The sequence below is a fragment of the Rhipicephalus sanguineus genome, chromosome 1 (genome assembly GCF_013339695.2).
Source record: "Rhipicephalus sanguineus isolate Rsan-2018 chromosome 1, BIME_Rsan_1.4, whole genome shotgun sequence".
In the NCBI taxonomy this organism is placed as follows: Eukaryota; Metazoa; Arthropoda; class Arachnida; order Ixodida; family Ixodidae; genus Rhipicephalus; species Rhipicephalus sanguineus.
In genome coordinates, this window is record NC_051176.1 from 148,287,412 (window position 1) to 148,821,129 (window position 533,718).

The following is a 533,718-nucleotide window of genomic DNA, read 5'->3' on the forward strand; positions in this document are numbered from 1 at the left end:
ACAGCATGAGCATTCGCACCAAAAGCAGGTGAACATCAGTGTTGAATATTGCAAACAATTTACACAAACACAGCACTTGCGTCTGTTGTTATTCATGTAAACATGTACAAACGTGCACTTCTGTAGCTGAATACAGCCGCAGTCCTTACCTTCTCATGATGATGACCAATCTCATGATAGTAGATTCATGATGCTTTCGTTTCGACGACACAGGAGTCTTAAGCAAAAGCACTTTCGTCCAGTAATCAATATAGTGTTGATAATAATAATATCTGGGGTTTTACGTCCCAAAACCACGATATGATTATGAGAGACGCCGTAGTGGAGGGCTCTGGAAATTTCGACCATCTGGTGTTCTTTAACGTGCACCTAAATCTAAGTACACGGGCCTCTACCATTTCGCCTCCATCGAAATGCGACCATAGCGGCCGGGATAATATAGTGTTGATAGTCCGGTAAAAGCTGGGGCTGCATGCGTCTTTGTAATTCAGTCATTAAAACAAGAAAACTGGCCCCTCACTGTTTTGTTCTTTGGGGTTTTCCCGTCCTGATTATTAGAAAAATATTAAATAAATGTGCAGTATTTTGAATATGCACCATTTGATTCGAGCACCAAATTGAATATACCACTATTCGATTTGTTATTCTAAATTTTCTAATGTTCACACACCCTACTTATTATGCATCATGCACATATATAGTATTGTGTATGAAGGTTGTAACTGTTTTTTAACTAATCTTTTCTTTAATTTCTGTTAATCTTTTTCTTTTTTTTTTCCTTTCCTTTTTCTTTGTTGTGCTGGGCACTTGATCATGTGAGTCATTGCTTGCAAGCTAGTAAAAAATGATAGATGTAATGGAAAATGAATCTACTCATAATCTTGAAAAATGAAATTGCCAAATAGCACCATGACACTTGCTGATAAAGGGCAAAGTGTCGTTGTTCAATGGGGAGACGAGTTTCATATGGTGGATGTCGCATAGGCATATATTGACCTAAAATGGTCACTGTGAGAGGGCATAACATATATAAATATTAAAATAATGTCGGTGAGTAATGTGTGCTATGGTCATAAGAGCTAGTAATGAAGAATTATTTACAGAAGATGGTTTGATGATAGGTGCTCTGTGAGAGATAATATCGCAGCTGCAGCCTCCGAAAAGAGGCTGTACTACAAATAGCCCCGCTAAGTTGTTTCGATTAAGTCATTGCTTAAAGGGTCATTAAAGGGTCGCTGCTTGAAAAGAATGCTGGATGCAGAGGTATATTATGGTGGTATAGGGAAGGGAAGTGCTTTTTTCTCTTTGGTTCCACTTCTGGAGACTGAACAAGAACATGAATGATTAAGTCTATTGCTACACCAACCACATGTCAGAGTTCCAGTTCCAGTTAGGAGATAAGAGAGCTTACACTGTAGGTGTGCCCTATTCTTAATCTACAAAGTAGTACTGAGTTTGTTTTCTCAGGCATGCAGTTCCCTAATTTTGGTTTGATACCCGTGTATCCCACTACTTTTGCCAATGTTTTTTTTTTAACTCACGACAGTGCATCCTACCATCCTTCCTGTGAAATCAGTATTCACTAAATATGAGCCAAAGTCAAGAAGTAACTGTATTCACTTCTGTCTTTGTAATAACAGAAAAGGTTTAAAGCATTTGACCTAGTGCCTCATGCATTCAGCACATGCACTGACACCTAAATAGATGCCTTTGGCAAAAATAAAATTTTTCTATGATATCAGTATCAAAAATGCAGCACTACTTTCTGCACCCTTATCTGTGCCTGATGCTGGGTTCTATAGTATGTGACTGTCTGAATGCTGTCAAAATGCAAACGTTGCTTTTGTATTTTGCATCCTACCCCCCCCCCCCTTTTTTTTTTTTTCTTCTTTGGTGCAGAAAGGTTTCATGCGAGTAGACCACGGCATTTTGACCACGTAGTAAATGTTATCTTGTTCATGGCGCGGTCACTGTTAAAACTTATTGTTTTGTCATGTAATACTAGACTGTTGCCTCTGAATGGTCCCAAAACGCCACACCATGTCGGCACTTCTCAGAACATCATCTTTGTGGTGAAACGTGCCTTCACTCTTTGTTGCTCGCTTTCTGTATGGCTGTATGGTTGCAGTATTTTCAGCTGGTGAATTATGCATTGAACAACTCGTCCCCAATGAAAATTCATTGGAGGAATCCTTTTTTTTTTTGCAGTCTCATTACGGTGTCCTGCACAGATTCATCCACTGCTGCTTTATGTCTGGCATTGTTTTGGCACTCACCTGTAGACTTTTTGTAATATGGAACATATTGAAAAACATACTGCATCAATCAGTGTGGCATGTTCCATTCTGCTCTGAGCTATAGCACAGAAAGGACCCCGCACAATTGGAGGAGACTTTTGATCATTACATAGTTCAATACAGCCATGTATACCAACTCTCCCAGTTTTCTGTTTTGCTTAACTCTATTCCACAACTGCTCAGTATGATAACTTGAGGAATTTCATGCATGAACCATAAAGGTTTTTGTGCCAAGTAGAGCTGAAAGCTGGAAATAGGGGCTTCAGTCAGTCTTCACGGAAAGCTGTACAACTTCTTGTGCCATGTATATGTCGGCCCAACTGGCAACTCCATATTGCTGTGACACCCTGCGGTAAATTTTCAAGAGATTTTCTCTCTTCACACCTACAAACTGCCAAGCAAAGCCCATCTCTGGTGTACGTATAAAAGTAAATGGCCTCACTGAAAGTGCCGTGGTTGTGTGATATCTACTGTTAGGAATTTAGGAAGCACACAGATGTGGCTAGTGAAGGGAGAAACAATATGTGGGCTGTCTGCCAGGGTACTTTAATTTTGTGTAGCTAAATTGTGAATTCTTTTTGCCTCGCACAACAGTATGTGGCCTAGCATATTGTGCAGGCAAAGTAGGGAAGGTGCTAGGATGCCACATATCTCATTGAACCAGTTGCGTAGCTGGGGAGGAGAGGGGGGGGTCAACCCTTCCTTCCCCTCCCCCCCCCCCCCCCAAAAATTCTGGTTACGCTCCTGCATTGAACCAATACATAACGTGACAAGAACGTGACAGGAATAGTTATTATTGATATTGGATAAGTCAAATTATCCCTGTAAGACAATTTCTGAGCATTGGGAAGCTACAGTGAAAATGCATAGCAAGACATATAGTTGTATAAAACAAAGATCTTACGAAGACCTGATGGCTTAAGCTCTGTGCTGCCATGGCATGGGCAGATGCTTAGCATTTTGGCCATATTCCAAGACGTGCATGTAGCCTCTCAATAGGAATGGGAAGGCAAGTAGCATGTATGTTGATCATGTGACCTCATGTTTTTCAGGCTGGTCAAAGAGCAGGTGATCCTGGTAAACCTTAGTAAAAAAAAGAATGAAGTAACTTAAATTTGTTCTTAGCAGTCATATTTATGACACTTCTATATTGCATTGGCATGCCATAGCAAAATCATGGGTGCTTTTTTTTCAAGTTCAGTATTTGCGGGCTTGATTATAGTAGATTGTGCTCAAGGGGTGCTCCGACTCAAAGCCAACTGGAAACAGTTCTTTGGGGGTTGACCATATTTTTTTTTGTTTTATCTATTATATTAGTGGACTGCCTTACTAGTGCAATAACACCAGAAGTTCTGTCGATTTCCCACTACTTCTACAGATCACTTCATGTTGATGTGCATTTGGCCAGTAGCTGTGAGTGCAGCAGAAACCACAACTCTTTCAGCCATTTGTCAAAGTCACAGGTGTGGAATTGAGCACCTAAAACTCTTCTATAAAAAATTTTGAGGCTGGCCGAAAATTATATTTTCATAAAACTTGCTCTGTAAAGAGGCTTGAAGATTGAAACAAGGCAGCCAACTTTTGCGGACAATGCATTGCTGCATTTTTTGTTTACAAATCTTCAGCAAATTTTGCTGGCACACTGTAAGGTGAAAATGTAACATGCTTACAACATTAAGTAGCTAGTTGTTGAGGTTGGAAACATAACCTGCCTTTGCAGCTCGATGGCTGTGGTGTCCTGCTGCTAAGCACAATGTCATGGGTTTGATTCCCAGCTACAGCAGCTACATTCTGATGGTTGACAGATTGCTGATTGGTGTCTGTGTGTTGTGGTTTCAGTGACTGTCAAAGACCATCATAAGGTTGAATTTAGCCACTTCTATGTTTCTCGTAGCTCAGATGTAGTTCTCCAGAGAAAAAGTCAAATTTAAAAGATTTTCTAAACTTAGTATGCTTTCAAGTTCAGTCATTGAGATTGTTGGCATGCAAGATAATTTTTGTTCTTCTTTTGCTATGACATCCAAGCTTCCTTCTGTATTCTTCCTTTCAGATTTAATCAGCAGTGTGCAAATAACAATTTTCTGAGACTAAACTGAGTGTGAATTGAATAGTGCCAAAAAAAAATTTACAGCAAAAACTAAGTGCACCTTGAATAGATTAGGTTTATGAACAGCTGTAAGTTATGGCATCACCGGCCGTGGTAGCCTAGTACGTAGGGTGTCGCACTACTAAGCTCGAGAGCGCGGGTTCAATTCCCGGCCACGGCAGCCGCATTTCAATGGGGACGAAATGCAAAATACACCCATTTACTTAGATTTAGGTGCACGTTAAAGAAAGGCAGGTGGTAAAAAACTTCCGGAGCCCCCCCCCCCCCATCCCACTACAGTGTCTCTCATAATCATATCGTGGTTTGGGGTGTCGTGGGGGGGTGGGGGGTGAGCCCCCCCTGCCTATGCTAATGGTACATAGCTATTTCTGAACATTTCTAGAGAACATCTGTAGTGTTGCGTAGTAGGAACTGGGCTTGTATTTTGTAATGTTCCATCATATTTTCCATGTTATTGTGCATTTCAGCAGCACCAGAGCCAGTAATGGAGGCTGATACGATTGAAAAAGAAAGGGATCATAATCAAATGTGGCCTCTACAAGCCAAGTGAAAAGCAAGAACTGAAATGGCGCCAACTGAAAAATTAAGTTGTGTAGAAATGCATACAGATGCCTTACTAACTGCTCTAATTCCCTAATTTTCTTACTAATCTACTGCATCTAATTTGACATGATTATAATAAAGCTGAATAAGTGCAAAAAGGGAACCTTAAGGGCCAGTTGGGGCAGTGCAGTAATACAAGCACTGTACATAGGGGAATTTTTTTCGAGGGACTCGTTTCTTTGTAGACACAACCAAATGAATCCAACAGAAAATTAGGGCAAGGAAAGCACTGTACATAGATTACACTGTGAGAACCTTGTTTGTAGAAAATTATACTGATGTTCATTGCAAAAACGGCTGAAAAGTTAACAAAAGCTCGCACAAAGGAAAAAAGTGTGAGTCATTGTGTAATCATCAACGAGCCCCCAGGATCTGCTGTGTGAAAGGTCGGCTGCGGGTGCTGGTCGAGGCAGTGGTAGAAAGCCTCTGCTGTGGGATGGGTGGGTTACTTACCTCCTCATGCCATGGCCTACAACATTCAATTGTTCCTATCTCGTCTACTGCTGAACTTGTTTAAAAAAAGAACTTTCATATTGAACACTCCCTCAATGGTGTGCTTCACAACTTCTAGTGTGTAACTAAAATTTTTTTATAAGGCCTGATGAGGTGCCCTTTGAAGAGGCCCTGGAACGTGTTTTTGAACTTATAATAGTCAGAAAATACTGCTGAACAGTAGTCAAGGCTCCTGTTGCATGCTAGCAAAATATGACAGTTCAACACAGAAATTTGGGCTAGTTGGTGGGTGTAGAACCTGTGTATCTTAGCAAGCGCAAATATAACAACACTCCAAATACAACAGCACTGCATGCAACAAGGCAATTTACAATTTTGTTCCCAGAGACTGTGGGAAATAGATCGCTCTGCTATTGGCAAACTACGTAGTCGAAGGAACCGACTTCATAGTAGAGGGGATGGACCTGTCATTGGTCTATTTAATTATTCCAAAAACATCCTCAGTAATACTTCCATTTTTCATTTTTAGTTCACTAAATAAAAAATGTCTCTACCTTCAAAATCACCGAAAAAGTATTTTATATTTGTACTTCCCGTCTCAATCAATCGGTGTCTGCTTAATGTATTTTCTAAATTCATGTGAGGTGGCACTTAGTGTAGTACACTGGTTCCATTTCAAACACTCACTATATGCGCCCGAGTTGGTCACTTGTCTCATACTGAGCCAATTACGATAGTACTTACTGATGGACTTTGTCATATCGAAAACCATTGGTAGTTTTGCCAATGCATGCTTGCTCTCTCCTACGCGCCTCGCGAGTTACACACCTTGTCAGTCATCACTTGAAGTTTTTTACTAAATTGAAACCACTTCAAAATGTGCAGTCTGGATTTGGCTACTATCTTTCAGTTGAGCTGACGCAGGACAAAGCCTCTGTGCATCTTGTTCTCGCAAAGGTCGGCCAGACTTTAATATGACAGTCGTGTGTCTTGTGCTGCATAGGCACTGCGACCGCCACAGGGTGCCGTTACATGCCGGCGCTGTGCTCGTCTGAAACACTCAATGCTGTGGTGCGTGCTGACGTAGCTTCCTGCCTTCTTGTCATCCCTCCCTATGTAGCTTCCTGCATCATGCTGAAAGAAGAGAGAAAGCGAGTGGAGCCTGTGAGTTCCCCGAGGCAATAGACTCCATATTGTAAGGTCATTCGATAATTACTCATAAACGTGTTGCAGGGGCCCTTTTAAGGAATCGGTGCTCAATCAAAATGTAGATGAGATAATAGTGAAAGAAGATCACACCTTATTCTGATGAAAATAAACCGGACATTATTTTCTATGTACTAAGCGTGTATTGTCAGTTTTGCAAAAGAAGTTGGGCAAGATAATAAGGCAGCACTCAGCGCTGAACCACTACCATTAAATCTGTTTGCACAGTATGCTATCTGGCATTGATGTGCATACCCTAAGTCGCCCTGCTTTTTATCAAAAATTATATATTTGGTAGAACTAGTGAAGAGAAGTAATTTATGGTAAAAGCAGGGTGACTGTCCATCAAGCAGGGTGTGCACATCACTGCCAGAGAGCATAGAGCACAAACAAATTTAAGGGCAGTGGTTCAGGGCTGTGTGTTGCCTTATTATCTTTCAGGATCCAGCGACAGTCCCTTTTCGATTATTTCTCATCTATTCAAGCCTCAGTCATCCCCAGAACTTATGTCTTCTTTGGTTGAGCTAGGACTTTTCTGTGCCTTTAAAATTATACGCTTTGCCTTCTGTACATGCATGTGCAGCATGCACATGCTGTAAATGACTGCACTTCTTAACAGATAAACTTGATTAGTGGGACCTCATCTCATATTAAAAGTTAAGCTTTCAGAACAAAAATTAATTTGTATCTTGCACCATCTCTGATAACTACAGTTACAGACTCATTGCTTGTTCTTCAATTGCATTGCCAATGTTTTTCAGAAGTGCAACAGTGTGTCACGTGCAATTTTTCTCAGCTGTCTTTTTGTGCATGCATGTGTGTACATGCAAGAAATTTTTTTTTGTCTACCTCAAATTATTTTTTCCTTCCTTCCCTGCTCTGGTTATGTTGGCATTTGGCTAGTGCCTCTGCCACTTGGGGTGCTTGGGTACATTTGAATATCTGGCAAAAACATATGTCTGCATACTAGAGTATTAGCTATTGCAAGAAGTAGTCACATGTTGCAGGCCTCAATCACATAGTCAAAAACATACATTTCTTGCTGCCAAAGGTGCATCATTATTTTCAGTTCACTTTCTGCAGCATTGCCAGCACCTGCTCACGGTTAAGTTGAGTTGGTAGGTTGAAAAGTCATTAAAGTTTGTTTGCACCTTATCTGGAGCAGCAGATATTGGTCTAAATAGTTTGCTTTTTATTGCAGTACCAAGAAATGGCAACTTTACAAATTGTCAATCTCTTGAAATAAAACTGTAATGGTTACTTAGCTTTTTTTTTTTTTGCTACATCAAGTGCCAAGCATGTGTGCAGAGATTACTGGTTGTTTTTTCTATTAAAGGAACAAAGAGTGCATTTTAACACATTTTATATATACATTTGTCATGAGCACTGATGTTTTTGTACTGCCTGTTTGTGCTGCTCTGCTACTAAGAAATACTTGTGTGTGACAATTTGTCAGGTGGGGCATTGGTCTTTTTAGTGATATTTCTTAGTGCAAATAGATAGCTTGAGAAAGTGCATTTGTTTGTAAGGTCCACTTTTGCCGTATGATGTATGCCACACTGTTGATGAATCGATGTCAAGTGCCATAAAAGCTGCATGTCATAATACATGCCTGTTTTAAGGGCTACTTGGTTACATACTCTATGAAGTGTACTTGGTTGCAGAAGAGCAAAAAATCATCTAAATCGCAAAGTAAGACTGATTGTTTAACAATGTTCAACAGTATTCCAACCTATGTTCCTAAGCGCTGTGCTTTTCACAGAAGATGGTATAGGGGAAAGAAAGGGGGGGGGTGCAAAGCACCTCGTGGCATTTTTTCTTTTTGCAGAGTTCTGGCCAGGTAGCAGGCACCTGCATTTTGACCACAATACGTTGCTAGAAGTGTTTTAAAAATTATTTAGCTGTTCTTAGACTGCACTGACAAGATTTCACTTGTAACATGGTATATTTCATAGAGACAGTTCATTGTAGCATAAGCACACAAAGCTTCAATGCTCTGCTCATGTTCATTATTAGACTGTAGATTTTAAGTGCAAAAAGCTTGATGTGGTGAGTGTATTAATTTTGATGCATTGATTGGTCCGGTGAAAAGTAGGTTAGGCAATTTCGTCAAGTAGTGCATGTCATTTCAGTTTTACCAATTTGAGATGTCTATGTCCCTTTGACTGTGCTTATTCCAAATCCAGTTACCTGCAGGCTGATTTTTTATTTTTGCTTTAGCAATTACAGAAACCTTGAAGTTGAAAGCATTATTGGTGCAATCTTGTCTACTGTGATTGGCAGCCTTTAAATATTTTTAGATGCATCCTACCAGTGCATGAAACCTTGTCTATGAAAACAAAATGTTAGTAGAGCAAGCGACCTTCCAGTTGCCAAGTTCTGATAAAAGAATGTAACAAAACAGAGGACGTTAGTTTTTTGCTAATAGCATCCATGGAAATGTTGTAATGCTTCAAATAGTGAACACTGGCACTGCATGTGGCAGAAGAAGACGACTAGCGATTTGAGTGAGTTGATAATGCTTAGGTAAGGTGTAGGTGCCATAAGAAAAAGGACAAAGGAGGCTGGAGTGACACACATAGCACTAACTTTTGGATGCTTTTATTTTTTACAGCGAAAGCTGTTATGAGATCACAAGGGCCATTTTTGGCGCCATAGGTCTGTCGCCGCCGGTGTCCATAACCACTATCGCGCGAAATAAGAAAAAATTTCCAGGATGGAACAGGGTTCGAACCTGGGTCCTCTGCGTTTGGAGCCCAGTATTCTACCTCAGAGCCATGGCGGTGCTTGAAACTGCTTTGCAAAGAGACCCTATACAGGCTTCATATCGGGAAGGAACCATATTAACATATGTAATGTGGCATGGTAGAAGAGTAAAATAACAACCAGGCGTCACACGACGCGAATTCTGTAACCAGGCGTCACACAATGTGAATTGCACGAGTGGGTTGTTGAATGCTTCCAAGCCATTACAAAAGGCTCTGCCATAATTCTTCATCGTCATCAGCCACAGCATCAACAAAGTGCACATGATGCCTTACAGGTGTTAAGCGGGTACCACAGTTCTCTGCAGAATAACGAAAAATGGCATAGTGGCTGCTTCCCTACTTCACAAAAATTATCATTTATAGTGTAGTGGGTTCCTCGCAAATGCATTTCTATTGGTTGCCAAGAAAGCCCATAAGACCCCCATGATCCATTTTTCTCAAGATCTCACTAAAGTTATTTCCCCCTCTCTCTCTCTTTCTCGCGTTAACGTATGTTATATAGCGTGGTGGGACCGGGTGACCGGGTGTCACACCATGCGAATTACGTAACTAGTGAGTCGTTTAAAGCTTCCAACCCATTACAAAGGGCTCAGCCATAATTCTTAGTCATCAGCTGTGGCATCAACAAAGTGCAGATAATGCCTTACAGATGGTAGCTCGCTTCTCAGTAGAATGACGAATAATGGCGCAGTGGGTGCTTCCCAACTTCACAAAAATTATGATTTGTGGCGTAGTGGGTACGTTGCTGGTGTACTTGCCCCAAGAGAGTTTATAACGGGCTCTAGAAATGCCGCTCTTCCAACTTTCGCTGTGACTGTGCTGCGCTTTCCGCGCAGGCCTGGCGTTTTTTTACATGAAACTTGTGCCACCTATAAGGTATACCAATGCTTCATCAAAGAGCACAGAATGATGCTCTGAGACACACCATTTTTTTTTTTTTCGCTAGTACTAGCATTATTGAAGGCTTATACACTCTGAGGTATCCATGTGTAGCTAGCCATTCCACTTCAATAATGTCTGTGGTCAGCTTAATGTGGCTTTTCTCTAAAATAATGGCATTATTAAACCTTGACTAACAACCATATAGTTTGTGTTGAAGATAGAGGAAGCAATCATTGTTGATCCATTGGTGCGGCTCAGTGGCTACGGCAGTCTGCTGGTGAGCTTGAGGTTGCAGGTTCAGCTGCTACAACTCTGCTTCACCCTGTCAGGAGTGGAATAAAGAAACACCCATTTACTGAGCTTTAGGCAGGGTATGTACAGGTCCTTAAAAAACCTTGAAGTTGAAAAATACATTTCCCAAGACCCTTGAAAGTCCTTGAGTTTTTTTTTTCTTTGCTTGGATCTCCTGAATTTCTTAGCAATGCTGTCTAGAATCAACGATGCAACCTGCTTTGTATGGTAGGTAAGCATGTATATGGTGATCTCTGCATACACCAGCATCAGTGCAACTCTCTGCTTCATTGTCTATGGAATCACTGCAAATTTTAGACCATAAGCTTATGTAAATCTTGAAAGGGCTGTAATTGTGATAAAGCACTGAAAAGTTAGCACTATCCCTATATCTGCTTCTTTCGGCTACCTGCTTGAATCAAGTCTGTGGGGTCTGGGAGAGTCGTATGTAGTGGAACTACTTATAGAATAAATGTATTTGCTTTTAATGTTTCAACTTACTCTACTGTTAAGTTCTGATTGACCTGTATTTTGACACAACTCTGCTGCTCTCTGCATGGCTGCTAGGCTGGAACTACAGTTATTAACTTTCATTATGCATCCAGGAAACAATGCTTTCATTTGTTAAGACATCTGAAGATGCTCCACAATGGTAGCACATAGTACAAATGTTTGGTTTACGTTGAAGGAAGGGATTGGCCTGAAATGTGGCCTTTGACTTGCAAGTCCTGCAAGTTTTCGGAAATACCATAATTGGCATTACACACCGCGACCTCATTTCAGTTTCTTTTCTTTTTTTGCTAACAGTGCCAGTCATCGTATAAACATGAAGTGATATACGACAGAAAGATGCATACATTGAATGTATAAACGTAGCACTGTTGCTTTCTATGGCTTCAAATGTTCACACTGTTGTAACAAAGGAATGTGGTACGTGCTTATGTTATATCATTAACTGCCTTGACCAACCACAAGGCCTCTTAGTTTTTAGCGTGTGTGTGCATAAGGTAACTAAATGCTGCAATGCACAGTAGCAGAATACTCAGATATATTTTTGCTGAATAAGACTTTTAGGGAAGGCAGGGTGGATATTTTTTGTGAGGCAATTTTTGGCTGTTTCCATGTTTCTATAAGAGTGGCTGTTGCTTGGATAAAACGAAGCTATAGTGGTGATATTGTCCTTTCTAATATTTTGTTTTTACAGTGGAATTGATGATAACTGCACCTTTTATGCAGGCTGGCAAGGTTGTATTTTATTCACCATGCCCATATGTTTTCTGTTCATTTTATCAAAATCATATTTACTGATTAGGCAGGGGTGAACAATGGTGTCCCTAAGCTCTTACATCACCGTGTTTCTCCTGTGTGTTTGTGAGGATGTGAGTGGTTTGTAATGCCATTTTCCACCTTCTGAATTGGTCCGTCATTGTACTTTTGCTTCATTGCCATGGTTTCTCCACATACAAACTTCCATTTAACTGTGGCTATGTTTTGTGTATTTGTAGCACATAGCACATATACACATTTTGTATTTCGGCTTGTCGTTCCTGTGAATTACATTTATTCTTGGGTCACTTGAGTGAAAAATGAGAAATTGAGTGATATTACTGTAAATAAAAAGGAATGATCACTGACATGGTATTCTCGAGTTCTCAAATGAGCATCATATAGAAGCAGTACCCGCCACGGTGGTCTAGTGGTTATGGAGCTCGACTGCTGACTCGAAGGTTGCAGGATCGAGTCCCGGCTGCGGTGGCCGCATTTTCGATGGAGGCAAAAATGCTTGAGGCCTGTGCACTTGGATTTAGGTGCACGTTAAAGAACCCCAGGTGGTCGAAATTTCCGGAGCCCTGCACAACATCGTTCCTCATAATCATATTGTGGTTTTGGGATGCTAAACCCCTACATTTATTATTATTATTATCGTATAGAAGCAGTAAAGTGACAAATGAACAGCTGAGTTGTATCAATTTTATCCTGCTGGTAAAGCAGGAACTTTTTTATCATGTTAATGGGTTGCTAAATGTGTTGCTTATAGTATTAAAGGGGGTCTTGCAACAACTTAAGCCTATCATTTTTGCTGCGATTCTCTCCAGCCTGTCGGACCCATTTTACGAATGTTTCCACTACATGTGCATTAGTGCATGCTACAACAACAGTATGCCGATTGAAAGAAACGTGTCAATGCTATTATGAAGTTTCACGCGTATAGAAAGACTGATTTGCATTCTGGCCAAGTATTACAGAAATTTGCAATAGTAATACTAATGAGCATGTTTAGGTACTTTCCAACCTTCCTTCTCTTTTTTTTTCAATCTTACGGACAAAAATTGTACTTGACTCAATCATCGCCAAATTTTGATTGCTGGTAATGGCTGCATGCTTGGATCAGAGGATGTTAAAAGCAGCCTTTAGAAAGTTTTTAGCATGGTGTCGCTTGTCTGTTAGTGTCCCTCTTAGTGGTGCTACCAATACATAGCAAGTTTATATTAGGAAGTAGGATGCCAAATTGAGTGCGACATTGTTGCAGAAGTTCACAGCCAGCCAGCCTTCTAGGTCACATAGACCTTGCGAGAGCTAGAAAGTCCATTACCGTATTTACTCGAAAATAGGTCAAGCACGAATATAGGTTGAACCCTATGTATCGTGCTCTCCGAGAAATTTTTTTTTAAATTATTCGAATATATGTCGACCCATACCTTTTAAGAAACAGAAAAATTGGAACATGACAAGCCTTCGTTTACAATAAGCATGCACAAAACCCATGACGTGTCAGATTCTTGCGAGCAAAAGCATGGCCTTTGAGATCTGTGTTTTCTCTCCGAAGATGGTACCTGTGACGTACTTTATACACGTCACAAAAGCGAGGCCTTCGAGACCCACGATTTTATTCGCCGACGAGACGTCTTCGCTGAGTGTGCCGGCATGTACATATACACGGTGATCTCCGAACGGTTTTATTAGAGTTCTTAGTGCTGTTTTTCCTTTTTTTAGTGTGTACATTAACTCCACATTTACATAGGTAATGCAGCAATGTAGCTGGTGCTGCTTGAAGAACAGCGGGCGCAACAGTGGAACTGCATTAGCTTGGCACTTTTGCTGGCTTTGATCACAAATATAGGTTGATAGCTAATTATGGGTGGCATTTCCGAGAAAAACGGTCGACCTAATGTTGTGTGTACTCACAGGAATTGTACACAAAGCCACTAGTATCAGGTCGTCACGTCCAGTTACAGGGAAGCATGAATAAGTACACATGCGAGCACTGTTCACGTGTGCCTAGAGCCAGTTATTGCACAGGGTAAGTGAAGTAAAAAAGTAAGTGAAGGTAAAGGTTTGACCGAAAGTGGATGCCAGTAACTGATGGTGACCTTGTTCGCAGATATGTTTTAGATGCATAATAATTTGGCTGAAGGGTACTTTTTAGGCAGCAATTTTTTCTGTATTCCAGTCCAAGATTCACGTTATTTGTGTGCTCTGACAGTCCTATGAGCAAAAACATGTTGGAAGCTAGTTCATCGCGGTAATCCAAGTAAAGTACAAGTTAGGATTTTCATCGCTTCATCGTGGTAAGGTGCAAGCAGGTATCAGCAAAAAAAAATTAAATCTAGCCCTCGTTGAAGCTTATCTAGAGAATGTCCTAGAATAAAATGGTGCCTTTACAGCCAACAAGGCGGTAACTGTTTCGTGTTTACCAGAGATGGCAGTCTACATGTGAGACTTAAATATCCCCATTAGCAAACTCTCACGTTGACAAGGTTTCATTGAAAGCCTTTTGTGAAAGAAGAAATCAGCATTCATAACTTCGTTTTGCAGTAGACAGAACGTAGACAGTAGAAAGTAGACAGAACACAGAAAGACACCCTACTAAGAAATAAGTATTTTGCATGCTCTTACCTAGTGCAGTCTTCAGACTGAAACGCACCATCAAAACTTTCAGTAAAACGGCTGGTATGTGCAAATTCGTGAGATCACTGTGTCATATTGCTATGAAACTGGCCGCTAACGATAAAATTGGCTCTGATGCAAATGTTCAAATTGAAATTACGCTACTTTGACACAAACTGAAGGCAGCAGGGACAAAAGTACGTGCATTACTTATCCTTAAATCATCGCATTTTAATCCGTGAGAACTGTACATCGTGTACAGCATTGAGATAAAAAATTTCAATGATAACCCTAGAGATTTTTGCCTGGTTTGTCCCCTTTCTTGCTATACCAGGCATCGGTTGATGAGTATGGAATATACAATGACCACGTATACTTACAAATAACACGTACGATCACACACGCACATAAAAACACAAAGTAGTTCACGATGTTTCATTCAGGAGTGTTGTCCTTAAGAACACAAGCAGTGCTTTTGTGTTGTGTATCACACAGGTGGTAGTTGACGAGCCGTGGACGTGCCACAGCTCCAACCTTGAGCCACGTTGCAAATGCAGTGCTCTTTTGAAGACCTGTCGCTTTGAGTAGCACGGCACACAAGCAGGCATGTCACATAGCATTTTTTTGTAATTTGTGGGCATCTACAGTAAGGGGAAGAACGCCCAGTTAGAAACTCCAGTCTAACGTTTTGCAAACCGGTCTACAACTTTCTAATTGGAAATTTTTGCCCAGCTTAGTTGCTTCAGAAATTGGTTAACCTTGCCCAATTAAGCAGAACAGAAAAGATTGTGCAATTTACTTCATGCAATGGTCAGCAATGTGCATTTGGTCACAAAGTCGTAGGGTGTGCCGGTATATTTTTTAACTCTGGCTAAAGTTAGCTGGGGCACCCTGTATAAAAGCGTTCTCCACAGTGCAGCCAGCTCTGTGGCAGAAGTATTGTATCTCAGAGAGGCAGAGATGGTAACATTCACCAATGGGATACACAGGCCTATAGCAGATTAATAATAATAATTGTTGGGGTTTAACGTCCCAAAACCATGATATGATTATGAGAGATGCCGTAGTGGAGGGCTCCGGTTATTTTGACCACCTGGGGTTCTTTTAACGTGCACCCTATAGCAGATTATCTATCTGTGACAGAGCCATCAGTGTAAGTGCGACAGCAGGTTCTATGCAGCTTTTGGAAGTATACTGAGGTATACATGTAGAAATATCACTGATATTAAATGCAAGGTTTCTTTGTTAAACACAGAATAAAAGCACATGGAGGACACTGGATGTTCGAGAAGAAAAATGAGACTTGGTTTATGAAGGTCAAGGAAGGAAATTGAATGAGAGCGCCAAGTTTGATACGTTGTGAACATGACTCACCTACCTTCCAACTTGTGTCAGATCAGACCTGTCATTCCCTCCCAGAGACAAACTTAAATTTCTGCACATACAAACATGTCAACACTAGCCCTTCTGCACTAACTGGTCTGTATGGATAATGACCATGTAAGTGCAAAAAAAAAAAATTGCTAACCACTAGTCTTGCAATGGAGGGCCTGAAGTAAAGAAATTTTTGCTGCCAACAACATATTGTAGGTTTCTGTTCTGCCAAAGACTGAACAATGCTGTGGAACTTGGCATATGGTCAGGGCATGGCACCAAAGGGCTGGAATGTGTTATTTAATTTGCACACTTGACTTGTAGTAACGCAATGGGACCAATGGAACACCAAGATAGCATTTGTTAGGCCATATGGTGCCAGCATTTTGTAGCAATGTAAAGGTATACAATCCAAACCACAAGCCTGAACACTTGGAGTTGATTTACGCACCAGAGATGGTACAATATTCCCGTTTTGAAGATATTTATTGCTACTGGGCTTGTCCATTTGGAAGACCACCGTATTGTCTACCCAGGCCACTGTCAAACCTCGTCACCCTTGCGATACATACCATAAATATTAGTGCAGCATAAATTGTCTAGCAGAACAAATTCCAAGCAAAGAGCAAAAAAGGGAGGCCAAGGACAGCCTTTCTTCACAGGAGTGTACAGATGAGATGCTGATGCAGTGAAAGTGGCAACAGCAGCACTTGTACTACATCAGCATCTTATCTATACACTCCTGTGAAGCGAGGTTGTCCTGCTAGTTTTGTTTCATTGTTAACTCCCTCTGCTATAACACCCACTTCCTTTCCACCGCAGTGTCCTCGGCGCATTCCAATGTGGAATAAACGTGGTTTCTTTCATTCATTCTGTTAACTCCACATAGTTTTGCTGGTTTACGACAGCCTCATATGCAGTAGTGGACACTATAATGGTTACTCTGTGAGCACTAAACCTAAGTTCAGGTGGACTGTGATGTACATGTTCATACACAACTGATGCTGCTAAAAATTCACTAGCATTCACCTTCAGTGCTCATGTATTGTGTAAAACTGACTTTAATTTTACCTTGAATTTGCTAGCACGAAAAGGACAAAAAACTGCAGGGTAGATAAGGCTTTTCTGTACATACTTCAAACAATGAATAGAGTCAGTTTTTGCTGGAATCGCACAAAGTTCCACCAAGTGCAATATTTATGTGGCTCACAGCTGCCCATATTTGCTAGTGCTGTAAAGTCTTAATGTAGGTGAGCTGTTCTCCTGTTGTTGCGGTCTCACATGTCATGTTGGCACAAACAGAGACACTTTTGTCATATCTTAATGTTCTTTATTCCATGCCACCACGAAGTATTTTGTACTTCCTAGAAGCCAAATGTTATACTGACATGAACACATAGTTACTGAAGCACAGACGCTTCTCACAATTGCTTTTTATCAAACATACATTATTTCAAGGAATATAAAACTATAACTTCTTTTCCACGTCAAGCTTGCAGATCTGTGCTATTACAAAGGCAACTACCTTGAATGACGTTTGAAGGCCAATTAGTACATCATATAATATTTGTGTTGAGAACAGACACCTTGTAAATCTGGTCTCTCCCCCCCCCCCCCCCCCATGCCTCCACTCCCCACACAGGTTGAGAATAACAAATCTTTTTTGCTTCTGTTTTATTGTCACCATTAGTTTAATTGTTGCATTTAGCTGCATATGACCGTTTTATTATTCCTTCTGAAAGAAGAAAACCTTCGAAGTAAAAGTACTTAATCAAGTAGATGTCTGTGCATGCTTCATCCTAAAATTGCTTTATTTACAGAAATTGTAATCTGCCCAACTACACAAAATCGCCTAGGTATAGCTCATCTACATTCAACATACAACAGGTTGAACAACTCTACAATTATAATCTTCAAGGTGTGAGCCAATGTCACAGAAGCATGTGTTCAGGATTGACATTCATATGGACGGTAGTGCCCATCAATGCTGGTAGTGATAAGAACATGCTGGAGGAAAATGCACCCTCTTGACCTTTATACTAAGGGCCAATAAGAAAACAACCAGCAGTTCTGTTTTTTTTTAGAGAGCTGCCGACAAACAAGAAAATGGCCATAAAAAGTAAAAAGCACCCTAGACAAAACAGTGTTTATGAATCCACTACTGCCATATCAAGAGCACAGAAGTTCTTACGACCCCACATCTGCTAGCGAGCTATTCTGCAGAAAGTAAAACTGCATCATGTGGGGTCTGCAAGAATTACTAGCAAAGACTGTGTTGCCATAGTTGCATGAAGCTTGGAAAAAGATGATCAATATAGCTTGGCAACAGGGGTCATATCTTGCCCCAGTAATAGTACTGCAAAACAAAGCTCAAGAATTGGCAGTTCTTGTCAACTTTTGCTTTCACAGTTAAGTGCTACCAAAACCAGCACACATTAGTGCAGCTGCCTGCATACACTCTGTGTCACGGATGAAGGCCAGATGCTTAGGCACGAACACATGGCAGTGTGTTTTTAAGGCAATAACTTGCCCCCAAGTACTGTCTTCAATGAGCTGCAGTGCAGCACTGCAAAGTGAATGTTACATTATGACCAGTAATTAGAAAATATTTCTGCTGCTTTCTTAAAGTAGGCAGTAACTCACTATCACAGTGCATGCAACATGAGACAAAGGTGTACTAATCTATTATGCGACCCAAGATGAAGCCCCTAAATACCAGCATGGGAATGGCCTTAAGATCCTAGCAGTTGCAAGATACATGCATTAAGGATTACAGGGAACCTTAAACAAGGGAAAAAGAAACGTTGACTTCTCAGACAGATCTCACCGGGGGAACATCTTAATGGTACGAAAGCCCACTCATGCCAGCATTGACAGGCACCAGCAAGAACCTAACTCAAGCTGGTATAGGTGCATGTTTCCTATGGGAAGATGGCAATCCATCCCCCTAGCAGCGTGGCGAGGTTGCTGATGCTGAGAAATCCTCCTCCGCAGGAGTGTCGAGAAATTCTAGGTACTCCATGCCGATGGCAAGAAAGCAGGCTGAAGTGGAGGCAGCAAAGAGTGAGCGCACGAGGTTGGAGTTGGGCAGGAGTGACTTCGTGACAGCCCAAAGAAGCACTGAGCCAAAGTTGAAGAGAACTGCTTGGTAGGCACTGTACATGATGCGGTGGTACGGTGGAGCTCGTGTCATATGTGGACGAAAGTAGACATACAGCCCGGTGCCAAGATGTGAATTGAAGAGAAGACAGTTTGCCACTGTCACGCTCTGGTCAGGGTATAGCCTGCACAAGGAGGGAAGAGGCATTCAGAAAGCACACATGTACATCCACAAACACAACTGTTGAGGAATTTAACCTGGTAAAAGAATAACAAGCCTTTCATGCATCAAATGTGAAATGAAATGGGAGAATTTGAACGAAATACGATATACCAAAACAAAAGGCATTAATACATGGACTGTCAGCTGTTAAGTGCCATAATCACAATATGCAGCAGCCTTGCAGTGTGGTGTTATCATGAAGGCATATGCTATCGTAATGCTGTTCACAGACAGGTACAGGGATAGCTGCACAGATTAAGTGAATATCAGATTATGTATTATTTGGAGTGCACAGATATGTGGGAGACTAGTATTTGTGTATGATATACACTACAGTTTGTTATTTTGTGCTTTGATGAACTCTATTCAAAGGGTCATTTATTGACATTATGCAGCCACTATAGTGTAATGATACCTCATTTGATTATACGAAAGAAGAATTTTTTCGAGGGGCTCGTTTCTTTGTTAGACACAACCAAATGAATCCAACAGACAACTAAGCCAAGGAAAGTATAGTAGACATTATTTGTTGTTTTCAACTGTAGTGTAATAATTATGGCATACATAGAAAGGAATTAGAGTGGACGAAAAAGCATTTTTCCTTCAGTGTGATCCAAACCCACAACCTTCGAATTAAGTGTCCCATGCTCTACCAATTGAGCTACGATAGAAGGCACTTCCCGAACCACTTTGTTGGATATTTCTGTGCACGTAATCCCGGGGAGTGTTCGCCAGCGCCACTCATATCCGAGGCAGCTACGAGTGGCATTGGTGAACTTGGCTTAATTGTCCGTTAGATTCATTTGGTCATTTGATTATAGGCGTACAGGTATGTTGTCCTGTAGTGCCATATACTCAACAATGCATCAATATTTTAAGTGAAGTATCATCACAGAGCCATAAAGCATTGCTGTTTCCTATGCTCACACATGTGGCACTTTCCACTTCTCCAAAAAAAACTGCTTGTGGGTGTGCACGTGACACCAGTGCCAAGAAGTCAGCAGACTGGGCCTGCGGTCTCCAAAGGTTCCAAAACCAATGACCTTTAACACTTATTCAATACCCACCAAAAGAACTCTCAGTGAGTAATGGTGTGGGCTCTCTGACTGTGGTTAATGAACATACATGAAAACGAGTGTAGTTGGGGGTAATTTTAGCATGTGCCCTAAATGGTTTCTCAGCATTACTAAAAAATGGTGGTTCGGCAGCATTTCTCTTCAACATGCTTCTTATATTCTCCCAAGCATTCTCGCATGTATGCTTGAAAACAAACCAAAAAACAATTTTAAAAACAGGTAATGTAAACAGGTAACATTTACGGCATGCAAGTGGCTTTATAGTGTTGGCAACAGACGCTCCGCGTTCAGTATGTCCAATATCCAATTCCTTACGCACTAGTTATATCACAAGAGCACCGCTCAGTAAGTTTTGTGGATTCAATATATAGAACAATTCACTTCATCCAGGTTTGTTATCTTTAGTTTGAAACATACTAGTAACAATACCATCAGGGAGTACTGGAGTAAACAAAGTTTCTCACTGAGATTATGTAAAAGATACTTGGGAAAGAAGACACAAGCTCATGAGAAAGTTCTAGCTGGAGTGAGGAGAATGGCATTCCTTCAATAAAAAGGTTGTCACACGCGCTAGAAGGGCAATTTTAAATGATTAATGTAAAAATTTTGAAGCTCGAGATGATATTGTATGTATGTTAACATGGCACAAAGTATTATCAGCGTCAAATGAAACCCGAACATTGGCAAGCCTTCGCAACGGTATAGTGCACGCCGTCCAGTTATCACCATGGATAGGCGCGCATATGCGCAGTGCGGTCAAATCGTATGCGTGCGCCTGTCAATGGTGATGACAGGTCGGCGCGCACTATACCATACGAAGGCTTGCCGGTGTTCGGGTTTCATTTGACGCGGATAATACGCACTTTCAATGGCAGGCTGCAATAAGATGACCCTCAAAGTAATATATGCCAACTTTTCCTAACTATCACATACTGACAATTAATGACCCTTTGTAGCACTTTGTGCTGGCAATGTATTTCAATACTAAGCACCTGCATGCCACACTGCATACAGGTGCAGTAAAGATGGCCAATGAGCCTTGAGCAAAACATATCCCAGGCTCAAATCTGAAAGATGGGCAAGTTCGCAGTGTAGCTGCCATAACAACCTTTGCACTTTTTAGAACATTTAAGAAATCATTGGCGTGAAATAAAACTGCTGCCTGAAGTAGTAATTTTGATTAATTCATTCATCAGCGCTAAGAACCACAAGTAGAAAAGCACGCTAATTCAAGACAATAATGTATACATATCAAGAGTGGCTGAAGTGTGGCTTGCAAACATTCATGTAATGCAGGGGCGTAGCCAAGGGGGGGGTTGGGGGGGTTCAAACCCCCCCCGAAATTTTTCAGTTTTGCTTGCGTATATAGGCACGCACACATACAAACGCACGCACGAACATACATAAAGTATGGTTGAACCCCCCCCCCCGAAAAAAATTTCTGGCTACGCCCCTGATGTAATGCTTGCAGCTGGATGCCCAATGTAGGAGTGTCTTCCTCTGTAATTTTGCTGTCAGCTATTACTAACTTGTGATAAATCACTGTGGTGACTTAGCAGGCTGTGTTATTGCACTGCTAAGTTCGAGGCCGCAGGTTTGCTTGCTGGCCATGGCGGCTGCATTTCGACGTTGACGAAATGCAATAACACCCGTGTGCTTAGATTTAGGCGCACATTAAAGAACCCCATGTAGTCAAACTAATCTGCAGTCTCACTACTGCGTGTTTCATAATCATATCTTGGTATCGGGCTGTAAAACGCCTACAATTAACTCATAATGTGCTTGGATATCAACCATTCCTGGAAGCTATTGACCAGCTGTCCCTTAGCGAAAGGAAAAGAGGGTCAATAAGGGCTTAAGGTACTGACAATCAACAGTTTACACATTCAGTGTGCCTCTCATTACGTACTAACATCTGGCACACATGGCATAGTATAGGAATAAATAATAACTTTTTGGATTTTTATGTGCCAAAAGCATGATATGATTATGAGGCAGAGCATGGTGTAGGACTTCAAATTAATTTTGACCACCTAAGACTCTTTAAAATGTCTGTACATCAAGTACATGGGCATTCTTGCATTTTGCCCCCATTGAAATGCAGCCGCCAAGGCCAGGAATCGAACTCATATTCACGAGTTGCACAGTGCAACACGTTGCCTTCTAAGCTACCATTGCGGGTCATATGCAATGAAGTATACAGAGCTCATGCCATGCGCTTTTACAGCAGTGTCCACGATCAATGTGGCTCTTATTACACACCAACATCTCAAGATATATCTAATGAAGTACGCAGAGCTCATGCTGTGTACTTGCTTTTACAGACTTGTCACATACCCATAAGAGCTGGACAGGAACCTGCATGGAACCTCTGTCTGGTGCCCCATGCATTTTAAACCTTTAGCATTTGTCCAGTGCTCCAGACTTGCAAATTCCTAGTTCTTGCAAGTCTGCTGTTGCCACATTTATTTATTTATTTATTTATTTATTTATTTATTTATTTATTTATTTATTTATTTATTTAATGTATTCATGCGTGAATTTTACCTACCTTACACTTTGTTATTTATTTGCGCACTCGGGTACTGTAACAGCCTTAAATTCAGTTGGAGGTTATGACAGCTCTAGGACATTACTCCTGCAGCAATCTGTCAATACGTATTACTAGGGTAACAAACATGACGATGCAAATTCAGTTGGGAGCAACACCGAAGAAAGCATTCAGCCGAAAAGAGGCAATGTAGCAAATGTTAAATAGTCCTCTTTGTATATGTAGCTACAGACAAAGCACAGACTACGCCGCGTCTTCGCTTGCAGCATTATAGATTGCCACAGCAATACTTGAACTGACGTGTTCACTACGGGCAAAACTTCATACTCGTGAAAATTTCACCGACAACATGGAAAAGTAAAAGGTGTCTGTTTGTCCTGCTTATGATAGCGTGAAAAAATAACAATTACGTGCATCGCCTGATGTCACCGTCCTTTCGCTTCATTCAGGTATGACCGCTAAACAGCGTCCTAGGTCACTAGCAGAAATCGACAAGAACCCTCATTTTCAGCCGCAGTACACTTTGCTATCGGATAACAATTGTGCAAATGAGGTTTGTATTGGCAGAGTACAGAGAGCACACTTGGAACTTACCTAGATAACAGCTCCGGTATGAAAACGGTGACCGAAAACGTGCAGTAGCTGACTGCTCCGGCGATTGGCAGGTACACTTTGTAGATGTTGTCTGCCGTGAACGGGGGAAGCCGCGCTATCCATTGTCTAAAGGTTGGCGTGCCTTCATCAGGTGTCGACATCCTGATCCAATTTCACGGGAGTTTATTAAAGGGCAAAGCGAAACTCGCAGCAATATGATGTCGGCAGGAACCGCAGTCGTCCCCCGGCGGTGGCGGCACGCCTGTGTACCTCACTTCCGGAATAGACGGGAAATGGAGCTAGTTCTTGTAGTGAAGTGGTCACTGCTGCCATCTGCCATCGGGTTTGGATGGTTTGTGCGTCACCATTCGCAAACGCACGTGCATGCGCATGTGTTTGCCGAATTGTCATTACAGTGTAGTCATGGTAAAACCCTTGATAAAATTGGCTCAAACACATGGCATCATTGAAGAGGAAAAAACGTACTGCAGTAAGCCTACAATCTTTGAACACTTTCTTCAAGCAATACCAAGCAATACCCACGCACCACCTCCACACACTTGGGCCTCCCCAGAGGTACATACATAAGAGGTGCTAGGATTCAGTGCGCAAGGAAGCAAACTGGCGAGCAGCAGAAATGAGAAAGGAGCGTTCACAAGCTGGCTTATCAAAAATAACTGCGTGAATGCCACGTCTTGTGTCTTGTGAGCTGAGAAACGAACGAAACGAAAGACAGGGGTTGAATGGAAAAATAGTTTATTCTGCTTGTGGTCGAGGCAGCTTGGTTGGAAAATGTATGTTCTCGCGCATGCGCAGTTATATTTTTGCAAAGTGTCAATTCGCACTTCCAGACACGCCATGATATATACATATATAATGCGCACTGACGTCACCGTGGCCGCCATCTTCGGGTATCAGCTGGTTGAGACGTTGCGTGCATAGAGTTTCCTGGTTGCGTGAACTCTTACTCGAAGGCGCGGAGCAAGAAACTGTGACATCAGATTAGTGTCGAAGCCCCCTCGCGTGCCTTTGTGTTCACCCTTGGCGCGGCTGGCCAACATATGAAAGCTGGGGGGAGCACAAAAGAACACAGAGACGGAACGACTGTGTGTCCTCCCCTGCACTGACACTCTCTAATGAGATAAAAGTCACGGTGGCCGCTGAGGTACCCAGCGCAGAGAACCTGTCTGTGACGTCACGGGAACACCATGTATAGGGTAACAAACCTGCAGGTCTAATACTGGTGTCACATGGACGCAAATTGACTGCGATCAGGCCCGGCCTCTCCGGTATAGATTTCTTGATCGCGATCGTCTTGAACCGGATGGGGCCGGATCGCGATTAAAAGGGACCGTTTGGCAGCATCTGATCCGGATCAAGCAGTGATTCCACTCCTGCGCCAACTGCAACAAAGTGCGCCAAATGGCATTTACTGCGCCATCCTGATAATATCGACGAAAATTGCGCCAAACTGCGCCAAAGTCTCGGGTTTGGGGGCGTCTATCACCAGCAATCGGACCGCCGGCGCGTCAGAACATGGGCAGCTTGATCTTGGGGCTGCCAAAGTCGCAACCATTGACCGAGAACTATTCCGCTGAATAAATAGCGCTCGCGCGTGCGTCCCGAGTAAGCCACGATGCCATGCATAGTGCCGACGCAGCTTCTGTTCTGCAAGTCGGCTCGACAGCAAAACGCGCTCTCCGCAGAGGCTCGTGACGTCTAGGCCTATCGGTAGCGAGAAAGTGCGACGGCGATTCATCGGTGGACGTCGTCTGTTCCAGAAACTCTGCTGATAGCTCGTTTCAAGCGTCGCACGGCACGCAAGGAAAGCAATGTTCAGTAATAACTACATGCGTGTCGCTAAAATGTCTGTCACTTCTGTTTCTGCACATCGCGGAATGAAATCTGGGATATCAATATCGAATTTTCCTTTGCTTCGCGTTTATGGAAGAGCACGCGAACGGTGGGGACGCTTTGACACTTTTCCTCAGATATACTTTATCCATGGATCTTCATCCAGAAGTGCTTTTTCGTAATTCCTTCCACCGGCACATCCGAGTTCGTAATCACTCTGCGGTAAATACCCCCTAAAAGGCCCTGCCCTTTCGAGCTCACGTGCTAGGGTTCCAATTCGAATTTTTGCTTGCTTTTTTAACAATGTAATCTCATTATAGCGGGCCCGTCGCTGACGGCCCACAGTGAAGCGGCTACGCCATGTTACACGTCCGCCACTCGCTTTCGGGGGTCAATAGCTAACGGTTAAAAAAAACTGAGTTTCGCTTAAGAGCGAAGCAATGAATGCGATACCAGAAAAATGTATTGTGAAACGAAGTAAGGCTAGCAGCTAACTCTTTTGGATCCGATCTCGCGTAATTCAACAAAACGCTGGTTTAAGGGAATATGGCCACTCCAGAACCGAAGTGTTTTTGTGCTCTGAGTTTTCTAAACGCGAAGTAAGCGTTGAGAGCGCAGCAAGTTTACGAACCGTCTCCTGATGCCTCGAGATAGCGCCAGCGACTGCGCCCTTCGAACGATGCGGTCCCCTCCGCTCCCCTGGCGCCCCGTGCTCCTTACGAAAGACGGGCGGGGCGTTTCCTCTCTCTTTGTTGAGCAATCGACGGCAGGCCCGCACGCGGGAAGATGTTATCTCATGCGCACTCCGTGCGACGGAGACAGACGGCCGGCTAGTTTTATATCCGCTTCTGCCGCGTTCGTCGTCAGCGCTCGCGAGCTTTTACCCGCGGCTAGAATGCGCGTTGTGATGTTATTAATTTGGACTTTATACGGAAAATTACGGCAACGGCAACGGCAAAATTCCGCCGAAAGTGTCCATATAATTGCTATCACAATAAAAATTAAAAAAAACAATTGAGGAGCCATTTCACTCTCTGAAGTGGATGATAAGCGAAGCTGTTTCGGGCATGGCACAGAGGTGACATGGTGGAGGCCAGGTTGTTAACGGCCAAGCTGTTAACTTTCAATACGCAATATTAATGCGAAAGCCTTAGATGCTTTATCAAACACGAAAATTGACTATCGGCGGCGTCAATCGATTGATGCAAAAAATAACCATGTGATGGCGTTATCATCACGTCATAGATCGTCAAAACTTGTGACTTCATCATGGCGTCATATATCGTGATGTCACGTGATGACGTCATCGCAGGACATCGTCGCTTTACACTGCTTCCGTGATCGGTGCGCCGATCATGGAGCTAGCGCAAAACCAGGTGAGGTGCACAAAGCTTGCAGGGAGGGAGGGGGAGGATCTGCCTGTCGATCAAGGAAGAAAAAGAACCTGGCTTTCGCCTTGGAGTTTTCTTAGGAGAATGCATTAGGGACAGTGTGGCTCTTTGGTATTGAGGCACTGCTGTACATCACGGCGTTTGTCTACCACGTCTGATGATAACCACATAGGTGTATTTAGTGTTATTTCATAAAATGCAGTTTTATTGATCCGGATTTCTGTTTATTTGTTAGTGTCGAAAGTAATCGCCGAAGAGGTTAATCCAGAACACTCAACTGCATGAGCCCTTATTTTTTCATTAGCGAGTGAAGTATGGAGTTCTCCTGAGATGATTTTTTCCATGAGATTTGCAATGAATCGAAATATTTCTAGCCTTCATAAGAGCCCTGTAATAATATTCAGGGGCTTGAATGTTAATGCAATATGCTTCTATAGTGCACTCCAGGATGTAAGATTTGCTGCTCCAAAGTGCTCCCAGATGCAAAATTATCTGCTCCAAAGTGCTCCAAGATGAAAATTTTTGCTGCTCCAAAGTGCTCCCAAACGGAAATTTCGCTGCTCCAAAAATTGCTCCAAATCAGAAGTCCTCGGTAGCATCACTGGGATCAAGTCTATCCGATCGGTCCTGATCGCGATCAAAAGTGCCCGTGTGTACCGATATAACCTGCATGCGTGGTTAGCCTCCCTGACCAAGTCTCTGCATTTCCTTTCCCTTCTCTCTCTCTCTCTCTCTCTGATAAAGTCCTGTTTGTTATGTGACTGTCTTCACGACTATTGTCATGTGGACGCACCCCCTCCGATCCCCCATTTTACGCTTCTCTCCCATCACAGACGAGACGTCTTTGTCATAAGGGTCGTCCCACGTAACCTGAGCCAAGACTTTAACAATGAAAGGAGCGTTGGAAGCGATTTGAATATATATATATATATATATATATATATATATATATATATATATATATATATATATATATATATATATATATAGCACTCAGGAATCGCTTAGCGAAACAGTAGCAATGGTTAATGTTAAAGTCCATAACTTGGCTGACAAGTTCAACGTTCTGGACGCTAAGGTCAATGCGTTGTATACGTTAACTTCTGTACACTGGACGCCAGGGGCCTAGCCAGAAATTTTTTTCGGGGGGGGGGGGGGGGTTCAACCATACGTTATGTATGTTCGTGCGTGCGTTTGTGTGTCTGCGTGTATATATACGCAAGCAAAATTGAAAAATTTCGGGGGGGGGGGGGCTGAACCCCCCCCCCTTAACTACGCCCCTGCTGGACGCTAAGGTCAACGCGCTCGAAACCAGTGCAAACCTTTCGAGTCTAGCCATGGAGGGTCAGCCTAAAGAGTTCAGGATTTGGCAGTGGAACTGCTGGGGGTTGCACCGCAAGAGGGCGGTCCTTCAGCAGTTCATTCGTTGTCACTCTGAGAAGCCACACGTCATTTTGCTTCAGGAGACGCTTTCGGATTCGTTTGTTCTACCGTGTTACAAATCGCACGCTGTTTATGGAGACGGACGGAGAGGCATTTGCACGCTCGTCTCTAAGGGATGCACCTTCGTCACGCATGATCTCTCTATGGACACCAGTAAAGTAGAACACTCGCTCCTCGAAATTATTCCGGGGGGTCAGTTAAAGTGTAGCGTTTTCATCCTTCACATTTATAGTTCGCCAAGGGACTCGATACAGAGGTTCGCGACGCTCTTGAGTATAGGGCTGCCGGCAGGGCCGATGTCTCCCCACCTGTGGTCGCTGGTGACTTCAACGCTCCTCATCAGGCGTGGGGTTATCTGCGGTCCTCCCGTAATGGCGACGACTTGTGGCAAGTAACGGCGAACCTGGACCTCACCCTCGCCACGGACCCAGCCTTCCCAACCAGGATGGGTAACCCTTGCGCGAGGGACACCACGCCGGATCTAGCCTTTGTTAAAAATGTTGAATCTGCTGCTTGGCACAACTTGCACGTTGATCTGGGTAGCGATCATAATATCCTAGCTACTCACATCATCGCAAAAAGGGTAAACTCCTAAAAGAATTTGCTGTCACGGATTGGGATCACTTCCGGAATATTAGAAAAGAGCGGGCACAAGCTCAAGACTCACCCCCTAGCCTGGAACAATGGGCCGCACAGCTCAACGTAGACGTGAATGAGGCGACAAAAAAGGTCCACACGGATTTGAAAACTGACAGGATGGACAGCCGCCTCGCCACCTCCTAGAGGACAAGAAATCGTTACTCAGTAGGTGGAAGGCGCAGAGGCTTAAAGGGACCAACAACTGATTTTTCTCGACCCAGCTTTTTACGGCGCGACAGGAAGTTTACCCTTCGTAGCCTTTGTAGCTGCAGTGGTTTATCCTAAAAGCACGTAATTATTTTATAAGCAGTATTTTTCGATCTGAAAGTATCCAAACACGCATGAAGGCTTGCTCTAGCAACGCTGAGAATTGATAGCAATGCCGCTAGCCCTTGATAAAGCTGTCGTTGTTCTACTTTCGCAGGAATTACTGTAGCTATGCTTAACCACCTTTATTTTGAGCTTTCCAGCCATTTTTGAAAATAGCAAGCTGTTACAATGAGATGATGTGGCTTTATACACCTTCTCGGTGTTTGTACAGCGTTGTGCGCGCCTGCGACCAAGGTTGCCGGCGCCTGTGTCATGGATGGCTTTTCGCAGCATGGGATCATTACGCCAAGCGAAGGCAGCGCCACTTTGTTGCATACAACTAACGCAGGCCTATATGTGCATTTTTATGGAGTAATATCTTTTAATATAAAGAAATGAACAATATTTCAGCACTAACAGAAAAGTCATCGAACGCATACACCAATCAATGGTCACGTGACCGGCTTCATCGGACCGTGTATGATTTTGCCGCCAGAGGCGCCAAAGGTCATTTTTCGCGACTTTCAATGAAGAAATAAAAATATAAATTCGCCTCTCACGAGATAAACAGGGTTGGTTTGAGTCAATGCGACGGACAATCTTTCCATCAGCGCAGTCATCTTATTTCATGTTCTGGGCAGTTGTCGGTCCCTTTAATCGTCAGCTCCGCAAGAAGATTGCAGAAATTAACCGTTCCATCGAGAACCACTGCGAGACCCTCGCCAGGCAGCAGTGGGATGAGGTGCGCAATTCTGTCGATGGCCAAATGCGAATAGGTGGCAAGTGGAATTTGCTTAAACACCTTTTGAACGAGTCGAATTCCAAGAGTAATCAACGGCAAGCCATTGCTAATATTCTCCATGCGGCCAGACAGTCTGAATCTGAAGACGCCATACTGGACGGGTTGGCTCGCAGATACCTACCTCTTGGCTCCTCGAGCTATTCTGACTATCCGTCCTACACAGGGCTCCCTTGCGCTGAGCTCGGTGAGCCCTTTAACGCCAGTGAGGTCTGGGAGGTTCTTCAAAACCTTAATTGAAGATCGGCTCCGGGGCCGGATAGCATCTCTAACAGAGCACTCAGGAATCTGGAAGACGAATCCATCAAGTTCCTTACTGATGAAATCAATCGGATATGGGAGCAGGGTTCTATTCCAGACTCCTTGAAAATGGCCTCGGTCGTCTTAATCCGCAAACCGGGGCGCCCTCCGGGTCTAGCCAATCTTAGGCCCATATCCCTCACGTCCTGCGTCGGCAAGGTGGCGGAACACGTCATTCACAACCGCATCTCTAAGTACATCGAGAAGAAGGGTCTTTTCCCTACAACATGGTTGGGTTTCGTCGTCCGTCGTTGTCGACGCATGACACGATGAAGCTAATCAAACATCAGATCATAGACGTGAACACGAGGGATGTTAGAGGCATCCTAGGTCTTGATTTGGAAAAGGCATTTGATAACACCTCTCACGCGCACATCCTAAACTCCATTTCAGAGCTTGGGCTGGGAGAAACTTTTCACAGATACGTCAGCTCCTTTCTGGAATCCAGGAAGGCAACGCTCAATATCGGGGACAAGTCCGCTCCCTTCACACTGGGCCCCAAAGGCACGCCGCAAGGAGCGGGGATATCCCCGCTTCTCTTTAACATTGCCATGTGCAAGTTGTCCAAACTGCTATGTCAAGTCAAGGACATCAGCCACACGCTTTACGCTGATGACATTACCATCTGGTGTCCCGGAAGCAGCGAAGGAGAGGTTGAGACTGCCCTCCAGGAAGCAATCGATCTGACGGAGCTCTTTCTCGCCGGCACAGGGCTGAGATGCTCTTCGAATAAATCGGAACGGCTTTTATACAGGCCCAACAGAAAGGAAGCCAAGCCGAAGGATTGGAAGCCTTTGAGATGGACATAGTACTTGACACTGACAACGGCGCCCCCATTCCAAGGGTGGATGCTATTAGAGTGCTGGGCATGGTAATTGAGTCCAACGGGTGCAACGGGCGGACCATTGCCAAGATTTCCACCAAGACCGAGAACATGATCAGGTTGATTAATAGGGTTTCGAACAGAAGGGGGGGGGGGGCTCAGAGAGGACAATCTCCTGAGGCTCTTTCACGCATTCCTGATGAGACGTTGCTGCCATGCACGCATGGTACGGATTCGAAAAGAAGAAGCTGGAAACGTTGATCAGGAAGAGCATAAAGAGGGTGCTGGGCATCCCCGAGCGGACCAGCACTGAACGGCTCATACAGCTGGGTGTCCACAACACCCTAGAGGAGATCATTGAAGCCCAAGAAACTGCACAGCTGGTGCGTTTGTCGTCTACGCCGGCTGGTAGGCAGATTCTGTCCGTCCTAGGTCTCAGTCCTGCGCTCGTAGAGGAGCGCCGTCTTCAGCTTCCGGATGAACAGCGTACTGCTATTCATGTCTCTCCCTTCCTACGGAACGTCCATCCACAGCACAACGTAGGCAGGCGCAGGGCTAGGGCAATCACGCTTCTTAAGAGCATCAGGAACGATTCTAGTTCAGTGTGTTTTGTCGACGCCGCTCAGTATACGGTCACTCGGATTTTCTGTTATCTCCGTCATCGCTTAGGGACTCTACTGCCTCGAGAGTCGAGCAGGTGGCTATAGTTCTTGCCCTTTTGGACGACAGTAGGTCGCAAATCTTCACCGACTCCAAGTCGGCGTTCAGGGCTCTTGCCTCTGGTTCACTCTCTGCCGAAGCATTCAAAATACTTGAAAATAGGACACTTTCTCCACATACCATTACCTGGTTTCCTGCACATCTCGAACCCCGACTGGACTCCCTCGCAAACCTCAACGACACTGCTCCTCCCGGGCGCGCGCACTAACCCTCCGCACTGGGGTTAGTGCCCGCAGGTTGGCTGTGGTGTGTTTAGGGACGCTTTACTTACTTTCAAAGAAGTCACTAAACACCACCAGTTGAGTAGGTGGTCTTTTCCTCCTCCGCACAGCAAGTTGTCTAAACCTCCGGCCATCACGTTTAGAATGCTACAGACTAGGTCTTATGACTTTTATCCTAGTCTATCTTTCCTCAGCATCGTCTCTTCGGAGGCTTTAGAGTCTACCTGCCCTGACTGCGGGGAGGTCGGTAACTTTGAACATATGCTCCGGCGGTGTCCCTCGTTACGGGGCCTAAGTCGGCTCACAGAACAGGATTGGGGCTATGCCTTACGAAGGTATGAGTTCTTACCACAACTACGGGCTGTCCAGAAAGCTCATGATGCGGCGGTGAGGCTAGGCCTCCCCGTCCCCACGTGGGAGCGGCTCGCGGCGTTGCTCTAAGAGTACCCATGTAACACAAAACCTCTAAAAGACGTCTCGAAACGGCTACGGACGGCTATAAACGTCTTGGTTTACGAGAAGATCAAGAATAGACATTTTTGCAAAATAAAGCACTTGCCTCTCAATTATGCCTGCGTACTGTTTATTACCATTTTCAACAGCTACGACATAGCCAGAGTGTATTCTGCCAAAGAAGTCCACAACGTCTACTTTGAGACATTTTTAGACATTCTGCCCATGAAACACAAAACCTCTATAAAACGTCTTTAAAATTTAACGTTTAAAACCTCTATAAACCTCTATAAAACGTTTTATAGAGGTTTCGTGTTTCGTGGGTGGGGGAAGTGCGCGCGCAACGACTATCTAAATGATTCTTCAAATGTTTTGTCCACGAGCGCAAAGACGCCAAAACGGCATGTCTAAAGAGCGGTGACTGTCACTTTAGTGAAAGAAGAGACGCAGAAAACAAAGCCCTCAAAATAATTGGTTTCGCTCCGCAACGCGGGTTTCTATCAGCAGTTTGGTAAGTATATTCTTTTCAAGCCAAGGCGGCTAAGGCCGCGCAACGCTCGCGCAACAGCGAACGACAACAGAAGCAAACGCAGGCAAGCTAAGCAAGCATGCTACTGATGCTACGCAGTCGGAGGCTTGAAGCGGGTGTTGTCGAAGCGCGCATGTTTACCCCTGCATTCAAGAACATCTTATCACTCGGCGCTACACCTTGACTCAATGTCGATGGCAGATACACCTATTGGCAGGATGCTCACTAAATATTGAGCAATAGGCGGGATCATTTTGTAAGAACTGTTGTGTCTTTTCTGTTGAATGGTGACGCTGTGCTCAGCTCAGTCAAGTGAAGGGTGAGGCTTGTTTCAGAATACTTGTTCCTTCCTCCCCCTTTCCTCTCTTCCTCCACTAGTTCGCGCCAGCCGCCAGTTGGCGGCGGCTCGATCGGCAGCAGAGCTAGGCGACGGCAGGCGGTCATTTGGTCATTTGCGTTTTGTGTAGCGTTGTCAGCTTTTGTTTGTGAACGGATGAACGGATTACGGGCTGTTTGGCATCAAGCAACGGTGATCATACTGTCTGTCGCATATTTTCCATCAGTGTTTGGTGAAACAAGCTTTACTGTGCTTTTTTGCGACGGTATGTTCATCGGTACGTTCGTTTCAAGAAGCGATTGTTCTGCTCACCACCTTCGTTGCAGCCAGACAAACAGCTAATAACTTGTGCACGTTCGGATAGAGTGCTTTTTTCGGTAAGTGCACCTGACTTTTCGTCCTTTTTACTGAAAGGTTTTAGAATTGTGATTAAAATGTGAACAGTTCTTTGCTAGGTTGAACCGCGTGGTCGAATGCGAAACTATAGTATACGCGCCGGTGCGAATCGTAAGCCAGACTGACTCGCCCTATTTTGAGTAATTATGTTTTGCGCGTTACAGCTCGTGGCTCCACGCACGCACGCTAGTGACAGGCCGACATAGTTTAAGCAAGCATGCTTACAACTACGCCGGCCTGTCGCTGACAAAGTGCAAAGCTTCTACCGTAGGCGCCTCGCCTGTAGGTGCGGTTATGATTGATTGTCGTTTCTTAATACATGACAGCATTTTATCATATCTGTAATTGGAAATATTTCTTTAGAGTGACTTGATGATCTGTTATTTGTTGTAAATCCTGCGTAGCTTACTTGCTTTCTCTGTATCAGTGATTCCCCTCCTGCGCCAACTGCGCCAATGTGCGCCAAATTGTATTTACTGCGCCATCCTGATAATATCGACGAAATTTGCGCCAAACTGCGCCAAAGTCTCCGGTTTGGGGGCGTCTATCACCGGCAATCGCACCGCCGGCGCGTCAGAACATGTGCAGCTCGATCTTGGGGCTGCCAATAAAGTCGCAATCATGGACCAAGAATTATTCCGCTGAATAAATAGCGCTCGCGCGTGCGTTCCGAGTAAGCCACGATGCCATGCACGGTGCCGACGCAGCTTCTGTTCTGCAAGTCGGCTCGACAGCAAAACGCGCTCTCCGCAGAGGCTCGTGACGTCTAGGCCTATCGGTAGCGAGAAAGTCCGACGGTGATTCATCGGCGGACGTCGTCTGTTCCAGAAACGCTGCTGATAGCTCGTTTCAAGCGTCGCACGGCACGTAAGGAAAGCAATGTTCAGTAATAACTACATGAGTGCCGCTAAAATGTCTGTCACTTCTGTTTCCGGACATCGCGGAATGAAATCTGGGATCGCTCGCAGTAGATATATGGGACAATATCGAATTTTCCTTGCTTAGCGTTTATGGAAGAGCACGCGAACGGTGGAAACGCGTTGACGCTTTTCCTCAGATGTACTTTATCCACGGATCTTCATCCAGAACAGCTTTTTCGTAATTCCTTCCGCCAGCGCGTCCGAGTTTGTAATCACTCTGCGGTAAATACCCCCTAAAAGGCCCTGCCCTTTCGAGCTCACGTGCCAGGGTTCCAATTCGAATTTTTTGCTTGCTTTTTTAAAAATGTCATCTCATTAGTAAAATCATATCTCCTGGTCGCAGGAGCCGCAAATGCGCAGCTGTCAGTAGCGGGCCCGTCGCTGACGGCCCACAGTGAAGCGGCTACGCCATGTTACACGTCCGCCACTCGCTTTCGGGGGTCAATAGCTAACGGTTAAAAAAAACTCAGTTTCGCTTAAGAGCGAAGCAATGAATGCGATACCAGAAAAAATGTATTGTGAAACGAAGTAAGACTAGCAGCTAACTCTTTTGGATCCGATCTCGCGTAACTCAACAAAACGCTGGCTTAAGGGAATATGGCCCCTACAGGAACCGAAGCGTTTTCTTGCTCTGAGTTCTCTAAACGCGAAGTAAGCGTTGAGAGCACAGCAAGTTTACGAGCCGTCTCCTGATGCCTCGAGATAGCGCGCGCGCAAGCGACTGCGCCCTTCGAACGATGCGGTCCCCTTCCGCTCCCCTGGCGTCCCTTCATGCCCCTTACGAAAGACGGGCGGGGCGTTTCCTCCCTGTTTGATGAGCAATCGACGGCAGGCCCGCACGCGGGAAGATGTTATCTCATGCGCTGTCCGTGCGGCGGAGACAGACGGCCGGCTAGTTTAATCTCCGCTTCAGCCGCGTTCGTCGCCAGCGCTCGCGAGCGTTTACCCGCGGCTAGAATGCGCGTGATGTTATTAATTTGGACTTTATACGGAAAATCACGGCAACGGCGACGGCAAAAATCCGCCGAGAGAGTCCATATAATTGCTATCGCGAGGGTCAATGTACGGGGCAGATTTTGCGCCCCCCCCCCCTCTTAGCTGATCGGGGGGGGCGCCCCCCCCCCCAGTCCCCCCTGTGCGCACGCCTATGCTCCTGAGATGATTTTTTCCATGAGATTTGCAATGAATCGAAATATTTCTAGCCTTCATAAGAGCCCCATAATAATACTCAGGTGCAGGGTTGCCACTGTCTTTTGAGTAAATGTCGCCAAACGACGAGCAGAAAGTCGCCAAAAGTCGCCATTTTTTTACAAATTTCGCCAAAAAAGTCGCCATTCTAGATATGTGCGGCATATCGTAGTAATAAGAACTTCCACTGATGTATAGCCCCGTAGAATACAATGCCATTGAAAGCCCTTAAAGTATATTGACATTTCTCAATGCCAGGCGCATCGCCCCTTCACCATGGGAGTGCTTGGTGCACCTGGTTCTCCGACTCGCCTCAAGGTGAGCGCGGAGGCGCAAGTATGAAAGGATAAAACGCTCATGATATCCTTCCATCCCTGTCCGCTCGTTTCAAAGGTAAAAGTGTGGTAAAACTTAGGCGAAAGCCGCGAAGGCGTTGTTTGTAGACAGCTTTACATTCCCTCATATGAAAAAAAGGATTAACAGGTTTATTGAAAGTAGTAAGACAGAATTCTTACAGGTATCGTTCATTAGTGAGTCTTATGCCTTTCAGTGTGAACTAATATGATACCGGACGCCACTGTCCCTTTTATATATAATCACTTATATCTACCCGTGTCAATCCAGTGCGTTATAATTGAACAGGTAGACATTGTAAAATGTTATATAGCAATTGTTTTCATTGCACACGCTCACCGAGAACAGTAGAAAATGCCTGAATAAATATTTTTTTATTGCACGAACACCCGCGTATCCGCCCATCTTCGCTATACGAGCTCGATTAGGGGATACTGCAGCGGTGATTAGGTCGCCAAGCTATTCAGAATAGTTGGAGCTTTGGCGGAACAAATGGCCGGAACACACGACCAACCCGTCATCTAGCCCCTTCAGAAGCGAAACTTTAGCGAAGCTCTCAAGCATCTAGATGAATCTAGATGAATTGAGTTAGAAGCATCTAGATGAATTGAGATACACACGAGTTACAGGACGGACATACGGAACGTCGCGCAATGTGCACCTCAAAACCCAGAAAAATACAGAGAATAGTGCCGCTCATTCGTTTTGAAGGCACTGAGCTTAGGATGCATAACTCAGTGGAAACCTAAGCTTAAAATCGCCAAAAATTCGCCATGTCGCCATTCATAATTTTAGGTCGCCACGGGCCTCTCAAATTCGCCAATTTGGCGAAAAGTAGCCACCATTGGCAACCCTGCTCAGGTGCTTGAATGTTAATGCAATATGCTTCTGTATTGCACTCCAGGATGTAAAATTCGCTGCTCCAAAGTGCTCCCAGATGCAAAATTATCTGCTCCAAAGTGCTCCAAGATGAAAATATTGCTGCTCCAAAGTGCTCCAAAACGGAAATCTTGCTGCTCCAAAAATTGCTCCAAATCAGAAGTCCTCGGTAGCATCACTGTCTGTATGCAGCTTTTCTTCACTGATGTTTGTGCAAGATATTGGGCCTGAGACCACGCCAGCTAATGCGGAAGCCAGTGCAGTTTCTTTGACGAGACTTGGAGTGCATTCATGCAGAATTTTTATTTATTTATTTATTTATTTATTTATTAATAAATACTGTCAACCCCAGAGGGATTATAACAGGTGAACAGTCAAAGACAGTGATTTAGTACAGTCAATAAAAAAAATAAAAATAAAAATAATAATAAATAAAAAAAAACATACAAGAACATTTTTAGGGGCGAAGCTCCTTAAGGCGGCACCCGTTCGTCCCTCGTAGTCGTAGTAGTAGTCGTAGTGCGTAACCATTCTTACGCTTTGACCTCCAAGGTGGTGCCGGTGGGAGATTTTTCCTGTGCGTTGTTGAACAATAAAAAATTCGCAGCGTGCGCGTTAACTGAAAGCCGAATTCTTCTGTCTCTCACTCCCCATTAGCAGCCATTGGCATGTTCCAGTAGGAAACGTTAGTAGAAGTAGAAGTGTAAGTGTTAGCTAAAAGCCGACTTCTTCTGTCTCTCATTCCCATTAGCAGCCATTGTTTACCTTCAAGGTAGTGCCTGGTGAGATTTCTCCTGTGCGTCATTAAACAATAAAAATTTTGTTGAAAACGCCGTTGATTGATGAAATAAACCAACGAAAGACGCCAGATGTTTTGTAAAAGCAAAACGAAAGAACGCCAGATGTTTCTAAAGCAAAATGAAAAGACGCCAGCTGCTTAACGAAAGACGCCAGATGTTTTCTAAAGCAATGGTTTTCTAAACAATGAAAATTCACAGCGTACATGTAAAATTAAAGTGAGCTGCAAGTCGTCATAACTCATCGAACCTTTAGTATAAACGCGCCCGATCTCACGTCGGTGATGATGTACTGGGCAGAATTCACGGAAGATTCACGTTTTACCGATGAACCTCCGCAGCTTCGCCCACTCATCATCATTCACTCCGTGGATATGCTGTGATTTTTTTCAAAGCACAAACACATTGGCACCTTACTTAAACAAGAACAAAAAAGTTCACGTAACACGATATTAGGTTTGCGAGGCTATCAAGTCGCCTTCTACTAGTTTTGAGAAAGTGGCTAAGGATGTGCTACTGGTAATGGAGGGGGACAGGCTATTCCATTCTCTGATCGCAAGCGGGAAGAACGAGAATTTGAAAGCATCTGTGTGATATTTGTAAGGGGCAAGGGTGTGAGAGTATTTGTGGCGGGTAGTTCTAGCTGCGGATAGCTTGATGTAGCGGGACTTGTCTATGTTTGGCTGACTGTGTAACAGTTGGTACATTAGCTTTAAGCGTGCCAATGTCGCCCGGTTTTTTATGGTTAGTAGTCCAGCCTTCTTAAGCAATTCTGTAGGCGAATCTGTTCGATTAAATTTGTTAAAAATAACCCTAAGCGCTTTTCGTTGGACACCTTCGAGCTTGCTGGTTAGTTTTTTTGTGTACGGGAACCAGGCAGCGTTTGCGTACTCCAGGATGGGTCGAATAAGTGTATTATACGCCAGTAACTTTGTGTGTGGTGGTGCTTACTGTAATCGCCTTTTTATAAATAACAGTCTTTTTAGCGCAGATGATGTGATGTAGTGAATATGAGCGTCCCATCGTAGGTCATGTGACAGAATGACCCCTAGATACTTATGTTTAGTGACTTTAGAAAGGGTAGCCGAATTGATGACGTAGTTGAATTCGGATGAATGCTTTTTTCTAGTTATAGATAAGAGCGCGGACTTTTTTTCGTTAATGTTCATTTGCCACTGACTGTACCAAGCTGAAACCGCTTCTAAGGCCATATTTAAGGCGATATGGTCCTCGTGTGAGTTTATTTCTTTGTACAGGATGCAGTCATCTGCAAATAACCTGCATCCAACACCAACAGATGAAGGCAGATCGTTTACAAAAAGTAAGAATAATACCGGCGCCAAAACGCTGCCTTGCGGTACGCCAGAGGTCACCGGTACAACTGACGATTGGACGTGGTTTATTTCCACGAACTGCGACCTGTCTGTAAGAAAGTTAGTAATCCAGTCAAGAATTTGGCCCTTGCCCAGAGTAAGTTGGAGTTTCAAGATGAGTTTGCTATGCGACACCCGATCAGATGCTTTCGAGAAATCCAGCAGAATAAGATCAATTTGTTTTTGATGATCGATGCTTAATGAGGCGTCATGGACCATTTCAATCAGTTGTGGCTGCCGTGCCACTTAGCTGCCGTGCCACTTAGCTGCCGTGCCACTTGCTGCCGTACCACTCAGCTTCACCTTGTGCGGTCACCTTCCGACGTGTTTTGTGCCACATTTGGTTGTGCTTTATTCATTAATAAAGCCAATTTGACAAAATCATGGGATAATTTATTGTTGCTGAGAAGCGCGATTATTTGCGCGCCATCCGCTAAACGTCATTTATGTATAATACAGTATACGTGTTGATCCCCTGCGTACGTGTTCAAATTTATTATAAACCGATGTCTTTTATATGAAAATTGGATATGTATGGTGTGCTGAAGTAGCCAATAATTCACGCGCCATATATGAGCGACGGCAACAACTTGATTCGGTCCGCAATAAACGCGAGTAAACTCAGCGTCGAAAATTTATATATGCAACAGTGAGGACATGCGTGGGTGAACAGGTATGTACGTATGTTAGTGATCTTGCTTGATTGTTTGGTCACTTGCTCGACGACTGACATAGGAAGTGGGAGAAAAACAGGAAAGTGCTCTTGCGGGAGCTCTTTCGGTCCCTTCAATCTCTATCTTCCTATGGTAGCCGTCAGGCTGCCGACCAAACATGCTGCAAAGACAGTTCTATTAGTTTATTTTATATTTCGAAAGTCCAAAATTTCGAAAACGGCGAAAAAACAAGAACATCTATAAAACGTCTTATCTTGGTCTTTTCAAAACGTCATTTAAAGACAACTAGCGGGACATTTGCACAGCTATCAGACGTCGAAAAGACGTCTACGGCTACGGGAATGTCTTGACCAAGACGTCTATTAGCCCTTTTTGTCGTCTTTTAGACGTCTTTTAGACGGCAAATAGCTTCTTTTGTGTTACGTAGGTAGCGTTTCTCAGGACCCAAATAAAGTTTTATGTCTGTCTGTCTGTCTGTCTGTCTGTCTGTCTGTCTGATGTGTTTCTTTACAGAGCTGTAGTAAGCTGGGCCATTGGTAACTTTCTTATGTGTTTGCGTCTCTGTTCTCGCGCTGTGTTTACAATGTTCATTTATTACTATCTCTTTTCTTTGCTGTCCTGTTTTCTCTTCCGTCTATCATTTTCGTAGGTGGCTTGGGTTAAGTTTGTCTATTGTCCCCCGCTTGGGTAGACGAAAGAGGAGGAATTTAAGGGCTCGTTTTTCTTTGTTAAACACAACGTTAACTAGAACCAACAGATTTTTAGTAATTATCATATAAATGTGAAGAAAATAAAGCGGATGAAAATGCAACTTGCCGCCGGCAGGGACCGAACCTGCAACCTTCGAAGAAAGCGTCCGATGCTCTACCAATTGAGCTGCGGCGGCGGTCGTCCTCTCGTCCACTTTATTAATCCTGGGAGTGTTAGTGCCGCTCGAAGCCATGATGCCGAGTGTGGGACACTATTCTTTTTTCCTGCTGACACGAATTTTAAATATTTTCGGATTGTTGCTATAAATGAAAAAACTGGTGTCGAGAACCCCGGTAAGCGTATTTGGTGCCTGGGAATGCATCAAATATATTTTTATTGTGGCTACCTTTAAAAAACACTTTCGGTTTCGATATCGATGGGGCGGCTTCGCAGTGATGTGTCATTGCAGTAACTCGCGGCGTACTAGCGGAAGATCTGTCATCTGCCCGTGATGCACGTAAACAACCCCTACAGTGATTTCTACGATGTAGGCTGCATGCAGGACGCAGAGTTCTCCAACTCAGTGGAACTGTGTTGACTCGTCAGGATAATGTCCAGTGCGGTGGAGCTAGCTGCTTGTACATTCTCAGTGACGAAAACTTTAAAACGAAAGTAAAATATTTTTATACGTGTTTTCTGACTCCAGCGTGGGGCGGGCGTTAACACTACGTACCGAGGAAACAAAAAATGTCCTTTTCTCGAGTTCTCAAAGGGCTTCTACCCTTAACATCCTTCCCCAATAATTCTACCCAAGCTCGCTTGGGTAGATTATATTAGGTTGTAGTGGCAACTAATGAATGTCTGGGCCCTGCCACCTTGTACTTCAAGTGCCGCAGAGACCTTCTTGATGGGTTATTCCTTGGTGGGCGGTCGCCACTGCTTTCGAAAGAAGCCCCCCTACTATGAGAACACCTGCCTTTTCCCGATTACTTGATCGTCACCATCAGAAGAGGGGGCACACCTATTATGCACTTAACCTTTTCAGCAATTAATCCAAATCAAACTTTCCCACGACTCCACGTAATACATCACGAAAAAAAAAAAAACTAAGTCATCGTGCATCTCCCCATTTGTTGTTGCAAGATTCCTGACTGAAAACCTATGGCCGGGTTAGGAGATCATCGAAATGGCTGGCGGAGAACATTTGAGGTTCAAGACAAAAAACGAAGGAGGAAAAAAAAGAAAGAAATTGCAGGGAGCACGCCTTGCGTCCGCAAGCCAACCTCCTCTGAAGCCGCTTGCTCCTCGCGTTCGTGTGATGATTTCCTTTTTTGGTGGGCTCACGAACAAAAACAACGATTGACGTGCGCGCGCATCTAGCGTCCACAAGCCATGCTCCTGTTTCATTTTTTCTACAGCTGGGCTTCAAAATTTTCACGCGACGCTCCCTCCTAGTTTTTTTTTTCCTTCATGACAAAAAGCAATATTAAAAGCTTGCCAGCCTTGAGGTAGTTTGACAGACAGCCATAATAGTTACCTCACATAGATCCATTAATACCTCACGCGGAAGTATTCATAGACGTATCAGGAAGCATTCATCCAGTGAATGTGTTACCGACAGGGAGGTGCAAGACGGGCACTTGCCCCCCTCTACCCACACCAGCACTTGCTACACCAGCAACCCTCCCACTCCCCCAGCGGCGGTGCAACACGGGTTTGCACCCCCAAAAACAAAATCTTGTCGACGCCAGTGGTTGCTGAGGTTTTCTTGCAAATAATGTCATTGTGGACAGACCCTGTAGTATCCGCAGTGACGTCAGTAGAGTAAATTTGAGCTCATAATTATATTGTCGCGGTGCAACGCGAACAAAAGACAAGAACAACTTGCAACAGCGAGACAGCGTGTTCAAAAGCCAAGGAAAGAATAGGGGATTTTATTAGTAGTAAATGTAAGGTAAATGTAATTAATAATAATATCTGGGGTTTAACGTCCCAAAACCACGATATGATTATGAGAGACGCCGTAGTGGAGGGCTCCGGAAATTTCGACCACCTGGGGTTCTTTAACGTGCACCTAAATCTAAGTACACGGGCCTCAGACATTTTCGCCTCCATCGAAAATGCAGCCGCCGCGGCCGGGATTTGATCCCGCGACCTTCGGGTCAGCAGTCGAGCGCCATAACCACTAGACCACCGTGGCGGGGCGTAAGGTAAATGTGAAGAAAGAAAAGTGGACGAAAAGATAACTTGCCGCGGGCAGGGACCGAACCTGCGACCTTCGAATAACGCGTCCGATGCTCTACCAACTGAGCTACCGCGGTGGCCATCCCCCCATCCACTTTATAGGGTATATCTGTACATTTAAACGTGGGAGCGTCAGTCAGCGCCGCCAGTAGCCATGACGGCATGGGCGTAGGCAGGGGGGTGCTAGAGTCACTGGAAAAATTTCAGAGTATCGCATCTGTTTTCCGCGCGCCGCCGCCGACGCGATTGGATTACTCGCATCACGTGACCTCTCGCCGCCATATCCCTTCCAAGCGCTTTGGGTGCAGGCGCGTTCAAGGCAGAGCGTGGCCGGACATTTAGCTGTACCACGGTCCCCAGAAGTACTTCGTCGCTTTTTTAAACGCGTCATGCAGACAGGGGCGTAAGCAGACATTTTTTTCGGGGGTGGGGGGGGGGGGGGGGGCGGGGGACACGGGCCTGGTGTGCCACCCCCTGGCTACGCCACTGCATGCAGATACCAGAAGAGAGTAGCTCACCATCAATCGAACGTTACTGGTGAGCTACTCTGGGAATCTCGTTTGCCGTGTGGGAAAAATTAATGTCAAAGAGCGCCGTTTTACGTGGCTGCATAGTTGCTCTGAACGAATTCGCGCCCCCTCGAATAACACACCTTCCTGCAGTGAACTACACTTAACTTTGCTGGAAAAGATCTTATGCGACAGGATACTTCACCTTTTCGGTTCGCTATGGTCAGCGATATTGAAAACTACATACCTTTCTATTTGCTCGGCTGTTTATAGCTCGATCTGTTGAAGAGATTACGCATGCTATCCGAGTTATAGCGTGTCACGCACGAGAGCGAAATCAAAGATTTGTTAAAATAATAACTGTTTACTGGTATACCTTGAAGGCAATTGTGGCATGATCTTTGGCATTGCACAAAACAGAAGCGTGGAACTCTGTTGATAAACTTGGTGTAAGGCAATGTTATCAAGCCTATTTTTATATTTGTTGCAAAAAAATGCTGCTAATGCTGCATTGCACCGAGCGCACCCTTAAAATACTGTATAGTTGGTGGAAATGGTCACAGCAAAAAAAAAAAAAAAAGCAGATCCCACGCATTGAGGGAGTCGATTTTATGCGAGCCCTAGGTCTATATACATACTGTGTTGCACTAGCATGCGCTTTAAAAATTCCGGGATGTGCTATTGCTGATCAAAAGAACATAAAGCACCGTGCCGAGGAAGTTTTAATAAGAATGCATTATGAAAAAAAAAGCGCAGCAGTGCAGAAACCGAACCCCAGCTGTTTACGCGCTGGCAACGCCAAAAAAAGAACTGTTTGTCAGACACCAGCAAAATATTTGCAAATTCATTGCAAGGTTGAGAATATTAAAGGGATGGTGCCATCACATTTCGAGGCTATAACAAGCCTGTTGTGGGTTTCCTTTGTATGCAAGGACATTCCACACGAAGGGTCGGACACAGCAAACGGTTAGAATATATTTTAATTCACTTCCAAAGTGTACCTAAATGCTCATTCTCCCGATCGAAACCCATCGCTAGCGCGCCAACACTGACGTAGATCTGTAGGATGGGCAACGAAAGTTGTAGTGACGTCACACCAAATCTGCTGTAGTAACGTGAGTGACCTCCGGACCTCCGCCACTTCCGCAACGCACGTACCGGCTGTAGTGAACTAGAATACATTCTAGTTCACTATAGTACCGGCAAAGCATCGGTTGCTACATCACTCGCCGAGTTTCGATCGCTTCCTGGTCATGTGCGTCACAGCCTTGTGTGGTCACGTGACCACGCCTCCTACACTTCTACGTCACTGCCCAACCACGGCGCCCAGAAACCGAAACCGAAAGTTGTCCAAATAAAAAGGCGATATTAAATTATTTAGCGAGAATACATGAATTTTGATGCGTGCATCATGCTTCCTGGAGCTATAGGAAACGCTTACAGCAAAGAAGGCGCAAGCCACAAATTTGGTGGCACCACCCCTTTAAGGAGACAAGAAATAGGAAATTAAACAATTAAGTAGTGATGTCAATAATTTTTGATGGCCTATTTTCTACGTATCGTAAGATGCACCTTACCTACCGCACGCCGATTCGCCCGTGCGTTCGGCTACTGGCGTTCCGAATCAAGACGTCGCGCACGACTTCCAGTTACCGTACACACACAACTTCTTTTACAGATGTCAACCAGTTGAACAGCAAGCACGGTGCGCAAGCAAGCCATGCGTCAGCAATCAGTCGAAGGACGCAATGTTGAATGTTCTCGATGTTCGATAACGTTCTCGAGTGCAGTGAACCTGAACACCAACTGCAAAGCTAGCGCAAACAGTCAAGATTCACCAAATGCCGAAGTAAATGGCATCTCGCACGATGTCACTGCACTAATGCAGCTATGTTTACAGATCCGGACCTAGCGAACACGCCCGGGCATGACACGAAACAAGACCGATGAAGCCATGAAGAGAGTTCGCGAGCACATGGCAACATTCGCCGTACGTTTCATTAGTTACACCGCTAACCGCACAGTCGATCCATACCTGTCGATCACTCGAAATCACTTCTAATATCCTCTTGAAGAAACACACACACACATAATGCCGTTCTGTAGAGCGTAACACGGCACTGAGGCTAAAAGATCGGTCACTTCTCAACACACGCTAGCAACGCGCCGGACAGTCTGGAAGGGACATGGCCTCCGCCACCCAATGTTTCCCGCGTGCAGCCTACCTTTGCGGTACTCTGATTTTCCAGTGACTCTAGGGGGTGCAAAAGAGGCACTTGCCCCCCTCAAGCAACACCGGCACTTGCCCCCCACCCAAGCTATGCCAGCTCCCCCCCCCCCCCCCCCCACTCTACCAGCCACGATGTAACACGGGTTTGCACCCCCCAAGGCAAAATCCTGCCGACGCCCATGCATGACGGCGAGTGTGGAACACTCTTCTTTCTTCACATTTACCTTGCATTTACTACTAATAACATCCCCTATACTGTCCTTGGCATTATTGTCTGTTAGTACTCATTAATATTGTGTATAACAAAGAAAAACGTGCCCTTAAGATTAACACTTCTTTCCTTCATTCATAGCGAGGGTCTCATTCTGGCAGACATGATGCTTTCAGGTAGTATGCGAGGGATTATTGGTCAGCTGCCAGCTCATAATAAGTTCACGTGCTACGTGACGCCAACAGGCAAAAAAAAAAGTGTTCCACACTCGCCGTCATGGGTACTGGCGGCGCTGACTGACGCTCCCACGTTTCCACGTTTAAATGTACATATATACCCTATAAAGTGGAAGGGGTTATGGCCGCCGCGGTAGCTCCGTTGGTAGAGCATAGGACGCGTTATTCGAAGGTCGCAGGTTCGGTCCCTGCCCGCGGCAAGTTATCTTTTCGTCCACTTTTCTTTCTTCACATTTATCTTACATTTACTACTAATAACATCCCCTATACTTTCCTTGGCATTATTGTCTGTTAGTGCTCATATATATATATATATATATATATATATATATATATATATATATATATATATAGGAAAACCTCGGTGATACGAATCTCGCGGGGTTACCAAAAATATTCGTATCATCCGAAATTCGTATCACCAGAAAACATGGAAAATTAGTATGCGACAAAAGATAGTGGGCATACGTTTTAATTTAGTGTTTCTCAGGGCCGCAGCGACGTCATTAACAGCTCCGAATGATTGCCAGTAAACTTTTTAGACGTTAACGATCTTATTCGTACTCGTAAATATACGGTGCGTGCGCGCGTGTGTAATTAATGAACCTGATGTTGTGACGCGTGACCGCTAGTAGCCCCTTCCTAATCGTACTACGCTTTTTTGCATGACACCAGAGTACTGCGGCGAAAGTAACTTAAGAAGCGCTTTCCACGCGATAGATGAAGGCCAGAAAATTTTAGAATCGCTGTCCTTCGTTGCCGCTATTTTCTGTTCGCGGTGGTGTTGGGGGCGCTTTTCGGGAGATTTACGGCCGTGCCCGCACAATCGGGAGGTTTGCTCAAAATTCGGGAGTCTCCCGTGAAAATCGGAGAGTTGGCAGGCGTGCGCGTACGTTGCGAGGCCTAGCTCCTTCGCCAAGACCATCCGCTTCATCTCTTGGGGTCTTCGTCCACCTTTCGCAGGACTTCATGATGGACCCGCAGCCCAAGTTTCAGTCTTGTTTCATAGAACGTCTGATTGCGAGGACATGGCTTGCATCGACGTTGCAGGCACGTGTTAACGCAGTGCAAAGACGCTGCTGCCTCGAGCACAGCAGCACCAGGCAGCACGCGTGAACGCGTTGAAAAAAAAAAAAAAAGGAAGCGCGACGTCAATGCCATCTGACGTCAATGCCATCTGTAATCTAAGCGCGAAAGCGTATAACGGCCTCCAAGATTCGGGCGCACAATCTCGGAGGCAAGGCGCACCGTTGATGGTCGCGCAGCGCGCAGTCCCGCGCCCGCGCGGGACTGCCGCGTCTTCCGCGCGGCACCTGTTCGTACCTGTGCGAACAAAAATTCGTATCACCCCGAAATTCGTACGAGCCGTGATCGTATCACCGTGGTTTTACTGTATATATATATATATATATATATATATATATATATATATATATATATATATATATATATATATATATATATATATATGGAAACCTAATTGACCAGACCGAAACCGAAGTTCTAGAAGGATGGAAAGAAAAAACGTTACTAACGTGCAATAAACTAAAATAAGACGTGGCAACCAAACAATTCCTATCTATAATCTATTCCTAACTTTTGCATCTCGCTATCTGCCCAAGACCATCGAAACAGGTCTCATTAAATTACCTGTACGGCCGTCAATTTTAAACCCGAGACAACGCTGCAAATGTCAAAGATTCGGGCATGGCTTGTAGACCTGCCGTGGTCGACTCGCCTGGGACAAATGTACGAAAGGAGGACAATCGTCCGAGGGGCTCGTTTTTCTGTGTTATACACAACTAATGAAACCGACAGACAATAAGCCAATGAAAGCATAGGGGACAGCTATGCTTTCCTTGGCTTACTATGTCTGTAGCTCTCATTAGTTGTGCCAAATGTAGAATACAAGGCTACGTCCCTGGGTCGCTGGTCTCTTTGGCTGAGCGGGCGGAGGAGACGACTGAGGCCACAAGGGGCGGGCACGTGCCTCCGGGCCGTTATACTAGAAGGTAGCTGCGCAGGGTGTGCTGCTTGTTCTTTTCCATCATTTGTCCTTTTTAATACGTGTCGCGCTATCATGACATTGTTGCACATCTCATATTCATAGCATACTCTACTACAGTCGTTTTCATGTTTTTAATTATATATTCTAAGCAATTTACAGCTCATAGATTGAGACCTCTATACAGCCACGCCGCATGAACCACTGAATGCTCACCATCACCGCATTAACGCTTGTTGGCCACAGCTGGCCTTTTCTCCATGAATCACGTCACCTGTCATCGTCACCGTTATCTGACATTCCACTGGACGCCGAATAAGGCCGATGCGTGGAAGTCGCCGGAGCTCATAGCTGGGCCTCCCACAGATCTTAATCCATTAGGTCTCATGGTGCCATGTGGCATCCCCACAGCGTGTGGGGATGCCACATGGGTGTGTGGCAGGGTGTTTTGTGCTTTGTAGAATGCACATCCTATATGTGAATGTAGTGGGCTAGATCCTCTGTGCAGCAGGGACGCGAATGTTGGCAACCGCGCGCTATTTATGACTGAGCCTATTGCATCAACTCCCCCTAAATAACGTTCTGCGTTACGCAATGCTTTGTCTGCATAAAAACAAACGCGATCGGGAAAACGAATACCCTGTACCACTGCGTGCGCCGCGTGACAGCGAGACACGTGGGCGCATATTCAGCTCAAGCGGCGGTGCACCTGCACTCGTGCTGTTTGATGATTCGCGTATACTCGAGTGAGAGGAGAAGGTGATGCATGAAACAAAGCACAAAATGAGATGCGGCGTCGTTTCGTCCTCGACGTCGTTTCTTCCCGGTGGACGACTGCGGAGTACAATAACACGCAAATCATGCTAGCGCGTTCGAAGACGGGAGGCTGTGGTGTGGGTGAGGACGGACGGGGTGTCGGCCGGTCACGACTCCAGCGCACGCGCGCCTTCCAAACGCCAGGTGTTCCACCGGTGCCCCTATGGGGTCTCGCGCCAATGACGCTTGCCCGGCTGCAACGGATGGTCTACGCGAAACTCGTAAAACAACTGAGCGAAACAACTTGCCAAACCGCAAGTCCACGCCCGTGGTGTCCTCGCGCGGCTCATATAGGCTACGCACGCGCAACCATAGGAGGCTATGACACAGCCAATAACCCTTTCGTTTTGGACGCCTTTGAAAGGACGTGATAAAAGCGATGCGCGCTTTCGACGGGCAGCAAACACTCGAGACGCGTGCGCAGTAGCTTCGCCGTCAGGTGCGTATATCATAATAATAATAATAAGTTTATTTGCCATCTTTGTGAAATACAGATGGGGGGATTGTAGAAAAAAAAGCTGTCCCCGGACAGCTTGACTAGCCTACAACCCTTTGTATTTGGCAGTAAGGCAATATCACACATAAACACACATGCATATGTACATACACTCTTACATAATTATACAAACACAAAGTCACACACACGCGCATATATACAGGGGCATAGTAGTGCTTTAACATATTTCAACTCACACTTTCATCTTAATAGGCATGTAGCATGAAAGTCCACCAAGGCAGGATATCTAACAGCTCGCATGAGAATGAATGGCTGGTCTGGGCTGGGAGGCTTTATTAGGTCCTTCAGGACGCGCTTAGCGCATAGCGGGCGTCTACCACGTAACTTTAAGTCCAGCGAAGTTGATTCGGGGGGCGGGCCTCAGCCCCGGCGTAGGCATCGACCGTGATCCCTTGGGCTCAGGCCAGGCCCGTAGCCAGGGGGGGGGGCTAGCCCCCCCCCCCCCGAAATTTTGGTGAAGTATGCGTTTTTACCAAAAATAAGTAATAAAAATAGGGGTTTTTCTCAAAAGTCAAGGTTTTCAGCAAGTGCCCCCCCCCCCCCTTCCGAAAAAAAATCCTGGCTACGGGCCTGGCTCAGGCGGCTTCCTAGGCTCACTGTACGGCCCAGGGTTGGTCTTCTAATGCGGAGCTGAGATCGGACGCACGCGTTATAATCTACGTGAAGTGGTAAACTAAACGCCGTGCTGAACTAAACTCAATGGGCACATCTGCGTGAGTTTGCATCTTATATGCAAATTACCACAGCTTCAAACAACGCTAATGAGGAGGAGGAGGAGGAGGAGGAAAAGAAAAACAGAAGGACAGTGAGGTTAGCTAGTTCTCAGACCGGCTGGCTGCCCTGTGCTGGGGAAAGGGGTAAGGGGCATAAAAGATGATAGAGAAGAGATGGTAAAAGAAAGAAGAGAGAGAGAAAAAAAATGCGATAAACGATACTACTTAAAGTCTGTCTCTGAGACTAGTTGTCCGCAAGAAGCGCAACAACGCTCTCAAAGCTTTCCCTGCCGAGGACGGTTTCGGCCAGTGTCCTAAGACCCTTTCCTCCGGCAATGGGTGATTGTCAAGTCTATCTAACATTTTTGCCAGTTCTTTTCTTGTTGCACTGAAGCGAGGACACTCGCAGAGAAGATGGGCGATTGTCTCCTCGCAGCTGCAGTTATCGCATGTCGGGCTGCTGGCCATTCCGATTCGAAACGGGTAAGCATTCGTGAAGGCCACCCCGAGCCACAGGCGGCACAGGAGTGTCTCCTCAGCTCTAGTTATTCCCGACGGAAGACGGAGCTGTAGAGTTGGGTTATTCCCGACGGAAGACGGATCTGTAGGGTTGGGTCCATGTTGTGAAGACGGGCGTTGGTAAATTCCGTCGAGTTCCACTGTGCTAGTGTCAGTTCACGTGCAAGTGACCGAAGCCTTGTAGCGGCGTCCGTTCTTGATAACGATAGCTGCACAATGGAGAGCATCATGAGCGGATCGGGCGGCTTCATCTGCACGGTCATTTCCGTAGATACCGCAATGTCCCGGTATCCACTGATGGGTTATGTTGTGCTGCTTCTCTATGGCGCGGTGATGAAGCAGTCTAATGTCGGCCACTAACTGTTCCTTTGGTCCATGACGATATGGCGACATAATGCACTGGAGGGCTGCTTTAGAGTCGGGGAAGACTGACAATGCCTGCGGTTGTTCTTCAACTACGAATTCTAGTGCAGCACGGATGGCGGTTAGTTCTGCAGCCGTCGATGATGTTAAATGCGACGTCTTGAATTTTGTGGTGATGGTTTTTTCGGGTATGACCACTGCCCCTGCTGAGCTTGTAGAAGAAACTGAACCGTCCGTGTAAATGTGAAGCCGCCCACCAAGCCCGTAGCCAGGGGAGGGGGGTCCTAGCCTCCCCCCCCCTCGAAATTATGGTGAAGTGTTTTTACTAAAAATAAATAATAAAAATAGGTGTTTTTCTCAAAAAGTCAAGGTTTTCAGCAAGTTGGACAAATGCAAGAAACGCCAGAATTAGACAAATGCAAGGTTTAGCGAAGGGGCATGTTGGAAAGGTATACCGTGCTGGTTACAGTGTCTCCTGGAAAAGCGAACAGCATTGACGCGCGATGACAAGTGTTGATAGTATATGATAGTATATATATATATATATATATATATATATATATATATATATATATATATATATATATATATATATATATATATATATATATATATACACAAAAAAGAAGACTTTGGAAAGCACACAGAAGGGCACTGCCTGGGTGGTGGGTGGTAAAATTGTATTTGACCAAAGGATTTGCGCACGTACGTTCCAGGGTCCCCGCACGACCCCACTGTGCCTGGGGACATTACCCTCCGTACACTGGATCGTACGAATCGCTGTCGTGGTCAAGTTAGATTAAATGGTTAAACTTCCTTTGTAGAAATTATCGGCAAGTGTAATATGCCACGAGACACCTTGCTCTAGATTTTTTTTTTCTTCAGCACACCTGTACACTTTCTATCTTGTGTATCTATGCAGCTAGAGGGTTACGATCACGATTGTGATATGCCGGTGCACACACACACACACACACACACACACACACACACACACACACACACACACACACACACACACACACACGCGCGCGCGCGCGCGCGCGCGCCCGCCCGCACGCACGCACGCACGGACACACCTGTTTCGTTTTGATCTCATTTTACAAATAAATATTTCCGTTTCGTCGCATTTCTGGTGCTTTTTTTTTTGTCACTTCTCATTTCTTTTACTGACTCATTTTCTGCCATCGCCTCAACTTGCTTTGCAGAGGGGCTTTCACTGCGATACTTTAGTGATAGCGGTGAAGCCTACTTAGCATGCTTCTCTGTAAGTGCGTAGCATTCTTTGCCTATAGTGTGCCTGGGATATATCAGGTCGGTTCCTGTCTCTCTCCTTCCTGTCTCTCTCCAATGATCCAGTCGACAATGGCTCGACTTAGCCTGGAGAGGATTGCTCGCTCGCTTTAATGAAGTAAACCGCTGTCTGCCTACTTTCTCGGGGCTTAGTGTGGTACACATGTTTGTTCGGTTCCTCATCAGTAAAGCGCCGTTCAGCATTCCCCTATCTCTATGATCAGCCCCATGTTGGTCAACCATGCGCCGACTCTGCGAACAGTGTCGCAGCTAAGAGGGCTGAGACACTGCAATGCTCGTCACGGGGGTCACGTGCTCGTAGTCTCTGCATCTTAGCCGCCTCGCCTGACAGCCGCGTAACCATGATAGTCAAAATGTTTTGCGGGATATCATCACCTGTGTAATCCCGATGAGTGAACCCACAGAATCTATGCACACACATGAGAATTCCTAAGCAGCGAGTTTCAGTTTGGGATCGCAGATATCGGGGTTTCAAGAGGCATCGAAAAGCTATAGATTTGAAAACTTAAGGTTGCTGATTGATTGATTAACTGTCTAAATTTAACGCCTCTAAGCAATTCGGCTTCTTGATATGGGAGACAACGGATTGAACGATTGGGAATTATTTTTACTGCATAGGATTTCTGACAGGCACGCAATGTTCAGTGCATTTTGCTTTCGGATCTCACCAGAATGTAGTATTCAGTTACCTTGTAGAAGGTCGGGGATCTGTAGAGGCTCGAATGCTGAGCCTGTTCTGAGTGAAATCTTTTTGAGTGCGGTCGACCGCGTGGCTTAGAAACTGCCTTGGAATGTGCCGCGGCGAAAAGGTTTAGGTACGTTGATGATTGTCTGGTTTTCGAGGATGCCCGTAGGTGTCTTGACACGAAGGTAAATGTCCTGAAAGTATTCAATCAAAAACAAAAGTATTACTCGTGGGGTTGCTAATGACGGGTGCATGCAGTTTGGGGACTTGAAGTTATCTTTTTGATAGGAATCGTGTTTGGTGAATAACCATGCTAGAATATTTCGCTACAGTGCCGCTGCGCTCCCGTTCTTTCAGAAACAAGGATACTCTCAAGATTAAAAGACAACAGGGGCGTAGCCAGAAATTTTTTTCGGGGAGGGGGGGGGGGGGGTTCAACGATATTTTATGTATGTTCGTGCGTGCGTTTGCATGTGTGCTGTTGCGACCGGGTATTTTGGATCAATCCCACCGCTGACTCCAGTTGTCGTGCCGGTGTATTTGGATCCGTCCCTTCTCGACAACCATGCTGTTGCTACGAGAGGGCAGCGTCGTACCCGGACTCCGTTTGGTAGCGTAGTCGAGTCTCCGGGTTGAGGAACTGATACTAGCAAGTTGGGAAAACAATAACAAGTTTACTGGCACTTTTTGAACACTCAATTACATCGTTACAAGGAAAGAATTCAGTGACGAGCGAATTGGATGAGCCTGTTACCGAGGGCTCAGAGCCCCATTTCTCACTCAGCATCGTCGTTTTAACCCCTCAGTTTGGCTCCTCCCTCTTGATGACCACCAATCACACACACGACACCTCCCACCATGGCACAGTCCATTTCACTGTCGTGGAGGGGTCATGGCACACTTGAAGCGGCAAGAGTCCTGCGGTTGTCGACACGCAGGTGGGGGAGAAGCAGAACAGGTTCCTCGTGCCTGCCCATGCAGATCTTTTCCCGACGCAGCGAAAGGGTTGCGGAGACTCCCGTCCAAACATACCCGTCAGGTGGCTTCGGCAGCGTACCAAGCCAAGCCCAGGTGGTCCATTGTCTCCGGCATCGCCGTCCCAGACTTTGAGGCCGAGATTCTGCCCATTGTTGGTCACTCACCGTCCCAGGAATTTCGTTTCCAGGAAGGATACAGGTGTTCTAGCAGCGGGAGAACACCTCGTCCGCCGATTCTCTTGGTCAGTGCTTCGCCACCGACAGCCGGTCATAACAGCCTCCTCCCTCGCCAGTGGAGAAACGGAGGGCAGCAGCCAACGCTGCTGCTCGAAGGGTCGACGAAATTCGCCACCGTTGAAAGCCCAAAGCTCGACTTCGCTTGAAGCATTGTCTGGTCAGTTGCAACCCAACTTCTGCGGCCTCTCTGAAACTCAACCACATGCAGAGCAAGCACTCGGCCGCCTCCGAGCAAACCAGGCCAAAAGAGGGTTGGTAAACAAATTTTCATTATTAGCTTTATACGAAAAGCTGACACTCAAAACTCTCAGGACTCACTTATGCTGAGAAGCCAAACGTGCTACATTACTCAAACAATCAAATAGTTGCACGAAAAAAAAAAACTCATATATCAATTTCAAGACATTGGGAAGAGCACCCCAGACTCGCTTAGAAAGAGCGGCTAAGCGCGTCAGCGTTTCCACTCAAATTTTGCCCTTCTTATCCTTAATGTCGAAAAGATATTACCCAAAAATCAAGCTCCACCTCAGAAGGCGACTGTTCTTTGATGTCGCAGTTTGCAGCCCGGCAAGGGGATAACGATCCGTATCTACGCTGAATTTGACGCCTCTGAGATAACACTGCATCTAATGAATGGCCCACACAATGCAAGCGCACTCCCTTTCTGAAGCGCAGTACGCCATCTCTCGAGAACTCAATTTTCGGCTCAAGTAGAGCACGGGATGTTCTTTACCTTCGTCATCCCTCTAAGATTGAACGGCACCTAGGCCTCGATCGTTCACATAACTCTGGGTCGAAATCCTGAGCTCGCAAAACCGGACGGTTAATCACTACCGCCTTCACGCTTAAGAAGGCAGCCTCCTTCTTTTCATCTTAGACTACCTTCGCCTGTTCTATCCCGCGAAGAACATCGGTCAAGGGGTGGCCAACGATGAATAAACTCCCGATGCAAAGACTACATTCCAGCGAGCCCCAAAACGCCCCTTCGTCCTTCTTTGTTTTGGGCCGTGGATAGTCTGCTACTCCTGAGCTCTTAAGCTCATTAGGTTTCCTAAAACCTAGGCCTACGCCGTGACCTAAATAGTCTACAATTGCTCTTTAAAACCGACCTTCTCATCCTTTACAGTCAGAACCCCAACGAAAGGTTCGACCGCGTCTCATTCCCCTGAACGATCGCTAACATCTCAACGTCAGGAAAAGCTTAATGATCCGCTCCAGTGATCACCTGATAACTTATTCCTTCACAAGAAAAAGAACAAAACATAACGGGATAAACACTGTCTTCTAACAGGTTCATTCTGTTAAAGCTACTTGCCCATGCCAACGCCTCTGATAAAAACCACTGTGCTCTCCTGAGCGCCTCAATTACCTCATACCTATAGCGTTGCAAAAGACAAAATACAACTAACCCTTCACCTAATCCCTCTAAGTTCTTCTAAAACCTGATCCTTACGTTACGTTACAACGCACATTGTACAAAAAAAAAAAAAAAAACCAGGTGCAATACACTTCAAAAGCACCTCAAACATTTGCATTGGTTTTATGCTAAAACCTTGCACCAAATGCCTGTCAATTCTAATAGCGCGTAACGAGAACTGCACTGCTCAGTGCCAAACTCATTTCGGAAACTGATGCAGATATCTCTCCTCAAATGCTTATTCACCCCAAATCGACATGAACGTGAACGCATACGATATCGCACTAAACCTTTCAAAACTAGAAAAAATACAGTTTTCGCGCTAAAAACACCTTCATCAGAAGTTCCTCCTAATGATTAAAGAAAAAGAACTTCGATACTCTTTTCAGCCTTTACTACTGCGCGGTTTTTCTTCTTAAAACTTTGCACCACGTCTCGTAATACACAAAATTAAACTGGCTGAATTCTACATTCCCAACAAAAAAATCAGTAATCCTAGTTTGTACGCACCTGCAAACCTACTCGAACTGACCGTTCCCCCTTTCTCAATTAGATTCGCTTGAATCGTACCCGATGGGGCCGCGGTCCAGCCGGCTTTCTAGCTCGCCAGAGGCTACAACATGCACGAGCTATCCGCTGCATACTACAGTCACGCTTCATTCGGCACTTCGGCCGGCTCCCTTAAGGAAGGCGAATGGAATGCCAGAAACGGGGGGGAAACCCTGTCCATTCTCCCTTTGTGCTCGCCTCCGCGCGGTGCTTTGTTACCCGCCGTACACTGACCTTTCGACTTAGACGACTAGGACACAGCTGCTCTATCGAAGCTGTCCTCAACCTCGCCTTCCGTCGTGGGAGCGCACCTTGCTTTCTCCCTCTGCGCCTCTCGCGCTGCTTGCGGCTGAATGAATGCCTCAATTTACGTTTCCGCAAACCGTCCTGTGGCTTACGCTTGCGTCTTTCTCGCGCCGGGGTGGGACCTTTCTTAAGCTTACGCTGAGCCGAATGCTTCCGCCGCTTTCTTTTTCTACGATGTCGGCGAACCTCCTTTCTCTCGATGCCTCGATCATCGCTTCGGGTCGCGACATGCGGAGTTGTGCAGCTAGTTGGTGCTTGTGCTACACATTCTTTCTCGCGCAAGCCCTTCGATTTCTCCGCCACGTCGGACGGTAGGGCCACAGCATCTGTTTCAACACTGACAAAATCTGAAACTGGGCCCTCTCCGATGGCATCGCTGCACCCCTGAACCGTCGCGTCTTTGCTAAGGTTGGCCACCACGCTAACCGTGTCTACGTTTGACCATTCCGAAACGTCCTTTCGAGGCACGAGGAAGGTTTCCAGCTTCTCCTTGAGCCCATCAGGGCGGCTGGTACCAACCTCGTCCACGGAAGGAACGTCTTCCGGAATAGTCCCTAACTCTAGACCAGCCAAGGCCTCATTCTCAACCTGCTCTGCTTTCATGCTCTCTTGAAAGCTCGGGCCTTTCTCTGGCGCGATCCCGCCAACGGCGACCTCTCGCTCTTTGTTCTCTCTCGCGGTCTTACGCGTACGCCTCCTTTCCTCGAACGCCTGTCTCTTTGCTTCGAGTTTTACGCGGCATTCCTCTCTTTCACGCTCACGCCTCTTTTCTTCCCTTTCGAGTTCTGCGCGGCGTTGTCTCTCTTTCTCCCTTTCTTTTTTGCAGTTCACCGCTATGTGACCCGTCTCATTGCATCTGTAGCAAGTGAGTGGCTTCCTAACTTCAAAAGCATTCTTTGCTTTTTCCACGTTGTGCACTTTTTCAGTTTGCTCACCATCACCCTTCTTTTGAAAGTGGCCAGAAAGAACTTTTTTTCCGTCTTTCTCGTTTCGAGAGCTCGAAAAGCGCTTTCTGTAATGGTTATTTGCACTTGAATTGGCCTTGTAGCTCCCATCAGCTCCCCCGCTGCTGTTACCCTGTCTACGCGACACGTAATCCTCGACGAGTTCGGCTGCTTTCATCGTAGAACTTACGTCACCCCGATCCAGTAACCAATTTCTTTCCTGCTCTGGGAGACAGCTGCAAAACTGTTCCATCAAAATTCTCTCTACTACCGCGTCCCTGTCATTGTAGGACTCAGTGCTCTTTAACCATTCAATCAAATTCGCTTTCAGGTTGTACAGAAAATCGGGATAGCTCTCGCTCCTAGACTTCTTAGCGCCCCGAAATCTGCCTGAACGCCTCTGCGCTCAGTCTGTACTTTCGCAGAAGGCAAGCCTTGACCTTCTCGTAGTCGTCCGCGTCCTCCTTGCTGAGTCGCGCAATAACCTCCGCCGTCTCGCAGGGTAGAACCGTAAGTAGCCTCTGAGACCAGGTGTCTCGCTCAAACGACCTAGTCTCGCACGTACGCTCAAAATTCACCAGGTACAGACCGATATCCCCTGATACCACGTATGGCTGCAAGTACCTAGACATCTTGAACTCTGCCTCCCTGTTTGGAAGAGGTGCCGCTTGTTGGGGACTACTCCTCGACCTCGATTCAAGTTCTAGTTTGCGGAGCTCAAACTCACGCCTCCTTTCCTCTTCTTCTGCTGCGCGGCGTTCCTCTCTTTCTCGCTGTCTGAGCTGCTCTTCCTTTTTTTGTTTGATGCCTTCCCATTCCTCACAGAGCTCCTCATCATCAGCCCCCAAATCGATAATCGCCTGTATGAGTAGGGGTTTTCGTGTCTGACCCTTTGTATCGATCGACAATTCCTGACATAACAGCAACAAGTCCGACTTCTGCAGCTTCCGCAAATCCATGATCGTTCTGAGTGCCCGCTACTTCCAAAATAACTATCCGAGAGTACGTAACCTTGAGTCTCTCGGCAAAGTTATCTACCAGTTCTAAAACCCTCGTTTAGAACCTGGTCCACATCAAAGGAAAAGCCAAGCACTCACCCACACGTGATCGATGTTTCCAGACAGCTGCAATCCCTTAGGCCGACTGTTGTTGTCGCTTGTAGCTTCAGATCCCACCGCTGCCACCAGTTGTTGCGACCGGGTATTTTGGATCAATCCCACCGCTGACTCCAGTTGTCGTGCCGGTGTATTTGGATCCGTCCCTTCTCGACAACCATGCTGTTGCTACGAGAGGGCAGCGTCGTACCCGGACTCCGTTTGGTAGCGTAGTCGAGTCTCCGGGTTGAGGAACTGATACTAGCAAGTTGGGAAAACAATAACAAGTTTACTGGCACTTTTTGAACACTCAATTACATCGTTACAAGGAAAGAATTCAGTGACGAGCGAATTGGATGAGCCTGTTACCGAGGGCTCACAGCCCCATTTCTCACTCAGCATCGTCGTTTTAACCCCTCAGTTTGGCTCCTCCCTCTTGATGACCACCAATCACACACACGACACCTCCCACCATGGCACAGTCCATTTCACTGTCGCGGAGGGGTCATGGCACACTTGAAGCGGCAAGGTCCTGCGGTTGTCGACACGCAGGTGGGGGAGAAGCAGAACAGGTTCCTCGTGCCTGCCCATGCAGATCTTTTCCCGACGCAGCGAAAGGGTTGCGGAGACTCCCGTCCAAACATACCCGTCAGGTGGCTTCGGCAGCGTACCAAGCCAAGCCCAGGTGGTCCATTGTCTCCGGCATCGCCGTCCCAGACTTTGAGGCCGAGATTCTGCCCATTGTTGGTCACTCACCGTCCCAGGAATTTCGTTTCCAGGAAGGATACAGGTGTTCTAGCAGCGGGAGAACACCTCGTCCGCCGATTCTCTTGGTCAGTGCTTCGCCACCGACAGCCGGTCATAACAGTGCGGGTATATGTACGCAAGCAAAATTGAAAATTTTCGGGGGGGGGGGGGTTGAGCCCCCCCCCCCGGCTACGCCCCTGAAAGACAAGGTTGCACGAGAGAATGAATAGGCATACTTTATCATACAGACTGGGTGAAACATGTGTCGTGAATCCTTCCATCATGCTGCATGCCACTGAACTAGCTTACCTGACTGCTAATCACTAAGTTAAGTGTGAACCCAAGGTTCCAAGGTTATTATTATTATTTTTTGACCACGTGTTTCGTAGCACCTGCGTACATACATGTGTGTTCTTTCAGTAAAATTTTCGGTGGATAGTTTGCGCTGTGTCTGTGTGCTTCCTAACATTTGCCTTTGCTGTATAGGGCTGTATACCTTTTTCAAGATGCATACCAACTCGCGCAGCAAACCATCCTTCTGAATGCGGTTGTCGCTGTTCGTCAACTGCCTTCCACGCGGCGAATAAACACGGTTTCATTCCAAGCGGTGTTTAATTTTTTTTAATCTTCCGGTGATTAGTATCACCCTTTTACGCTATTGAAGCAGAGGCGTCATTTACGAGGTTGTGCACTCGCTCTCCAACCCCTCGCCCAACCTTGCTAGTACACGGAAGAGCCAGTGCCACCGGCGTGCCACACGTTCTTGCACGCCGGCGCCTGGTCAAGTTAGGCGCTCGTCAAAAGTGCTTCATGGTAGGCGGTGAAATTGCTAACGCGCAATCGTATAGCGTGTACTACTTGAAACTTTTCTCCGCTTGCTATAGGCTGTGTGTGTGTTATACGGCGCGCAGCTGTTATTAAACGAAGTTTCAGGGCTGGTTGCCTACATAGGCAGATAGCCGAGATCACGGCAAGCTTAGAGATCAAAATCCGTTGAGCTATTCGCACTTGCAGCATTCTTCTTTCAAAATTGCGTATCTATTGCTTTTCTTCTCTCTCTCGTCCTTTTAAGCGCTGCTACGAACGTCGTGTTCCCGGTCGTAACTTCGCAGTCACGCTTTTCTCGAGCCGCCAAACGCAACCGAGGCATGGTTGTTTATCTCTCCCCCTTCTCACGCACCGCAGGACAACAGTGCGTTACTATTGTAATTGGCGCGCGGCGCCGCTTTTGCGAAAACAAGTCGGCGAAGGCGCTTCGCCACAGACTGAGTGGCGGGCGCGCGATCGGGTGGTTCGCCGTTCTGTCGCACCTAGCACAAATAATAACGGACCCGTAGGCAGGCACGGCTCGCGTACGCGGGAAACCGATTGGCGAAGCTTCGCTTCCTTTCGCGGAGGCAGGAGCAGTGACCACCGGCGCAGTCGGCACGACGGTGCTTCAGCTGGTCACGCGGACCCCGCGCGGCCGCCGTTGCAGCGCGGCGGCAGCTGCGTCTATACGTCTCTGCCTATTGGAATCGGCCCGACACGCATGGACGCGACGTGTGTGCCCGTTCGCGGCGATGTGCGTTGCACGTGCGTAGACGCCCTTGTTTCGATCGTAAACGCCGTGGATGGGGCGTTTATACACGCCCGCGGTATGCACGCGCCCATAAGGTGTGCGTTTGTGTTCGAGCGCGTGAGCGCGCCTGTTCGGACTTTGGACACTCGGGGCAGAGTTCGTCGTGCTGTATGGCAACGTCCGTGTCAGTCTTTCTTCTCCTTCTTGCCCTATAGACAGTCTCTCGCGTGGCTGAAGGAAAAAAAGAAAGAGAAAAAATCATAACGTGTTGGGAGAACAATTTCGCTCGGGGAGTCAATACACTTTTGTGTATACACTTTACCTGCAACGCCGGAGAACGACTGAAAAGTTCGTAGAAAAGAGGCCTTGCAGCAGTTGCCGCTGACGAAAAGGGAACTTGTGGTCACTTGTCAGACGGACACTAAATTTCAGGTGCCTAGACACCTGATTTGTGTTTTGGAAAACATGTGATGCGCGGAGACGGGAGCCCCACAGGGGATGTATACACACGACGCAACACAGGGTTCACGGCGGTCTTGACCCTGGCTACCCTTTTTCTTTTTCTTTTCTGTAAGCAGAATGAGTCTGTAGTGTTCTTACGTTGCGCAAATGTCCTCCGTGGTAGCTCAGCACGTAAGGTGTCAATTTACTAAGCTCGAGGGCGCGGGTTCGATTCCCGGTCACGGCGTCCGCATTTTGATGGTTCCGAAATGCGAGAGAACACCCGTGTGCTTAGATTTAAAGAGAAGAGGAAGGCAGGGAGGTTAATCAGACGGTAGTGTCCGGTATGCTACTCTGCACTGGGGTGAGGAAATAGGGGATTGGAAAGAAAGCGGAGAGATATAGATAGAAACAAAAACACACATGTCACACACACTCACGAGAGCGTTCTGATCAGATTTAGGTGCACGTTAAAGGGGTCATGAAGCACCCCTTGGGCTGATTGAAAAAACACATCCTGCGGAAAGCTGACACGGCTATGAACTGCTCTGCCAAATATTACAGTCGTGCGCGCCGCGTAATGGCCACAAGCGGAGCGCGAAGTTGCCGTTTCCCCAGGCACCCTCTTTTCAAACAGAGGCCGGTTCTCACTCTCGTCGGTGGGCGGGGCGTCTGTCCGCTGTACGTCGCAAGAGACATAGCATGCTTATTGGCCGATAGCCGACGTAAATCGAGAGCGGCGTTCGGATCAGATGCGCTTCTTGCCGCGGGGCGCCGCCACTTGCCGGCGCCGCACTCCTCAGTACACGGTAGCCGCACTCGCGCTACTCGCGCAAGCGAATCACAGCGGGAGAGCGATCGCGTTTCATGACGCGCGCTGGCGTAACTTCTTTCCCCCATGCCATCCCTCCCTGTCTAGCTTCCAGTGCGCTCGTCGGCACGAGAAAAGAGAGAAAGCGCTGGGAGCGTGCGCCAAACCCCCGTAACTCCGCTGATTCTTGACGGATTCGAGAAATTTTTGCGGCAATCGATTCGGGAGGCAGTACACTCCGATACTGAGGCCATTAGATCATTACTTGGAAAAGTGGTTCATGACCCCTTTAAAGAACCCCAGATGGCCGAAATTAATCCACTGCGGCGTGCCTCATAATCGTATCGTTGTTTCAGCACGTAAAACTCCAGCAATTTTTAAATGCGAAGCATTTCTTAGCGAACTTCTGCGACTTTGAGCGTATCTATCTATCTATCTATCTATCTATCTATCTATCTATCTATCTATCTATCTATCTATCTATCTATCTATCTATCTATCTATCTATCTATCTATCTATCTATCTATCTAGCCGCCTACGACTTTGTGCTCTCCTGGCCGTTTCGTTAATCGGATGTATACCAAAATTGGTGTGTCATAACATGACCTTATTACGAACATAAATGACAGGTCATATCATGAAAAACATGACACGCATGTCATGAACAGCATGATTTACATTCCACGGCCTTCGGGCTCCCTGGCCGTTCCGTTAATCGGATGTATACCAAAATTGGTGTGTCATAACATGGCCTTATCACGAACATAAATGACAGGTCATATCATGAAAATCATGACACGCATGTCATGAACAGCATGATTTACATTCCACGGCCTTTGGGCTCTTGCGGCCGTTCCGTTAATTTCATATACACCAAAATTGGTACGGCGTGACAAGAGTTCATGACGAACATAATGACAGGTCCTAACATGCAACTCATGACGCGCATGTCATGTGCAGCATGATTTACATGACATGGTCTCGGGGCGCTCGCGGCTGTTTAAATTAAGGGATACATACGAAAACTGGTATGACGAGACATTTCGGTATGACGAACATAACTGACACGTGGTAACATGAAAATCATGATATGCATGTCATGTATGACATGATTTACATGCCACGCTCATGGCGCACTCGCGGCCGTTTCGCTAGATTGATATACACCAAAATTGGTATTGTGCGATGTGACTTTATGAAGAACATGAATAACAGGTGGTAGCACGAAAACCATGACATCCATGACATGTATGTCATGATTTACATGCCACGTTTATGGTGCATTCGCGTCCGTTTCGCTTGCGTGATATACACCAAAATTGGTGTTACGCGACACGACTGTTTGACGAACGTAAGTGAGACGTGGTAACATGAAAATCATGACATGCAAGTCATGTACGCGACCTGATTTACATGCCACGCTCATGATGCGCTAGCGGCAGTTTCAGTAGATTGATATACACCAAAATTGGTATTGCGCGATGTGACAGTATGAAGAATATGAATGACAGTTGGTAAGATGAAAACCATGACATGCATGTCATGTGTGTCATGATTTACATGCCACGCTCATGGTGCATTCGCATCCGTTTCGCTTGCGTGATATACACCAAAATTGGTGTTACGCGACACGACTGTATGACGAACGTAAGTGAGACGTGGTAACATGAAAATCATGACATGCAAGTCATGTACGACCTGATTTACATGCCACGCTCATGATGCGCTAGCGGCAGTTTCAGTAGATTGATATACACCAAAATTGGTATTGCGTGATGTGACTGCATGAAGAACATGAATGACTGTTGGTAAGATGAAAACCATGACATGCATGTCATGTATGTCATGATTTAATCGCCACACTCATGATGCATTCGCTGCCGCTTCGCTAGCTCGATGTACACCAAAATTGCTATTGCGCGAAGCGACTGTACGACGACGGTAAATGAGACGTGGTAACATGAAAATCATGACATGCATGACATGCACGACATGATTTACATGTCATGCTCATGACGCACTCGTGCCGTTTCGCTTGCTTGACACACCAAAAGTGGTATTGCGCGACGCGACTGCATGACGAACGTAAATGAGAGGTGGTAACATGGAAATCATGACATGCAGGTTATGTATGTCATGATTTACATGCCGCGCTCATTGTGCATTCGCGGCCGTTTCGATAGCTTGATATACACCAAAACTGGTATTGCGCGATGTGACTGTATGATGAACATTAGTGACAGGTGGTAACATGAAATACCATAATATTCATGTCATGTATGGCATGATTTACATGCTCTACTCATGGTGCACTCGCGGCCATTTTGCTCCTTGATATACACCAAAATTGGTATTGCGCGATGTGAATGTATGACGAACATAAATGAGAGGTCTTAACGTGCAAATCATGTTATGCATGTCATGTACGGTATGCTTTACATGCCACTGTCATGGTGCGCTTCCGGCCGTTTAGTTAACGTGATATATACCAAAATTGGTATGGCATGACACGAGTGCGTGATGAACATAAACGACAGGTCATGCATTTATATACCAGAATATGCGCTTCATCGGCATGGTGTACAGTAGATTGTGCATGCATACGTGCATGACAAACATGCGATATATGGTGGACTAGATGCCATGGCATGAATGATTTCATTTGGCTCAAAGACAAACAAGGCGATGTATGCAGCTCTTTGCTGGCTGCTTCGCATTACATCGATTCCCACAGTGCGTGGGATCTGCCGAATTTTTATTAGTATACGTTGTTCAATTTGTGTACGTGTGCGAACGCACGCGCGTGTATATGTGCACGTGCGTATGTCGTTGCATTGTTGTTCTATCCCGACGCACGGCGTCAACACAGTGGCTCACTTCAGGTATCTACTATGATATACGTTATGTATTTGGTACCATGCACCGGATTCGAACGGTTCGTTCATAAATCCTCTGCGCGACACCACCAATAAAGCCTTTCAACTCTTCCAGGCTGACTTAATACCGGTATTTAAAAATGGCAATAAATCCTCGTGCCAAAATTACCGTCCGTCGCGATGAAAGCTCGTCCTCCCTGCGTGGAGGGAGCCTAATCGTCTCTGCAGGCATTTCTATAAAGTTGCTCTCTCTCTCTCTCCCCCCATCTCCTCGACATGCATTTCTTGCAAGTCACGGGAACATGTTATCGCTTCGAAGGTTTACAGACACCTTGAGAATAACAAATTCTTTTTTCATAATCAGCATGGTTTTAGAGAGGGCCTATCGTGCGAGACACAGTTGCTTGAATTTACGACAGACCTTCACACTAACCTGAACAATAACTAACAAATTGACTGCTTTTTTTCTTAACTTTTCGAAGGCGTTTCACCGCGTCGCGCACTGTCGCTTAATTTCAAAACTTTCGGCCCTTAAATTGGTCTGTCTCACTTTGTCATGGCTCCGGAACTTTCTTTGTAAGCGCCATTGCAAATAACTTCTCGCTTGCCGATGACTGTATTGTCTATCGCCAAATAGTAGCTTAAATACAGACGACCATCTGGTTCTTCAGCATGACTTCTAACAAATTACTAACTGGTGCGTTAAATGGCTAATGACATTGAATACTTGAAAATGTGAAGTGATGTCAGCTACTGGGAAGCCTACACCTTCACTGCATTTTTACAATATCAGTAAAGACACTGTTGCAATCGCTACACAATATAAGTATCTAGGCATTATATTCCCTCCAAATCTTTCTTGGTCTGAACATATCACCCCCATTCCAGCCAAATCCTCCCACTCTTTGGGATACTTGCGACGAAAATTATGAAATGCCCCTTCGAATGCTCGCAGACTAGCATATCTAAATCTCGTTCGTCCTCAACTCGAGTACGCTTCCCCTATTTGGTCGCCTCACTAGAAATACTTAATTGAAATGCTAGAACAAATTCAGCATAGGGCAAGCCGCTTCTTTTCTAACGATCACAGCTATCAGTCTAGTGTAACACAAATCAAACTTAACCTTTCATTGCAATACTTGAGTACTCGCCGTGACATCGCCTTGCTGACACTGTTTCACAAGTTCATTCATATTGTCTCGAACAACACTAGCATGCTTGCAACCACTTGAAACGACCCTACTCTGCGTCGCACAGGCTTCCGATAATAATTTTAGCTATACCCGCATTTGCGGATCTACACGTGCATTCGACTGCTCTGCGCTTACACGTGCTGTCCGATGCTGGAATTGTCTCCCGGATAGCATCGCCTGTGTCAAACAATGGTGCATGCCATGACGCATTGACCAGTTATCTGGCCAACAAAGTGTAACTTATTATCATTATCGCAGTGTGCTCTCTGTGTTATTCTAACGTTGTTTGCACAATGTTATTGTACAGCACCATAGTGTCGCTTTTAATTTTTTTTCTCGTTCTTTTTTTTTCTGCGAACCATATTACTGCATAACAGTTCAATTTTGCTTGACTGCACGACTCAATGGAAAATACCTGGTGTGATAAGTCCCTTATTATAAGCTGTGTCTTTACTAGTGTTTTTTTTTTACCACTGCCGTATTAACTAAATAATAATTTTAGTACTACACTTCTCCTTAATATGTGATCTGGTGCATACTGCTGTTCATGCATATTGTGTAATGAAAATATTACGGATGTTCCCTTTTTGTACTGCCCCCCTTACACAATGGTCCAATTGAGGCCTGTAAGGTATTTTAAATAAATAAACGAATATGACCAGGAACTTTTCTAACTGCTTCATTCTCACTTCATTGAAGAATAGAATCAAGTTGCATGCTGCGCAGGTCTTTAATATCACGTCGAGATTTTTATCCGCCGCAAATTCCTTTGGCCTAACTTCATTTGTCGCATTACCTTCGTTTGGGCGATATGTTGACACTATAGTTGCGACATACTTATCCTGCCTGAATCAGCAATTTCTAGAAAAAGTGGGCTTGTCGAATTGCGCGTTTGGAAACCTGGTCGTCATATACCGTGAGAGACGAAGGCAGCGGACATGTGAAAGTTTACAATACACATGAACGAAAGAAGGGGAATACACATGGAGCATTCCCTTGAGAGTTTCAAACATTTAATGCAAATGTTCTGGACTGCCTCTTTCTGTTCCCTTCGATTCCTAACCGGTCACCCACAGACATTATGCACCGAAGTTTCTGAGGTCGTCGTCGTAATATTTATCATCATCATCACGAGAGAAAGAGAGAGAGAAACAAGAGAAGAAAGGCAGAGGGGTCAACCAGATTAGCAGTCCGGTATGCACTGGAGGAGGGGGCAAGGCCAAAAATATGAGGAGAAAAAATAAAAAAGGAAATCTGCTAGCACACTTTATCAGTCGTGAAGATTTCAAAAAAAAAAAAAAAAGACACGCTAGCGCTTTCAGAGCAGTTCGGGATGTCGATGGTTGGGACAAGGGTCCAAGAATATTGTTTTCATGATCTCCTGAAGCGTCTACGCCTAAAAGTTTGCATCTGTAAGTGCTGAGTATCCTTGAACCTTTCACCTTCATTTCAGACAATGACAAATAACGAAATGTACATTTGTTCTGTCTAAGAGGCTGACAAAAAGGCACGAATGCCTGACAGAGCATCACACCCCTTTCTATACACGCATCACTCAGACAACAGAGGCGATTACAAAAGCTTAAAACAGAAAAATGTATGCATAATACAAAACGACTATACTGGCATCGGAATACGTTGCTCACTGCGACACGACATCAGTAAACACACATACAGGATTAAAACAATTATACAAAACGTAGCGCATATATGTAGAAGGAACACTAAAAATGTAGGTTTTTCATGATAATGTGATGAAGGTTACTCCGAAGCACCGTTCACACCGAATAATTTTCGGTCGGAGACGATGTCGCCGACACGTCGCGCGATGTCGCACGGCAGAAAAAGGACTTCGTCGCGTCGATCGGTCCGAAAGCTATTCTCCTTTCTACTGTTTTTCAACTGTTTGCTGCTCCGAGCGCGGTGCGTCTAACTCCCGACGCTGGCGTTTCACTGTCGCTTCACTGGGTCGGACAGACGAATTAGCCCTTCGGCGACGCTGGCGCTCACGCGCAAGCAAGCGCCGACGTTTCAAACGTGCAGCCATGCTCGGCTTATGTGTATCAAACATGGGACTTGCGTGACGCCAACGCGAGAAATGAGACTGCGGGACAACAACGCGAGACATCAGACGACGAGAGGGCGGTCCCTTAACTGTTCCGCAGTTAAAAAAAAAAGATGCTCATGAAGTAATGCTCTTAGAGCTGTTGGTGCTTTTTCCACAATTAGTGAGGTAACATAGCCGAAAAGCTCACTTTGGCAAAATTTACTCCAAAGGTGTCTATATCAAAGGCAACGGCACTCCTCACTTATATGCCCGCAGATTTTTAAAACACTTTTAAGCGACTGCATTGTTTGAGCCCTTTGGTAGTTTAAATAGTCTTGCACCTTAAATTCATCGACGAAAGTTAATGTTCGCAAGCATCGGCTTCAGATTTGTATACAACACTTTCATTGTTCGATAAAAAGGTGCCGCAAGGTGAACGAATGTACACGTCCAGTACGGGCACATGCTGGCGTCGTGATAGTCGACTGAGTTTGAATGTGAACTGATTAACGAATTTTCGTCGGAAGATGGCAGCGCACATACATAAAATGCTCGTTTGCTATAAGTGTAAGGCTGTGGGGCACGCACTAAAATGACTGATAGGCCCGTGCCAATGGGCATAACCATCATATTTCATATTAAATGCAAGGACGTTTCAACGCAGCCGCTAAGGTCCTGGGATTACTCTACAAAGTCTATAGGGAAAATAGAACATACCGCTGCACAAATGTCGAAAGTATGGTCCAGGCGCTGCGAAATTTTACAGCGTGGAACAGCGTGGAACTATGTCAAATATATTCAAGGACCCATATGCATCCTCATAATTGCACTGGTAGCGCCGCGGACCCAGTGTGAAGTTACCGAATGGTAATCATGGCCATCAAGCACCGTAGTGCACTGAGTCGGCGCTAAAAACATCAGGGACGACTCCAAACCATTCGATCAAGGATACGACTTTCGTAATATCGTATTGTGTTCGCAGAAGAAAATAAAGGATACCCGTGCACCCACATGGTACGTACGCTCATTCACTTTTACAAAGCACGCTGATCACGAGCTCTACATTGGTGCAGGACGCTTGAACGCAATTGTTCGAAATGGTCGGTAAAAAAAAAAGAATAATAGATAGACGACCGCCTCGATCTGCTCGAGGTTGCGTATTAACGAGCAGTCTCAGAGGAGGTCGTTTAGCTGGAGCGGGCGGGACATGACACAATGAAAGCTGGCCGATAATCGCGGGCTCCATTCACTCACGAAATCGATCGCGAAATCGTGAAAGAGATCAAACGTCTTCGCAAGGACCATCTGAAGTGGTGCGGGCTGCTCGTGTGAACTTCTGCTTGTCGCAGCACACTTTCTAGCCGCACGTTTACGTTTAGCTGGTGGGAACCAATGAGGGGGATGATGTGGCATGTATTTCGATATGTAGATGGTTGCAATTGTCTTATCGCTTAGCCGTATTGTGCAGAGCGATTACCTTGCATCCTTCAATGCAGTGGAGATATTGTCCGTCAGTCACCGCTTCCTGTATAGCTCTGTGTGAAACTGCTGCCAACTGTAAATGCGACTAGTGTAGCGATGTTAACGTTCAGAACGACAGAGAGTTAACTCGGATGGGAGTCGGTCGGTTGGGAGGTGTGCATATGTACACCGACGCAAAGGAAAGGAAACGACCTTTGTGTTGTCCGTTTCCGTTCACTTGCATTTGTGTCTGCACGCCTAACCTAACGTGCTCTTTTATGTGGCCTCTGCAGGTACTTCGAGAGGCATCTGCTTTCAAGAAAGGTGGATGACTGATGGCAGGCATGAAAGAATGTCGTAGCCTATTCTCTGATACGAATCTTCTCATCATTAACGGCGCATCGTTGCGTTTTCTGTCTAAAAAAGAGTAGTTATACACATTTACTTACGATGTTCTGGCACTTGGATATCTGAAGTAGTAGCTGGAACTGTTCCAGGTCAGTCGCCGAAGTTTACAAGCAAACGATGACAACACTTAGTTTTTTTTTTTCTACGTAACCTAATGACCTTACGAAGCATGGAAGGGGCCAAGCCCCTAAAATTAAGTCAGCTTCGCTCTAGTGATGCCAAGCTTGAAGGAAGTGCGGAGCTGGGCGACCTTCTCTGTTTCTCTTTATTTGTCTCTCTCTTTCTTCAGCACTTTCTTTCTCTTCCTATCTTCTCTCTATTTTTTCCCTATCTATTCTTTGTCTCCGTTTATTTCTATTTCTTTCTCTCTATATATATATTTCTTTCTATTTCTCGCTCCTTTTATCTTTCTTCCCTTTCTTGCTCTCTCTCTCTCTCTACTGCTCACTTCCTCTCGCTTTCTCTCTTTCTCTTTCTGTGTATATATTTCTGTGTCTTTCCTTTATTCTCTTCCTTTCTGTTTTTCTTCCCTTTCTTTCTCTCAATTTCCCTCTTTCTCTTTTTTTTTCTATGCTATGCTTTACTCTCTCTCTCTCCTCCTCACCCTCACTTCCCTTTCCCACCCCCTTGGTATACTATACTGTGCAAGGCTATGCTATGCTCTGCTAGCGTGAAAAAAAAGGACGTTGAAAAAGGAGCTACCCATACATTCCCATGACATCAGGTTTCTTCCCATAGAGGACGATGACGGACTTCCGAACGACCAGATTATGCTTGTGGGCCTCCACTGCTTATGGCGCTCAAGGATGGTGGGCTACCATTGTGACCCGAATGCCCGACCGGCGCGTGTTTACTTTGGTCAATGTGTTGGAAGTGCTGAAATTGCAAGAGCCTGTACCTGAGTGGCTGGCCAGGGTCGAACCCCTGGAATTTTAGAAAGACAACGATGATGTAGTAGCGGTCGGTCATTAATGTGTATTCTGCTGGTGTATATATATTTCTTCCTCATGAAGTTTGTGTTGTGATACATGTCGAAGGCTGTCAATTAATCAAAAAAGTGCCCGGATAGCCGAGTGGTTACGATGCTCGCCTTCGGATCGTGGGTACACGCGTTCGAATCCCGCCTCGTGAAGACATTTTTTCGCCAGGAATTTCGCTCTTTCTTTCTTTCTGTCTCTCTGTGTTCGTTCTCTCGCTCATCAGAGTTGTTCCATCCCACGCTCGACAAATCGGCGCACGTGTTCTGGGAGCGAAGCAGAAGATGAAGAAGAGGACGAAGGTAGCGCGTGCCGGCTTATGATGATGATAGTTTTCTGTTCGCCGATTGCAACCGACGGCTGGCATTAACAGCTCGGCTGTTAAAAATGTCGCCTTATGCAGTTTGCACGATTAATTTCTTCCGTCGGGAGATTTGAAGTGGATACATTTTTGAGAGCATCGCGCAAGCAACGTCTCAGTCGGGCCGTCGGAGCGTCGCCCTCGCATCGTCCCCGTTGTTCACACCCATGGTCGTCAATCTTATCGAAGTGAAAGAGGCGCGTTTTCCAACATGCACCGAGAAATTATTATGGCCGGGCGTAATTCGCGCATCCACGTACTACGTTCCCACGCCTTCTTGACGCTTATGTATTTTCCCAGGCCGTTTGTGGCAGCGGTGCCTTGTTCCCCCACATTTACGGATGTATAAGGAGACCCCGAACACGGGGTCAATTGGCTTTATTCACTTGTCGTGACGGCAGCGAGTTCAAGTGATTGCCACGGGAGTCTGCTTGGAAGCGCCCGGTAATGTGTATTTCTTTTTTTTTTCTCTGCACACTGTAGCAATAACGCTTAAGGATGAATAAGCACTACAGGAATCGAGGGACGAGACGACAAAAAAAATAAAGAAAAAAAGAACAACCGAAAGACTGCTTGACGAAGTTCTCACACCCTTTCAGCAGGCAACTCGAAAATAAATGGTCGCTCGTATATAGCACGAACGTCAAGGGGGGGGGGGGGATAGACGTATACCCTCCTTAGGAAAGATTAAGCGCTGCTGCAAACGCGATCCTACGAGCGTCTGCGCACATCCAGAAATTCCTTCTGGAAATTCTTCTCGTTACGCCGAGGTCTTCTGGCTGCTGTACAAGTACGGCTGTATACGAAAGAACAATCAGTGTTCTTATCACAGCGAAAGCCTTATATGTCTCGTGAGTCGAGAAATCCGCCGTAGTTGGCGTTAACGCGAATGGTTAAAATAATAATAATAATAATAATAATAATAATAATAATAATAATAATAATAATAATAATAATAATAATAATAATAATAATAATAATAATAATAATAATAATGGCTCGAGGCGCGCGAGCTGCAGGGTGCTCTCTTCGTCTTAGCGAAAGCGTGAAGCCGAGGCGATAAGAAGCGTCAGGAGGTCTTCAAGAGAAACATCGCAGTATACAAATGGATTGATTTATGAACTTGGGTATGCGTAATAATGAGTTCCAGGACTTGCCGCATTCGTTCTAACGTGCCATCGTTGCATGCAGAACAAGTGTTCATGTCAACAGAAAGCTTTCAAAACAATGCCAGCGAATACACTTTGAAGGATGCCTAATAGCTTTCGTCTTAAGTTGCATTATAGGGTTAGTTAAGGGGCCCCAGAGATTTTTCGTTCTGTATTACATGTGCTTGTGATTTTTGTGGATAATTGTTCCCGAGTTTTACTGAAACTCAACCGTATTTATTTTAATGTAAATAGCCGAAGTGTGCACGCGTGTGGAAATGTATGTAACTGCCTAAGGTTAAGAATATAAGTTCTGTGTTCTGTCAACTCTGGACTCTGACTCGGTCTTTGAACTATAACAAGCGTTCGCTGGTGCGCCAAAGGTATATTTTGGTCCGTGCTTTCGTGTGGTGTTCGGGGGACCGATACATCGGTCTCTGGAATCCGCCCGGTGACCGATACCGCTCAAGAGGTGTGACAACCATTCATAAAAGTCTTAACTTTCGGCCTATAGACGGGGTTATACACAAAATGCGCTCGCGCAAGAATTATTCCTAAGAGAAAGTTGCAGCCAATCCTGATCGACATACTCAATCGTATTCGCAACGTGAACGATAAAAAAAAAAAAACACGAACGCGTCGCGTCCCGTCTTTTCTGTTTTCTGTCGACCTCTGCGCGCGTGTGTGTGTGTTTTGTGCTAGAGTGCTCATGACGTACGAATGAAACGATTTGCGAATTCGGGACCCATGAGCATGTATTTACAAAAACCTTTCACCTCCAGTTCGTAAGGATAAACGTCAGGCACTGATAATGTTGGTCGCGATGTTAGCGAAATGCAGCATGCCAATGTCAAACGATCGCGTGCGAATACGTACCGGTATTGACAAAAAAAAAACCTATTACGCTAGAATTGTTCGTAAGAGAAATTCGTTACCCGCCACGATGGTCTGTAGTGGTTATGGTGCTCGACTGCTGACCCGCAGGTCGCAGGATCGAATCCCGGCTGCGGCGGCCGCATTATCGATGGAGGCGAAAATGCGTGAGGCCCGTGTACTTAGATTTAGGTGCACGTTAAAGAACACCAGATGGTCGAAATTTCCGGAGCCCTCCACTACGGCTTCTATCATAATCAAATCGTGGTTTTGGGACGATAAAGCCCAGCAGTTATTATTAAGAGAAATTCGTGAACAATAAGGAAACTCGGCATATTTTCAGCGGAAACGGCTGCAGTGACAACGAGCGCTTACAAAAAAAAAAAAAAAAGGCTTTGCGAATTCGGGCCCTGCAGCGCGGTCAAATTCGCAAATCTTTTTGTTCGTAAATTGTTCGCCACTGGCTGGCTACCATCGCCATTGAGTACTGCCTGTTCTTGAAAACCATTTGAGCGTAAGTACTGTGTGTGTGTGTGGGCATACAGGTGCTGGTCTGTAGTCTCGGACGAAGCCGCCCTTCCAGCATACCGTCAGAATCGGTCGATATAGGTGATAAGAAATCACAATTCCTGGGGTTTTACGCGCCAAAACCACGATATGATTACGAGGCACGCCGTAGTGGGGGACGCCGGATTGATTTTGGCAACCCGGGGTTCTTTAGGGTGCACCTAAATCTAAGTACACGGGTGTTCTTTGCATTTCGCCCCCATCGCCATGCGGCCCCCGTGGCCGGGAATCGAACCAGCGTCCTCGAGCTCAACTGTCCAACACCATAGCCGCTAAGCAACCCCGGCGGGTGACATGAAATGACGATACACGAAAGAAAGTGGGCCAGTAATCACGCTGCTATTCTTATATTAGACCGCTCCGTAAGAGCCAGCCAATGACGGTGATGGACATGACATTAGCGAATGCAGCGGCTGGATAACGAGAGACAGTACTTACTGAGAGCGACAGAAATTTGAGCTATTTGATAATGATTCATCATGAAAGAGGGTGGTCGTGCGAACACGGACACAAGAGAACAGAACGAGACAATTTACCGCCTATCAACTGAAAGGGCGCACAGTGGCGGAAAAGAAAGTAGACGCTAAACTTACCTGCGCATGCTCAGGTATGATGGAGCTACCTGTCACCCAGGCACGCGTGCAGGTGTACGCGAGAGATAACTGCTTAGGCATTTCATTTCTTCTCTGTACTATAGTTAATCGAAGGCCGGCTCACGCATGCGCTTCCACTACTATTCACGTGCAAAACCTCGATCGTTAGACGCATTTATTCGTTCCTCTGTCTGTATGAAGCAACGCACTCATCGAATTTGGGCGTGCATTTACAATATCGACAGTGCAAAGAAAGATTAGATGACGAACCTTCGGTTAACGGCCTTTTATTCTTTATTAATCTCTGATTATAACGCAGCCGCTCGTCAGAAGTCAGCCGCGCTCGGTTACTAGATTTGTACCTGATTTGTACCACTAGATTTGTATCACTAGATTTGTACAGCAACACGCTGTCGGCCTCCCGCTAAGGCATAATCCTGATAAGGTCGTTTCTATTGTCAAGAAGGCAAAATCGCTCACCTTGGAACAGTTTCTTTCTTTCTTTTTTTCTAGGCCAAGACACACGAGCAAGAAAATCCATTTCGAGCAATCGTATAGGAGAAATATGCAATAACACTAATATCTGGGATTTTACGTGCAAATACCAGGATATGATTATGAGGCGCGCCGTAGTGGAGGGCTCCGGAAATTTCGTCCATCTGGTTCTCTTTAACGTGCATTGACACCGCACAGTACGGGGCCTCTACAGCATTTTCGCCTCCATCGAAATGCGACCGCCGCGGCTGGGATTGAAACCGCGACTTTCGGGTTAGAAGCCGAGCACCGTAACCACTGTACCACCGAGGTGCACTATCGGAAAAAGGGACATGGCAATTTGCAGTAGCGACTTGCCTGTAGAACTGCTTAGCCTGGGATATTTTCAGACCGTTTTCGCTTGCGTAACTCAGAGGCACTAAATCAGTTTTCGACAGAGGAGAATCCTGGCGTTTGTGCTGCTTTTAGAAAGGACATGCATTATCTGCCCTTTTTGAAGCCATCACGGTAATATAGTTTAGACAAATTCCTGCTCCATCTACCATTACCATACACAGGCTGAACGGTTATGATTGAAGTTCCCGTGCAATACCATAGTGCCAGAGTTTAACTATTCGTAGGAAGATACTTACGATGGCTCCTCGACAATCGCAGCGGTGTGTCGCGGGGCGGTATAACGGATCTTCAATGAAAAGCAACGTCAGTCTCTATACTTACCGAAGAGGTTCAACAACGTACGGTGCCAAGTGGGATGCGGAACTTCACTGACGACGACATGTACTGTAGATAATGGATTTCAGCGCAGGAACGTGAGCAACCTTCCTCGACCTCTGCTGATAACAAGTCCTTCAAAGAGCACTTCGTCAATGACTGTTTCGGTGCGGTGTGCCATTGACTGCGGTTGTCATACGGGCGTAAGGCAACGTAAGTTAGACAGTAACTATCGCTAACATAAGAAATAAACTATTGTTCCTCATTCGTTTGAATTCGCCAATACAAGACACCGAATTGACAAATATATATAAGGCCGTCCTCGGGTGACTATTTTGTGAGAGGTCATCTGGGCAATGACACCGCAGCGATCCTTTCTGCTTGGTTCTACATGCTACTTGCACCATCCATGCACCGTTTCGACCGGCTGATCCCATTGATGACGCGGCGGAGCGTCGCTCTGACTAAATGACGAAACGCAAAGAGCATTAGCATAATAAAGAACGTATCGTTGGTTACGTGGCTATGTTGGTTGCTATCATTTAAGTAGCAATCCGCTAATGAGGCATTCTATAACGCACGTTTTGTGAGTACAAGACCCATATTACGGCTGCATTGAGAAGACAGCGCTGTTTTTATGATTACAGTTGAAACCCGCAATAACGAAATCGGCGGGGAAAGCACAAAATTTCGCTCTTGCGGGAATTTCGTTGGCGCGAGAATGCAGCAGAAAAGGCATGTAATTTACAAAAAAAACACATTTCACCTCCAAAAGTCAGTAAGTTTGCTTTGCCGGGCCTTACCACGCAACAATTTCATGCCTCTCGATCGGAAATTTCGTTTGCCACGGCACAAAGTTCGCCCCATACACTGGTCAGTGACGGCGGCACTGCGCTGTCACCAGTACCGTCATCAAGTGCGCCTACAGGCGAACCTGTTCCGGCTCCGCTGGATCAGCGCGGATCAGCGCAGAATCGTGGACAGCGAGCTGCACGCAACACCGAATTCTTCGGCGATGTCCATTTTTTCCCTGCCTTTTCCACCTCACTGATGATTGCAACCTTATCTTCCAGCGTGATGAACTTCCGCTATTTCGTTGGAGGCGACATCTTCGCAGGCAGCGAATTCGGACGAAGCAATCGCAACACACAGTTCACGTTACACCAAGCGATCAAGAAAACGCTCCACAAATGGCTCCACACACGCGACCATGTGCGCGCAAAGCCGGCAAAACTAAGCACAGAGTCAAGCCAACCAACGAAACTTCATGAGAAATGTGGATTTGGCTACGTAGTCCACGATAACGAGCGGGTGTTTCGGCAAGTCATCATTGTCGCCAGCTTTTTTTTTTTTTTTTGTAAGCAGTGATAGCGCCTGCTTCTCATATGCGCTGTAGCGATAGTTTCGCACAATTTAAGTGTAGCATGAATGCATTTCAGCACTTTTCGAATGTAGTTAATGTTGCGAGAGTAGATTATTTGCGCACTGGTGCTTCAAAAATTTCGTTAATGAGGGACTGCAGTATGAATATCTTTCGTAGTCTCGAGTTACGAAATACATTGACTCCTATGGGCGTTCGCCGGTGCTCCGAAAATATTTCGTTGCGGTGAGAATTTCGTTCCCTCGGGATTTCGTTATCGCGGGTTTCGACTGTATTATTATTATTGAAGCCTCTAGACACGCAGCTCAAAACTGAGCGATCAACACCGCTCGTCGGGTGACGTAAGGTGAGCTCCGCATTCCAAACAGCGTGCACAAGCATGAAAAAAAAAAGTTCACCTTTATTTCTCTCACGGATCCCGCCACCTCCAAATTGTTTTCGCCGGCCGCTGCAATACCGGACCCAGACTAAACGATGATGAAGTGAACTTTATTCTACAAGATGGGGCCGGCGATAAGATGGTACCGGCGAGAGGTACTGGGATCGATACCCAGCACCTCCACCAGTGTCGCGATGCAACGCGAGGAAAAGACAAGAAGACCTTTCGGCAGCGAAACAGCGTGTTGAAAATCAGCTGAACAGGCGGAACGTCTTCTTTGTCTTCAACTAATCACAGCCCCACTAGATGGTGTCCGTTAAAGCCCCCCATTGTCGTCGTCGTCCACATGTAGTATACACGCGTCAATATGTCACCCTCGGGTGGGTGGCTTCCTCAGTCCAGGATGCTGTGACCATCGACTGTCCGCTTTACCCGGTCCACAAGACGTGTCTGGTTCTCCGCGTCGCGTCTGAACAAGTCCTCGAAAGCACCACCGCACATCCGGGCATCTCCCGCGTATGGCGTCCTCGTCGCTTGACAAATATTGTCGCAAATCATCGTCCGTTCGGATTTTCGTGGCGCAGTGCCCAAGAGTCGGACTTGTGATTGCGAGGGTTCGATTCTCGCGTTAAACTTTTTTTCGTTACGTATTTTAAAAGTATAATTGCAATAATTAAATTTTGCCTCTGTTTTAACCGACCAAAGCAGACGTAATTTTGTTTAGAAATGTGTAGGCGTTTTAAAATATAAATTTAAAACCAGGGCTTCGAACCGAACCCGAACCGAAAACCGTACCCTAACCGCAATTTCTGCTGGAACTAAACCCGAACCGATATTCTATAGGAACGTGCCCGAACCCGAACCGGACCTCCCCCCCCCCCCCTCCTCCACACACACACACACACAAAATAGTTATCGGTTCGGGACAAAGCGGTTCAAAGTACAAGCTACAAAAGTTGTTGCAGTTTACATGGAGATAGTCGTTCAGATGGAAATTCAAGTAAGCGATTCTTGTGGATGCTATGGACCAAAGCAAAATCGCCGCCGTTGAGTAAGCATGTGCCATCTTTATGCTGCCTATATGTCAATTCCAGGTCTCGAGTCGTACAAAGATTTTTAGAGCGCAGCTCTTAGTTGCCCGTTCCTACGTTGAGAGGCTTCGGCTGGCGTCGGCGTAACCGATAGAGCGAACGAGGACGAAAGAACGCGGAGTCTGTCGATATCACGAACCACCGGCCTCTAACCTCGCTTTCTTCCTCCGTCACGCGCGCTGGCCGCTCGGTCGGAGCTCGTGCTCATGCAGGGCTGGCACATGCACTGCGGCTGGCTTCGCTTGTCGTAACGGGGCTGTCGGCGTTTCGCTTGGTTCACGACGCCTGCAACGCACGTAGTGGTGGGCGTAGCACTCGAGCGCTGTCGGCGTTTCGCTTGGTTCGCGACGCCTGCAACGCACGTAGTGGTGGGCGTAGCACTCGAGCGCTGTCGGCGTTTCGCTTGGTTCGCGACGCCTGCAATGCACAGAGTGGTGGGCGTAGCACTCGAGCGCTGTCGGCGTTTCGCTTGGTTCGCGACGCCTGCAACGCACGTAGTGGTGGGCGTAGCACTCGAGCGCTGTCGGCGTTTCGCTTGGTTCACGACGCCTGCAATGCACAGAGTGGTGGGCGTAGCACTCGAGCGCTGTCGGCGTTTCGCTTGGTTCACGACGCCTGCAACGCACGTAGTGGTGGGCGTAGCGCTCGAGCGCTGTCGGCGTTTCGCTTGGTTCGCGACGCCTGCAATGCACAGAGTGATGGGCGTAGCACTCGAGCGCTGGCGTTTTTGTGACAATATGTAACGAATGTTACATTGCTACAACTGCAGATAAACCTCAAACACAGTTGGCGTTGCCCCAACACGAAGCTGCGCTCAGAATTTGCATTAGGTAGTGTCGTAATCATCGGTGAATTTTTATTATTGCACAAATCTGAACATGTTTGTATTCCTTCAATATTATGCACCATGATTCTCAACGCGTACACTGGACTCTCCACTAGACGCATATACGACGTAATGTTCTGTTTTTAATGATTACTTAGAATGTTTTCGTGCACCAGATGTAATCCTGCCATGTCACACGTTTTGTACATCTGTCAAATTAAATTAAAAATTTGGTTACTGAACCTACTCTATAAAACGTTCCATTTTATTTCATTTCAGTCGATATTCGACAGTTCTTTTACTCTAACATTTCTATTCCACCCAGCTCGGAACTTTCGCTCTTCGAACATCCGTGTACATTTTTAATCTTTAACCGTTCTCAGTATGGTTAGCAACAGAAAGAAACACGGCAGAAAAAGACCTCAGGGATGGACGCGTCGAAAAGCCGCAAACGCTTGCCATGCCCCGCAGTGTTCGTAAGGTGACCGTGTTCACGAATATGCTTGCCGTAGCTATTTTCCTCATAAACACTCATACTGAGGTTGAAGCGCTGAGGACGTACATAAGGCATCTTGCCTGGACTCCACACCACCACCTATAGCTCTATACCAGCGGACAGACCGCGCACCTCCTTTTGCCGAACAGTAACCACACACGGCGAATCTCTACCAACTGGCTTCACACCGGCGGCGAGACCTTCGGTTCCTCCATGGTGCCTCAAACAACCAATCATCAACCTGACAATACCAGGCGTCCAGAAAAAACAAGATCTGTCAGCACCAGCTCTTAAACAGCTCGCATTACTTCTATTGTACGAGAAGTATCACGACTCGACTCACGTCTACACCGACGGCTCCGTCCTACCGAGCAGTTCAACAGCGGCGGTCGTGATTCCAACGATCGCCACAACTATCAAGTTCAGGACGGCTCACCCAACAACATCGACGACGGCAGAGCTCACAGCGTTTCGCGCCGCGCGGCTTTTCATTAACGACCAAATGAGAAAAAGGTGGACGATTTTCCGCGACTCCGAGGCGGCACTGCAGTCTCTGCTGTCGACTTTACGCCGCGGTCCGCACGAACAGTTGGCATTAGAGACTGCCGAGGTGTTCCACCACCTAACCGAGAAAGGACACTGCATTACATTTCAATGGCTACAGAGTCACTGTGGGGTTATCGGCAATGAATGAGCCGATCAAGCTGCCCGTTCCGCCCATACAGAGGACCGCGACCTGTCGATACCTTTTTCTTGGACAGACGCTGCTCGGAAGCTCCGCATGCTCGCTCGCCAACGCACCATGTCAAATTGGAATGAGCCACATTTCATGCATGCACGACTGCACTCCTTTGATCCCACGTTAAGCATTCGACTGCCATCAAGACTTCGCCGAGGTGACGCTACCGCTCTGTGTAGATTATGGCTGGGCGTCGCGTTTACCGATGCATATGCCTTCCGCATAGGCCGACACCACCACCTGTGAACACTGCGGCGACGAAGAAACAATTCGACATGTTCTGTGCGACTGTCCGGAGTATAGCGCACAGAGACAATCTCTTTGCCATGCTTTCAACAAGTTACACGACCAGCCTCTATCAGAAAAAAGACCACTACGCCATCGTCCGAACATAACGTCGCAGAAGAAGGCTTTGCAAGCACTACTAGCCTTCCTGCGATTCACTGGCCTGTCAGAGTGCCTCTGAGCGGAACGCTCTCGTGTGTGTGTGGTTGTGACTGTTTTTTTTTTCTTATTATTTATTTTCTCTCTCTCGCTTTCAACCCCTTATTCCCCAACTCCAGTGCAGGGTAGCATGCCGGATACAAACTTCTGGTTAACCTCCCTGCCTTCCTCTGCTATTTCTCTCTCTCTCTCTTCACTCAATTCTACTGATATTTATGCAAAAACATCGATCGCTGTTTCCAACGCACGAACGGGCCGATTTAATACCCTCGCACGCTTTCACTCGCACATAGAACCATAGGTCGGCAAACTCACTCATGAGTCGACTCACTCAGAATCACGCAGACTCATATGGGGCCGTGAGTCTGAGTCTGAGTGAGTCCGGGTGAGTAATATTTTGATGAGTCTGAGTCCGAGTGAGTCCGAGTGAGCCCTAAGCACAAAATATATTTCTTGGGTGAGTCTGAGTGAGCTCCACCTTCTATTGCTGACCTATTGTCCTATCTACTCGTCCTTCAGCATTACTATCAGTCTTATACCGGCTTATGTTTATGCTCAAGTCTATTCACGCATATGTCAACGCGCGAGCGTTCATGCGCCACCTCAATATTTATTGATCAGAGGCGTGAGTAGGGGGGGGGGGTGCCACGACCTCACCCCGGAAGCTCTTTCGAGGTAACTTCTTGATATAATATCTCGTGTGAGTCATGTATTTCATAAAAATGTTCTTACTGGTTTGAAACCACTGATAACACGTATTTCAAGGTACAAGATCAAAAGACATATCGCAGAACACCAATTATGTGAGATATTGACGTTAAAGAGCATTGGCACCATGATCGAAAAAGCTCATTTTAGGCTAATGGACTCATGAGTCGACTCACTCAAGACTCATTCAGACTCAGGTCAAGCCGTGAGTCTGAGTCGGAGTGAGTACGGCTGAGTAATATGTTGGTGAGTCTGAGTCCGAGTGAGTCCTGTTGAGAAAAAGTTAGCGAGTCTGAGTCCGAGTGAGTCCGGTTAAGGAAAATTTTAGTGAGTCTGAGTCCGAGTGAGCCCTCAAAGCAAAATATATTTCTTGAGTGAGTCTGAGTGAGCTCCATTTTTTTTTTTTTTGCCGACCTATGTACAGAACACACAACACGCGGGGCTATATTATCGATTTGGACTTTATACGGAACATCACGGCGGCGACAACGACGGGTGGCAAAAATGCGCCTGTACAGTTGGCATCGCCATAATACGCGGCGCCAAAGAGCCTCCTGGTCTGTGCAGGTCAGAAGGTCCTTCCACTGCTCTTCAGATGGCGCCCTATTCATTGAAACAGCGTGATATTTTTGCGCTCCCAAACCGCACGATAGTGTCGGGTACTTCGCACACTAAACAAAGGAACACAAGAAACTTCCAACTTGTTATTGCAAAAAAACATTTTTTCCTTTATTTCATTTATTTACAGCGATGCCAAGCGTGTTCAGGCACTTGGCGCTACAGCGAACATAGCGCTGCGAAGCACGCCACACTCACTGGTAGACACGCCCAAGGCGAAGAACAAAGACTGGCGAAAAAAAAATCATATGTAGAAAATCAACAGCACACAAGGTGTGGGCACAAACACGCACTTGGTGGACGTCACAGAGAACAAGCTGGATGAGGAGGGATGGGTTGATGACACCTGATGTGTGTGCGTGTGTGTGTGCAGCGCGCGAGACCGGCATAGATCTGAGTTCGCGTGTGCACGACACGCTTCACGACTCATCCTCGACGGAGTGTGAGGCACCTCCATCGCAACCACTCTGTGTACGCCTAAATTTGCATCTTCTCAAAGTAGAGACAGAACTCAAGAAAGCTTCAGCTTCTCGAAGTTGGCGTGCAGCGAGGGGCCCTCACGACCTCGGTCTTCAAACGCTCTCTCTCCTTCCAGAATGCGAACTGTGCACCACCATCGATCAGTCGGTGTTTTTGCAAAGCACAACTATATCTCGACGTCCTACGAAAAGACGCCAAGACGCCGACAGATATACTGTCAAACAAGTGTACACGAATAGAAAATGAAAGAGCATAGTGCAAGCTCCCTGCACAAGTAAGCTTACAAAAAAAAAAAAGAAAGAAAAGAGAAAAAAAAAACAGGAAAATCGCAACAGGCATGTTTTGCGGGATGTTGTTTCATCTGCTCCGACGTGCGTACGCATAAACACTTAAAACGCGCTTTGTCTTTTTATTCGTATTACGGCCGAGTATCAAACATCCCGCATATAACAACATTGCCATCAACTATAGAGGCTTGCAGAGCGAGTCTATATAGGCGTCACAAGAAAAGACAGAAAGCGAAAGAAACCCGTGTGTGAGTGTGGTGACAAGTTTTGTCGCGAGCGGAAGCAATGAGTACAGAATACACTAGTTAAATATACAAGGCGGAGCATCAAAATTCAGCCAAAAAAAAAAAAAGTTCAAGTGTACCACAGGACATGCAGCGTAAAAACAACACGTCGTGTCTGATCCGCTATACGTATATCAAATTCTCATCAGAGGGCAGAAAAAAATAAGGTAAACGCAAGACGGTGACCAGTAGCATTCACTTCATATGTGGCATGATTTCCAGCTATATCGTCGACGTGATTCCGTTTTCAAGCTCACGCGTCCACACCCGATACGTGTGACGCGAAGTCAATTTCGAAGAATAGAACGCGCCAGTGACCGTTAAAGTTTCCTTCTTTACGGTTTCCTCGGCACCTGTTGTGTAAGCACGATTCGTTAATTTTACGCAATAAAGAGCGCCTCGTTTGCTCAAATGAGGACTTTAGAAACGTGGAGAGCATGTTGGATAGCGATGCCGAAAACCAAACGTTCTCGGTGTGCGACTGCGCTACGAAAAAAAAAAAAGAAGCAAGAAGTTTTGGCACTGACCAGTCGCTTGGTGTGGTATGTATATATTATTTTTTTTTTCGATCACGAAACCTAGAAATTGAGAGAGATGTAAAGAGAGATAGAGGGGTAGGATATCGGAATGGCGAAGGCGTCGTTCAGAACCAGACGTTCGCCAATTTTGGCACAACGAGATATAAAAGAAAGAAGTTTGCAGGAAAGGAAGAAACGGAGCGCTGCTGCTTCTGTAAAGAAAAATAAGTCTGTGAAAACGCAGATGTGACCACTGATCTCCACTATTTTAGTGGAGGTTGGTGGATGTGACCGAGGCAGTGGGAGACACTTCACGGCGGCATTTCACGGGCGGGGACGCACTAGCTGGTGGTGGTGGCGTGACAAGTACAGAATTGCAGTAGGGTACGCATTTGGGCTGATCGGTTCATCATTAACGGTAGCAAACAGCGCTAAAAGACGGGACGAAGAAAGGACACAGTCTGTGTCCTTTCTTCGTCGCGTCTTTTAGCGCTGTTTTCTACTGTTAAGTACAGAATGTCGCGCGATCCATGGAAGTCCATTCGCGGAACGATGTGCAGCGCGCCGCTCTTTTCAGTGTCCGGCACTGCATGGTCCCCCTGCCGCAACGATCTAGGTGCCGTCTAACGAGCACGCGGCCTCGCTTAGGCTTGGCTTCGCTTCTCCGCGTAACGCTGCCATTGCGCGTATATGAAACGCAATATCAATGAACTGACGACCTAGCGCCGCGGCGAAGGCGCGCCAAACCTCGCGGTTTTCACCGAGGCGTTTGTGTGATAGCATCGCTCGAACAGTCTAATGAAGCGAGAGAAGAAGAAAAAAAAAAGGGAGGGAGGGAGCTCTATACAAAAAAGAAAGCGTGAAGCCGCGCCCCGACGAGCAAATTAAATACGATGATGAGGCGAAGAAGAAGGACGATGGCCGCGGCTAGGCTAGCGCTTCCTGTTGCTATAACGATTACTTTGTTTGTTCGATTATTTTCATAAGTTATTTGTTCTTTGTAACTCCACCTTCTACGTGGAAAAAGGAAAAAAAAAATACTGGAAGTGCGACCGAGGCTGCCAAGTCGGTCAAAAGAGAATGATCACGTTGCTTGGTTCCTCGTTTCCTTTCTTATTCCTTCTTCATGAGCGGTCGTTTTTTTTTTTTTTTTTTTTTTGCACTCTCTGCCACCACAGTGCGCTCGACGAGAGCTATTAAAACGACAAGCGATAACGCGGCGTCGGACGCCAGCCTACTGCCCCGCCTGTCTCGATGCTCGCACTCCAAGGTGCGCGATCCCCACGCCCCGCTCCTGTTTTTTTTTACCTGTCCGCGCCCGCCTCATTAAAGTTCGCTCCCACCACGCGTAGCTGAGGAGAGCGCACGCAGCCGCGCCGCGTACTCATATCCGTGTACCGGCGGCGGCAAGACGTCGTCCCCCGTTTCCTCATAGAATACTATACTATAAGAAGACACGTGTATGGTGTGTATACGTTGGCGAAAGGAGGCCGTGATTCAGAGGTGCTTCTTTTGCGGCTGTGAGAGGTTAAGTGTGAGGGCCTGGTTTTCGTGACAAAGCCTTGTGACTGTTGTGCGAGGTATACACTCGTGAGCTGTTGTAAGAGCGCGCAGTCTCGATAAAAAGGCAGTGAAGTGTCTTGTACACGATGCGCGGCGAGTGATCACCGAAAAAAAAAAAAAAGTGTTTTAGAAGCTTTAGAAGGGCGCACACCGATTGCAGCGGCTATCGATAAATTGCTTCTTTTCAGGTGGTGCAGGTTTCACGATGCGAAAAGGCACGCGGCTCTAAACATAACAGGGTTGGGAATTAGGTATAGTTGACAAGTCTAAAAGGACCATTCTGAAGGCACCGTTTCTATTTCACACGCATTCACAGAGTGAGGACGGCATAAGGGTTACCTGAATATATTTTGTTTTCTACACGCGCAGTTTATATGTGCCTGCCAACTTAGTGTATAACGCCGCTAGTATACATTACATCCAGTTGTAACGTCCTCGCTTATTTTCCATTTTAGGGCTCTTCCTTCGTTTCTTGTAACCCAATCCTCATCATTCTTCTCTCCTCGAGTTCCCTCCAGTCGTAGCGTTACACCAGATAATTTTCTTTTTTCCTTTTTGCATTTCTAAACACACTGCAATCCTTACTTCTACTAATTACTTTCACTCGGTTATCATTTAGCATATCTTACCTAACATGCGAACAAAACATTGACATCAGTTGTAAGAAATGTTGAAGCTAGGCTAGGGCGTTGTCACTGTGATTATTTTTTTTTTACCGAAGGCTTTCCTTTCTCAACGATACTTTCAAGTTCTACCGCATCTTTGCCCATTGAACGCATTTACACGGACACGTAAAATAAGAAGCTGTTTTATGATGCGCGCATGTGTGTAAGTGCGCGCGAGCGGCAACATAGTTCCTGTGAGATAAAAATGACGAAAGCGCAGAGATGTTGACAAGGCGTCATGGCTGGTCCGGCACAACTTGCACACGAAGATAGCAGAAAGAAACAAGGAGGAAGCAAGAGTACAGACAATTTATGCGCAAGGTATGCTGGCACGGCTTATTCAACTCCGATACTCCGATAACTTCAGTCAGCCAAGAAGCGCTCTTTTTTTTTTTTTTGTACTATCGCCTTCGAGGTTGACGAAGGGCGACGTGCGAACTCCCACCAAGCGGTGGCGTGTGTGTGCACACGCCAACAAGCAAGCTCCGGTGTCGGCGCCCTAACGCTCAAGAAACACTTCGCACTTCGTGGCACGAGCACGAACCCGAGGTCCCGTGACTCTCGGCGTCATCAGCGCTGTGTGACTGTGAACGAGGGCCAGGGACCACCGGGCGGTTTTACGCGAAACACGATCGCTCTTTGCTGCCTTGTACAACGCGGCTACAAGACGAGCAAAGAAGCCTGCACCTCCTCTCTCAATCTGCTTTCGCCCTTGCGCTCCTTCCTTGCGTCCTGCTTCCGCGCACAGCACGCCACCCATGCTCTGTGGAAAATATCGGTTAAAAGAGCTTAATTTCACCACATTCCATTATCTGCTCTTACTTCGTTTGTTTGTTTGTCTTGAAATCGTTCTCGTACAAAGAACCAGCACTGTGTTACAGTTTTGCAAATTTGTCATATAGTCAAAGGGGAAATGATGTGGAGTTCCTACTATAAACTGTATCGCAGTGGTAACAGAAATGTACAGAGAAAGGACAAAATAAATCCTTAGTAGTACAAGTATAGCAAATCGGGCTGACATAGCAGAAAATGCAAGGACACAGATTTAAGAGTCGTCTGCACAAAGCCGGCCTTCGGGTGGCCCAGCGTTCTAGTGAGGCTACTACAGCTAATTATCGAGTTTCTAGCATGACCTGTGTATTGAATGACATAAGTGAGACGTTTCTGGTATGGCCGGTGTAATCAATAGTCTAAGTAAGACAGTGGGATAGCCTTGACGTTCGCTCTACGATGCAGGTGCATGTGAACACTCGGGACCTACACTATTCAGATGTTTCGTCTAAGGCGAAAGCTTGCGACGCACATCGGTGTTAATAAGCTTTACAGTGTGCACGGCAATGAGACACGAGTTGTCACTAATATCCGTGAAGCGGGATTGCTCTCGTCCCTCGGTCAGTGCAATCACTCGCGGTTCACCGCATCGACAGGCAGAGGAAGGCACTTTGCGAGTCCTATAAGCGGCATAGCGTCATGCATAAGCAGTGAGTGAGTTCGATTCTGTGTGGCACGGTGTGCGACTTTCAATCCGGGCCGTCGATCTCTTCTGCTCACGTCGCGTAGTGGTCGTCCGGATGTCACAAGTAAGCGTCTGTTGCGGCTGCTGGAGGATTAACGTACATATGCACCATCCGGCGTCGGTCTAACGCCGCTCAGGATCAGCAGAAGCCTGAAGACGTGCCACTTGTGCGCTGGTGCTTTACCAACAAGCGCGTTATTTCATCCCGAGTAGGCAAGCGGGTGCGATTGAAGTGTTTCCCTACACGGGAACTGGTTGTGGGGAGGTGGACACAAAACCACTGTCGTCGGCGCTGCCTTTATTGGCAGAGTCGGCGAAGAACGCTGCCTTGGCTTCGGCTAGCTTGGCCCTCATGGGCGTGTAGCCGCCTCCGTTGCCATTCATCTTAGTTGGCTTAGATGTCTTGATGATGGTTTTACCGGCGGCAACCGACGTCTTATTGTTGCACGGGTCCGGGCCTGAGGGCTCCGCAGGAACAGCCTTAGGGAGCGCGTGCTGCAGCGAAGTGGTGATGTTGGTTACAGTCCTCGAGCTTCCCACCTCCGTGACAAGCTCCATGTTGACGTCCACTGTGCTCTTGAGGTTTCCCATCTTGCCAGTAGACTCGAGCGTCGACTGCACGGACTTCTCCTCGACAATCTTTTTGATTGGGCCGGCAGCAGACGGGGACGATGCTCCGCTTTTCCTCTGGGCCTCGATCTTCTCCTCCAGAATCAGGTTTGTCGCGATCTTCTTGGTGTTCTCGCCAATGTCGTCGTCGATTTTGCCGTTTGTCTGCTTGATTGACACAGTTGTCGTGTTGGTAGATGGCTGCAGGTTCTTCAGAGTCTGCGGAGACGGCTTCGTTTTATCTAGATCAGCCACCGAGCTCAGGTTCTGTATGTTCTTCAGCGTCACTGTGTCCGTCGTCGTAAAGGTCGTAGTGGTCGTTGTCCTTCGGGGTTCGATTACTTGTGGCTGTGGAGGCACCTTGCTGATTACCATAGGTCCGCACTGTAGGTTCTTAATGGCGGCGATCGGGCGCGGCTCAACTTTCTCCTCCGCCTTATGCAAGTTCTTGAGGTCGTCAGCACTGATGTGTGCGCCTCCGCGCATTGGGAAAGCGGCCGCTGATGGTTGCTGCTGAAGGTTCTTCATGGAGAAGGCCGTCGGCGCATTTCTCTGCGCCTCGGCTCGGATCCTGGACGTCGCTACATTGTCTATGTCCAAGGTAGTTCCCGCAATGCTACTTCGGCGAGCTTCGAACGTAGCCAAAGGTACTGGTCCTGGTCTCGGTAACCTGTTGTTGTTAGTGTAGTCGGAAGGCTGCTGCGGCTTACCGCTCGGCGGCAGTTCATCACCCGCGCTGGCCTTCTCAAGGGCGTTGTTCGTGAAGTTGGGTGGTCTGTACCTCTGGTCGTCCTGCCGAAGGCCGCCGTTGTTGAGCCTCTCCACAGGAAGCGGCGGCAAGGCCCTCTGATGGCGGTAAGCGCGTCGAGTCATTGGCGGTGTTCTGATCTCGGCCGTTGAGGGCAGGCGTCGGTTGGTGGCCGCCGACTGCGCCAGGGCGCCGCCGTGGCGTGACCCGTTGTTCTGGCTGTGGTTGTTGCGGCGCGCCGCGGGAGACGCGCTGCGGTGTCGGTACAGTAGTGTGCCGGAAGAGTCCAGGTCCTCAGCAGCTGCTAGAGCTGCCGCCTTGCGGGGACCTCGGTAGTAGCCTCTCGAACTGCGAGATCGCCGATCCGAGCGATCGAGACTTGCGTCCGGAGTGTCCCCGTTGCTTGAGTGTCGCTCGCGGGCTCGATTTGTGCTCGATGACCTCGGCTGCACACAAAAAGAAGAAACAAGATAAATTTACTACAAAGAGAGAAAAAAACAAAAACGCTTGCACGTTTCGAAGAAAGAGTGAGACGCATGAAAGAACAACGATCAAGGAAATAAAGCGGTCGCCATATATCAACGTATTGAATGCAAGGGGACAAGGTCGTGCTTCTTTGAAGCGTAGTCTACGACACCGTGAAAACCCACATGAACACTGAGTTTCACTGTCGCGTCTAATAAAACGTTGCGCTTCGAAAAGTGTTTTTAGCTCAAAATGCCACGCGTAAAGCATGTTTTTCATGATTCTCTCGGGCAGAAGATGTCTTTGTAGGAGTCTATAGCTACGTACATGCAAAATCATTTTACCCTCTATCATACAACCGAGAAATATATGTCAGCTGTTTTCGTAACTAATTTATAATCTGATATATGTGTGTATTAATTTGGACACAGTCTTGGGTCCTATACAGCAAATATGCAAGTTTGTACTATGAAAACACAGCGATGGTCATGGAGATCAAGACTACTGGAACGGTCACATGAGCAAATCAAAGCAAGGTGATGATCATCAAAGAGAACATTGCAGGTACATTTATTTCAAAAACTGAGTATGTTGTACTCACTCGACAAACCAACCTACTGCTCTAAGAACTTACAATAATGCCCGGTATTAGTTTTAATATTGTATTGCGACTCGAAATAACTATATCTGACCTGTGTTAAAAGTTACCTGGCAGTCCAGTGGATCAAGCCATAGAATTGAGGCGCGAATAAAAAGCAAATTTCCTCTCTGGCTACCGGCGTTTTTCATGAGGAACGCAGCTGAAGAATTATTTGCTATTCAAAAGCAAATCTATTCAAGAGTGCCCATTGATTAAAACCTTCATAAAGCAACACTGACATTGCACGGCAGGCTCTTCTTCGGTAATCTGAACAACCCTCTGTAACCATGACCGGGGACGGTGTGTGATAAGCGAAGGGAATCAGTATGTACTGTACATACATTATGTAGCGGCCCAATATTTATCGGAACCAATAGGGCAGCTGGAACTCGGTACAACCGCCAGAGATAGTGGTTATAATGAAAAAGGAAATAACGCTAAAAACACGCACACATCATTTTCTTACTTTCCCTGGTGACCTGCGACCACACAGAAATGTTCGCGCGCGGTTATTCACCTTTCCAGACATCAGAGCCGTCACAGCGGACGTTGGCCGACAATGCCATCCGGCGATATTTTCGTAGAATTCAATAATACAACAGGAAGAAACGATTTGTTTGTTGGGGAAAGAACATCTATAGGAGTTGGTAATCTAAATCTAGCGCATAAACATTTCTCGAATCAAACTTATCGGCGCCGTAATCGCATCCATTAGGGCTTTTTGTGAGCACCGCAAAGGAGACTACCCTTCCTGCGTACAGTTAAACAAACGCATTCGCCCTGTGACCCAACTGAGCAACCAGAGCAGTCGCGAAAGGCTCCCCCATCCGCTTTTATTTTCGTGCACATATAGATTAATGCGATAGCGCACTGTGGTTCTGGCTCAGCATTGGGAAACCTTGTCCTTACAATCGTATACGAACAAACTTCCAGCTGCGCGGCCCGTCGCGTATCTACGCTGCTCGGGCGCTTTAAAAATTGCAGTAGACCGACGAGTTACGTTTGTTTAAACAAGCGCACCGTTACGCGGAGGCAACGCCGAGTCGGTGCGCAGAGGCCGCTTTCTCAAACGAGGAAGGTTTGCCTCTGCCTACTGCTGCGCCGTCTGACTACACGTGCTCTACTGTAGACCCGATGGTGGTGCACGTGCGATCTTAAAGTCAGTGCTGAAACATTCATCAAGCCGAAACATTTATCATGAGGCTCCGTGAAAAGAAACAGGCCTCCCGTGTATAGTAACTCGTCTCCCATGCAGCATGCGTTTGCTCTACCGGCCACCGGGCGCCGATGCTGCACAAACAGACAGCACCGAGCTCGTTTTAATCGGTCCACGCCCCGACACCTCCACCTTCACCAATCGGCCCCGCCTGTATTTTATTTAGCGAGGCAACCATTAAGTGACCTGATCTCTCTCTCGCTCTCTCTATCTCCGCAGCTGATGAGGAGAAAAAAAAAAGGAACCGTTTGGCAACGCTGCATAGCCCCTAGTCGAGCGCCGCTTCAGTATAGACAAATGCAAATCAAGCGCGAGAAGTAGCCCACCGAAACCATTTGGAAAGGCCAGGCACTTTGCTTTCCTCCCTGGTTGGTGGCGTTATCCCCTATACTGTATATTGCGACGATCGGTCTCTTCCCCTTGCCGCTCTTGGAGCGGTCTTTCCTGTCCGCCACGCTTTGTGGGCGTCGTGTGCCGGGTATACCTCGGTAGTTCCTTTCAGCAGTACGCAGCCTACTTTCTTAAAGGGTCCGCAAACATTTTTTCGACTGCCTTCTGTAGCAGTGGATTGTGTGTAGTATTGAATACTGAGATGAAAGCAAAGAGAATTACAAAAGTGGTGCACAATTATCGCCTCATGGTGGCCGCTGCGCAGCGCATATAGTGTCGTGTTGCAATTGTTTTCAAAACATGATATTCAAAAGCAACGATACTTTTGCAGCTGGTGGGGTATAAAGAACGTTTATATATATATATATATATATATATATATATATATATATATATATATATATATATATATATATATATATATATATATATTTAGTGCACAATAGTGCGGCCTAATTGGGACCACACGAATGTTACGTGCGACTTGGCCCGTCAAGACAATGAGAACGCACATGACCAAACGTCACTTCCGCGTAGCGAGCTTGGACGAGTTTGGGCCGGCTAACTTATATTTTAGCGCCCATATTGCGATTACACTTTATTCAGGTGTCGCTCACGACCGGTCTGTCATCGTGACATACGCATAACGTATGTGCAGCGTTACATGAACCACTGGCGAAACAGGAAATTAAAAAAAAAAAGAAGACAGGAGCCCTTTCCCTATCGGGAAAATGGGGGTGCCTGACGTATTGCTTCTTTCTTTCTTTCTTTCTTTCTTTCTTTCTTTCTTTCTTTCTTTCTTTCTTTCTTTCTTTCTTTCTTTCTTTCTTTCTTTCTTTCTTTCTTTCTTTCTTTCTTTCTTTCTTTCGCATTGTGCGCAATGCTCCTTCCTAACTGTTTCCGTCCTCCATGCAGGGAATCGGACCGTCACCCACGTGCTTAGCATCGCAACACTTCATTTGTTACATGCAACAACGACGGTCATGGGTCATATCCAGGCAACAATGAAATTTGGCAACGTGAAATGACATGTCACCTCCATAAAAGATTAGATTGCCATATCATAAATGGCTGATCGCCGACAAGCCCACGATCGAGAGAGCGCCAGTTATTGGAAAACGGCACATACAAGCACGCACGTGGCCGGCGCACCATCGAGGGTCTCATTTCTGTACACTCGCCGTTTTCGCGTACGACGCTGCCCCCGAATCCTGTGAGTTATAACAAGCTCCACTTGAAAAAAAAAAAAAGAAGGAATTCGAACGGAATCGTTACACTGGTTACACTATCCCAGTTCTGAAGGCAGCGAGCTTGTCATCGCTTGTGCACTTATACAGCGATTCCGCGCGTCGTGCTCCAGTTTCGATGGCTGCGATGTGCTCTCGCGCTCCGTCGCATGTAGTGCCAGCAGAAAAAAAAAACCTGCTCGTATAGTTTTATAAAGAAAGTCGTTTCAACGCAACCTGCCGAGTCGCAAGAAAGGACGGCGACCCCCACCAAATCACCACCTGCACTGAGTATCTTATTTTATTATTATTCCTGGGTTGTATTACCACGAGTCAAAGAAACGGATGAGATGACGATGGAGTGAGTTAAAAAAAAAGAGGAATCCCGTCGAATTACACGCAGCCGGCGACGAACGAAATTTACACTTTCCCTGCAACTGATTGCAGTTGAGACACAGACGGCACAAAGGACGGTGACACGTGACGGGAGAAGCGCCCGTCACTCGCTATGTTTTTTTAAAGAAACAAAAACAAAACAAAGAACAAAAAAAAATAAGCAGAGACACCATTCGAAGAAAGCGACGACGTGTCAGAGGCTGGCGGTATTTGCGGCGAGTGTTGGGAACGCGTCGCGCGTGGGCGTCAGAGAAATCGAGTGTGTCCGTTTCTCTGGACAATTGAAGCCGCCGAAAAAAAAAAGAAATAAAGAAAGAAAGGGGGGAAGAGGGGTATTCGCTCACTCCGTGCCGATCGGGCACGCACGAAGCGGTTGTTGTGTGCTGTGCAGTATATTACAAGCCCGTAGCGCTGCACAGTCACCGTTTCTTCCGCGTGCTATAAAACCGGATTTCGCGCCGCCGCACGACGACAGTGCCCTTGTTAGCTCAGAGTCACGCACTCCGCGGTCTGACCGCGCGTGCACGGTTGACGTGCGGCTATAATTTGAAGTACCGTCGACAAAGACTCCGAAAGACGAAAGGAAAGTGCGCGAACGCCGCGCGGGAACGACTCACTGCGAAGCTCTCGGTGGATTGCAGCGGACGGGTCTCCGTAAAGCGCCCAGGCCAAGTGCGGATAAGCCCGAGAGACGAAAGACCAAGTCAAGTCGGTTCGCTCGCGCACGAAACGTTATATGTAACGCAACGTTATACATAACCTGCACGTAACGTGCGATACAGTCGAACCCGACTACATCGAACGCGTTTAAATCGAATTATCCTTTATATCGAACTATTTTCGACAACGACACGACAGTGCTGTAACGTCAACGCATAGGAAAATCTACGGCTACGTCGAATAAATACAGCCGGAACACTTGATATATCGAACATCGGGCAGTGCGAAACGCCCCAAGAAATTGGCTTTCCCTCACAAACTTTTGGCTTTTTCTCACGGAGGAGCACTTTCCCGCATGTATTTGGGAGACCGAGCGGCGTGATTAGAAGGACGCTGCGCGGAGCGAGTAGAAACTACGGCTTGGGCCATCACGTGCTTTCCACCAACACGATTTATCGTCTCGGCGCCGCCGGCCCGTCGTGCGGGGCCGCCGTTCGCTTCTCCACTCGTTTTGTTCACGGTTAGATACCGTAGAACAGAAGAAGCAGCTGTGCTCCCCAAAGTTGGCGATAATCAATAGTTGAACTCGGGCATCCCAAGAAGCGCGTTAAGATTTTGGAAGACAAGGCCGACATTAGGGCAAAGGCAGACTACACGCAATTCCGGCGCCCGACAAGTACGCACAGCTGCGTGTGACGATTTCGAGGCGCTATTTACATCGATACCGTATTTTCTCGCGCATTACCCGTTCCTGCATGTAACCCCACATCCCGACTACAAACTGCGGAAAAATACAAAATATATGAAGAAGCCGCGTGTTGCCGTGAAGGAGTCTTCCTTACGTTATCATGAGGCAGTGCCACGAAGCCATCTTTCGCAGCAAAATTTGCATCGCAAAAACAGTAATTTCATTAAAAGTTGTATATCAAATTATCCGATATATCGAACCAATTCCCCCCTTTTTTTCCGCGTTTGATATATGCGGGTTCGACTGTATATGTTATAGATGATCCGATGCTTCCGGCGTTTTGTTCGCTGTGAATTGTGCAGCGGATGCATCTCGGAGTTCTTATTATGCGGGAAACAGAGAGAGAGAGAGAGAGAGCCTCTGCGATTATTAAATTGTGCTATAACTAGTGGAGAATACGCGCGCGGCTCTCTCCAAATGGACGATTAGCTGCGGAGCATTAATGAAGGCAGCAGAGAATGCCCTCAAGAGGCTGCGAGAATTACGGTCACATAGAAATGCCGAAAAGAAAGAGGAAATCAAAACCCTGATCGTGACTCTTCGTAGCCGTAGGTCCGTTAAATATTATTGTGTGAGGCACGTGGAACCCCGTGCGCTACATATGCGGCCGCTGGACCCGACGTACAGTCGCATATAAGCCCGATAACTGAAATAATGCGGGCTGAAAGTGATTACTTGTCGGTGACATTAATTTCTGCGTGTTGTACTCCAATGCCTGAACATATCGCGATCGTCAAACAAAAGTTTATGACGATTATACAGTATTACGTTACGTTACACAATAGAAATTAAAATAAAAATGCTTTGACTTTACACACTGTTTGATATCTTATAATCGAACTGAAATGCGCGCGAAAATGCTGCGACCTACTGCAATTCACTTTCTTTTTCATTGCAGTGCGGCGTTTGGTGATAAGGTATCCCCTTATCTGAGAGCAGAGTATCTGTAGCCATCAATACGTTACTTACGATACTATAAAGAAGTACTTCGGTTTACAGTTTCTCCACTATACAGTACAGTGGAACCCGCATATGTCGAACTCGTGAAAAAAAGAAAAAAAAAAGGAAAAAAAGGCAAATAGTTTGATATATCGCATATTTCCATATAAAGCTTTTGAATAATTTGCGGTACTTTCGGTGCGCAAGTTGGCTTCAGGGCACTGCTCGACGTTAATGCAAGGAAGGCGGACTCAGGGAAATACGCGGGGATCATTATTAATTTTACAGCGAAAGCTGTTAGAGAGATCACAACAACAGGCGATTTTGGTGCCGCAGTTGTCCGCCGCCGCCGGTTTCCGTAACCGCTATCGCGCAAAAAGCGAAAAAAAAGAGAGAAAAAATATCCAAGTATCCGATGGTATTTCAACACAGGCCCATTGCATGGCAGCCGTGTATTCTATACCACGGAGCCACGCCGGTGGTTGTTACTCCGTCGCAAGAGGCGTCATGTCGGGCAAGGAATCGCGTTAACATTTGTTGTATAGCGTGGTAGAAGAGTAAAATAACAACCAGTCGTCATACAATGCGAATTGCGTAACGAGGCGAGTCGTTTTTATTGCTTCCAACCCATTAAAGGACTCAGCCATAATTCTTCATCGTAATCAGCCAGAACATAAAACAACCAGAACATAAACAGAGTGCACATAATGCCTTGAAGATGTGTAGTGGGTACCTCGCTTCCCCGCAGAATGACAAATAATGACATAGTGGATGCTTCCCTACTTCATGAAAGTTACGATGATTTATGGCGTAGTGGGTACCTTGAAAGTGTACTTGTATTTGTTGCCCCAAGAGAGTTTACAACGGGCAATAGAAAAGCCAACCTTCCAGCTTTCGCTGTGACTGTGCTGCGCGTTCCGCGCAGGCCTGGCGTTTTTTTCTTTTAGCTTTTATTTTTCCGCGTTTTGAAGTTGGGGGTGCGGGTTATATGCAGGGGGGAAATACGGTATCGATTTAACCAGCGCCACATCTTCATAAGCAGCTGTGCGTACTCGTCGAGCGCTGGAAGCCTCTAGTATGCCTTGGCCCTGATGTTGGCGTTGTTTTTCGATATCATACTCAGCGTGCTTTTGGCGATGCTGTAGATAGCAGTGACGTAAGATTTCCTTTCTCTACGTTCGACCGTGCTCATTATCACCGGCCTTGTGTAGAACAGCCAGGTTCTTCCGTTTTGCGGGAGCCATCGCGTTAACAAAGGGAACGGAGAAGCGAACAGCGACCCCGCACTACGGTCCCGGCCTTAACGGCACGATGGGCGCGACGACGAGAAACCATGGGAGAAAACATGCGATGGCAAGCGGTAGTTTCTACTCGCTCTGCGCGGCGCCCTCCTAATCACACCGCCCACTCTTCCAAATGCATGCGGCAATGTGCCCCTTCCGTGAGGAAAAGCGAACTTCTTGTGAGGGAAAGACTACTTTTTGGGGCGTTTCGCATCGCCCGATGTTCGGTATATCAAGTGTTCCGGCTATTTTCGTTCGATGTAGCCGTGAATTTTCCTACGCATTGGCGTTAAAGCATTGTCGTGTTCGAAAATAGTTCGATATAAGGGATAATTCGATTTAACCGAGTTAGATATAGTCGGGTTTGACTGTATTGCTTTGAACATGTGTAGCTTCACAAATCATAATAATAAGTGTCCTTTGCCATTAGCCAGTCGCACTCACTAATGACATATGCCCAGCGTCGAAATACATGCATATGCAAATATCACAACGCACACACATTTCTCTACTAACTTGTGCGGCTCCCACTGCGACACCATGCGCCGAACTCGCAATGACTTTTCTTTCGTAAGTGCTGTTTACCATTGGCCGGCCACCTCCAACATGTCCTGTGTCAGGATTGGCTACAATGTCATCTTGCGAACAATTCTAGTGTGTAACATGTATTGCGAATACGGGCCCGTGTTTTCCCTCCAGAGCATGCGAGTCAGCGACAACGCGGCGCTTATTATAGGGATTGATTGAGATGTACACGAAAGGACCCACTCACGCGCGGTCGCGTATACATGACGGTGACACTTCATTAACTAATTACGTGTACTTAATTACCCGTGATTGTGGGCTTCGCAGCTATATGCAGTTGTGCCCACTCCTTGAAAGCGCACGTATTCGAGATGCAAAACAAGAAAAAGAAAAAAGAAAAAAGCTGGCCCGCGTGCAGCACATACATACTCGGAGCACAAAAACGACGGCGTGCGGAGCACTTCGCAATCACGCACGCAGCTCTCACACTACTATATATATATATATATATATATATATATATAGTGCGCAGTGTGGCGCACCGTGTTAGACCCGTAATTTACAATTTGCTACAGACACAGCGCGTGAAGCTCGGGCTACCGTGGCCCTCGAGATATGGCGAAACGACAGTGCGTGCCATTGACTTTTAGAAGCAAGAAATGAAGCGGCCTATATTTTTTTTCTCCCTCTCTCCCTGTCGCTCTGCGCGCGTGCATGATCGCCTAGCCACCTGGCAAAATCGGTCCAAGATGAGTGCCGCGCGCTATTGAGACCGATTCCTCGGTCAAGAATTTTACTGCCCGGGCGGCGCGGCTTTTCGTTTAAGAGATGGGCGCGTGCGGCGCGCTTGCCTCTCGGGCAACCCTCGAGCAGGTATAGCTGCGAATCTCGAAGTGCTTGAACGAGAAAGCGGGAGCTCGGAGCGAGGGATCCAAAAGGTGTCGACAACCGTTGTGTGTGTTCCTGTATACCGACGCCGCCCTACTTGGGGCGTTTTCTTCTATGGTCGGAGGAAGTGCTACGGGCTCGACCTGCTAAGAGATCGGTGGCTCGGATCTGTTTGGCGCCTAGGAAAAAAAAAAAGAAAGAACGAATGAAGACAAGTTGCGCGCACGGGCGTTGACATGGACTGGTCAAAGCCTAAGGTGGTAGTTTGCACTTCACCGCAAATATTCATACGACCGCACTGCCCATGCAACAAAAACAAAGAAAACATAGAATTCTCTTTATTCAAAAGCGAATAAATTTGCCGGCGGAAATGTATTCACCTGCACGTGATACAGAGATGAAAACAACGCACATATATCCGCATATTTCAACGATTCCTCCAGCTCTGCGCTAATATTTTGCTGAGACCTCCCCTGGCGCCCATACGTATACAGCGGCCGCCATCAAGTGAAGAACATCACGTCTGCGGTGCACGCAATGTCACCTTCATCCAGTGCAGCATTGCCTGTTGTGGCCACCGAAGCATATGCAAAGACCGGTCTCATGCCGAGTCGGCGTGTTGGCGCGAAATTCCCCGTACTTAGAGACAAGGGCCAAAGCTGAATAATAGCGCAATTGACGACTTCAGCTTCCAAATGTGCGGTATGGTCAATGGTTGCAGACCTTGGGTTTCTTGGCTTCTGAGTCTCTTCGCCATGCACGGTGAAGTTTGAGGACGAGAAAGCTACCCGCCCACCACGAATCCACGGCACGATAACGACGGCGAGGGCAGCGGCCGGCGTAACGGACGCACACGGTATTCAATTTCTAGTTTTTATACTGCAGTGAAAGAAACTTAATTAATACAAAGAAAACAATACCTGGGGCTTGCAATGCGAAGTGTCTGACGCTTGGACACGCTCGTAAGATGCAGCATGATTTGGCAGAATACACGAGAAAATGATGACGAAAAGTTGTAACTGGCGTGTGTCATCAGCTAAGGAGAGGAAATAAAAAAATCTTACGGAACATGCATCTGTAGAATGACTACTGACACTGTCGAGCCTCCAACCGCAGCCAGTTTTGTCCCGCTGGCATGCTGTATAATAACAAGGCTCGGCATACCTGACTTCGAATGAACTATACTGCCCCATTATAGGTACCCGTCGCAGGCGTGAAACATTTATTGATCGTCAGCTACAGAAACATCAAGATTCATAATACACCGCTCGGCTGCGCTACACACATCGGATTCCCGATTACAAATCACGAGTGAACACCCACCAAGCTTAGTGTCCTAGACATTGGGTCCATCATCTGCGGATGGATAGTAAAAAGAAAATTGTAAGTTTATACGTATACAGGCCACGTGTGCGCCACAGCTCTTACCACGTAATACCATTCATATTGTGACGAAGAAAAAAGAAATCTCTTACGCCAGAATATATGCAACGGCAGGTGTCAGCCAATCGTTTATGGACATATAGTACTAGCAAAGGCACTCGGCGATTAATCGAAAGAAGGTCGGGAAAACGAGCAGCTTTGATAATTTAACGCTTTCTCGAGGACCGGGCGACGCAGCGCCTTCAACGCGTTCAGAGCCAAAACTTCGCCACCAATCCAGCAGCCCCATTTCGAGCTTGAGGTGTTTGGAACATATTACCCGAGGCGGAATCGTAGTGGAGAGCGAAAGTATACAGTGACCGAGTCGTGTGTTGCGCTCAGCCGTTGTGCGCGGCACATGGCACGGTGAACGACAGGAGGGGCCGAACGAGACCGCGCTATGGAGCCGATGGAACGCGGAAACCGCCATCGAGCGAAGTCGCCGGGCGGCATATCGCGCGAAGTCCGCTTTAACGACCTAACGGACAACAAAACCGCTCGCGGCGATCGCGCGGCCCGCCAGCAAACACCTCGGCGCAAAAGGCTCGCGTATAATAGCGCCAGATACGCGATACCCCGAGTGCACTAAGAGGCGACCGCGAGGCACACCGCACGGCGGAGACGCCTACTCGGCCGCGCACCGCTATAAACAACCACCAGCCGTTCGCCGCATCAGAGGCCGTTGTTCCCCGTACACAACGTGTATGCTACAAGGCCGCATTGTGGTCTTTCCTGCACTCGGGAGTTACGTGCACCCCGCGTACCGCCGCTGGCTTTCTCTGACAACCGAGTCGAACAGCCCGATAAGGAGCGAAATATGTACGTTCTCTTTTAAGAGAGGGATCAGCGGATAATCTCGCTCCATCGTGAGAAGCTGACGGTGTACACATCGAACTAAATAGGAGCTTCGGCACATCGTATAGTGGAATCAAGAGAGAAAGTTGTGGGGAATAAAACCTCGTGAAGGGGACTCGTGACACGTGAGAGACACCGTCTATAGTGGAAAGCTCCTGAGATGAATTTCGACCGGCTGAGTCTGTTTAATACAGCATCCAAAGGACGAGTGTAACGGCGATCAGAATCCGGCTGCCGTGGCTGCGATAACAGAACCCTCGACAGCACGAGTAGCAGCATAATGGCATGCTCATTGAAACACTGCGGCGGGTGATGACCAAGAAAGCTGAAAATACCATTACCACTTCCTGTCACAGTATTTATAGTAACGTAGGTTTTTATGCAGGTCGTATAAGATAATAATAATTTGTGGGGTTTTACGGGTCAGAAAACGATCTGCTTGTGAGACACGCCGTGGGGGGGACTACGGAAATTTCAACCACCTGGGATTCTTTATCGTGCACCTAAATCTATGTACACGGGCCTCCAGCGTTCCGCCTCCATCGAAATTCGATCGCCGCAGCCGGGATCGAACCCGCGTCTTTCGGGTCAACGTAACGAATGAGACCTAAAGGGACACTAAAGAGGAAAATTGTTTCACTTGTATTATTAGTAAACTATTCTACTCTTAAAAAAGGTAGTAAAATGCTAGTAACTCCAGAATTTACTGCCCATGTCAACTTTGCTACGTGTCGCTGACGTTTTACTACTACTGATATATATGAGTAGTAGTAAACATTGACATTACTACTCAGCATTCCAGGCTTAGTATATGTTACTACATGCGTACATGACGGGTTAGTAAACGTGCATCTCTACTGACCGTAGTATATTATGCTGCAATTGTGACAGTCTTATGAAAAATTTATGCAAACTATAATGTTCTCGGTTATGTCAGAATAAAGGTTTTGTGTTACATCATGGCGCATATATATGTGCAAGCAAGCAGTGAGGTATACGAATCTGGGTCCAAACATCGATTATGTGTCTACGTTCATGTCTACTCACCGGTTCAACGTGCGTTACCTCAAAGTAGGGCCATAAATAGCCTTGAAGTTGCTGTTAGAGTATATATCGCATAGAAGCCTTGATAGTGTGTGTGTGTGTGTGTGGGGGGGGGGGGGGGGGGGGGGGCTGTGGTGCGATTTTGTACGTGTTCTTAAAACGGACGGAGACGGTCCGTTACAACCAGCCGCACGCGATTGGTCAATGCAGGGCCGTCACGTCTGTCGCGGTTCACATTGACCATTGGCGTGCGGCTGGATGTAACGGACCGCCTTCGTTCGTTTTAAGAACGCGTACAAAATCGCGCCACTGATCTCGTTTATGGTTCCTTCATGCATCTATGCATTCACTTTTACCTGAAGATGTCATTGTGGTGTGTATCTAGCAGGGTAATCTGCATCCATCTTACTACGATAAAGTTATTTTATGGCGCGGAATAAATGCAGAACCTGAGGATGCTGAAAGTGCTGAGTTATAAGCATTGCTTTGTAATCCATTTTATCGCATGCCATTGATATATGCCACTATTGTACCATCCTGCCAAAACGCAATTGGTGACTGTAATACTTTAAATAAATAAATAAATAAATAAATAAATAAATAAATAAATAAATAAATCTGTGACAAATATTTTCGAGAAATGCAGCGCGCATCGCTAGGCTTGAATTACACCACGTCGAACAGTTTGCTGTACCGTACATGAGATTTCGGTATAAATTCTGTTTTGGCAATTTATGTGTTCTTACAGTATAGGAAATAAATCATTGTCCTGGAAAAAAGGCAGCACGATTGCGTCGAGTGTATACGTGCCTCGGTGGTTTTACGCGCATTTACTTTAACTGCGAATGTGGGTAAATAGATGAATGGACCGAGAACGCCGTGCAACACTATATGACACTGAGACGGTTCATTGCGATATGCTGCAGCGCACACACAACAAACGAGGGCACGGCAAAGGAAACACACGGGCTCCTATGTGCAGTGTCTGTACGTTTCCCTTGGAACTGCCCTCGCTTGTCGTGTGCACGCCACAGTATATCGTATAATGAATAGTTACCATGCAGCCCGCCAACTTTCAGTGCTTTTAGGGTGACGTGGTCGAAGACAGAAACATTACCTGCTATATAAGAAGTAACGATTCGAACATTTTTTAGCATGCCCTGTAGAGAAAACGCGTTAACTATGGAAGCAACTTTTCAGCGTGCTGCACGTACAGCGCGTGTGTTCTCTTCCAATTGGACTTCATATTCGAAGATCACACAAACTATGGAGCTTCTCGTCTCGGTTTTTGAACGAAAGAAGTTTTCTGATTTCGGCGCAGGAAAAGTAATTGTTATGAAGGTGGCGATGGATATGGACAGTAATATATCTAAATTACTCGTAGACATTACAGCAATGTGTACATATAAAAAATGGCTCCAGCTTAGCTCGGCTAGGCCCGGTCATGCAAGCGAAAGCTTGTTTACTTGGCTATGCTTGTTTACCCTCGTAGCCGAAGCACAGTTTGCCAACCGAGCGTTGTGCCTTGTACAATGTTCCGTACTGCGTGCACTCACTACCGTCGTTTAATCAGTTTCCGAAGCCGTCGCCGCAGCACACACGAGAAACGCCAACACCAACAGACGCTCGTGCTCGCGTGCTCCTCTGCTAGCAGATGCGCGCGCTCCTTGCATTTTCACCTCGGACGCTGAGGAAGGGCACTAGCAGAGGTAGACAGACGAGCCGACGAACGCGTTCTCTGTAGGCTCGTGCACAACTGCAACGTCACAACTAAATTTCGCGCGACTTGTCACGGGGTATGCGTTCTTCGCTTCAAGGCCACGCGGAGATACACAGCGAAACTCGCGCCACTAGGCCAGTAAAGCTTTCGCTTTAAAATAAAGATCTACACGACACCATCCACTGAGCCCTGCGCAAGTTTAGCACAGAGTATACCCTCCCAGTGGCGTAGCCAGGGGGTGGCACTCCGGGCCCGTGACCCCCCCCCCCCTGAAATGTTTTCTTCCATGGGATACAGAGCATAAAATGACACTCGGACCCCATGACAGATCAAGGGCGTGCCCCCCCCCCCCCCCTCCCGAAACAAATTTCTGCCTACGCCACTGCACCCTCCTAGTTCTCAAGGGACGACTTACGGTTGTATAGGAAAGGAACACTCCCACTAGTACCTTTACGAGTATCGACTCCCACCAGTACCTTTAATGGCCGACAATGCGTGTCTTGGAACAACGCACACCCCATGGGCCCTCTGCCAATCTGCAGATTATCACGCTCCGATGCGCGACCCGCGGTACAAACGAAACGAGGAAGCGCTCCCTCTGGTTCCTCCCTCGGCGTCTCATCTGAGATCACACGGTGTCGAAGCGTCGACAGCACGCGGGGCGGGCGCGCCGACGACGCCACTGCATATACTGTCTCAGGAGGGATGCGTCGTAGCGCGCATGCATGCACGGCGACCAAGATAGCTCTAGGGCGCGCGCGCGTCAGGTGGGCCGGCGCAACGCGGACGAGGAAATTGTAAATAACTGTGATCGCACATCGTGGTCGCTGCCACCTCCGCTGAGCCCTCACTGACCCGACCACGAATGGGTTGTGCCGTGAGGCTTTACGGCGGAGTATACCTTCTGCCTTCCTTCAACCCCCCCCCCCCCCCACTTCCAACAACTGTTTGACGATTGCGTCGATGCTTCGAGCAAGTTGGCCCTGGAGTTGCACACTGAGCGAGAGGCCGAAGAGCTTCCGCCTCTTGTACTCTCAACACCTCGTGCTTTCTTTTCTTTCTTTCGTACAAATATTTCTGCAAGCAGCATGCAGCACCGTCACCTAAATAGCCGCGTATTCTCAGACATTCTTTCACTCTTTTTTTTTAATCACCCTTGTTTCCGCTAGCAGTCCTGCAGCCGTGTATTTTTATTTCGTGGAACAATAGCTAAACGTATCTTCTATAACCCTAGATAAGAAGTAGAGGCTCCGGTCTGGGAAAAGCTAGTGAGCTCTGTGGTGTGAGAATGTGATAAACAATTATATTTTAGATTCATGGGCACCGCCATCTTGGGTATTTTACACGAGTTGTTTCTCAGTTTTGTACGTATTGACGTCAAATTACAAAGTCGCGAAACGCCAATTGCCTCCGTGCAGCAGTTTTCATGCGTATGAGTATACCTATACACCCTAGTACCATTTATTTAGTTGTTAGAGACACAAAACAGCAGGCATTAACAGCCCAGAATGGCGGTGCTTAAGTGCATTCGTACAAGTCTATATGCAGTGGAGTATAGTATGAGTGCTTCATGCCTAATGCGTAACCGTGAAAGTGAGATGCATTGTTGTTTCGCTTTTTAGCCACTAGTAACAAATGAAGAACGTCGTCTCCAAACGCAGTGACTTTAAACTGTATAGAATTGTCAGACGTCCCGCAAGGCGCAATATTTAAATAAATTCAAATGGTTCATTATCAGGTCTGGTGCAGGTTGATTGTATGATAGGCATCACAAGGCTCCCAGCTATATCGACCAGCAAGTTGACAGGTGTACAACCACGAACACATCGTTACTCGATGCCCGTGGAACGCTGGATTATTCATTCATGTCGCTTATATATTCACGCGTCCTGTGCATCAGTGAACGGTCGCATTAGTGAGCTCCGTTTCTCTGTTTGACTCCCGGTCGTGACAGCTATTGCAATGCGAACGGTACTGCAGTTATTCCACAACCCTTCGGTTTATGATGAAGTGAGAGTTTTGGATTAGTGGCCATCCACTGAACCATTCCTCAAAGAACAGGTGTAGCTTCTGGAATCTCATATATAAATCAAATCCTCGACAACTATCATGCAGCGATCAGGATAGCTTGTGGCTCCAGAATTACAATGCTACACGTGATTACAGCCGAAGGACTACAGCATTAATTGCTTGCCCCTCCCCCCCCCCCCCCCCCACACGCACACACACATGCACGCACGCAGGCACGTACACAAACACCAGCGCACAACGAACCATACGAAGAGAGACCGGTTTGACGAAACGCGTCGGCCGCATCAACAGCGCTGCCTCTCCTTTTCCTGTTTTCTTGCCAGCCCGCATTTAATGATTTGCTCGCAGGACGCTGTGTGTTGTCTCTGGAGGCGCTCAGTTCATTTCAATACAAAGGGCTGCCGCTCCATTCAGTCGGCCAAGCCCCCGCCACCGTCCGCTTGCTACACGGCGGAGTGACACGCTCACACTCGTCGTCGCCAAAGTAATCGCGTGTGTGGCGGCCGCACGGGCCCTCCGAAGACAGCTGCGTACAGAGTCATGAACATTTAGACAGCGCGTTTGCGGTCGGCAAATCCGTGTCGCGCAGAGCTGCAATAAACGCGCCGTCGATAAGTCTTCAAGTTTAGTCGCGAACATGAAGCGAACTAGAACATATTATTATTATTATTATTATTATTATTATTATTATTATTATTATTATTATTATTATTATTATTATTATTATTATTATTATATGCATGAACCTAAACGGATAGACACATATGCGAGGTTTAAAACTATCAGCATGCAAGTCGAACAGAAGGAAGAAAAAAACGGATCTTTGACATTATATTCATAAAACGGGAAAGTGTTTTCAGTTAACGATCATGGCAGCGCATTTGGATGGGAAATTTAGCGAATTTCTGCAAGATGTTAAGCATTCTTAAATGTTATGGATTGATGATTTTAAATTTCACAGACAAGTGCGCATTAATGCCGCCCATTTTTTAGCGCTTCATAAGGATATACACGGTTTGACTACCGGTCCCGCATGGTTATAACGCTGTACGGACTCGCATGCAGTGCTTTACTATACAATAAAGAATTACTTAGGTAATAATAGCTGTTGGAGATTAACGTCCCAAAACCAAGATATGATTATGAGAGACGCCGTAGTGGACGGCTCCGGAAATTTCGACCACTTGCGGTTTTTTAGCGTGCACCTAAATCTAAGTACACGGGCCTCAAGCATTTTTGCCTCCATCGAAAACGCGGCCGCCGCGGCCGGGATTCGATCCCGTGACCTGCGGGTCAGCAGTCGAGCACCATAGCCACTGGGCGACCGTGGCAGATAGAATTACTCAGGCAAATTCAGCTATTCCGTGCCTTACAGTGCTAAGGTCATTGTTTTAAGGTTTATAGCATTCTACGCTGGTTATTCAAGTAGGTGGCATTGTAAACGACAGATGACATAAGCGTACGCGTGTTGATTATGAAAACGACGCCAAAATAGGAAAATGTGATAGGGTCATTCCACAAAGGGAGACATATACTTACGTCTTTTTGCGCTGTTTTCGTTAATATTAGCTCTTGAATCAATATTGCAACTAATATATAACTGAATCTTTATTGATAAGGTTCCGAAAAGGGAATGCCTGTGTTTGGTGGCGGAATAACTCGTAAACATACTCTAGATTTTCAAACAAAGTTTTGTTGATAAACGCTTAGACAGGTGTTCGTAATCTTAGTATCAGCCGAACGCGATAAAACGATGAGCTCAAATCCTGTTTTCGCTGCAGCTTGCATGACGCACACGCTGAGCAGTGCATCACCATTAAGGCACGGCTTAATACCGAGCTTCCGCCCAGTGCCTGCGCGACTGTTCCACGAGCGCAGGTGACAACGAGTGCGTCTTGTTTCTCGTTAGTCTTGCACCGGACCACTTTTGGCCTGGAAATTATACGGAGCGCTATGTTCTCCATTTCGAAGTACGCGCTCGACTTGAAAACGTCTCCGTACCCCATTTTCTTGTGTGTCAGGTGGAGCTCGAACCATTTAGGAACCCACACACAGGTTAACCGGCTGACAAATCGGGCGGCGGTCGTACGCAGACGTTATATCTGCGTTACAGTCAGGCGCAGCGTTCCGAGCGCGGAAGCACGCGCATGCGCATGTGCACACTGCCAAGAAAGCGCCACTGTCCACGCTTAAACAGAACGCAACCCACCTCCCACCCTCACTGAGGCGGCAGCGCGAGCGATGCCTATCTCGCAGGTGACAGATCGCCTGCTCCCGACGTCCACCGCGCTAATGCTCGGCGGCAGGCAACTTCGGTGGCCCCGCTCGGCTAGCAGCATTTGCGGTGTGCGCCGAGCGTAACGGTCCTTTCGTACACCAGAGCACACAAGAGAAAGATGGAGAAGGGGGGGGGGGGCATGTACACACAAGGGGAAAACAAGATCGCAAACGTTAAAACTAGAGAGTTCTACACTGTCGTCGCGAAGACGCATAGACAGCGTTCTGAGGAAAAAGAAGCAGTAGCGGTGCGCTGAGCTTCAGGGCCAAAACACGAAGCGTTGGCGACGCTTGTTTCTCGACAACAGCGGGGGAGCACCACTGTTGTGGCCCCTTTAGCGTGCCGTGTTTATCCGGACACAGGCGATACATCACTTCTTTCGTTTTCTTTTTAATTCTCTCTCCTCCTGTCTCCCTATCCGCTTGCCAGGCTGTCGAGACATCGTCCATTATCTCCACAGTACGCAGCCGCATTAAATGTATTCAGGGCAGTAAGATTTACGTCTTTTATTTGGCTAAAATACGAAGGTACAGGTCAGCATTAAGCAGCTGGCGACAGGCACGTAGGCAAGGGGGGGGCCCGGGGGGCCCGGGCCCCCCCCCCGAAATTCGTCCGGCCTTCTATATTCCCGGGCAACTTTTGTTTTATTTTTGCCATGGAAATACTTTCCTTCGAACAATTAGGCCTTGGGCCCCCTCCCCCCCCCCACCCCCGAAAAAAAATCCTGGCTACGTGCATGGCTGGCGATGTCCCTTTTTTTTTCTCTTAAATTCGTCTTTCTGCATCATTCGATCGATAGTTTGCTCACGGTTTCAAACTTAACTCTGCGGAACAGCGCGAAAAACAAACAAACGAAATATCGCTCTGTGGTCTTCAGTATTTCGTTTGTTTCTCTCACGATGTAAGTAAAATACACATTTATACCACCTGCAGCTAACTGGACAGTCCTATGAACACAAAGCGCTTGCGTGACCATGCCTTTCGGCTTCACAAGGTTGCTGCGCCGCGATGGACGATTCCAGAATTAAGAAGGGGATATAATGATTAGATCAGGTGCCACGCACGCACGTGCACAATCACAAATACACACGCGCGCGCAGAACGCGCATGACATACCCAATCCCGTGTAAGGAATGAAGTATGAGCAACGCAGTAAACGGTTCTCATTTCTTCATCGCCATCTGCGGCCTGAGAATAACCTCATATATCAACGTCATAACTGGGCTTCTATAATGGTCGATATATCGAGGCAGCGCCCTCATTACTTTCGTCTTCCTCATCACTAAATCCGGTCGCCTCTCCGTTTTCCTCGTGAGGCACCCGCCAACGTGTACGAGCGCCCGACTTTGTATACGACCCTCTCCATTCGGTGCGGCGACTTTGGCTGCACGAATGTCTCTGGTGAACTCCGTGACTCGAGTGACAAGTATCGTTCGCAAGACAGCCTCTATGATGTGCCTTCGTCTTTCATCAACAGGCGCTTCTCTTTTTATGACAAAAATTGATCGCTGTTGTTCTGAGCCGCAGCTGGGTGGCCGGCGCATGTGGCTACTTCTCTCATCTCCGCACGTTCCACAGTGAACGTGCCTCGACGCTGCTTTCCGTTTATCTAAGCCGGATCTCAAGCAACAGTGTATTTTCATGCCAAATCCGCAGAGATGAAAAAAAATGCGTTTCTTGCTTCACAGGGGATTATAATGGGGAATAACAAGGCCGGGTTAGTGAGCGCCAGACTTCTCGTCTTTGGCGGCGTGTCTACAGCGGGCGCCTTATGAGGACACGAGAACGAGGTGTTTGTCTGTATCACGATTCCGGAGAATTACAGTCCGAAAAAACAAACGAAAAACGGGCGAGAACCGTATTGATCACTGATTATGTCTTGTCCAACGGGACATTCAGACTTGCGTTTTCCTCGTCGTATGCTGCGTCTAATGTTGTAAAAAGCATAAGAGAGAGATAGAGAAAGAGAGAGAGAAAATGAAAACAGTTCCCCCCCCCACCCCCGAGAAAAAAAAACAAGCAAATGTAAAAGGCAAGACTACAGAAACTGGCACCTGGTTCGCCGTGTACTCGAATGAAGTCGGTAGTACGCGAAATCGCGCGTCCCCAGGTGTCCGGACGGGCGGGACGGCGTACAGCGGCGGCGATCGGAGATACCGCGGCGCGTAATTTAAGGTTCGCTTCGGCTAATTTGCGCCGTTCGGCCCAGCCCCGTAACTCGAGAAGTGCCGCGCAGAACCCGCTTCTGCTGGAGCCTGCGACCAACGATGGGAGAGGAGGGTGTATCACAACAAGCGATATGGGGGAACACGTATACGAGCGGCAGGAAAACTATAAGGCGAGAGAAGAGGGCAAGAAAAACACCCGGCACCCTGTTCATTCACTTTTGTTTTTCTTCTTCTTCTTCTTGAGAAGCTGATACGGTGCCGGGAAATATAGAGCTGCCTATACGAGTATAGTAAATAAATATGCAGTAATCAGTGTGTACGCGTGGGAAGTCTACAGTACGCGCTCTGCGGGCTTCCACGAGCAACTTAAGGTTTGTGTTTGCAGGACATGCGGGCGGCTGACAACGAGCATTTCTTCTTCCTTCCTTCCTATATATATATATATATATATATATATATATATACATATATATATATATATATATATATATATATATATATATATATATATATATATATATATATATATATATATATATATATATATATATATAGTACAAAGCATTACGTTCTGCACTACGTTCACCAAAGCCTTTGCCTAGCGCGTGAAGCGGACCTATTAAAAGCGAAGACTGCAATGTGAATGGCAGTATGTATATGACAAATGACAAGTACTAATTACAACTTCGCTTCTTTCACTCGGTATTCGCCATTCACGAACTTTCCCGCAAACGTATTCAAGGGGGGCCGGATACACTTTCGTCTGCAGTTTAGAAAGTGAGCATGGAAGAGAAAAAGACAACCAGGATGTCAAAAAAACCGAACAAGTCTCAGTACCCAGATGTGGCTTGTCTCGGTGCCAAGTTCTGCGTTGTTCGTCAGACAAAAGTGGGCCGGCGACACTTTATTCGCAACTGCGCACGTACGCAGACATCGATGTGCATCCACGACCTCACACAAACCGACAAACTCGTAGATTAGCAATCTAATTTTAGTAGACAGTCTAATTAGAGCCGTATATCTTGTAATCATTCTTCCCCGCCGATCTCCACTCATTTCTAATTGCCCCTCGCGCTGAGTATCGACAGCTGTAGTGAGGCGCCCCGCCACGGTGGCCTAGTGGTTGGCGCTCGACTGCTGACCCGAAGGTCGCGGGATCGAATCCCGGTCGCGGCGGCTGCATTTTCGATGGAGGCGAAAATGTTTGAGGCCCGTGTACTTCACCTTTAGGTGCACGTTAAAGAACCCCAGGTGGTCGAAATTTCCGGAGCCCTCCACTACGGCGTCTCTCATAATCATATCGTGGTTTTGGGACGTTAAACCCCAGATATTATTATTATTATTATTATTATTATTATTATTATTATTATTATTATTATTATTATTATTATTATTATTATTATTATATTATATAGCTGTAGTGAGGCTGTGACGAACAGCAAAAAAGAATGTGAAAAGAAAATACGGTTTTCGGGGCCGAATTCACAATTTCTTTTTCATGAATACTGTTCGCAAATTGTGATCCGCGCGCCTTTTCCAGTGATATGTCCAACTGATCGGCTGGCTGAAGTTTTCTCTCACGAACAAGTCTAGCGCGAAATCTTTTTGAGAATACGGTGCCCAGCCTTCTGTAGCGCTGTTTCGAACACTCATGAACGACATCGAACTCGGTCCATTTGAAGCCGCACCCACCGTCCCGGTGATAGCGTTCAGGATGTCAAAAACCAGCAGCGGTCAGCGCAACTGCTGCTCGCTCCAGCAGCTACATAGCCAGCCTATACGCCGCGGTTTCTTCCGCGGATATGTTTCCTTCGCGCACTCTTCAAAGCCTATCTAAGTGGTTCTGACGTCGACGTCCCTGTTTTACTGCGGGCTGATGATGGTGCAGGCGTGTCTCAACTCACCCGAAACCGCCGCCCCTGTCACCGTCGGAAGCACCGCTGTGCCTGACCCAGCGCGATGTATACGCGCGACCAACACGCTCGTTCCCACGATTGTCAGGAACTACCAAGGTATATGTAAACTGGTAGCGTAACTTCCGTAGAAGCCCACGTGTCAAGCCGGTGGCTAGTTGTTGCAACAGTCGCCATCTATGTGAGGAGGGGACAAACAGAATTAAAAAAAAAAGAAAAAGATGACGTCACAACCGGAACCGGAAATGACGTCACGTTTTAACGCGAATGGCGCGAAATTATGAAATTTTTTGACAGGGCGCCGCTTCTTACTTTTTTTATAGCTGCATGTTCTTTCTCTTATCACTATGACGGCTCCATAATGGAAGCCTGCAAGATAACGGGAAGACGAAAAAGACAGATTTGATAAATAAGGTGTACTTTATTGGCGAAATATTGCAGTTGAACAGGATATTACCCCAAAATATATAACACAGAAATCAGAAGTAGGATAACAATTCAACGTGCACACTGTGATGGTGTAATGTGGGCCCAGGATCCGAAATAATTCAACCGGCAGTGAGGTGATTCTGTACACACAACACAGACTAACACAACCGATAACTCTGACGATTCACACACAACACACTACAGCATTCCTTATTTACATCCTAAACGTCCTACACGCCTCGCACACAAACTGTCCTACTCGCCGTTATGAACTCTTGCCGCTGCCGCGAGGTCGGTCGTCACCGGTACTCCTTGGGCAGTCAACAGTCACGCTGCCTTGACCGTGGCGAGGTGGTAGTGGTGGTGATGATGGCACTGCAGGCCGGTAGATCACCAGGCCACTGCAGCGCAGGTTAGCTGCCCGTCGCCAACATGAGCCGCGGCCACCTCGTGACACCACTCGGGCCCCAGGACCTCAGGCCAGGGACAGACTAGGCTGCCGGTCTCTGTGTCAGCACCGGGCACAGAGCGGGAATCAGGCTCACCAGGTCCGCATGGCTGCCGGACGCCTGGTTAAGCGATGTCGCGACCCGAGCCGCCGACCAGCGGCTGCCGTTCCAACCGTGTCGCGCTCCAACTCCTCGAGCCGCACGCCCCGCTCGCGCTTCCTTTCGTCGTCTTCCCCTCCAAGGCGTACCGCAGAGCAGAACTGTCGTTCTCTCTTCGCCCCGTCACGGGCCACACAATCCACATCATCACACACACAAACCTTGCACACGTGTTGCTCATGCATCCATAGACAGCGCAGCGTTTCTTCACGTGGCGTGGCGGACTCATCGTCCCGAAGGGCGACAGCACGCCGGCCGTGCGCTGGCAAAACACAGTCACTGAAACGGTTCCCGATGGCTGCGATGGGCTATATTACCTTCTGCCAAGTACCGCGACTAGAAAACAACGCTTATGCGAGGAAATCACCTACGGACGACAGGCACAAATCTGCGCAAAAACGAGCGACGCCATTTGCATCTCAAAATGCGCAAAACCGTTGGCCCATGTTACCGGACTGCCTGCATGTGCCCGCTGTTTCTGAAAATAAACGAAAAAAATTGGCCACTCAACCACATACCCAAGACTAAAGTTTGATTAAAGTAATCTACTAATTTAATTCGTGACAAATAAAATTAAAACTAATGAAAATAAACGCTTAATTAATTTTTTGTTTTCATTATTTGTCCCCCCCTCACCTAGTAGCGCTTTAATCGTCATGCGGGTGTTGATGTTTGTCGCAATAGGTTTCCGACCACTTTTCGTTCCGAGTTTCGCGACCTATTTAGATTGACCTTGGAACTACTCTCGAAGGCAACAAGAAAGAGGGAAAGCTTGTTGTATTTTCTTGTTGCTATGTTTCTGCTATCCATAGCGAACGCTTCAGCCCTCTGACCTGACGCGCGCTTTGTTTCATTTGGCGCTGCGCACTGGGCAGAAATAGAACGCGTGCAACTCCGCCCATCTAACCCCTCCCCTCCCCCCGGACTGATTTCCATGCGGGCGGCTTAGTTTGCACGCGAATCAAGCCAATCTTGGAGAGGGCACGTGCTGCGTATAAGTTCGCACGTCCCTTCTCGCGAAGCTTGATGGCGTGGGAACGGCGCTTGCTTGCTTTTCCTTTCATTCTTTCTTTCTTCAACGGGGGCCCGCGTTGCGCTGTACATTGTTGCGGTATACAACGGCGGCACTGCAGCATCGCGGCTCTCTCTCTCTCTCGAATTGCTCTGTTATGCAGGCATAGGACTTTAGGCTTTGGTTCACTCGATCCGGCGTTTCTGGCTGTGCTTCACATTGTCTCGTCTCAGCGGAAATTTGCGTATGTGCGCATGTCAGTGCACATGCGTGGCTTCGCAGTGGAAGGTTCGTGCGCGATATGATGGTTATAGGAAGTGCCCAAATGCAACAGAAACGAAAGGCTGCTCACGCGCGTTGAGCTCTCTATTGAACTCTGCGAGCAGGCGGGGTACGACGAATACGCGCGTTTCGCTTTCGCCGGGCGCGCTCGCGGGCGCCGCACGCGCGCATAAAATAAGCACGCGCGCCCCGACAAATGAGTGAAGCGAAGGCTCTCAAGCAAATATGTATACCGCCGCAGCTAAGGGTCGAGGAACGGTATAGATCTTTCGTCGAGGAAGAAAGCGGCCATGTTTATTGATGAGGTCGCGTCCGAACTTCCGCCATAACGCTCGTCCGGCTTGCGAGCGAATTACGGAGAGTTGGCGCATGCGCACACCTCGTGCGGGCATATATACGGCGGGGTTTCCGTTCGTGTCCCCCGTCGCGCTTTTCTTACTGTTGATTTTCAAACGGCACGTCGAATTCCGGTTAAGCACAATCATCGAGAAAACCGGCACAAACCGTTCACTTGCTTATTACTTTTTATTGCGCAACTCTTAGGCTTCGTTCACACTAGGGAACCGGTAAAGGTGCATTGTCTGCCGCTACTGCTGAGCAAGCTGCCAGAGCAGAGGCTCGCGAGAATCCAGAGGTTCGCGCGGCTGAACCAGAAACTAAACGCGGCCGCCGAGAGGACCCTGCCGTTCGCGCCGCCGAAGAACAAAGTTATCGCCGCCGCTGAAACATATACAGTGAAACCTCGGTGATACGATCACAGTTCATACGAATTTCGGGGTGATACGAATTTTTCGTTGGCCAAGGCCCATTGGCCTGCAATGTAATAGAGTACGGTTGTTGCGAACCGATTTTCACCCACCGACGTTTGATACGAACGTACGCTACCGTCCAGGTACGAAGAGGTCCTGTCCGCGCTGTCGGTGAAGACGCGCCAAGCACGTGCGAGCCTGGGAACGCAAGCGTGGGCATGCGCGCCGCACCGCCAAATCGTCAGAATCACGTTGTAGGAAAAACACTTTTCTTACAGTCAGAATAAACCTGTCATGGCCTCCGAGATGGTGTGCGCGAATCTTTGATGCTCTTATGTGCCTCCATATGTGCCTTCGCGTTTAGATTACAGAGGACATTAGCGCCATACTTCTTTTTTTCTAACGCGTCAACACGGGCTGCTCTCGTTGTACTGTGTTTACACGAGCCTGCCTCGTGCATTAGACATCCTATGAAAGGTGGACGAGGACCGAAAGAAGGCGAGCACAGTCTTGGTGAAGGAGTCAGGCCTCACAACGTCAACATGCGCGACCGTTGAGGTAGCGCTTGTGCGGGTACGGCTTCAAATCTCCCAAAAAAACATCCCCAACATCTCCGCGATATCAAAATTATAATACAGGGCCGTGATTCTGTAATCTTGTGGCCTCGATTCATCGCGTCAAAGCGCTTCTTTTGTTACTTTCGCTGCAGTACTCCGGTGTCATGCAAAAAAAAGCATACTAAAATTTGGAAGGGGCTGCTGCTGTCGCGGGTCACAACGCACCTGGTTCATTAATTAAATACGCACGTACGGGCCGTATATTTACGAGTGCTGGTATGATTGCCGACATCTAAAAACTTAACTGACAATCATTCAGGTTTCTTCCTGACGTTGCTGCGGCCCTGAAAAACAATAAATAAAGATGTACGCCAGATTTCTTTTGTCGCATGCTAGTTTTCCATGCTTTCTGGTGGTACGAATTTCAGATGATACGAATATTTTTGGTGGTCCCGTGAGATTCGAATCACCGAGGTTTCACTGTATGCACGTCAAGCTCTTTGCACCATATGCCGCAAAATTTCGCATCACGGGTGCATAGTAATCGTCGTTGAATTTTTTTTTTTGGGGGGGGGGGGGGGGGGGGGGGTGAAGGAATGTTTACTCGATTTAACAGTTTTCATCTCTCGCAGTTAGGGCGCTCAAAGAGCTCGAGAGACAGAGAGAGATCAGTCACTTTTTTTTTCGCTGCTATCCTGTGGGATCCACTTTATTGCAAAAATGTGCCACGATTGAGAGCATTCAGCGACTTGCAGCAGTATTCATTTTTGAATTTTAGCATACTACAGCGCTATATTGTAACTTTCTGAAATGTCGCGATCACTCAAACTTCACACAGCACAACAGGCAGCAAAACTAGATGTTTCTTTTCTAAACAAAATTTATCGCTCAAAAGTGGGCCTACAATGCGACATACACCTACGTACAAGCGTCGGTTCGTTTTCGAAGAGAAGCGAATCGTCAGCCGTTTCATCGCTCTCTTTGTTTGTCTGCGGAATTCGAGGACGTTCTTCGCGCTTCCAACAACACTCGTGCCGTCGATCTCATCGTTTATAGCTGGAACGAGAACAACTGAGAAACGAACAAAAATGAAGTTCAGACCACTAGAGGCCAAGCTCGATATTCGATATACCATACATGCGGGGACCCCTGAACGTTATAAAGTTCGTCGGAGTTTTCGTCGCGCCGATATGCGATCGGATCCACATCAAAGCCCATACCATCCATCTAGGCAGGCAATCCGTAAGCAAGACACGCAAAACGAAAAAGTACACACAGAGACCACACAGCGCGAGCTGCGAACATACATCATCCTGTATTTGGAACATACGTGTGTACTATACCACGGGCATGCAGACGATCGCGCGGACCTGTACAAGACTTCCCTATCGCGCTCTCGTTGGAAAATCGCTCGCGCTGGCCTTGGCGGTCATCGCATCTGATATGCCGTCTTTACATTCTCGCGTAGAGCACACGCCCCGAGTCGCAGACCATTGCGGCCGCCGCAAACTCCGCCGTATGTACGCGTACCATACAATACCCTCCACAGAAAGGAGTACAGTAACTGGTTGCGGGAGAATGTGGGCCCATTCGGAATAAAATATATCTACATACATTGGCCGAGACGTCGTCGCGATAAGGCCGCTTCCTCTTTCGTGCATGCTTGGAGTTTTTTTTTTTTTCTTCTAAACCTCGGTGTGGGTGTGTGTTCCTTTTTTACTTTGCGTGGTTAGCATACCGATCCCTATTCCCCTCTCCTACTGCTTCTTCCTATCTGTGGACAATGCCGACAGGGACCTCCACCAAATAAACTGTCCTCGCGACGAACATTGGACAATGTAACGCATGTTTTAACCTGCCGCGACCTACACTTACATCGCTCTTCCACGATGGCGCTCCCTTCTTTTACCCTCTCTTTCTCTCTCTCGCTTAGCTTTTCGATTTACAGCGCGAGTCTCATATATTTTCGAGAATACAGATGGCACCGCTTCGGGGCGCTATAATGTGCCATGTCCGTATAAAAATAAAGCCGCGCATTCCGCGAGCCTCCACGACGCGGGAACCATACCGGGCATCAGTACATGGCCACATCCTGTACAGCCTCCGGCTAAGCTGCGGCGCGGGTCTTGCGAGATACGCTGCGGCTTACGCGTGCACACTCTGGAGTCATGAGCTGCGTTTTCGCCTCGTTGCGACTCTCCTGCGGCGAGTGCTGCCAGTCGCTGCCGCTTACAGAGAAGCGGAGTAAAACGCGGTGTGGCCCGAGTCCCGATTGGTGGGCGGGCGTCCTTGGCGGAGTTTGTTTCGGGGCTGCACACGCCCCGCCATACTCGTCGTACATCACGTGCACACGATATGCTCGTATCTACAACGAGCAACGCGCCTCGAAGATTTACGATCCTAGTCGTTCTATAGCGGGCCGCATTCATGAGACGCACATCAGCCGTCCACACACACTGCCCGGATTTCTCTATTGACGCTGCACGTGCAGCCCAACGGCCGAATAGTTCTGCTGCCATATTCCCCGCAGGCCATGAATGGCCCGCACTATGGCTAGTCCCCTAGTTTTTTAATAGTCACCATTATGTATCTATGTCGAGCAAGTATGCGTAGCGTAGCGGTGCACTCGTATTATATATATATTATATATATATATATATATATATATATATATATATATATATATATATTATATATATATATATATATATATATTATATATATATATATATATATTATATATATATATATATTATACTTTGTGAAGAGCACGCGTTATGAGAGACAAAGGAATCACGTCATAAAATCATGATATCGTGGGACCAGGATACAAGGGCGATGAGTTCAAGAATGCAGAGATCACGCTCAATAACGAGACGCGCAGTACAGGGGCCGAATTCACAGAACTTCTCTTTCCTAAGTGCCTTTTCCCATTGGTCAGACGGCTTCGCTAATGATATGTCCCACATTGTGAGTGGCTGAAACATTCTCTTACAAAAATTTTTGGCGTAAGACGTTTTTTTTTAATACGGGACTAGATGGCCATGCAGCGATGATGTTTCCCACTCCTGGATGCGGGCATGCTGCGGCAGCCAAACTACGAGGCGTCATTTTTCAAAGACCGAAAGAGTAGCGACAACGGGTTGCGTTTTCAATGACAAACGCGTCTTCAGTGCCAACGCAAAGGGCTCCTTCTACGAAAATTTCGAACAACGTTAGACGAAAAAAGGGCCCAGGAATTGGGTTTTTAATTCTTCCAAGTGCGCAACGTCATATATAACGATACTTTCTCGGTTTTTACGTGCCAAAACCAGGATATGATTATGAGGCAGGCTGTAGTGGCGGACTCCGGACAAATTTCGACCACGTGGGGTTCTTTAACGTGCACCTAGATCTAAGCACACGGGTGTTCGTTGGATTTCGCCCCCATCGAAATGCGGTCTCCGTGGCCGGGAATCGAACCCGCGCCCTCGAGCTCAGCAGCGCGCAACCTACGTGCTAAGCTATCACGGCTGTCCAACGTACGATATACGTATACACGCGTGGGCTTCAACGTTAAACGAACGGTAAATTTAACAAAAACGTGATGTCTATGCAATATGCAGGGTGTTTCACGTTACTAGAACGAAGGTTTTAAAAAATGTGGTTAACCGCAACTGAATGAAACCAACAACATATGGCTTGCCGTCATGAGGCGCTTGTTAGGGTATATTTTATATCACGCTTAATCGGTTAATTAACTAAGATCAATTATGCAAAATTTTTAACATTCACATTAAGGCCAAGTGCGTTTCGTCACGTTGCAGAGGGCATTGCAAAACGACCGATCCAATTTTTTGTGGCAACGTACAGTACATGCTGCGTGGTGATTTTTTGCCGGCGCTTAAAAAAAAATCCCGCGAAATATATGAAATAAAACCATGTGACTGCGCTTATGCGCTATCGTATTTCAGCGCTCTGAAGCGAAGCAATAATGGCGACATGAGCGGTCGCGGCTCCAGGCATCGGCTTCACAGCACGTCAGCATCTTTTTCGGCGGCACACGGCAAGGAAACGCCGTCGTTCCTGATAAGCGATTGGTTGACCATATGTCGTTAGTTTCATTCCGTTGCGGTTACCCACTTTTCTTTTTTTCTTTTTTTGAAATCCCTGGTTCTTGTTACGGGAAACACCCTGTTGATATTTTCACAGGTTCACATAACGACTAGACGCACTTACGGACAATTCTATCGCAAAAACTTTTTTTGCGAATACGCAATTTACAGTCATTATGTAGACGACCCAAACGGTGTCCCTGGTTCAATTATGTCTGCTATTTCTTTCGCTGCACAGGTAACTAAACGACTGAACGCGCCCATTATTGGTCGTGCCGAGTCATCCGTGTCCCTGTTTTTCGTCACCGTGGGAACTTCAAAAAAATCAAAACCATTGAAAGCTCCCCTCTAATATTACCGAAGAGGAAAGCAAAAAAAAAATGAGACTTTTCTTTATCCCTCTCTCTTCACTCCCATATGACAGGCATAAGCAGAAAAGACACGTCACGAGTTTGCACCCTTGCATCCGAGAAGGACCGAGACCTTGGAGCACAACAATCGGGAGTTGCACCACCACGGACACCATACAACCAGCGCTCAAGTCACTTGACGTCCGGGAGCCACTTTGCACTACAGTGGCATGGCGCGCTCACTGTATACGAATCAGGCCCAGCATCCGCAATGAAGCTGCGCTCGTCTTCGGGCCTGCAAACGTTTGCCAAGCAAGTCACCACGCGTGGGAAGTCTCGTTAGAGAGCGTATACGCGTGTGGCAAGGTGCTCGCTATCCTATCGGCTCGACACATCTCAGAGCCTTTGTCGAATAACCGGCGAAAGAGAGAGAGATGAAACCCCGAGAGAGCTCGAGCACAAAGGCAGCGGCTGACAAGTGTGCGCACTAGTTTCCTGCGCAGTTGGCGGAGGCCGCAAGAACAATGGCACTAGAGGAGTCGCGCGCTTGAGTTTCCACTGATCCGGATGGCGGATACACTATATCCTCTCGCGTTGTCGAGGCCCTCGAAGCTGCAGTCTTGCCTCTCTTGGCTTGTAAGCACGAGGACGGCAGTACATGTCGAACCGAAGGTGTATACGGTGTGACGGGAGCGGCCGTCACCAACTAGCTTCGAATTGCGATACACGAGCTGTGGCCTCAATGAAGCGGCCGAGCGTGACAAGAAAGGTCAGCGAAGCCTCTTTCCGGTGGGATGATAGAGAGTGCGAAGCAGCAGCACACGCGATTTTCAAACACATCCGAGTATTCAACGACAACGCACATTATAGGGAGCTTTTGGTTTTGCGCAGCCAAAGCTGGAGAGCTCAAGTGCGTCAGTAACATAGCTTGGAGCGTTAATAGGATCAGATGAAACTTATAGTTTGTTCGTACTGAATCAGTTATCGACAAGACGCTTTCGAGAGAAACGCGAATTCAGCTGTGCAATCAAGAGCCCGTATCCTGAAAAACGACTAACGCATATGTCGTTCGTAAGAGAAAATGTCAGCCACTTCCGACGCTGGACATGTCACTAGCTAAGCCGGCTGGCCAGTAGCAAAGAAGACTTACGAACGAAAAACTTTGTGAATTTGGCCCCATGCTGCGCTAATGTAGCTTCTGCTGATCACATGCACGCGGTGTATGCATTGTATCCTCATATGTATACGAGTATACATATCTATCGTCGCCGCGCGTAACTCTACCGCAGCCTTTGCACAATGAGGTTGGTAGCGAGCTCATTTGGCGTATGGCGTAGTTTGCGTTACTTCTTTTGTTTTCTTTATGCATACTGATTTTCAAAAGCAAGTACCATCAGCGAAAAATAAATAAATAAAAGACGAGGAAGATGAGACTGGAAAAGCTAACTACGGAATTATCGCCCGGCCAAGAGACTGTGCATGAGCATGCCGTTATAACATAACCACGAGGGGTCATTCAAAAAGAAGACTGACAATTTTCGCGATTACCACAAGTAATGTATTTTGTCTATCTGCCACAAGAAAGAAAGCCCAAGTGGTTCAAGAATGCGCTGAGAAGTCAAAATACATGGTCGTGCGTTCTCCTGCATGTGCTCTATTGGTATACCTATATAACTGAATGTGGGTATATATAACGAAAACCTCAACAGGGATGCGCGTAAACACAGCGGCATCACAGCACTGTGTCCGCACCATTCTATACAACCGACATGCATATTGTCAGTCGTTTCTAAAGCACCTGAATGACGCCCGAGCTCAACCAATTGATTTGGTATACTGATTTACGGAATTCGGGCAGATATATATGCTTTGTTACATGTATTTCGGTACAACTGGAAACATCCCAACTGCAGGAGGCCCGCACCCCATATTTTCACGTTATTTGAAGAGTGACAAAACTGAGGATGCGTATGATCTTGTCGTACAGTTTATCCTGTTCCGCCCGCCACGGTGGTCTAGTGGTTACGGTGCTCCACTGCTGACCCGAAGGTCGCGGGATCGAATCCCGGCCGCTGCGGCCGCATTTTCGACGGAGGCGAAAATGCTTGAGGCCCGTGTACTTAGATTTAGGTGCACGTTATAAAGTGCCCCAGGTGGTCCAAATTTCCGGAGCCCTCGACTACGGCGTCCCTCATAATCATATCGGGGTTTTGGGACGTTAAACCCCAGATATTTATCTAGTTTATGCTGTTTTACGTACATATCCCTGTCGTCCCCCTTTTTTTCCCCTCAAGGGCATCCCAGTGGCAACTTCGCCCTCGCAAAGGCAAATCATTTGTGCGTCGCAGTAAAGGCAGAACGTACAGCCTCCGATTGGCAATTTCCGACAGCCCGCAGGGGACCATTTGCGGAAACCGATAGCATCAAAGAAGCGATAGAGACTGCGGACCGCTTCATTCTCAGACGGCGGTCAGCAGCGCGCTGAGTGAACGACAAACTGAGGCCGCCATCAGAATGGAGGGCGTCACAACTATAACGAGCCCGAGGTGGGTCTGGAATCAACAACGCGCCATTGGTGATACTTATCGCGCGCGGTGATCGAGGCGAACGGAATGCGTATAAGGGACATCCATCCATCGTCGGCCCGTACTGCGTGCGCAGACATCGTTCTTCACGATGTGCGCCGAGGACCATGCACTCGAAATAAATTGCGGACGAGAAGCTGCGTAGTGTTTACGGCCTTGCCGGCCGACAGTTCGCACCGAGGGACAACGAACCATCATCTTCGCTTTGTATACAACGTGCAGAGAGAGGCGTCAGAGTATATGGCCGGTCAATGAGGACGTGTCATTTGCGGGTATGTATGTGGTTGACATCGCGCCTGGCGCTCTGCTGTAGTACAGCGCTGGCGAAAATCGAGTTTTTACCTATATATATATATATATATATATATATATGTGTGTGTGTGTGTGTGTGTGTGTGTGTGTGTGTGTGTGTGTGTGTGTGTGTGTGTGTGTGTGTGTGTGTGTGTGTGTGTGTGTGTGTGTGTGTGTGTGTGTGTCTTATGTGTTATATTTTTGAACACTAAGGTTCCTATTGTATCTGTATATGAGCCGAACTGTATACATTTCGGCATTTGCAAGAATGAGACCACTGCAGTACTCGATTCCAAGTGCGTTACAAACAGTGTCACAACTGCATCGCAATACATGGTCTCATCTCAGTGGTGACAGCGGGCTGAGATACGCGGTAAAGTGGAGAAAACAATGCGAACTTCGGGTTAACGCGAACTTCGCTACGTGTTGAATGAGGCGTGTATCATTTTCCACTTCCCTTCACACCGAAGGATAATATGTGCCAACATGCCTTATATGTGCGACGTACACGGACCGCGCGCCGTGAAAGGGGAGGTGGGTAGTAGGATCGATATCAGTCGTCTGCTTGCCCGAGTTTATAGGGCGAGGCACTCGATCAAGGCTAGCACCCCAAACTCCAGCGTTGCCAAGATGCCTCCATCTGATGGCGTTCCTCCGCCTCCCGCCGCCGTTCTTCGGTATCCTGAGTCGACACTGTTTGCATCGCTGCGCGGACATCGGGCCGGCCCACAGCTCTCGACCTCCCGTCGCTTTCGCAAAGTGCTCGTGGGCGAGTCCGTGCTGCGCCCGAGACGCCCCGCGGCCGAAGCTCAGATGTCCACCACGCGCATAGCGCGCGAGCACACGTGTGCGCATGTGTGTGTGTGTGTGTGTGTGTGTGTGTGTGTGTGTGTGTGTGTGTGTGTGTGTGTGTGTGTGTGTGTGTGTGTGTGTGTGTGTGTGTGTGTGTGCGTACGTGCGTGCGTGCGTGCGTGCGTGCGTGCGTGCGTGTTCGTGTGGACTGGACAGGACGAATGAATGTGCGCGCGTTGCGCTCTGCGTTGACCCCGCGGGAGCGGCCGGTGCACGTGCCACTCCCCTCCGGAGTGCCGTGTCAGTGGCGAAGGGTCACGCCTCCCGACACGTAACCTATATACTTGCGGCGCCGACCCTCCTCCCGATGTGCACTGCACCACGAGGTCAATCCCACTTGTTTACACCGACAGGAAGAATTACTGGCGGAGGTCAAAAAGAAAATAAGAAGCATTCAACCCTTGAGTGAAGCAGCTGCATGCGCGCTGAATCGTTCCACTCGAAGACCGCGCAGGTTACCTTCTCATCGGCCACCTCAGCCGAACCTCATGGAACTGAACAGGAAGGCGCGACGCTTTAGTCAAGTTTAACCTTCGCCGAACAAACAAAACCGAATTTTTACTTGAGTGAAATCTTCGTTAGATGTTTCATCATTCCGCATCTTACTTCTTCCTGCCCATTACCTTTGCGCCCCCCCCCCCCCAGCCAGGAAAATTGCAATAATATTAGGTATAATTTCCTCGGTATCGCTGTTGGCGTGCTCCGCGGTGTGACACGCACGACGACGCTTTTGGTTCCGTGTCCGTGAATACTGTGTTCGGAACGTAGTTCCAGTGAGGGGCTCTGTCTCCATATCGGCAGACACACTCGTATTTCGAGAACTTCGACGGTGATCTCATATTTAATAAGCTCTTGAAGACAATCATGACGCAGTTAAGAGGAACCAGAGGCATATTCTTAAACGCATATATTGCACACGAAATAAAGAGTCATGAATAAAAAAAAAAAAACTTGGAATGAGTTATATTTATTTAAAAAGGAAACAGCATACGATCGACTAACTGCGATGAAGCGAGAGCGTAAGCAACTATCAGCAGGAGACGGATTGACCGCGCACTATTCGCATGCGGCAAGCGTAGCGCGTCTTCTCCCGCTCCTCAAGGTGTGGATAGTAATGAAATTGGCCGAACGTTCGTTTTCAGACGGGCCCGGCCGGTTTTCGCACGCAGATGCTATCAGCGCAACGGCCCGCTATGCGTGGTGCTCAACATAAGCGGTTGAACGAGGTAAAAATAAGTTAAAAAGGCTAGCAGGAATGGGGAGGTGGTAGGTATATAAATCTCCTCAACAGAATGTTTGTCCAGCCGTCATCAGATTGCGCGCGAACGCATTTTGTAATAAAAAATAAGGCCGCCGTTTCGTTCTCGAGCATGCTATTCGTGTCTTGCATGTGCCATCAACTCAGTTCATCGCCGCCATAGAGGATCTGCAGCCCTCGGCGATCTCATTAAAGGACGAACGCTGTCACGTGGTCGTCGTTAATGGTCGTCTGTTAAAGTATAGCGAACAAAAAGCATTAAAGCAAAGAGGAAACGAGGCTTTCCTCGGTGTATGCTGTGAATGACGATAAAACAGAACGAAAGAAAAAAAAAGAGAAAAGGGGATAGATCTTCAAGATGCGCGGAGTCCAACCCAATTTTCACGCTTTTCCTCATTAGCGATAATCTAAGGCAGAAATCTCCCTAAGGTTAGCGCATTTTACGTCGGGACGGGGAATGTCGGCAATGAGACCACTTTTACGAGTGTATTTTGTATACAGTTTGCGGCTGCTCTACCCCCCCGATCACCGTTTTTGTTTGTTTCTTTTTCAGGTTTTTCTTCTCTTCTCTTTTTTTTTTCTGTGCTTCTGCTGCTGTGTCCCAAAACGTCGCGCGCGGCTTCAACGCAAAAAAAGGGAAAGAAAGAAAATAGCGAGACTGGGAGGGCTGCGAAGAAGCAGCAGCGCACGGCTCGTAAAAAAAAAGAAAAAAAAAAACCCTGCCATCTCAACAGCCTGACGTGTCTTTCGTGGCTAAAATGGGCCTGGTCGTGTACCTTGCGCAAACGAGGAATTCGCTGCGGCTATCAGTATATTCTCCTTCAGAGACGTCCCAGACTTAGGGCACCGCGGCAATATAATATAGTGTCCCTTCTAAGTGTCGGCGAAGTTCAGGGGACGATTATAAGGGCGATGTTCGTCACCCATTTCACGTGGCCTCACAGGTGCTGTTGGTGCCCCCAGAGTGTAAAGCAGATTTCGACGTTCTCGCTACGCGCTTTCCTAAGCGAAAGTTTTGTGTACATGGTTACGGTGAGAAAAAAGAAAGGCGGAATTCCTCGGTGTATGTCTCACCTGCTAGCGTTTTCGTGTCTATACACGGTGCTTCATTAAAGTGCCGAGCGAAAGGACGGCGCGCATCAAAGCAGCTGTTTTAGATGTGAAGCATCTTATAGCGGAGTTCAATCCGGTGGTGGTGTGCGGCGTGACCACCCTTACCGCGCATGCGCAAACCCTCTCCACTTCCCCTCTCCCATCCCTCTCCCCTTTCCCCCTCACCACTCCCCCTCTGAAACGCGGGCTCTACATGCCGAAACACTGCTTCGCATCGCCTCATGGTCCCCTTTAGCGGGAGATGGCGTGATTTTTTTCTTTCTTTTTTTCGTACCCACAGCGCGGGGGACGCGGCCGGACCTTAACTCACTTGCACTTTTTTACGCAACATCACGCCGGCATCAGAAATTCTCTCGGACTGTCTCTGTAACTGATATCGCAAAAATTTATGTACCAATTATTTCTAATATTTCTGGTACGCGATGTGTTCTGTATGCAGAAAATGACACATACAACACTTTCGAATACAGCTTCATTTCCCGCACTATTGAACACTGAAATTTGTCACCTGTTGAAGTGCGATTATTACCCATATTTTTTGCTGGTTTACTTTTACTGCATTATCCTGTTCGACTCTGTGCTTGCCGCTTTAATTTTAACTTGCGCGTACTCCTATTCCTGCTATATTCCTGACGGGCTACATACAAATGTAGAGATAAACAATAAAAGTAAATAAATAAATAAATATGAAGCATGAAGGGAAAAAAAAACATTGGCGACTGCTTTGTCGTCAATGTTGTTCATTCGTGCTTCAAAAGTACTAGTTATGGAATTACCAAATGCTCCCGATGTCAAGATTAGCTTAAGCACACACACGTTCAGTGAAAGATGCGACTCGTTAAAAAAAAGCGGGAACGGCGTTATCACCGCATGCGACTCTAGCGAGCTTAAATGTAATCTTGATGGAATAATGGTAAAGTATTGAAACTTTGGAAAGCTCAAGAAAGGACGAGAAACAAAATAAAAGTGCACGACAAACGCTGCTCATGAGTTTCTACTTCGTCTTTCGCCTCGTTAACGCGTTCACGAGTTACTGATGCGTACAACCTAGGCCGGTCACAGTGCTTATAAATACCTACACGGTCACATAACAAACAATGAAAGGTTTTGAATTGTTTTACCGTGTGGTAGGAAATGGCCCGTGCCTTAAGAGAGCCTTAGCCACCTACGAGTATGTACTATCGTGAGCAATATGAGCTCGAACACGCGAGCGCGTGGCAAATAGCCTCAAAACCGAGATTACATGATACGTGGATGGCGCTGCCGGAATCTGAGGGGAAAGGAGGGCGCTCTTCCGCTGACCGGTGGCACTCCCGCTTCGCTAGCGTTGCTGCGAGACAGCAGCTGATTGCGTGCCATCGACCGCTAGCAACGATAATGAAAAAAAAAAATGCACGAAAAACAAAATAAATAAAAGAGGCGTATCAAAATGATCAGCAAACACCATCTAGATATAATACAAGCATGGCCTGTGCATCAAGCCAGGCTACGTCACAGCCGATATCATAGCAGCTACATAGGCTGATGGGTCATTGGCTGTGACTGTGTGCGTTGATGTGAATTCATATCGCCGCTAGCAGCCACGCTATAAGCTGCCGTTTTGCAGCAACGATATCGAGGCGGGAGTGTCAATAGCTAGCGGAAGCGCAGCGCCCTTTCCACTTTGTTTCCGACAGCGGCCGCTGCGAATCAGCTGATGTAGGGTTCGAGGTTATTCGCCATGCGCTCGCGCGTTCGAGCTCATATTGCTCACGATAGTACATGCGCTTCTCCGTCAAAGCTGGCTTTCCCGTTATGAAAACCCTTGTAGGGAGAAGCCCGCTTCCGGAAGCACTTCCTGCTCGTATAAATTCAATGCACGCATACTTCTCCGGCGTGCGTGCGTGCGTGCGTGCGTGCGTGAGTGAGTGAGTGAGTGAGTGAGTGAGTGAGTGAGTGAGTGAGTGAGTGAGTGAGTGAGTGAGTGAGTGAGTGAGTGAGCGAGCGAGCGTGCAAGTGTGCGTGCGTGCGTGCGTGTAATTAACTAATGCGCCACAACGCTTATGTTCGTGCAGATTCAGCTCGGCAGCTGTATACACCATCGAGAGGCGTCGTATGCTGTACTTTGTTCGCGAAAGAGCGCTGGCAGTATTGTGAGTGTGACCAACAAAGCCTAGCTATGGCGTTCACAGAGAGCTCCCGGGCGGAAATATACAGTGTGTCCCAACTGTCACGCAGCATGATTTAAAAAAAGAGGAACGGTGTTACGTGAAGCAAACCTAGTACATATGGTTCCCTGTAGACTAGAGTAGCAACCACTAATTTTTTCGTTAGAAGAGTTGAATTAATTAGTCATTATTATATTTGTAACTCTACAAGTACTAACGTAATTGTCAAAATGTCAATGAGGCATATGTAGTCATGTCCAAATGGCGCACTCCCCCCTCCCCCCCCCCCCCTCGTTTACTTCTTGCTGTTCATGGCGATGTTTTTCTTACCCTTCCCAATTTTTGAACGAAGTGCATAATATTACTGTCTTTTAGGGGCGAAGCTCCTTATGCCGTGGGTCTGTCCATCCTCCGTTTGTAGGTTTCTTTGCAGTAGCCACCTTTAGTTGGTGAGAAGCGCGCGTTCTGGTATACATGCGGTAGAAGAAGAAGACGACGTTGACGAGTGAGACTCTCTTGCGTGTTCGCCTGTGTGGCATTCTTTCTTCTTTACTACGCGCGTTCTGGTATGCAGTAGAAGACGACGTTGACGAGTGACACTCTCGTGCGTGTTCGCCTGTGTGGCGGTCTTTCTTCTTTAATACGTCTCGTGTTTTCAACGACGCCCGAAGACAACATTTCAGAAGTAACGCGCCATGAGGCTCCCTCTTGGCACGCTTTCTCTTTAGCTCGGAGTCGCCAGATGGAAGACAAGGCTGCGGAACGGAGGGCACGGAAGGCGGCGGCAGCGCGCGCTCGCAGACAGAATCCTGAGGTAAGAGCCCACGAGGCCGAAGCTGCACGTCGACGCCGCGAAGCAGATTCCGCCGTTCGAGCCCGCGAAGCCGAAGCTGCTCGACAAGCTGCACGGCTGCGGCGAGAAGACCACGCCGTTCGAGCCCGCGAGGCCGAAGCTGCTCGACAAACTGCACGGCTGCGGCGCGACGACCCCGCCGTTCGAGCCCGCGAGGCCGAAGCTGCACGGCTGCGGCGCGAATCGGATCTTCAAAATGTGAAGGACCGTGAAGCGACGAGAAAGCGCGCGTACCGGCAGGCAGAGCCCGAGGCTGTGCGAGCACGTGAAGTGGCTGCAAAACGCATCAGGCGGGCTCTGCCCGAAGGCGCCGACGCGCGCTTCCAGCGGGATCGACTTCCTTGATAACAGTTGCGGTCATAGTTGCGGTGTGTTCGACAGATTGCGGTTCTCAAACAATCTATTCACAATATCTTCCATCAAGAAGGATCACGCTCGCACCAATGCCATCGCCGTGCTGCAGCGCGAGTTCGCTTCGCCCCACTCATCATCATTCACCACGTGGATATGCTGTGACTTTTTCGCTGCTGCTGATGTTTTACGTTTTTCTTTCTACTGCACCAAGCACTTCCCTGAGAGAGAGAGAGAAATGTTTTAATGAAAAGCTGGAGATGTTAGCCTCACCCAGCACCTGGAGTAGCATGTCAGGCGGATAGCACTTTCCTGACTTCTTGCTATGAGTGAACTGGTACAAGTTCTGCAGCGCAGAGGACAGTCATCTCGTCGTGGGTAATTCCTGTGGAGGCAAAAGGCTAGATGACCGCGTGCTTAGATTTAGGTGCACGTTAAAGAACCCCAGGTGGTCGAAATTTCCGGAGCCCGCCACTACGGCGTCTCTCATAATCATATCGTGGTCACGGGACGTTAAACACCCAGAATTATTATTATTAGAACGTACAGTGTCCTTGGACACGCATGCATCTCAAAACAAAATGCGGGGCGTCGGTATACGAGCGTCGTACATATACGAGAAAGCATGTAAACGCGACATAAAGCCTCGTACATTAGCTAGAACAAAGTATACAAATTAACGACCAATCTCTTACCACCACCACTCTGCTTACCCCCGGTGTCATCACCGCAGGAACGTATGAAGAAATCCTTGGTAGCCACGCAGAATATTAAGTAAGCTTCGTTTGGCACGTGTGTACGGCTATATAGCTTCGGAGAGAGTCGCGCTGCTCCGGGAAGTACATCCTCCGAGCGACTTCGTGCTACGCATACAGCACATGGACTTCTCGCCTCATACAGGCTGTGCAGCGCGGTCACTCGACAGCCTTACGCACCCCAGGGGCGATTGTACTAAAGGCGCAGAGATGGCGCTCCATGCGTATGTATACCGTACGTATCGGCGCAGTTGGTATTGTGCGAAGCAATGGAAGAAAATTAAAAAAAAAAAGAACTCGCGGCTTGTCGCTACATTAAGACCGCCATGATCGAATGAGGTTATCTTCCGAGCAGTCTTGTACGCACCGCGCGACCCTGCCTATAACTCTCCTCTCGTAGGTCTTTTCCAACTGAAATATGAGACGCGCGCACTGATCGGCATCGCGGCTTGCCGCCGTGTAATTGAAACAAGTCACGGAGGCGCTCGGGGAATCTGTGCCCTCACACTGAAGCGAAACGGCCGGCAGGCCCACTGGTGCACGCCTCCTTCGTAGATATTTTTCGTTCGCTTTGAAATCTTTTTTTTTTTTTCCCCTTTAGAGGCTGCTGTCAAATCTAATCCCTCTAAAAGCTCCGCGAATTTTTGCGCCGTGTTTCCATGAAAGCGAATATACCTCGGACGTGCTGGTGTGCTGCACAAGGTGAATTTCTCTTTCTTTCTTTCTTTCTTTCTTTCTTTCTTTCTTTCTTTCTTTCTTTCTTTCTTTCTTTCTTTCTTTCTTTCTTTCTTTCTTTCTCTCTCTCTCTCTTTCTTTCTTTCTATGTTTTTGTCTCCTCGTTCCTGGAACGAAGTGCTGGAGTCATCGCTTTTTTGTTTTGTTCTTTGTGTTATTTTCTTGAACGTTTTTAAAGAATGATGCCTCAGAATGACACTTGACAGCAGCGCCTCCAACAAAGATGCATCGATGAATACATAGTGCAGACGAGGCTACTTAATTAGAAAAACGAAAGCTACTTAATTAGACAACGCTGAAGCTTCGTGCTGTTGAGTTCCCGTGCAGCGAAATTTCAGATGGGCATCCACGCATCTACTTCACACCATATGCACCTGAACCCGTATTCACAAGAAACGTTTTACGCCAAGAATGTTCGTGAGAGAATATTCCAGGCATTCCTGGTGCTCCATGGACATGCCATTAGCGAAACCGACCGGCCATTGGCGAAAAAAAAAAGAGATAAGTTTTGCAAATTCGGGCCCTGAGGATGAAGCCCACCACTTTAGCACATAGCGAAATCTCCCTCTACTACTATCAGCCCTGTCCACCCCGATCGCATTGTCCCAGTACGCGATCCTTTCATCTGCTGAGCAGAAGGCTACGGGTTGGATTTCTGGCTGCAGCGGGTCGCAGAGAGATGTGCTCGTGTAAGGATATTACTTTGGGCGCATGTTAACGCTCCCTAGACGAACAAAATTGATGCGTCGTCCTCCACGCCTATCGCGGCGTTAAACTGTATATAGGTACACCGTTGTCAACAATGTTACAGCCTCTATCTGGTAACTGGCGCGCGCACGCCAACCATGCCGTGTCATTGATGCAGGGGTTGCTTCGGGGAGGAGAGGTAATAAATAGTTTATATATGGCTGCGCATAGCCATATATAATATGGCCATAGCACAGCGTCACCGCTCCACCGCTTACCTACGAGCCAGGCGACTGCGGTGTCGTCTAACAAGGCGACAACGTGCCGCAGTAACTCGGCGCAAAAGCGTTACACGCGGTGCAGCACTGTGCAGTAAGGACGCACTTCCTGTATCGAACGCGCTCAGTACTCGTTCGCACGCGATACCTAACGCAACATACAAGGCAGCATCCTCGCTGACAGCGCTCGCTTTCCCGCCATAGCATTCAGCGAGCCGCTTTTCCTCGTTTCACAAAGCCGTTCGAAGCTCTCTGACCTCAATCACTGCTCTGGTGTACACAAGCGGCAGGCTTCTAGGATAGGATAAACACTGCACTCTATACTGCAGTATCATAAAGACGAGGCCCGTTTCCCGCGCGGAGGAAGCGACGCATTATAATGCTAAGTACGGTTGCCCGCGAGAGCGCACGCATGTGATCCAATTTGGCCGCCTCTATTTAGGCGTGCAGGAGCACGCCCTCGAAGCTATAGCCGTGCCTCGGCTCCATCACGCTTTTAAACGGCTTAATAAGTGTTGCAATGCCGCGCTGCAGGCTCAACTGAGAAAAAACACCTACACAGGAGCACTAAACCAACGCGACACTCGAGCTCTACATTCGGACCTCTCAGAGTACACCGCTAATAGCTGCAGCGGCCGCCGCGAAGCGCGTCACGGAGCCACACGGATGGCTTGCAATTACGGCTCCGGCTAATGACTACACGAGAGAATAAATGAACGCACTTCGGAAAGACAAAGCCAAACAAGGCGCCAGGAGTCGCGCAGTGTAAATCAAAAAGCCAAGCTCCCTCAATTAGCCGCCGGACAGCATGCATGCAGGTATATACGCACTCGGTTGGGAAAGGTCAAGGTCAAGAAGGGAAGGCCTGTCGACCCGGCGTTCACGCACGGCTCCGAACAATGGCGGAGTCAGAGTTTTCGAGACGCTTAATTAGCGTCGGCGCAGTATCAAGGAAACCGTTTTGAAACGTCGCCGTTATATAGGGACGCGTGGCACGCGCCTAAATGCGGCTCGTGGGGAAGTTCCCACTGAGTGACCGGCAGCCTCTCAGTTCTGCGTGACCGCCCGCGGTTAGCCTCGGTTGCCGAGGGCAGTTTCCCATCACGTATATACACTGCGGTGATCGCGCGAACCGCGGGCACTGAACTAGCGTGGTATAGTTGTTGTTGGTATCGCAATATAAAGGCGGTAAGTAGCGGCTAAGTAATAGGAGCTTTAAGTAGTGCAGAGCAGTGCGCTCGCGATTGAGACTCCTCTTCGCGGAGTGCAGGAAGCGAGTGTTCGAATAAAGCTGACGCCTTGTACAATGTCCAATTCAAACAGCGTCTGGCATAGGCGTGCGCAGGGTTCCCCATTAGGGGGGGAACCCTGCGCACGCCATTCCCCATTAGGGGGGAACCCCCCCACTCTACTAAGTCAATGTGTGGGGCAGATTTTGCGCCCCCCCCCCCCCTCTTGGGTGACTAGAAGGGTCAATGTACGGGGCAGATTTTGCGCCCCCCTCTTAGGTGATTAGGGGGGGGGCGCCCCCCTGCCCCCCCTGTGCGCACGCCTATGGCGTCTGGCATCTAGTCTAAACGAACAGTGCCCTCGTTACGGCGCTAGCAAGCCCACACTAATGAATGAACGAACGCTAATTTAAAGAGGTAGGTGCAGAAACAGAGCAACCGATCTTTTACCAAATTAAACTTGCGTTGAGCGCAGGAAGAGGCGAAGGGACAAAGAACCGACGCAGACGAAGCGCTGACTTCTAACTAGCTCTTTATTTCGAAAAACATAAATAACTACGTACACGAGATAGTACACGCCCCCAAGACACAACACGACGGGGTTGTATAGTGTCATCACACACTGAAACTGCCTATAGCTGAGTGTACTGCGCGCTATTCTGCGTGCAGGGTTACAAAAATATTAAGGCAGCTTCGCCTTAATATTAAGGTACCAAGCCTGAACGAAGTGCGGAGCTGGGTGGCCTTCCTTGCTTCGTTTTATTTTTCTCTTTCTTTCTTAATCCCTTTCTTTCCTTTCAAATGCGAAGCATTTCTTAGCGAATTTCTGGCATTTTAAGCGTTTCTATCTACGTATCTGCATATCTGTCTGTCTAGCCGCCTACGTCTGGGTGCTCTCATGACCGCCTCCTTAACTTGGTGTAGACCAAAATTGGTCTGGGTGGGTAAGAGGATTTGATGAATATGACTGTCGGGTCATGACATGAATAACGTGAATATCCTGTGACGTACGTCGTCAAACCGTTTCCTCCAGACACGTGTGGCACATACCCGTTTACCACGCGCCGCGGCGTACGGCTATGTGCTACAGGTTAGTGACAGTTTATATCTACCCAGGAACGGCGAGAACAGAGACTGGTAATTTAAATGCGAGAGCGTTAAGAAAAACCGACATTGGCAGCGTTGGCCCGACGAATGGAAAGAATAAAAATTAGGATCCCAGCAGGAATCGAACCCAAACATTCTGCGTGGCAATCAGGTACTCTACCAGAGAGCCACGCCAGGTCTATAAACTGATTTGGAAAAACAGCCTATGCAGGCGTAATGTCGGTGCAACGTCAATTGTGGTTGTGGTGCTGGCTATCTAATATTACAAGAAAGCAATAAACATTGCATATGTACCCTTACGATATATACAGACGTCATATCAGCTTAACGCCTGTGGTTCCAGTATTGGCTCCGCTTTTATAGCAGTCTAATAAACATTACACTTGTATTCCTATGATTCAGCAAGCTATATTGAAGCATTGCCCGACCCCAGAGAAATACATTAACGAAAGTTACGTATGATATCCACATGTTTCCACCATAAAGTGCACTTAGTTTCGATAATAAAGTTACCCTTTAAACGCCAGTTTTGTCGACGTGCCTGGTAAGCCCACGATGTGCACACAGCTACTACACCTACAAAAACACGTCAATCCACCTCGTAACGCTTGGCTCAAAGCCATAACATACAGCATAGAAGTACTCGCTGACTGCTTCGCATGAAACCGATTCCCACAACGCGTGAGATCTGCCGGATTTTTATTTCTTCTCTCTGTTTTAACAGCGAAGCTGTTAAGCAAATCGTTCCTTGTCCGACGAACCAAAAAACTATGATCATCATAAACGGGTATGTGCCACATAAATTGGGTAAATACCACTGCTCACCACTGGTCCATTAAAATGAAGTTGGCAACAGTTAGCCCAAAAAATGTACCAGCGAAATTGGGTAAATCCCACTACTCACCGCTGGTTCACTAAAAATGAAGAACCTAACATTTAGCCCAACAACAAATGGCTGCGAAGCGACGGCGGCGAGCCGAAGACCCCAAGTACGTACAACGAGAGAATACTAGGCAACGGGAAAAGAACGGCGGCTGCGAGAAGACCCCGAAGAGATGTAAGGCCCACGCCAACAAAGACGGTCCCGTAGATCTATGAGAGGTGCGAACGCTTGGTTTCAGCGCGAGTTCCTGTCTCTGTAGTGGTCCGTCCGTCTGTGGTTTAACTCGAACCTCTCCGTGCTGAGAATCAACGTAGAAACAACCCAGCATTACCTAGCTAAAGCCTAGCAACGACCTAGAAGCAACCTAGAAACAACCTGCATCACCTAGCCAAGACCTAGAAACAACCTAGAATCAACCAGATTAGTCCTCACAATCGTCCAGTCTGGCTGTTTCAAGCCTTGCGCAGCCTTGTGCAAGCTTCGCCAATCTTTTTTCTATGTCTTTCTGGTATCTGTCTATTTTTATCTCTTTCTTTCTCTCTTGATATATTTCTTTCTCTTTCTCGCTCTATCTTCCTTCCTCTTTCTTCCCTTTCCTTCTGTCTTCTCTCTATTTCTCGCTTGCCCTTTCTTTGCATCCCTTTCTCTTTATGCCTTTATCTTTCTCTCTCTGTCTTTGATTCTCCCTCTTTCTGTCTTTCTTTCTCTTCCTGTTATTCCTTTTCTCTCTATTTCTCTTTTTATCTTTGTTTCTATACTATGCTTTACTCCCTCCCCTCCTCCTCACCCTCACATCTCTCTTCCGCACCTTCACTTCCCTTTCCCACCTCTTTGCTATTCTATACTATACTGTACAAGCCTATGTTTAGTTCTGATGCGTGCATGGATAGCCGAGTGGTTATGATGCTCGCCTTCGGATCGTGGGTACGCGTGTTGAAATCTCGCCTCGTCAAAAATTTTTTCACCAGGAATTTTTCTCTTTCTCTTTCTTTCTTTCTATCTATCTATCTATCTATCTCTCTCTCTCTCTCTCTCTCTCTCTCTCTCTCTGTACTCGTTCTCATCATCATACTACGCATCGTACTCATCATCATCCCCCGCCGGACAAATCGGCGAAGCGGGAGAGCGCGCGCCGGGCGCACATGTTCGGAGAGCGAAGCAGAAGATGAAGAAGAGAACGAAGATAGCGCGCGCCGGCCGAGTTATTGCGTTCTTCTGCGGACCTCGCCACCTTATAGACGAGCCCTTTGGCTTCGTGCTCCCGCCTTCGTGGACAAGACACACTTGCCACGCTAATCACTCCTTCTATCTTCCTTTCTTCTATCATCTTTACTTCCCCTTCCCCATTCCTAAGGGCGCTGAGCCGTGCCCCCGCGACGGGAGGCAGAAAATAGCGCCCCTTTTCATTTCTTTCACGAATCACTCTCTCTCTATTGCGTTGGACGCGCAAGAAAGGCGGAGACCATTCATGCTGAGTTTATGCGAACGCGTAACGGCATAATGAAACGCATAACAGCACCTCCGTAAAAAAAAAACATCAACCTTTATACATTGCCTTGCAGTATAAGTGTGAACTAAGCAGTAGAAACCCTCCAACAACTAACTATGCGTGCGCATCTACCATCTACAGCGAATTTCAGTAAGGTAGAGAGGTGGGCGAGTTGGAATTGACGCATATTGTAAAAAAAGTCAGCGCAAACAGGATGGAACACAGGAATAGAAGGACACAGTACGAGCGCTAACAACTGAAGTTTAATGAAACAAAAATGAACACGACGAAAACTAGCACGTGCGTGCGCAGAAAATTTAGGTGACGTCAAAGAAATGGTTGCGCTTGCGTAGCCCGCAATCTAGCAAACAGATGGTTCAGATATACAATCATGACCCTCGTTTTTTATAAAGAACGCTTCAGCGAGTTCACGGGCCCTTTTGTCTTTACGTTTCAGCATAATAGCAGTGTTACTGAAAAACGGCTGGCATCCGCATGATCTGCAATGGGCCGGAAGGTGTGTCCTTCTATTCTTGTGTTCCGTGTTGTTTGACAGCGAATTTACGCCAAAGCTGGCTTCTCCACAGTAACAGTGCTTGTGGGGAGAAAACCCGCTTCCGTGAATACCTTTGTGACGCATACTTCCTCAGAGGTATGTGTGTGTGTGTTTCTCTCTCTCTCTCTCCATATATATATATATATATATATATATATATATATATATATATATATATATATATATATATATATATATATATATATGTAGGGAGAGAATGAGTAAGAAAGATTTTAGGTTAAGCGACAGCAATTACACTGCATATGTAAAGGAGAGAAACATTTTTCATGGGTCTATGCGCAATCGCGAACTCTGACATGCATGTAAATGGACGTCAGGTTGGGCTGCAGACATTGCAGTGTAGCGTAAACAACAACTGACAAGAGGTAGAGGTGAGCACTCGTCACACCTGCCTCTTGTCATGTTGCTGTAACGTTTCTGCCTACACACCTATGTAGCCACACCGTCAAGACAGGCGACAATGGTGCGGAGCGGGCGAGGTCAGAAGCCCGTCCTCTCCATCGACGCCTTGGCCGAGATCCTTATGGCAGCTGTTTTGCGCCACTTTCGCACGACGAGCGTCGAATGAGCACTGCACTCAGGAGCATGGCACTCTGTTAACAATGCAAGGCATAGGCCCAGTGAACTTGTCGGGAAAACCACTCGGTGAACTGTTGGCTATGGTGGCTGAACCGCGTCGATGTTACCATACCGTGGAAAAGCTCACGTAAGTAGCGCTTACCTTGAGCAGGGCAGCGTAGGGGTGAGTGTCCGGCTGCTGAGTGACGGCGGCGGCGCTGGTCTGCGTAGCACGCGAGTGGAATCGCGCGTAGTCTGGGTCGCTCCATTCGAGCGGCGGGAACTGCGCCGAAAAACTGGACAGCTGCTTCTTGCACTCGCCGGAGGAACGCTTCTCGGACCGGCTGCGCCGGAACCAACGGCTGAACATGGACGACTTGCCGTCACCTGCGAGCAAAGGCATCATTTTGAGTTGAATTTGGTATCTACAGCGACTCTAGCGCATCTCTCTCCCTCCATCACTCCCCCCCCCCCCTCCCCCACCCCATACACACGAACAAGCGTTTTTGCATCTATTGCAGAAACTGCCCTATTCTTAAGTTTTATATAAATTAATAATTCCACCCGAAAATTCCTGGCTAATCCCCCACGGTGGGCGCGAGCCACAGTGATCAGGCACACAAGAACAAGAGCAAGAGCATCTGTCGCTGTACGCGAGATCAGCTTTCGTTCTTCGACCGGTGCAACCTCGGTTGTGGAAGACATCATTGCCTTATATTGTATTGTCGTACGCCATCTCCAGGGAGGAGGTTGCTGCAATCCCTGGCCTCATCCTGGGACTTCACAGCCGAACGTTACTAACTGCTTCAACCGCTACCATGACCATCGCTACCACCATTCAACCTGAAGCCGCCGCCGCACCCACTATCTGCGGTGCTGTCAGGCGGCAGCAGCACCAGCACCGTCCGGCATTTACCGTAACAGGTGAGACTGGCGTGGAAGACTGGCTTTCCACCTATGAGCGCGTTAGTGATCATAACAAGTGGGATGACCCGACGCAACTGCGTACGCTCATCTTCTACCTTGCTGGCGTTGCGAACCTCTCGTTGCACAATTATCAGCGTGAACTACAAACCTGCTCAGCTTTCAGGACGGCATTCGCGGAAGTCTTCGGCCGCCCCACTTTGAGAAAACTGCGTGCCGAGCAGCGAGTACGCCAGCGTGCTCAACAGTCCGGCGAGACGTACACAAGCTACATAGAGGACGTCGTGTATATTTGCCCTCGCGTCAATTCCTTCATGAACGAAGAAGACAAGTTGAAGCATATTCTCAAAGGCATCAAGGACGACGCATTACAAATGCTTCTTGCGCGAAACCCTGCTTTTGTTGCGGCCATCGTCACTCTATGTCAGAGCTTCGATGAGTTATGTCGACAAAGGGCCCTTGCACGCTATCGCACCTTCCAACTCTCTCTCGGGCCTCACACATGCTTTAAAGCCCGCGCTCGATACATTGCTCTCGGGGCCAGACAGGACTTCGCCTAGCGGCACATTTTGGAACAGTGAAAACCAAGACTGCGCATTCACCTCGCCCTCGTTGACTGTTCCATGCTACAACAATCGCCCCTACGACGAGCTCTGCGTCATTTCTCTCTCATTTAAGCTTTCCATTCATTGCGATCGAGTGTATTCTTCGCTGGCTCTTATCTCCGAGGACGATAACAAAATTGCTTGGAAATATCTGGTAATGTTGGTGCTTGGCACTCCTTCGTTTGAACGGCTTGCTAAGTTGAACAAAATATATCGCGTTGTAATAAAAAAAAAAAGAAAGAAATGGAAATGTGCCTTCCAAACGGGAGTGATCGCAGCTTAAGGAACAGCAAAAATAGTGAGTGAAGCTTGCCTGATACGTCCCTATCCTCGAAAGAGTATTCTGGGACGTGGCGCTGTTGTCGTTCTTGGTCGGCGCTCGCGCGATAACCTTCAAATCGCGCTCGATTGTACATGTTGCGCGGTGATTTTCTCCGTCGTTTAAAGGAAGCCCGCGAAATATGAAATAAAACCACGTGACTGCGCTCATGCGCTACCACACTGCAGCGCTCTCAAGCGTTCTTCGAGCGAAACAAGCGTGCGCGCGAACCGACAACCTATCGCTTATCGGGGACGACGGCGCCTCCTTGCCACGTGCGGCCGTCAAAAATGCCGACGCACTGGGACGCCGACGCCTGGAGCCGCGGCCGCTCATTTCGCCACGGTCCGCGCACCGGTTGTTTCGATCTAAGCACGTTTGAGAGCACTGCAGTATACGGTAGCGCATGAGCGCAGTCACGTGGTTCTGTTTCATATTTCGCGGACACCGGAAAAAAAAATGCCACTCAGCATTTACAGCCATCAGCAAAAGTTTACGGGACGCAGACCGCACTACAATTGCGAATTTCTCCTCTTTTATTGCGCAACACTTGTACTCGAGCTGGTGACTGTATCGGTTGCAATACGAACTACAGACTAGATTACTAATTAGGATTTCATGTTCCCAGATAAAGCGCAAATATAGCTTTTTCCAAAATTTCGCGCCCCGCAAACTTTTGCTGACGGGTGTACGTTGCCACGAAAAATTGGATCGGTCATTTTGGAGTGCCCTCTACAACGTAACGAAACGCACTTGGCCCTAAAGTGAATATTGGAAATTTTGGATAATTTATCTGAGTTAATTAACTAAATAAGCGCAAAATAAAAACCCTCTAACGAGCGCTACATGACGGCAAACCATATGTCGTTGGTTTCATTCAGGTGCGGTTAACCACCTTTTTTTTTTTTTTTTTAATCCTTGACTTTGGTTATGTGAAACACCCTGTACATGGTCTTTCATTTCCACCAACACCTCGGGATACGTTCTGGCTTATTCCTTTAACGTTAAACCGGGGAAGGGGAGTCCTACTTAACGGAATTTCGCGTATACCATGCGTGGTCATCGGGTATGTCCGCAGACAAGACGTCAAGACCGTGCCGCCACGATTCGTTCGGCTCTTGCGCGTTCGAGCGATACAAGCGCGCACGACTGTCGAAGGGCCTAATACTTTGCGCACACACCACGTACAAACGTGCATGGCCAGAGGCAGCTGGATTGTGCACACGCGTCTCGTCCCCGCAAAGAAAGCGGCGATTTGGAAGTCTCCTCTTCCAGGCACGAGCTATGCAGGAGGCAAGCACACACAAAAAGAGGAACGGGACCTGATTCGTGTCTGTTTGCGTAACCCAGCTTTCGCTCGGGCATTAGGTTGCGATTAGCGGCCTCCCTTCTTCGCGTGACGAAAAATATACAGCCACGCACGCAGCTGTCGGGCGGTGGGGGGGGGGGGGGGGGGACCGAAAATAACGTGACTGAAGGTGCCGCATTTGGCAGTTGGAGCGAATGTACAGTACTTTAAAGAAGTAATAATAACAGCTAAATTAGATCGTTACGCTATTTCTTCGAATGAACCGCAGTCCAATATTGTAGACTTCAAACTAAGATGGTGCTCCGTAAGTGGTGGACGGAATAGCAATCGAAGTAACGCCTCGATCAAGATTGCCGTCGGAATTTATCGTCGTATTTGTGCTAAGTGACACGGAGGTCACAGATAACTGCGATGCGCACCTCATGTGTAACAACAGTCGGGCATCCTCTTTAGCTTTCCTATAATCGCTCATTCTTTCAGGCGCAAGCACTTGCAGTGAGTGACATATTAAGCACTTGCTTTCTCCTGGACCAACAGCGTGACCATATGTACTTTAAAGTCCATAGCGCCCTCGCATCAACAACACCGGACATGGTATTTGCACGCAAGGTCACTCAACAGCCCACGATGGCGGGGCTGTAGTGCTGTATCCTTCTTCTTTCTTTATTTTTTAGCACGTGAACATCAGTTTGCGGATGGTAACTTCAGCCCCCACCCGAATAAGATTTTCTCTCGCATTGGACCGCCACATTCGCAAAGAAATATTCGCTCTAACGTATGGCCTCGGCGCGTTTTTGTATAAACCGACCGTCCTGACGTCTTACGATTACGGGCCCTTCATTAATCGTCACGCTATACGCATACGCAAACACAGACGGCCAGACACCGAATTAGGATTATAGCAAGGTAATTTCATACTTCATATTTCTGGAAACTTGTATGGGAAAGCCTACATACTGTAGGACCTAGTCGTTTAGCGAGCACTTAGCCGTCGGCCCGGAGAAGCTAACTTGGATGTTTTGTCTAGCGAGCAATGTATACTCGTAAATTTTGTACTGCACTGCCGCAAGAGCGCGCGAAAGAAGCAGTCCATTCAAATGAATGTCTCTCAAACAAGCAGACTCATTTAAATCATCTCGATTCTTCTTATCAGTTTCTTTCTCTGTCCGATACGGTAACGTCCTGATGATTCGGACACTCTCCAATGCTCTTTCAGAGATTCCCTCAATTAGCTATTACAGAGCTTTGCACAGGGTCCTTTAGAGCGAGTAACACACTTAACCTTTACCCAGGTAGGCGCGTTCAGCCATATACTTTTTTCAGGAATTATTTTGAGTCGATGCGTTACGCCGTCCGTCTAGTGTTTTACAACCAATTGATATTGTGGTCAGCCAAGCTCGCATCGCTAAATGGCGCATACAAGTGCATAACGAGCACAAGAGGAAGCTTTACAGAAACACGACGCTGCCTGCGACTCCTCCAAGACTCCATCCTATAGGGCGCTATGCGGAAGAAAATATAAGTAGAAGGGGGAAGAGCAAGCTCTTCAAATGAGCGTGAAACACGACTCCTTTAGTCTGGAGCGCTGCATTTGCCATTTCGAAACTGCTTGTGAAACGACTCGTCGAACGACTGGTAAAGCAGGCAATCGCCATCCGCTAGACAAACCGAGCCGCGCGCGGCCTCGTTTGCATAACCCACCTTTGCGCAAAGAATCGGGACCAACTGCACGCCGCTCTTGTGGCGGCCGGCTTATAGGCACTGTGAAATGCCCGTCCGATAGGCTTGTCACCGCGTCGGCAAGCACGCATAGTATACATACGCGTGCGCGCACGCGGCTGCATGCGTCACCGACAGCAGCCGCTCCTCTGCTATAGCACAAGATCGGTCCGGTTCTCAAGACGCGCGCACCGCAACGCCCGCGCGACGCGTGCGAATTCGGTCACGCCGCGACGGGGCGGAGGCGGTGGGAACTCGCGCATCGCGATGATAATTGTCGGTTGCGGAGGGGCTTTTGTCAACGCGCCTGTATATGGCCATCGCCGTCCGGCCACAGTGAAGTACCCCAGGCACGGTACGCGCGCTTCGTCCACCGCCCCGTAACGAGGAACAAACGCTGCATGACACTGCCTTTGGCGCCGCTTAGCTGCGCGTATAATAGTGTATGTACGTGACAGGGAGCGCTTTCAAAAAGAAAAAAAAATATATATATATATATACATGCCTTCCACTCCTCCCCTCCCGTGTGTTCAAGAAGCGTTAACCAAGATATAACGCTGTCGTATTTCTCCGAAATATTACCCTACATTTTTCCAAATTCGCGCACACAATATTTGGTTAACGCTACACTTTTCTTGATGCCAGTGTCTGCAGTAATTTCATAATGTATGTGGGATCACGGTAGCTGCAAGTCCTGACAACCGCATGAAGCGTGCTATCGTTATTTTTCTAGAATTCTATGTAAGGCGTCACTATTCCAGAGTTAATTGTGATTGCAAACGAATTGTTAGCGAATGCGGCAAGCCAGTGACAAACAGTTAAATCTTGCTGCCACATGCCAGACTGGAGTTCACGCGCGCTTACTTGCCATTTAGGCCAGCCAAGCTGCTATACCGAAAACCTTAATTCAGGAATCCGCGCCAACTGGCCGTACGTATCTATGTATGGACTATTTTGCGCCGTTTATGCTATTCAGCCATTTCTCATCGGTCCTGCCCTGTCGTAGGTGCCCGATCCCGCCGATAGCAGGGGGAGCGGAGTCGTGCAGCTCTCTAGCCGGGTTTGACGATTGATACTTGGACGATCCGAAATGAATCAATAGAGAGTGAAGGAAAATAATCCTTACAAAATGCCATTCCATGTTCAGGCGCCGCGGGCAGGGGCATATGATCGGAGTTCGCTCATCAGCAGCTAGATGCAATTTCACTATGCTCCTCTCATTATAAAGTCTTTTCAGAGCTAAAAAAACGTGCTTCTCTGAGAAAGTAGTGACGATCTCGGTCATTACTTCTGAGTCGTCCATGTATTCACGCTGTATATACCGGGTGTCCCGGTTACTGTTTGTCAAATTGCTTAAGGAAGACAAACGTATAATTATAAGATGTATTGGGTTCGTTTATAAGTCCCCTATAGATTCCGTAGCTACGGAAATGACGCAATTAAAAAAATGTCTAAGGACATTACTTTCGATCGGAAAGCTGTTATGCGTCGACCATTCTCCGTCTCGTGCCATCAGTATGAGCTTTTTTTTTAGCGGATTACTTAAAGCGCTCAAACCGCGGAGAAGCGCCCCGCGTGATTACGCTCCCGCTCGCCGCGACACCAGTGTCCCCAAGTGTGATTCGGAGGAACTATACCTCCGCTCTAGCAAGACTTAGATTAGGGCACGTTGGTTCATATTTAACTGGGGAAATTGCAGCGCAAAAAGACAGGCACAAAGAAGAAACACAGTACACACTTAACGAGCGCTCGTCTCGTGTATGCTGCGTGTCTTCTTTATCGCTGTATTTCTGCACTTCGATCTCCCCCACTTAACTCCGCTCATTGATAGACTGGAGATTCAGCTGTGTGACCGTCCGAATGGGATACACCACGCGCGCGTATATACAAGGGAGGGCGAGATTCGAAAAAGGACGCACGTTTGGCGCTGGCCTCCTGGTGCCGCTTGCCACCAGCTACCACCGACTGCGTCGTGGACGCGGACACGAGTCCGTCGTGCGCGGGCGACGAGCGGCAGAGGCGCACCGAGCTGCTGCGGCTCAAGCGGCTCCCGGGCGCCGCCAGTCCTTCGTCCGAGGCTCCGGCGCGGGTCCGGAGCAGCCGCATGGAAGCACTCCGCTCCAGGGTGCTGCCGTCGGCAGCCGACTCGTCCGTGGTGTGCGCGGGGCTTCCGTGGAGCCGCGAGATAGCCTCTTCGTTGGTCAACAGCATGGGCCGCTCGGTGGGCACCGGTGACGGGGAGGTCTGCAGGAAAGTGTCCGGGGCCGCGACCTGGTGCACACGAAAAGAGAGAAAGAAGCATCTTTCGGGATAAGATGAGCCACAGTTTATATTTTTCCCCATTTTAGGCATAGACTAGACGTAAAGTTAGGGCATACAGGCTTATTTACATATCTGGAGAATATCAGGCCAATTGTATCGTTATAGGAGGCTCGGGAACCAAGAATGCTAGAGCTAAAAGAAAGTTGTAACGATAGAAATTATTCGTAAGACAAAAGTACACGCGATCCCAATGCTGGTAACTGACAAGGTAACTGACAGATGGCAAAGATCACATAGGAACGGAAAGCTTTGCCGAAATCACAATTAATGCTATCTTGCATACAATTGTTAGTGTTCAATTTTTCTTTTTACAAATAAATGGCGCTCAGAGATTCTGAACGCTGACGTTGTTTGTCTGCACTATGCAATATACTGCAATGAACAACAAAAGGCCGTATTGCTTCCAGCTGTGAACATTACGCTACAGGAAACTAAGAAACCGTACATTTGAATCACACGGACATTCACAACGCTTACATGTATCTATAACCAACGCTCCTCTTTGACGAGGAAAATGTGTCCTTTTATTTTTCTCGCTCTTTTAACAAGTCTGACATCTGCAAAGACCGCTTTAAACGTGTTGTTTCGCTACTTGCCGAGAACGTGATGCAGGCTGCGCACCAAACTACGAAAGCTGTACTTTGCACGTTCCCTTGTCGTTTATGCGCACTTTTTTTTTCCCAAGACACTGCCTGCCCGTATTCTGTAATGAACGATGTTGGCTAAATGATGGCTATAATGCCGGCAGACTGTCAGCTAATATCGGCTAATGTTGACTATTCGCTCTTATAACTCAACAACATTGCCTTCATTTTCTTCCCATTCAATGATTGGACGGTCTACTACCCCCCCCCCCCTTTTTTTTGTCAACTTTCTTGTTTGCCATTCTTTTAAATCCCCTCGCCCCACCAGTAGTGTAGCCACAGCGCATCTATTTGGTTTAAACCATGTCTTTCGCTGCACCATATATTCACTATACTCGTGCATGCAGTGACAACCTGGTATCCGAGGCCCGTGTGGTACAGCCTGCGCTCCCGGATGAGCGCTCCGAGCGCCCTGTAGACGACGTCGGCGCCGGGCCTCTCGATGGCCGGGAAGGCCTGTCCCAGCTGCGCCGATATGGTGTCCAGCGTGGCCGTAGAGCCGCGCGATGTCAAGTCGAACACGGCTTTGCACAGCGCCTCGGCTAGCGGCGCGAACTGCGTCTGTAGCACCTGAACCATCTCCACCGAGGACACGTCACCTGCAAAGACGGACAAAAAAGGCAGAGGAGGAGAGTGAATTAGTTATCCTGTTCCCATACACGCAGCGCGGCGCTCTATGTAAATGCCGCTTCACAAATAAAACATGTTGTACGTCTAGTTCTTTTTTCTTCCTAGTGTTTTCGTTTTTCAGACACACTCAGTGACGGTACCCCTGGTCATTGTCTCAGACACTAGAGTTGTTTCTCCCCGAACGCAATCTTTTGGCTTTGGCAGACTGGTCCTCAACCACGATCGCGAACAAAATGGAGAAGAGAAAAAATGAAAGGTAAGGTATAAGGCATAGCCCCTAGGATATACTAATATATTCAGCGCGCAGTAAGTTGCGACAGTGTTCGACCTATACGAAACTATTTAGATCCGTGATTTTTCGAACGACTACATGGCAGCATAGGCAGATATTCCAGTCGTTTACGACTTCCGCACGTATCCTGGGCGATATCGGAGTGTCGTTAAGCCGCTTTTATTCTAAACGGAGCGCGCCAGGCAACCAGTTTACTGCGCGCTTTTGAAATCTACGTGTAAACCGCAGGCCGTTTTAAGCTCCGCGCAAAGGTCTATATAGATACACACGCGAGCATTTAAAGAGTGTAACGTTCGGAAGGCTGATAGGCATACGACGGGTTAACCACACCAAAACCGGTATGGTATCACGCTCGACTGGCACCGCGAGCTTCCTTGCCCGTAGTTCAGAGTCAAGTCTCCTCCTTCCAGCCTCAGCAGTCGGAAAATGTCAGCACTCTGCGCAGCCGGAAAATAGGGCTTGCTGCTCGGGTGTTTGCAGTGCCGGGATTTCTCAGCCATAAAACCTGTGTACCTCCCGCCGTCTGTCCGTCCGGGTGGCGTCTGTCCAAAGCGTCCTGCCGCGCACCTCGAGATCACTGGTTCGATTAACGTCGCAGCGCTAAGATGTCTCAGAAACGCGCCATTTCCTGAGACATAAGCTATCAGCGGGAAAGAAAGGAGGACTGTTCTAGCGCGTCCACTTTGCGAGTGCGCATTTCTCTCGAGAGGTGAGTCAGACGGCGTCATGCATGCATAGAAGAAATGTATAAAAGGAGATCAACGTTTGTATGAAAACGCATTTCAGTAGTGAAAATTATCCACCTTTCGCCAAAACGACCGCGAAGAAAAAGAAGAAAAAAAGCAGGTGACTCATAAAGGTCAGACTGTGTGACTGGGTTGGCTCTTTTTTTCTTGTTGTTTTATTACATCTCCTTCAATCAAAGCGGTCGAACATGGCTTTTGACAAGGGCCGAAAAAGCAGCCGGGACCGCGAGCGTGTAATAATACACAGACGCACTAACACGAGCGCGCCTGGCGACCTCTTCGACTGCAGCGCTCGGATGACGAGCGTAACAATCCACTCTTCTCGCCGACGGCGAAACGAAACTGCCGAAAACGAAGCGCTTCGACGACGACGACTTGGCACGTATATAGAATAGAGGGGACACTCGCTTCCTTCTACTCGCATCATTTTGTTTGCTCGCTCAGTGATGACCGCTCTCCGCCGTTACGGCCGTCGCCGCGTGAGAGAACCGCGCACGTCGTCTCCAGCGTGGCTTGTATACGTGCACGAAACACACGCTGTGCGGAATGAATTGATTGATGAGTTTGCGTCGGCAGTTCTTGGACCGTCGTCCTTCTTTCCTCACGCTGGTTTATATAGGCATATGCTGCACGCTCGTCGCGACAACCATGCGGAGAAAGTGCGTTTGTTCCTGCTGGTTGTGTTTTCAGCTCGTTTTCTCGCTCTGCTGCCGCAAGTTTGCAGTGGGTTGCGGTGAGCACACGTGCGTGAGGTTCGCGGAATGACGGATGCACTGCGAGCGATCGATAGTCGCGGGATGCGGCTAAGACGCGAGCGGTGCTGTTCGCGATTACGGTAAGACACGCGGCCAACAAGGAATCGGGCGACCGTGCAAGGGTGCACCGATTGCGATTGCGTAAACGGACATTCCTCCCCGTCATTAAGTAGCAGCGCGCGCATTAATAATAATAGTGACATATGCCCCTCACACCTCCCCCTTCTTTCTCGAGTTCTGCCACGCTGAGCTGTTCAGAATGGAACAGAGGCGAGTGAAGCGTAGCATGTACTACACCGCATAATACAACTGAACGTGATGTATACGCACTTCCTTAAAATTTTTATGTATGAGGTTCATTAAGGTGCACCTCTGTCCAAAGCTTGATGCGCATTCCGTTTCTCGTTTCGTGTTACGCCGTCACAACGCCATGACCTGTCATGACGAATGCCAAGTACGATACAGACATCGGAAATTTGGGCGGAAAGTTCGATTTAACATATGTTGTCCACCTCCCGCACTTCGCGTCGCTTCGCTCTTGTAGGTGTGGCTTGTACGTATACGCATTTATGACCGAGAACCTAATGAATTTCCGGGGACAGAAAATAGAGTTAGGTTCGCTGACATGCAAGTGATTTTCTCAAAACGCTGTCTCTCCGTGCTCTTCGGCCCGAATTCAAGTATCGAAACACCCCAAGTTGCGGCTTCTGTTCTACGAATACATAGTATGCACTCGCGTCTATGAATTTGTGTAAGTGGCTCCACTATAAACGACTTGACACAGACAGGATTGTATATGACAAAGTCTTACTTTACTGTATAAAACATCATTCTCTGACTCGGGCAAAGGTGCACTGCTGTTTCTTTTTTTTTTCTTTGCCCGTTACAGAACACCATGCGGTAAGCTTATTTTGAAGTCTTCGACTACACGGCGTCCCTCAAAGAGCACAGAGCCGTTACGAAGTTAAAACACAACGCGACGCATTTCCGCCGCTCAACATTTTAACGCCACAACGTTAAAGGGGCGGTGACACCAAATTTTGAGGTTATACAAAGTCTGCCGTAGCCTTCATCTGTATGCAAGGACACTCAGCGTGAAATGTTGCATGCAGAAAACGTTTATAATATATTTTAATTCGCTTCCAAAGTGTGCCTAAACGCGCATTCTGCGTCACAGCTTTGTGGGCCCATGTGTTCAAGCTTCCTACACAGTGACGTCACTGTCCAAATCGGCGCCCAGAAACCGAAACCGAAAGTCGTTCACATAAACAAGGTGATATTAAATTATTTAGCGAGAACGCATGAATATTGGAGCGTACGTGTATCATGCTTCTAGAGCAACAAGAAACGTTTGTAACAGAACGCGCAAGCCACAAAATTGATGGCAGCACCCCTTTAAAGAGCCTGTGCCTCAGAAATTCCGGCGACGGCATCGGCGGCGTTGGAAGTGAGCGAAAAATCGGCGTTGTCAAAAAAGCGCGATTGGATGCGAAGAATGAAGATCACGCGTCGAGCCGGGATCGAGCCCAGGCATTCTGCGTGGCAGTCAGGGGTACTACCACATAGCCACGCCAGTGCTTGAAACTGATTTAAAAAAAAAAAAAACACCCTATACAGGTATTGTGTAGTGCGAGGAGGTCGCGTTAACACATGCAATATTTCGTGGTAGAAGCGTAGAATCGCACCTGGCGTCATAACACGCTAATTGCGCGACGACTGGGTGGTTTAAAGGACCGCCCATTACAAAGCGCTCAGGTATAATTTATCATCGTCATTAGTCACAGCATCAACAAAGTGTGAAGGTCCGCTTTCGATACGGACGTGTAGTGGGAACTTCGCGAACACGCGGAAATGATGAATTAGGGTGTAGTGGGCTTTTCGCGACTGTACTTGCAGTAGGCATCCAGGAGAGTTGAAAACGGCCAACGTTGCGCGCACAGACGTTCTTTTCCTCGCGGCACGGTTGAGGCCTCCACCGGGAAGTGAAGCGTGGCAAGCGAAGGAGAAGGCGCAGATGCGCACGGGGCCTGAATACGATATCGCGTTCCACTCTGAAAGCGAAGCTCAAGCGTCGTCCAGTTTTACAGCGAAAGCTGTTATGAGATCATTTCAGCGGCCGTTTTTGGTGGCGTAGTTGTCCGCCGCCGCCGCCGCCGCCGCCGCAGGTGTCCGTAACCACTATCGCTCGAAATAAGAAAAAAAAAAAACGAAATAAGAAAAAGAATTCCAGGATGGAACGGGGCTCGAACCTGGGCCCTCTGCGGGAGCCCAGTATTCAACCTCTGAGCCATGCCGGTGCTTGAAGCTGCTTTGCAAAAAGTTCCTATACAGGCTTCATGTCGGGAAGGAACCACATTAACGTATGCAATATAGCGTGGTATAAGAGTAAAATAAGCACCAAGCGTCGCACAACGCGAATTCTGTAACCAGGCGTCACAAAATGCGAATTGTACAACGAGAACGTTGTTGAATGCTTCCAACCCATTACAAACAGCTCCGCCATAATTTTTCATCGTCATCATGCACAGCATCAACAAAGCGCGCATAATGCCTTACATGCGTTCAGCAGGTACGACGGCTCTCCGTAGAATGACGAAAAATGGCATAACGCCTGCTTTCCTACTTCTCAAAAATTGCAATGATTTATAGCATAGTGGGTTCCTCGCAAGTGCACTTGTATTGGTTGCCAAGGAAGCCCATAAGCGCATGATCTATTTCCTCGGGGTCGCAATAAAGTTCTTCGCCCCCACCCCCTCTCTCTCCTACGTCAACGTATGTTATACAGCATAGCGGGAGAGGGAAATAGCGACCGGGCGTCACCCAATGCAAATTACATAACTGGTGGCCGGTTAAAGCTTCCAACCCACTACAAAGGGCTGAGCCAAAAAATCTTCATCGCCATCAGTCGTCGCGTCAACAAAGTGCACATAATGCCTTACAGACGTGTAGCTGGTGCCTCGCTTCTCCGCAGAATGACGAATAATGGCATAGTAAGTGCTTCCCAACTTCACAAAAATTGTGATTTATGGCGTAGTGGGTACTTTTCTAGTGTACTTGTATTAGTAGCCCCAAGAGCGCTTACAATGGGCTCTAGAAACGCCGCTCTTCTAGCTTTCGCTGTGACTGTACTGCGGTTTCAGCGCAGGCCTGGCGTTTTTTAATACCACGGATTACACTCGCATATGCCATAGAGTTTCCTACAATATTAGTCAGAGAGAACTGAGGCGCTGTGATCGTTCAACCAATATGGGAATGGTGGGTAGTACGTGGATTTGCCTAGTCTTCGTGCTTGCGTCTTCGAACGCACGTCTGGCTTTGTTTATTGCTGTGTTTTTGCTTTTGTTTCGGAAAAAAGACTGGCTCGCCGTGAACCTCGTGAGCTGATTTGAAATGGTCAGCCTAAAAGGGTCAAGGTGGTGAAGTGGGACCATAGGCATGCGCACAGGGTGGCATGGGGGGGGAGGGGGGGGCGGCCAACCCCCCCTTATCACCTAGGGGGGGGGCGAAATCTGGTCCATATATACATTGACCCCCCTAGTCACCTAAGAGGAGAGGGGGGCGCAAAATCTGCCTCGTACATTGAGTTAGTAGGGGGGGGGCGCTGCAATGAACCTTCGCCCCCCCCCCCCCTGATGGGGAACCCTGCGCACGCCTATGAGTGGGTCTACTGAACTTCGCTGAACTGCCGGCCCAAGGAGCCACGCGGAGCCGAACGAACGAAGCTTAGGCAAATATATGTATACTACCCATCATTTCCATGCTGGCTGAAGCGCTCTGCGTTGCAGCTCCCATAGACACTATAGCGCCACATTTCCCTCTATAGCGTACTATAGTACTAAATTCTCGGGCATATAGCGACTGAGGCCGAAACGTCGCCCTGTATCCCGCCGCAAAGGTATCGCGGGTGGCGCGAGCAGTCTCGAGCTTGCGGTCACTCTAAACTGTTCGGCACGGTCGGAAGCTCGTGTACACTGCGGCGCCCAAGTGCGTCGATGACGGTGCTGCGGGCGGTGACATCGCGGGGCGCGGGACTGACCTTCGCGTCCTCCGCAGTGGCTGACCCGTCGGGAAGAGTGTGACCTAGGGTGCCGCCGAGAAGGGGCGATTCTCACATTTTGCGGCGCAATTAACGCGGGACAGTCTGCGGGAAACCTCCGGCACGCACGGAGAGACTTTCGCAACCGCGCTTAGCTGTGTATGCCTGCAGAGTAGTTTTGCGCTTTTGTTCTTATCAGTACTTGCTTTATCAATGTTTAAAAAACAACGAAGAAACACACGACGAAGTGGGCGGGCATAATTGGTACGTGATGTGGATTTTCGATGAATATCGCAGCAGCGTTCGAGACTCGTATGCAGCCTACAAAGCAAAGAAGAAACCGTATACACGTCTGTATAACTTGGCAGATAGTTTCCATTGGTTTTCTTTATCGCATGTACATACCCGCGGACATGGGCTAAAGTTCTTCTCTGTAACATTGTCCTCGATCGTTTCTGCAGCGAGATAATATTTCAACGAACGAGACTACGTACACCTCGCTCCCATTTTATTTCTTAAAAACAGCGCGAACTGCTGAAGGCGCAAACCTGCATTTCCACATAAGCTTGCGGCTATAGCTCTCATTCCACGTATTGCGCGTTTTTCTCTGGTCCTGAAATGACCGAGTATCACGCACAAACCACCTTTGATCGCTCGCACTGCCGGTTCACAAGCTGACGGCGTCGAACGTGATAGTTACAAGGTTCAGACTGGTGTGAAGTATGCATGCTCGCTTCCGTCAGAGCACCATACCTAGTATGCAACTCCAGCATACACACGCCCGTATCGTTTTCGTAAACTGATGCATGGCGGGCAAACTTAGGCTCCTTACTACCTCGCCTCGTTACCAGCAAAAACGCCACAGACACCGTTTTCGTGCGATGATTTCTCCTTATGAAGTATCAGTGATGTTCATGGCATCAGGCTTCAATACTAAAACGAAACCGTCACCTCCTTATCGGGTGGTATAGTTTGATCCAAAGGGCACCTGACCTCGGGAAGCCACAAATCTGATACGACTTGTTCCTTCTCCTAGGCCGTCCCAAAGGCTACATGCAAAAAGGATTTCCTATTACGGTAAACGCACTTGCCTTACGTTCTTACCATGGTCTCCACCTATTCAATTCGTTTCACTACATCGCATGAAACAACTTATATCTGCATCTATGCGTATACTATCATTGCCTTGAGATTTTACCACCACGTCTAATATAGCTTGTTGCGAAGCTACCTTACAGTACATGTTATTCGCATCTCTATTTTTTTCTCAACACGGCAGACAGTGACTCATCGCAACTTGAGCGGCCGTAGCTATGCTATTCAACAATCTGTGGACACTGGGCGCACCGTAATTGTACACGGTCCCATGTGCAATAAACCTTTAGACGATCATTGCCCGGTGTTTAACGGCGTTCTCGATGTACCGAAGGTCTCCGCTGAAATTGCACTTCGTGATATGCATATACAGCTTTGATTGTTGCGTGCCCTATAGAAACAAGAAATTGCGCACGGGTGTAGTTGAACACGTCTCATATATACGCTCCGCTCACTATACGTATATAGGGTATATCTTCTGGGTATACTTTCCAACGCCGTCAAGTGGTACACTCCGACACTTTTTTTTTACTTATCTTTCGTTCACTCGCGTCCTTTACTTTTGCGCTGTTAACTGTCCTCAAGTTTCTGTGGCGTACGGCATTCCCGCCCCACCGCATGCCAGAGAAACATTGCGGCCGATCCCCTGCGCGAGGCAGGCTAAGGAGCAAAGTGTCACTGCGCGAACCCGACCGACGTAAATTAACGATCGTTGGAGGGGGTCCGGCGCCTCATTAATGGGAACGCGCTTGATTATACGCCGAGTGAACTTTGCGGGGCCGGCTCTCACCGAAGGAATCCGGAAGCCGAGAACCGTTTGTCACCACGCCAACGCGAAAGTAAGAAGTAGGAGAAGAAAAAAAAAGGCGGGGGGAGGGTGCAATAGGCAAAGCAGAAAGTAATCTCGCTGGACAGAGGGGAGTGGCAGTGGGCTTCATGCCCTCCTGTAGGTTATACGCTGTGTACCGAGGTCCCGTTTTGCAAATCGTTCCGCGCAGAGGCGCCCACCAGAAACTCAAGGAAAAAGACACGAGAGGGAGATCGAAAGAGAAGGAGAGATAGGAATGTGGGAGTAGAACCGGACAAGAAACTCAAGCACGCGAGATTTAAGATCGTATAAAGGCTGCGCGTGAACTGCGAAATTAAAAGAGAGGAAGAGAGGGGCTTGGGGAGAACTGAAGAAAGATAGCGGGAGAAGAAGGATGGTCCACACCGTTCCTTGCGACAGCAGCGCCGAGTGACTCGGCAAGATTTATGGATTGTGTAACAGGCGCCTATAACGCCTTATATTGCGAGCGTGCGCATAGCAGCGCTGTAATTTACGCTGAAGGAGGCGATCGACAGATGTTATAGGCGCTCACATCGATCGTATAATTCCGAAAGTTCTCGGAGAACGAGATTCGTGACAAAAAAAGAAAGATTTCAGGAGAGAAACGATTTCTTCACACACACGCATGCAAGCTTTCCGTGAACACCATGTTCAGCGGCAAAGACGTGACAATATTTTGTCATTTTTGTCTAGTTCAGTATAAGATTTTTGTCTAGTTAGGTATAAGATGCAATGGCAAAGGAGAGAGTGTGACGCGTTGGCTGGTCGTTGGCGAAATGGTGCGGCGCACGACCCTAAACTCCGTCTGCGACGCCATACATCTACCGCTCGCAGCAATGCCTGGCGCAGGCTGCTCCCGACTTCCGAGAAGCAAGTTCAGTTCTTCTACTTTCTTCGCTTCTTCGTCTCGTAAAAAAAAAAAATGAAAGAACAACTGATTCGCAAGCTTTGTCTCGGTAGTGGTTTGTCTCGGACGGCAGCGGCCAGCGAAGACTCGGCACCAATAAATTTCAGAAAGGCGAACGCCTCCACGAAAGAGAATTGGCCGGGTCGTGCTCGACAACCGACCGCTGCGCGCGCATTGACGCGTCGTGGCCTCAACAGCAGTCAATGTTGAGGCCCCAAGAAACGGGTCATTTTGTGCGCGAGCGCTGCAGCAACCGTCGCGCGCTCTCTCACCAGCCGGCCGCACCAAGAGCCGACAGTGTTATGAAAACCGAATTATATGTACGCGTTCTAACCCTGAACGTTCGCGATGGCAGCGCATATGCCATACGCTATACCCGCCGTCACGTGAATGCACCACTATAATTGCGGGGGAGTGAACGCATAGCAGTTGGGGGGGGGGGGTGTCCTTATGCATGTATGCGCCTTTGTCCCGCTAAGCGATATACGCACAGTGGCTGCATTGTTCGCCGTGACAGCGGCGCTTGCAACCTTGCCGGAAGAGGCGCTCGCTAACTAAGGCGGTGGCGACGACGCCACTTTAAAAGAAGTGCGAGCCCCCGCTGGACAGCGGTGCATGACGACCCGGTGCGGTTGGTTAGGAATCCGGGACGTTGCGCAGACGATCACCGCCGGATAACGCGCAGCCAGGATCGAGCCGCCATTTTTCTCGAAGAAGGTCAGCCCCCCTCTGTGGCTCGTGGCAACGACGGCTTTGTCTCTCTCAATCTGTATCGCTGCGCGCCAATTTCTTTTCCCTTACTCTTTTTCTTCTTTTTCGACGCCGTGGCTGTTTTTTGTTATTGCGCATTGTTGTTCTTCGGCCCATTTCTCCGCTGTAAGACAGCGTCCTCGCCACCTTCGTGCGACAGGCCCAGGACACACTATAGCGACCTCCAACGCTGTATGCGAGGACCTTTCCGTATCCCGTGCGAAAGAAGTACGTTTGCGCACTTGTACGAATGTATCCTTCCGTTACGCCTAATGATAGCTCTTTAATGCATTTAGCTGGGCTAGATGGTACTGAGTGAATGCTTCCATAATACTAGCGAACACGCACAAAGACTACACAGAAAGACTAGCAGTTGTCCTGTGCCTTTCTGTGTAGTCTTTGCGCGCATTCGCCAGTATTATGGAAGCCTAATGATATCCCTACAAATAGGAAGAAAAAAAAAGAGACATCTCATGAACTCTCAAAATGCGCACGGTATAACAGCGAAGTGGCGTTATTTCTTGCCTGACGTAATCTGTGCTGCATATATAGAAGTCGGAAGAGCAGCGCTGCTACACGCGATGTCCAATGAACCTCTATACAGTAAGCAACCTGAGCTACTTCGCACAGTTGTGCAATGCTACAAACCTCAGGCGTAAATGCCAGTTTGGTTTTCCATTGCTATGCCCTATATGCATTTCATTCCATCTATCTATATTTATTCAGCCATCTCATCTGTTTGTTTTTTGTTCTATCGTGTCAACGGGCAATATAGGTGTTTTTTTTTTTCGGATACTACCTAAAGTTTCTAAAACTATAGAACTTAAAATACAAATTGAGATTTTTTTTTCCCCCGTGCGCACCTCCGACGATTGCTTATGCTTAATCCCTGTCAGTTGTCAGTGGAAAAGAGCATTGTGCTGCGGGACTTAGTCAGTGCACCGCGACGCGCTAGAAAAAAAAAAAAAAAAGGCAGGCGAAGAAAAAAGTGATAAACGCAATGTTGGAGGCATGACCAAAGCGCACGTGCACATAAAACATCAACAACTATATAGACAGCAAACTATACCGGTATACTGCTGGAGCGAGCTTGCTTATATCTGCTAAAGGAAGTGCTGCAGGCAGCATGTAGTTATCCAAAAGCATTCCAACGACTTCCCCGTACAAGCAGTTCGTGGCGGCAATTGATAAGTCTTCGTACGGAGCAGTTGGATTCGGGTAGAACGCCTTGCATTCTATTACACTGTCCACAGCGCTTCGCTGTCTAATCGTTATTGGCAATCTACATAGCGCCAGGAATGCAGCGCTCTTGGCTCGCGCTCAAAGAGCTTATGTCTCATCTTCTCAAGAACTTAGTCCTTGAGCTACTTTTTGCGTTTTGGGGCATTCTTCACATCTCGATGATATAAACGATACAGCCTTTGAGCTTGTTCCTTGAACGGCCGTGCCGACAAGGGTGCCCCTTGAATGTCGCAAATACAGGCTATTTCGGCGAAGCGGGCACAGCGGATTGTTAAGTTCAAGACGTTCAAAAAAAATGGCGAATTCGCGTGTATTCATTGTAAGCTTCGTAGTGCGCGCGTTCGTCTCTGTACGCGCACTGCAGCTGTACGTACATTTTATGCGGGCCTCTGTACACGCACTGCAGCTCTGCTCATACATTCTACGTGGGCCACGTCAGGATCTCCCGAATTTTATGAGTTCTCAGCTATTTTCATTGTCATTTTCCATGTTACCATTTCCTTAAATTTAAACTTAGGGTGAACTTAGGGTGGGCAAATCTTCAGTTGATTCGGTTTGATTTAACGATTTTGATTTACACATGTCCGCACACACGTGTAAATTAAGGGGGTTGAAAATATCCTAAGGAGCTTGAAAGAAAACTACTTTCGTTTCTTCAAAATTTCCTGAACGTTGAACAAAAAACCGTAACAGTATAAAGCCTCCTACAATATGGCCAAGAATTTCGCAGCGACGCGCCGTCTTGGATACCAAGGCAACATCGAAGCAACCGAACGCGCAGATGTGTACGCGACAGCTTCTGCGTCGATATGTAGCCGAAAACGCTCCTTCTTACTTTTTTTGTTTACCAATGTTGCTACTTTTCGTTATTCAAAAAGGCTTGGAGCAACGTGAGACACTTTAACGGCGTGTAATGTACTGCCGCTGCGGTGTCAACTACACTTTACTGCATGAAGGTGGATGCGCCACATGAGAACACTACAGACATCGTGTACGTACACACTACACCCCGAAGTGCAGAAAAGCTTGTTTCCACGCACAGGCATCTCCGCAGCTGTTTATGCTACACATCGACTCTTCCGTACTTTCGGGCTCCCATTTCTGCCAGCGGCGCCATGGAACTCGGCCCGCGCTGTATAAATCTGCGCGATGAGCTCAGGCATTTTGCTGTTCGTAAAAACGAACCTGTTAAGGTGGTTCGTATGAGAAACTGGTGGCGAAGGCAGGTAGACCCCAAGGATGAAAAAGCGTCTGTCAAGGCATCGGTAATTTACTTAATTGCAAGCTACAAAGAAACATTAGCTGTTTTCAAAAGTACACATGCCGAGTGGGTGCTGAACTTAAGCAAATGTATGTAGGCATGCATGGGCGTAGACCAAGCAGATGTAACGGAACGGGTGTACAAAGTCATCAATGGCGTCCCCCACAACGAATGTATCCGCTTTCAGCTGCGAGACTACGCACACGAGTACACAGTCTGCGCCAAGGAGACACAAAGGAGAAGCAAACGAGTCGTTAAACCACGTGCCTTACACGGGACCCACGCTCTTGCTGACTCCCGACGCCGGTAGCGTACAAACCAGCGAGACCTGGTCGTAGTACTCACAATATATCTCTCCGTTCGCACCGAATGTATACGATCTGCACACAGCATGACAAGAGCGAGAGAGGCGGAGGAGTCGATCCACTACCCACACCAAGCCGCAGAGAACGGCGTCGGCGGGGATGATTGCGTCTTGCTCCTGTAGACACCACCGGCGGTAAATTCGTCACCTGCTCGTCGGCGGTACGTGTGTACGTACTGCGTCTACAGTTCGAGAGCTTTACCACTCGGTACGGCCAATCCGCCCATCCAATCAAAAGAAAGCCAAGCAGTGACGGCGTACATGCAGCCGCTCTTCCCCCCTTTCAGTGCCAGGCCAGATAAATTTAGTCGTCGGCACCTGTATACATTACACTATAGTCAAGAAGGGCCTGACAAGGATCGTTTTAGAACGCGACGAGTTTCAGAAGGCGACAAGTATAGACAGGCCGGAAAACGCGTGCAGGACTTACCAATAACGACCCCGCGACCGGGAGCTGAACTCGGCCGCGCCGGCCCTGACGGCGCGTCATTTTAACACGGCCCACTTACGACAGCAGCGTCGCCGGCAATACTGCTTGTTGAGAGCTTGTTCGCAGCTACAAAAAAAAAAAAAAAGAAAGGTGCCGCATTTACTCGAATATTAAGCAGGTATACCTGAAAGTCGAACGGTCGAGAAATTGGAGGGGAAAAAATGCCCTAGAATTCAGGTCCGCAGAGAAACAGTCATCAACAGAACACTCGAGAAACGCCTCGTAGATATCCGAATTTATAGTCGCAAGCGCTTTGTAAAATTACATTCCACAAGTCCATTTATACAGATATAAGGGGCTCACTCCTCGCCGATATCTGCATCAAAATAACTTGGTTCCCATGGTTTTTCTCCCAATGATTCACTTCTCTGCTGGGTTCCCTTCGAAAAAGAGTAAAAGGAAGCAAGAAGCCAGGGCCATATATTTTGAAAGAGCACTTTTTTAATTAACTTGTTCTTTTTTGTTTTAAGCCTTCGACATGGGTAAGCTTTTGGTAAAGAAACTGTGACCTTAGTACGAAACCCAAGTTCACAGTAAAACTGGTCACCCTCCCAAACTGTTTTGTGGGCGCATATACCTATATAAGCTACAATTACTGATACGCTTGTTACAGACAGCACACGGGCTACTGCTAACGTGTACGGTGATAGGCGTCGTTAAACAAGACGTCGCATGTTATGCACATTCTCCGCACACCCGGTGCGCGCAATTAATGGAGGCTCGTCTTTCGCGTACTGAAATACACACAGAGAGAGGTAATAATCTTTAATGAAATTCCCGGAGATGTTAGCCTGGTTTATCGCCTGGCTTGCTACTCCAGGTGTCGGGTGATGACTATGATACATAAAATGATCACATATATATACACAAATAGTACGTACAGTCACAAACAAACATATACAAACAAAATAGTCATTCACAAACTTTCGTTAAGTCGAGTGTTCCTCAAGAACACCAACAGCGCTTTTGTGTTGCGCATCGCGCAACCGCTGTCTTGCCACGGGCCGAGAATGTGCCGCAGTTCCAAGCTCGAGCCGCGTTGCAAATGAAGTGTCGCCTTCAGAATCTGTCGTCCGGCGTCGTAACGGGAACAGTCGCAGAGTACGTGCTTTAAGTCTTCCCGAGTATTACATGTGGTGCACGTGGGCGAGTCCGACTGCCTGATCTTGTGCTCGAAATATTTCGTATAGGAACGTCGAGTCTCAGTCGGTGAATGCACGTTTTATCTTGCCTTGTGGCATATGAAAGCTGCACGTCGGGTCTATTCTGTGCAGCTGTCCGTACTGGTAATCATATTTAAGAAAAAGTTAATGGTAAAGATGCAATAATTAAGCAATTTTTTTCCGGGTTTGCCGCTACCACACAGGTAAGTAAATTTGAAAATGAATCGAGGTAGTTATTAGACGTGCAAACATGAAAATCAGACTAAATGAAGCAGTCGGACGATTTTGATCCAAACTCAAGACTTGCCCGCCACCGGGCCGCTCCATTATATACACGAATATCATCAGCCTCATCAGCCAATTTTACGTCCACTGCAGGACAAAGGCCTCTCCCAATGATGTCCAATTTGCCCTATCTTGTGCGAGCTGGTTCCATTTTACTCCTGCGAACTTCTTGATCACCCGACCTAACTCGCTGCCGTCTTCGGCGGCGTTTATTCCCATCCCTTGGTATCTATTGCGTTGCTCTGACGGATACGCATTACCCGCCATGGTGGTCTAGTGGTTATGGTGCTCGACTGCTGACCCGAATGCCACGGCATCGAATCCCGGCTGCGGCGGCCGCGTTTACATGAAGGCAAAATGCTGGAGGCCCATGTGCTTAGATTTAGGCGCACGTTAAAGAACCCCAGGTTCCCTCCACTACAGCGTCTCTCATAATCACATCGTGGTTTTGGGACGTAAGACCCCCACAAATTATTAACTGATACGCATTACGTGGCCCAGCAAGGTCCATTTTTTCGCTTAACGTCACCTATGAAATACCGGCTACGCATGTTTGTTCGCTGATACATCCTGCTGTCTTTTTATACTGTGTCGAATGAAACAGTAAGTGAATTTTTTTTTGAAGCCCGAAGACTTGTTGCGCGTTGGGTGTATCTGGCCATATGGGATACGTTCTCGGTATACAGTAGTCACTGCTGTCTGTGCACAGTCTCTGCAACGTCCAATCAAGGCAACTGCAGGAAGCAGCACCGCTATGAGGCTTCACCCCCGCAGCGGCCGCAGTTGGGTTTTATAGCATTTTTATGGAATATAGACGGTATACAGGGCCTTGGCACCAGCGACCGTTCCAGGCGTGCGCTAGCTCTTCGGCGGCCAGCAGCCGGGGCACACCTCTTCTGCCGTCGGCGGCGTCGCGCCCGCGTCGGCATGATGTACGCGAGAGCGCCATCCGCCGGGGACAAACAGGTGGCAGGCAGGAAGGTCTCCGGAACGGGTCGTCCATAGCTGCCGCCGCCCCGAGGGATTCGCGGCTATATAGCGCTGCCTGATTTACGAGCCGCCGGCCGGCAAAATGCGTGCAGCCTGTACAGTCTCGCTGTATACCGCTCCCGAGTGGACCCAAGAGAGAAGGCAGGCTGCCGTTTGTTCTGCCTCTCTGCTCGCTGAACACCCTCTTGTTTGTTCGTTCTCGCGGTCCGCGTTAACAGCTTGCAGACTCCGCTATTAACTGTGCGTTAGCGAGGTCCTATCTACCCGTTCCGCCCTCCATCCTTCTCGCTCCCCATCGTAAATGTTTATGCCGTCCGCTGCAATAAGACGCGGTGGCTGGCACAGATGGCGCGCGCAGCAGAGACACTGCGCTCGCGGTGCACCAGTGCCCAGATGTGCGCTGTTCTTTTCATCGGCGAGTTTCTGGCCTTCTGTTGGGCCTGCGATCCACTGAGACTGCCTGCAGATAGATGCAGTGACACTTGATTAATTAAATGTCGGGCGATAAATTGAAACGCGCGTGTGTGGAGGAAGGCGATTCTGCAGCATGTAGCAGAGCTCCAATGCGGTCAGCTTGTCGGGATACGCATTCGGTAGGTGGTGATCCGCGTATTCCCAATCTAACCGTACATACCGGCGGGCTCGTCATTCGTATGCAATGTGTCTCTCTTCATCGCCCTGTCAAGAGAATGCAGGGGCTGTTTCGGTGACTGCAATCGAGGTGGGGTGAGACTTTGTTTAGTCAAGAAATTCGATCTTGAGATCTTGCAATCATCCGACGGACAGTTTCTTTATCTTTCAGAAAATATATCACACTTGGGTATTCGCGGTTTGAAAAATATTTTTTTTTCTCCTCTTTCTTCGACACGTTGGCAGGAAAAGTAGGTCTACCGCGACGTGGTCTCTTCGTTTCGGATACTTTCAGGAAATCAAATAAAAGTTGTTTTCCTTCATTCAGAAAATCAATGCTGTGAAGTTTTTTTATAAGAAACTCCGGTTTTGGTTTCACTTTGGAATTTTGTCTTGTGTGCAGTATAGCAATGCTGACACCCCAAAAGATTACAACCCAGGGAATTTTTGGAGAATAAAAATGTTTTCAAAGACTTTATTGACATTTTTGTTTTCCAAACCACATTTTCGGAGGTTTGTGTACCTTTTTCTCGGGAACTATTAGGCATAACCAAACAAAAATTCTCACATGTGTTAATTAGTGGCATTTACATAACTGGAACTGGAATAAATAGCCTAGGTGAATTTGTACTTTTTTCTAGTACAAAATACCATTCATAAGTGGCAATTTTCATGCATCGACAAACGTAAAAAAACATAACAAATATAGTTTTGCTGAACGCGCATCACTTTAGTTCCAATTCTGGAAAGCGTTGCATTCTACCTTTTGCAAAATTTAAATACCCTGCCGGTAGTAGACCTTAAAAAACAAATAGATACATAGAAAATTTTTAAAAATAAACATAAGAAAGATTAAATAAAATTAAAAAATAATTTTGAACTCTACTGCAAGCTGCGTCTATTTTTAACATTCCTTGCAAATTTTATAGCCACAGCTTTTACTACCACTGCTGCAGAGCCAAATTTTGAAACTCACTTTGAAAGTCTCACCCCACCTTGAGTCTATTGAGATCACAGCTGTGTTATAGGAATCGCTGGTAGCGGCCGGCTAGCAGTTGCATGCCTAATACGAAAGCACGTTTTCACTCTTTATCCCATATTCGTCTCTTATAAGCAGCCTCATTTTGCTGGCTAAACCCTTTGTAATGGCTCCTTTCGCTGGTGTGTTATGCATATAAACAGCTTTTTTCGTGTCGACTACGCATCACAAGGGTTTAAAACTTTCGCGACTGAACGCACTCGAGACCTTTGTGTTCAGCGCATGCGCTCGCATCAGGATCGAGAAGCCAAATTCGGAAATATCTTTGGCAGTAAAACAGAAATATCTTCGGTCGTAGGAAGTGTTCGTCATTAGTTGGCCGCCTTCGTATTTCAACAGCGAAGCTGTTTGAGCTAGTAGTAATGTGTCCGACCCTATCTGGAAAAATAAACGGGTATGTGCCACAGAAATTGGGTAAATCCCACTACTTCCCACTGGTCCACTAAAAATGAAGGAGGCAACAGTTAGCCCAGCACTAGGCAACGGGAAAGGCAACGGCGGCTGCGAGAAGACCCTGAAGCGATGAAAGGCGTATACGCCAACGACGACGTGCCCGTAGAGCTATGCGATGTGCGAACGCTTGGTTTCAGGGCGAGTTTATGTACCTGGAGTTTGGACAACCGTGTCGTGTCTCTGACTGTCTGTGGCTTAAGTCGAACCTCTCTGCGCTGAGAATCAACGTCGAAACAACCTATAGCATCACCTAGCTAAAGCCTAGCAACGACCTAGAAGCAACCTTGAAGCAACCCAGAAACAACCCTCACCAAGGCCTAGCAACAACCACATTAGTCTTCAGAATCGTCCAGTTTCGCTGTTTCAAGGCTCGCGCGGCTTAGCGCTTAGTGCAAGCTTCACCAATTTTTTTTCCTGTCGTGATCATCCGAGTGCCTTTATTTCTCTTTCCACACTGCAGGGCAGACAATCAAGCTCACCTTGGTTAGTCTTCCGGACTTTTTCTTATTACCCGCCTCTATCTATCCATTCATATCGGATCAGCAAGCTCCTCTTATCCATACAGCCTGAGGATTGAGTGTATACGTGTCATTAATTTTCAGTATAAGGAAACTTGTGTAATGAGGACAGAGGATATTGCTTTTTCTTTTCATATACGCCGGTATACTTTGACATACACTCGTCTATTATTCATTAACCTTCCTTTTCATCCTGTGCGATATGCGTCGCACACATGTAGCCCGTTCCCATCAATGCGCCACTATACTAGTGGCCCCCGTCGCTCATTCAATCTCTATAACGAAGTATCAGAACACAGACTACCAGGCCAAGGGCAGCAAGGGCAGTGTATCATAAGCGGAAGACATTGAAGGTGCGGTTTCAAATCCAAATCTGCTGTGCTCGTTCGATCAAGACGGGAGAGTCGTTCCCGGTGCGCAACTTATGTATTCGTTTATCAGAAAACGGCCTCTGAGCGCAGGTATACACGGAGCGACTGAACATCGGTCTCATGCGAAGGGTCTGCACGCGGTATTTCGTTGACTGCGTTCACCCGCCTGAATATGTCTGGCTTTTTTTTTTTTTAGCCCCGATAACGAGTAAGGTCAGTAAGGGGCCACGAACTCAGGCGGGTGCCCGCTGACGCTCTCACTTTGCGAGGAAAACACGGTAGTGTATCGCTCAGATCTGAACTACTGACAGCCCGCACCAGTGCGGAGGGATGGCGGCGTACTTATGATATATTGGGGGACGCCTCAGTTCAAGAACGGCAAGTTTTCTGAATGGCTATAGAGGATTACGCCGTTCCGTTATATCGATCATAACAATCTTGGCCGATGCGGGCGCTATTCGTTCATTCACATACGTCGTTTGTTGCGGCGTACACGAGCTAGCTATACAACAATAAGCTAACAGTTCTACAGACGACCTCTCTTGGATGAAAGTACCGGAGTGCGCGAGTTCATTCAGAATGGACGTGATGATAGTCAGCGCGTGAAGTTGACCTCTAAGAACAGTGATGGTTATCGCCACGTGAGGCGTATTGCACTGAATGCGAAACGTGAATAATGTGGCTAACGAAATAGCATTGGCTGCAGGGCTCCCCCGACCGCTTGTCAAAATCGGTTAGGCTACGCTTATGCAAACCCCGAACCTTAGCCAAGTGGAAAACGCGAGCGCTTTCCAACTGGAAACGCGAGGTGACGCTTCTTTCTGGGACATAAATGGAATCGTTCATATAGCGCCCGCAGCCACGTCGAGGTATTGCCGATAAGACCGTGAGGTCAACCGGTCAGTGCGAGCGCGGTCACTAGTCAAATCGCGTTGGCGCATATACCTACTCCCTCCTCCTCCTCCCCCCCCCCCCCCCCCCCCCCATACCGTACCACCAACCACTGCAAGTTAGTTAGGATTCACTTTGCACGAAGGAAAGCTCAGAGGTCGAACCCAAAGAGCCATTCGCTCGAGCAAACCATGCATATGCCAAAGGCCAGCGCCATCGCTCTATCATTTGCGCTAATACGACTTATAATGCAGGTTCTCGTCATGGCACTACGGCGGTAGTCGTATACGCCGCCATGGCACCACAGCGGCGCATACGGGTCGCTTTTTTAGTCTGTGCCCAGAAATTTTCTTGACATTTGAAAGGCGCCGTATGCTATCGCAGCACTTTTTTATTCTCATAATGGCCACGCGACACGTGACTATACCTGCTCCGTGAGAACTGTGATGACGAAAAACGTTTGATTGAAAAAACGTTTTATTGAGAACTATGCTATATAAGCGCTAATCAGTGCCGCTGATTGTTTCCATGGCCTCTGCCGTTCGTAAAAGCGGCGCAACATGCACATGTCGAGTACAACATAATAGCTGATTTTTTTTTATTTAACTAGAGGGCAAACATAGCGTGACGACTAATAAAAAGACCAGCAGAGTTGTGTGTCGGACTCTTTTATTTTCCGTATGCGCTGCCTTAGTGGCACTATCTTTGTCTCGGCGACGAAAGTAGACATTTAAACCCATGAATTACTTGTGTGACGCGGGACAAATATCGCCACGATTGAGGAAGCGCAACAATCACTCGAATAATGCAGACAGCGACGAGCCCACTTGACGACACGTGAAATAATAACAATATCTGGAGTGTAACGTCCCAAAACCACGATATGATTATGAGAGACGCCGCAGTGGACGGCTCCGGAAATTTCGACCACCTGGGGTTCTTTAACGTGCACCTAAATCTAAGTACACGGGCCTCAAACATTTTCTCCTCCATCAAAAATGCAGCCGCCGCGACCGGGATTCGATCCTGCAACCTTCGGGTCAGCAGTCGAGCGCCGTAACCACCAGACCACCGTGGCGGGGCTTGACGACACGTGGTCTGGTGACGACCAGGAAATGGCGAGCCGGGTCTCGTCATACATTGGTTCTCTTGGACTAACTAGCCAGCTGGGCGGATTGCGAAGGCAAATCTCTTGCCACGCACCACGCTCTGCTTGTCCGAAAATCAAAATTTCAATGAATTAAAGCAGCAGTAAGCCACGTCTTTGTTCCTCGAGGCAATTATGTGGACGCTGTCAGCGGGATTTTGCGGTCGCCGCTGATCTGTACAGAGTCCAAACCGATAACATCGCTTACGCATCGTCTGTTTCACGTGCGAGTAAATGCGCGCTAGCGCTAAGGACGAACGCGGTTGAAGCAGAGATGAAACGACCCGGCCGTCACCGTCGCGCGAAGGGCACATGCGATAACATCGCTCCGCGTGCGAGGCCTGTCGTCGCTTGCTTACCAGTTATTTCGTCAGGCAATGGGACCATAAGGGGCGCCGTTGAGACGGGGACGGTCGCAAGCGCTGGTGAACACGCTATCTCGACAGACATCGGTAACGGCTACCCTTTTAAGTGCTGGGCTCTCCATTTAAAGCAGTAGTGACACAAAATTTTGAAGGCGAGATAACTTGTGGGATAGATTTTTGTGTACACAAACGCATCATCTGCGAAATATTAACGGCTGATATAACCTATAACACATTTAGGATCAAGTTTTAAATTGCGTGTAGCGCAACTGTACGCGAAACGTCCCGCCTCGCGTCACCGTGACGCACAGGGCAGGCAGTGCACTGGACGCGCGGGGCAAAACTGGATTTCCGGAAGATTTTCCTATGACCCGTACAACCGGGAGAAACGTTCAAAATCCGGGAGTCTCCCGGGTAATTCGGGAGACTTGGCAGGTATGCACCAGCCTCCCACCAACCTGCCCCTTCACCAGATGTGTGCAGGTGTTCATATTATTACGCTACTATACTGCACCGTACGGAATTAAGCATGCACTGGCGTTCATATTTTAAAATTTAAATAAATTTTGTTTACATTCTTTTGAAGCAGAACGACTTAAGCGCATTTACGTTGTTTCCTATATGAGAAACTACACGGGAAACCGAGACATCGATGTAGCTGCAGCAAAATAAATAAATAAATAAATAAATAAATAAATAAATAAATAAATAAATAAATAAACGAAGGAACAAGCGCACCGTGTGAAAGTGCTGAAATTAAAGTGCTCGGCGGTATCACTGTCTGGTGTAACGTTGTACCGCACAGCGCCCTATATTGCGGATGTCACAGGAGGTTGGAGAGCCTTATTTTTCTGCCTGCTTTATTTTCTCTTGTCAAACCGTCTGCAAGAGTTCTCCACGTGTAGGAACCTCCGACACGTGAGAGGAATATGCTGCATTTCGACGGTATGTTCCAAATGCTTACAGCAGCGCAAGTATGACATATACCGTGCCACCTAGCGCCGACCCCATCAAATGCAAGGGCGCGTCATCTAAAGACTGCCGAAAAATCGAGAGTGAACTGATGGTTCTTAAGCGAATAGTCCAAGAGAAGCACAAGGAAGCATTCACAAAAGTTGAATGGCGTCGATCTTGCCGCCATTCGTCTTTTGAAAAATTTACTGTGGCTGTGAGAGATGCGACTCGCCCATCCGTGGTTAGTGACCGTTTTACCGTACGTCCATCCTACTCGTCCGTCAACGTCAATTTATTCCTTCGTGACTGTACAAAAAAAATGAATAAGACATACATGGTAATCATTATTATCAGTCTGCCTCGATTGTAAAATGTGAGTGAGCGATCAAACTCCTTTATTCACAACTAAATATCAAAGGGGAAAAAATTGAGACAAAAAAAAATTTGCTCATCGCGAAGCCAACTCTTCAGTATAACACGGTTACTGTTTGACGTGCGCCATTCTTTGTAAGTCTCGCCGTCCGTACTACGGTGACACAGTCCCTGGAGGGCCTCTGGGAGGCCAACGCTCGGCTTCCCACAAAATGCCGTTTATACGCAATATACTGAGCACTTCGGACGCTCCCGCGGCGGAGTTTGCAGCGCGAATTGATCAGCTGCAGAAAAACTCGGTACGTGCCGCCATCCATGGGTAACGAGGAATGAGACTGTCGTCTCATTCCTCGTTATTCGTCTTGAGAGTACGGCCGTGAGAAAATGGTCGACCTTCGTAGTAGACGACACACGACTGACTACCTCTTTGGCATTCCAACGCGACTTCAAGACGGCAGGAAGTGTGACGCGTTATCGCATCTACGCCTCCCCCCGGTCGGTGGCGCCGCAGGAACGAGCAACAAAACTGCACGCGCCCCGAAGGAGGTAGACGGAGCTTCTTCGACCCGTCGTGGCCGTCCGTGTAGTGTCGTCGCTATTACGCAGCAACTACCTGTATTTTTTTACCTGTCGAACAGCAACACTCGGCTTCAGTGGAGTAAGGCCGACATGGCGACAGGCCGGCGCAGCAAGAGTTTCAGAATACGTCTCAATACTTCCGTCGTGTAAATCGCATTTCCGTGTGTCGGGAAATATCGAACTATTTAGGTCAACAGCGCTATGCGGCCCCGCGAATGTCTCGAACGTGCGTTGTATCAGACGTGCGTACGCTTCTCTCTCTATATCTCTCTTGTTCTGTAAGTGCACATATATGCGCCTGTGTTGTCATACCGCTATCGTATTCCTGCACTCTGGTGCGGCTGCTGATCCTTGGCTGGCTGAATGCACGCAGACGAACGTACTATATAGATTGCGCACACGAGAGCGAACAGACGGTTGATACACTTGTAGTACTGCGCATGTCTGCAAGACAGTCATGTGTAATAAACGCACGTGGAATCTGTGTGCGTGCAACCACGCATACCCGCTCAATCCAGGAACGGAGAAGTCCAACGCGAGACACGTGGGTTCATTTTTTACGATCACGCCGCGAGAAGCTCGCGGCCACTTTTTTTCGGCCGCGCTCTTTCGATTACGCGGGTCCCACGTGTGGGCGCTGAGGCAATCTGTCCAATTGGGGGCGCCAGATATCGGGGCGAAGAGCGCGGGCCCGGTCGGCGCGCATACGTGGGTGAACAGGGGGAACCTTCCGCGCACAAAGCAGATCATTGACCATAAACGAATTAGGGACGTCGTCAGCCGCGCTTCCTTCCCATCGCGTTTTTTCGTGCGCAAAGCACGTTCCCCCCTGTGGTGCGATACGATACGGGCATCTTGTTCTGCGGAGAAGCGCGATCACTATCGTTCGTCAGAAGGTGGTGACCTTCTTTCTTTTCTTCTTGCTCTCTTTACAAACCGCGAGTCACTTCTCTTTGTGTTAGTTGTGCTCCCCTTTGTTTTAGTTAGTTAGTTAGTTAGTTAGTTAGTTAGTTAGTTAGTTAGTTAGTTAGTTAGTTAGTTAGTTAGTTAGTTAGTTAGTTAGTTAGTTAGTTAGTTAGTTAGTTAAATTGCGTTCAGTAACAATAAGGCGACTTACGTAATGCTACGCCAGCCACAAGGTGATATTTTGTGTGCGAGCTTACGTGTGTGACTTTTTTTCGGCGTACGTTTTACTTTCTGTAATTTGAGCAGGTTGCGCTGAATTATATTTTGTTCTTTTGTATGCCTGCAGGGCGGGCATTCAATGTACTCGAATATGATGTTAGCTAACATATAGCGAAGATGTAGACGAGGAGACGATTTCTCATATTTAACAACGATTGTGTTAGGCGTATACACTCTTCTTATGTGTTGCGAAATCTTTTTTTTTCTTTTTTTTTTTTTTTAGCCCGCCGTGTTGGTTTAGCGGCTACGGTGGTCTGCTGCTAGGCATGAGGGCGCGGGTTCTATTCCTGGCCACGACGCCCGCATTTCTATCGGGGCTAAATGCTAGTTAAAGAACACCGGTTGACGAAGCTGGAGATAATAACGTCGTGGTGGTTTTGGCGCGTAAAACCTCAGGAAAAGAAAGCATATATATATATATATATATATATATATATATATATATATATATATATATATATATATATATATATATATATATATATATATATATATATATATATAATTGCGATAGTTCTAACGTTATATACATGCTTGAGTGTACCGTCTGCAAAAAACAGTACATTGGCCAAACGGAAACTTCATTTAGAATACGCTTTAACAACCATAGATCGCATTCCAATAAGCTTCCTAGCCTACCATTATCAAAACACATTCGTTTACCTGGACATTCTTTTGAAAATTTTCAGGCCACTATACTTGAGTCAGGCTTTCGCTCTCATCATGATCGTGAAGCCCGCGAGTCTTACCTAATCTATAAGTTTAACATCGTCTCATCCGGTATCAACGAAAGCACAGGCACACTTACAAGCGTTCCCACTAAGCACTATTAATCATAACCGGGTCTTCAACGGGATAGGCAGCTCTGTTTCTAATATCGCTTGTGTTTCTTCTACAGTTACGTTGGTAATGACCCACTATTTTTCAGCTTTCATACCAGACTACGTGCATACGTACTGAGTTGTGTGCATAATGTACGGTGTCTGTGCTGTTTTTTTAGTTTTTTTAGTTTCTTCTCGTATTAATCTTGATGTGCTTGAAGCGTACTCCAGGAGAAGTTAAAAAGTAAAAATTGATCTTAGTGCTGCGTAGATTTTCTGTTTGCGATCTCAGACTGTTTGCAGTTTAATGCTAGCATGCGATTACGTTCCCGCGAAAAAAAATAGATAAAGCGCAGATCTGATGTCATCCCCCCCCCCCGCCTTTTCCTCCATGTGACGTGCAATCCAATAATTCTGTCATATCACTAGTGTGTAATGCCATATCAACTGCGTGTGCAATCTATCCCACTCTGTGTAACCTGACTTCGCTGCCACGAGTCCCAATTGTGCGCGCATAAATCTATGTCGACTGCGTGTGACCGCTACCTTACGTTGTCATTCTTGCTATCGATAAGTTCTTTGAAACTATCTACTTTAAGCGTGTTTATAAGGAAACACACCGCGATGTACTTGTTGCTTTGACAAAGTCTGGTCCACCAGACGAAACGTTAGTGAAAATACACAGTGCCGAACCAACGAAAGTCGTAGTTTCTTTCTTCATTCCTCTCTCTCTCTCTCTCTCTCTCTCTCTATATATATATATATATATATATATATATATATGAAGGAAAGAAGTGTTAATTTCAAGGGCTCGTTTTTTCTTTGTTATACACAATATTAATGAGAACTAACAGACAATAATGCCAAGGAAAGTATAGGGGATGTTTTTAGTAATAAATGTAAGGTAATTGTGAAGAAAGAAAAGTGGACGAAAAGATAGCTTGCCGCGGGCAGGGACCGACCCTGCGACCTTCGAATAACGCGTCCGATGCTCTACCAACTGAGCTACCGCGGCGGCCATCCCCCCGTCCACTTTATAGGGTATATGTGTGCATTTAAACGTGGGAGCGTCAGTCAGCGCCGCCTGTAGCCATGACGGCGAGTGTGGAACACTCTTTTTTTGCCTGTTGGCGTCACGTAGCACGTGAACTTATTACGAGCTGGCAGCTGACCAATAATCCCTCGCATACTACCTGAAAGCATAAAGTCTGCCAGAACGAGACCCTCGCTATGAATGAAGGAAAGAAGTGTTAATTTCAAGGGCTCGTTTTTTCTTTGTTATACACAATATTAATGAGAACTAACAGACAATAATGCCATGGAAAGTATAGGGGATGTTTTTAGTAATAAATGTAAGGTAATTGTGAAGAAAGAAAAGTGGACGAAAAGATAGCTTGCCGCGGGCAGGAACCGAACCTGCGACCTTCGAATAACGCGTCCGATGCTCTACCAACTGAGCTACCGCGGCGGCCATCCCCCCGTCCACTTTATAGGGTATATGTGTGCATTTAAACGTGGGAGCGTCAGTCAGCGCCGCCTGTAGCCATGACGGCGAGTGTGGAACACTCTTTTTTTGCCTGTTGGCGTCACGTAGCACGTGAACTTATTACGAGCTGGCAGCTGACCAATAATCCCTCGCATACTACCTGAAAGCATAAAGTCTGCCAGAACGAGACCCTCGCTATGAATGAAGGAAAGAAGTGTTAATTTCAAGGGCTCGTTTTTTCTTTGTTATACACAATATTAATGAGAACTAACAGACAATAATGCCATGGAAAGTATAGGGGATGTTTTTAGTAATAAATGTAAGGTAATTGTGAAGAAAGAAAAGTGGACGAAAAGATAGCTTGCCGCGGGCAGGAACCGAACCTGCGACCTTCGAATAACGCGTCCGATGCTCTACCAACTGAGCTACCGCGGCGGCCATCCCCCCGTCCACTTTATAGGTTATATGTGTGCATTTAAACGTGGGAGCGTCAGTCAGTGCCGCCTGTAGCCATGCTTATATATATATATATATATATATATATATATATATATATATAAGCATACTGAAAGCTGCTGTCGCGAGCAGCGTGCTTCGCATTTTTCTTCGCCTTTTGTGCCGGATGGCCTCAAAAGTAAAAAGAAAAATGTAATTAGGAACAATGTAGCAGCAGGCCGGAAAATTTTCAGCATGATGTTTTCATGTTTTCAAATGTGATGCAGCATGTGATGTCGAAATCTCGTCAATTGTGCAAGTAAACAATTACGCAGGCAAACAATTTTTATTAATTAACTAAGCGTTGACAACAGCAAAATTTGCCGGTATTCGCGAGGCCACCTACAACAAAACGCCGCTGGTGGCATCTTTGGATCTCGTTGCACTTATTTTTATTTACATAGAGCCGAGCTAGCTGGACACATTGTATACAGACGCATTTGGTAAAAAAATGTGCACAAGAAAAGGCCATCGACGACGTTGCCGCTTAAAGAGTTGGATTTATTACGCACTGGGGGGGGGGGGGTGCATAAAGCGTTGTGACGCGAATCTGGCTGCTAATTTTGTTTTCTAGCTATAGCCTTTTTTTTTCTAAACCTCGCGTATGTATCTTGCTACTTGCCAGACTATGCGCGTGAAGCACATAGACATTAATGCAAAAGAAGCACATAGGACGCCCGGTGTTGCTTTGTCTCTGACCGCCTACTCTGCGCAGGGAAAAGGGAGAAGGGAAGTGAAAGAGAGAGAGACGGAGAGCGCGCATGACGATGATAGACTACAATGAAATGTGTTGCGATATTCATATATGTTTTTCACATACACCTCGCCTATGTCACAATGCGCAGGAGTTATCTCTATAGCACTCTTAATTAGGTGCCGGGTAAAGCTATCGACAGGAAACCAGACAAAAATGGTCTATTTTTATGGTTGTATCCAGTACATTACGCAGGGTCTGATTAAGAATGGAGAGCCTGGAAGTGAGGCTACTCTCCGTTCAAAGGCGCTGTTATCGCTCGCGGAGCACTTTTACCGCTGTTCCATGGCTCTGCTCCGAAATGGGTATGTCGTCGAAATGTGCAGTAACGAGGGCTGTGCGCGCGTGTTTCTTTATGTGTCCCTCTCTTGCTCGTGTGCAGTGTTCGCGCTGCCACTCGATTAATCGTTTCAACGTTTCCTGTAATGGCTCTTGCCCATCCTCGGCTCTTAAATGTCTGACGGGGTCCTGCCGCGAAAGGAAACGCACAGATACACACAGTACACGTCGCCCTATTGCGAAGTGACTCGCACACGCTGCGCTCCTTTCGATCTTCCTTCTTTTTGCTCGTCCCTTTTCGCGACAGACACTGCGGGCTGCTTCCCGCATTTCTCCGCGCGGCAAACGCGGACCGACAGGGCGTGATGCCCCACAGTCGGTTGCGCCCGCGGCCGTGCGCGGGCGAGCGCGATACTTAATACACACGGCCCTAACATCACTTCGCCCAGCAAATAACACGTTTCACCGACAAGGAAACGCGTCGCGCTCTCGGCTCGCGCCGACGGGTCAACGAATGGCGATCACCGAACGGACCTTTCTATTGGTAGATATACGAGGAGACGGGGAATCGCGCAGTGCTCGAATCGCATCAGCGATTCCGTACCTCGTCAGACAATTATGGCTGCCGGGCTCGCGCTGGTATAGTTCGATGCAGCAGCGGGAGCAGCGAGGCCCCGCGGTTTCCCACACCACTCTGGCCTCTTCTCGTCTGCTGTCCGATCCAATCTGGGCAATGATGCATTCGAACACATGTCTCTCTCCGCCGATACGCCGCGCCTGCAGAGTTTCCCGTTAGAATATAGGGTAGTATCTTTCCGCGAAGCTACTACAACCAGTGCAAGCGCAGTGCGTGAGCACTAGCGTACCTGTATGTACGAAACTGGTAATATGAGTCTTCTTACTTATAGAAACAACGAAACAAAAAAAAAACAAGCATAGAGAAACGGCAATTCCACAACCACAAATATGTGTAGTATCTCGAACAGAAAGATACTGATATTGAACGATCACTATTTGCAAGCAAACATCAGCTTGGCTCTGCGACGCATTATTTGACATCGATTGATCGCGAACTGCCAGGAATATACGTGCGGAAACGAAGCCGTATACTCTAGACTGGTGCCTGGAGACACTGATTTCCTCTCTATTCAGTACTGAGGGACACGTTCTTCTTCGGACAAGCCAGGGGCAAAGCAGCTGTAAAAAACTTCTGTAACAAAAATCAAGTCATATAACACAACCCCATAGTGGGGAATCAGATGTATGCAAAGAACATACGTTTAAAACACATTTAAGAAGAGTTTGCTCGTAATAATGCAAAACTAACAGGTGACTTGATAGACAACAACTTACGAGATTGTAGTACATTGAGGTGTATGATACCTGTCTTTGTATTTACACCTCCAAGAATCGCATCGGATGATTAATAATGGGCAAACAAAACCATAGCTCCTCGATGCTGAGAGCTGTGTGACTTCCTTGTGCATGTTCAATCCGCGTGTTACACCTCTCTTCGAGCAATAAAACAGGGTCACTGTAGTTACAAATAGCGCGTTTACCGTCGGTCTCTCTATTAGCTACGCGATATCAGCAAGCGCACATCCATTTAGGTCATTACTACAGCCTCAAAGTCCATTAATTGAACCGACGACATCGAAAGTACAATTGTAAACCTGCGTACCTACTAGCGAGTACGGGCGTGCGCTGACTTGGTTTGCGCTGCACAGAAGCTGCCTGGCGTCCGATCGAGATCCAGCAGGCGTCCTCACCGCTCAGACCGCAACACGACGCAACGTCCCGGAACGCGTGCGCAGTTACGCTTCCTTTCACTCAAAGTAGGGGGAAACCGAAACAGAGAGAGGGACGTGGAACGGCCATCGGTTTTTCTTTTCTTTCTTTCTCTGTTTTTCGGGCGTCCGGGCACCCTTCCCAGCCAAGGACATCCAAGGTCATTATTCTCCGAATAAAGGCGCGACGTCGAGCCGATGCTGAGGTCGACGAGCTCCGACCAAAGCGGGTGACACGATCTGCGCGGCATGCGGCATTCGTGCGGCGTGACAAACTTTCCCTCTCGGGCTCAAGGAGGTCGTGAGCGCGCGAAACCTGCATCGAGACCTGGACGATCGTGCTCGGAGCGGTGGGGAGATGAAACGTGCCGCACTGCCATCCCGCATGGAAGCAGCGACGGTGTCGCGCGCGCGCGTAGGCCGTGGCCCGCTGGTTGTGATTATGTGGACGGTGAACGCATTTCCACCCCCCTCTTCCCGTCTTTCGTCGAAGGCCTTCCGACGCAGAGGCGCCGCGGATGCTAATGAGAAAGCGGTGCCCCTACACATTCACGCACATCACACGGGCCGGCCACGCTGAGTGCGTAGGGGCAGTGTGACCTCCCCGGCATATAAGCGTACAATGACTTCTAGTAAACTCTATAAAGCCGAGGTGTCGAAAAAAGAAAACGTGGTCTGCTTACGGAAGTCGTAGACTCTGGGCACTTTTATGGAGGAAATGCATCCACTCATTTCCAGAAGCTGTAGGCTCAAAGCAGGCTCCACGGGACCCGAGCCATCAAACAACGGTCCTTTCACTGTAGATTTTCGGGCTCACGAAGGTAAGCTCTAACTGATCCTCGATGTTACTGCTGTACAGCCGAAACAGTCGCCTCACAATATGATAGTGTATACTGGCGTCACCGGCGCTGACTCGTACGGCAATGGCCGAGCGTATTTTTAAGCGTAATATTTCTTAGCACTGCACTATATACGTCGCGACGCAGCTTCACAATGTAGGCTACCAACCTACTAATGGCACATTCAAATCTTCAATCACATGACGCGGATGCCGCTGATGCGTTACATCAAAGAGAGGATGTAAATACGGATCCAGCTGCGATGTGATTACTTGCATTTGTGAAACGTCAACACAGTTCGTAGCTTACATTTTATCTTCACATAACTGATGACCTGTGTTCTGTCACTTTTCACTTATAGTGTGCGAAATGTGCAACGTGGCAAGGCTAGCTTTACAATTACGAAATAAATTCAGGTTTGATAGCGACTGATGTACAACAATTATCCAGAACTACACCTTTACCGTCGTCGTGACTCCTGACAACTTTCGGTTTCGCATACTTAACGAACACGAGCACGCCATCGGTTAAGCTATCACTGAAGTTGGCTCCTCCACATAATGCCTCTCATAGTGGCGAAGCCAGCCTTGACAAGATTTTTTTTTTTTTTTTTTGCCAACGCTGACAATTGAAGGGCTGAATGCAATGCATACCCATATACCCTGACGTCACCATGCTTCGACTGTCTTGAACGGAAGATAGACAGATAACCAAGGAAAGGCGGGGAGGTTAACCAGGCGCAAGTAGGGTTCGCTACCCTGCGCGAAGAGATAACTGGAGGGCCTGTGCTTTTCCTTATGGCTTCACATTCGTCGACATAGATTAGAGGAAACGCACACACTGTGCGCTATAGGCATCAAACGAGAAAGAAAAAAAAACATAAGCGTTTCGGCAAAATAGACGCAGGTATAACCATGCAGGAGCAGAAAAACGCGTCGTTTCTTAATCTCGGAGGTCGGCTTCGTGCAATCGAACGACCGACACCGTTTCCTGCAGAGCCCGCCGCACGCATTTTGTTCATTTGTTTTTGTTCCTTCGCGGACTACGCGGGCGGCCACCGGTGAGAGCCGAAGAAGGAGGGCAAGCGCGTCGCGGCTGGGCGGGATATTGCGAGGGACAAACGAGGCTGCCCCGTCTCGTGTACGTGTACAAAGGCGTGAAAGCACACGACCGTCACTCGCGCGGCCCGAATGACGACAGTAGTTTTTATTAGTCATCCTGTCGCGCTAACGCCACTGCTGCTGCTGATGCATGACCGCAGTGCGTATATATATAGTTTGGACCCGAGTATGCGTGTAAATAAACAGGTACCTGCGGAAACGCGGCTGCGCCATTGTTGAGTGTGGTGTGGCGCGCCCCTTGATCCGCTGGTGTCCATTTAAGAGGGCTGACACACTCCGTCGCTAGCGACTGTTCGCATTTGTACAACCGAGGGTTTGTCCCTTCAGGGACACTATAGCGCAGGCATCAAGGCACGTCGTAGCTGGACACCATTTAATACGTTACTTCGCTTTCATACGCTTTTATTTTTTTATATAACTTCTGTATGCTCTCTCCCGATACGCCGTGTATACCGTGTATATTAGAGTCTTATTTTTTTTTACACTTGTCCCACAAAAGAAAAAAGAATGATAAGTTAAAGATTGAAGACTGATGTTTGCAGAACGCAGCAGGACAGGAGGGTGTCATCTCAGGCTGCGAAGAGGAACCCGAGACGACACTTGAGCACGTGAGCGCTGCAACAAAGCGAACGAGGGCTGTACAGCTGCTTTTTCTCGTCCTTCCGTAATTAGGCCCTCAGCTATTCCAGCACACAGCGGAAAGAAGTTCAGGGCAAGATGGAGGCCTTGAAGCAATGAAAAAACTACAACGCCATTTCCTGTTTCAAGTAATCTTTTCAGCCTACACCGCTTGCACATATTTCTACGCATATTTAAGTGATATTTAAAAATAGCCTTTTTGGAATGAAAGGGCGATTCCGCTGGAGATACGCCGTCAATGGTGACGACCATGTTGTAACGAGCCGTACACGGTGTAGTTAATCCCTAATTAGCAAAAGTATGGTATTTAACTTATAAGCTAATAAGTTTAGCGGGGTCATCGTAATAGGAAGTTGAAGTGGGATCTGTAACTGCCATGTCAGCGTTTGGATGTTTAAAAAAGCGATTACCCGCGGAACTGCAGCACGACGAAACCAACATCGCGTGCCGAAGTGCACGTGTGGCCGCGCCCCTCGAGGCAGCGCCGCTGCCTACGTCACTTAACAACAGGCAGCCAGCGCTGAGCCGCTCCTCACTGTGCGCGACGCTGTCGTGACCACGGACCGCGGTTTTATGAATGCAATTTACGAATTAGACCGTGAATGCGCAATGCTTTCAACGAATTTTCAAGGTGAAATAGTGGTGAAGTAGTGGTGAAATACAAGGGCATTCCGGTTACTTTCGTTTTCAATGCACAAAACTTGTAACTGGAACACGACAGTGTAATTTTACAGCAACTTTGATGGCACCTATCTCAAGGTCCGTGCCACCCTCGTATTTATTTCTAAATAGATATCTCATGCAAGTTCCGCAGCTACAATTAGGCAGTTGTGATATGTTCGGTAATGTAATTATTGAAAACTTAATTAGTGAGTTTCAGTTACGCAGTCGATTATGTAGTTCGATTTCTCGTACAGTCAATGTTAACCGCTTGGACTAATCGAGCTTAAGGACTGCAATTGTGCCATCTGTCACAGAGGATTATTAAAAAATTATTCAGTGCCTAATAAATCTACTATATATATATATATATATATATATATATATATATATATATATATATATATATATATATATATATATATATATATATATATATATATATATATATATTTGACGCCAGCTATTGAACACAGGCGTCAGAGCACCGCGGTGTTGTTCATTATATAAGCTCTGGAAGCTGATGAGACGTGCGCTGTGAAGCGAGTTCTGGGCTCTCTTACGGCTTTTGCATCAACGATGCGTCGCTTCTGCGTTGGAGCATTAAAACGAGATGCTACGAGGAACCACCAAACACACCACGGATATCCATAGCTGAAAGGCTGTCACATCTTTTTCTCTCGCAGAACCGCACCTACGCTTTGTGGAACGGGCTGCACTGACCCATTGGCCGACAAAGGAAAACCTTCGGGTCTGCAGGTCTTGCAGCGTCCGACCAAATCATTTAATCCTTGTCTTTTCATGCAATTGCCCTGGTGCTACAGCATGCATACGTATCACCTAATAACGTTCCTTCTCACAGGACACCCTCTTCGATATCACGCTATGTACAGCTTCTACGTAGGGCGTGGTTACACTGTCTTACAAAGGTAGCAGCGGGGTACCGCTTCAGGTCGTGCTGGGCGTTGAAAGCCGTGTTGGCAAACGAGAAGGACTGGTTGACCAGCCGGCCTTCAGAAGCCCTGGCAGTGCATGCGGTGGTGTATAGATATAGCCACTTATTGCATTGTGTTGACAGACCGCTAATCTAGAATTAGCGGTGAGCGCAGAACCGGACGATACAGTAATTAAAACGGTGCCAGAACAACAGACGGGATCCTTGATTGGAGCACCACTACTTGTAGCCACGCTGATCAGTGCACCTTCAATTACGGACAAGGCTGAATAAACATTCCTTGCTTCCCACAACGATGAAACGATTACGCAGCCCATAGTTTCTGAACAGCAGGGAACCTATGGCCTAAACAGTTAACAGGTTGGCGCGTTTACCTTGAGTGCGTGTGGTTGCCAAACGTGACGCAAAGCCTTCCACGCCTTGTAAACAGGAAGTTGTGCGTGCTATCAGGGTCGCCGCCGAAGAGAATTTCACTTAAGTTTGGACCGCTAGCAACCTTGTAGGTCACAGATCGATATTCGAACGCAAGTCGTTGCGACGCCTTGTACAGAGCAAGCTATATACAGGCAGTAGTCAGAATGCGGTTATCGAAGTCTATACGCCCTCACCACGGCCTCGCTACCTGCTAGCACGCGCTTCCACATACTTACGGTATGGTACAACTATATGCGGCTGCACGTGTCCTATCTCACTTATGCAAGGCTGACATTGCTTTTTCTATACGGTTTACTTTGTATATGATTACCTTGTGATGTCTCAAAATCTATCGTTCAATGTATCACGCCTGTCTTCAGTGCACGCCTATACCTTTCAAACTGTGCGGCCCGTTATTTCAAATTATCACAAAGCACAAGATATGCACACAGGCATACACTACAGCTCTACCTTTTGATGGCATGCTTACAGTATAAGCCCACTTTTCATATGGCTTGCAAGTGGGGTGTATGCATATCTCAACTGTATAATTTGACGCACGTCGCGTGTTTTAGAAATGCAATTTTCCCTTCTTCCTTTTCCAGTTCACCATTCATGAAAAGGCTTATATATAACCCCTTCTAACTAAGCTATATATAGTGAATACATTATTCTTCAGCACCGGTACTTCATAAGCATTCAATATCGCAAGAATTTCAGAACCAACCTTACCAACTCTTACGTGTACTGTTGTGCAGTGATGCGCCTTCCTTCCGAGCAGTCAGTAAAAGCGATTGTGCCAGAAAATATGCCGGCGTTCCACACTGGGCGTATCATAACGGATGAATGCATAGGCAATAGGCGCATTCTCTGCTCTTTACCCGTTGAACCGGGAATGTCACTGGAGTCAACGTTTCGACAACACGGCAGCAACCGCTTTCGTCTAAAGGGTCTAAGATTGAGCTTGTTGGTACGGTTTCATTACTGGAAACAGCGCAAAAAAAAAAAAAAAAATCGACGAGATAGCGCTTGGCACTGCCTGTCTGCTCGTCGTGTCTCGTCGTTTTTTCGCGCCGTTTCCAGTAATGATGACTTCCTTAGCAGCGTGTATGTGCATACGCTCTGATCACTCTCCCCCAAACTCAAAAGCAGAGGAGGAGAAGGGAAAGCAAACACGCTGCTATAAGGAAGGCAGTTGCTGTCCGGACGAAGATAAGTGCTCTAGTCGGAACGTTGGCTCCAGCGACATTGCCACTCAACGATTTTTCATAGCTTCAAGCCTTCAGAGCAAGCGCGTGAGCCCTCGAATAAATAAATTAGTTGCATGTAGATCTAAGGATCTACATCTAGAGTTGGTTTTTGGATTCAATCGTAGCAGCCTTTTCTCCTGTCTCCTGCCTCGTAGCAGTTTTCTCCGGCCTCCTTTACAGTGGTGACACCGGATCACGGAGGGTGAGAAAATAACCCATTCCAGAAGCTTCCACCGGCCACCCACACCAATTCACCCAATTCCTGGCCCACCTATCGCCAAGGCGCTCCGACCGGACGAAACCTCGGCGCAGTACATCCTGATATCGCCGCAGTTCCCCGAGTTCTGGCCTGGAAGTCCAACTATCTGGCATCTGAAGATGGAAGATACCGCCGCGTCACCATCTCGCAGCAGTACAAGTACGCCATCACGCGTTAGCGATGCTTGTTCTGCGATGCGCTTCCTCCTGGGCCGCAGTTGCGTACTTCGGTCATTATTGCTAGCCCTACCGCAACCGGCAGTGACACGTCATTTGCTCGCTGCCACACAGTCAATTAATTACGCACCTCCGCCCGTCATGACAGCTCTGCCTACATCAGCTGCGTTATTGTGTTCGCGCTACTTCCAGGTATTAATTGTACGGCGCCTCTTCGGTCGCCATTTGCTATACGGCCATCAGCGCACGGGTTGTCGTTCTCTACACTGCCCGAACCAACCAACGCCCGTCGGATGTCCCGAGTGCCTGCACCCCGTTCCAACAGCATCGCCCGAGTAGCTATCTACAAACTACCGTCCACCACATCGTACGTACGGTCAGGCAGCTCGTACTTGGACATCCCCTGATGTGCCCGCGGCCACACAAGAACGCGACGCCGCTGCGCACCCCTCTCCTACGAGTAAACGCAAAGAAGCCATGTCCTGCACAGCTGTTGCAAAGCTTTTAGCGTCTCGTCAACGTGCGCGTTCCAGCCAATGTGACTCGAGTACTATACTGTTCTTTCCGCGCAGTCAACTTTCTTGCCCCATTCCAAACTTCAAAACCTCTACTTCCACTCCTCGCCCTTCCTTCCGTCGACGCGACAGACTTCGACAGTACAAGGTGAAGCACTCAATGCGGATGACGAGCTACATCGTGCAGAGGAGCAGCTCCACCTACGCATCTATTGTCCACCCACGGCCTCGTGCTCGCATGGATGCAAACCCCAACGCCGCGTCAGCGTGCTCGCTCCGATGACATTTCGATGCCACATCCTGCCCTCCTCTATAAAGGCAACCACTCACCCTGTGACTGGAGATCACGTCATTTCATTACTCGACGCAGAACGTTTCTGCGCAGTACCCGTACTCCACTGCCATCTCAGCGCCGACCTTCGGAAAGGACAGAGCACCCCCTCCGCACTCATATCGTTTCGACCAAGGCCGCTCAAATGGACACCCTGATATACGATTGGGCCTCCGTCAATGCGGCGGGAGGAGATGCGCCGACGACGACGAGGAGCGGTGACCAGCGCAAGCGGAGCAAGCGCATGAGCCCTCGAACAAATAAACCAGTTGGTTCTTGGATTCGATCGCAGCAGCACCATTTCTCCTGCCTCCGCTACAGTACTGTCTGCATGTCCCTGTCTGTTTATTTCTTTCGCTTTCTCTCAACTGTGTCTGCGTGGCGCGGCAGAATGCACCGATAAATTTGTGTACTTGAAGCAGAATCGACAACCTTATGTGTACACCACATTGTGTGTGCTGAAATGGTATGCTCGCATACAACTAACCACAAAGCTTCGCCATTCAGGCCCGGAGTTGATGTTAGAAATTCGAACGGAGCTGAAAGTCGAACGGAGAAATAGCTACAGGTCCACATCGATGACGCAGCATGCGCGTGCTGCAGCTACACTCCGTTTCCTCTCGCATAGTGTTCCGAAAAGTTTTGCGATTCAACTTAGTGTATACATCTATCTAGCTCGCGCGCAAGGGGCCCGAGACACGCCACGCGCGCTTATACCCTATACCAAAATGCAGTGCTGCCGCAACACATTCCGGGCATGCAGCAGCCTACGCGTATGTGGCAATATGCCACGGCCCAGCTTGAGCTATCCACGCAGGCGTGGGCGGGTTTGCCTATAGCAAAGGTCTGTGCACACAGCAATGGGGAAGCGCTCTAACACACACACACACACGGTGTCCGTGTCAAGCGCGACTTCGGCCGCGTATTGCTCGTCGTACCGCGCGGTCTCCGCCCTGAAATATACGCGCCGCTCGTCACGCAGCAAACGAGCCCGTTTAGGAGTGCGTCCGCGCGCACAGAGCCCAGAGGATTTGCTCGGGGCGCTCAAAGACGCGCGCGTGTAATCTGCGCACGCACGCAAAACCGGACCGGCTCGACGGGACGCAACGCGTGCGTGTCCCCGCGGCCAGCTGTCCCAAATCGAGCAGTGGCGGCCGATGGCTGCCTGGCCGAGCGAAATGGCGGTCGGCGGCGGAACGCTTTGAAGCCTTTTGCCAACAGTGGCGATGCACCGCTGCCACGCAGGTACGTGTATGCCCCCATGGAGGGGCGCACGTTGTGCAAAGCGAAGGACGCTTCCTGTGCCGATTTGTCCCCTATTATCTTCCCGGCCCATTTGATAGTTCGCTAACCCGAAACAACAGCACACTTGCAATCAAGAAGCTAAGAGCGCCACGCATCGCTCCCTGTTCACTAATCACGGAAGTATACTCGCTAAGCCAGTCCGTGCTTCATCGATTTTATAGTCGTCTTCATTCTGTAATCACGTGCAGCCCATTTCATTGTTGCTGCTAGTTAGACCTATATGCTTCAGTATAGATGATCATTAGTGTTATCTTGCAGTGTTCTTTCGTTTTGCTGGTTTCAGATTGAAGAACTTTTTGGCACGTGTATTGTAAACCGCGTGTTAAAGCCAGACTCCCAGCTTAAGTTTAATGAGAATACGAAAATATACAAGCGCCTCGCGCTAAGAAATGTAAAAGTATTCATGCATTGGTTCAATATGGAATAGCCGTTGGCGAATACATCCACCACGGAAGACCTGCTCTCTTTGCCAACAAAATAGCGACCACCATGCCCGCGTGGAACATAATAGCTTCTCAGTGGACTGCTAAACTATTTCAAGCGAAGCTTGTATTTCCTCACAAGTGTCGTTGGTTCTGTAGATGTGAGCGCAAAAAAAAAAAAAAGTTAAGGCAGCTTCGCACTAGCGGTGCCAAGCCTGAAGGAAGAGCGGAGCTTGGCGGTCTTGCTTGTTTCTCTTTATTTTTCTCTTTCTCTCTCTCGCTATTTTTTTCTCTCTCTTTATTGTCTCCGTTTCTTTCTATTTTTTCTTTCTCTCTCTCTCTCTCTGTATATTTCTTTCTACCTCTTTCTCGCTCTTTCTTTTCTTTTTCCACTCTCTTCCCGTTCTCTCACTATTTCTCTCTTCCTCTTTCTATCTCTCTCTTTCTCTCTCTTTCTTTCTCCTTCTGTCTTTCTCTCTGTTTTTTCTATCTCTTTCTTGTGTCTGTTTCTATCTCTTCCTCTCTCTGTGTACTTATTTCTCTTTCTATCTTTTTTTCTCCCTCTTCCCTTTCTTTCTCTCAATTTCTCTCTTTCCCTTTCTTTCTATCTCTTTGTTTATCTCTTTCTCTCTCTGTGTACTCGTTCTCTCGCCCATCCGAGTTATTGCATCCCACGCCGGACAAATCGGCGTAGCGGGAGAGCGAGCGCAGGGCGCGCACGTTCGGGGAGTGAAGCGGAGCACGAAGAAGAGGACGAAGAGAGCGCGCGCCGGCCGAGTTGTTGCGTGCCACGCGCTATGAAGGTAGAGGCCATTCGTGATGATGATAGTTTTTGAGAACGCGTAACGGCATAATGAAAAGCGTAACAGCGCCACCGTAAAAACCCGGCGCCCGCGAGAGCAATGAGATGCGGCTGTCACGGGTGCGCCGGTCACATGCGTATTCGTATGCGCCATTTTCCAATATTTGATGCTCTCTAGATAGTGGGCCTGGTCGGCAATCAGCTGTTTCTGATAAGGCATTCTGATCTTTTGTCGAGGTTGTCAAGGTAACTTGTCACTCCACATTGCCACATTTCATTGTTTTCTTGGCATGAACGCATGACCGTCATTGTTGTCTCCAGCAACTGAATGAATGAAAAACTTTATTGGTGCAAAGAAATTCTCCCGCCGAAGGTGGAGCCCTCAGTCCAGGGCCCCTGTGGCCTTTGCCATCTTGCGCGCTCTGTCGATCAGCTTGAGCTGTTCTTCAGGCTTCGAGCAGGACAGCGCAGCCTCCCACTGCTCCGGTGTTGGTGTGTTGTTTATTGGCACATCCTTTGAGTGTTGGCAGGCCCATGTAACATGATAAAGTGTTGCATGTTCCCCGCATAGCGGGCATTTGTTGTCGTATGTAGTCGGATAGATTTTGTTAAGTAGAATGAGATTTGGGTATGTATTAGTCTGCAGCTGTCTCCAGGCAACCGACTGCTCTTTGCTGAGGTCTTTGTGGGGAGGAGGGTAAATCCTCCTCAGGGCTCTTTGATGTTCTAGAATTGCCCCATAGCGTCTAGTGACTGTGTTTGGTTCCCCGTCGTTGTGCGCCCCCCGGTTGGCGTATCGCTCTCGCCATCACGCACCAGGGCAAAGAATCCACTGCGGAAATAGTTACGGACTCGCAAGAAGCGTGCAGACGATACAGCAGCGGACGCGTATCCACTGCTGCCATCCGCATACTCAAGGCGAGAAAAATAACCTTTTCGTGCTGCTCCATTACGTGGACACCAGGCCATGAAACTGTGACTGGGAACCAGCATGCTGACGCCAACGCTCCAGCAACTGAAGTGTTGCGCTGTTAAGCACGTGGGTGACGGCCCACTTTCCGGCATGGAGGAAGGAAACAGGAGGGAGCATTGCGCAACGAGAAAGAAAGAAAGAAAGAAAGAAAGAAAGAAAGAAAGAAAGAAAGAAAGAAAGAAAGAAAGAAAGAAAGAAAGAAAGAAAGAAAGAAAGATGGTACGTCAGGCACGCACACACCAAGCTTGGCTTGCCCCCATTTTCGCTGTAGGGAAAGGGCTCCTGAATTATTCTGCCACAGAGATGCTATTTAGCAGAAGGGTTGAAAAGCGGGCAAGTTAGGTTCATACTGGAATATTGGCAGCGCAAACTAACGGGACACAGAAGGGGAACACCAAACAAGCGCAGACTGAAACTTGGATTAATTCACAGAAGATAATATATACCAGAAAATGTATACCGCTAGTTTGCGCTGCTAATATTCCAGTATTTAGCAGAAACTCAGTGTGGAGGTACCAACTGATTCTACCAATTACAATTGACGTACTGTAGTCCCCCGAAGAGGCTCAGCTACAAAGCAATCTTCATCCAACAGTCAAATACGATATGTTCCCACGCATGGGCAGTATCAACCGGATGATAGATTATTAAAGTCTTAATGAAAACTGTCATTGGCCAACGCCGCCTAAAACCAGATAATTGGCGCCCAAATAGCGCTTTCTATGCTGCACATGTTGCTTGCCTTTCAATTTGGGGCCAGGAGAAAGGACGAACTCTGCCTTTACAACTGCAGAATAGACAGGTTACGATTTTAGATTTTCGCGACGTTGATTATCAGCTGAGCCTGAATCGAGGCCGCATAGCCCACCTTTATTTTCGGAAAGAAACTCGAGCATATCATTGCATATCGATAAAGACGTCCTCCTCGTTTTGCTGCACGACAGACAGCAGACGCAAAAAGTTGTCACTGATCTCAAACACCTCCTATTAGCAGCAATTAGTTGTTGTCCTCGAGGTCACACAGAACCTCCGTCAACAGCAGCGTGCTGAAGACCCAGGTTATCGAGTAGAAAGTGGCATGGTCGAAGGTTCGCCTCGTGCACAGCGGGTTTGTAATGGTGGCCTCCTTGCCTCGCTGCAGAACGGAGAGGCTGCTGTTACAGCTCTGGTTGTCACGGAACTTGAAAGCGTTCTGCTCGTTCTTCGCGGCTCGTGGCGATTGCTGGACAGCAGAGTCACTCACCTCGCGTCCGAATATTCAGTGCCCCGTGTCTTCTCTGTCCTTCTCTATACATTCAGTGCCCCGTGTCTTCTCTGTCCGACTTAAACCACCCTGCACGTTTGAATCAGCGGCAGAGCGTGACGTCACCAGATCACAGCATGTCGCCTAATAATGTCATTATGTAGCGGCAGCTGGCAACAGCGTTCTACAGACGAAGCTGTCTTCTCCGCTGACCACAGTGGCTGAGAGGTAAAGTCTTCGACTGGTAATCTGCAATCTATTGCGTCTTTGCTTGTAGATGTGAGCGAAACAGCACTTTCTTTCTTTAACGCAAGCTTCTTGCAAACATCTTCGTTATTTCTGCGACGGGCACTGGCGGACACCAAGACGATCAGGGGAATGAGGCCATAATAGTTATCGCGGTAATAATTCGCGATTGCACGTATCGAGCATGTCGCTCATTACGTTGAGCGCGTTTTAACAGAACCGATACCACTTCTATCGTGCATGGTCTTGACGATAAATGGAATATTATGCAGGACCCCTGATTCATGGCATAATTTGACGTGGTGCTTCATACATTCGTAAAGGAAAGCTATAGATGATTCCGACAGATTCACAAAGCTGATAGTTCAGTTTATATGTCTGTATATGTGCCCACAAGAGCTATGCGATGGGCGAGCACGCAACCTTCCATCATTTCAGAACAAGCTCCCTGCACACGTAGAAAGTCTTACGGCGCAACCGTCTTATACACCGCAGATATGACAGCCAGGGACAAATCAGCGCGCGACCCCGGCGGTCGCGGAATGCCTCGCGTGGGCGAATCGCCGTGAGAAGCCTGGGCTAACAGGCGGCGACCTTTTAGAAAGATGGAGTGCTCCCATTTCCCTCCATTTCCCCGGCGCCCTAAGTGCTCGTACCACGTTGCTCGACCGCCGTGGGTCGATAATGCAGCTCACCAAGGTACGTGCCTCCAGAAGGACGTCGCATTAATACAGATACGCGACGTCAAAGACAGCAGCGTGGCGAGGTTCAGGTGGCCTGCCCCTTATATCCGTGGCAGAGGCGAAGCTGCCCGCCGCGCCCCAAGGCTGAAATTGCGCGTGCGAGATGCCCCATTACTTAAGTGACGAGACCTTTCGATTTTAGCGATATACAGCCGCTCTCGAGCCGAAGCGCGCACTGGAAGCCCTCGCATATATCATTTTCGTTTCTTCTCTCGCATTTACTCTTTCCCAATTGGAATGTACCACAGAACGGACAAAAACTGCCATGTTCGTGCTAATATGAAGCTTAAACATATCAATTTGCATTATTTGGGCAGTCATTTTCACTGTTCATCCTTGAGTGCTGGCAGTTGCGCGTCAAAGCAAAATGGCCGTCACCCTGATCATATGCGCAACCGCGACAGGTTTAGTTCACACGAGTGCCATACAGCTGTAGCAATAACGTCACGAGATACCACAAGGGCGTAGCCAGACATTATTTTCGAGAAGAAAGAAGGGGGGCGGGAGGTTTAACCACCCTTTATGTATACGTTCGTGCGTGTGTATTTATACACATGCAAAATTGAAAAACTGCAAAATTGAAACTGCAAAATTGAAGGGGGGGGGGGCTGAACCCCCCCGTCTACACAAGTGAGGTACGAGTGTACCGGATTTGCATGAGAAACTTGAGCGGCCCTTCGACGTCTATAACACGCTATATCAGATGCCCGTCTATACACACAACCACACACCACGCGCGTGCTCATCCCGAATGTGTATATTATTCATATACGCGTTGGAAAACCAAGTTTATTTCGACGTCTCGCGACAGTTGCGTAACGAGTACTTGTCTTGCAAGATTACGTGACGCAAAGGCGGATAATGATGACGGCTAGCGTCGCAACGCTGCACAAGAGACCAGTTTCCAGGATTTTCTTGGGAAGTGCAAGGACCCCATGTTTACAAAACAGCTTGCCACCACAGCCACGACGCTTGACACAAGCCGACGTGTTCACGGTCGTGCAGAAATATTCTTCCTTATTCGAGTGTCCTCAGTTTATTAGCTGAAGCAACGACCGTAGTTGTATCACTAGGTGAGAGAGCAAGAACATTATCTGTCCTGGGAGAGTGAAGTTTACGTGTCAGCCATGGGCAACTACACTTGTGTCTGTTAAGCAAAGGCAACGTTCGTGGCACGCACACCCTTCCGAAGCCCTTTCGAGACGGCATTATTTTCCTATAGGCGTGACTGGTGGTCGTGGCAGCGTGTACCTATCCAAGGCTGAATCAACGTGCCATGTTATCGAACCAATGCGTTATCTACACGTGATTCCAGGGGAAGCTGCAGGCCAAAATTGTTGAAGTGACAGCTCGAAGGTATAACGCTGTAACGAATGCGGACCGTGGAGCTAAAAGGATTTACCCTGCTGGCAAGAAACCTGCTCCTCTTATGAACAAACAGGGGATAGTAGTATCGCCCGTTATCAGAATGACTCACTTAAAGCCACGAGCTGCACCGTGTCTCCCAGCAGCTAGATTAGGTTAACTGTATATGTTATTCAAACATCCTTGAACACAGAAGGAAAAGAATTCAACTGTGAAACATGCAGCCGAACTGCTATCGCGAAAGGACGCAGCGTGAGTTTGCTGTGTTTCTTGTTTCGACTGCTCTCAAACTAAACTTTATTCCTGCCCCTCCTCCTCTTCCCAAAAAAGCGGGTTTTGGCGTGGAGGGTTAGCGGCAAGGTTTATTTATTTATTTATTTGGTTTGAATACATAGAAAACACCAAGACACAGAGGAAATAGGGAGGGAACAGGCTGACAACTGCCACCTTAACGATGGCGAAACAGTCACGGCAGAACACACCTTCGCGTCTATCATACAGCGCGCGGTATGTTATGTGGCCAACACCCAAATCAGCATTCCCTCCTTGATTATTTCCTTCATTTTGCGTGCAGAAATCTATACCCCCCCCCCCCCCCACTCTATACGTTTACCGGAAGGCTACGCCTATAGGGCAGCGCTCAAATGTGTCTCAAGGCCGAACGCGTTTGCTTTCGCCTTTCGCCAAAGTGGTCGCCGCTGTTACTGCGTATCGGCCTAGCCCAACGTCGCGACCAAACCTTAAGCAATAAGAGCAACCAAGAAAGCGTTGCTGACAACAGGAAAGAGAGCGCACCGACTCCATCAGAAAGCGCGCGCATTGGCAGCAGCCCACGCGAACCACGTCCCCGCGTTGGCTCAAGCTGGCCGCTGTAGTGGAGTGCACGAAAGTCTGTCGCAGCGTAGAACGAGTCCACCCACGTCCCCACCTCAGTTTCTTTCTTTTTTTTTTTCTTTACTCAGTGGTTTCGTGTTTGACAGCAAGCCTGCCGCTTCCATCACTTACCGTGTTTACTCGGCTCGATCTAATTTTCTTTCTTCCCATACTTTTTTTGGTTTGCTGTCTTCCTTCAAGCGCTGAATCAAAGGGCTGCCGCGGGTTAGAACGGCCTAACAAAATTCGGTACTTTTGTCATGCACTCCCAGATTCTGATCGGCAAAAACTTATGGCGAAAAATGTTGCCTCTGCACTGCCTTCCCCTTGTTTACATCGTGATTGAGTTATAATGCGACATTTATTACACGTATACGCGCCTTCTTTCCAGTTCTATATTTTTGAAGTTCGAGTTCCGAGGGAATAACAGTCGCTTCGCTGTTTTGTAAAAAAACCAGTGAAGGCATCATGGCCACCTTTACAGGAAAGCCGAAATGTATAGCACCTTAATCATCATAGGCGTGCGCACAGGGGGGTGTCAAATACTGCCCCATACCTTTACTCTGTCGGACCTTTCACGTCATTTTTTAATGCGCAGGGTTATGGTTAAGCATGCTTTTTGACGATAATGACAACCGAAGACCCCTGACGTTGCACTAAAAAAACTGCTTGCTTCCCATTTTTTACCCCGGAAAGCCGGGAACCAATGGCAGGTCGTTGTGAGAAGCATGCCATCGCTTCATTTTCATGTTTGCATCCGACTCGACCAATGGGGAGGGGTGCTGCGGTGATACTTGGCCCCCTAGTGGAGAACCCTGCGCACGCCTATGTTAATCATATCGTTCTGTTTGGCTCGGTTAAGAACACCTTGTATACCAATACATGCAACTTTGCACGGATCCAGACGGAAGGATAAGCCAACATTCCGATCTCTGGAGTCGATATCACGTGGAAACTATGTCAGTACAGCCGTCGTGTTTCACACCTTCCGTTCCACATTCCGCAGCAGTATCGAATAAGTGGCTGGCAGTTTGCCCGTAGTGTAGTGTCGGTGTGCCAATCGCAGCGGCTCTCACATGGCGAGCATGTTTTGGCGCTTCTATAATTGCGAGACGTCTCTTATCGCTTACTGTGTGTGGCACACAAACGCTTATCTGAGACAAAATCTTACCAATGACAGCTTCTAAATCAATATAGGTAGTAAGAGGTGGGCTAGTTAATAAGACCACGCAGTATTCTGTAAATGTCGTCATTTGCAGGGCATTCCGCGCGCCAGTACTATCTGCTAATATACTAATGTGCTCTATGCTATGAAAATGGCGCGCGCCGCGCACGCCATGCCAATTCGGCTACATCAGCGCGGCGTCCACACCCGCGGCACCTCATCAAAACGGTGATGTGACGCGCTGCGGATCTCCTCGACATCAGCAACAGCGAAGACAGTATACACAAAAAACAGGTTCGGAAGAAATATTACAGACAAAAAAACTCTTAGCTTGGTGAAACCCCTTGTACCTAACGTGTTAATTTCGCTATTTTCATCTGTATGTCGGTAGATTTGGAAAAAAAATTACAGGGGCTTAACAAATGAAATAATACGCACATATCTTATTATGCGCGGATGTAATCACCTCCGAACATATGCTCCTGCGGTGCCCCGCGTTACGCGGCGGCGAAGGCATCACGCCGTCCAAATGGGAGGCTGCTATTAGTATCCCCGGACTCGAAGAACAACTATGGGCAGTCCAACGAGCGCGCGACGCAGCAGAGAGACGTGGTCTTTCTGTTCCGACGTGGGAGCGGTCCGCTACGTGCTAGAGCGCTTTTCGGGGGACCTTGATAAAGTTTTTTCATCCATCCATATTCCATTAGGACTCAACACGGCCTCACTCCGTTCAAAACATTGGTATCGCTCTGCATAGTGGTCCTCTCGTGCTTTAAACGTGCGACGGACGCAACGGGAGTGCAAAAATGGAGGGAGGCATGTGCTCCTCACACAGTGTCGAACGCTACGGAGTGTGCCACCGATGTTCAAGGTATGTTGTGGACTGCTAAAAAACTCCTTTAAAACAAGCACCTTAACGAGCATTTTTAATCAAAGGAAACTCGTTCATCCGTTACCAGTAATGTGACATGTTCCGCGATCTCTATGCGACTCCACGATTCCACATCGTTTTCTTTCAACCGCCTAAGTTCATCTGGCGACATGCATGCTTATATCGTTGGACTCTTTTAGCACCCTCTATATGTTATAAGTTTATAAGCCTTAATGAATAAGTGCTGCTGAGATCCCTCCCTTTTTTACTGCGACAGTATAGCTAAGAATTCAGAACGAGGTACAGCTGAGAGTTCTCGTCTTTTTGCTGAGTGATCGTTGCCCAGGTACGGTCAAGCCATCTCCTTACCGCATCCCCACCTTCATTCCCACTCTCAAAGTATATATATGGCGAACAAAAACAAACAAAATTCTGCTTATGCACAAGAACCTCGAGATCCAACTTATGCTTTTAAAGCAATGGAAGCCCTACACACTAACTAACCATTGAATTAACCCGATGACGCGACTTGGATATAAGATTGAGTAAGGAGGAGGAGGAAACAAAAAACGGAAGGACAGGGAGGTTAGCCAATTCTCGGACTGGTTGGCTACCCTGTGCTGGGGAAAGGGGTAAGGGGAATAAAAGATGATAAAAAAGGGATGTTACAAAAAAGAGAAAAATAAATAACAATAATACGATAAACGATACTGCTTAAAGTCTGTCTCTGAGACTAGTTGTCCGCAAGAAGCGCAACAACGCTCTCAAAGCTTTCCGTACAGAGGACGGTTTCTTCCAGTGTCCTAAGACCTTTTCCTCCGACGATGGGCGGTTGTCAAGTCTATCTAACACTTCTGACAGTTCTTTTCTCGGTTCACTGAAGCAAGGACACTCACAGAGAAGATGGGCGATTGTCTCCTCGCAGCTACAGTTACCGCATGTTGGGCTGCTGGCCATTCCGATTCGAAATGAGTAAGCATTCGTGAAGGCCCCCCCCGAGCCACACGCGGCACGGGTGCATCTCCTCAGCTCTATAGTTATTACTGACGTAAGACGGAGCTGTAGATTCGGATCCAAGTTGTGAAGACGGGCGTTGGTAAATTCCGTTGAGTTCCGCTGTGCGAGTGTCAATTCGCGTGCAAGTGAACGAGGCCTTGTTGCGGCGTCCGTTCTTGATAACGGTATAGCTGCACAATGGAGATGATCATGAGCAGATCGGGCAGCTTCATCTGCGCGGTCATTTCCGTAGATACCACAACGGCCCGGTATCCACTGATAGGCTATGTTGTGCTGCTTATGCAAGAGTCTTATGCCGACGGAGTCTTATGCCGACGACTGTTCATTTGGTCGCAAAAACGTATACGTGGACCAATCACGACATAGTCCTAATACTAGCAAAGGTTGTAGTCAATGAAAGGCACTTATTACTATACGCAATGTTTTGTAGATTCGATCCTTGAATTAGGCCTCTGAATTCAAAAAGTTTTTTTAATTGCGGAGAACCGCTTGTTATTGGTTGGGCCCTCTGTAATAATAAGTTCGCTCTCACAGTTAGCCGGTGCGCGTTCTTACGAACCGTTCTAAGGCCGAACTGCTCTGCGAATACCACTCCCTTTTTTTCTCCTTCAAGGCACTGCCTTAAGTGCGACATATACCCTTTTTTTTTTCTCCTCACAGCAGACGAAAACGATTTGTGTTAGCGGGAGCCTCGTAGACACACACGCGCCGTCATTTGCCCCTTCCAGCAGCAATCCACGCTAAAACCCCGAAGGACAGGTGATCTTGAAATCTCACTCCAACGCGTGTACTGCGGTTTGACGAGAGGCCAAACACGCCGCTTATCTGGAACACGGCAGTGGCCGCAAGCGTTAACCGGGAGGTAAGTACCAAGATCTATTAGCGCTCATTTGTGCACGATGCCCACGCATAACCACGATACATTCTACTGATAATCCTTAAAATTAGTCGTGAGTGATTCAGACGCAGACACCCGGCAGCAGCCACCGTAAACTGAGACTCGCGCAAGCAAGGACACCCATTAACGATAGATACACAGATATGATGGCGGAGTGGGTATGGCAGCGCCTGCCGCGGTGCGCATATATAGTACTGCAGGAGGCCCGGGCGAATAGGTCACGTTGACCACGCGGTGCTTCGGATTCAACATGCGGTCAATGTTTTTGTTCTGCCTACCGGGTATGCCCGTGTGTTTACAAAGCACTTCGTGCGTTAAAGCGATTCGTGAAGAGAGCTGCCGGCCAACTGCCATAACGAACGCGTTATTAAAGGGACTTATAACCGGCCAGAATGAGTGATTACATTCTAGTGAAAAGGGAAATACCATGAATCATAGTGACAGAATCGAGCAGAATCGAGCATTCTTCATAATCTTGAAGCAATTAAAACTGAAATATTCCCGTATATTAACGAGAACTGCTTCTTTTCGCAGATGTCGAGACTATAACAAAACCTAGAGTTCTTACTGATCGACAGGCTCGAGACGACGTACTCCATAAACGAGTACGTTTTCACAACTCTTTGCAAGCCTAACATCAGTTTCATTCGAAATCAAATAAATAAATAAATAAATAAATAAATAAATAAATAAATAAATAAATAAATAAATAAACGCCATCTTGATGAGGGGACCCTTCCGCGCCGGCCTGCAAGGACGATGTCCCCTTCTCGAAACGTCGGCTCCCTCCTAGCTTGTTTGCCCCCTATTAAATACTCCGGTCGCTTTAGCCTTTGCAGTCAGCGAGAACAAACTTCAAGGCACAGTGGTCACAAAGATTCATCTTATGCTCGGCACTTATAAAGATGAGCGCGCAAGAGTGCACACACAACCGATTCACAAGATTCGACATCAGTTTTACAAGATTCGACACAGCCATTCACAAAACCAAACGAGGCTGTCTTGTGGGTGCAATTCAATGACAAATCTTCCGCGCAATGGAAAGCTTTCGCAAATCAAGCCGCAGCTGTCCAATTCTACCTTCATGCATGCGAGCGCTGACCGTGAGAGACATTCGTGTCAAGGTCAGCTTTTTCCTTCCGCGAGATCTCGTCACGGAACACGAAAATGACTTACAATAACATGCCGCATATACGTACTTATATCCGAGTCCGTTGTATGTGTTACCGTCGATACGGCCTACGGGGAACTGGGCCTGCGGCCGCCCCTGCGCGCCAGACGACACAGGTCGGAGGCCAAGGGTCATCGCGGCGAGGGACGACCCGCTTCGTCTTGCTCGCCCAGCACGCGCGGCTTCCTCGTGGAAGATGCGTAGGGACACGCCACACCACGACCATATACGTGCACGATGTACAGAGCAGATGGGAGACACCAAACGCGACGGTGTCCCTCTTATCGAGTTGGCCCAACCTTCTTTCCGCGCGTGTTCCGTCTCGTCGGCAGGTCACGCGCATCAGGGCGGCACGACGCTTCACCTATATAGTCGTTTGCATGGTGCACCTCCCACAACCTTTCCACACACAGACGCAGCCTTATGTCGCGCATGCTCGTGTTCGAGCGCCTCGCAACGCTTCTCTCTCTCTTTCTCTCTCTCTGATACTGTGCGCCGGTTTTGACGTGTATTCGGAGATACAAGCCGCTTTTATTTTTATCACGGCTGTACGACGTTGCGCTACTGAGCTCGAGGTAGCGCGTTCAATTGCAAGCCGCAGCTGCTGCATGCCGACAGGGATGAAAGGCAAGAAACGTGTTATCGTGTACTTGTATTAAGTGCACGTGTTCAAGAACCCCGGCTGCACAGTCAGAAATTATTCCGCAGCCTCCCTCCCACAGTACTGCGTACCTCACAATCGCATTGTAGATGTGGCACCTAAAACTCCAGAACCAAGTTTATTTTGATGTTGTTTATATAACATTGAACCACATATGCCAGTTCGTTTGTGCCGTGCGGCCACGGGCATGCTGCTATATACCTATGGCTATAAAATGAATGACTGCACTATCGAGCAAGAGAGAGAGAAAAGGGCCGGAAAATACATTTACAGACGATCTCACGGTATAGCAGCCAATTTACGAAATATGGCGGTGCCCTGCGTAAACCACTAAAGAATTAAGATGGTGTTTGTATACAGCGCGCTGTATACAAACACCATCTTAATTCTTTCATGGTTTACGCAGGGCACCGCTATGATGCTACGGCGAATCGGTTTCGAAGCGTCAGTGAAAATAGGGTAAAAGAACGGTGCAATGAAAAATAAACATTAATAAACTACAAGAAAAACGAATACAGAAATTATGCGCCCAGTCTTTTCCATTGTACCGAGTTTCATTCACCATTTGAACTGTGGGTAACTTTTGCGACTAGTGGTTCGTCATACCCCCTTCCCTCCCTTTGTTGCCGAGGAAAGCGACGACCTGTCTCTATGCCGAAACACATCTGCATGCCTTTCGTAAAAACTCACAAACGCGATGAGAAATACGCATCGTTCGGGTATCATTCCCGCGTAAAACATGTGGGATGACTGAAGAACGCAAGTAATGTCTCAGTAGTGCGGCATTTGGCTTAGCCAGACGAGACAGGACCCACTCGGTGGCTCAGCGGCGCTTCAGTCTGTGTGTCCGTGTGTCTTCCTCCAGTCCGTGTCTACTAGCGCTACCCTTCCAAGTAAGAAAAAGACCCGTTGACTGCATCGCACTATACGCTTTTCACATACGCAGGCCGCAAGCGGCCGATATAAGAAAAGGGGGAAGTACTTAGGCACAAGATATTCGACGCGAAGGCATCTTATATGAGCCCAGAAGAGCCCTCCTTGCCTCTCGTCGGGGTGGCGCATGGGATCGGACGAACCATATAACCGTGTGCTTGTGTAGCGAGGAAGTTCGCTCGCCGCGCTCTCTAAACCGCAGTGCGTGTAAAGTGCACCGAGGTCAGGGACACAAAGGGTGCGCTGCCGCCGCACCGCCCATGCATCTGTGTGCGAGCGCATGGCTGCACGGGGAAGCATCTTCACGAGAGCCTCGATCTAGAATCACTCCAGCGCGAGACTCTTGAGCGCTAGACGCACTGGACACGTATAGGAAGTTCGCTTAAACAGTCTCTGAGCACCCTTTTTGTACGCACTCTATAGCGTCGCCGCTTTCATGCGCCTCGACTGAGAGCTTTAGTCTCACTCTTATTTCACCCATCCTTTTAACCGTACTTCTTTACTTTCCTGCAATCCTACACCTATACGCATGATGCTATAGATCAGTGAGACTCGGGGCCAAAAATATGAACTAAATAATAAAGAGGTGCCGCTTGTAGGGTGAGGGGAGAGGGGCATAACGCGGCTCATGACGTCGTATAATCGCCCCCAGCTCGGTCCCTCCTCCCTCTCACTCTGTCTGTGTGCGCCGACTGTATGTGGTCACCCAACACGGAAGTAGCGTATCATACCGACATCAGCAGAGACTGTGCACCTGCAGCGCTTCTGTGGTGTCGCGCCCCGCCGCCCTCAGTGAGTCATCTCTGTCCGCGCGACCGCAGGCAGTCGTCAAAACGATTCTCGGCTCCTTCGAGAGTCGGCGATTCCGAGCGCGGTCACGCACCCCGCTTTGTGTCGCCGACCGCGCCGCCGCTGACCGTTGTCATGCGGGAGCACGTAGGGAGCGGACGCGCAGAGAGGCCGCCGCGCAATTCATGCGGACCTGCGGACGGTCCTCACATTATGCGGGCTCTTTTGTCCTCTGCGCGACTTGGCTCCTTATGAGCGGCCTCGTGCTATGCACTGTATCACTCCGCTTTTCTTATGCGTACGTACTAGTAAGCGCCACCTGCATACGGCTCGCTCGCTCTCTATCGGCTTCGGTCGGGGAGAACGAGATTTGTTTGCGGACCCGGAAACAGCTAACGCGAGAGAATATTCTCTGCTCCGACGACGAAAGATCTAGAGTTCCGCATCGGCCAACCAGAGATTCGAAATTCGCTGAATTGTCAGCACGCAATGATAATTCACGACAAGCTGTAGTACCCATGCTATCGAAAATCGCAACACAGCCAAAGCGCCGTCTTGCCGCATTAACACGGCTATAGTACCTTGATTAAAGTGGAACCATGCGCAGCTCATCTCGCTGCCACAGTGCCGGCCGCGCAGTTACTGTGAGACAGCACACATTTGAGGGGCGGAGGGAGCTCTTTGCAAACAACTTTATAGCGTCGTTTTGCTGGCTTTTCCGGTCCGCGGCCGTAAGGCGAGTTTGCTCATACGCCACGAACATCTATACTGCTCCCCGTTTCACACTGCGCGGTACCGTGTGTGCCCGGAAGTTACAGACTTCTTCAGCGCGTTGTGTACACACTCTGAATGTAAATGGAACATTGTTGGTACTGTTAACGTCAGGCGGCTTTACGTTTATACCACACGTAACTGTCGAGCTAATCTCGGCGTATAGCGGAAGCGACCGCGAAAATTTGCCTTGCATGCCGACAGCATTCCGCGTCACACGCACGCCTTTGATATCAGCTCTTCACATCACTGCACGAGCGCGTGCTCACCGCAGCAGCTTTAGTCGCGAGGAATTCGAGGCTATTCGCCGCTGCATTTCAACACAAAGGGAGCCACTGGAGCCAGTAATATATGTAACTCCTCAAGAATCGTTCTCCCAAGTAGATGCCGCCCACGAGCAGAGCTGCTGTGTATGCCGCAAGCAAATGCACTAAGTTCTGCAGGTTTGGGCTCGACGCCCACAGCAGAAACCAAATTAGCATCGGATGGTGTCTGGATGGTACACGCCCGCTCGAAAGGATCATTTGGCCATCGACCTTGCGAGTAAAAGTAGAGGCCGCGAACGAGAGAGAGAGGAATCAGGCATATATCCACAGGCCCGACTGAGCAAACTGGGTTTCAAGAGCTCGACCGCCCTACAGATACAAAGCTAGTAGTACGCGCATATAGTATACGTGCCGGGGCTGAACCATCGTATATGTATATAAAGACCCTAGAGAGGTGTATACCTAACACACATTCGATCTCTCCGCGCATGCATTGCTCCCCTACGAGTGTACAGGGCGGCGGGGGAGTTGGGAGGAAAAGGACGAGCAGATAGTGTATATAGTTGTACACCAGCGCCGCTTCGCGACGCCGTAAAATTAACGGCGGCAACACCCTGCGCAGTGGCGGCACAAGACCGCGCGAAGCCCCTTTTATGACGTGCCTTTATAAGCCACGTCGCGAGCAGATGCATTGGCGGAGGTGTGTCCGCAGGGGCGCACCCATGCCGTCTTCGTACGCGCTCATAGGTATGACGAAAAAAAGCAAAAAACAAACAAATCGAGCGTGTGCTCGGCGCAGACTCTATAGCACACTCGGGAGCGTGTAGTGGAGAGCTTACTTCGTGAACCTGCGAGTGTGCATACGTTCTAAATGTGAGAACGTACCAATAAGGCACTTCACTCCACTCGCTGGGGCATCTTTTAGTGAGGCGAGCGCATACGGTATAAGTGCGCGCTGAGATCCCTCTCTCTTTAGTTGCCCAGCATTCACATTTGTTTTAGCGCTTAGAGACGCATTAAATACTGCGCTGAGACGGTTGCAGTCGCAGTGAGTTGAGATTTATAAAGCGCAACAAAAGTACTAAACACGCGTTTAATTACTACACATTTATTCGAGAAAGAAAGAGAAAAAAATTTGGTGTGGGACGTCTTCTTGCTTCCTATACAGTACATCGCCCGAGGAAGTGAAATAGAGAATTAAAGAAAAAGCCGTCGTTGATGAATGTCAATCCCAGCCCCTTATACATCACTGAAACCGAAGCTGTATTGAGGGTGTACTCACACCCTTGGAAAGTATTATAGGGCATCTGTTCTGCCACTGGTCGTATGTACATTGCAAGTTCATCATATTCTTTGCAATTACTTCGCTATTTCCGACTCTTTTAATGTGCTTCAGTACATCCGAGAAAGATAAAAAAAGGTTAGGGTGATAAACCAGGGCATTCTATACTGCGTTCTCCCATTTAAAGGTCGCGAAAAGCAAGCAACTATTCAGTGCTGTGCACGATTCCCTCCACAAACCTGGTGTATTTAAGGTAGTACCTCGAATGTAAGAAGAGTCCCCGTTTGGAGACGTCCGTGGCAGATGTGTCCCCGCCATCCTCGCAGGTCCCCTAGGGTAGGTACGCGCATGTAGGTACGCGCAGCTGAGCATGTTGACCGCGAATAAGTTCACATGAACAAATGTGAAACGTTATTCAGGAGCCCACGAAATGGGCAGGAGACGACGACAAAATCGTTTTTTTCAGGATATAACGTTATTTACTCAACGAAACTGAGCGTATTCACCACGCATCCGATACTCTGCTCCGCTTTTTGCTCATGAATTTCGTCCCCACACACACTGAATCGGACCTTGAAGAGATCGTCCGTGGCTTTCGCTTTCTACTGTGAAACGGAATGCACACGCTCATGCGTAGCCCATACTCGGTATGTATCGGGTAAGCTCGTCGGGAGTAAGGAGAGACCCCGTGCACTGGTCAGGAAATTCTATATTGGTGCTCTTTTACCTTAATGGCGAGTAAAGTTTAAGGTTCTCGGCCTCCCATATCGCGCGGGAAAACAGAGGCGTGCCAGCCGTCTTGAACAGAACGCCTGTCGTATGGTATTACTACAGTACTCGCGCAACGAGTAGCGTGTTGAGCTTCATCTTTAATAATTTCTGGGGTTTTACGCGCAAAAACCACGATATGATTATGAGGCACGCCGTATAGTGAAGGGATCCTGAAATTTGAACCGTCTGATGTTCTCGCGCACTGACATCGCACAGTATACATGGGCCTCTAGCATTTTGCCTCAAGGTTCATATTAAAGTAGCGCAAAAAACGGAAGCACTTTTGCGCCGCCTTAAAAACGAACGTTAACGAACTCGGTCAGTGTTATCTCCTTTTGAAGCTTGCTAAAGAAGAAGATGAGGATGTGACGGAGAAACAGCGAGGCGACAGTCTGAAGTATACCTTTGTTTTAAGCCCTTCATTCGCCCAAAATATGACGAGGCCTCCTCCACACTACATCTACAATCTACGACACCTATGGCGGCAGAACTCGCGGCTCTGCGCAGTGCACTAGAATTCATTGATTGTGAAAGACCGAGTAAATGGGCTGCGTTTTCTCATTCAAAACCGGCGTAACAGTGCCTGCGGTCAGTTCTTCGACTCGAATGTCACGAGCAGTTGGCGTATGAAACCATTAAACTTCACCACCACGTAATACAAAAGGCCACGATATTGACTTTAAGTGGTTACCTAGCCATTGCGGTATCAGTGAAAATGATTCCGCAGCTAACGCTGCTTGCGCATCACATCAGGAAGCAAACAGCGTTCCAATCCCGCTTTCAAGGAGAGACGCTATACGAGGCAGATTCGACAACTGGCCCGCAGTCTCCCACTGACGGAGTGGAACCCGCCAAACATAAGGCATACCAGACTGAATCAATTGAATCCCTCACTGCAACTCTGACCTCCATCCGGCTTTTATCGACGCGAAGCTTCGCTTATCCATCGCCTTTGGTTGAGAGTTGCTTTCACGAAGGCATATACAACGTTAATCGGAATGACTGACAATGCGGTATGCGATGTTTGCGGCACCGAAGAAAACATCGAACACTTGCTGTGCCACTGTCCTGGATTCGCGCCCCGCCACGGTGGTGTAGTAGTTATAGCGCTCGACTGCTGACCCGAAGGTCGCGGGATCGAATCCCGGCCGCGGCGACTGCATTTCCGATGGAGGCGACAATGTTTTAGGCCCGTGTACTTAGATTTAGGTGCACGTTAAAAGAACCCCAGGGGGTCGAAATTTCCGGAGCCCTCCACTACGGCGTCTCTCATCATCATATCGTGGTTTTGGGACGTTAAACCCCATGTATTATTATTATTATTATCGATTCGCCTCGGAGAGACAAGTACTTCCCAACACATTGCAGCGACTGGATGATCGGCCACTTTCCGTGCAGGTCCTCCTAGAGCACCGTCAACACCTCGCAACGGCCCACAAGGCAGTGAAAGCAGTCTTGTGCTTTTTGAGGACGACTGGCTTGTGGTGTTGTTGTTTGTGGTTTTAGGGGGGGGGGTAAAGACGCTAATTTTTGCAGCCCTTGAGGGAGCACGGCGCAGCGTCTTGGGGAAAGGGGAGTGGGAAGAAAGAAGGAGATGCGTAGGTAGGTGTACTCAGCAGGTGAAGGCAGCATCGTAGGCAGGACGCGTCCAGGGGCAAGGAATCCGTCAGCGGGGGCCGGTCGTCATCAGTGGTAGAGCAGCCCGTTGGAGTTCACGAACTCCAGTAGGCTGTGGAAGGCCGGGACGTGAGGACGTACCGGGTGAAGCAGTTGGTTGGTGGTAGAGCTCGGAAGCCCGTAGCGCCTGTAAGCCGCAGTGACCGCGACATGCTCTTGAGCAAGGGCAGGGCAGGAGCATAGCAGATGGTCCAAGGTCTCGATATCGCCGCAACGACTGCAGGATGGTGAGGAGATGCGGCCTTTGGCGTGTAGCCTGGCTGCTGTCCATACGGAGCCAGTGCGGAGACGGAGAAGTGTGCAGCGGTCGCGACGGGATAGACCCTTCTCAGGAAGGAGCTTGGGTGGTCGGCTGGCAGCCACCCTGGCGTCGGGGCGAGTGGCAGCAAGGATCTGTTTCAGCCTGGGCTTGGAATAGTCCGAGGGAGCAACCGATCTGGTGAATGGGACGGCCGGGTGGTGGGCATGTCTTGCTAGGGCATCGGCCTCCTCGTTCCCAGCAATCCCTACATGTGAGGGCAGCCAGTGGAATGTGATAGGAACCCCTGCCGTATCAAGTGCTGCAAACTTGGACTTGAAGATGGCAGCTGTGAGGCCCTGAGGTTGGAGGTCCGCCAGGATCTGGAGGGCTGGCCTTGAGTCGCACAAAACCGCCACCGGAGTCTGCGGGGGGTTTTCGGCCAAGAGGTCTGCTGCCAGGTGCAGGCCCGCCAATTCAGCTGCTGTGGAGCTTGCCTTGAAGGGGAGCCTGCACTGTCTGCTGCTGCCCCGAGCCGGAATGGTGCAGGCAGCCGCCGCAGAGCCGTCTGAGAGCACGGAGCCATCCGTGAAGACGAGCAGCCTGCCCTCGAGTTGCTCCTCGAGTTTGCAGGCGGCAGCCTGCTGTAGCGCCGCCGCTGGTGTGTGGCGCTTCGATGCTCCGCCGAGTGACGTGTGCACCTCCGGAGATGGTTGATGTGGTGGTGGAGCTGATACTGGGACTGGTCGATCCGTGATCACCTCTGTGTACAGCTGGCAGAGGGCCCCCATGCAGGACCGTGGCATGTTGCGCAGTCGAGTGAGCAGCGCCTCTCCATCTGGTGCCCGGTGAAGGCGATCAATGTGGCCTAGGGCTCGTTGCATCATGAGCAGTGACAGTGGCCACTCGCCCGCCTCCGCCAGTGTAGCGGCAATAGGAGAGGTCTTGGGGAGTCCCAGGATGCTTCTCACCGCACGCCTGTGCAGCACCTCCAGTTGGTGCAGCCTGACCGGGGACAAAACGGCTGTTTGGCCTAGTTGGAAATGGTTCATCATTTAAGAAGCGCAAAATGACACGGGGACGAAGCATAGACACACACAGGACAAGCGCTTCGTCCCCGTGTCATTTTGCGCTTCTTAAATGATGACCGGGGACAGCAGGACCAGAGGTAGGGCGTACAGCAGGATGGATGTTGCCGCTGCCTGGTTCAGCCGCAGGGCCCACTGGACTGTGCAGCCTTGTCCTCGCTGATGCAGTCTGGCCACCGCTCCCTGGACTCGGCGAACCTTGGCTGCAGGAATCCAGGTGAGGCGGTGGTCAATGGTGAGGCCAAGGTAGGTGACCTCCCGACTCGATGGCGGTGCCCTCGATGTGGAGCTGCCCTGCGCGGCCTTGTGGTGCAGTCCCGCACGCCGCAGTGAATTCACTGCCTCTCTTCTTTTTTTCTTCTCTTCCCTCTTCTCTCTTTCTCATCCTTCTATTCCCCTTCTATAATTACGCAGTGCAGCGTAGCCAACCGGAAGCTTTTCTGATTAACCTCTCTGCCGTCTCCATTTCTGTTTCTTTCTTCCTCTTCCTTAAGGTTTAGTTTCTCCACAGTTGCATATCAAGTACAGATGGCGAACTAGTTTTGTCCCTGCGCGAATAGTGTATCGGAATAGTGGTACAATTTAAGCGACTACTGGAAAATATACGCTCTTATACGTATATGCCTGTGCTCAATGTGCCCAAAAGTAAACTGCGCACAGGGAACCAATTGGCGTATGAGTTTTGGAGAGGCTTTCTGCCTTTTTTTCTTTGCGCTGTCACAACAGATTAATCAAGAAGCAACAACGGTCGCACTCGTGGCCGCCTGTCTATAACGACGAAGTGGTGGTCTCATCGCGTACGTAAAATAATAATAATAATAATAATAATAATAATAATAATAATAATAATAATAATAATAATAATAATAATAATAATAATAATAATAATAATAACCATATCACAAAAGAACGATGATTGACGTCTAGAGGAAACAAGGCCAAGGAAGCGTCAATACATACAGATCTCGCCTAATAAGCCACACTCTGGTCGCGACATCTGTCCGCACGAGCAAAGTGATCGGTGTCAGCGTGTCGCACATGCAGTCGTGGACAGCGGTGCGTAGTACACCTGTGGCATCGCCTCCCCCTGGCCCAAGCTGCACTTGGCCCACATTTCTACATCGTCGTCCGCGTGTATAGCACGCACACCGTGTAGGTCTTTTCGCGCCGTGCATGGAAACATTTGTCGCCTGGCAAGCGTTTACGGGTCGCTTTGTACTGCAAAGTGGTTCACTAAAAGTACGAAGGGCGAGGCGGATGCCTCTTGTGCAGGGAACTTATTTATAGCACGCTGCAGAGCGCACAGAGCTCCCATGGGCTTTTTCGCCTCTCTCCGAGGTTGCAAGCGCATAGATGCGCTTTGCGTATACTGACGCAGCCAGCGGCTAATTGCAGCCTTCGCGCACATAGATTACCAACCGCGCAAGGTCGGGTCGCTGGGCGAGTTGAGAGGCATAGTGTTCTGCTTGCGCAACATCGCATCGGCGGAGATATCGGATAGAGGCGAAACAATTACAGTACAAGTGTAAAGCGCAAACTGCGGGGCGTTCCTCGAGAGATGAGCGCTGCCCGTTCGTCGAGCGGCGCTGTCAGAACGAAACTTCGCGAAATGGGGCGACGTCTTGCGGACCGCTTTTGGCGGGACCGGCGCTTGCTTCTTGCGAGTACGTTCCGCGTGCGCAATTACTACCGGATAAATCCTCGCTGGTGCGCTCAAACACGCGGAACCTTTCTAAATACAGTGCACAAGCTCATGTGTGCGCTTGGGTGGTCCGAACAGTGTAATCCCGCGCGTGCCGATATTTTTAACTACGCGAAGCATTGTTGGCCCGAACATAAGCGCCGCGCGAAGCAGAAAGAATGCACGCGACATGTTTCAAAGTCCGAGCCCTTCGTGCATGTCACGCACGGAATGATTTACGGCACTCTAAACTGCTCCGTTAGTAAGTTAGAAACGCGCCGTTGTGCACCTTAGTGGCTATGGCGTTCCCCTCCTAAGCGCGAGGGCACGGGTTCGACTCCCGTTCACGGCGACCGCATTTCGATTGGTGCGAAATGCAATAACGTCCGTGTACACTTGGATACGGGTTCACATTAAACAACCCCAAATCGTGAAAATTTCCCCGCAGTCCTCCCCATGTATCTAATCACATCGCGATTTTGGCACGTAAAGCTGCAGGATATACTTAATTAACTAATTAATTAATAGAGAAATTTGAAAGATGTCAGCTTTACCCTCACTGCGTGCAAAGTATAGCCAAATTTACAAAGTTAAATTAACATCCTTGATTTTGCCTACTGCTCCCTTCCCCGTTATATCGCTGGCACACCACCAACGCTTTGGTATCGAATCAGTGCCTCAAGCTTCTGTCATCACACGACATACACAGGAAAAGTTGGTTTCGACGACTCGTACACACTCCATGAAGTCTGCAACGCTTCTGAAACGAATATCATTGCTCAGTAGCTTTTCTAACAGACTGCACGGGATACCGAAGAGTTGCTACGCCTCGCTTTACTCATGAGTCACGTTTAGAGACCTCAAGGCGGAATAAACCCGCGTAAATACCTAATACACCCCTGTTTTGCTTCCTTTCTTACATGAATTGAGGCCGGCGCTTGACTGCGCTTCTTAAGCGAAAATTATCCTTGCAGTGGCCTTGCTTGAGGACCTTAAGGAAAGCAATAACAACGCAATCAAAGGCGGTTCGCTGCACGCCATGATGCACACACCGGTGTAACCCATATAGATGGGTGGTGATGATAAGAGGCTGACGAACGAAACTTCCCTCTCTATCGTCACCTTGTACGTGTCGCTTTATTATCTTTGGTTCAACCTCTCCCTCTCTCGTAACATAAAACAGTAAATAATTATATTTTTATAAGGCGTTTGTGTATTAGTGCGCCGACAGTGCAGCAGTACCTCGCAACGCCAAGATGCCGAGGAAACGAACGCTGCGCGAGCTGTTGGTCAGCGATACCTCTTGATAGCCTTATACAAAGTATACCAACCGTATAAATAAAGAAACTGTATATGGGCTGCTTCTGGAGGTACTGCAACACTGGATGAGGTTCAGAATGGTTTACGAAAAACAGACTGGCAGGGGTGGGGGAGGAGAGGTGTACATAACAACCGGAATATTAAAGCGAAAGCCTTGTATGGCTCATGAGTACAAGAAAGAAAGAAAGAAATCCCCCGTCCGGCCTCGTTCAGTAATTTCATCGGCATCGTAAGAGCACATGCGCCTGTGCTCTGCTTGGCGCTAGCTAAATACATTTTTTTTTTCCAAGATGACTGAAGACGCCTACTGGCTTGAAGATACTTGGACAACATTTTTTGGAAACATCCTATCTACTTCGTGTTGAATGGTCTTGCGTTCGGAATAGCCCATGTGACAGCGACGTCGTCTGACAGGGCTAGCATTACCAGTGGTTATTCAGTGACTCACGAGCGACGCCTGGCCTAATCAACGGTCTTCTAAGACGTCCTTATATCTTGTTACAGAAGATTGCGGAATTCTGTAGTTTGGTCGGGTAAAACATTATGGATGCAGTTTCACCGCCGCACCCTCCTCGTTTTCTTCAAAACCTCCTCCCACTGAGGTCCTTGCGATCAGTACGCAGTGCAAAGACGCGGTATTGGGAGAGGGGGGAGGGGGTGGGGAGGCTTTTTTCCTTCCCTGCCGTGTGCACGCCTATGTGGATCGGCATGATTTTCGTTATTTAGGGGAGGGAGGGAGGACGAGCTGTGCTGTTTTCTATTAAGAGCGAACAAGTTTCAGCACCCAGCGCAGCGATGTCGCCACGCATCGCGAGCTGAAACGCAGGCTACGGAAATGCTCGCTATAGAGAACTTGGGTACAGAGATCGAAGTTGAGTAGCGGAAGCCGCACCATGCACGGTTGTAGGCGACAGTACGAGAGTGTGCGCCAAGGCAGATTTTCGGGCGCCTCAACAAAAGTGCAAACAATGCGTAGTCGCCTTCGTAGCAGGTGATGACGCTGAAGGGTGACACACGCGGCGACTTGCGAGGCTAACGAACATAAAATCGACGGAGCACGAGTGAAGCGGAGCGGTGGTGAAGCTTGAACACCAACAAGACGAGGAAGGTCAAGTTGAAACGCCGGTTGTACAGTCAATAAGGGCGGCATGGGCCGGTAGTGAATGTAAACACGAAAATGACGTCAGTGGGGCATAGCTCCAGATCAGGGAATAAAACAGACGTATATGATGACCGGCGATATCATGACCCGTGAGACGATTATTGGCGATGCCGCATCTGTAAGACTGCAAGACTTCTTCCATGAGCGACACAAATAAAACCAGATACGGCAAGAGTATGCACTTTCTTCAGGTGGCCATGAAGATGAGGACTCATCACGAAGATGTGCCATCAACATCAAACATCGATCATCGACGTCAATCAAATTTTGTCATGAGGGCAGATCTGGGAGAGGAATTGACGTGGAAGTCGACGACGCAGCAATATGCTTGAACTGGTCGTTAGGCGGCATGGGCAACCAGCACTAACTTCCCGTGGAAGACAATATATAGCAACGCCATAATACAGCCTGCAACAACTTTGGGCGTCACATGCTGCAATTTCGTGTCAGCGATTGCGCCGCTCGTCTTGAGGCACACCAGTCGTTTCGTTCCTAACTAGACCCCAACGGCAATGGAACGCAGGGGCACAGAGGAGCGCATGCGCTATCTGCAACGTACATGTAATCGTTAAAAACTTCGTGCTACTTTCGTAGACTCCTTATATAGAACCAGCATAATTCAGTTGCCCAGTAAGGCTGTCGTATAGCGGCTCCGGGCCAGCACTGGCTCCCCCGAGCTATATACGACGAACGGTTGCAGTTCGGCAGCTGTTCTTACAAATGCACATACATTGTTCTGTCGTTTTTATTTATAGTGACGCAAAATAACGTGTACAACGTCTGCCTACATATTGACGCATAGTTGCCGGAGCAACTGCTGGTGAGGTAAAAACAAAAGATTAAAAATCTCAAATCCTCAGATGCGACGTTCGCCACGTTTTCTTACGTTTTAACATAATATCTGGAATTTCTTATGTTTAAACATCGATAATGCGGTGGCTTGGAAACGAACAACTAATAATATAATAATTGTTGGGGTTTTACTTCCCAAAACCACGATATGATTATGAAGAACGCCTTAGTGGAGGACTCCGGAAATTTCGACCACCTAGGGTTCCTTAACGTGCACCTAAATGGGAAACGAACTGTGCTCAGCCAGTCGTTAAAAGCCAAGCGCATTGGTATAAATATATATTTCGCCGCAAGCAATCGCGACCTCAGTACAGATGTATTTACAGCATTGTAGTATACGACTGCGGCACAAATTACTGAGTTCTGCCGCAATTGTTAGCACAGCGCGAGAGTGTATGTGCGGCACAAATCGCTCATGCACGACTCCTGTATACGCGTGGGGCCCAAGCTATGGGGCCCTGCAGATCGAGGCTTGCCCGGCGCTAACAGTTGGGGGTGGGGAGTTGTAACCGGGTTCGTTGTTGGGGGAGGACGGAGGTGAGAAGAAGAGACACCGGGGTGTGACTTAACCTCTAAAAATACACGCGTCACTTCCGTCGGGCGAACTGAGCTCGCGGCCAGGGCGCGCGGCTAGGGCGAGCGTTATTTGCCGCTGGTTGCTTGCATTCCGCGCGGCACCTGCAGGCGCGCGTCAAACTGACGGGTTTCCGCATTCTCGCCTTATACGCCGAGCCAGGAACCGGAGGAGAGTGAACCCTTCTCGGCCGGTCTCTCTTCATCGGGCAAAGCAGAATATAGCTAACCCCATTCATAACTGCGAGCTGCTTGGCGCGCGCGTGGTGGCCTAGCGTGAGCGCGCGTGCGACCGAACTCGTTAGGGTGACATCGACAAGGAAGTGCACGTTTAGACCACACCGAGCAAAAAGATCGCCTCTTTATTTTCATCCTCGCGCTTTTGCGGACGTGTTCTCGAGGGTTCTAACTTCAATCCTTGTTGTTCCTTTATTAGGAAAGAAACAGCGAGTCGACCGACGCGCGTATATAACCGAACAACTATTACGCGGCGGGGGCTTCGTTTCCGGTTGCATCAGTTAACGTCACACTCGCGACATATGTGCCTGCATCTTCTCCCGCAGTCTTCATTCCAGAGACACTTGGGGACGGGAACAAATGACGCGTTTTCGGCCGGCGGTGAAAGCAAGGGTTGCGCGCAAACTTGGAGCGCGCCTCCGATGGTTTTTTTCAGGGATGGATCACCGCACGTGCTCTGATGGCGGCGGTATGCGGCAGCCGGTGCGCTGATACATTGGAGCGCGTTGAAGGACACGCCTTTGCCGTCGGACGGTTTTAGCCGGGAGCTTGCGCTCGCGAGGAACGCCATTTGCAGAAAGACAAGGCGTGAAAACTCATGACACCTCGAGAGAGACGCACCTGATGGGCCAAGATTGACTTTCTTGTATAGTCACGACTACATATGAGAATAAAGGTATCCAGAGGCACAAGCAACTCTGGCAGTATATTTTAGCGAGCTTATAGGCACTCACTTATTAATTAGTATGCAGTAGGAGATGCCATAACCAGATCTACACTTAGCACTATAGTGGAACTAGGTCATGCGTGTGAGTGCATGTGTTACGCATGTAAAATGCCACGCAGTGCTCACAGTGTGCACTTCTTTTCGCTCACAAAGGAACGGTTTTCACTGTACAGCACTCCCAAGCTCAATCTTTTACATTCTACTGTGGATTAAAAAAAATTGATTGATACGCATCCCTGCTAACGTGATCGACCATCAAGGCTGTTGAACACCGTGGCAAATGGTATCCCAGGATGAATTAGACATACACTCTAGATTACAATGTTGACATTAATTTTATTCAAGAACATCGATTACTGATTTGTAATCACAACACAGTCCTGTTCCGTCGCAACAATTTTATCAATATTCTTCAGTAATGCTAGGTCAATGCACGTGAAATTCACTGTGGCTGGGCTTGTTCCACTGATGTGAAAGAATAATGCAAATTGCAGAAGAGCCCAACAGCGAAGCCGTTGAACATCACTTACCGTGGTGTTCAACAGCTTCGTTGGCCGATCATGTCAGCAGAGATGAGTGTCAATTCAAAACACGTGACTTACTCCGGAATTGACAAACTTTGCCGCGTACGCAGGCCGAGCGTGCATATCTTGAGTGAACCGGTCCTTCAGATAGTGTACTTGACTGCTCAGAGACCGAAACAAGCGGGCGCACAGTACCACAAAGTTGGAAACGGAGGTACCGTTTGTCGTTTAGCTGCATGATTCCAGAGAGAACAGAGTCCTCGCTGCCGGTTTGTTTCTCTGTTCGGGTTCACGTACTTGGATATTGATGGTGCTAGCGGGCTTTTTGTTTTTTGTGATCACGGACGACGACGATGACGCTAAAGATTACGTCTGAAGTCCACTAACAGTTTCGCTGTGAAAGGGTTTGTGGTATAAGGTAAGAAGTCTATCGGTTGAAGCAGACAGGCAACAGCGCTAAGAGGCTTACATGAAAACAAGGCGACAGCGGACTCCATCCGGCTATAAGTGACAACAAGTTCTAGCTGTACTGAACGCGACCACACAATTCAAGTACAGCATAACGTGATCGAAACTGCACAAGAAGCTTGGCAGACTACATTAGAATGTCGCTTAAAGAACCGAGCCTATCAACCAGCAAGGCCGCAAAAAGCGATACACTCGTAAGCCCTTCGCTTACATAGAGCGATGCCGAAATAGTCACTTGAGGCGAAAAAAAAGTGGCTCGCGACGCTAAGGTTCTAGTAATTGAACTGCGCCTGGCAAAAGCTGACGAGACAGCGCCTTACACATTCAGCAGGCTAGTGCGTTGCGCGCCCGCGCTAGCAGGAACAGACGCGCCCGGCGTGGTACACGTGCCTTCATGAAGCTTGTGATAGTTAAGCGTCTCGGTGCTCAAGCTCCTGTCTCATGCCATGTTCACTGGTCAGCAACTAAGGTGCTCGTTAAGACGTGTGCCTCTTTCGGCAGCAGCACTTGAGTGTTTCTTCTTTTAAAGCTATGTTGAAATGCTCAAAAAACCTATAGTAAACACTACAGTAAAGAAACCAACCTTTCCCGATTTGAGCGCTTGATGTATAGGCCCGCAGCACTCGCATTCTTCTTCCGAGCTCGGATTTGACATTAACCGCTTTATTCTCCAGGGGCTGACTCTCGGCTTCACAGCCCTCGACACCCACAAAGCCAGAGGGATGGTTTTGTTTGTCCTTGAGAGGCGGCAGAAAAAGTGCGCCGTTAACAGATTACACACCGGCAGTCATTTATTATCAGGAAGAACGCGTCGAGGCGCCGGTTGACAATGCACGAGTAGAGAGAGTAGCGTGGGAGCGGCGACATGCAAACAAAAAAAAGCGTATATGTCTTCGTTGCGGAAGGTAGTTGGCGTCACGAGACGAGAGAATGCGGAGCGCGAGTGCAGCGGGTGGCGCCGGTGTTCTGCCTGCCACCCGCCATTAGACGAGAGAAAAATAGGCCCCAAAGAAACGAAACCACGAAAGTACCGAGCAGAAATCCGTACTTCTCGCGCGTCGGCGATGCCGGCGTGCACTAACGAGACGCGCTCGCTTCTTTTTCCGAAGAGAACAGCGCGGGTGGCGCAGCGGCCCTTTCGTGCGAATATGAGGGTTCAAGTTCACTCGACGGTTCTTCAGATCACGCTGAACCTGACGGTCATGCCATCGCGGTTCAAGTCATCGACCCGGAGTGCATAAAGTTAGGATTGCGACGTCACACATGACGGGCCAGCTGTACGATTGATATATATTCTCGACACTGCCAAATTATGCCCCGTTTAGGTCTTGGGACAACGAGAGAAGGCCTAGCCATCCCGTGATCCAATCGGAGCCAAAAAGAAAGAAAGGAGCTGAATTTGTGAATCGTGACAAGTTTCGCACGGCGTGCCGATAGCAACCTGCAGGGGATAAAAACTTCGGTGGGTACAAATACAGTAAAACCTCGGTGATACAAATCTCGCGGGGTTACCAAAAATATTCGTATCATCCGAAATTCGTATCACCAGAAAACATGCAAAATTAGCATGCGACAAAAGAAAGTCGGCATGCGTTTTGATTTAGTGTTTCTCAGGGCCGCACCGACGTCATGAACAGCTCTAAATGATTGCCAGTGAAGTTTTTAGACGTCAACGATCATACTTGTACTCGTAGACATACGGTGCGTGAGCACGCGTGTAATTATTGAAACAGGTGTGTTGTGACCCGTGACCGCTAGTAGCCCCTTCCGAATCTTACTACGCTTTTCTGCATGACACTAGAGTACTGCGGTGAAAGTGACTTTAAGAAGCGCTTTGCACGCGATAGATGAAGGCCAGAAAATTTTAGAAGCGCTGTCTTTTGTTGCTGTTACCTTCTTATCGCGGTGGTGTTGGGGATGATTTTCGAGATATTTACGGCCGTGCCCGCACAATCGGGAGGTTTGCTCAATTTTCGGGTGTCTCCCGTGTAAATCGGAGAGTTGGCATGCGGGCGCGTACGTTGCGAGGCCTAGCTCTTTCGCCAAGACCGCCCGCTTCGTCTCTTGGGGTCTTCGTCCACCTTTCGTGGAACTTCATGATGGACCCGCAGCCCAAGTTTCAGTCTTGTGTCATAGAACGTCTGATTGCGAGGACGTGACTTGCATCGACGAGGCAGGCACGTGTTAACACAATACAATGACGCTGCTGCCTCGAGCACAGCAGCACGCGTCAACGCGTTAAAAAAAAAAAAAATGCGACGTCAACGCCGTATGTAATCTAAACAGACGCGAAGGCGCATAAAGGCCTCCAAGATTCGTGCGCACAATCTCGGAGGCAACGACGCACTGTTGACGGTCGCGCATGCCTGCAGCCGCCGCGACTGCCGCGACAACGCGGGCACCACCTGTTCGTACCTGTGCACTAGCGTACGTTCGTATCAAACGTCGCGGGGTCAAAATCGGTTCGCAACAACCGTACTCCAATACACTGCAGGCTAATGGGCCTTGGCCGGGACCACAGAAAAATTCGTATCACCCCAAAATTTGTACGAGCCGTGATCGCATCACCGAGGTTTTACTGTAGTTCTGTAGCGACTTGTTCGGATCTCGTAAAGGCATTATACGCAGATTTCGTGCAGAGTGGCAACTTCTGCACTTTAAATTGGCTAATTTTTTTTTCTTTTACTCTCGGTGCATTAAAACGCCGTGCTCAAGAAACTCTTCCAACACGGTGTTATATCTCTAGCACTAGGGGATGTTGAATCGATGTAACACTGCATAACCTAAATTCCAGTACATCATCTGTCTCCCGAAGATGTGGGCTATGTCAAGCCGAGCCTACGACGCGTGCAACCCGGCGCCCGCAAGCATCATTTGCGTCTCTCTGAGGCACATGCATTATATGCTTGTCTCGTTGCGTTTCCTAATCAGTATATTTCTTTTCACCTTTCTTTTTCAGTGAATTTTGCAATTCTTGCCTTCGTTAGCTTTGTTTTGCGCGCATAGTGCGTGAGTGAGATATGTAGAAACGTCGGGTTTGTGAGGTGTCGCACACATCGTCTCAAACCAAACTCTCGATGCTGCTGCTGCTAACCTCTCAAGCACTCGAACTTGAGAGCCTGTCAAACCGGCGGTGACAGCCCCCTCCAAGCGAGGAACTTTCACTTGAACTGGAGGAAGGGCTTCAAGCGACAATCCCTCTCGATGGCTCAAACGGACGACATAATTCGAGCGAGACGCGCGAACATCGACTGCAGTCTGCTGTATACGCCGCTACGTAGGCTGCTTCATCAGCTGAAGACCGAAATAACTAAGTCGTGCTAGCAATTATCTGCGTGCGTGAGACGCGCTGCCGTGCCGCAGTCGTCTCCCCTCGTGTTCCGCCTCTTCCTCGCGCAGACTTCCGCGCACGCATTCCGCTTTCCTGGGTCGTCTTCGCCGAAACTAGGACGGCGGAAATCGCATAAGAAGCAAGAACGTTCCGTATACATATACAGGGGGCCTAGGCGCCTTTGTTTTGCGGCCCGCCGCCTTTATGCCTGCCAGCCCATTCAGTCTTTGTCTGCTGCCGTACAATCTCTGGCTGTCTGCCAGCTCAAGAGGCGCAAAGGGGAGGAGTGTCAAAACGGTGAAGGAGATTCCCTCACTCCTGTCGCTCATTTTGTCTCCTCGGCCACCCGTGCCTCTCGTGACTGAGCATTATGTACTACATTACCAGCAGTGCTCTCAATCTGTCTAACAGGCGCGCTGCAGCAGAACTCCGAAAGAAGATCAAGGCACCTTGCTGGATGTAGTGTTAATATTGTGTAAGAAACGCCGCGATGCCTCTCCGACCTGTAGTTTGTTGCTTCGATTCCTTCTTCGCCCGTTCTTGTTTTTTTTTTTTTCCTCCATTGTGCATGGTTTCAGCGATAACCCTTTGTACACCTGAAGAGAAGCAAGTGTCAACAGAATAAAAAAAGAAAGCGAACAGAGTCCACTGTCAGTCGGTGTGTACCATAGCAAGAAAAATAACACTCATGGCGCCACCGACGAACGAATTCAGGCGTCTGCAGTCATGTCTGCCGTAACCCTTTAGCGCGCAAAGAACACAAGTTAGAAAGAACGACACGGACACACAGCGCTGTGCCCTTGTCGTTCATTCGATCTGTCTGTGCTCTTTTCTGCGCTAAAAATTTGTTATGGATTACTGACAAGCTGAACTATATGCTATTTCTGCCTTAGCACAGGAGGCGAAGTAAATTCCGCTCTAGTCGCGTTCGCCACCGCCTTGACATGCTTCTATATACGCGGGCAAATACCCACGAGTATGGACTAGCAATGAAACCACTGCATCTCGCGGCGTCTGGCCGAACTACCGCGGTTGATAGAAGGATGGATATACTGTTGCTCGCAGCAAAGCTCTCGGTGGCCAACAAATCCCCTCATGTGTCGGCGTCCTTTTAAGGCAGAAAGTGAGCGTCCGCGCACTTGTTCCCTTCTTGTCTTCGAGGCAGGGACTGGCGCAGCAGATGCCGTGCGAGGTGAAGCGCATGGTCGCGTCAAGGGAGGGCCTTCTTTGGGGGAGCCATGCAGCTGTCAAACGACGCTTTTAGAAACGGCGCGCGCGCACACGGGCGTAATGCGGCGGTGCGCGTTGACGCTGCATCAGCCAAGGCAATAACACTCGCAGCACGTGGCCCAAGAACGGCAAAGTCGCGCCCTTTGCGGTGGACGGTGTGTACACGATAGCGCTGCTGTCACTCTGTGGAGACGCGAAGGAAGACGGACGTCCCCACAGCGCGTGTGCGAGGTGCCCGCGAGAGCAATGACACAGCAAGGTTGCGACTGCCGCCACGTGGTGTTGGAAAACATTGTCCCTGTTGAGAAGGACGAGTGCGCGTGTGACACACCAAAGCTGGCGTTTCTCTCACACTGCAGAGCGCACATCCGGCGGCGCCCGTCGAGCCGCCCAAATTGCAAATTTTTGCATTGCAAGGAATCCACACAAGAATGAAATGTGGCTTCATCTTATAGAGCGCTGCAGCCAGGTATTGACGCGGACCACGGGAACGAAAGACACACACGCGGCGTCTTTTGACACGCGTCGGCCCGCGTCAATACCTGGCAGCGCGTTATAAGATAAAGTCATACCAAACTAGCCCCCGCAGCAGCCTAACAGCATAAAATGTGATAAGGCTCCTGATGTGAGATAGGGTGTAAGTGCAGGCTGGACAAATTTATACGCTGAAATGTTCTTCCCAGGCTCCACTTAAAGCCTTTGATGTTAAAAGTATTCGCTTGCGCTGCGCCCATAACACTCGGGTCACTGCTGTGAAACATATTTGAACATAATTGCATCCAGCACGTTTTCTCGTCGAGCTGAAGAAAAACACTGCGGCACGCGCGTGTTTTGTCTACATGCCTAAGCTGTCGTTTTCTCTCCAACAGAAAACACGCGTCCACCGTTGTGTTGACAGCGACAAACGTTGTAACGCCGAGAGAGAGCAAACATCCTGTACTCATTGCTTGACACAGCCAGAAAAAAACTAAAACGAACACACAAATATTTGTTGTGTTTTCCGCCCGTTATACCCTCCCGTTTCTTCTAAGAATTCTTTTTTTTTTTTTTTTGTCCCTTGCATTACTACGAGGGTGGTACGAGTATGTATAAATAAGTACTTGAAGTGGAGGGGAGGGCGACAGTGTGTGTATACGGGGGATGAGCTTGGGCGTTGAAGAAGTCGTCGTCACCGCGGCTTCGTGCGGAAAGGTCGACAGACTGGCATCCTCACGTGACACTACGCGGCGCTCAGTTCATTTTTGGAATCATCACCACCGCTCGGCTACGCGATCGAGCAGCGACGGCGATAAACAAGCCCCCTTCTCTTTCGTCCCTTCGGCTCTGAAAATACCTCGGCACGCGACGTTCAGCGCACGCTCACGCTGTGTCGAAGTTCGAGCCACGGCCGCAAAGGGCGAGGGGAGAACCACGCGACGATGATCGAGTCTGCACTGTAGATCATCCTATTCATTCATCTTTATATAAACGAACCCCAGCTGCTGCTGTCTTATCCTGAACAGCTCATAAACAGATGCAACGCATACATGTTAGCAACCGCACACACTTCCCAAAGGGCAACGTCAAACGCCAACGCCACCCTCTTCGTTGACGTAACATCACTGCTTACGAGACATCTTACTACGGGCTTTCGCACGAACCGTTGTTTGCATTTGGCCATGCTTTGTGAACTGTGCAATGCATGAAAATAGCATGGCAATATATAAAGTTGTGACCTGTCCCGTGCATCATAAACATAACTGCGTGATATTAGGCGTTGTATATAACGTCAGTACAGAGTCTTAACGTGCCACATTTAATAGACCGCTTCATGAAATCCTGGCAACAGGTGGAGTCCAGCATATGGTCGTTAGGTCCACATATTTTTATAGAGCGGAAATACTAGTGGACGACCTTATTTTTCTAAGTCTAAGAAGCAGCGCCGGAGCGATTGTCGCACTTCGTGATCTGCGTAAAACAGAAAAATGGTTGTCCATTACGGTCTTAATAGAGTGGGTGTCACAGAGACGACGTCAGGGATGGCAGCGGGAAATTGGACAGAGTGGTGCGATTGGGGAAATTTTACAGGCCGTGGCCAGAAGCGTAGCACGATCCGCTGACCACGAGCTTTCAAAAGTATACAGCAGCAGAAAGTGTGAGGACAGCATGAATAGAGAAGAAAGTACCGCAGTAGCAACAAACACTCGCACATTAACGGTCTCAACCATGCCAACGCCTACGCGACGCAATGGCAAACCGACACATTCTGGATCTCCATGTGACGTTCTACGCGAGGGCCTGCAGACCACTACCACCGCAAGCAGCATGTTCGCGCACGCGTTCAGAGCACGATCCATGGAGGGCAGCACGGCGCACGCTGCAGGGTGTGGGACGAACCCGTCATCGTTCGCCGACCGATTTGCACGCCTCGACGACCGCCGACTGGTGATAGGTGTCATTCGGTGTTCCTTCCTTCTTCCGAAGAACGCACCGACCGACGAAGGCAAGGGCTGATGTGAAACCGAACGTGTGGCTGTTCAAAAAGTGGTCTCGCGATTCGATGATCCAGTGCGGTAGAGTTATGCTGCGAACACGATGGGCTTCTTTCCAATTCCATTTCACGCTTCGCCCATGAAAGACCGCGGCGTTCACTACGATGCCGATCAGGATTGGCTAGCTGACGTGACTGCGACATGAAAAGACGGAATGAAAGAACGGCATGTCAACGTATGTACAGGCAGTGAGTACTCCCTCCTGCCTAGTATCATTAAGGTGTGTGTAACATTATCTCATTTGTGATTCCCGCGTTGTATTTTTCCGCCTGCAGAGACAAAAAAAAAAAAAAAACTTGCCTCACGACCTAAAATGCATTGGGACATTGGTGATAGCGTTAGGAAATGTTATTGTTAAAGTTCCTGAAATGCCGAGCCGAGAAAGACAAAGGCTCATTTTGCATTAAATTTCTGCTTGTGCCTTGAGATACCTGAAGACTTCGTCAGTATAACAAATGAGAATGGAAACTATTAGAAGTCCCGAATGCCGCTCATTGAATCCCTTTTCGTAACGTGTCATCCATGAATTCGTGTCTGATAAAAAGAAAAAAGAAAACCATCCAATCACTAATAATAGTATCTGGGGTTTAACGTCCCAAAACCACGATATGATTATGAGGGACGCCGTAGTAGAGGGCTACGGATATTTCGACCACCTGGGTTTCTTTAACGTGCACCTAAATCTAAGAACATGGGCCTCAAACATTTTCAAACCTTTTTGTACGTGCTTCTTGTACGTGCGCCGCGCTCTACACGACCTTTTCTTTATGGCGACATCACTCCGACATGAATGCTAACCTTGTCCTTGGGACAGCTTGCCGTTTGCCGTCGCATAAAACGTTGTGGCAGACACATCGCCAGACACCTCTCTGTCGTTTCCTCTTCGTAGCAATCGTTATACGTGTGTTTCAAACGAATACGATGTTTCGCCCGCTCTTCTCTCTCTCTCCCTTTCCTGTCACACTTTGCGTATCGACCCTACGTCGTCTCATCGTCGTCAGCGGGCTTGTTTGACCACGAAGTTTCAAAGCGACGCGAGCAACAACAACAGCCCGACGACTCACGCTCGAATCTTACGAATTGAAAGACGGGGCAGCGGCGGAACACCGTCGGAGATCTTATGAGCACGATCCACGGATACTGGGAGTATATATATGCATGAGCTGAAGGGGAGGGGGGTGCCCTTGGATGCATCTGGGGGCTCGCGCGTGCGCGCCTCATCAAGCAACAAAGCTCTCGCCCCTCTCTCGGCTTCCTTCCAGAAGAGAAGGAGCTCGCCGCCGTCGTGATGCGACGTAGATGTAGGCACGCGAGAAAGTTGATCGCCGCCGACGTCGGCATTGTCATCCGGCCGCATCAAGGGGGAGGGATGCACTCGAAATGGCTGCGCCGCAACTTCCTTCCCGCTGCCGCCGCCTTCCATTCTTGCGGTGGCCATGATCACGTGTTGCATCGCCTGCTATATACGAGCATGAGCTTCGATGCCGTTCGACAGCGCGCGTGACGCTCCGATCTCGGGCCGATCACGATCGAGCGGTGTTTTGTTCCTGTCGTTACGAAGGGCGAATCGTGGAGGAGAGTGGCGCTCGCGTATAGCCGCGTGTATAAGTATACGTATAAGACAAGCGGTTCGCCTTTCTTCCCGACTCGCCTTTCTCTCGTTCTTTCTTTTATTTCTGTCATCCACGGATGTGACCAGTGCTGGGCAGTATCGAAGATACATGTATCTTAGATACTATCTAAGATACATGTATACCCAAAGTGTATCTTAGATACACTTTGGGTATCTTGTATCTGTATCGCGATACGTCTGGCAAGATGAGTATCTGTATTTCCGATACATTCAATAAAATATCGTGTATCTTAAGATACAAGATACTTCTATAGGAACACCACCGTACGAAACAATAATCGCTGGCTCAATTCCGCTTCTCAAGTTGGTACTGGTACCACTAAACCGCCTGAATAAAACTATGGGCAGTGACAATTCTATCTTTCTGGCAGAGTCCACCAGTGAGGGCAGGCGATGAGGCGTGCGCGTCCGTTTTGGTTGAGCACAGTAACATGCCAGCGCTCGCGCAGTCTCGACAGAACAAGCGCGCGAACGTCTATGCTTAGCTCACGCCCTGGATTTTTTCTCGATTTTTTTTTCTTTTTACCTGTGCCAGTGCCATGACACTTAGCCTGATCCACTCTACAGCGCCGCGTACCACAAGGCATGCGGTGATTATCGCGCATATTCTGATGCCGCTGTCCTGCGGGGTGCTTCGTTACGAAATCTGAAGCATAGGGTTGCTTTGCGTCTCGTGGCGTTTACACATCAGCGATTTGAAGATTTTGTGGATGTAACTTAGACTTACATGCGATTGAATTATGTGCAAACAGGATCCTAACTATAGCACCACTAGTACCGACGCTAGATCTAATAGAGCAAGCGTTTACCTAACAGAAGATATCTTCGTGCACCACAACTTTTTCTTCCTGCTGTCGATCGAGTCCCGGCCGCGGCGGTCACATTTTCGATGGAGGCGAAAATACTTGAGGCCCATGCACTTCGATTTAGGTGCACGTTCAAGAACCCCAGGTGGCCGAAATTTCCGGAGCCCTCCACAACGGCGTCCCTCATAATCGCATCGTGGTTTTGGGAAGTTAAACCCTAACAATTATTATTATTATCTTCCTGCTATCTTTCTTGAAAGATTTTTTGAAATAATAATTTGATTGTTAATAATAATAATATCTGGGGTTTAACGTCCCAAAACCACGACATGATTATGAGAGACGCCGTAGTGGAGGGCTCCGGAAATTTTGACCACCTGGGGTTCTTTAACGTGCACCTAAATCTAAGTACACGGACCTCAGACATTTTCACCTCCATCGAAAATGCAGCCGCCGCGGCCGGGATTCGATCCCGCGACCTTCGGGTCAGCAGTCGAGTGCCATAACCACTAGACCACCGTGGCGGGTCTAATTTGATTGTTAGCACAAGTGCTTTCTTAGTTGTCCTTCTCTTGCATCCCGTACATTACCTAGGGCTCTGAACTGTTTTTTTTTTTCGGTCTGGTCACAGCAATATGTTTCTTGTAACGTGCTGCCAAAATAAGCTCTCTGCTTTATTCTCGCTTTGATCTGTCTGCTTTATTTCTGCTACTTTTTACACATTTATATTTCACTTGAGTTTACTGTCTGCCAAGGCGATTTTGAAAATAAATATGTAATTATGTGGGCGCACACTGAGTATACAGTACCTGCTTACTGCTTATTAAAACGGTGAAATTGAGTTCGCACTATAATAATGGAAATATTAGGACCCATCTTAAAGTTGTTAGGAAGGGGATTTGAGAGAAATTGCTATACTAAATGATCCGTTTTTCTCGTGAGCCTCCGAACGAGCCGTTTCAGTGAATTTTGCAAAGGCACTAAGTCTTTTTATTGTCTTTCATTAAGAAGGAAGTTGACGGTACTTCATGCTTAATTGTCATAGCTATTAGGGGTGCCGCCTGTATCGTGTTTCAATACTTATTCACGATGAATGTTTGATACAGAACGGCTTTTCTATTTTATTTACGTCTATTTGTTTTTCTTTTTGAGGCCTCTCTAATTTTTTTTTACTATGACTAATCGCCAGGTAATCGGAGGTGTAGGTGCCAATAGCGTGAATAGCAGCGGTGTCCTGCGACGATTTGTGCAAGTACACTGCCACGCACTCTTATTTCTTTATTTTGGTATGATCGGGTTTAAACCACAAAAGAAATATTAGCAGCGCTCGGCTCAAGCCGCGCCGCGATGTTTCGAAGTCTTCGCGATTGTTTGAGACTGTCCCGTTAAGATTACGCGCGAATCCCAGCCGCGGCGGCCATATTTCGATGGAGGTGAAATGCTAGAGGCCGGTGTACTTAGGTTTAGGTGCACGTTAAAGAACTCCAGGTGGTCGAAATTTCCGGAGCCCTCCACTACGGCGTACATCATAATCATATCGTGGTTTTGTGATGCAAAACCGCAACAATGATTATTAAAATTATGCGCAGGGCACGAGCACTCTAGTTCATTGGTGAGCTTACGGAAGCACCAGCGGTAACGCTGGAAGGTTCGATCGCTGATGTATAAAAGACCACGCTCAGACCATGATCAGAATACCGAAGGCCCACGACTTTTATTGCCACCAGTTACTTAGTTTTCTGGGCACATGCTTGCCCAGTGCGCAGTCTCGTCTCTAACAGAGTGACTGCCGCCTTCTTCATCGTCACCACCGTGTGACAATGCAATAGGTATTAGGCATTTCTGGGGTGCACATGTTCTCTCGTTGAAGAAAAAATGTTAAAAGATTGCACGCTAATGAGTATACTGATAGCGAACGCTTTACGCCAGCAGATAAGTAGAATATGAAAATTCACTGCAGTTTTATAAGCATTAAGTATACACAACGCGTCACAAAAAATGTCGCTAGCAGCGTCGTTGCTGCTGTACACCGCGGTGATTCGGTATTGCGTAAACGGTGTTTAATAGACAAGGTAAAACTCTACACCGGTATTTGCGCCATCGTACGAAGGCTTCTTATTGAAGTTCTTGTGACTAGATGGCCACCCGCTAGCTGGTCGGCGAGCTAAGCAGCGTCTCCCCATCAATTACAAAAATGACAAGCAAGAGCCGCTGTCAATCAAGAGCTGTCCTATTAAGCAGCAATACAAACCTCAATAAGTTCTGTCGGAAGTAAACTGATGCACTTTGAGCAAGAAGGACAAAACTTTTGAGATACTAACAGTCATTTCATTAAAATGAAACCAAATTGGTCACATTAAAGACATTTTCAAGCAAACCTTTTCATACATAGGCGGTCGCTGCTACGTTATAGGGGTCTATAATAACAAATTTGCGAATGTATCGAAGTATCTTAAGATACAATTGGCAAGTATCGTATCGGATACAATTATTGCGGTAGTATCTTGTATCTGTATCTCCAATACTTCTTGCCTGAGTATCTTGTATCGTATCGCGATACAATTTCAAAGTATCTTTGCCCAGCCCTGGATGTGACGTTATCCGTGCTCCACGCTCGCTCTCCTTGACTGCACATTTAATTCGGCGCATTTCCTTCGCCTTTGTTACTCTATACTGCAGGACACAACGCGAGAGGAAAGCTGTCGAAACCTATAGACGGAGGAAATTAAATTATATTCTTATATCAATAAAGAAGGGCGTACGGCAGGGAGACACGATCTCTCCAATGCTATTCACCGCGTGTTTACAGGAGGTTTTTAGGGCCCTAAATTGGGAAGAATTAGGGATAAGATTTAATGGAGAGTATCTCAGTAACCTGCGATTCGCAGATGGCATTGCACTGATGAATTACAGCTCATGATTACTCAACTGGATAGGGAATGTAGAAGAGTAGGTCTGAAAATTAATATGCATAAAACTAAAGTAATGTGGAACAATCTTGGCAGAGAACAGCGCTTTTCGATAGGTGGCGAGACACTGGAAGTTGTAAAAGAGTACGTCTACTTAGGACACGTAGTAACCGCGGAGCCGAACCATGAGAGTGAAATAACTAGAAGAATAAGGATGGGATGGGGCTCATTCGGCCAGCATTATCAAACCATGAATGGCAGTCTACCACTATCCCTCAAGAGGAAGGTATATAACAGCTGCATCTTACCGGTACTTACCTACGGAGCAGAAACCTGGAGACTTACAAAGAGGGTTCAACTTAAACTGAGGACGACGCAGCGAGCAATGGAAAGGAAAATGATAGGTGTAACCTTAAGAGACAGGAAGAGAGCAGAGTGGGTCAGGGAACAAACAGGGGTTAAGGATATCATAGTTGAAATCAAGAAGAAGAAATGGATATGGGCCGGGCACGTAGCACGTCGGCAGGATAACCGGTGGTCATTAAGGGTAACTGACTGGATTCCAAGAGATGGCAAACGCGTGAGGGGGAGACATAAAATTAGGTGGGTAGATGAGATTAAGAAGTTTTGTAGGTATAACGTGGCAGCAGAAAGCACAGGACCGGGTTGATTGGCGGAACGTGGGAAGGCCTTTGCCATGCAGTGGGAGTAGACAGACTGATGATGATGATGATGATGATGATGATCAATAAGTGCCTCCTTTTATTGCGTACAAGACCACAACAAAGAGGACATACTGCGCATCTTCAGCTTCAGATTTTATAGTAAATATATATATATATATATATATATATATATATATATATATATATATACTCAGACCAAACTGCTCAGCACAGTTTGCTGGCCAAATTAGGCGCCAGTTAGATTCAGCCGTAGTGTCACCAGCATCTCTCCCGACTAATATTCGAATGGCACTTATCGTAGAATACCGCTTAGGCCACGGCATGACTCGCCCATGTATTAGCTTCTCCACACAACGCGCACGTAGCATGGTGAATGCGTTCATGATGGCGTCTCGGTAGAGCGGTTGATTGATGAGTGGTCGATTCACTGGTAGTTAAGGCGGAGAACTCCGGAATAATTTTGGCCACCTGGAGATTTTATCGTCCTCCCAAGGCGAGTGCACGAGCTTTTTTTTTTTTTTTTTTTTTTTTTTGCTCGGCACCCAAAGTGCACCAACCATCACTCCGCCACAGCGGCTGGTGCATTCTTGACCGCTTATACTGTTAGTTGGGGGAGGTCCAAATTGTTTCTACTTAATGAAGAATCAATTAGAAATGAAAAACGAAAAAAAAAACGCTGCTTCTCCGCAGCTTTAATCTTTTATTTAAACACAGCGAGAACAAATGAAAATAAGTAACGAAGTGAGTTTCAGCGCCGACCGAGCTTTGAAAAATGCGTGCTTTCTATTCGGGTGACTTATTGAGAGCTGCCATAGCTCTTGCCTCTCTCTCTCTGAAAGCAAAGCACACTTTCAAAGTTCCTCACGCTATTTCTCCTACTTGTTTGTATTGTGTCGCGCGTCTTTTTCTTTTTTTGTTCTGCTAACGCGGCGGCTGCTCCTGCGAGGAAGAGGGCGCGTAAAAACGTGGCCCCAGCGGAAGCGCGGGGGTGGAAGAACCGCTCAAACTATTTTAGACGCTGTCACTGAATCAGCTGCCGCGTCAAGGGGTCGGCGCAGCGTAGACGCCGTCGCGGCAGCATCGCGCGCGCTCGGGCGTCGCTATAAACAAGAGAGTCAAAGTAGTGCCAGGGTGGACCGAGAGAAGGATCGCGAAAAGCACGAAAAGGGGAAAAACAAAGCGGAAAATGTAAGCACCGCGAGGGATAACCAAAAAGAAGAAAAAAAGAGAGAGAGAGAGCTTTGCACTCCGTGGAAAAGTCGTCTCCGGAGCGGAGCGCATTCCACGTTCCAGACGGCGCGCGACCGATGAAAAATGGCCGTTTGAGTTGCGCGGGAGCGTTTTGGCTGCCGTTGGCGGAGGTGTGCGTGCGCGGCGGACAGGGGACAACACGTGGAAGACCGCGGGAAAGGAAGGCTCGAATATATCTATATATATTGTTTTCTTTATTGGCCAGCAAGAACCAGTGCTGCGGCGAAACGTTGTTTGTCCAACGCTCGGAGGCGGAGATAGCGAGAGCATCCGCGAGTGTTTATAGCAACCGAGACGTACGCAAGCGCGCTCACGCTAGGACCAATGCTCCAGTGTCACGCACAACGCCGCCGCCGTTGCCGAGCGTGCTTTAAGACGGCTAGAGCGGCACTATCGAAAATTCCGGCAATATTTCGACTCACGTCTTGTCCCCTGTCAAATGAAGCTATAGAGGCAGATCGAGGAACCTGACGCACGTATGGGAGAGCATGAGGTCAGCAAGTAGACCATGCAGGAAAAGAAAGAAAGAAAGAAAGAAAGAAGGAAAGAAAGAAAGAAAGAAAGAAAGAAAGAAAGAAAGAAAGAAAGAAAGAAAGAAAGAAAGAAAGAAAGAAAGAAAGAAAGAAAGAAAGAAAGAAAGAAAGAAAGAAAGAAAGAGAAATTCGCAGTACATAGCGTCAGAGCGGCAGCCCGAGGTGTTTCCGGGGTAATAATAATTGGGTTGCGTATGAAAATTAGCGAGGTATATATTTACACTGGAGCGTAGGACAATAATACAAGGTTAATGAAAAATTCGTAGCGAATTAAGATTGACGGCAGATATGAATGCACATAAAGCAGTTAATTTCCCCGCTTACGATCGAACGAACGAAAACCGAAATTCTATTTGGCAGGCTGAATCAACACGTGCACTGAAGTGGGTTGCTCTACTATAGTGTTGACTTGAGCTAAAGATAACACTTTTCTATACAGGTAGCGCGTTTTATATCTGATATAGCCCGAAGCTAGACAAAGGGGGCCACAACTAGTACACTACCAGCTTTTAACAACTATATATATTTTGCCTTAATTGGTAGCACGTTCTCAGCAGAGTGATAGAAGCTAATTGCAGTTTAAAATGTGGTATAGGGGAACCCTGTGCACCCTTTGTATACACACCATTCTCCTTGACCCTCCCTTACCCGAAAGCCCCATTCCACAAAAAGAAGTAAAATGAGTGCTACACGAAGCTAATTGGCGCTCCTTGGAGCGCTGTTTCCAACTGTCTCTCCCACGGTACCCAGTTGACTTCCCGAGTGTCGTCAGCGCTTCTCCACACGGCGCGGATTCGTGGAGCGGCGTATATACGTATATACGTGACGGGAATCGGGCTGCGCGAAATATGCGTCGGCGCCAACAAAAGTCTTCGAGATATGGACTCGGCGCGCGTGCTTTTAAGCGACGTTTAACGCACGGCCGTCCGCGAAGTACGTATAAGTTGCTACGCGCAGAGGAGGCACGTATCTAACTCCAGTTCCCGTCTGGCTCTCGGTAAGATAATCGCGGGCGCCTCGGCAGCCCCGCATTAATAATCGCTAGATCTCGGCATTGTCTATATGGTGTCGGAGAATACGGCGAAGATGCAGATATCGAGGTATACACGCCGCGAGTTTTTAACTTACGCTCCTAATGAGCCACGCTAGGCGCGTCTCCTTTGTTTTTGTCTCTCTATACGCCGACCTTCGGTGGCACGGATTTTCGACGCTCCGGCTCTTGGAGCGCAGAAACATCGCCTGCGCGCCGCATACGCAATTGGCTGATGCTTTTTCTTGATAGGACAAGCTGCGCCTACAGTTCTTCCTTCGAAGTCAATGGCTATCTCCGATAACTGAAGGAAAGTGAAGGAATCGTCGCTCGACTATATGTAGCACCCCGATGTCAGGTCACTCGCTTCTCGACACGCTCTTAATCAAGCGCGTACGCGTTTAGACGCTCCATCCTTCGTCGTCACCTCTGCCTAGATGTTAACTGCGTTCTTTATTTCACATTTTCCCTTGATTCACTGATTCACTTAACTAAGAACCCTTTCCGACCTTAGTGTGGACCATCATTACCAAGCACGACGTAAGGAAATAGCATCTCACAATCCGTCGTCGCGCAGTTCCAATCTCTGCGCACTCATAGAACACCGTGGCGTTCATTGCTATCACGCTCAGTTAGTTTTTATTGACATGTTTCATGAAATGTAATAATAATAATAATAATAATAATAATAATAATAATAATAATAATAATAATAATAATAATAATAATAATAATAATGTTCAGACGTATGCATCCCTCAGAATGTGATAGACACATGGGATTTAAGGAGAAAAACGGGTTCAGCTATAATGAGCTCGAGAGTAAACATACGATCTTTGTTGATAATGTAAAATGTACGATCCGTAGTCTCTATACAGTGCGTTTTCTGCATCACTTTCATGCATCTACGCTCTTCGGTGGGTATAGCACTGGACTGGAGACACCAATGTCCTTCCAAATGTTCTTGGGGCTACTGAAAGCCACGGAGTGCAACGAGAAAACCTATCCGTGTTTCTACGGCAAAGCAGGAGCATTCTGGGGTCAGTACTGCATATACCTTAATCGGCACCTTTACTCTGCAGGTAGCTGTGGCAAAATAGAATTATACTGCATAGAAAGAGCGTATAAGTACGCACAGTAACTATATCAATAACGGTCCTGTCACCGCTCCTACAGCTGTACGTTTTTGCTATAGCGTGTGGGACGCGAACAGACACCAGGACGACACTAATCGCAGGGTCATGTACCCACTGAGCAAGAGAAAGGAAAGCAACCCCGGACTGTTGCGAAGTTCGCGAACGCGTCACGAAAGCTGGTTGGAGCATGCAGCAGGTTACCCTACCCGACAGCAACGGAGAGAACCATTGAGAAAAAAGCCAAGGTCAAATGGAAGCTGTTAAATCATGCAACGGAAGCGGCCCGAAACATGCGCCGAAGCTTCGACAGCCGCTTCTGCAGAAGCGTCACGGCAGGGAGCACGCTCTCTCTCCACGAGCGATTGTCTTTTATTTCGACACGACCGCAGCAAGAATGAAAGGACAACCGGGAAAAGTTGGTGTCGGGACATTCCGCTAAGCACGAAGAGCGACCCGGCGAACAAAGACGAACGGTAAATAAACGGGCGCATCCGAGACGGTTTCCCGTCTAGTACGACTCTTCTCATTCGGTTTGAAAAGAGGTAAGAATGATGTAACAGCGATAAGCGCGTAAAACTTCCTCCTCTTTATGTCGCAGAAAGCGCATTACCACTATTTCTTTCCACTCGCGCTGTCGAGACGCGTTCTCCTATCCTCTTCAATATATCCGAAAGAACCTCCACCCCCCTCCCTTCCCACTTTACACCACGCCTTCGCAATAGCTTTTCCCCGTGTGTCTTCTCGTGTGGCGCGAAGGCGTACTCCGAACGACACCGAGGCGAAAAGGAAAACGCGCATAGGAGTCATTTGAGCCCCGACCTCCCCCTCCGACACCGCCCTCACGCACGCGCGAACACAAACCTTTCTTTTCTAAGTGCGCTGCCCCTCGGTCCGCGCGCAGATGTGGCGCAGCGCATGCCGCGCGGCTTCTATTGACGGACGCCCGGTCGTTCTTTATTGCGACAGCAGGGACAATCGTTCCACGGTCTACCACAGCGGAGGGAAGCGGCGCAGAAAAATCGAAAGGAAAAGCAGTCAGAAACCGGCGCTCCGAAGATCGCGGCTTCTCAGAGATGAGAAAGTTTTTCTCTCTTAGCGGGACACAAGTGCGATTGTCACTTGAGAGAAAGCAGTGGGAACAGCGTTGCCTGGGCGTGCGATCGTGCATTTTCCTTGCGCGTGCGGCGTCCGCGCGCAAAGCACACCCAGTATACTAGCACGATAGTAAAATCCAGATCTATGGTAACCACTACATGAGCCGTGCCTGTGGCAACCAAGTCGATAACGCAGTCTCCGTCGTCGAGAAGCCGTTCACAGCGAGGCGCATCTTGTGTACTACCACGCTAGCCTCATTGATTTGAACGTTCTTTTCAAGATCTTCGCATCAGTCCGAATGACGAGCGAGAAGAAAAATCATGGCAGCTTTGCACTAGTGGTGCCAAGCCTGAAGGAAGGGCGCAGCTGGGTGGCCTCCTTGTCTTTTCTCTTTCTTTCTTTCCTTCCTTTCTGTCTGTTTCTTGCATCTCTTTCTTTCTCTCTGCTTCTTTCTCCTCCCTCTCTTTGTTTTTCTTCATTTCTCTCTGGCTTGCTCTCTGTTTTTTCCATCTCTTTTTCGTGTGTCTCTTTCTATGTCTTTCTCTGTCATTTTTATCTTTTCATGTCTTTATTCCCTTTATTTCTCTTCTGTTTCACGAGTTTGTTTTCGTTTGACACTAGCACCTGCGGTACACGGTAGTGGGGCTTGCCCAATTCCTGTGGCGCATACCCGCATGTGGAGTTTTGCACGACGGAGCACAGGTTGCCGATAGCTTAAACGGCTTAAAGACAATGAAGAAGGCGCGTGCCGGTTCATGAAGAAACGCGTGCCGGTTCACGATGATGATAGTTTTTTACGACGGAGCACAAGTTACCGACAGTTTAAAGGGCTTCGCTGTTAAAAAACGTCATATACGGCCAACTGCAAGCTGTTAAACTGCAAACGATCAGTTTGGTCGAGTTAGAGCGGAGCGATAAGGGATCACCAGGGGAGAATGTTGTGCCGGCGCCTTCGATTGGTCCCCTTCCCTTTCTATATCTTACAGTCATAGGCGTGCGCAGGGTTTCCCTTCAGGGGGGAGGAAGAGGGGGGGGGGGGCGAAGGTTCATCGCGGCGCCCCCCCTCCCTATTAAGTCAATGTATGGGCAGACATTGCGCCCCCCACTTCTTAGATGACTAGGGGTGTAGGGGGCGCCCCCCTCCCCCCCTGTGTGCATGCCTATGCTTACAGTGCTCGTCGACGATCGCGGCTGCAGCGTTACGTTAGAAGTAACAGATCTTCAGCTAAAATGTAACTAATTAATTACTTTCGCAGGTTTTACATGCCAAAACCACGATATCATTATGAGGCACGCAGTAGTGAGAAGCTCCAGATTAATTTTCGCCTCCTGGAGTTCTTTATTGTGCCCCTAAGTCTAAGTATGCATGTTTTCTCGCATTTCACCCCATTTCACCCCCAAAGCAATGTCGCGTACGTGCCCAATGAGCCCGACAGCGTTATGCTGACACGAAAAATACTTACGATGTCGTATGATAGACAGGTAAAGTGAGCGTGGCCTTTATTATTTTTTTTTTAAGCAGTTGTACTGGGCGCATGGCGAGTTTGGCACAGAAAACTTCCGAATAGTTTCACGTTATATCGACTAAGTTCTGCCGCTCATGAACATCTCGAGGTACTTTCCACTTTATAAACAAACGTTTTACTAGTTCACCTGCGTCCGCATTCACCAATACGTCTTACGCTAAAAATTTTCGCAATAGAATATTTCAGATGTGGAACATATGATTAATGATACGGGCTGACCAATTGGGAAAATGCACTTGCGATATAGAAGTTTCCTGAATTCGGCCCTCGATTTTTCTCTCTTTCTCTCTTTAATCCTGCCGAAGAATAACCCCTGTGTTCGTCCAGCCGCTTCAGTGGTGGGTTGGGCTTCCCGCAATGGCGCCGTCCGCATTCCGACCACAGACCGGAAGACGAAAATGCCCGTGCTTGTTGAAGAACCTGAGGAGGTAGAAATCATTCCTGCACCCTTGACTACAGCCCGTCGTCTCTAGCTGTACACATTTAGCGCGCCGTCTGTTAGTAGGGAGTGGCGCACTCACTACCTTCTGGAGAGGCATACTGGGCAAGTTTCTCTCGAACGCCGCAGTACACTGCCCGAGACTGCTTTTTTTTTTTTTTTTTTTTGGACGCGCTTTGTGCGGCGTGCACTCTGCCCGAACGCGAGTGCCTGCCCTTGCGACAAGGATTGTGCAAAAGCCCGCCTGTGCCGCATCGAGTGCCAGTGCGCGCAGCGCCGCACCACGTCCTTGGTGTGTGGCGGTTCGGCTTCCCCGCAGCTGCCATGAGCGCGACGGTCCCGGACGGAAGTCGACCACATTAAGGGGTCGCGTAATGCGTATAATCGGGAAAAACCAGTTTTTCTTCCTTTTCCCCGAATTGAACGGAACGTTTTAGCGTTGCTTTTTCTTTCGTTTCCTTTATCCCCTTCGTATTGCGTTCACTGTGGAACGAGGGACTCGATTCGTTTCTTCCTTTAGAAAACCTTAGGATTCCGTCGCGAAGTGCTCCTCGCGAAAGAAAGGCTGCAGAGCAAACGCCTGCACGTGCTAGATTAAGGGCACAACGTCGGACAGCGCGGTCGTTGCGGCACGAAGATGGAGGGGGGTACGTTGAGGGCATGGCTCGCGTTCAGCTCTAAAGTGATGTCGACGGATGAGTAATGCGCATATCGCGTGCGCCCCTTTCTTCTTAAAGCGGCCGCACCAGTCCACGTGTTCGTTCCTCGGCATCCAGGGCTACAATACATAAGCGGCCAAGTCCTGGCTGTCCCTCGTCTTTTCCTTTTTGTGGACTACCAAGGGAAGTCGCGCTCGCCAGGACCGCAGCAGTTGAAAGATACAGCATGAAGGCTGTGCCTGTACGTATATCGCGTATTACAGCTCGCAACTCGCGGATTATATTGTAAGCACGGTCGCAACGGGCCTTCTGTTCTTGCTTTTTTTGTTTTCTTTTTTTCTCATCACGCACCCTTCAATAAATATAGAGGCATTCTGCTCGTGACATTAATCTTCGGTCATTTCTGGGATTCCAGTCTTGAAGAATGGAATGGTTTCCGATTGGCAGCGATTGAGACTTCATTGCCTCAGAAACGGAATGTGTGACCGACTTAAGCGCACGCCATCCTTTGCAACCTCCTTCGCCTTGGTATAAGGCTACGTGACGAGAGGTAAAGAAAGACAGCATCGCGTGAATGTAGCACAAGGTGGCATCGGGCTTCAAACTTGGCAAATATGCACGTCCTTATGTATAGTACACATACGTCATGCAATGTAAAACTTCGAGGCATCCGTTACCGCAGCGGGCCACGAGATAGCTTACAGCATTCCGGATATACTTCCGCTCAACGATGCGCGTAAAGCAGATCTCTTTTTTTTTTTTTTTTTTGGGCAGTAGCATGCTGAAACGTGTTCTGGCGCGTACTTTTTTATTTTTTTTTTTGCTTCTTGGAGCATATCTTTATATGAACTATATATAGGATTTATGGGGCACGGACGAAGGGATATCAGCTGCAGCCAAAATATCATTTGTTACAGCATTAAACTGCGAAGACAGAATGGAAGAGAACCTAAAGCAAACACCACTAAAGCAAATGGCCGCATGCGATGCACTTGATGCAACGATACAGGTATTCCACATCTCGATTAATGCAGTGCACGGCGCTGGGCTGAGTTTGCACGAGATGAGCACGACGGAAATTTCCGGGCGTTTGTGCGCCTCCACTGCGTATATATCGGCCATGAAGCGATGTCTGGAATGCTGGCCTAAATTGACGCGGTATGATGGCCGATACGATATCAGATTTTTATGTCCTTACTTTCTGATATACATGCAAAAAACGCACAAGTTTGGTCTATTTTCTTTCAAATACCGATATGTGGTTTGAATTAAGAAATTGTGCAACTCCCACGCAATGTGTTAATTGGCGTGCGCGAAGCAGGCCAAAATAGTGCAAAACAGTGAAAGAATAGATGTAGAGACGCGCTGAAGATTTAAGTGACGAACGCGCCTTTTTCCTCAGCAACCATGGCGTGCACCTTGCAGAAGAAGCAGAAATGCAATAATCAGCATTAAACGTGCTGAATAACAAGACTCGACGTGCTCGACATTGTAGAAACGCGAGGCAGAGTATACATGAGGGACGTCAGCTATAGACAGATCATATATATAGCACGCCCGCGCTCACCCTTATTAGTAAATCGTTGCAATGTGAGGAGCCTGCTATATAAGGCGCCAAGCGTTTCAAGCGCTGACTTGCTCAAGGTGGAAATTCGTAAAAGTGCCTAATGTGGCCAATGAGGCCCAATGTTGCTGGAGAATTGTGCTGAGTTGCGTTCTGTAACACGGGGCTATAGAAACAAGCCATCGTGTGTGTGTGTGTTTGTGTGTGTGTGCGCGTGCGTGCGCGTGCGTGCGCGCGCGCGCATGTGTGTGTGTGTGCGTGCGCGTGCGTGCGTGCGTGCGTGTGTGTGTGTGTGTGTGTGTGTGTGTGTGTGTGTGTGTGTGTGTGTGTGTGTGTGTGTGTGTGTGTGTGTGGGCGCGCGCGCGCGCGCGCGCGTTAGGGAATTCACGTGAAGGTTAAGTCTGCGTTCGCGAAAAATCTTCTCCCCTCATCTCGTGTTATCGCTCCCATTAATCACTTAACAATTTAACTGAACAGCCGCCGAAATTTTCGACCGCATCCGAAATAAATGACATAAACTCCAGTGCTAATCTATATACGCCTTAACTCAAGCCGACAGCGTTTAACAAAAGAGCTCCGCATCGAGTCATGTTCACCAAGCCATGCAACGGGGCATCAGTCAAGTGCTCGCGTGCTTCCCTTTTCAAGAGAGTCCACTCAGTGCGGTCGACGTGGCGTCGCTATTCTAGTCTTGCAGCGTTTACACGCTTCGTTAACTCCGCTTTTAAAAACCAAAGAGAAGTTGCTCCTCTTCGCCGAGACTGCAGCAAGGTCCTTTTTTTAAAATATATTTTGTTGTTCTTTTTTCTGAACCTGCAGCGGTTCGGTTCCTTGCCTCAGGCGTATGCTCAGGCGTATGCTCAGCTATACAGCTATTCAACTTAAGTACTCTATGGCTTAACAGAGATTGCCGTTGCGTATTAAAGTGTATTCAAGGGGAAAAACAAAGAGTGACGCTTAGCGTATTAAATAGATAGTGAGGGTCGCCCCCGAAAGGCCATGGAAACTCATTAACTGCGACTGTCATCTGTACATTGCGCAAGAAAAAAAAGCGACAATGAGAAGAAGGAGAAAAGGTACATAGATCTTCATTTTTAATATTGCATTTTAAAATATTGCAATTTTAATATTGCAATTTTAAAATATTGCGAAAAGAAATTGCCTAGTTCATGTTAATGTGCTATAGCGCGGAAATATGCCCTCTCCCAGCTTTGAGAACGCAATTTCCTAAGTGATGGTCCTTCGTGCGTCCATGTTGTGGGCATTATTATTGTTGTTCTCTGACGCTGAGGAGTATAGTGAAGTCAAGTTAGTACAAGCTAGTTAAGCTCACCTAGACGATTCCCTGTGGCCTGAGGAATATAATCTAAATGTCTTCGGGATATAATAATAATAATAATAATAATAATAATAATAATAATAATAATAATAATAATAATAATAATAATAATAATAATAATAATAATAATAATAATAATCTGTTGGGGTTTTACGTCCCCAAACCACGACCTAATCATGAGGGACACCGTAGTGGAGGGCTCCGGAAATTTTGACCATCTGGTGTTCTTTAACGTGCACCTAAATTAAAGTAAACGGGCCTCTAACATTTCGCCTCCATCGAAACGCGGCCACCAAAGCCGGGATTCGATCCTGCGACCTTCGGGTCAGCAGTCGAGCACCACAACCACTAGACCGCCGTGGCGGGTGATATATATATATATATATATATATATATATAGATTGTAGCGAAGAGGATCGCCAGCTCTGCTCGAGGCACGAGCTGGAGCCGCCCAGCCTGTGTCTGCTGAAACGCTGCCTGCGCCTGTACAGCTCTTGCTGTCCCTGCTCGGACGCTCCCGGCCCAGTGTTTTTATTATATTTTCCAGGGCCGTAATTCCAGGGCGTAATTCCAGGGCCGGGGGAAAGCCGCAGCAACCTCCACCAAAAATATAATAAAAACACTGGGCCGGGAGCGTCCGAGCAGGGACAGCAAGAGCTGTACAGGCGCAGGCAGCGTTTCAGCAGACACAGGCTGGGCGGCTCCAGCTCGTGCCTCGAGCAGAGCTGGCGATGTGGCTGCAGCGCTGAGCATTCCTCTTCGCTACAATCTATATATATATCGCATATAATTTTAGGTGCGCATGCATGTATGCATGAGCTTGGTAATGTAGACATGCGGCTCGACCCATTCTCATTGATTTTATGCAAAAAAAGGCCATGGAGTACGGTTCGTGTGCCGAATTGCATGACATACATGTCATGAGTTTCATGTTACCGCCTGTCATTTATGTTCGGCATACACTCATATCGCATTATACTAATTTTGATGCATGTCATGTTAACGAACCGGCGCGACAGCACAATAAGCGTGGCATGCAAATCATACCGTACATGACATGCATGTCATGATTTTCATGTTACCACCTGCCATTTATGTTCGCCACACACTCATGTCACAGCATACCAATTTCTATCCCTGTCATGTTAACGAACCAGTCGCGAGAGCACCAAGGTCGTGGCGTGTAAATCATGCCATTCATGACATGCATGTCACGATCGATTTTCATGTTACGACTTGTCATTTATGTTCATCATAAGCTCATGTCACACCATACCAATTTTGGTATATATCCAGTTAACGATACGGCCACGAGAGCACAAAGTCGTAGGCGGATAGATGGAGTGTATAGCCTTCCGCAGTGTAGCACGCTTAAACGTGGGAGATCGCCTCCGTGGGCTGGACCACGAGCAAGGACACCGGCTGCCGCAAAAGAGCAGGTGGTCGAGCAGATGCGCATACGCCTTGCCAGCGAGCGGCGACGGAGGCTACCGAAGGACTTCGGCGCGCTCCCGCGATGCGCGCGCGACCGTGAAAGTACGGCGCTTTAGCATAGGCCGCTGTATCGCGCAGGAAAAAGAAAGATAGACGAGGCCGCATATAAGCGATGTACGTTAGCAGAGAGCGTGCCATAACGGGGGTGCACGCAGCACGACCTTTCGGTTGAGTGATGCTCCCCGAAATCGTCGGCGTCACGATGCATGGGCTCCGGAAGCAAACGCGCCGCGCCCGCCCGCAACCTCCACTGTTAAGTACGTGGGACAGAATGCGTAGTTGTTTCTTGTTGTTGTCATTCGAATGCCTGGCATTCTTCTCGCGTTCCTGTTCAGAGAACGAACGGACGGCGCAAGTGCAACTAGCGACGCCAGCGTTGTTCTTAGTGAAGTTCCTATGATGCAGCGCTATCCCAGCATCGCCTTTTCAGCGCACACCGCCGAAATAAAAGTAGAGTCCAACGACCATTAGGCTGAAGCGTGTTTGTGCGACGCGTTCCAGTGGGTATACCTTCGTATATTGGTGTCGCTGGCAACGAAACAGCAGATGCCTTAGACAATTAAAAGTTCTCAAGGCAGACGACAGTCAGAGCTCCGGTAAATAAACATCTACCAAAAGAGAGAGTTTGTGGCCGCATTCTTTCGTTATGAAAATCGCCGCATCGATCAGCCCTGTGTTGTTAGGAGACTTAGCCAACCCGAGGCCGCTCTCCTCTGCAGCACAGTAAGAACAGGATCGGCCTGCACTCCTGGACGTATGTTCGAAGTCAGGGGCGCTGCGCTTCACTATATCGTGCGCCGAGTGCAATGCAGTAGGCCATATAGTGGACTTCATCTAGTTCCTCAAGCGTTTTTGTCCTGGAGAAGGCTTCTGGAGAGAACGACCGCCAAGAGGTTTCCCCCAAGAGCGCGTTGAACAGATAGTCTTCCTAGAAGGACTGCGGATAGTGTGCAAGGAAGTGTACCGCAATGTTCTGACATTTCTTCGAGACACAGTGACTAAGTGATTCGTGATATACGTGGAAAGATACCCTCAGACGGAGCAATTGTTAGGCCAACCCCGCCTGTTGCAACACCATCACCATTACCATGGTGCCTTTAGGAGGCACTGGTGCTCTGAAACAGCCAGCTAGATCAACCACGACGGGAACCGAGGAACATTAGTAAATATATAGTTTCGTTAAATATATTCAGCAGCTAACGAGGCGCCGTCTATTGGGAGTGAGCGAGTTTAATTAAAGCACCTTAAAGTTTCAGGGGTCCATTATACGTTCCTTCATGATGACAGCGATAAAGCAAGAAAACAGAGTATAAGCGGGAGACAATGCGCAATCAATGACAAAGAAGAAAGGAGACGCGGCGGCTGCCGTATACAAAGCATTGATAGAGGCCTGACGCGAAGTGCGGCGCTAGCCTTTTGCGCTGGTAACGTGTCGTCACCTCTCGCTGTTTTCCTTCTATCAGCCAGCCATCTGGACTTCGAACAAAAAAAGTGAAGCCAACTTCCAGCTATAAATGAAACGCATCATCAATTGTGAATGCTCCATACTCGTTTCCAAGTGATTCGTGTTAGTCAGATCAAGCATATGCTAACTCAAGTCAGGAGTAACGACGTAAAACGCAGACGACTCAGACTAGTGAAAATTGCGCACATTGATTCGAACTATTCATTGCATAAGCATTAGAGGAACAATGCCGACAGTTCGTAATTGAGTTGGTGTTCTGAGAGACGGCAGTACAAGGCATTGTAAACAACAAGTGGCGTACGCGCCTATAGGGAAATTATCTCCGGATATTAATTATACGCCTTGTCAGCCAGGCCCCCTTCAGTGCGTCTCTGAGACAATGGTTGCTCGCTCACTCGTCGCGCTAAAAACAACGTACCACTTTGGCGAGTTCGCATACTGGCTGCGCGCCCGAAGCTCTTCCCGTTTGTCTCGGTGACGTCATGTTTTTGTTCTATTGCGCAATCTTCCCGGTCTGTTGACTTACACTACGCGCCACACGGAGAGAGAGAGAGAGAGTTTGCACTGCAAGCCGCAAAATGAGTCGCCACGTGTGATATACCGCCACATGCCTCAGATGAGGAAAAAAAAAGAAAGAGAAAAGCAATTACTGTCACTACTCTGAGGCTCGCAAGAGATTAATGACGGAATCACCATAACGCCACGCTGCTATATTGGTAGCCGCCATGGTGGAGCCGTGTTGGCGCACCGCTTCGAACCTGAGCCATGCCATAAAATGACTGGGATGAAAAGCGGAACTCTCTAGTGCACAGAGACTCAAGCTTCGCGTTAAAGTAAAACTCCGGTGATTTTCCAACTATTTTAGAGTGTAATAGCAATGTCACTTTCTTGAGACCAGCGCTTCTGACACGACAAGCGTTTGGGAATAAAATTCCTCTGCGTATTCTTGAATAATTTTGAAAGAGCGAGGAAAGCTCTCAAACTTAATTAAAAGTCACCGACCCATCGGGCAGACCCCTTCGCGTGACACGCCAGCAAGGGGAATAGGGGAGATGGTGTGCGTACAAGCAAGGCACGGCGAAGATTCGTGTAGCAGACGCTCAGCTGATTCGTGGCTGTCCCTGACCGCTGACACCGTGTATTCAGAGCTGTCAAACAGTGACAGCGGCGATATCCACGAATTCGATCGTCATGCATTCGACCCGCTGTCTCGAGAGCCGTTTGCTGAGAAACCCGCCATCCAGTACAGTACAACGCTTGCAACACGAATATCAAGGGCGTAGCCCCCGCTGATTTGATACGTGCCGCTTGCTATTTTAGGTGTTTTGCTCCTTCACAAAAAAAGCGTTTCACGTAATCGCTACAATATTTCTTGAGTCGATGCTTTAGCATTTTAATGTTGACTTATATAGAGCGCAAAATTACTTCCGGAAGAGGACCGGTTACCGGGTCACAGTTCAAAGCACCGACCGCGGCATTTGTTTACATCGGCATTGGACCTACCGCTAAAGTCGTCCTTTTGAAATACAATGCAAGCCAAGCGATATTGACATCAATTAATGTCAGAATATAGCAAAACAAACAGATTTTGTGCATGCAAGAACCATCGCACATATCGGAGTCGTGCTGGTATGAGCAACCGCGGGCGCCATTTGAAAACAGCAAACGCAAGAGACCGCTGAGTACGCGCTCTTATGCATGATTACTGATGCCGCTGGGGCGAATCCCGGCTGCGGCGGCCGCATTTAGATGGAGGCGAAATGCTAGAAGACCATGTGCATATATTTAATTGCAGGTTAAAGAACCCCAGCTGGTCGAAATTTCCGGAGCCCTCCACTACGGCGTCCCTCATAATGATATCGTGGTTTTCGGACGTTAAACCCCATCAATTAATATTTTTTTTTACTTATACATGCTTATGTTTGCCATCCTTCGCACTGTTTTCGCGCACACAATTTACGCCTTTTGTAATGTAGGCATATATCGAGAATTTGCATGTATGATTGTGCATATAGAGAGCGCGTATAGTTCTCCTAGTTTGTTTTTTCCCCAGGAAACGCAATGGACTGACGTCGTTGTATAGTTGAATGAGGCAGTTGCCGACGCATCGGAGGGGCCACGGCTTCTTGCCGGATACCCTCCATGATTGCTTAGCGACTAACATATTTACGCTGCTAAGCTCGAGGACGCGAGTTCGATTTCCGGCCATGTATGCCGCACTTAAGTGGGGGCGAAATACAGAAACATACGCATACTTAGATTTGAGAGCATGTTAAAGGAGTGAAGGTAAGCAGAATTAATCTTTAGTCCCACACTACCGCGTGCCTCACAACCATATGCTTTTTGCACACAAGACCCCTGAATTTAAGCTTTTAAATTTTTTTTTCCAGTTTGGGATAAGAGGTGAAAAGTTCATCACAAAAGTTAAATTATGCGGCATACATGACAATCCGTTCAAATACACCCATGTAGTATGCGCAGTAACATATGAGCTAGGGAAGCGCCGGCGCCGAGTACAACTTGCAGCCTTCCAGGAATGCAACGCGCTGGTTGTGATATAGTGCGCCTTGTAGCCGCTTCTCACATTCTGAGAGAGCACTGTACGAAATTAACAACAGTTGAGCTGAAAAATATGTACGGCCGAAGCTAAACTACAAATCAGTTTTCTTCACCCTAATATGCCTTAAATTTTACAATACGGAAAGCACCGCCCTTACCGCGAGAAGACGCTTGGTAAGCGAGGAAACGCGCAAGAAGACAATACAAGTGGCGACGCCGCTAGGTTGCCGCACCTGCTCGCCGTGACGTCACATACTTTGTCGGCGTCTCCGAGGGCCTACGTAATTGTTTATCGGTAAAAGTTATTTACACATTGTGTTCTAAGAGACCCAATGTCTTGTAATACCAAGTTCCAGAAAATTTCATTGAACCTATGTGACCAAAATACGCAAGAAGAATGAAATTCGTGACGCCACACTGACGTTCCCGCGCTGAGGTTTCGGCGCGAAATTAAAAAAAAATGAAACCTGGACTTTTATTTTCTCGTCTCATAATTAACATATAATGACGAAAGTAATGACAATGGAGTTCTTAAGGAATAACTTATCTGTCCAAATCGATTTAATGTTTCACTTTAGTGTCCCTTTAAGATTTCGGTCCGGTCTGCATGCCGGTAGCCGACGCACGCACTCGGCGACTGTGCTAGACCTAACCTCGACTGAATGCCATAGACGACATCGACCCAAGAAAGTGTGCACGGCCGGCGAGTGCTGAACATCGTGCCGCCAACCACTTAACATCCATTGCCGGACATCGATTGCTCGTCCACACACGGAACGTAACTTCTCGTGTCAAACACTGCCTCATGTTTATACACTCCTCGACGCTGTCGGCCGGCATTAGCTCCCGGCATGTTGTGCGTATGCGTCGAGTTTACGGCATAACACGATGTGTCTAGTAACTAAGGAGGAAGCAGTCGAAGTTCATCTATATATAAAAAAGAAATCTGCGAAAATTTCAAGCCTGGTGTTTTGAAGAAGTGATGGAAGTAAGTGAGCAGAGGAACGTACGTGAATAGCGAATTTCACTGACATCCACTGACCTCGAGAAGTTGTCGTAGTTTACCCATAATGTTCTAGAAGCCCTATAACATACGCGAGGTGTGTGCGAAGGGTTTCGCCGAAGCTCACTTTTATTTTGTTCATTCACTTACTGCCTACGGCCTACTCCTGCCAGTTTTAAGTACCGTCTACAGATCTTTCTTTCCTTATTACGATTCCCCCGCCGCTTTCGCCTCTCTCGGAATGGCAGCCGAGGCATGCGCGCCTTCTTTTCAAGGTTAATGCGGAACAGGAGAGCTTTGTCGCGGGCGCCCCCGCCCTGTGACAGAGGCCGTGCCAGAGACGAACGTCTCTCATTTAAAAGCGCGGCTTCTGTAAAGCTCGGCGCGGAGCCATTTTTTGCCAGAAACAGAGGCCCGGCGTTGTGCCGCCGAAGGTGGTTTGCCGCCGACCATAAAAACGAATCACGCGACTCGAGCGGTGCACCACGAGCGGAATCTCGAAGCGGAACGAGCTGGAAAAGAAAGGAGACGAATTTTCAAGGCCGCGGAGACGCTCGACACTTCTAACGAGTTTCGTCGCCGCTGAAAAGAGAGGCTCCGGGTTTAGATGGTGCGCCTTCTTAGCGCCGTAAACGCAAGCAAGGATAACGCGCGCACGGGCTCGGTAACGTGCTCCGAAATTGGAAACTCTAGTCGGAGGACGTGTATAAACAGCGCTGTAAGTGTCTTGTCTTTCTTGGGTCCCGTCCTTTGCGCTGTTGTTCAAGTGCCATGCACTTCAACCAACTCGCCCATTCTGCCATCCTACTTCAGTATATAAATCGTCATGCGTTTTGAGCGACACTTCCAAAGGAGCGAAAGCGGGCGGCAGTTTGAAATTACCGACCACCTAGAAATGCTTATAGCCGCTAATGAAAGCTTGTATGGGCTACAGAAATAGGTTTTAAAAAAATTTTTAGGAGCTTGACGTTCCAAAAGTGTCATATGATTATGTAAGCGCACCGCAGTGAAGGAGAGACAAGAGTAACTTTAACGAGCTGTCTTAACGTGTGAAGCGGCACACAGAAACAAGACACAAAAGGAAGAACACGTTCCGACAGGACCGACTTAGTATGGATGGAGGGGGGAGCACGAGACCGCGAAGAGACTTCGGCTATCCAAGTTTATTCATCACCCCTTAGCTAATTATGTGGTGGTGGAGAAAGAAGTAGTTATTTCTCTCTTTCTGCCCCCCTCTAAACTAACTCCCCTTCCCCAACGTTCAGTATAGCAGGTCAGAACCTTGATTCAGGTCGACCTTTCAGCTTTTGTTCCATAATGAATGTTTCTGTTCTACTCACACCATCGTCCATTTCTTACACAGGATATCGAAGCATTAAAGCTTATTTGCTTTCTAAATTTTCGAACAGTGGGTGACGCAACTACGGTTTTCGAAAATGCTGCAGGCGTCCACGTTAATTCGAGGAAACAGCTTTGTCTTGCCTTGTCTCCGTTCAAATGGGATCCTGTGCATTCAGGCGGCAAAGCCGTGCAGCTGCTCGCTGCTCGCAAAGCTCTTGAAAAGAATTGAAAGGCAGCTCGACTGGGTAGCGTGCACGCCTGGGGGCTGATTTTCAAGTTAACGGTGCCCTTCTGAATGCAGTGGCCGGTTCCTTATACCTGAGGCTCTCTCTTTGTATTTTCCCCGATCGACTACTTTGACTCACTACTTACATACAGTTTTTGGCACGCGGACGGAATAGTTCACCCTGTCGCTGTAGAGGTGGAGCATTCGCGCTACGTCATCGAAAGCACTATTTATATGGGTGCCTTGGTATTATTCAGTGCGTACAATATAGTGTCTAGAACATTCACTGTGACCGTTGCGCCACCTCAGTGAAAGAGGTCATTTCTTTTACTTTTTTATCAAACATTCCCGCTTTCGTCGTGCACAAATTTAAGGGCATCGTGAAAAAAAATTTCCAGTACTAATGCTGCTGGTCTTAGCAATTGCAGTCTTAAATGAGTACAGGATTTGCTCCTTTCTGCCGCTAGCATCCATATGGTGCCGGACCTTTTGCCTCGCTCGTTAATGCCTGTAACTGAATGTAAACGTAGGAACGCCGACAATGCATCGCAACATGGCTTCGGAGCTCTGAACAGCTGATTAAAGAGCAGCATCGTGAAAGCCGAACTCAGACACAAGATGCTCAGGGACTAAAGTTCTGCAATCTATATATATTCGCAGCAACATGTCATATGGTCCGATACCGACAAGTATGTGGCATATTCTGCCACCTCCCATGTATACACTGAAGATGGTGTGTGACCTGAGTCCTGTCTGATGGTCGCCAAGTATAGAGAGAACCCAAACCAGAACGCGGTCTCCTTGTCTTCACGCCGTTTTGCAATGATGAATATCCTTCTTGGGCATAGACTGACCTACTCAGTAACTCTTGACGCTATACAAAACTCTTGACACTATTAAGCTATACACCGCTAGAGCTTAACAAATCAGAAACTACGAAACTGGAATCCCTACATAGCTGATTTCTGACGGAATCACTAAGAAGTCGATCGTGCAACCACAACCGCGAACCTCGACGGCGTGATCATACCAGACTTGTACGAGAGCAGATCGCGAAGACGTCGACAACACTGACGCGCTAATAACGGGCGTCGACGTCGCTCAGTAACCTAATCCGCAAAAAGGTCGCTATTAACGTTGTTTCAAGCGTCATTACAGTCCAAAAGCACCTCCCTCTCTCTAAAACCGAATTCCACGTAGTTGCGATCATGCACGTGACCATCGACAGCTAGCCTGTCCAAAAGTCTACATTTACTGAGCAAGCAAGATTATAACGAAAACAAAATGACTCCAAGCCTCAAGCCTCGTAGACCACCTCTGGTTATTCTATATACAGGTATGCAACAGAAAGTAGACATGGAACAGAACAAGGATGGTGGGAGCAACTCTGTCCAACCGCAACTCCGCGGCGTGCAAGGCACAAGGGCGCGGCTGCGGGCTCTTCTATTTTCCCGCGACCCGTCCGTTTAACCCGTGCCGTATCGCGCGCCCACCGGGGGTCGGCGCTGGTCGGCGCCGTGCCGTCGTAACGCGGTGGGCGAAGGTCGCTGTCCGATATCGCTTACTCGCCGGCCGCGCACAGGTGAGCCCAGGCAGGTAAGCCGCGGTCACGCCACACCCCCACAACTATACCACCGCGGACGCGCTCGCGCGCGCGCTGAGCTCCGGCGGGCGCCGCGTCGCGCATAATCACGTAGCGACTGCATGCGGAGCATCGCTCGGCGGCGGGCCACGAAGTCCAGTGGGCTGCTATGTACTACAGCCGAGAGGGAGGGTTGCGCCTTCGCCAGAGCACGCCACGCGGACCCAGCCAACACCAGTTGCGAGCGCGTGGAACGTTTCTGAGCAGATTCGGCGCCGCATGTTGGCAACGCCTTGACCCTGCCAACGGTCGAGCGAGGCAGACGAGTATTCCTTCATTTATCCTTGCCCGTCGCCTCCTTGTTGGCATTTGTTGCAAGAACATCATTCACACGACGCTTTGGCGTGGTCTTTTTTTACAGTTCGTCCATCACTGGCTCCCCTTTCCTTTCTCCGCTTTCCTTATTTCCCTTTCTCACCTTTCGCGCCTCTTCACTCACCGCTTTCACAGTAAGGAACAACGCCAGGGCATGTGCGATTCCGTATCGACGACGGCACGACCACCAGCTCAGTTGTCCTTATTGTTCAAGGGCGAGAACTTAAAATGTGGCCATTCAACGATATGCGGCGTTGCACAAGACACCGAAGAAAACAACGCGATCAGAGCAAACCTGTCACTGCCGCCTATATGGCTCAGCGTAAGGTTCAACAAAACATAAGCTTATTGTGTTACATGTGTCTCCGTCTCTCTTTGTCCTCGTTTTTACAGCGAAAGCTATGAGATCACAACAACGGCCGTTTTTGCCGCCGTAGTTGTCCGCCGCCGCCGGTGTCCGTAGCCGATATCGCGCGATATAAGAAAAAACCGAAATAAGAAAAAAACATTCAGGATGGCGCCTGAATTCAGGATGGAACCTGGGCCCTCTGCGTGGGAGCACAGTATTTTGCCCCAGAGCCATGCCGGCGCTTGGAACTCCTTTGCAAAAATACCCTATATACAGGCTTCATGTCGGGAAGTAACCACATTACGTAATATAGCGTGGTAGAAGAGTAAAATAACAACCACGCGTACGTCACACATTGCGAATTCTGTAACCAGACGTCACACAATGCGAATTGCGCAACGAGTGGCTTGTTGAATGCTTCCAACCCATTAAAAGGGGCTCTGCCATAATTCTTCATCGTCATCAGGCACAGCGTCAACAAAGTGCACATAATGCCTTACAGGTGTTTAGTGAGTACCACGGCTCTCCGAAGAATGACGAAAAAAGGCATAGTGGCTGCTTCCCTACTTCACAAAAATTATGACGATTTAGAGCGTAGCGGTACCTCACAAGTGCACTTGTATTGGTTGCCGAGGAAGCCCATAAGGCCCCCATGATCCATTTCCTCAGGTTCTCAATCAAGTTATTTCCCTCTCTCTCTCTCTTTCTCACGTTAACGTATCTTATATAGCGTGGTGGGAGAGTGGAATAACGACCGGACGTCTCACAATGCGAATTACGTAACTAGTAGGTCGTTTAAAGCTTCCAACCCATTACAAAGGGCTCAACCATAATTCTCCATCGTCATCAGCCGTCGCATCAACAAAGTGCACATAATACCTTACCAATATCTAGCGGGTACCTCGCTTCTCCTCAAAATGACGAATAATTGAGTAGTGGGTGCTTCGAAACTTCACAAAAATTATGATTTGTGGCGTAGTGGGTACCATGCTAGTGTACTTGTATTAGTAGCTCCAAGAGAGTTTACAATGGTCTCTAGAAATTTCGCTCTTCCAGCTTTCGCTGTGACTGGCGCTTTCCGCGCAGGCCTGGCGTTGTGTGTGTGTGTGTGTGTGTGTGTGTGTGTGTGTGTGTGTGTGTGTGTGTGTGTGTGTGTGTTTGTGTGTGTGTGTGTGTGCGTGCGTGCGTGTGTGTGTGTGTGTGTGTGTGTGTGTGTGTGCGTGCGTGCGTGCGTGCGTGCGTGCGTGCGTGCGTGCGTGCGTGCGTGCAAAGTTGAGATGCACCGAGTCACTTATGCCGCCACACTTAATGAGTAAAAACGTCCAAATGTCCTCTCTGTACGCGAAACATGCGATGTATACACACAAGCTTGTCTCCCGCCGTTGTATAGCTTATCGGCTAATGTGCTGCGCCGCTGAGCTGGAGGACGCGGGTTCGATTCCCGGCCACGGCTGCCGCATTTCGATGGGGTTGAAACGCGAAAGCGCCCGTGTACGTAGATTTAGGTGCACGTTAAAGAACCCCAGATTGGTTGGCTGGTTCAAAAACTTTATTAAGGTCCTGCAAGGCGCGCGTTAGCGCGAAGCAGGCGACTCCCAAGTCGGGACCGTCAGGCCAAGCCTGTCGGCCGCTCCGCGGGCCTGCTGGACGGCTCAGAGGTGGTCGGCCCCAGGGGGTCAAAATTAATCCACAGTGCCCCACTACGGCGTGCCTCACAACCATGTCGTGATATTGGCACTCTAAACCCCGGAATATTAATATGCGAGTCTCTCGATGGGCTATCATTTGCTAGGCGAGCGTCGTCTGTATGTATACCACAGACTCTGCCCAGGCGGCGTTGCGAAAAAAAAAAAAAAAAACGCCACCAGCGCCCTCCTCGCAGGCCTCGCAATAACTGGGTAGTGCAAAGAGAGCCGTCCGCAAGCGAATGTGCATAAGACGCGATAGACCCCCCCTCTTTCGTTTGTGTCGAGGCAAGGTTTCCTGAAAATCAAGGATTTGGAAAGCTTCGTCCGCCAATCCACGCTTCAAAAAAGTAGAAAGCTCATCAAAGCGAGCTGCGGATACAACGCAAAATAAATTTGTTATTTCGGCGCGCTCCGGCTCGCAAGTACAAACGAGCCTCGCACGGCATCGAGTTCGAGGCAAGCCCTCCGCCGTCCGTTCTGTAGCACGTAAATGCGTTAAATTTGGGTATATACAGAAGGTCAAAGCGATGAAGTACATACACGATCAATTTAGTTCGCTATGTATCTTACGATCAGTGGTACAAAGCTCGCTTTATCAGGGACGAATGGCCCCGGCAATTTTCGCCTTTTCAGTTGCATTCTCCCTTCATCTCTCGCTTCCTTTACCTTGGACTGTTTTGTTACGCATCCTCGTATGTTCTGTTGACGGTTGTCTTCCGTTTGTATCTGCAAATAGGGACACGCGCGGGTCCGCTTTCGCGGGGTACAACCAAAGGGAAAACAAACCTGAAGGTGGTGACAATCAACATTCTGCGATTTACTTGTATGACGCGTTAGCAGTGAGCCTTCAAAACGTACGAGCGCGATGGTGTGTGGTGACGACCAATTCAGATTATGGGCGGTCGCGGCGTGATGATATTTATCGCGCGTGTCTTGAGAGTGATATAGCTGGTCACTCCGTGTTACACGGCGCGCCCCGCGGACAGAGACTCTGCTGAGCTTTATAGTCAATGTTACCGCCGTTCTCCGTCAGGGCTACGTAAAACAATAACAGCAGAGCCACGTTACCACACTTTCTCATGCGACCAGCTGTGGAGTGTATGTGAGTAATTAGCTTTCCCAACACACTCAACGGCCCGTATCCAGCGCTCTCGCCTTTCTGTTTCATACGACAGCTATGGAAATCGGTAAAAGTGAATGTTGTCATTCAGTTTTTTACGTCCGTTTCAATTCACAACGCAACAGTAGCGTCGATCGCGGCGTTTCTTCGTGGCGCGAGGAGCTGTCGCGTTTGCTTTTGCTTGCACCATCGTTCTGGCGAGTGATCCAACAAGCACTTCATGGCGGTTCGGTTGGTACGGTGGCGCGTCCGAATAGCGGAGAGATCGAACTTCACAGCTCTCTTTGACATTTAAATGCGGAAAAAACACGCAATATTAAGCTAAATCGTCGTTTCCCTATCGCTAGTTGCATCTGGTTCCCCAGCAAACTATTCAAGGGAGTCGGACTTTGCACTACTCAATTCTTTCCTTCTCGCTCCGACAGGTGGCGCCACGCATCTTGCGAAACTCCAGAGTCTGACGTCTATTACCACTGTGTACCACCGCTTTCCAGAGAGGTTAGCTAATGAGGCGACAAAGTAAATTATTGACGAGGTTGTCAGCCAGTTTATATACACCAGAATTTTCATCACTTATAGGGGGCAGCCACCTTTGGCGGAGGGCTGAGCATCAGGTGGAAGGAACGACAGCGTTAGCGTTCTGCTTGTCTCATGCTTGTCTGTATCAGCCTCCCGCAAGTGTTCGCTCGCCATCAGCTGTGACGAACTCAAACCCGCAGCCTTGATGCCGGCCGCGCAGCGATAAGTGATAACTAGGGTCGCAATTATGTATGCTTGATCAAAACGTGGGTAAAAGAGTAAAAGAGTCCGGTCTGCAACGACAACTTAGATGTTGAGCGGATTAAGTGCGCGCCCATCCCGTGTGTGCCAGCCAGCGTTACCATCCAAATCACGTTTTCTTATCTTACCTTTCTCTCTCTCTCTCTCCGTATTACAGCGAACCTGTATACCTCTCGTTGGACTGAAAATTTCGTGGCGTAAGCACAAGACTCCTATAGCGCGTATATGGGCCACAGAAATTGGGCAAATCCTACTGCTCACGACAGACGCTCGCGTGCTCCTCTGCTAGCAGATGCGCGCGCTCCATGCGTTTTCACCTCGGACGCGGAGGAAAGGCATTCGAAGAGGTGGACAGACGAGCCGACGAACGCAACGCAGCAAAGAGCGAAACAAGCAAACGCGTGTAACTCCGCCAGCTTTCGCTTTGCCATTCTGGCTCCTTGTCGGAGTAGTGCAGCTTCCACATGTACCAACAGTGTTTCTCCGCCGCCGACTGCTTCGAGTGCGAAAGGGCCGACTAATAAAACTGCAGAAATAAGCGCTGCATAAAGGCAGGGATGTCGACGTGCGAGAAGGATCATCTCGCGCAAGAAGACACGCTTCACTTACGTGTTATACCAATTCCTATGACGGAGGGAGCAGCCATGTTTTTTTTTTTTTACCTATTTCAATGATCGAGATCCCTCGAGCACTGCAACCCCTCCCCTCACCCTCCCCCTTGAAATTTAAGATCATTTATGGTCAAAACCACTTACGCTTTAAAAATATTTATTAGTAAAGCCATTTATGCTTGAAGACAGCACTTATGCCTGAAGAGGGCGTGGCAAAGCATCTATCTGTTCGCCATTTCTTGGCCCTACTCTCGTTAGAGCGCATCGCGCGTGATGAATTGGGCACGCTGAGGCGCTAACTCTCACGCATATCTGCGCGAGCGAGCAACAGCGAAATGGACGACCTGCGGGGCGCTGCCTCCTCGGGGACGCGCCACAGAAGATGCTGTGCCTGACTACAGATCCCGCGAATCGCCGCACGCATGCAGTATATATATTCTTCTACCTAACAGTTGCTGGCGGCCAAAAATGAGGTCACCCGACCGCTACAGCACTCGGCCGCGCGAGGTGTCACTGCTTGGAAGTTGGCCACTTCATCTTCGACACGGCGTGGGAGGAAGGCTGTCGCGGCGGCTCTAGTGTATTCCGTTACAGCCGCGCGACATGACCAGCTTTAATGAGGGAAACACAAAGTGTGCGCGCTGTATGTCGGGGTACAGATCGCCCTTGCCCCCTGAGTTCGTAAACGTTATATACTCGCGTAATGAAACGTGTCAATTTAGTGCTAACTAATACGTATATACTTTTGTTTTCGCCTTTTCGATTTCGCGCGGCACAAGCATAATTTTCGCTTTAACTGCGTCTAGATCAGGGCTCCTACCGACCACAGAGGGGCGTGGCAGCGCGCGCTGTCGATCATTCGCGCTTATCGATCGCGTTTGATTCCGTATTTATAGCTCACGTACAATTCGTTTCTTTCGCGCAAACAGATACGCGCGCGCGCGCACGCACGCACGCACGCACGCACGTACGCACGCACGCACGCACGCACGCACACACACACACACACACACACACACACACACAGTGAGTGTGTTTGTGTGATTCCGGACTCCATCCCACTATTTTTGTTTGTCACATTTGTTGCCTATTTTGACAGTATCCTGGTACGTTGCATGTGAAGACCCGATAGTGCCGGTGCTGACCACTGTGCAGTGAACGGGAAATATGGGCGAGGGGGGTGCGCGAAAAATATAACACTCATCAAAGTTGAGCGTTGGGCTATAGTTGGTGCTGTATTATTACCAAAGTTCTTTAACAGCATCAGACGTCCAAACAAATACGTACGCTCACAGCGATGATATCAGTTTTTGCAGATATGAATCATCGCTGTAGAGTGCGATTGCTGCGAAAATGGTTAACAAAATAATGCTCGTGAAGGAAGTTGGAGTGCTAGGATGCACTTTTAAAAGCACGGTAAAAGAGCTTATGGATTTTAATTTGTCACATGTACACTATACAACAGAGTTCCTTCATATACAACCTAAATAATGTGCGCGCTTGCAGAAAAAGAAAGCAATAAATTGTCTGTTGTACAAACACCGCTCACGTTCTCGTTTAGTTCTGCACGACATTCTTGCGTCCACTTCATCAACTGCCTTCATCGTAACACCACCGCGTTTTTGAAACTTTGCCGCTTAGCGCATTTGTGCCCGAACATTGTGTGTGGTACAAATGTCACGTGGCATATATAGGAACTGCGCAAATAAGAATTTTTATAACGCACGTGATGCTATACTTCGTTCTGGCACTGTGAACATGTTTCTAATCGCTATTATCACTGTCTTCTCCGTAAATGCACAACGGGAAATAGCCGCGGCGCTACCTCAAGGCACCAACATGTACTTCAACTTGACGTAAACGAAAAAAAAAAAAGCTATATTATGGTGACCATCTGTGGGAGAAGGAAACTGTGCTCTCGCGCTCCATAAAAGTTCTACCTTGCTGTGTTTTTACTACGATAGCAATATGTGGACATTCAGGCGTATTTTTGCCATCGGCGTCGCCGTGATGTTCCGTATAAAGTCCAAGAACGATCACATCGCCTCGCGCGTCATATCTTCTACTGTGCGAGCGAAAGCGTGCGAAGGCAGCCGACGATCGCGGCTCAAGCGGAGAGGAAACGCGCCGGCCGTCTTTCGTCGCGCTGAAGGCCCATGGAAGGTCCTGAAGGTGGGGCTGCATGGCTCCGGCAAGAACTGCATACTTTGGGCCACCGGGAGCAGTCAAGCGTACCCCGCCACTCACACTACCTTGACAGACTCGTGGTCACCAAGTTCTCGATACATCCAGGGTTCCATCACCCCATTGGCTGCCCGTCTCCTTCAATCCGCCTCCTAACGCTTTAGCGCTCACTCGTAAGAATAGTCTGGACTCCAGGCACCACGGGACTTCCCGGCAACGAGGCGGCGAATGCCGTTGCCCGCGCTTCTCTCCTCCGGGCTGCTGCCCTTCCATGTCTTGAGTTGGATCCTGTAAACTCGAGTCTCACACACTACCGACTGTTCTGTATTACTATCACACTTCGTGCCGACTTCACCCTGGCCCTGCTCGCGTTCTGGCGAAAGCGGACGAACGAATACAACGCTGTCTTCAGACTAACACTTTCCTTAGTCCGGTGGTCGCCCGGCACTTCATCCCGGAAATCTCTGGCACATGCCCGACTTGTCAGGTCATCGCCGACACCTTTCACTTCGTGGCTTCGCGTCCTTAAACTCCACTCCCTTTCTCAAGCCCCTACCCCATCCCAACTGGAGAGACTTGGGAGGAGTACTTGCTCGGCTGCTCTATCTTGGATGCGCAACGATCCTTGGTGGCGCGCACTCGGGCAGCGGCCGCCTCCAATGGCGTCCCGGACTAGATACCGCCACTCAGGCGCACAGAGACTCTCTTGTGAGTTTCTTGAACAAAATGTTCCCCACCACCACCACCCTATTTTGACAGGGGTGAGCATACGGCTCATACCTTCGTACGTTCTGCGCTCTCACCGCGCAGTTAGCGTTGAAGCGATAGAGAGCACGAAGGTCACTTCGCTCGCTTCAGCGGACGCGTTTCCTTAAGCCATCGTTTTGTTTAATTACGCCAGGTAGGATGCTAAATGAATTAGTTGCTATCCTTACTTCGTATAACATTCCACTTTGTTGCTATCGCATTCATTGCTTTGCCATTGTGGCGAAACATTGACTTTTTCGAAGTTTTATTTCGACTCAGAGATTATTACGTGAAGGCTGCTTTCCATCGTGGCTACAGTGTCATCAAACTCGATGTAATGCATGCTTTTCTTAGCTCGTGATTGGTGTCACACAAGGGATGCCGGGAAAACTATTTCCTTTCATTCTGGTGTCACAACGGCGCACTTTCGATCGCGATTAAGCCCGATCGGGAACGATGGTGATCGAAAGTGCGCGCGTGGTTTCGTCGGCTTAGTATTGCCAAGCCAGTAATCCTGCATGGAGCACGTATACTTTTACAAAGTCATTTTCCTCGAACAGCATCCGCTAAGAAGCTTTACGTAATCCGACCAAGCGCGAGCAGCATCCAAGCAGAACTCGTTCAGCTCTAAGCGAACTCGCCTTCTTTTTCTACACTGGCGATGACGACAATGAACATTTTAATTATGTGCAGTGCGCACTCTGAGAAAGCTTCGGAGCACATTTACTTTGAAAATGTCGAGTTGAGGCCGTCATTCCGGCATCCGCGCACGAATGTGCGGGGCCCGCCGTTGCTATAATAGATAGTTACAACCAGTGCTGGGCAGTATCGAAGATACATGTATCTTAGATACTATCTTAGATACTCTATGGGTATCTTGTATCTGTATCGCGATACGTCCCGCAAAACGAGTATCTGTATCTGTATTTCCGATACATTCAAAATTGTATCGAGTATCTTAAGCTACAAGATACTTCTATAGAAACACCACCGAGCGAAACAATAAACCTCGGCTGAACTCCGCTTGTGAAGGTGATACTGCTACCACTAAGCCACCAGAATAAAACTAGGCGACAGTGACATTCTTTTATTTTTCCGCCAGAATGCTTCAGCGAGCACACGCTATTAGGTCTACGCGTCCCCATTGGTGGAGCAGAGCCACGTGATGGCACTCGGGCCATCTCGACAAAAACTAGCGCGCGAAAGTCTATGCCCATCCGGCCTCTTGTTTTCTCAATGTTTACTTTCTCTTTAGTTGTGTCAGTGTTATGACATTTGTTCGTAGCCACGGTATTGTGTTGCGTACTCCAATGCGTGCGGCGTCTTCCGCTCAGATTCTGATGCCGCTATAATGTCGTTATCGAACTTTTCTTGCGTTGTGCTTCGTTTGCAGTCTCAAGAAGGCAAGAATGCTTTGCGTCTCGCTGTTTTCACACGTCAGCGATTAGCGATATCTCGTGGATGTAAGCTTAACTTACAGACGACGAGATTCATTTATATACAAATGAGATAATAGCAACCGTTGCACACCCGTTACCGATGCTAGATGGAGTAGAACGAGCATTTACGTAAAAGTAAATATTTTGGCGTACTGTATCTTTGTTCTTCCTGCTGAAATATTCAAGAAGTTATTTTAATGATAATTTGATTGTTAGCACAAGTGCTCTCTTTGCTGTCCTCCGTTTGCATTACCTGGGCTTCTGCGTAGTCTTTGCCCGCCTGTTTACTGTAATATGTCTTTTGTAACCTGTTCCTAAATTCCTTCTCTGCTTTATTTTTATTTTTTAACTGCCTGCGTCATTGCTACTGTTCACATATATAAATTCAATGTGCGTTTACTCTTATGTAAAGCCGATTGTGAGGGCAAAGGTAGAATAATCTGAGCGTGCCTAGAGTATACCATAACAAAATTTCTGCTTACGATTTAGTAAAATAGCGAAATTGAGTTTGCATTATAATAAACGAAATTATAAAAAAATCAAAAGATGTTATGAAGGCGAAGAAACATAATACTAAGTACTCCGTTTTTCTCATGAGCGCCCCCACGAGCCGTTTCATGATATTTTCCATGGGCACTGAGTTTTCTCTTGTCTCGCCTTAAGATCTAAGTTGGGTACATCATGCTCCGGATATCGCTATCGCGTTCAACACTTAAAGGCGAAGCTTAAGCGTCCCCCAATTTTTTGTCATACCTATAAAAGGTGCCGCCTCTATCGTGTTTATACAGGGTTCTTCACGTAACTGGAACCTAATGTTTACAAAGAAGTGGTTAACCTCAACTCAATAGAACCAACGACATGGTTTATCGTCATGGGCCAAACTATGTCGTCTCTTTATATATCGCTTAATTTGTTAATTCACTAAGGGGAATTGTGCAACATGTGTAATATTCGCTTTAGGGCCAACTGCGTTTCGTTACTTTGTATCTAAAACGAACAATCCAACTTTTTGTGGAAACGTACAAGGGGGATGGAAAGAAACGCGAACAGTGCGGCATCTACATTCGCCACTGTTTCGCATTTCTTTTCAAACGATTGTAGCCTGGATGGTAATAAAAGCCAATAGAGTCTTCCATTATACAAACAAGAACCATTCTAGCATTTTTTTATTGTCACCAAGGTCGCAGCATGAGGAAAACAGAGCGCAGCGCTCTTCACATTTCTTTCCATCCCCACTGTACATGCTACGTAGTGGCTTTTTCCGGCGTCTAAAGAAAGCCGGAGAAATATTACCACGTTACTGTCTTCGTGCGCTACTCTACATGCAGCGCTCTCAAACGTGCACTGAGCGCAACGACCAGCGAGTGGACCTCGGCCGCTGCTCTAAGCATGGGCTCCACAGTGCGTCCGCATTTCTGACTGCCGCACACGGAAAGTAAACGCCATCGTCCCTTAGATGCGATAGGCTCACGGTTCGCGCACCGGTTGTTTGGGTGGAAGCACGTTTGAGAGTTCAGCCGTACGGTAGCGCATGAGCGCAGTAGCGTGGTGTGATTTCATTCAACACGCAGCATGTACGTCGCCAAAAAAGATTTATCGGTGGTTTTTAAATGCGCTCTATTACGTGACGAAGCGCACTTGGCCTTAAAGGGAATATTGAAAATGTTGCATAATTGCCCTTAGTTCATTAACGAATGAAGCGCAATGTAAAAATACTACAACGAGCCCCACTTGACGGTAGACCATATGCCGTCGGTTTCATTCAGTCGCGGTTAACCACTTCTTTTTTAAATATTTGGTTCTGCTTACATGAAACGTGTATACTTATTCACTTTGATTGTTTAATACGGAACGGCCCTGCTATTTCGTTTATATTCGTTTTCCTTGTTTAGGTCACCGTAATTTCTTTTTTTTTTTTACTTTTAGAAATCAGCAGGTAGCGGAGCTAGAAGTGGCAATAGTGTGAATAGCAGTGATATCCTGCGACGCTTTGTGTCGGTATACTATACGTCTGAGACGTTTCTGGGTGGCACAACTCCTCTCGGAGAATAAATGGTACAAGACTGCACATTAGTGAATATGTTGCTAACGAACGCTTTACGTCAGCTGATAAGTATAATATGAAAACCCATTGCAGTTTTATGTCCTCAATGAATTTTGAGCGCTGACTCCGTAGTTATCATCTTCAAACGATCCATCACAAGAAATATCGCTGCCAGCGTTGCTGCTCTAGAACTGTCGGGTGAAGCGGTATTGCGAAAACGGTAATACGCTTACGGACAAGGTAAGACTGAACAGCGGCAATCGCGACATCGTGCGGATGCTTCTTAATGGTGTTCTGGCAAATAGATGGCAACTCGCTAGCTGATCGCCAAGTACAGCATCGACACCCATCAATAAAAAAAATGTCAACCAAAAGCACTGGCAGCGCAGCGTATAAAGAACTGTCATGTTAACCCTTTTGACCCTGGCGTCGTCAATTGACGATACCACACAGAATTTTCCTCGAAAACAAAACGAAAACAGCTAATTCTTGCGGCGCTATTTCTTCAACGATCCCCACTGTGATCAACACCACAATTGCAGCATTTTTCCAGAATTGGGAGCCGCAAAGAAAAAGAAGCTTGACCGAAGTCATGGGTGACGCCTACGCGGGTAAACTGCGGCGGGTAAGCGCCGTTTTTGGGATGAAGTCCTGAAGTTGTTTCGAAGACTTCCACACTTCCAAACATGGCGTTGGTTCAGGTTTTGTTTACTCTTGTCAGTAGCACGAATTAAAAGGCAATTTTTCTCATTTCATGGCCACTGAGTCCTAATGACCTAATATGAGGTCATGTCTGTAAATCCATAAATACATACAGCACTGGCTCAATTTTTTGTTTGTGGTCTTCTGACGTCTCAACTATTAGGAAAACAAGTGCTAAAAGTCTCCGGTAAAAATAAAAATTCCAGGGCTGAAAGGGTTAAACAGCCAAAGAAAACTGAATAACTTGTTTCAGAATGAAGCTAGTATACTTTCAGCAAGAAGGATTAAGCTTTCGAGATACAAACAGGCATTTCAATAAAATTATACAGAGTTGGTCGCATTAAGAAATTTTCCAGTAAATACTTTTGTAAATAGGTCTTTGCTGCTTCCTTATATCGATCTATAATACCAAATTTGCAAATGTATCGAAGTATCTTAAGATACAATTTGGAAGTATCGTATCGGATACAATTATTGCGCTAGTATCTTGTATCTGTATCTCAAATACTTCTCGCCCGAGTATCTTGTATCGTATCGCGATACAATTTCAAAGTATCTTTGCCCAGCCCTGGTTACAACGTATCATTCACCACAACGCTATCAACGCTGCTGTAGCAGGTATGGCGGAAGAAATTGAGAAAAAAAAGAAGAAGAAAACACACCATTCGTATAAGACGTTCATTAAATGGTAGAACCGAGAGGAAAAAAGAAAAAAGTCTGCAGTAGTCACGTAGCAACTTTCTAAAAACAATCGCCATCAAACAGCACACATGGCGTGCGTGCCATGTGAGTAGAAGATGCGGCGCTCTTTCTGAAGGGGAAGCACACGTGCTGCAGTTATAAACGTCGTCATGGGGGCCCGCGCTAACTCGTGCGAAGACGGCTGTGCAGCCGCTCACCGAGGCACGACATGAGAACCACGGTGCTCCAACCGCTATATTAACGCCTGGCATCGAGTTTTTAAGCTGTGCGACGTCGAGTGCGAAAGGCCGTCCGGGAAACAAAAGAAAGGTAAAAAGAGGGTTTTGGGTTTTGGGCCGTAATTCGCTCCTCATGCGTCCACCATTGCCGCCTCGGCGGCTTCCTCGTTTCCTGCGCTGCGCGTGAACTTTGAGGTGTATAACAGTCGTGTGTTATAGACCTCCGCTCGGCGGGTTATAGACCTTCCTGGTGGGCGCGGCGAGTACACGCACTGCGTCTATTGCTTCGACTCTCATTCGGTTCCTTCATTTTAGTGTTCAGAATTTAGACTTGAGTCGCGTATGGCTTTTTCTTTTTCTTGCTCCGGCTGCCACATTACAATAGCAATAAAGAAAGGTTGAATGACGTGAGTGAGGCGCGCTTCGACTTGAGAGCCGACATGAGGTGAAAAACGACGGAAGAAAAAAAAAGTGATCTGTAGTGTATACGTGGGCGTATACGCAATAGAGGCAGTGACGCGTGTTTTCGTACGCACTGCCATTCCCGCCGCTGTTCGGCGAATTTGGAAAATTCCTGAGCCCTTTCTTTACGAGTTCCGTGGCGCGGACTAGTCGTCCGGATTCCCCGGTTCCGATGTTTTACGGGGTCCCTCACCTCGACATCGCGGAGAGGGTGCTCGCGCGTATCTCACGAATAGAATCCACAAATTGAAGGGAAGTGGAGTGGGGAAGCGGGGGGTGGGGGGCGCTTTTTACTGCGCCTCTTTGCATCGAGCCGCGCATCTGTTGCCGCGAAGGATGGCTACAAAGCAAGCATGCTTGTTCAAAAAAAAAAAAAAGAAAAACTAATACTTACAAAACCAGACTAAAGTAAACTCGTACCAGACAGTAAATCAAAGTTCATAAGTTGCACTCGTGTCTTCCTTGTGACTCGTTTCGTTTGTGCTGTTTTTACCTGTGAACTATGCATCACCAACTAGCCTGCCAGCAAATATTATTGCAGTAAATCAAATAGCAAATTCCGTAAGGAGGCTTGCTCACACATGATCGCCCTAACCAAGATGGCCGCAGTGCCCCTAGTAGCACTACCAAGTATGAGCCACACATTTTGAAAGCGTGACAGAACTGCTGCTCGGGGCAGCAGATCTCTGTCTTTCTCTCTTTGTCGAATAGGCGGATGAGAAGCGCCATCCACTCAAAATTCAAATACGGCAAAAGGGGAGAGGGAAACAAAGGAATGGAGAGCAGCACGGTTAACAAAAAATTGGTCGGCTACAATGAAGCTGATAGGGATAACCACTAAAATGGAAGGCATCTATCCAAGCACATGCGATGAAGCGCGAAACTACTATCAGTCTCGTTGGAACGCCGAAACACCGACGGCTAGTGCTCGCTGGCTGGGTGTCAGCAGGCTCGTCGTCACTCATCGAGTGGCTCTCGCGGTATACCGTGTTAACGAACTGTAAACTGGAAGCTCTGTCGGCTAATCTACGCTTTTCCATTTTGCTCTCAACGTACCTATAGGACAGCGTTAAATCAGTACGTTATAGTGGTCCGCTAATTGTGATATTTAACTACACTTAACATATTCACGTTGGTTACGTGATCAAAACCAAGTCCGATAGGCAAAAAATCAGCAAGCAGCGAACTATTCCCCCGGCACGTGCAGCGCGAGCCACTCGCCGGTTCGCAAAATCTCCTGAACAGCAATGGAATACGTAGCTTCCACCGCAATGTTATGCAAGGGTCGATCGAAAGGAAACCCCGCTGCGAGGGACACTTGAGTGCGCTTATTTCTTTGGCCATAAGCATGGGTCTTTACATAACGCGCCCTTTCCATAATCCAGCCCCTGTAGTATAAGCACAACGGCGCCGCATGTTTTCAGCGAGGTGGTTCGTCAATTGGTAGACACTGCGACGATCGCCAGAGTACGTTCGACCAAGAACAAAAGAGTCTATTGTTTCTGCCTCATGGCACTGAACTTGAATAAAAATTTGGGGCAAGAGAGAAGACCAAGAAGAAACGAGTGGAAGAAAATATAAACATTCGGCGAGCTGCTCTCACAAAGAAGTAGGTTGATGTGTTTCTCCGCAGCGGGTCATAGTCTCGCTGCCCATGCGCCCTTGCGTCTTCTGTTTCGTCGTCCTTCATTCCTCTTTGAGATAAACGCCGCCTAAACATGTATACACGCAGATCGTTTGTCTCTAAGTGAAAAAAAAAATAATAAGGAAAGAAAGAAAAAGCGGCAAAGAGTGCATTTCAAGAGCAAACCAACAGAAAAAAACACCCGAGAGCGGGGGCGGTGATGGTGACCTGAACTTCACCCTCGACACTGAAGCGCACGAGAAAGAGAGCTTTTTCGTTGCACAAGAACCGTCCAGTTCATCATTCTACCGCAGCCCTTTCTCTCTCTCTCTCCTTAACTTCTTCGAAGAAGAGGGTCGAACGAGAAACAAAGGGATCACGTTCTCACTGCCGCGGCCTTCTCGATTTGCCTTTCTTCTCGCCCGTCGCCGACAACCGGAGAATGTGTGTGTGCGCGTGCGTACGCGCGCGCCCCACGAGCACGTGAGGTGATGAACAGTCTATTAAGGTGTCGAGATAGGATCCGCTTCACTTTGTACCGCAGAGAAAATCATTAGCGCCTATCGCCTCTTCATCCGCGCTATTAAGCGCCTCACCGAAAGTTTTCCAAGGAAGACTTCACGGCCGATTCGCGCGTATACTATATACCGCTTATACACTATAGGCGACGTCGCGTAATCGCGCCTGTCATCTGAGAGCCAAGCGAACGCCAGAAACGCTATCGCGCGCGCTGGAGTGCTGAACGTGGCAAGAATTCACCTTTCGCACGACCGAATTTCAGCCTGAAACTTGCTATGCGTACTCGTAAAAAAGCCTTTTGTTCAGCCACTGATCTATCGGTTCTATATATATGATTTTTCCCGCATGACGTTCGTAATTTTCCGTCAGAATGAGATGGTCCTGTACATGCGAAGTCTTTTCTTGAGCGGCACAAAGGGCATCAGCATATTAGAGAAACACATTTTCAAACGTCTGTACAACTATACGGGACAATCATAAACGTATATGTAATAGGTGACACCGAAGCATTCCGGCACAGTGTTCATGAATGTTATCACCTCCAAGATAAGGCTACTATGGCTTCAGGGGATATGGTTGCAGGGCATATGGCTACAGGGCAGCAGCCAATAAACATGTCATTTAGACTATTTAAGAGGGAGAAAATTTCTGTCTGAATCTTCCTCCAGGCCGTCGCGTCCTCCCCGTCGAGTTGTTTTTGAGAAGGAGCGCATTTTGGTGCCTTGGTAAGTTAGAATTTTCCTTTACAGCATGTTTGAGGGATTCTTCCAATTGGAGTATTATGCTTATTGATTGGAGGAGGGGAGATTGGAAGATAAACGTGCTTTCGGTAACCTATCGGTTAGATTCCTCGAGCTAGTGCGTGTGCCCGTTCGTTCCACCTACGTGTTCCGAGCACTAAACCAGTCTGTGGCTGTGTGGGTGGGGGCTGTAGGATTTTATTGCACGTCGCATGCAGCCATCCGTTCAAATAGAGACGGCAGGGGTCTGAAATTATTGTGGAGGCCCTGCCCCTCTGTTCGCTGCTGCGTACGGCTGAGGCAATGGCCGTAACTTCCGCTGCAGTGGCAGAGATGGGCGAGTAGCGAGGCGAACATGTCCACGTTGTTGATGTCTGTGATGGTTGCCCTACATTTGCTTTTGTTCCTTTCGCCTCTGTCGTCTCCGCCGAACTTGTGCCGAGCCGCGTCCCCGCATGTCGTTTCTGCGTCCCGTGATTTACCGTACCGTTTATCAGGTCTTTACTCTCCGGCTTGGCAAAGAGCCGCGTGCATGTTCTTCGGCATCGGAGCCACCGAGATCTTTTTCGTAGCCTCTTTCGGCACACCCTCCCAGGTGTTGGGGTATAGGCTGGAATTCCCAATCTCATGACAACTGCCCTTCCCGTGTGGGTTTGAGATGCTGGCGTCATGTACGATATGCTGGCTAAATCTTGCATCTTTGTGGTGGCGGTAATTTTGAGGCAGGCGGGGTTAGCCTTAACTGGTCCGCCTCCGACAATAATACGTTGATGGCGGGGGTGGGTGGGGGGGGGGTGTCACCAGGCGTTAATCAGGCCCGTGCCTCTTTGTTATATCATGATAAACTCGACGCGAAGATATAGTAATTGCAGAGAAGATGCCTTCGCTTTTGCTCATACTAAATTCGCTAAGTTTCTCTCGCGGTACGGCTTTTCCTGGTTGTTCAAAACCGCGCATGCATATTCAGTAAGCTCTGACTGTAGTAAAAACGTGCATGCAAGCAAGTGGGAGTGGAAATGTATCGTTGCCCGGCTCACCGGAAACACGTTAATTGACCCACATTGACTGCGCGATTGCATGGCAGTCGCAACTTGATCGAAGTACTTTTAATCAGCGCTGCTTTGGTGTCGAGTTAAATTTTAGATGGTCGGTAGATTTCACGAGCGATCGTCGCAAATGGATGCGGAAAAGCCGTTGCTTCGCTCTCCATCGGCACCGATTGAGATTCTAATCTAACGTAGCAGCACTAAATACGGTGACTACACAAGGATCTTTGACTTGGTTAAGTGCGAGCTCTATATGCGGTTACAGCCTATAATAGGCACGTATAAGTGCAACTATAAGCCGCCGTGACTCCCTTGTTAATCGGACCCATTATAATGTAAAGATTAATCCCCTGATACGCCTTCTTTAAGAGGCTGGGTGACGCGCACAAAACGAATGAAAAGCGACTAGCTCTTCGGAGAAGGGCTTGTCATACGCAAGAACACAAAAAGGAAGAAACAAGACGTTGGCTAATATCTCCAGTTCAATCCGAGTTCAGGCTAATACTATACTCTCTATTTTACAGCCGCCCGTCCGAGTGTCCGCTGATGGCCCTAAGCCTCAACACACCGCTTCTGCTCGGAACCCGGGTCACGTAACAGCTAATCCCTCGGTGTTCTAGAATCCGTTCGAAGAAGAAGAAAAAAAAAATCCGGCCAACTGCGCTTCGACAAACCTACATAACCATCCCCGATATACGCAACCAGGAGTGCTCGCTTTCTTTCGGTTCTTTCGTTCGTATCGTCCGCAGTGTATGAGCCCCCAGCGCGGGCATAACATATGCTGCGCTGGGCGAAAACCAGCCTTAACTCGTCTTTGACCTTCTGAAACTTGGTCGTGAAATACCCCGCCTCTGTCCAGCGCGATGTATCGACGGGATCTGATAAACTATGCACGGGCACACCGCGCTGCAGCGTGGTGCCGCCGCCGACTAGCCCTCCATCCATCTGGCCAGTTTTGATTCGCTACGCATGCGTGTGCACCAGAGTGCGCGAGGTAGTACATACTACAGCCACGCCTGCCCACAACCCACGTGATGCGAAACAAAGGCATTCCATCAGCGCAGAATTTTGCACCTATACGCTCCCGATCCCGCCCGCTCTCTTTACTTCGTACTCTCCCTGTCTGGCCTTTCACTCGAAGAAGAACCAGTTCTTCGTTCCTCACGAAGAACAATTGGGGTATATATACTCAATTGTTCCCGCATTATTAACTACGCGCTAGTGATGAACAACGGTGAACTTTCTGTCGATGACGGCGCCGTTGGGCAGCTGTATAGTAGCCGAGGAACAACAAAAAGAACATCGACTCTGAAATATCTCTCTACGCCGTCGAGGCGTGAAAATCCCTCGTTAGTGGGCTAAATGCGGCTATACATACGATCCGCTGCACAGCGCGAGGATCGGATCACGACGTCTCCATTGACCTCAACAAAAGCGTCAAGTGAGGAAAGAGAGTGAAGGAACGTCCGAGGAGCTGCAGACCACGCTCTCATGACGCCGTTCGTGGATCGTTTCAACGTACAGACCAAGATCAACGCGCGGCAATGTGAGGCACCTTGGTGTGAAATGGGTAATTAATCGCGGTTCCCTCTCCTCCTTCGCACGCGTTTAGAGCGGTTTTTAATTCGCTCAAGGATTTATGTCTCACAGGCTATGCGCTGAGAAAAGGAAGTCATTCATCAGCGCGCATTTGTCTGATTATGTACCTCGCCGTGTGAAGACTCATCTCCACGCGATTCGCGTGGCCACTCAAGCGCGGTACCGTGAATTTGACTTAGGTGAACAGAAAACGATACCAAGAAAGAGAAAAGAAAGGAACGCAAGTATACGTCAAAACTGCCAAATCATCAGACGACGTGTTAGAAGTAAGTCTGCCTGTTAGGACCTGCCGGAAACTTGCTGCAGCGTGTGCCCACGGTTCATTTACGCACAGGTGTTTAAGGTCTTAGCGTACGACTACGTGGGCGGTGCGACCAGTCGCGTCAACAACCAGCTCCAACATTATTCTGTGAGGTTCGAAGAGTCAATAGAACCCGAGTCTTTCAGAGGCGTCATACATTGCCTTCTAGTCACACTATACTAAAGTGTCGCAAGACAAAAACTTTTAAGAAAGAATGCCGGGTTAGTTTTAACCCTCTATTGCACGAATTATTAAATCATGAGGAATTTAAAAAATTTTTCAATGCAATCGTATTTTGCATCAAGGAACGCTTTGAGTAGATGACACTACCGTCTTTTAATAGAGATCGGGAAGGCTGTATACGGATTGTACTGTGTGCTCCAGTTTCTTAGCAAGCTTTCATGCTAGTTCCCGCCCAGACGGAGCTGAATAAAGTATTTTTTTCCATTCCATTCCATTTCATGCAAAACCATAAAAAATGAGAATCACTATGCGCCGAATTTCGCACACTGAGCAATAGAGGCCTAAAAAACAAACATAATGATGGACATTGAAGCTGGAATATAGACAATGGAAATATGTTACAGCAGTCGGTCGCTGTTCCCGCTGTTGGAACCTGTTATAGGTTTGTTGGATGCGGTTGTTGGTTACGAGAAGTTGGCGCGTCGGACGGCAGGCCGAATCGTATCATTTGCGCCCGCGAAACACATCTGCGCAGAGCTGCCCTACACATTAAAGAGTTGGCCATACTAACAGGATGCGTTGTGTTTCAATGCTCTCCAAAACCTAAAAAAAAAATTCTAGCAAAAGAACTGACATTGGGGCCAGTTGGTACAAATTCATTGGGCGATAACAGTGCCAGCCAGGCTTCCACCACGTTATCTGACAAGGAATTCGCCTTCCTGCGCAGCATGTGTCAGTAAAGTCAATCAATAATCTGCGACATGCGTTTTTTTTTTAGCATGTAAATGTCGTAGCGAGTTTAGGGCGTATAAGTTCGGCTAGGTGTTTATGTGCTGCAGTTTCACATCCAGCTGCGTTTGCGACGATGAAGCATTTTTGTTTCTAAATGAACAAGTTCAGAGTTAGCACTCGTGGTGTACGTTCCTTTCCCGTCTTTCCCATCTATCTAACATGAGTAAGGAAACTAGCTTGCACGCACAAACCTCAGAAATGTACTCTAACCAAATTTTTTTCTCTGCTTCTTTTGCTATAGCTATAGCTATAGCGCTCGTGGTGTACGTTCCTTTCCCGTCTTTCCCATCTATCTAACATGAGTAAGGAAACTAGCTTGCACGCACAAACCTCAGAAATGTACTCTAACCAAATTTTTTTCTCTGCTTCTTTTGCTATAGCTATAGCTATAGCGCTCGTGGTGTACGTTCCTTTCCCGTCTTTCCCATCTATCTAACATGAGTAAGGAAACTAGCTTGCACGCACAAACCTCAGAAATGTACTCTAACCAAATTTTTTTCTCTGCTTCTTTTGCTATAGCTATAGCTATAGCGCTCGTGGTGTACGTTCCTTTCCCGTCTTTCCCATCTATCTAACATGAGTAAGGAAACTAGCTTGCACGCACAAACCTCAGAAATGTACTCTAACCAAATTTTTTTCTCTGCTTCTTTTGCTATAGCTATAGCTATAGCGCTCGTGGTGTACGTTCCTTTCCCGTCTTTCCCATCTATCTAACATGAGTAAGGAAACTAGCTTGCACGCACAAACCTCAGAAATGTACTCTAACCAAATTTTTTTCTCTGCTTCTTTTGCTATAGCTATAGCTATAGCGCTCGTGGTGTACGTTCCTTTCCCGTCTTTCCCATCTATCTAACATGAGTAAGGAAACTAGCTTGCACGCACAAACCTCAGAAATGTACTCTAACCAAATTTTTTTCTCTGCTTCTTTTGCTATAGCTATAGCTATAGCGCTCGTGGTGTACGTTCCTTTCCCGTCTTTCCCATCTATCTAACATGAGTAAGGAAACTAGCTTGCACGCACAAACCTCAGAAATGTACTCTAACCAAATTTTTTTCTCTGCTTCTTTTGCTATAGCTATAGCTATAGCGCTCGTGGTGTACGTTCCTTTCCCGTCTTTCCCATCTATCTAACATGAGTAAGGAAACTAGCTTGCACGCACAAACCTCAGAAATGTACTCTAACCAAATTTTTTTCTCTGCTTCTTTTGCTATAGCTCAGTCAATTGGCTGACAGAAATATTAAGCGCAAATGTTGCATGGCGCCCTCATCGAAGGCGCGTTTCCTCTTTCGATGGCAAGTTTTTTTCCGGCGTCCCAGTGACGCGCCCGCAAATCAGTGGCCTAACGAGCTTCTATACCTACCGGAGAGACGGTACAATGGGTGGAGGAACTGAGAAATGCAATGCTGACCAGGGAACGAGGAAGTTGGGCGCCGCTTACGACTACCAAACGGCGCACCACTGCAGCTATGCAAAAATGAAGCGCGTTTTTCCACCGCTAGCTGGCCACTGCACCGGTTCGGCCAGGTAACTCAGTTTTGATAGAGTACAGCAAGTGCGGAGCACATTCGTTCCTGTAACGAGGCATTTCAGTGGGTCGTAATGAGAGTTACTGGAGCGCCCCGTCAACTGCTGCCGCTGCGGCGCCTGATGCTCGATGCACGAAAACGGCGGCCGCCGTCGCTCTTCGGCGCATGTGGGTCACGCGAGCCGTGCCCTTCCCGCAGGGCACGACACGAGATGCGAGCGATTCCGCCTCAGCTCAAAGGGAAGCGCTACACAAGCCACGGCTGTCCGCAGCTTCCCCCACAACACGCCTGCTGATCGCCGGTTAATTCCGTGCAGCGACTGCGCGAGCTGCAGATCGCTCCTTCGGAAAGGCATCATGTGGTTTATTTGCTCCGCGTTTATCTGCGTCTGCCTCCAGCCGTCGACAAATGTTTCTCGGAGCTGCGCGGGAGTTGTCAACGAGCAGTCTTCGTCCGCGTTTCGTTCGCACAAAACGGGGACGCAAACAAGCAGCCCCTGTCGCCTTTTTTTTTTTTTTTCTATTAACGCGAAAGAGTTTCTTGGCTAGGTTGGCGAAAGCGCACGCCCAGCTGGCGTCCGCCCATCTCCGTTGCATAGTATGTACGCGGGCTGCAAGCAGCGGCAATCCGGTCTGAGACTCCTGGCTGCGTTTAAATGGTCATCCCATTTTCCACCAATGAGCCGCATCCGTCATGATTTCTTCTCTACTGAAGTGTTCCCTAACAGTGTGCCTGGGAAAGGTGGGAGGAAGGGCCTGGCGGACGCAAGCAAGAATACACCGCCTTGATCCTTACGCGCTTTTCCTAGTTCTATACATACGCACGAGTGCAGTAAAACATGAAAGAAATGCACTAACAAGCAGGTGGTAAAGGAACTTGATCATGTTCCTGTATTTCTTTTTTTTTTCGACGGTGAACCGAAAAGCTTCGGGAAACACTACTCGATAAACGACACGAACTCAACGAAAGCAAACTGGAATTATATGCATCAGTGAAGAGAAATCTTCGGAATAGTTGCAATAATTCAAACGCAAGTATACAAGTAATAGAGAATGGGCGCTGAAACACTGTCTAATCCTTCTACTTGCACCTTTAGCTGGTTTATATATGAGCGTCCGCGGTTTATCCTGGCGATGGCGGAGTAATGAGTTAAGCACTTGCCGGTTAACAAAGAGGGCCCGATCAGGGAAATTGTTGAGGCTCTGGACGAGGAGTCAAATTTTCTAGGGCGAAGGTTCCAGACTCGATAGGCACCACTTTCTTCGACGTTTCTTAAGTAGCTTCGTCAACATCATTATCATTGTCATCTTGACGACACAGTAGTGATGATGGCTCGTTGCGGACGGGCCACTAATCCTGGAGCGCAGTATTAACACGTGCTTGGCGATAAGATGTAACAGTGTCAAAGCACGCGTCTCGTTCGCGGACAGCACCGCTGTGCCGGGATCAACGTCTCGGCGGCTAAAGAGAAATCAACGACCCGCACAGACGCACGCTGCTGTACAGGTGCCGCGGTGCGGCCTTCCAACGGGGTTTCGAGGATAAACGCGGAGGCGTATACAACAAGCGCGGGCTGCTCGCCTCTGACCTGCATGGCCCGCGCAGCGCGAACCACTCAGCCGATACAGGCGCGGCGGCTATTGTGCTCGCCAAGTAGTCCCACAGCTCGCTGATTGACCCTGCACCCAAACGCTTAATTCATCGCCCCCACGGTTCACACATGCGCTGGTAGCGTTGCGTATGTCGCGAGTCGGCGTGAGCGGGGCCCATTGTATACGCGAAAACAAAAGAAAGAAAGAAAGAAAGAAAGGACGAAGAGCACCAAAACACAGACGTTTAATTTCTCGCTCGCGATGATTGCGTACTGTGTATGCATAATGCCTATATGTATATATGGAAATGAAACGTGCCCGTCCTTGGCCTCTTCGGTCGCTTACGGTGCGAGGTCGAGCTCGAACGCCCCTTTTCACCTGGGCTATTATACGGTCACAAGTCTGAAGCCTGACGCAGTACAGTAAATGCTACAGCTTGGACGAACGACTTCTGCAGAGAACGAGGAGTCATGCGAGCAGAAAAAATATTGAGCAGGTATGTTTATCCGATAGTGCGCGACAACTGTTCCCCGAACGCTCGCGCGGACTGAGATTCTTTTTCTGCGAGGTGATGGTCGAATTAATTCATTTGCTTGTTCGAGTCGTTGTCATTTGCGCAGGGGGCGCCACTTAGGCGGTCAGAAGTTGCCAATGTGTGCCATTGTTCCTTGATGCAGCGGACCCGGCGCACTATGGCCCTATGACGGGTCTGGCGCAGGTCTCCCGAGCGTTGCCGAAAGAGGGGTGGCGGTGGGATTAAATTGTGCTACCTAGGAATTTTTACGTGTTATAAAAACTCTACGCATACAAGAGCGTTCTTCGCCCACCGCCCTCATAACAAGGCGGCCACCGCGACGCAAAATTGAAACAGCGACGTCTTTCTCAGCAGATCAACGCCACTTACACGACAGAAAGTTATTTTTTGCGTTCCCAGCTAATTCCCCTCAAAGAGAGAGAGAGAAGAGGAATAAGAAGTTGCGTCATGATTTACTGTATTCACTGTAAGTATTCACCCTTCTGATCCACAAGTCTCCGATTCTAACTCCTCTTCCCAAAAACACTTTCTTTGACGTTTTGCAAGCATGATTCCACGTCCCACGAAGTACACTCTTAAAAAAACTAGTAAAAAGTTGGTAACTGCATCATTTACTACCCTCATGTCAACTTTACTACGAGTCGCTAAAGTTTTATTACCTTAGAAATATATAAGAGGTACTAAACTTTGTGAGTAATATTAAGCGTGTCAGAATTATAAAGGTTACTACTTGCGTACGTGACGGATTATAGTACATGTTACTATACCTCTACGGGCAGTAGTATGTTACGCTGTGATTGTGGCATTCTTACGGAAAATTTAGGCAAACTCTAATTTTGAGCTACGTCATGAAACACGTATATGGAAGTATAAGAATCTGGGTCCAAAACATCGATTATATTTCTAAGTTCACGGCTATACTCACCGGTACAACGTGTGTTGCCCCAAAGTAGGGCCATAAATAGCCTTAAAGTTGCTGTGAAAGTATGTGTGTCACGTAGAGGCCTTGATATTCTGTGTGCGCGTGTGTGTTCTCGTTTATGGTTCGTTCATAAATCTGTGTATATATTGTTATCTGAAGACGTCATTGTAGTGTATATTTACCAGGGCAATAACGACTTGAAGTAATTAACAATTATTAATTAGTCTAATAAGATCGATGGCGTACCGGTTCACATTTTGTTATTCGAGCTTGTGCTTTAGCAATAGATTCGACTTGATACGAAAGTGACAACGGCCCACGTACCTATTGTTGTGTGATTCTTGTTCACTATGGTCTTTGTAACCGTACTAATAAGACAGTGGCGGTCATGGTAGTGAAGTTACTAACTTTGTATTACTACTTTCCTGTGTGTAGTAACTGTAAGAAGTAAGTGCCGTGGTAATAAAGATACGAACTTGGCAGTTACTATCTGCGGTTACTACACAGATAGCGAATGTTGTGAGAAGCATTTACCACCTCAAAGTCGGTAAATACTACTAAGTTTTTTAAGAGTGCTTATTCGCAACTGTCGGCCATCGTCACATCACTGTAAACACAGTAGGAAAGTGCAGGAAAGTGTACTTCTTGCAGCTTTCACCGCGAAAACAACCAAACAAAGAAAGAAATAAAAACAAATTCCGCATGTACAAAGGAAAGCTTAAAAGAGTTATGTGGCATTTTGTAACCCTCATGAGTTGCATATGTTTGCAGGCATGTCCGTCTGCCGACAATTTCCGCTAAACGACGGCTTCCCCGTGTGCACTACGCCTTAAAGAACTGATGAACTCGATGTCATCAAGAGTTGAGGCCAAGCCGAAAGACATCCTTCCTCAAATTACGCCTGCCTTACGAGAACAGTATGACACTTCCGGTGCATGGATCCGCGGGGTTATTCAGCAGCGGCAGTTAAGAAAAAAACCTGCTAAGCGTGCGTGTACATGCGCGTTCGTGATTACGGAAGTTCCTCTCTACACGGGCGCTTAAATGGCGCTGTTGGCAGAATGCCGCTGACTGCCGCGTAAGGTTTTGTGTCAGTCTTTCCTACGGTCTTCGGTGCACAAATGCTCCACCCCTTGAAACGAAACTGCAACGCATGAGAGAGATAGAAAAAGAGAGAAAGAAGAAAGGCAGTTAGGCTAACCAGACGCGAGCATTCGGTTCGCTACCAGGCACTGAGGTGCCGAATTAGGTGTTGCGAAGATGAGGGCAAAAGAAAAGAAGAAGAGGAGAAGGAAAGAGGAAGGGCGTTCCAATTATAGGCGTTCGCACAGGCCAGTGAATCACAATAAGCGCAGGTAGTTCTCACACGGCGTTCTCATGCGACGTTGTCTCGTCCATGCCATTAGGATTTTTTTTCTTTCGACATGGACAGGTCGTCCAACTTGTTAAGCGCGTCCTAAGGCGATTGTCTTTGTACACTGCAGGTATTATATCAGAACATGCCGAATTGTTTATTCGAAGCCCCAATGATTTCGCTCATCCCTACGTGGATCGCGTAGGCATTAGTAAAAGCAACGTCCAGCCATAGCCTAAACAAGAACGCCACGTCTCCAAGGCGTGGCGTTGATGGAAGCGGACGGTTAACCAGAGGAGAATTATCGGCACAGGCGCAGCCAGGGGGGGGGGGGTTGTCACCCCCCTCCCCCTCCCACCCACCCCAATAAAACGATAAAAATTTCTGGCTACGCGTGTGGTTCATTCCGTTCAGACGTGGCGCTTTGGCGTGCATACTTGGGGAGATTGTTTGCAGCGTCTGTACAAATTGATATTGATTTGTAATCAATATCGATATACCCAAATGCATAGGCGTGCACACGAGGGGGGGGGGGGGCTAAGTCTGCCCCATCATCATCATCATCATCATCAGCCTGTCTACGCCCACTGCAGGGCAAAGGCCTCTCCCATGTTCCGCCAATCAACCCGGTCCTGTGCTTTCTGTTGCCACGTTATACCTGCAAACTTCTTAATCTCATCTACCCACCTAATTTTCTGCCTTCCCCTCAGGCGTTTGCCCTCTCTTGGAATCCAGTCAGTTACCCTTAATGACCACCGGTTATCCTGCCGACGTGCTACGTGGCCGGCCCACATCCATTTCTTCTTCTTAATTTCAACTATGATATCCTTAACCCCCGTTTGTTCCCTGACCCACTCTGCTCTCTTCCTGTCTCTTAAGGTTACACCTATCATTTTCCTTTCCATCGCTCGCTGCGTCGTCCTCAATTTAAGTTGAATTTAAGTCTGCCCCATACTTTGACTTAATGGGGGGAGGGGGGGCTGTGATGAACATTCACCCCTCCCCCCCCCCCTGAAGGGGAACCCTGCGTACGCCTACGCCCAAATCTATTTACAAATCAACACAGACAGTCCCAAGATTGTGATAATAGCTGCAAGCATTCTAGCCCAAGAAACTTCCGTTCATTCATTTATCAGTCTCTAACACTGAAACGGAAAGCGTGTGTTTAGCTGTGTCAGAGTAAGGAAAGTCTCTTTTTACATTTTCACATAAAAGGACGGCGCTTAAAATTTGAGGGTACCTCTTATAATCTTGTGTAGTGCTTAGAAGAATACTTACTTGAAATATCTGTCGAAACGGAGAGAGAAAAGCGTTAAAATCTGCGGGCTACTCGCCAAGGCTTTTCTTCCCGGCCGCCAGTGCTAGTAGGCTACGCTAGTGGACAGAATCGGACGCTGTCCATGGCATGTGTTTGTAAACAGTGAAACCGTCTATAAACCTCCTATGTAATGCCCGTGTGGGCTTTTAGAGTATATGAATTAATAAATGAGGTGGTGGGTCCTCTGCATGGTCTGAACACGCAGCTTGATTGGCACGCTTATTGCCGACAAGTTGCACCACAGTGACTTGATAATTGTTCAAAAATGACTTGGTGTCATTTCTCATTCAGGTTGTGTATGACCTCTGCAATTTCAAGCAACATCTGCCACGCTTGTGGACGCAACTTGTTTTTGCCAGTTCTGTCGACTAGTGGCCAAGAAAGAACGAGATACAGTGAGCTTTAGATTAATTGAACCCCCTGTATATTCAATGCATCTTCATTTAACTTCTATGTACCGTTGATTGCTGCGGACGATCACTTTGCTGAAGGCACTACCATGTTGAACTGTAGTCGTTCGACGTGATAACAAGTTGCACGTGTGTTTCGAACCACAGACCCGGTTCTTTTTATGTGAAAATAGAATAGGACTAATTTCATGATAAACAGATATTTCATTAACCCTAATTAAGATCAATTACGGGAAAATGCACAACTGAACACATTACCCCCTTCCCTTTTTTGCAAAATAATATTGAGCGCCTTGTAACAAAGGTACGTAAATATGACGCCCTTACAGACAGTCCATCATATTTCGCACCTGAAGAGGATATACTGAAGGGGATAAGGGGATAGTATCGGTACTTCTCATATGATAGGAGTAAGTTACGCTGTATAAGAGTCAGCAATGACAGTTCATTTTTCTGGACGCCAGGTAATGTCAGGTTGCTATTTGGCTGAATGAATGAGTCACCATGAAGGGGTCGAAGATGTAACGGTACGCGTGAAGCAAGATGGTCATCATTGATTTACTGTGAGCGGGTACGGTTTGGCATAAAGAGGTGCGTGGTCTGTCCGCAGGTAAAGCGGTGACATAGGTGGTGACCAGGAGTCCAGGCAAGATGTTTTATATGCGGCTATGTGCCCTTAGCGCTTGAACTGAGATGTGTGATGAGGTCGTCTTTAGCGATTGCAATAGTTAATTGTCGCTGTTGGCACACTTCGGGGCAGGCCGAGAGAAACCCGGAGACAACCCGGTCTTCGTTGCTCTCTGTCTCGTGTCTTGCTTTGCGCTGTGATCACAATTTAAAACCCGGAGAGCCTGCGCCTGAACATTTTGCATGCGTAGACTTTTTTTTTACTTGTGTTGTTGATGCCGGCAAGATGTTCCGCAGAAAACCGAGAAAAGCGCTTGCGGAATTTCCTCAAGAGTTTCCGGCGAAGAACTTGAAAGGGCGACAGATAACTGTCGGCCGCTTTTTAGATGCGAAGTATCTTAAGGTCGAGCTCAATCCGGTGGTGGTGTGCGGCGTGACCACCCTTACTGCGCATGCGCATACCTTCTCCACACACCTCCTCTCCACTCCCCCTCACCATTCCCCCTGTCATCTACCCCTCTCCACTCACCCTCTCTCCTCCCCCTCTCCCCTCACCCTCTCCACTTACCCTTTCCATTCTTCCTCTGAAACGCGGGCTAGACATGCCGAAATTCTCTCCTGCACAACGCCGCGATGAGCTCAAGCGCATGCGCGTCCCCTCCCCTTCTCTCTCCTCTCCTACGCTGCCCCCCTCTCGCCCGCCTGTCGACCGCGTTCCCCGCTCGCCCTGTGAGAATTAACGGCCAGGCTAGATGGAAGATACGACGCGCGTAGCGTCCCTCTTCGCGTTCCACGACGCGAGGTCGGTAGCATGCCCACCGAACGCCAACGGAACGCGATCGTGCAAGTGCTCCGGCTTCGCATCGCCTCATGGTCCTTTTATCGGGAGATGGTGTAATTTTTATTCTACGATACCATAAGGGTTCCATGATATGCCTCTGTCAATTATTGCCAGCAATACCAGACGGTTTAGCAACGCGTCCAGCGCAGAAGTCTAGAAATCAAACTATCCGAGTGTGTCAAGTATGAATGCTGAGCTAGATCTGCGCAGCGACAGGAAAATATATGGCTAAGATTGAATACGTTCCTGATGATGCAAATTCGTGATTATCGAAGCAAGGTTCAAAATGGGAGACAGTCAGGCCATGTAATGAGAATTTTGGCCCGACAGATAAGCGTTTTGATCAATTGGAAACAAACGATCAGTCGAGCGAGCGGCAAGATGAAACGAGGTCGGCCTAAGAACAGGTTGCAGGGCACAGTTGAGGAAGATCTTGACTCAAGGAAGCTGATGAAGCGTAGCTGATAGCACCGAGCAGAAGAAACTCGTCAAAGGAAGCGACACCTTTTAACCATGGTGCGTGTCGGGAAGGTAGAGCAGGAAGATGGTGCGCAAGACAACAAGAGAAAGAAAACGCTCGGGCACGAACTTCTGAAAGTTTGGCTATCACAAGTGACTAAATTTACGACCCGTGTGAGCTATTTTAGCTGTGCTAAAAGAGTACCCCCGTGCTGAAGATGCTGAGGTATTAATGCATTTCCAGAGCGCACGACACCTGTTTTCCAGCTGTCGTGCGCTCTGGTACAAAGCTAAAACAGAACAATGCGCTGCCAAAAAGTGGGGTTGCTGTTTGCAAAGTGGCAGCGTATACAGTCACGTTACCTTTGTAATCAAATTAACCTGGCAGAATGTGTTCCATTTCCGCTCGCATTCCCTGTGCTTACCGTTCGTCTCCTATAGTGTAAGATCACAGTCCACACACAAACACAAAAGGAAAAAAAGAATAAAGAAAGCGAAACTTCAAGCCCCAAAACTCAGAAAAGCTAGGATTTGTTCTTTCGATCTCCGTACGTTCGGTAGCGCCGGAAGTATTACGTCGGAGCCCCAGCCTAGCAGAGTGAGTGAGTGAAAACATTTAAAGAGAGGGTCGTTCGACGGGCCCTAGGCGTGAGTGGAATCCTCAGTCCAAGACACCATGAGCCGTGGCCGCTCTGCGCGCTCTCGCGATCACATCGAGGTGGTGCCGGAGGTTTACGCTAGAGGCTTCCCACTACGGTTGGGTATGGTACTGGCGGGTTGGCGCTCATAAGATGACACGCCCAAGTGGCTTGATAGAGCGCAGCCGGACCATTGCAATTTGAGCATTGCTGATGGTATGGTGTGAGGTACATGCAGTGATACAGCGTGCGGTGCGGAAAGGTGTTTGCTTGTAGCTGCCCCCACGAAACTGCTTCTGCAGCGTAAGAGAGTCGTACAGTGGGGGAAATGTCCTACACTGCAGTCTGTAGTGTTGAATTATTACATAAAATTGTTTCGGTGTCGATTCCGAACTCTCCTCGTCACGGTTGTCTCGCTGTGAGGCTCGGTGAGTGTGCGCTCGAGCCGAGGTGTGGGCCCTCTTGTTCCCAGTAATATAACTGTGTCCAGGCGTCCCGCGTGGCTCTGTGGTAGAAGAGACTATAGCAGAGCTTTCAAAGAGTTACTACGCACGCCTCGGCCCTGTGTATAGACTTGACACAGATGGCGCATACACGGACTCACGAACTGCAGGCTAAAATGGAGGCAAAGTGCGCGTGATCGCACGTGAGCGGCCCATAACAAGCTAGACCTCGGCAAGTATTACGCATGGATTCATTTCAAAAGTGTGGGAACAAGCAAGCGCGGGAGCCGCGCTGCTCGAAAACCCGTCCTTTTGGAGCGTTCCTGACACAGTTTCCTACTGGCGCGCGCACACACACACAGACGGAGACGCGTGTGGATGCAAAACAGCGACAAACGACCGCAAACCGTCTAAATATACTCCTTGCGGGGAGGCCGTCGCAGACACCCAGTTTACGGCGGCCACACAGTGGCAACAGAACGGCGCCCTGTCTCCCTGGGCGCCCACGACGGAGCCGACAGGAGGAACTGCCACAGCCTGTATGCTCCGCTTGGCTGCTCGCGGACCGCTCAGCGGTACAGAGCGACGGCGGAACGAATACTGTGCAGCATGCAAATCAGGCCTGCCCGATATTACTGCCGCTGCCGCGAGTACTATAATGAGGGTGTCTGGAACAGAGTCGAGAAACCAGATAAAGGAGGAGAGGGGGCAGCTAGCAAACAAGTGGAGTGGAAGAAATGTGAATCGAGAGCCTCGCCCGCCCGGAAGGCCCCGCAAGAAGAACACAGACTTTTGCAAGTTTCCGCTAGCGCTCGACCAACAGGTCACACGGATAGGATGCGGGCGCAGGTGTTGTGAGTCAACAATGTTGTGAAACGCAGCACACGGCGTATCACCGACGCAGGGCCCCTGCGCGCGGCCATCAGTCACGTACATCAGTGCCGCGGCGGTGAACCAGATTCGCAAAGGCCTCGACGCGTATGTAAGACCCGCTCGGGCTTTAGGACGTCGATAAGGACGCGAGAGACAAGGAGCCGTCGAGAAGCGGCCAGGGCACGTGCGCCACGTGTTACTGCGTGCATGCACACGCAAAACTTTCCCTCGCGACTGATGCGCGGACCGCGACGAATGCACGGAGGAATGCCGGAGAACGTGCGCAGCATGATATCGTTCAAGTGGGTCCTCTTAATCGTACAGTGCGGCCAGCTTAACTGGTCGGCACGTATACGCGTACGCGTACAGCTGCAGCTCATCAGGGACGCGAAGCACGTGCCACTTGCTTCTCCTCGCGCAAACGTGGCTTTGACGCACGCAAAATGGCGCAATTAACGCAGTCGACACCTCAACCGGAAAGCGCAAAAGCCCTTGAACATGAATACACTTACGATTCCTATATGACGTCAAGCATGCCGCTGTTCCACAACGAACAGCACAACCCCCTACATATTACATCACCTTCCCTTTCATTCCACGTGGAAAAATATTCGATGACATCCGATGTTTGCAATGACAAACATCGCGTAGACCTCGAAAAATAATTATTAAGAGGAAAGCAGGACCCCAGTTTTCCGATAATGTTTATAGTGTTTCGAAGACACATGGCGTTTGCGCTTTAGCTATACAATGACAACAGCGATGTGTGAGCCCGATTGCGTGACAACGCCTACTCACATTCCCCCTAATGACAACCTAGAGAACTTTCTACTCGGCACTGTAATGTAGGCTGGCACAATATTGTAGAGGCCGTACATGTATACTCGTGGTTCACTCGAGACGCGTGTACCCAATTCTGTAAGAGCAGGAAGACGCTTCCAACAATCGCCCGTTTTGTTCGTTCTTTGTAGACGCCCAAACAAACAATGCCTGCGTAATGCCGCCGCCGTATAAATACGGCGGTACATGTGGCAGCGCACCGAAACCACAACGACCTTGGCGCCCCCAAGCAGGGCTCTGCAGAACGCCTCTGCAGCCTACCTCATCTCTGTGGCTAACAGCGGCGGTTGACGGATCGCGCAGAGAAACAACACAACGCCGACAAAAGCAGCCTGTCCCCCGCGGCCATGTCCGCGTTAACCCACTCGTCGCGCGGTAGCACGCGTATGCATGCAGGGCTCTCGGTCACGGCGGACGTGCCGGCTCGAGTGTGGGATTCGCGCACTCCGCTCGAAGCCGCTTTCATTCGGAGGCAACCTTGGCCCGTGCGTTTCCGAGACCGTTCAGCGCGACTTGCGGCGCTAGCTGTTGGCGGAAAAACCATTGCACGTATAACGGGCCGGGGTGAGGACCGTAGAAGCGCCTCTCCTTAGTATCAGCGTCCTGCCGTATACGTCATTTGACACGCGATGACACTTAACATCCCATATACGCGCAGCAGCAATCGAGCGTTCGACATCACTTAGGCGAAGCGCCGTTGAACGCGGGTTTTTTTGCTCGCTTCTTTCATTAGTTACACGGCCTTGCACGCAAATTACGCGAAGCGACCGGGACAGCGTCCCAAAGAGGACCATTAGAGAGAAAAGATGGAACACGCATGAGCGTCACTTTGATTTTGCGAGATTGGCGGTACGTGTGGTGCTTGGACGGAAACGCGAGGTATAGGAACGCGCTTCACGAAGAAGAAGCTGTTCAACCGTTATTTACCTGCTGGCTAAACGTAGCGCACAGATGACCTTCTACGCTCCTGGCATATGCGAACCGTGAAGAATCAGCCCGACGATTTCCGGACGGACCATGTTTTTTTTTTTTTTATGTACCTGTAAAGTGCGCACCTTACACAATTGCCTATAGAAGACATGGCTTGCACAATGCCTTAACTGTGTCACGCCACATGTGCGACTTGGCGCGCGCCTGTGGCATTAATTGCAAAGCGAAGCACTGCATATATTTTTCAATGAAAACCAAAATGAATGTGTGCATTTACCGTCACCCGTCCGTCTACCTCGAAAATTTCCGTGCTCCGGTATAGGTGGACATTAAGCCATCAACGTGGCCACAGAATTCAGCTCCTGTCATTTGGAAGTGTCCTCTCTTTATGACTCATAGCCCTCGTAACCTATAGTATTTTCATTAGTTTGCTTAACACTTAGGAAAGTTGATTCTCTTATAATCTGGGATGACCAGATAAAGCCGTTAAGCTTCCAATACCTGGGTACTCATGGTCCCTTAACTGCGAGCTACAGACTCTCCAGGGTAAATAAAATTTGATCACCTGCAGTGTATTCGACTGGTGCTCCCGTGAAGCCATGGATTTAAAATGGCTCTGTGAGCCTGATTACTATGGCCTCGAAGATGAGCGACCTCAATTATAAGGCTGTGGCACGTCATAGCTGTAGTACCAGCACCTGTATGATGATTACAGGAGTTTCAACAAAGCAGCGAAAAAGTATACATTAGGTTCAAACAAACAAACAAAGTGACGGAAAGCTGTGCTAAAGTTGGTGGAATCACGTAAAGTATTGAACACGAAAGATTAGAGGCCAAAAACTGATTTATATTGTCGTGTCCCCGTTTTTTTACGTCATGTGTTCTGGGTGTGCTGTATGGTAAATCCGTATGCAAGACATACGAACCGATTCTCACGAGGGCGTTATTCGTGTTAAGTAGACGTCCTGAACGTATAGTACAGCGTTTATTCCTCGGGTAAACGCATTGCTAAAATTATGTTGCTCTATACTATACAGGTCGCCACCGTCCCGTTTCGTCTGTTCAGCATTCCAGCCAGTGAATTCAAGATTCCGAAATACACGCGCTTCAGTTGAAGAGTTACACTGCGCAGATTTCCGCAGAGCGGGCTGGGACACGAGCTACCTTTCTCATTATCGCAATGTGCTCCAGTCGAGTTTTCCACGTGACAGACACAAGCGCCGTGGCTCAGTGCGCCACCGCATAGGCACGAAGAACACAACACTTGTTGACCGCTGCTCGCACGTGTTGCTCAGTGCTACAGCAGTCCTCGTCGCGTCAATGCTATATATTTCAGCGCGCTAAATACTACTTTACGAAGGTGCTTTCGAAGCACCAAAATACTAAAAAAAAAGACTTGGAGGACTCTTGAGCTTCGCCTTTAAGGGTGGAACGCGACAGCGTTCGCCGTCCTATTCGCTTGTCATGCTTCGCTTCTCGGTGAAAACCTCAACCGTGCCCGGCCTCGAATCGCAGAGGTACTTCGATATTAATGTGCGTGTGTATGCATTGACTGAGTCATAGCTGACGTCGGCACGCCGGCAAATAATTAAGGGGCAGCACGCCAAAGTCGCTTCTACTAGGATGCACTGCATGTCAGACCTAGCTCGGCTACTTTGGCTTCTTTTTCCTTTCTTTTTTTTTTCTTTTTAATGTTTAGCGTAACGGTACCAGTGCTGAATGGTGTCCAGCATCTCCATAAAGCGCAGACGGAGCCCGCTGTGATCGCTCGCAACGCGTTCGACCCTGGCAAGGGAACAGATGAAGCGCGCTGATGCATAGGGAAGACACACGCCACGATGACCCAACAGCGATGATGCATGGGGTTCAACTGCGTACGGAGCAAGGAGCGCAAAAAAGAAGGCGGAGCGACGAGCGTACTCAGCTCTGCGCAGTCAGAAAAGCTCGCTTTTCTACGCGGAGACAGCCCCCTTCCGGCCCGTAGTTGAATGAGAAGGCTTTGTTGGAATGGCAGTGGTCTGGCATATGCATGGTCTGGCGTACTACGGCGTGCGCTTGGCTGCGTGAACGTGCAATACTTCTGGTGCCCAATTCACAAAGCTTTTCGTTCGCTATAGTGTTATTTACATTGGTCATTCGCCTTCGCTAATACCTTGCGCTATCGCAATTGCTTGGCACCCACTTTTACGACCGGTTGTACAGTGTAAGATCTTCTCATTTCTATTTATTTGTTTTTCTGTGAATAAAGGGCCCGAACTGCTTGATATGTAGGGGCGCTGCACAAGTGACTGGTTCTAGAGCGCTCGCCCGTAGCGTTCTTGCGTGATTCTGCCCTGCCTTTCCTCCGCTCAAATAATGCTCATCGGACTGGCCCACCAACTCGTTTTTCGTCCGAACGCTAAGCGGGGAGCCGAATAGTCGTGTGGATATGACTGTTGCAATGTAGCAACGTTACAGAGTTTCCTCGCATACTAAGCGTCATGCTTCACCGCGGAATCGCCGCGAGGTCGTTGCGACTTCAATCTGTCTATAGCAGGTTGTCTATAGCAGTCTGTCCATAGCAGGCATGCACATGTGCATGCTCGCCTGAGGAGAAGAGCCGCGGTTAAGATATTCAGTCACCACATACAAATGACGTAGTGTCGGTCACTGCAACAAAGTGCCTATGGCTCAGACTCTGTCGCACTTACGGAATCGTGACTCGTGTGCGCCTCAGAGTGGATACTCTCCAGTTTCCACTGCCATGCTACTACAGGAAAGTCGATGCTATGCTACGCGCACTTACATGGACGGGACTACTCATGTATGATGCGGGTCGATTTCACATGCTTTTTTAGAAAAGGCAGCAGCAGTGCAGGTGCATTCATCTCGGTTGCACCGTTACTTTTCGGTGGTATTTTGTACTCTTTATTTAAGATACCCCTAAAGATACCTCTACCAGGGCCCATACTGATCGCACATGCATGAATTCACTGCCTCTGTACGTTACTGGGACGTCATCATATGTCAATATTATAAAAGAAGTCCCAGATCCGCACATGCAAAAGAAGCAGATATGCATACGTCCAATTTTGTGACGACTGCGATCAACCGCGTTGGCATGACTGCATTTTGGGCGAGGCGGCCCGCTTTGCTATGCAGCCAACTTGCTCCGCATTAAACGAAAACGGCGAGACAATGTCGACACGCGACGAGAACTTCCCTTTGCAACTTGCCAGTGGAGAACCCTGAAAAGAAGCTGTACATCAACTACGCCCCTGATTTGACAATGCGTACATCGTTTTTGAAGCACTCCTTGCATTACAGTGGGGGTTTTTTTCTGTTTTTTTTTTCAAGGACAACACTACTGAGCCGTATAGAGCAGCTTCCTGCGTTGGCGGTGGTGCAGCTAGAGCATATAGGCTGTCTATATAACGCAAGTATTTAAACTCAGCCATTTCTGGGGATGAGGAAATATATGTGGTACTTTGGCCCTGAGCTTTGAAAAAAATAAACCGCTGCCTGCAATTGTAAAAATTTTCTTCAGCATTCTCTTGTGAGTGAAAGTATTTTTCTATTAATGAAATACTTTGAATATTTTATGTTCACATACTTTTTGGAGTTTAAGCATTTTCTGCTCTAAGCTGACTAAATGTTTTGTCTAGTATTTTGTATTTGAACCAATAACCTTCTTTTCGCATCTCGCAGATGTCTGTTTCAGAGGCCCACGTAACAACCGAGTGCTATAGTGCTGAGTGGTACATGGTACAAACGTACTATAGTGCTAGCGTTAGTATACTCGCACCATGAACGCCATTCCCTTCCGTCTGTTTCAATGAGGACACAAGTGTGTGCGCAATGGTCGCGTGCCGCCCGCGCAGCTCTTGTCCTTGTGCTCCGTCTCGTGAAGTGGAATCCTCGAGAGACGCCACTCAACGCTCCCCATTGGCCATTCCAAGGCAGCGCAAAGTGGCGCTCGCACACAACCTTCCTCTTTATTAAGTGCTCATTTCATCACCGAAAACTATACGACGTTTTAGCGAGGACATCGATTAGTTACGAAACACCATTCATCGTTTGAGCCAGATTTTCTACAGGAACACATTGATTTTTGTGAATATTGGGAGACGCGCATTCTCGACGAAGTGGGCATTGCGTTAGTATACGCGACGTGTTTTTTTTTTTTTAGTCGCTCTTTGGTGGAACAAATAACTTCAGTTCAAGGCGTAGCCGTCTGTTTTGTTTTACACCACAGCCATCGTTCTCACGACACGTGCAGTTCAGTGCGCCCAACCGGTTCTCTCTCTCTTTTTTAATCGATTCGAAGAAACGCCTATATACAACTGATGATCGCACCGAAGTAGAGAAACACGTTAAACAGGCGACACTCGTGAACCCTTCCCTCAGTCTGTAGACAAAGCTTTATACTCAAGCCTTCCGGGCATGCGCTGCAGTATACAGAGTAGCAGGCTCACTGAGGAGGGAAGAGTTGCAGATTGCGAAACGTGAGCCCGCTACGTATACATACATATAACGGTGTCACACGGTGCACTCCTGATTGCGATTAAGCCCGATCGGGATCAAAATTTTCAACAATGAATGGTTCTCTTCTGCAGCTTGCGTAAAGGAGCCAATAGCGATCGTGAAATACAATATTTTCTTTTTTCTCTCTTGCTACACCCTCTTTCCGACCCCTATTTCCCCACACCAGCGCAGGGTAGCAAATCGAATGCTATTATCTGGTTCACCTCCCGGCCTTCCTCTTCATCTCTCTCCCTCTCTCAATCCGGATCATGCCCCATCGCGATCAAAATGACCGTGTGACACCAGTATTTGCACTATATATACGTAGTCCCCGGAACCGTACACGAGGCGTCGAGAGTCAGTATAGCTCTCCACGCCAGGCGCACTCACCGACAGGACCCCACGGAAGGAGGACGAAGGCCATGGACGGCTGCTCCAACTTACCTGCATAAAAAAAAGCGAAAGAAAATGTCAGAGATGGCAAGAAAGTCGTGCCGCGGCGTGCAGATTCCGCAAAAAGGAGCAGACACTTGAAACAAACAACGTCAAGAGAACCGCACCAGAAACGACACTCGAGCCAATCGCGGTCAGTCGCGCAAACAGTGAGCGAAGGCTCGCCCATCACCAGCACACACACACAGGCATACACAGCAGAGTCCTCGTTAACGCGCCCGGCCTTTTGAAGAGCCTCGCGCGAGCTGGTTTCTACATATACGAGCGGGCCGTCTAAAGAGAGCATTGTGCGCAGGTAGACAGAACGCGCAGGCTGTCAGCGATCAAGGTTCCGCCAAGCTCCAGGCAATAGCGTAGACATTTCTTTTTCTTCGTGCCACTGTATAGTGCACGCGAAACAAGGCTACGACACGAGATGTTTTCGAACTGAGTCTGCTAGAGCCGCGCACACCGCGGTATACGCTCTTCTCGGAAGCAGTATGCACTACGCGGTGAGCGTTAAATATATGGCGCCGTATAAAAGGCTCTCGTCGGTCGTGAGACGCGCGCAGGTGCTGCCAGTCGGATGCGACTTTAAAAACGCTTCCGACACTCAAGCGCGCTCGCGAGTACAAAACACACACGCACGCGCCCACATGCGTCGAGTCCGATTATAGGAAGAACCGAGCGCTGCTTGTCTCTTTGAAGAGCCGAAAATTGCTTCTTCGTCCTTGGCTTTATTTGCCCTTGCCAAAAGAGAAGACCGCGGTGCGCCCGCTTCTAAATGCGGAATGCGAAACGTCGTCGAGTGCCTCACGGAGGATTTGATAAAGCACCCTTCACTATCTCCAATCGAATATCGGAACTCTCCTAAGGCCTCGTGGCCGATTCCCTTCGGAATTTCGCTTTCTTGCATTGACCGAACAGGAACGGCAACCTCTCATTTCAAACGCTGTCATTTCGTTTACTGATACAAGTGACGCGAAGCAAGACTTCTGTTCCTGCAGCCAGGTAGCAATATCAGCTTTTTCTCACGCCGCGCAGCCGTGGCTCATGCCGAATTCAGGCCACGCGATGGCAGGTCATCCGGAGCGAAACTGATATGTAGTGCAGGGCAAATTCTACGCATTTGCTTTTCGCTGGCACCGTGCTTACGCCTCAGAGTTACGCGTTCTTGACAGCACAATGATTGAAAGAGGGAAAAAAAGTTTGCGAATTTTCCGCCCGATATGCAAAGAGAGATGACCGGAGAAAGACAGCCTCCCATTAAACGAATGACGGGTATCAACTTCCCTAAAGCGTCTTTGCACTATGCGCTTCTCTTTTGTCACGCCTTTTCTATAATGTCACGCCTGTAGCGTCGCGTCACGACATTTTAATGCGAATGTGATATGTACATTTTGTTAGAAATTATGCAAGTGATATTGACGTGTGATGTGTAATACGAATGCGCATTGTAATGTGTAACAATTCCTTATTACAACGTCACATGTTGCGTATATGTTCTTTCATGGTATAAGTTAAGCTACTGTAAAACGACTTTTTTGGTCCAGTCCTGGCATCCTGTATTTCCTTTAACGCCTTAATACCATATAAACTGCATACAGGCTTTTTTTTTTTTTTAACAATACAGATGTTTTATAAAGATCCTATGACAGTATAAGGCTCCTGTCGGTTTCGCACACAATCTCTACGTCGAGGCGGAAATACTTTCTCGCAGCTAAAATGACAGTGTTGCAACAAATTAACGACAATTTGTTAATTAACTGTTATTCTCTTGAGAGCAGTTGTTTAGATTAGAAAGTTGTAGTGCATGACAATTAACGGCATACTATTTTTTAGAAGCAGCAAAATGGACACGTGATTCGAGATATTCATCATCAAATTTTAAGGACGATATCGAAAATGATCGCACGTGGCGCGCACGAAACGCAACCACTCTGTTACGTCAGACCGTAAATACCCGTGACAAGGAAGTGACGAAATGTGAATGAAGGCGCGTCTTGGCCGTATCTTCCTGTGAAAAGCGGCAAGTAATCTGACTTGCGCCAGCGGATCGCCTTATCGTTGCGTGTGGCGTTCGGTGCTTATCTGTTTATTCCGAGCTCTGCGCAATATAACCGAAATATCAAGCTTTTCTTTCTCTGTGAGCCATAACACTCACGGGCAGCCACGGAGGCGCTTCTTGCAGACAGGCGAAAGTTTTTCGCGAAACAGATAAGCACCACACATCGCACCCAAAGAATTAGCTGTCTACTTGTGTATTTCATAATGCTTCCCGATTTTCCTGACCAGATTCCGCTTCGGCAGCCTTGATTAAAATTTTGTCACTTCCTTGTCACGTGTAGTTTCAGTCTTACGTAACACTTCTTGCGCGCCTCGCGCGGTCAGTTTTGATATCACCCTTGAAATTCGATTATGCATATCTCGAATTACGTGCAACTTTCGTGATTTATAAAATATGGGTATGCCATAAATTGGTACGCACTACAACTTTCTAATACAAACGACTGCTCTCAAGTGAATAATTAATAAGTTAATCAACGAGCATTTGTTAGTTAGTCGCGTCAATGTCATTTTAGTTGCGGCAAAATATTTCCGAGAGCTCGTGTGCGACAACTACAGGAGCCTGACTGTCATACGATATTTATAAAAAATCTGTATTGCCTAAACAAACACCTTGTGTGTATATGTCTATATGTATAAAACTCGCGTGCGGGCCAATTGTCCCTCCATCAAATTTGTTTCTGTCTTCCATCGGGAATCGGCCGGTCGAATGCCCCAGATTGCGGCACAAAAGATGGCGGCGCGTATCAACCATGCTTAAACCTCCGAGAGTGCATGCACAAAAGAGGCAGCTCTCCGCGGGACAAACTTCGGAGTCCCGAGCAGAGAATAGGCGGCAAGATGAACAGTCATTCATGAGCTGGCGCGACCTCCTTATTACGGTTGTGAAAAAGAGGGGGGCGCAGGTCGTTCATCAAATGCCCTCCGTGGCGGCAGCACGTAATAAGGGTCCTTGACAATGCTGACGCAAGGAGCGGCGTTGCGTCTAATGAGTTAAAAGGGAAACGCCCACGCCCCGAATCGCGCGCCGTCAGCTGCTAGCGCACACACAGGGCGGTCACGCGCGACTCGGATAATAACATTGTTATAAAGATGGAGAAAAAAAAAAGAACAATGGCCTGTGCTCCGCTTTCCTATTATACTTCCGTTTATCAAAGACCCAATGACCTCCGCACCGCATTCAGGCTTTGCGCCGCACATGTGGCGGCAGCGGAGGCGAAGCACGCGGCGCTGCGAACAACGCGCATTTGGCGAGTTAGGGACGAAGAAGACGTTTCATCAAATTCGGAGGTCAGCTGCCATACGCGCGATACAGAAACGCTCGCGGCTGCACACAATGGGGTGGGGAGGTCTTACGACACCTACATTTACATCAACGGGCCAGTCGATTCTTCACGCGTATACGAATTCCCTCTCTCGTGCGAGTTGTGCATTATTCGCACGCGAAAGGCGCAGCTCTATATTTAGCGTACACCGTCGTGTATACGCGTCGACTGTGGCAGGCTACAGGAACGTTGGCTGATAATCAGAACGTCTAGAGCCGTATATATGTCCGGATTTAACCGAGTTCCCCATCAATATCTTATCCGCGACTCGATTTGACTACGAAGACTTTCTCAGTGAAAAGGTATAATTAGCTTACAATATGTAAAAAGTAAATCGCATTTACGTATATCGTTTGTCGTGGTACAGCCTCACTTTTTACCCTTTAACACAAATATGCAGTGTTATATGGTGCGTTCGATTTAGTTTATTTTATTTTCTTTTTTTTTCTCGTTCAGGTTCGCTACCACTTCGGCTGATTAGTTCATTTCTTTTTTCTTGACAATGGTAAACCTCAGGCTGAATTGCATAGGCGCTATAAAAATAGCGGCAAAAGTTTGGGTGCGCTAACACAAAGCTCGTGGGTAGAATGACTCGTCCATATTGGGGACACACCATGCAAAAGAATAGTGACACGTAGACGATAACGATCAAAGGCAGAGCTGGGACATCGTCTTGGTAGTCTGGTGATGGTCGTTCCATCATCGTATCTCACTTGTTCATCAGTCATCTTCCATTTATTCATCTTACATACGGTGTTTTAGCATAGCATTATAGTGCTACATAATGTTGGGCTAACCCTCTATGACTGCCGTTATTGCGACTGACGGTAGCAATACCACCCAATACAACACATGCCGTGCAAATGCAGTGTGCATGTGCGTTGTATTATATATCTCGCAGCTGGCTCGTGGATGAGGTGGTGTCGGTGCATGATAATACCGCTCTCTTCAAAACTCTCTACTACGCTCCAAAACTGGCGAAACACCGAAGCAGCCCCTTTTTTCAGCTTAAAACTTAAATTCGTCACTTTTGTCCTGTTATCTTGTCGAGATTCTTCGAAAACAACTTTCAAACCCCGTTTTCTTTTCAAAATGAGAGAGAGGAAGGGAAAGAGAAAGAAGGAGAGAGAAAGAGAGAGAAAGAGAGAGAGGTATCGTATGTGTTAGTAGAGCAATTTCTTACCACAAACAAGCCGCCATTACCAGTTGTGCACAATCCGTTAAAATAATACACTGTTTCTGGAACATTAAAAAAAGGCCCTTACGAACACAAACGTTATATGGCTTCGTCGAATTGCGAAAAGCGTTTCGTAACTGCTCGTGCGAGAAAATCAACATACGGCGTCACGTGAGCGCATGACACGGCTTCGAGTCGCTTGCTTTCGTCAAAGGAAGACGGATCACCGTTTGACTACTTTCAAGCCCGTCCAATAACGATTATCAGAATACAGCACGTACGACAATGGCTTTAGAGAAAAATGGCAATTTTCACCGCGCGCAGCATGCAGTAGCCGCTGCCACTGCATCAGGAGCCCGGAATCCATCCCTCGTATGCGCACATCGCCGAAAAAGCTGCCTCTGCATGCACTGACAATTGTCGCATTCATTTGCATATACGCGGAGACCTTGAAAAACGAAAAAAAAAAAACAAGAACCGACAGGCATCTGCCGCATGGTCGAGTCGGCCTGGCCCACGCATTCCCGCGCCGTTGTGACAATGGACAGGCCCGATATGTGGGACACGCGCTTTGGGCTCCCCGCGTGCGCATGCAGCGATCGCCATGTCGATTCGTTTCGCTCTCGCTGTCGCTCTGCACCGCTATTACGTATCATTATTTTTGTTTCTAGTTGCTTCTTCTCCGAACAGCCCCCCTTCCGTTCCAATTCTTTTTGTTCTTGACCACTTTATATTCCCTTCCTCTCGGATCGGTTGCGGGCGTGAGTCATCGTGGTTTGCGAAAGCGCGACCTTTTGCGGTAGCCGGCATCACCGATCATTTTCCGGGGCCGACGTGCATAAGCGACGCGGTAGGCCGACACGCGAGTGGCCAGCCTTTGTTGACATCTCCGCCCGGCTGTCACAATTGAGCCTGCGAGCGCTTTCAGCGTCGCGCGATTGCAACTGGCGGCGAGGATCGGAAGCCTGTGAGAGTCGCGACGCCCCATGTACGCAACACCAGCAGCGCATGCACTCCCTCTGCGGAGCACATAGTCAATTTTATCTTCGAGGGCGGCCTCCATCATGGGCTGTTACACGAATGATATCTGAGTTTTGTGCGAAACGAGGTCGAATTAACGCAGTCAACAAAAAAAACAAGGAAGAAGAAGAAAGACGCCGGTCTTAATGCACCTGTACATATTAAAAGTTTTGCGGATCGACTGTACTAGCGTGTATACGTGGAATTGTTGTCACACATAGAAAACGGCCGCGTTAACGGTCCATATATTTGGCCGTTAACCCTCTCCCAAATATTCGAGAAAAGAGTACATAGCGAAATTATCGTTATGCCGCGAAGATTCGATCTAAATAAAGACGGCTGGATGCGTAATTAAAAAAAAGGGGTCCAAAGTGGAGAACCAAGACAGCATTATTATGCCATTGCTTTGGGTCCTTTTGCGTGTTTTATATTACAAAAGGCTCGTGTTATCGCCTCCCGCGCGTTTTTATCGAAGGTTCCAACTTGCAAGCTACAGATTACCAGTTCAAAATTCTGCCTCTCACTGACTCAGCCAGTCAATGTGGCAGCAGTCGAAGATATCGATAGTGGAGAGTGCGATCGCGCCAGTAGCTGCCATGGTTTCTGCTAACGCTCGCTCAAGATCTCTATACAGGATACAGGATACAGGATAGAGCACCTCCGCGTGCCGTCGCCTTCGTGCGTAGCGCGTCACCTTTTCAGTTAGGGAGGCGGTCTTTAATTAGCTTTTATTCTTGTACACGTAACGACAATGAATGAGCGAGTCTGCTCCGTCTTCATTAAACTTCCACAGCTCGTCTTCATGTTTACTGGGTGACGCAGACGTCGTCTTGTGTCTTGTTCTGTTTTTAAAGGATTTCGTGAGGACAGCCCAAACATAAACTTAACAAAGGCAAAACAAATTCAGGACTGAAAAGGTTGTTTCAGTACAAAGACCAGCGGCTATAAGTCCGGTTATTTAAGAGGAGGAAGCAAATACTAGTCTTTCAAGTTCACAAAGGTGTAGAGACAACTTGGCGAGTTTGTGCGGTAACATAATTATCAGGCAGCGCAAAGGGCGGAGACAATGAAAACGGGGGACAAGACGGGGACCTCTTTTCTCTGTCTCCGTCCTTTGCGCAGTCTAATAATTATGTTTCAACTTCAGTAACTAGAAGTGCAACTTCCACAAACGAGCGGTGCTTCCCTTATTTTTACGCCCATAAAGGGGATAGCTAGCCGGCAACTGCAAAATGTTTCACTCTAACTAAACGCCGCACAAGAAGGGTTAAGGCTTAACGTGAATAAGCTGCTGAATGACAGCACCTATGGATGCGTCTAAAGTTCTTCCATCTTGTTCGAGCATCTTAGTGGCATGCTAAACTAACAATATATTTTTTTCCTCAAAACTAAGTCATGTAACAGAAATTAGTATAATCGAACGTTTGTTTGCATCCGATTCGACTGTTTCGACTAGCAAAAGCTACAAAGAAAAAAGATATTGTAGAATACCGTTAGTTAGTTTCGTTATATTAATTAAGCGCCGCATTTATGTAACTTCTAGCACTGAGAGCTCAGATCGAAGGCTCAGATGAAGGCTCAGATCGGAGCCTTGGGGAAGGAGGAGGGGTGTGGGTTAAGGCATTTTATTGTTCGTCTACTGTTAAGCACGCGATTATAGATATGGAAACAATCACACATATGATGAAACGTCGTGACATTTTGGCATGTACTGCAAATTGCATCATAAAGAATGATGAGCTCTGAATGCGAAACTCACCACTGCTCTAAACAAATAAAATTGGAAGACGTTGCGATAGAGGTGTGCACACACACACACACACACACACACACACACACACACACACACACACACACACACACACACACATACATATATATATATATATATATATATATATATATATATATATATATATATATATATATATATATATATATATATATATATATATATATATATATATATATATATATCAGAAACTTTCATTTGCGAAAGCGACTACGGTAACTACCGCGCTGCGGGGGCTTGCGTCGCGAGTCTTATTAATCGCCGCCAAGGATGCAGCGATTGCCGAGCAAATTCACGAATTCGTTTAGGAAGCCCCCCCCCCCCCTTTGGGAAACTGCTAATGCTCTTTGTCTTATCCGGGCGGAATCTCGGCCGGCAACACTAAATCTCGCGGGAAACAGGCGCGTTTATCGCGACGCGGAAAATCGCGTATAGCCTCGGGGACGCGCAGGAAAGCGGCACTTCGCGCGCGCGCACTCGGTGTACGGGTGTCACGCTAACCGATTTATCGTCGTTCTAACCGACGCGACCGTGTAACCGCATTCAGTCCCTGTGAGCGCATGCAAGCTACGAAGCGCGTACGACGGCGTTTTATTTTTTTTCGCCGTTTCTTTTTTGTTTTGCTCCCTCTCTCTCTCTCTTTCACGCGTCTCGGACTGCTCGTTCGCGTCGCGTCCTTGTTGGACGAAATTCGCAGTGCCGCGGGAGGGTGATAAGAAGGCCGGTGTCTCCGCGAGTGGTCAACCATTTTTGCTTTGTTTTCCCCGAGAAGAAAAGCGACGCCGTGCTGCTCTGGCTGCCGTGCATTGTTTTTTTTTTTTGTTTTTTTTTTTGTGTGTGTGTGTGTGTGTGTGTGTGTGTGTGTGTGTGTGTGTGTGTGTGTGTGTGTGTGTGTGTGTGTGTGTGTGTGTGTGTGTGTGCATTGATTTCCTGCATGCAGGCCTCCCTGCATGCGCTACGAGCGCCTTGGGAACGACGAAGCGACGGCGAAGTGTTTTCAATGTGCGGCCGCCGCGCTTTCCGCTTGGCCCGCGGCTACCATGGGCTCCACACAAACCAGCCATTAACGGATATACAGAGGCAGCGGAAGTAAGTAAAGGAATACGAAAGCGGACGAGCCGGCAACTGCCCATTTTTGCGCAGCGCGCAAACTGACAAACATAGGACATTCGGTTACGTGAGCATGCTGGGCTTTTTTTTTTTCGTTTTTTTTATAGAGCTGCGCGTGTTCAAATATTGCCAGCGATATCCGAGAATGCGGCTTGCGTGTCATCTTTTGGAAGCTGATACTACGGTCTTTATGAAGCACCGCGATCAGAGGGTAGGTATGAGAGTTGCTGAAGCTCGAATCCCGGCCGCGGCGGCTGCATTTTCGATGGAGGCGAAAATGTCTGAGGCCTGTGTACTTAGATTTAGGTGCACGTTAAAGAACCCCAGATGGTCGAAATTTCCGGAGCCCTCCACTACGGCGTCTCTCATAATCATATCGTGGTTTTGGGACGTTAAACCCTCGATATTATTATATTATTAGAGTTGCTGAAGCGTACAAGATTAGGAAGAATAAGGACAGCGCGTGTGTTTGTCAGACAAGTTCGTTTCTTTGTTATTGCTTTACGAGGGCATCGCTTCTATTGGTCGTCATCATGTGTCCGACGAGTTTCCCTTACTTGACGTGCTCCGTTTCCTCAATAATTATAAAACATATTGCCATAAAAAATAAAGTTCCGTCGTTAGGGGCCTGCGCTCGTCCTGTCTTTATGTTATCGTTTTCAGATGTTGCAGCGCTGCCAACAAACGTTCTGTCTTTTATAGTGTGCGCATTTGTTAGGTGCAACGGAGAAGCAAGAAAGAACAAAAAAACTTGCGAGCAAACGCACGAGTGCGCAGCAATGAAGCAAGCAAATGACGCGAAGGACGCGGCCTGTTCTCTTAATCGCTGTGGTGACAATGCGAATCTCTCTTTAGCGACTTGTCGTGATTGTGGCCTCGACAGCGGTATAGCGAAAGCTGGACCGACCAACCGTGCATGTTCGCGAATCCGCCGTTCGTAACGTATACACCGTGCCAGCGCGCGCTTTCGCGCAAGGTGACGTCTAAATGAGCCCGTTCCCTGAGTCGGTATATGTTCTTTCCGGTGTATGGTATGGTTTGCGTTAGGATATGGTAGTCGGCGGAGACTTGCGAGAGGAGCGCGCGGTGGACAATGATAGTGTTTAAGCTGGCGAGCAAAAAAAAAAAAAAAAAGAAAATGACAATGCGCGCGGTTTGAGATAATGCGCTGGAAATGCGGCGCTCATACATACGAGCGCGCCCACAATCGCGGCAGATTGTTGCGCGACCTTGTCGGAAAGCGTTTGCTTCACTGGGGCTGTGTTGCCGCGAGACGTGTTTTTTTGGCGCTAATGATAGAAAAAGACGACGAGAAAGGTTGGCTTCAGTGCAAACATTGAAACTAGAATGGCTTAAGTGCAGTGAAGCTGCGGGCGAAGAATATGTGTATATCTGTATGCGCGTGGGACGCGCGTATCCGCACTAAATTTTTTTTTCTACCTGCACGTCGGCTTCTTATTGTAAACATAGAGGTCGCACTCGCCTAGCTCCTTAGGCATGAGTACAGCGCTTGAGCGAACAAACACGCTGTGAAAAACTCACAGGGTGTGTTTTATGCATTCGCCTAAGACGACTCGAAGGCGAAATCCATCTTCTTTTTCTTTTCATTCGATGTATTAATATTCCCTCGCCGCCCTCCGGAAGCTTTCTGCCCCTAACGTTGTTTTGTACTGCCTCCAGGATCGGAGACATGGAAAGCTTTCTGCGCCTCACCTGGTTTTGCACCGCCTCCTTGATCGGCCCACCTTTGACCAAGCGATGATGCCATATGATGACGTCATCCCGTGATGGTGATTTTTTTTTGCATCACTCGTGTTGACGCCGCCGACGATCATTTTTCGTGTTCGATGAGGCATCTGAGGCTTTCGCCTTAATAAGCACAAAGGGGGCTCTGACTACACGTGCGTTTTCCTTTCGCATGCGCACGCCCACAACATCGTGTGAGAAGTTAAAGGACATTGGACGAACAAACGATCGTAACTTGCTAATGATGAACGCGCGTACGCAAGTGCGCGGATATGTGCGCTTTCGGCATTCAGCTGTATGCGCTGCAGGCGCCGCAGTGAGGTTTCAAAGAGGAAAAGGACGCTCGCAGACGCAAGCGGCGAATCGCTCGGCGAGTGCGCCATACGTCATACGCGCCATTTGGCAGCGAGATTTTAATCCGGAACCGCGGTGCTCGTTATACCCGTTATTAGCCACTTTGCTGAAACTGCCGCTCTTTATTTCGACAATTTGTTCGTTTCTTTCCTTTCCTCGTACGAACGCTTCGAGCGTATATTGGCGATGCCACGTACAGAGAGACGCCGCGTGGATACGCTGTCGCGATAGCACACTACAGAGCGATCGCGGCGGTGTTGCTTGTTTGGGTCTGGGACTCTTCCGCGTATGTATATGTAATACTCCAGGAACTTGTATTCAATGAAATTTATGCGTACACTTATGCACCCAGAAAAAAAAAAGTTTGTACGCGTATGTCTCGTGTATGCGCTATGGTATAAACGTCCCCTTATCAGCGTCAGGCATCATCACGCGCGCTAGAAGAAGGCTGTGTGCGGCTGTCTCAGTGACCTAAAACAAGTCGCAGTCAGTCGAGCATCCGGCGCACGCCATCGCTTTCCTGTTGGAGCGCGGAGGAGCTGTGTATTGCTTGAACGGCTTTTCTCTCTCTCTTTCTATCTCGGCGGAAGGACTCAGAATGAGGCGCAGCACAGCTCAGACAGACAGCCTGTATAGGGTTCGTTTGTTTACGGGCACGCTGGCCCGATAGAAAAAAAAATTGAAGAAAAACTAAACTGGCCGCCGGGAAAGCCAAGATACGAGAGACGCTATGCGGCGCGGCGCACGCGTGCATCAAGGAAAACGCGCCGCCGCCATTAAATGAGTCAGATACGCCTGAGGGCAGCAGAGATCCTTCCATGGCGATGTATATATACATATAAGCAGGCAGATCCACAGTCACGTCTTGTCACAGGTGTGACAAAAGATCTTTCAACTATAGCTGAATCGTCGTCGAGTAAATTCACGGAAGTATTTCTCAGCATGCCTGTCGCGCGCCATAGTCGGATAGCTGCGAACAATGGAGTGCCGTGAATTATCGCAAATCAATAAATATTATGCGTACGAAGGCGCAGATTGTATTCCCGGCGACGGCGGCCCCATTTAGATGGGGGCGAAATGCGAGAACGCCCGCAAGATTCAGGTGGACCCCGGGAGGTGGAAATTAATCCGGAGTTCCTTGCTATACGCAACGTGCCTCATCTTGATTTTCGCACGTAGAACCCCAGAATTTAATTTATAATCTAATACTTTGCATATATACGGTCTGCGGTTAGGTGGTGATCCTCTTATGGGCTGGCGCCTACACACATCAAGCGAGGCGGTTTAACGATACCTATATAACTGTGCTAAGCCTTCAACGGTACTTTCGCAAAATTCATGAGCTCGCACTGGTATAAGGTTTCGGATCTGATATCTACCAACTGCGCTGATGAGGCACCCAGACAAGGCGCCCGGTTGACCAGCTGCTCACACTGCATGCACGTCGAGTATACAGTATATCGGCGTGCGATAGCAAACGCCGTGTAACGCCGCGGCGTCGCTTTTCCTAACCGTCTCTTCGTATCTGAGAATTACGGAAGTAACCTGGAAGTGATGGAGATGCATGGAGAGCGAAGGCGAACGAGGGGGCTGGAAGGAGGGCAACAGATGTGGCTGAGGATGGCGCGATGTGTATACTACCCTGGCGATTTGTAGGTTGCCGCGTATCTATACAGATAGCAACTTGGCCGACAGTACGTCGCTTCCTCGAAGCACTGCGCTCAAAGATGTATCGTTCATTGACTTTTGGTCACTTCCAGGCCAAGCTACTAACATGTCCGTTTGATGGCCAGTATACTTACAACGTTATGGAATCCGCGTTTTATATAATGGGAGGCGGTTACGTATTCTGAAAACGTGTCAAATTATGGGTGCACGTGTTAATAAAACTCACAGGGTCCCTCATGCACACACCTAAGACGAGCAGAAGGCGAAAACCATTCTATTGTTCCTGCGCCGCCACCCTCAGAAAGCTTTCTGCACCATATGTGGCTTTGCATTGCCTCCAGGATCGGAGGCATCTCACCTTGTTTTGCACTGCTTCCATGATGGGCCCACCATTGACCAAGCTAAGATGCATGTGATGACATCATGTGACGTCAATCACGTGACGTCACTACGACATCATAATGGCGTAACAAATTTTGACTATCTGTGACGTCATGATGACGTCAAATGGTGGTGTCATTACGTGATGATGATTTTTCGCATCGCTCATGTGAACGCCGGCGGGAGACGCCCACGCGGGACGCCGCTCAATTTTCGCGTTTGATGAGGCATCATCTTTCGCCTTAATAATATCTCTGGTTTTACGTGCCAAAACGACGAAGTGATTATGAGGCAGGCCGTATAGGAGGGCTCTGAAAATTTCATCCACCTAGGTTCTTTAACGTGCACCTAAATCTAAGTACACGGGCATCTCTCATTTCGATCGAAATGCGACAGCCGCAGCCGAGTTCGAACCCGCGAATTTCGGGTCAGCAGCCGAGCACCGTAACTACTGTACCACTATGGTGGCTCAGGTGCACGTGCTTCATTCTTCGTTGAAGGCCCTCAGGTTCATCCGGCGTCGAATTCTTTTTACGTGCTTTCGCCTCTACGTGATGCAAGTGTTCACAGTGCCAAGAAAAAATGAGCGGCAGTGTACTAGTACAGAGCAGGCTGCGATTTGGGCTGCTGGAATGGGCTTTAATTAGACATGACTAACGGAGCCAAGCAACCTTGCGGCCATATAGACGTGCGCAGGGTTCCCCATCAGGTGGGGCGAAGGTTCATCGCAGCGCCCCCCCCCCTCCTACTAAGCCAATGTACGAGGCAGATTTTGCGCCCCCCCCCCCCCTCTACCGCTTAGGTGACTAGGGGGGTCAATGTATGGGGCACATTTTGCGCTCCCCCCCCCCTTCCCCCCCAGTGCGCACGCCTATGCTTACGGCACGTAAGACAGTGGGGCTCCTGTCAAGACTAGGTTCAGCATAGGAACGCAAGGAAGATGGAACGCAAGGAGAGGGCACTACATCCGTTGGCTCGTGCCATACATTTATCGCATATCACACAATCTTAAAGGGACACTAAAGGCAAATATTAAGTCGACGTTGATTGTTCAAATAGCGGTCCAGAAACCTCGTAGTGCTACTTTTGTGCCAAGGAAGTGCTTATTTTGAAATAAAATCACGTTTTAGTGGTCCGCATCGAGTTAGCGCACTTCAAATCACCCGCCTGAAACAGGTCTTTCCCACGTCACTGTTGCAGTGCCCAACGTTGCCCGCCTTTACTGCGCGGCGGCGTGCACTGGCGGCGTACATGCACCATTCGGGCATCCGGCAAGATCACATGCATGAGGCATTTTGTCGAACTTTCTGTCAGAGCGACTTTCACGAGCGTGCAAAACACGCGATACCGAAACTACCACTGAGACGCGATCGCGTGAGCGAAGCAGGGCGCCGGGCCAAGCGCAGTTCAGCGAAAACGGAACTTTTTAACCACGCGCGCCGTTCCCCGTCGCAACATCAAAGAGGTTCTTTTTTCCATGAATCAAACAGAAACGAGCAAGCAGCATTTTATTACGTCTCTTGATGCACGGAAAGTTCATTTTTTTTTATTGCAGCTAGTTTGATTACTAGTGATTAATTGTAGTCGGACTCTCTCACGTCATCGGGATCACATCCAAAATGTCCCGCCCGTGGCGCTCATCGTGTGATACATTAAGCTTAATTTCTCGGTAAGTAGGGCACTGCTGTTGATAATATTGCCGTTTTAGACGTTGTCATACATTGAGCTTTCACTCTGACATAAATTATTTGCCTTTAGTGTCCCTTTAAGAAAGCTGCTCAGAAGGCGGGTGTGAAGGTAGTATTTTCCGCTCCGCAAAAATTATCCAGATTGTGCAGATTGACCGAGCCTTGTTCCAGTGCACCTCTCGTCTGTGACGTGAACCACAGGGTTAAATTCGTTCAGTGCCAGAAGGATGTTGTGTACAACATTCCACTTTCAAAAGAATCGAAAGGTGGGCTAGTTGGTAATTCATACTTCTTCGGCTTACTGGGAGCGCGGGTACACACAACAGACGAAGGAAGAACCAGCTAACACTCTGACTTTCATTTGGAAAGGTGTATATAGGGCAAACTGGGCGCTGCCTTAAAGAGCGTCTTAGAGAACACAGCAATAATGTCAGGAACAGTAACAACAGTCATCTCGCAACTCACTGCCAAAGGTGCTGCTGCACCCCGAAATTTGAGCAGTGCACACTCATATCCCGCAACCATAATCAGTCGACGAGGCTCGTAGTTGAAGCAAAATATATTTTAGAACGCGAAGAATCGTGTGTCAGCATAGCTTCATTGACGTTATCTAAGAAAGAGATTGAATTTTTGAGTGCTCAGTAACGTGTAATGCGCAGGCCCTGTGTCACGTGTTTCAGTGTATATAAGTGACGCTACTCCCTTTTTTCCAATAAACAAGTTGTAAGTTGCGCAGTGTGTGTCCCGTCTCTTCTTCGTCCTCGTCTTTCAAGCGCATCCACTTCATTGACACCCATTGTTCCTCAGCTTTCCCGTCATCAAAACGATTTATCTCTAGATTTTCTTCTCGAAACGGCAAGCAATGGGCTCATTAAGCATTTCGCGTTTATCCATGCGGCATCAGCTATGAGCACAGACCTGTTGCTGTTACTTTGCCGATATCACAATAATGGCGCATCTCTCGCTCTCTTACACACACACACACACACACACACACACCACCCGCCACTGTGGTCTAGTGGTAATGGTGCTCGACTGCTGACTCACAGGTCACGCGATCGAATCCCGGCCGCGGCGGCTGCATTTTCGCTTGAAGTCCGTGTGCTTATATTTAGGTGCACGTTAAAGAACCCCAGGTGGTCGAAATTTCCGCAGCCTTTCACTACGGCGTCTCTCATAATCATATCGTGGTTTTGGGACATTAAACCCCATGAATTAATATTACACACGCACGCACGCACGCAGCATAGGATTACAGTGCGAAGTCCGGTGAATGGGATATATAGCGTATTCGACCCTGCAGTTCGTTCCGATACGTGCAGTACGTACGATTCCCCCGGATGGCGGCATCATAAAAAGGTCGATGGCGGGACGTGCACGCCTGCGCCTTGTTAATGGCAAACGGAACAGTTGTGGTGGTGCGCGTGCGTGGACGTGCTCGATCCGACAAGTCGTCACATGCCAGTGATGAAGAGGAAGAAGGCGCGAGTAAGCCAAGGACGAGATGGGCGTTAAAAAGGATGCGATCACCAACGAAACAGGGCATAGAGGTGGCTCGCACCGATAAGCAGCAGACGCACGCAAGCCCACAGACAGACACACAGCGCTCATAGTGGGTCACTTGCGCCCAAGTTGGCAAGCTCGGCAAACATCTCATTTGGCGCGGACCGAACGGGCATCGATGCGAACGACTCAATGCCGCGCACCGATGCGGCACGCGTAGGAAGGAATCGCGGCGCCAGAACGGCCGGGCAGGTGCAGCAGCGGTCAGCGAGCCGTCGGGGCCACTCGTTTCGTTCGTCAGTGCGCTGCCACCGCGGAGAAGCACGGCCGCCTCGAGACGACGGCACCCGGAAGAGGCGCAGCTCTCGGCGGGTGACCGACAGGTGCGCATCTCGGGCTTCACGGCTGCTGGTGCGTGTGCCGCACACTTGCGTGCCCTCGACTGTGTTGGCAGGAAGCCTCCTTCGTCCAGGCAGCCAGGAATTACCGCGGGCGCAGACGCGGAACAGCGCCGGCTAGTCGTACAACCTGGCCTTTCTCTCCACCGCGCGTATGCACACACATAGAGTTGTCAATACGGCGCCGTCTACGACGGTGAAGTTTATTCAGCTACCTCTTCGTCACACCGCCGAGAGAAACCCTGAGTTTTAAGCACTCGCCGCCTTTTTACGATCGCGCATTTCGGAGGATAGAGTTGAGGGGACAATACCGAACTTGTAAGCATGCGGAACATTAAAGAATGTGCTTTCCTAGCTTGCAGATCGGCTATCTGAAAAAAAATGATAATAAGACGCGGCCTTGTGCAAACGTTATCCGAAGCGACGCTACGAGTATTTCACAACTGTTCGCCGTCCCCAGTTGTTGCAATCCAGTGTGCCTTCGGAAACCGGTCCAATATTTTGTGACGATGCAGGCACGGTTCGCCTTAACGAACAGTAAAAGTGACATTAATGAAAATGCGCAAAGAAGTACGCGCCAGACTGCGCGACGCTTTCATTATTATTATTATTATCATTTAATGCGCAGTGTTGATTTCTTCGAAATATCCGGCTCTAAAGTGGATGACGCACCTAGCTGCCTTCCCATTTTTATTCGTTCAGTGCACAGCGACAAACAATGACTGAAGCCATTTGTTTACTCTTCGCTATGCTGTAGAGGAAGCTCAACTTGAATGCTGCGGCAATGCTTCAAATGGGTTAAGACAAAAGGAGAGCATAATCATGTTTACTTTACAGCAGGTATGGTATTCGCAAATGTAATGCTGAGTAGCAGGTACCGTATAGAGCGGCATAGTACCATAATGTTAAAAAATAATTTTTTTTCTTCTCCTTTGTGCACGCTGAGGCAATCGTAGTGTTCGCTGTCGCGAACACTACTCTCCTGACGCATACTTCCGTTGTATCGTATGTATACGGTAAGCGTTATCGTCCGTAATAGATTATAAGACGAGAAGCAGTGTACCAACAAAAGCCTTGCAGAAGTGTGCTTTAAAACATGAAATAATTTTCTTGACAGTGGTATTTTTGGCTGTTAATAACGCGTTTAATGTTTGTTTTATTTTAACGTCGCAGGGTATATGTGACTGACTATAATAATTGTCGGGGTCTAACGTCCCAAAACCACCATATGATTATGAGAGGCCGTAGTGGAGGGCTCTGGAAATTTCGACCACCTGGGGTTCTTTATCGTGCACCTAAATCTAAGTACACGGGCCTCTAGCATTTTCGCCTCCACCGAAAATGCGGCCACCGCGGCCGGGATTCGATCCCGCAACCTGGGGGACATCAACCTAGCACCTTAACCACTAGACCACCGTGGCGGGTTACATGTATGTGATCGCTGACTGTGTTGTGCTGACGTTATGTAATGTCTATTCGTCACAATTCATCTACATGATGTACGTGCCACCTGCTGACTGCACAACTACTTATTAGGTGACATTATTATTTGTATTTATGATACCATCCATTGCAGCGTCATGGCGTCATTCAAATTGTACATTGTATGTGCCACGTATTTTTTATGTTCTGGTATTACTGGGAGAACGTTGCCTTACATGCATTTCTGAACCCTGTATGTTCTATGTTTTACCACTCTAAGAACTAAGAAGTAACCGGCGCCTTATTTGTACGCCAACATCTCCTTACGTCATATCAATAAAACAAAGAAAGAAGGAAAGCTGCACCATGATTCAACCGTACGTGACGTGTATTTTTTTACCGTGTTAAAGAGCTCCAGTGATAAGATGTCACTGTTTCGACGTTATATTTACCAAATAAAATGGACATGGAAGGCGAAAGATAGAGGAAGTTTCTCCGTCTTTTTCTTTTCTTTGTCTTCTTCGTAAGTCACCAGGATTATTCGAGTTGCTGCTGCTACAAACCGTCACCGCTTAAAGCGACTGTCTACCGCTCAGAAATTTTTTTCTGATTGTGGTGAAAATGAGAAGATCGTTCGTCACATAGGCGGCAGCGAGCATGCTTTTGCCCCATATTTTTAATTTGATGTTGAAAATCGTGAAACAATGACTGCTAGCGCCACCCAACAGCGATGTGGTCAATCTACTGGTAGGACAAGAAATCCTCGCGGGCAGACTCATTTTGCTTAAAAACAGACATGTCTAACTTGAAATTGTATTTTACGCACTTGAGGCAGCTTTCGGTTGCGTCAGAGAGTAATTTTTTGCTTTTTTTTTTTTCTCACGCAGCCAGAAAGGCGCCCGGTGGCGCTGCTTGCGGCGCCGTCTTCGATTTCGTCTGCTTCAACTGATGCGCTATGTCATGCGGCCCTCCGCGCTGGTCGTACCGTGCCGCTGTATTGTTGTTAGGATGTCACACATGTGCTGCGCCGTGACGGCGTGCATTTATCATCTCTTTTTGATGAATCAACTTGGCTTGGATTGCGGCAGCAGTGCTAAGATAAACGCATAGACTGCGATTACAGCAAAACAAGTGTTCTGTAATCGTATAATAAGGCTTCATTTAACCACTAGCGCGCTGAAAACGGCAGTTACATTCATTACATTAGTGTTCAGCGAAAATAAAGTAATCCTACAGAAATCACACGTGCTTTCGGTTTTAATTTTTACCGGCACTACAATCGTCATCGCGTCCACCAACCAGTGTCGTCGGCATGTTTCACGCCCTGCAGTGGAAGAAGACCGAACGCAGATCGAAAAATTCTGCTTTAAAAATTTCTACTCACTTTCCAGAGAAACCGCTGCAAGGTTCGACACTTCAGATGGTACGCTTTCTATTGCGGTACAAAACAGAAAAGCGATGAAGGACGGCAGACAGTCCCTTTAAGGCATTTCTTCCTACCACTCACGTACTCCACCGGCGTCGAGGAGTCCGAACCTTCGTCACTAATATTTTGCTGAACCAACTCCGTTGCTCTTTTTCGCCGCAGTCGATCTCCATTAGCGCCTTGCGGATGCAGCACTCGGCTGTCATAATCGCGTGGCTAAATAATCTCAGCCTCCTTTCCCGAGAAACCTCAACCCCAACGTCCGCAACTGCTCCGAAGCATGCAATTCGTAGCCACTCCAGACATCCCCATCAGCCTCCGCGCTTAACCCGCTTTGCATATCCAGAACGTTAGCCAATCGCTACGAAGATATCTGTCTATTCATGCCGTGCTCCACATATAACACAGCTGTACGTTTTTCTCTGTTTTACACACACACGTTATATATATATATATATATATATATATATATATATATATGGAAAGGCGATAGCCTTTCCTCACTACAAAGGTAGCTTCACCGCACTGCACAGTTCCCGACCTAATAACGGCGAAGGTCGACAGTGAAATTAAGACGAAGTGCACGTCCCGCATGCCGCACTGCACGTATAGTCTATATGTATGGACGCAACGGTATTCCTGAATCCACACGGCAGCCACCGCCTCACAAAGCACCGAGGCTATTCTCGATTGAACGCCTTCCCTCCATCGCGACACACACACACACACACACACACACACACACACACACACACACACACACACACACACACACACACACACACACACACACACACACACACACACACACACACACACACACACGCGCGCGCGCGCGCGATAGAGAGAGAGAGAGAGAGAGACATTGGAAATCTGTCTTGCGGAAAAACAACCTTCCCAGTCAGGAAAATCTCTCCAGCCGAAAACGAATCGAAATGACCAGGAGTAAATAAATCTCTAGCTCGTTTACTGTCCCTATGAGCCCATGGGATTACTATGTTATGTCGTAACAATAACTTACACATAAACAACGCGTCTGTAGGCACATCTCTAAAACCTTTATTATTATTTACCCCACGGAGTGTATACTGAAAGCGAGATCACTTTTTTTTTAAATATATTTTTCGCAAGATTAAGTTTTCACCATTTTCTAAGGCAGAACGTAAGAAAATAATTATGGATAAATGTATTTTAAAAAAAGGATGCTATATGCGCTGCTATGGTGTGTGGCTCCAGTTAAAAATTTTGCTCTCGTCAAATGTGCACGGCATCAGCTTATCGCACAGTATGGCGGCCATTCGCGAAAATCGCCGAAATTAGATCCTGAAAATCAAAATAATCGCGTGCACTTGAGGTGCAGCCACCCAAAACAAGGACGTTATCAAAAGAGCAGGCGAGCAGAGGCACTACACACTACAGTTCGACACTGTCGGTGTAGTATAGTAACTGACGAGTTTCATAGGCCGCGCCTATACTAATGCGACAAGAGTACTAATGATCTTGTCTTATCGTAGAGTTGGTTACCCGTTAATTATGTACCCTCTGCTGATAGGTATTCACTGCGCATCGTGCTTGGGCAACTGTGAAAGAGCGCAAGTGTTACAAATGAAAAAAAAAAAATAATGTCGCCCGACAAACGCAGGAATTATGTCTTGCAAATGTGTAAAGTAACATTAGAGCATTTATTTTCAAGGAATAGAAACCACCAAGCAAATTTCGAACGTCTCCACCATGGGTTTAGTCGAAAGGCTTTCAAAAAAGGCGAAATAAAATGTTAAGTATACTATGTAAGCGCGCGAGAAGTTTTTGTCCGCGACGGTTTTAAAATAAAAGTGGCATGTGCCGCAAATCTGGCGTGGCCTACAAAGTAGTAGACCACGCTAAATTACGACCAGACCACGTCTACGAGGTAGTAGGTATTAATCGATGTGGTTAAAAGCAATGTTGTCGTTCTGTCGGCGGAAAGGTCTTCGTGCGCGCGGTGTTCACGATACGAAATCATCCCCCCTCGAACCCAACGACGCAAGGCACAAGTGCAAGGTGTAGGTCGCGAAACCTTCGCGAGGAGAGCGTCAGAGATACCGTGGATCGGACCTCTCTGCACCCTCTCCCGATACACACTCGCGGCGGCCGCAAGTGTCCGTCGTATCCTATACAAATTGCGTCACCCCGTTACGTTCGCTTCGGATTTGGCTGTGTGAGACACGAAGCCATTGATTGCCCTGCCAGGTCCCCATCGCACTTGGGTATAGTGCAGGTGCCGCGCCTGCACACCTTTGCCACACGCTGAAGCACGTCTTGAATGTAAGCAGCACGTTCAGTGCCTCCTTCGCCTCCCACCTTATTCTCGACTTCGCGGTTTCAGACAGTCGCCGGCTGTGTATCGCGGCGACTCCGTGTGAAGGGGATTCAGAGCACACACACACAGAGTTCGCCACGTCATGGCTGCCCGCGGTGAGTGTGCATGCGCGTGTCGCGGTCTTTGCGCGCGCGGTGTAGCGTGTCACAAACGCGAGGTGTTGGAGCGTTGAGCGCGGTGTACACGCTCCGCTCGCGCGCCGTTCGGCTTCGCGGACTCGGCGGTGCGTGCAACGACCGGTGATAAACGAAATAATCCTTCTGGCGACGCGAAGGTCCAGTGAACTGATTCCGCAAGATATCCACCAGTTAGCAAGACTGCAGCAGGAGAGGTGTGTACTTACCTTGACAGGACGAGAAAAGTATGCTGCTGCACACACACCAACACGCTTGAGCAGTCTGTGATTTAACAGGGTCAAGAATGGCACATTCTTAACCGAAAGATCGCGAAAAACGCGGCTTTCCCATGTAGGGAGGAGCACACGTATACCATAGATGGAAATTGGACGAAAGAGGAGTTGACCACAAAGGTGCTCTCAATCGCGGCATGTGAACACCATCCGAAGATTGCATCTACTCCATAGTCCAAAGTGATTGTTTACAGTCCTTCTCGCGCGCTCTCTCGAAGCCAAGCAGAATATTCCAGCACCGTCTATCTCCCTTTACACAGACAATGGCGTCCTTTGCCTCACAGTTCGAAGCTTACTTGATAATTCAAAGATGTAAAAAGAACTCCAACATGTAGGTTTTCGATCAACTCGAACCAACATAATAATAATAATAATAATAATAATAATAATAATAATAATAATAATAATAATAATAATAATAATAATAATAATAATAATAATAATAATAATAATCGGACATAAAATTCTCTTTTTTAATGGTGCGCGGCTACTATGGTAATCAGAAACGAAACGGATGGTATTGTGGGAAGAATGCTAGTGCAATGATAAATTATGAAATGAGGAATATGTAAATAAAAAAGAATCTCACGCTAAATCAAATTGCGATAGTATGTAATAGCAATTACTCAGCCCTGCTTAGACGTGAGAAAGGACAAAAAAAAATAAATATAAGAGAATAACTAATACTGAAGGTGACGTGTCCGAGCGAAAGATAACTTAAAATTTTAAATGAATACCTTTGATACTTAAGGTGAAAGGGAGGGGGGAGAGTATTTCAATCTTTGATGTTAACAGGGCAATCATTTTGTGTCACAGAGTTAGTAACAGACTGCTTGGCAAATGTTCCTGTGGCTGTACCCACACACCGATGTCCCAAGTGGGAGTAAAACAGCGTTGCATAAGGGCGACCCGATATCGCGAACCTGCGGCCCGATGTTAACTCTACGGCCTGATCACTAAGGATAGCCATATCACCAGTGCCTGCCCTGGATCCCTGCTCCCCTGGCCGCTACATGCGCGATCATTCTCTCCTTAACTGTTGTCGCCACCTCCCCTTCTCCCGATAGTGCATGAGCCGTGCTCCCGCAAGGGTATAGCTGAACATTGTGCCACTTCCTTCATCACGAACCACTAAACGGAATTTCCAAAAGTCGTTTTCGCTTAATTTAAAACCGCCGACACATCAAAAGAAAGTGATCGATTGTTTCTGTTTGATTGCTGATGTAGTGTACATATAGAGGAGATATTACCAGACCAGATCTGTTCGAGTAAAAATTCATCGGCGGAATACGGCAGCGCAGCGTTGTAGAATAAACTTCAAATCGTAACGTTTGGGCACCACTGCCGGTCGCAAGAATGCTGTAATTGCATAGCTTCTGTTCCCAAACGATGCGCTAATCTTCTGCGTCTCTCTGACGGAAATCATGGGGTTCGATCTATCATGTGTCCTACATAGTAACACCACTATAGCATATGAGCTCGACGCAGGCATGCGCCAGAGGTGCTTGAAAATGAAACGGCTCCCCTCGGCCACACTGTGAATCGGTTCAAAGGCCACATTCGTCGAATGCCGCCATGATAGGGTGTTTCGCGACGCGAAAACGGTGTCGAAATGGAGCCCGCGTCTTCGGGAGCAACAAATTACAGGTTGGCCAGTGACCATGCAAGCGCAAAAGAAAAAACGACGCACTACGTCTTATAGATATGTCCATTAAAAATAATAATAATAACAATAAATGACGACCAGAGGTGACGGAGAGGGAAGAGCAAATGGGGTTCACCCATTTTGTCATAGCGACAATTCCGCTCGCGCGTTTCGCCCTTTCAGGTGGCGGCACTCTCGCCGCGCATATTAAGGACATAGAATTGGCCCACGGGGTACATCGCCGTTTCTCCGTAGCATGTTCGCCGCGCGGCCACCGTCGCCGTTTATAAAGTGGTGACCCTATAGCGTCTGAGCTACGGTGGCGCCCGCTACACAGGACAGGAAAAGTCGCGGCGACTCGAGTTTTATCTAATATTATGTCGCATAAACAGACGATACAGCGATAGACGCGTTGCGTATAAAGCTGCATATGTATATAATATACCATACGGTCACCGCCGCAGAAGGTGACAGGACCACCCTATAGTCCTTTAAATTAAATTCCTTCCTCTGTACCATGCATGAAAACAACGCAGCAACACGCAAGTGCGCACGTGCACGCACAAGCATGCACGTACATTGCATATCCATCGAAACGCGGCCCGTTTCGAGACCGTTCGCTCTCGTACGTGCGCGCGCGCGTTGCGTTATGCGCAATAACGCTGAGCACCCGGGGCGAGATGAGGGACTCCTCCTGGCAGCCTAATTACGCTATACCAATGGAAACGCGCTCGAAGGACGGCGATTTGCGAGCGCCGTCATTTGGACTGGCGAGACTCGACCGCGGAGAAGAGACGGATGAGCGGAGTGGCCGCCGGGAGCGCGGAAAAGGCGCATATATATCGCTTCGGTCTGCCCTGGGCATTGGAGAAGCGGCGCCGCAACCAAGTGTCGGTATCCACGCCTTTTTGGCCGAGCCGTTGTTGTTTGACCGTGCGAGGCGCCGTGCCACACGCGGCCTGCAGGGTGAGGCCGGCCATTATCCTTTCGGCTTTGGTTAGCCAACTCGCGCGCGCGCGCTAAAATGAGGCCAGCACGCGTGCTATTCCCATCGGCTTCCAGTGCCCAAGCGCACGCTCGCATTTTTGCATCTTGGCAGCGACCTCCTCCGCCTCCTCCTGCTAGAAATGTAGCACAGCTGAACGTGAAACGCTTGACCACACCAAGCGCGGTCCATTCCGACATGCAGTGGCAAGACGCCCATGTTTGTGTATCGGTTGCCGTCTGACGTACGCACCAACTTGTCGATAAACCAACAAATTTCCATGAATTGACGCGTGTACAATGAGAGCTTACACGAGACTTCATTTCTGAATCGATTCTTGTGGTCCGATACATGACATATGCTCACAAACGGCCACGAAGTGGATGAAGTGAATCGTGGTGTCAGACACCTGACCTGTGCTCGAGAAATACGTTTGTGTACTGTATTTGTTAAAAAACAGGCCGTTCTGTTGACTACAGGCTGTTTCGAGGAGTTCCTGCGTTGTGCCAAGAGTTTCCAACGCCGTGGTGAATGAATGAAAATGAACTCTCGCGCTCACCATCCAGAGGACTCTATCAGCAGCGTATAAAGAGAACCGAAGCACACGTTCGAGCCACACATATCTGCTGAAGGCGCCGAATGGCTCGTATGGCCTCTCCTCCGTTGTGCTCTCTTTCACATCTCACAACCAGGGTAGAAAACCGGATATTGCAATCTCCTCAACCTCCCTGCCTTTCACTTGAATCTTCGCGCTCTCTCCCTCGTAACATACGCTGCTGTTTTGTGAGCGTCATCAGTGTCTTCTATGTATACTATTAAGCAAATAAAGCGTTTTTTGTCTCTGCGCGAGTCAGAAATGTTTTTGAGACGCCTGAACCGAGAGGTATGTGCCTCTTTCACAGGCTTTTTCATGTTACATCATGTAGAAACAGAGTCGACTAGTTAGTTGACTGGGTTTCTATACATGCGGCGTAATGCCAAAACGGACATAGAACAGTTTTTCTTTAACTTCAGCTTAATTTTGTAAGAATTTGGTTAATTTCCTTCCTGGATACGAGTTTAAGTAGGTTTCTCGTAGTTTGCGTATTCGTTCTGAACAGAGGTAACTTAATTCTATACCGCTGGCATGCTTGTACCTGAGCCGTGCTGGAGCTTGCGAAAGAACGTGTACAGAGAGCTTTTTCGCATTTGCCATATCTGAGCAGTGTTTGAGGATTCGTAAGTAAGATGCGGTTAAGTTGAGAACGAAGTCACATATCATATGCCCGTGATATACTTCTACGATTCGACGAAGTCTGAGAATAATGTCAACAGCAGGTGGAAACTGAAGATCTGGCAAGTGGCTGCTCAGAATAACGCAGCCCCAATTAGCTACGCTCCAAACTCCCACTACTTCGCAAAGCGTTCGAATAACCATTCGCATTGCCACAAGCTTGCCGCTGTCTTCCAGCTTCGCCGAAGGGCCTGCGACGTAGCGTCACGTCGCTAAGTGACTTGTCGTGCGGCAAAGTCGCGTTCCTATTTCTTCCTGCAGCTCGATAAAATTGGCACAGTCGACCATTATTCGCCTCGCGGGACACTTTCCGATTTTCCGCTGCGTTACACGGTTCCGTTTAGAAAAAAAGACAGCTCAGTCGCGCCGCTACTGGCGCCTATATACTGCACAAGTAAACTGCGTCTCGCTGGAGTCCGAGTCCTGGCGCAGCATAGCAAGCGGGTCAGCGTCGCCGTTCTCTCTGTTTGCGGCGTATGTGTCCTCTGCTTCGCCGCGTTCGTGAGACCAGACGCCCAGCAGTGCCGCAGGCCACAACTGTGCCGCCGCTTCTTCGGTCGTGTTGTGCTCTCTTTTACGATCCACGGCGGTTATTCGCCCCCCTCCGAGCGAGTTGAACGCGCGCTCGGATCTGTGTTACGCAACGGCCGCGAGCGGATTTCTCTTTTATCCTCGCCATGGAAAGGCGCACTGGGTGAAGCCTCGTTCGCGCCACTGAGGACGCGTTCAGAGGGAGAAGAGAAGGCGTTTAAAGGGTCCATGCCGAAGGGAGCTGGATGGACTCGAATATCAAACAGAGAGAGCGAGATGCGGTCACCACGTCCCCGCGCGCTATGCGCGAAAGCGAGAAAGGGCTGTCGATTTCTGTGTCATTACTGACCGTGAGCCACCGCGCGGCCTATTTAGTTACTGCACGGTCTCTCTCTCCCCCTCCCTGGTTTGATAGTCCACGCAATACGGCAGCAGCACATCTGCAGCCTTACCACTGAAAGATAAAATAGAAATATAGAGCTGGATTTAACGTTGCAGGATACCGTTCAATATTACAAACACGCACATATTGTGGCCCCTTTCAAGAGCTCACTACAGATGCCCTTGTCCATTTGCCATTCGCTTCTTCGGTGTTTCTGCGTGGGTTTGTAAACATCTTGGTGTGGGGGTGAGGTTTACGCGACGGAGGTTGTGTGAATCAGAAAACCGGAAAAGCTTTCAGTTTTCCTATTCAAACCTCAGTCGTAGAAGCCCTGTATCTTGTTTCAGCAGCTGAAAAATTAAAGGAGAGTAATGGAGAGAGAGAGAGAAAGGAAAGAAACGCGCGGTCGTTGGAGCTATAGCCGTGTCAACAACCGCTTATACAACAGTCATATACCAACAGCAAACAATCACGCAGATTACAAGCAGCCGCGTATTTATGACGCGTTATTCGAGCGACTGTACGCTATAGCGACTGTACGCTATAGCGACGCACGCTATAGTTTCACGCCGCATTTATCTTGTCAGCACTCCAAAGGGGGTCTACTATTATTATTTTTTTTTTAATTGAAACTTACTGAAACGATGAAGCGCTCGTTGCGATGTACAACTCTACGCGAAGGTTCCCGCGTTAAACGCTTGTACTACACATGCGGGTAGCATTTCACGCAGGTGGAACAGCACCGCTGCAATGGGGCGGCTCTAAAGCTACCAATCTACAAAGGTTGCAGGGGTTACGGAATCTTTCGGAATTAAAGCACTACGAAAAGAAAACGAATACCGATGCAAAGAGGCAATACGCAGGTGGCGGCCAGCAAAGGGGAGCGAGTGCCTCGAGGCGATTCGTGAAGAAAGAAAGAAAGAAAGAAAGAAAGAAAGAAAGAAAGAAAGAAAGAAAGAAAGAAAGAAAGAAAGAAAGAAAGAAAGAAAGAAAGAAAGAAAGAAAGAAAGAAAGAAAGAAAGAAAGAAAGAAAGAAAGAAAGAAAGAAAGAAAGAACGGCGCTCGCCTGCGATCTGGCAAATCTCGGTTTACGTTTACTCGACGGCCGTGTGCGTGCATACGTCTCTTGTTTAGTAGCTAGCAGTCACGTATACACGCGCGCTGTACCAGATGTGATTCGCAGCTTTGCATTCGGAGCGCCCAATACTATTATATAGAGAGACGCACGCGGTGCGTGTACTGACTGTGTCGTGGCTGCTCGCAGCAAGCACGCAGCGGGATGCACGCCTCAGCCCCCCCACTTTCAGGATTTCCCTCGTTCTGGGCAACGAACGGCGTACGCACGCGGCAATCAAAGATGCGCTTTCCCACGCGACGTTTACCATGCAAGCGCGCACTCCGGACGAAACACTCCCGCGTGCTTTATTTTTTCTTCTATCGTTAAGCTACCACGTATAGTAGAGCTCGTGATAGGAAAACAGCTTAAGGAGGACGAGAACGTGGCGTCTTCACGGGGGAAAAAGCTGTTTCTTCCATCAACATGCACTTACACGTTTGAGTCCTGTATAAGTGCATGTTTACCATATGACGGAAAAGAGGAAGAATGAATAGCGAAGCCATTTTATAGCATTCACAGCTGTTATTGAATAAGAGTGCCGTACATACGCACTTTTAAGTCGCCAGTGTTATAGCCAAATATGTTTTTCCTGCTAACCTGGCAACCGGTTCCCATGTTTTCATAACACTGTAGATACATTCTTTCTGTATAATTATGGAAGTGTTGTACACTAAAGTGCGTACAGACTAAATAGATGCACTGGATTCAGAGATCTTGTTTCGCCAGCAATACTGGCAAAACAAAAGCTCGAATGAAGATGATAAAAACTCGGAAATAGTGATGGTCATCGTGATCGTGATGATGATGACGAGACGACGGTGGCCACGACGATGACGGTCTCAGAACTGTGCACGGGAAAAGAGTAAGGCGGCGTGCGGAATGACAATTTAAACTATTTCGACTCAAGTCTGTGAAACGTTCCAGAAGAGGGAAAAACTATTTTATTTTGTCGTGCGTATAGCACTCGTCTTCTCTTCCTGCTCGCGTTTCCTTCTTTTTTCCTTTTTTTTCCCCGTACGCATCCGTTGTTCCCCAGCATTATTTCTTGCTGTTCGGCAAAAGAGAGGCTCCAGTGCGTGCGCAGCAGCCCCCTTTTTCGGAAGATCGTGCGCTCACGGCGCATTGCGCAAGATTTCATCGCACTCCGCGCGGACATAGTCTTTTTCGTCAGAGAGGCGGCGGCCGCGTGGCCTCTGCCCTACTCCGCCTGCAGTGCCTACAGGCAGTCAAGAAGACTCGCTCAATGGCTTCAAATCGATCTAAGGCATGCGCAGTTTGCTCAAGGCCGGACTCGCCCACTTCGAAAGGAACACGGGAAAATAAAAATGCGACGTTTCCCAGGGCCTTAGCAAGCGCTAAAGAAAGAAAAAGGTAAATAAGCGCTGTCAGGTCAATTGTACACAACACGTAAGTGAGGCAAGCGTGAAAAAGAGAACAATGGAGGCAGTGAATAGCGAGGGAGAACCCAGCCTTCACTTCTCCTCTCGCAACGACCAGCGCGTCATCTGTCATCTCGAGTTTGAAACGAAACACCTCGCCCGCAAGGATGAGTGTATACTTCGGCGAGCACGTTGCACTGCAGCGGTTTCAGCTCGTGCTCGGGGCATGTAAATCTAGCACGGTTTTCCTTATAGTACAAAGGTACACGCAGTGACCACGTTCAAAGTTTAACGTGGCTCTTATATACAGGCTCCGCCATTTTGCAGCAACGACTGCTGCTGCTCCTCCTGGTGCCGGCGTCTTGGCTCCCGTGCTTGCGTTTCCGCGTGCCGACCTCTCTTCCGACTGCATGGGGCGCTTCGCAGTGAATCGAAATTCCCGGGAACGTAGCACTTTGCTCACATGCGCTTCACTGCATTCCGTGCCGGAAGAGCGATTCACTACAGTCCTTGTGGCGTTTCGTCTTTAATTTTGTTTGCTACGATTATTTCTGTGCAATTTTCTTTTTTTCTTTTTGTTTCATACGTACGTCCATACACCTTCAAATATGCGAGGTCACTACTTTTCCCACGCCACATTTATCACTAGTGCGCTGTGCTGCATGACTACTACTATACTTAATCTATTAGAACCACAGATACCTAGGAGCAGACCATTACTACTACTACTACTACTACTACTACTACTACTACTACTACTACTACTACTACTACTACTAGTAGTAGTAGTAGTTGTAGTAGTAGTAGTAGTAGCAGATTTATACATATTGCAATAGTCACGTTCTATTATTTGCTCACTTTTACACACGCGTCTTCGTTTTATTTTTCCCTGTTTCTGCACCTCACAGCGCTACAGACGTTGTTCTTTCTGCACAGTTTATCTCGTGCGGCCTCCCATTGTTTTATCTTGTGTATTTTTTGCACATTGTGTCTTGTCTATTACTATAAAAGCGCGCCATTACAAAAACTTCTGTAAGCTCTCCCAGGGCACCATAATAAATAGTTGATTGATTGACTGATTCATTGCTCTAAAAACGCGCACTAAGCGTGGTTGTTTGAGAACTATACATGCAACCTACAGTCGCTTGTCACGTCGCTCATATTGTTTTCCATCAGTCATTTATTAAGTACGGGCGGTTAGGTAATGTGGCGTAAAGTCTCTCATTTTCTCCATCACGCAATGAATGATTGAACATTTTCAAAAAATTCTAAACGAACGCCGATATTACGGACGCGTATAACAAGAGGTTGAAGGAGAGTGGAGGCATTGGCCGCGTGGTAGTTCAAGCTGCTCTATCGAAAGTGGTCGAAAGCAACTCAATAAGACTAAGAATGCTAATCACTTGACGATATATATATATATATATATATATATATATATGAGTAAGTGTAGATATGGTTCAATGGGCCAGTTCTTCTCGGGTAATGGGTATAATACAACGGAGGCGTTGTCAACAGTGATATAAATATTTATGTCCCAGCAGTTTCGGGAGGGGGCCTCCCTTCCTCGGGGGATGAGTTAAAATCCGCCGAGGAAGGGAGGCCCCCTCCCGAAACTGTTGGGACAAAAATATTTATATCACTGTTGACAACGCCTCCGTTGTATTATACCCATATATATATATATATATATATATATATATATATATATATATATATATATATATATATCAGAAGGCAGGTCGAGGCCAACGAACTTTGAGCATGCACGAAAGCGCCCACGGTCTCACGAAAAAGAACTCATGTCAACAAGGATGCTTCATGAGAGCATCCAGCAGGCACAGGGAAAGAAACAAGAAAAAAAAATAATACTGAGGAACGGCCCAACCGATCTTCCCGAAGAGAGTGAAACAAGCGGACAATGGAGGCGTTCAACGGTGACGCGCCCTATGCGGGAGCGGCAATTACCGGAGATCGCGAGCTGCATGCGCTCGAAGGAGCCGCGCCATTTTTTCCCCGTCTTTTCGGTTCCCCCGCAACAAAATGCGAACAGCACGTTCTCGAGGAGTCCGAAGCGAAGTCCGCCAATTCATCCCCCCCCCCCCCTTTTGGCAATCACTTGCGGCGGAAAAAAGAAAACGCGCCGCCAGCCGCACGCCGCTGTTCGCACACAACGTGCTCCGCGCTCGCGCAAGAATCGAGAGCGAATTATTTCTCCGCGGCGACGCGCTTCTGGCGTGAGCAGCACGAGTCGTCGCACGTCAAGCCGGAGGCGCTCAGTATGAATGGGCATTGTGGAGCTCGGCATGCATGCGGCGCCACGCCGCTGCGCCAAGCGCTCTCGACTGTTCTGTCGGGCATGTGTGTTTTTGATTCACGAGCGCTACAATACTGTAGGGTACCGTAGGCGCAGGGTATATTACAATGTTGCCGATGTGCGCCGTGAAGCCCTCCCCGTCGCGTCTGTCCGTGACCCAAGTGCGTTTGTCGCGCGATCCTCACGCATTATCGCGGGTTCTGACGACCGCTTGGAGGATTATGTAGGATCGCGCGTGCGATTTGAAAAAGCGACTGCGCGTCTGTACGTTGGTGCACTGTACGCAACTGCGAGCGCGAAATAGTGAGCGACAGCGTGCTTGTGTGTATGTGCGCGCACATGTGTGTGCCGATGTGTCGTACCTGTCTTGTCAAGGGAAAAAGAACAGTTGCGGTGAAAGTATACAATGAGCATATGCGACTGGAAGTCTCGCGTAACACCGCGACTAATATGTTTCTTTTTCTGGATTGTGCGGGGGAGGGAGGGGGGGGGGGGGAGAAGGGTGCTGAGTGACTTAAGCGCCCAAATTGCGAGTTACTGAGTCAATAAATACATACAATCTAATCGATAGATTAACGCTTGTAAGGTAAGCTCAGAATATTAAATGGTCTCGCGATCGCGGCGCAAAGTATATGACGTTCTCCCTGCAATTAGCGCATTTTACATGCTTCGTTTTAGCTCTCCAACATGCCTTTCGCAACATCACAACTTATCAACACTCAACTTCACTGTAACCCATGCTGTTACGAGAACGACGCCTCTGGACAGCATTCAAGCAATAACCGCACAACTGCAAGCATAGTAGTAGCCCTACGTTTGGCCGGGCTTCATGCACCATACTAGCGTCACGCATCATGCCAGCCCAATAAATGGGGGTGTAAGCACCTCACCGCCCATATCTGCGGTCGACCCTCGCTTCATTTCGGTATATCGAACTGCGAAGTTGACCAACGTGGACGCACATGACCAGGTCAGTTATTGAGTCATCCACACCGCGCACGACATTCTCCACATAGTCACACTGGCCAAGGCCAGATCGTCCTCCCGAAGAACGCGAATGAAGATGAGGCCTCCTCCAGCTACGCGCTCGGTTTCATCTCGTCGAGCGGCGCACGGCACGCGAACCACGGATTTCGTCTCCGAGGCCAGCGTCCTCGACCGCGAGCGAGCGGCTGCGGGCGATGCTGGCGTGCAGGACACAATACCTCCGCGTCACGGACGACTGTGCGTGACAATGAACGACGACGAGGAAGTAGCTGGGCCGCGCAGCGCGGCGGCGTTGCTCGGCTGCCGCTGCTTGCGGTCGTGCATGCTGCTCGCCTCACGAGGCAAGGAAGAAGAGACGCGCGTCGTCGCTTCCGTGCACCGCTGCCGTCTCATTAATTTCACGCTTGCTGGACCGCAATTAGGCCTGCCCGATTGACAGCCGCCTGACCTATACGAGCGCGTGTGCCGCGAAGAATGACGGCCGTATGTCGTTTCCCTGCTTTTTCTTTCCCCTTCTTTTTTTCGTCCTGTTTTCTTTCTTTTCGGAGTCAAGGTTGAAGGAAGCGACTCGGCCGCGCTACAGCTTCGCTTTCGAAGCGTGACAAACCCGACAAAGTCGGTGGTGTGACCGTGATACCCTCGGACGGGCGTAAGCGAGAGAAGGGCGGCGTATTTGCCTTTCTCTTTTTTTCGCGAACAGCCGATTCTCCTTTGTGCCTCTTGAGTGTAGAAATCACTTAGCGCTTTTCTTTTTTTCCTCGCGCACGCTCCCTCGCACAGGCGGTGACTCACCGGCTGAGCAGGCCTCGCTCACTACCTGGACGAAGAATGGGCCCCGTGTTTTTCCCGTTTTCCGCATATTTCCCTCCTTTCTTTTAAACCTCTTTCCTCACTAGCCTAACGTGGGATATCCTGCCAGAGCTGTTTGCAGCCGCAGTAACACTTCACCATTTCCCGAGCGTGGTGCAAACGTTCGTGTGGCAGCTTCGCACATGTATATACCAGTAAGAAGCATGTCTTTACCTACTACTCTCTCTCTCTCTCTCTTTGTAGAAGTTGTCCAGATAACGCTGTTCGCAAAGTACAAATCTAAGTACAAGCAAGGTACGCCTCAAACGGCTTTGCCTCAGCTTCGGACGTTACAAACTTACAAACAGTGGCAACCGTGCCAGTAAGGCATTGAAGGACGTGTGCGCTTTTTATATTATTGTTTTTCGGCCGCTTTCGCACGTAGCGCATCGGCGCACCTCGCAGACAAGATCGTAAGTGCATGATTTACGCACAGCTTTTATCTGTTGGCAATGTCAGAAACTATTGAGGAGATATTTAAAAACACGTACCCGTATTCACAAAAACATCGTACGCCAGAATCATTCGTAAGAGAAAATCGCAGCCAATCGTGATGCCGGACCAGTCTTGGGCAGTAACTAGTTACTAGTAACGCGTTACCGGTAACTAGTTACTTTTTTCAGTAACTTGTAACTGTAACTAGTTACTTTTAAGTTAGAGGAACTTGTAACTGTAACACTGTTACTTTTTTCGCAGTAACTGTAACGGAAAATATCGTTACAGTCACTTCTGTGTTTATGAAAAATTATCCAACAGCAACACTGTTTCGAACTTTCTTCTTTACCATATATCCTCTCCACCCCTCAGCTTTCCAGAATAGGGCTCCCCTCGCAATTTAAGAGAGGAGGTGACTAAGCGTATTAGCTTCCCTGCATAAGACCGAGGTTGGAGGTCTGTCATTAACGCAACGTGTAAATCAATCGTGGTTCAACTGAACAGCCTGCTAAGTTCGCGTCCGTTTTCTTTTTTTTTTTTCTCAGCATATATATCCTTTTTGTCACTTGAGCATCTAGCTATGTTCTTGGTGTACAGGTGGAGGAGCATTACGATGCCATGTTTATAGTCTCCCTCGTCTGAGGCTCCGAGCTAATCGTGTTTGACAGGTGGCTAGAAAACAGCACAACGCGAAACGGCTAAGGCCAGAAATTCCGTGAACTAGCGAAGCGATATTTTAAAACTTCTTTGTAACTGGTTGTAAAATGTTTACTCCGACTTAATGCAACAATTATTAACAAAATGACAGACGTTTCACCCCCAATGCAGGTGGCACCCTAAAAAAGAAAAAAAAATGAGCCGAGGTCAACCAGTCCACTAGTCACACATGTCCTTGTAAATGTCCAGTGGGGGGCCGCGGCTGTTTTTGCAAGCCGCGGCGAATGAACCACGATTCCAGGAGTTGCTTTTCCCCCACCTTCGTTCACAAACCGGCGTCGTCGCATTGTTTAGGTCAAAGATATGACCTGTCATCCAGCAGTGCTCAACAAGCTCGGTCTTAGAACGCGTTGCATGGGTTGCTTTAGCGACATTCCGCTTGAGTTCTTTAGGCCTCGTTGATCATTTCCTGCCCGTTTCGCCGATCCCCGCATCGCACTTTTAGATACCGCCATGATCATCCGCAGTTGTGCAGTCTTAGGATTTCGTGAACACACGTTGTCATATTCCAAGGTATAATAACGGGACTTAAAAACGGTTTGTATGCCCAGCGGACCGGAAGCTCTCCGAACAGAGTCTGACACACCTTAAACATATGGAGCAGACACAATGGACGTCGTAAACACTCATGATGCACTCCCGGCTGCTCTTCGCATACGCTTCTGGGTATAGTTAATAAACGTCTTAGGATATACTGCCGTCGTTCCAGTACATCAACCACGTTTTCCACTTCAAGTAAGAGGCGTTCAAAGTGATTGCTGGTGTTGGGCCCCCTTTTTTGTTTCCTTCGTCTAGGGTTTTACGACGTGCAACCCTTATTAAATAAATTCTATAATTTAACTTGTGATCTATTATTTTATACAGTAACGGAAAAGTAACGACATTACTTTTGCACAGTAACTGTAACTGTAACAAGTTACTTTCGGAAACTCTGTAACTGTAACTGTAACAGAGTTACTTTTTTGGCTTAGGTAACTGTAACTGTAACACTGTTACTTTTTACTGGTAACGTGCCCAGGACTGTGTCGGACATACCGTTAGTGAAGGCCGCTGGCAAATCACTTACGAACGGAATGCTTTTTGAATTCGCTCCTGTTAACACTCGCACGCACGTCCACCTACGGACGGGAAAGTAACCTGTTTTGCAGGTTATTTAAATCGACGTATCATTTCTCAAAGATTCTCGCTATTTGCGCGAAACGGAAGTGCCCGCGCAAAACTGCGTAACTTTCGACGGCGCGCAGAGTCCTGATGGCCCTGCGCCGCGCTATCATGATGTCTCACGCCCCACTAGCATTCCAGAGCGTGTATACCTTGCATAATTTATCTCCCTTTTCTCATCAAAGGACACCGCCCTGTGCAGTCTCCTTTCGTCGCCCCGTTGAGTACGGCGCGCTGTTCTCCGGCTCTCGATTGCGATCGCGCTCGCTCGTCGCAGATATGCGCGAAGCAGGTGTGAACGAACCCAACGTCCGCACTTCCGTTAAGCATCCTCTCATTCATCTCCGCGGGGACTTCCCGGAAGAGATTAGCTGCTGCTATACTCCCATTGCTGTGAGGACGAGGCGGCGGCAAACGAGCTGCCAAGGCCGCGAGCTGCCGAGATCGGCGCTCGGGCCACAAAAGGGCGCCGACGTAGGTCGTTTTCATCGCCCCGGAAACAAGCACGCGGCGCCGACCGCGACGAGGGCTGGGTCGCCCTCCTTTGTCCGGCGTACCCTTTTTGGACGCCACCAAAGCGGGTCTCCTCCATTCAGGCGCCTTAATGGACACCTACCACTGCGGCCGGCCGGCCGCACGCTCGATGCACATCTTGCGGTCGCCGGTTTGACTGACGGGAAACAGCGACGGCTCATGCAACTTGATGACAGCGCAGGGAAAATTTGAATCCGACGCGCCCCGAAATTATGCGAAGAAACGGTATCGAGCTTAGACCCTGCTACAGCGCCGTATAGGTGCAGGCCCGGCTCTTTACAAGAACTCTCTTTTCCTTTTTTTTTTACTTTCCTAGGAAACACTGGATTCCACCACGCACTCTAGTTGTCCCGCGTTTGGCAGCGAACAGCTAAGCAGCTGGGCGGGTCACTTATCATCAGCCCTCATCCATTTAATAATTAATGGTTGAGAACAAGCCAGCGGCATAGCGTACTTGTTGCCAATATTTCCAACCTGCCATAAATAGATCGTTCGATTAAGCACTGTGACTGGCTTTTGTAGTACACACTTGTGTACTATAACGCGCATTGCCCCGCCACGGTGGTCTAGTGGTTATGGCGCTCGACTGCTGACCCGAAGGTCGCGGGATCGAATCCCGGCCGCGGCGGCTGCATTTTCGATGGAGGCGAAAATGTTTGAGGCCCGTGTACTTAGGTTTAGGTGCACGTTAAAGAACCCCAGGTGGTCTAAATTTCCGGAGCCCTTCACTACGGCGTCTCTCATAATCATATCGTGGTTTTGGGACGTTAAACCCCAGATATTATTATTACTATAACGCGCATTTGATGTGCGCGTCGTGTGTGTGCACATGCCAGTTAAGTTTTGTTCGTTCTCGTTGAAGTGGAGCAAGTCTCTTCAAGGAGGTAATCGACGTTGATGAATCAGGAGGCAGGTCAGAGGTAATGAAACCTGAAGGGATATTGTACCGAAATATTTACAGTCAAATGAACAGCTTTCCAAAGAACACTGCTGACAAACACAGACATAGATAGCGTCTTACTCTTCTACTTTTCTTATGTTAGAGCCTACAACACTGTTATAACACACGACCAACCGAGCCTCACTGTTCGACCACCAAGTGATTACGGCCCAGACCATCGTTGAACTGGCGCAGTTAGGAGGTGTTGGGGAGTTCATACACCTCCCATCTTCCCTAAATTTCTCAATTTTGCATGTGTATATATACGCGCTCAAATACAAAAGCACGCACGAACATACATAAACGCCCCCCTCCCCTTCCCGAAAAAAATTTGTGGCTGCCACTTATCGTGGCATCGTACGAAGTCTTACTGATCTATCAGTTCAGTGATTACAGCCTAGGCGCCACAGGTCATTTTTCGCGACTTTCAATTAAGAAATAAAAATATAAATCCAACTCTCACGAAAAAAAAGCAGGATTGGTTCGAGTCAGTGCGACGGACAATCTTTCCATCAGTGGAGTCATCTCATTTCATGTTCTGGGCAGTTGTCGGTCCCTTTAAAGTAATGATGAACATCTCCCCTCGATAGTTACGAGAAGAAAGAGGTGTTTGCCATGTCACCGCTCCCCTCACATCCGAACCACGCGTCGCCGCGCCTCGGCCTTCAAGCCTAGCTTGTTTTTAGGGAAGCAGTAGCAAGGTCACGTAATCGAAGCCACTGAGAGCGTGCGCCTGGCAGCGGAAGAGACGAGCTGTTCAAGGGAAACCGTCTGCATTCCGGAGGCTAGCGCGCAGTCAGTGACAATGTAGAGAGAGAGAGATCCGAAATAGTAGTTGCATAACGCAGTGGGCCACGCTATCTCTTCTGCATGATTGACAGATACGAGTGGCATAACATATCAAGCCATCTTTTTCTGCTGGAGTAATACACGTCATATATATGCGAAGATGCATGAGGTGAAACCTCAAGTACGCCACTGCTATTGAGACCATGGAGCACATTATGGTGGTAAAGAATGCTCGAGCAAAAATCCGTCTTAACGTATATTACCCGTGTGAGAATATATAAAAACCGAAAGTAACGAAAAAACGCGCGACGCTCTGACGTATACATATATATTAATCTGAAGAGCGCTATGCAGTGTACGATGACGAGCAAATAAAGAAAGGGGACGCACATAAGTTGAGTATGGTCGGAATATCTGAATTTGTCCAATTTACAAGCCCAAATTTTAGGTATTTCTAGAATGTGCCCTCAGAAATTCTGTTCTGCCGTTTAGCTCATCCCAAACTGTGCAATTAAAGCAATTACAAGAGCGTCAGTCAATCCATGCCACTCCATACTCTTTTTTCTTTCTTTTGACTTATTCTTTCTTCGGTGGGACAATTTTGATCACTCATAATACTGGAGCTACTGTGTGCTATACGAAAATGGGAAAGAGCAGACAGGCATGTGTACGGGAATGAGTAAGCAGGAATAAGGCACACTCACAAAGAATATGAACACTAACAGACAATAATGCCAGACAGGCAATAATTCCCATGACAGACAATAATTCCTCGGCATTATTGTCTGTTAGTGCTCATTATTATTGTGTATAACAAAGAAAAACGAGCCCTTAACACTGCTTTTCTTCACAAAGAATATGGTTATTCTGGGCGTTGTAATGACGGCTAGAATTGTTGATTCAAGCCGAGACAAGCTATATTCTTTTTAAGACAGGACTGCGATTCAAACAATATACCACACGTAAATCGCCTGAGCCTATTTATTAAGCAACGAAATAAATGATAAAAAGCTGGAAATAATTAATCACACATATATATACTATATATTTATGCACCTAAAAGAGAGAGAAGGAATGAAGGAAAGGCAGGGAGGTTAACTAGACTGTGCGTCCAGTTTGCTACCCTACACATGGGGAGGGGAATAGGGGAGTAAATGAGGGAGAGAGAGAAGGAAAGTCACATTTCACAACACACACACACACACACACACACACACACACACACACACACACACACACACACACACACACACACACACACACACACACACACACAGTGCAGAGTTTCACAGGCGGTCGCTAATGCTGTTGCCTTCAACTACTGCAAGAGGGCTCGTGTGGCTTTCTGGGCTGCGGTGCTGCGAGACCAGGCTCCCAAGATCTTTCCTGCAGTGAAGGGCCGATCATCGAGTCTCCTGAAGGCACATCGGATCTCCTGAAGAGTCCGTCGATCTTGTTCAAATTGAGGACAGTGGCACAAGAGATGATCAATAGTATCTGTACAGTTGCAGTTATTGCACATGGTTGACTCTGCCATACCAATGCGATAGCTGAATGAGTTGGTAAACGCTACACCGACCCACAACCGACACAGCACTGTAGCGTCACGTCGAGAAATCTTCGACGGCAGTTGTAGCTGGTGCAACGATTCAAGGTTCTGTGGACGACGACTGGAGTTCAGCGGAGAATTCCAGTGCGTAATCGTGGCATTGTGCGCGATGTGATGAAGTTCTCTTGCCGCGTCTACTCTTGATAAAGGTATGAACAGTGTGGGCGCTCCATCGGGCACATCGAGCAGCGTCGTAGGAGTGGTGCTTACCACTAATCCCACAGTGACCCGGCAGCCATTGTAAGACTATGTCGTGTCCTTGATTAGCGGCGCGATGACAAATTTCATTGATATGAGACACCGACTTATGGTAGTTTCCACGTCGTAGACTTCGCACGCATTGAAGGGCCGCCGTAGAGTCGCAGAATATGGCCCATTTATGAGGGGATTCTTGTATAACAAATTCCATTGCGGCTCGAAGAGCGGCAAACTCGGAGCCCGTAGATGTCATGACGTGTGAGGTCTTGAACTTGACGGTGATTGATCGAAATGGCACCACAAAGCCACCCGTCGAACTTCCCGAAACCGAACCGTCCGTGTAAATAAGAGTTCGGTTGGCATACGACATATGCAAAAGGTCCAATGAGATCTCCTTGGTGGCTGTAGATGACAGGCTAGCCTTTTTAGATATCCCTGGCACTTCAAGGTCCTGACAAGATATCCTGGCACTTCAAGGACCCGGACAAGTCCAATGATCGTGAGGTTAAACAAAGTAGGGCTGAGAACGCCACCCTGCGGAACGCCACGAGTGCTGTAATGGTCAACAGTGCGGCCTTCCGTAGTATACACGAAGAAGGATCTCCTCAACTGCTAGCTCCGAATACATCGAAACATCCCCCCCCCCCCCCAATTCCAACATTCTCCAAGGCATCGAGAATGGCATCGTGCGTTACGTTGTCGTATGCACCTTTCACATCGAGGAACATAGCAACCGAGATGCGCTTGAGGTATTTCTGTTGTTGCACAGAGGTCACAAGGTCGATGACATTATCAATAGATGAGCGGCCTCTTCGAAAACCAGCCGCAGCCTCTAGATATATATTGTAACAGTCTAGGTACCACTCGAGGCGTGTGAAAGCCATTCTTTCCATGACTTTCCCCACGCAGCTTGGCAGCGCGATGGGTCGGTACACTCTAAGAAAAAAGAGAGTCAAAAGAGGGTCATGGAACCGTGACTCTCCTCGGGTGTCCATCTGACCCCTTTTGGAAGGTACAGGCAGAAAAAAAGAGTTCGCATTTGGGAAGGAGTCACTGGACCCTCCTGAAGCGCGTTTCGATTGGCTTCGGTATACGGAAGAGCCGCCATATACGCCATACATATCGCACGCTCGCCCTTTGGCGCCGTTGTGGCGCATTGCTCGGCGACGCAGACGGGGTTGGCGCCGGGGTGGCGCGCCGCTCTCCTCTCTCAGTCGTCTCAGTTCTCAGTCTCCTGGTCTATTGGAATGCGTTGCGTGGATGAGTTGGTTGCGCGTCTTCTGTGGTACTGACGCCGGCTCCGTGCACGAAGTGACGCTTGGAGGGCGGAATATTCATGGAGCTGTGGATACGGACAACGGGCGCCAGTTAACGGTGAGTGTACTGCTTTCGTAGGCACTAATTATACAGCTTTAGCTGGGCGTCTGCAGCAGCTCTGCGGAAGTTATCTGCCAGCCATTTCCAACAGCAGCCTGTGTCCGCCGGGCTGTTGCGGATGGCCAACTATAGCTGTCAGTTAACGAGTTGCCACCGTTATGCGCGTTGCTGTACAAGCTCCCATAAAGTGAGCGATGCAAACAATAATCGAGGGTCATTTCTTGCTGATCGCACGTCGTGTCTGCACTACTGAAGGTGCAAGATGTCGTTTTGAGATGCCCTTTAGTCTACTTCATAATAACATTTCCATCGACCTTGAGTGTGCGGCGTGCTTCCACGCGTGGGAACGTGAAAAAAAAAAGCCTGTGTACAGAACGCTCAGACGCACTATATGTAATGGTTTTTGTTGGCTGAAAGACGGTAGTTTGAGGTGCAGATATAGTACGGTGGCTTCCAGAATGTACGCGGTAGTCATTCAAGTTGGACACGCCTCGCCGGTGAAAGTGAAAGAGCTCTAGACTTTCGACGGCGCGCGTTGTTGCGGCCGCCGGCGTGCACTCTTTTCCCTCGTTTCTGTTTGCTGTTTTCGTGGTTTGCATACAGTGCGATGACGTTGGGCGCTATAACAGAATCGAGTGAGTGTACGTGATTGTGGGAGTTGTGCGCGCTAATTCTAGCATATGACATGTCTGATCTCGACGTAGACGGCGTACGCACGCGCTGGGTGTCGTTCGGGCCCTAGTACTCGCATCTGTTTTTCTGAGTATTTAAGGATGGGTTACGTTTGTAAAACGTGCGGTCAATAACCGCTCACGGCATGCCCCTGGCTGCCGGAGGATGTGCTTTGTTGTTTTGTTGTTAGCCTTTATTATGTCTGTGTGAACCACTTATTGTGTAGGTTGTGCAAACCTTTACTGCAATTTCATTTCTCATCATAATATCACGTTCTGCTTTTCAGATACCGTTTTTCATGGTGCTCACGCTGGACAGGAGCGACAACCTAGCAAGCCACAAGTCTGATGCTTCCAGCCGTCACCACTTTTTGATTTACTCTTAATCACAAGGAATAAATATGGAAACATGATGGCAATTTCTGCTGTTCATTTAGCACTATATGACACTGTGCACATCACAGTCACACATTTTAGTTGGCTATACTCATAGAAGCATGTGAATGAGGAATACCCAAACTTCTTAATTGGAAATCACAGACCATCTTTCGCACTTTCTATATAACTTTGTTGGAAAATATGTGTTGTTTGACGAGTTTTATTAAAATAATGCTAAAACTGAACTATTCTTTTTTTACAGTAGCTGGCAGAACGGCAAGTATTATTGGACTTGTTTAAAATGAATACTCCACTATTTTCAACAGTCGCGCAAAAGTAGGGCAAGGATCAAATGAGTAGCTTAAAATACTTGTGGAGTCGCTTGATGCTTCGGTGTGGGTCCCTTGACCCCCCTAGGAGCGGTACCGGCAAGAGTCGTCTGACTCCCTATGAGTGATAACGTGATCCTCCCGATGAGAGTCTTTGCACTCTTCCTAGAGGGTCAGGGGACTCTCCTAGAGCGAGCCGACCCTGACCCACCAAGAGAGTCACCGTGACTATTTAAAGAGAGTCGTATACGTGGCAAGTCAGAACTCTCCGAAAAGAGTCACGCATACTCTTTTTTTTCTTAGAGTGTACGATGCCAGGTCAAGCGGCGACTTTACAGGTTTGAGGAGCAGTACCAAGCGGCTGGACTTCCACCTTTCAGGAACGATACCATCATTCCATGACTGGTTGTAGCATTTCAGTAGTTGGTCTCGGCGGCGTCCTCCCAGATGGCATAAAGCAGCGTATGTAATGCCGTCCGGCCCAGGTCACGATGAGCATCTGCAGGTGGCCGCATCCAGTTCTTCGAGTGAGAAAAGCACATTCAGTTCAAGAAAGCGCGCTACAGGAACATCACCGAGGACTTCGTCACTCGTGTTGACCACATTGCCCGCAATCCTCGCGCAGAAATCTTCGCCAAAATCAACCTGCAAGCGGCTTTGTTGGAGAGCCAGTGTGCTGAATGGATGTCGTTGTTGTGGAGTCGAGCCAAGGCCACGCACCGTCCTCCATTTAAAGAACATAGGCTTGCGAGGATCAAGTGATTCGCAAAATTTCTTCCACCGTTGGTCCTCCAGCTTATGGACCTAAAACGGCACGTTAGGAGAATATACCTGACGATCAGACTGCTGGAGTGAAGATCATAGCCAGAAAATACGCAACAACCCTTTCAAAGAGCGTTTATTGCAATCAACCTATTTCTTTAGTGTTCCTTCAATTTGCCTGCTAATTTGACCGTTTAATAGTGCTTTGTTAATGTAAATTATTGCGTTTGGTTCAACTGTTGGCCTCAGCTAAGGGACATCACAAAGGCTGTTCAGTGTTAACCCAGATGCGGTCCTTTTCTATTCGTAAAGAGAGCAATGGGCGCTCAACCTTCTCCCACATGCGACCAAATTGGCATTTACATGCATATGCGCACATTTGTAGCTATATGACCGCAAAACAAGCAAGGCGGCCATTCCCTCCCCTCATTTTTTTTTTTTTACTTTACAAAGCTGTGGGCGCTCCTCATATAGTGAGGACGGGAATCGCGCGAAATGAGAGCACCCATCACCGCGTGCTTCTTTCCAACAGAAACTTCGCGGGCACATGTTTCCCAGAAGACTTACTTTCGCCTTCGCTCCGTCCCAACGCGGAAAGGACGCGCCACGAAATCTCCCCGGGCCCGCACTAGCGGCGCAAAAGACCGACGCAGAAGGAAGGCGCCGCATCGCGTCGTTCTCCCTGTCGCCCTGCTCAGCTGCGCGGCAGATATTCCGGTCCGTTCGCGCGGCGTAACGACCGATTGTCCTCTCGCCCGGCGGAACATTCTTTTGTCTCACGTGGTCCGCGTCGGCACGGCACGCGTGTGATGTGCGGATCATCAGAAACCACAAGGGGCGGGGCGAACGGGTTGAGAAGACAGGCGCGACACCAGCGCGAAAAGGTGGTCCCCTCTTCGAACCGAGCCTCGCGGCCAAACGAAATACCTGGCGCGCCATTGTTCCGCGGTCCTTGGCCGGTGGGCGCTGCGGCGAACGATATAGAATCACCTTTGGGTGAGGTCCTTATGTGTGCGTGTGTGTGCGCGGCGCGCGTGCGCGATCGGCGAAAATAGATACGCGCGCTGGGGTCGTCGTTTGTATGCCGTCTCTTTCAGCGCCCACATGGAAGACGGTCGACAGTGAGGACTGTAAAAAGAGCGACAGCCGATGCTCGGCAAGACACGACCTTCGTGTATCCAAGTGGTGCCTAGGTATAGTCTTGATATGCCCAAGCGGTCGTATAAAATCTTTTAGAGAGCGCTCTTTTTTTTTTCTCCGCGAAACAGCATCCTTCACACTTCGAGGTAGCTTTTTACTTTGTATATAAATCATATTTCGATGTTGAGCGCGTGTTGTTTGCGAGCCAAACGACGCAAACAATTTTACACCGTTCCAACAGCTACACAGTTCCGGCAGCTTAAGCGTGTGTCAGAAGACGAGGAGGACGAAGAAAGTCCAAGCGATTCGAACGCACATTTCCTTTATTATTTTATTATTATTATTATTATTATTATTATTATTATTATTATTATTATTATTATTATTATTATTATTATTATTATTATTATTTCTACAATGATAATGATTATTATAAAAACATCAGTAAACTTTTAGCAATGACTGTTGACTTAGACGGCCACAAGCCACTAAGCGCCGGCGGTCTCCGCGACCTAGGCCACCATCGTCTTTTGGATGGCTGGACCAGAGATTCGCATTAATGACTCCCATTGTCCTATAGGGTTCAAATTACCATGCAGAAATGGTAGCCTCCTGTCCCTACCTGAAATGGCATGGTTGCGTTAAGCTTATACAACCATCGCTATGTATACTGTCATGGCCACGTTGGAAACGCGGCAACTTATACGCGATGCAGCGCTGAATTATACCGCTGGATGCCCTGAACGCCACGGATGAAATACGGAGCGCGTGCATGCGGTGCGTGCAGCGTCCGGTGAGCTCGGCCGTCTGAGCGGTCTCTGGCGTGGCACGTTTTTCCCGTCCAAATTTCCCCTTCGCTCAGCGCGTTCATTCTGCCTTATCAGCACCAGCTGCGGTCTTATATGCATGCGCTCGACTTCCTCCTCACAAGTGATGCGCATTTAAGGTAGTCTTGCGGCTGTGCATTTCTCTCTTTTTTTTCTTCTTCTTCCACGAAACTTTCCCCGGAAGTCCTTTTTTTCTTTCTATTTTATTTTCGTTCGTTAACAGGCGCACCATAAATTATCCGCTTCGAAGCGCACAAGCACCGAGTACAATGAGAAACGACGTGGCGTGCGGACTTTCCTTCTCCGGCCGTACAGGGGAAACGAACGAAGGAACCCGGCCATGCAGTTCGCACAAGCTCCTTGTGCGATATTCGAACACTTGGCGAAGAGAGGGAGAGATATAACAGACGCTTTTTGAGCGCGCAGTGCGACGCGCTGCTTGGAAATTGACCCTTGCAGCACATAGTATATATACGTAGTGCTACACTATGTAGCGGCGTGGGAATGACGTGATGCGATATGCGGTATGGTGACTGAAATATGCGATATGGAAACAGAAAGGCATACGACTGGTGTGCCTTTCTGCTGGCCGTATCTGCCTCTGAATCTAGCGATAACCCTATTACACGGCTTAATGACTTCAGAAAACTGGCCGCACGTTTTATGAATCAACGTAGCTCGATGTAAGCGTGGATGTCGCCTGATATTGTGACCAGATATTTTATGAGATAAGAAATACGCTGCGGAATCAAAGTCGGCGAGCTCTATACTGCGAGACACCGTACGATCAAAATTCAAGCGGCACAGAAATAAAGCCAACACCACGGTCTCGGCATGGTGTTCACCCGGCAACACACGACACCGTCTATATACGGGCACAATGCCTCCATAGCTTTGTTTTTTTTCCTCGTTCGAGCAAGGCTTTCCGGCGGCGTGGCAAGTATACCTCCGAAGAAGCGATTCGGGCTGCGCTTAACCAGGAACTTATTGAACTGGGTTTGTGTAAACAAATCGAGCACGACGATGTACACCCTTCTCGGAAGTGTGCCAAGAGGCCATGCCCGAGTATACAGCTGTCGCAGGTACGAGGCTTCCTGCTTGTGAGACATTATGTATACAAAGTTTCTGGCCTGACATACAGCAAACACGAGCACCTGTGCAAGAGCTCTTTCACAGTTTAACCAAACGAAGAGGACGCCATAAAAAGAAAGGCGATCGGTGTCATGAGATATTTGCTTCGTAGCTTCGGAGAGTGCCTGTCGAATGTCATCCACAGGGAATACGTATAGTCGCCCGTGCTACATGCAGCGCAATAACAGCCCTTGAGTGAACATCAGTACGCGAGTCTCAAAGATTACGCTCGCTCGTGTTCAGTAAGCATGGAAGAAGGCGGGGAAAAAAAGTTGTTGTTTTTTTTAAGAGGGAGGGAGTAATAACAATATCTGGAGTTTTACGTTCCAAAACCCCGATATGAATATGAAACGCGCCGTAGTAGCGGACTCCGTATTAATTTCGACCACCTGGAGGTTTTTAACGTCCACCAAAACCTAGTACACGGGTGTTCTTGCATTCCGGCTCCGAAATGTGGCCGACGTGGCCCGGTATCGAACCCGCGTCCTCAAGCTTAGCAGTGCGACACTTCACCTGCTAAGGTATACCACGGCGAGTGAGGCAAGGGGAGGATCGAGTGCAGAGACAAGCCACGCTTAAAAAAATAATAATCCAAGTAGAGCAGAAAGCACGGCCATTCGAGACGTAGAGTTATGGCCGTAAAGCGTTCTGCTGAGTACATCGCTGCAATGAACGATACTTGCGCGGTAGCCGTGCCACCACGCGTCAATCAAATTAGCCTTTTGGCTCCCACTTCCCCACTCGTTTCACTTTTTTTCGCACCATTCATGATCATTTATTTTCTCCGTTCTCTCTTACGAAGAATGGTTTAAGTGTGTTTGCCTCAGGTAATGCAGCTATGGTGTCCTTCCCTTCCACATTTCTCTCTTTCGACTGCTCGCTCGACGAGTACAGCATTCCTCGATGGGACCCTCCCGCAAGCTGTTCCGGAACACAGTTTGTTTCTTTTCTTTTTTTCCTTTTCAGGCACACATCCACACAGCGATGAGGTCGAGAAATCTTCGAGGATTGGCTGACGCCAGTTAGAAAAAGGAAAATGCATAGACACTCACGGACACCGAGCGTCTATCTAGGAAGCGAGAAAGAGTAGCCGTCAAGTGGGCATGCCTCGAGAATTTAGCAACAAAGCTAGCCACTTGCGGCAGTTTCACGCGGTAAATACGTCAAATGCGTTTTATACACCGCCTGAAAGGTTCAGTTTACACAGAGTCAAGTATCAAAGAGGCACCGCACAAAAGGTGTATACGTGAGCTGAGAGCAGTGGAGCAAGACAGGTAGAGTGTGAAGAACATTGGCAAGCACGTTGCGGCCGCAAGGTACTCTGCTTCCGTGAAGCAGCCTTCCGAAAAAGAAAGAAAGGAGTTAGGAAGGCGAGTGCGATCACGGCCTCGAGTCGCCCCAGACGCCTCGGAAGCCGCCCGGCCAGTGCTCCGCAGAAATCGGGCCTCCTCCGCAATTCGCCGCCTATGCGGCGAGGCTTCCGCGCACTGCAAGCCACGGATGGATACCGCGCGCAGAGTCACGAACTCGGCGCGATCAAAGCATATCCGGCGCATCTGTCTACACAACGCCTCCGCAGTTGGGCGCAGCACGCTGGGAAGCATGCTTCCACTGATCTGCAACCCCATCACTTGACCCTATCTGGATCGCGCCTCGCGGAAGCAGTGTCATGCCGGTGAATAAGAAGCGAAGCAGAGAGCAATGTATATAAGCCTACAGTGACTCGGCACATCGATATAGCATGCAACTGTATAATACAAATCTATGCGACTGTATCGTTTCTGAGCTGCTCGCGCACGCGGACGCCGCTTTATGACGCTCCTATATGCACGTGGCCGTGAACCCCACATTTAGGGGGAATAGCGCATATAGGCAAATCGCAAGGTATCTCTATTCATACGAGGGCACAGTCGAACGTGACTGACGCTCCGGCTTTACTATCATTTCATTTTATTTGCGGGAACCGTAAAGCTAGTGCCATTAAGATTTTACGATCCCAATTAAATGTATTGCACGTCAGGAAGAAATATATTACTACACGAGAACACCTGTTCTGAATCGCTCAGAATAATTCTTCATTAATGTTAATTGCATACAGAACTGTTGGGATAACTTCAGAACATCGTTCTTCTCACACGGCGTTTGCTAATAAGGTGCCATATAACAATTGTACTTCGGCCGCCACGGTGGTGCAATAGTAAACGGTGCTCGCCTGCTGACCCTCAAGTCATGGGGTTCGATGCCGGCCGCGGCGGTCGCATTTAGATGGAGGCGAAATGCTAGAGGCCCGTGTACAGGTGGTCGATATTTCCGGAGACCTCCACTATACGGCGTGCCTCGTAGTCATATCGTGGTTTTGGCACGTAGAATCCCAGGTATCAATATTATTATTATTAACAATTGTCCTTCTTTCTCTTATTTATTACTAGAAATAACGAATCTGGCAGCGAGAATGCGACGACGCTATTGCAATTCGACTCTACAACCAACTCTTGTTGTTCCCTTGTTGTTAGCAGCTGTCAACACTTGTTGGCGGACGGTACAGATGCTACGGCCCGAGTGAAACGATAAGAATCATCATATCATGCATTCTCAAGAAAACAAACGTCTACTACATTGACAAATGGAAGAGAAACGCTTCTTCAGTTTCTACGCAGACGAGTTCAACGGCCCCCTATACGTGTCACTTGGTCATCGCGTGCGACATGTGCAGCAAGTCGCGCAACGACATTTCAACTGACTCCTTGAACAGCCGAGTTCGGCGCCACGGGTCGTCCACCATCATATAGACATTTAGCATTGGATTATGCGTTCACAGGCATACATCCGAAAGCAGCAAAGCGCAGGCGCTCGATTCGGCTTCACTAGTGCTGCACAGAACTGCGAAGCTGAGACCAGCTATTAGTTCGACGATGTGCATGGTATACGTGTCTATATACACGAGCGGCCGTGCGCGGAAATGCACAGATGCAAGCAGCCGCCGCCTCTCGGGCCCTTGTCGCCGTTACTCGTGCACATGCTGCTGCTGCTGCTGCTGCTGCTGCTGCTACTACTGCTGACCACGTCATCCGTCCACTGCGCGCCGTTATATACACTTCGCGAGAGCCCAGTAGCGTGCCTGGCACGCTCGCGATTGCGTGACCCCGTTTCCTGTGTCCTCAGAACAGCAACGGCCAACTGGACGAGTGAGTCCCGAGTTCCCGATTCTGGGCGGTATCAATATAGAGCACTGCAGGCGTAAATTGTATGATACAACCTAGTCAGATAGTTATCTTAGTTATGGTGGCTACTGGCCCAAAAAGTTTTGCTCCAAGCTTTGAGCTACGTTTTCTGCGTAGTACACACATCGCATCTCAACGTGCTGTACGCACATGCACGTTAGTTCTACTACGCATAGATTTCGTTCAGGGCTAACTATGTGAATATGAAGTCGCGAGCTCGTTCACGCCTTCCACCCCTACCCCCCTCACTCTCTCAAAAAGGTCTAAAAAAAGAAGAAAAAGTACTATCAGTTTTAAGTGACTGGGTTCTTGGCCGAAGCTTTCCTTTGGAGCAAAACAAATTAATTAATGATAATGAAAGTAATGTCACTGAGACGTCTATAAATTTAGTTTTTAAGCAAAACGTACTCCACGTAGCGATGACATGCCGCAACTTAAGCACGTGTGCGGCTCATCATAGTCTATGTGTGGCAGGTCATACAGTCGCAAACACCCCTGCACTGACGAGTCCGGGATAACGATCAGCGTTTGCTTCAAGCTGTAATCACTAATACTGTCATGCAAGGGGAGACAGATACAAGGGAAAGGAAAAGCTGACCTCGGAGGGATATCGCTTACGGGTTGCCGTTGTCTAATGGCCTTTTATGTTTTATTCTTTAGAACAAAGGAAATATTTTATTCTTGAACAGATACTCACCCAAGTCGTTTCGCATGATTTTTGTACATATACTATACACCTTGCGTCACTGTAACGATACGCCAGACGCGGACCCCACGGAATGAGCGGGCTTAGAAAATGGTTTCGTGTCAACTGTCGATAAGCAATTTACCTCTTGTGTACACGCGCGGCATCTGGTTCGTGTCTTGGGCCCTCCGCAGGTGAATTTACCCAGCATAGTAATGAACGTATAACCTTATCGTCACTTTCACATTAATTCTTGGCTTGTTGTTCTCCGCTCTCACGAAACTTCCAAGCAATAACGTTAAAAGTAACGTGAAAACAAGCGATACTGTGCCAGAGCAAGAGGTCAACGGGCTCCTGAGCCACAGAGAACAACACTTTGAAACGCTAACTGTCCGGAACTTAGTATGTTCTAACAGCACTAAATGCGGCACCGTGGGCGACGCCGAGCGTTCTATGCAACACCGTGTCGGTTCTTTGCCCACGAAAAGTTTATTCCATGCGTATAGTTCTTATAGCCTCTCGTATGGACGCCACGCCGTCGTTTCTCTTCTCCGTCACGTCCCTGTGTAGTGTGTCTCGCTTTCATCCAAACGGTTCCGTTTCTGGTTGCCAGGTATGACGAAAAGACGCCGCTGCGCTTCCAAGCTGCCTTTGTTCCGCGCGTGGGCGGCACTGGTGCACCGCCAATGGGACCCGTGGGCGGCGGCGGCCGTGGTGACCCCGCGCGCGCGCAACCTCACACGAACCAGAAAGGCGGTGAGGGAGATGCGGTGAGCCTTTGGCGGTGCCACAGAAAACGAGTTTCGGCTGCAGGGCACTACGCGATTGCTGTTGGTTCATCTCTGCGATTGGAGGCTAGGGCTTCGTACCCAAAACAGCACTATAGCACGTGCGAAAAGTGCCTTCCGATCATGCAAATATCTAGCTCCAACGTGACGTCGCTTTGTCTCCCGCATGGTGCGGTCATCCGCTATCTTCTATATACGAAGAGGGAAAATTGTTCGTCGTACTTGTAGCGCAAGTAGCGCTTGTTCTCCAATGTGGGCAACCAAATTTCGCTCGAATCGCTACGGCGAAGAGGTTAAACGGCAATGAGTTTTCCCGATCATAAAGATGAATAGGCTATTGGATTCCATCGCAAGCACGCTATACGAGTGAAGTATACAGCATGCAATGGCATCGATACGCACAGATTGGGCGCCGGGATAGACACAGCTGAAGACGTGAAACATCCCTGCCTGCCAGGATGCAAGGCGTCTCGTGAACTGTATTTATTCGTCGGTTATTGACAAACAATTATTGACACACAGAAACGGAAGCGCAGAAGTCCCACAGTTCACTAGGGATTGGGTGAACATCGTATAGTAGGGATACTGCCACCGTTGGAGAGCGTCGTCGCGTCGATCGAAGTGGCCCCGCGGCCTTACAACCCACCTTTTAAAGTATATTTTTTGTATGTTACAGACATACTGCATGTTGTAGTCATTATTACGTCAGGCTATCATTCGTAATATATCTTCACTGCGCATTTTGCACAGCCCTGCGATAAAGTCTGAGCAAATTATGTAATCAGGTACGTCAGAAGAATTAATAAGCTGCACGTACTTTGCTACGCGGTATATGCATCAATGTCTTGTTGCGTATGCAACGCTCACGCCGCGATTATATTTCTGATGCAGCACTCACCAAACGGTAAAGTACGAATCGAACGCCGTCCCAGTACCGTGCTCAGCATTTCATTGTCATCGTGTAAGTTATTCGCTATGCCGTCGCGTATAGACGATCTGTCCAAACAAATGAGGTCGCCTTTGTTTGAGTTAATGCCGGCCAGAGGTTATCGGAACTTCCGACAATCGCACACGACTCAGCTCTCCGCATCCTGGACCTCGAAGCCGCTCCCAAATGCTTACGAACGTCTCGAATGCAGCCTCTATCGGACCTGTTAGAAGATCGCAAGTATGTAACGACAGTTGACGGGAACGCCATCTGCGTTTTCCCCCATAGAATGTTTGCAACTTTGAGGCGCACTTGTCTCATAACTCTAAACACGAGTGATTTATAAGTATGCGCCGCAACGAATCTGTCCGTGGATGAAAGATTCCGTTGCCCCATCGTCTCGCTTGCTCTCTCCGTAGCTGCACAGAGGAAGGAACTCGAGCAGCCACGGCGTGCGTTTCGCACTCGCTCGGGCTGTAGTGTAGTCTGCATAGCACGCGATTTCAAAAGCGACCATCCGGAGATCCGGAGTTCCTCGGCGCGCCACGTACGCGCGTCGCGATCAAGGTTGCTGCCGCCCCCAAGAAAGGCTCCGGCTTCATGACAAACGCGACGGAGCTTCTGCCGGCTAGCGCGGCTGACGCACTGTCGCGGGGAACCGGTTCAACTCGGAAAGAGGCGATGATGCTCCGCCGGGATGGGCTCTGCTGCTCGCTGTTTTTTTTTTTTTTCTCCCAGCTGGAGGAGCGATGAGGCTGCTACGATCAGTATAACATCGCTGCACTGTACGTCTATAAGTAGGTATTATTACCTACATTGGATGCCGAGCGGCTAGCCGGCGGCAGACCGAAACACACTGCCCAAATGAAGCCGACTTCACTCGTAAGATGGCACCCGCTGCGAAACCCGCGCACCCGAACGGTTTTTGCAGTGTAGTTCGTTGTTTGCTTTATGGCTAAGGGGATGCGGGAGTAAGCTGCGGCAAATTGCAGCGCCTATAATACGGGCGCCGCCCCAAAAGCTTGACACACGCCTGCAAAAGAAGCAATTCCGAGCAAATTTTCTTTTTCGATTGAAGCTGTCTTTTCCGATTGAAGTAGCTGGCCACTTCTTCGTCACGACAAATTCCGATCTGAGGTAACGCAGCGGTCGCATTTCGTTCGTGCCCGGCGCACTCATTTTCGATATTGAGGTCTCGGATCGATGATGAATATCTAAAGTTACGTGCCATTTCTTGAATGTCTAAAAAAAAGTATATGTCGTATATTGTCACGCCCTACAACATTTCTATGTGAACAACCATACTCACGTAAGCAATTAGAAGTTAATTAACGACTACTTCTTAAATAGTCAGTTCAATGTAAATTTATAGGGGTGTGCGAATATTCGAGTTTCGAATTCGCATCGAATAATACCTAATCGAATAAATTCGATTCGACTTTCGAATAGCTGGTATTCGAGGTTTCGAATAATTCGACAGGACGAATATCTGAAGCGCGACAAAGGCCAATGGTGCAACTTGGTTAGGCTGTGGTGAATCGAACTAACGCTAACGTCGTTACAATAGGCCTTTCGTTAAAACTTTCACCGATATCCTGGTTCAGAAGAGAGTGCATGTTTATTTTAAAGGAGATTGTCATTTCAACATGTAAAGAAACACATGAGAAAATTGTCAAGCCCTTCACAACTTCGCTTCTGAAACGAAGGCACGGACTTCTTGCGTAGTTCGGTCGCGTATGCCGCAAGCGCCGTAAAACGTCCCGGTATTGGCCCACGAAACCCTCGGTGATGATTCACATGTGTAAATTTGTTTGTTCATGCTGCGAAGTCGCACTGCCGCACCGCACCAATCGTTTAGAAACTTCCATCGTTCTCGCGCGCAGTTAAAACGCTGCTGTGAACGACCGCCCGAAGATTTTAGGCCCAGAACACCCATGGCGATGAAGCGCAACATTACCGTTGTCAGATGAACAGTATTGCGTGACCATGGAGGGAAAAAAAAATTAAGAAACTAGCTACCGTACCCCCCACCCCTCCCTCTCTGTTAGCCGTTAAGAAGGTAGGAGTGGCGCTGCTGACTGGAATGGCGGCTCTTCTATCGACATGCCTGCGCGACCATAAAAGCTGAAAAAAAAAAAAGCGAACAAGCGCGTAATAAAGCTGTCACCAAGCCGTAGCGCCCCTTATTTGTCCTTTTTCTTGCCATAACTGGCGGTGCACGTTTCGTGTAAATATCTACTATTCGATATTCGATTCGATATTCGATATTTTTGGCCACTATTCGGCACTATTCGATTCGAATTCGATTCGAGATGAAATTTCACTATTCGCACACCCCTATAAATTTAGCTACTGGGAAGTGTTTCCGCTTCGACATGTATAGATAGAGTTCGTCTGTAAAGACGGCAGGTGTCTTGGCACGGGTGTTTTTGTATTTCGCCCCAGTCGAAATGTGGCCACCGTGGCCGGGAGTTGAACCCGCGTCCTCAAGCTTAGTAGTGCAACACCTAAGCTACGCGGCGGGTGCTTTTAAGGAAACAAGTATTGGTACTGCTTTATTATATAGTATTTCAACGTGACCCCCAGAATCCATAGAAAGTTTGAAAAACAAACACCGCTTCAGGCGCCTCCTGATTCTCCGGTTCGAGTCATGCAGCGGAATAATGATTGAGGTAATGACCTTTTATTACATAGTAGCTATCGAATAAAACGACAGTCACTATAGACCGCATATCAGTCATACTGTTTGTAAGCGCTGAAAAAAATAAATAAAACAAGAGCATTCAATGAATAAAGCAAACAAACACATTAAGTTATTCCGGTTAAGCTTCTCCCATCTCTGTAATTTCAGAGCAAGACAAATTAGGTGCATTAAGATGTATACATTCAGCACTAAGCACCGGTTTCTGGTTGTTATGAGCGGTGCATAAAGATGGAACCCCATGGCGAGGTATACATCAAGCTAACTTAATTTTTCTCCTTCGGCCGAGTAAATAATCGCTGCAGATATAGTTGTTTTATTGTAGATGCCTCCAGGAAAATTAAGTACATGTCAGCTAAGATATCGCGGTCTCATGCAACTTCTCGGTCCACTTGAAGAGCTTCGTCGGATTAACAAAATTTTTTGCTTGAATTTTTTTTCTCGTTCGCGAAAACGGGCGTGCTCGCCCATTTTTTGCGAACCAGTTGTCGCGCATGCAAGACGTGCCGAATGCGAGTGCAATTTCGCACGGCCCTGTCTGTAAGGAACCCAAGCTCAAGTTTGGGCGCGACGCTCGCGCAGCTGAGCTATGCGCTACTGGGAGCAGACGCTACCCTGAAGGTGGTTTGTCGCCGGATTTGCCAGCGGCGGCGGCAAGGACACGTGCGCGCATGCGCTCCTCATTCGGCCCAGAGCACTGCTAGTCAGCAATAGTTACATTGTGACGCACCACAGGTGCAATCCGAGAGCTCTGCGCGTGCGCGGAAGCGGGGGTGGCAGTGTTGTGGCCGTGGATGCCCCCAGTTGCGATAAGAGCAGTGGCGCCTCTCGACGTTGCTTTGAAAGCCTTATGTATACGCTACACAGACAACGAAACACACTACTACTACTACTACTACTACTACTACTACTACTACTACTACTACTACTACTAATAATAATAATAATAATAATAATAATAATAATAATAATAATAATAATAATAATAATAATAATAATAATAATAATAATACCTAAAGGACCAAAACACGGTTGTCATTTGACTGCTTTGGATATGCCGCATTCACTCTTATGAACAGTTCTACAACGACAAGGACACTTCTTGCGAGCCCGGGCCACGGTTCGTGAGAACGGCCAGCGGACGAAAACGAAAGCACCGGCCTGCATGTGAGGAATAAGGTATCGCGGCAAACTAAAATCATCGTGGCCTCCTCCGGACCATGCGTTTTCCACGGCGTGTACGCGGCATGTATATGCACATAACGAGACAGCGGCGAAGAACGGGCTTTAAGCAAAGGATGCTGCAAGCAAATGAGCGCATGCGCCGTGCAATCAGCCAAGCTGACGCCTCCCACAACAAAAGTGGTTCACGCCTCCTTATGCATACCTTATAACGCGGGAGATGCTGCGTATTATACGGCGCAACCAGCGAGTGCGCGTGCAGTACGCGCGGCGCGGCCAGAGAGTGTCTCAAACGAGAGCAGGAAAAACGAATCTGACGGTGCGAGAAGAAGCCGCAGCGTTATTTTCTCCATGGAACGAAGTGTTTGGGAGGCTTTCTCCTTTACGCCGAATGTGCATTGACTTCCTCCTCGCCAGCCGCCGTCCTTGTCTTCTTTTCCCACGGACCACGCTCGACCCAAGCACGTAATTCGTTCGGGCAGCCACGAATTTTTTTTTTTTTCCTTCCCGCCTCTTCCAACGCCGGGCGCTCTCGAATCGAGTGAGGACCGCAAGAAGAAATGAAGAAAAGCTTGCATTCCACGCACGCTCGAGTGAGTGGCGTTTTTCGCGTATGCTTCTCATAAAAGCGTGATCTATTTAATAAGCGAGTATGTACAAGTCGCGCTCAATATGTTTCAACAGAGGAGGTGGTCTGGTGAAAAGCGTTTATTACAAAAAATTAGAGGTGTGAGCCTCACAGCGGGGTTCTACATGCTGGGAGGTGTCCCTAGTCGGGGACCCCATTGGTCGAAGCCGCCAGCCTGGCTCTCCGGACCAAGGCCTTCTGGGCCTGAAGGTCTGAGCACCCAGTCAGGGCCGCCTCCCAATTCTCTCGGGTAGAGTTAGGGTTAGGGGTTAGGACTGGATTACGCTGACAGGCCCAGACCATGTGGTAGGTATCAGCTACCTCCCTACAGTACTGGCACCTGCCATTGACCACGGGTAAACATGTATTACGATAGCGGGGCAGAGCATGGTATTATAGTAGAGTCTCAGGAGGACGCGTTCGTCTGCCTTTCCCAAATCTTTAGCTAGGGTGAGATATAGTCGGTGACTGCCTTATAATAATCTGCAATATCTCTGAAATTAAGAAGGAAGCTTCCTGCTTCCTCGTCGGGAGGGTTCGCGTGGCCTCACGAGCTACAAGACCGCCCATGACTTCCACTATCCCTTATTTCCACAAATAAACGCTGTCTTCTCACTTGGCCCAATGTCTTCTCACTTGGTCCCAAATTAGGAAATATGATTCATTTGCGGAAATAAAAGAGAGAGAGAAGAGGGAGAAAGGAAAGACAGGGAGGTTAACCAGAAGCAGTCTCCGGTTTGCTACCCTGCACGTGGGAAGGGGAAAGGGGATGTAAAAGAATGAAAGAGAAGAAGAAGAGTTTGTGACGACAGCACGCGACAAAATACTACAACAACAATAAAAACAAAAAACCAAAGCGAAGGCATAACCGCAGTCCAAGTACTACACAGCACCATTTTCTTCCAGCAGTCACAGTTTGACATTGAGTCCGGTTGCTTGGAGAAACCGCAACAACGCCTTCAGAGCGGCTCGTGCTGAAGACCGGGTAGGCCAGGGCCCTAGGATTTTGTTCTCCGTGAGAGGGCCGTTGTCCAGCTGGCCTAGTGCGGCTGAGAGGGCCGCTCTTTCGGAGTTGAAGCGGGTGCACTCACAGAGAAGGTGCGCGACTGTTTCGCTCCACCCGCAGACTTCACATGACGGGCTCTCCGCCATTCCAATAATAAAGGAATATGCATTTGAGAAGGCCACTCCCAGCCATAGACGGACTGGCAAGGTAGAGTCAGGTCGTGATAAGCTGGACGGGATGCGTAATTCAAGCTCAGGGTCCAAGGTATGCAGCCGTGCGCTCGTAAATGTCGATGATTTCCACAAGTTCAACGTTATACGCCGGGCTAGCACACGAAGATCTTTTGCGGCGTCCGATCTTGAGAGGGGAATGGTGATACTGCTGACGCCGACGTGAGCAGATCGGGCAGCTGCGTCCGCTTGGTCATTTCCCTGAATTCCACAGTGACTAGGCAGCCACTGGAATATTACTTGGTGCCCTTTTTCTATTGCTGCATGGTGGATTTGCCTAATTTCCCCGACGAGCTGCTCATGTGAGCCATGACGTAAAGAGGAGGTTAGACTTTGGAGGGCTGCTTTGCTATCGCAGAAGATCGACCACGAATTAGGTTACTGCTCCATGACAAACTGAAGAGCAGCACGGAGCGCTACTAGTTCAGCAGCTGTAGTCGAGGTTGCGTGAAACATTTTGAGCTGTATTGTGGTAGGTCTTGCAGGAATTATTACGGCGGCGGTTGAGCTTGCAGTTATAACTGAACCATCAGTGTAAATATGGGTGTGAGCTATGTACACCTCATGTAAATACAGTATAGTGCAGCCTGTTTAAGGGCAACCGATGACATTCTTCTTTTCGTCGTAATTCCAGGTATGGTAAGGCGCACTTCGGGTCGATGTAGGCACCATATAGGTGAGGATGGTCTTGCTGCAGGCGTATAGTTCGATGGCAAAGAAGTACTATGGGCAGCAATAATGCGGCTGAATGTTGTATGCGGCCTTTGTGCAGGTAAAGATGCCAGATGGTGCGAAGGTACCCGGGCAAGGTGTCGAATATGAGCCCTGAGGGTATCAGTGGTTACGTGGTTGACACAGGATGGTCTCCTGCAATGACGATTGTTGCCGCTGTAGACGCACATTTCGGAATACCGAGGCATATGTCCTTAAAGCTTGAGCTTGCAGGCCCTGGAGTGCATTCAAATTTGTTTTGCAGGTATTTCCAATCACAGGAAGACTGTATCTCGCAAAACCGAGAAATAAGGCATTGTAGAGCTGTAGCATAGACCTTACTGGTGTGCCCCACGACTTTCTACCCAGAAACTTGAGAAGATGCGCTATATGGTAGTCAGCCATCTCTTCATGTACAAAACGTGTGGCATCCATGATAAATCGTGGTCGATGATTACGCCTAAAAAACGGTGCTTCCGGTCGTGGGCAACTGCGTGCCCATTGATCGTTATTGTGTACTGCCGCATTGTCTTGTGTAAATGCGACAAAGCAGCACTTCTCGGGTGACAGTTCTAGATTTTGATTTTTCAAGTACAACGCGGTCAGCGTAGCTGCCTTTTGTATCCGGGTTCGTATTTGTAGGCGTGTCACTGCAGATGCCCAGATGCAGATGTCGTCTGCATATATATACACATGGACTGTATTGGGCAAACATTTCGTGAGGCCAACGAGCACAAGGTTGAATAGTGTCGGGCTTAACACACCACCTTGTGGCACTCCACGTCCTGTCTGATGGTAAGATGTGGCGCCTTCCTCAGTGACCATGAAAAAACTTCTACCAGTCAAATAGCTGCGTATCCACTCGAATGTTCGGCCGCCAATTCCGACTTCAGTCAACGCGTCTATTATTGCGCCATGCGTTACATTGTCGTAGGCTCCTTTTATATCGAGGAACAATGCTGCTGTGAGGCGTTTCAGGCGTTTCTGATGTTGGACAAACGTGACTAAGTCAATCACGTTGTCAATAAAGGAGCGCCCACGTCGGAAGCCTGCCATGGAGTCTGGGTAAACGCTGTACCATTCCAGATACCACTCCAAGCGTGTCAACACCATCCTTTCCATAACCTTCCCAATGCAGCCGGCTAGAGCAATGGGTCGGTATGATGACAGATCTAGCGGCGATTTGCCAGGTTTAAGAAGCGGAACCAAGCGGCTGCACTTCCATTCTGGCGGCACCAAACCCTTCCTCCAGGACTCGTTGTACATACTTAGCAGCATGTGTCGCGCCTTCTCTCCAAGGTTTCCGAGCGCTGAATATGTCACACCGTCAGGCCCCGGAGATGATGAGCGCCTGCAGCTTGCCAGCGCCGCTTCAAGCTCCTCCATTGAGTACATGAGGTCCATGCGGGAGTCCCGAGACGCAGGAGTGGCGCATTCTATAGGTGCACATGTAGCCTGACTGCCAATTAGTTTCGCGCAGAATTCTTCAGCCACCTCAATCTCTCTTCGACCCTGCTTCAGAGCGAGAGACTTGAAAGGCAAGTTGAAAGAAATAAAGGCAAGTTGAAGCCATACGCAATCTGAGCTCGTCGGGCAACGTGCATACTACGTAAAAGTAATTTATCCAGGCGCGCTTATTTCGGTTCGGAGATTGAGCCATAGGGCAACTTTCGCAGTCGCCGTCATAAAGTGCTTCTTCAAATCTCTGGCGTCGAAATACGGTCCCGGTATTCACAAGCGGGTGAAGCACTTTCACAAATATAGAGCAGTGCGTGAGAACCGGAGCCGACTATTTCCGAACAGCGGAGAATCATGTATAGGGAATGTTTCCGGTCACCAACAAAAAAAAAAAAGCTTTTATACAAAGTTAAACGAGTTTTTGAACTTCTTAGTATGGCGCTAGCAATAAGTGTCTAGGTGTGCGCTTGACCTCAAATGACCTTGACAGGTTTGGGACCGTACATTTGCGACCATCGAAAAAGTCACGTGACCTCCCTCTCGTGCTGCTCAGCCTCGTTCTCAAGCTGAGGAGAGCAAGAAGTCTAGCGCTGCGCTTAGCTGTGTCAACGCCTTCTAAAAAAGCTATGCCTGGAACGTCGCTCTCTTCTCCATAGAGAGCCTCCTGCCGGCGCGCAATCACGGAGGCCATGCCACCTGCCGCGTGTTGCAACAGGACGCCGTGGGAGAGCGCTCGCCAGCGTACCGCTTAGTCAAGTGACATAACCGTGGCAACTACGCGGAGGCAGCTGAGAGCTTTGCGTGTTTACAAGGAGCGACCGTCAGAGGCGCTCGCCTACGTACCGGAGGAGGAGGGTAAAATCCGAGGGTAGGGCAGCGCGTCCGCGGCTCACGTTCCAGGCATAGTGCTTTTAGTAGGCATTGGCTATACACTCAGGGATACTGTCACTACAACCCGGGGGCGAGTTTGTAATATGCAGAGCGCTCAACGCATGGCAACGGCAGCGGCGCGCTATTGGCTGCGCGCACACAGGGACGCCGCTGCGGAGTTCCGCCTAGCAACGGCCGCGCCGCGCTCTCCTTCTCGGGGTGCCTTCCGCGGGAATTTTAAACGGTGAACGCGGCCGCTGGGCCCCGTAGAATTTTCGTCGTCGCTTGTGAAGTGCTACTGCTCTCGCGTTGACCGAATACGCCGTCGTCGCCGTATGGTTCGACTGTGCTTTGTGCATTTTGTTTTGTTATAACGGTGAACACGTTCGCCCATGAACATTTGTGTTGTCGCCACTGTCTTTTGTGCCTTGGCGCTGCAGCAAGACGCGATCAGCCGTTGTGTTCCACTGTGCGTTTCTTTTTTTCTTTTTTTAACAGTGAACACGCTCGCCCTTGAATATCTGTGCTGTCTGCTGTGTCTTTTGAGCGATCGCGTTGTCGCAAGACATAATCGTTGTTGTGTTGGACTGATTGCTTTTGTTTATTTTTTAACGCTGAACACGCTTTCACGTGAATATATCTGTTGTCGCCAGTGTTTTTTGTGATCTCGCGTTGTCGCAAGACGTGATCACCGTGGGTTCGAGTGTGCCTTGTGTTTTCTTATTATTATTTTTTTCGCGGCTGATCTTGCCAACGCATTTCGCAGCCGTGCAACGCCGGTGTTGTACGGCTATGACCACGGAAACCAGCGCATGTAAGACGTCGGCGCGCCGCGCGATCGAATGCGTTGAAGACAATGACAGTTCATCGCCTGACGTTGACGTGCCGCTGCCGTTGCCATGCGTTGAGCGCTCTGCATATTACAAACTCGCGACGTGGTTCGGGTGAACATCACTGATCAACAAGACGCCTGCAGCTGTGTAAAAGATTACGGCTTGAAGACAAACACATCGTGGGTTGTAGACTTCGTGAAGTCAACAGCAAGGTGTGAAAGGTAATACAAAAATGGTGTTTCATAACTTCAAAATTAACTTGCGGCATCTTCTGTGGTGATTTAAATTCATCCTTTGGGGATAATGTCCAATGATGAGCCGTCTCAATGAGGTCGTACTATTTGTGCACTTGAGCCGTCTCAATTAGGTCGTATTAGCTGTGCTCGTTCTGCTGCCCTAATTGAATTTTGTTTGTATTTCTTTTTTAGTAAATTTGCAGTGTCAATCTGGCTCCCAATCTCTGGCCGATGCAACCTTGGGTCCTTGCTGGTTATTGTTTGTAATTTATCTATATTCTGTCAGTCGCGGTGCTGGCAATTCTTTCCAACTGAGCTTCAGTCAATCCTTCTAAGGTGTTATGCATGCCCAGGTGCGTTAATCTCTCTATGCTGGTGCTTTCGGGCAAGCCTAGGGCCTGCTTAAAAGCTTTCCTTACGAAAATATTGATTTTGTCCTTTTCTGTCTTGTTCCATTTAAGCCTAAGAATGCTAGCCTCCTTCATTCCGTGATATACTTGTTTGTCATTCTCCTGATCAGCCAGTTGCCTTAGTGACCTTAGTCACTATTTTATAAGAGTATTGCTGTTAGTTCGCTCCGATTCAATGTTGAGTACAAGGACCCTAACTTGTTCAATGATGGGGACCTTTTCGTGCAAGTCTGTATCTCCTCGCACTCTCTCTCCTTCATGTATCTCTTGGGCCACCTCCTGTTAAGTATGGGCCTGTAAAGTTCTGATTTCTCTGGTGAAAATTCAAGCCTAGTGCCTGTGAGGTAGACTTCCACTTTATCTACAACTTCCTGTAACTTCTGTTCTATTTACCCATCACTGCCTTGCGAGATCCATATGGCAACATCATCCGTGTATACGAAGCGATTGATTCCTTCGATGTCTTCAAGTTTTTTCTGACAATCCTGTCATAATGAGATTAAGAGCATGAGCAATATCATGGAGCCCTGAGGTGTAACTAAACTGTACATGCCCCTCACCTCAGACTCGAGTTCCCCCATGTTGAAGGTAACCTTCCTATTCGTTAGGAAGTATCGGATGTTATTGTATGATATTTCTCCTAGGTTTAAGTTGGTGACATAAGTGAGGTTTAAGTTGGTGACCTAAGTGAAATGTGCAGGTTTGTGGAATACTTTCGTGAGATCCAACCATAATGTAGATCTGGTTCACATTGCGCTCTGATTGCTCTCATTATTTTCCCATCCTATGGTACCTACGCCATAACATATGAAAATAACTAGAACACAATTACTTATGTGGCTGCGGCACTTTTTCGATTTTGTTTCGCCAACCGCACGCCACGTACAAGGGGAGCCAAGTGCACACATAATACGACCTAATTGAGAACGGCTGATCATTGGACATTATCCCCAAAGCATGAAGTTAAATTACCACAGAAGATTCCGCAAGTTATTTTTGAAGTTATGAAACACCATTTTTGTATTACCTTTCACACCTTGATGTTGACTTCACGAAGTCTACAACCCACGATGTGTTTGTCTTCAAGCCGTAATCTTCTACACAGCCGCGAAAAAAAAAATAATAAAAAAAACACAAGGCACACTCGAACCCACGGCGATCACGTCTTGCGACAACGCGAGATCGCAAAAAACACTGGCGACAACACATATATTCACGTGAAAGCGTGTTCAGCGTTAAAAAAATAAACAAAAGCAATCAGTCCAACACAACAGCGAATATGTCTTGCGACAACGCAAGGGCTCAAAAGACACAGCGGACAGCACAGATATTCAAGGGCGAGCGTGTTCACTGTTAAAAAAAAAGAAAAAAGCGTAAACGCACAGTGGAACACAACGGCCGATCCCGTCTTGCTGCAGCGTCAAGGCACAAAAGACAGTGGCGACAACACAAATGTTCATGGGCGAACGTGTTCACCGTTATAACAAAACAAAATGCACAAAACACAGTCGAACCTTACGGCGACGACGGCGTCTTCGGTCAACGCGAGAGCAGTAGCAGTTCACAAGCCGCGACGAAAATTCCACGGGGCCCGGCGGCCGCGTTCACCGTTTAAAATTCCCGCGAAAGGCACCCCGAGAAGGAGAGCGCGTCGTCTCGTCGTGGCGGCCGTTGCTAGGCGGAACTCCGCAGCGGCGTCCCTGTGTGCGCGCAGCCAATAGCGCGCCGCTGCCGTTGCCACGCGTTGAGCGCTCTGCATATTACAAACTCGCAACCCGGGGCCCTTGCGTAGTTTTGGCCTTTGACAACCACTACGCTTTACAGCCAGCTTGACTTTACCGACCTTCCAGGAGCCCCGGCGACGTAGTGTGCAGTAAAGGTCTTTACCCCTCGCATGATGACATTGTGATTACATAAAAACACATTGCAACATAGAAAATTCCCCAAAAGTGTCCTTATCTAACGCATATATAAAACACGGCTAGCGCCGTAACGTCCCTTAATCGGTAGTTAAGGACACCATCTTTTTTTTTTTTTTTTCACTCGTGAAACATAGGGAAGCTATACAGGCCGAAGAAAGGGCCGGCCATCTCATAACCTTAGCTAAGAAAAAGGAAACGACATGGAATGTGCATAACCTTGTTAAATGTTTATAACGAAATGACGAAAACAATAGTTTGTGAACTTCGGCCACACCAGGTTCTTGTAATTTTAGAGAGTGCAACGCACAATGTAGTTGCAGACAGAAACAAGAAGGCACGAGCGCCGATGTGCGTTCCTTTCGATAAAAAAAAGTTTCTGCGTTATTCTTATAAGAATGACATATTACCACTAAGGCTACAGAAGTCGAACCCTCGCAAAGGTCTTCGTATACTTGACGCAGCCACATAACACACACGGCTACACACTTTTTGGCAGATACGTATAATCAAGCCGCACTTAACGTCCATACGCGTATATTGCAATGTGCAACAAGCACAATTCGCAAGGCGGTTTCGATTGTTTGTACCTTCAAAACTCAATGATGGAGAACTGCGCTGATTTCTGCAGTCCTCTTCTTTAAACAGCAAGCTTAAACCATGGTAGGTCGCATAAAAACACACAAGGATGCGGTGCCTTTACAGAATTATCCAGCACGGATGCATGCGTACACTTCCTCGTGTACAGAGGTGTGCGGTAGGGGCTGCCAAGCGCCAGTTGTACGCATAAGTAAGCGTTCGATGGAGCTCCTTCGCACAGCGCACATGGAACTCGAGAGCCGCGTCAGAGCTATTAATTCTGGCAACTACGAGTAACATTCCATATATACAGTATTAGCAGACTACAGTTAAGAGTGTCCGCTATACCTTCCCTGCCTTCATTGTCTAGTGGTCTCATTGCGTTGAATCTAACAAAGAAACAAGGTTTTGATCGATCCCCCCTCCTATATATATATATATATATATATATATATATATATATATATATATATATATATATATATATATATATATATATATATATATATATATATATATATATATATATATATATATATATATATTGATCGATCCCCCTCCTATATATATATATATATATATATATATATAGTGAATTACAAGCACAATCGTAATTTTTCTGCACACTTCGAAGCAGCAACGGACATCTAAATGTGCGCGATAACCTCCTCTGCAATAACAAATTACCAAAGTTAACAAATTCCGTATAATGACATTAAAGGATATACATGTTGTAAAGCAGCAGCTGTCTGTAATCGAATCATAATCTTTGTTGTTGTTTGTTGTTGTTTTTTTTTTCTGCTTTGCACACGTGTATGCACCGGTTTCTAAGAATACATGCTCAAAAATGTGTGGCGAAATCCAGCACTGTTCAGCAAGTTTCCGCGTGCCATGTGCAAGAATGGAGTGCTGAAAGAGGATGACTCGTTACATGTGCGCATGTAAATGGACTGAGCAACGACATGGTTTTCCTCGCTTTTCTATACATCGAACCCGTATACAGGCTGAATTCAGGTGTGCGCGACTATACAGCCGCATAAAAATAGAAACAACAGTAAGCTAGGCCCGCAATACGAGTCAAATGACTGCTCGAAAGGTGTCGCCATTCGTGTTGCAAGGCAAGAAGAAGAAGAAAAAAAAAGATCTAACTGAAGCTGACGCCACTGCAAACTGCATGCGTGGTTGTATGCGGATTTCATAAAGAAGTTTCATGCGCACCACGCTTCGGTGCGCACGAAGGTAGGAAACGTTGTAGAGGAGAGTGTTTCGGCGAAAAAGGAAAAACAGAAATGAAGAAAACGAAAGCTACCGGCTATGGCAATGCAACGCGAGTGTGTACTCGTTTAGGCAAGTAAATGATCAATCGGGGCTCTAACCAATCGTTAGTTAACCAGCGCGATCTAGTTAACTCTCCAGAGATTCCCGTTCCACTCCGCATCGACTGTCATCCGATCCAATCCGCGGAGAAGTACGCATATACTCTACAGCATACGTGAGGCGGCTCCGTTCGCATGACAAATAGCGCACGCTCCACGAAGTGGCCGCCCATTCTAAATATAAGCGCTCCAAGGACGCGCCATGTAACCTCTCCTATGTAGTCCCGCTATCGCCGCGAAGGAAGCTTGGCTGCAGAATAAATGCGCGCGGCTATGACTAGCTCTGCAGGACTCGACTCGCTCGTTGTGTGCGGTGTCTGAACTGCCCGAGCAAAGAGCCCGCACCGGGTATATATGTCTACTCGCGTCGGGCGTTGTATATACAGGCCACGTCCGGGCATTTGCATATTGCAGAATATATCTAAATTTTCTTTTTATGAAAGTGAACCAAACGAATATATGTACGCATACACCACCGCAGTGTACTATACCACACCACCGACAAATTACTCTGCCGAGCCCTCCATATGTGGAGGATATGGAGGACGAGCCCGTCCCTATCTCTATCTTCACTATAAGGGACGGTATACCGTCCTGTATAGTGAAGATGAAGATACAGACGCCAGACAGCCTCTCGAGCAACGCAACATGATTTTCAGCGACGAAAGAAAAACGAAAATGTTTAGGGGTACGCTAAAGAGAAACAATGAATCATTTTATACCAGAAGCAAGCAAATGCAGGGAGGTTAACGATACGCACGTCCGGCTTGCTACCCTACACAGCGGGAAAGGAAATATTCTTGAAGAACTACTTTCATTCATTTCGCCGGCTTACTATTAGAAGAGAAAGTTAACATAAAGGTTCCGAGCATACAGCGACAATATCTATGACGTCAGTGTGAACGGGAAAGAGGGGGGGAGGGGAGAGGTTCGAAACCCAATAACACCTGTGTATACTTTTTTTTTGTTCTTATTAAATAAGCATAGGAGGTCAGAAGTAATCCGGAGTCCCCCACTCCGGCGTTCCTCGTAATCATGTCGTGGTTTTGGGACGTAAAACTCCCAAATTTAGTTAAAGTTTACTTTCTCCCGTGACGTCCCAGTAAACTGATGCGAATGTTTCCAGGCGGCGTCGCCACTCGTCCTTTTTGTTTTGTCCTTGCATCTTTTCTGGCGCACCGAGCGTCTACCCGCGGTAACACCCATTTGCACTGTGAACGGATAATTCATAAACTCGGCAGAAAACATTTGTTGTTCTCCTTAGTGTACCTGTGAAAGAAATCAGACACCAGAAAGGCGCTGAACATCCTACTCTCTAATATTTTCTTTAAGCGTTTTTTTGTCTTTGCTCGTAGAAATGATGGTGCGCTATTCGATCACCTAACTAGCTCGTTGTCAGCGTTTATTTTTTATTTATTTTTAAAAAAAGGGGGAAGGGGGGCGTGTACTCACAAAGAATTCTTACGCGAGATATATTCACGAGATCCAGCCATAGGTCGGCAAAACATCTGCAGCTAACTCAGACTCACTCACGAAATATATTTTGCCCTTAGAGCTGACTGGGACTCACACTCACCCAAATTTTCTTCAAGTGGACTCACTCGGACTCAGACTCACGGCTCGATCTGAGTCTGAGTGAGTCGACTCATGAGTCCGTTAGCGGATAATTAGCTTTTTCGGCCATGGTGTGAATGTACACCATTATTTCGCATAATCTATGCATTTGGTGCCTTTTGATCTCTTATTCTCAAATACGGGTTGTCAGTGGTTGCAGTGTAATAAGGACATTTTTATTGAAAGGGATGACTCACACGAGATATTTTTATCAAGAACGATTTCGCGGGGAGGGGGGTCAAGGCACCTCCCCCTCTCTCGCCCCCACACCATACACCACATCAATAAAATATTGATGTGGTGTATGAACGCTGGTGCTTTGAAGTATGTGTGAGTAGACGTGAGTATAAACGTGAGCCGACATAAGGCTTATAGTGATGCTGAAGTTGAGTAGTTATCACCATAGGTCAGCAAAAAAATGTGGAGCTCACTCAGTCTCCCTCAAGAAATATATTTTGCGCTTATGGCTCGCACGGACTCACCAAAATTTTCCTTAACCGGACTCACTCGGACTCGGTCTCACTAAATTTTTTTCTCAACCGGACTCACTCAGACTCAGGCTCACCGAAATATATTACTCACCCGGACTGATCACTCAAGCTCGCTCCCGGCTCGATCTGAGTCTGAGTGAGTCTGTGTGAGCCGACTCATGAGTGAGTTTGCCGACCTATGGATCCAGCCGTAGCCGCGACATTGGATATACGGTATATTACGCGGAGTGTCCGGATTCCATCGCAGCGAGAATTGGGAAGGTATTATGTGCAATATCTTCGCCGGACACCGGCGGTGGAGCCCGCCAGCAGACACAGTTATTGTTGGGAGCCACCCCCCCATTACAGCTTACGCTGTAAAAACACGCCTTATGCATTTTCATCGAGCATCTGCGCCCATGTTCTGAATGCCTGACAGCTTGCTCTCCATGGGAGACCAGCGCTGGATAGGTGGCGCGCCGAAAAAGGGCGCCTGGCGGGGAGTCGCGACATAACTCAGCCGCTCGCATGGCCTCCGCGCCGCCGGCTAATCTCGGAGGCCACGCCGCTCGCGCTCAGACGACCGGCCGCACAGCACGCACTGTACCGCGGTGAGCTCACGCGCGTGCGCCGTTCCCGTGCTTCATTTTGGCGCAAACAGCTCGAGCAGCCATTGCGCGAGTAATACTGCTTTATGGTTTAGAAAAAAAAAACAACTTTGTATGAATGCTACTTTCTCAGGAAAGCACTGGAAAACGGAGAGAAGCCCTGCATAGCAGACTACGTCTGCTACGGCGTCGGCGTCGAACATACGGCGTCGAGCATACGGCGTCGATGAGACAGTGTTGTGCCGTGGTGGCTACTCCGTCGTCAACATTTTCTGCTTGCGTCCTGGGATTCATGTCAAGCTAGTGCAGGCTCACAAGCCTCCATTGAATAAGCCTCCATTGAATACACGCCGTAACTTACGTGCTGCCTCGATACCAGCTGTCCATTACCACAGTAAAAAAAAAGTAAGATATGCAAGGTAGGTGCGTCAATGTTTTTCTGCCGTGGTATGTATGCCCAGCCCGCGATGTGTATGCACGCGGACGTTGATCAAGCAAACCACCGTGCTAGCATAGCATGTATGGTGTCGCACTGTTATGCTCGAGGGCGCAGATAGATTTCCAGCCTCGGTGGCCGCATTTCGATGGGGTTGAAATACAAAGAACACCCGCGTACTGAGATTTATGTGCACATTAAAGAACCTCAAGCGGTCAAAATTAATCCTGATTCCCACACTACGGCGTGCCTCATGATCATACCTTGTATGGCACGTAAAACGCAAGCAATTGTCGAGGTTGATCAAACACGTTTATTCTAAGCAGACACAGGCAAGCGAAAAAACTAACACAGTACGTTAGGCGAATTAAACGGCGAGCAAAAATCCAGGACATTTGACCCTTTTCTAGCGAGGCATAAATTGCGATGTCACTTCGCCGCGGCAGCCAATGCACAAAGGAGCTTTACCGCATCGGCTGACTCCAGAGAGCTAAGCTTCGAGTAGTCCGCTGCTTTGTTCGTGACAACTAGCTCCGTTTGTAGCACAAGTGAAGTTCAACGCAGGCATTCATCGCGTGCGTATTGCTCATAACAGTTCAGCAGCTTCAGCGAACGTGCCCGCGTACGCATCTGGTAGACAGACAGCTTTGCTTCCGCGTAACTGTTTGCAAATAATGTAAACTACCTGCCTATCGTATCATATTCACTGCACGCGGTGGCATCAGAAGGAGTTCAGATGGTGCTCAGATGAAAAGATTGTTACATATGCCGCATGCTGCACAATATGTAAGTTTTGTTTACAACAAAACACCGATTAAATCCTGCTCGTTGGCCCTGGTTTCCACTAGTGGCCCTGACTATCGAATAAATCTAGCAGACACGCGCAATTCGGTTTAGGAACCAGCCCGACGCCACTAGACAGGAGAGCAAGAGCAGAACATACTGTGCTCGCCTGACTGCCGGGATGCAACGCCGCATTCGTTCCTATTCATATGTTTTAGAAGGAAAAACATGGAAGGATACATCCTCCCTCGTTTCTACGTATTGTGGCACTTAAATGCGCAACAGTACCGCCGGCATCCTTTAGTTTTGTTTCGGCGATACGCGCCCGCATCGCCTCAACCAGTCGCCACTCTCGTCCGCGGGAGCGGCTGGAGTATGCGCGCTTTGGCCGCCAGGGCGGCACTGCCCACACCGCGGAAACTCCAGCGCTGGTTCCCTATGGCATCTACGCTGGTGAGCGCACACAAAGACCTATATAAGCGTAGTGTCCCTCACCGGTGCGCGAAAAATGCGGGAAAAGAGCTGACGACGATTGAACCATTGCTTCTGATTAAGTACTGTACTTGCGCGTTCGCACAACTCTTCACACGCAATCAGCGGACGTGCACTGCATTAGGCGCAGTCAAGGACACCGGCTACCACGACCCATTGCACGCGGTGTCCTTTCGGGATCACTTTAAAGGACGCAAGAATACCTGCTTTCAGTGACGTGAGCAGTTTGCTGGTCAGGCGGACATGAAGACTCGCTCAGCGACTAACATAATGAACCACTTTCTGGCGAAAATTATGAACCCATGATTCGGGTGTATAGGAAACCAAGTGGCGGCCCCGCCTATCGCCCTACATTAATTTTCGATTCGCCTGCTACTACTCTTGTGGTTATGCTATCAGCGCAAAAATGAGAGCGAGGAAAATATAAGGAAGGTAAAGAGTACTTCGTTCTGACAACACTCCTGAAGATTTATCAATACTTTGCACTCCTCCGTTCCCTCTGTGCGATGTTACGTCAACTGAACGCGTCCAAGGCATCGGAGCAGGAATGGCGGCGCCGCACGTATACGAGTCACCTTCGGCCCGTGTAAGTGCGAACGTTCCGTCAAATGGTGCGCTCTTGAACGCCCCTCTTTTCCTTGTCACTTCTTCCTTTCCCGTTTCTCTTTAACCTGACTATCAGTCCTTGAAATTCCACCTCCGCAGTACCAACCTGAGGTTGCAAACGTGCTGGTAGCGAGGCTGACATCTTGTAATTTTTCATTACCTTTCATGGTTATCCCAGTGAGACACAACCTCGGCTGAATCTGCGCACGCTGCACGCATCTGTGCGGGGCTTGAAGTGTTGAGGTTGCAACATGGCGCTTAAGGCGCGCACACATGCATGCCTATTCACATTTCACCATCGGATACCAGGAATGGAAGGACATGCCGCGAGGTCAGTCGTGATGCATCCTCGCGCGCTCACTTGGCGCTGTGTACCCCGATCTTAGCTGCTTTCCGGCTGCAATAATCCGATCTCCACGTATACATACGCTTTTTCATGCCAGGCGCCAATCTAGCGTTAATTGTTCAAGCGCCGCGAGTCGTGACGAACCGAAGCGTGCACGATATTACGTCTTCCCGTGGATCCGTCTGTCTCCCTCAGTTTGGAAAACACGCGTCGGAACATGCATAGTAAATAGTTGTGTGCGCGTGGCCCTTGAGTTGCCCTTCAGTGCACTTGAGCTGCACTGAATCATGATCGAGCTCGCATCATCTTCCTACATGCCATGAAGTTTAAACCTTGTTCCGGCCTACGAATATAGTATAGTGCTACTACATCTTAAGCTTCATTCACACTCGAGATAACCATCGCTATTATCACCATCCCCTTTAAAGCGTATAGCTCTTCAGAGTAAATCAGAAACATAAAAGACACGAGTAATAAGCCTGGAAATAAAACGTTGAAGTATTCAATTCGCCCGAATACATCAGAAGACAAAAGATTATACCGCACGGCCAGACGCGTAACTGCTTATAAGAGTAACCGCGATGAACCTTTCCAATAAAAGTAACCGTGACTGAAGTGTACACGGACACCTCTGAGTGAAGAAGCGCACGATCAATAATATCGCCAGAAGATTGAATGTAACAAATGTACAGGTCCAACGAACACGCTAGAAATTATGCGAAACGAGGCTTCAGTGTAGCGGTTAATCCTCGACCAGTCCTTGCAAAACCAAGCGGGACGTCAGATATAGTAGTAGTAGTAGTAGTAGTAGTAGTAGTAGTAGTAGTAGTAGTAGTAGTAGTAGTAGTAGTAGTAGTAGTAGTAGTAGTGACACTTATTTTTCTATGACATCTATTTGTTCGGACATCCTGAACGACGCATGCAGAATTTAATATCTAAGCTCGCTTACGGGCAAAATTAAAATTAATATCGATGCATTCGCTTCGGCTCACGTCCTGAAAAAACGAGCTCGGGACAGTAGAAGATTCTTTCCTCCCCCCCCCCCCCCCCCCCCCCCCCCCGCATCAGTAACTTACCCGAGCTCAGGCAGTCACATTAAGATTGATTCAAACCAAATCCTATCCCACACCCTGTTTGCTTAACAAAATTGACGGGGATTTTCCCGCCGAATGTAAACGCTGTGGACACACTCCGTGTCTACTTGAACATATGTTCTGGCTGTGCCCCAACCAAGGGGCCTCGGATCTCAACAGTGAGGGGGACTGGAGTCGGCGTATAACAAGTGAAGTCCTCCAAGATCAACTCCTCCGGAGAGATCACGCCATCGCAAAAGCCTTTGGTCTACCGGTGCCGTCGAGGGCGGAGCCACCGACTTAGCCTGGGGGCTTTGCCCTCGGGCCGTAGTTTCTCTGGACAATAATAAAGTTCTTGCCATGCCATGCCATGTCTACTCCCCTGACTGGCATGCAGCGCGAGCTAACATGAATACAAGTCACGCGCAGACGCTCGTTTGAGAGAGAGAAAGAGTGAAACTTTATTCAAGGGAAAGGGGATCTCGGAGCTTCTATGGCTGGGGCCCTACGTCCAGGCCGACGCTCGTTTGACATATGCGCGGAAAACAGCCTTATGGACTTCGTTCTACAGGGTGTTTCAGCTAACTTGCGCCAAGTATATATATATTTTTTTAATTTCGCGCACTCTAAAGAAAAGCTGGAAGAAAATTAAACAGCGCATCTACCATAGCATAGATGAAATAATCCGAAGTTCATGAACAAACGCTACAATTTTTCTATTGAATATTTTTCGTTAGCGCTACTATTTTAAATGTTAATTAAGCAATATTCGTTAATTACCCAGTTTATCGGATCGGCAGTTATCTTAGCATGGATGAAATATTCAGACGTTTCAGAACAAGTGCTACAACGTTTGTATTGAAAGTTTTCCCCAGAGCTACTAAATAAAAAGTCAATTAAGCAATCTTTGTTAATTATGCAGCTTGGCGGATTGGAAAAGAAATATCCTGACGTGCTGCGTACGGCTCAGAACAATACTGGACCGATTCGATAAGCGTAGTGCATGTGTTTTTTTTTTTTGTAACAGTAGGCGCGAGTTAGCTAAAACACCCTGCATATAAGTAGCGTCACGCAGGTGTGTTGCGAAAGCATGCGTCACGCACGCGGATATTTGCCGACGAAATATACACACTGAGGAAGAAAAAATAACCATACAGCAAAGAGGCGCCACTTCAAGGCTATCGCTATTTGTTTATAATATGCCTAATCATTAAAACGGCAGAAACTGGGGCAAACAAGACTGCGAGGTCGAACACATCCAAGGCCGACAAATTAAAACTTCGTGCAAAACTGTAGTGACCGCCACCCTACTACCATCCCGGTATAGTTCTGCGGAGTTTTTATCATGCGCCCAATAGAGAAGCCAACGAAGTCGTCTGAACCGGTTTCAAGAAACAACGGCAGCAGAAAGTGTCTAGGCTCTGTTCACTTAATTAAGCGAGTCGTAAACTGGAACACAGCTTCCTGCTTACTTTTAAGGTTTATTAAAGAGCAACAGCGCCGACTTCGAACTTCGAATTTGAGAACCACGACTGTCGTCCGGAATCCTTCTCAAAAAAAAAAAAAAAAAAAGGAACGAAGAAAAAGAAGAACTGCGATATTTTACTAAATAAGAGTCGCATATGAAGTGTCGTAACAAGGATGTGACAACATTTTCCTGTTTTATTCCTCGCCTCCTGCTGTCAATAAATTCAGTTTGACGTTCGATCACCTGAGCAGCGATGTCACAGCAACGCGACGATCGTTAAACCAACTGGATTTGAACACCGGTGCAGTCGTGAGGAGAGCCGCGGGAGGAGAGGCAGTGGCGGAAAAAGCGAGTAAATAAGAGAAGAAGAGAAAAAAAGGTGGTGATGAGAGGGAAAAGCAAGACGGAAGACAAAAGTGAGAGTCATGTTGCGCACAGTATTTGTCTAAAACGTACACGGGAACTGGAGCGATAGCTGGAGCCGATTTTCTTGCATTCACATATGCACGTCTGTTAAGAGGAGCAGACGAGCACCGAATTAATTCTCCGGAGACGAGCAGGCTGCAGTCGAGTCACTATCCCACGCGTGGTCATACGCGCGGTATAAACGCGTTCAGCGAGCTTTCGAGATGTAAGCCGTGAGAGAGTCCAAAGTACAACTCTGATATGAAGGTAAGTCTCCGTCACACACAGAACCTTAGGTTGGCAATAGCGCAACTTGACCTCCGCACCTATACGGCCGCGCACAAAACGGCGGGCGCATAACGCTGTTTGGTCATTCCTGTCACACGCAGGAGGTATATGGCCCTTAAATATAAGTAAGTGGTCGGTGCTGAAGATTAGTCTGGTAGATATCCTGCTTCTGCTTAGACAACTTGAAGCGATCATTCGAGCACTTAAACTGTTCCAAAAGTGTATTCAATACACGATGGCAGCATAGGAATTTGGGCTATAGATGGTACATATTGCGATGAATCGGAAACTCTACACTAACGGAAACTGAAGAAAGGACAGACTAGGACAATGTGCATTTCCAACTCATCTCAACATGGATCAATGCACGATGTTTGACATCTCTGAGAATGTTGCTTGACTCCCTTACCGCATGTATGGTATTCTGAATGACGTCCTTCCAGTGAGACTTCCAGGTTTCTCCAGCATCGCAGCCTCGTGTATCGAATTAAATTTAAAAAAAAGGAGGCAAGCGGAATGAATCATTGACTTGTTTTGTTATGATAACATTTCATACAGCGCTTTCCATCAGTATCTTACAAAAATGTTTTCTCGAAGGCTGTGGATTCACGCGAGGCTCTCTAAAATAAGGAATGCCTGTAAATACTATGCTTAGATTTGTCACCTCCAGATTATTGTTTCGTGCAAAAATGTATGATGGCCCGCAGTACGCAGAAAATGTAGAATTCTCAAGTAAGACGTCGTATATTGGAACACGGTAACAATATCAGCCCGATGTGCGCTGTGAAAACTGCGATTATCGTGGAACGGTTTTGTTCCGTTGGATAGACGTCTTTTTTGCTTTTTAAATGCGCAGCATTTCTTAGCGAACTTCTGCGGCTTTGAGCGTATCTATCTATCTATCTATCTATCTATCTATCTATCTATCTATCTATCTATCTATCTATCTATCTATCTATCTATCTATCTATCTATCTATCTATCTATCTATCTATCTATCTATCCGCCTACGACTTTGTGCTCTCCTGGCCGTTTCGTTAATAGGATTTACACCAAAATTGGTATGGGGAAACATGACTTCATGGCGAACATAAATGACAGGTCATAACATGAAAATCATGATATCCATGTCATGAACGACATGATTTACATGCCACTGTTTTGGTGCTCTTGCGGCCGTTTTGTTAGTTTGCTATATAATAAAATTGGTATGGCGTGACAAGAGTGTATGACGAACATAAGTGACAGGTCTTAACGTGCAAATCATGAGACGCATGTCATGCAGAGCACGACTTACGTGCCACGCTCATGGTGCACTGGCGGCCGTTTCGCTAGCTTGATATATACCAAAATTGGTATAGCGCGACGTGACTGTGCGACGAACACAAAATAACTGGTGGTAACATGGAAATCATGACACGCATGTCAAGTACATCATGACTTACGTGCCACGCTCATGATGCGCTGGCGGCCGTTTCGCTAGCTTGGTATATACCAAAATTTTTATCTCGCGACGTGACTGTGTGACGAACATAAATAACAGGAGTTAACATGAAAATCATGACACGCATGTCATGTACAGCATGATTTACATTCCATGCTCATGGTGCGCTGGGGGCCATTTCGCTAGCCTTATATATACCAAAAATTGGCATTGCGCGACGTGACTGTTTCGAACACAAATAACAGGAGTTCTTTTCTTCACCATTTCTGTACGACGGACAACGTTCAGTGCACGAAATACCCACGAGAACGCCAAATGCAGCAACACGAGGCTAATAATGATAATATCTGGGGTTTTACGTCTCAAAATCACGATATGATTATGAGAGACGCCGTATAGTGGAGGGCTCCAGAAATTTCGACCATCTGGCGTTCTTTAACGTGCACTGACATCGCACAGTGCACGGGCCTCTAGCATTTCGTCTCCATCGAAATGCGACCGCCGTAGCCGGGACCGAGCCCGCGACCTTCGGGTTAGCAGCCGAGCACCGTACGTAACCACTGTTCCACCGAGGAGGAACACGAGGCTATAGCTCAATGTCATCTGCTTTCGTGAAATAGACAAATCGCGCATGCGAACACGTATTGCAATTTGTGCCTCACCACCATAGTGCAAAATTATGGCATTCAACCCGCTTGAGATTCTCAAAGTGGAGCTGCTATACACGATTAAAAGGCAACCGCGAGCATGCCCATTGTACACACGCAGCTGGGCGAACACGTTGCAAACGCGCCGATAGTGATTCAAGCCATCAGCAAAGCTCAGTGTTCCAGCGCTGAAGTGAATGAGTGTTTACGACAAACTTTAACCGCCACAAAGCCGCATCCCGCCGGCCTCGAACGTTTTAGCACCAGTCAGAGTTTATGGGACTATCTTGTGCTTTTGTAAGGTGCGCTTGTAGTATACAGTGTGTGGAGCGGAGTGCACGCCGGCCTCGTGTATACTATATCGTATACGCGCCAGTTCCTCCGCCTGCAGTAGTTATTCGGTCCCCTTTTGAACTTGTTTCTCGCGGATGCGTACGCCACGCTCGGCACATACACAGCGTAAAGAAAAACCAGTTGAACTGGATCGCGCCGTAAGTACATGCGTCCTAATGCTGCACCCCTGCGCAATCGCTGTGGCTTCTCTGCCTACTGGACAGACTCATCCGGTCGCGCAGACCGAGTGCTGCAGCCTTGGCACCCGGTAGCAATCAAGGCCGGGCGGTCAGCGCTGATCGAATGATTAGATACAAAGCTGGGCCGCCGGCTTGTACCGCTGAGATCTTTAAAACAGACCGAGGGACGTTCGTCAGCCAATTTTATCAAACTCAACAAATAAATACAGAAAAAAAAGTACGTAATCATCCTGCCCCCGAACTGAGCAGCAAGGGTCATTCCAAATGATTTTTTTTTTTTTGCCCACGCATCGCTATTGCCCACCGCTACATCAATTAATCTTAAGCTACATCATATTAAACGGGAGGATTCTGCGTGCCATACAACGAGCTATCAGTCGTATATGGCAACAAAAGCATCCCACGAGTTCACCCCCGCCTGATTTCAACGTTCAGAGCAGCCATCTTTCAGACTCCACTGTAAAGATACGTCGTATCGTAAGTAACGCCGAACCGAGCATCGTCAGCTTCAAACAGGTATACTGAGGCCCGAAGGTTCCAACTCAGTAGAGAATGCAACCCTTCCAAGTCTACACGCGGAGTCAAAGAGAAAGTTCACTTCCGCAGCCGCTGTCAAGAGTTTTATTGTGCCCACTGATAACCAGACGTGGATTCCAGAGGTGGTGGTGAACGGCAGGAGATTCAATGTATGCGTAGGGCGCTCCTTGTTGTGTCTTCAGCCCTTTGCCGCAGCTTGTGCAGTACTGGCGAATCCAGAAAGGGGGACCTGAGAGCCCGGGCCTAAGGACCTTCCCTCACCCCGCCTTTTTCTTACAAATATTTTAGGCCGTCCCGCTTAACGAACGGACGCCGCGCTGGTGCTACCCCTTCCGCAGCCGTACAAACCATTGGCTCTGGGGGTAACGTGGCACAATTTTTTCGCCTCGTATAATGCAGCCGGGCTGGCGGCTACAGCGCCATTGACAAGATCGGCCGGTTCGGCCGGCCGAACGTATTTCACCGAAGCAATGCATCGGTGAAAGAGGAAGCTCCAATAAGAGCTAGGCTCCCGACGACGTTCGGCATCGCGTCACCGCACAGCTGGGCAGCGCAAGAAAACCGGTCGGGAGTCAAGGGCGGGCTTGCGTGCGCCTCCTCGGGCACGTCACGGTGTGGGATATACGCAGCACGCTCGGAGTACGGAGACAGCTGTGAATGCGCTGCGTCGTACATCGTGGCTCCGCAACTCGGTAAACACCGGATGCAAGAGGAAGGCGCACTGTCGTGAAACGTAGTTACATCGCCACCCCGCGTTAAGGGAAATCGATACGAGGTCCTGAAAGCATTGGGGTATAAATAAGAGAGCGGTGAGAAAAAAAATGGTAAAGTGTGCGAAAGGAAAAAGAAAGAGGCACGTATTTACAAAATGTACTGCTTACAGACCGGCAGAAGCAACATTCGGAATAAGAAATGACCCCATTGAAACGCGACAAAATATACTTCAATAATTATCCAACGCGTTATTGAATAAATCTATTAACATTGAAGTAATTTTTTCATTCGAGAACCGCGACACATTTATTTTAAAAGTGGCATGAGTGTCTGACCTTCGTAAGGTCGATATAAATGGTGTGCGTTATTTCAATGTGATTTTTCTTATATATATACGCGCGCGCGCGCGCGCGTGTGTGTGTGTGTGCCGGGGGGGGGGGGGGATTTGAGGGCCGCTCAGCAAGCGGTAACTGGCGGAGAAATAAACTAATAATAATAACTGTGGTGAAGGGGAGAGGGAGAGAGCGCCGGTGTCAACAAACGCTTACTAGTCCCCTGTATTATTTAGTTTTGCTGCCCCACGCAACCAGTACGGAAAGAAGGAAGTCGCCGGGCTGCACGGTCTCGGAGCAAAACAAATTGGTGCAACGAGGAGAGAACCAATAGTAGCCAACGGAGCTTCTCCTGCACTCTCAGTAAGTATAGCGGAGGAGAAAGAGAAACGTCATCCGCAAGAGCCGTCCGAGGCTGCATGCTGGGCTGAGGAAGTCGCCAGCGCGGCATGCCTCGATAGTCGGGCGCTCTCTTTATCACTTCCAGGTAAAACGCGTTGCGGCGCGGTTCTCGAAGCACCAGTCCGTGCATGCGCGCGCAAGACCGGAGCAGCGCGGCTCCTTTCTCTTCCTTCGGCATATTTACAGCGTTTCGATTTCGCCAGTGTTTCTTTGAGCCCGTCCGACTTTCCGTATGCCTCCCTCCGCTCGAGCCGTGGCGCTGCCGAGCGAGACTCGGTTGGGCCTCTCTGTCAGCAGTTAGTATGCGGACGCTTCCGCACGTTTGCTTGTAGTTCACGGTCATTCGCGAGTATACCTTCGTCCTTTCTCGCTCTCTTTCTTGGCCTGAGTCCCTCTGCACAAAAAAAAAAAAAAAAAACCTGTGCAGGCAAGGTGATGGTAATCGCACAAGCTCTCAGGAGACTGGGATTTTTCCCGCAGCGTCCGCTGACGTATATACGTGCGGGGCGATGGCATCACTACACTGAAGCAGCAATAGATTTTGTCCTATTCGCGCAGGGCACGATGAATAACAGTGACAGCGAAGTCAGCGAGAAGAGGAAAGCGGAGGAACGATCAGTGGAAGAATGAGGAGGAAAGCGGAGGAGGGGAGGACGGGGAAAGCGTGAGAAGGAAAGTGGAGCGCCGCACGAGACGGGCTCCGCGGTGGCGCTCCGCTACGAGATGGAGCCATAGTGGCGCGGCCGTCACCCTGTAGCTGATGACGTCACTACTAAGGCGTGTGACGACCCCGCCAACCGATACAATATATATGGAAAGAAAGTGTTGGCGTGGTCTTCGGACCAACTTCGCATGCGCTACTTCGCCTGCGCCGCCGCCGCCGCAGCCGTTAGAGAATGCCACGCGTTCCCGTGTTCACGACTTCTTTCTGAACAATGAGCGACGTAACCGTTGCAAGTGCGTCATCCACCGCTGCCTCTAATCAAGCTCTGCGAGCAGAGGCTCAGCACCGCCGACGCCAGAATCCTGTTCCGCTGAAATTTCGCATTATGGAGTGCCGAAAACGTCGGTGACATATTCATTCCTACAAGTTTTTTTTTTTTTTTTTTTTTTACAAGATGCAAAGAAACATCGCTGTCTTCTGTGGCTGTTACTACCAAATTTTTCCATAGAAGTCGCGTGACCATAGAATTGAGGAGCAAGAACAATTCTTAAATAACCGTGTTCTTGCGAAGACAGCATAGGACTTTTACAGATAAGGCGCTTTAACGAATAGGGCCAGCTTGAAAATAAGAAATCGAATATATTGCCGCGTGTCTTATGTTTCATGAGTTGAAGCTACACCCCCGAAGACTGTCAGCAACGCTCAGCGCAAACCGCGCCACATTGTTCGCGAAGCTTCCCGATCATTGTAGATCGTTTTGTTAAGATTGCGCGCTGCACGCGAATGTTCCAGCTTCGTCGAGAGATAACGCCGCCACCAGCGATATCGCTGGAAAGTTCGATAGCGCCTGTATAAAAGCCGACACGCTTGACCGCTTGTAAGTAGATCGACGGTCGACGCTCTGTTCGACGCTATCAGTGTATTGCTGTAGTTTGACCTTCAGTTTCCCGGCCACAAGTTCGGCCAAATAAACAGTTTCATCTCGGACGTGCTGACTGCTGTCTTCGTCGACGTCACGACCACGTGACAATATACTGACACGCGGGACATTGCACTCTGTCATTAGGTAACAGAGGGAGAGAGAGAGAGGCACTTTGATGCGTTGACATCGCCCAATGAAATTCATTCGCTACGGCTGGGAACCGAACCCACGATTTCGTTTGCCAGCAGCTGAATGCCTTGGACAATGAACCATTGTGCTAATTTGATAAATTGGCTTCGCCAGTGCCTACCTGAGTTTTTACGGAAACGACCTTAACACGCGAATTTTGCAGACTTCGCGTACTACAGCATCAGTTTATCGCTGACTCAGAGCGCGCGAACTGCTATTTCTTCACAGCCTGCAAGGAAAACGGACTTTATTTATCGCTTAATTGTATGCTAGTGTGACTTCATAACCTTGTAACTGTCAGTAGATGCCAGCAGTTGCATCCTATATGAAAGAGGGAACTTGAATGTGAGGCACGCAGGAGGGAAATGCTACGTCGGGAGCGACGGGTCAAGCAACTATAATTCCGGTCGGTTCCAGATAATATGCACCATCAGACACCCCGAGTTCTCCTTATACGAAGTCCCATTCCTCTTCAAGACGTAATAACGCCACCGTCTTGCATCTATAAACTCTCCAGAAAATGATACACCGCTCTGCACGTCGCCGCTCCGTCACGCCACGTGATCCGTCTCGAGCGTTATAAACCTCTCCTGTAGTATTTTTTTTTTCTTTTTCCTTGGACATGACTCGAGACTTATGCAGCGCTCTTATTGCGGCGTTGTTACAGGATTCTGAACCGAATATAATGCAGCCGCCCGCCACGACGCTTTCGTCCGCACGCATAAGCATTCAAAGAAAGAGGGAGAGAATGCGCGCGCAACACCATGCTCGAGGCTGGGAGCGCGCTCTTGAATTTCCCTGATGAGCTCTCCTTTTCGCCACCTTATACATAGTCCACGGGAAGCACGCATTCGGGGCAACCCTCGTTATAATGAGCGGAGAGAAACGACCGTGGCACGTAACGGGACCGCATGCACTGCCGCTTGCGACACGAAGTCTTCGAGAATATAAAGAAGCAATAGAGAAGGAGGAGGGAAAAAATATATATAGATAGACAAATACACATATGTGGCAGGGGTGCCTCCACCCTCTCCCTCTTTCTCTCTCGTAACATTAAAACGAACGCGCAACTGTTGTAAGGGCCGCAGCGAAGGCTTCTTAAAACGCAATGACCGGCTTTCCTTTTTTTTTTTCTTTATCTCCCGGCCCATGTTGCGAGCAACAGGGGCGGCGGTAATAAAGATTTGCCGGAATATAATGGCGGGGTGACCGAAGAGATGAAGAAGAGCCCCGGAGAGTGTGGTCACATGCGCACGCACAAAAGAGAAGAAATAAAAAGGCGGCGAGATACGATGAAGGAATGAAGAAAAGGACAGCTTGAAAAAGAGGACACCGAGTGGCCGAGGAGGCGGCGACGGTCCAGTTTAGGGGTTGCGTATATGGCCGCTGCGAGGGGGGCTCGCCTTCACTGCCGTGCGTATAGAAAGGAGTTGCGCCCGCTCCAAGCATACGTGCACCGTGGCAATTTCGCATACCAATGTGTCCGCGCGCACCAACAAGAGCACTCCAGATAAGGTTTTTCGGTGCCTCAAAGAAAACAAGTGAAGTCAACGTGCTGTTTCAGCCGTTTACGTGCTGAAATTCGAAATAAATCTGTATAATAACAGGCAGCAGCGAAAAGACAGGGTTTTTATTGTACGGAGAAGTAAGGCCGAGAAGCAGCCTGGGTCACTGTGCTATACCCTGCTCCTCTGTTCAGCTGGGAGGAGGAGGACAGGCATGATATTGCAGCACTGGCACGAGCCCACCTCGACGATGTGGAAATATTCCAAAACATTCCTCAGCGATATTTTGGCAAGGAACCACCGACGCGACGCAAGGGAAACAATCTCGGATACCTGGAGGATATGGGATTCGCATGAGTAGGACTGACTATTCAATGACGAGTGCTCTTGAGAAAGGCGTAAAGAAAATGGCGTAACATAGCCGAAAAAGCCGATCCTCGAGGACAACGCTGAGGTTAACTCCCTTGAGGATAACTCTCTCTTCAACCTCTTTAGAAGAGATCATATTTGAAAGAGAAATGCACATTTGTATACACAATTTCCAGGCATACATGAGTCCTGGAGAAGCTGGCAAGGTGGACAAAGTTTCATGAAAGGGAATACTGCCATCCCACGTTTAGTTTACGATCTTGATTTTTTCCCTTTGGTGAATCGTCCTCCACTTCATACGCGGACTTCCGAAGAACATATTTACAAAGTTTAGTGTCTCTGTACTTCGAGCTTACTAATTCACCCTCGCTCTGCTATCCTCCGTGCTTATAGATGGGTGCGCAAATAAGTATTCACATGGTACGTATCTATGAGCGCAAACTCACACTGCTTATCCATCGGTAAAAGCACTGAATAAATAGGAAAAACATGGCACCAAGAGCACGTGCGTGAAAACAAGACTGAGTACACGTGCGTATCACGTGCCTATCACGAGCGTATGGTTAGCTCAGATGGCAGCTTAGCACGTAATATAATATCTGGGGTTTTACGTCCCAAAACCAAGATATGATTATGAGAGACGCCGTAGTGGAGGGCTCCGGAAATTTCGACCATCTGGTGTTCTTTAACGTGCACCTAAATCTAAGTACACGGGCCTCTACCATTTCGCCTCCATCGAAATGCGACCGCCGCGGCCGGGATCGAACCCGCGACCTTCGGGTCAGCAGCCGAGCACCGTAACCGCTATACCACCGCGGCGGACGGCTTAGCACGTAAGGTGTCGCGCTGCGACACGAGGGCGTGGGTTCGATTGCCGGCCTCGGCGGCCGCATTTCCATGGGGGCGAAATGCAAAGAACACCCGTGTGCTTATGCTTGGGTGCACGCTAAAGAACCACAGGTGGTCGAAATTAACGGCGTGCCTCATGCATGACCATATCGTGGTTTTGGAACCCCGGCAATTATTTGTTAGTCAGCCATCGATGTACTTCGCTTCGTGAATGTGCGGGCTGCGCCCTTGCCGTGATAGCACGCATGGCGCACGTATAGGTTAACGAATGCAGAACTAGCACCACTGCAATCGTCGGAAACAGTGACGTCATTCTGGTTGTGTATTACTAGGGTGTGGCAGTTGCGCTTTCGGGCGCTTCAGTTGCGGTTTCGCCAGTAAATTTGGCTGAACTACGCAAAATTTACCAGCGACCGCTTTTTGGAACTATGAAAGCGGCAAAGAGCTCTTCGCAGGAAGTACTTCCAATTCTCCCATTTGACCCGACCTCCTATCTCCTCTAATTAAAAAGTTGATTATTTTAATTTTTACAAATAATACTGTAATTAAACTCTCTAGTAATATTAAGATGTCTGCCCCCGTGGAAAAAGTAATTACAAAGGTAGCGAGGAAATATAGCATTTTATTTATTTTTGAGGATTTTCGGACACACTTCTTCAAATACCCTGTGTACCAGCTTGTATATGGCGCAAAAAAAAATAATAATGAAGTGAACTTACTGCAAGCGTATGCTTGGGAAGAAAATATAGTAGCTGAATTTTTTAACGTGAACTTTTTAAATGTTTCATAATTGGCGATGAGCTGTAGGGAACAGGGAAATTCCGTGTTAGTTACAAGTTGTTCCGTGTAATGAGTTCGGTGAATATTATACATTGGAGATTTTTCGTTCGTACTGTTAGCTTCGATCCCGCCATATACTAAACAAGAGGGATTCAGAACTGTCCACTGCCATCTCAAAATACGCGCCGTTCACTTTTAACGCGATAGCGTTAAAGAGCTCGTTCCGCAGAAATTCCGGTGTCGGCGTCGGTGTCGTTGGTTGTGAGCGAAAAATCATCATCTTGTATTAATAATAACAATATCTGGGGTTTAATGTCCCAAAACCACCACTATATGATTATGAAAGACGCCGTAGTGGAGGGCTCCGGAAATTTCAACCATCTGGTGTTCTTTAACGTGCACCTAAATCTAAGTACACGGGCCTCTACCATTTCGCCTCCATCGAAATGCGACCGCCGCGGCCGGGATCGAACCCGCGACCTTCGGGTCAGCAGCCGAGCACCGTAACCGCTATACCACCGCGGCGGACCATCATCTTGTATTAAATAATACAAGAAATTTTAGGTTCGAGTGACCATCGAACCCAGGCCGTCTGCGTGGCAAGCAGATGTTCTACCACAGAGCCACTCCACTGCTTGGAAACGCATTGAAATTAACTTTAATGCTTCACAAACATACGCGTCCTGTGTACAGGTGCCACAGTACGAGATGTAATATCGCAGTAAAATGGGGTTCAAGCGTATATTGCCATCGGGCGTCACACCATGTGAACTGCATAACAAGTTGGTGGTTTAAAGCCGGCCACCCATTATAAAAGGCACACACATTACTGCGCGTATTCCCTTACGAACACGTAGTGGGTGCATTGCAACTTCGAAAAAGTATCACGCGCGTAATTGCTACTGGTTTAACGCATGCCACCCATTACAAAGGGCATACACATTAGTGCGCGCATTCTCTTACACACACGTAGTGGGTACACTGTTGTCATAAAAGTGGTGTTGAAGAGGCTGGAAACCTTTACCTTTACTACAGGTATGTCGAGTATGTGTGTGTGTGTGTGTGTGTGTGTGTGTGTGTGTGTGTGTGTGTGTGTGTGTGTGTGTGTGTGTGTGTGTGTGTGTGTGCGTGCGTGCGTGCGTGTGTGTGCGTGCGTGTGTGTGTGTGTGTGTGTGTGTGTGTGTGTGTGTGTGTGTGTGTGTGTGTGTGTGTGTGTGTGTGTGTGTGTGTGTGTGTGTGTGTGAGAGAGAGAGAGAGAGACCGGGCGACTGAACATAATGACAAGCGAAACAGAGCACGATCAGGATGGGGCCGCCAGATATCGCTATCGCGTTCAACTCTTAAAGGCGAAGCTTAAGCGTCCCCCAATTCAGAATTGTCCACTGTCATCTCAATATACGCGTCGTTAATTTTTTTTTTTAAGTCCCTCCCACCGAACACGCGACTGTTCGCTCCTGTAAAGCCCTCTATGTTGCAGCGATTGGTGCGCTGCTGCAGTCGATCAGCTACCTTCATTTGTACGAAATAACTGCCAGCAGTGGGCGACGCAGCCGTCGGCGTGTATAACAGCGCTGAACCGATGCTCTCGTTGCTCTCGTTCTCAATTTTCAAAATTGCCTACAGTTTTAGCCCGTACTTAAGAGGGTGCGATGACACGACTGCGGAGCAGGCTGCAGCCCGCGGTCGCTCGAAATAGGTACGGCTGTGTTCATTTTAAATAGAGTTTTTATTCTCTTTTTTTTCCACGCCCATAAACTAAGGTGCTAAAGCCCCTCCTCCCTGATATTTGCGAGTCTGCGTTTCGTGCTTGGAATCCAGGAATCGCGCAATTACAAGTATAATAATAATATCCGGAACGGGCGTTTGCAAAGAGACCACTGGCAAATGACTTTCCCCCACCGCGACGCTCGAAGCACGCGGTGCGAGCGTCCGGCGGCGGAGGGGCATTTTGGCAACTCTACGTCCCGGCTATTCTCGCCTTCCTCTCTCCTCAACGAGCGCCTTATACAGCCGCCGCAAAAGATAAACGGCATTTCCTTCAGCCGGCGCTTCGTTCGCCTGCGCGCACGGTGGCGGAGAATTATTTCATCGCCAGCATCTTGGCCGCTTCACTGCGGGCGCTCCTACGCTTAGGATCCGTATACGCTCGCTTCCCCACTGAATGAAAAGAACACCGCGCGGGCACTTTTTTTCTTTTTCTCGACATGGCGACGGCTATCGGCCCTTTCAGGGGTTCCTGGCAAGCGAGAAACTCCTTTTTCTTTCTTTTTCAAGCGCATATACGATTGCGTGTCGCGGTTCACTTAACGACGGGCAAGGCGGGGAGCAGCGCACGAGTCGCTCGCTTTTCAAAAGTGCCCCGTTTTTCTTCTTCCCTCACCGGCAATGGACAGCCCTTGAGCCAGAAGGGAAAAGCTGCTGCGAGAAGAGCTACATCAAGTAGCCTCGCGTCACGCGACGCGCCGTATAGACAAAAACAAAATAAATAATGGAAAGAAAAAAACCATCGACCGAAGCACGCCGAGCTCGATCCGCGCGCGCTGTCTTCCACACTGAATACACAACACACGTCTGTCCAACATGCACTTGCGCAGCATTTCCCACCGCCACACGCGCTACAGCGCGAGCGGAAACTGGCCGGCAGCATATCGCCGTTGGCTGGCTGCCGGCGTCGTCCGCCGTGAACTTGATTCGCTGCGGCAACGTTCGAAAGTTTAGGCAGTGGTTTTACCAGCCGTTTATTATGTTTTAACAGCAAAGCTGGTTTGACAGTCGTTCCTTGTATGGTGAACCAAAAAAATCGGTCGGGTACGCGCCACAAGTATTGGGAAGCCCCGCTACCGAGTAAAACCGAAATCAATTTTTTTCGCGGAGAAACTCCCTCGGTCGTGTAAAAAAACTGTCATCGACATGAGCGCAATAACACGGCCGGCACGCGCTCTCTTCGCCCGCTTCTGCTTGGCTCTCAGAACGAGTGCGCCAATTCACCCGGCGTGGGATGCAATAACTCGGACGGGCAAGAGAACGCGTACAAAGAGAGAGATCCGATGTCACGTGACATGTTCCCGCCAAGAAATGTAATGTGAAGTCACGGCTATTCCCAGGACATGTTCCATCGATGGATCTGACTCCCTAATTGAGCAGCGATTACAATTGGGAGAGACAGGTGACCGACCATGCGCGCCAACCTGGATTCACGTTACGCGGCTTTAATTACAGTTGCAGTCTTACATCATTCTCGCTTTGCAATTGTGCCAAATAGCAGGGCAGAGTCTACGCTTTGGCGGCCGACCACTCCCTTTTCATGGTCATTAAAAGCTCTATGTTTGCATATTGAATCAGTTCACTAGTTAATAACTTAATAGCTCACGATTGATTGATTGATTGATTGATTGATTGATTGATTGATTGATTGATTGATTGATTGATTGATTGATTGATCCATCGTACGATAAAGAGTACAATACAGAGTTTAACAGGAAAATAGAGACCTGAGGTCATAAACACTAGTCAGTGAAGGGAACCGCCTTTGGAGCCAACTGTTTGGACAAGGAGATGCACTTCTCTTCATTAAGGCCAAATTATTAGTTATTCAAACAGATTCTGCGGAAATCCACAAGGTTCTGTATTTTCCGTTCAATCACACTGATATCCAACTACATGCAATAGGGACCCATTTAAGAATCCTCGATACACAAACATCGCAGTAGATGAAGAAGTATTCCGGTCTTCCTGCTCAAGAAACCGATGCCACATTCGTCGCGATGTTGCCGCTGTACCATCTCAACTGGCCAGAGGCTAGCAAAGGGCCAGCGCGAAACCAAATTGATCGATTGACAACTTGAAGCACCGAGTCGGAGCTTGAACGTAGGAATTATTGAAACAAGTCACTTATTCCGTCAAGCAGGGCCGGTATAACGTAGAACTATTCCGTTTTGTTTCTGTTCTGTATCCGCCCCTTACAGCTTTCCATGATTGGACGATATCTTCTTGGTTATAGCCACAGCGCGAAAAAGCCCATGTACATGACTGCTTATGCACGATTAGGTATATAACATATAAGAATGAAGTATTTCTCATAGTTCCGGTTTTGACGGAAAACCGTCTGTTATACTCTCACCTATACTTTCCTAAATAATGTCCCCTAAAATGTCCCCTTGGCTTCATTGTATGTTGATTTCATTATAGGTCGTGTCTAAAAAAGAAAATAAGCCCTTGATCATTTCCCCTTCTTTCGTGCATTCATACCGACGTTCTCGTTCCAGCAGACTTGATGCCTTCAGGTGGTATGCGAGGGTTTATTGGTCAGGTGCCAGCTCGTAAAAAGATCACGTGCTACGTGACGCACGCTGGCAAAAAAAAAAAAAACGTGTTCCACACTCGCCGTCATGACTACGAGCGGCGCTGGCTAAAACTCCCAGATTTACATGCACAGAAATGCACGATAAAGTGGACGGGAGGGCGACCGCCGCCGCAGCTCAATTGGAAGAGCATCGGACGCGTTATCCAAAGATTGTAGGCTCGGTCCCGACCGGCGGTAAGTTGCGTTTTCGTCCACTTTAATTTGTTTACATTTATATCATAACTACTACACCACAGTTATAGGCTACAAATAATATCCCCTATACTTTCCTTGGCCTTCATTGTTTGTCGATATATATATATATATATATATATATATATATATATATATATATATATATATATTGTCGCGTAAACCTTGATGTAGCTATTTTCTTTCAACTTTTGGCTCGTTCCAATGTCGCGGGTCAGCCCAAGAGCCGGGTTTGCAGTGGTGTCCTTGAGTGGCTTACCGGCTTTGTTGTACGAGCGCGTTACCTTCCTTCCTACGAGGGTCCGGTCCCCATTTAAGGGGCATTCAGACGGGGGAGAAATGCTCGGGGGAGACGGGGGGGTTGCGGATCACGTGACCACGACGTCACGGATTAGCGAGTGGGCGTGACCCCCCCCGCGCCTCCTCGGAGGAGACGGGGACGTTTTCCCCGAAAGGACAAACAATCCCCCGGCGGTGGGGGATGTGGCGGAATTTCTGGCTCTTGTTTGGCCACATTGTTGCACTTGCTCCTGCAGAGAGCGGCAGTGGGTGTCCAGTCTGCAGTTGGGGTCATCTGTAGCTGGGGTCATCGTCGTCAGCAGCTGGTGAAACGGGCGGTACAAGCCACAGGAGTAGTCTGGTAACACTGGTCTCCCCCTCCGTTCGCCCCGTCCGTGTGAGTGGGGGGCATTTGTGGCGACTTCTCCTCGCGAGTTGACGTCACTAGGCTCCGCCTTTACCCCCCGAGCATTTCTCCCCCGTCTGAATACCCCTTTAGGAGACCGCAGACGGCTTTGCATCCGCGGCGCCGGAAGGTATGCGGGGTGAGTTGTACGGTGGAAGCCTAACGGATGTCGCGGTAGTTTCCTGTGTGTTTTTACTTTACTTTAGATCATTATCCTTTAGGATGACGGTGGTCATCGAGTTCAAACTCGGTGGAGACCACCAGCGATTGGGTGTACCTGTTTGAATTCGTGACACCCGATTGGGTGTCGTCAACGGAGACTTCTGAGTGGCCCTTTTTTGTTTGGTCCCTGCGGTGGCCTCGGGACGCTTCCAGGGGAGCCGAGAGAGAGTCGCACCGGAGACGCCAAGAGAGCAGGTTGCAGCGAGCGCTGCTCAGAGTTGTCAATAGTTATGTAGCGTACAAGTGTGTGCAACCTCTAATTAGGAAACTTAAGCCAAATAAATCAGTGTAGGAGAAAGTATATGGATACGCTGTTTGTACGTGTCTTCTCTCCGGCGGCGACCAAGTAGCGACCAGAACACTACGCTACAATATATATATATTATATATATATATATATATATATATATATATATATATATATATATATATATATATATATATATATATATATATATATATATATATATATATATATATATATCACGCGATCTGTGAACACGGTGGACTCAAAGGGCGGAATGATTCGATACGTGCCGCCTGCGACTGCACAGCAGTAAAAAACACGAGTCGGCAGCACTCCGGACGTGAAAGAACTAAGATCGAGCTCTCTCGACGCAACGCACGCGGCGACGCGCGAAGCGAACGATGCGCTCGACTGCCAATCAGTGCGCGCGGACAAGGGCGTCTCACCAGAGCAACTCCGCTAACAAGCAAGCGGCGCACGATTGGGCGCGAATCACAGGTCGAACGAGCCATTCCGGGAAGACAACACGTTTGCAATAAATAGGGAAAAAAGAAAGAAAGGCAGTCGCGCAGGCGGTATTGTGCAACACACGAAAGACACAGAGCGTCAGTATGCGCGAACCGTCCGAGACTTCCTGGCTCCAATAGTCTCCATCCTCGTAAAACAGCGTCGGTCTTTCTACATCGAAAGCTTTCCAAAACTCAGCGACCCGTTTCGCGAAGAGATGGACAGCGGTGGCCATATGGGCACATTTTGATTCACGCCTCCGCATATAGTATACATACACGGTGGAGGCGGCCTTCGTCCTTTCGTATTGAATATGCGCTCTAATCGACGGCCTACTTTAGCCACGTTTTTTTTTTTTTTTTTGTCTTCTTCTCCCGCAAACAACGCCATTCAGTTATAGCTATATAGAAGCGTCTGTGCGCTTTCCTCTCTCACTCCGTGTGAACGTGTGCAAGCGAGCGAGCGCACTTCGCACTATGCTTGGAAGATAACCGATCGCACGCGCAGATACGCGCAGTAGTTGCGGGTCGATCGCTCACGCTTTGTTTCCGAGACGCGGCAGTGCTTGCGGGAACGCGGGCTAACCGCATGAGTAAACACGGACAAGGATGCAGAATAAACTCCCGACTCCTTTGTGATCTATGAGCTGAGAAGAATTAGGGAAATGAAGACGCTCGTTAGGTGAGGGAGCTCGTTACCCGCTGTCGACCTCTTTTCCTTTGTGCGGTGCGCGCACGTATGTGCACTGCCCAAGAACACCGAGAGCGCGCTCGTGATGAGTTAACGAGCCGTACTCAACAGGTGACGGCTGTTCTCACGCACGTTACGATAAGTGAAGGACGCACTTCGGCGCTTTTTTTTTCCCTCGTCACTTATGACCGGTGGTCGCGACTAAAACACGCAGACACACGTATACACCGAGAGAGAGAGAGAGAGAGATACAGAGGAGAGATTGGAGAGCCTGATAGAAAAACATCTGGTTTGCTACCCTACGTTGGGGGAGAGGTAATGGAGGGCAAAAGACGATAATCAACAGAAATGACTATGTGCTGCATATATATGTGAATCGAACTAATTCGAAGGCCCTGCAAGTCCGTGCGCCGGGAAGGAAAACAGCTCTTTTTCTTTAGGTGCCGCTACCCGAATGCACTCCTATCTACAGGAGTGCTGCGGCGCGTAGGAATGACGACCCACGTGGTCAATCTGGATACTTACTCAAGCTATGAATGTGATGAGCGTATACACATCCGGAACTGCCTCCTCGCAGCACTGCTTGGCTTTCTTACGTCGGTGCTCACGCTGGATGCCGCGCAACTCGCACAAAACACCCGATTACTCGATGGACCTGTCCGGTGCATCCGCTCGGTGCATGCTTAATGTGATGAAGCAACACGCGCTACCTGTTCCGCGTTTGCCGCAGCGATCAAACACTGAGCACCCTGCTCGCAGCCGCAATCAAGCGCAGGCTCGCTGCCGCGCAGTGTACGAACCCGTCGTGAGAGAGCGCAACCTTTTCTTCTCTGAACGGCAGAGGCAATCGTGGAGTGCGCGCGTTCATAGATCACTGAGTATGCATGATGTATATACAGTGAGTGCTGTCGCTCGAAGCACGGCCTGTCGATCTGTGCCGCGCCGGTTCAAAAGGACGCCAACGTGACGCGCTGCCGCCAATGCGGTCTCGTTATTTTCGTGCCTCGCGCGGAAGCGAGTCGTCTCGGATAACAGGCACCCCACGAGAGAAGTGGGAGTCCGGATGTACCGCATTCTGCCGCCTGTTGGCGACGCTGCTGCCGATCTATACGCAGCCACCGGTTCTCTTCGGCGACCCGCAGTCAAGAAAACGTATACATTGTATATAGGAAACTTCGGCAAATAAGATCCGTCGACAGTGAAGTCGCAAATAGCTATAGCCGTTCAGTAGATCGCTGCAGCCTAAAAAAAATGTCTATGACGTATAGCATTAAATATACTACATGTTCATATGTCGATTATGCACATTTCGAAACACGACGTTCAATTTGCCTTAGACTCCATATACTTAAGCAACATTATAGGCTATACTGCTTGTCCTTAACATTAATGCTGCGTGTGTGTGTGTGTTTCCCTTCAGTGCGAACTCACTTGTGTTTGAAACGCAGCAACGACGCGTGGGCGTTGAAGTTCCCTGAGAAATACATATTCATAAAAAAATGAGAACAACCTGGACAACGCACTCGTCTCAGCGAATGACGTATGCGGAGCGCACAAGGCATCGCCGTACGCAATGCGCGTGGGGTCATCATCGTAGGTCGCGTCCTTCCTCGTCACCGCGCCTTTCGTGACGGTACTCAATTTGACAACCAAAACGGCAAACGGCGAGACGCGTGATGCAGCCGTGATAGAAGAGGAGGCGTCATGGAGAAGAACGTCGCACCCAGTTGGTTTGGGCGGCGCTAGACGCCGCTCGCCGTGCAGCGCCTCATTCGCATTTTGGCCCACCGTGACGTGCGAACGCTTCCGTCATCGAAACACAGTGCCGCGCGACAACGGCAGAATAAAGTAGATAATGCGCGTGAGACGATAACCTGAAACCAATAAAAGCAAATAGCCCGCGCCAACAGGCGCGGGGTGGTGGTAGTGACGTTTCTATATATGCGGGGTTACCTCAACAGACCTGGCCAGAAATTGCTCCGCCTGAGCGTGTCTTTCCACGTAGTATGCTTCACCATATGTCACTTAAGCCAGCCTCTCGCAGAAAAGTTAAAAGAATGCCAGACACTTCCTGGCGAACCGTCCGCGCCCCTTCCGGAAGCACAATCTGTTCAGTGCATCGTATACATATCGCACACTTTGTAACCACTCACTGGATGACAAGGGAGCAGCTACAGCTGAGCAGGCCTAACAAAGTGGTTTTCAGTGGGCACCGATGTAGAGACGCTTGCACGGTGAGACTTATATTCGGGCAAACGCGGTACAGGCGGTGTACCACGCGGAAACGACGCATCGGGCCAGCCTCTCACAGCGGGGCCCGCCGCGGCGCCCAGCGAAGACTGCAGCGAGCGAGGCGCAGAGGTGAGGAGCGGACGGTTTTTACAAGCGGGCCGCTCGCCAGACACGGTGAGCGGAGGTGTCAGCTCGCCGCAACGAGCGAAACCGCACGCACGCATGCAGCAGCTGCTCCCGCCTGGCGCGTCCTTACAAATTACGCGCTCGACGCCGGGTCGCCACGGGCCACGGTAGCGCGAACAATGGCTGCCTCTGGCTGCCTTCAGCTGTCCGTGTCTGTCTGCTGCGCGGCCGAGCGCCGCGAGGGCGGTCTTCGCCGCCGTTTCCGGCTAGCACTGTATGCCGCACTGGTGCACGTGCACCTGCCCCTTCGGAAGAGCGAGAGCTAAGTTTTTCGGATACATGTAATGGGCGCATGCGCGCTGAATGAACAGCAGGTTCGCTCCGGCTACGCTGTGCTGCGTGACAGCTGCAAGCGGGGCAGTGGCGTCACGATGTCATGAGGGTAATGAGGCAGCCTGGTCATAACCGCACAACGCGGGCTCGTAGTTGTACGCCTCTGCAGCTTCAAGTTGCTGACCACCTCGTTGCAAAGTTTGTCAGCGACGCTTCTTAGTGAAGCCCGTTGTTTCGGTGAGAAGCTCTTTGAGACGTTCAGGGGAAGAGAATGGAGCTGACTGACGCGCGCTCATCACAAGCAAAAAATCGCTTGCACGACAAACAATCTGCGGTCGACGAGTTGTGCAGTCATTTCCACGGAACAGTCCGCATCAAATTGTATGGCCCGGAATTTCGACAACAGATCAATGGACGTAACTATTCGTCGTGTGTAAGAACGAAAGAAGGGGAATGGTTCGAGGGGCTCGCTTTTTTGTTAGACACAACTAAATGAATCCAACAAACATTTAAGCCAAGGCGGTATTCGCCGGAGCTAGTTGGTTCATAGCTAACACTGGTTTGAGCAGCGGAAAAGACGCCGCTGACATAATCTGATTCATTCAGCGACAAGCTCTTATACCAAACGAAGCCAATGAACTCTGGGCTACTATGTCTACTGTAAAAAAAAAAAAAAAACACAGAAGCAATATACCTTGGTACTGTTGCACCGGGTGTTTCAAGAAATGTGTCCGAAAATCCTCAGAAATAAGGGAAGTGCGATAGGTGCTTGTTGCCTTCATAATTACGTTTTCTGTGGCGGGAAACATTTGAAGATGATGAGAGACATGAATTGCAACATTAATTACAGTAAATAAAATAATTATCATATTTATTGAAGACAGGTGCTCGAGTCAAAAGGGAGAGCTGAAGCCCTTCCCGCGAAGAGCCGATATTGCCAAATTGAGACTGCCAAAAGACGGCCTCGGGTAATTCTTGCGGAGAGACGAAATTCGACCAAGTTCACTGGCGAAACCGAAGTGCCCTTGGGCGACGGTCGCGTGTTCGAATCACGTCCGGGTCACCAAATGTTGCACCGTGACGGCGTCCGTCGAGGACCTGCCGTCGTTGTTCCTTTATTGAGAGGCAAAGGCGGAACGCCGAGGAAGGAGGTGAAAGGCCGAAGAGGAGCGTTGGCCGCGGCGTCCAGCCAGTCGAAGTGCCAAGGCATTCCAACGACTGCCTCGCGCCACGAGCCACCGGCGCTCGTCTTCTTTTTCCGCAGCCGGCTGGCCGCCACTGGCGCGGCGCTACAAGCGCAACTGCCTTATCCTTGCAGACGGCTGGAATGGCGTCACTGTTTGCGACAACGATTGCACTCGTGTTGTGCATTCGTCGACCTACGTGCGCCAAGCGTGCTACAATGGCAAGCGCAGCGTGCACACCCACGAAGCGAAGTATATAGATTGATGGTTGATATAACGACGCTTGCTCATGCTGGACGTCTCGGGAGAGTATGGCAGTTGCGCTCTTCGGCGTTTCGGTTTCGGCGGCGAAATTGGTCGGATTTCATCACACCGCACAAAATTACCAGCGGCCACTTTTTCGAAATCTCAAAGCAGCAGTGGGCTGTCCTCCCATTTGACCCGAACGCCTGACTCCTCTTAATAAAACGTTAATTTCTTTAATTACAGTATCTATTTACGTCTCTAGTTATCTTAAGGTATCCGCCACCACAGAAAAGGTTATTACGAAAGCAGCCAGCAAATGTAGCATTTCCCTTATCTTTGAAGATTTTCGGACACATTTCTTGAAACACCCGGCATAAGATCATACCCAAATCCCTTGTGGCAATATTTTAACGTTGAAACTTGCAAGAGTACTTGTTTATTTTATTTTTTTGCCTAACGCTCCGGAAAATTAAACGTTCTACTGCAGCAAATTATCCGCCATGCAAAACGCCATTATTGCGGCGTATAAAGGCACACGCACATGAGGGCGCGTAACAATTTGATTGCAGTGACTTCAATAGGCAGCAAGCCAACCAATAATTTATACATTTCGTCGAACAACGATACCTTGTTGATGTCACGAAGAAACGGCTTTTGTGCTCCTCCTCACTGATCTGTCGCGCGCAGCACTTGGGAGTATTTCGCGCCGAATGTACTGCGTCTTGCCGATCGCGATATTTTATTTTTATTTATTTATACTTCTCTCTGCGTTCCCTTCCTTTACGTATATGACGCACATGTACGCACACGTGCGCGCGTAGGCATGGCGCAAGGCACGCTGTTGCGCATATAGTTCCGAGGAAATTACCCCACACACCGTGGTTGGTGACGCGCACCCGTGCATTCGGGAAGGAATTGTATACAGTCGGCGTATCAACCCGGCAGACAGACAATGCGGGAGAAAGGCGGGCAGCCTCTCGAGCGGATCCGCACACAGGCGCGATGGCGGTCGGGCTCCGCGTGAGAGCCGAAGGAGGTCTCGCTCGGCTCGACCGGAGGAGTGGTCCTTTAGGACGAAAACGCAATAAGCGTGCGCGCGCGTTATTCAGCGCAGATAAGGCACGCTACATTGCAACGCCAGCCATCCAAGCCGGCGAGAGGCAGACCAACGCGCCGGAACGAAGAGCGCGTGCGCACTGCCCGCGGTGAAAGTTGGCGGTTCGAATGGCCTCGGGGGCGGCAATTGGGGGAGAACCCCCCGTTAGCACGCACGCGCGCATGCACTTTCTCCCGACTGAAATATCGGACAAAGAGCAGACGGCCCAAGAAAGACGAGAAAAAAGGAGAAACTGCTGCAGCTGGAACGGCGAGCTGTTTTCTTTTTTTCCTTGGCTGAGGACGCTTGGTAAAAAGTAATAACGGATAAAGAAACGCCTTTATAGGAAGCCAGGGAAAGGACGTTTTCCGAAAGTCAACGGGGAAAAGCCTAGGCCTTCTCTCGCCCTCCTTGTTACTGCTTTACTCACGCCTTTTCAATTCCTTTCCCATAAACGTCCGCCGCCGTGGTACAGTGCGATGCCCACGACGTTCGATTGCGGCCAGATCGGAAATTTACGCGCTAACGCGCACACTCACTCAGGTGGTCAGAGCAGTCCCGTCGGTGCTGTTATGCGTCGTTACCGCAGTTTACGCAACACTGCCGGCTTGTGGCGTGTCGGTGCTGGACAACATTCCTCGAGGATGTGACAGCCGCGTGACCTCTCAACACGCGTTGTATCAAGAGCTATATGCAGGATCCGTATACGTCCCAAGTCGGTTGCTGAAAACAGGTACCACCAGGCCCGTAGCCGCCCCCCCCCCCCCGAAATTTTTATGATACATGGTGTTTTACCAAAAATAAATAATGAAAATAGGCGTTTTTCTCAAATAGTCAAGGTTTTCAGCAAGTGCCCCCCCCCCCAAAAAAAAAATTGCTGGCTACGGGCCTGGGTACCACTATACAGTGGACAAAGAAAGAGCCCGGACAAATAAATGCATGCTTGACCAGCAAGTGCAATCTCTACAGATCAGGGTTCTAATTTAGAAACAAAAAACATTTAGAGGAATGTTTCTCGGAACTGACTGCGTAAATCAGTGGCGGTGGGTTGTGTTGCAGTTTGTCTTATGCGAGATGGTCAGGCAGTCCTCGAGATGCCCAAGTGTGTTTCAGTGACGGGGCGAAGAGGCGTGCAGGAATGCAAGCAGTCTAGGAGCTGGAAGAACAAAAAAAGAAAAAGGTCACACGGTCGCTTACGCGATCGAAATCCACCTTCTTCGTCTTCTCAGTTGATTATATTTTAACGCGATAGCGTTAAAGAGCTCGTATCGCAGAAATTCCGCCGTCGGCGCCGGCACCGTTGGTTGTGAGCGAAAAATCATCATCTTGTCCGTGACCGAAAAATCGAAAAAACTGCGCAAATAAAATAAAAAATGCTGGGTCCGAGAGAGAATCGAACCCAGGCCCTCTGCGTGGCAAGCAGGTGTTCTACCACACAGCCACGCCTCTGCTTGGAGCTGCACTGAAAGTAACTTTGATGCTTCCCAAAAATACGCGTCCTGTATACAGGTGTCACAGTACGAGGTGTAATATGGCAGTAATATTGCGTGGTACAAGCGTACATTGCCATCGGGCGTCACACCACGTCAATATCATAACGACTTGGTGGTTTAAAGACAGCCACCCATTACAAAAGGCACACACATTACTGCGCGTATTCAATTAAGACCCCGTAGTGGGTGCATCGCAGCTTCGAAAAAGGTTCTCGCGCATAATTGCTCCTGGTTTAAAGCATGCTACCCATTACATAAGGCACACACCTTATTGCGCGCATTCTGTTAAACACTCGTAGTGTTCGAAGTGCGCGCTAGGGGCAGGATATTGCTATCGCGTTGAACTCTTAAAGGCGAAGCTTAAGCGTCCCCCAATTTTTGACCCCCTCCCCTCCCGAAAGCTTTCTGCCCACAACGTGGTTTTGCACTGCCTCCAGGACCAAGCGACGATGTCCTGCGATGACGCCATCAAGTGAAGTCAGGTTATGTGATTTCATGATGACCTCACAAATTTTGGCGACCTGTGACTTCGTGCTAACGTCATAGGGTGACGTCATTACAAGATGCTGATTTTTTTGCATCACTCGTGTTGACGCCGCCGACAGTCACATTTCGCATTTGATGTGGCATCTAAAGCTTTCGCCTTAAGAAAAGATATATTACAACGTCTTGGATGGTGGCGCGGTAACGTGTAGGGACGGATTTGCGTCAACACGCACATACTGCATAACCAACTAGCACCTATTGCAGCTCTTGCATAAAATTCGAGTTCATCGGGTTTCCTTGAACCTGACCATCCACCCCTGCACCGCAGGTTTGTATGGTCACCAGTCACCACATAGAATTATGTCGTCACCACTCGCCTCATTCAATTTTCTTCTGTGAGATAAGACGTCGTCGAACAAGGAATTTCGCTGGAGCCAAAGTTTCAACCTGGGCACTTGTCTCTGTCGGGGCAATTGCCCTGAAAAAGACATGTTTTCTTGACGTTGGCTACAGCGAGATTCCTCGTTCGACGACCTTTAATCTCTTCAAGCTTGCATCTTCCTCGGAACTTCCGGCTTGTTTTGATTTCTGTGAGATAAGTAGTAGAGCAGAGCAGAGTAGACCCTAGAAGCTGTCGCTCATATCCACACTGGGGAATCGGCCAAGAACCGGTTAGTTTTTAAAGGCAAATTTGAAATCGAAGTTCGCACTAAGTAATGGATGCCTCTTTGCTTTGCTTTTATTCCCAGCGCGAATAACTCCCACCCACTATGGGGGAATTGGCCTATATTCCGCGGATATTAGATGTAATTTAGTTATAACTAAAAAATAATGTTAAACATCCAGCTTAGGAAAAAAGCTAAAATCAGGTACCGCCAATTTAGTTGAAAAATCACTCAGAAGCCATCGAAAAAAAATTTTTTTTCAACGGCGAAGCAAGCATTCCTGTTGCAACGACCAACTGAGGAGGCTCCGAGGAAATCAGTATCCAAAATTGAAAAATTCACGCCGATTTCTCTGAACCTTATTTGAGAAAAATGTTTCTTGCATAAGAGAACCGGCGACAGAATAAGAAAAAAAGAAACATCTATTGCATCACCGTTATGGCACAGCCGAGAGGGTGCGAGACCATCCCTGTGTCGATAAATGCTTAAAAGGTATACGACATCGTAAACGTCAGACTGTTACAATAATTTTTCGATAGTTAAACAAAAATCTTGCGGTAAGCAAATAGATGGTGTCGCTACTCCGCAATATTCGTTTATTGCTGAGTTCAAAAAGTCAATATTTTATGGCATGCGATTTATGCAATTCCATGCAATATGTGCTTAAACGTAATTTTATTGCCTGAAATCACAAACCAGAGACAAAGATGGTCTACTAACCGGGAAACAGACGGATGGATGTAAAGTGCCAGAGAAATTAATTACCGGAGAAACGTAAGATCAACCCGCCACGGTGGTCTATAGTGGTTACGGTGCTCGACTGCTGACCCCAAAGGTCGCGGGATTGAACCCCGTCCGCGGCGGCCGCATTTCCATGGAGGCGGAATGCTTGAGGCCTGTGTACTTAGATTTAGGGGCACATTAAAGAACACCAGATGGTCAATACTTCTGGAGCCCTTCACTACGGCGCCCCTCATAAGCATATCGTGGATTCGGGACGTAAAAAACCAGCAATATTATATTAAACGTAAGTGCTAAGAAACGATAAATATAATAAATAAGCCCAAAATTAAATATCTCGGCAGAATTAAAATAACACCAGAAAGGTAACGCACGCTAATGAACTTTCGAAATGAACCTCCCAAGGCAGATGAAAAACAGTAAGTGTACATGAGAGATTTCGACGGTGCTTGAAAGAAGACACTTGACAACTCTCGTAATTGGCGGCCGACGAGATTCAACGGGCACAGCACAGACAGACAACGCCGTTTTCCAGGTATGTAGGGAGGGCGAGGTCATTGCGGAATCATGTATGTGCGTGCGCGGAGTTTGCTGGGCGCCAGAGAAGGCGCAGCGAGTGCAGTTCCGGGTGGCGGCCGAGAAGGATCGGCCACCTGAGCCCCCTCCTCACCTGGCCCTTAATTGCATCACGCCCTTTGCGACGTCTCAAAAGCTGGACACAATAGAGCCGCACACGGGTCTCGGCCTGCCCTTTTTTCATTCATCCTCTCGCCCGTTCCGGGAACGCCTCCCGTCCAGATTTGGCCGCCGTTGATCTCGCCGCCGCCACAAGCGGAGCTGTAACATTCAGTACGCACGCGCCGCTCTGTTTTTTATCTGATGGGAGCCAGGCGATCATCTGGTTGAAAGATTTTATTCCCGCCATAAAGCCCGCCTGATGCGCATCGATGGACTGTGGAGGACCTGGCTCGTTTACTGCCCTCGCGCTCTTATTATGGAGAAGGAAGAATGAAATAAAAGCGCAAAACTAAACGTGTGTGTGTGTGTGTGTGTGTGTGTGTGTGTGTGTGTGTGTGTGTGTGTGTGTGTGTGTGTGTGTGTGTGTGTGTGTGTGTGTGTCGCCTTGGCTCGTCCTCTCACATCGAGCTCCTCGAGCCGGGACGATACACGCGCTATACGTCACGCAGGAACCATACATCACGTGAGGACGTGAGGAAACAAAAGCGCCTTGGCCCACTTCCTCACGCGACGGCGTAGATATCGAGCGGGTTGAAAGGAGAAACCTTTGTTACACGTGCTCTAAAATTTGAATAACACCCGCGGGAACGCCAGAGAGGTGTCCCCCCCCCCCCTTTTTTTTCTGCACACCCACCCTGCGTTCCTTTCTTCCGACGCAGCGTGAGCGAGGGTCCAGTTCCCACCGCGCTGCGCACAACCGCGGCGGCAATGCATAAACACTGGGCTGTGCCCTGGGTGTGTCGCCGGCCATTTTCCGCGGGGTCCACTTTGAGAGAAGCAGCGAGCGTTGGGCCGGTTACGTCGCCGCGATCGCGTTTCTCTCACGCCATTGTTCGTTGTGTAGAACATAGGCGTCGAATGTTCATGTCGTGTGTGTGCGTAACCTGCCGTGTTTGACCGGCGGGCCCGGATCGTATATGCGTGTATACATGTCTGCCCTCAGATACGGCACGGCGAATCGCGCTGCTACATAGCACGCGGCCGATCGGCCGATTTCTCGAGGATCAGCCATTGTTGTTGCATACTTGAGGGGCGGCTCAGATTTCTTCGGAATGAAGCTCGGCGCGCGTCGTCGCGCAATCCGGGGGAAAAAACTCGGCGTGGCGTGGCTCGGTTGTTGCCGCCGCCTTACTCCAGTCTTTCTATATGCACGCATTCAGCAGCTTGAGCTGAAGCACATTCGCCGCTGCTGATAGCGAAGAAAGTCGCTTCGAGGCGGAGTTGGCATGCTAATAGAGCGGTCTCGTTACACCGCATGATCTCTGCCACCCCCCAAGAATACAGAGTTCAACAAACAGGCTCTCATTTCGATCATCTGCGCTACAGCTTATCTCCGAATTTCGAGTGCACTAGACAAAAGGCGGTTGTTGCTTGCTGCAGCTCGAGGAGCCCGCTCCACGCATGCACTAGTATAATATGCGCGCACGCCCTGTTTGGAGTATGTATACAAACCGGATCCGTTTGTTTCTGACGTCCTCCCCGTTATCTGTCATCGACGCGTCCTTATATACATGAGCACCACAGTCGGGCGCTCTACTTTGCCCTTGCGCGTCGCCCCGTGTTCCCACGGCGCTAATAGTTTAGGCTTTAAATTGCTCCACTTACAGGAGAGGGAGCCTTGACCTCGTCGTTTTATGCGTTCCCCGTGTGCCCATACACACACGCAAACACACACACACGCCACTCTGCGGTCAACCGTGGGAGAGTGGTGTGCACAAAACAACCCGGAAATGAGAAGCAAAGTGCAGAGCGCGATGGTTTTGTCGGTGCTGTAAGCGCACCTATATACCCGGGGCGATTATACTACACACTCGGTGCTCAAGGAGAAAAATACAAGAGTATAATGCCATCGCACAAGGCGAAGATAACTACTCCCAGTATAGATTTTGTTCTTGGCTCGCAGAGCTTTCCATTTCGGCTTCGTTCCTTATCAGCTGCAAATGAATCAGCTTTTTACTTCTTCTCAGTGACTCGATGCACGCGTTAAACTGTAATCACGTGTATGTGCAAGGGCACAGGGCGAGCGAATATATATATATATATATATATATATATATATATATATATATATATCCCTGTGGGTGTGCGTGTGTATCAAAGGAAAGCAGCCAACGCTCCTATACATTTAGTGACGGTCAACGAAGGGAACTTTCCCAGGGACTCACTCAACCTAGCGAGCAGAATGAGTGATAACGGGCAATCCACCACACTACAACTGCTGCGAAGAAATTATACGTTACTCTGGGTATCGTCATCTCAGCATGCCCTACGAGGAGATAAGAGTAGCTTGTATATATGCATGTCTACATGTATGTACGAAGGTGCTGCAAAACCTCGTGCGGCTTTCCTCAACTGCATTCCGAAGAGGCTGGCGTTGTTGAAGTTATACATATTGACACCGAAATAAATGCGGGGTACCGACGTAAACTCCCGAAAGCGTAGATTTAGTGTGAATAAGTGCTAAGGCAGACGCCAGGTCAGGAATTTTAGATATAGAATACGAGTGCCCCCACACTTATGCGCCCTGCAATCTGAAAGGCGATTATGCAGCCTGAGGCGGGTGGCGCTCATGCACGGCTTCATTGATAAGGCGCCATCATTTTTTCATGTGACTACGCTATCACTTGAACGGGTAGGCCCGCTCTTCTTTGTGTGTGTATGTGCGTTGTGTGTTTGTGTGTGACCTGTCTCGGTGGTTAGCAAGCCCTCCCCTTGTAATGGTCGTCAGTCTGTCAGCACAGGTCGCATGACGACGCACTAGATGAAGTTCTGACTAAGGTAATCGTGGTTCACGTCGCACTATCAGCAGATCAATGCGATCGCATGTCTTGAGCCAGTTTATGGGTTTGGTCTTGAGGCCGAAGAGGAAGCTCATGTATCCACCCCTCCCTTTATTTAATTACTCTGATGAACTTATTTCCCCCAATCAACGATTTATGCTATAGGAGAGCGCTAAATATCTCTCCGCCATCTTTCTTTTTTCCGCTGTTCAGTTACGGCTGCTGTTTTGTTTTCCTTCACTTAATAGGCCTTAAATACGTTAGCCTGAGTTCTCGCAAGTAAAGGAGACAGAAACAAAGGATAATGAAGGAAGTATCGAATGTGCGATACGTGATGTTTAAGCGAATATAAACTGCAAGGAGAAAAGGGACAGAAGAGACAAACGATAGGTCAACACATCGTTGTATATTCGGTCAGCTAGTACATTTTCTCGATACTGGTAAACGTTTTTTCGATAATGCCAGTTTATGATGCCACCCGCATAGGTGACGGAACGTGCATTTTTCTCTTTTTTTTCTTTTTTTACGTTTGTTGAGTAAAGCCAGTGAAAAACGTTTTACCAGTATATCAGTTCTCCTAGCTCTTGTAAACCTTTTCACGATTTCTAAAGTTAAAACTCTGGGGTTTTACACGTCAAGAGATTCACGACTTCTCAATGTCAGGCAAGCAAGTGAGAAGAACTCAAAAGCTGAGACTCGCAAATACGCAGTATAATGGACTCGTGAAGGACCCACAGATGCGTGCGGACATACAGGCGGAAAAGGAAGAGAAACTGATTCTGTCTAACGTGATTCTGTTTGACGAGCTGGTTACAGCGGTAATGGCAGTCTCCCTTCCGGAATGCTATAGGAACAATCCGCTTTCGCAGGCGAAGAAAAAGAAGCCGAAATGGACGAAGAATAAAGAAGTAAAGGCGGCGAACGTGGGCCGCGGCTGGCGTTACGGTCGATCGAACGACAACATCGCGGCGCAGCCAAATCGAGGCCCTCGCTGCCGTGGACGCCCTCAAGGAGGCCCTCTATAGTCGGTAGAAACGGCGAACACTGATCAGGCAAGCGTGCGTGCTCCTAAACGAGCGAACGTAAGCGGTGCTTGGGTTGAGGTGGAAGTTGTTAAGGGGCAGGGCACTTCATTTGCCTGCATTGCCATCAGTTCTTTCGCCCGGCGAAAGCAGTCCAGATGGTGGAAGCGTTATACAGGCAGAAGAAGGTTTTGGAGTCAGTGCAATGCCCAGGCCTCGAGACATTCGGAACGTACGCGGCGATGGCCCAAACAACAATACGTACACGACCGCACCAGGATTCCGTTGCGTTCGTACGGGACGACGTGAAAATGCTATCGATTTTGTGTCGATATTGCAACTAGAAGGTAGAACGACTTTCTATCGAGCCCCCGTGGTGTCTTCATGGCTATGGCGCTGAGCTACTAAGCACGTGGACGTGGGTTTGATCTATTCCGGCCCACGGCGGCCGCATTTCGAAGGGGGTGAAATATGGAGACACCATTGTACTTAGACTTAGGTGCACGTTAAATAATTCTACATGGTCAAAATGAATCTGGCAGTCCCCCACTACGGCGAGCCTCATAATCGTGCCTTGGTTTCGGCAAGTGAAACCCCAGAATTTCCTTTTTAAGTTACTACCGGTTAGAATGATTATCTGCAACTATGTTTGTTGGTGATGCAGGTAGAAAGAGAAAAGAAGCGAAAGACAGTGCACCTCAGCGACTCCTTCGGCTGTGACAATACATGGGGGATTGAAAGAAACGCGAAGAGCGCAGCGCGCTGTTTTCATCGCTCCCTGACCTCGGTGGCAATGAAACGATGCTAGAGTGGTCCTTGATTGTATCATGGATGACTCTGGGGGCTTTTTATTACCATCCAGGCTACAAGCGCTCGAAAAGAAATGCGAAACAGCAGAGAATGTAGATGTCGCACTGTTCGCGTTTCTTTGAATCGCCATAGTACATTAGCACTTGCCTGCTTTGTCCTCAAATAACTGCGTTCAACCACTACGTGGAATTAGACATGACCTCGGCGGTTCAAGGGCGGTGTGATAAGGGCGAGTGATGAAGTCTTATAAAACGTATTACTGTAAACTGAGAACGAAAAAAAGAATGAAAAGAGATACTATACACTTATTCCGACATACGAAAGGTAACTATAATAGTGCGATAGTAGAACGACAGTGTAGACAAACGGTATGAGTGAGTGACCAGATATACATACATATAGTGCACATGCGGAATGACTTGTGTACTGATACGGCCATGGGCTTAGCACTTATCACTGCGAAGATAACGCTTAACACTTCGCCTCGCCATAATAGTTCTCCCTTATGGAACGTCTAGCAGAGCCCGAGCGAAAGTAATGCGCCTTCGGTCGTTATAAGTCAGACCCATGTATACGCTTCCGCTTATTAACTTTGAACTGTGCCCAAGACCACTCAGCACTCACGTTGGTCAAGCCAGTTAACGTGAGGCCGGCAGAAGAGAAACAAAAAAAACTAAGAAAATCACATGCGCGTCCCTGTTATAGGTTGCGCGCGTGTACAATAAGCAAGCACGCATGCACGCAAGGCGTCCGAACAATCGGGCTCCATTGTGCGTTACGAAAAGAACGCACGCCACGTGAAAACAAGGCTGCCATGGCTTGCAATCGAGCTGCAGCATTTGCGGGAAGCGATTAATTAGCATCCGTGATCGGCGCCCGCACGATCGGCAGCTTGCAGGACAGCGTGGCGACCTCGTCCGGGCACGACTCGAGCGGCACGCTGGCGAGGCGCGCCTTCCAGTGCGTTGTTTTGTCTCCTTGAGCTGAATGCGTCGGGCCGGCCGTATGTATACACACATACGCGGGTGCCAAGACAAGAGACGGTTGTGCGCTTGGCGTAGCGCACATTGAGTGAACGCGTGAGTGACGTCTGCAAGCTGTTCAGAAACATGCGCGTACCGCGCAAGCCGTTCATCGCATTGAGCATTGGTGCCTAGGATAAGTAAGCAAGCACTTATATTATTGTGTACCATAATCAAGTACTCCTTATCCTTCTTTTCTACTTCTCTCTGTCTATGTCCTTTCAGACAAATGTGGAGCACCGGGCCAGGGTATGTTCCATAGCTTAATAGTTCCGCAACTATATGGTTTACGTTCTGTCATGATCATTTGGCCCGCTCGACAAAAATGCATCGTCATAAATTTGCTTTGCTCTCCTTTTTTTTCTCTCTCTCTAATGTTTTGCCTGCATACCACTTGTGGTCAAAAAGCCCGTGAACCACACTGCCTCATCTTCCAACTAAAGGCGCGCAAACAAGCTATCATTTATTTGGAAACTCCAACAAGGAGTACGAGAAACAGGCGATTATGAGGGGCAGTTCCTAGTGCCGCCGCAATGACGCCGCTTACGTGGAGAGTTTTGGCCCGCTGCTGATGACCTCCGGCCAGCGTGGACGCGTATCTTCGCTGCGCCGGCATCCCCTCCCTCCCGGCGAGGTCGTTTTCCCTGGCCGGACTCGTGATCGACTCGCGTGTCGCCCCCGGAACACCTGCGGCCGCACGTCCTCGCGCCAGCTGTGCCCCAGTGCACGGCCGCCGAGGCACGATCCGAGCGGCCAGAGTACCTTCTTCATACGCGCTCGTATGCGACGCGAACAACCTTCGCGCCGGCGGTTGGCCAGGGTTGGGCCCGCGCGTGCGTCGGGAAGCACGTCGCTTGTTCGCCGCACCTGCCGCGCCGACCTGCCCGAGGGAGGTGTCGTGCGTTTTCACTGCAGACAACAGGCCTCCAGTGGACCGCAAGGTGGCCGTCTCTCCCTGCACTGATTGTACTCTCTAGCGTACAGTTGAAACGTCAACCACGCCTCAGTGAGCTGGCGTGGAAAGTGACTATGCATCTGCTGCAGCACCCGACCAGCGCAGAGTGGTGCTGTTTCTGCGATATATGGCTGTAATCGATGGAGAGCTGAAGTGACGCCAAGCAAGTAAACAACATGCTGCGCAAGTGCAGCAGGTAGAGGCTTTTATTTGCAGCTCAGAAAAAAAGAGAGCTAAAATTTGCTTCGGAGTGAATTGCCCAGCGGCAGCCAGATTATATGTACAATCATTCTATACTGCAGGTTGTTTTATTGATACAAAGAGCAGAGCTTTCCCACAGGTTACACATTAAAGGGACCTTCTGGTCTCGGAAGAGAGAATTCTTAGTCGTCCCGACCAACGCTAACACGGGCAAATTCAAACTAGCTGCTTCTGCTGCGCGTCCGCGCGCGTTGTGTGTGGCCCAAGACAAGCAAAGCCCGAGAAGCAGTGCGCGTCATTTCAAACCCTTAGACCGAGGTATATACTTCACAGTACAAAAAGACCGCACCGAGTGCCAGCAGCATAGCACGAGCGTGCAGGAAGGTTTCGTCACCCACCGGCAGGCTGCGCCCACCCCCTACAAGTTTAGGCCGCTGTCCGTGAAAGCGGGTATAGGGTCAGAACGCACGATCGCCGGATCGCTGGTTCGCATTACAGATGAGAAAATAATAGCGCGGGGGAGAGTCAGCAGAGATGCGCCTAACCTAACGGAGCGATGCAATTACGAGGGCGGTGCATGAAGCCGCTGCGTCGCAGATCAACGCACCCGAGCCTTAGCGCTACCTTGTTCTCAAAGTAGCCTTAGCGCTACCTTGTTCTCAAAGTATAAATACAGCTGCGTGGCGATCCTTCGCTGTCGCAACCAGCGATTTTCATCCGAAGCACACAACTGGTGTTTACATCATTGCGGAGACGATGTTGCAGCCGTCGCACTAAGCCTGTAAGCAGGATGCCGCGATGGAAACGAGCGGAGTGCACCGCCCGTATTTACGACTGCAAGCGGCGACGCATCCTGGCATCGATTCGACATCCTGCTTTGCAGCGACACGTGTATCGTCGTGGGTTCTGCAGCATCGCGGATTAAGCCTCGGCAGTGAGATATCTGGAGTGCATCAGTAGCAGGAAGAAGAGCAGGAAACACAATAGGAAGGTCCGAGTAATCTTGCTTGTTATATCGTGGGCTTATAGGCTAAAGGAAACTCAAGATGATAGAAACGGAACTTTGGTTTAGAAAGAAGGGATAAAAAAGTTAACGACAATTACGATACTCCCTAATGCGAAATTTGAGCGCAGCTCTTCTTATGTTTTCATTTCGCGATATATTGAGGCAAAGAATTTGAGACACGTTTATGCACGTACAGTTTCAGACAACGCTTTATTTTCCACACATAGTGTTTCCTCAACTCCCTCTCCAACTCCTCAATTGTCATGAAGGAAGCCTTATGCTCAGATATATGGGTGGACGTACGTTCGACGTGCTACAGCAATGCCTGGTTCTCAAAGACGATGTCTATGCATGTGTTTCGCGAGGCCGTCACAGCAGGGGGAGTAGTTACGAGGGAGAGGAACGGGATTTTCTCGGGCATAAGTGGCAGAAGAAAGTTCTTGGTTGTCTCTACATATACACGGAAGTCCCTTATACTACTAACAGCGGTGTCGATCGATGTGCGGCTAATGCGAGGCGCAGGAGGTGGACGAAGTCCTCGGTGAGTGCGGTAGGCGAGAAGTAGACAGCCACTACCAGAAAGCCGGAGTCCAACATCTGCGGCACACAGTTGACCCAATACATCCGACGTACTAAAGACTTCGATAGATATTGAAGATAGCCACTCCCGCTGTTCAGTAGTGGTCTCTGCGAGCGCCACAGCAGTATTTGTAATCCATGATTCCGAGAGGGGCTGTTTGGATCCATCCACGCAGCTGCGGCAGACGAAGCGCTTCCACCGGTTGCGTCACGCATTATTCAGAAACAAGCCGTAAAAATCTGATCTGCGAGTCAAACGCGTCGGATTTTGTACATGACTCCTCAAAGGTTCCAGAGTGATCGCGTGGCTTCCAGGAAGTACAACACAATGCACGTCGCGCATACAATCAGATTAAAAGTTATTTGACGCCATCTCGTAGTCTCCTGCGGCACTCTGCTTTCCTCCTCACCCCTTCATCTTTGCATGTGCCCGTTAGCTCGGTCACGGCGACAGACAATGAGGGACGAGGCACGCCGACCCTCAACGCAGGAACGGGCGCCTAAGATCTGCGCTCTGAAAAGAAGCGCGTGTTTCTGAAATAGTATACATACGCGTTGCGTAAAATTTACGCCACTGCGAGACACTGCAGCTGTTTGACACGTGGTGACAGACCCCTTTAATTCAGGAGGTGTTCAGGTGGAACAGTTGCCGGCTACCTAGGCCAGGCTAACCGCGCCTGCTGCAACATCACCACCAAAATTTACACCGCATTATAATTGGCGGCGTAAAATGTATGGCACAACTTACCGCGCCATATATCATTTGCCATCAGGTACAGCGTGACCTACGCTGCACTGGAGATGAGAAAAGATGGTGGGAATAGCGTGTTTTTGTTTGTTTGTTTGCTTGCTTGCTTGTTTGTTTGTTTGTTTGTTTGTTTGTTTGTTTGTTTGTTTGTTTGTTTGTTTGTTTGTTTGTTTGTTAACCGGATTTTGTGGTCGACGGTGGAGACAACGCATGGGGAGCTTTGCGTACACAATTTCTTCGAATTGACATCGAGCACACCCACCCTCGCCGTTTCCTTCCTCTTTTTTTTTTCATCCATACCTAGGCATCAGCAGTAAAAATTAGGCAGCGAAACATGTAACTGGCACCACTGTATAATGCCTGTCTTCGGGCCATGCCGGCCGCTTCGAAAGCGGCTATAGATACACAGGAAGGAAAGCCGCGCGGGGAAGCCAAGTCCAAGAATAGTGTTCAAAACGCGACCCCTATTCCACGCTCTGCAGCTTAAGTCGCAGGGAAATTGGACGAGAAAAGAAACGTCGTGGAAACGAAGTCGCGCTAACTTACACACCAAAGACAGAAAATGCAGTCAGAAAAGCGAATATGCCAGCAACCGACTGGGGTCTATGTTATATATAGTGAAAAAGAAACAAAAGTTACACCATTTCCCGCTAAAGGGGACCATGAGGCGATGCGAAGCCGGAGCACATGCACGATCGCGTTCCGTTGGCGTTCTTTGGGCATGCTACCGACCTCGCGCCGTGGAACGCGAAGAGGAACGCTTTGTCTTCCCTCTAGCCTGGCCGTTAATTCTCACAGGGCGAGTGGGGAACGCGGTCGGCAGGCGTGCGAGAGGGGGGCAGCGTAGGAGAGGAGAGAGAGGGGGAGGGGACGCGCATGCGCTGGTGCTCATCGCGGCGTTGCGCAGTAGAGAATTTCGGCATGTCTAGCCCGCGCGTTTCGGAGGAAGAGTGGAAAGGGGAAGTGGAGAGGGGGATGGGAGAGGGAATGAGGAGAGAGGGAAATGGTGGAGGGGAAGTGAGAAGGTGGAGGGGAGAGAGGAAGTGGAGAGGGAGAGGGTGGGTGGAGAGGGGGAGGGGATGTGGAGAGGAGAGGGAGAGTGGAGAGGGTATGCGCATGCGCAGTAAGGGTGGTCACGCCGCACACCACCACCACCACCACCACCGGATTGAACTCCGCCATAAGATACTTCGCATCTAAAAGAACAGCGAATCGGGGAATCAGAACGTCCATGGGTGAAAAAGCTTGTCAAAATGGCTCCGAAGGCCTCAATAGCCCGATCCTTTTATCTTTGGTCCGCCCCAATAGCCCGATCCCTTTAGGTTTGGGACGCATGGGAAATCGGACGCATGGGAAATCGGCGCATGGGAAATCGGCTGGAGCTTTCACTAGACTTTAATACACCCCCCACACACACTCCAGTATAATGTATAGTTGTCGAAACAAGCAGCGCGTGATCTATCCTACATTTTCAGGAACGACGGCGGTCTCATATGAGGGGGGCCAACCCAGAACGAGAAAATCGTGTTTTCTGCACGTGTATACATCACGCACGGGTACATCCGCGCAGCCCGCCCCCACCTCCGGCCACGGCACGGATGGGCACCGTCCCCAAGAAAAGCCACACGCGCTCGCTGCGTTCCCGAGTACCACACACTGGCGCGTCTTTATTCATGCACGCCCACCCGCGATATATGAGCGACGCACGTATGCAGATGTGTGCGGCCGCTCGGTGCACGGTTCAGTGCATCAATTAATTGAAACCTGCGTCGCGCTCATGCTTCGCGTGTAGCCAGACGAGCGCCCCTCTCCGCGGTCAATGCATGTGTGTACCCGCATGTTGCGCTTTCATTATTGCGTGCATATGCGAGCAGCGCGTTGCCCTTCCTTGTTGACTCACTTTCGTCCAGCTGATTCCCCATTCCATGTTTCCTTCTCGCACGAAACCGGTGTCTTACTCTCACGGTGACTTTCAGTGTGTGCATGCATGGCGATACGACACTGTCACAGTGCGACGAAATGTGCGCCTGATGGAGCTGCACGGGTAAAAGTCATTATGTACGCACTATCAACAGATACGCGTCGATCCTTGTCTGATTATTTGCCATATGCCATTGCGTAACTTGTGCAAGTAAACTGTGCTGTGCCGCTAGAAGATCAAAACACGAGGCTATATGCTATAGACAAGACGTCGATAAGTATGATGATGTGAACTCTTGCGTCCTCTAAAAAATAAACGTTCAAATCGCTATCCTTATTGTGCGTCAGGGGAGGCAAACTGCGAGAACAAAACTTTGCTCGACCTGACCTAAAAAGACCACTACTTTTTCTTCGTAAGGTCCGTGATGCGTCTTCTATATGTCCGTATAGAGCACTGCACGGGCTCGGGTCTGAAGCTCCGGGCTTAGGGCCGGGCCCGGGTTTGAGGTGGCGGGCTAGGGTCGGGCCGGGCTTGGACTTTGCTCAGTTCTTAAAGGGGCACTAAATGGAAACAATGAATCGGTTTAGACTGATAAAGTATACTCTGAGAACTCGAATGTCGTTAATTTCACCATCGTAAGTTTATTAATAGAGGGAAAAATCAAGGACAAAGGTCTATTTTTTAATGTTGCCCCGACGTCATTGATTTCAAACTTAATTTTTGTCGTATTTTAAGGACAACAGCTCAATGATATTTCCTGACACTTGGCTTGTTAAGTCTATGACTTCCTCAGATGTCAATGTACTGCATTTTTTACCGATTAGGAACTACGTAGGCCCCAGTAGACGCCGTCAGAATCTCTGACGTCACGGTGTTTGCTGCGCGAAATTCCAGCTGGCTTCGCTACTAGCATTTCCCTTTTGGGCGTTTTCACGCTTACGAAGAGTCTTGTCGCGGCGAGCGTGGTTATTTTGGAATTGTAAAAGAGTAATTCACTGATAATAGAAAAAGTGTTTTTCTCTTTAGTGTCCTTTCAAGCTTTTTCCACATACGTAGTGCCTACATACATGTTCCAAATTATGTCCCGAAAAAACGTTTTATATATGTGGTGCAGGGTATTTGGGGAAGTTTATGAAGTACAAGTACTCAACTTCGTTTGCTTCTTGCACATGCGGCTACTTGAATTAGCTGAAACGGGCGAGCTAAAATTAGATAGATCAGGCGCTTATAACATCTCGCTAGTCTGTGCTTCATTTGCATTTGTTCTGATTTTATATCCCAAATGTTATTTTTTAATCGCAGTAATAAAAGTAATATAATAAATTTATGCCTTTAACTTATCATCACAAGCGCGATCACAGAGTTCCAAAGCGGGGAAACGTTCTTGAAAGTTCCAGCCGTCCACTAAAGCGAAAGTACTGCGCGGAATCTCGTTACAATAGAATCCCTATAAAGACACATTCTTTTTCCATCGCTCCGCCACAGCTCCCAGTGGTCATGTGACGCGATATGGACATGCACAGCCTGCTTTGTGTGCCCACATTGGTAATGTCTTAGCTTTCGTCTTGCTCCGCTATATCAGGGGTCTCAAAGTCACTTCCGTTGGGCCGCATTGACGAAAATTTACTCCCACGACGCCAGGACAACGTGCCGAAGGTAGGCGCGCGGGGGCATAGGTTGTAGAAAACTTCAGCTAAGGTTGTCATTTGAGGAAGGACCTTTCCCACAGCTCGTGTATGGGTTATTTCTGAAGGGGATTTGGCGGCAGGATTCCTACAACATATCGATAGCTATCTTCAAAATGACTAAAACCTGGACGCCGATTCTGACATAGAGAGTTGTTTAACGGTTATGTATCAACGCATGGTGACCGCAGGGGGTGCCTCACGAAAAAAAAAAATGTTTTAGATCTGTCATGCCTGTGTAGCTCAAGAAGGTACGTATAAATAAAATTAAAAACAAATAGACGAAGACAGTCATGTGGGGGCCGCGGGCCGCTAGCGAGAGGTGCGCAGGCCGCGTGTTTGAGACCCCTGCAATATATAGTGCGAGAGCTACATGATGCTGCCGCAACAGCTCTGGAATATGCAGGAACAGCATAGGTGACGTGACGAAGTATCTGGCTTGAAGAAAAAAACGATTACGAATTCCTTGCCGGATGATGTCCCCTTAGCTCGAACCATATGAATTCAATGAGTAATCGTCGAGAAGCTTATTCACGCCTTATCAAACTGGAACAAAATCACTTCGTCCACCTCCTGCCAGTCTTACCCGCGTATTCCAATGGCCACCTTCTATCGGTACAGCATCGAGGAAGGCATACACCATTGTAATATAGAAAAAAAAAAAGCGCACGGTGCAAACCATGCATAACATGAGCTGCTGAAAACTGCAAGTAGAAGCCCTCAAAGAGGAGTTTTATACCCCTGTCACACAGGGCAACTTAAGTGCACTTTGAGCGAGTGCACTTCGACGGTAGTGTCATTTGCACACTGTCACACAGGAACGCTTAGTGACACTCGCTGCAAAGTACACTTGCCGGCAAGTGCGTTCGCCAAACTCACTTCGCTGCGACGGAGTGTCTATCCTCGGCAGCAGTGGCTTGCAAATAAATACGCTAATGCAAAACGCGATGATCATGGTATTTTTAAACCATCGTTCTCGTTATTAGGAATACTGCCATGTATTGAAACAAATGATACAACAAAAAACGTCGCTACTCTCGCCCTCGGGCAGTTTGCGGTCACGTCCGCTAGGGGTATGCGGGAGCACATGCCGTGCAATGGCCGCGTACGTCACGTTGTTTACTTCCTTGCACATGTGCAGGTCAGTCATTCTTTAATGATTTGCGATGGCGTGTGCCACGGGTGCCACTTCCGCGAAGACAACGTGGTCCGACGCAGAGACGCGGGCGCTCATACGCCTTTGGGAGGAGCAAATGATTGCTGCCAAAACACGCTCCAAACGCCAGTCACCACTACGCGTCCCTTCTGCACCGGAGTCCGGCATTCTTGTTTTCCATTCGTCTTGGATATGATACTGTCTTGTCTCGGCTCGCGATGACCAATGACGTTATGCGGTTGCAATATTGACTTCATTTACGCGCAAAGTTCATTGTAAGTTATGTTCATGCCTATAATAAGCAATTAAACTGCCATCATTGCCAAAAATAACAAATATATGTTGCGCTACTAAACCACCAATTGCCACTGCCATCATTTCCAAAGCACACTTCTCTTTCTCGTGTAGCAGCGCGCCGCCAAAGTGACACTCTGTGAGCGTAAGTGTACTCGCTTGCCAGTGTGACCGAGGTATTATAGATGCTATTGGAGAGTGGCACGTCGTTCGGGAACGAGAGAAATGAACGGATGAGCTGGACAGCTGTGTTCATTCTGCAGAGGTCCACAATGACATTCTAAACTAGCTCCAGTAGTGGAAGCTAAGAACAACGACTGGCCACGCCTTCAGAATTCGTAAGGCAGATGTGCGCCCCTGCGGCTAGCGAAAGCAGTGCAACAAATCTTAGCGCGCCAGGATATGTGGTGCAACAGCGCATGACATGCTAAAAGGCAGAATCCCCTGATAATTGGATATTTTGCACAAGAACATGTGAAGAAATAAACTATAAACTATGCCACAAAACCTTATAGACTGTATATACTAGCAGTGATGCGATATATCATAACAATGCTATGACAAATTGTTTTTTTCTTCCTAATAATAATAATATCTGGGGTTTAACGTCCCAAAACCACCATATTATTATGAGAGACGCCGTAGTGGAGGGCTCCGGAAATTTCGACCACCTGGGGTTCTTTAACGTGCACCTAAATCTAAGTACACGGGCCTCAAACATTTTCGCCTCCATCGAAAATGCAGCCGCCGCGGTCGGGATTCGATCCCGCGACCTTCGGGTCAGCAGTCGAGCGCCATAACCACTAGACCACCGTGGCGGGGTTGTTTTTTTTTTTTTTTCTTCCTTTCGGCTGCTTATACGTATATGAAGTACGCGTGGCGCACACGGATCGTTATAATTTTTATCTAGGTTAGTGCGCTTGAAACAAAGGTAATACATTTCGCTTTTTTTCATCTATTTCTCTTCCTGTGGCAAGGTGCTACTATGTTGCAGACAGGTGCTACATATCCAGAAGGGTGCACGATTGACTTTGTCGTTAGAGCATGCTTTAAATTTCAATAGAGAGCACAATAACAACAAAGAGAAGAGAGCTTACTGTTCCCTGTCTCCTGTTTTTATTGCGCTCCCTATCGAAACTGAAAGCATGCTGCAAATCACTTTCCTTGCTACAATATCTGCTACAAAACGCTCTTGGTGATCCTCATTGTATGTGCAGAAAAAAATAGCTACATTATACCTCTGCCGAACGAACGTTCACCGTACCCAATATCTCCGCTCAACTGTTTCCACGGTGAGCACCTTTTTACAAGAAATTACCGTAGGTTAAAGTATAATTGTTAGCGAAGCATGCGCCAACAAAGCGTATATATTTCATACTTAAAACGCCTCGCTGTCGATTCCATGTTCGAGTAACACCACCTAGATTATTGGCTCGGGCCCCTGTCGGGCCCGATCTGCGGTCGGGCCGGGCCGGGCCGGATAGGTGAAATTTTTTCTCGGGTTCGGGCCGGGCCCGGGTCTGGCTTTGAGTCACCGGGCCGGGTTCGGGCGGGTAAACTTTAACGAGCTCCGGGCACGGGCCGGGCCCGGGCCGAGAATTCCGGCCCGTGCAGTGCTCTATGTCCGTACACCATCAGAAAACAACGATCTTAAACTGGGGCATTTTTGCCACCCTATATCGAAGATGGTAGGAGGAACGGGACGGTTTTCACGTCTGACTTTATTTTGATAGATTCAGTTGTCCTATCTGACAACTAAACAGGTGCTTCTGCCGCCAATAATATCTGGGGTTTTACTGCTCGACCTTATACGTGGGCAGTTGGACATTGAACAGAAGCAATGGTCCTAGTCAGTATTTTGCTTCACCCTGCCGCTTCTGACTCTGGAGGCTTCGCCATGATGCATTTATTTGCCTGAGACTGCACATACGTCCGGATGGGAAAGAAAGAAGAATGCCCATCCTTCATGACCTTCGCGACTACATCCGTGCCCTTAGTGCTCTTGACCTTGCCCTTTGTACAAGCCCAATTGCACACAAAGGATAATTTCCTTTTTAATTCTTACAGAATGCCCCTTGAAAGTGATTTGCTGGCAGGCTTTGCGGCTCATTGTCACAAAAGGTTAGGTCACTCCTCTCTAGAGACCGGTTCCTTCGATCGGACCCGAAGTTCGATGTGCCGGCCATCTTTTGAGCGTCTCCTCGACACTCTTTTCCATATTTTTTCACGAGCCCCGTGCAGGTCGTTTATCCCGCTGCGCTGGCGTGTCCTATGATTGCGTTGAAAATTTACAGCAAATCGTAGAACGTTGTAAACATGCAAGAATAAATCGAAGATAATAGAGAGTAAATATGCCATTACAATAAACGACAAGTCATTAACCAGCTGTCCCATTCCTCCTGAGGGCACGCGAGAGCGCGAATTGACATATACAATAACTCTGATGGGCGAGACAACAAGTACTTAGAAAGAGAAAGCAAAAGAGAGAGAAATATATGCAAAGAGAGAGAAATCTTCGCGAAGCCAGATTCGAACCCGCGTACCCACGATCCTGAGGTGAGCGTCTTAACCAGTCGGCTATCCATGGCACGCTAGCAGAGCATAGCATAGCCTTGTATAGTATAGTATAGCATAGTGTGGTATAGTATAGTATAGTATAGTATAGTATAGTATAGTATAGTATAGTATAGTATAGTATAGTATAGTATACAGTAAAATCTCGCTGATACGATCACGGCTCGTACGAATTTCGGGGTGATACGAATATTTTTGTGGTCCCGGCCAAGGCCCATTAGCCTGCCGTGTATTGGAGTATGGTTGTTGCGAACCGATTTTCACCCCACGATGTTTGATACGAATGTACGCTCGCGCACAGTATACGGAGAGGTGCTGCCCGCGCTGTCGCGGAAGACGCGGCAGTCGCGGCGGGTGCGGACATGCGCGCTGCGCAACTGTCAACGGTGCGTCGTTGCCTCCGAGATTGTGCACGCGAATCTTGGAGGCCTTTATGCGCCTTGGCGTTTAGATTACGGGTGGCGTTGACGTTGCGTTTCATACTTTCTTTTTTTTTTTTTCCAACGCGTTGACGCGTGGTGTTGCGCTCGAGGCAGCAGCGTCTTTGTACTGTGTAAGCACGTGCCTGCCACGTCGATGCAAGCCATTTCCTCCCAATCAGACGTTCTATGAAACAAGACTAAAACTTGGGCTGCGGGTCCATCATGAAGTTCCATGAAAGGTGGACGAAGACCCCGAGACGAAGCTGACGGTCTCGGCGAAGGAGCTAGGCCTCGCAACGTACGCGCACACATGCCAACTCTCCGATTTGCACGGGAGACTCCCGAATTTTGAGCAAACCTCCCGATTGTGCGGACACGGCCGCAAATCTCCCGAAGAGCACCCCCAACACCACCGCGATAAGAAAGTAGCAGCAACAAAGGACAGCAATTATAAAATTTTCTGGCTTGATCTATCGCGTGCAAAGCACTTTTTAAAGTCACTTTCGCCGCTGTACTCTAATATTATGCAGGAAAGCGTAGTAAGATTCGGAAGCATCTACCAGCGGTCACGGGTCACAACACATCTGGTTCATTAACAACACCCGCGCGCACGCACCGTACATTTACGGGTATAAGTATGATCGTTGGCGTCTAAAAACTTTGCTGGCAATCATTTAGATCTGTTCATAACGTCGGTGCGGTCCTCAGAAACACTAAATCAAAATGTATGCCAACTTTCTTTTGTCGCATACTAACTTTCCATGTTTTCTGGTGATACGAATTTCGGGTGATACGAATATTTTTGGCAACCCCGCGAGATTCGTATCACCGAGGTTTTACTGTAGTATAGTATAGTATAGTATAGTATAGTATAGTATAGTGTGGTATAGTATAGTATAGTGTGGTATAGTGTGGTATCGTATAGTATCGTATAGCAAGGGGGCGGGAAAGGGAAGTGAGGAGGACAGATGTTATGTGGAGGAGGAGGGAAAGGAAGAGGGGAGATAGTAAAGCATAGCATCGAAAGAAAGAGAAATAGCGAGAACGAAGTGCAGAAAGAAAAAGAAGGAGAGAAAGAAATAGAGAGCGAGAGAAAGAGATAGAAAGAAAGAGGAAGCGAGAAGTACAGAGAGAGAGAGAGGGAAGAAAGACATAGATAGATAGATAGATAGATAGATAGATAGATAGATAGATAGATAGATAGATAGATAGATAGATAGATAGATAGATAGATAGATAGATAGATAGATAGATAGATAGATAGATAGATAGATAGATAGATAGATAGATAGATAGAGAAAGAAAGAAAAAGAAAGAAAGAAAGAAAGAAAGAAAGAAAGAAAGAAAGAAAGAAAGAAAGAAAGAAAGAAAGAAAGAAAGAAAGAAAGAAAGAAAAAGAAATAGACAGAAATAAACAGAGACAAAAAGACATGCACAAAATACAGAGAGAAGAGAGAAAAAGAAAGAAATAGAGGAAGAAAGAAAGACAAAATTTCCAAAACTTAGCAAAACAGCAACAGCCAGGACTACTACCTTGTTGGGGCCCATCAGCTCCGCTCTCTCTTTAGCATTGCACCTCCAATGCAAGCTACGCTCACTTTTGTTTTTCTAGATATTTCTTATCCGTACATCCGCCCTGCTACATAGACTTCAGGGTGATAACAATAGGAAAACCACGAGTCACATCCTGCAGCCAAATGAAAAGCGATTTTCTTGTCCGACAGAAATTCTCCACAACGAAGCCGGCCCAGGAAAGAAAGTACGTACGGTGTGGTACCGTCAGTGACGGGTTTCTTTGAATGCTTAGCTCAAATGATCTGCGAAATATATGAAACCTTCCACTGCTCCAACTCTCTTTTAAAAAAAAAAGGGGGGGGGGTGCAAGCCGCTGAAGAAGCTGTGTAGTGGGGGATGCACACAAAGTAAATCAATGTTTCGATCAAAACTTGAAATTTATTCACGCAAGGTTCATTCAAGCAGTATACTATACGTGCCGAATGCATACAGCCAGTAGGTGGGCATGATAAGGTTCTTGCCCGGGAGGGAGGGGGGGGGGGAGCGAATGCACTCTTGAACCCTCGTCTGCCTCTCTGTCACTTCTTGCAGTGGCTTAACCGAAACAAGTGCACAGGCGTCATAATCGACCATGGCGGTTCCGTTCCGTCAAATCCTGACGAATGCCTCGAAAAGTGCGCTATACGTGATTAAACAATCAGCTGTCACAAGCGAAGTGATGCCATTATCAGAGGAGTGTGTTTTCGGTCAATATGCAGCCTTCTTTGTCACGACTGAGCCTATATTACGGCGTCGAGGGCAATTCTGGCATTGCGAGCTGCAGCCCCGAAGGACGCCGAACCGCGCGTCTACACCCATCGCCTTCCCTTTCAGGTCTTGCTCAGCGCACACTGGCTATTAAAGGTGGGACAGCCACAAATTACGCGACTCGATTCCCGTCCACCGTCCTTTGTTTTTTTCCCGACATAAAGCCCTTATTACCTATTTATCGCCACTCAAAAGAGCTGTAACGGCCGCCGACGGGTTCAGAAATGACGGATAATAATGGATCGTTATTGCAGGCCACACTATGTTGTTGCGGAGTATTGTATTAGAGTACGAGTGATGCGATGATCGTACGCGATGCTGATTATTTATTTATTGTGTACGCGATGACGAAAAGAAGGCCTTTAAGGATGCGCTTTCTGGCAACGGAACTCATGCACCTGCTTGATGCATTCTAACGCGGATGGCTCACAACAGTGTACTGCGTTCAAACAATCTCTATCACGCATTCTGCCGCAGGAGAGTTGCTCCACTCCAACGTTTGCTTGATCCGCCTTCGTGGCTTAGCAGCTACGGCGTTGCAGTAATAAATCACTATGTCGCCGAGTGAAATCTCGGCAGCGGTGGCCGCAATTCAATGAGGGCGAAATGAAAAAGCGCCCCGTACCGCGCATTTTGTGTGTTACTTTAGGAAAAGCCGTAAGTGAAAAAAGTTAATCCGGAAGCATTCACTACGTATATATATATATATATATATATATATATATATATATATATATATATATATATATATATATATATATATATATATATATATATATATATATATATATATATATATATAGAGAGAGAGAGAGATGTCTGTGGCATGTCCGCCAGTCATCCGGAAGTGGCCGTGAAAGTGAAAGCAAAGTGCGGCGACCGCAACCCTCTCGAAATACAAAAAAACCTCTATGAGAGAAGCGCAAGAAAACGTGGGGCACCGGAAGCGATTAGTACACGATCACGCCTAAGCGGCCGATTATGTGATTTTTTTTTTAAATCAACCGAGAGAAAAAAATCGGAACTCGCTGATTAACGCGGCCATTGTCCGTGCTCAAGAGGGCGTGCATTCCATTCATTTGCCTATCATTATACATGTAAAGGGTGAGCAGCGGCGGAGAGCTATCGTGCACCGCCGCGTTCACCTCAATCGCTTCCTCTCACTGTTCGCTCTCTCGATCACCCTCAGTGTACGCACACAAAAGCCAGTAGAATTCCGCCTGCATGCGTATAATTAACGAGCGACCCCGTTCGATGCAGCCGAATATTACCGATGTAATCGCGCCACCCGCTCGAGGGCTGATGATGAGGGAACCATTGAGAAGCGAACTTAATCAACAGTCATTTTTAATAAGGGCCCACGCACGCAACTCGCCCCGATAACGACGAGCAGTACACTTCACAGTCGACACAGCCCAAATCTGCATGCGCACAAGGCTGAACGAAATGGAACGCGCCCGAGAAGCGGCTATCATTTCGCCTTGGATTTGCATTTTTAAGCACGAAACGATCATATATAGGCAGGCAGCGTAACCTGCATTTCGGCAGTGTTATTGCAGTGTCGCTCGCCTACACACTGCCAGATGATCAGCGATACCCGCCTACTTCGTACAGTGAAAGTTTTGCTGGTGTCGCAGGGCAACGTTTCCGCACGCATTTGAAAACGAAAGTGTGCCGGCACCTCATATATATATATATATATATATATATATATATATATATATATATATATATATATATATATATATATATATATATATATATATATATATATACCGGGTGTCCCAGCTATCTTCAGCCAAGGGTTAAAAAATACAATATTAGAGGCAGGCGAGTGAAGTCAGTTGCAAATTGCTGACAGCCACCTTGCGCGCTATAGACAATTTTTTGTTTTGTAATTAACTAATTTGTTAATTAGGACGATTTAACTAATTTGCTAAATATTGACTTTAGGCAAGAAATCCTGCTTGCAAAGTTCGAGAGCGTCCTCAAAAACCCCAACTGCCTTATTTGCGATAAAGGAAGTCTCACGTATACCATTTTTTCCAAGCTGCAAGGAAAGCCCGCGAAATACAAAAAGAACCACGTGACTAGCGCGCTCGCGCGCCGCGAGAATGCTGCCCTCAGCCGAGGTTTGAGCGAACGAAATCACCTGCGGCCGGGACTCGCCGGCTCCGTTGCAGCGGTAGGCCTATAAGTGGGCGGTGGTTTCTTGGCCCGTTGCCAGCCAGCTGCGCGCGTGACGGTGCAAGTTGTAGCGAGCGCGGGCCAAGAAACCACCTTTAACTTATCGGCCTACCGCTGCAACGGAGACGCCGAGTCGCGGCCGCAGCTGATTTCGTTCGTTCAAACCACGGCTGAGGGCAGCATCCTCGCGGCGCGCGAGCGCGCTAGTCACATGGTTCTTTTTGTATTTCGCGGGCTTTCTTTGCAGCTTGGAAAAAATGGTATACGTGAGACTTTCTTTATCGCAAATGATGCGATTGGGGCGTCTGAAGACGCTCTCGAACTTTGCAAGCAGCATTTCTTGCCTAAAGTCAATATTTAGCAATTTAGTTAAATCGTCCTAATTAACAAATTAGTTAATTACAACACAAAAAAATGTCTGTAGTGCGCAAGGTGGCTGTCAGCAATTTGCAAGTCATTTCACTCGCCTGCCTCTAATATTGTATTTTTTATCCCTTGGCTAAATATAGCTGGGACACCCTGTATATATATATATATATATATATATATATATATATATATATATATATATATATATATATATATATATATATATATATATATATATATATATATGCGGGATTAAATACGCCTTTGACGTTTACCTAAAAAGTAACTTTCGACACCTTCAGGAACTCGGTGGCCCTACACTACAGCACGCTTCGCAGTTTATCGATACATGTTCCTTTGCGCCTGGAGAACTCCAATACATTATGCCTACCAGTTATCAGAACCGTTCCTGAGTCTTTCATACAAGCACTCAAAAGTTGTAAAAGATGGAATAGTCATGCCTATAGCCTCCCTCACCAAATAGCGCGCGCACAAGGTAAACAAAGCTTTAATACGTAAGCTAGGCATGCATTAGAAGCCATATCTTATCATTGTGTTGTATATATATATATATATATATATATATATATATATATATATATATATATATATATATATATATATATATATATACAGTATAGCCATACCATAGCCATACACTTGCACTGTTTAGGATCACTCAAATAAGTTCATTTCTTCCAATGCGAAGATGTTTGCAGAAAAAAAATGAAAGGAGGAAGAGAGTACGTCCATTCTTTGTTGTCTAGACATAAGAAGGCATCAGTAAGGTTGGTTGCTGAACGAGTTGGTTAATAATATTGAAAGAAGCCGAGCGAAAAAAACACAAAAACGAAGAAGAATTACACAGATGTTTAGATAGCCTGGTGGACGCTGTCTTATTCTTTTGCAGTGTTTCCTGCCTTACTGTGTTTGTACTGCTTTGGCCCGGTTCAGATAAAAGTTATACGCATGCGCTGCTGGTTCGATATGTGGAGGTTGGCCATTTTTCAATGAACTTTCAGTTGTATGTCCAGCGCGTGGTTGACGTTGTGTGTATGCGGCAGGTATACGCGCCACCATATATACAAAGAAAGAAAAAACAGGTGAAAAGAAGCCATCACAAGTATATATAGAATTCCTTTTAGTCGCTACCGCTTTCTATGTGTAGGGCAGACAGGCCGTTGTATTAATAAGAGATTAACTGCAACGTAACAGGTCGTTAATAGGAGGAACATCGTCTGATATTTCGTTTTGTATTCATTGTGACGAATGTAAGTGCGCTCCAAAATTTTATGACAGCAGAGTTTTATTTAGACGTAAGAACGATTAGGCGATTCATGCAGTCGATCCAGGCTCAACGTGCAAAAAAAAAATTGAAAAATAAAAGCTGGTGTGCATGCACTACGGTCGGTCCGCGGAGCATACAATTAAGTGGAATAAGGCACTGCGTTCCTAAAACAGATTAAAGGAAATAACTGCCAAGCTGCGTATGCTTGACGATAAAGACCGGCCCTTTATTTTCCACACGAGCACACTCGTGCGGAAGGCCTTCATATGTAAAGAGAAAAAGTAAAAAGACATGGAGTTTGCCTTGCCAGACCGACGCTAAAACGGACAATTGGTTCTATCCCGCACTGACCTTGAAGAGCACTTAGTTCGCCTAAGCTTTTTGAGAAGAGCAATAAACTGCTCGCGCGCATTCACGGCAATGTCTAGAATCGGCTATACGCTATCGCCGCACCACGCAGACGGCACCGGAGCATTTCCCTGCATTGTTCGAGGCCACGCATAACAATGAGTGCCACGAAACGACAGAGACGTCAGGTCACTCCGTCCGTGTTTTCGTTCGCTGCCTTGAATTTTATTTTATTGCGCAAGCAATAAAGAGGGAGAGAAGCGGGGAGGATGACGAGCAAAGCTTGCGTTCCGTCCTGCTGACCGCTGAGACAAAAGCTAACAACAAACTTGGCATAATTAGCGTGTTGGTCTTATACAGACGCACGCATTCCCGTTCAACTGCGTGGAATGCATAAGATGGGCCCCTTCTGCTCAAATAGCATATATCTAATTCCATGGCGGCCGCTAACTCAAAACAGACATCTCTCATTTGGTTACCGCTGCTTGGTCAAGTATACCACCACTGCACGAGCGCATTTCGTACTCTGTGAGCCGCCTGAATGCTTTGCGGGGTCTTTCTTTGGTTCTTTTTCAAGCATGCAAGCTGATATAGGAATCAGCAGCGAGCCATGCATGCTTCGGTGAAAGTGTGTGTCTTTATATTTCGTATCACGTCTGTCGTTTCTTCGTTGTTGCGAACACCTCAGACACATGTTTTAATTCCGCGAGAAAATTTCCATGCGCTAACATTCTGAGGCGTCGGCGCCAGCGCGTCAAAAGCGACATTTCATCCGCGAGCTCACCGTGCCATCATGTAACGCGATCGCAAGGCATGCAAAGCACAACTGCTTTAAGACATCGATGTCTCTTCACGAAGCCCATAAGCATACATTAATCAGGCCATGTACACAGTTCAATTATGCTGACTTATTGGTGGCCGACCGCTCCATTAGCCACCCCTTCTCCCACTCCTCTCCCGCCCGGCGCTAAAGTAACGCGTACAGTAAGAATCAAGCATGCGCGGTGAACATCCGTACGTCGGCAGAATAAGTGGATTTTTATTTTTATTTTTTTATTTATAAAAGTACCTGCATCGCCACGAAGGAATTATTGCAGGGGGGCAACTCGAGCACAAAATATTTACATAACAAAACATACGTATTCACACATACAAAGATGAAAATATCAGCTAATTACAAAGCGGTGGATACAGTATATGGGAAAGCGGCAACACATACAGACGAAGCAATCAACTTGAATTCAGGCACAATCTCGCCATGAAAATAAAGGAAAGAAAAAACGGCTAAAGCAAAGGGTACAGGCAGTTTATAGCTCACGGGAGATTAGAATGTAAAAACGATTCGAACTGGGATAATGTTTTACATTAGATATACCCTTAGGAAGTCTGTTCCAGTGCATGGAGGTGTGCGGAAAAAAAAGAATATCGAAACGCATTCGTGCGATAGCGCGTTTCAAGTACCTTACACTCATGATCACAACGCGTAGAGATGAAGTGAGGGGGGGGGGGATATACAAGTTTTTATTAATTCCTGTGAGATCAGAGTAAATTCGGTAGAAAAGTTCTAATTTCGTTGTTAACCGGCGTTGAGCGAAGGTTTTCCGGCCAAGGTTGTCTTTAATTAATGAAATGCTGCTTTCATAGCTGTAATTACCAGAGACAAACCTGGTTGCGCGATTCTGGATACGCTCAAGTTTATTCATAAGACAGGAGGGGTCAAGGTCCCATGCTGCGCAAGCGTACTCAAGTATTGGGCGAACATTCCTATTATAACAAGGATACTCACTCACGGATATTTTTTTGCATGTTATATGTCCTCCGTGACTCATATACTCACGCGCATATGCCCATGCTTATCAGCACTCACTCACGTACGCAGTTACATCGATTCACACTTACCGGCACACATACACACACACACACACACACACACACACACATATATATATATATATATATATATATATATATATATATATATATATATATATATATATATATATATATATATATATATATATATATATATATATATACTCTCACGTTCATTTCAACCTATACTAGCGCTTACACGTATTGATAAGTATTAGTCTACTCAAACTCTTATTCGTCGCTGAGTAACGCTGTATTTTCACGCCTGTGAAATTAGTATGCAGCGATGTGTGTATCGGCATGCACCCACGATATAGGTTCATGATAGCCAAGAATCAGTATATGCTGACCTATTTGTGTTCCTGACGCAACATAATCCCACCAAGCGCACAGCGAGGAAGAGGCCGCGTTAAACATTCCCGCTCTGTAAAAGCGCCCGTCTCCGTCTGCGACAGCTCGCACACTTGAACGGTTACATAAGCTGGCCATTGTGATGTCTAACAGTCACGTGGAGTATAGTCTCGCGTGCAGAAACAACGAGAACGACGAAACGCTCGCGGATCGCGCCGATCCATCGATTCAACCCAATTACACGTTGCCCCGTCACAATCCATATAGCGCGTCAAGTCAGCTGTGCTCTGCCACAGGAAAATGCAAGCGATGGCAATGGTTGCAGTATAGACCAATGCAATCAGCGTATAGTGCAATAGGGCGTTCGAGCGCGGCGGAGCCCTGCACGAGCAGTCATGGCTCTATACGCAATATATATCCGCAACGAGCACCGAACGTAAGATATTTCATTTCCGGGAAAAACTCCATAATTCCCGGTATTCTCACTCCCTAAATAAATTAATCAAAATCACAGTTAAGGACGACAGGCCCAATAACAGGATGGACGGAGGAATGCTCCAAGTCATCTCGGTAATGGGTGGGTATAACGTAAGAAACAAATCTCATCTCCTGCGATCGCAGATTCCCTGGTGTACGGCACCTCTCTTTCTTCGTGAAATAAAACACGCAGAGCAAACCCGTTTCTGTTTCAATGCCTTCTTTTAAAGCTATTAATAATACTTGCCAACGGGAATTTTTTACACTGGGTTCGTCACATGATTTCCCAGCATCACAATGTCATCCCGTATGCCTGTAAATGATTTCGCTTGTTTATGTCCGCCTGTATCCGAAAAGAGATAATTTCATGGTTTAATCGTTCGTGTAAGTTATCTGCAAAATCCCGAAAACTTTGGGCTGTCAAACACGAAAAACCGCGAAGGCAAGAGTCGCGTCAGGTCTAGTCCTAGAGCTGCACGCGGGAACAAGTGGTCCCGCGGGGAAGGCGCATTCAAGGAGCGCATGCAGTGCCGGTCTCTCGAGACGCCGATAAAGCAGTCACCCAATTACACCCTTGCAAGCGACCCCGTCTTGCATTTGAGAGCAACAACAACGACCACGACGACAGCTGGTTCTCAACCGACCGAGGGCATAGAGACAGCATGCGCGATCGCGAAACAATGCGAGACATTACAGACGCGGAGGAAACAGAACGGACGGAACGAACGAGCGATGACCGGGGGCCCTCGTAGTAGCCGCATTCCCCGGCCTTCTCTTCTGATCTCATTCGATCGCCGCCTGTACGAACATGACGGCGGGGGCCAAAGGACGGCTCTCGAGACACGCCTTCCGACGCAGCGCACGCCACGGCATCGACCCAGGATCGGACGCTTTGCAAACCCACTGTGAAGAGTATCTGTATTCGACCTTCTTTTCTTCCCTCCCCCCTGCATTTAATGTAACCCCTCCTCACTTGCACAAGTAATCCCTCTCTACTTTTATTATTGTTATTATTATTTCGGTTTATGGTGCTCCGTTCCGCCTTATCCGACGCACATCAAGCTCCCGATTCAAGTCTGCCAATAAACTGTCGTGTCAATGCACTCTAGTTCGACGAGATTTCCCGTGAATGGACAGAGGGAATCAAGATGAGAGATAAAGATAGAGAACGTATATGCGACGGTAAGGAACGCGAGGCAACGTACAGACAGGTGGGAAAAGAACTAAAGAAGAAGGATGGAATTGGGGGAGCTTAAAGGGTGACTGCACCGGACGGTGTACGCACAAACGGTTCCAAACGGATGGAGGCTGGACGGCGCCCCATTGTTTTCTCCGTGGCAGCTACCTTCGCTTGCGCATATGCTCCCATGATGTGGGAATGGTTTTCTCGCGTGACTGAAATTGTTTTGTTGCGTTTGTTTGTGTTTGCTCCGCGCTTTCGTTATTGTTACCATTGGAAACAGCCGATGAAAAGAAGAAGAAAGGCTCCTAAATTAGTTGAGTGAGCGGCGGCAGAGACGACAACGTCAATGCTTCTTTGTCGAGGGCGTTGGTATAATATGCTATTTCGCGATTGCGGTCATTTTTTTCCCTCTGATTTCATCTGCATAATGCCGTCCGGGGTCCCTTTCGGAAGCGTTCTACAGAAGCGGTCGCGAGAGAAAGCTTCTCGGTCACTGTCCTCCAGGATTCGCTGACGGTGACCTCGAGGCGCGCAGCGCGGATTCATCCCCGAGTCCGCTCGCAATCGTGCACTTGTTTGCGTCCTCTCTCTCTCTCTCTCTCTCTCTCTCTCTCTCTCTCGCTCTCGACTACGCGTAATGGTCTGTGGAGGATGCCGCACTCCACGCAACACAAGCCGCGTGGTGTGGGCTGCCGCCCCATTTGCGAGACCGTTCGGCCTTTTCTTGTGTTCCTTTTTGTCGGTGCTCACGTGCCGATCCTTTGAGTGGCACGCCTGCAGTGCGCTTGTAACACTGCGCGCTGCTGTGCGTTATTTTCTCGTTGCAGGTCAACGCAGCAATGTAGTTTCACAGGACGCCTGATGTCCCGTACGCCATCGGGAGTGAGAACTTAGGGAGTCGCCATCTATCGGAAGCACCTCGATTGCGTAATATGAGGGATAACGCGGCGCGCCCCAAACCTAGGGTTTGGCGGTTTGGCTGTCGGCGCTCAATGAAAACACCACACGGGAGCCCTCCTGGAAATTTCTGCAAGTATACTTTCGAAACGAGGGAAGTTTTTACTGATGAAAGAATAATCTTGGGCAAAAAGAAAACACAAAGGCCTTTACGGACGCTATATCTTTACGGAATATGTGCAGTGAACGCCCATCGTGCTGTCGCCGGGAGTCTCCCCAAACCGTCTTCTTGCGTGAAAGGTGGACGATCGGTGCGAGCAAAATATGTAATGTTATTATAGGAGGTTGTCTCTATAACTAAGTGGAGAAAAAGAGGATCAACGTTCATTTTATTAGAAGTTCCTTAGACTTAAGGTAGGTGGGGCTCTTCGTCCAAGGCTCCAGAGGCTACTTTGGCTCGTCGTGCCAGGTCCAAGGCTGCCAGATGACCACCCAGGGCCTGTTCGGAGAGTCGCGTTTCCTACGACCAGTGTGGCCGTGTGTTCGTCTGTATTAATGCGGAGTACGCGTCTCACCGGGACGCGAGCGACACTTCGTCTCGGTACTCCGTGGGGTGTATCATGGATAGTCTGTAAGCTCGGGTATGTGTTTGTCCGCAGTCGGCGCCAGTCCCTAGACTGCCATCTGTCCAGCACCAGGTTAGGTGGTGCCATGGTGCGTCGACGTCTCAGCCTTTGGACTTGGAGGATGTCAGCTCGACTTATTGGTCGCTCGTATAGTTCTCAGCGACTATCCATTTGTCCCGAGGCGCGTCCGTCGCTTGGTATGTAGTATACGCGAGCGAGACTGTTCGTTGCAAGTGAGTTTTCGCATCGTGCCGCGAGCTTTAGGCTGCAGCACATGCGCATTTGACAGCACAGAAGCTACCATTGTGGCGTGTACGCTATCAGAGCTGTTGGAAAATAATTTCATTATAGCTAGGGCCTTCGACGCCTATAGACGGCGACTTGTGATGTGCCCTCGCGAAGATTCAACCTTTCTTTTTGTTTTCTTCTGAACTCTTGGACGTTTCATTATCATTACTTGTCAGGTTGAGTATGTGCAGTGTGGTACACTTATCGGTCTTGTCTGCGAGCCATATCCCACTGCTTCTTTTTCTTAATTTAGTACAATTCCTGTTTGGTGCTAACAGAAAGATGAGCGTTGCCTTTTTTATATATATACGCTTCTTCCCATTCCCTTTCAATCCCAGCGAACTTGCCTGTATATAGCATCAATACTTCCACAGACCAAAACTTCATGACTTGTCCACTGCTGTTGGAAGGAGAACTAGTCTACGAGGCGAATAACGTGGTAGCATGCAACGTGAAGGAGATGAAAGGTGTCACAGTATATGTTTGCTGGACTTGTTTGCAATAAACAAGAACTTACCTCAGGTGAGTTAGAAAGTGCATTGAAAGACAGAGAAGATAGCGCAACAACTTGCAGCTGCAAAGCAGGGTAATGAAATGGAATGCATCTCCACGAAGTGAATGATGACGAGAGGGCGAAGCTAGGTCCTAAGGTCCATAATGTCTACGTTGCAGTCGCCAACTAGTGTAAAGGGTTTGTGCTTGTAGGAGTTTTACATTGTTCTGTCACAATTATGATTGATATTAGTGTACTGTCGAACCCTTTTTTTTTTTGTGTCTCGCATATGTTACCCGAGCGTTGCCCCATATAATGTAAACTGAGTGACATAAAGTGACATAAAGAGTCGACGACAATGCTCGGTCCTAAGGTCCATAATGTGTACGTTGAAGTCGCCGACTAGTATAAAGGGTTTGTGCTTGTAGGTGTTTCATATTGTTTTGTCACAATTATGATTGTTGTTCGTCTATCGTAAACCTTTTTTTTTTATTCACATACACACATATGTTTCGACTATAGCGACCGTTTTCTAACCACCATGACAGCGGACAGTGAGCTTCGACGACAAAGCTAGGTCCCAAGGTCCATAATGTCTACGTTGAAATCACCGACTAGTATAAAGGGTTCGTGCTTCTAGGTGTTTTATATTGTTCTGTCACAATTATGATTGATATTAGTCTATTGTTAAACCTTTTTAGGGGATTTTACACGTTGCTTTGCCGTGAGCACGGACACCACACAATGGACAAGCCTAGACCCTAAGGTGCTTCGCCCCTAAAACAAGGTGTAAAGACAAGAATGGAAATATCCTTAATGCGCGCTATTCTTTGTCGAGTACTCCAACAATTCTGGCAGCAAAATCGTGTCGGCAATGCAAAAACGTGACCGCTTTCCGATAGGAATTCAAAGGGCTCCATAGAAAATACGTAGGACTGGGGTGGCCCAACTTGAATTTGGGAGCGGCTCAACCTAAATTTGGGTGTGCACGAGATCAGCAACATATGGAGGCAAGTCAGCCTGTGGGTGGGAGATAAGTGTCATAGCCGTGCAGAACGCGCGGGCGATCGCCTCAGTGCGCACTTTCTGCTGCTCACCGAACATCGCAGCCCCGACGCCGCAGCATAAACGGTCCTTGCTTGTTGTACGCACGAGTTGTAGCCGATGGCTGCTCGCCGGTTCTAAATTTCACAAACGCAGCTTCTTACTTTGTGCGCACGTCCCTTCAGCGATTTAAGGACACAACTTTTGTTGCGCTTTCAAGTGCTGTCAACCAGACGCGCAAAGCGAGGAAACCTCCCCACTTAATCAGAGCCAGAGCACGGGTGGTATTAAAATTTCATATCAACTCGCTTAAGCGCTTCCGAAGCACCTGACGCGGCCGCTACGTCCACGCGATCCCGCATATGCCACCTTACACCGACGGTGGCGCCAGCTTTTCAAGTGGTGGAGCTCGACCCCAATAACCATGAAGGCAACGACGCAACGAGCAACACGTAATATAGCCGAATGTGAAAGGCGCCCACGCTTTTTCGGGACCAATGGCGAATATGGGTATACTTTTTTTGGTTCACGCCTCTGTGTGTTGTGAACGCCAGTGAGTCGTTACTCACTCATTTATGTGAGCGCACGTCGGCCCACATATAAATTTTCCTTACACTGCGTAACCATTCGAGGAGATAAACTCTAATGTGAAGTAAGAATAAAATTAATGTAACGAAAGATAAGAAATGGCCTGGTGTTTGCGACACCTCGTGTAGGGTGCTCGTATTTTGCAATGCATCTGGGAGTCTATCACGCGTAATTTCAGCATGATGACCTCTGAGCTGTCACCTCAGCAGTCTCCTCTAAGTCAATTAATGCGGAATAATGTTCAAGGTACCCAACCGTTTCAATATGCGTAGTGTAACGCGTGTATGTGAAGAAAGAAAAATACAGAGCCCCACTTGCTTGCAGGTTTGGGTGTCAGTCCGAAGCGCGGCGTTATGTTAATTAGCCGCGAAAACCCCCTGAATGGTGTGCATCCGTGAATCCTCGAAACAGAAGAGAAGGTGATGCGATGAGCCATTGCTGGCAGTATACAGCTACACGGCGCTTTACGCGCGAGGTAGGTATACACCGCATGCGTTAACTGCGGCACACAAAGGAGGACTTCAGCATGGTTCAAGCAGCGTTCATTGAAGTGACCGAAATCCCGGTGCAGAGACACGCAATTGCGCCCCTGCCATAAAAGAAGAGCCTTCTAAGCTGCCCTACAGTTCGAGCTCGCGACCCCGTCGAGCTCATGCATCAGCAGTACACTGCAGCCGCAACAACGCAGCCAAGCCGCCCTCCGCCAACTCTCATTGGCCTTCATTTCGGCCATCTTAGCATGGCACACAGCGAAGATCAGCAAAAGGCGGCAGCTGTGCAAAGTTCATCGCCGACACGCTTAATAACTCGCACGTACAGCGCCATGTGCCACATACCCTGCATCGCACACTGCGCGGTCGCACGAAGCAAGCGAAAGCGAGAGCTGAGGTCTTCTTTTCCCCGGCATCGCGCGGGGGCGCAGTTGCGGGGGAGGTTGATGGCCCCCCCAGGGGCCCCATACGTGCGTGCCGACGCCTCGCACCAACGCCACAACATTCGCGTGATGCTCAGCAGCGGCAGTCTTCCTCGGCCGGCACCTTGCGAAGCGGCGCACGACAACATAAAGGAGAAATGAAGGAGCGGGACTGGACCTCGGCTGACCTCTGCCGGCCGGCTTCGTGCGTAACTTGGCACATGACCTTTGGTCCGCTTGAGAGAAGTGTGGCTGAGGCTCTTACTGGTCAGTAAGGCCACCGTGTCAAGATAAACTGCCAGAAACAAAAAGCGAGTGATCGAGTGAAATCCTGGTGAAAGCGGATTGCAAGACCATGTTGCACGCGCGCTGTTTTGGCTGTCCAATTTAATCGAGGTCAGTCGCATTACCAAATACAGCCGGTGCGAGTTAGCAACATAATTCTCGCCTTCTGATATGAACGGGCCGAGGAGCTTTTCTGTTCAGCCCCCGTGGCACACCGGGCTACACTCACAGATTAAGGTTCTTTCAGGCAATGTTTCTTTTGCGCTGGACGGCCCTGCCTCGTGCCTAAGACATGCCGTGACACGCAGCTGTATATATCACGTAACTCTGGTTACTGAGAGGGCGAAAACCTGTGAGATACACACTCCCATTTGCGCATGCTATGCGCGTAAAAGAAAGCGACACGCGAAACGCAATTACAGCTCGGCTCGGTCGGTCCCGGCGTTCGCCACGATGTGCGATCTCCGTGAACACCTCACGATCCCCGAATAGCGCGAGGCGAACGACACGCGCGCGCAGCCGGATCCTGACACCGAATCCCTGCACTGCCTGAGAAACTTTCGATGATCCCCGATGTGGCGCACATCGATGAGCGCTAATTCCACGCGATACTGCAATGCGCACCGCGCACGCGCGCCCAATAACGCCAATTATCGGCCCTTCACATAAATATACACCTCGGTAGGCACGCAACGCGAGGGCGTGCTGCAGCAGAAGCACTGCAGCTATCCCAGCACCGGGCCTGTGTATGCGTGACGTGAGCTGTTTAGCCCCTAACCCGTAATGGGCCGCTTTCACCCGATAAACCTCAGCCTGTTGCTTCCCGATGTGAAATCGAAAGGTCGTTACATCTCGCAGTGCATTGTGTATGTGGTGAGCCGGTGCTGACCCACTCGTCTCATTCGTATTTTCGGCCAGCGAGGAGAAGGATTTGCCGCCGCACAGCAACATTCCTGCACGTATAAAAGTCCTGGGCCCCCCTGGTTATATAGGACGCCGTGAAAGCGAAACTCGGGAGCAGTGCGACGAATTATAGCTATGGCTGAAACAGGCCTTGATTTGGAAGGGGACAATTGGTTGGGAGTTATATTTGAAGTAATATGCGGCACAAACTAGGCTAGCTCAAATAATCGCAAGCGGGTGTCGCTTCTACTTGTCTCGCGATGACGATAATTAACCGCTTTCATGGCGCGTACACCCACTAAGGTATAGATGGGCCGCCTCAAGAATGGGGCTGCAGAAGGTACCTTACAAGAAGTTGTTAAGCTTAAGAGGATGAACAGTAAATCAAAACAAAATGCAAGATTGAAAAAATTAAAATCTGGTGTTTCACATGCCAAAACCACCTTACGATACTGGCACACCGTAGTGCAGGCTCCGGATCAGTTTTGTACTCCTGGGGTTCTTGAAAGTGCATTTGAATCTAAGTGTACACGGGTGCATTTGCATTTGACCCTCATCTAAGTGCCGCCGAGAATCGAACCCGCGTCCTGCAACTTAGCAGCGCAACAGAAAAGTTGCTGCTACCACGGCGGCTATATGCGAGATCGAAGAAAGAATAATACTAGAAAATTCAGCAGTGAGACTGATTGATGGAAAGAAGTATTAACACAGTAGATAGAACAGATCTTAATAAAGTATATGGGAGATTCAATTTCACTGAAATGAATTTTGGACAAAGAAGAGAAATTAGCACGGTAATTCATTGTCTCATTTACGAAATATAATACAGCAGACGATGAGAAATTCCTGTGACTATAGGTATAGTATTGTGGCCTCAAATGATATAATTACATAAATATTTATTTGAAATCCAATCTTGCCAACTAGAGCTTCGAATAACCTATTTGTGATTTAAACGCAGACAGGATAAAAAGAAGTTGTCGACTAATTCAATTTCATTGCAGATTTGGCATAGATGAGACTTCAGGAGATCAGTTCTGTGTAAGTAAAATTTCAAAAGTGGGACTCGACAGTGCATTATGGTGTAAGAAACTTCTAATTACCGAGATGTACATAACTGTTTATTCCAACAAAATCGAAAGATGGTGAAAGTCTCGAAGTTTGTTCAATCTGAAAAAAAAAAATTAATCACTTTGTAAACGGAATTTCCTCATCTGTTCATCCCGCTTTTCTGTTTTTTTTCCCCCTTCTCGTCAGTGTGCACGGCAAGTTTTACAATGTCTGAAAGTTTACCCATTATCACTAGCGTTATCGCGCAGAATTTAGTATATACACCCACTACCGCAATCGCACAACCCTCGTCAGGTATCTCATATCGTCACGTTCTGAGCTGACCACCCCCGTCTCGGCATCAGTGGTCCTATGTTCTGCACACGTGGCGATGTCCACAGGATCCGAGCCTGCGAAACTCTTTCCAGCATAAACCCGGGGCGCGAACACGTTCCGCACGTGATGTAAGTGTAGTTGAAGCTGTGATGCCACCGACGTATATACGGACTGACGCACGCGCGTCCGGACGAGGAAGGCGCTCCCGCAGCAGCGCAAGCGGGGTAGCGACAGCAGTTGCAGTAGCAGCCGCTGCCAGCGATGGGGCACCCCGTTATTATATAGTATACACCGCAGCGAGAGGCGATGACCACGAGAAGGGACGCCCGCGCCAGTTTTCGATAGAAGCGCCGGCCGCTCACCGCGGTATCACGCCGAATCACCGCCAGCCCTGCCGTACCCGCTGCCTGCGATTATGCTATACGCCGTTCGATGAGTGAAGACGGAGACGTCGTGATCCGCACTTTTTTCTTTTTTTACGGATCGTCGCGACCAGCGGCTACTCTCACCGCCGCCCCCCATCATGCGGCTATCGTTCTAATTCCTTCGCTCTCTTCTATGTATAATATATATACGCGCACGGTAGCGGCTCGTTTAATGTGTGTGCACACACACACCACATGTTCCCGAGCGCGTAGCGCATCAGTCTTTTTCGTCGTCGTGTCCTGCCCTGCCTGCCAGCAGCCGTGCGGGGACGAGTGCACATGCACTCACCTGAGAGGAGAGAAACTGCGAGAAGTCGACGTGGGGTGAAGCGTTCGCGCGTATATTAAGAGCGTATACATATGTATTATACACACACCGTACTCGCAAGTCGCAACACTATACCAACTTGCCGCTGTGTGTACAAGCTTGCATGCGCGAACATGCGCGCGCAGACATAGTGCGCGGCCAGCATGGGGGCGTCCCTTAATGGTTCAAAGTTTCTCCCGAAAGGAGAGAGAGAGAGAGAAAACCGCGTACGTGACGAGAGCTATTCGATGTGCGTGGCAGCGCGGTTTATATTTAGGATTGATCGGCCTATCTGGCGCTTGACTCCGTGGCACGAAGCGAGCAGCGTCCACCTATAAGTGCACACACACTTACGCATTATACCCGACCGCAGGGTGCAAGCGATATTTGCGCACCCATGCGCAGTGGGACCACCTCTGCATGCGGCTGCCGGCCCCGGTGGCGGTGGACAAACGCTGCAGAATCGGCGGCGGCAGCAGCAGGAGCGGGCGGCACTTGAGGAGACCCGATAAATTGGCGCGGCGTGAGTTAGCGCGCCAGTTATAGGCATGCGCGCTTCTCAAAGCCTCGTAAGAGCCTATGAGCCAACCTGCTCGTATCTGCGTTATTTATTCTTGGATCCGTTATTACTTTCTCGCCCTAAACCTCATTTCGTCGCAATTATGCCAGGCTGTGTATTTGGGTACCACAAGCCATGGAGTGGGGTTCGAGATGCCGATCATTTTCTCGATACCGCGCGCACGTCACGCGCAACGCCTACAGCGCGGCAGCGTACCTGTACGGTAAGTCACGGCCTGGGGCCTCCGCAGATGAGAAACAAATTGAAAGTAAAAAGAGAAACTATACAGTAAAACCGTAAAATTTATTTATTTATTTATTTATTTATTTATTTATTTATTTATTTATTTATTTATACAGCACCCATTCCGTAAGTCTACCTGTCCACCAGTTGTATATCTTACACATGAAGTGGTCTACCAAGCTCCATTGTTTTTTCTGCTGATGTCAACTATAATAACGCCTACCCCCAAGGACGGAAAGTGGAGCCGAGGCTGGTGGAATAGTAGGCGGGGTGACGAAATTAAGATATCTGTAGGCAAAAAAAGTGCAATCAGCTTGCTCAAGAAAGGATACATCATTGCGAGAGGACTTGGTCGTCCTCCTGTGGGCACAAACATATACGTTGATGACTAGGACGAAGTAAAGTCCGATAGAGTACATACCTTGATGTCTGTTCACATAAGCGAAGCTTCCTTAGTTTTTGGCCTGCCTCGCTAGTACAGTGATTACGGTGCTCGGCAGCTGACCCGAGTGTCGTGGGTTCGATCTCGGCCGCGACGGTCGCATTTCGATGGAGGCGAAATCCTAGAGGCCCGTGTACTGTGCGATGTCAGCGCACGTTAAATAACACCATATGGTCGAAATTTCCGGAGCTCTCCACTACGGCGTGCCTCATAATTATATCGTGGTTTTGGTACGCAAAACCCCAGATAATATTATTATCCTAAGTTCTTGAGAATTGTACATCGAAACACAACACATCGCCCGCATATGCAATGCGCAGGTATCTTTATTTAGAAATTACGATGTTTTCACGGTTTCTGGTTCTTGCAATATTGCGCATAATATCGGTCAGTGGACGGTAAAGAAGACGCTTACATAACAGCTTTAATGTGGGTAATTAATCCGCATTGAACTGAGGAAGCAAAACCACACAATTCATGACCTTTTGAGCGTCATGCATGCCCGTAGTAACGTGTACGGAGCAGATAGGAGCAAATCCGAAACACAGCGCGGCCATGCGCACACAGCTCAGTGGTAGAGCATATATCCCGCGCGACAGTGAACACGCCGAATTATCAAGGAATAGTAAAAATTGCTAGGGATTTGCGTGACGAAACCACATGATTATGTGGCACGCCGCAATTGGGGACTCCGGATAACTTTCGACCACCTGGGGTTCTGTAGCGTGCACCTAAATGTAAGCGTACGGGTGTTCTTTGCATTTCGGCCCCATCGAAATGCGACCGCCGTGGCCGGGAATCGAACCCACGCCCTCGGCCTTAGCAGCGTGACACCTTACGTGCTAAGCTACCAAGGCGGATATCACGGAAACCATACACTCGCAGTTTGTGCACTCGTTTTAACGTGATAGCGTTAAAGAGCTCATTTCACAGAAATTCTGGTGTCGGCATCGGTGTCGGCGTCGTTGGTTGTGAGCGAAAAATCGTCATCGTGTCCGTGACCGAAAAATTGAGAAAGACGCAAATAAAATAAAATAATAAAGAACTTCGGTTCGAGTGAGAATCGAACGCAGGCCACCTGCGTGGCAAGCAGGTAGTCTACCACAAAGCCACGCTATTTATTGCTTGCAACTACAGCGGAAAAAAAAAACTATATGAATGTCATGTAGTGGAAGGAGTCTCTTTAACGCATGTAATATTGCGTGGCAGAAGCGTAGAATCGCGCCAGGCGTAGAAGGCGCCAGGCGCCAGGGTGTTTTAAATGCCCACCCATTACAAAGCTCTCGCACATGTTCAATCATCATCATCCAAAAGCATGAACAAAGTGAGCCGCTGCGTAGGTTCCGCTGATTCACAAAAGGAAGAATTATGGCGTAGTGGGCACTTAACAACTGTACTTGCAGTAGGCATTCTAGGATAGTTTGAAACGGCCAAGGTTAAGCGCACAGTCGTTCGTTTCCTCACTGCACGGCTGAGGCATGCACCGAGAACCGAAGGCAAGCTAGCAATTGAGAAGGCGATGCGCAGGGGGCCCGATTACGCTGTCGCGTTCTACTCTTGAAGGCGAAGCTCAAGCGTCCTCCAAGTTTTTTGCACGCTGGATCGTCGATTGCGCTTTACGGCAACAACCGAAGTGAATGCAACGACAAGGCTATATTGTCGTTCACGTAGAAAACAGTACGATTAGTGCAAAGATATAAATAAATAAATAAATAAATAAATAAATAAATAAATAAATAAATAAATAAATAAATAAATAAATAAATAAAATAAAAATTCTGGAGTTGAAGCTCTCGCAACGTCTTAGTATCAAATGTGAAGCGAGCATTTACCTGTAATTTAGATTAAAAAGATGGCCTTCTCGTGCAAAACCCAATTAGAGATAAGTGTTTTTGTTCTGCTAACGTAAATGATTGGTTAAATACAAAATAAGAGATCGCTCTACCTGAAGAAAGTAATACGTCCGGGTGGGTATTGATAATGTGATCCCTAACAAAATTTGCCTGGACTTTGAGGCTCCTTAAGGAAACCAATAACACAAAGACACCCGTTGAGCTGTACCTGTACGGAAAAATAACCGATATTAGACTCGTATATATGGCGGAAAACGCAGTTTTTTCTTCGCTGCACGCTAACGTTTTATCGCGCCTGGAGTGAGACGGCGAAGGTCTGGCTATGCTTTCGGGACATAATTTGCACACCAGCATTTCTTTTCAAACTTCCTTGGCTTAGTGATACGTACACGACGAGACGGTCTCTGTGCTATAACTAGAGTTTCGTGTCTTTAGTTTAAACCGAAAAAAAAAAGCTGAAAAACATCCATCGCTCTGCTGCGGGGGATTCCTCTCCCTCAAGCCGCAGCGGCTGCATGTGGTTGCTGCGGGAGTTGTTGGCACCGGCGTCAGTTTACCGAGCTTACCGGACACGGCTTTTGCGGACGCCAGGTGGGTGCACACTGTCGTCAACCTAGCTTTCGCGTTAATAAAAGAATGAACTGTGGAAAGAGCATTTTCTGTGCTGAGAGTATTTAACAGAAAAGAGCGTTTCGCTGTCACTGGCACGAATATTCCTGTATCGATTACAACAAACTGTAATGCGCGCTGCGTACACAATCTTGCTGTAGTGATGATCCACCGTCAGTGTGAACATTTCACCTGAATAAAGTTACCTTCAGCCTTCTGGGTGTGTTTTTGTGTGGTGGGTCTGTCCTGTTTATAGCGTGCCACTTTTTGAAAGCACAAAAATTGAACTCCGAATTTTGGAGAGTTCGAAAGATTATTATTATTATTATTATTATTATTATTATTATTATTATTATTATTATTATTATTATTATTATTATTATTATTATTATTATTGTTGTTGTTGCTGTTGCTGTTGTTGTTGTTGTTGTTGCTGTTGTTGTTGTCGTCGTCGTCGTTACAAACACCACTCATTCAAAAGATATTGACGGCGTATTATACAACAGCCAAATTTCGTCAACAGTAAACACTGAAAACGCGGAACCCTATAGCCATAACGTATAATGCACTCCAGATGAAGGGCTTCGGGCAAACTATAGTGGCAAGATAGCGGGTGCACGGCATCGCTATGTATAGCTACTATCAGGCGCTGAGCTGGCATTGAGGGATATTATTCTTGAAGCCTCAAGGTGCGAAACTCAATCGTCTATGTTTCCAATGAAAAGAAAGAAATTATGCTAGAGTAGTCAGTCACAGATAGCGAATACCCAAGCACCGAACCTCGTTATATATGCAGCTGTAACTATTTTTAAACCGCAGCAAAAACAAACAAAAAAAGTAACTGACGTCGTGTTGTGCGTCGTAATTCCTTGCAGATAAGAGGCATAAAAGACACGCGTATGATCAATGTGTGTTATGGTGCGCGCGAACACGTCGACTCTGCAAGTGCGCTCTCTCTTCTTCCACTGCCCTTCTTTTCTTGTTGACCGAAGAAGTCGCTTTAAGGCGCGCACGCGAGTAGACCTCTGCACTCGATTTTCTAAGTGTTACGTGCCGAATGTTTCTGAGTGGAAGAGAGGGCGTAAAGGAGAGAACGACCTAGTCGGAAGAATTACGCTTCCTTGGCTCGTACTCCACGGAGCTGCAGCTGATATGCAGAAAAAGCGGAACACTTTTCGTTTCATTTGGTGGCGATCTCCCCGCTCGCGCTTTTAATGAGTCCCCGAAAGTGGTCTTTCGAAAGTGGCAGAGATACGGCAGCAAGAACGGTATGAAAATGAGACCAGTTCTCTCCGTTCTCAGGTGGGTCGCAGATAAGACGCGAGGCGGAAGGCGCCGAAGGATAAAAGCAGCCCCCTTCCGCAAAGCTCTTGATCGCGGAAAGGCCCTGATCCGCCGCCGCAGGCCTTCCGACAAAAACATCGTGAAGGAAGGCAGTGACGGGATTAGGAGCCTTGGGAAGGACATACGCAAATGCCGTTTTGTCTCTTGTGTGGCATTTGCTTTGCCAGAGAGAGTCGTGGAGGCCATTGACATCAACTGCCATGGAAAGACACGGGCCGAGATGAAAGTGCCGTACCCCAGTAACGCCCCGCCCCTCCCCCCCTTTCTTCCTTACCTCATGAGGCCACCGAACAGCAGAATCCACCACGCTCCGTGCGTCCGCAGGAAGCGTACCTCACGTGTGCATGAGTGCGAAACGGTCGAATGTGGCCCCCTCTAACCTAACCTTAGTTTCTTCATTTTATTTCTCTTTTACCCTCGGCCAGCGGCACTTATTTTTCGTCTCACCCTAAATACTAACGCTTCTTTTCGCTGACAAGATCAGCACAGCGTATAGCGCGCATGACGTCAGCAGTCGACTCTACAACCGCAGCTTATTATACTATACAGGAAGACCATTGGAGTAGCCAGGGGGTGGGGGGATTCAACCCCCCCCCCCTCCCGAAATTACTGAATTTTCATGTGCATATGTGGCGTTCTTTTCTTTTTTTTTTCTAAAAGAGTCAGGTCCAGAAACAAAAACTGGGCTAAATTTCATGGGAATGTAAAGCACGCCTAAGCATCTTGCACTTTCAAAACATTTGCGATCAAAATGTGGCAATCTCCGGTTGTAACGTGAACTCAAAAAAGCAATTTCGAATAAAAAAACTAGCCAAATCCTGCACCTGTTTGAATCAAACTGAGCCAGATCCATTAAACCACCACTACGTCAACAATCGCGAACAAAACAACCAACATGGTCACATCCACCCTGTTTCTTTGCGTCCTAGCTGCTTTCCTATCGTGTTTTCATTCCACACTTACTTTTTCTTACGTGAGTTGGTACTTACTGAAGGACATGATGCTGTAGGGCAAAACTCGAATATAAAGAGTTCTTTCTGCCTCTTGGTGTTTCTTTTCGAGTTTTGCGCTAGTGTCACGTCCTTCTTTCGCTCCAAGACGATATATTTGAAATGGAAGACAACTGAAATGAAGATATTGGGCGCTGATCTATTCCTTGAAGTGATCCGAAACGGCACGGCATAAAATCAGCTAAGAATAAGAACAGCTGAAGCAATTTTTGAAGGCCTTCAATATATGCCAAGAACAAGAAAACGCTGCCGACAGTCCAAAATGGTGCGCCTGTTGCCTGGGGCATCACTCGCTCTACACTCTAAGAAAAAAGAGAGTCAAAAGAGGGTCATGGAACCGTGACTCTCCTCGGGTGTCCATCTGACCCCTTTTGGAAGGTACAGGCAGAAAAAAAGAGTTCGCATTTGGGAAGGAGTCACTGGACCCTCCTGAAGCGCGTTTCGATTGGCTTCGGTATACGGAAGAGCCGCCATATACGCCATACATATCGCACGCTCGCCCTTTGGCGCCGTTGTGGCGCATTGCTCGGCGACGCAGACGGGGTTGGCGCCGGGGTGGCGCGCCGCTCTCCTCTCTCAGTCGTCTCAGTTCTCAGTCTCCTGGTCTATTGGAATGCGTTGCGTGGATGAGTTGGTTGCGCGTCTTCTGTGGTACTGACGCCGGCTCCGTGCACGAAGTGACGCTTGGAGGGCGGAATATTCATGGAGCTGTGGATACGGACAACGGGCGCCAGTTAACGGTGAGTGTACTGCTTTCGTAGGCACTAATTATACAGCTTTAGCTGGGCGTCTGCAGCAGCTCTGCGGAAGTTATCTGCCAGCCATTTCCAACAGCAGCCTGTGTCCGCCGGGCTGTTGCGGATGGCCAACTATAGCTGTCAGTTAACGAGTTGCCACCGTTATGCGCGTTGCTGTACAAGCTCCCATAAAGTGAGCGATGCAAACAATAATCGAGGGTCATTTCTTGCTGATCGCACGTCGTGTCTGCACTACTGAAGGTGCAAGATGTCGTTTTGAGATGCCCTTTAGTCTACTTCATAATAACATTTCCATCGACCTTGAGTGTGCGGCGTGCTTCCACGCGTGGGAACGTGAAAAAAAAAAGCCTGTGTACAGAACGCTCAGACGCACTATATGTAATGGTTTTTGTTGGCTGAAAGACGGTAGTTTGAGGTGCAGATATAGTACGGTGGCTTCCAGAATGTACGCGGTAGTCATTCAAGTTGGACACGCCTCGCCGGTGAAAGTGAAAGAGCTCTAGACTTTCGACGGCGCGCGTTGTTGCGGCCGCCGGCGTGCACTCTTTTCCCTCGTTTCTGTTTGCTGTTTTCGTGGTTTGCATACAGTGCGATGACGTTGGGCGCTATAACAGAATCGAGTGAGTGTACGTGATTGTGGGAGTTGTGCGCGCTAATTCTAGCATATGACATGTCTGATCTCGACGTAGACGGCGTACGCACGCGCTGGGTGTCGTTCGGGCCCTAGTACTCGCATCTGTTTTTCTGAGTATTTAAGGATGGGTTACGTTTGTAAAACGTGCGGTCAATAACCGCTCACGGCATGCCCCTGGCTGCCGGAGGATGTGCTTTGTTGTTTTGTTGTTAGCCTTTATTATGTCTGTGTGAACCACTTATTGTGTAGGTTGTGCAAACCTTTACTGCAATTTCATTTTCTCATCATAATATCACGTTCTGCTTTTCAGATACCGTTTTTCATGGTGCTCACGCTGGACAGGAGCGACAACCCTAGCAAGCCACAAGTCTGATGCTTCCAGCCGTCACCACTTTTTGATTTACTCTTAATCACAAGGAATAAATATGGAAACATGATGGCAATTTCTGCTGTTCATTTAGCACTATATGACACTGTGCACATCACAGTCACACATTTTAGTTGGCTATACTCATAGAAGCATGTGAATGAGGAATACCCAAACTTCTTAATTGGAAATCACAGACCATCTTTTCGCACTTTCTATATAACTTTGTTGGAAAATATGTGTTGTTTTGACGAGTTTTATTAAAATAATGCTAAAACTGAACTATTCTTTTTTTACAGTAGCTGGGCAGAACGGCAAGTATTATTGGACTTGTTTAAAATGAATACTCCACTATTTTCAACAGTCGCGCAAAAGTAGGGCAAGGATCAAATGAGTAGCTTAAAATACTTGTGGAGTCGCTTGATGCTTCGGTGTGGGTCCCTTGACCCCCCTAGGAGCGGTACCGGCAAGAGTCGTCTGACTCCCTATGAGTGATAACGTGATCCTCCCGATGAGAGTCTTTGCACTCTTCCTAGAGGGTCAGGGGACTCTCCTAGAGCGAGCCGACCCTGACCCACCAAGAGAGTCACCGTGACTATTTAAAGAGAGTCGTATACGTGGCAAGTCAGAACTCTCCGAAAAGAGTCACGCATACTCTTTTTTTTCTTAGAGTGTACAAGTCTAGTCATCGCCATTACGCCCATGCAACAAAGTACGGCACCGGCGAAAGCACGAGGATGGTGTTGCTATAGCGTTTATTGCTATAGCGTTTATTCGCTGTCATTTAGACTTCCTTGCGTAGCCAATTCAGGTCCAAGTGAATTGTTCCAATCTATAAGAGCCAAATCCAAATTTTACTCCTGAACGCCGGGCTAATAATGGGCTATATTGATTTTAGTCGCAATATACCGGGTGTTTCAAGAAATGAGTCCAAAATCCTCAAAAATCAGGAAAATGCGATATTTGCTCGCTGCCTTCACAACTGCTTTTTCTGCAGCGGCAGGCATCTCAATTAAGATGGCTAAAGACATCATTTGGGACAGTAATTAAGAAAGTTAAACTTATTAACTTTTTAATTGACAGAGTTAGGTGGTTATGTCAAACGGGAGAATTGAAGTTCTTCAGGCGAAGAACCCATCGCAGCTTTGAGACATAGAAAAAGCGGCCTCTAGTAATTATTGCGGCGCGTAATGAAATTCAACCAAATTCAACGGCGAAAGCGAAGCACCGATGAGCGCGACAAGCACACGGCCAGAATGACGTCACTGTTCAAAGCAACGACTGCAGAGGTGTGGTTCTTCCGCGTTCGTTAACGTATGTGCGCCGTGCATGCTATAATTGCAAGGGGAGCCCGCACACCCACTCAACGAAGTCGGTTGATGGTTGATGTAACGGCGCTCACTCATTCTGGACGCCTCAGAAGAGTACGGCAGTAGCGCTCTTCGGCGTTTCGGTTTCGCCGCTGAATTACGGTGAATTCCATTACTTCGCAATTATTGCTAGAGGCCGCTTTTTCGAAATCTTAAAGGGGTACTGACACAAAAATTTTGGTCTCGCGTTTTTTTGCTGCAATGTGTTGCTGGAGGCCTGTTAGTCGTAACACGGCACATCGTTTGCTGCAGCGCGCGACAGATAATTAATTACAGGCTCCTCATTACCGACCAGTGTCAGTTTCGGTTTCAAAAACTACAAGCCTCCGGGTGCAACTATCACCACCTAGCGGCTGCAGCGCTCGATCACGTCAGCACACAGAAGTGTGACGCACTTCCGCGCTGTTCGCGTCGTCTCCTCGCATTCGCACGCTTGCCGCACGTGCTGCACGATGTCGTCGCCATCATCGTCCTCCTCATCGTCGTCTGTTGGCGACGATTTCCTTGAGACACCTACAGCGCAGCGGCGAGCGCGTCAAACAAAAATGGCCGCTACGACGTCATCACAACTTGTTGTACCGGCTACAACGGTTACGTAGGGGAAGTAGGGGGGTCACCTCGGGTCACCTCCGAGGGTGTCAATGCAATAGGTGCGGCCTATAATGCTGGATCGCGCACGCGAACTTCAATATTCATATAAAATACCTTCCAAGCTTTATTCGCTGTCGATATTTCGCAGATGGTACACGCACGTACACGGAAATCTATCCAGCAGGCTATCTCGGCCGCGAAATTTTGTGTCAGTACCCCTTTAAAGCTGCAATGGCTTATTCGCATGAAGGACTCCAGTTCTCCCATTTGACCGCCTAACTCCACTAATTAAAAAGCTAATTAATTTAACTTTCTTAATTACTGTCCCAAAAGTTGTCTTTAGTCATCTTAAGATGCTTGCGGCTACAGAAGAAGTAATTGTGAAGGCGTCGAACAAATATCGCATTTCCCTGATTTTTGAGGATTTCGGGACACATTTCTTGAAACACCCTGTATGTTTGAGGTATTATGGTGACAGGCGCACACTGGCAAAAATTGTTGGAGCAGGCCCGACCATAGTGTCAGTATCAAAAAACTGCATTTTTCGCAGTTTCACACGAAGTGGACTTCACTCAATTAGAAAAAAAAAATAATAACGCCCCATATGTATACACGCCCACATACAAACGCACGTACGAACATACGTAAAGGATGGTTGAAGTTCCCCTCACCCCCGAAAAAAATTCTGGCTACGCCCCTGAGGAAGACATATGCGGCGGAAACGTCCCTAGACGGACGGTCCGGGATATAGCACAGTATACCTGTTTGAGTTAAAGGAGAAGACGCTGATTTCTGGTAAGGAAGGGGAGCAACCTCGAAGCAAAAGGAGAAGCTGAAATGGCTCGGCAAGTGCGAGTGAGGAGCGATGAAGCAAAAAAAAATAAAAAGTGGCAAGTGGGAAGGAAATAATGGATGAACGGTGGCAGAAAACAAGAATAACAAAAATCGAAGGGCACGTAACATAAAGGAACGCGAAGCACACACACGACCAAGGGCATGGGAGGAGCGTCCTGCCCTGACGGCTAGCGAGCCGACGAACCGAATTCAACCGGCCTTACCGGTAAGAATAGGTATACACATATAGCGGTAGGAAGTATCGGTTTCTGAACAGAAGAAATGACCAAATAGGCGAGGTGCGGTGAGGGAAAAAAAAAAATGATAGCCCGACGCGAACTCGGAACACGCACTAAACATAAGCGCAAGAAAGATTCGCCCTTCCAGTGGTGGCCACACGAGGTGTTCCAGCGTAGTGGCGGCGAGCATTCCTGGCCGACCGACCGGCTCCTCCCCGAGACCCGCTGACACGATCACGGCTGCATCTCTCGCAGCACGCTATAAATGCGCGCGCGCGCGCGCTTTATATTTCTCCGGCCCGAGCACTCGGTGCACGGAGTTGTACTATATACAAGTCCGCTTCTGTGCGCCGCTCGGCCTTTTTATTATGCACAGCGAGTATTTCTCCGTTCCAAATACACGTGCCATAATATTTCTTTGTCTCCGTTATTTTCGTACTCCTGCGAGACCGCCGTGTTACGGCCGGTGCGGCGGTGCGAGCAGTGCGCAGTATACGCATGCGCATACGTACACTGCGAAAGCATGTGCTCACTCCTTCCGCCCATTTTTAAGAGGGCCGCTCTGTCCGTGCCTCACATTTGCATTTCTTTCCCCCTTCAGCCATCTCAGTTGCATGAGATCGTGAAACCTGTGCGCACGCCGGACAACTTCGTTCGTTCGTATATTCTTCTCTGTGCTTATTTTCCTTATATAAAACTTATAAAAATATCGTTCATAGAATTTCTATTGAAAGTACTTTAACGGTGTTGAGCGGAAGCTTCCAAAGGAGCGCATGTCTGAAAGGAGCAATACTACATTTTATCTGTTATGTCAACATAGAAGAGAATGCGTGCGCGCTCATTCGGAGGTTAACACTCTATTTAACTTGAGTGCAGGAGTAATAATATCTAAGCAGAAAGCAGCCGCGGTCGCCTCTCGACACCATGTGCACTGTGATCAGCAATGCGCCTTTCCAGTGGTTTTGTTATGTATGTATACGTATCAGCAGCGGGTATCAAAGGCACCTTCTCTTATGGGCCTTTCAGTAAGCGGCCGCAATCTCATTGCCTCGCTCGTGGTCTTCCTTCGAACACGAGGCGTAGCCCGTGCGTTCGCTTATACGAAAGCGGCTTCTGGGAAGAGGAACAGTGCGCGCAAGAGCATCCACGCTGACGCTGTGTAGCATAGTGACCCCCAAGAGAGCGGATCTTGCAAGACGACATGCCTGCGTCGGAACCGCGCCGCGCCGCCTGTTCTGTGCAGCGTTATGCAGCAAAAGGGCATGCGGCACAGGTACGCGTGGACACGTAGCCAAAAGCCAACTCAACTTGCGTGCAGTGCTAATTTGACCAAGACATTAATGGCGGGAATGTTTCGCATGACTGCGTAAAGTTTCATTTTATTTCGTAAGAAATAGAAGAGGAAACGTCGCCTTGTAAAGTACAAAAGTATCACGCACTTGCACGGCAGATAAAATTAAAGCATGCTGTGATTCGAATGACTGAATAGAACTGGATTCGCCACCTTTTCGAGTCAATACTTCTATAACGTCAACTTTTCGAGGTCAAATTTATGTCACACATACGAAGGTGTGAGTTTTTCTTTCACTTCTACGTCTGTGGGCGTATCGTAAAAAAAAAGTATACAATTATCGCGGCGGCAAGGACATTGACAAGTGCACTGCCAACGTAATGGTCATTATTCGCTTCCTGTCATTGGAATATAATAGGGACTTTCTTACCATTTCCTATAGTGGCACCGTTTTGCTTTGTGAACGTCCAATTTTCGACGGTGCTCAGCCACGATAACAGCGCGTTTAGGTCGATTTTCATACTTACGAATCGTACCGAGACATCCGAAAGTACTTTAACGGCGATATCTACAGATACTTCAAAGTGAACACAGTCCGCGCAAGGATGGGCTCTTCGGTTCAGCAAAATGATTTTTCTCGTATTAGTAAGCTACCTTTTCACAATACAAAAAACACCACTCTTGCCGCGAGAAGGCGCTTGGTAAGCGAGACGATACCAACTCGCAGTGACTTCATAGGTCTGTTAGGGCCTGCGTAATTATTTAATTATTTGTCGCTAAAAATGAATTACGTACGTGTTTTAAGGAAGCCTCGAACTCTTAGAGCAAACTTCGTGAAATTGTATGAAGCCAGTATCGCCAACATACGAGAAAAAAAAGGGGGCTTTGAAATCCGTGACGTCGAACTGACATTCAGCTACCGAAGCTCCGGCGCGAAATTCGAAAATGTAACTTTGACATACATTCTCATAAGAACATATGATGGCGATATTAACCACAATAGAGTTCTCAAAGACTGATTTACCACTCTTAAATGGATTACTGTTGGCGTTCGCTTAAGGCAATGATATACACGTTTTGAAAGAAACTGCAAGAGAGGAATTTGTGAACATGCACCCGCGACAGAATTTTCACACGCAGAATAATGACAACTATAAAAGCAGCAAGGGTTCCGCATTAATGACTTCACGGGAGTTGACATTACTTAAAAGCTAAACGACTCCCATCCAACTGCAATATATTATGCAAAACAAGCATTGTTTACGTCGTAGCTGTACGCAGGGGCGTAGCCAGGGTGGGCAGGGTTGGGGGTTCAACCTCCCCCCCCCCTGAAAATTTTCAATTTTGCATGTGTACGTATATACGTACGAATATATGTATACAACATGCATATATACGAACATATGTGTATGTATACGCACGCACGTACAAAAAGTATGGGTGAATCGCCCACCCCCGAAAAAAATTTCTGGCTGCGCTGCTGGCTGTACCAGCGCTCCTCACGAACATGTCTGACAAATACGAGAGCTGGAATACTTGAACCAATTTCACAGAGCTATAGCGCATGCTAAGGGTAATTCATGCCTCCAACTACGGGACGCCACGCGTGTTAACGCAAATTTGGCCCGTATGTTAAGCTTTCCACCCATCTCAAGTTTCCTCGCGCGAACATGAATTAATACAAGACAGCGCAACTTGTACGATTTCTGCTTCGAGGCCTCATTCTGCCGAAAGCAGTCCAACGATTCATTTCGTCCCCATTATCTCTGACACACGCGCAGCGCAAATCTTTACAACGTCACCTTTATCGGAATATTTTCGCGACGCTGCGAGCGGTGCCGTTTATATACTTAACGGATCGTACGACACCAAACCAGGCCTGCCCCACATTGATTTTGTATTATTGTTTTTCTTGATCTAGTTTCCTAATCGACACCCCTCGCACTAAACACTCCTACATTTTAGAGAGTGCATTGACGGCACAGCCTCGAGGGCCAATACAGCAAAAAAATGATGACAGACGTTCCTTCGAGAAACTTGGTAGACCCGTCCTTCGGACAGCCGATGCATGGAACTGCGCCGCCGAGGATATCGGCCCCGCCGGCGCCCACGAGCGTCTCGCAAGCGGAATTTCCAGGGCCCCGCTTGGCGGCGCTTTCTGGACGGTGTCAGTGGTGCCCTTCCTTCGGCGAGCACAACGAGAAGCAATCTGCTGGACGCGGGTCGAGGACCCGTTGACGGGCCCCGATGACGGCCACGCACGAGGCCCTCCTCCTCGTATGCCTTGTCACTGGCGAACCCCGGAGATGCGGCCGGGTGGACGGGAGCGCCGCTCTCCACGCTCTCCAACGAGGTGACGGGGTTTTTTTTTTCTTTTTTTTTTTCTGCGCGGCACACTGCCGGGGCCCAGGAACGCTCGCCGGCGCGGCAGGCAACAGGTATGAACGCGTCGTCCGATGTTTGAAGCAATTCGCCGTCGAGAGGAGTGCTGATGGAGCCCGTCGATCCGCATGGCACGCTCCGCCTTCGCGGTGATGTCACACTCGCTCCCTTAATCGTCTGAGACCTCGGGAGCAGGGGCGTAGCCAGGGGGGGGGGGGGGGGGGGGGGGGTTCAACCCCCCCCCCCGGAATTTTTCAGTTTTTCTGGCGTATATATACACGCGCACATACAAACGCACGCACGAACATACATAAAGTCAGGACACCGAACAATAAACTGCCTATTCACTTATATTGCAATTACCCCGCCCGCAACAGGCGACGTGCGCTATATATAACAAGACGTATCGATGAAAGGACGAAAGAAGTGGAATTGTTCGAGGGGCTCGTTTCTGCGTTAGACACAACCTAATGAATTGTATCGATGAAGACGTATCGATGTACGCCAAGTGATGTGACAAGAGACAGAGACGTTGGCAAAGAACCAACAGCCGGAGGCTGACACTTTATGCCCGTTTCTCTGCGCCAGCATGTAAAGGGAATACGAGAGGGCAGGTTATGCTTGGGGATGATGTGCACTTAGCGCGTGAATGAATAGCCTGTCTGATGCACATTTCACAACCCCGAGTTAAGCCTCGTGCTATCCGCCGCGGCTAAGTTGTCGCGCAGGCGGAATGTCGAGTAGGGGGATCGATTTCCGGCCAGGGCGGCCGCATGTAGATGTTGGCGAAGTACAAGAACACCCATGCACTTAGATTTAGATGCGCGTTTAAGAACCCCAGGCGGTAAAAAATTAACCCAGAGTCCCCCTCTACGACATATGCCTCATAATCGTATCGTTGTTTCGGCACGTAAAAGCCCAGAGTTTCTTGAAAGCCTAGTGCATGTGCCTGCAGGGATGCAAGTAATGCGCCAATTTCTCTGCAACTGTAGACTTGTGGTCTGGTATAACTGCCTGCGTGCATTGTGGTTTCAGTGATCGGTCGACTGCCGATTTTGGATAAATAATCAGTCAACGTATTTCGTTCACGCATTTACCATACGGTACACGCATCTACATCCACGTACCCCTTCAATTTGGCTGTGGCGCGTGCAAAAACACAATGCGCCGTGTCCTTTGTGTCTCCCAACGTAGCAAAGCAACCTATATACAGTCCCGATGCTCCATCACGCTGTATCGCCGGTTAAAATACAAATCAGAAATAATAGTAGAAAATTAGATGTGCATAAGTTGTACACACGCGCAACAAACGACAAAACAACAAACAGCGATGTAGTGTGGACAGCGCACTAGAAAAATCCCTCACACATGACATCTCTCATCGATTCTCACGCACAGCTTTTGCACGGCAAAATACGCCCGTTAATCCCGAGTAATCCTCATACGGGCAATATTTGGTTCGCTCAGAGCCGCGGGCCTTCCCCCGCCCTTTTGGTGGTGCGACGATTCGAGAAACAAAGCACACAACCTGACCGTTTATCATCCCATTGTAGTCTTTGCGGATATACTTCCGAACTTGTAGAAGAGTCTATGGTAACCGTATGCTGCCTACAACCGCCGATCTCGTACAAACTGTTCAGCAAGCCCCGGACATGCATAATGAGTCCTCTGCAGCAGCAGCAGCAGCACGTAGCAAGATCATCCACCAACACGAAGCGTGTACCGAGTCCGCCCACCTTTTTCGACTACAAATCGATCTGCCGATGCCGCGCTACGTGTTCGTCGCGACCTACAAGCGAGCAGCCGGCGAGATGCACGCGAGTGTGCGGGATGAGACGTTTCTCTCGTGACGCCGTAGCCCACACAATGCGCCCTGGCAGGCACGAGACGGATGTCCCGGATACGCCGGATGGTGCCTCTGCTGCTTCCCTGCATGTACCGTAGTCGTTCGAATACAAGGGACGATTTTTGGGCTGTCTGAAGTTCCACCAATTATTTACATGAGGAAATCACACGAAAGCATGTCCTTTTTGACGAACACAGTTTTAATCCGCGCAGTGCTGGCTGCTTTCACGAACTCGGCGAATTGGTGTATGCATATACCACGCATATCAGGAGTAATGTCGCGAGTGAGCGTGGATTACCACAGCGGCCACTGCTGCACAAAGTCTGTTGTTTCTGTTAAATAATAGAAGTTGAATTCAGCCCTACAGTCTCGAAAGCGCACCGGGACTGATGTCTTTCACGCTGCGCATGTCAAAACGCGGTGGCTATTGTTAATATTCTGTTTGCTTTTTGCGACACGTGTTTTGCCAGGTATGTGTGTTTTGACGGCAAGTGAAACACAACGAGTACCCCAGCTACCTGTTGCAGAGAGCGTGTTTTCTTTATTGTTTTCCTCGACAACGCGGTGCGCGCTCTCTGCACAAAAGTAAAAAAAAAGAGGGAAAAAAATGCCATTTATAGTGTGTGGTTGCTCGCACTCGCAGACGTCGATTTGCGCCATTCCTGCGCTATCGAGTAGTTCTCGCAGCTGTTGGCCTGTCACGCGTACATTAACAAATGCTTAAACAAAATAGCTAGAACTCATACCGTACAAAAAGGAGTGTCTCGCATCGCCTTAAAATTAGTATGTAGTGCACTCTGCGAAGCTGGACAATCTTGTTTTCCCGCTTCCACTGCCTTTAAGTGCAAGAAAGAAAAAAAACAACACAGAAATATGATAGAAAAAGGGTGTTTCATTACGCGTCACAGGTGCCCACAGATTGCCGAAAGCTCTTTCGCAATCGTGCTTCCGATGTCCTTTCTCAACATTTTTTTTTATATTAAACCTGTAGCACCCCCTCGAGAAGCAAACCAACGAACGTAACGGAAGCGTTAAATATAAGGGGGAAAAAAGAGAATTTATAACGAGAGCGTGTGATGGACATCGAGCTTGGAGCTCCAACGTCCTTTGCCTTAGTGACATATCGCTCATCCGGTAAGATGAGCAACCCTGTGCTTAATTAACGCCTACGACCGGGCTAACCAACGCGTCTCTTCTTTCTACATCACCGACGATGAACAAGGGCAACCATGATGAGGCAGCTGCTTTCGGGAACATGAGTGAGCCGCGAGGTACATAAAAAGCTACGTGAAGCGATCCCATGGACCGGCGGTGCCAGACAGCCGTCAGATCGCGACAATGGGTCGTGCCTTCGTCGTACATACATAAAACAGGGGTCGAGCTTCTTTTCTTACGGCATACATACTCTGAGATGCGTGTGCACCCCCGCTGTTGCATCCGAGTAAACACGGTATCCCGCGTCCACGAGGTTGGCTTCTCTTCCTGCTGCGGCCGCACGCGCGCTCCCCGCAGTTTTGTGCTGGGCGACGAGCGTAAGCGTGCACCGCAGGGACACTTCGTGACGCCGGCGTGCGTCTCCATATATATATATATATATATATATAGATATATATATATATATATATATATATATATATATATATAATATATATATATATATATATATATATGTATATATATGCGAGCACGTACGCACACGCGGCAATTCCTCCTTTCTGCCCACTGTCCGCGGCTGGTTTACTTCGTGGCGCGTTATGAGGTTGTGACCGGTTGTGCGTTCAGCTGGCGGTGATAAGCGATTACCGCGGAAGGAGTTTGTCGCTCTCAGTGTCTTGTTTCGACCGTGCTCTAGCTGCTGCTCGACTTTAGCACCTGCTGCGCCGCGCGGTCGCCAGAAGCCTTCTTCCGGACGGTCGTCGTCAGCCCCCGCTCTGCTTGAGGAGGCATTTCCCCCGTATTAAAAGCAGGACCCACGTCCTTCACGCGTGGCTGCGTGGAATACGTTGTGTTCGTCCTTTCCTCGTGTGCGTCCTCGCCATATAGTTAAAGGCAGACCGCGGGCATTCGAAGGAGCATTTCGCTTAACGTCCAAACATCGGCAGCATCGAAATATTTATTTGCTGACCTATAAATTCAGGTAGCATGGTTTGTTCTGCATGAGCGAAATTAAGTGACCAGATAGTTGATGCACGACACTCTTTTTCTGCCTGCTGGCGTCCCGAAGTACTTGACGCCAGCAAGCAGAAAAAGCGTGTTCCACCACTCGCTGTCATGGCTACTATAGCGGCGCTGACTAACACCTAGGTTTAAAGGGGTGGTGCCACCAAATTTGTTGCTGCAAACGTTTCGCATAGCTCCAGGCAGCGTGATACACGCACCAAGATTCATGTATTCTCGCTAAATAATTTAATATTGCCTTATTTATGTGAACAACTTTCGGTTTCGGTTTCTGGGCGCCGAGATGGACAGTGACGTCTGAGTATAGGAAGCTTGGTCACGTGAGCACACAAGGCTGTGGCGCACGTGATGCTGAGTCGTCTGCTCTCGCACACACGTGCCGCACAAGCAGCAGCAAGTCAGACGCGCCGGCAGTTGCCATGGCTAGCTGCAGCAGCCGCGATTCTGCATCTGCATCCGACCCAAATGAGGACATCGTCTTTTCTCTTTCCTGGAAGCAGCGAGGAGGACGACGTAGGCGGCTCCGTTGAAAACCCAGAAGATCATTTTATTTTCGATCCCCTGGCCAGCGATGCCAGCAGGCCATGCCGGACGCCGTCGATGAGGTTCAGCAGCATGTTCAATTGACGGAGAGCTCATATCGACTAGTAAGTGGCAATGACTGACGTTTTCAGAGGTTAGGTTGTAATTGTGTTATAATTGTCCCATTCAGACAGCGTATTTTTCATGACAGCTATGGTTTCCATGGCTAGATGGATGGATGGATAACCTTTATTTTGGTCCCTCAGAACGCGCTCTCTAGCACGTTGCGGGCCGCTCCCGCGTCGGAACAGAAAGACCAAGTCTTTCTGCTGCGTCGCGGGCCCGTTGGAAGGGCTTCCATGGAAGCAACACATTACATATTTTGCCCTTTGCCTCGTTGCGCTGTAGGCGTCTGGCGCCTGCCTTCCCGAGTGTTACTGCTATGCGCCCTGATCACTCTAATCTGGTGTGACGTCACTAAAACTTTCGTTGCGCTTCCCATAGGGTGACGTCAGTGTTAGGCGTGCTAGCGATGGGTCTCGATCGAGCGAACGAGCATTTAGGCACTCTTTGGAAGGGAATTAAAATATATATTACAAGTTTGCTGTATCCGACTCTTCGTGTTGAGTGTCCTTGCCTACAGAGGAAGCCCACAACAGGATTTTTATAGCCTCGAAATTTGATGGCACCACCCCTTTAAATGGTCATGTATACCCCATAAAGTGGACAGGGGGATGACCGCCGCCGTAGCTCAGTGGTAGAGCATCGGACGCGTTATTCGAAGGTCGCAGGTTCGGTCCCTGCCGGCGGCAAGTTATCTTTTCGTCCACTTCCATTTCTTCTCATTTATATCACAATTACTATAAATAATATCCCCTATACTTTCCTTGGCTTTCTTGGTAATTAATGCTGTGTCTAGCAAAGAAAAACAAGCCCTTAAAATTCCCTTTCCTTCATTCAGACCTATATAGGTAATTAATTCAGCCCTGATCGCTAATTTGGCTGAGCCGTATTTTGACCATCGCCGGTGACGTCCGAGTTCAGGAGCAGTCCGCACCGGCAGACTTCGAACAGGCAACTCTGCTGTAGGTATATACACGAGAGGATCGTGGTGCACCTGTGAACATTAATAGCTATGCCAGCGTCAACAATGACGAGCAAACGTGCAGTGCCGACGCATTAGAAACGTTCTATACTGAGGACGTCCCCGAGATATGCCTCTCTGGGCTGATAATCAGTGAGGATATAGATGACCCAGAAGACACGGCGGCGGTCACACATACAAGATATTTCGCAATAGCGCATAGGTTTGCAGTGTTGCACTGAGCTGCAAACAACTACTGCACTGCTTATAAAAATGCATAAGGAAATGCTTTATGTCACTCATATCCGTAATGAATGCCTCTTCTTACATTTGCCTTTTCTATTCATTACTATTTTGTTTCCGCTCTTATCCCCCACGGTAGCTTAGCACTTAAGGTGTCGCGCTGCCAAGCTCGAGGGCGCGGGTTCGATTCCCCGCCGCGGCGGCCGCACTTCGATTGGGGCAGTGCTGATTGGGGCTAAACTTAAAGAATACACGCGCGCTTAGGTTTAGGTGCACGTCAAAATAACCTGAAATCTATCAGGAGTCCCACACTATGTACAGCTTGTCTCATAATCATAGCGTGGTTTTGGCACTTCTCTCGTTCTTTTTTTTTTCTCTCATTTCGCATTGTTGTTGTTGTTGTTGTTGTTGTTGTTGTTGTTGTTGTTGTTGTTGTTGTTGTTGTTGTTGTTGTTTTTGTTACAGTAGTTGGAAAATATGCTAGGCTGCCATGAAGAAAACGGGCTATGCGAAACTACACAACCGAAAACTAAGAGAGAAAGAGAAGAAAGTAAAAAAAAAAGACCATGGAGGGAACAGCTTGACAAACAACGAAATAAGTCAGTAAGCAAATCACAACAAGCATGAAGATTTCAAGTGCTTTGACGTTATTCTCTCTCGGTGCCTCGCCATTATACACGTTAGCCGCTGGCATGCATACGACGCTCTGGGTGATTACGCTCCAAGCTGCAGAATGTTTACCACGCTGACTCCCGTTCTCCTTAATTACTACTACTATTTATAATAATAACAACATTATTCCAGCACATAAAGTAGTTCAGAGAACATTGCTTTCATTTCTTCTAATTTTAAGCGCATGTACCTGAGCTGACTTCTTAATTACGCAATAGACCGATCTGTTCCTGTAGTTTACATTGCTCCTGTTCTTCGTTCGTCCCGTGCCTCTTTTATTCGCGCGTACAGACCACCGGATTCTTGGCCCAAACCCACTCACATGCCATATGTGAAGGCTCATGATCACCGTCAATGCCACGTGTAAGCAAATACGTTACCTGCACGTGACATGTGACCACCAAAAATGTAGTGCAGTCCGAGTGCGTACGCGTATGATAAATGCTACGTCACACTTCCGTCGACAGAACACCATGTCTGCCACTACCGCCGCCGCCGTCGGCGATGTGCCCTTGTACTTGGCCCTCGAAGGTCGGCTCCTCCGGACGGCAGCCGGCGGGAGGCAGCCAGCAGAACGGGCCTGATTTTGTTTTCTTTCTTTCCTTCGCGCGATTGCTTTTATTTCATACCTGCCCGCGGGCGTCCCCTCCCGCGGTGGCGTTGTCCGAGAGCCGTGCTTTTTCGTTCTGCTCGTGGGATCCATTTGGAAGCGGCGGCGGCAGAACAGGTTGCCGCCGCGTGTTGAAGCTTGTCGTATGGCGGCTGGCCAGCCGGCCGCTGCCGCGGCGGTGGTGAGCCCACTTATTGGCCAGCCGTTTCTGTCCACGTATGGACTGACTGATTGACTGACTGAGTGACGTGGTGACAATGACGACACGCACTCGTTTTGGGACACGCAAGCCCGCCGCCGCGGTGGTCGATGAGCAAAGTGGGCCAGGAAGCACGGGTGGAATCCCACCCCCTCGCCCCCCCATATCATTTTTATTTACAGATAAGTTGTATATGGCTAAAATGTAGGCAAACGTGGTGGTCCGTGAGTTCGCAGAAACTATAATAAGGAAGCAGTGCTAGCAGACGCTGCCTCGACAGGTCTCCGCGCTTGCACTATATAGTATCTCTCCGGGCTTTGACAGCATTAGCTATAGGGGTGATACCCGCAACACCACGAATCGCTGCCCGTAAAATCATTTAGGAGTTCTTCACATACTTTCAGCTAACGTCACCAAAGTTTGAAGCACGCATCTCTTAAACGTGGTGATAGAGAAATCAAAAGCAGAAGACAGTCCGACAGACGCCTGCTCGCGATAAACACCAGCACCGCACGTTTTAGCTTCGCTCGTTCACCATCTGTACGGAGCGCTTGGGCGGTAATATTTTTTAAAGCTATACGTGGAAATAATTGGTAGGCAACCTAATCATTGGAGTGGGAAAGAATGACGACAATGTCGATGTTACAACAACGGACCGCCGACACTGCTGGCATAGTATGAATAAATACGGCAGTTGAATTCGGTCAGTTATTACAGAATGTGCTGAAACAGGCCCAGAAATAAATTGTCTTCAAAAACGCGTCTTTCGGTTTCACGTGTTCAACCATGTACAGCTTGAATTGAACACAGAGAGAACTAAGAGTTGCGCGTGTTGCACGTAATCGCGTAATCGCAATGCAGAATAGCTGGAACAGCCTATCGCATCGAGACAGTCTGTCTCCCTGTGTACAGAGGAAGTAGTGCTAAGCGCACCGGTAAAGCGATCCGTTCAGGCATTAACACTGGCGCCCACTGCGTCCACCACAACCATGAACGCGTATTGATCACGCTATAGTATTGCAGTTCATGTCATTAGAGTCAACCTCGTCAATGGGAGAACCCCACTGACCCTATTCTTCAGATTAGACGACGCGAAGTTGATCCCGCCGCAATGCTTTGTGTCCCACGCGAGGGCCACCGCGACTGAACAACGCCCGTGGATTTGTTCTGCTTATACATATATGCACGCACGTGGTCGCGGATTTGATTTCCGTTCATAGCAGCTGTATTTTGGTAAAAGGAGTACGCGTAATCCCCGCTTGAGGAGACTACAGGTGTCAGTTAAAAATACACGGGATCTGGTCGAAATCAACCAGGATACTCTGATCACGCGGCGCCCGTAATTGTGTGGCTTTGGAATGCAGAACTCCATACCATACTGTACCACGTGTGTTTCGGTTATGCGTGTGTCAAACGCCATCAACGAAAACAGTAGTCAGCGGAAGTTCTCCCATTGCAAATCACTCTGTGACCAAAACCGTATATTCCCGAAGCACTTCGTATACGTTGGAGTGGTTTCTAAGAATGAATAGTAGTCATTCGCTGTAGCTAGTGTTATTAGCGAAAGCCCAGCCGGTCGCTCACGACAGTCTCTTACCAATCTTTTTTTTATTTTGAAAGACTTGTTGTAACTCAACAGACCACGTTCTCTATATAATTTTATTGAAGTTATCGCAACTGTCTGGCTCCTGTTGCTTAAGGAATCGCTTTAGCGAACGAACTACTTCGTTAATACAAGTTTTACCTAGTAAGCGCCATTTACCAACACAAATATTGCATTCGCCTCGAAGTAATAATAATATCAATATTACTAAGAAAGCTTGAATGGGTGAGGAGCGTATTCAACTTAAATTACTTTTAAATAGAAAAGGAGACTAGTGCTAATCACAGGCAAAGCAGAAGACGTTGGTTAACATTACCGCCGAGATGATTAAGCCTAAATAGTTCAAAACCAAATGCGTCATTCGCAATGTAATCTTGAAGAAATTGTTATTTGTCGAAAAGCAATGGCGCCATGGTGCTTCGTGAGCCAGGAGTATACGACAATAAGGTATTAATTGTAAAGTAAAAAAAAAAAGTCAATTTCATGGCGGTGAAAACTGTTTAGCGACATGTCACTACGGAGTATAAGCGTATAGTCCATTTCATGTTACGTCGGTGGTGCATATAACGCGACGAACATGAAATGCATGTTCGGATCCTCGCGAACCGGAGAGCAGTTTAAGGGATATTTTTTCTTGTGCATGAGGTGAGCTGTCGAACATAAATAAATCAATGAAAATTTAAACAAAGACGTACTCTCGTAATTGCTGGGTTAAGATGAGCGACGTCGCTATGGCCGCGGTGATGCCACAAAGGAGAAAAAAAAAATGAGGACCATTTTTGTTCAAGAGGAAATGACACCTCCACAGACAGCTTGTGGCAAACAAATGCACTGACAGAGATGAGCAGCGTATTTACGCAACAGAAGAGAGATGTACATCCGCAATTCGCACTACCAATCATTCGTAGCATATGTATATGTTCTGCCTTTGAGCCACGAGGACACATGTGATTTTTTTATGGCAATGTAAACAACAGCAGTCGTTTTCACTGTAATTTCATTGGCTGATGAAGGGAGTGAGGAAGAAAGAAATAGTTTAACGTGGACTGAAGGCGTCAGTTCTGCTATTTACTACACGCAGAGGTCCCCGATTCAAATATTCTCCACTTCCATGGGGGATATTTCATGAACTTTTCCACGAAGGGCCGAACTGGAAGTACTAAAGTGAGTGTCATACAAACACGCTTTCCGGTCATTCCTCTGCATCTTATGTTTGAGCTTCACGTATGATTGTTCGCAATAAACAAATAGCATTAGCAAATGGCTTCAGTGGATATTCTTAACCCACGTATTTGCCGTATGCGGTATAATAAAGCGCGCGGAAGAAACACAGACAAGTAAGGAAACGACAAACACAGCGCTTTGCGTTTCGTCGTTTCGTTACTTGTCCGTGTTACGTTCGCGCTGTTTCTTCATTCAAGATGTTTGCTCGCCGTCTTCGCGCAGCCGCGGCCCTGTTTTAAGCTAAATGCCCCCCCCCCCTTTTTTTTTTGCATCCCGGCATTGCTACATAAGGTATGCAGTGAACTATAGCATTCTAGATCATTGTGTGCCTAGCTGTGACAGCGCACATGTGAGAAAGTCGCTTAGACTGAGGCCCCAGACTCTTCTTTAAGTATAGTACGTAGGAAAACATTTGGGGCTATAAGAAATCCTGCGAGGCGGCAGAAAGATGTGGGAAAAAAAAAGGCGAAATACAGCAGAGCGGAGAGCAACGATTTCATATATGGAAGGGCGCGCACAAAGAATATCTGTCCATTCAGGCGCATTGCTCTACTATACGCTTTTCCTTACTGAAAGGTATGTAAAATGCATAGAGGAAACTCAACGAGACCGCCCTGGTAAAAGGATAAGTTGATACACAGAAAGAAGCTATTGCTTTAGTAGCACCTGATTAGCGGGTCCTCTTGTGCGCCCGTAAAGGTTGCGTTGTTTTGCGTCGTCCCATCAGCAGATATTGAAGTGCCGGCAAGACCAAACAATGAACGCTGACCTCAGGAGGCACGTATAATGCTCCAATTCAGTATAAATGCACGGCGCTAAAATCACACCGCCACCGAAACGTGGAGGAAGCCTGTGAATGAGGCCTTCGGGAGGACCAAAAGTGTACAATTAAAGGTCAATTACTGCCATCATAATTACGCTCTCAAACGCGCTTACTTGAGGTTAAATGGTTTATATACGTTCGGAGGTAGCGCGTGCTAGAACAGTAGCAGGTGTGCGCCGCCCAATGGCGTTGGCAAATAGTTCACTGGCCATTTATAAGCCTCTATGAGCAGTTATTTTCGTAGTACACACGTGCCTTCGCGCAGCAAGTAAAGGGGAAAAATTCGTACACAAGGTGAACGCAGAGACAGCTTTCGGACAAGCGTATCTTAAGTGGCCTCAGAGACCCTGCCATAATCCTCTCGCAGCCGCAAGACTGGCCTAGTCACCCCGAGAGGAGTAATGGGCACTTCCAATTAACCTTCCACCATTTATAACGTCAAGGTGGCTCCCAGAGGTCACGAGTTCAAGAGCAACGAACGCTGCGGGTATATTTACGACGCGTGCGCGGGTGGGCCTGGTACAGAATGAGCCGAAAGTATATCCAGGAGGTGTATAGGACGCGACACGGTGTCTCTGCGTAGGCCAAAACTCAGCCACGCTGGGAGACGCACAGCACCATTGCTCGAGAAAACAATGTGGAAGCGTAAACGTCAGGCCTGCAAGGCTTTGCCCAGCAAATAGCCACTCGCGGCAATTGAGCTTCGCAGAACTCTGCGGCACCAGAAGACTGCGAGCAAGCGATAAGTGTCCGACTTCGGGTAGCGACAAATGCTGAAGCTGCAGTTGACAGATCAGTATCGACTCTGTTTAGTGTCAGTATGCAAGCAATACGTTCATGGGCCTGGTCAATAAAGACACATACGGGGTTCTACCCTACACTGCCCAGTTACATTGCTTCTACAAGATGACGTAAACTAAGTACGAATCACCACTGCTTGAAAATATGTTACACATTTGCTGTTATGATAGTCGTGAGTGGATGCTGGGTAACGCTTTTAGTGCTATAGGTTTAACATGCGTATAATAACACAAGTACACAAGAAAGTGGACGGGGACGTAACCGTCGCAATATGTATAGTTCAATGGGTAAAGTGTCACACGCGTCATATGGAGCTCCTAGGGCTCCCACCGGTGGCAAGTTGACTATTATTTCATTTATTTATTTTTCTCCGGGGGTATAAACTCCATTAAGGATATGAACAAACGTTAGTTTCCCGTTTATCCCACAGCTTCTGTACAAACTATTGAACCGTTACCGGCTACTCTGACACGAGATTTCGAGTGTTCGACGCTGAAACACAGATAAGTGTATACTCTTTAATGTAATCGCCTATCTATGCTGCACTTGCAATGATTAGACACGGAGATCATCTCACTGGCGTGGCGCTCTCATCTAAATTCTGGGTCACACCTCGTAAAAATGTTTGATGTTTTGGAGAATACGCATCCGCGAATACGGCCGTCTTCGGATATCTTAAGCGAGACAGATGACCAGTTAAAAATGCGGCCGTGAAAAATAACTCGCTGTAGGTACGGGGAACGGCAGAGCAGTTAAACTGCACTATTTTTCGCTTCGTGAGAAGGCAGCAATACCCTGCTGTGAGCAAGAGCGCATCTGGGCCACATCTTGCTGGCGCGCGGCTCTTGGCGTCGATGTGGCGACCGTATATGCGGGCCGCGACGGTCCTAAATACGCGCGTGGACAAGCAACCGCCGCGCCTCTGCAGCGCACCGCCTCGCAGTGGTAAGTGTGCCGCGCGACCGCGTTACGAAGCTTCCGCGACGACGGTGTGTACAGCGAAGCACCACCCATTATTACGTGTGTACACTGAGCACAATTAATTGCTCGAAAAAGCGAGGCTTTGGGGCTTGTTACAAGTGCACCCGCACTTCGAAGACAAGGCAGAAATTAGGGGTCGTGGTGCTTGTTCCCGCCAAACAAGCAAGACAAGAAAGAACACACACACACACACACACACACACACACACAAACTGTAGTATTTACACTTAGCGCAGCTTCTTCTCTCATAAGGTCGAAGAGGCATTGTTATTGGCGTTGAGCAAGGCAAACGTTCAGCACTCTTGGGAACAACGAATTAGGAAGCGTTTCACCATCCCTGCGTGCGTTGCACTCTGCTGACGCTTGTCTTCCACATCAGCTTCCATTCATGGCCCGCACACCAAAGCGGCTTGTCCCGGCTGCGCGCTGGGAGCTCTCGCCGTCAAGAGAGTTGGACCCACCCGACCCACCGCGACCGTACGCGCGCGCGGTTCGCGTTCAGGGTCATTCCAAGTGAAATGTCCCAGCCCAAAATTCGACCACCAGCGATTCTATTGATAAAATTTGAGCTAGAAGGTAACTTTATGAGAGTGATTTTAGTAAAGTATTTTCGATCAGAAAAATTATCTGGTCACGTGACGGCCCTTTGAATATTCCGGCGAGAAGGAAAAGTTGGGTGGGAATATATTATGCGCATTCACCGTTGAAACTGGGTACAATGGCACATTGCATATTAAACCATTCTATTGTCATTGTTCTTTCACGTGACGTCACAAATAAAACCATATATTATTTTCCGGCTGAAATAGGCTTAGCAAAGAAGCAAGAAAACGTGCAAATTCAGACAATTTTCGTAAAACCGGCGGCAATGTTTCAGCCGCAAATGTTTTTGAGCTATTTTACCAGTCGACGTAGTATCTGCTAAAAATATTTTCAACCTTTGTAAGCAAGCGTTTATTGAGAAAAATGCATGCAAAGTTGATAAAAAATGACTTCTTGGGGAGATTCACTCGTAAATTAAGCATTGAGGCCCTCGCGATAAAAATATGTGAGAGGGTTCTTTATATGCTCCAACGTCTTCTCTTATGATGTGGAAATTTTTATTCCTGTAAATTTTGTTTACAGCGAAAAAATAATTTTTGATGTCCACAACCAATGACACTGGCAGGCCCTACCGATGTCTGTCTTTACAGCAGAACGCGTGCTTTCTCTCGGTGATTGTTTGGGCTTGCATGAGGACTCCGTTAGTTTTTTCAAGCAAACTCTGGCAGCGTGGTTTCGCATTAGTGCATATGTATATCGAAACTCGCTTACTTTTGTGCTTCATAGTTTGCTTTTTGGCACTAGGGGAAGTCAGGCAGACGAGCACAGCATGGGCATAAGTGTTTGGCAATGGTATTTATTGGCTGACTCTGTTTCATTTTATGCCTCACGGATGCGTGAATCACATGATTCTTTGCTCTCGGGTGTTCATACTAGCACAAGAACAGCGTTTCATTGTTTACCAACACTTGCAAAAGGAAATTATGGCATCAAAACGTAAATTTCTTGTCGTTCAGGCCTTTTGCTTTCTAATGTGCCATCCTCTGGTCGCATTTTCTACACCTTAATTATTAATGTCAAAGTAGGCTACCTTGTCATTCACATCGGCTTTCTCTCTTGAGGTCATGAGTGTTGGAGAATGATGTAATCCCAACATGAAGTGCTGAAAGAGTAATCACTGTATCTGGGGTTTTACGTGCCAAAACTAAGTCATGATTATGAGGCACGCCATAGTGGTGGGCTCCAGAAATTTCGACCATCTGATGTTCTTTAACATGCACTGACATCACACAGTACACGGCCTCTAGCATTTTGCCTCCATCGAAACGCGACCGCCGCGGCCGGGATTGAGCCCGTGACCTTCGGGTCAGCAGCCGCTACAACCGCTACACCACCGCCGCGGACAGTGTTGAAGGAGTAGACGGTTCGAAATGGTACAGTTATCGGGTTCCTTTGACAGAGATCACCATGGTGAATCTCCGAGTGAGCTGGGTTCCCTTTTCTTGAATTGTGAAATGTGGCACCCAAATCACTGTAACACCCTTTACATTACTTTTCGTCCAGCCAAACAAATCACGTGGTGGCGGAATCTGACCACCATATGGGCTCCGTAGACTTGCTCTTACTGCCACATGTTTCAGTGGGCCGCAAACATCGTCGTATGCGCTTTTGCCATGTGAAGTGGCAAAGAAGTACTACTCTGCTGATAGGTTGTGGTCCTCCTCATGGTAGCAAAGGTTCAAAAACGTTATTTCTGTTTTAAGTGTACAGCCTTTTTTAGGTGCGAGGAAACCAGCGAACCTCAAAAACAAGGACGAAGAAGAAGGCACATTCAAGCACACACCATCGCCGGTGTGTGCTTGAATGTGCCGGCGATGGTGTGTGCTTGAATGTGCCTTCTTCTTCGTCCTTGTTTTTGAGCTTCGCTGGTTTCCTCGCACCTAAACATGAACCAACCGGCCCAGCTTTTCACGGTTCTGAAGTGTACAGCCCTTTAGGGGCGCAGCTTGTCGTCCATCTACTTTCTGATGCCTCATGGTCCCGCAGTGGTCAATACAGACATAGAACAAGGCTGACTATGCTCAAAACCAGTGCACATAAGCTAACAAGGTCTAAAATAATATGAACTGCAGAACTAACCAAGAATCACTGACAATAATTTACCTAAAATCACGGAAAAACGCTTCCGTTCGCCAGCGCCTACCAGTGACATTGGTTGTGGACATCAAAAATTATTTTTTCGCTTAAACAAAATTTACAGGAATAAAAATTTTCCCATCATAAGAGAAGACATTAGAGCATATAAAGAACCCTCTCACATATTTTTATCTCGAGGGCCTCAATGCCTAATTTACGAGTGAATCTCCCGAAAAAGTCATTTTTTATCAACTTTGCATGCATTTTTCTCAATGAACGCTTCTTTACAAAGGTTGAAAATATTTTTAGCAGATACTACGTCGACTGGTAGAATAGCTCAAAACTTTTGCGGCTGAAACATTGCCGCCGGTTTTACTAAAATTGTCTAAATTTGCACGTTTTCTTGCTTCTTTGCTAAGCCTATTTAAGCCGGAAAATTAATATATGGTTTTATTTGTGACGTCACGTGAAAGAACAATGACAATAGAATGGTTTAATATGCAATGTGCCATAGTACCCAGTTTCAACGGTGAATGCGCATAATATATTCCCACCCAACTTTTCCTTCTCGCCGGAATATTCAAAGGGCCGTCACGTGACCAGATAATTTTTCTGATCGAAAATACTTTACTAAAATCACTCTCATAAAGTTACCTTCTAGCTCAAATTTTATCAATAGAATCGCTGGTGGTCGAATTTTGGGCTGGGACGTTTCACTTGGAATGACCCTTCAACGAACCGTGCCGCGCCGCTCGTCTTCTCCAGCAGAGCACGGACCACAAGTGCGCCGTGAGCGGGGCGTTTGTGGCGGAGGGAGTGCTTTTCTTCCATTCCGACTGAAGGGTTTTCGATTACCGGGACAATCTTGAATTCCCATTCTTCTATACATTGTATACACTACAGGCTTGTTGCGGCCCGTGTTAGGATTTGCTGTACGAATACTGATAGCGCGGTGGAGTCGGAAGCAGGGCTGCACTGTTTGTGCATGTGCTTGGAGGGAACGGATGATAACGGAAACATACTTCTAGTCTGCGGAACGATTATAAACTGCAAACACAATTTATCGCGCTCATTCTTTATATAGCGGCCAGAAAGTGGCCGTTGCCCTCTGTCCACCTCTCCCCATTTTTCTTATCAAGTGCATTCAACGTCCACGCGTTGCGAGCAGTAATACATAAGGGTAAGGAACGGAAATAATACGCGGGCACAAAATCAGAACCTTACACTTCGACGCATAGCCTTAACGCTGACAAAGGAGTATACGATAACAAAATAGTGAGCCTATATATTATTGCGATACGTCTACGGGTGAATCCCGCTAACGGAATATAGTGCGCATGCGCACTATATTCCGGCGAGTGCATGGTTTACGGCGGCAGAAGTGATAAATGAAAGAAAAAATAACGCAGTCAATGTACCATCCCCAAAACAGTCTTGAGGCTTGTCTCGGTGTATGAACCATATAGACCGGGATTTCCTTCCGCTGTCGTTCTCTCAGCAGACACTCAACTAACAGATAAAGACAGCTAGTTTAACGATGGTGAACACTGGTCGAGCTAAGCCATGTACTGTTTTGGAGATTGTACCATCGAATGTTCGCCTCAGATGTTCAGAAGATATATTTAATACGGTATCATATCGCTTATTGTATTTCATGAATCTGAAGTTGCATGCCATCCTCTCCGAGATTCAATGACAATGTTCGCGGCAACATCATTAAGTTATCGCAGCAGCATGACTCATCGTAAGTCCCGTACTACGAACAGCAACAATCCAATCAGATTCATCTGGAAGCTCACAAACTCGCGCACGTTAGCTCACGGCCTGAGAACTGCCGCATATACGTCTAAATTCAACCGAAAAAGCGTACAATACGTCTATTCAGCCATTTGCAGCACGCAGTAATGGTATAGTGCGTGGGTCGCACATCGCGCATTTGATCTACCGTAGTACAGGTAAAAGCCAGTTCTTCGAGGTGCGCTTCTACACACCTCTTTCCACGGCGCACTGGAGCAATGAATCAAACCGGTACTCGGAAATCGCCGCGTATGCATACGTTCGACACAGCGTACTCCTGAGCCGAGCGTGTTGGCGAAGTTGACATGCAAGACGTTCAGTTAGGTGTCTGTTCGCGTGGTCCAGATGTGCTAGCTAGCACTAAATTGATAGTCCTGTTAGATAAATATATTTAGAAGGACAAAGTTGAAAACAAAGAGCAGGTCTTGTTTCCGGAAACCTTGTGGCAGGTTTCTGGCAAACCCTGTATGACAGAGTACGTTTTGTAGGCGCAGTCCTGAACTATGTTCCAGAACCAGCTTGTTAAAGGGCGTCATTCGTGCGAAGCCGAGTTAAATGTTCCCGTTCAGAAAGATTAAGATCTCTAAACAGCTTTTCAGTTATTGTGCCAAAAGGGAGAGTTTACTAAATAAAAACGCTCGCGGACGGAGCGAGTTGGATATTGGAGAGGCATTATGCAGCGGTTTACTGCGGCGTCGTTCATCGCGCGACATGATGCTAAATAAGTCACTGAACAGCCTAGAAGAAGGCAGCATTGATCGTTTTTGTCCGTCAACACTGACCGAAATCACCTACCATTCACCGTGACCCGCATTTTGCGATAATTCGTATAAGTCTTTATCTTCCTGACTATTTTGATTTTGCTTGTACTGCCGCGCCGCAATTGAGCTTGCGATCTAATTAAACAAAAAAAAATATTCAAACTGGGTGAAATACTTAGATATTGGTTGTTCTTCTCTGAACAGCCCTTCGGCAGGCTCCCATTAAGTCAGAGAGGTGCATGTCATGCGCATAGACATGTGTTGTACCTGTGGACATCGCATATCTCAACTCACGCAAGCTCAACTCTCGCTACGTAGGTATCTCAACGCTCACTACGTGACAGCGAAAGGTCAAAATCTAAAAGCTATTTGTTTAGTTTTTAAGCGTTTATGTGATACACACAGAAATGGTAGGGTCGAACCAGCACGTTACAAGATACAGCAGTGACAAGGGCTCTGGATGTCAAAACTTCCAGACGAGCTCAAAACTTCAAGCACTCGGCATGAACAGTGCGATCACGCATGCAGTCACTGTACGGCGGGCGAGACACTCGCATGCTCGGGGCAGCTGTGCCGTGCAGACAGAAAGAAGCGAAAAGAAGAGCTTTGCCGCTGTGGCTCGCCGTTTTGGAGGCACACAAAACCGCCAAGTGCTGTGCAGCGACACAAAAAGGAAGACAAAAGCAGCAGCAGAGAGCTTCGATAGCCGTTGGGGCCCTCAGGTTGCAACGGCGATTGAGTCTCTCGTGTGAGATACACTCATGGGGCTCAAGGCAGCAGCGAAAAGACAGGAAATGCCTGCGCAGACCCTGCTGGCGACTCACCGAGTTTCTGTATCTCGTATCCGACCGGCGGACGCAGCACCCGGCGGGACCAGGCGGAGCGCACCACTTCGAGTGTGTACTCGTTACCGGAGACGAAGATGGTCGAAGGGATCAGGTAGCCGCGATATTCCAGGCAGGCGACGCTCTGCACCAGGCACTGGTTCCAGAAGCATTGCGCGTTTTCGTGGACGAAGCCACGGAACAGGGACCAACCGGGCGGGCCCGCCCTGTCCTGGGCCGACGCCTCATCCTGGTCGTCGTCGCTGCCCACCCGGCGACACACCACCACCAGGCAGTTGCCCAGCAGCAGGCAGCGGCGCCTGTCCTCCGGTCGCGGGGCCATCGCAGCACCGATCACATGGCACGTCAACACACCAACGAGCACCGCCGCTTGCTTCGCGCGCGCACCAACAATATCTTCACGCAGCACGCTCTCGATGCTCCCGCCGCTGCCACACGTCGACCGGCTCGACGCGCTTCTGCTGCCGCCTTCTGCCTTGCACTCCGCTGAGGACAGGTTGGGCTAGCCCCGGTGGGAGAGGCAGACGCTCGGGCGAGGAGGGGAGGCCCTCGCGTCGCGGCCGACGGCGAGAGTCAGCTGGCGACGCGCCGCGGCCGCTGGAGAAAACGTGCAGGTCTTCGCCTTGAGCGAGCCGGCACATAATGCGTTGCCGCCGCCACCAATATCAACGCGTCGGGTCAGCGTGCTGCCTTTCAACGGGCGTAGCCGCGTGCGGATACAACTGCACTAGCCCGCTTACTTTCCTCGTACCAGCTATATATGTCCAATAACCGAACGTGTCGACATTATTTGCCCATGAAACTATGGTAGTGAAGATAGGTAAGAAATATGAAGTTCATTTTTGCAGCGTGCATTACAATGATCGGTTTAGAATTACGCAATGGTTGAAAATGTTCCTAGAATATTAGTCGATTTTTATTTAAGCTTTCTTTCTTTCTTTCTTTCTTTCTTTCTTTCTTTCTTTCTTTCTTTCTTTCTTTCTTTCTTTCTTTCTTTCTTTCTTTCTTTCTTTATTTATTTATTTTTTTTGTTACTTGTTTTTTGAAGAAATGCGGCAAGGTTCAGCCGGTCCTAGCGGTGCTGCAAGATTAGTGACGCTGGGGCAGGGAGACCTTTGGGAGCTATATGCAGCTGCTCAAATTTTTGCACCAGTGACATAATTAAGAGAATTCTGTTCCGTGTAACGCTATTGTGACCGCTGTTGAAATTTGGGAGACATAGCGTTATCGTAGTTAGTTAGTTAGTTAGTTAGTTAGTTAGTTAGTTAGTTAGTTAGTTAGTTAGTTAGTTAGTTAGTTAGTTAGTTAGTTAGTTAGTTAGTTAGTTAGTTAGTTAGTTAGTTAGTTAGTTAGTTAGTTAGTTAGTTAGTTGAAAAATACTGCTAGCCTGGGTGCCAGGTTTTAGGCAGGAATCAAGTGTGGGCGATACAAAACACTGACAAAAGTACAAATCACATACAAAATTGATTACAAGCATCATCTAAGGATGAAATAGAGAACAATTGTAGCATCAGTGCAAATCAAGAGAAAAGCAAACAACCAAAAGGACATTAAACAACACGCCAAATAGCACATATTTATTTATTTGCACATCATTTAGCAGCATCATCTACTATGCGTATAAGTGAAGGTAAGTTACTAGCAAAATACAGGCAACAAATATGTAAAAATAGAAAAGTAACGTATCTAACAGAGTCATGGCTCCAGTAACTAAACAGTACTCAAAGGCAATACCAAAAATCCAAAAAGACGCAATAGATAAAATAAATATGTGTGCAAGCAAAAAAAAAGCTAAAGATAGTTTTTATACATATATTCGAAGATATGTCAGCACTTTCAAGTACTGCCAAGGTGTTCCACTTTCTTGTTGTTTTGGGGAAAAAAAGAACGAGCGGTGTAAACACAACAGAATTGGCCTGAAACGTGGTAAACATTGATAAGATGAAAAGGTCATGTAAGCGTATGCCTGAGAAGACTAATGTGCTTTGCTCTGTCTATTCCCAATCTACCACGACACAAGTGGATTAATTCTAGTCTCGCACGATATCATCTAGGCTATAATCACGGTGTAAGATATATACTATTTAGGTGAGGACACTCGCGAGACGCGATTGACCAGATAAAGTAACAACGCCGAGAGCCCGTCGGACCGCTGACGGCAGCGGATACCTACCGGCGGGAAGATGCAACTTCAACACAAAAACGCGTTCCCGTAGCAACTGGCGCTTCGCGGGAAATCTGAATTTCCTAGTCAGCGAACGCGGCTACGGCACGCCAGCAACTCAAGTTAGAAACGCATACCGCGTTTTTCACGAGCGAAAAACAAGACATGCAGCGGACGCCGGCGTTGCCGCCGACTGCGTCGGTTGCTATAGCAACGGTGCAGAAAGCATTTTCTCTCTTTAAGTTGCGTCTTCCCGCCGCTAGATACCCGCTGCGGTCACCGGACCAACAGACGCGCGCCGTTGTTACTTTATCTGGTCGAACGCGCTCTGCATGCAAGCCGAGGAGTGTCCACACCTAAAGAGTATATATCTTACACCGTCTCTCAAGATTCGCTCTCTGCACTGCTGGTGAAATGCCGCGATTATGCAGGGCGTTTTCTTTTAGACAACGGAGATTTTCCATAGAAATGCTATGACAGTCTCTATGAAGACAGTCTCTAGTCTCATATGACTCTACGTCGAGACGGAAATACGTTGCCGCTGCTAAAGCTACATTAGTAGGACTAATTAACAAAAGCTTTTTCATTTACTTGCTAATTACCAACCTGAGAGCAGATGTTTATATGGAAAAGTTGTAGGTCGTCACATAAAATTTCACACCCATTCTTTTTTTTCGGAAATGCAAGAAATTGCACGCCATTTGAGATATTCGTAATCGAATTTCGAGGCCCTGATCCAGATGATATCGAAGCTGAGCGCCCCAGGCGCAATGGAAAGGCAGCCGCTCTGTTACCGGAACATCCTGTGACGAATATGTGACGAACTTTGAATGAAGGCGCGTCGAGGCAGTATCTTGTCGCGGCAAGTAATCACACTTGCACCAACGGATCGCCTTGCATTTGCGTGTGATGTTTTGTGCTTATGTCTTTGTTTTGCCCTGTGCGCAAAAAAAACCTAAATTTTCACATTTTCTTACACTGTATAGCGTAAACTCAAGGGCAGCCACATATACGACGCTTCTTACAGGCGGTGCGACAAGCGAAGAGTGCTTTGCGCCTATTTATAGTTTAATTAAGAAGGAAACAGAAAAGCACCACACATCACACGCAAAGAATAAGCGGTCCGCTAGTGTATTTCAGAGTATACTTGCTGTATTTTTTTCCTTGTTTTTTATCAAATTCTGCTGTCACGAGCCTTAATTCAATGTCGTCACTTCGTGTCGGGAAGCTTTGGTCCGACGTAACAGAGCGGCCGCCTTTCCCATGCTCCCAAGGTGCACGCTTTCGATATCTCCTGGATAAGGGCCTTGAAATTCGATTAATATCTCAAATTGTATGCGACTGTTTGTTTTTTTCTTCGAGAACATGGCGATGCTATCAATTGTGACACCCTACAGATTTCACATACTCTAAATACTGCTCTCAAGTTGAGATTAAAAAAAAAATTAAGGAGTTTTGTTAGTCAGCCTTCTCAAAGTAACATTAGCGCGGCAAGCCATTTCTGTCTATAGATGTAGATTTTGTGAGCGAAGACGGCAGGTGCCATCTGTTATAGCGTTTTTATTTCAAAATCAGTATTGTATACAAAAGCACCCTTATTCATTACATACACATCTTTCACCTTTTCTTCGTACAGTTTCATTTTTGTCAATATTACTTTGTCTTAAAGGGCCCAAGAAAGCTTAAGTATATTCTATAGTGAGGGTTTCACAACGCTCCTTTCACTCTTTTCTGTCTTTCTTTTTCAGGTTTTTTTTTTTTTTTTGCTAAGTCGACTTTGCGCTGCCCACGCCGCCATCATGTACTACAAGGAACTCGCCCAGCGGCTTCCACGGTTAACAGATGTTTTATATGGCAAGAGTATGGCATCGTGCTAATTTATTTATTTATTCATAGTTTGCTGCAGCACCGACATGCTAATATTGCAGGAGGCGGGCATGGTACATATCAGGATTGACCAACAACAAAACAAGCATAAATCAGAGTAAGCATATGAACAAAATAAACGCAGGAAAAATTATCGCACAGCTAAGTTTTATTTAGCAACGTTGCTTGTTGGGCGAGTTGGAACGAGTCAGTCATAACGTAGTTCAGCGCTGTTTTTTTGCGCTGAACTACGTTATGACTAAGTTTTATTCTGAAAGCAGTGAACTTCGCACGCCAGGGGCGTAGCCAGAAATTTTTGGGGGAAGGGGGGAGGGGTTCGATCGTACGTTTGTATGTGTGCGACACTGAAAAATTTCGGGGGGGGGGGGGGGGCTGAATCCGTCTCCCCCCCTCCCTGGCTACGCCACTGCAGCAGGCAGGTTGTTTCATGCGGAAATAGCACGCGGAAAAACCGAACATTGAAACACTTTGGTACAGCATTGTATTTCACAGACCTTCTTGGCGTGGTTGCCTCGACTTGACACATAACGTGGAGGCAGAAGGTAGAGCTGTTTTTCGCACAATATATTTTGTAGAAAACGAGCAGCATTTCCCTGAGTCACCGTTCGCTCAGAGGGGTCCAGCGTAATGAGGCTTTTATTGATGAGACAATGCGGGACAGTCATTTGAAACAACCCTGGCAGCTTTATTTTGAAAATTAGTTAATTAAAAAAAACGCCAGGCCTGCGCGGAAAGCGCAGCACAGTCACAGCGAAAGCCGGAAGAGCGGCATTTCTAGAGCCCGTTATAAACTCTCTTTTGGCTACTAATACAAGTACATTAGCAACGTACCCACTACGCCACAAATCATAATTTTTGGGAAGTTGGGAAGCACCCACCACGACATTATTCGTTATTCTGCGGAGAAACGAGGTACCATCCGTGAGGCATTATGTGCACTTTGTTATTGCGGTGGTTGATGACGATGAAGAACTATGGCTGAGCCCTTTGTAATGGGTTGGAAGCTTTAAATGACCCACTATAGTTACGCAATTCATATTGTGTGACGCCCGGTCGTTATTTAACTGTCCCACCACGCTTTATAACATACGTTAACCGGAGAAACGGAGAGCGAGAGAGAGAAGGAATTAACTTTATTGAAAGCCTGAGGAAATGGATCATGGGAGCCTTATGGGCTTCCTTGGCAACCAATAGAAGTGCACTTGCCAGGAACCCACTACGCTATAAATCACCATAATTTTTGTGAAGTAGGGAAGCAACCACTATGCAATTTTTCGTCATCCTGCGGAGAACCGTGGTACTCGCTAAACACCTGTAAGGCATTATGTGCACTTTGTTGATGTTGTGGCTGATGACGATGAAGAATTATCGCAGAGGCCTTTGTAATGGGTTGGAAGCACTCAACAACCCACTCGTTGCGCAATTTGCATTGTGTGTCACCCGGTTACAGAATTCGCGTTTGTGTGACGCCTGATTGTTATTTTACTCTTCTACCACACTACATTACATATGTTAATGTGGTTCCTTCCCGACGTGAAGCCTGTATAGGGTCTTTTTGCAACGTAGTTTCAAGCGCCGGCATGGCCCTGAGGTAGAACCCTAGGCTCCCACGCAGAAGGCCCAGGTTCGAACCTCGTTCCATCCTGGAAATTTTTTCTTGTTTCCTTTATTTTCGTATTTCGTGCGATAGTGGTTACGGACACCGGCGGCGGCGGCGGCGGACAACTACGGCGCCAAAAACGGCTGTTGAAATGATCTCATAAAAGCTTTCGCTGTAATACGCTGATTAAATTAGCATATTGAGGACCCCAGACTACACATGCGTACTGTAGTATAGGTCTAATTTTAGCATGATAACCGACAATTTCTAGCCCAAATAACACGGACACAAAAGAAGACATAAGACGATATACTATGGAGCGTTCGTACGTCGTCTTGCATTCTTTCATGTCCGTGTTTCCGTGTTTTTTGTGCCAGAAATTGTCGATGATGCAGAACCAACAAGTTCAGATGGCCACAAGTCGTTAGTACAGCAAAACACCTCTTCCACACTTTGCGGTGCTTTGCAAACGCTGCGTTTAATACAGTTGAACATCCTACTTGCCCTCGCAGGGACACATTCAATTTGCTTGTTCCAGGTAAAAAAATTACACACCCAGAAGTTTAAAAATTGAAAACTTCGTATGTGGCATTTGATCTATAAAGTGTATGTAACCAAATTGGAGAATACTTGCGTGTAAATGCTACATATTGGCATTTACAAATTGACCCAAGGTTTATCTTAAGTATCCTCATTTATTTAGTGCCGTCTTTTCAACGCGTGTAATATACTTGCGCCATTTTGAAGCTGACGTAATGACGACTGACGACACCTAAATGTATGTACTCGACAACGTTGGACTGTAAGTGGTTCGCTAATCGGTATGCGAAGTCTTCCGGATATTTCCTGCTGCTTACTATCATCACTACAATCTTCACTGCGCTAATATTCTTCTTTCATGTTGTGTATCACCATTTATATTTTTTAAAATTCGGCAGATCCCACGCGTTGTGGGAATCGGCTTCATGCGAAGCAGTCAGCGAGTACTTCTGTATTTTATGGCTTTGAGCCAAGTGTTACGAGGTGGATCGACGTGTTTTTGTAAGTGTAGTAGCTGTGTGCACATCGTGGGCTTACCAGGCACGTCGACAAAACTGGCGTTTAAAGGTAACTTATGGTGCGACGTAACGTCAGCCCTCACGTCAGAGTACATACGTCAGTATTATCGAAACTAAGTGCAGGTGCAATAATGTGAATATCATACGTAACTTTCGTTAATGTATTCCTTCGGGGTCGAGCAATGCTTCAATATAGCATGCTGAATCATAGTAATGCAAATGTAATGTTTATTAGACTGCTATAAAAGCGGAGCCAACAGTGGAACCACAGACGTTAATCTGATATGACGCCCGTATCGTAGGAGTACTTATGTAGTGTTTGTTGCTTTCTTGTAAAATTAGATAGCCAGCACCAGAACCACAATTGACGTTGCACCGACATTACGCCTGCATAGGCTGCTTTTACACACGCGTTTATAGACCTGACGTGGCTATGTGGTAGAATACATGATTGCCCCGCAGAATGCTTGGGTTCGATTCCTGCTGGGATCCTCATTTTTATTCTCTTCATTCGTCGGGCCAACGCTGCTGATGTCGGTTTTTCCTAATGCCCTCGCATTTAAATTAACAATCTCTGTTGTCGCCGTTCTTGGGTAGGTGCGAACTGTCAATCACCTGTGGCGCATACCCTTACACCGCGGCCCGTGGTAAACGGGTATACGTTCCACACGTGTCTGAAGGAAAGGGTTTGACGACGTACGCGAAAGGATTTTCACGTTATTCATGTCAAGACCTCACAGTTATATTCGTCAAATCCTCTGACCCTCCCATGCCAATCTAGGCCTACACCAAGTTAAGGAGGCGATCGCGAGAGCACTCAGACGTAGGCGGCTAGATAGATAGATACGTAGATAGAAACGCTCAAAGTACCAAAGGTTCGCTAAGAAATGCTTCGCATTTAATAATGAGGCGCTAATTAGAACACAGTCAGTGATGCAGTGATTTGCGGAAAGTCCGATCTTCACTGGTATGTCGGTATGTCACACATGGTCCCGTCGACAAAAAGAATCAAGAACGGTGGGCTACGTATACTGCTGTGCATTGTGAACTGACGCAGTTGACTGTTACACGTATCTATAAATAAGCCTCAATCCAGTCTAGCAAAGTGTCGTTCTTTAGGGCGTACTTTAGCTTTACGAGCAACTTGTTGTACGAGACTCGGTCGAACGCCTTTTCGAGATCCAAAAATAAACTCAGTTTGCATTCTCTGATCTATATAGCCCTGAGCTTGGTTGTTGTGGGTAAGCGAAGACGAAAGCCGTAACGGCGGCAGTCAATAATTTTATTAGTTTCAAAAGTGATATGCGTTTTTACATGACGTGTTCGAGTACTTCTGCGGTGGCACACAATAGTAATATCTAGACGCAAATAACAATATTGGATTGCTAGTCTAAGGCAGCGGTGTCACATTGGCGTACTTCCAACCGTGGGGCAACTCTGCACAGGCAAGTGACTTGCGAAATAAGATACACAAGTAGTTTAAAATCCACTCTGCATAACTCAGGAGGAAACTGGGAGGTATTTCATCGATTCCACTGGAATTTCTTGCACCCAAATTAAGCAAAAGTCAGAACACACCTTCCTCATCGACGAACGCGCATCTTCAATACTGATAGCATAATTAAAAAAAAAACGATTGGAATCGCGCCGTCCTCCGTTGTGAATACAGATTTTTTCAGCCACATAAGTCAAGAATGCCCACGTATATTTTTTCGCGGTCCACCTGCTCGCAACTCAATTAACATGCTGCGATGCCTGGTGCGATTCTGCTCTTCTGCCACGCTATATCACATCTGTTAACGCATTTCATCGCCATATACATGAAGCTTGTATTGGGTACTTTTCCGAAAAAGATTCAAGCACTGGCTTGGCTCCGTGGACGAGCACTTGTTTACCGCGCAGAAGGCTTGGGCTCGAATCCGCCTCGAACCCTCGGTTTGTTTCTCTTCTTTTTTTTACAGTGAAAGCCATTATGAGATCATAACAACAGCCGATTTGTTGGTGTAGTTATCCGCCGCCGCCGCCGGTGTCCGTAACCGCTATCGCGCACAATGAGAAAGAAAAACGTGGTTGATCCCTCCGTCACAGGAATCGGTATAACACAAAAGTGAAACGTGTCCTCGCAGACGTAGTTGAATCTTTATTATACATTGATATACAAGAGCTTGCACAACGCCTATTGGTGTTTGGCAGCTATAGCACCGCTTGATGCGGAAGCGCCCACGTTGACGCCTGGTGGCACACCTCTATCCCAACGACTAACGCCCATGAACATGATTAAAGGGACCGTCAACTGATTTTTCTCGACCCAGTTTTTTACGGCGCGACACGAAGCTTACCCTTCGTAGCGTTTGTAGGTGCAGTGGTTTATCCTAAAAGCACGTAGTTATTTTATAAGCAGTATTTTTCGATCTCGAAGGCTCCAAACACGCATGAAGGCTTGCTCCAGCAACGCTGAGAATTGATAGCGATGCCGCTAGCCCTTGTGAAAGCTGTCGTTGTTCTGCTTTCGCAGGAGTTACTGTAGCTATGCTTAACCACCTTTATTTTGAGCTTTCCAACCATTTTTGAAAATAGCAAGCTGTTACAGTGAGATGATGTGGCTTTATACACCTTCTCGGTATTTGTACAGGGTTGTGTGCGCCTGCGCCCAAGGTTGCCTGCGCCTGTGTCATGGATGGCTTGTCCCGGCATGGGATCATTACGTCAAGCGAAGGCAGCGCCACTTTGTTGCATACAACTAACGCAGGCCTATATGTACATTTTTATGGAGTAATGTCTTTTAATATAAAGAAATGAACAATATTTCAGTACTAACAGAAAAGTAATCGAACGCATAACCAATCATTGGTCACGTGGCCGGCTTCATCGGACCGTTTATGATTTTGCCGCCAGAGGCGCCAAAGGTAATTTTTCGCGACTTTCAATGAAGAAATAAAAATATAAGTCCACCTCTCACGAGATAAACAGGGTTGGTTTGAGTCAAAGCGACGGACAATCTTTCCATCAGTGCAGTCATCTCATTTCATGTTCTGGGCAGTTGTCGGTCCCTTTAAACCGTTGTGGAAGCTGTAGTAGTAACATACCCCTGGACACAGCAGATGGTGAATCCCGTGCAAAGATGGCTTCAACATGCACATAATAAACACTAACTCGACTTGCACTTTTTCAAAGTGTCGCCATTTGAGGAGAGAAACGACAGGTGTGCACTCCCCAGTAGTCGGTGCCAGTGCACTCGAAGCTGTAGGCGGCGAAGAAACACCGTTAGTCCATTTGGAAGCGGCCCTGCGCTCGCGAGGAGTGGTCACACGCTGACGCGAAAGGGGAATCGCGTAACTGCGTCATCACCGAATCGAACCACCGTAGACGCCGCATTTCACCGACCATAGAGTTTTCTACAATATTGTAGCGAAAGCCTCCACCTCTCTGAGACTACCGAAATACCCGCAGTCGGTGCTCGTTAGTGTCATGATGCATTACTCGTAGCCTCCGAGATTGGCTCCGGCAACGCGCCGTTGCTAGTGTTGCTCAGGCCGTTCCATTCGCACGGAGACAACGTAATCAGAGAAAGCGGTGTGACAGCCAGAAGAGCGTCGGTTATTGGACGTTGAGCCTCTTTACTGAGCTTGGGCTAAGGTCACCATCCCGCGGAATGTTGAAGAGTTAACAGAAAGATCACACCACGGCCGGGCTAGAAACGCGACGGGAAACGCGACGCGCACCGCGTCTCCCCTCTAGTCTGCCTGTGATTTATCATGGTTCGAGCGGGGAACGCGGTGTGACAGCTGCTGGCGCAGAGCTATCTTTTTATATGGATGGATGCTGTGAGCGAGGCTTGGGCTAAAGCCGCCACCTCACGGTGTAAGGCGTTGACAAAATTACACTTCTTTTGGAAACGCGCCGAATCAGACGGTCGTAGCAATGGTGCAACGGCGCATTGCCGGAGCTAATCGCGGAGGCCACGCATTACTTCACTCTACCGCTCCCAGACGGCGATCGACACCACCCTGCAAACCAAGATCACTGTGAGAGGAAAGTGTGAAAGATATAAAAGGCGCATTCGTTAACCCTCCAGCGTCCGTGACCGTGTCGCAGTGGTTAGATCGGCCGTTACCTATCGTCGCGGACAGAGAGGTCGTGGGTTCGACTCCCGTATGCGGAAATTTTTCTTCTGATTTTTTTCCTTTGCCATCTGATCGTGTGTATTTTGCAGAAGTATTTTCGTGACGGAAATACGTCATGAAAGTCTCGGTGGACCCGGCATAAAACACTTTCTTGTTAAAAAATTACACCATCTCCCGCTAAAGGGGATTGTGAGGCGATGCGTAGCAGCGTTTCGGCATGTCGAGGCCGTGTTTCAGAGGGGGAGTGGAGAGGAGGAGACAGAGTGGAGAGGCGGAGAGGAGGTGTGTGGAGAGGGTCTGCGCATGCGCAGTGAGGGTGGTCACGCCGCACACCACCACCACCGGATTGAACTCCGCCATCCAAAAATATCCAGGACCGTGCGAGATTCGAACCCAGGCTCTCTGTGTGGCAGTTGAGTATTCCACCACAGATCCACGCCGGCGCTTGAATCTCCTTCGTAAAAAGATCCTATACAGGGGCCATGTCGGGCAGACAATCGCGTTAACAGATGCAATATGACTTTGTAGAAGAGTAAAATTACCACCAGGCGCCACACAATGCGAATTGCGTAACGAGTGGGTGGTTTAAAGGGGCCCTCCAACACCTTTTCTCACGCGCCTACATCGCTGCCGACCGCATCAACGCGTAGTGGCGCTAGCCAAAACTATTGCGGGCGGAAATGACTGAGTATAGAGCGCATAATAATAATAATAATAATAATAATAATAATAATAATAATAATAATAATAATAATAATAATAATAATAATATCTGGGGTTTAACGTCCCAAAACCACCATATGATTATGAGAGACGCCGTAGTGGCAGGCTCCGGAAATTTCGACCACCTGAGGTTCTTTAACGTGCACCTAAATCTAAGTACACGGGCCTCAAAGATTTTCGCCTCCATCGAAAATGCAGCCGCCGAGTATAGACGATTTTCCGCAGCTGGTTTATTAAATCAAACAAGATGGCGCCACTGGCGCCACCGCACCGTGGCCGTCCCCCTACCGTGGCCGTCTCCATGGCCATCCCCCTGCCGTTGCCTTTGGCAGCGCTAAAATATTCTAGAACACTATAGCAGCGCTGCTCAATATGTCTCCATCCGCGTCGCGTCGTCTGCTCGGCGTTCCCATAGCGTCTGCGCACACACGAGTAAAAGCGAGCAGACGGCGCAGACGGCAGACGGCAGCGCCGGAAAAGTAAACATGGCGGCACCTGTGGATGTAGTTTCCTTCCGCCTCGAATTTATCACGTCGTCGTCCTGCGCTGTGTGGCCCGTAAGTTCAAAACCTACGCATTTATTTGCTTTATAATCGCATCCTGAAGCTTCGAGAGCGATTTACTCGTCGGTATTTTGCAGTATTTCCAAGATTCATTCTCATATTGTCCGAGACAAGGCTTAACAGGCATGGCTAAATAAACACAGCTGATCGCAATAATAAAGACAAAGCATACCTGACGTTTCTTCTCCAGCGTGAGCTGACACAAAGCGATGGCCGATTTTGCCATTTATTTATTGCTGTGAGGACAGTGGGCGAGTAGCAAGCGCGAGTTCGGATCGAAGCGGGGTGTCGCGTCTGCATGGGTGCTGCCATGTTGGCTTGTAACCCCAGCTACTGGCGGTTGCTACTACAACAATTAAAGACATACACCATAAATACGACGCAGATTAAACATATACCTTATCGTTGTGGCGTGGTACGTACCAAACATACGCAAGTGTCTCAACGTTTTCAACTCTGAGCCGATTACATGTAGAACTATGTTTTGCTGCGCAAGCACCTGACTTGCTTACACCCTGCTGCAACCAGCTTGTGTAGTACGGCCACGGCCGCTTCGTTGGCCCAATGCGTTGGCTGGGGCAAATGGCTGGGGGAAGGCCAGTTACGATCACGTGATCAAACATGGCAGCGCCCGTGCGCCGCTGCGGAAAATCGTCTATAAAGCGCAGGGCTTTGATTGGATAAATGTAACGTGAGAAGTGATGGCGGCGTTGCATCAAAAAAAGATTATTATTGGATTTCGGTTTTCTTTAGCATACTTTTTCACTGAACGCCAAATAGACTAATGCACTTTTAGATTTTTTCAGCTTGAAAACTGCAGCGCCGGGCAAAGAATGCGAATGTCACGGCGCTGGAGAAAACGCGCGGGGGACGCTCCAGGTGCCGTTGTTTGAAGAAACTGAAGGGGGGGGGGGAATGCAAGGGCGTTGATATATATTATAGGCGCCGTCGCAACAAGAAAGATGACTAAAACTACAAAGCAGGTTTGAAAGGGCTGACGCTTGGGCAAGTTGGTGTGGATTCATTTCGAAATGTTAACAGCGCATAGAAGGTTTGCCTCTGTCTCGTCCCTTTCCAAACCTTCTATGCGCTGTTGACGTTTCGAGATACAAAACAGGATAGAGGCGTTCGCGAGCTGCCTCGTTTCGCTGGTGCGGTTTACTCTTCAAGCACCACATTGCTTGTTACTATCGCAACGGCGTCATCAATACGTTGGAAAGAACGGGCAAAATGACATGCAAGCTACCCGCACGTAGGAGCTTTCAGCTCATTTCATTGGGGCGCTCTCAAACGTCACGGTGCGAGTAAATGTGGTCAGGTAACCACGCGAAGATGGAGTTGAGGGTATACGCGTCCTTTTTGTTGTATTTTGAATTTTCTAGGCTGAATAACTTCGTTCTTGCTGGACTAATTTCTTCAGCCTTCAGTCTACGCAACCCGCAAGTAAAAAATGCAAAACATTGAGGTTTTGAAAAGTGTTGTAGGGCCTTTAAAGCCTCCCACCCTTTATAAAATTTGTTATCGTCATCAGCCACAGCTTCAGCAAAGTGCCCATGCATAATGCCTTACAGATGCGTAGCAAGTACCTCGCTTCTCCGCAAAATGATGAATAATGGCATAATGCGTTCTTCCCTGCTTCTCAAAATTATGATTATTTATGGCGTGGTTGGTACCTTTCAACTGTACTTGTAGCAGTCGCCTTAAGAGAGTTTACAACGGGCTCATTGAAAGGCCGCTCATCCAGCTTTCGCTGTGACTGTGCTGCATGTTCTGCGCAGGCCTATTGGGCGCGAGGCCCAGCACTGGAGACGCGGGCGCTGCGATCGTTGTGACGTGCAGGGTTGGATCACCTGGTTAACGTTGCTTCGTTGAAGAGGAAGCGGACGGTTGAACGCGTTGCTTTTAACCGCGATTTCTGGTGTCTTCCCCTATGACTGCAGCGTTGTTTTGCTCTCACTTCGTGTGTGCGGGCACCTATAGAGATTACACAATCTGAGAAAGTGTAGTCAAAGTTATCGGCGGCATGGTACTTTATACTACTCCGTGCCACAGTACGAGCAGTGTGGGCTTTCACTTTGACCGTTACCCTACTTTGCAAGAGCGTGATACCGCTGTCACCTGACTTTCTTGCTTTTAGAGGATGTCTGTTCCTTGCTTATAGAGGATGTTTGTAGAATAAGCCCATCCAGTGGGACTTCTTTATGTTTGCGCTACATGCGACAACGTGGCCAGCTTCAAACACTGATTCACCTTCTATAATTGTAGGGGGTTTCACGCCCCAAAACCACCATACGATTATGAAGGACACCGTAGTGGAGGGCTCCGGAAATTTCGACCGCCTCCATGGTGTTCTTTAACGTCCATCTAAATCTAAGTACATGGGCCTCAAGCGTTGATTCACCTTCTAACAGCAGCCGCGAAGCGTCATACTGCTTATCAATGTCATGGTTGTAAAAGCTGGACACTATAGTATTACCACTGGAACATAAAACTGCCAACACAGCTATCTGACCTTGCTGGAATCGGTTCATGCTTATGAAGCGCAAAAAAATAACAGAAAAAAAAAACACGGGGACGAACCAGAGATACAGACAGGGCAAGCGCTTGTCCTCCGTGTATCTCTGCTTCGACCCCGTGCTTTTCGCGCTTCATAAGCATAAGATTGCCTCCTAGACCACAGTAAGCCACCCCTTGCAGCATGCTAGTGCATTAAAATGCGCAAAGTAATACGACCGGCTGGCACACGGTGCATTTACTATCGTAATCGAGCCCCATCGGGACCGTACATTTCGATCGAGATTGGCCCCTTTGTGCAAACTGCGGCACGCAGTAAATGGTCGAAAATTTTCATCCCGATGTGGCTCGATGGCGATCGAAAACGCAACATGTGACAACCGTGGAAAATTCGCGCAGTAAGGAGCAACAGATCAATATTAATATCGTGCCGCAGACAAACTTGTGCTCATGTAAAATGTTATCTAGCTACAACTCTGAATGAGGCGCGCGTCCATATAACTATTGTGCGTTTACCTCCAATAATTTGAGAAAGGTTGCGGCTGCATCCAGATCTAAGCATGTTGGGTCACTTCCCATAAAGCGGAGAAACCGCTTGCATCGTGCTTAATAAGGCTATGCGTACTAAAGAGGAGTGTGAAATTGATCATGTCATTTCTTTCTCGTGTCAACCACGACCCGTCTTTAGACGCGAACCTACAATGAATGGAGTTACGCGGTGGTCACGTTGCACGCATCTCATGCAGCAAAAATATGTATTTTTTTTTCCTCAAGCACACGCTAAAGCCCATTGGATGCAGAGTTTCAATTCGAAACAAAATGGTTCTTTACCTTCTACAAGAGCAGCGCGCTTGTCCCCCGTGGCTTCCATATAGGTGGCCGTAGCAGACGACGCCGGTAGTCAAGGTTGTGTCTAAGTCATTGTGAGGAACGTATTATTTTTGTCGGAGCAGTTATTTCGCATTTCGTGCAGTCAATGACGAAACCACAGCAGCATTTTACTGATTTCGTTAAAGGTGAAGCCCAAGAATAATAATAATAAAAAAAGAAGAAGCGAAAGCGGCTGCGGGTGCACCAACCTTGCACGTCACACGGGCGCCACCGCATAGCGGCGCCCGTGCGAGTTTGCGCGACAGCTGCGACGGACACCGGCGGCGGCGGCACCGGCGGACAACTAAGCCACCAAAATCGGCTATTGTTGTGAACTCATAAAAACTTACGCTCTAAAAAGAAACAGGAGATCGGAAGTCATTCGACATTCGACAGACAATATCAAGGGCGCGAAGAGTGTACGAAGATTATACATGGTACAACCTGACAGCATAGTTCTGAAGGCACCTGAAGTTAGCTTATTGTCTCTGCACCAGTTTGATCGAGCGCCATTGGATATCAAGATAATCGGAGGTCAATGAAATGAACGTCAATGCGATCGCGAACAATATCGACAGTCTTTAGCTTTAGCGGCTGTTTTCATCTGCATATAGAATAAAAGTGTAATGTCGCAATTTCTGATGAAATGCTCTTTTCACAAAACAGCTGGAACAGAAGAAGGCCAAAAACGGATCCTTGAGGAAGTCTGCTTGTCTCCTTGTACCTAACAGAGCTCTGTCTAATAATAATAATAATAATAATAATAATAATAATAATAATAATAATAATAATAATAATAATAATAATAATAATAATAATAATAATAATAATAATAATTTATGTGTGCAGGATCAACCAATGGCTTAAATACTATACGCAAGGTCAAAAATAATGCAAACAATGTAAATTAACTACGACCAAACGGCACAGGATAAGACTGACAGGATAAACAAGCACACACAGAGTGAAAGCTTGGCAGATTAACACATTTATTTATTTATTTTCAAATACTGCAGCCCAATGCAGGGCTATTGCAGGAGTGGGGTACATACAATAGGAAAGAATAACAGTAACAGCACAACAAGTTCTTCTTCAGAACAAATATCGTCACCTCTTGAGCACAACCGGGTACATAAATGAAAAGAAGAAGAAGAAAAAAAAGGACAACAATGTCATTCAAGTGCCTCCAAAAAATCTGACATATTCATTTCACGAACAGAATCGGGTAGATCGTTCCAGTAGACAATAATTTTCGGAAAAAAAACTGTATTTGAACATATTAGTACGTGCGAAGAATGGCCTTATGTTAAGATTGTGACCACGTCTAGTTGTAAGAGCATTAGCATACACGATGTAATTATCATTAGATAGCCGGCATGATGAATGAACATAAGAGTGCAATAGTTTCAAAGAGTCAATATCACGCCTAGCGCACAATGGAGATAACTTCAAAGATTTCATTGCAGATGAGGGCGAAAAATCATGGTCACAGCGATGAAAAATGAAGCGAACAGATTTCCTTTGGACAGATTCAATTTTATTCACGTCACACACTTTGTATGGATTCCACACACACGAAGCGTACTCTAATATAGGGCGGATCAGTGTTTTGTACATTAGTAATTTGGTGGATTTTGGCGATGCAGTGGATTTTGGCATACTTGATGACTGCCAGTCAAGCGTGTTGGTATGCGCTCGTGCTGTTTAAGCATGCACTACAAAGAACGGAGACTGTGCCCTGTGTTCTTCTAAAGCCTCCCTTCTTTGTAGCGCTTCACCGTCATGAACATAATTGATTAACAGAGTGCAGACACACAAAATAGGTGGCATAATGAATAACCGTACTTGAACACCTATCAATGGCTGTAAGTGATTCGATGAGGTGACGATAGGACAACCTATGAGAGGACAGGAAAGAAGTTTTTAACTGAAAAAAGAGCCCAAAGCTCAGAACGGACAGAGCGAAGCACGTTCTGAAAGATATCATCATTGAAAAAATGGCTGTTTTACGTTGTGTCGTCTTGATTGAACCCTGAAAAAAGCTTACATTTGTTCTCTTTCATGATTACTGTGTATTGTGTTCATCCTGCCATCGCATTTTGCCAAAGCGCCGAATCACCAAGGTCCTGTACTGTTCGTGAGCGCTTACATAGATAAAGAAATAATAATTTAATTGTTGGGGTTTAACGTCCCAAAACCATGATATGATCATGAGGGACGCCGTAGTGGAGGGCTCCGGAAATTTCGGCCACCTAGGCTTCTTTAACGTGCACCTAAATCTAAGTACGCGGGCCTCAAGCATTTTCTCCTCCCTCGAAAATGCGGCCGCCGCGGCCGGGATTGGATAAAGAAATGAACTGAAAGATGAAATATACTTTGCATTCTGTCTGAACCCGCCACGGTGGTCTAGTGCATGGTTGTGGTGCTTGACTGCTGACCCGAAGGTCGCGGGATTGAATCCCGGCCGCGGCGGCCGTATTTTCGATGGAGGCGAAAATGCTTGAGGCCCGCGTACTTAGATTTAGGTTAGGATAGCGTTACAGCGCACGTCCGAAGAAAAGCCGTCTGTGTAAATATTGGAAAAAAATCACTGCACCTCTTCTCATTTGTTTCCGGAAAAGCTTCGTTAAACATGGTTGAACCCGATTTAACGCCTTTTCGTGTGATGCCAGATTAGAGATGAAGTGTTTTCGTTACGCTATTGTAAACTATGTTCATTATAAAATAAGAGATCGCCGTTCCCGACGAAAGTTATGTATCTGTACGATTATTTGTAATGTGATTTCTAGCAGAACACAGACACGTTGAGCATATCTGTCCGGAACAATTAGCCGTCTAAAACTGATAGGGCGCGTGAGGGAATCGCTACTTTTTCTACGCCAACGTTTTGGCGTGCCCATGGTAAGATGGCGGAGGTATGGCTTCACTTTCTGAACATAATTTCCGCTCAAGCGTAAATTTATTTTTAGGAACTGGCTCGCCAGGTTCTTAAGCTGGGGCAAAGTCCCGCGCCGTACGCGTAACCTTAGTTCCAGAGGCGACCGCTACAGGCGCAGCTTGCGCGAAAGGGAAGTCTTCTTCCTCTTGATCTTCGAGCGCCTTGATGATGATATTAACGCCGGCAAAAACCACATACAGCATAGACGACTGCAGCATGCGGCGCTCGCTCCACTCCGGCAGTGCGCTTCGATACTAATAACATGAACGAAGAAGACTACTCCATCTCACATGCTGGTTGCAGCACTGTGGAAGCTACAGGGCTGCTTAGACAATAGGAAGAGCGAGCACTCCTCGCGATGTATTCATCCGCGCCGCGTCGTCTCCTCCGCGTCCCCATAGCGCCTGCGCTCACGCGCTGGGCGAGTAGAGCAAGCCCACGGCAGCAACAAACGCTCTTAGCGTTGGGCAGCAACAACGGAACCGCAAAAGAACAACGCGCGTTGGGCAAGTGAAGCGAGCATACTGTAGCAACCAACGCTCTTAGCGTTGGGCAGCAACGGTAGCGCTGAAAAAAAAACATGGCAGCACACATCGACGCTGGTTCCTCGCGCCTCGAAATTATGAAGTCGCCGTTGTGAGTTGTGTAGTCCGTAAGTTCTAAACCGACGCTTGTGTTTGTGTTATATTTGCGTCGTGACGCTACGACACCAATGTATTCGTGTCTATTTTGTGCTGTTTCGAAGACTCATTCTCAAATTCTCGGGGACAAGGCTTAGCAGGCATGCCTGAACAAACAGCTAATCTCATTAACAAGGACGAGTAGCAAGCGACAGTTAGGATCGAAGCGGCGAGTGAGTCTGAATAGGCGCTGCCATGTTGGTTCGTCATCACAATCATCGGTAGTTACCGGTACAATAATTAAATGCTTATAGCGATTAGTCTATCACGTATTGCTGTGACGTAGCACATGCCAAACAAACGTAGTTTACGTAACCTTCTCCAATAATAATGCAATTACAATCAGAACTATGTTTTGCTGCGCAAACATGTGGTCTGTTTACACCTCGTAGCTTCCACCCTGCTGCAACCAGCTTGTGAGATGGAGTTAGCCACCCTAATGGAGTATAGGCGGCGGAGCGGAGGGCTCGCAAGGCAGCTCGCGGGCTCGCCGCCAAGATTCTGCGGTGACAGCTCTCGAGGCCGCAGAGAGACATCAGCGTCGTGCGGACCCCGAGATACAAGCCCGGGAAGCCGAGGCAGCGTGGAAGCGGCGGCAAGAGAATCTCGAAGAGGTACGGGCGCGGGATGCAGCGGCCAAGCGCCGAAAGCGGTCGCTACCTGAAGTTGGTGGCAACGACGCGCGCTTCAAGCGCGATTTCGTCGACCACTCGTGCGGCCACAGCTGCAAGGTCTGCGACCATTTGTGGTTAGACAACAACGTGACCACAATCGCTACTATAACAACGTGTCGCTTCTTTATATGACTGTAGAGGACTTGTACGGAGCATTCACGGTTTACCCGATTATCTCCGAGACAGCTCCTCAGTCATCATTCACATTGTGGATATGGCGTGGATTTTTTTAAACCTCTTCTGGCAGGCCGAATCAAGTGCATTTGCATTCAGTGGCCGGGCTTCAGGGACAAAAACTCAAGGACTTCCATGGGTGCAAACTTTTTCAGGGGTGCAGAGCAAAATTTTATGTACAGGTCAATGTTTCCAAAGCACCACAGACAGCACTACCCATGAAACTTATGTTGGAAATATCCGGTCTTTTTGAAACTTTCTTGTATAGGATCACATGTTCATGACAGAAGTGCTCATAACATAGGGTGCTTACTTGGGCAGGTTGGTATATGTTCAAAGAAAAAAGAGTAACTTTAAGACAGCTGTTTGTCCGTTGTTTGTATAGACTTAGCGCAGATACCTTGTGATGTATTCCCACTTTCAATTGTTCTTCTCTCGCTCATACCTTTTCAAGTTTCCGTATATATATATATATATATTGTCACGTGGTCGTGACGTCGACGAAGACAGCAGTCAGCACGTCCGAGATGAAACTGTTTATTTGGCCGAACTTGTGGCCGGGAAAATGAAAGTCAAACTACAGCAATACACTGATAGCGTCGAACAGAGCGTCGACCGTCGATCAACTCACAAGCGGTCACGCGCGTCGGCTTTTATACAGGCGCTATCGAACTTTCCAGCAATATCGCTGGTGGCGGCGTAATCTCTAGACAAAGCTAGAACATTCGCGTGCGGGGCGCAATCTTAACAAACCGATCTACTACAATCGCGACGCTTCTAGAACACTACTTCGCGGACACCGTCGAGCGTTGATAACCGTCCCTGCCGGTCAAACCCGAATACATCAAAACAAGACAAGAAGTGGGCGTGGCATTGCCCCCCTCTGAAAAAGCATCGTCCCGATGCTTGTGAAAGAATATAGAAGAGAAAAAAAAACAAGTGCATACACAAATAAATTAGTACAATAACAAAGGAAAAAAAATAGAGTCCCCAGGATCGCTAACGAGCAAAAAACGGCTTAAGGCGCACGACATGGACGATTTCAGGTTGCGCACGGCGCCGCTGAGAGTTCGTAATGCCGTCAGGGACAACATCATAGTCGAGTGCGCCGAGGCGTCGAAGTACCCTGTACGGTCCGAAGTATCGTCGAAGAAGCTTCTCACTAAGTCCTCGTCTGCGTATTGGCGTCCATACCCATACACGGTCACCGGGTTGGTATTCCATGTGGCGTCGTCGAAGGTTGTAGCGGCGGCTGTCAGTTGTCTGCTGGTTCTTGATCCGTAGGCGGGCGAGCTGTCGTGCTTCTTCGGCGCGCTGTAGGTAGGTGGTCACGTCGATGTTTTCCTCGTCGGTCACGTTTGGTAGCATGGCGTCGAGCGTCGTTGCCGGGCTCCGTCCGTAGACCAACTTGTATGGCGTCATCTGCGTCGTTTCCTGTACGGCCGTGTTGTACGCGAAGGTCACGTACGGAAGGATGGCGTCCCACGTCTTGTGTTCGACGTCGACGTACATGGCCAGCATGTCGGCGATGGTCTTATTTAGACGCTCGGTGAGGCCGTTGGTCTGTGGGTGGTACGCGGTGGTGCGGCGGTGGCTTGTGTGGCTGTATTCCAAGATCGCCTTAGTCAGGTCAGCCGTGAACGCCGTACCTCTGTCGGTGATGAGAACCTCTGGGGCGCCGTGTCGAAGGACGATGTTCTCAACGAAGAACTTGGCTACCTCAGCGGCACTGCCTTTGGGCAGGGCTTTTGTTTCGGCGTAGCGGGTGAGGTAGTCGGTTGCTACGACGATACACTTGTTGCCGGAAGTCGACGTCGGGAACGGCCCCAGTAGGTCCATCCCGATTTGCTGGAATGGCCGGTGAGGTGGTTCGATTGGCTGCAGAAGTCCCGCGGGCCTCGTCGGTGGTGTCTTCCGTCGCTGGCAATCTCGGCAAGTCTTAACGTAGTGGGCGACGTCGGCAGCAAGGCGTGGCCAGTAGTATTTTTCCTGTATTCTGGCGAGCGTGCGGGAAACACCGAGGTGCCCGGCCGTCGGGTCGTCGTGTAGGGCCTGGAGGACCCTGGTCGCAATGATGAGGGCACGACAAGAAGGTAGTCGGTTCGAAGTGCCGAAAAGTTCTTCTTCATGAGAACGCCGTTCCGTAAGGAAAACGACGGCAGTGCTCGCTTGAATACCTTCGGAACAACGGCGGTCTTGCACTCGAGGTACTCCATAAGGCCCCCCAGTTCCGCGTCGGCTCGTTGCCTTTCGGCGAAGTCGTCGGCACTTATAGTTCCGAGGAAGCAGTCGTCGTCGTCCTCTTGCGGCGGCGCGTCGACGGGGGCTCGGGACAGGCAGTCGGCGTCAGAGTGTTTTCGTCCGGACTTGTACACGACGGTAATGTCAAATTCTTGAAGTCTGAGACTCCATCGTGCGAGACGACCAGAAGGGTCCTTCAAGTTAGCTAGCCAACATAAGGCGTGATGGTCACTGACAACTTTGAAGGGCCTGCCATAGAGGTAGGGGCGAAACTTTGACGTAGCCCAGATGATGGCAAGGCATTCCTTTTCTGTTGTGGAATAGTTGGCTTCTGCATTGGATAGTGACCGGCTAGCATAACTGATAACCCTTTCAAGCCCGTCAGTCTTTTGCACAAGGACGGCACCGAGTCCTACGCTGCTTGCGTCGGTGTGTATTTCCGTATCGGCGCAATCGTTGAAATGCGCAAGTATGGGTGGCGTCTGCAGGCGTCGTTTAAGTTCTTGAAATGCTTGCACTTGCGCCGTTTCCCACCTGAATTCCACGTTAGCCTTCGTGAGAAGCGTCAGTGGTTCGGCGATTCGTGAAAAGTTTTTGACGAAGCGTCTGTAATAGGCGCATAAGCCGAGAAATCGGCGCACTGCCTTCTTGTCGGTGGGTGGCGCGAAGTCGGCGATGGCAGCTGTTTTCCGCGGGTCTGGGCGCACTCCAGACTTGCTGATCACATGACCCAGAAACAGGAGCTCGTCGTATGCGAATCGGCACTTTTCTGGCTTCAGGGTCAGTCCAGAGGTCTTGATTGCTTGAAGTACTGCCTCAAGCCGCCGGAGATGCTCGTCGAAGGACGAGGAAAACACGACGACGTCGTCCAAATACACAAGGCACGTCTGCCACTTCAATCCGGCCAGTACGGTGTCCATGACGCGCTGGAACGTCGCAGGTGCCGAGCAAAGACCGAAAGGCATGACCTTGAACTCAAAGAGGCCGTCGGGCGTTATAAAAGCGGTCTTTTCTCGATCTCTTTCGTCTACTTCGATCTGCCAATAGCCGGTCTTGAGGTCCATCGACGAAAAGTACGTCGCGTTGTGAAGTCGATCCAGGGTGTCGTCTATCCGTGGGAGGGGGTACACGTCCTTCTTCGTGATTTTATTCAGGCGCCGATAATCAACGCAGAAGCGCAGTGTCCCATCCTTCTTCTTCACTAACACCACAGGTGATGCCCACGGACTCTTTGAAGGCTGGATGATGTCGTCGCGAAGCATTTCGTCCACTTGTTTCTTTATGGCCTCACGTTCTCGCGCCGAAACTCTGTAGGGGCTCTGTCGGAGTGGTCGAGAATTTTCTTCTGTTATAATACGGTGCTTAGCAAGGGGCGTTTGTCGGACCCGCGATGACGACGAGAAACAGCCCTTGTATTGCAGGAGCAGGGTTTTGAGCTGGTCTTGCTTGACCTTCGGAAGGCTCGGGTTGACGTCAAAATCCGGTTCGGGACCTCTATTCGTCGAAGCAGGTTCGGCAGCATCGAAGAGGGCGAAAGCATCGCTGGCGGCTACACATTCGTCGATGTAGGCAACCGTCGCACCCATGTTGAGGTGCCTATATTCGTGGCTGAAGTTTGTCAGCAGTACCTTTGCTTTACCGTCATGCAGCTCGGCGATACCTCTTGCGACGCAAATTTGACGGTTCAGGAGTAGTTGCTGATCGCCGTCGATTACGCCTTCAAGGTTCGCAGGTTTTTCGGTGCCGACGGAAATAATGACGCTGGAGCGCGGCGGAACGGTCACCTGCTCTTCTATCACCTTCAGTGCATGGTTCCCTGGCGTCGCGTGGGGTGGGAGCGCTTTGTCTGAGCTTAGTGTTATCGACTCAGACCTCAGGTCGATAACGGCGCCGTGGTCACTTAGGAAGTCCATTCCGAGTATCACATCCCTGGAGCAGTTTCGTAGGATTACGAAGCTCGCAGGATAAGTCCGGTTATTGATGGTGACTCTCGCCGTGCAGATACCAATCGGCGTTATCAGGTGGCCTCCAGCTGTCCGGATTTCGGGTCCACTCCAAGCGGTCTTTACTTTCTTCAGCTTGGTGGCGAATGGCCCACTGACGACGGAATAGTCGGCTCCGGTGTCGACGAGAGCTGTGAAGCTGTGGCCGTCGATAAGAACATTGAGGTCGCTAGTCCGTCGTCTTGCGTTGCGGTTAGGTCGTGGCGTCGGATCACGGCTTCGTCGATTGGTCCCGCTGTTTCGACGTTGCGTCGTCAGGTTTTCTTCGGGCCGCGAAATTTCGTCGTGAGGGCTCCGTCCGGTTTGCGTCGTGTTCTGAAGGTCTCGTCGCGTTGTCGTCGTCGGCGGCCGCGGAGGATCTTCGGCATTTCGTCGTACAGCAACCGCACTTCCATCGGTTGCTGCCCTTAGTTTCCCGGATACGGGCTAGGCGACCGGCCCCGGTTTGGGCCAGTGTACTGCCGGCGGTGCGGTGACATGTAGCGGCCGGGCGACGGCGATCGGGAAGGTCGTCGTTCTTGCCACTGTGTTCCGGTGAGGTAGTCAATGTCGCGAGGCCGTTCGCCTGGCCGCGGGCGCGGCGCGTTGATGGCGAATCCGCGTCGCCCCATCTGTCGGTATTGGCAGCGGCGGTACGTGTGGCCGGCCTCTCCGCAGTGGTAGCAGAGCGGGCGGTTGTCAGGGGCACGCCAAACGTCGGTCTTTCGGGGGGCGCATCCTTGTCCTGTCGGCGGGCGGTATGGCGTCGTTGGGGGTGGCGGCGGTGCCTGGCGGCGGAACTGCTGCGGCGGCGCGGCGTCTTGACGCGGGCGAGGAGGGGGGGCGTTGCGTCGGGCTGCAGCAGCATAGTTCATTGCTTGCAGCTGCGGCTGCGCTGCATAGGGGGTGCCCAGCGACTGCTGGATTTCCTCGCGGACCATGTCGGCGATCGAATCGACTTGAGGCTGCGCTGAAGGCAACAGCTTGCGCAGCTCCTCCCGCACTATCGCTCTGATGGTTTCCCGTAGGTCGTCGGTGCCTAGCGAGTGCGCTTCGGTGTAGCCTGTCGACAGGGTTGAGCGGTTGTACTGCTTCGTCCTAATCTCGAGGGATTTTTCGATTGTTGTAGCCTCCTTAAGGAATCGGTGACAGTTTTCGGTGGGTTCCGCACCAATCCTGCAAAGAGGTCTTGTTTCACTCCCCGCATAAGGAAGCGGACCTTTTTTTCCTCAGGCATGGCAGCATCGGCCAGGCGGAAAAGTCGCGTCATTTCTTCCCTGTAGATAGTGACCGTCTCATTCGGTAGCTGTGCTCTTGTCTCCAGCAGAGCAGCGGCCTTTTCCTTGCGGACGATGCTCGCGAAGGTATTGAGGAACGTAGTCCGAAAGAGGTCCCAGGATTGAAGGCTCGATTCATGGTTTTCGAACCACGTCTTCGCGGCGTCTTCTAAGTAGAAGTAGACGTGGCGCAGCTTCTCTTCAATGTCCCAGTGGTTGAAGGCGGCGACTCGCTCGTACGTCTCCAGCCAGCTCTCCGGGTCTTCAAACGACGATCCACGGAAAGTTGGTGGCTCCCTTGGCTGTTGCATCACTACCGTTGTAGGTGGCAGGGGGTCTGTCATCGTCCAGGCGGTCGATGTGACGGTCTTCGGCTGCCTGGCGTTTTCGGGAAGGAGCCCGTACTCTGGTTGTAGTCCCTTCTGCCGGCGGCTGGTTCGAGGATCCGGGTTGTTCTTAGAGTCGTCTTCTTCGCGGCTTGGGCTTGGGTCAGCGCTCCGCGGTGGCGTCCGGATCATGAAGCAGCACCTCCACCAGATGTCACGTGGTCGTGACGTCGACGAAGACAGCAGTCAGCACGTCCGAGATGAAACTGTTTATTTGGCCGAACTTGTGGCCGGGAAAATGAAAGTCAAACTACAGCAATACACTGATAGCGTCGAACAGAGCGTCGACCGTCGATCAACTCACAAGCGGTCACGCGCGTCGGCTTTTATACAGGCGCTATCGAACTTTCCAGCAATATCGCTAGTGGCGGCGTAATCTCTAGACAAAGCTAGAACATTCGCGTGCGGGGCGCAATCTTAACAAACCGATCTACTACAATCGCGACGCTTCTAGAACACTACTTCGCGGACAGCGTAGAGCGTTGATAACCGTCCCTGCCGGTCAAACCCGAATACATCAAAACAAGACAAGAAGTGGGCGTGGCAATATTATATATATATATATATAAAGCGAGAAGAGACGAGCGCGGCGAGCGCGACCGACACGTCCGAATTCCGCGTGCTCGACTGACGTCACACAACGACACAACGGCCGCGCGGATGGATACACCGGATACAGCACCAGCGCTACGAATCCCGTCACGAACTTAGGCGGTAATCGTTGTTATTAAGTTACGTAAAGCTTGCTGGTTAACGACCTTTGCACTCTGCATGCTCACTGACGCAATGCAACACAACACATTTATTATTCTTTTGGCATTATTTTCTTCGTCGCAATAAGACATGGCGCGTAAGCTCGAGTTCAAGCGTTCAAGTTTCAACGTTTTTTGCATGGAGCAAACGGCGCGGTGGCGTACGTTTGCCAACAGCAGGAGTAGTAATAAAATAAAATGAAAAGGAAAGATAGTCGCGGTGTTAAGCTGTTTATTGGACGGCACTCAGAGACAATGCGCAATGGCGACCGTCAAGGCAAAAGCACGGACTCTAAGCGCGAGCGGCGTTAGAGGAGGACGACCCTCTAGAAGCCTCTGGAGAGCGAAACCGTTAAACAATACCAAGGCTTCGTCACAATTACCCCGGGTACGAAAAGGGAGCCGTCCGGCGACCTAACAGCTCGTCACTAGGAGTGGGTCATAGTAGGCCTTGAGGCGCTCCACGTTGACTATGTCGCGCCCTCGACGGCGCATGTCCGAAGATGGCTCGATGGGTTCGATCAGGTAGTTGACCGGGGATGTGCGCTCGACAACCCGGTAGGGGTCTTCGTATTTCGGCAGTAGTTTTGAAGAGAGGCCAGTTGCAGTGGTAGGGATCGAGAGCCATACGAGCGCTCCAGGGAGGAACATGGACTCAGAAGTGGTGGTGCCACCGCGAATGCTCTTCTTCCGCTCTTGTTCGTGCGTTGTAAAGGTCTTGGCAAGCTCGCGACACTCTTCAGCAAGCCTGGCTGTGTCAGAAATAGGCGCACATTCAGATGGATCCGGCTTGTATGGAAGTATCGTGTCGATCGTGTGCGACGAGTGCCTTCCGTACAATAGGAAGAAGGGTGAAAAACCAGTAGTGCTCTGAGGGGTGGTATTATAGGCGTAGGTGAAGAAAGGCAGAATGGCATCCCAATTTTTGTGATCGGTGGCGACGTACATTGAGAGCATGTCGCCGAGCGTGCGGTTAAACCGTTCGGTTAGGCCATTCGTCTGCGGGTGGTAAGCAGTAGTTTTGCGGTGAACAGCATGGCACTCTTTGAGAATGGCTTCGATGACTTCCGACAAGAGGACACGGCCTCGATCGCTGAGAAGCTCCTGGGGTGGACCATGACGCATCATGAATCGGTGTAGTAGGAAGGAGGCAACATCGCGCGCTGTAGCCGCTGGGAGGGCGGCGGTTTCGGCGTATCGCGTGCGATGGTCAACAGCGACGATGGCACGGCGGCTACCAGCCGACGTTAGGGGAAGTGGTCCATAGAAATCGATGCTCACGCGCCCAAACGGGCGGTTAGGGCAAGGTAAAGGTTGTAGACGGACTGGTGACACGTGCGTTGAAGTTTTTTGGCGTTGGCAATCGAGGCAGGAGCGGACGAACTTCTGCACGTATAGCGGTACATCCCTCGCCAGAAGTATCATTGTCGAATGCGGGGGTAAGTTTTGGATACCCCAGAGTGCACGCATTGGGGATCAGAGTGGATGGACTCGCATATTTCAGAACGCAGACTGCGGAGTATCACAAGTAACCACTGGCGGCCGTCGGCGTTGTAATTGCGTCGGTGCAGTATAGGTCGTCACGAATGGCGAAATGGTGGGCTTGACGACGCAACGCACGAGTGGTTGGTGTTGCTGACGGATCAGTGAGCAAGTCTATCAGCGAGACGATCCATTTATCCTTGCGCTGCTCGGTAGCGATGGTGTGGCCGTCGATGAAGAAACGGCAAGGTGAGACACTGAGCAATGGGCATTGTCGTCGGGCAAGAGGGAGCGCGAGAGGGCGTCGGCGTCAGCATGCTGGCGTCCGTTGCGGTACAGCACGCGGATGTCGTAGTCTTGCAGGCGAAGTGCCCAGCGGGCGAGACGGCCTGCGGGATCGTTCAATGAGTTGACACAAAAAACGAGTCAGCCGGTCCAGGTGGTCCAGGACGCCGATGGTGCCCCACACGCGGAGCCGGTGGATATTGTAATGGAGACGGCGCAACCGCAGGGAGACACGAGCATCGCGCATGAGGGAAGGCAAAGTAATCCACAGGCACCGGCGTTGCCTACGATAAGCGGTGGTGGATCGAGCGTGAGAGACGCGAAACCAAAGCTCGGGAACGAAGCAGGTCCGACCGAGACCTTTACAACAGGAAGTGGAGCCGAACCAGCCCCTAAAATTCATGCCACAGACTGCTTGGTGGGTGGTCAAGACGGAAACGTGCACCGTAAGCTGGCAGGCTACCACACTGAAATAATTGTATGCGGCGACGGGAATGCGCCGCGCATCGCTAAGGCACTACGAAGCAAGGGCAATGGCGAGGTGAATGTAAAGACGCTGTTCATGAAAGGGGCAACACTCTTGACGGCGATGCGGCTCTTGCGTTAACGCTGTGGGAAGATGGGCCAAAAGAGAAGATTGGTCATTCTTCATGCTGGAGTGAGTGATGCTATTAGGAATGTACAGACAGAGACAGCCCTGATGGGCATCCACGAAGAGATGGAACACCACAGGCCGGGCTTCATCATGTGTTCCGTGCCCGAGATTTCCATCAAAGGAAAAGAGGTTCAGGCGCGAGCAGTACTGCTGAACACCCAACTCAAGAAGCTCTGTGTTGACTTAGGGGTAATGTTTATTAATCTCAAAAACCCTGGAAGAGGAGGGGGGCCTGGCACGGGATGGCATACACTTCCGTGCAGAAACAGGTAGGCGAGTGGCAGATAAGCTGGCAGAGCATACGAGGCCTTTTTTTAGGGCCAGGGAGGAGGCCACGAGGGCGAGAAAGCAGGCGCAACGGCCGGCAGAAACGCGAGCCGGCGAAAGAGGAGGCTGTCTACAACCCGCAACCTGCCGGGTTGACAAGGGAAGTGCCTCCCCCACCTGCAACCCCTCCAGCTCGGGAGCCCCCTTGGAGCAATCAGGGGGTGTTAAACTACTTGGAGAGCAACGCAGTGAATCCGCCTCAGACCCTCGAGATGTCCGATGGCCAGATGCACAGAATAGCCTGCGGCAACGAGCCACCACAACCAGTTTTTCAGCCCCCTCAGCCATATCAACCGAGTTATTGGCCATTTCCGCACTCCAGCCCGAATGCTGGCGCCGACCTTTTCCACGTTGTGGGGAACCTGGTTCGCCAGCATCTATTTCTGCAAACTTCCCCCCGGCTCCAGTGAAGCGCTCCAGGGAGGTCTGCCCACGACCCCGACGAAAGAAGCAAAATATCTTCAGAGTGGTGTACTTGAACCGTAATGGGGCTAGCCGAATGGACAAATGGGAGGAAGTATATCGTATGCTGAGGGCTGAGGGGATTTCACTGTATGCAGTTACGGAAACCCACTTGAGAGACCTCGAAGAACCACCTATACATAAGGATTGGTGCTAGTTGGGAAATAACCGATCCGGACCTAACCGCAAGGGAGGGGGAGTCGGTTTTATGTGGCGGCGGGACACACAGTGGCAAGGTGTGGTAAGAGACTGCAGCGACCATATATGGCTAACAGGGGGCATCATGGGGACTTCTGTCGCGGTGTGCGTTATATATATGGCAGTCAGCGGTACTCGGCTTGAGGCCAACGAGGCGCTGATAGAGTGTGTGTGCCAGGACTCTGAGTGCGCGACCAGCGACCGGGAAATTTGGTCCTTGGAGACTTCAACGGACATATATCTGAGCTGGATGGGTACACGGACGCAAATGGAAGCCTCTTGATGCAGCTGGCGGAACGCCTACAGCTGGACATCGCTAATCTTGATCCCAGACGTGAGGGAAAGTACACATGGTGTGCTCGAGGCAGTGCAATATCTATAGACTATGTCCTCGTTTCGCATAACCTTACTTGCCTTCTCAACTCCCTGGATATTGATGAGGAAGGAAACTATAGCGTAGGAAGCGATCATAATCGTATGCGGATCGGCTTTTCCCGAACGCAATACCTCAAACCGAGGCGCCGCGTTAGATCCGAAGGTCAAATGCACCTTCCGGTAAAAGCTATCGAAGTAGCGGCTGCTGAGTTTGAGGGCAGTCAACAGCGGCGAGAGGCGGGTACGTACGAAGAATACGTCGTCACATTACGCAGCATCATACGCTGGCACATGACCCGAAGCAAGAACCCTGCGCGCCACTCACGCAAACAGTGGTGGGACAACGAAGTAGCTCAGGCGTGGCAGGCACGCCGAGAGGCAAACCGTGCCCACCGCCGCGCGGTCAAGGCAGAAGACCCCGAGGTCTGTAGCAACAAGTGGAAACACTACTTGAAGCTAAAGCACAAAATGCGGGCCCTGGTTCAAATGAAGCTCGCCAATGCCAATATGCAGATGCTACATGACCTGCGAGACGAGGGAAAGTCAACGGCTGAAAAATTCTGGTGCTATGTCCGGTCTCTCGATAGAAAAGACCAGCCTGAGCCTCAAATCATGGACAGTGAAACAGGACAGCCGGTCGTTGACCTGAGGGAATATGTGACATCATATTTAAAGTCCTTGTATGGTCCTGCAAACACTAATGACAGTACTATACAAATCAAGACGAAGTGTGCCGACCGTACCGTACCTCTCGTACACAAACTGGGCTTTCTCTCACCTTAGTGTCGAGCGTGCGCTCTCCCGCCTTCGGACGCACGCAGCCACAGGGCCGGATGTGATACCAGCTCGCCTAATTAAATGCCTAGGCCCAGACTGGAAGGAGCAGCTGGCTGGTCTCTTCACCACCATATTAGAAGGCGCGCAGATACCGAAGGAGTGGCGACTCGGCAAAGTAGCGCTGATCGGGGCAATACGGGTCGGCTGAGACACTACAGGCCGCCGACAGTCACATGCACGCTCTACAGAGCCTTCACAGAAGTGCTAAAAGATTGGGTATATGGTTGGGCGGAGTCCAGAGGTCTCCTCACAGAGCTACAAAATGGCTTCCGAAAGGGCAGGCGGTTGGAAGACAACCTCTTCGTACTAACGCAATGCGCCGAGATTGCCAGAAAGGAGAATTATGGACTGCTTTACTGCTTTCTGGATGTGAAGAAAGCATAAGATAATGTTCCGCATGTCAGTCTTTTCAAGTGCCTAAGTGACCTGGGTCTCCCGGAAGCACTGCTGTCAACAAATAAGCAGTTGTACAGCGGTAACACGGTCACGGCGTCTTTTGCCGGAGTCACAACGGAGTCTGTGGAGGTTTCCAATGGACTACAGGAACTACGCCAGGGCTGCCCACTATCACCAATACTGTACCTATTGTATGTGTCCAAACTGGAGCGAGCTATAGTGAAGTCTTCTCTTGGCTTCAGCCTGAAATTCAGCACCACCGGGATAGACGAAAATCGCAACCCAGTAAACCACGAATGTCCATGGTACGTAGCGGTATAATCCAAACATCTAGGACGAAAGAAGATGTCTTATTTGCGTCTGAAAGATGTCCCATTTTCGCTTTGCGCAGTGTGGACGTCTAAAAGATATACAAAGGCTTATTGTAACGGACGTACAATGCACATGTATGCTGTGTGAACGATGGACGCATTTTGGACGTCAGTAACAGACGGTGCACATTTGTGCTTATTTTTCACAAAACGCCGACCTTCAAGGGATTAGAAGTAATCAACGAATGTTTCAACGACACTAGATCGGCGCATCAACTGAAGTCTGGCATTGATTCCTCGCGTTAGCTCGCAGAAACGGATGCAACAAAAGAGAAAGAAAAAGAACGGAATAAATTGGGCGTTTGCTGATGAAAACACCGCTGTCGTCTGCTCCTCAACGCTGCCAAAGGCGCGTGCTGCGTGTTCCCCCACCTCTAAGCGGCTCGCGGTTTGTTTTTTCCCCGTCCCTTTTTGGTTTTCCTTTCTGGGTGGCCTCCGACATTAACCGGCGGTGCACGCGCCTGCCAATCTCGGAGGCCATGCTTCCTGCACCGTGGTTGCGGCTCTGCGCTGCAAGGCGCCGTGTCTGTCGGTACGGTATGAGTTGTGCACACTGTACCATCGGTGCATTTTATTTGTGTTATTTTTGTGATGTTATCTGGCCTTCCACGGACGCCCGTTCTAACGGGAAAGTGATATTTGTTGATCCCGGCCCACATCTTGAAGCCTACATTTCAAGTCTCAAAGGCTATGCTTACTTCCGTTTGCAACGCAAAATACGTCATGGCCGCCATGATGTGTACAAAAAATCATTACTTTTATACAAACTTAGTACAATTACTTTTAAATTAAAATTAGCGGCAATATAAAGCATGAATTTGTACATAATTTTTCCCTAAATTGTGACCATGGTTGTGACACGCGTCGACGTCGTCCCCATCACCGCCATCGCCATCACGTTTTCTTTCGCACATGCACGCATGTGTACTTACATGGCGCACATGTTTGGACCAGTTGTGGTTTGGTCTTGAGGTTTGGTCCTGCCGGGGCCAACGCTGCCAACAGCGACGTTTGTCCGCCGCTTTTTATCTGACGTATGTGTACTTACGATGACCGCTGTTGGGTGCTGTGTGGTGGATGTTCTCTTGCTGTGTCGCGTGCAACAAGAACGGTAGAAGAGTTTCTGAACTCCGGTCGCCTCGGCAGTGGGCCATTGGCCAGCAAAGGTACGTGCATACGTTCTCTTATGCTTTCCTTTAGTGAATAAGACCGTTGTGTAATGCGTGAATGAAGGTTTTTGTTTCTTTTCGCAGTCGCGTTTTCCTAAACCCATAGTTCATACCGTGTCGCCTGGCGTGGACGTAGACCACTGTTGGGTGCTGTGTCGCGTACAAGAACCGTGGAAGAATTTCTGAACCCTGTCCGCCCCGGCAGTGGGCCATTGGCCAGCAAAGGTACGTTCTCTTATGGTTTCCTGGCGCAGTGATTTATCCACGTCAAGAATAATGGAAGTAGTCATGACGAAATTTCGTTGCCACGTTAGCTCCCTCAACTTTTACTTACATAGAGCAGGTCTAGCGATTTCCCCACTGTGCCTCTTCTGCAATCAGGAGGAAACAATCGATCATTTATTTTTATCCTGTCGACGGTTCACGACATTGAGGAAAAAATCATAGAACCACCTCTTCGAAAGCTGGGCCTGGAAGTATCGGAGTCGGTTATACTTTCTTTTGGGGCCACCACTCTGGGATACAGCCACAGGGATGTTTTCTTCGCCATTGAGGAATTCATTCGACAGTCTAAAAGAATATCTATCTAAATTCTGCCTGAGTAAATATTTCATTACCAATAATTGAAACATCAATTCAGTATATTAGTTAATAATAGCTTCTACGAACGACACCCTGAAGATAATTTTAGCAAAATTCACCCTCTACTCGGCCAATCCCCTGCATTGGGTATTAGCCATGTACAGAGGACAACAACAACAACAACAACAACAAGGCCGTTGTGTAATGCGTGAATAAACGTTTTTGTTTATTTTCGCAGTCGTGTTTTCCTAAACGCACAGTTCTGTATCGCCGTGCATGCCTCGGTGATATCGACATCATTACTTCTGCTTCGTTTCCTTGATGTAATGGTTTATAGCTGCCAGAGTAGCCATGATAAGCTTAGTTTAGCGTGCCCTTTTGTAGTACTGTGCATTTGTTAGCGTTGTTTTTCGTGGTATGTCGCAGCTGTCGTTCCATTTTTATTTGTTTAGCTGTGTGCGCTTGCTTGTTGTCTCTTTCTCTAGCATGCCAAAGCTTAGTTGGAATAAGCGCCATGCTCAAATCAGCCAATGGCGGAACTGTGCACAAACACGCTATGATTTGTGGACTAACACATCATTTGTCGAGAGAAGAGGGAGCAATGTTTAGGTGACTTTGAGAATTTATTGTACAATCCAGGGCTCGTGCTGCGCTATATTTGGCTTGTGTTTTTTCGGGAGCCTCGACTACCTATTGGCAGCGCTTTCTGACCATGCTCAAAAAGTGTTGCGGGGCCCCTGTAAGGTAGTGATACCGGCTAGTTGAACTGATTAGCTCCTACATTGAGAATTAGAAAAGGGGAAAAGTACAGTTTGCCTTCATAGAATGGGGAAATTCTCTTGCAGTTCATTGCAGTCAGTGATCCAGTTCCTTAATTCGCTCCTGAATACTGCCTGATCGCATATATATATATATTGTCTTGCAGAGAAAACGAGCCCTAAAAGTAATCGTCTGTCCTATATATATATAATACAGCGTTTGTAGCCATATTTAGTGCATAACATACCTTTCCTTTCATGTTAGCAATTTTAATAAAAGCAGCGCTTCATTGTTTGCACCTGACTGGGAACTAATGCATCACACACAAGGCTTAGTCGTGTCCAGTATGAATGTTCTCAAGCTTGCAAGAAATGTTCTCCGTAACCATTTAATGATGATGACACCACACTTGACACCCTTGATGGAAGGCTGTTTGTAGCAGGTTTCAGCTTTGTACTTGACTCTTCACTGCAGTTAATGCCCTGACTCATTTTATCCTGGAGAAAAGACATATTACATTGGATAATAATTAACTTTCACCTCCACCAGTTAGTTACTTAGCTGTCATGTTTTTTTAAATAATTTAATCTACTTTTCTTGAAGCAGTGCGCCTTCATGTCACATTTTTTGGGGGAAAGACCGACAGTCTCTGCGTATCTTAATACTTTTTCAATTTAGGATAGTTTTGGGTGCCCTCTCAAAGTCATAGAATTGGGGCTCCATTGATGTGTTTTGCAAGAGAGCCACTTTAATGCAGAAAATAGAAAGAGCAATGCGACAAGTTTCTCTGGTTCAAGCAGTTTCATGAACTCTCGAGTCCTTTACTGTACCGGCTCTATTTTTTTTAACCTTCCTTTCTACTTGAATCCAGGCACACAGCGATCGGACTGAGCATATCAAGTAGCCCCTCCTGTGACCCACAAGACCACACTAATTCGGCCGAGGAGCCTGTCTGGACTTATGTTGGGACTGCTGGCAGACAGTTTGTTTTTTCTGGACTTATGTTGGGACTGCTGGTGGACAGTTTCTGTTTTTTATGGACTTATGCTGGGACTGCTGGCAGACAGTTTCGGTTTTAGTCTTCAGCTGGTTCACAGTTCACTTTTATCATACCGCCTCATTTCTTTTTAGTGTATCTGCGTTCTCTAGACATTTAGCCTGTGTTCTTACACGTTGAGAGTACTCTTATGGTTTACAGCATTGCTTTGCTCATATAAACTTTTGTGATACTGCCTTGTTACTTTCGACTCGCTTGATTCTCTTGTCATTTCGCCAGTATTGAAACACTCTTATGATTGCATGTGCAGTAATCTTTCGGGGCAATGCATTGTACTCATTGTGTGTAACAAAACATTGCAATAGCCTGAGAAGAGTATTGCACATTTGATGTGTTATCAGATGTGTTATGTGCTAATACCTAAAAGGAACAATGGGAGGTATGCAGCGTGCTCTCCATAGAAGGCAGTACAATACAACTGCTCTTTTATGCCGAGACACCTACACCTACTTCCAAAATCATAAATACTAAATTTACAAAATAGTGATTTGCAACAGTTACTTTCAGGTGACAACATTACATATAGCGAGCACTCAAGCGAGCGAAAAGTATTGTGGCCTACAGTCTGTCGAGCGTTCGTTTTTGAGAGCCATAATTAGTGTACCTCACAAGCCGCTAGACGTCATGTGGATGCGAGTTTAAGGAATGAACATCTTTTAATATGTACTGATGGGCTAGTTGGTGAGCCATATACATATGATTTTCGAATAGGCAGCGCACAAAAGGGCAACAAATACGCACACATAAGACTCAAACACAAGCGCTGTCAGCGCTTGTGTTTGCGTCTTTTATGTGTGCGTATTTGTTGCCCTTTTGTGTGCTGCCTATTCGAAAAACATCTTTTAAATGTACAGAACATCCAGCCTTAATATCCATACAACGTACTGAGAGCGTTATCCGGGTGCATTTTAGATGATCTATAGTACATCCGTGAAATGTCATATGGAGAAATGTAGATATCCAGAAGATGTACTGAATATCCCGAGACTAGCATTCTATGGATATCTAATGGACATTCATGGTTTACTGGGAAGATACTGGGCCTTGCTTTTGCGGATGACATCGTCCTAATGGCAGAAAATCCTCGAGACATGCAGGCGCTGCTCAACATCTGTGCAGCGGAAATCGAAATGCTGGGGCTTCGCTATAACGCCAAGAAGACGACTGTAGTACAGCTAGTGGGTGTGGCACCAGGTAATGAAGCCCTAACACTGTCTGTAAATGCGCTGGAGGTTGCCTCATCGTGCAAGTACCTATAAAGGAGTGACGCTGCGTTCAGGAAGCGACATCTATGGGCAGCACGAGTAAATCATCAGACGGATGGCCCTGCGGGCACAGTGTGTTCTCCGACGCAGGAGCCTGTGGGGATTCAACGGATATCTGATGGTTCGAGACGTGAGGAAGCTTGTGCACATGTCTGCATTGACTTTCTGCAACGACACCGTCTGCTTGTCTCATGTGACTAGGGAATGGCTGGAACGGCGACAGCGGGAGGTCGGACGCACTGGTTTGGGATCGCATGGGGCAGTAGCCAACGAGGCTGTTCAAGGAGACCTCGGGTGGTCCACCTTCGAGGCACGTGAGGCTGCAAGCAAGCTGACCTACCGTCACCGTGGCCGCCTTCAGTTTATGCGGAAGGAGCGATTGGCCCGGCAGGTGTTCGAATACTTGGCAGCGACGTGTATGCGCACCGACTGGACAAACCGCATATACCTCCTCCAGAAGAAATATGGTTTCTTCACGGCACTAATACAGGCGGAATGCGGCAGTACGTCAAGGCGGTGAGTGACCATGTCCAGGAGAAGGAGGAGGAGCTGTGGCTGCAGATGAGTGGCAAGACCTCAATGACCTTGTATGGACAACACAAGCGGCCTATTGGCGCGGTGTCCATCTACGACAACAGCCTTGGGAGCCGCCTACTCTTCGAGGTGCGTGCTGGGGCACTGCGCACACTGGAACGCCAGCGGGCTATTGACAGTGAGCACGGGAGTGTGGTGTGTCGTGTCTGTGACGGTGCCGACGAAACTATGCAGCACATTGTGATGCAGTGCAGGGAAATCGAACCCCACGGTAGAGGAGACACTCCCCTGCATGTGGCACTGGGATTCGAGACTGGTGGTGGGGAGATAAAGAGGGGAGCAGTAGAACGCACTAAGCGGCGCTTAGAAAGATGGAGAACCGTATCTCTACAGAAGTGTGCGAAGGAACACACCCCTCCCTCCAAGGTGTGCATGGTGCCTTAACTCTTCACTCTTGTTTGTTGTTTACTCTTGTTTATGATTTCTTTCTTTTTTGTTATCTATTTTACTGCCAAGCCGCTATACACGCGGCGACTCGTTACAAAGGGAACGGCACCACATCATCATCATCAACAACATCAAGAAATCAGCGGTTGTCCGTCTAGCTGGAGGGACCACCGATGCAGCGGCGTTGACCTTGGGAGGAAAACCACTGGCCGCACGCAACGAGTACAGGTATTTTGGAGTCACCCTGTGTGTGGATGCAGCAAAGTACAGTCTACACGAGACCATGATTCGGCAGGCTGCGCTGCAGGCTCAACGAATCCTCTGTGCTCCGTCGTCAATGCCTCTGGGGTTGCAACCGCTTCCAAATGATCCGCGACCTATGGAAAATGGTTCACGTACCGGGCCTGACGTTTGGAAACGCGGTTGTGTGCATATCGTCAACGACACGGGAGTGGTTGGAGCGTCGACAAAGAGAGGTCGGCCGTGCGGCGCTCGGTTGCCATGGTCGAGTTGCCAATGAGGCGGTACAGGGGGATGTCGGATGGTCCAGCTTCGAAGCTCTGGAAGCCACCAGCAAGATTGCCTACCGGGGTCGTCTCATGCTAATGCGACGCACTCGGTGGGCGCGCCGCGTGTTCGAGTATCTTTCGGCAACATGCATGAGGACTGACTGGACACGGCGAATCTAAAGCTGGAGAAAAAGTATGGCTTCTGTGATGGAAATGCTCTTAGGTTTGCAGAAGACATCCCTGCTGAAACTGCGGCTTATCCGCCTCGTGCGGTGCTGCTTTGAGTTGTACTGGTGGCGCCACCAACGACGAACGGTGGCGAAAGGTGGGTACGCGCGGCTCATAGAAGCCGTGGGCAAAGCGCCCGTTACTCGCCGTTTTTCTATTCATTTTTCATTCTGGTTCGATATTTGTACTGCCGACGCTGCTCCACTAGACAACCATGCCGTTTGTTACGTCGATTGTTTTATATTATTTGTTTTAAAATGACAGGCCCGTTTTTTTTATGCGTGCGCGATGCACTGCGTACGTTTCTTACGTGCATGTGTCCAAGTTGTTTGCGTGATCTGTTAACACAGATGAAATAAAAACTGTTGCAGTACAAAACAGCATTCTTGTTTTATTAAACACCGCAAACAGTACAACAACAATGACTATTACGGCTGTATGCCTGCTTAAGAAACGCACAAAAGACACGCGTTTTCATCTTCGCCCAACACTCGCACTCAACTAGGCCAAGAAAACCAAAATCTAACTTGCTAAACGTTTTAACAGCCGTCACACACCTGCATAATAATGCGTGAAAGTACTTTAGCAAATGACCAACAAACGTTCACACAGCGTTTTTTTTTTTTCTTCACAGACCGCGTTAACATATGAGAAAGTTCTAACTGCATTGCGATCACATATTTCGGAATATCTAATCACTTTCACCATTGAAGCTACAATCCTCTAACACATGCGCTTTAATTTGAGCATGGCATTACTCAGACTTATATAGGAAATGCGCACGCGTGGCATTACTCAGATGTATACAGGAAATGCGCACGCGTGTAATGTATCTCGTATGCTAGATTCTCCTTTGGTACGTGCAGCTCAACATAAAATGCGATTCTAGAAGTAATGTTCGTGGAGTAGCGAGCATATAGAAGGGCAACTACTTACAGCTTCACTTACCTTTGCAAAAACGGTATTCCAATTGCAATTCAATATTAACCAACGCAACACCGATAACAACACACTTGTTGCACACAGGCGTACCAGGTTGACACGCGAGGCCAAGCGCGGTATTTTAAGTGTAGCACAATCGTGCGCGTACAGTACGCTAGAATATTCTGACACAATGTCGTCAAGCTTGCAGTCACTTCAGCGGTTCCCACGATGTAGCACCAGTTGACGTCCTCGCGTCATCAAACTGCTACGACGCCGAGAACTACACACACAGCTGACTTGGAAAAACGCGGTCTTGCAGGAGGCCATCTTGTCCAGCAACCAACGGACAAAAGTACACAGCTGAGGCGTCTGAAACATTGCCGTTGATGAGATGGCAGCTGAACGAAATCAGGGTTCATCGTCCGACGTGTGGCCACCGCCTTACGCAATATTAACGTTGCAACGTTCAAGGAAGACGCGACGAAAGCGACGAGCCCAGCCGGCCTTGTCGGGTGCGCTGTCGACATAGAGTCACTAGAAAAATTTCAGAGTATCGCATCTGTTTTCCGCGCGCCGCCGCCGACGCGATTGGCTTACTCGCATCACGTGACCTCTCGCCGCCATATCCCTTCCAAGCGCTTTGGGTGCAGGCGCGTTGAATGCAGAGCGCGGCCGGATATTTAGCAGTACCACGGTCCCTAGAAGTACTTCGTCGCTTTTTTAAACGCGTCATGCAGATGCCAGAGAGTAGCTCACCAGTAACCGAACGTTGCTGGTGAGCGACTCCGGGAATTTCGTATATTTTTGCATTTCGTGTGGGAAATATTAACGTCAAAGAGCGTCGTTGTACGTGGCTGCATAGTTGGCCGCGGAATGAATTCGCCCCCCTCGAAGAACACTCCTTTCTGCAGTGAACTACACAAACTTTGCTGGAAAAGCTCTCATGCAATAGGATACTTCACCTTTTCGGTTCGCTATGTTCAGCGATATTGAAAACTACATTATACATACCTTTCTATTTGCTCGGCTGTTTATATCTCGATCTGTTGAACAGATTGTGCATGCATTTCGAGTTATAAGCGTGTCACGCACGAGAGCGAAATCGAAGATTGTCGCATGATCATTTGCCACAGCGCAAAACTGAAGCGTGGAACTCTGTTGATAATTTGGTATAAGGCAATGTTATTAAGCGTATTTTATTTTTTTCAAAAAAGAATGTTCCTAATGCTGCATTGCGCCGAGCGTACTCTTACAATACTGTTTAGTAGGTGAGAAATGGTCACAGCAAAAAAAAAAAAAAAAAGGCTTATCCTCTCACGCATTGAGGGAATCGATTTCATGCGAGCCCTAGATCTATATACATACTGTGTTGCAGTAGCATGCGCGTTAAAGATTTTCGGGATGTGCTATTTCTGATCAAAATAACATAAAGCACTGCGCCGAGGAAGTTTTAACAAGAGTGCATTACGAAAACAAAAGTTGAAATTAAAAGCAGTGCAGAAACCGAACCCCAGCCGTTTACGCGCTGGCAACGCCAAAAAAAAAAAAAAAAAACTTTGTCGGAACGCAGCAAAATATTTGCAAATGCACTGCAACGTTGGGAATATTAAGGAGACAAAAAATAGGAAATGAGACAACTGAGTAGTGACGTCAATCATTTTTGATGGCCTATTTTCTACGTATCTGTTAGGAAATGACAACGTATTCGCAAAATAAGATGCGCCTTACCTACCGCACGCTGATTCACCCATGCATTCGGCTGCTGGCGTTCCGAACCGAGAGAAATACTTCACGCAAAACTTCCACTTACCGTACACACACCACTGTTATTACAGATAACACCCAGCTGAACAGCAAGCATGGTGCGCAAGTAAGGTATGCGTCAGCGATCAGTCGAAGGACGCAATGCTGAATGTTCTCGTTCGATAATGTTCTCGAATGCGCTATGAAGTGAACCTGAACACCGGCTGCAAAGCTAGCGCAAACAGTCAACATTCACCAAGCGTCGAAGTAAATGGCATGTCGCACGGTCATTACGCTAATGCAACCATGTGTACAGCTCCGGACCTTGAGAACACACCCGGCCGTGAAACGAAAAGAGACCGATGAAGCCACGAAGAGAGTTCGCGAGCACATGACAACATTCGTTTGCATAGCTGTCTGCGAATTTCTTCGAGACACAAGAAGAGTTAATTCCTTATTAAGTTATTTCCTATTGCAATTTGGTATTTTATAATTCTTTTCTCTAATTGATTATTTTCGATATTAAGGTTCTTTCCTCATTCTATTGGCACATAACCCAAAGATTCTTATTTTATTTTCAATTCTCGCTTGTAGTCCGATTAATTCAATTACTTTTGTCTAAATTCTAAATTTCCATGTAATGTTTACCGCCGGTTTCATGGCCAATCCCCCTTTGTGGGTAAGAGCCAGTAGAAGAGGATCAAGCAAGCAAGCAAGCAAACATTCGCCGCACGTTTCATTAGCTACACCGCTTACCGCGCAGTCGATTCATGACTGTCGATGACTCGAAATCACTTCTGATATCCTTTCGAAGAGACAAACACACACATAATGCAGTTACGCCGAGCGTAACACGGCATCGAGGCGAAAAGATCGGTCACTTCTCAACACACGCTACCAACGCGCCGGACGGTCCGGAAGGGAAATGGCCGCCGCCGCTCAATGTTGCCCGCGTGCAGCCTACCTTTGCGGTACTCTGAAATTTTCCAGTGACTCTATGTCGACAGTGCACAGCGCGCGCTCTCACGGCCACCGAAAGAAATAAAAGAAAGTGGAGAGAGGAGTTAGCTTGGAGCATGGAGAGCATGGCCAGCCGGTGGAAGAAAGAGGAGGTGTTGGATTGTCGGTGTGGCGTGTTGTCGAGAGATGACGCTAGTTTGTTTTTGCGCAACGGAATCGCAAACTTCATTCAAAATGCATTGGATCTTATGGTGGGTTGGGAGAGGGTACAACCGCCTTAGCCGAGCGGTGGCGCCACCATACCGATGCACGAGGCCGATTGGGCGGTCGAGGTCCGCCTGCGAGTCAGGGAAGCAGAAGACACCTGATGGAGAAAGGCTATGGAGGCCAAGTCCACCCTCGAGTGTTACCGGTAACATAAGGAGAGCATCAGTGGGTCGCGCTTCTACGATAACAGTATTGGCAGCAGCCTCCTGTTCCAGGCGAGAGCTGGCACTCTTCGCACTCTTGAGTACCGCAGATGGTTCGAGGTTCGACGACAATGTCGACAGCAGCCTGTGCAGAGTTTGCGGTGTAGACTGAGACGCAAGAACACCTCGTTCTTCGATGCAGGAGTCTCCCAACTGCTCCGGTGGAGGGCGAAACCCTCCCACAGGCGCTCGGGTTTCAATTACTCGATGAAGATGGCAGTAGCGACAACGGGGGGGGGGGGGGGGGATATGCGGTGGCAGTCACGAAAAGGCGGCTTTCTGAGTGGTGGGAAACTGTACGACGGATTTAGGACCTAGGCTGCTATGTGCGCGTCTCCTGCCTTTGTCGTGTTTTTTATTCCGTTCTTTATTTATTTTTATTTTTTTCTCGAGTCGAGGCCAGGACACCGATGGTGTTCCCCCGTTGCAAAGCGGCAGGCCGCCAACACATCATCATCGATACAGCGGCTGGCGGATATATAGGAAGGGAAGGTGCAGGTCTAGGCCTAGGATTTAGTGTAACAAAATGTGGATTGATGGTATTCAATGATCCCAATAATCAGGCGGTGTCAATACAGGGCCAAGAAATACCAAGGGTAAGCGAATACAAGTACCTCGAAGTATGGGTAAATGAGGGTGATAGGTACATGGAGGTACAGGAAAAAGCCTCGGCAGCAAATGGAAAGAGGATTGCTGCAATAATGAAGCACAGAGTGTTATGGGGATACCATAGGTACGAGGTGCTTCGAGGTCTGTGGAAAGGTGCAATGGTTCCGGGGCTTACATTTGGGAACTCAGCGGTGTGCGTGAGGCCAGGTACAATCAGAAATGGATGTGAATCAATGGACTGTAGGACGCCTCGCGTTGGGCGCTCAGGGGAAGACGACAAATGAGGTTCTAAAGGGCGATATGGGATGGGCAAGTTTTCAGGTGAGGGAAGCTCAGAGCAAAATAAGGTTCGAAGAGAGACTAAAAATATGAAAGAGACTAGATGGGCAGAGAAGGTGTTCCGGTATTTGTATAGGAAGAGCGTTGACACACATTTGAGGAAAAGAACTAGGAGGCTCACCAGTAAATATACGGCTGGCAGTGTAAGCGATATGGCAACCAAGAGCGTTAAACCGAAAAGTCAGAGAGGCGGAGAGGATTTACTGGATGGCAGCGATGGAAAAAAAAAAGCCGGCTGGAAAAAAAAGAGCAAAGAGGAAATAAGGAGGGAGGCATTTTACGATAATTCGAGGGGAAGCGCTTTACTGTTTGAAGCGAGGTCGGGTTGCCTTAGAACGCGTCGTTATAAAGCGAGATTAAGTAAATAACAACAACAATGCACATGCTGTTGGTAAGATAAGGAAACGATGGAGTTTGTTCTGATTGAATCTGGAGATATACATCCAGGCGTACACTTGGATAGTCTTGGGTTTTAGGGACAATGGAAAGCTGAACAAGCCCGCGGTAGAAATAAGAAACGGCTAGAGTATTGGTGGCAGAAAACTAGAGAGAAAGGAAAAAAATTACACCATCTCTCGCTAAAGGGAACCATGTGTGGATGCGAAGCAGCGCCGCTCGACGTTGACGTTCGATTCGGCTTCGCGTTCCCGCGTCGCCTCGAGATCCGCCGCGACGTTGACGTTTTGGTTCGGCTTCCCGAGCCCGGAGTTCAGGGTCCGCTTGCTGCCGCTCCCGTTTCGCGGCAGCGGCCCGAGCGCTTACCGCGGCGCTGCACAGGAGAGAGAATGAGGCGCGCGCGCTCCGTCGTTTTCATACCGCGGAACTACCGTGGCGCCCCAGCGGAACATGCAGCTGTGGCACCACTAGGGTGCCTCGATGCGAGCGCCCTCCTAGGGTGAGGACAACCGCGTCGTCTGCTAGCGCAACCGCCATTTTCTTGCATCCGCCGGTCGCGGGGAGCGCCTCGATAGCGGTGGCTCCTGCTTGCAGTAGGCGCTTGCATTCTACTTTAGCTTCGATATTCATTCCTTTGCCAGAGTAGATGATAAGCGAGAGTGAACATTCAGTGACGCGTCCGCTAGTTCGAGAGGATTAGCGAAGGTATAGAGATTAATATTCTTTCTGTTATAATAACAGTTGACAACGGCGGGCAACTGCTCGTCTTCGTAGTTGCACCGTCGCCGCGAGCTTTCTGTCGTTGCGCTCACATATGGACATAGCGGAAAGTAAGAGAAATATGCTAAAGTAGATAGCTGCTGTGTATATAAGTACGAATTTGCCCGGCATCCTTACTACCATTGTCACTATTACGCGCCGCCTACACGATTACATGGTGGCAAACTGTGTCATGCACTAGGTAATCAAAACAAAGACACGCGATGGAGTACAATCATTTAATACCGTTACGCAAAATATATTATGGACAAGATGATTATGAACTGTGTGCTTAATTCCGTCGAGGTTTTTTTTTCTCATGCGTATGTGCATATAGGATACAAAAAGGCCTTGCTGTTAAGGTAGACTAACACCAGCACAAGTTTTGCTTCCGTGACCTCCGGCATGTGTGGATGGTTTCTGACGTAAATGTATGCGTAGCCTCAGTCTTGTGTAGGTGGCTACCAGCATCTTGCCTATTTCTTCCTTATGTTCTGCGCAAGTACTCAGGCATGGCCGGTCTACCTTCGCAAGGTATTCTGTCAGAGAGCGTAGTGGCGACTTCATTGTGTGTACATTGTTTGTACACCACGCAATAACGCCTATGAAGTGCTCCTCATAGTTCTTCAGAGTGCGGATCACTTCCCTGCTCGGATAAATCAAGTTTCGTCCATCACTCACATATTCCTTAAGAACTGTTAAAGAAGCATATTCATTGCTGGCTGCACTAAGGAGGGCATCCTTGCACTGGGAACAGGATACGGACTTCAAAACGCTTTTCAGGATGTAGCCTCCAAGATAGTACAAAATGCAGCATTCCGTTGCCGTCAGCTCCTCAATGAACAAAATCTCGGAGTCGTCTATTTCTTCATACAAATTTTCTGAGTGTTGCTTCTTCGCTTGAGAAAGGAGTTCGACGAGGTAGTCTCGATCATCAAGCTCATAGCTTGTTGTCCGCGGTGTATGTAGAAATGTAGCATTTGGCTTCAGCTTGTATGTAGCATTTGGCTTCAGCTTCTTCCATCCATCTGCCCGCTTTTGTTCAAAACAGCATTCTTCAAAGTGAGCCTGTACGGAAAATTGACGTTGTTAATATACGTGATTTGTTCCTTCGAGCTAGAATAACTGTCACAATAGCATAATAATTTTCCTGCACGACATACCGTATAAAATACCTTTATAAACAACACTGCGAAACACAAGCATAGCGCTTCACATGTTTTGAGCTCTCAGATTCACTCCTCACAAAGCTGTGTAGGCGCAAAGATAGGTAGTGAACAATTTCGTTAAAATAAGCGCGATGCGCCTCAGATAGCTACAGCCTTCGTGGTTCAGAAAGATTGATCGTATTTTCCAAACCTGTGCATTAGTTCATTATATCAAGTGAAAAAAAAGGAGCTGTAAATGCACCAGAGGTTCCATATGTTGGTTCCCGCTGTAAGAGGCTACGTTGCCACCAATCTGAACACATAAAATAGCAAGTCTGCGTCTTAGAAAGAGTGGTGCAGACACGCTGGCATATGGATTTCACACTGCTATGAATCAGGTACTCACATTGCATATACAGGTATGGTTCGTCGGCTGCCACTTGTCCCGCTTGATTTTAGCGGTCCATAGGAGCCGTCTTTTTGGTTCTCTGGGAAAGGAAAACATTCTGCAGCCATTTTTAGCGCTGTTACTGCATTGTGGAACGCAGCACCCAGGCATTCTGCGCAAAGACGGCGTGAAGAGTGGTGCTTTCCGTGTCGAGCGGGAGAGTCGGCGCGAGCGGAAAGCAAGAAAATGGCGTCGGAGCTCCCCGAGAACCGGTTGTGGCGGCAACTGCTCCGTCAAAGAGTGGCTCCACCCTAAGCGGGGGCGCGCGGGCATCAAGGCACCCTAGGCACCACCTGTCGTGCGCGCCGCTCCGTAGAGTAGAAGATTCCTAGAGGAGATAGGGGGGAGGGGACGCGCATGCGCGGTGGGGGTGGACATGCGCGCCGTTTCATAGAGTAGAGGATTCCTAGAGGAGAGCAGGGGGAGGGGACGCGCATGCGCAGTGGCGGGTGGACGCCTCGGGAAGGAGGGAGGGAGGGACAAAGCCCCCGCCATAAGCTGCTTCGCATCTAAAAAGTAAATAGTGGGAAAAGTAAGGATATTCTGCCGTGAGGGGCAGAGAACTGGGCTGTGAATTTTTTTCTCTATAGTAGGATTGATTTAATCGTAGTAGACAAGGCATTACGCCAGCCAAAAAAAAAGAGGGAAGCTTTTTTTTTCTGTCGAGCCTGGTGGCACACGCCACCGCCCCGTTATAAAGGGGACGCTCATAGCATCCATCCATCCGAATATTCGATATCACCAATGGCAGTGTAATGATAACGTCATGGGAAATCAGTTCAGTTATTGAACACGTCCGACTATACGTCACGCAAGGCGACACTGTCGCCTTTCGCGATAAGTTCAGAATACGGCCCCTGCATGTCTCCAACCTGCAACTCGCCTCCGCTATACACTCCCTCCTCCTCACCCTCACTTCCCTTTCCCAACCCTCGTTATACTCTCGCATACATGGCTATGCTTTACCCTCTCAGCTGTGTGCTTCCCTTTTGTGTCTAGTTTTTAGCGCTGTTTATTACTATGAATACATACAGCCCAGCTTACCACTCTCTTGAACCCTTATGATCAAAGTTCACAGTTGCTGTTCGAGCGACGCAGCCCCCCCCCCCCCTTCCCCGGCGTTATGCTCCTTCGCCTGAGGAAACTGAAAGTCCCGGGATCGAATCCCGGCCGCGGCGGCTGCATTTTCGATGGAGGCGAAAATGTTTGAGGCCCGTGTACTTAGATTTAGGTGCACGTTAAAGAACCCCAGGTGGTCGAAATTTCCGGGGCCCTCCACTACGGCGTCTCTCATAATCATATCGTGGTTTTGGGACGTTAAACCCCAGATATTATTTATTATATCGCCTGAGGAAAGACAGACGGGGCGTTTCCTCTCTCCTTGGACGAGCAATCGACGGCAGGCCTCGCACGCTGGGGGGGGGGGGGGGGGGGGGGGGGGGGATGTTATCGCATGCGCACTCAGTGCGAAAGAGATGGTCGGCTCGTTTCATCTCTGCTTCAGCCGCGTACGTCGCCAACGCTCACGCGCTTTTACTCACGGGTAGAACATACTATGCGCGGGGCGATGTTATAGATTTGGACATTATACGGAACATGACGGCGGCGCCGACTCGCCGAGAGTGTCTATATAATTGTTATCGCAATAAAAGTGCACTAGAATTTAACACTACTATAGAGACCATTAACCGCGTACACCAGTTACAGGTCACGTGATCGGAATCTTAGCGCATCTTCTCTTTTTTGCCACATGGGGCGCCGTCATTTTTCGCGACTTTTGGTGAAGACAAAACTGTAGTCGGATACAACTTTAGAAGTCAGCGGCATTTCCTACTCAAAGGGGGATGAACACAAGCCTGCACCAATGGGCGCGCACTCGGGACTGACGTCATGAGCGGGACGGCCGGTGGCTCCGCTTTCGGAGAACATCGGCGCGTGCATGAGCGGGACTATTTCTTCAGTCGCGGAGGCGATCGGCTGCCGCGCATCGGGCGTCTGGGTGGGGCCTCTCCTGACTTCTTAAAGGGACCGACAAGTGCCCAGAACATGAAATGACTCCGCTGATGGAAACTGTCCGTCGCATTGACTCAAACCAACCCTGTTTTTTTCGTGAGAGGTGGATTTATATTTTTATTTCTTAATTTAAAGTCGCAAAAAATGACCTGTGGCGCCTCTGGCGGCAAAAACATCAACGATCTGATGAACCCGGCCACGTGACCTTTGATTGCTGTGCGCGGTCGACGATATTTTTGTTGGTATTGAAATATTGTTCGTTTCTTTATATCAAATTACTGATAAAAATGTACACACAGGCCTGCGTTAGTAGTATGCATTAAAGTGGCGCTGCATTCGCGTGACGTAATGATCCCATGCTCGTCAGCGCGTCTTGAGCAATTTTCAGCGTGCTCATGCAACCGTGCACGCAGTTTCCAGGTCGCTAAGATTTTGGAGCGACATAGTTTTGCTACCTACACATCGTCTCAGAAATGACGCGCGCTACTACTCGGCGCGGCCGCGCACATGCCTAGTGACGTTTTCGATGACTTGGCTTGGCTCGAGCATCGAGAGAGCAACGACGCCGGGACAAGCCACCCATGACACAGGCGCAGGCAACCTTGGACGCAAGCGCACACAACGCAGTAGAAATACAGGGAAGGTGTATAATGCCACATCATCTCACGGTAACAGCTTGTTATTTTCAAAAATAGTTGAAAAGCTATAAATAAAGGTGGTTAAGCATAGTTACAAGAACTCCTGCGAAATCAAAACAATGACAGCTTTCACAAATCGCGAGAAGGGCTGGCGGCATAGCTATCAATTCTCAACGTTGCTGGAGGAAACGTGCGTCTGTGTTTAGAGCCTTTCAGATCGAAAAATACTGCTTGTAAAATAACTACGTGCTTTTGGGATTAACTATCTCAGCACACTGCGAAGGGTGAGCTTTCTGTCGCGTCGTAAAAAAATGGGTCGAGAAAAATCAGTTGTCGGTCCGTTTAAAGGGGTCATGAAGCACCCCTTGGGCTTGTTGAAAAAACACATCCTGCGGAAAGCTGACACGGCTATGAACTGCTCTGCCAAATATTACAGGCGTGCGCGCCGCGTAAAGGCCACAAGCGGAGCGCGAAGTTGCCGTTTCCTCAGGCGCTCTCTTTTCAAACAGACGCCGGTTCTCACTCTCGTCGGTGGGCGGGGCGTCTGCACGTTGACGTCGCGGATCTGCCAGTTTACGTCGCAAGAGACATAGCATGCTACATAGTTTTGCCACCTACACATCGTCTCAGAAATTTACGTCGGCCGATAGCCGACGTAAATCGAGAGCGGCGTTCGGATCAGATGCGCTTCTTGCCGCGGGGTGCCGCCACTTGCCGGCGCCGCACTCCTCAGTACACGGTAGCCGCACTCGCGCAAGCGAATCACAGCGGGAGAGCGATCGCGTTTCATGGCGCGCGCTAACGTAACTTCTTTCCCCCGTGCCATTTCTCCCTGTCTAACTTCCAGTAGAGCACTGCACGGGCTTGGGCCTACCCGAAAACCCGAGCCCGGCCCGGCCCGTGGGCCGGGCCGGGCGGGGTAATGTAGTGTTCACGGCGGGCCCGGGCCGGGCTCGGGCCTGGAGCTCAGGGCCGGGCCCAGGTTTGAGGTGGCGGGCTCGGGTCGGACCGGGCTTGGACTTCGCTCCGTTCTTAAAAGGACACTAAAGTGATGCACTGAATCAATTTATGCTGATAAAGTGTACACTGAGAACTCGAATGTCATTAATTTCATCATCATAAGTTTATTTAGAGTGGAGAAAATCCATGTCAAAGTTCCATTTTTAAATTTCGCTCCGAAATCTCTGCGCGACCCGTCATGTATTTCAAAGTGTATTAGTCGTATTTTGGCGACATTCGCTCAACAAAATTTTCTGAAATTTGATATGTTGATGTATGTATGACCCCTTCTGAGGTCAATGTACTTCATTTTTACCGATTAGGAACTACGTAGGCCCCAGTAGACGCCGTCGGAATCTATGACGTCACGGTGCTTGCTGCGCGAATCTCAAGGTGGCGTGGCTACCCGAATTTTCTTTTTGTTCGTTTTCTCGCTTACCAAGAGTCTTGTCGCGGCGAGCGAGATTTTAGAATTTTAAAAGGGTAATTTTCTGATAATACCTTTAGTGTCCCTTTAAGTTTATTACACATACGCTGTGTATACACGTATGTTCCACATTTTATCTCGAAAAAAAAAACGTTTTTTTTTTTTATCTGGCGCAGCCTGAAGAAGTTTTCTGAGGGTCAAGTACTAAACTACTCTTGCTTCTTGCATATGCGACTACCTGATTTGTCTGAGACGGGCGAGCTAAAAGTAAATAAATGGGACGCTTATATAGTTAACATCTCTCTATTCCGTGCTTTATTAGCTGCACTCGCAATTATTTCATATCTCAAATGTTATTTTGTAATCGCAGTAATAAATGTAACATAATAAATTTATCCCTCTAACTTTTCATCGCAAGAACGATCACAGAGCTCCAAAGCGGAGAAACGTTCTTGAAAGTCCCAGCCCTTCACTAAAACGCAAGGACCGGGCGGGGTATCGTTACATAGAATCCCTATAAAGACCCATTCTTTTTTCCTTCACGGCTCCCAGTGGTCATGTGACGCGAGATAAACATGCACAACTTGCTTGTGTGCCCAAATTGTTAACGTCTGAGCTTTCGTCTTGTTACGCTATATCAGGGTTCTCGAACTCATCTCATCTAACGGGCCGCATTCATGAATATTTACTCCCGCCAGGGCCAGGACAGTGACGAAGGTTGGAGCGCTGATCGAGGGGACAGAATGTCTGCTCACGTTGCCATTTCAAAGGAGACCTTTCTCATGTCTCATATATGGGTCATTTCTGAAGGGGATTTGGTGGCAGGATTCCAACAACGTATAGATACCTATCTCCAAATGGACGAAAATCTGGCCGCCGATTCTGAGATATAGTTTTGTTTCACGGTTATGTATCAACACATGGTGACCGCAGGGGGTGCCTCACGAAAAAAAATGCTTTAGACCTATCATGCCTGTGTACCTCCGGAACGTACATATAAAGAAAAAAAAATGGACGAAGACAGTAGCGAGAGATCCGCGGGCCACATGCAGCCCGAGAGAGCTACATGATGCTGCCGCAACAGAGTTGGAATGTGCAGGATTAGCATAGGTCCACCGTCCCCCTTACATCGAACCACATGCATCCAATCAGTGCGCGTCGAGAAGCTTATTCGCGCCTATATTGCCAAGCTGGAACGAACCCCAAAAATAGACCGAAATCGCTTCGTCCATCTCCAGGCAGTCCTACTCGCGTAGCCTAATGGCCACCTTCTACCGGTGCAAAAATCGTTAGGAAGGCATACACCATTAGAACATGAAAAAAAAAAAACAGCATAGTGCAAACCGTGCATAACATACTCTGCTGAAAAGTGGAAGAAGCCCTCAAGGAGGAGTTTTAAACATGATATTGAAGAGTGGCACGTTGTTCGGGAACGAGAGGAATGAAGGGATGAGGTGGACAGCTACTATATTCATTCTGCAGAGGTACACAAATATATCCTAAATTTGTCCAGTGGAAGATAAGAACAATGACTGCTGACGCCTTCACAATCCGCAATGCAGATGTGCGCCCCTGCGTCTCGCGCAAGCAGAACAAGAAACTTTAGCGCGGCTGGACATGTGATGCAACAGCGCATGGCGTGCTTCAAGCCGGAATCTCTTGATAATTTAATTTTTGGGAGAATAACATGTGAAAAATAAACTATAACTATGCCACAAAAAAACTGTACTAGCAGTGGTGTGATATATGAAAAGTATCCTTTGACAAATAGTGTTTTTTTTTCTCCCTTTTGGCTGCTTATATAACTAAAAGTACGCGGGGTGCACACGGTTCGTTATAATTTTTATCTAGGATAGTGTCTTTACAACGACTGTAATAAATATGGCTTTTTTCGTCTATTTCTCTTGCTGTGGCAAGGCGCTACTGTGCTGAAGACAGGTGCTACTCCTCCAGAATAGTGCACGATTCACTTTTTCGTTAGAGCAATCTTTAAATTTGAATAGAGCGTGCAATAAAAACAAATATTGCGCTCCCTATGAAAACTGAGCTCATTCTGTCAATCAATTTCCTTGCTACAATATCTGCTACAAAACGCTCTTGATGATCCCAATTGCATTTGAAGAAAAAATAGGCGCCCGAACGAACGTTCATCGTACCCCCGCTCAGCTACATGTTTCCACCGTGAGCCGCTTTTTACAAGAGATTACCGTAGGTTAAATTGTAATTGTTAGCAAAATATGCACGAACAAAGAGTAGACATTTGTCAATTGAAACGTCTTGCTGTCGATTAAATGTACGGGCAACACCACGTAGATTGTTCGCTCGGGCCCCTGTCGGGCCCGATCTGCGGTCGGGTCGGGCCGGGCCGGGTAAGCGAAAGATTTTCTCGAGTTCGGGCCGGGCCCGGGCCTCGCTTTGAGTCACAGGGCCGGGTACGGGCTGGTAAGCTTGAACGAGTTCCGAACCCGGGCCGGGCCCGGGCCGAGAATCACGGCCTGTGCAGTGCTCTAGCTTCCAGTGCGCTCGTCGGCACGAGAAAAGAGAGAAAGCGCTGGGAGCGTGCGCCAAACCCACGTAACTCCGCTGATTCTTGACGGATTCGCGAAATTTTTGCGGCATCGATTCGGGAGGCAGTAAACTCCGATACTGAGGTCATTAGATCATTACTTGGAAAAGTGGTTCATGACCCCTTTAAGCTGTATCCGACTATAGCAGTTGTTCCGTTTATGAATACAACCGATGAGCGAAGCTCCTTAGTAATGGGACGCAAACGACTATGCGCCTGATCTCGCTGCTGGCTTTCATGAAGGCGGTATGGTGGGGAGCAGGTGGGGAGAGCGTCTGCTGCGCTCAGTGGCGGGAACGACTGAGCGAGTGTGCGGCGCGCGCAGCGCAGGGAGAGGGACAGTTGGGAGAGGGGTGCGAGCGGTGATGCGGCGGCGCTGGAACACCGCGCGTGGCGTGTGTCTTTTTGCACCGGCGCCGGGTGGGGAGAGCGCCTGCTACTACCTTCGAAAAAGCGCCCGTAATGCGCTAGAATGATGGTTGTCATTTTACAATCTACGATAAAGGCGGTGGAAGTGAAGACGACCATTATAACCAGTTGTGCACAGAGCTTATTTCTTTTAACCTCGAATTTCTGGTGTGCTAGAACCAAACCGCTCAAGACCTAAACATTTCCTCTTAAATCACCGGCCACTGCAACCTAAATCGATGCTTAAAAGGGTACTGACACGAACATTTTGAGTTCATTGTAATACTTGCGCGAAAACAAACGGGGACGAAGAAAGGAGACACACGGACGTGTGTCTCCTTTCTTCGTCCCCGTTTGTTTTCGCGCAAGTACTACAATGTATTCGTTCCAAGTAGGCCGGCTAGCAGTTTTGCTTCATTTTGAGTTGTTGTTTACCGTCAAATGAAAGGCCAAGCCCTCAAGAGCCTAAAAAAGGTAGTGCTAAGCGCGAGTGCGCTCTGAAAAAAGTCAGTTTCACCGCAAGGGCGAAGCAGTGAATGCGATAGCAACATATTGTAGTGTTACACGAAGTGAAGCTGGCAGCTAACTGCTTTGTATTTAATCTCGCGTAACTACAAAACGCTGGTGTACGAGAATACGGCCGCTTCAGGGAGCGATGCTCTCCGCAGAGTCACTTCGCGTTGAGACCGCAGCACGTAGAAGGGCCACCCTCTGTGATGGCTTTCGAGATAGCGCGCGCGCCAGCGATCGCGCCCTTGGATCCAAAGTTCAAGGTAGTGGCTGCTCGCGCGACAACCCCCCCCCCCCCGCCCCGCACCTCGCGTCTTTTTTCATGGTCGTTAAAGACGGTGGGGCGTTTCCGGTCTGCTTCGACCATGGCTTCGACGGCAGGCCTCCCGAGCGGGGTGATGTTATCGCATGCACCCTGCGAGCGACGGAAACGGGCCGGCTTGTTTGATCTCTGCTTCGGCCGCGTTCGTCGCCCCCGCTCGCGAGCTTTTACCCGTGGTAGAACAATGCGCGGGGGATCTTATCAATTTGGACTTCATACCGGAAGGACATGATGGCAACAACCCGTCGAGAATGTCCACATAATTGCTATCGCAATAAAAGTAATTACAGTGTGTTTTAAAAAGCTAGTTTCGGTTCCTACTGTACCCTGACGTCACAGTACGGTATAAGCTTCTCATCACGTGCTCGCACAATATATGGGCGCCTTGGGGTGCAATCGCGGAACGATGCTATTCCCGATTCCAATGCCATATTCTATGCTATTCTTATCATCCACCACTCGCGGCTGGCTGATCGCGTTGATAACGCGGACGGACCGTTCGTTCTGACCAATGTCCAAGCGCGAAAAGCACGAAAAGCATTGGAATAAAAAATAGAATCGTTCCGCGATAGCACCCTTGGAGCTCGAGCGCGCTCTAGCCGGCGGTGTGCGCTCTTTTAACGGTTAAAAAGCGACTTCCGGTGCGTGATTACGGAGCGCGCTCCACGCACTCCGACCCTGAGACGGTGCACGAGGGCGTGCGCGAGAGCTCGCGCCTGCTAAGAAATGACGTGTTTTCGACTCTCTCCTCTGACGAAGTGCATTCTCCTTCCCCACTCGTCCCTATCGCGGAAGCAACATAACATTCGCCATGTGACGGAAGGCGTTGCACTCGAGCGCATCGAGTTTGTTCCTTTGGAGTTCGTAGTTCGTAGCGCGCTAACTTAACGTGCCCTATGGTGACGTTTCCGCGGCCGCTCCGCACCGTGGCTCCGTTGGTGACGCACATAGAGTCAATATACTGACTCTAGAGGAAAAGCTCCCCATAGGGCCCATGCATTGAAACCTATAACCGAATGGGTTCCGCCATGATGGAACAAACGAACGTTGCCAGACCCTGAGATGCTCGCTATATTTGAAGGTAGTAATCAGTTTTAATCTACCAACCTAAGCCAGCTACGCGCTTTTCATGGAACATCAGCTGTGTTTTGATGCGTGAAGCCGTGTGTTACTGTAGCGTTTTCTGTGCAGCTGGCCCGGTTGATAACAGTTAACATTTCCACTTGTTTGTGCATGGTTTTTACTAGGCACGCCTTACCACTAATGCATAATGAATAAAGTTTCTCCGTTCGCTGGAACAAGGGTCACTCCACAGATTCGCAGCTCGAAGCAAACTGCGTAGGCCGTGGTCGCGCGGTGCTTCGACTTGCAATGACGAGAAACGTGTATCCACGTTCTTTTTCAGCTCATTGCTGCCGTACTTCAGCGCAAAGAGCCATAAGCATAAAATTTCGATTGCAGCATGCAGCGGCGAATGTGAGTGAGGCGTCACCCGAAAGCTTCAACCAAAACTAAAGATACACGGCACACAAAATTTTATCGCCGTTAAAAAGACAAAAAAAAAAAACTTCGGTTGCGCCTATTTGGTACATAACTTTCAGTGCTTGTCTAGAAGAGATGATCATCTCTTCTTTGCCATCCGTCCTGGTTATTTGCACTGAAGTTTTCAGCTTGAAGGAAAAAAAGGGCTGCCACATGATAGGCGAAGTGTTACGTGGCAACAGAAAACGCACACAACGGGACACTATGACAACTATGAGATACACGACGTAAACGAAGTTTCATGGGCTTTAGCACGACCAAGGAGGTTGAAATAAAATAAAATACTCTGGGATGAAGTTTCTGTTGTAAGCAGATCATTTCGAGCTTGATGAAAGGGTGTATGCACAACCGGCATCGACAGCGACATGCAGGCAAGTCTCGCTGTGCACTCTGGGTAGTCCGCCATTTTGAAGCAATAACAAGCAGACGAGCAAAGCAGCGTGTATGACCAGTCGATAGCTGTCATGGTTTACTGCGCCGTTGTAGGCTGCAAAAGCCGTACGTACACCAAAGCCGAGAACGAGAAAGCTAAGCAGGACAGTCAGAACCTCAACAACTTTCGGTTTTTCAAGATTCCAAAGGTGCGGGTTCATGAATGCGGCAAGACGAGGCAGCTGTCGCAACGCCGGCAGCGCGAGTGGATCGCCCGCCTCAACAGGAAGGGTGTCGCCGATAATCCGCAGAAGTACAAAGTGTGTTGCCGACACTTTTTATCAGGTATGCAAATCTGGCACCTACGTTGCCCGTTCCTGTCATTGTAAAAGTGTTATTTTGGGCACCGCGCATGCAGGCATTGCTTTGAGCAGAGCGTTGGTGTACTGTTTCGCAGGGCCACAGTCTCCAGTGGGTGCTGCTGGCTCTGCAAGGGCTTTTCGGCTCACGAGCTGCACTGGCATCGGCACCTAATCGTCGTTTTTTCATCGTCGACGACGCGAAATCCATTTCAGCGATACTAGGCCTCACATCCAATTTCCTGATGTGCGTCGGCAGCCACGAGTTGGCGCTGTCCGTGCACGAACGCTCCTGTCGCACGCGCACGCCGTACTCTATGTAAAAAAGCAGTGCTGCGACATGGGAGCACGCATCGCCGTTCCCGGCCATGCACGTACAGTGCGCGGCAACGACTTCGCCGTCGCACTTGCACAGGGCCCATGAATCCACAGGTGGCCTGTTGAGGCTCTGCGAGTGGTTGACCTGGGCAAAAAGATAACATTGTATACCGCTAGAAGAATAAAACACTTTAACGTACCTTTGTTTTGAGAATCACGGAGTCTGAGGAAACTTCCTTAACCGATGGCTCGCGCATCCAACCGCTGGTCACAAAATTGTGGCCTTCTAATCCTTTTAAGCCTTTAGTTGCTGGCGGGTAAGGAAGCTGGTCCTCAAAACAAGGAACTCGCTTATGTCTGCGGCGTCGATTCGCGGCCACAAATTGATGTCTCTTACTCAGTCGCTTTCCCAAAGCTCAAAGGGGTCCACACCACACACGGCAACTTTCTCACTGTAGCGCGCCTGGTCTTTGACGCACAGCGTCGCTGCATAATCCATTTGATCATGCGTCATTTTGCCGCAAAACAATGTTGCATTCTTGCACAGGGATGCCAAACCGCACGCCCGGAGACCGACTGCGACCACACATCGACGACCACTACCAGTCCACAAACGTTGCCTGCTTTGGTCTGCTTATGGTAGTCTGCTTCTTATTGCTTCAAAATGGCGGATTACCCAGAGTGCACAGCGAGACTTGCCTGCATGTCGCTGTCGATGCCTGTCGTGCATACACCCTATACGCCGGAACACAAGCTGACAGCTCGATCGCTATCTGTCTCTAATTTCACATCTGACGGTCATTCTTTTTTCCTATCCTGTTTCTTAAGGACCCAAATGTTCGAAGCACGTCGGGGCAGGCTGTTTGACGGAAAGTCTGGGAGCCAAAAGACGGCGATCGCATATGTTAGAGGCACTTCTCGCCGAATTGTTTCGAACGGACTAGGCTGCGACCGGGACTGCACGGGAGTTGTCCGACTGTGCTTGACGCATTTGTAAAACACTTGCAAAACACAGTGGTACACATTCTTGTGCTTGTTGATACCACTGGTGCGGAGCGCGATTAGGAAAAGGACGCACCGTTTGCTATTTCGTTGAAATTATACTATAAATAGGCGACTCCCTAGATTTCGTTATCGGTTGCCCTGTTGTGTTATAAAAGGATAGCTCGCAACTACGAGGTACAAGTAACGTCATTTGGGCAATACACAATTACCTGTTTTTTCTTACATTCGTGCCTTTTCTTTTGTTATTTGTACTTTGATTTATGCAGTGCAGCGAGTAAAACGTACCAGTATAGGTCTAAACTGTGAAATCCTCGTTCCAGCTGCAAATAAAGCGACCATAACCGAGGCGCCGTGGTACTCCGGCCGTTATACGAGTTCAAGTTAAATAAGTTGTTGAAAATGTGAGAGTTGCATCACCTATACGGCAGCATTACAAAGAAATGCTTCATGTTTCCCAAGGGGAGTGAAGCAGCTCAAGAATAAAATTCTGCAGAAAAGAACTTGCAGACTGACCAAAAAGAGCGAAGCTCGATCCTCATAAAGGAGATTGTAAGGCCGCTTATGGCTGCGAGCCGTTCAGGAGAGAGGGCAGGGGCACTTTAGCACGCCGATGGTGGTCGCGGTTTTCGCGCCAAGGAACGAACCGCGAGTTCGCGGAAGGCCGAGAGGGGTCGGCGCCGTCTCCCGCTGTGTTCGGGAGCGTTCAGGACGGTCGAGCCGTCTGCGGTGGCGCCATGCGGGCAAGTGCGTGCTGCCTCCCGTTTGGACGTGACATCTGGCCCAGAGCCGCGGCGGTCTAGTTTTCGAGCTCCAGAAATTCCGGTGAAAACACGGACTGGGTCCGAGGCGCTGGCCGCGCTGTTTGAAGGCATCTGCCGGCCACGGGGACACACTGCAGAATACCCCCTGTGCGGTGTCATGTTCGCGCCGAGTCGCAGGCGACGGCCTGCTTGCTGGCCGAGGAGTGGAATGTGTAAGCGATAAATTCCGCGCATGTGGTATTGGCTCCTGACACCGTGAATGAACACGCGTGGAAGAGAAAGGAGGAAAGCAGTGTTTCTCGGAATATCTGGGCTTTCCGTTTAGGCCCTGCCCGGCGGGCGGGGGCCAAGAAATACTTACGCTCTGGTTGGCCGCCGTGGTCAACGGATGGACAAAGAGCGGCCACCGCCCATTTTCTTTGTTCTTGGCAGGAGATATCGAGCTGCACGAGTGCGGCACGGCAGTCTGGGCTGTAATCAGCGTTGCTGATAGATCGGTGAGGCTCCGTACCATGTACGTAAGGCTAGCCTGGGCTGAAATTATGTGTTGATAGATCAGTGAGGCTAGCGGCCGTGCAACGTAAGACAGTCTGGGCTCTAACTTCTTCAATAAGTAGAAGAGTGAGACTGTGTGTTATTCCTGTTTAATCTTTTGTATATTTCTAGCTCAGTTGTATCCATTATTTTACGTTCACATAAACTACTAAATTCATCTAACCACCACTGCTGCCTACGTGTGAATGCATCATCGCTGCCAATCAGCAACGAAGATCTCCGTGATCGACGACGACGAAGGACCATCAAAACTTTACTGGCGCAGCCCGACAGGATCGGCAAGCCACACGAAGAGCAACTGCAAGGTGTCCATCGAGCCAGAGACGCACGACTGCAAGGAGGTGCCAGCGAGTCCCACCGCCATTGAAAGTCGTCGGGAGCCGAACCACAGCGGAGGCCCCCAGCAGAAACGGGTGAGCGGGATTCCTTACGCTTTGTCTAAGTTGGCATGGGTGTTGCTCTGTGTGGCTAGAGATGATCACGAGCAGAATGGCAAGCGCTGTGGGGTCTAGTGTGGGCGAGGATGGTGCATCTGAGCAGAGAGAAGATCAGAGACAGCAGGAGCTACCGAGCTTCAGAGAGACTGAGTCTGAGCAGTCGGTCACCGGAGGTGGTAGTGGGGCGCTAGGCGCTGTACAAGATCCGGATAGGTCAGATCCAGAGGGAATGGCAGTACGATGTCTGCAGCTCGAGCTCGAAAAAGTACGCCTACAGCTTGAATGTGAACGCGTAGCCCTACGCAGAGCAGAGATTGAGCAATCGAGTAGGTCACCTTCGATGTCGGGAACGAACGACCGCCGCCATACCGGCATTGACGGAGTAGCACAATGCGCTAAAATGCTGAAGGCATACAGGTTGCCGTGCGACGCGGATGTCCCGATGTGGTTCGATGAGGTGGAAAAACTGTTTTCATCTTTCCAGGTACCGGAAGATAACCGAGTACACTTGCTAATGCCTGCGCTGTCTGAGCGAGTCCGCTATATGCTGTGTAGCTTGAGTGAAGAGGAGTGTGTGGATTATGAGATCGTGAAACGTGCGGTACTAAATGAACTTAAGCTCACCCCAGCTGAGTACTTAGACAGGTTTCAAAAGGAGACGAAGAGAAGAGAGGAAACATGGGCTGAGTTCGCTTCTCGGGCCAGAACGTACTTCGCGTATTACCTGCAATCTCGTAATGCGGATACTAAGGAAGCGGTTGCTGAGCTAGGTCGCTGACCGAATGAAGGCGAGTTTGGGCCCGGAAGGTCTAGAGTATGTTCTTTTGCGGGAGGGCGAAAAGTGGTTCAAACCTGTAGAGGTCGCTAAAGTTCTCGAGACTTTTGAACAGGCGAAAGGAAAGGGTCGCGCAACTAAGACGGTTGGAGTGCCAACTGCTCCGCCGTTAGCCAGGCAGACCGGCATAGAAAAGGCCAATGTAAGGTGCTACATTTGTCGCGGTCAGGGTCACGTGGCTAGGGATTGTCCTCAGGCCTCAAGTAAGGAGCGCAGCAGGCGAAGTTGACCACTGTGCCTAAACAGAGAGTCCACAATGTCGCCATTGTTGGTAAGTTACCGCCACCCGAGCAGGAAAGGGTGCTGAGTGCGAGGGTGGAAGTATTCGAGCGAAGTGCTGGCTCTGGCCGGTCGAAACTGGAACTTATCCCGATCACGTGCGGTGGCATAACTATTGAAGCTGTGCTGGACACAGGCAGCGAAATAACGGTGATACGTGAAGGGATACTTCCGCAAAGGGTAAAGGATTCATCGGGCGCAGTAAGGCTCCAGTCGGAGTTTGGAAAAACCATCCAAGCAACTTTGGCTACATTGCCAATAGCTTTAAACTACCCGGGAGGGGTGGGACAACCACAGAAGGTTGATCTGGTGTGTGCTATTACTGACCAGCTCGCGGATGAACTGTCTGCTGTCAAAAGAGGATTCGGAGTTACTGCATGCACAGGAAGACAATGGAAGTGAACGGGAAAGTGTTACGCATGTCGTCAGTGCAGTGGGACTTTGATCAGGTGAAATGAAAGACAGTGATACAGCAGTTTTAAACTGTGGCTGCGGTGAAACGGTTGATGAGGTTCAAGAATCGGGAGAAAGTGGTCCCGCTTTTGCCGATCAGGTCACTAATCAGCGAGAGCAATTTAGAGCTGAGTAGCTTTCAGATGATAGTCTTCGAAGGTCATGGGAGGATGCAAGAAAAAAGAAAGCTGGCATGTTTGTGGCAGATGGGCTCTTATACCATCAGAACTCTTTAGCGGGAGTCAAGGTCAGACAGTTAGTCCTGGCGGTTGAAAGGCGCAACGAGGTGTTGGAGCTGGCGCATGAGTCCTTATGGGGTGGACACTTGGGGTCGAAAAACACCAGGCAACGCATAAAGTATAGTTTCTTTTGGCCAGGAATGGAAAGGGATATTGTTGAGCATTGTAAGACATGCCATCAGTGCCAGACGCGGTCTGATAGAAGGCAAAGTGACAAGATACCCATTACGCCACTCACGCGGCCGGAACACCCATTCCAGGTGGTTAATGTAGATGTCATCGGCCCTATCGATGTGCCGTCGGCGAGAGGCCACAGATATGCCCTGTGCCTCGTTGATCTTTGCACTAGATGGCCTGAGGTGGTGCCACTCCGATTGTTGACTGCAAAGGCCACATGCGAAGCATTACTGGAAATTTTTAGTCGCACCGGTGTTCCGGAAATGGTCTGTTCTGATCAGGGCACAAACTTTAAGTCACAAATGACACAGTTGATGTTGGAAAAATTGGGCTGTTCACCCAGGTTTTCCACCCCTGAACACCCCGAGAGCAATGGCGTGGTGGAAAGATGGAACAGGGTTCTCAAAAATATGCTGTATCATGTAATAGAACGCGACCAAAAGAATTGGGACAAGCTTGTCCCATTTATGCTGTGGGCGTACCGCGAAGTGCCACATGACACCACAGGGGTGTCGCCATTCAGGCTGTTGTATGGCAGAAACCCGACCGGGCCTCTATCAATTTTGCAACAGACTTGGACGGGTGAAGTAATTGTGCCGGCAACTCTAAGAGAGAAACCATCGAAGTATTTGCAACAACTGCGTGAGCAACTAGATCTTGCCGCGAGTGTAGCGGAGTTGACAAGCACTGCACACCAGGGCAGATATGCTGAAGTGTACAATAGGAGGGCGCGAAGTAAAGAATTTAATGTTGGAGACCAAGTGCTGCTGTTTGATACAGCTAGGGCAACAAAGATGGCGGCCAGGTGGTTGGGGCCGTTCACGATAACAGGTAAAGAGCGGGAACACTCTTATCGCCTACAAATGAATGACGGAAAGTCCTCGGTGGTGCATGCAAATCGGCTCAGGCCCTATATGTTAGAGTAAGCCACGTTGGGGTAGTCTTCGAGGAGGACGAAGAGTTTGGTGATGTGGAGTACGCGCCACAGGCCGTGCCTACTGCAGATGGAGAGAGTGTGATACCCCCCGAAAAGCTGGATCATTTGCGTCCTGACGCGCGGAAGGAGATTGAGAGGGTATTTCAGAAACATCGCTGTGTTTTTTATGGAAAGCCTGGGATGGCTCAGGTAGGTCGACATCGTATTGAGTTGGAGGAGAGTTGTAAGCCCAAAAGGACATTCCCTTACCGAGTTCCAGAGCTGTTAAAGAAAGAGGTTAGTCGGCAGGTTGGAGAACTTCTTGATCTGGGGCTTATATACGCAGTGGAAAGTGAATTCGCACACCCGGTTGTGTGTGTGTGGGTAAGAAAGACGGGTCAATGCGCATGTGCATTGATTATAGGACGTTGAATGCTGTCACGCGCGTGGATGCCTTTCCAATGACTAATCCACGAGAGCTAATTTTCAGAGTGGGTCGCGCAAATTTTATAACTGTAGTTGACCTCAGGAGAGGGTACTGGCAGGTGCCAATGGATCCCCAAAGTGAATATCTCACGGCGTTTGTGACACACGATGGGCAGTACGCGTGGAGGGTAATGCCCTTCGGTTTGAAGAACTCAGCAGCTACCTTTCAGCGGATGGTTAATGCATTGCTGTCAGCACACCAGGCTTATGCATCAGCGTACCTTGATGATATAGTAATTTTTTCAGACACATGGGAGGAACACCTTCGCCATGTGGACATCGTGCTTAGGATTCTTGGTGATGCCGGCCTGAGGGCAAGCTCTGAAAAATGCCAGGTAGCGCAGACACATATCCGTTATCTCGGACATGTGGTTGGCTCGGGAACTCACGGCCCAGACCCAGAAAAGATAGCTGCTATCAAAGGCCTTGTACCGCCGCGCACAAAGAAGGAAGTGAGAAGCCACAGCTGACCACGTTTAGAGCCCAGTATACTCTTTAGGAGGGGCGTGTAAGGCCGCTTATGGCTGCGAGCCGTTCAGGAGAGAGGGCAGGGGCCCTTTAGCACGCCGATGGTGGCCGCAGTTTTCGCGCCAAGGAACGAACCGCGAGTTCGCGGAAGGCCGAGAGGGGTCGGCGCCGTCTCCCGCTGTGTTCAGGAGCGTTCAGGACGGTCGAGCCGTCTGCGGTGGCGCCATGCGGGCAAGTGCGTGCTGCCTCCCGTTTGGACGTGACATCTGGCCCAGAGCCGCGGCGGTCTGGTTTTCGAGCTCCAGGAATTCCGGTCAAAACACGGACTGGGTCCGAGGCGCTGGCCGCGCTGTTTGAAGGCATCTGCCGGCCACGGGGACACACTGCAGACTACCCCCTGTGGTGTCATGTTCGCGCCGAGTCGCAGGCGACGGCCTGCTTGCTGGCCGAGGAGTGGAATGTGTAAGCGATAAATTCCGCGCATGTGGTATTGTCTCCTGACACCGTGAATGAACACGCGTGGAAGAGAAAGGAGGAAAGCAGTGTTTCTCGGAATATCTGGGCTTTCCGTTTAGGCCCTGCCCGGTGGGCGGGGGCCAAGAAATACTTACGATCTGATTGGCCGCCGTGGTCAAGGGATGGACAAAGAGCGGCCACCGCCCATTTTCTTTGTTCTTGGCAGGAGATATCGAGCTGCACGAGTGCGGCACGGCAGTCTGGGCTGTAATCAGCGTTGCTGATAGATCGGTGAGGCTCCGTACTATGTACGTAAGGCTAGCCTGGGCTGAAATCATGTGTTTATAGATCAGTGAGGCTAGCGGCCGTGCAACGTAAGACAGTCTGGGCTCTAACTTCTTCAATAAGTAGAAGAGTGAGACTGTGCGTCATTACTGTTTAATCTTTTGTATATTTCTAGCTCAGTTGTATCCATTATTTTACGTTCACATAAACTACTAAATTCATCTAACCACCACTGCTGCCTACGTGTGAATGCATCATCGCTGCCGATCAGCAACGAAGATCTCCGTGATCGACGACGACGTCAAGGATCAAGGATCAAAAGCTCATGTCTGAGCAGGGCATGGGGATGTTCACTGCAGTCTTACCCCATACATACAGCAACCCCTCCACAGGGCACGAAAAGGCCAGAAAGGCACGTATCCATCCGAGCTTCGGGTGTTTGCGTTAACGCTGCACTTCCATTCTCCATCAGCTTATGGGCATGTACGCTCAAAGTTTAATCGAGCACTGTAAGCAGAGCGCGCTATACGAGAACGGTATACAGAATTCCACCAAAGGATATGCTGGCTTCACAGATGAGTCACTGTCTCGAAAAAGCTAGCCCAATACCGCACAGATTCTTTAAAGAATCTGTACTGTACTTTGATTGTTGATGACAAATGAGGAAAGATGTTGAGATTGTGGGCGACTAAGTGTTCAGATATGTGGACTTTGGGACTGGAATGCAGGATGGTAGACTGCATGTGTATATGCTCGTTGGCTTAAACTTACGACTTAGGATGCCACTTGGGCGTTTTTAATTGATTCATTGACAGGATAAGAGAGAGCCGAGCTAACGAAATAGTATCGAAAAGCTATATGTCTATTGAAATAGTGTCGACTGCAAGCTGAATGTCCATATTTGAAGCACGTCTATGCAAAGCCAGAACTATTGGTTTTGGAGGTTTTGAGCCTGTCTTGAGAAAAGAAATGGCTTTCAGCCTTGATGAGCATATCCTTGTCGATGAGCATATCCTTGAGTGTGGTGCTTCGGACACCTACATTTATATTCCGCTCAAAGAAAGTGGCCGAACTCCACGTATGCATAAGACTCTGCCACATGAAAAATGAAATAAACTGGAAAATGAGTGCCGAGAACGTGAGGTGTGCTCTTACGAGGATGATTATTTTTAAAAACCAGTGACACAGACCCTTCGTCGGTGCATGCTTGCAAGGAAAACGCCAAAAGAGACAGAATAAAACTGACTGCATTCTTATCAGCCACAATTGGCTTCTTATTCTTGACAACATCTCCCTTAATGCTCGCCAAAGCCGTTAAAAACCACGGCGGAGAGACGCGGTCAGCGCGGCGGGCGCGCTTTAGCTCCCGTTTCTTGCCTATGGCAAGATGGCCGCCGCGCGCGCGGCGCGGCTTCACTGCGGCCGATTGTCTGCGACGATTACGACGCGTCACGGAAATAGTGCCGGTGCGGTGTTTTCAGCTTCGCCGCGAGTGGATAACTGTGATTCAAGCAAAAAAACTAGGAGCCGAATGAAAACGCGCGAGTAAGTACACTAACTGCGTGGTATTCTGCAGTGTGATGCCCACCTATTTCATTTTGCGAGCCTAATTTGCGTGACACGCAGCTGGGTTGAAGGCAGGCGCGAGCTTTGTGTGGGGGTGCACTTCATACCGTTGAGCGTTTCCTTTGACGAAAATCCAGTGCAAGGTGCTTTCAAGCACAAGCAATCAGCATGCTTTGCCACTTTCAACGTAGTATTAAGCTTTAGTGCTTTTGATGGCATCCACGCCTTCGGGATTTCGTCTTGAAAAGGTAATAAATGGCACGGTGCTCCTCAACAGCTGGCCAGAATTTCGTGCTTTCATTTCAGTGTTTGATGTCCCCAAATTTATTTAGACACGAGGCATCCAGCTGCACATAATGCATATATTGGCACGTAAGTAAACAGTGCTCGCGCCAGTGTCCTTTACGTCGCAGGCGTAGCTGACCGGCTTAACTATAGCACAGTTTCGCTTGTAAAGCACCATCGTTACAAGAATAAAGTAGCGCAGGTAGCTTCCAAAAGGGATCGCTGAACGATAGATCAGGTTATACTCTCTGATAGCACGCTTTTGTGAGCAAGACGCATTATTGTAAGAGCGCCCGTGAAACAAAAATTACGTTCCGCGAAACTACCCGTAAAGCGTACTCTAATTATTATGCGATGCATGCTGAAATGATGAGATTTCACAAAACTTTGTGCACAACTTGTAATATGGGGCAACAAAACATCGTTTCACTTTTTCGGGAGCTGTACTGCAATTACGATTCACGCGCACTACAGCGAGAACGTTTTTTTACAAATGTAACAGCTAGCGTACGTATCTGACGAGGTTGCTTCCGTAGCCCACTCAGCACGTACTGTATACATTGTGGACATGCATGAGGAAGATGTTCTTGATGTTCCAATAAAATCAGCGAAAATGTCCAGGCTAGAAAAGACGCGAAACACGCTCTCCGACGGTCTGAGTTTCGGAAGTTTCTCGTTTGCTCTGTGTAGCGTCTGCTGGCGTGGCAGCCCGCGCATGTTGTTTCGTCGCGTGTGCGATAGATGGCGCGACGCGATATAGATGAATTATAGATGAATAGAGTGACTCTATAGATGAAGAAGGAGACTATAGCATTGGAAGCGATCATAATCGTATTCGGATCGACTTCTCCCGCACTCAACACCTCAAACCGAAGCGCCGCATGACATCCGAGGGTCAAATGCACCTTCCGGCTAAAGCTATTGAAGCGGTGGCTGCAGAATTTGAGGACAGTGAACGCGACGAGAGGCGGAAACGTACGAAGAATACGTCGACATATTGCGCAGCATCATGCGACGGCACATGTCCCGCAACAAGAACCCCGCACGCCACACGCGCAAACTGTGGTGGGACATGGAAGTCGCTCAGGCGTGGCAGGCACGCCGAGAGGCAAACCGTGCCCACCGTGCGGTCAAAGGCAAAACCGTGCGGTCAAGGCAAAAGACCCCGAGGTTTGTAGCGACAAATGGCAGCACTACGTGAAGCTGAAACACGAAATGCAGGCTCTGGTTCAAATGAAGCTAGCCAATGCCAATAGACAGATGTTACAGGACCTGCGAGAGGAGGGAAAGTCAACGGCTGCAAAATTCTGGAACTATGTCCGGTCGCTTGATAGAAAAGAACAGCCGGAGCTCCAAATCATGGACAGCGAAACAGGACAGCAGGTTGTAGACCTTAAAGGGTATGTAACAACATATTTAGAGGCTCTAGTCTTGCACACGCAAAGGACAGTCCTACATGCAAAACTCGAAGTGTGCCGACCGCTCCGCACCTCTCGGAAACAAACTGGGCTTTCTCACACAGGAGTGTCGAACGTGCACTCTCCCGCCTTCGGACGCACACAGCCACGGGGCCTGACGGCATACCAGCTAGCCTAATTAAGTGCCTAGGCTCAGACTGCAAAGAACAGTTGGCTGGTTTCTTCACCAACATGTTGGATGGCGAGGAGATACCCAAAGAATGGCGACTCGGCAGAGTAGTGCTGATCCCCAAGAAAGGAGGCAATACAAGTCATCTAAGCGACTACAGACCACTGACAGTCACCTGCACGCTACACAGAGCCTTCACGCAGGTGATAAAAGACTGAGTCTACGGGTGGGCGGAGTCCAAAGGTCTCCTCACAGAACTACAGAATGGCTTCCGAAAGGGCAGGCGGTTGGAAGACAACCTCTTCGTGATTACGCAGTGTGCCGAGATTGCCAGAAAAGAAAACCGTGGACTGCTTTGCTGCTTCCTGGATGTGGAGAAAGCATATGACAATGTTCCGCATGCCAGTCTCTTTAACTGCCTGAGAGACCTGGGTCTCCCGGAAACACTACTGACAACTATTAAGCAGTTGTACAGCGGCAACACAGTTACGACGTCCTTTGCTGGGGTCACGACAGAATCTGTGGAGGTTTCGAGGGGTCTCCGTCAGGGCTGCCCACTATCGCCGATACTATACCCATTGTATGTGTCCGGACTTGAGCGAGCGATAGAGAGGTCTTCCCTTGGCTTCAGCCTGAAATACAGCACCACCGGTATAGACGATAATCGCAAGATACCGGAACTAGCGTTTGCATATGACATCGTTTTAAATGACAGAAAATCATCGAGACATGCAGGCACTACTCAACATCTGTGCAGCGGAAGTCGAAAAGCTGGGGCTTCGCTATAACGCCAAGAAGACGACAGTAGTACAGTTGGTGGGTGTGACACTGGGCAACGAAACCCTGACACTGGCCGGAAAGGCGCTGGGGGTTGCCTCATCGTGCAAGTACCTCGGAGTGACGCTGTGTGCGGGAGGCGATAGTGAACACGAGGAAATAGTCAGAGGGATGGCCCTGCGGGCACAGTGTGTTCTCCGGCGCAGAAGCATATGGGGATTCAACAGATATCTCATGGTTCGCGACATGTGGAAGCTTGTGCATGTGCCGGCACTGACTTTCTGCAACGCCGTTGTCTGCTTGTCTCATGCGACCAGAGAATGGCTGGAACTACGGCAGCGAGAGGTCGGCCGCACTGCTTTGGGATCGCATGGGGCAGTAGCTATCGAGGCTGTTCAAGGAGACCTCGGGTGGTCCACCTTCGAGGCACGGGAGGCGGCAAGCAAACTGACCTACCGTGGCCGCTTGCCTTTTCTGCGGAAAGAGCGACTCGCCCGACAGGTCTTTGACTACCTCTCAGCGACGTGTATGCGCACCAACAGGGCAAACCGCATATATCGCCTTGAGAAGAAATATGGCTTCTTCACGGCACCTATACAGGCGGACACATGGCAGCAATATGAGAAGGATGTGCGCGACCGTGTCAAGGAGAAGGAAGAGGAGCTGTGGCTGCAGGGGATGGGGGGCAAGAGCTCTATGACCTTGTATGGACAGCACAGGCGCGGTGTTCATATACGACAATAGCCTTGGAAGCATCCTGCTCTTCGAGGCGCGAGCTGGGGCTCTGCGCACCTTGTAACGCCAGCGGACTATAGATAGTGAGCAGCGGGATGTGTTGTGTAGTGTCTGTGAGTGTGCGGACGAAACTATGGAACACATTGTGGTGCAGTGCAGGGAGATCGAACCCCAATTTAGAGGAGACACTTCGTTGCATTCCGCACTGGGATTCGAGGGTGATGGTGGGGAGATGAACAGAGGAGCGGTGGAGCGCACTAAGCAGCGCCTGGAGAGATGGAGAATCCTAGCTCTTCAGAGGGTCGCGAAGTGAACGGAGCCCCCCCCCCCTTTTTTTTTTTCATGGGGTAGGTCGTCCCTCACAACCTCCTTAATCGTTTTTTTTTCCTTTTTTTCTTTTTCCCTTAGCTGGGGTTTTTATACTCCTGTATTTTTTATTGGCAAGCCGCCATACACGCGGCGACCCGTTATAAAGGGAACGGCACCACATCATCATCATCATCATATGGCGATGCGCATGGAATTCACTGAAAGATTTATTTAAAGGGACCGACAACTGCCCAGAATATGAAATGATTTGACTCCACTGATGTAAAGATTGTCCGTTGCACTTACTCAAACCAACCCTGTTTTTTTCGTGAGAGATGGATTTATATTTTTATTTCTTAATTGAAAGTCGCGAAAAATGACCTGTGGCGCCTCTGGCGGCAAAAACATGAATCATCCGATGAAGACGGCCACGTGACCGTTGATTGCTGTACGCGGTCGACGATTTTTTTGTTAGTATTGAAATATTGTTCGTTTCTTTATATTAAAAAGTATTACTCCATAATAATGTACATATAGGCCTGCGTTAGTAGTATGCATTAAAGTGGCGCTGCCTTCGCGTGACGTAATGATCCCATGCTCGTCAGCGCGTCTTGAGCAACTTTTCAGCGTGCTCATGCAACCGTGTACGCAGTTTCCAGGTCGCTAAGATTTTGGAGCGACATAGTTTTGCTACCTACACTTCGTCTCAGAAATGACGCGCGCTGCTACTCGGTGCGGCCGTGCATATGCACAGTTACGTTTTCGAATACTTGGCTTGGCTCGTGTATCGAGAGAGTAACGACGCTGGGACAAGCCATCCATGACACAGGCGCAGGCAACCTTGGGCGCAGGCGCACACAACGCTGCACAAATACCGGGAAGGTGTATAAAGCCACACATCTCATTGTAACAGCTTGCTATTTTCAAAAATGGTTGGAAAGCTCAAAATAAAGGTGGTTAAGCATAGTTACAGTAACTCCTGCGAAAGGAGAACAACGACAGCTTTCACAAGGGCTAGCGGCATCGCTATCAATTCTCAGCGTTGCTGGAGCAAGCCTCCATGCGTGTTTGGAGCCTTTCAGATCGAAAAATACTGCTTATAAAATAACTACGTGCTTTTCGGATAAACCACTGCAGCTACAAACGCTACGAAGGATGAGCTTCCTGTCGCGCCGTAAAAAACTGGGTCGAGAAAAATCAGTTGTCGGTCCCTTTAAACCTCCTTGAGCACGACGCGCAAACCGGCGCAATTAAAGCCCCTAGATGTTGGAAAGTAGCGGCGCTGTTTTATCCACGCCGCCGCACCCTCGTCGCGCCGTCAACCTCCTCTTTCTTCACCCTCTCTTTCGTGGAGCAGGCGCATCCGCAACGCTGAGTGGCTGCGACGCGCGATACCTCCCAGTCAGGTGACCCTGACGTCACGAAAAGCGCGCGCAAGGAAACTTCGCGCGCTTTTATTTGCTCGCGCACGCCATGAACCAGGCGTGAACCCTCCAGGCGTGTGTGTGCGGCTGCATAGGTGTTTGTATGTGTGCGTTTGTGTGTGTAGGTGCGTGTGTGCACGTGTTTTTGCGTGTGTGCCAGTGCATGTGCGTGCCTGCGTGTGCGTAGGTTTGTGTATGTGTGCGCCATCGTTTCTGTGCGCTTAATTGTGTATGTGTCTTCGCGCCTGTGCGTGCACGTATGTGTGTATGCATGTCTGTATTGGCGCGTGCGTATGTGCGTGTGCGCGCGTATGTTTGTGTATGTGTGCGCCTGTGCGTGCGTGCGCTTGTGTATATTCGCGCGTGTGTATGTGCGTGCGTGTCTATCGCGACTACCCGCGTGTGGATGTATATGGGTGCGTGTATCGTGTGTGCATGTATGTACGGGCGTGCGTGCGTGCCTGTATCGCGAGCGTATGTATGTATGTGCGTGTCTGTAGCGCGTGTGTGTGTATGTGCGTTCGTTCGTGTCTGTATCGCGCGTGTTGCTCGTGCGTATGTGCGTGCGTGTCTGTATCGCGTGTGTACGTGAATGGGTATGTATGTGCGTGCGTGTCTGTATCGCGTGTGTATATGTTCATGTGTGTGTGTATCGTGTGTATGCGCGTGCGTGCGTGCCTGTATTGCGCGTGTACGCACGTGTATATATGTTCGTGCGTACGTGTCTGACAGCGGTATTGGCACAAAAAGGCTTCCGGCCCACTCATTTCGAGCAATGCAAGTAAACCACCCCATCGCTTCTTGGCTACCTTCTTTGAGCTCATCAAGACAACAATTAGGAACGAAATTCTCGACTATACTTTATGCTGCACACATTACATGCGCTTAATACAACTTCGCGTTACGGACAGCTGAAGCGGCGACGGAGAAGTAAACCACTCTGCTGCCAGTTGGTATAGGGTGTATGCACGACAGGCATCGACAGCGACATGCAGGCAAGTCTCGCTGTGCACTCTGGGTAATCCGCCATTTTGAAGCAATAACAAGCAGACCAAAGCAGACAACGTTTGTAGACTGGTCGTCGATGTGTGGTCGCAGTCGGTTTCCGGGCGTGCGGTTTGGCATCTCTGTGCAAGAATGCAACATTGTTTTGCGGCGAAATGACGCATGATCAAACGGATTATGCAGCGACGCTGTCCGTCAAAGACCAGGCGCGCTACAGTGAGAAAGTTGCCCTGTGTGGTGTGGACCCCTTTGAGCTTCGGGAAAGCGACTGAGTAAGAGACGTCAACCTGTGGCCGCGAATCGACGCCGCAGACATAAGCGAGTTCCTTGTTTTGAGGACCAGCTTCCTTACCCGCCAGCAACTAAAGGCTTAAAAAGGATTAGAAGGCCACAATTTTGTGACCAGTGGTTGGATCCGCGAGCCATCGGTTAAGGAAGTTTCCTCAGACTCCGTGATTTTCAAAACAAAGGTACGTTAAAGTGTTTTATTCTTCCAGCGGAATACAATGTTATTTTTTTGCCCAGGTCAACCACTCGCAGAGCCTCAACAGGCCACCTGTGGATTCATGGGCCCTGTGCAAGTGCGACGGCGAAGTCGTTGCCGCGCACTGTACGTGCATGGCCGGGAACGGCGATGCGTGCTCCCATGTCGCAGCACTGCTTTTTTACATAGAGTACGGCGTGCGCGTGCGGCAGGAGCGTTCGTGCACGGACAGCGCCAACCCGTGGCTGCCGACGCACATCAGGAAATTGGATGTGAGGCCTAGTATCGCTGAAATGGATTGCGCGTCATCGATGATGGAAAAACGACGATTAGGTGCCGATGCCAGTGCAGCTCGTGAGCCGAAAAGCCCTTGCAGAGCCAGCAGCACCCACTGGAGACTGTGGCCCTGCGAAACAGAGTACACCAACGCTCTGCTCAAAGCAATGCCTGCATCCGCGGTGCCCAAAATAACACATTTACAATGACAGGGACGGGCAGCGCTTTAAAATAGGTAACATAGGTGCGAGACTTGCATACCTGATAAAAAGTGTCGGCAACACCGTTTTGTACTTCTGCGGATTATCGGCGACACCCTTCCTGTTGAGGCGGGCGATCCACTCGCGCTGCCAGCGTTGCGACAGCTGCCTCGTCTTGCCGCATTCGTGAACCCGCACCTCTGGCATCTTGAAAAACCGAAAATTGCTGAGGTTCTGGCTGTTCTGCTTAGCCTTCTGTTTCTCGGCTTTGGTGTACGTACGGCTTTTGCACCCTACAACGGCGCAGTAAACCATGACAGCTATCGACTGGTCATACACGCTGCTTTGCTCGTCTGCTTGTTATTGCTTCAAAATGGCGGATTACCCAGAGTGCACAGCGAGACTTGCCTGCATGTCGCTAGAGTGACCTAGAATAGGGGGAGTGTCCAAAGCGCCGCGCGAATACATGGGAGGAGCGAGGGCCTTTTGCGGTGAACTCCCGCGCCGCGGCGCTGCCGTGCCGGACCCGTGGACTTTCTCCGCGGCGGAAGCCGCGCCAAAGCGGCGAGCGTCTGCTACGCGCCTGATATTTTGGCCGCTATTAGCCAAAACTGCGGAAATTAGGGCAATATTTAATACTGCGTCCCTGCAACATAATACTGCAGCGACTCAGCGCACAGGGAACACGTTCGGGCGTTGTGAAACGGGAATTTTGTATCCTTTCAGCTGGTTTGTCACCGCAATCATTCTGCGCGCAATTCATCATGAGGGGAGGCGCTTAATGTACTTTCGTGTGGAATGACGAACGTAAATGTGCTGCAGATGAGAATAAGCTGGAGATCGCGAAGATAACCAGGAGAATACGTAGCAGAAATGCACGTATGAAATGGCTACCTCATGCTAACGCGTTTGCACCCTTCATATCCTTTCTTTTTTTCGTGCGTTCGATTTGTTTTGCAAGGCTGCTCTGCTGTTTCAAGCGTTTTCGTGCGAAGGCGAATGTGTCCGTCGGCGTGGCCGCGGCACCAAAGTAAAAAAAAATACTAGCATATACTCTCGCGTCTCGTTAACTTTGCATGCACGAAAATTGGCGTGGTCATCACATGACGTCACGGTGAATGACTTCAGGACGACGTCATAGTGACGTCACAAATTTGGTCGATCTGTGACGTCATCACGTGATGATTTTGTGCATCACTCGTGTTGGCGGTGCAGGACCGTCGATGGTCAGTTTTCGTGTTCGGGGGCGTCTAAGGCCTTTGCCTTTAAAAAACAACACAAATCAAAGTAAATGAAACGATAACAGTGCAACACCGTGTATGCTTCACTTCATGTTACCAACGATCACCCGAAAACAAACGTGATTCTTAGTTCAGAGCAGCTGATTACACGTGTCTGCGGTACAAAAGAGGCTTGCTTTAGCCGTCCTGTCCTCTCTTTATATTTTTTAAAGAGATGACCAGACACGTAGTTTCAGTACTCCGGGGCTTCAGTATGCGGTCGGGTGCCGTGTTGACGCGCAGTCGATTGCCACGCAAACAATTGTATTTTATGTAACTGCTCGTCCACATCTTTTTCTAAAGTCTCTGAACCGCGCGAACGCTAACCGCCGCGAACCGTGAAAATATCTGAAGTTGAGAATTAGCTGTTTGAAACTGTTTTCATTTCGTATGGTGAAGGGTTGAAGCAATGCACGCATCTCGCTCAAACGTCTCATACTGACGTTCAGCGATCCCTGTAGATAGAAACAAGAGCGACACATGAGTGACCACAACTCGTTCTGAAACATCTAGACGTAAGAGATCTCTGAACAATTTTCTGAAGTGGTTGAAATGTTACACTTTCACGTTTGTAAATTCCTTACCGTGTTCTTGTTCAGGCAGCTATTTAACTTGCACGGCAAGAATGAGGGTATTTATAACTTTATTTCATGATATCTGCATATTTTAAAAGCATTTTTTTATATTACGCCTTTTATGCAAAAGCTTGTGTGGAATAAGGTTAGTTTACCAGGCATTGCTTTTCTTTCAAATTTTTGCGCACGGTGAGTCTTGTACGCTACCTCAGAAGCAAAAATAAGCCAAGAGCATTAATTGCAATCGTATGGCCGCCCATACTCTTTCTTTTGTTTACTTCACGTTTTCCCGCTGTCCTGTGCCCATAATAAAGCGCTAGTGGAGGTTAACAAACTGTCGGATAAAGCGCTGCGCATATGGCGAGCAAACCACTGGCGACCATGGGTAAAAACTCGTAGTGTGAAGCGGTCACTGCGCCTAAGTTTTTCAGCTGACTGCGCGTGTAATTTACTTTTTTTTATTACTCTTAATTCTTGCATGCGTGATTCTATTGCCCGTGCGAATAAGTTATTTTCTTTCTTTCATTGTGTGTGTTCGCTTTGCGCATTTTTACGCACGCATCAACGTTTTCGAACTTTATCACTTGAACCAGGCCACGCTGATGCTGCTTGACACATGATTCTCTGCATTCTGTTGTTGCCGCAGCACTAATACAACGCTTGAAGGTGGAGAAGATCCATTCCGCACCGCATTATTAAAGTTAAGTAGGCTTCAAGTGCCCTGTGTGAAAACTCAGCGCAAAAACCTACAGCGCGTAGCAGACGCCCCTCGCTTTCCGCGCGCTTCCCGAGCGCGGAAAGCCCACGGGTCCGGCGCAGCAGCGGCGCGGCGCGGCAGTTCACCGCAAAAGGCCCGCGCGGGGGCCGGCGCTTTGGACACTCCCCCTATTCTAGGGCACTCTAATGTCGCTGTCGATGCCGGTCGTACATACCGGATCCGCTTGCATTTATCGAAGCGTCTTAAAAAATATATATTTGTCACTATGTCCTATCGGAAGCCCACTTTTGTCACGACGGTTTTGAAGCGATAGATTCTCATTTAATGCTTCAAAAGGCCGAATAAACAAGCGCGTGCAGTGATTCTAATGCGGCTGCGGCGAGCCAGTGGAGGGTTGAGCGTGCCGTGCGCACCGCGCCGGCCAGGGAAGGGGAGAAATCCGAGGAGAATTGAGGAGGAAAACGCGCGCGCGAAGGAGATGTCGCTACTTTCTAAATCAAGGGGCTTTAGGCGCAATCGGCCGCGAGCGCACTCTCGAGTGTTGGCGTTGATATCGTGGCGCCATCTAGTAAATCAGCCTGCAAACGCTCCTTTCCGCGCATACTAAATTGCATAAGTAGCCGTCGTATTCTTTCGTAAAATTTGCATTTAAGAAGAGTTTCACACGCAATAGGCCAAGGCGAAAAAATTTTAACACGAAAGTGTTTTATGCCGGGGTCCAAGTACATCCGACACGGATATGACGTTGATAAGATGGACGCCAACGCGTGAGAAAGAAAAAAACCAAGAAAAAGATACCCCGCTGGGAATCGACCCCACGACGTTGCGGCCGCGACGGCAAGCGCCCGACGCCCTACCGAGTAAGCTAACTCGGGAGATGCTAGACGCGGCGCGAACGCGCCTTACATCTTTCGCACATTCTCTTTCGCGGCGGGCGGAGCGGGGCGCTGCCGCCGCCTGTGAGGTGTGAATAGAAGTAATGCTTCACGATCGACACTTACTAGCGCTTACTCCGAGATTGCACGCGATATCGGAGGTCATGGTGTAAAGCGTCTCGATACCAGAGAGGTAGACTGGCCGCGCTGGTGTCGCCGAGGTACCCTTGACGCAGTTACGTTCTTTGCCTTTGGCTTCGTGTTAGCGTGCGTCGGCTCATCGTAGTGCAGCTTCCACGTGCACCAACGGGATTTCTCCGCGGCCGACTGCTTCAACTGCGAGAGCACCTACTAACAAAACTGCTGCAATATGCGTTGCAGAAAGGACGCGATTTTGACGGGCGAATGTCGTGCCTCGGTGGAGCGAGAGCCGCGCCTGCGAGACAGGCCAGCGGCACGCACGCGTTTGCGGCTCAGGCTACGAACCAGGCACGTAGGCAAGGGGGGGGCCCGGGGGGCCCCGGCCCCCCCCGAAATTCGTCCGGCCTTCTATATTCCCGGGCAACTTTCGTTTTATTTTTGCCATGGAAATACTTTATTTCGAACAATTAGGCCTTGGGCCCCCCCCCCCCCCCCCGAAAAAAATTTCTGGCTACGTGCCTGCTACGAACCTCTACCTCCCGTGTTGCTGAAGCGCAGTGTGTGTTATGTATGCATGAGCACAGGCGTCGGCTACCCATTACTAGAAAGCGCACACCGTGCCGTTTCTCTCCTTAATTGACGGCGCTTTGAAGAAGTGCATACCGGGTACCAATGCTGATTATGAGCTTGTTGATATCATCCTTACGCGGGATTCACGATTTGCTGTGTCCAAATATATGTTCACACCGTCAGCTACCACAACGGTTTAATCATGATCATGGGCGTTAGTCGTCGCGATAGAGACATGCTGTGAACATGGGTGCATCCACGTCAAACGGTGCTATAGCTGCCAAACACGAATAGACATTGTACAAGCTCTCATATATCACTACACAATAAGCACTACTTCTGTGAAGATACGCTTAACTTTCGTGTTATACCGATTCCTATGGCGGTGGGATCAGCCATGTTTTTTAGAACCGCTGTCCTTTGTTCTTACTATTTTCTTTTCGCGGTGGAGTTGAGCTATTTTTCGGGAGATTCATGGCCGTGCGCCCACAATCGGGAGCATCCCGGGCAAATCGGGAGTTGGCAGGCATAGGCGTGTGCAGGGTTCCCCCTTCAGGGGGAGGGGGTGCGGGGCGCACGTTCGTCGCAGCGACCCCCTCCCAATTGTGTCAATGTATGGCGCTGACATTGCGCCTCCCCCCCCCCCCCTTTAAGGTAAGTAGGGGGAGGGTGCCCCCTGCGCACGCCTATGTTGGCAGGTGTAAGTTCCCCAACAAGCACACATGTTGACGCCGCGCGGCCAAGCTCCTTCGCCATGTACGTTCGCTTCCTCTTTGGGTCCTCATCCACCTTTCGTAGGATGGTTTGCTACGACAGGATAACAGGCGTAAACGGAGAACAACGCGAACTCGAGTGCACCAGCACACTTCAGAGCCATCTACTAACCTAAAAGCGATGGTACACGAAGGCACATTGTGGGCCTCCAAGACTCGTACGCACCATAACGGAAGTTATGACGAACATTTTATGCGCAGTGCTGACAATCAGCCAAACTGGCAAGGGCAGCACCTGTTCGTACCTGCGGAGCAGCGTACGTTCGTATCAAACGTTTCTGGGTAAAAAGCGGTTCGCAACAACCCGGAACCGTACTGCAGCACAATGTTGCCTAATGGGCCTTGGCCGTAACCACATAACCCCGAAATTCGTACGAGCCGTGACCGTATCAGCGAGAGACTACTGCATTTCTGCATATGCTGCAAACAAGACATTCAATCAGCAGTGAATTACATACCATGGTATGAGCAAGGCGTGTATAACAAAATATAAATGAAGGGCCTCATTTGCACTCCATAATAAAGGATTTGTTTTAATACGCTTCAATGGAACATCGACGTAGAGTAAAGCGGTGAAGCATACAAATAACACGACAGTTGTGCAGTGCAGCCTGTATCCTAATTCTACGATACTGAATTACAATACATGAAACTATATTGTAATATACAGATGCGATACATAATAGTTCGACTGTATCAGTTATGCCGGGTTCAAGCTGATCCACCACAGAAAGTAGGTGCGATAATCGATAATCATGGAACCAATTTCCATGAGGCGTTAACATTCAAGGGTTTTCAAGGGGGAGTAATTCCAGGACTTTCAAGGGCCTTGGAAACATACAGTAAAACCTCGCTCGTTTGTACCCGCTTTAAACGCAAAAACGTAGTTGCAACGAATCGCAGACAGAGTCTTATACACCTAACCCTTTGAGGGTTTTCGCCATACATGTACAGCATCACCTAACAGGCACCAAAGGGCTTTCATCGTACATGTACAGCAAAGCCTGTACGTTTAAAGCGCGCGCCTTTTTCGATCATTCTTCTTGCTTGGCACGTGCTGCCACACTTCGGGAATTTTTTTATGCGCTGTATCCGTTTTTTTTTTTTTTTTTTTTGCTTTCCAAAGCGGCGCGCCGGCTTTCGCTTGCCCATCCGAGCGCGTTCGCGGTGCGGCTGGTTTAAAAACCCGCGCGCCTTTTTCGATCATTTTTCTTGCTGGGAATGCGCTGTCAAGCTTCGGCAATACGTGGATTATTTTTTCATGCGCCGATGTCTTTTTTTTTTTTTTTGTAGGGGCATGCGCATAGCGAAATTTCATCTCGAATCGAATAGTGCCGAATAGCGGCCAGAAATATCGAATACCGAAGATTTTATTAAAAATAAAAGAAAAACGGTAATGTTGTGCTTCGTCGTCTTGATAGCTCCGGACCCAAAACTCTTCGGGCGCCCGTTCACAGCACCGTTTTGACTGCGCGCCGCAACGATGGGCGTTCTAACGAGTGGTGTGGTGCGGTAGATACACAGCGCGAACAAATTTCACCGAGTGTTTCGGGGCCAAAGTTGGGACGTTTTACGGCGCTTGCGGCATACGTTACCGAACTACGCAAGAAGTCCATGCTTTCGTTTCGGAAGTGAAGTTGTGAAGGGCTTGACAGTTTTCTCGTGCATGTTTTTTTTTTTTTTTTTTTTTTACGTGCGCAAATGACATAATCTCCTGTAAAGTAAACATGCGCGCGCGCGCTCGCCTTTGAACCAGGATATTAGTGAAAGTTTAAAAAAAAAAAGGCAGACTGCAATGACGTTGACGTTACTTTTAGCCACCTTACCCTAACCAAGTTGCACCATTAGAGTCTTTTAGCAAGTTACGGAAATACGGTACGCAAATACGGTAAGGCAGTACGGTACCGCTCCTCCTTTCCTGGTCGTTGAGCGGCCAAAGCACAACCAGCGGGAAAGGAGGAACGCTACCGTACGTCCTTACGGTATTTGCGTACCGTATTTCCGTAACTTGCTAAAACTCTCTATTGACCTTTGTCGCGTTTTACGTATTCGTCCGGTCAAATTATTCGAAACATCGAATACTAGCTATTCGAAAGTCCAATCGAATTATTCGTTTAGGTATTATTCGATTCGAATTCGAAACTCGAATATTCGCACACCCCTACCTTTTTTTGCTTTCCGAGGCGACGCAGCGGCTTTCACTTGCTCATCAGAACGTGCGCGCGCGGTGCGGCTGGTTTCGTCCTTCGGGTGGTTATCGCTTCTCGCGCCCGCAAAGCTGATAAATGTCTGGCTACTAATCTAGTGATGCAGAACTATCGGTAAATTGACTATCGATAGCATCGATAGTTTCGTTTCCAAGAAACTATCGATAGTGTAAACAAACTATCGATAGTACTACTATCAATAAACTATCGATAGTCGAATCGGTGGTAGCATCAATATATTGCTAGCGATATGCGTGTTTATTCCTTCGTTTTCATGTATTCGGGTTTCGCC

The 533,718-nt window shown here is 48.2% G+C and overlaps 2 protein-coding genes and 1 pseudogene across 2 annotated transcripts; 1 reads left to right on the forward strand and 2 right to left on the reverse strand.

The window, feature by feature from the left end:
- Positions 1–17,662: 17,662 nt before the first annotated feature.
- Positions 17,663–23,676, reverse strand: LOC119400070 (uncharacterized). The gene is made up of 2 exons (XM_037666995.2): positions 23,413–23,676; positions 17,663–19,153 (listed from the first exon to the last, which is right to left on the reverse strand). The coding sequence occupies exons 1-2, from the start codon at positions 23,571–23,573 to the stop codon at positions 18,817–18,819; spliced, it is 498 nt and encodes a 165-aa protein (XP_037522923.1). The 5' UTR covers positions 23,574–23,676; the 3' UTR covers positions 17,663–18,816.
- Positions 23,677–82,423: 58,747 nt separating this feature from the next.
- Positions 82,424–454,024, reverse strand: LOC119400077 (uncharacterized). Its single transcript, XM_037667008.2, has 5 exons — positions 453,452–454,024; positions 145,843–146,087; positions 144,442–144,793; positions 137,810–138,033; positions 82,424–89,456 (listed from the first exon to the last, which is right to left on the reverse strand). Exons 1-5 carry the CDS (start codon positions 453,792–453,794, stop codon positions 87,894–87,896), a joined length of 2,727 nt encoding a protein of 908 aa, XP_037522936.1. The 5' UTR covers positions 453,795–454,024; the 3' UTR covers positions 82,424–87,893.
- A 58,769-nt stretch (positions 454,025–512,793) lies between these two features.
- On the forward strand, positions 512,794–521,295 carry LOC119379685 (uncharacterized; annotated as a pseudogene).
- The last annotated feature ends 12,423 nt before the right edge of the window (positions 521,296–533,718 follow it).

What these genes read in the sequence shown, in the direction of transcription:
- LOC119400077 (XM_037667008.2), bottom strand. Translation starts at nt 453,794, where the DNA reads ATGGCCCCGCGACCGGAGGACAGGCGCCGCTGCCTGCTGCTGGGCAAC. An exon ending in ATACGAGATACAGAAACTCG is followed by an intron (nt 146,088 to 453,451) that starts GTGAGTCGCCAG and finishes CCGTCTTTGCAG; the next exon opens with GTGACGTGTCCTCGGTGGAG. An exon ending in CCTACGCTGCCCTGCTCAAG is followed by an intron (nt 89,457 to 137,809) that starts GTAAGCGCTACT and finishes TTTTGTGTGCAG; the next exon opens with CCGAGGTCATCGAGCACAAA.
- LOC119400070 (XM_037666995.2), bottom strand. Translation starts at nt 23,573, where the DNA reads ATGTCGACACCTGATGAAGGCACGCCAACCTTTAGACAATGGATAGCG. An exon ending in ATACCGGAGCTGTTATCTAG is followed by an intron (nt 19,154 to 23,412) that starts GTAAGTTCCAAG and finishes CTCCTTGTGCAG; the next exon opens with GCTATACCCTGACCAGAGCG.